The sequence below is a fragment of the Crinia signifera genome, chromosome 19, assembly GCF_055691185.1.
Source record: "Crinia signifera chromosome 19, ASM5569118v1, whole genome shotgun sequence".
Lineage (NCBI taxonomy): Eukaryota > Metazoa > Chordata > Amphibia > Anura > Myobatrachidae > Crinia > Crinia signifera.
Window position 1 is genome coordinate 19,657,099 of NC_139226.1, and position 576,716 is coordinate 20,233,814.

The 576,716-nt window shown below is 46.9% G+C and overlaps 3 protein-coding genes across 3 annotated transcripts; 2 read left to right on the forward strand and 1 right to left on the reverse strand.

The window, feature by feature from the left end:
* Positions 1-2,296: 2,296 nt before the first annotated feature.
* Positions 2,297-52,492, forward strand: ETFB (electron transfer flavoprotein subunit beta). The gene is made up of 7 exons (XM_083162148.1): positions 2,297-2,451; positions 13,734-13,892; positions 33,822-33,980; positions 34,373-34,435; positions 36,443-36,601; positions 36,964-37,143; positions 52,223-52,492. The coding sequence occupies exons 1-6, from the start codon at positions 2,398-2,400 to the stop codon at positions 37,132-37,134; spliced, it is 765 nt and encodes a 254-aa protein (XP_083018274.1). The 5' UTR covers positions 2,297-2,397; the 3' UTR covers positions 37,135-37,143; positions 52,223-52,492.
* Positions 52,493-71,818: 19,326 nt separating this feature from the next.
* LOC146042226 (natural killer cell receptor 2B4-like) lies at positions 71,819-89,529 on the forward strand. The gene is made up of 7 exons (XM_083162149.1): positions 71,819-72,171; positions 74,849-75,172; positions 82,615-82,887; positions 84,518-84,649; positions 85,923-85,972; positions 87,535-87,633; positions 88,367-89,529. Exons 1-7 carry the CDS (start codon positions 72,090-72,092, stop codon positions 88,454-88,456), a joined length of 1,050 nt encoding a protein of 349 aa, XP_083018275.1. The 5' UTR covers positions 71,819-72,089; the 3' UTR covers positions 88,457-89,529.
* A 14,583-nt stretch (positions 89,530-104,112) lies between these two features.
* IGLON5 (IgLON family member 5) lies at positions 104,113-444,799 on the reverse strand. The gene is made up of 8 exons (XM_083162150.1): positions 444,342-444,799; positions 212,684-212,762; positions 161,388-161,620; positions 153,191-153,310; positions 142,099-142,230; positions 136,816-136,936; positions 135,830-135,981; positions 104,113-106,168 (listed from the first exon to the last, which is right to left on the reverse strand). Exons 1-8 carry the CDS (start codon positions 444,409-444,411, stop codon positions 106,068-106,070), a joined length of 1,008 nt encoding a protein of 335 aa, XP_083018276.1. The 5' UTR covers positions 444,412-444,799; the 3' UTR covers positions 104,113-106,067.
* Positions 444,800-576,716: the final 131,917 nt, after the last annotated feature.

Genomic DNA, 576,716 nt, shown 5'->3' on the forward strand with positions numbered 1-576,716 from the left:
CTCACTGACAGTAGTACATCCCCACCACACTGACAGCAGCACATCCCCACCACACTGACAGCAGCACATCCCTGCCTCACTGATAGCAGCACATCCCTGCCTCACTGACAGCAGCACATACCCGCCTCACTGACAGCAGCACATCCTCACTCATCGACAGCAGCACATGCCCGCCTCATTGACAGCAGCACATCCCCACCTCTCTGACAGCCAGTGTCGGTGTAAGGCACCCCAGTGCCCCAGGCGGGGTGGGGAGCCGCCCGCTGCGCCATCCGCTTCAGGGGGGGGTGAGGGTTTGCGGGTGCCTCTCACGGCAGTGAATGCTACATGGGGGTGCAGCCACCGCCGACCCGTATCGCTAAACTGGGGGGGCGGGGGGGTGGGGTCTGGCCGTATCGCTACACGGGTGGTGGGGGGGGGGGGGTTTGCGGGTCTGTGGCTGCCTCTTACCACCGCCGACACGTTCCACGGGGGGATAGGGGGGAGTGCGTGCAGCCATACTGCCTCTGACCTGCTGCAGGGGAGGGATGAGGGATGCGGCAGCCCCACCACTCACATGCTGCAGACCAATCCAGGTCCACGTTGGTGGGATTGATGCTCACCAGGCTCCACACAATTAGGGGGGAGGGGGGGTGGCTGCTCTTAAGTGCCGCCATCAAGTGGCCGGGGCCCCAGGCAAATGCCTAAAGCTGTCTAGTGGTGGCGCCGGCCCTGCTGAAAGCAGCACATCCCTCCCTCATTGACAGTAGCCCCTCACTGACAGTAACCACTCACTGTCAGCAGCACATCCCCACCTCGCAGGCAGTGGCGCAGAACCCCCTCACTGACAGAGAAGCATCCATGCCTGCCGCAGTTGGGTCCCACATACTTGCCTACCTGACCCTCTTACCTGGTAATGTATGATTGCCATCACCTGTGTTGAAGCACCTTTCTGCTGGCCACACATCAACTAGTTGGATGGCTGGAGGAAAGTTGGTCTGAGGTGTGCCCTTATATCACATGTAACACACACTGTGTTACAGAAAATGGTACTTTTGTATTATCACGGCGCCCATCGCATCGCATACTAATTAAGGTATGCGATGGGACCCGATTTGAGCCTTTCCCCGGGCTTGAGTATACAATTTTAATATCGCGTCGCATCGCATGCCATTTTTATGGGATGCGATGCGAGGCGAAGCGATGCAACGTGATGCGACGCGATCATGCCCGATTTGGGCTTATTCCCATGTTAAATGCCCCCCCAGACCCGATTTTTAATTGTGTACCCACCCTGATGGATAATGACTATGTTAAATGCCCCCCCATTGTTAACGCCACCCCACTATCAACGCGAACCCGAAGCGTGGTGAGCGCAGCGAGCCCGCGAGGGGCAGCGGTACACTTCCTCCGACCTTTTCATACCCCCACTATCCACGTCGGCGTGGAGTTGATTTTATATAGTGTGACGAGCGCAGCGAGCCACCGAGCCTGAAGCGTGACGAGCGCAGCGAGCCCCGCGAGGGGACGCAGAATATATGTGAAGTCATCCGTGTCCCCTCGTGGGGCTCGCAGCGCTTGCCAATCTTTGGGCTCAGTGGCTCGCTGCGCTCGCCACACTATATAAAATCAACTCCACGCCGATGTGGATAGTGGAGGTATGCAAAGGGCGGAGGACGCGTACCGCCGCCCCTACTGGGCTCGCTGCGTTAGCCACGCTTCGGGTTGGCGTTGATAGTGGGGTGGCGTTAACAATGGGGGGGGGGGGGGGCATTTAACATAGTCATTACCCATCAGGGTGGGTTTACAATCAAAAATCAGGTGTGTGGGGGGGGGGGCATTTAACAATAGGAATCAGGCATCTGGGTGCCTGTACAATTAAAAATCGGGTCCAATCGCGTCGCATCGCATGCGATCACATAGCATGCGATGCGATGAGACGCGATTTTTTGGTTGTACAATGCCCTACGATGGAAAATGTGGGCGCCGTGATAATACACAAGTACCCATAAAATTTACCTCTTTTACAAGTCAGTTAGCATATTGTATAATGTATGTGGTGTTATACACCTATAGCAGCAGCACATACAGTCCCTCATACTATGTCACACTGGCTTTGTTATTTCTGTGGATATATAACCCACAGGTGTCCTTAAAAGACCATTGTTGTGCCCAAATCAAACATGGCAGCTCTGGCATCAAGCGCTGCCCTTTAATGCTCGTAATCGGCTGACGTCGGTGCCAGGGATTGGTTGGCGTGTGGAAGCACGTTGCTCGTCACCGGCGCCCGTCGTTGTGATTGGCCGAATGCTACGGCCAGCGGTTGGCTGAGCCACGGGTGAGTGATGTGATTGGCTGACTACCGACTGCCGGCAGTGCCGGGAGACCTTCAGCTGAGACTCTGTGACTGCTGGCAAGATGGCGCTGAGGGCCCTGGTTGGTGTCAAAAGGGTCATAGACTACGCGGTGAAGGTGAGACCGGGATCAGGGGGGATGGCAGTGGCCGGGCTCTGTGTCAGGGAGAAGTGCTGCGCAGTGGACAGTATCTCCTGTAGTCTGTGCCCCCCATCACATGGGAACACATGCACACGAGGTCAGCTATATGGCCGAAGCAGGGAGAACGTGCAAACTCCACACACATGGCCGGTGCTGTGGGACAGTAATGCTAACCACTATGCCAACTGTGCTGCACCCATCAAGCTCCTGTATAAAACCAGCAAATGCCCCCCTCATTCATTAGCAATATGTATGGTGCACCTGTGCTACATGCTGCTTGTGGGGCTCTCAGCTATACTTTAGGGGGAAGTGCGTCAGCAAGTGGACTGGCTTGGTGGAGCGCAGTGGCTGGTGGAGTGCAGTGGGGTAGGTACGAGGAGGAGGAGGATGGTGTAGATGAGCAGCAGGTGATGACACCTAGGTAGACATCCAGAAATGGTAGAGGTTGGGGATATGGCAAGAAAGATGGGGTATGGGTAAAAACCGGACCAGGACAAGATCGCCGGACCAGACATCAAAATCTGCAGTCCGGAGCTTGTAGCGTCTGGTCCGGGGGGTGTCCTGCCTGGGGGGCCTTCCTGTGACACCTGTCACCAGGGAGAGGAGGAGGGGGAGAATAAAGCCGCCCTGTATGGTCCGGGCATGTAGCAAAAAACCGGACATCCGGACCATGTCCCTGGTGATAGCTATCACAGAAACCCCCCGGACCGCACACTACAAGCTCCGGACTGCAGATTTTGATGTCCGGGTCCGGTTTTTACATAGTCCCAGAAAGCGGGTTGGATATAGATATAGACAATGGGTGATTATTGGAGGGTGTAGAAAGTAAACTGTGAAATGTGTGTTGGGGGGGGGGGGGGGGTAATGTAGAGAAAGCCATTGAGCAATGGCGCCACAGTGGGAGATGGTTGAGAAAACAGAGTAATGTGGGGTTGCCAGTATATGGATGATGGTGAGGGAGAATAGCAGTTTGGGGTAGGGCAATGTGAGATTGGGGCTGTCCTGTGAAACTGGCTGGGGAGAGACATTTGGAGATGGCAGGGGGTCATGACAGCTGATATAGGGCCTAATTCACCATGGACAGCAAATCAGCGAATTTGCAAATCAATCGATTGACTGCACATTCATCGCTCATGCACAAGGGTGAATAACGACAGAAGGTGCATATGGATTATACATAGAATCCCATCACAATTTGACTGGCAAAGTGTAAATCTGCAGCTTTCTGTATGTGCCCGGCATATTCAGGGTGGGTCCCTGGCGTCGGTGCCGGCCTCGATGAGCCTGTCTCCGTATTAGTGATTAATGACTACCTCCGAGCTACTCATATTTGCAGAGAGCGCATAGTCCTTTTGAGTTTTGGGGAATTGCGTTTGGATCCGCAATAGTTTTGCAGTTCATTAGCAGATTTGCACGGTTCGGCTTTCTACTCGCAGTGCAGAGAATGAGATGGGGAGAGCAATGGGAGATGGCAGGCAGAGAGTCATGTGATGGGGAGAGTAGTTTGGTAAAGGTGGTGGGAGATGAGAGGAAGCAGCTGAGTTGGTGCCGATTGCTGTTGGAGAAGGGAGAGATCTGTGGGGATGATGGGGCAGCGGCAGGGTAATGCTAGAGAGCAGAGTGGGCGATGGGTGGGGTAGAGCAAGAATGGTTTTGAGAGCAGCAGTGAGATGGCTTGGGGGAGAGCAGAGGAAGATGGATGGGTGTAAGGTGGACTGTAGCCGATGTTTGGTATGAGAGCAGTATGCAGTGAAAGAGAGCAATGAAGAGATTATTTTGGAAATGTGGTATAAGATCAGTGCAGGGGGCGGTTGACCGGTGGAGAGAAGAATTGGTTGGTCATTAGATTTAGTGGAGAGGGAGCAGATGGTGAGATGTCAGAGTAGTGGTTGATGAGTGGAAGTGAAGGAATAGAGCAGGGCGTGGGTAGAGAGGTGCCTGGGCCAGCGGTGGAGGTGTTCCGTGGAGAGCAGGGGGCAGTGTCTAAGAGCGGTGGTGGTTGAGGTGTTGGGGAGAACACTACTAGTTAAGGTGTGTGTGATAGAGCAGTGGGGTTAAAGTTGTTGGTGGAGGTGTGGTGATTGAGGTATCGGGGAGGCGATGCTCATGGAGGTGTTAGAGTACAGAGGGAGGTGTCTACGAACGGTGGTTGTAGAGTTGTTGGGTATAGCTGTGGTAGAGTTTTCTGGGAGAGGAGTGGAGGTGTCAGGTTTGAGCTGAGGGGGGTGTTTGAAAGTACAGTAATGGTAGAGGTGTTGGAGATAACTGTGGTGGTAGAGTTGTCTGGGAGAGGGATGTAGCTGTTCAGTTTGAGGATTGGGAGGGGGGGGGGGACTCTAAGTACAGTGGAAGTAGAGTTGTTGGGGTGTGAGAAATGGTAAAATAGCAGTAGAACTGGTATGCAGAGATGGGAGGGGGGGGGGGGGGGTTGTTAAACCAATGTTTATTTCTCCTATTTATTAGCTCTTGTGCGCAATAACAGGACTCGCTGTCTAAATCATTAGTGCTGCAGTTATACCAGGCTTTGTTCATTTGTTTTTTTTTCCCCGACCGGAGAACAAATTGTCTGTAAACCAGCTGATGAATTGTGGTTCATTTTTTATTAATACATTTCATTTTTAGGACTTCAGCGTTGGTTACAAATAACTACATTTTATTAGTATATTGTATGAAGGGACAATTGGAGCTTCTGCAGTGTAGTCGTAAAGTGTCATTTATCAAATAGGCGGTTTACAGTCTACAGTCAGTTTGGGAACAGAGGATTGCGGTAAGGCGGTATGAAGGGTTCAGTGGCTGACGTCCCTCAGTCCATACACCCCTAATGTCCCCAGATCTCACGTCGTACGATTATACGGACTGCTGTGTATTATAAGCGTAATACAAATCCACCATTTTTTATTTTATTTTTTTCCTTGTACTTGGGCGGAAAATCTGTTTCGGTCTTTGACTTTTAGGAACTAATGAGGGGACTTGGGCTGTAAATCACTTGTGGTGCCGGCTTATCTGTTGCTTCCTTCTCTGATCGCTCTGCAGATGAAGTGTCGCCTGTGATGATGAATAAGAGGCAGCTGTCACCAGAAGCAGATGATTTGTATGTAAATGACTGAGTGGAGATAGATCCGTAGCTGCTTTCAATCCCTCACTTTTCAGACACGCTTCCAGTGGGAAGAATTGCCAGATTTTCTTGCTGTAGAACGAGAGGCTTTACCTTCTGTACCAGTGTCAGACTTACTCTGGGATGTGCTGGATTTCATATTGGCCTTAATGCGGAACATCACAGCTGTGTAATAGCTTTTATCTGGTTACATATGGGGCCTAAATACTGGGCGATGTGCTGCTGAGCGATGCTAGAGCGCTCAGCACATAGCGCTGCATTGCTGAGCGATCTGTTAGGGCCAGTGTTCTCCGGTGAGAACAGTCCCCGATGCTGGGTGATTATACAGTTATCCAGCATGCTGGCTGTTAATCTCCGTGGGGCTACGCATCGCTATGCCCCTACACCAGGTATGGGGAACCTTCGGCCTCTCCAGCTGTTGTTGAACTACACATCTCAGAATGCTTTACTACAGTTTTAGCATGGCAAAATATCAAAACGGTTGCAGTGCATGCTGGGATGTGTAGTTCAGCAACAGCTGGAGGGCCAAAGGTTCCCCATCCCTGCCCTAGACACACACAGCGATCTAGTAAGATCACTTAGAAAATGCTTCTCAATCGCTCGCTATGTAGGGATGCCAATCCCGGGGTATTTTTTCAATCCCGGGATTTGGAATTGAAAAAAAGATCAATCCCGGGATTGGCCTCACTAATTAAATTTAAAAAAAAAAATGCCGCTGCCCTGCATTAAACTGCGCATGCCCTTCAAATCCTGGCAATTTTGAGGGCAAATCCCAGTATCCCGCCAATCCCGGGTTCGGCCACCCTGATTGTTAAGTGTGTAGGCTCTTTAAGACATTTGAAAATTCATAGTTTTGCCACAGGTATCATATTATTTATATAGTGCCATGAAGGAGGTGTGTGTGGGGTAGGGTTATTTACATGTATTCCGGTTGCAGTACCCCCAATGTTTGTGCTATTCGGGACAGCACATCACCTCCATCCCACCAATCGAATTCCCCTGGGAAACAGGATCATAGACAATGACTGATTGGGAGGCACTGGAGATGGGGATAGCAGGGAGAAGGTGAAGGTGAGACTAAGGGGGGGGGGGGGGGGTATTCAATCTCCTGCTGCTATTCCCAATGGGGGAAATAGTGGCGGGGCCCTATTCAATATTGTCTTCCCCCAACAGCATGGAACAGGGATCTCGGCAGAATGAGCCCGTCTTTAGAAGCAGTCGGGCCTGTTCTGCCGAGAACGGCCATGGATTGTCGCGCTCCCGGCCGCAGCTCGATGATCCAAGGCCGTATCTCGCAGCCACGCCCCCTTTTCGGCGTTCGCCTGCTGATTTCGCAACGATCCGTCCGAGAACAGGACAGGGTCACGGCTGTCGGGCCAGCCCAGCAGTTGTGACCCTCGTTTGAATATCGCCCCTAAGGCTGGTGGTTTGTCAAAGCTGTAGTCCATGAGTGCTCGGACAGATGGATTTAAAATGGCAATGCGTGCTTAACAGGGCTGGTTTGGCATTGACTTCTGTTACCACTTTAAAACTGTCTGGCAAAGGTGGGGGTCAGTTCGGTTATGAGCGAGTTTGGTCCAAAAAAATTCTGCATGAATGCATGCACGCGCAAAATGCCAATTTGCAGCACCCGCCCTGACGTTTCTAGAAATAGCGGCCTGACAAAAGTGCTTGAAAATGTGGGCAAACCACCCTGGAACCCAAAAATGTGGCGGGACCATATAGAAAGCTGTCAGTGGCCGTATTCAAAAATACTGGTTGTACTGTCTTAAAAGGTTTTTTTTTTTTTTTTTGTGTGTGTGTTCTAGTTTGTAAATGTTGGCATAAACCCTCCATACATAAACCCTTTATACCTCTGTGGCCCTTCCCCGCCTCCTTTGCACCTCTGTGGCCCTGCCCCGCCTCCTTTGCACCTCTGTGGCCCTGCCCCGCCTCCTTTGCACCTCTGTGGCCCTGCCCCGCCTCCTTTGCACCTCTGCGGCCCTGCCCCGCGTACTGTTATAGCCCCCGCTACATTATTCATTTAGGAGGGGTTCATGAAAAGTTCTGCACAGTGTCCTGATATTTTCACCTGGTGATGTATTATATATTCCTCCGGGGGCGAGTTCTTCTTCAGTCATCTTCTGGGCCCCAGAGGTCGCATGAGGATGACATGCCAGCGAATAGTGTCCCCCAGCTGCCGAACCCCAACCATATCTCCACTGAAATTCATCAGAACGGAGACCAGTAGAGTGAGAAATGCAAGTTATCTCCCAAATTCTGTATTTGGGGATTATTTTGATATTTTTTGTGTGCAGCACCTGTATGGCGGTCCTACAATAGTGACATAACTCCAGTGGCTGGGATTATCGTAGGATAGGTGGTAGCCAACCGCACATGGTTAGATACTCTCTCCAGCTCATGATTAAATGACACATAGCACCTTACCGAGTGCCAGAGAGCCCGCCCCGCCAAATAGCCCCCGCCCCCCATCACCGTTTCCCCTAGCAACCATGTGCGGGAATATGTACCGAAGACACAATCCCCTTGCATGCCACCGCTGGTTATTTGCAAACGCAGGAGAATCATTCGATGGTCACCGGTCTTGTAGCCTACTAATACCCCTTTTATACCAAAATCCCTGGTCTTTGAACATGGGTGTTTCCAGGGTCGGACCCAGCTTCATTCCCCGTTACATGTTTGCTGGTCCATCCCTTCTTCTGGTGGGAGAGATCTGCTGGACGCATGGATATAACAGCTGTGTATTACCAATAGATGGGCGTTTGGGGGTTGGCCATCCTTGCCAGCGCAGGTGTTGCAGCTACAATCTGGGCATCTGGTGCTATTTCCAAAAGCCGTGATCTCTTTAATATGAATGATTTGTATTTAATCAGCACGAGGTCCTTGCGTTGGCATCCTGTAGGGCAGTGCCAGATGGGAGCTTTGGATTGCCAAGATTTACAGGTGAGGAACCGCTAAGCGTTTCCCCCCCCCCCCCAGCGTAGCTGTTTCATTGGTGAAGGCCCGTGGCACTTTGGCAGCAGAACCAGTTTGGTGGGCGGGACAGTGCCGGCTTTGCACTCACGGGCGGAGCAAACCCTCCGTTTAGAACGGTGGACAGAAATCTCTCTTCCGCCTGATGCAGCTCTTAGTGCTGCTTACGTTCCCAGTGAGTATATGACTTTGCTTCTTACTTCTCACCCCAGGTCTCATAGTGGCAATGACCCTCTAGTTATACATTTGTGTTTTCCATCCTCTACAGCAGGGGAAAAAAGCAGGAATTCCTGGTAAACTGTGTATCAACCTTTAGTGGCCACTAGGGGGAGCTCCAGCAGTTTAGGAATGAGAGCATTGCTGTCTCTCCTGATTGTACAAATGCAATTCGCCTTACATATTCCTTATCTCGTTTTGCTGCTATCAGGGAAGATTGTGAGCAGCGTGATAGTAAAGGTGTTCTCCCTTCCTGTCTGATCGGTCCAGTGCGGCACAGCTCTGCAGTGGTAGCAGGCTGCCTCCCCTCCTGGCATTGGTTCAAGGCACACAACAAGCGTGTCCTTGAGATGCACTTCAGTGTCCAGATTGAATGAATGTTTAACCTCCACTGCAGGTGGGAGGCAAGGAAGCGGCTGCTGCTCTCTAATCACATTGCAGGCGGCTGGGGTGGGATGGAGCTCCACTAACCCTTTCTGTGCTGCATCCAGCGCTGGCGGTTCACCATATCCAAACAATTCAGGGCTACATGTTCTTCCCACTTATATCTATTAGCCGTGTGATCTTCTAGGGCAGGGATGGGGAACCTTTGGCCCAACTGCTGCTGTTGAACTACACATCCCAGCATGCCCTGCTACAGTTTTACTATTTGGCCATGCTAAAACTGTTGCAGGGCATACTGGGATGTGTAGTTCAAACACAGATGCAGATCCAAAGGTTCCCCATATGTGTTCTAGGGAAAGGAACCAAATCTAGTAGGGTACGTTAGGGCTGCTGCAGTATTAAGAGTGCGTATGCGAATTTGTGCTCCACATGCGTCAAAGATAGGCGCGCCAGCTACTGTCTATGAGTCATGCACGTTTCGCGTGCGTTACGACTGGATAGCAGAATTTGGGTGTGATTGGACGCTGTCACTGGTGAGTTTGCCCCAATGCATCCTTTCTATTTTACTTCCAGTTCTGCATAGTTATGCTAATGCTAACCATTACACCATCCGTACTGCCCCGTATATATAACACATGGTGGGGATAGAACCCATGACCTCAGTGCTGTGAGGCAGTAATGTAACCATTACACCGTCCGTACTGCCCAGTATATATAACACATGGTGGGGATAGAACCCATGACCTCAGTGCTGTGAGGCAGTAATGTAACCATTACACCATCCGTACTGCCCCGTATATATAACACATGGTGGGGATAGAACCCATGACCTCGGTGCTGTGAGGCAGTAATGCTAACCATTACACCATCCGTACTGCACTGTATATATAACACATGGTGGGGATAGAACCCATGACCTCAGCGCTGTGAGGCAGTAATGCTAACCATTACACCGTCCGTACAGCCCCGTATATATAACACATGGTGGGGATAGAACCCATGACCTCAGTGCTGTGAGACAGTAAGGCTAACCATTACACCGTCCGTACAGCCCCGTATATATAACACATGGTGGGGATAGAACCCATGACCTCAGTGCTGTGAGACAGTAATGCTAACCATTACACCATCCGTACTGTCCCGTAAATATAACACATGGTGGGGATAGAACCCATGACCTCAGTGCTGTGAGGCAGTAATGCTAACCATTACACCGTCCGTACTGCCCCGGATATATAGCACATGGTGGGGATAGAACCCATGACCTCAGCGCTGTGAGGCAGTAATGCTAACCATTATACCATCCGTACTGCCCCGTATATATAACACATGGTGGGGATAGAGCCCATGACCTCGGCGCTGTGAGGCAGTAATGCTAACCATTACACCATCCGTACTGCCCCGTATATATAACACATGGTGGGGATAGAGCCCATGACCTCAGCGCTGTGAGGCAGTAATGCTAACCATTACACCGTCCGTACTGCCCCGTATATATAACACATGGTGGGGATAGAGCCCATGACCTCAGCGCTGTGAGGCAGTAATGCTAACCATTACACCGTCCGTACTGCCCCGTATATATAACACATGGTGGGGATAGAGCCCATGACCTCGGCGCTGTGAGGCAGTAATGCTAACCATTACACCGTCCGTACTGCCCTGTATATATAACACATGGTGGGGATAGAACCCATGACCTCAGTGCTGTAAGGCAGTAATGCTAACCATTACACCATCCGTACTGTCCCGTAAATATAACACATGGTGGGGATAGAACCCATGACCTCAGTGCTGTGAGGCAGTAATGCTAACCATTACACCATCCGTACTGCCCCGTATATATAACACATGGTGGGGATAGAACCCATGACCTCAGTGCTGTGAGGCAGTAATGCTAACCATTACACCATCCGTACTGTCCCGTAAATATAACACATGGTGGGGATAGAACCCATGACCTCAGTGCTGTGAGGCAGTAATGCTAACCATTACACCATCCATACTGCCCCCGTATATATAACACATGGTGGGGATAGAACCCATGACCTCAGTGCTGTGAGGCAGTAATACTAACCATTACACCATCCGTACTGCGCCTTATATATAAAACACATGGAGGGGACAGAACCCATGACCTCAGTGCTGTGAGGCAGCAATGCTAACCATTACACCGTCCGTACTGCCCTGTATATATAACACATGGTGGGGACAGAACCCATGACCTCAGTGCTGTGAGGCAGTAATGCTAACCATTACACCGTCCGTACTGCCCCGTATATATAACACATGGTGGGGATAGAACCCATGACCTCAGTGCTGTGAGGCAGTAATGCTAACCATTACACCGTCCGTACTGCCCCGTATATATAACACATGGTGGGGATAGAACCCATGACCTCAGTGCTGTGAGGCAGTAATGCTAACCATTACACCATCTGTACTGCCCCGTAAATATAACACATGGTGGGGATAAAATTCATGACGTCAGTGCTGTGAGGCAGTAATGCTAACCATTACACCATCCGTACTATCCCGTAAATATAACACATGGTGGGGATAGAACCCATGACCTCAGTGCTGTGAGGCAGTAATGCTAACCATTACACCGTCCGTACTGCCCCGTATATATAACACATGTTGGGGATAGAACCCATGACCTCAGTGCTGTGAGGCAGTAATGTAACCATTACACCATCCGTACTGCCCCGTATATATAACACATGGTGGGGATAGAACCCATGACCTCAGTGCTGTGAGGCAGTAATGGTTAGCATTACACCATCCGTACTGCCCCGTATATATAACACATGGTGGGGATAGAACCCATGACCTCAGTGCTGTGAGACAGTAATGCTAACCATTACACCATCTGTACTGCCCCGTAAATATAACACATGGTGGGGATAGAACCCATGACCTCTGTGCTGTGAGGCAGTAATGCTAACCATTACACCATCCGTACTGCCCCGTATATATAACACATGGTGGGGATAGAACCCATGACCTCAGTGCTGTGAGGAAGTAATGTAACCATTACACCGTCCGTGCTGCCCCGTATATATAACACATGGTGGGGATAGAACCCATGACCTCAGTGCTGTGAGGAAGTAATGTAACCATTACACTGTCCGTACTACATGGTGCACATTTTGTACTCCCTTTTGTGCACCAAAACAGATTGTTAGAAGTTAAAGGGAAGTGGAACCCATCAAACAGTATACTCCTGGATTAAAGCTAAATGCTCTTGGTGGTCAATTCAGTTAGTCATGTGACTCCTGCCCAGTCACGGCAATCATTGCATCATCGGTTTTCCTGCTTGCCTCTGTGGGTGCGAGGAGAACACAGTGGTGCGGCTTTCAGGAGCACGATGTGGGGCACAGCGCGGCTAATTGAATCGACCCTTCAATGTCTTCTCACCGCCAAATGCCTGAAATCTGGATGGGATTCAGTCGCTGTACTGGGCACCCAAAATATTCCTCATGCATTGTAATTCCATTATTTTATTTTTGCCAGGGATACCTTTCCCCAGCTGCATGCGACTAGCCCCCATCTAGCAAAGTCCATGAGCTTAAAAGCCCAAGTTCATTTGGGACTTATCAGTATCACGTTGGCTTTAAGATGAGAGTTGAGGTTTTATGCAGAGTAAAGGAGTGTACACACTGTGAGATTTTGGCAGGAGATTTTGACTAGATAGTCAAAATCTCCTAGTAGGTTGGCCAAAATCTCCCTATATTTCTCCTGCTCAGTCAGTATTGTCTAGCATAGATAGACTGTGCAGGCAAGGCAATTTTGACTAGATCATAGACTATCATTACTTAGACAAAATCTCCAGTGCATCTAGCTATAATCTCTCTCAAAATTGCTTAGTCAAAATTGTCCATTAGCCAAAATCTCCCCGTGTATACACCCCTTAAATGCCATGGTCTCTCATTAGTCTTATATGAGCCTTTAACACATTAAATGCCTGAACAGTGTTTCGTATAGAGAAGTGTATCCTACATCTACTACCGGGATTGGTACTGAATCCCAACAAGGTGGGGGCCCGGTACCTCGCTACGCTCGGCACACTAATTTGTTCTCCCTCTGTGGGTGTCATGGACACCCATAGAGGGAGAAAATGTCGGGTTTCCGGCATCTGGATTTTTTAACGCCGGGATTCTAACTGCATCCCCTACTACCAGTTCTTTCCCAATTCAATCTAGAGTACACATACCCTCACTGAAGTAGGATGTGCTGAAATACTCTGTGCCACTGACTCAATTGTACTGTTCTAGGCTGTTGTTTTTTGTTTTGCTTATTTTACACGCCTGCCTTTTGCTTCCGCCTGTAACGAGTTCTGAAAAATGATTGCTTTCTTCCTAGATAAATACAGCTGAAAACTACTAATCGCCGCTAACGAAGCTGTAGTTGGGCAAAACCCACGTGAAGTCTCTTGATTCCTTCTCTATTGTGCTGCCCCCCCATGCACAGTCATATCTGTATTGTGCACTGTGCGCAGCCAGAGCGAGAGCTGCATGTAGGCTGTAGACCTGGGATAATTACCCTCTTATTCCCTGTCTCATTGCAGGTGCGAGTGAAGCCGGATAAGACAGGAGTGGTGACCGATGGCGTCAAACACTCCATGAATCCGTTCTGCGAGATTGCCGTGGAAGAAGCTGTCAGGCTGAAGGAGAAGAAGATAGTCAGTGAAATTATCGCAGTCAGCTGTGGCCCTCAGCAGTGTCAGGTAACAAGACCGCAGAGCAGTGATATAATCTCTGCTTTCTCCCCCAGCTGTCTACATTATATAGATTGCACATCATTAGTGAAATTATCCAAGGCTCCCCCGCAGTATCCGGTGTGTAGATTGCACATCTTTAATAATCATTGATCTGATCTGTGGCCCCTGCGTTGTTGGTGTGTACAGTCCCTACTTATTGTCTGTGTACCTACACCCCACCCCCTCTTGTCTGGTATAGGAATTGCACAAGGTTCTGATTCTTGATCTTTCTGCGGCATTGTTTTGCTAGTGACTTGGATTTTGGGCTGGGTATTTCAGAGTTTTTGTTGCTAATATTCCTGTTCGTTCTGTGGCCGGTATTCAATGATCGATGGTAATTGTGCTGCTGCTGGGCTATTCAATTGACCCAGTAAGAACTGATAATCCGGCTCACTGGGGGTTTTGTTTCACCTGCCTCAGACAGTTGAAGCAAAATCTCTGAAAATGAGGCAGTTTATATCAAACCTATACGGGTTTCACTTAACCGGTGTGCTTGCGGATTTTGTTTCGGGAGTTGAAATTGGATAGCTCGGGGGGAATCAGATTTTTTTTGGGGGGGAGAAATCTACTCTCTGGGGGGAAAAAAAAGTCCACACAGAGACTCAACGCTCGACACCCGATAGACACACCGAACAGAGTGGCAGAGACGCTCCGCCAACTGAACCTCTGCGCCAGCCACTGTTAGCGATATTATGGGCCTTTTGTCGTGCGGAGGAGGTTTTATAGCCACACATTGAGACTGATTCAGACCTGCTTGCGGAGCCGTGTATTTTCATAGCCCAGCGAGCAGGTTACCACCGCCCCCTTACCAATGAATGATTGTTCCTCTTGTACCTGGTGCTCGCTGCCGCGAGCAAAGCAGCCGCTTCCGGGTGGACGCAGTATCCTTCGCCAGCCCCTCGCGGGCATAAAAACACCTGCCTATTCCCGCACACTCCCAGAGTTTCATTGGGCGCGCCCACCGTTTTTTGGGGCATGCCCATGAAACCACTAGGATCCACACTAAACGCCCTCCCCCTGTCAATCAGGCTGCGTACGTCCTGCAAATAGAAAAAATGACCGAAGCCTCTCACAGCCGGGTCTCGCACACGCCCATTGCTGCCGCATCCATCGGACAGCGTTTGGATTCAGACCTGGCCAAACGGCTCTGAATTTGACTCATGTTCCTAGTAAAGCCCCTTCCCAGCGCAACATCCGTCTTCAGGACCCTCTCAATGTCGCCGAGATAAAAGCAAGACGCTGTGATATAAAGGGTTAACCTGACTGGCTGCTGATGCGCAACAGCGGAGAACCGGTACCTGGTAATGCAATGTTCTGTTGGCATTGTTACTGAGCGATAAAGGAAATGAGAGGCCCCGGTACAACAGACATCGTTCCATCTGCCATCTATTTGATGAGACGCAATGCATGTTATGGGCGATTTAGATATAAAGGTTATTTTCTCGGCTAAGAGATATTCGGAGGTAAGTGTCATTAGCCGGGAATGGCTTCATTGCCTGACGCTCCTTCCAGCGCGGAGAACGTCTCGCGCCTCTTTATCTTCCCTCTGCCTATTATAGTTGTAAAGCGATGTCATTCTTACCTATATTTTTATCATTCATACAGTGATTTGCAGTCCTGAAGTGCTTTTTGCTGTGTTGCAATAATTGCAGGTTTTTAACCCGAGCCTGTGCGCTTGGTTATGGGACAATTCTACTACAGTTATATACACTCGGGGCATTGTACTGGTTAGGGTCCCACACTCCGCCCAGAATTATTTGTGGCCTCTACAGATCGAGGTCCATGAGAACATGATGGCATTGTGCACTTTATGCCGGTTTTATGGGCTGTACGCTCTTGCTGCAACACTCCTGTTCTACCACATCATGCCAGTACCGTACGGAGCTCTGGGGACTACAGATCCCAATGTGGTGCAGTGAGCTCATTGTCCGGTTTGTGGCACCAGTGCGAGATGACATAAGCTGTGTGACCTATTGTGTTATGTGCATGGAAATCCCATAGGGATCCCAGATACTTCAACCCTCCAAGCACGGTCAAAGCCCTTTAGATGGCATTTCCTTGTTGTTGGATTTGGTCTGAGCAACAGCTGAACCTCCTGACCGTGTCTGCGTGCTTTTGTGCAGGTTGCTTGCAGTAACAAGAGTCTTACGCAATGGATCCTTCAGTATGGTTCAGTAGCTCATGATTTTGGTTGTGTGTCCCTGACCTAAAAGTGGAAGGAGGATTCCACACTAATGTGGGGTACACACCAGGATGATTTGGCCCAAAATGAGCCAATTTAGAAACAATCTCGACCAATTTGTATATAAATTGGCCATTTTTCTGCCGTTTTGATGTCATTCCGATCCCGCAGCAGGTAGGATCTGAGAAACGACCATTGTAGTGGGTGCGGATCGCGATCACATCTGGTGGCTTTTCTGTGCGGGTTGGCGGCTCGGTCATCTCGTGAGGGGGTAGTGAGTTCCTGTGACGATCCGCTTACGATCAGCATCGCGCTGGTGTGTACCCAGCATTAGGGTAACTTCTCTCAATATTAATGTAATGCTGGTTGATACATTATTAGAAGTATCTATTAGTACTGTGGTGCAAACAAAACAAAGTGACTTCCTGTACAGAGCATTACAGCAGGTGAGCGAGGTTTATACACCTTAATCTGCGGCCATAATTCTCTAACAAGCAGTAGGGCAGACCACGGCCATTGCAGGCAGTGGGGGGAAGGGAACCCTGCTTCTGGGAGCTGACGATCTATTGGGTAGGAGCAGACAGACAGGGGTGACAAAAGAACAAGACCCCCACAACCAAGCAGCTGCTCTATTCGGAGAACCAGCTCATTGCAGGGCACCTGACTATTCCTAGTGAATAACAGACAGGGGTGACAGCCTATCGGTGTGTCAAGCTTTATTTCATCTTAGGGGGATGATTCTGAAGCTGTGTCTTTTGTCATTCGTCCATCTTTGACTTATATCCAATGCCACTACAAAGCCCTTTCCCCGGTGTATGTGCGTGTCTGAGGATTGAGACCCCTACTTTCAGCTTCTGTAGACTCTGTGATACTAGTGTGTCTCAGTGGGTGCGCTACAGTAAGTCACCTCCCATTCCTCACCCTAGTAACGCCCACTACATTTTAAACCCTTTCTGCTGCAGTGCTGGTCAGTCACAACTCTGAATTATTTCCCTGAGTCCTTAAGGACGCTGTATTGTTACTAATTTGCCCTCCTGCCGATCGTTAACGATGACACCTACCGCCTGAACATGCAGTCAAATCTGACAATCTCATCAGCGGCTGCATGTTTGGCGGGGGTCCCAGTGACGTCGCTGACCGATATAGTTCAGTGTTTAAAGTGCAAATCCTATCATTGTGCGGCACTGCTGATTTTGTTAACTGTATCGGGGGTGCCACATATCTTATAGTGTGTACGGGGCAGTGTCCTTCACAATTACAACCATGTAAACTATCTTGTCCAGCGGCATCACCGGTGTGATTCCAAGTGTTAAGCTTTGCTTAACTGTTCCCAATTACAGTCAATGTGAATGTTAAAGTATGACAAAGGTAAAAAAAAAAAAAAACTGTGACAACCTACTGAGTTTTAACTCAAAGTCCAGGGCCCATTTTCCCAGCTTTGACATGTTTCAGTTTTAGATCCTGTTAATGAACGGAGAGTTTCTTGCTCCGAGTTCCCAGAAGCCTCTGCGTCTGGCTGCTGTACAGATCTTGCTACGAGTTCCCAGAAGCCTCTGCGTCTAACTGCTGTACAGGTCTTGCTCCGTGTTCCCAGAAGCCTCTGCGTTTTGCTGCTGTACAGATCTTGCTCCGTGTTCCCAGAAGCCTCTCCAATTTACTGCTGTACAGATATTGCTCCGAGTTCCCAGAAGCCTCTGCGTATGGCTGCTGTTCAGGTCTTGCTCAGTGTTCCCAGAAGCCTCTGCATCTGGCTGCTGTACAGGTCTTGCTCCGAGTTCCCAGAAGCCTCTGCATCTGGCTGCTGTACAGATCTTGTTCTGAGTTCCCAGAAGCCTCTGTGTCTGGTTGCTGTACAGAGCTTGCTCCGTGTTCCGCTTTGCACGCACGGAGCCATAAATGCAAGTATTGATAAGTTGCCACTAAGAACAGCATTGTATTACATAGGTGGAGCACTCTTCTCATGTTGATCAGGGCAGCGGGAGGAGAGTGCTGTAAAGCCAGGCTTAATTGCACTAGCATGAAGCATTAATGGCCACAAATGCATCTGCTGGGCTGCCCGCTCTCCGGAGTGGGGTGGGATCCCGCCCTGTGGTTAGGCCGCTAGGTGTGATATCAGCTTAGGATAGTAGCACTCAGATGACTTCACCCCCTTCCACTAAAGGGCAGGGAGAGTGTTTAAGTGCACAGTAATCAGGGAAAACATGGAACACGGAGCGGTCGGCAGAGCGTGGGATAAATACAAGGTATCCGGGCGGCTCTAGGTAGATAGTCCGTGGTTGACATCAGGTTTTCACAATTTTATTTCTTACTATTTCATGCTTTTCACCCACGTGCATGGCAAGCGAAGTTCACATGCTCAGGTGTCGACATAGTCCCTGAAAATATTATGTTGACTTTTCCTTGTGTCGATCTCGTCACTGTCAACCTTTTGGTGTCGACATGTTGGCTGTCTACCCAGACATTGTCTATGGCCTTAATGGCTAACCTTGACACTCAGCTGTTGTTGAACTACACATCCCAGAGATATAGCATGGCCAAATAGCAAAATTGAAGCAGAGCATGCTGGAATGTGTAGTTCAACAACAGCTGGAGTATCAAGGTTAGCCAGCCAGGGTCATTGCAGTGTCACCATAAAGCTTTCCAATATTTGCAGGCCACATGCAAAAGCAGTCAGTATTTACACTGCATGCAAGCGATAAATGTATTTGCACCTCCTGCATTGCCACATTACATCCCAGAGGAAGACTTATACTGGTCTGCTCCTACCCGCCCTGTTGGCATTCTGAGACGCAATGTCATATACGTTACTCTGGGGACATCCCACCTTGGCTTTCCTAGAGGTTTATTGGAGGCACCGACTGCTTTGAAAATACTTATTTGAAACAAGGTGACACAGGTGAAATAAAGGGGCACATGCAATTTCACGGAGGGCCAGGTGCATGTCCGAAGGCCATGATTCTGATTGGCTAGGGAAGCTGCGAAGATTGCAACTTACAGAGCACCAGAGACGCCTCGTTTACATGCGAGGGCGTGTGTAACGAAGACGCGTCCCCTCACGTGTCTCCACTGCACCGATCATTGAATGATTTCTCCTGGCTTCACAAAAAAAGTAAGTGGGAACTGACTTTCTGAGCGCCGGGGTGAAGACGGGTGGCTGAGGTCCTGTGACCTCAGCTGCCCGCCCTCGACACACATCATCCCGCCTTCGTACCCATGGGAACGCATTTTCATGGGGACGCCCATAAAAAATCCTCGCTGCGGTCCGCCCCTCGGCCAGCCCTTATGCTTGCATGTGTATAATAGACAGTGCACATGTGCAGAGTCCCAACCAGCCCTGTCCGAATGAGTTAAAATTTCCCCCAAAATGCCGTGGTCTCTGGCTAATTACAGCCCGCCATTCTGTTTTACACGATCAGTGCCCAATACTATGGGGCAGATGTATTAAACCTTAACAAGAGATAAATGCAAGGGTGATCAGGAGAGATAAACATCCAGCCAATCAGCTCCTTACTGACTTTTTTCAAACACAGCCTGTAACATGGCAGTTAGCAGGTGATTGGCTGGACGGTTATCTCTCCTTATCACACTTGGATTTATCTCTTGTTAAGGCTTAATACATCTGCCCCATTATTCCTGATAGTTATCTTCCATCCCATCGCCGCCCTAATATGTATAACAGGATTATAGCAGTGAGCGATGGTTTACTCCACGCACATCAGACAGCGCAGTATAAAATCCGCTTTACCTGCCACTTATTTAGCTGTTATTTTGGTGACCGTTCCTTCAGAGTCTCTGGAGAAATTGGCCGATCACAGTTGTCACATCTCAGGACCCGAGTGTCAGGCCACTGACGTGCGCACTTGCGGGGAGAGTCGTGCCCCCACCGACTGAGTGACGGTAATTAAAATTCATGTCTCCTAGCATCGTTCCTTACAGAATGCCGCGTATAATCTGCTACAGAAGCAAAGACAGCGACAGCCAGAGAACAGGTTGCTGCGATCGCTTATTGTCCTGGGCTTGTCAGATTGCCATTAATCTGCGACAACCATTTGGAAATAAAATCAGAACCGCGGGAGGAGCTCTGCCGCTGAATAATCAGGGAGGAAAATGTTCGGCACACGAGTGATTCCAGGCACATGACCTATGGAGACATATGGAACAACTTTTTTTTTAATTTTATTTTCTTCATTCGGTCACATGACCAGATGTCTTGTTTAGTGACTGAGTCTAGAACCTGCCTCTGATGTCACAAATGTAGAAACCACTTCCCAGAGCTAAGCTGTTCTATTGATTAAGTTACTTGTATTCTGCTGCGCACTCTGTAATGTAGCATTTCATATACAGGCAGAGCCGGATTAAGCCTTCGGGGGGGGCCCCCTCCTACTTGTCATTACTGGCCGCAAACTGCACATGAAAAGCCTTTGTTTGTTCCTCTGTACCTTACTCTGTAGGAGCCCTGACAGGCTCAGCGCTGCCTCTGATTAAAACCCCTCCCACGAAGAGGCCGCTGCTGCTGCTGCTATCCTTCATGGGCCTGAGAAGCATATGATGAGCTCCACCAAGCAGAGCTCAGCACAAGCTTCTCAGCCTCTGAACTCTTGTGCAAAGTCTTATGGGACTTGGTCAACTCCCAGTAATGCACTGCACACTTATGCAGGCAGTGTGCCTTGGCTCCCGATGCACAGCACCATTAATCATTGTCACATTGGCAGATAGGTGAAGCTGCGGCACTACCCCACTCCCATGCACAAAACCATTAGCGAAAAAATATTTTTTTTTTTTTTAAAAATACATGCCAACCACAGGGGGCCACTAGATAGAGGGGGGCCCAGGGGTACTGACCCCCTGTGCCCCAATTATAATCCGGCCCTGTATACAGGCACAGTTACACAACGGATATGGGAATGCCATGTATCCGTTAAGTCAGCAGAAGCTGCTTGTGTGTTCTATTCGCTTAAAGAGGTCATAACAGAAAGCGAAAGCAATTTTTGCAGGGACACTGATCTGTTTCAATCTTGCTAGATATGGAGAGAGGGAGCTGAATATGGAGACTGGAGGTAGGGGCAGATAGGGACACTTCACTATTAATGGAACCATTGCTTGTCTTCAATGTGGAACATTGGGTCCAGTTTTTATCCTGTAGAACCCTTTGTCACAGGATTAATCAGACCGATCCTGATGGCTTCCAGTAGGCGTATTCCTGGGGTACAGTCAGGGATTTGGTCAGTAGTGTGACCTGCCCTATAGGATGACTATGCAGGTAATTGCATGTGTATTTGGGCCAGGCTGAGGGCGCAGTGATCCGGCCACTTCCCGCAGCTGCTACTGATAAAGAACTCCTGCACATCCGTCCGTTCCAGCGCCTGGCAGAAAGGCAGCTTGGCCTCCCAGCCGCGGCAGGAATCGGGAGCATAAGCTAATTTAATCTTCCCTCCACAGTAATGTTCTTTTAAACATGCTCCGGGGTCTGTTTTGCTACCTAGGGTTTGGAAATGAACCTGGCTGTCACTTTGGCTGAGAAATGCTCTGTCCCAGAAGCCGGACTTAAAGGTGTGCGTGGAACAGGGGGACGCGGGAGGAGGGGGGGCACTGTCACTTCTCGTTACCGGGAAGGACTGTACAGGCTCCCTGGTGGTGGAATGGGGCAGTAATTGGCGTTATTGATGGATTTGTCTGAGGATCAGTCAGAGAACAGAGAGTCCTGGGGCTGAAAGCATTCACCGCTGGAAATGTAACACAGGGCTCCAGATACATTACACCATGGCTCTGTACATATTAATCACACCGCACACAGGCTCCTTACGGTGTCTGGCTTCTTGTACACACCAGTCCCACGCTAGTGACCTGCATGTACTCCTGCACAGATGGACAAAACCATGTGCACTGCAGGAGGGCAGATGTAACATGTGCACAGATTTTGTTTCTGTGCAAGGTAAATATTGGCCGTTTTATTCTTACACAACAATTTATATTTTAATTTGAACAAACCTCACCCAAAACTAACGCTCTCACTGCGCATGTTACTTCTGCCCCACCTGCAGTGCAGCATGGTTTTGTCCGGGTCCAGGTGTGAATCAGGCCCAGAATACAACCGGGTCACGTATCACCGAGAAGAGCGGAGCCGGCGGCCCTTTTATGGGAGATGTAAGCACATCCCTGCTTTATTTCATATTCCAGTGCTCCGATCAATAACTATCTTGTTCAGCGCCGCGTATCTACAGCAAACGTCTTATGCTTTCAGTACGTTTCCACCTTTTTGGTTTTCATTAAAGTTTTATAACCGGAGACGGTTTACTTGAGCGGTTTTCCCAAATAATTTTACAGTTGCGAAAGTACCAAGCACGTGACTTGCTGGTAGCATCGGTGGCACTTGTATCGGTCACTTTGCGTTGGTCGCAATGATAAGATATGTCTGGAGCTTAGTGGCAACTGCACAGGAATGTTGTGGCCTTGGGACTGGTTTACCTGGGGTCTGGTTGGGTGGGTAGTGGGCAAGTGGGTCAATGTATACCACACTTATGAATAAAAAGATGGGCACCTATGTTATAGGCTGGTTCTCAAAAAGCAGCTGCGGTATAGGGGTAGTCAGTCCCTATGTGGGAATATAACAAAAAGAAAACACTGAGAAGCAGCGCTTGGACTACAATGAATCACAACAACAATTATGCATAAAATAAAATAATTCTTTATATATTCAGGTATAAAATAACCACTTGGTGGACGATATGAAAATATACATATACACAAGAATACAATTGAGTAAAACCTCACTCCCAGGGTGGATGCTAGAACCAGAATTGTCCTTTGGCCAATATTATACAGTCAGGATTTAAGGTAAGTGCACTTTACCAATATCACTGCTCTTATAGATAGGTACAAATGATCCTTAAGGAATTTCACAGGTCCACACTAGTTGTACGGTATCCCAATCCGGTGCCACTGGAGGAATCTGTGGGAGTGAAGCAGTGAAGGGAACCTGGGGAACCAAGATGTTGTGCCCCGTGTTTCGCTACTGGCTGGAGCTTTTTTAAAGGTCTCTTTTGAAAAAGCTACAGCTAGTAGCGAAACGCGTCAGGAGTTTTACTACCTCCAGACTCAAGAATCGGTTTTCTATCTACCTAGAGCTGGGGTAGCCAACTCCAGTCCTCTAGAGCTACCAACAGTTAATGTTTTCCAGATCTCCATCTCTGAAAATGTTTCAGCTAGTAATGAGAGCACCTGTGCAGCAGCTAGATTGTCTGGAAAATGTGAACTGTTGGTGGCTCTCGAGGACCGTAGTTGGCTACCACTGACCTAAAGCTTCCTTATTTACCTCTTGTCCTCCAACATTGGGGAAATCCCCACAGGATCCCATGTGGCCCCCCATTGTACCTCAGTATGAATACCCTCAGGTGAATTGACCTATTTCTTACCATCCAAAAGGACTATTCAATATTCATTGCCCATCCCTTGATCCTCCAGCGGATATTGGGGGCCCCGCACCACAAGAGAGGACTTTGGGTATCTCCAGGCTTATGCACCTACTCCTAATCACCTGAAAGGGGACTTCTCCATCCAATTTGGCCCATTCCACGATCCTCCAGTGGTAATTGAGGGTACCGTACCACCAGTGAGGACCTTGGGCACCACCCCAGATTCCTTTCACTGCTACACTATCACACATTTCTCCCAGCGGTTCTAGCACCCACCCTGCGAGTGAGGTTTTACATCATTTTATTCTTGTGTCTATGTATATTTTCATATCGTCCGCCAAGTGGTAATTTTATACCTGAATATATAAAGAACTATTTTTTATGCATAATTGTTGTTGTGATTCATTGTAGTCCAAGCGCTGCTTCTCGGTGTTTTCTTTTTGTTATATACAACACGTATGTTTTTGCTAAGATGCTCTGCCAAAGTAAGTAAAAGTAGTAACACAAGAATGATTCCTAAAAAGCCTGGACCCCCTTCCTTTTAAAATCTGTTAACCATTAACTGTGCAGTAGACGGCCTGGTCACTGGTTTTTTTTGGTAATGATCAACGCCCTGATTGTCTATACGCTCTATTTTGAGTTGTATGAATTAAAAATGTTACCCTACTCTACAGTGGACCCCAAGTACTGTGTGTTTTGTTGGTTTTTTTTTTTTTGGGGGGGGGGGGGAGATGCATGTATTTTGAAGCGCACATGCAGTGTGTTCCATCGTTATACAGAAATGGATTCAGAGTTGATCGCTGATGTCCCAATTCGCAGTCCGTTCGCTTATCAAATGACCGCCCCGAATCATGGGCAACGGTTTATCTGCTCGCAGTCATCTGCAAACTTGCTGCGCAATCAGACCTGAATCCGGCGCTAACTGCATTTATTTAAGCCCTGTAATGCAGGATATACTGTATGTACTCTATAGATAAATTCATGGTATTGTGTACCTTTTTGCTGTATACCCGACACAACAGAAACCGCTTGCCTTAATAGCCTGCTAATGAAATATTGTGCCGCTCGGCCCGCTGTGCGGGTGACGCCTATTTATCCGGGGAAATCACAATTAAAGTCTCTTCCAGGCCGCTCGTCAGTAAATTGCACACAAGTCAGGCAACCGCTCGCGGAGCGTGATTTACAGGCCGACGTAACGCCGCAAAGGGTTAAATCATTACGGCCGCTCTGCTTTCTCCGTAATAGAGGTTATAAATCCTCCCATCCATTTGGGAGTCTCTCTCTTCCCAGCCACGACTGTGACCCACGGCTTTCCCGGTGCCCCCGAGCCGGCGGATAAAGCACTCACTGGAGGTCTGCGCTTTTTGGTTGAGTTTTCGTGACCTCAAGCAATACAGGCTCCCTGTGGGCTCAGCTCCCTTAACGAACTGGCCGGGTTCCAGACTGCAAAGCACAACTTCAGCAAGCTGAGAGCGCGGCACTGGAAAACAGAATTGATTCTCCACATTTCTTGGCTTCCAGAAACATCATTTAGGCGTCTTCAAGAACTAAACTCTTTCCTGCTACTTCGCTCACAAGGCTGAAACTTCTCTCTGCTGTACCTGCCCTCATCATTTTTACTTATTATCCTGAAGTAGGTCCGTGCTTATGCTTTGTGTCTGTGCTGCTCAGACAAAAGGAGATTCTCCAGCAAAATATGATCTGTCCATTTATGTGATTTAATAAAGAGCATACGGGTGACTTCCCTGCATTATATGATGCATCTGTAGGTACGCAGTCGCCTATACTGTCACCCGATCGTGCTTACTGCATTACAGCGGCACCCCGCACTGCAAAACCGACCCAGCCATTGCTCATGGTGTCAATATTGGCTGGGCTACAGTGTGTGCATAAGTCTATATCCGCAGTTTCTAACCTATTAGTTCTCTCATTTACCCCTTGATTAGGCTTTTAATTTATGAGTACCCCCTACTCCCAATTTGAGTTATACACAGTACTTACAGATGTACCGGGTGTCATCTTTGCTGGCGATCCGCCAGCAGCACGGCGCTGCCATCTGACTGTGACGCGCGTGCGTCCCCCACGCACGCGTGTCACAGTATCCGGGCGGCGAGGTGGACTCATTTCTGTCCGCCTCCCGCTCGAGGGGCAGGGGGGGGACCCGAGGAGTCTACGGGGGGGGGGGTGTGGTCGCCCGGTGTGGGCACCGGGTGACCGAGGGCAGCACCGTCGAAAGGGGACGCGCGTGCACCTCGTGCGCGCGCGCGTCCCCTTCCGGCATACAGATGGCAGGGGGGCAGGGGATGGCGATGGCGACGCCATCGCCATCCCCTGCAAAGATGAGACCCGTTACATCTGTATGAGTGGAGTGGAAGTGAGTGGTATGTGTGTCCCTATTATAAGGAGTAGTGTGCAGTCAGGAATCGGGTCCCTCCTGTGTCTGGCCGCTGGCTGTGTACTGTCTCCGGGGTTCCCGCTAACACCTGTAGGTTTAATGCCGCTGCTTCCTTCACCTGTGTCAGATGAACACTGATATCTGAGGGCAGCGCGGGTAGCTCCTAGTGGATTGCTGGTCGGGCAAAAGCATGAGGTGATGCTTCCGGAAGGGACGCAACATGGTGTATCTCCTCGGCAATGGGAGACTTCTTCTTCCGCCAATACCAATATTTTTTCAAGTACCCCCAGGGGTACGCTAGCCCAGGTTGGGAACCACTGGTCTACACGAAGGACTGAGCGACTCTGCTTATGTTGAACATATCGTAATGTGTGTAAGGCGGTTGTGGTATAAAGGGCTGACACCACATGGTCAATAGCGACAAGGCCGACTTTGACAATAAGTGGACACTGAAATGGTCGACACGTGAAAAGGCCGCCTTGAGTGTTTTTTTTTTTCCTTTTTTTTTTTATTTTTTTCTTTGGTATTGTTCGGACTTTTTAGAACTGACTACCATGAGAGGCTCAGAGGAACTTGCAGATTATGGCAGAGGCCTGGTGACCTAGTGTATGATGTGGGGGCTTAATGGAACGTGGTGGGTGGGGCTTGTGCATCGATTGCATCATTTCCCAGATTTTGCATGGTTGAGCCCCCCACATACATTGATCCAATCTACTCTGATTTCATTACTGCTGAAAGAGATTGTAGGCCGGGGGACGCTACAATCCCGGGCAGGAACGTGGAAGATTGGTAGATAATGCAGCCTTCAACAGTTTTATTTATACTTTTGTTTTGATTTATTCTATGACGTAGGTCAGTGTAAGTGGGAAGCCGGTCTCCTCTGCAACACACGTGGGGATATTGCCCGCTATTAACCAAACAGTTTCTGTCTATCATTTTCTAGAATATGAAAGAGAAAGTATAGACCAGATGTGATTGGTTGCTATGGGCTACTCCAGCCCTGGTCATTCTATAGCTGTACAAGAAGCACAACCTGGGTGCATATCGCCCAGACCTGGACATGCCTGGAGAGCCGTCCTCCTGCCCTGTGTTTCCTACCCACTGGCTGCATTATCGCCTCATGTGAGCGAGGGCACAGATGCCCGCTTTACGCACATGGCAGGCCCTTCCTCCCTCACCCCAGCCCGCCACATCCAATCAGCAGGCCTGTCGCTTCTGCTTTTCTGCTCCAGCAATTTTAGCAGCGAGCGGTCCGCACTTTGTTTTATTTTTAATTTATTCCATTTTTTTGCCTTTCCTAAAATCCACAGAGGATGGAGCGATTGTCCTTTTTATACTGTAGCAGAAAACATTTCCGTGGTTGTGCTCAAGACCGGTTCATTAAAGGCCTCTTTTATCACCCTAACCCAGCACCCCGGGCCCATCACAGCCTGGTTCTGCTTCCACCCGTCCCTGGTCTCTGTCTCACTGCGGTCGCAGCTCTCCCTCCTCCATCCTGCTTGTCCGTCATCAATATCATCCATTCGCCCGTTCCCAGCTCATAACTCAATTCTCTTCTCCCTCTGCATCTTCCCTGCCTCCCTCCTATGGTTAATGATACAGAAAGCCTGATTCAGATGGTATCTGCTGCTCCCTCCTCCTTCCCCCGCCTTTTAAATGTCAGTGCGGCGAGCGGCCGTCTCCCCTAGTGCCCGATGCTCTTGGACAGGGTGGCGATTAGTACATCCTGCATACAGCATTGTCACGTTAAGCAGCACCAATCAAGCTCTGCGTCTCATTGCCCCGGCACTGTGTACGCTGCAGACGTATCCAAGCTGATTACTCCAAGTGCCAGACTGTTCCTCCTGCACAGGATTTCTGACCTTGGACGCCATAGTCCCTCTGCCTGAGGCATCACATTTTCATTTCATAATCCTGATTTTTTTTTTTCCCTATGTGCGGAAGAAAAGGACAGGTTGCTTATTGTCTGTAGTGGGGGGCTAATGTTGGGAAGGATCTCTGTATATAGTACAAGAGCGCACACTGGGGTCAGCCTGCCTCCTGTGCAGTGACATTGCCTGTGGGTTCTCTGTTCTCCTGTGTTCAGGCAGCTCGCCTGTCTAATCCTGTTACCTGACTCCTGGGAAATGGATGGAATTCTCAGCGTATACTTTACAGGGTTTTCATGTGTTCTACAGAAGGGATTCAGGATATTTAGCTCCTCGTTCTGGTGTAAATTCCAGTCTGTCTCACACGTATACCTAAAAAGTAGCTATAGATCCAGACTGTTGCAGGAAAATAATGGTAAAGAAATATATAGCAAAAACATAAACATATTGTAGCTCTCAATTACCACTTATTGTGCAGTCCTACTTGATACTCAAAAACATTTCTAATATATGATAGGAACTAGGGAAAACATTTCTAAAATAGGTGCTAGGGAAAACATTTCTAAAATAGGTGCTAGGGAAAACATTTCTAAAATAATAGGAGTTGGGTTCAGTATGTTTTCCCTACGGTCAATATTTCGACATGTTCAAAATGCCAACGCTGACATTTTAAAATTACGGCATTTCAAAAAGCCGACATGGTTTTCTGTGTGTCTATGTCGACATAAATACCTTTTTATAATTGTATCATGTCCCGTGGCATGGCTCACTGTGCCCGCCACACTACTAGGATCTAACTTTATTCTCACTTGAGTGGGCATAAACGTGACGCAAGATCAAGACGGTTTTAAAGAAAAAAATCATGGCATTTTGACCATGGTGGCATAAGGAATGCTGGTATTTTGAACGTCTCTGTATTTTGACTGCCAACTGTTGGGGAAATTCCTCATTTTAGAAAATTGCTGATTTGCCAGTTCCCGACTGTTTTCGGGTTGGCACTTGTTTAATAATCCTGATTCCTAGAACCTGGCTGTAAGAGGTTCTGGAAATTGAAGCAATATGCTGTGGATGTATGGAGTCCTTTAGTAACACAGCGGTGGTCAGAAGGGTCTTCCTGTTGGCGAGAGTGTGGTCCCATCCTCTCCCAGGAGTCCTGTGATGCAACTGCTCTTTCACTGATTGGCTGGGAACACGCAGCACAGTGATGATTGCACCACACATTGCACTTCTGGCCTATCAGTTACTGGGAGCGTCTGCATCATGGAACATCTGGATAATGTGGGCAGAACCGAGAAGGTAAGTATTATCTCACAGCCCCCTAACCAATGCAATGTGTTTTGAATTCCGTAATACCTGTGGTTTTATGCTTTTAAACCAGGGTGTTTTTGTTACTCAATTGGGCACCATACACTGTGGCTGGATAAATTCCATGAAGCCAGTGTTGCCGACTTTCTTACTATTATTTCTGTTATTACCCTTTATTTATAAAGCACCAATACAATAGGCAGTGCTGTACACATACTGTACTCTAATAAACACATTTCTTCATCTATTCATATTTGTCTCTTAATACCAAATTACATTTCTTTTTTTTAATTGAGTATTTTTATTAGTTTTGCAATAATAAAAAGAAAAAGCCAGTACAACGGTGCAATCGCATATAAGTCGTGATGTTACAGAAAATTGGTGCATAGAACACATATGGTATATCTCAAACCCAGAGAAATCTAGCAGGATATATAAAGAGTACAATAGTCCTCAATAGGGCAAATAGGTCCTCGAGTGCCCAGAGGCGCCATTCCAGGCCCCGGGACCGGTGTAAATTAGACGAATGCAATGCGACCAGAGATCTTACAAACCAATCACAGGCACCAATAAAGCGCAGTGTGAAAACGTCAATGAAGAACATCACAAAGGATAATTAAGTGGCTTACTAACTATCCTAACCCCTCTAACTAATGGGCCCTACATACGCAGAGATGTGTGCCAGAGATACATAACGGGAGATTCAGCACAAGAGATTTCACTCTTGTGACTCATTTCAGACAATGAGCCACATACAGAGAGATTTGTGTCAGAGATTCATAATGGGAGATTCAGCACGGGAGATTTCAAATCTGTCACAGAAAGTGAAGTAAAAACACTGCACTTCATCACAAAAATGTTATTATTACTGAACACATCTAGCACATAACTTTATGTCTTCTTTAATAAGTATTCTTTCACCTCCCCTAATATGCTACCCCCCCCCCCCCCCAAAAAAAAAAAATTAAATCATGGTGGCTAGTGGTTCCCCCTGAACCGAATGCAAACCCATATGCAAACTATTAAACGTTGGTGGTACAGTGGGAGCTGACAAAAAAATACTTACCAAGTCCGGGGTCCAGCGTCTCATCCGCTGTCATACAGACAATAATTTTGTAAAAAAAAATGGCATGGGGTCCCCCCCCAGGCATGACCAGCCCCGGGCTTTTTGAGTGGTCCTGGTTCCCAAAATCCAGAGGACAAAGTGCGTGGGGTCCCCCAGATTTTGGGGACCAGCACCAGGCTCTTGAGCTGGCCCTGGTTTCCAAAATACGGGGGACAAAATGAATAGGGGTCCCCCATATTTTGGAGACCAGCACCAGGCTCAACTAGCAGGGGGTGTAATGCCATAGCCAGGGGACACGCTTGATGGTGTCCCGTGGCCAAAGCATTACCCACCCTAACTAGTCAGCCCAGGCCGGGAGTTTTTGGGGAGGTGGGGACCCCCCAAATAAGGGGGTCCCCCCTCTCCAGGGCACCCCAGGCCTGGGCGGTGGGTGCAGGGTTGATAGCTTATTTAACAGTAATATTGTCTTTTACAGTAGGACTACAGGTCCCAGCAAGCCTGCCCCACATGTGGGCACTTGGGAGAACCACAGGTACCAGCATGTGGGGCATTAAAGGCCCGCCGGTACCTATAGCCCCCCTGTAAAGGAAATATTAAAATAAAACAACAAACACTGGTTTTAAATGTTTTATTTAATAAAAACACAAACACAGAGTTTTTAGTATTTTATTAAACTGCATCTGGTCTTCACCTGGGGGCAGCGGCCCCCTAAGCTCTTTTGCATGGCCGCCGCCTCCCAGGGCTTCTGCCTCTTCATCTGTGTTCTTCACCTGGGGGGCGGCAGCCTTTTAAGCTCTTTTGCATGGCCGCCGCCTCCCAGGGCTTCTGCCTCTTCATCTGTGTTCTTCACCTGGGGGGCGGCGGCCTTTTAAGCTCTTTTGCATTGGCCGCGCCTCCCAGGACTTCAGGAGCTCTTCACTCCTCCTCCGCCGTCGGACTGACTGCCCCGACCCTGTCTCGAGCTGGCTAATATAGCCAGCTCTAGGGGGCGGGGCAATGACGCGGCGAGCCGTGATTGGCTGGCCGCGGCCATTTTGAAATTTGAATTTTTTTTTTTTTTTTTTTTTTTTAAACATCTCCGTGACCCGTCCCGATGCCGCCGCGCTGCCGCCGAGAGGAGAGGAGAGGTGAGGTGGCGATGGGTGCTCCTGCTGGTGGGGGAGGGAGGTCAGGGGTGGCGGCGGTGCGGGGTGCGGCGGTTCTGCGGTGCGGGGTGCGGCGGGTCTGCGGCGTCCGCAGTCGCTCAGTCCTGCTCATCTGCCCGCAGCCACACATGCGGGAGATGAGCAGGAGCTTTCTGAGCGACTGCTCTGAATTGTACAGCCCGTCCGTTCTGAATCTTGGACAGATTCAGAACGGCGGGTGCGCGCATGTAAATCGCTGTGTGGGCTATATACACAGCGATTTACATGCATCTTCAGGCATTTTCTGAGCGATTTGTTAGAATCGCTCAGAAAATGCCTGAATATCGTGCTGTATGTGGGGGCCATAACCCTGACCTAAAAGCAAAAGAAAACCCTCCCAAAAAACCCCAAAACAACCCTCCCATAAAACCCCCCACCCCCTGTACAACCTATCCCCAACTGAGGCGTACCTGGATCCCCCAAACATCTACACTACTTACCCTAACAAGGGGAGAAAATAGTGGCCTGTAGCTGATGGGAGCTAACCTAGCCTAAAATCCTATTTTACCCCCCATTTATCTAACTAACTATACCCCCCCCCCCCCACCCTATAGAAAATAGAAAGGATATCCAAAACGAATGCCTGTCAGGGGCAATACACACAAGGATCTGAGCATATAAAATCAGCAGGATATTGGACGGATAGCTAATGTGTGCTAAACTAGCAAGCTTATTCTACCTAGGTGTTCCCCGGCTCTCCCACCAAAACACCAGTGCAATAGACTTTATATATACATGGATATATAGGTAACACAGTTTTAAGACATGCAGGATAAAAGGATATATCAATATAAACTAGCAAGTATACGGTATAAACTAGCAAGTATACTGTAAATGGAGACAAAGTAAGTTACGCGACGGGTACAATAAAAAGGAGCGTCGTCGATAGATAAATAGGGGACAGTCTCAGTCCGGCCATCTGCAATCGTCCTGAACAGACAGTGATATGAAGCAAGTCCCATCATCATTTGCTGCAATGAATTGGACTATCAGAGGTTTTGAAGTATCCGGCTGGGAAAGTAATAGCAGCGTTGGAGGCAGTATGGGGATCCCACGGCGTTCAAACCCAGTGCGGCAGCAAGGCAGGAGATTCGGGATAGACACAAAAGTGAAGTGGTCTCCAACGCAAATAAGACCCATAGCAGTAGTAGGGTGATCGCCTACAGGTACATCAATACCAATAGATATTGTAGATTGCAAGAGGGATGCAGACAGCATGGGGGTGTAATGAAAACACAGGGATGAATCACCGTGTCCTTTCCCATTAGCAATAGTATCCACCTGTATCTCCTCAATACGTGTGTCCGCAGTGATGTGGGAAACAGTGACATCTGTAGCAGTGGCATCCATCTCAGTAGGAATAGTATGCACAAACACCGTGGGACACACCGGAGTTAAATGGCGGCACAGAGACCCTCCATCTCCAGCAATACGCTTTTCAGGAGTAAAGGAGGTGGGCAGCACGCATTCCCACGCTTCACCAGGTATTGGAACGGGATACTCAGCGGGAACATGTATATGCAGCAACACTTCAGTAGGAGAGGCTTCTATATGGACAGGGGTGATAGCCAACGGCGATGCATCAGGTTCCTGGCCAGTGCCATCATAGCAATGGTTACTAATACAGCATGGAGGCGCATCGGCCACAGGGTTGGTATCAAATAGCTGTAGGAGCCTGCGTGCGGATGCTTCAATAGAGCAAAGGATTTGCTGAAGGCAACTCTCCATATTGCCAGTTTAGTAGGTAGGAGAATAGTTCCACTCGTAACCCTCAGGTCTCAGGGCCGCAAAATGTCAACGGCGTGCACGCCACCAAAACCCCCACTCAGAGCGCAGAAGGCTCACTGTACCTCAGGGTGGATGCAGTTGGAGGGTCCCAGAACGTAGACAGCCAGCCTCGGCTGTAGTGTGATGCCGCGGTCACCACACACAGCATCCAGCGAAGGGACGGTTCCCACCAGCAGGGTTGCGCACAGGGCTGCTGAAGACACAGGAAGCCAATATGGCGCCCGGCTACACAAGCGCAGGAAGGCCCAGGCGACAGAAGCCGGACTATCAGACCACCCTGGAAGTCCACGGAGGGAGTAGAAGAGGCCAGGCGATCTTCGGAAGGTAAGTGGAGGGAATCAGGAAGCCCACCGCACCAGAAACAGGAGAGGTAAACAGGATTTCAGCGGAGCTCCCACGAAGCACGTCTGCTCCCGCTCTCAGTCAAACCACGCCCCCCCTAAATTACATTTCTTGAAGCTAACTGTGGACATCACAGTGGTCACCGAGGGCATCACAGTGGTCACCGTTATGTTCCAGTAAGAATAACTTTGTCCCTGTGGCAGTCTTCTCTAGCACTAACAACCTGGCTCATTCAGAACGTATGACCGCCACGTTCTCCCTTGCAGACACAACCTTGCCCATAATCTTCTGCCTGTTTGTTTTACAATGTTTCCTGGCACTCTATGGCCTCACACTACTCCTCCCTTCTTTCAGGAGACCATCAGGACCGCCTTAGCAATGGGAGCAGACCGCGGCATCCATGTAGAAGTGCCCGCCAAGGACTACGAAAGCCTCGGACCTTTCCAAGTATCCAAGATCCTGGCCGCTTTGGCTAAGAAGGAGAACGTGAACATTGTGCTCCTGGGAAAACAGGTGAGTGACGGGGATGAGTCTCCCTGATTGCTGCTGTGGGGTGGGTCCTGGAAATGGCATCAGCCAGCCACGTACCCCACTAGGAACCAGCATCCCGTGAATTCCACAATGTTCTAGAATGACGAGATGTAGAACGTGGCTCAGTAACCATGTACATCCTCAGTAGTGTCCTAGATGGGAATTCTGATCTTGGATAATAACGGATTACAGTCAGAAAATAATCCATCTGGATATAATCTGTGTCTCTGTGCACATGTATGTTATATGTATTTAACCTCTGCGCTGTGGTTGCTTTATTGTTCCCTGTGAATCTCCTCCCCCAGGGCATGTACCAGATAACATTGTTCATCGCTGCCCCCTAGCTCAGTGCTTTCTCCGTTCTCTCCTTGCAGGCCATTGATGATGACTGTAATCAGACCGGACAGATGACCGCTGCTCTGCTTGACTGGCCTCAGGTACCGATCCTTCCTGGCTGTGTTTTATTTTCTGGAAAATGAGAGAATTATCTCTGGTGTGGCGGTTTAACGCACGGGGCGGGGGCCGGGGTTTGCAGCAGGAATGCAGAGAACCGGCTGAGCGGTGGGGGACTGCTGGGTACTAGAGTAGAGAGCTCATTCCCTGCTCATAGGTATTGCGTTTGCACATGTCTGCAATCTGTGTACAAGCCGACCGTTGTGCTGCTGGGATGCCCATCTAGATAGTTATTGTGACTTAGCAATATGTCTTCTGTAGTTCAGCTTCCAGCCTGGTGACTCGTTTTTGGACCTTAGCAGCTGAAGGGTTGGTCACCCCAACTATGTCTAATGCTGCATCTTAATCCCAGTATGTACCGTAAGAGAGAAATGCACACTGGGATGCATGGTGCGATTCCTGCATTTACTGGGAGCACGGCTCAAGGTGTGGACATTGGAATCCCCTGTTATTTAGCTGATCTTGTACTTTGTACTCTGATCTCACTATTTTTCTTTCTGTAACTGGGCCCAGTGACGTGCCATGCATATAGTACAGTCAGTATTCCGTTACCCTTATTCCCAGGCTGATAGTAGGGGTGAGGTACAGGGATCTCCAAGCCAGTGCTCGCAAGACCAGCAGCGGCATCTTTATGCAGAGGGATCCCAACACCTATTAGTAAAGTATCTTAACCCTCTCCCCCTTCCCCCATAACCCTTACACCCCCCCCCAATGCTCAGTCTCATGGTAACCTTACCCCCTTAGTGGCTAACTCTTCCCGTACCCCCTTAGTGGCTAACCCTTACCGTACCCCCTTAGTGGCTAACCCTTACCGTACCCCCTTAGTGGCTAACCCTTACCGTACCCCAATAGTGGCTAACCCTTACCGTACCCCCATAGTGGCTAACCCTTACCGTACCCCCATAGTGGCTAACCCTTACCGTACCCCCATAGTGGCTAACCCTTACCGTACCCCCATAGTGGCTAACCCTTACCGTACCCCCATAGTGGCTAACCCTTACCGTACCCCCATAGTGGCTAACCCTTACCGTACCCCCATAGTGGCTAACCCTTACCGTACCCCCATAGTGGCTAACCCTTACCGTACCCCCTTAGGGGCTAACCCTTACCGTACCCCCTTAGGGGCTAACCCTTACCGTACCCCCTTAGGGGCTAACCCTTACCGTACCCCCTTAGGGGCTAACCCTTACCGTACCCCCTTAGGGGCTAACCCTTACCGTACCCCAATAGGGGCTAACCCTTAAGCCCCCCATCTACTAGTATATGATATGGCTTTTTTTCATGACATTAAAATGCTTTTCTGCAATGGATCGCATCAAACCTGGCACATCGCAGGTGCTTCTTGTGCGATTGCGATGCCAGTCGTGCTCCTGTGCGCCTCGCAGTGGCAAATCTCTCTGTTGCAGCTCGTTAAGCCCTGCTAGGATTGCATGCACTCCTTTTTACATGCAATGTATCTCATGCGATCCTGTCCCCCCGGGAAGGTCCCATCCACATTTCAACCAAAACTCATCCAACTGACATTTTGTCACATAACTCTGGAACGAAGCCACAAATTACACCGCCATTATTATTTTTATTTAAAACCGGTTATTGTAGAAGATTTCTTAGCAGACAAAACTGTAGCACTTCTTCCGTGCTGACCTCTTTCCGTGTCTTCATGAGAGGATATGGGCAGGGCCCAGCTGCTCAGTCGTATTGCCGGGTAACAGATCCGGGTGTTCAGCCCCTTGGCAGACTATGACAGAAGTAGGGCGAGTGCACCGATCACAATGCGGTGGTCAATAATTCGATTTCTGATACACGTGTCCTGATGAACACCGAAATGCTGACATCAGAACTCTGCTTGTACGGGTATTGGTAACGTCAGACATCCTGAGTTATAGAATAGAAGCATCTTCAGTGTTCTAGATCAGTGATCCTATTAAACACATCCCTACAAGCCTTTGCTGTACTAAGGTCCCTTCTTTGGTTTCTTTGTTCCTATTCAGGCTACGTTTGCATCAGAGGTGAAGGTGGAAGGGGAGAAGGTGACGGTGCTCCGGGAGATTGACGGTGGCCTGGAGACGATCAGCGTGAAACTGCCGGCCGTAGTGACCGCGGACCTCCGACTGAATGAGCCGCGTTACGCCACTTTACCGAACATCATGGTGAGGCCGGCGTTTTGATTCCTGTTCAGCACACGTACGGATCCGCAGTTATAAATAATGCGCTCTGCGGCTTCTGGCAGTGGGGATAAGGAACATTAAGTTGGAAATACACGGCCACAATCTATATCCGGGGCTCCGTACATTTTTATGGCGTTCTATTGCGCAGATCCTAATATGGGCAACTAGTTTGGGTTAGACCCTTCTGCCACCCGCAGTGCGAGTATTTAGCCAGGGAGCTGGCATAGCAGTGGGCAGGGTGAGACCCCTCTCTTTTTGGTCTGTGAGAATGAGGGACAAGGTCATCTCCAAACCCACCCCCCCAAGCTCACTCTCCTGCTCTTCTGGATGATTTTTTTTCTTAGAAAGCCAAGAAAAAGAAGATTGAGACGGTGAAGCCAGCAGACCTGGGGGTGGACATAACGAGCCGTATACACATCTTGAGTGTGGAAGACCCCCCGCAGAGGTTAGCCGGTGTGAAAGTGGAGACCGTAGAGGACCTGGTCAATAAGCTGAAGGAGAGTGGGCATATCTAACCCGGCCAGGTCAGTAGCACCCTCCTCATAGGACGCAGCAACACTTATACAGGACGTAAGAATAATGACATTGTTCCATGTGCTCTGGTGCATTGTCATGGTTACAGCGCAGTGTCTGATGATATCATCCAATCAGTGCTTCCATTGTCTCCGGTACACCAGCTGACACTCATTCTACTGTATATAACATCTGGCATCCATTCTCTTACATGCAGCACACGCTTTTGTTATGTATAGTCGTTAATTTGTTTATTTATTTTCTCCAACAATGAGAACGTTACTTAGATCTCACGGTCACGCAACCGGTGACGTTTCTGATCAGGAGCATCCCAGTACAGTGCCTCTCCCTGACCCTACTGTAGCCTCTCTGTACCAATGGGCAGCAGATATACTTGGAGGCTCTGCTTCACACTAAAGGCGGTATCCATTTGGTTTGCTGGAGGCTATCCAATTGTCCCAGATTCCGGCATCCGTATCCTCAGTAACCCACACATTTATGGGGGATTATGCTTTGTGTGCGGTAGGCCCCCAAAGCATAGTCCCCAATACGCAGCTGCCGGGCCAGTGAAAACACACGGGTTCCGTTTCAGCCGTAAAAATGGCCCTTAATTGAATGCCGCGATGATGACCATCGGTCATAATTTGAAGTATCCGGTTGTATTTAACGGGCTAAACTGCTTCAGGGATAATTCCAGATCACCAAGTAGTTTAGTCCGTTAAAAATGGCCGGCTATCACAATATATGACCGATGGTCATTATCATGGTATCCAATTAGAGGCTGTTTTTGACAGCAGAAAGTGACCTGTAATAGGTGAAAACACACGGGATGAGGAATAATTCCCCGGTCCCATGTCTTATCGCAGGTCTGGGGTAAGGAGTGTGGGTATTGGGAAATACGGATGCATTCATTAGGGCTAATTAGATAGTTTTTGGTGAACCAATTACCCGCGGTTATTGACCATGGGGAATTGTATACAGCACTGCAGTGCAGATAGAGAGGGCCTTGTATGTAAGGGTGACGAGGATTCTCTAGGTCCTTGATGGCTAACCTTGGCACTCCAGCTGTTGTTGAACTACACATTCCAGCATGCCCTGCATCAGATTTAGCATGGCCAAATAGCAAAACTGAAGCAGAGCATGCTGGGATGTGTAGTTCAACAACAGCTGGAGTGTCAAGGTTAGCCATCAAGGCTCTAGGGCAGTTGTGTCAAACTCATGGCCCTCCAGCTGTTGTGAAACTACACATCCCAGCATGCCCTTCCACAGATTTTATATAATGGTTTGCTAAAACTGTGGCAGGGCATGCTGGGACGTGTAGTTCCACAACAGCTGGAGGGCCATGAGTTTGACACCACTGCTCTAAGGGAATGAGAGCCGGTGCGGATTTTACTGAGGGGTCTTGGCGGAAGTGGATCGGCGGTAGAGGAAGAGCGGTCCAGCTGAAGAGTTGAGGACAGACTATTAAAATATGACCGCTTTTGTTATAATCCATAGGTATCCACAGCCCCCCCCCCCCCCCCGTACTAATAATCCTGCAGACTTGCCTTGCAGTAGGTGGTGAGTACAGCACCTCCGCAGCCCTACCTCTCCTCACCAATTACCCAATTAATTCATCTAACTAGTTAATTGAAGTTGTCATCTTGCGATGTTAAGTGCCGCCTGCCAAGCGTGGATGACTAGGAAATGCCATCAATATTTTGGTCCGTAATTTGATAAATGTGTTAATCAGCATGTTTTTGTTTACAAAAGTTTGATCGTTCAGGCTTCCAGCAGCCTCCATCACATTGACAAACGCTGGAGCCTGATTGGTCTAACGCGCTGTCATGCGTTTACCGGCCAGTTAGGTTAAATTACCCCTCGCCCCTATCAGAGCAGACTTACAGGGATCAGAACATAAACCATTATGTCCCTCCCATAATGCAGTGCTCAGATGCCAGTCACATGATTCCCCATACGGATGTGTCTCTTGCCCTGTCTTAGCACCGCTGCACAGCGTGGAGCGGATTCTCGTTGCATCTGTTGCCAGGCTGGTGTTTGGGGCTCTATGGTTGTAAAAGCCCTTTTACAGGTAGATTAAAAACCAGTGCGTTTTAATACCTAACGCACCTCTGTGTATACAAGCCCTGGGACGTATACGCTGTGCTGCTTTGTACCGACTTACACAGTTGAAAAAAAAAACATTGACTATCCCCCAGAATATCGCCATTGCGTGCCACTCTGACTCAGGACGTTCCTCGCACCACTGCCCGTGTCCTTCCTCCCATCTGCGGCATGTGTATGGAAGGACGCGGTGCACCCTTATTTGTCACCTGTCAGGCTGAAGCACAGATAGGAGATTCTCTGGCAGTGAACATTGTGTGATAACAACCAGGGAAGGATTGTCACAGCTGTTTCCCCACCGCTTAGCATGACCCAACATGACTAGTCCTCCGGGCTGTGCAGCGTTGTCAGAGAGGCAGAGAGAATCTAGAAATACAAATCCTGGCAGCTGCTTAACCCGTTACTCTGCGGAATGCCGAGCGCGGCAGCAGCAGGGAACGGGCCGCGCCGAAGAGTCTCTCTCGCCCTTGTTGTGTCGGAGGACTAAGGCTGCGGAACGATCTCTTTGAACAGCGGGATCCGTACTTTACTTTCATGTGTAAATTCCGGGATCTGTGCGATAGAGACGGGGCTGCTCGCCGGGGACTAATTACATTGTCAGTCTTGTGGCGAGTAGCCACCTCTCAATCACATGGGGGCTTTTTTACCTGCTTTTATTACATTTTAGAATCCTAATCAGTGCTGCGGTGTATGAATTCAGAGAACACATCTGCCACATTGTCATCTTTGCCGATGCTGCTTATTCCACCCCCCCCATCTCTATCGGTATAACTGACATCAAAGATCCATATTATTTAATGTGCACTCTCTTTGAATGGATGTGTACGGCTGCACATCCATTGGCAGACAAGTAAATATGTCCACAACCCACTGTATCAGGCCCACCGGCTAATGATTTTTACACTGGGCACCAGTCATCGCAGGGACTGCGTAGCCCTGGACTTGGTGGTGCGATGGAATAAGGCCTATCCAGCCTGGGGCTGGCATCGCTCACACTCCCCTAAAATGCTCATGCATGCCTAGCACATTCCCGTACACCCCCACCGTTTACTTAAGCACGCCTGCGTTTTTTTTTCGCACTCCCACTGAACACCGCGGTATCCACCCACTACACCTACTTCCTGTCAATCACCTGGCAGACGATGTGCATGTAGTAAAAGTGGCAGGCTCTCATTGCAGGATGGCCTTGTGCGTGCATACTCATGCGTAGCGTATCGATAATCTGCCACTGTTCGAATTTGCAGAAATGTGATCAGGTCTGAATTACCCCATGTCTCTGAATCGGGCCCTATGTAGGAGATACAATCTATCATGTCCAAACGTATATTGGGAATTGTATTCCACGGTTTGTTGCTTGCGACGGGTGATGAGCAAAAGGTACCCCGCACAATGTTCCGCTCATTGCATATTTGGGTGTGACATTTTACACGTTTCGCCAGCGGGGTTGTTCCTTGTGGAAGCCCCACCCCCCAACCACACAGAGCAGAAGGAATGGATGGCTCACCCAGCTCTATTTCTGGGCCTGCGGAATCTATGAATACAGAACAGACAGGGAGCGGAGAAGTAGAAGGGGGAAGGTTCTGTGACTGATTCCTCACCTCTGTTACCGGCATTCTTCCTTCCGCACGGACGTGGTTCCATGAACCCGCTGCTTAGGCAGATAACGCAGGATTCTTTTCCTCGATTTACTTGTGTATTATAGGGATCCTCATTGTCCCTGACAGGTAATGTAATATCCTAACAGACCAGCTGAGCCCCGCAGTGAGCAGCCCCAGACATGAGCCGTCAATCATATGTGCAATTCAAATCATCTTCAGTATTTATAGTGTCATACGAACATGAGTAACGGAATGATTTGAGTTAATATAATTATTGAGGGCTGTCCTGCTGTGCCGTAGACAGACGAGGAACCTGATCAGTGACTTGTTTTATCATTCACCTGTTCCCTGTAACACGCGTGTCACTGCCTCATGGTGCTCCATGACAGCTCGACGTGTCGGCTATTAGCATCGCGTCAGCGCTCCAGTCGGTAAGGGGGAGAGTTGCGATTTGACAAGTGTGCACTGTTGCGTGATCATCTCGTTAATTCAACGGTTTTACTTTTGGTGGGTTTGTTGGACGTTCTTTTATCATCTGTCAATTTGCCGCATATTTATCGGTGTGCTGTCGCTGATCATGCGAAGAGAACCTCCGTTACGCATCTGATTAGCGGCCATCTTGTTACCTGCAGAATACTGAGCGATGTGACCAAGGCCGTTACGTGGTCTGTGCGGATATGAGATAAAGCTGTGGCCCTCCGGCTCTTGTGAAACTACACATCCCTGCATGCCTTGCCATAGTTTTAGCATTCCCTTATAGTAAAACTGTGGAAAAGCATGATGGGACTTGTAGTTTCACAATAGCTGGAGGGCCATAGTTTGGACATGCCTGACCTAAATGGTATATTCATTTTCCAAGTTATACAACCCCCTAGGTAATGAGGGTAAGATACAAATGTGTGGCATTTTCTTGTAGCAGGCACCTTTTCTGGTTTCTCCTCATCTGTGCTGGGTGGAGGGTGATGACATCATCACTGTGTTCCGTTACAAAGGAGGAGTTTAGAGAGATTTCTGGCCTCTGCAGGGAGTCGGGGAGATCACCAACTACTTTTGGAATTCTCCCGAGCAATTACAGGAGTAATACACTACACTCAGGGTCAAATGTAATAGGGTGAGAGTTTTAGAAAGTGAGAGATTTTGGGAGAGTTTTCCCATTTTGCCATGTAATTGATTGCTGCTTTAAAAAAAAAATATGGGGGGGGCGTGGCCTAGCACGGCAAGGGAGCAGACGTGTCTCAGGAGAGCTCCTGCACCCTGCCAAGCAAAATACCCTTTTACCCACCCTGTACCCCTTACCTTATCCCCCTCTTAAGCCCACTGCCGTTCTGCTGTGCTCCGGTTCCGGTGGGAGCGAGTTGCGGAGCCGGGGAGCACTTTTCAGAGCTCCTGCAGGTTGCGGCCCTCCTGACGGTCCGGAGCCGGGACCTAGAGTTTGCCATCCCCCGACCGCGATCTCCAGGGGAAAGAACCGGACCCGATCTGCAGCCGCTGTGATCCCCCCGGGAGTCCCTGGTGCCCGGAGACGGCACCCAGGTTAGTGCAATTAGCCCGCACCTCTGACGATCCCCTGGTCACGCTGCCGGAGGGGGACCGGCTCCGGAGAACACCCGCCCGGCAGCCTGTCAGCGCACATACGCTGCGGCTCCCCCCCGGGCACACAGCACACGCTGCGGCTCCCCCCCAGGCACACAGTTCTTCCAGCCTCCCTCCGGGCGCACAGCTCGTGCCCCCCGTCTCCCGTCCACCGGAGGTCTCTGCGGGGTGGCGCGCCACAGCCATAATTAACCCCTGAGAGCCATAGCCCTCCCCAGACTCACCCCCTCCTTCTGGACCAGATAACCCAGGAGCTTCAACTGACTGGGGACAGTCCCCCCCCCCCCAGAAAACAGGGGACGCACCCTGGGTGGTGGATACCCACCCTGCCCCTCCAGGAGACCAACTGCACTGGGGGAACCTACCAAGCCACACTCAGCGAAATAGAACTGGTCCCTTAGGACCTTCATTCGCACTGGGGGAGGCCAGCCCGTGGACCCCCCCAGAAACAGCCAGCCTCCATCTCTTACTCCCCCTCAACCTACAGGGGAAATAAATAAATAAATTAATTAAAAAACAAAAAAACAATAAAATTTAAAAAACAAAAAAAAAAAAAAATCACCGGAGGTGGCCCCAATAGACCCAACCTGGGAGCCGCCCACAGATAACCTACCCGCAGCCCGGAAGGATCCTCCCTGACCCACCCCTCCCCACACCACAAAAACTCAAGCTACCTTCTCCAAACAGATCCATATCCCCTGTGCAGAAGTCGCCATTCGCAGGCTGGTCCGCGAGTGGTAAAACCCTCTCTGCCCCACCGGGCCCTTCTCGCCACGACAATGGAAATGGTGGCCATGCCTGCCTAACCGCGATCCCCGTCCCGCTAGGACCGAAGCACTATACCCCTGTGGACAGCCCCTGATATCTACCCCTAGATTCAGACCTACCCCACGGTACCTATCACAACTGACCCTCTTATATAATGTCACAAAAAAGCAAGAAGTCCGCACAGGCCTCAGGAAACTTCTTTGGTTCCAAATCCAAAGGTACCCCAAGCTCAGTGCAGCCTCCAGATTCCCCCTCCCGCCCTGACTCAATGGAAGCGACAATTGACCCTCAGATTCAGGCAGTGATGGCAGGGTTGCTGGAGGGGGTCCAAAATGCCTTCAAACAAGAACTCTCTAAAGCGGTTTCTGAATTCAAATCAGACCTCGCAGCCTTAGGCAACAGAACCGACGCACTGGAATCTAAATCGGATGACATCTGCCGCTCCCAATCCCGCCTAGACAAGGAAATATCAAGACTTCATGAAGAAGTAGAGGCCCTCAAAGAGAGACAAGAGGACCAAGAAAACCGTTCCCGACGCAACAACCTGCGTATTCGTAATGTGGCGGAGTCCATTCTAAGCCCCTCCCTATCCTCATTCCTGAAAGATTTCTTTCAACACATCATTCCATCCCTCTCAGATGAGGATTGTCTCCTAGATAGAGCACATAGGGCCCTTCGCCCGAAACCTCCCCCCTCACAGCCTCCAAGAGACATCATTGTCCGCTTCCATTATTACCAAACCAAAGAAAAGATCCTCACTGCCACCCGGGATTCCCCAACACTTCAATTTCAAGACATGCAGCTACAAATCTTTCAAGACCTAGCCCCCTCAACTATTCAGAAACGGCGAGATCTTCAACCCGTTACCAAAATTCTCCGACATCACAAAATTCGTTACAGATGGGGATTCCCCTTTATGCTTCAGGTCACAGCAAATAGTGCCTTGCACAATGTTAAAACCCTAACCCAGGGTCAAGAACTCCTGGCCAAATTGGGTCTCCTACCGGCCCCATCCATGGAAGAAGATTCAAGTGCTTCCTCATCGAGACCACAACGACTTCCACCACCCTCTCCGGAATGGACAAAAGTATCCCGTCGTCAGGCGGAAAACAGCCAGCCTATTTGAAAACATGCAGTGATGCCCTTTGCTTACCTATACCACTGCAGGACATACCTACCTGCCCCACGTGATTGCCTCCTCGTGATAGGAAGCACCTCCCTCTCTTTATTACCAGTTAAATGTTTAACAATATACCACCCCCAATGATGTTATGAATCTCTAAAAAGATCTAAAGGGTTGTACACATTTTCTACCCTTGTCTCTCGACCCAAAGTTGAAGTGTTTCCCCTCCCCCTGTTCCCCTTCCCCCCTCCCCCTCCCACCTAATTTGTTTACAACTTAGGTCTGAAAGCCCTGCACAGCAGGGATTGAGTTTATACAACTTATACAATATAAGTTTACTAGGTTATTACCGTTTAAGTTTGCTTCGGTCCTGGTGGACTGGACCCCACCACCACTAAACCCCACGACCCCCCCATACTCCCTTAAAATGTTTTGCATAAATGTAATGCTGTTTATCTATGTAGCGGTCTCCACCCGAGACCCTCCTTTCCAGGGACCCTGCCCTTTTGGGCAACTTTTCTTGTTCTCTCTCCATCTATCCTTACTAACCTTTTCTATTCTCTGTGGCTCCCCTCACTTCTTCCCTTTCCCCCCCCTCAGCCCCTCCCTGGGGTGGCCCCCTCTAGTTCCTAAGATCACCCCATTATACTCTCTAAATACACATGAGATGACTACACGTAACCCACCATGTCTCTTAAATTGTTGTCTATCAACGTAAATGGTCTTAACTCCCCTAGGAAACGTACGATCCTTATGGGAGCCTGTAAAAGAGAGAACGCAGCTATCGTGTTTCTGCAGGAAACCCACCTCACAGGTACCCACTCCCAACTCAAGGGTCGCGCATTCTCGCAGTCCTTTTTTGCTTCGGCTGATTGCAAAAAAAGGGGGGTTGCTATTTTAATCCACCGTAATGTACCTTTTGTCCCGATTAAGACCATTGCAGACCCTGATGGGCGGTTTCTTATCGTGATAGGAACCATCCGCTCAATAACCTTAACCCTAATCTCCTTGTACGCCCCCAACCAGGATCAATCCAAATTCTTTGATACCTTTTTTAAACGCATAGATAAAGTGGCACAGGGCCATATTATTTTGGGAGGAGACTTTAACACATTTATCGACCCACTACTAGACAGATCCTCTCCCCCCCCAAACGCCACCTCGACGGCGGTCCCCAAAGCCTCCCGCACCCTGGTTGCCTCCTTGAAGCATTATGGACTATGCGACTCCTGGCGCCTCAAACACCCTCATGATAAAGATTTCACACACTTCTCAGCCCCTCACCAACAATACTCTAGGATAGACATGCTCCACATCTCCTCTTCCATGATCCCCCAAATTAGGGAAGCAGGCATCACCCCGTTCACGTGGACAGACCACGCAGGCACCTACATACTATTAGATATATATGAACGCCCACCGAAAATTCTGAGATGGCGCTTAGACGACTCTCTTTTACAACACCCCTCCTCCCTGGCAGAGGTCAAGAACGCAATTATAAACTATTTCAAAGAAAACAACACCCCCGATATTTCCACGGGAATCCTCTGGGAAGCACATAAAGCCACAATCAGAGGCTTACTCATTTCAAAAACCTCAGCAATTCGAAAAAAAGCAGCGGCACAAATCCAGACCCTGGAATCTCAGCTTGCAACATTACTAGCCCAACACAAACTTTCCCCCAACTCCACATTGCTAGCACAAATTGAAACGCTAAGAGGTCAACTAAATACACTCCTCTCACATCGTGCTGCGACCATCCTAAAGAAACTCCAACAGCGTTTCTACGATAAAGCTGACAAAATAGATTCGCTGCTAGCTAATAAACTACGTCGCCAACAAGCATCCAAAGCGATCGACAAATTATACTCCCAGAAGCTAAACTCCCTCACTTACGACCCTAAAGAAATGGTAGAGGAGTTCCGAACTTTTTACAGCTCTCTATACAACCTGACTAACCCCTCTCCCACCTCCCCAACTACAACGGAGAACTTAGCCTCTTATCTGGCCGACACACCTCTGCCCACACTCACAGACTCTCAGCTCTCCCCTCTAAATGCTCGTATCTCGGGAGAAGAGACCATCGCGGCAATTCGCTCCATGCGACCCTCCGCTGCCCCAGGCCCAGACGGCTTTACAGCCCAATACTACAAACTTTGTGCGAAGGAGTTGTCCCCTCACCTCACTGAGCTCTTTAACAGCATCCTAGAAGGCGCTGCCTTCACCACGGAAGCGACCCAAGCAGACATCGTGGTGATCCCAAAGCCAGACAGAGATCACACTAAATGCTCCAACTACAGACCGATCTCACTACTGAACGTAGACCTAAAAATCTACGCCAAAATTCTGGCTAACCGGCTAGCCCCTTTACTCCCTCACCTGGTACACCCAGACCAGGTAGGATTCATCCCTTGTCGCCAAGCGTCAGACAATACAAGGCGGGCAGTAGACCTAATCCACACCATCCAAAAGCAGAAAACTCCATCCCTGGTCCTAGCACTTGACGCAGAAAAGGCCTTTGACCGCATATCCTGGCCTTTTGCCTTTGCGGTTCTAGGCAGGATGGGTTTCACAGGAACTTTTTTAGAAGGCATTAGAGCATTATACCGCACTCCGACAGCCCGGGTCTCGGTCAATGGAGCTACATCTGACAGATTCAAGATAGCGAACGGTACACGCCAGGGTTGCCCCCTCTCCCCGCTCATATTTGCTCTTATTATGGAGCCCCTGGCGGCGAGAATACGTAACAACGTTAATATCCGCGGTATCCGCACTGGCCCCTCTGAACACAAAATTGCATTGTACGCTGACGATGTTTTAATAACTCTCTCAGACCCGGCCGGATCCCTCCCTTCTCTTCTCTCTGAGATACGACACTACTCTCAATACTCTGGCTACAAAATAAACGTGGAGAAGACCGAGGTACTTGATTTTCATATCCCAGAAACTCTCAAATCCGACTTAAAGACCCTGCTTCCTTGTAATTGGAATAAAAAGAGGATCAAGTATCTCGGAATTTACCTTACACAACATTACCACCAACTGTTTCAGGCTAATTTCCCCCGACTCTTAGACACGATTAAAAAAGATCTTACCTCATGGTCATCTTACTTCATCTCATGGATAGGTAGAATTAACTCTGTTAAAATGACAATACTCCCTCGTCTCCTTTACCTTTTTCAAACCCTCCCAATATATATCCCCCCCTACGTTTTCAAAACCCTACAACACCAAACCTCCCAGTTCATATGGGATAAAAAACGTCCCCGAATTAGACTAAAGCTACTTCAACGTCCCTCAAGACAGGGTGGTCTGGGAATTCCAGATTTTCGGAAGTATTACTATGCCTCCCAACTCTCACAAAGCGCTCAATGGTGTAACCCTTGGGGAGCGGAAAAAGTATGGGTAAAGATCGAAACAGAAGCACTGGGGTTGGCCACAATGGCATCCCTGCTGTGGCTCCCCAGAGCCAGACGCCCTCGCACCACTCTCGCCCACCCAGTGGTCTCCCGGTCTCTAACTGTTTGGGACTTCGTAAACAAAAGATTTAAATTAGCACCAACCCCCTCTCCATTAATCCCCCTTTTTCACAATCCAGATTTTCCCCCCGGATTAGGCCAATCCTCCTTTAGTAGTTGGATAAAAGAGAAGATCTACTATCTCAACGATATCGCCATCGATACTAATTTTCCCCAGTTCTCAGACATTCGTGGGGGTACGGCAATCCCAAACATAGACTTCTTTCGCTACTTGCAAGTCCGGCACTTTCACTCAAAAATCCTGTCAACCCTCACCGCCAGACCCCTAACATCTTTTGAATATATCTGCTGGAAGCGCTCTTCCACCAGAGGTCTAATCTCCGCAATCCACTCGCTTCTGGGGACAAATTCTGACCCCACAAGGGCCTCACATGAGCTTGCCTGGGAACGGGACTTAGGTCACCCTTTAGACTCTGAAGAATGGGAGGAAATATGGGATAATGCCGCCTCCAGCTCGATCTGCGTGAAGACCAAAGAAAACATATACAAACTCCTATATCGATGGTACTACGTTCCCTCCCGACTACAAAAGATGTTCCCGGATTCCTCAGATAGGTGCTGGAGAGGATGCGCGGCTGAGGGAACATTTATGCACATCTGGTGGTCCTGCCCGAAAATTGCCAACATTTGGAAAGAAGTAACAACGTTACTCTCAAGCTTGTTTGAGGTTGCCGTCCCCCTTGACCCCAGATACTTTCTTCTTCCCTTAAACCTCCCCACGCTTACACACCACCAGAACAAATTACTCCGCCACATATCCGCTGCCATGACATGTCAAATAGCAATTGACTGGAAAAAAACCACACCAGCCCCCCTACAAGCAGTAATCTCCCGCATCTGGTATATCCACAAAATGGAATACATGACGTCCATCATACGCCATTCCACTAAGAAATTCCATAAGGTCTGGTCCCCCTGGCTCTCTTCTCAAAACTCTCCTTCCCCATTTGATTTCTGATCTTTAGGTTTGGAGGCCACCCCCCCCCCCCCCCCCCCCCCCCCCACACACACCCCTCGCTTTCCCTACTCTCTCTCTCGCCTCGCTAAAATTCTCCTGCTGGCAGCCAGCCACACTGCCAATGCGAGGCTCCACTCTCTCTCTCTCATTCCTTATAAAAATCTGGATCACACCGATGTTTAACAGCAACGATTTGTATACCTATTGTTGTCCTTGTACCGTAACAAGATTGTATTTATCTGTGATTCACCTAATAAATTGTGTTTAAAAAAAAAAAAAAAAAAAAAATATGGGAAAAATCTCCCAAAGTCTCTCACTTTCTGAAACTCTCACCCTATTACATTTGGCCCCCAGTCTTTGCACCCTATGTAGGGAGAGATGCATGCCACAAGTGAGCCACGGTGTAGCGTACCAACTTCTTCTTTATATTTGTATCTTACTCGAACCACAGATGCAGCAAAACACCACTCAATCTGTGCATGTGTGAGAGAGTTGTAGATTCCCTTTTGCCAGCAGATGGCAGTGTTTTCAGAGACTCGCATACACTAGACCAGGCATGTCCAACCTGCGGCCCTCCAGATGCGCTGAAACTACACATCCCAGCATGCATTGCCATCATTCTAGCATTCCCTAATAGAAAAATTGTAGCAAGGCATGCTGGGATGTGTAGTTTTAGCACATCTGGAGGGCCGCAGGTTGGACATGCCTGCACTAGACCTTTATATAGATAACTCCGTGTCACTCTGAAACGCTGCCATCTGTTGGCAGCAAATGACACTACATCTACTAGCTTTGGAAGCATTAGCTTTGAGCTGGCTTACTAGTGTGTGTGTGTGTGTGTGTGTGTGTGTGTGTGTTTATTTACATATTTTACAGGCGCATATTCTCTATTTAATCCCTGGCATTAACACCAAGCAGTGATCGCATATAAACACATGTAGAATGAAATGAAACCGTATATAATACAGTAATTACATATATCAAAGGAATTTACATTTTATTTAAAAATACAGTATATATAAAAAGAATTGAATAACATTCATACAGAACAATATCAGTTATATCATAATAAAAAAAACCTCAATAATAGTATAGAAGGTCACAAATAAAAGTGAATTAGTACTTTTAATTTTTTACTCATAATTCTCCTTAAGTTTATTTATTTTTAACCTTTTATAAGGGCAATGATAGCAACCTAAAGCTTCTTGATTGCAACCCCATTCACTGAAAATATTTAGATAGGTAGGGATGTTAATAAAAAAAAAATATATATATGTGTGTGTGTGTGTGTATGTATTTGTGTGTGTCTGTGAGTTGGTTTGGACATAGAAAAAGGCAGCACTTGTGAGACTTGTGTAGGACATTATACATATGTAATGAGTGCCACCCTCTTCTGTGTCCCTGTGTTGGGTTTCTGTAGATTAGGAGGGTCCAGTATTCTGGAAACCACTTAGAAGTGTGTATGTGTGTGTGTCTGTGTGTGTCTATGTATGTATGTGTAAATATAGATAGATATAGTAAGCTTGCGAGCAGGACCCTCCTACCTCAATGTCTGTTTGTTACTACCGAGTTTTCTTTTTTATGACGTTTCCAGTTGTAAAGCGCAACAGAATATGCTGCGCTATAAAATAAAAAGTATACGTATTTGAAAAAACAATAAATTCATTGCTTAGTTAAGTGGTTCCCAAACTGATTGTTCTAACGCGCTGTCATGCGTTTAGGCCGCACAGAGGTTAAATTACCCCTGGCCTCCATCAGAGCAGACTTACAGGGAAAAGAATATAAACCATTATGTCCGTCCCATGATGCAGTGCTCAGATGCCAGTCACCCATAACCACGTAGCTCTTGCCCCGTCTTAGTGAGCAAGGCTGCACGACGTAGGGTGGATTCTCGTTGCGTCTGTTGCCAGGGTGGCGATACGGACTGTATGGTTGTGAAAGCCCTTTCATAGGTAGCCTGCACGGAGACATCTGAAAAACCAGCGCGTTTTAATAGCTACCGTGCCTCGGTGTACACAAGCCCTGGGACGTATATGCTGTGCTGCTTTGTACCGACTTAGACCCAAACGCATTTGAGAAAAAAACAAAACATTGACTATCCCCCAGAATATCGCCATTGCGTGCCACTCCGACTCAGGACGTTCCTCGCACCGCTGCCCGTGTACCTGTATATGTATTTAAAAAAGTGAATCCTGTCTATTACCACATAACTAACCCTAAGGAGGAGAACTAAACACATTTTACTTTTAATATTTATTTTTTCCTGAAGTTAACAATGACTAACTTTAGTCCTAGGGGTGCCGTGAAAAAACATTGTTACTTCGGGGCACCGTGATTTTTTTTGGAACCACTGGCATAGTTAACCCTTTAATTGCCTGCATCTGTGAGAGATATCTAACAATGACAGCGTCGCTCACATTTGTTATATAAATTCAAAAAAAAAAAAATGTTGTAATGGGGGGGGATTGTTTTTCCTATATAAGGTAACATTACAGGTCATGATGAATAACAATGTTTGCTTGCCAATGTTCACACCTATTTTGACAAATTGGCACTCAAAGGGTTAAAAATTATTATTATTTAGGATACAGTTTTTCGATACTTGTTTCCTAGCACGGCGCCCACGATATTAAGTCGTACGACATATAATCACATCGCATGCCATACACCCGATGCAATTTTAAATTGTATAAGCCCCCTATACGATTTTTTTTTTATTGTATAAGCACCCTACAATGTTAAATGCACCCCCACGCTACCCCACAATGAACGCAAACCCGAAGCGTGGCGAGCGCAGCGGTACGCGTACTCCGACCTTTTCATACCCCCACTATCCACGCCGACGTGGAGTTGATTTTATATAGTGTGGCAAGCGCAGCGAGCCACCGAGCCCAAAGCGTGGAGACGGGACGCGTATAACTTTACATGTATTCCGCATCCCCTTGCAGGGCTCGCTGCGCTTGCCACACTATATAAAATCAACTCCACGCCGACGTGGATAGTGGTGGTATGAAAAGGTCAGAGGACGTGTACCGCCGCCCCTCACGGGCTCGCACTCGCCACGCTTCGGGTTAGCGTTGATAGTGGGGGTGCTTTTAACATACTAAGCACCCATCACGGTTAATTATCTTATAGAGGGCACTGTTAACATTGAAAAACCCATTAGGGTGCTTATACAATTTTAAATCGCATACCATTGTATATGCGATACAATGGCATACAATGCGATGATATACAATTTAAAATTGTATAACATTGCCTGCCATCGCGTAACATTGCATCGCATACCATCGTATACCTTATGGTCTGCGATGCGATGGGCGCCGTGCTACAAAACAAGTACCCAATTTCCTGTGTAAATACTGTATATACAAGCTACGTTTTTAACCAGGTCTTCATGTTGTACAGATCCCAGGATGGACTTCTCTCTCCGGGAGATATCAGAGGTGCGGGTCCTGTCACCGGTCCGGCTGTGCCGCCCCCAGACGCCCGTCTGTGCCTTCCCGGTACCGCTGCCAGCCACCGAACACGATTGTACAATCCTCTCCAGCTGCTACTTCTGTACGAGGGAGAACTGGCGGAGGAGAGAAACTGAATCAAACTGTGCTGGTTGTGGATTTTTTTTTTCCACTGTAATTAAGCTTAGTCTATAAATAAACGTTTCTCCTTTGTACGTCCGGACTGGAGTTTCCTAGTGATTATTTAATAATAGGGCACCGTGGGGGACAGATGAAGCCACGCAGAGCATTATAAATGAGCTGCAGTAAGAGAGCGGCCATGTGTGACATTCTCTCTAAGTTCCGGGAACTTCAGTACTTTCCACCAGATTATTAGTCTTCAGTGCAGCGGTCGGTAGGTGTTCCGGTGCCGGCCTGAGGTCTGTAATTACAGCGCTATCTGCAATCTTGGGTTCTCTAATCGTACAGTATAGAATTGTTTTTGACCAGAAACTTTGTGTATATGCAAAGATTGAAAGGTAGACTTTTGTGATGTACGTTCTTTTAATGCGCCGTGTAACATTTTATAACACTGTGTAGTATGGTTTGTAAAATACTTCAGGGCCAATTCAGAACCGTTCGTTCGGATCTGAACTTGGCCCAGTGAAGGTGTGGGGGGGTTCGCATGCTCACCAAGATGTTTGTTCCGGACAGGGAGGGCCAGGTCTGGGCAGGGGGCGGTAACAAGAGAACTCCCAGCGTTTTATGGGTGAGGTGATTGCTACTGTCCTATTTGCTAGGCTGTGAGAGTATACGCAGCCTAGACAGCAGATCTGAATAAGGCCCTTTATGACTATAGGATGTAGGGTATAGAAATGTGCTGCCATCTTCCGGAATTTGGAACCACTCTGGCGAAAGCTGTGTGTGCTCTAGATTATCAGTTTTTTAGTCTACTTGTTAAACCCCTTCTCTGATAATTGTCACAAAATCTCGCAGGTTTAAATTTCACGAATGCTGTCGGTGGTTTTGTCATTTGTGTGGGAGCACCGAAGCGGAGACCCAGGGCGCTGTCCCTGCCTGTTAGACATTGCTAGGTGACCTTTTCAGAGTAAGATAATGGCGCCCACACACTTAACCTAATTAGCTACAAAGCAATGGATCTCACGTTCACTTCCAGTTTGGGCTTTAGAAAATATCTTCTAAGTTACAAACGCACAAAATTTATTTGAGTTTGGTCCAAAGGGAAAGAAATTTAACACGCTGCTGTTATTTCAGCGCCTACTCCAGTTATTCCAGCCCATTAATATGGCATGGCAGGTAAACTGGCATAACAGCATGGTATATGAAGGAAGGGTTCGTGGATGCGGGTGCAGAGATTGTATATAGGGGCAGTAAATGGAAGATGATGGGATACTGTATACATAGGTGTGTCTGTGTCCCAACTGGAGCTCTGTTGGTCGCCCCCCAGTGGCCATAGAGGTGAGGAGCAGTGTAAGCAATCTAAATATCTATATAATATATGTATATACTGTAAATGTACTGATAGATAGATGGTGAGTCTATCGTCATCCAATAAACCTTTATTTCATTTGTTTTAGATCAGGCATGTCCAACCTAGTGGCTATCCTGCTGTTGTGAAACTACAAGTCCCATCATGCCTTGCCCCGGTTTTGCTAAAAGTGAATGCTAAAACTATGGCAAGGCATGCTGGGATGTGTAGTTTCACCACAGCTGGAGAGCTGCAGGTTGGCCAGACTTTATTTAGCTAATGGATATAATTGCTGTGGGGACTGAAGTCACAGCAATGACCGGACTCGCCTCCGGTTGCCAAGCCCAAATGGTTTACAGCCATGATGAGCCCGGACAGGCCCCCACTTCTGTGGCCGGTGGTCCTGCACATGATCCATTCAGGAATACTGACCAATACCATGTACAAATACCCGTAAGCATCCATCCCAGCTGTATTATTTCAATATATACCAATATTTAATGATGAAAGCAGCCCGTCCACACAGAGCAGTCGGGACTTATCGGCTATCGATATTCAGTGGATCTGTTTTTATTATTTCTGCTCTTGTTACAGCGTTGTCAGAACTTTGTCTCTACCTGATGGCCGCTGGCAGGCGTTCCCCTGAGGACTCTGTGCCATGATGTGCGAGCTGGAATCTAGCAGAGTCAGATATCTCTCGGCACGGTGCACGTACCGGGTTATAGGAAGCGAGCACCTCCAATATTCCCAGTAGGCAGAGAAGAGACAAGACAGAGAGAATAACAGAACAAAGGCTTTCTCTGTAGGAGGACGCCTTAACCCCGTCACTGCTGCAACCGCACCTGAGCCTACATTGGAGTCCTTTCTTAAGTCTTTGCATTAAAATAAGAAATACCATTGGTCTAATTACAGGTCCATACCTACCCACGTGTACTTTACTGGAACAGTAGTCATTGGTTTGCAGGGAAGTTTTATTTAACCGTTTACATATAGTGGATTGTCCCAGGTTCCGGACTAGCTGCAGGTTTCGTGCCGAGTAAGAGCTGACTCTATATCTGTGCATATAGCACAAAGCTGGGAGGCGCAGGTTCTAGTGTTTGCATTATAGGAGTTATTGGCAGATGCCACGTGGGCTCATTTCTAGCCTTCCAGAGTGCCATGCATTGCCCTTCCGTTCAGTATCCAGTAATTACAACACCGTTCATGGTACCTACCTGGCAGGCATTGTACTACAAGCTGCAATCAATTCACAACTTGACCTCCTTCCCGTAGGATGAATGATGTCCGTTCTCAAGACTTTGCGTGCCCATAGTATGGTATGAGGTATGCATTCAGCTATGGGGCTGTTGGATAAGCAGGAGGTTGCAGCTAAATATCTGCGTAACCTTAATGAAAAATGCTGGGGCTTCAGAGTGCGTTCTAGACACAGCTCCGGGGCTCCAGTGTGCGTTCTAGTCACGGCTCTGGGGCTCCAGTGTGTGCTCTAGTCACAGCTCCGGGGCTCCAGTGTGCGTTCTAGTCACAGCTCCGGGGCTCCAGTGTGTGCTCTAGTCACGGCTCTGGGGCTCCAGTGTGCGTTCTAGTCACGGCTCCGGGGCTCCAGTGTGCGTTCTAGTCACGGCTCCGGGGCTCCAGTGTGCGTTCTAGTCACGGCTCCGGGGCTCCAGTGTGTGCTCTAGTCACGGCTCCGGGGCTCCAGTGTGCGCTCTAGTCACGGCTCCGGGGCTCCAGTGTGCGTTCTAGTCACGGCTCCGGGGCTCCAGTGTGCGTTCTAGTCACGGCTCTGGGGCTCCAGTGTGCGTTCTAGTCACAGCTGCGGGGCTCCAGTGTGCGCTCTAGTCACGGCTCCGGGGCTCCAGTGTGCGTTCTAGACACGGCTCCGGGGCTCCAGTGTGCGTTCTAGTCACGGCTCCGGGGCTCCAGTGTGCGTTCTAGTCACGGCTCCGGGGCTCCAGTGTGCGTTCTAGTCACGGCTCCGGGGCTCCAGTGTGCGTTCTAGTCACGGCTCCGGGGCTCCAGTGTGTGCTCTAGTCACGGCTCCGGGGCTCCAGTGTGCGTTCTAGTCACGGCTCCGGGGCTCCAGTGTGCGTTCTAGTCACGGCTCCGGGGCTCCAGTGTGCGTTCTAGTCACGGCTCAGGGGCTCCAGTGTGCGTTCTAGTCACGGCTCCGGGGCTCCAGTGTGCGTTCTAGTCACGGCTCCGGGGCTCCAGTGTGCGTTCTAGTCACGGCTCCGGGGCTCCAGTGTGCGTTCTAGTCACGGCTCCGGGGCTCCAGTGTGCGTTCTAGTCACGGCTCCGGGGCTCCAGTGTGCGTTCTAGTCACGGCTCCGGTGCTCCAGTGTGCGTTCTAGTCACGGCTCTGGGGCTCCACTGTTCCTCATAGTCACGGCTGTGGGACTCCACTGTTCCTCATAGTCACGGCTGTGGGACTCCACTGTTCCTCATAGTCACGGCTGTGGGACTCCACTGTTCTTCATAGTCACGGCTGTAGGACTCCACTGTTCCTTATAGTCACGGCTGTGGGACTCCAGTGTGTGTGCGTTCTATGGGTTTATCTTTCCTAACCTGCCCATTGGAGCTATTCCATATCCTCTACACAGCATCGGACCTTCTCCACTCACAAGTGATGACCGTGAAGATCTTGGCCCAACATTGGTTATGGGGAGAATACCTCTATTAGGAGAACTGCAGCCTCTTTGCTGGTTATCGTCCAGAGAAATCCACTTAGTTTAGTGGAATGAGAACGTAAGTGCCTGAGACAGAATGAGAAATCAGACCTATAAATCAAGGTGAGCGGCGGGTCTCCACAATATTCACTCTGCATTACTCCCCCATTCCGTACAGTGGGCAGCAGGGATTTCCCTAGATACAACTGGTTCATGGACTTGACAGGGTCAATCTTTACCTTTCACATTGGTTGCAATACAATCAAAAGTAAGCTGGGAAATAGTTAGAGAAATTAGTAGAACAGACCATTTATTTCGCAGCGGTTATTGTTGTTTAAAGGAACCGCTGGGTTCTCTGCACATTTCTGCCGCTTTATACTATTGTTCCACCTGTATTATCCTTGGTCATCAATACGGACTTTGCTCAGGAATTCTGAAGCATATTTACTAAGATGGGAGTTCTATTGATGATAGGATGTTGCTATGGGAAACCAATTCTTTGTATTTATTATGCACCATCTGGAAGATAATAGATCGAATCTGATTGGTTGCTATTGGCACCTTCCCATCTTAGTAAATGTACCCCATAGAACCGGTCATCTGATCTATTGTACAGATTGTAAACCAGCAATACTTTCATACAACCATTGACCGTCCTACAATTTACCCGAAACACATACGAAGGTGTGGGTAGATTTTAGACTTGAATGCCCAATGCCGAGAAGGTGAGGTGGGGACATATATGTAGTGGGTAGGGGTTCAAGTGAGCCAGAATGGGGCGGAACTGCGTTCGGTCAGTTCCATTTTGATGGCGGAATGGTTCCGCCTCCGTCTGCTCACCTTGCCCTGCCTAGGGATGCCAATCCCAGGGCATTTTTTTCAATCCCGGGAATCGGGATTGAAAAATGCTCAATCCCGGGATTTGCATACCTAAAAGAAAACTGCCCCTGAGCCCCACATTTACTTACATTGGGGAGGGGGTGGAAGCGGGTATGACGGGGGCGGCAGCAGGTATGATGGTGGTGGCCGGAGGCACTTGTAACCCTGCATACTGCCGGGAAAGGTCAGGCGGTGAGAGGGTTTCGGCGCTGGAGGTGCGGCGCAGCGTGACCTATGACCTAATCACGCTGCGCAGGCCGCACGCCGGTTCGGGAACAGCCGGGCAGCGTCTGAGAGGGTGCTCAGATGCTGCCAAGCAGTAGACTGCGCATGCGCAGGGGCGGATCCAGGATAAAATGACAGGGGGGGGCACCATGATAAAAGAGGGCTTAGGTGGGGGAGGGGCGGTGTTAGTGGTGCCAGTGTACATGCTAAGAGAGCGGAAGAGAGAGGGTGGGAATGGGATTAAAAATAGGCCCTGGCATTTAAAGTACGCAGGCCGAATTGAGGCAGAATTCACATAATGCCACACAGATTAAGCCGAAATTCATAATACGGTTCATAAACAGGGACATTGTCCACCAAAGGCGCGCATTAAACATTTACACCATAATGTCCATTACACATTAAGTTACACGCCATTATGTCCATTATGTATTATGCCAAACACCATAATGCCTATTGAAAATTATGCTACATAAGTGCTACTTATTTACATACTCATTGCCAAGGGTTCCATGCTCATTGCCAGAGGTTCCATACTCGTTGCCATGTGGGATTACATGCTCATTGCCAAGGGGGATACATGCTCGGGGTAAATGGGGGACAGCCGCCATGCAGAAGTGATAGCCACTGACAGTGGCAGAGCCTGGCTGTATTCAGAGCACTGCAGGTCCCGGCTAATTGAAATAATACCCCTTTCACACCAGAAAATGCATTCCCACGTTGGCCCCTTTTACACCAGCCTAGTCCCTGCATTTTCTGGTGTGAGGGGGAAAGAAAACCACCCCTCCCCCCCTTTAACCAGTTATCTCATTTAACCAGCTATATCTTCGGAACCAACGGACCCATTTACATGAGACAAGTATCATATTGAAGAACTTTTGAGTGGGCTTTGAATGATTTTGGTCCAGTGAAACTGGAACGTTTGGTTCCAGAGTAATCTGTCCTCAAAGAACATGAACAGCCATGAAATTACATTTCAAAAATAAAATAATCGGTTTACACGCAATATCTCTGGAACCGATTGACCGATATGGACCAGCCTGGTATCATATTGAAGGCTTAGCGATTTGGAATTAAATGAGATCAATCACAAGCTTCTGTGATGCCATGGGGGGACTGGCACCCATCGGAACCGGGTGGGGGTCGGAATTGACGGGTCCCATATTATCCTATGGGAAAAAAACGTTACAGCTTTGTCAGGCGATATCTCCGGTTCCCAGGGGGCTAGAGACACGGGGCTGGGCTTGTTGGAAAGCCATGGTCCTCAGCTACAAGGAAATGACAGGGGGCACGTGCCCGGGTGCCCCCCCCCTGAATCCGCCACTGCGCATGCGCAGTCTAATCGCAAAATCCCGGGATTGAAATCCCGGACATTTTGGGGCCAAATCCCGGGATCCCGCCGATCCCAGGATTGGCCACCCTAGTCCTGCCGTCTGTCCCTGGCTGCATGCTGAAGGAGACCGCTTGGCCCACAGGCAAGGCAGACTTGTCCCCTGGGAGCTCCAGCATGTTCTCTCCATTCAACTTTCCCCACCCGCCAGACCAGCCTTTAAATCCCTCACCTATCTGGGTGGAGGATTGTGCAGGTCTCTGCAGCTGGTCAGCAAGCGCTGTGGAGCCAGGACTCAGAGTTTCCCCATCCCTGTGGGTTGCAGCCTTCCCACAGAGTTGGAGCTGGAATCACCACCGGGCAAACCATGGGAGTGGCGCATTAGATGTCTGCCCCATCCAGGAGCATACTGTGCACTGACCCCCACCGCAGATTACCCGCTGAGCGCTGAGGAAGGGCTGGAAGCTGTGTCAAGGGGCTCCATAGTGCCACTGCGTGGGAAACCTGGCTGTCTCAGAGCAGGTCCATCCGTCCGCAGCTATTTAAAATGACATGATGGCTCGCGACACGTGAGCCAATTGGAGCTCGCTGCCCAGCAGCCAATCAGGAGCCACCGCTGCCTGATTGGCTGCTGACCACAAGCTCTGATTGGCCCGTGAGTCAGTGCGTCATTTGAAATATCCATGCCATGGATGATGTACCTGCTCTGATTCTGAGACAGCTGGGTTTCCCACCGCTCTGCCTGGCTGTCTCCTTTACCACAGAGTGCAGTGCACACAGTAAATTCCCCCTGGCACTGTGCATGTAACCCCTGGTGGCACTTATGTGGCATACTGTAATATTTAACGGGCATTATGTTGTGTGGCATAATGTCTAATGGGCATTACGGTGTGCATAATCCCATTTCCCACAAAGCCATGCCCTGCCCAATTCCTGCTACGTGCCTTTGGCGCGCACTGTTCTATTTTTAGGTAACGGGTTGTTTTGCACTGTGGGGCATCATTTGAATTAGGGGTGGTATTCTGTGGCCCGCATTATTCTTTTCATGGGTGTGTGGGATGGGCCATTAATGTAAATTTTGCAGGGGGGGGGGGGGGGGGGAGAGGCAGGGGAAGTGGGTTCCACCACCTCTCCAGGACCACTTTAAGCACTGGTAGAGGGTCTAGCTGTAATGGGGGCCCAGTCACTGGTGATACTGTCCAATGCTTTGCTGACCGTTTTCTTCACTCACCACTTGGGGATCACCTGGGCCATCAAATCATTAATAAGGTTTTACATACTGTAAGACGCACAGTTCCACATTTCTTTATTTCAGCTCCCCGGACTTATATGTGATATATGACTCTCTCTGCACATGTTACATCTACCCCACCTGCAGTGCAGCATGGTATTGCCCAGTTACTAGCTTTTTTGCTGTGCTTACAAACATCAATCAAGCCCAGAGTATGCAAAGGAGTGACTAATGTCTGTCTTATGAATGGCAGCTTGGTATAATGTTTGTAACTGGTTCCAAAATGTTTTCTTTCAGTGGATGCTGATGCACAAAATGAAAGAACTGCAGATAAAACACAGGAAAGTACGCGCTAATTGATGCTGTAAGTACAGCTGTTGGTGCCAAGACAGTAATGGCGTTACCCATGCCAATCTCTGCTGGTTTTCGGTAGAAGTCCCGTTGATTGCTCTCTTCACCTCTGCGGTGACTGTAGGAAGTGCACACGGAAGTACACTGCCGCTTGGCACAGGGATGACAATTCCTGGCCAGAGAAAAGCATGACCGCATCCAATCCCCCCAGTCCTGGACTTTAACAGTAGCGCGGACTCATCGTGCACAGGAGGAATTGTACTGTATGTTTAGTTGTCCGTGAAACACGTTTGATGATCTGGACTGTATCATTACATACTCTTACTTTTTCTTGGTAATTTAGGGAGTGTGTATGAAAGAAAATGCATTTGCATATTTCCGTACAGTTGCTGGGTACACGTGTGCAGCTGCGGCTGAATTAGCGCGGTCTCTGAGTCAGGCCCAGCACAGGAAGTAGTGGTGCAGATAATCCTTATCCATTGGGGCCCTATTCCCTATAGAACCTTTACTCTATGTCACGGGTGTCAAACACAAGGCCCGCGGGCCAAATCCGGCCCGCCAGACCTCGTCATGTGGCCAGCACAGCCGCCGCCACCCACCCCCGCCTGGCGCCGATTACATTACTGCGGGAAGCCATCACAGAGTGAGTGTCACATCACATGCAGTGACACTCACATGACGACTCGAGACTGAGAGACATACCTAACAACGTGAGGAAGCCGGGTGACACAGTCACTCCGCCGCGGCGCTCGCTGGGAGGAGGAGGGAGGCAGGACAGTGGACACAGATTTGTTAGTGTCACTGTGTGACGTGCCCGACTACTCCCCGGCTCCTCCTGCGGGCGAGGGCTACGGCGCTGCCATGTGTGACACACGCCCACCTGACAGCAGTGCCAGTGACACCGTGACGTGCATGCGGCTGCCTGTCGGACTTGGACGCCGGCCCGGCGGTGAGCTGCCTCCTGCCTGTGGTGCGCGCTGCGCAGCAGTGGCATCAGTTGGTTCAGTATATTTACTGTAAGTTCGGCAGTGGGGGGGGCACAGTTGTGTTGTCTCTTGTTGTCCAGACCAGTCTGTCCAGTCCAGAGTCCGTGGCCGGGCAGGCAGAGAGCCAGGCCAGCAGGACACAGCCGCAGCCTGGGCCCACAAATCTGCAGTGCGGCTGCCTGTGTCCAGGGTCATTATCATTATCTGTCCCACTGTCACCACCAGTCCAGAACTCTAGCGAGAGTCCTGCGAACCCAGTTGCCCAGGTCACCTGCTGGGCGATCTGACGTCACGTCACTGTGCCCTGTCCCAGGCCCCCAGCCTATCTCCCTGCTAGTTATTACTTACATTATTACAAAAAACAGTAATAATTGAATGCAGTGACAATAATTTATGATAATAAAGAGTGGACACATAGTCCTACAGATACAACCGGCCCTTTGAGGGTGACCAAACTGCTGATGCGGCCCCCGATAAATTTAAATTTGACACCCCTGCTATGTGTAAGACACAGATACACTATTGCCGTATCACTAACTGGCACTGGTACATTTTCCTCCTCCGCACTTGCTGGATACAGTGGTAGGGTATGCTGAGATGTGTGGTTCCACAGCAGCCTGAGGGCCGCATGTAGAGCACAGCTGGTCTAGAGCAGTGGTTCTCAAAGTCGGCCCTCAGGACCCCACACAGTTCCCGGTGTCCAGGTCACCCGACAGCTGCACTCATTACTCACTGACACATTTTAAAAAATCCACATAATTATTTCACTTGATTCTGTGAGGAGACCTGCAAAACATGCACTTTGGGGTCCTGAGGACCGACTTTGAGAACCTGTGGTCTAGCGGTTACAGCCAACCCATTGTACGAGCTTTCAGCGCTGTGTGGTCAGTGAGTTGGAATAAAAACTTTTTGCACAGTGAATCTGCATAAAACGTATATTTCTGGCAGTGGCTCTATGCTACACGCCTGTGAACACGGCAACACCTTCACATTACTATATGAATAAACCACCCCTACAGGGTAAGTACTGGGCTGTTTGTTGGCTCTGGGCATCTGCAGGGAACTGGGACTGACAAAATATACAGTCCCCCCTTCTGAAACCCCCCCGGCGTGACTGGCGAGACCTCTGGTGTCTGCAGCACTGATCGCTATACTCTACATTGCCTCAAGGGAAATGTGAATTTTGTTTATGATAAATTTTACTTGATAGACTCCAGTACTGGGCCCCTTATCTGCCTGGGCCCGGGACTATAGTCCTGGTGTTCCCCCCTGATGGCAGCGCTGCAGCAGCACCGACCCTGTAGGATAAAGCAGCTACATTCCTTGTTAACAATGTGGCAGAATGTGGAAAATAATAAAACCCTTAACCCCTTCATGACAGAGCCAGTTTTTGCCTTCCTGACAGAGCCCTTTTTTTCAAATCTGGCATGTATCACTTAAGTGGGGATAACTTTTTTTTGCTTTTACTTATCCCAGTGATTTTGAGATTGTTTTCTCGTGACACATTGTACTTCAAGTTAGTGGTAAATTTTCGTCGATACAGTCTGTGTTTTTTTGTGAAAAATACCAAAATGTCGTAAAAAAAATGGAAAATTTTGCGATTTGCATATGTCTACTTTATGTTGCCATCATTATTTCAACCTCATTTTCATTTTTTTGGACACTAGGAGGCTTAAAATATGAATAGCAAATTCTCAAATTTTCAAGAAAATTTCAAACTCTGATTTTTTTAGGGACCAGGTCAGGTATGATGTGACTTTGAGTGACTTGTATGTGAGACACCCCCATAAATGATGCCATTTCAAAAACTGCACCCCTCGCAGTATTCAAAACAGCATTTTGGAAGTTTGTTAACCCTTTAGGTGTTTCACAGGAATTAAAAGAAAGTGTAGGTGAAATTTCAAAATTTCATTTTTTTTGCAGATTTGCAATTTTAATACATTTTTCTAAGGAACACAGTAGATTTTACTAGAGAAATGTGACTAAAAATTGATTCCCCCAATTCTTTGGTTTTCATAAATATCCTATATGTGGCCCTAGTGTGCACGGTGACCAAACCACAGGCTTCATAATAGAAGGAGCACCTACTTGATTTTGGAGCCTCCTTTTTATGAGATTATTTTTTAGGCACCATGTAGGTTTCTAGGCACCATAAGATGCTAAAAGTTAGGTACCCCCCCACAAGTGACCCCATTTTGCAAACTACACCCTTCAGGGAATTCATCTAGGGGTATAGTGTACATTTCAAACCCCCAGGGGTTTCACCAATTGTGGTACAACTGGGCAGTGAAAATGAAAAAAATAAATTTTTCATTTTCACAGCTCAGTTGTATCAAAATTGGTGAAACCCCGGGGGGTTTGAAATGTACACTATACCCCTTGATGAATTCCCTGAAGGGTGTAGTTTGCAAAATGGGGTCACTTGTGGGGGGGTTCCACTGTATGGGTGTTTCGGGGGCAGGGGCGGGCTGGGCCGGGGGGCAGGATGCCATGTGCCCCCCGGGCCGCTCTAACATGTACTGTTGCGGGCCGCCTTATATGTTACCTCATCCACACCGCGGCACCGCGGCTACAGGAACATGGCCGCCGGCCTCCTGCATGAGGACATGTGTCCAGGCATAAATATGCAGGGCCGGCCGCCTGTATTACATTTGTTTCGTCTTGAGTTCTGGCACTGTGATTTAGTGTGACAGACGCTGATGCCGGCGCCCACACGTGTGTCTAAGGAGGCTGGGTTGGAGGTCAGATACTATTACTCGGAGGACGGAGGCCGGAGGGAGCCGCAGCAGAGCAGCTTTGACGGAGCATGGCAAAACTTTAAAAGGCATTGACAGTTCCTGCGACAGCCAGGTGACATTTATTGGGGGTCTGGAGATCAAGGAGATTAAACACTTTAATGAAGCTACACTGGTTAAGCTTAGATGGGGAGGGGGATATATGGGGGCACTGCTGATCTCCCTCCAGGAAAGTGCCTGTACTCACTGCATAGTGGCCTCAGTGCTCCCCCTGCCTCCAGCTAGCGAGATGGATTGTAAGCTCTGTGGGCAGGAGACATTTCAGTGTAATGTGTAATCTTGGGTCATGCCTTTGTGTTGTACTACTAGATTGCAAACCTTGTTGGCACCAGAATATTGTACCCCGGGTTCTGGTCTTCTGTAGTGCCACTAGAGTGTAAGCTCCTTGGTGCAGGGACTCTTACAACTATCCACTACACTATCTGTATGCTGCCTTAGTACAGTGCTGTGTATACCCCTGGGCTGCTAAACACTATCAGACAGTGCCCATAAATAAACCAGGGCTCTGACAGGTTTGGGTGGGTGGTCCAGATACTGTGGCACAACAAATCCCAGCATGCTGGCCCAGTCTGTTGTGTTTAATAGTTGATAGCTACTTAACCCTGCAATAGCCTCTGGATCCTGAGGCTAATGAGGAGGGTCCACGAATAGGTTCCTGTGATGTTATCATTAACCCCCCAAGCTGCTGGAGACCAGGTGAGGGGCCAGCTGACATTAATTACAGCTGGGAACCTGGAAGGTGATAGATAGATATATATATCTATATATAGATAGATATATATATCTATCTATCTATATCAATGGGACACTGTCAGTGACCAGGCCGGCACTTCGGAGACTTACAGCAGAAATAAAGACACTACACCCCAGTCAGCGTGGACCACACCGACTGGGGTGTAGTGTCTTTATTTTTGCTGTAAGTCTCCGGAGTGCCGACCTGGTCACCGACAGTGTCCCATTGGTCTATCTATCCTCATATGGCAAGGACACCTGGAGCAGATGTTATTTATCCTAAGTGCAAACTGTATGTGTGTGTGTGTATCTCTGATAGTAGTGATACAGGGGCACCCGAACCTCTGGGCCCTCATCACATTGTAACTCCTTGGCTGTGGAGTACTGTCCATTCATGCAGGTGTTGTCATGACAGTGGGCGGTATTCAATGAGCCTGATTCGCCATGTTTTTATGGCGAATTTGTGCTGTTTGGCGAATTTTGGACTAAAACGGTGAATCACCCTATTCAATGACCACATGGCGAATACATTTGAAGGTTTTTTTCGCCATGATTCACCGAGTAGCAATCGCTATCTTTTGATGGAGAAGTGGAATGTGAACTTTTAAAATAAAGTGTTTTGTTTTTTACATTTGGTGTCAAAAAATCAGGAATTTTATTCTGAGGAGGGGCATGCTACTTTTATTAATGTGCTGTAAGCACATGAATATATATTTAATTTAAAAAAAAAATATATATATATATATTTTTTTTACACAGCAGCAAGCAGGGGGCGCCGGAGCCGAGCCGCTCATTACCATTACATATTCATATATTCACTGCACCCGATCGTTACGATCGGGTGTAGTGAATATAGGTCCCCTGCTGGCACCCCCGGGGGGCAGCCTGTGCTGCCTGGCACCCGGGGAGCCCACCTGCCCCCCACAAACGTTCTGGGGCAGGCAGAGAGACTTCCATCTCTCTGCCTGCCACCGTCCTCATGCTCCCTGCGGCATTCGCCGCAGGAGCTCATATTCGCTGGTCAGGGGCTCGCTGCCCCTGACTCGTTGAATACCGGAGCCGGTGAGGCTCCGGAACTTGGCGAATGTGCAGCGAATCCAAAAAAGGATTCGCTGCACCTCGCAGGTATTCTCATTGAATACCGCCCAGTGTTGGATGTGTGGCATACACTTTGTGCTGTTGTCGGCTGTTGTACGCCTTTGTGTAGAGGGTGAGATGACACCCTCCTGTATCACGTTGACTGAGGGGAACTTGAATAATTTAGCAATAATAAGTGTCAGTAACAGGTGCTCATTGTACATTTGCTCGTCAGGAAATACTGGGCAATGTCTGGGCTCTCATACACTGGACAAGGTGCCAGATAAACGGGGGTCTCCTTCTTATATCAGGGGGGTCTCCTTCTTATATCAGGGGGGTCTCCTTCTTATATCAGGGGGGTCTCCATCTTATATCAGGGGGGTCTCCATCTTATATCCGGATGGTCTCCCTCTTATATCAGGGGGGTTTCCATCTTATATCAGGGGGGTCCTCCCTCTTATATCAGGGGGGTCCTCCCTCTTATATCAGGGGGGAGAGCAGCCTGTGATGCCCTGGTATTAATTATACAGGGGGAGCAGTCTATGGTGTTCTGGTAATTATTATACAGGGGGGGCAGCCTGTGGTGTCCTGGTAATAATGATACAGTGGGAGCAGGGTGTGGTGTCCTGGTAATAATGATACAGTGGGAGCAGCCTGAAGTGTCCTCTTCTTTTAATACAGGGCAGTCTGTGGTGTCATTTAATTTTATGCAGGGGAGCAGTCTGTGGTGTTATTATGGGGGGGGGGGGGGTGTATGCAGGGGGTATAATCAACTCCAGGCCTAATCTTATTAATACATATTTTTTAAACGAAAAACCTTCATTTAACAATAACAAGGCGCTGTTACTTATGGGCCAGTGCTCTGGACTTGCCCCCCAGGCTAAAAGTTGCCAGCCAGCCCCTGTTCGGGGGTCATTCAACCAGAATCTGTGCTGCAAAATCCAAAAATCACTCCTTCCCTTCTGAGTCCTGCCATGCACCCAACTGGTATTTTTTGGTCACACATGAGGCATTGCCGTACTCGGGAGAAATTGGGGCACAGATTTTGGGGTGCTTTGTCTCCTTCATTCCTTGTGAAAATGAAAAATTTTGAGCCAGATCTGCATTTTTGTGTAAAAAAATGTAATTTTTTACAGAAAAATGCAGTTCTGGCTCAAAATTTTTTATTTTCACAAGGAATGAAGGAGACAAAGCACCCCAAAATCTGTGCCCCAATTTCTCCCGAGTACGGCAATGCCTCACGTGTGACCAAAAAATACCAGTTGGGTGCATGGCAGGACTCAGAAGGGAAGGAGTGATTTTTGGTGGTGGAATGAATGGTGGGTGCTATGTCGCATTAGCAAGACCTCCGAAGCACCAATACAGTGGAACCCCTGGAATACAGAGGGGGGGGGGGGGGGGGCTGGCGATCGGTGGTAATCGGTGCGGTATATACACACACACACACACACACACACACACACATATATATATATGTGTGTATATATATATATATATATATATATATATATATATATATATACACACACATACTGTATATATATATATATATATATATATATATAAATATATTTTTTCAGTGCATACTGTACATTTAATTTTGAACTTTTTCTGCAGCTTGATGCTGCTGCTGCTGCTGCTGCTGCGGGGGGGAGGGGGGAGGAGGGCAGCGCTGCGTGCGCTCCAGACGCTCCGGGGGAGCCGGGGGAGCTGCTGCTGCTGCCGGGTGAGTGCCCGGCGGGTTCGAGGGGGGGCTGCACATCGGTGGTGATCGGTGCTGTACTTGACAGCACCGATCACCAGTGAATCCCTGTGTTACCGAGCGGCTTAGCCGCCGGTAACACAGGAAACGCTGTGAATGGCTGTTCAGATTTGAACAGCCAATCACAGCGATCGCCGACCGGGGGGGGCACCCCTGCCCCCCCTGGGCGGCGAGGGGGGATGTCTGCTGTCAGGGACAGCAGACATCACCTAACTGTCACTGCGTCTCTAGACGCAGTGACAGTTAGAAGTCATGACGTATATATACGTCATGTGTCGGGAAGTACTTCCCGACCATGACGTATATATACGTCAAATGTCGTGAAGGGGTTAAGGGGAAGATGTGTATTCTACTTCACATGTGATGTTGCTATGGGAAACCAATCAGATCCTGTCTGTTATCTTCTATTGCAGGACAGGCCAACCTGAAGCTCTCCAGATGTTGTGAAACTACAACTCCCAGCATGCCTTGCCCCAATTTTAACACTCCCTTATTGCAAAACTGTGGCAAGGCATGATGGGATTTGTAGTTTGACAATATCTGGGGAGCCACAGGTTGACCAGGCCTGTTCTAGAGGGTGCTAAAAAAATAAGTAGATTCTGATTGGTTACCCATAGCAACATCACATGTGAAGTAGAATACACATCTTAGTAAATTTCCCCCTTAATGTTCTGCGTGTGTATGTGATCTTATCTCATGACAAAGCCCGGGGGTACAGTGCCTGGTCTGTGCGCGTCCTGTGTATTAATAATAGTGTTTTTATTTATAGGTGTTTCTAAGAGAGAGAAAAATGTGGCACGGCAGAGGTGCACCCTCCACACCCCATCACACAGCCAGCAGCATTCCGGGAATAGCTGTCACCTGTACGTCAGCTGGGTACAAACAAATACAGAATTTATCATGACTAAGCCTGATAATAAAGTATGCAAGATGTCATTCTGCTGGCACTCGGGTATTGCCACGTTCTGCCTACAGTATGCACTGTGCCGTAATCCACAGTCACTGAATAAGGCCACGTGAGGACCTGTGGCACATGCCCTTTAGCTGTGGAATGGTATTACTAATGTTATGTGCTATGGAATAAGCTGGCTCGCAGTACGTGTGTGACAGTAGTGTGCTTCCATGGCACTTGCCGACACCGTCAACATTTGGTCGTTCGTTATCTCTGTTCTCTATGTACTATGCAAACAGAAAGCCGCTTCCCATGATCCTCTGTGTTCTCGGTGTAGTGTGATCAGTCCCCAGATGACTTCCTCAGTACTGCTCAGCTACTGTATGTACCTGACAGCTGCCCATGTAACCTGCCACTCCGGTATCCTCTGCATGTCACGCTGGGCACAATGTATGGAAGTAAAGCGAAAGAACATGAAACTGGGCAAATGCATGCTGCACTGCAGGGGGGCAGAGGCAAATTATGCAGAGAGAATTCGGTGGGAGATGTTCATATTGAATTCTAAATTGCATCCAATATACCCAACAGGACAAGTGTGTGCTGTGCAGCTGTATATCCATACCGTATACTCATAAACACTGAAAATGGTGTCCAGTATATACTTACACGAGAAGTGGTGCTGTGAAGCTGTACTGTATATACATACTGTATACTCATAAACACTGAGGATGGTACCCAGTATACTCATACAAGAGAAGTGGTGCTGTGCAGCTGTATATCCATACCGTATACTCATAAACACTGAAAATGGTGTCCAGTATATACTTACACGAGAAGTGGTGCTGTGCAGCTGTACTGTATATACATACTGTATACTCATAAACACTGAGGATGGTACCCAGTATACCCATACAAGAGAAGTGGTGCTGTGCAGCTGTATATCCATACCGTATACTCATAAACACTGAGAATGGTGTCCGATATATACTTACACGAGAAGTGGTGCTGTGCAGCTGTATATCCATACCGTATACTCATAAACACTGAGAATAGTGTCCAGTATATACTTACACGAGAAGTGGTGCTGTGCAGCTGTATTCCCATGCTGTATACTCATAGACACTGATGATGGTACCCAGTATACCCATACAAAAAAGTGGTGCTGTGCAGCTGTATACACATACTGTATACTAATAGACACTGAGGATGGTACCCAGTATACCCATACAAAAAAGTGGTGCTGTGCAGCTGTATACACATACTGTATACTAATAGACACTGAGGATGGTACCCAGTATACCCATACAAAAAAGTGGTGCTGTGCAGCTGTATACACATACTGTATACTCCTAGACACTGAGAATGGTACTCAGTATACCCATACAAGAGAAGTGGTGCTGTACAGCTGTATACCCATACAGTATACTCATAGACACTGAGAATGATACCCAGTATACCCATACAAGAGAAGTGGTGCTGTGCAGCGGTATATCCATACAGTATACTCATAGACACTGAGGATGGTACCCAGTATACTCATACAAGAGAAGTGGTGCTGTACAGCTGTATACCCATACAGTATACTCATAGACACTGAGAATGATACCCAGTATACCCATACAAGCAGTGGTGCAAGTAGAATTTTTTTCTTGGTGGTACTGATAGCCTCCACCAAAAATGGGCGTGGTCATGTGTCATGAGGGGGCGTGGTCACACAAAGCTAGAGGAGTGACTAAATGACAATAGTGGCGTGACATCAGGAGACAGGGAATGACTGGGGGGGTGTTGGCTCTTGCTTGGGGGAGAGCCGGGCAGCTTGTGCTTACAATTGTGGAGCTTGCTCTTCATGTGGTCGGCGCCGCTGATGCCTGTCAGTGTGACAGGCTAAATCAGCAGTAGCCGGTAGCTGCATACAGCACCAATCATAACGCTGGGTGGGCGGGCCGCGGATGCATTATATTTAGACTTAAAATAAAAATAGCATTGACAGTATGTCAGGGGGTAAGTGGTACTGCGTACCTGCAACATATTTCTTACAGGTACTCCGTACCACGCCGTACCCCCTTACTTGCAATACTGCATACAAGAGAAGTGGTGCTGTGCAGCGGTATATCCATACAGTATACTCATAGACACTGAGGATGGTACCCAGTATACCCATACAAGAGAAGTGGTGCTGTACAGCTGTATACCCATACAGTATACTCATAGACACTGAGGATGGTACCCAGTATACCCATACAAGAGAAGTGGTGCTGTACAGCTGTATACCCATACAGTATACTCATAGACACTGAGAATGATACCCAGTATACCCATACAAGAGAAGTGGTGCTGTGCAGCGGTATATCCATACTGTATATTCATAGACACTGAGGATGGTACCCAGTATACCCATACAAGAGAAGTGGTGCTGTGCAGCTGTATACCCATCCCGTATACTCACAGACACTGTGAATGGTGTCCTTTATACCCATACAAGAGAAGTGGTGCTGTGCAGCTGTATACACATACCGTATACTCATCGACACTAAGAATGGTATCCAGTATACCCATACAAGAGAAGTGGTGCTGTGCAGCTGTATACACATACCGTATACTCCTAGAGATTGGAAATGTTGTCCAGTGTACATAACAAGGGAAGTGGTGCTGTGCAGCTGTGTACCCATACTGTATTCTCATAGACACTGAGAATGCCAGTATATAATAATGGAAGTTGTGCTGTGCATTTGTATACATATACCGTATTCTCTTAGACACTGGTAATGTCAGTATATTATAAGGGAAGTTGTGCTGTGCATTTGTATACACATACCGTATTCTCTTAGACACTGGTAATGGCAGAATATAATAAGAGAAACGGTGCTGTGCAGCTGTATACACATACTATATACTCATAGAGACTGGGAATGGCAGTATATAACAAGGGAAGTGGTGCTGTGCAGCTGTATATACATACCATATACTCCTAGACACTGGGAATGGCACTATATAAGGGAAGTGGTGCTGTGCAGCTGTATACACATATCATATACTCCTAGACACAGGGAATGGCAGTATATAAGGGAACTGGTGCTGTGCAGCTGTATACACAGATCAAGAAGACATACAGAAACTCTCCAGCGTATACAGAGAGCAGGAAGCAGTGTGTTAAATACACACTGCTTCCTGCTCTCACACACACGGAGGAATAAGGTGACACTGGGTGACAGGTAAGGAGTCAGGTGTGCAGGGTGTGATATATTACAGCAGGGAACTGGGAGAGTGTGCAGTGGAGGTGTGGCATGTACCTGTTACACTATCCTCTCTCCGCTCCCTCCTCCCCCACTGTCCCCTCCTCTGTATCTCCTACGTCTTCCAGGTGACCGCAGGAAATACACCTGTCACCTGCGAGATGTCTGTGTCTCTGTAATCCTCCCTCTGATGTTACATCTGCACAGGGTCCCCCAGGTTATGGGCAGCTATGGTAGCCTGGTCTGCACCCTATTCCTCCTGCTTCTCTGTGGTGAGTACCTAGCACCTTACTCTGTGTATGACATTAACCTGATAACACAAGGCACAAGCCAGTGGCAAACACAAAAACACAAGCTTCTGCAGCACAGGCATTCATGTAGTCAGTATATAATATATATATATATATATATATATATATATATATATATATACATACACACACACATACATACATACATACATACATACATACATACACACACACACACACACACACACACACACACACAAAACATAAGACAAAGCAGCATTTCAGTTCTGTTTCAGGTATTACGGTCTTGCACTGTATTGTTCCCTGGTTGGAGGAGGTGAATGCACCGATATACTGGTACTATCCAGGTTCCCTGTCCTGTCTGCAGAGCGGCTTTTCCTGTTTGCACTAATACATTACAAACCTGTTATCAAAAAAAGATTCTTTCCAAATTCCTCATAGCGGGTTGCGCCCGTTTCACAGGGAAAAAGTACAACAATGACAAATGTGCTGTAATTGTGTACTTGTCATTGATTTACATCATTGCTGAATGTAACTTACACAAACCAGCCAGCTCTAATTGTGTCCGACTTTATGGAGCTGTTTTGTGTGATAATATCGAACTTGGCTTGGTATGGGTCATTCAATTAAGGTCGACATACATACATTGGGTCGACCAAAGGACCAAATGTAGGTCGACAGTCGACACAGACGAACGGTGTCTAGAGGTTGACACAAGCATTTGTTCAACATGGTTTTTTAGCATTTTTGACCCAAATGCCGACATAGTTGACATGAACACCGTAACGGTGCACCGCATCCCCTCGCATGGCTCGCTGCGCACGACACACTATTATATCCTCCCTCCACGCTTTACGATGCCCCCTCATTACTAAATTAATACTTACATGGATTTGCGGTCATTAGGTAGACAGTGTCTAGGTCGGTAGCCAAAAAAGTCGACCACTATTGGTCAACAGTCAAAATAGTGGATACATAAAAAAAATGGTCTTATATGGTCAAAAGGTCGACGTGAAAAAGTTTGACATGAGTTTTTTTATGATTTTTTTGCGTCAACCTCTCTCCACATCGGCCTTTTGCCCATCTCGACCTAATGCATGTTGACCTTTGCCGTGTGTCGACCTTTTGACTGTTGACCAATTGTGTTCGACCTTTTGACTGTCGACATAGACAATGTCGACTCAAGAACCGTACATTTGAAGCCGCAGGGACAGCTACTCCAACCACATCATATTATATCTTCTAGAAGGTGTTAAATAAATAAGTAGAATCTGATAGGTTCCTATGGAAAACACCTTATCTCCAATAGAACTCCCATTTTAGCAGATTTTCGAACTGTGCAAGGCATGATGGGATTTGTAGTTTGACAACAACTGGAGAGCCACAGGTTGGTCAGGCCTGGCTGGTGTGATAGATGTTTTATGAGTGGTACATTTACATGCACAAAGGATACAGTGTACCACCGATATTGGCAATGGCAGTAGACAGTGAGCAGCCTCTTAAGGGGCCTACACACGTGGCGACTGTGCTTAGCGATCAAGTCGCTCAGCAAGATCACTTAACACTCAGCGATCTGTCAGGGCCAGTGTTCTCCAGTGACATAGATATTATGCGCAGGCCGCACATCGCTATGGCTATGCCCCCTACACACAGAGCGATGTAGGGGCATTTGATAAGGTAGGAGAAGTGACCAGGGCAACCAATCAGCACTGAAGTAACATCTATAATTTGCATAATATAAAATTATTCACAGCAGCTGATTGGTTGCCCTGGGCCACCCCACATTCTTTTCCCACCCGGCGTATGTTCGAGTCAGGGGTAATTCGATTAGAGATTTGAAAAGCATGAAGAATGTATTAATGCGACACGGATTCATATCTACATAGTTCTTCAGCATTTGCATAGAGAGTCCACACTTCCCATGTGTCCTCCCATTACTCTTCTGGCAATAGATCTGTCACCGGCGCTGCAGTCCCAATCCGTTTGCATTCATTTGTTCAGCGGCAGAATATTTAAAAATATCTCTTACTTGAATTGTTTTTTTTGGGTTTTATTTTTGTAACTTAAATAAAACGTGTTTAAAAAAATATATTGTATATTTCGGTCCTTGTAAAGTGTATGGATGAGGGCACCTTTATTGTAAAATCAATAAAAAAAATAACAAATAATTGTAACTAAAAAAATGTTTTGCTACTGTAGTAAAATATATATTTGTAAATGTTTTTGGTGTTAGTAACAATATTTAGTGGCGGCATTACCAGACCAGGATGTACTGTCTCACCCCATTAATATATTGGGAAAAGCACAATACAGAGAGCATTCAGAACTCAATACAATACAGAGAACATACTAGTGGCACATTTACAATACATGGAGTATTCTATTGACAGCTATACAATATATATTTAGAGTTGTCTCTATAGGATACAGAGACCCTGTTATTTTGGCAAGCATACAGCAAGAAGAGCATATATTGACTGCTGTACTATACAGAGAGCATCCCAGTGACACAGAGAAAACACCCTGTTCGACATAAATAATATGGATATGGTTCACAACCTTCTTGCCAAATTGGGGGAAAAGCCATCCGGGCAGGAGGGAAAGACAGACGCTATAACCTATGCCCTCAGTGTATTTTGTATTTGTGCTAATACTGATATATTGTTATGTTTTATAGGCAGAGATGGAGGAGCGAATACTGTTATATCCAGCCCATCTACTGGCAACTTCCTCACCGGTGACAACATTACTCTAACAATCTCTTATAATACCACTAAGAGTGTAAGCATTACATGGGAAGTCAATGGCTTAGCAGTGGTAACCTGGACAAACAGTGGAACTACTGGGATAAATAGCAAGTCCACAGACAGAATACAGATCATTGGTAATGGTTCGCTACTTGTTACGGACACGTCCCAAGCCGATGCGGGGAATTACACAGTCATTTTGATTATAATTGGGGAGCCCATCGTGTCGCGGAGTTTTCGGGTCAAATTCTACGGTAAGTACAATGCGGCAGCGAGCAGTGTGTCACGCGATGCATGCACACTGACTTCCTTTCAATCATATGTCTGATTTTCAGTATTGCTAACATTTATTTCTGTGAACAGGGGCTATTGGCTTTAAACAGAAATGTAATAGGGTCAGGGCCGGGGCAAAGTTTTTCGGCGCCCTCGGCACAACGTGTTCCTACAAACCACACATCAATCCCGACTTCCCTGTGGTAGGGTATAAGTCCCCGACAGTCGGGATTCCGATGGACGTTTCTAAGACAATGTAATCCCAACTGTCAAGAGCCCGATAGGGGGGCGGATGCATTGAGGCCTCACTGCGCTCACCACCTATTCTATTCACCCTCTTTGGGGGGTCGTGGACTGTGTCGGGCTCCTGACATTAGGAATTCCGATGTGGGAGAAATGACCGTCGTAACCCTGACAGTCACTCATCCGGCAGCCCTTTCTGGAACCTCAGGTAAAACTGTGGAGGTGGCGTCTTAGAAGAGGTTATGGGTCATTACTCATTCGGTCGACAGTGGCAAATGTCAACAAGGCAAAAGGTGGACATGGGCACATGTCAACATGGAAATGAGCGTCTACGTGGTTGTTCACATTTTGGGTCGACACAAGCACCGTATTAGTGTACCGCGTCTGCGCTTGGCACACTAGCATATTCTCCCTCTATACCTACTAGGATGGTAAAGTACAGAATGAACAAGTTGGTTTTAAAAAGAAAATCATAAAAAAACTTCTGTCGACCTTTTCAATGTCTGCATTTTTTAATGTCGACCTTTTGACCGTTTCGACCTTTTTCATGTGTTGATATTTTGCCTGTTGACCAATAGTGACTCTCTCAGATTCATCCATAATTTAGTGATACGTAGGGGCGCCCCCAGAATCTGGAGCCTCTAGGCAGCAGCCTAATGGTAGAGCGGCCCTGGATAGGGAGCAAGCTTACAAAAGTGGAGCCATTAGAGAATGAGTTTCAAGTTGGCGTATCAAATAGAATGTGGGTTCAGCAAACTCCCTGGAATCGCGGCCCAGCCAAAACTATGTGACACAATATTCCGCTGTGACACAGCCGCACTCCAGACGGCTTAGACATTAAACTCACCGACTGTAATAGTCACATAATAGACTGTTATTGTAGTTGGCTCTCTAACTGTTTACATTTAGTATGAAATAAAGAATGAACACAAAATTTACTGCCCCCTTCCTCTATATAACTCTCAGTCTGTGGCCTGCTGCCTCCATTCCCCTCCTCATCAACCTGATATCCTCTGTGCTGCTGGGAACCCTGCTCTCCTGGCTCCTGCTGCCATAAATGTGTCACTCAGAAAATGGCTGTCCCCATGCAGCAGACCGTTTTTAAGGATGCTAGAGGAGGCCTCCGCCTCCTCTAGCATCCTCAAAAACGGTCTGCAGTATGGGGGCAGTCATTTTCTGTGTGTCACATTTTTTATGGCAGCAGGAGCCAGGAGAGCAGGGAGAGCCGGACCGCAGACTGATTCACCGGTGGCAGGTCCCGGGAAGATGCAGCGGGTAACCATAGCCCCGCAGCCCCCCCCCCCCCGGCACCCTCACCTTCTAAGCGCCTCCCCGCCACTGCGGGGGCTGCGGGCCGATAGTTATGCCATTGGGTGGTTGCCTGTGGGAGAAGTCACAAGTGAGAAGTGATTGGCAGGAGCCAGCAACTGCAGCAGTTAGTACAGGTACTCATACCACACAGCCCCCGCCAGCCCATTAACCCCTTCAGAACCTGCCCAGAGAGACTGCCCCAGCATCCACCTAATGCCACTCCACAGTACCACTGAAGCCCAGGCAGTGCATATCAGGTGGCACTGATTCGGTATCCACCTAATGGCACCCCACAGTACCCCTGAAGCCCAGGCAGTGCATATCAGGCGGCACTGGTTCAGTATCCACCTAACAGAACCCCACAGTACCCCTGAAGCCCCTTGTCCCTACATGTGCAGCGGCCACAGATAGCTCAGCCCAGGCCACACAGTACAAACTACCCATTTAATTCCTCACATTCCTCACATTGGGCCTTCAAAGAGACACTTAATCACCTCCACCTCCCACTACAAAGGCCTTTGAGCACATAAGGCTGCAGGAAAAGGACAACTTACTGCCAGCAGCACAGAGAGAGACAGAGACTGTTTAAGGAGGTTTTGTTTAGTCACAGCACCCTCCATTGGAAGCCTATGCCGTACATTGCAAATATCTGCTCCATAGCACCATCAATACAAGTGTCTGTTCTAAAATACCTATTTGGATTACAAATACCGTGCACAGTTTTGCTTCACTTCATCTGGAAGACCTTAACTGGTACATGACTCAGGTGCGGACAATTCAGATATTACTGCCTTTAATGACAGTGTTACTTGCCTTAATATATTGAATTGTAATGTCTATATTTGAATGTTTGCCATTATATTTTCTTATTGTCAGTGTTTGATAGTAGGATTTATGTGCCTTTTCAGTTACTGTTATAGAGTCCAGTCATTGTGTTAATGCTTATTGCATATAATTGATCTTAACAATATTTGGTTTGCAGCAGTGACTAGTGGTTTACTGCATAATAAATAATATTGTTGTCACCGTCACTTGTGTGTGATCTCTATGTGTGGGGTGTGTTGCTTGGGGTGTCCATCCTTTCTGCCACAGGCTCCCATAAGGAGGAGTCACTGAACCAACTCATCATCTGGAAGGTACAGGTACAACACTACACCATCACAGGGGTGCTGTTACAACTTGGCGTCACAAACAGGATTATAGAGACCCCTGTGAATGGCAAGATGTCGCGCCCACAGTACGCAGACTCATCCGCAAGCCGCAGAAGTTTGCCTGAAGCATCCTCAGCTATACCACCTGCACTTATGCCATTCTACATCAGAGCCTTATAGCTACCGACCTGTGCGGAAGATAATCGCACACAAAGAATGAACTCTAACAAGGAAAATTTGAGGAACCACCATTCCACTAGCTGAAGCCAGTCAGGAGCCCATCGTGGCCATAGCTTGTGCATTACTGGAAGTGATTAAGACAATCTGTGAAATGCGTCTGGTACAGGCAGAAAGTGAATGCGGAAGATGGCACAGCAAATCCGGTAGAAGGAACTGACAACAGTGGGATGTCCCATGGAAGTCAAGACGACTCCCCAACACTCAATTAAATACTCAAAGAGGGCCTGTATGCCCACAGACCTCAAGAAAACCCTAAGAGGAGGTCCGCACAAAGTTCTTCAGAACACAACGAGAGTGTCTTGTGTAATAAATGTGATGGATAGATTGCGAACCAGCCCAAAAAGAATCTCAGGTCATGACTGTGTGGTTCAGTGTACCAGGTGGGTATGGATTGATTAAACGTGCAGATAACAGACAAAGTATATACGTATTCTATACTGCCATTAAAAATGTCAATCCTAAAAACCATTTCCAGAAAAGTGGCGAAGTTGTGAAGTTTGAGCTGGCGAATGGAAAGATAGGCATCAAGGCTGTGAAAGTGACCAGCCCGAACGGAGCCCCGGTGCACGGTAACTTGCATGACATAGAGCGAAGCCAACATTGGCACTATCTGTGTTATAGAGAGCCTCCACCCCACTACCAGCAAGATTACTGGCACAGCGGACGCAGAGAGTAACCCAAATGAAATGAATGGTGAGATTGGTAGGCCTAACACCGATCCTCCTATACCTAACAAAATGCCCCACCCACTAGAACCTGATGTCCCCAAGCAATGCAAAATGCTGGAAGAGAGAGAGTGAACGTTTGTGAAGTGTCAGAGTAAGGCAATGCAGCAGTGCCTTCAAGCTGTGGTTAAGCCACAACATTCTACCAAGTCAAAGCAGGAGTACATCCCAAGAATGGAAGATGCAGGTTACAGGGCAGCAAACCTCAGTCAGACAGATGCCAGTACAACCAACTGGGAAGATGCTCTGAAGTTGTGGTCCACATGGCCATTGCCTGAACCTAAGGCTACTATGGAAAACCCAAAGACAGCTAAGGAGGCCAAGAACTGTTTCAATGAAAAAAAGCCTGGTATAGATCAGGAGTATACAATGATTATTGGAGAAGAGTTCGAATTTCAGATACAACAGGCTATTCAGAGGTCCATAAGACATGACAAACAGGCGAAACGTGCTCATTGCAGATCACATGCCGGGATCTTAAGTAAAAGTCCATGTGCATCGCCAGAGAACCTGTACCGCAGAGGGATATGAGTCCTGTGTCAGAGGGATGGGTGCCCCAGTGAGCACACTCTAGCTATTTAGGTGACAGTAATAAATGTAGAAATGCATATACTTGTTCATGCTTAATTTTATTGCTGTTAAGTGTTTGAAGCCTGTTGAATTTATGTGATAATCTAAAGACTTTTGCTCAGGACTTGGAGTTGTTTTAGTATGAGTGGAGACACGCATAATTCTGACAGGAAAAATAGTGGTACCCCACTTATGTGATACCCCAGGTTTGTGTGGTTAAACTGGGACTGTAGCCAAATGCTTCTTATAGAGCAAGTAAGGACAGGACCACGTGGGAAGATGATGCAGCTTGTCATGCTGTGGAGGACAGAGCCAGCCGCTGCAGATGGAGTGGGTGCCTGTGGGAGGAGCCAAAAGTGAGAAGTGATTGGCAGGAGCCAGCAACTTCAGCAGTTAGTACAGGTACCCTAATACCACACAGCCCTTGCCAGCCCATCAACCCCTTCAGAACCTGCCCAGAGAGACTGCCCCAGTATCCACCTAATGCTACCCTACAGTACCCCTGAAGCCCAGGCAGTGCATATCAGGCAGCATTGGCCCCTTTTCCCTACACATGCAGCAGGCACAGGTAGCTCAGCCCAGGCCACACAGTGTAAACTACCCAAGTTTAATTCCTCACATTGGTCCTTGAAAGAGACACTTAATCACCTCCCACTACAAAGGCCTGTAAGCACAGAAGGCTTCAAAAAAGGACACCTTACTGCCAGATAGACAGAGACTGTTCAAGGAGGTTTTGTTTAGTCACAGCACCCTCCATTGGAAGCCTATGCTGTACATTGAAAATAACTGCTCCATAGCACCACCACTAAAAGTGCCTGCTCTAAAATACATATTTGGATTACAAATACCATGCACAGTTTTGCTTAACATCACTTCATCTGGAAGACATTAACCGGCACATGACTGACGTAGCGTCACTTTGCGGACAATTCTGATATTACCACCTTTTAGTGACAGTTGCTTGCCTTAATATAATTAATTGTAATGTCTATATTTGAATGTTTGCCATTATAAGTGCTTATTGCCAGTGTTTGGTATTAGTATTTATGTGCCTTTGCAGTTACTGTTATTGAGTTAACAATAATAACCGTGCATTGTGTTAATGTTTATTGCCTATAATTGACCTTAATAATATTTGGTTTGCAGAGGTGACTAGTGGTTTCCTGCATAATAAATATTGTTGTCACCATCACTTTGTGTGTGATCTCTATGTGTGGGGTGTGTTGCTTGGGGTGTCCATCCTTTCTGCCACAGGCTCCCATAAGGAGGAGTCACTGAACCAACTCATCATCTGGAAGGTACAGGTACGACACTACACCATCACAGGGGTGCTGTTACAACTTGGCGTCACAAACAGGATTATAGAGACCCCTGTGAATGGCAAGATGTCGCGCCCACAGTACGCAGACTCATCCGCAAGCCGCAGCGATACCACCTGCACTTATGCTCTTCTACGTCAGAGCGTCATGTACACTATCAGGGGTGCTGTTACACTCACTGACACATCACTCATCTCCTGATAAACTTTGTTCTGCTGGGGACCCTGTTCCTCTAACCATGTAACTGTCAGTCTGTGGCTTCCTGCTGCCTCCATTATTCTCCTCACATTATGTCACTACCCCTGTGACATGTAGCTCTGTCCTCACTGACACATCACTCATCTCCTAATACACACTACCATTCAATAATTTGGGGTCACCCAGACAATTTTCATGTTTTACATCAAAACTGACATTTATTTATCAATTGAGTTGCAAAATGAATAGAACATATAGTCAAGGCAAGGTTATAAATAATGATTTTTATTTGTAATTATTTTGTCCTTCGTCAAAGAATGCTCCTTTTGCAGCAATTACAGCATTACGGACCTTTGGCATTTTAGCTCTTAATTTGTTGAATTTATCTAAGGAATATCACCCTACGCTTCCTGAAGCACCTCCCACAGTTTGGATTGGTTTTTTGGGCACTTCCTGCTTACCATATGGTCAAGCTGCTCCCGCAACAGCTCAATGGGGGTTGAGATCTGGTGACTGCGCTGGCCCCTCCATTACAGACAGAATACAAGCTGCCTGCTTCTTCTCTAAACAGTTCTTGGATAATTTGGAGGTGTACTTAGGGTCATTATCCTGTTTGTGGAGGAAATTGGCTCCAATCAAGCTCTGTCCACAGGGTATGACATGGTGGTGCAAAATTGAGTGATAGCCTCCCTTATTTATTTTATTAAGTTTCTTATATAGCGCACACATATTCCGCAGCGCTTTACAGAGAATATTTGAACTTTCATCAGTCCCTGTCCCAGTGGAGTTTTCAATCTATATTCCCTACCACATGTACACGCACACACAGACATTCTAGGATTCATTTTGTTGGGATCCAGTATATTTTTGGATTATTGGAAGAAACAGGAGTACCCGGAGGAAACCCACGCAAGCACGGGGAGAATATACAAACTCCGCACAGTTAGGGCCATGGTGAGAATCGAACCCATGACCTCAGTGCTGTGAGGCAGTAATGCTAACCATTACACCATCGGTAGTAATAGACTTACTTATTTATTTTATTTATTAACAGTTTCTTATATAGCGCACACATATTCTGCAGCGCTTATTCAAAATCTCTTTTACATTGTACAAATCTCTCACTTTACCAGCACCAAACCAGTCCCAGACCATCACATTCACTTGTTCTGTGTCTCACAAATTTTCTTCTGTGTCATCCAAACATCTCAAGCTTCTATTCGTCTGTCCATAACACATTGTTCCAATCTTCCTCTGTCCAATGTCTGTGTTCTTTTGCCCGTATTAATCTTTTCCTTTTAGTGACCAGCCTCAGATATGGCTTTTTCTTTGCCACTCTGCCTAGAAGGCCACCATCCCGGAGTCGCCTCTTCACTGTAGTTATTGACACTGGCATTTTGCGGGTACCATTTAACGAAGCTGCCAGTGGAGGTCCTGTGAGGCGTCTATTTCTCAAACTAGAAACTCTAATGTACTTGTCTGCTTGCTCAGTTGTATACTGGGGCCTCCCACTTCTCTTTCTACTCTGGATAGAGCCTGTTTGTGCTGTTCTCTAATGGGAGTAGTACACACCGTTGTAGGAAATGTTCCGTTTATAGACAATCTCTTGAATGGAATAGCCTTCATTTCGAAGAACAAACACATCTTTCCCGTCTATCTTTTCCAGATCCAGTGACAAACGTAACGATTGGCCAGTCACCCCAATCAGTGGACGAGGGCACCCCCCTTGTGAATCTGACCTGCACTGCTGCCAGTGGGACTGACATGGTGACATGGATGAAGGATGGCCAGTCTTTGGGAAACAACAGCTATGTTTTATTGAATGGGAACCAGACCCTACAGATAAACCATCCAAACAGGACGTCCTCAGGGAACTATAGCTGCAACGTATCGAATCCAGTCTCCTGGGAGTACAGATCCTTCATACTCAATGTTTCATGTGAGTGCCCGGAGCATAGAGGAGCCTTATTGGAACAGTGAGAGCCAGAAGACTACTGCTGGGAGGGTTACACGGCCGGGAATAATTACCAACATGGTTATTCTGATGTCTGGTTCTTCTGTGACTAACAAGTTTTCCTAGCAGGCCGTGTTTTGTGGATATCTTATGCTTCACTTCTAACCCTAACTCCCCCTTAAGTGGGTGGACTATGCTTTAACCCTTTTCCTCAAAGTGTTTTTGATGGAATGCAACATTTAGGCAGATGTTTAGTAAGACCAATGGGGCTCCAGGTAAGATGCTTAAAAAAACAGGTCACATTTCCCAGACCACCTACCTAGCTGGTGCACAGGTGTAGTCATTACTAACTGAAACATGTTCCAGACTCCCTAGCTGGTGCACAGGTGCAGTCATTACTGTCACATTTCCCAAACTCCCTAGCTGGTGCACAAGTGCAGTCATTACTGTCACATTTTCCAGACTCCCTAGCTGGTGCACAGGTGCAGTCATTACTAACTGTCACATTCCCCAGACCACCTAGCTGGTGCACAGGGCAGTCATTACTAACTGTCACATTGTCCAGACTCCCTAGCTGGTGCACAGATGCAGTCATTACTAACTGTCACATTTCCCAGACTCCCAAGCCGGTGCACAGCTGTTGCCATTATTAACTGTCACATTGTTCAGACTCCCTAGCTGGTGCACAGGTGCAGTCATTACTAACTGGCACATTCTCCAGACTCCCTAGCTGGTGCAGAGGTGCAGTCATTACTAACTGTCACATTCCCCAGACTCCCTAGCCGGTGCACAGCTGTTGTCATTACTAACTGGCACATTCTCCAGACTCCCTAGCTGGTGCACAGGTGCAGTCATTACTAACTGTCACATTCTCCAGACTCCCTAGCTGGTGCACAGGTGCAGTCATTACTAACTGTCACATTTTCCAGACTCCCTAGCTGGTGCACAGGGCAGTCATTAATAACTGTGACATTTCCCAGACTCCCTAGCTGGTGCACATGTGCAGTTATTGCTAACTGTCACATTTTCGAACATGTCCGGAAAACATGAACTGTTGATAGATCTTGAGGATCTTGACGCTGAAATACCCAGATGAGAGCTATTATTGCAGTATGCTCTGACTCAAAGGCCCTTATTCAGATCTGACCGCAGTACAAATTTGTTTGAAAAATGGGCAAAACCATGTGCACTGCAGGTGGGGCAGATGTAACATGTGCAGAGAGAGTTAGATTTGTGTGAGTTATTTTGTTTCTGTGCAGGGTAAATACTGGCTGCATTATTTTTACATTGCAATTTAGATTTAAGTTTCAACACACCCCACCCAAATTTAACTCTTTCTGCACATTTTACATCTGCCCCACCTGCAGTGCAAATGGTTTTGCCCATTTTCCAAACAAATTTGTACTGCAATTAGATCTGAATAAGGGCCAAAGACTGACTCACAAAATACTAATATTATTCAGCAAGCAGAATTATAATCTATACTGTATTTTTAGCAACCTCTGAGAGAACTATTTGTGTATATAATACAGATTGGGACTGAAGATGCATTACGCGTTTCACCATGACATCAGGATAGTTCTGTGCATTTCATTTCTGCCTCTGCTCTTTGCAGACTCTGATACTCCCGCTGGGCTGAGTGCTGGCGCTATAGCTGGGATTGTGATTGGCTCGATACTGGGCGCTATACTGCTCATCTGTTTGATCGTCCTCCTCATCCTGTGTTGTATAAGGAGAAGGAAGAAAGGTGAGTCGGAAATTGATGACACGGATATTTAGTACTTAGTATGAAATCAAAAGGGTATTTTCTTTGCTGGAAATTTTGTGATGAAACCATAATTGTGGATTTTTTGGTATATGATCGGCATTTATTAGATGAGGCAAATACGTCTAAAAATACATCAGGGTCTTATAAAAGGACAATAAGGCCAGAAATTGGGGTGTAACTTTGTGGGACCCATAGCAGTTTTTTTATGAGGATGAGTCCTAATATTTTTTAGGGAGACCCCTCTCAGCTCTGGGCCCCATAGCAGATAAACTTCCTGCACCTATGGTAGCTACACCCCTGTATATAACACATATAACTGTGACAGGGAAGGTGGCCCCTTCAGCTCTGGGCCCCATAGCAGCTGCACCCCCTGCACCTATGGTAGCTACACCCCTGTATATAACACATATAACTGTGACAGGGAAGGTGGCCCCTTCAGCTCTGGGCCCCATAGCAGCTGCACCCCCTGCACCCATGGTAGCTACACCCTGTATATACCACATGCAACTGTGACAGGGAAGGTGGCCCCTCTCAGCTCTGGGCCCCATAGCAGCTGCACCCCCTGCACCTATGGTAGCTACACCCCTGTATATAAAACATATAACTGTGACAGTGAAGGTGGCCCCTTCAGCTCTGGGCCCCATAGCAGCTGTACCTCCGGCCCCTATGGTAGCTACACCCTGTATATACCACATGTAACTGTGACAGGGAAGGTGGCCCCTCTCAGCACTGGGCCCATAGCAGCTGCACCCCCTGCATCTATGGTTGCTACACTCCTGTATATAACACATGTAACTGTGACAGGGAAGGTGGCCCCTCTCAGCTCTGGGCCCCATAGCAGCTGCACTCATGTACAGCACAAGTCTACAGGAACATGGCGCCTATAAAATGAGAGCCCACTGCTCTACAGATAGACGGAGGCCCCCACAGAGTATTTAGACAGTGGGTCATGTATTATGGGTTATAACACGATCGGTACCATAAATGCTTTGGCCTCCAGTTCACATTATTCCACCGTTCCCGCCTACGCTGGTGATGCCACTATGTGTGGGTCTATCTGCCACTGTCCCCGGAGCCGCTGATTAGGTGGTCAATCATCAGTTTGTCAATATGAGTAAAACTCTTGAATAATCATTAATACGATGGTTCAGTTCCATCTTGTGAGGAATCCTCTGTCTACCATAAAATAACGTGAGCAATAACATGACGTTAGTGGCCAGAATATATGACCTGTCATTTCTGTCCCCACTAGAAGAGGAGAAGTGCCCAGCCGATCCTATCCATAAGGAAGCTATACGCACAGTAAGTCCTCTACCCGCTGTGTTCCCCATCCTTCTGTGTCCTCTATTCCCCATCCTACTGTGTTCTCCGTTCTCCTGTGTCATCTATTCAACCATCCTCCTGTGTTCACTGTCCTCCTGTGTCCCCTATTCCCCATCCTCCTGTGTTCTGTGTCCTCCTGTGTCCTCTATTCCACCATCCTCCTGTGTTCCCCGCCCTCCTGTGTCCTCTATTCCCCATCCTCCTGTGTTCTTCATCCTCCTGTGTTCTCTATTCCCCATCCTCCTGTGTTACTTGTCCTCCTTTGTCCTCTATTCCCCATCCTCCTGTGTTCCCCATCCTTCTGTGTCCTCTATTCCCCATCCTCCTGTGTCCCCATCCTCCTGTGTACTCTATTCTCCATCCTCCTGTGTCCTCTATTCCCCATCCTCCTGTGTTCCCCTGTCCTCCTGTGTACTCTATTCTCCATCCTCCTGTGTCCTCTATTCCCCATCCTCCTGTGTTCCCCTGTCCTCCTGTGTACTCTATTCTCCATCCTCCTGTGTCCTCTATTCCCCATCCTCCTGTGTTCCCCTGTCCTCCTGTGTACTCTATTCCCCATCCTCCTGTGTTCCCCATCCTCCTGTGTACTCTATTCCCCATCCTCCTGTGTCCTCTATTCCCTGCCATCCTGTGTTCCCCATCCTCCTGAGTCCTATATTCCCCATCCTCCTGTGTTCCCCATCCTCCTGTGTACTCTATTCTCCATCCTCCTGTGTCATCTATTCCCTGTCATCCTGTGTTCCCCATCCTCATGTGTCCTCTATTTCCCATCCTCCGGTGTTCCCCATCCTCCTGTGTCCTATATTCCCCATCCTTCTGTGTCCTCTATTCCCTGTCATCCTGTGTTCCCCATCCTCCTGTGTCCTCTATTCCCTGTCATCCTGTGTTCCCCATCCTCCTGTGTCCTCTATTCCCCATCCTCCTGTGTTCCCCATCCTCCTGTGTACTCTATTCCCCATCCTCCTGTGTCCTCTATTCCCTGTCATCCTGTGTTCCCCATCCTCCTGTGTACTCTATTCCCCATCCTCCGGTGTTCACCATCCTCCTGTGTCCTATATTCCCCATCCTCCTGTGTCCTATATTCCCCATCCTCCTGTGTCCTATATTCCCCATCCTCCTGTGTCCTTTATTCCCCATCCTCCTGTGTCCTCTATTCCCCATCCTCCTGTGTTTCCCATCCTCCTGTGCCCTCTATTCCTCATCCTCCTGTGTTCCCCATCCTCCTGTGCCCTCTATTCCTCATCCTCCTGTGTTCCCCATCCTCCTGTGCCCTCTATTCCCCATCCTCCTGTGTTCACCATCATCCTGTGTCCTATATTCCCCATCCTCCTGTGTCCTATATTCCCCATCCTCCTGTGTCCTTTATTCCCATCCTCCTGTGTCCTCTATTCCCCATCCTCCTGTGTTTCCCATCCTCCTGTGCCCTCTATTCCTCATCCTCCTGTGTTCCCTATCCTCCTGTGTCCTATATCCCCATCCTCCTGTGTACTCTATTCCCCGTCCATCCTAGGCTCTCCTCTTACCTCTCGCTCTTACTTTAGGTATCTGGCGCTACACTCTCCCCGGATGACCCGGCTTTCTTCACCTTGAATAACATCATGTACCGCAATTCATCCATCTCCATGGGCTCCTACATCATGGTGAGTTCAGTCATGTGGTCTCCTGAGATACAACATAGTGTATTCAGCTTTGGAGAGAGATAAAGTGGTTGAAGATAAAGTAGGCAGTTTGAAAATGGTAATTAGGAGCTGAGTGGCTGGTACTTTATCTCTGGCCACTTTATCTCTCTCCAGTACTTAGTACATAGACCCTATAACCCCCAGACTCACCACAATGCCTGATGGTAGCTACAGAGACAAAATACAGTGGATGACACATGGCCTAATCGCAGGACAAATTTATTCTCAAATGGTCAAAACCATGCTGCACTGCAGGGGGGCGGATGTAACAGGTGCAGAGAGAGTTATATTTGGGGGAGTTATTTTGTTTCTGTGCAGGGTAAATACTGGCTGCTTTATTTTTACACTGCAATTTAGATTTCAGTTTCAACACACCCCACCCAAATCTATCTCTCTCTTTGCACATGTTACATCCGCCCCACCTGCAGTGCAACATTTTTTTTCCCCATTTGGAGAACCCATTTGCCCTCTGATGTAGGACCTTGATACATCAGCCTGTAGAGGTGCAGACAGTCAGCGTCTGATGACAGACAAAAGCGTAAAGACCACGGTCAGATATGTTTGAGCGCATTTGCTTCATTTCAACATCACAAACGATATTTTTAAGGTTGATATCAATCAGTGGTTGACTTATAGCATGGTCTTTCTTCTAATGGTGTAACCCATAGTAACCTATGTTTCTGTTATTTTTCAGAACTCAAGTGATTACACACCGCAGAACAACAACGTTCCCTCAGCCCCTCCACCCTACCCACTCGTAATAAAACACGCCACACAAGTGTAACAATGCCACTGAACTCAAATGAACCATTGTGGGGCCAAATGTCTTGAATCTGCTGTATGGTCAACCACCGGGAGCAAGCTAAGCTCCGAAGCTGCTGATATGAACCATGACCAAGGGCTTGACCTACACGCCCAGACAAAGCATGGACCTTTGCTGATATGAACCATGACCAAGGGCTTGACCTACACGCCCAGACAAAGCATGGACCTCAGGTTGTTCCACAGCCCAGCAGCATCTCAGCTATACCTGTTTGCATGGAACCTCCTCTAAGGATCCAGGTAGAATGGACAGATCTCAGATGATTTTCAGAACTAGAACGATGGCTGTCCACGATGACCACGTGTGACTCATCCATCGTCTCCTTCCGGCTGGCTTTTCTGATGCTTCTGCTCTCACCGTTTCTCAACACAGAGGCTGTTGTACATGACAGCAATGTACAACCAAGTGTAATGGGGTCAATGAGCTGTAAAAGTACAGGATCTTCCCCATGGTCCTCCGGTCGGCCTGACATCTGCTGCAGCTGTGTCAGCTGGGAATAGAGATGAGCAAATTTTTTACTTTAATAGAATTTAATTTCTGCAATTATTTGGATTCACATCAACAACTTTGAGTCTTTTTCGATTTCTTCCTTTCCACCCTGTTACAGGTCAGTTACACAATTTATTTTCCCGTTTGACAATAGGGAACAGCAACCGCTATGGAACAGGGTGTGAGACAGGTCAGGCTTTTTTTTCATTTGCCGGTGGGAAACATCTCACATTCTTTGTCCTCCTTTGAAACACCCAAACTTTGATAAAGCCCACAAATTACCCTACCACGAAAAGGCACTTGGCCTAAGTATCCGTGCCATGTCAGAGGTGACAGATTTATTTCAGTGGGTTGTATTAGTAAATGGGAAATCCGGCCACTCTCACTATCGTCCTCCCCAGCTTCTACATCTTTGTGACTTTGCCAAATGGAACAAGACGAGTGAAATACATTTTTATCAATGATATTCATACTGTAATATAAAGCTTCAGATTATATGTTTTATATAAAACAACATTTTACAATGGAATTCATTCGGAAAGTCTGGTTTGTTTGTCGAATGTCCCCTACGGTATATTGTATTGGTCATTACAGAACAGGGCCCAGTCACATTCCTCTTATTTCAATGGAAAAGGCGTGACACCGGTTTCTGTATTGAATGAGCAACATGTATATAATGGATGCACGTGTTTCGCATACTAAGCAGAATGTAAATGCAGAAATGCATACATTATATTACACGGCAATCTCCTTTATAATTAGCATCCAAATCCTCATTCCATACATGTGTGTAATGGGGATACAGTCAAATACTAACAATCATTGGCAAACAGTCAAAATGCCGACATGTTCAAAATGCTGACAGAATTATGATCTCTTTGTTCTGTGGCATGTACCCGTGTGACACACGTATGACAAAGCGGCTGCGGCGATGTCACTTTAAATATCACTATGTACTTTGTTTTAGCCTCTCTCTCTCTCTCCAAAAGATGACAGCATCTGCCAGGAGGCCCAGAGGTTCCGCGGCCATTCCCCAGTGACTCAGCCATCTGGTTTATCACCGTGACCCAGAGAGTTTAACATATAGATGGCTGATTAATTGCTGGGCTAAGTGCACACTGACCTCATCCATTTCCTAATGGGCCTCTGGGGCCGCTATTCTCTGCCCATTCATCTCTAGCTATCCTGACTACACCACAGCCATCGCTGCCCGTCTCTTCCACACTCTGACGTCATGCCTGCATGCCAGGGTAGACTGCAAGCTCTGTGGCGCAGGAGCTATGCAGTGAGCTAGAACATTGCCCCATGTATGTTATGTGTATAAGAGGAAGGTACTTGATGTGTATTATCACGTCGCCCATCGCATACCACTAATTAAGGGATGGGACGGGATGCGATGGGACCCGATGGGACCCGATTTCCGGGCCCACAGACCCGCACTGTACGATAAAATATTGCATCGCATGCCATTAGAAATGGCATGCGATGCGATAATAAATTGTACAAGCACCCTGATGGGTGATTACTATGTTAAATGCACCCCCATTGTTAACGCCACCCCCACTATCAACGGCCACCCGAAGCGTGGCGAGCGCAGCGAGCCCGTGAGGGGCGGCGTTACGCGTCCTCCGACCTTTTCATACCCCCACTATCCATGTCGGTGTGGAATTGATTTTAGATAGTGTGGCGAGCGCTGCGAGCCACCGAGTCCGAAGCATGGTGAGCGCAGCGAGCCCCGCGAGGGGACGCGGATTACATGTGAAGTAATCCGCGTCCCCTTGCTGGGCTTGCTGCGCTCGCCACGCTTTGGACTCGGTGGCTCGCTGCGCTCGCCACACTATCTAAAATCAGCTCCACGCTGACGTGGATAGTGGGGGTATGAAAAGGTCGGAGGACGCATACCACGCTTCGGGTGGCCGTTGATAGTGGGGGTGGCGTTAACAATGGGGGTGCATTTAACATAGTAATCACCCATCAGGGTGCTTGTACAATTAAAAATCGGGTCCAATTTGGTCTGGTCGCATCGCATGCGATCGCATGCAATCGGATCACATGCGATGTGAACAAAACTATGTCGTACGATGGAAATCTTGGGCGCCGTAATAAAACACAATTACCAAGAGGAATACTGGCTCCTAAGGTAATCTTACTGTAAGACCCAATAGTGGGTTACACAATGCGCCCAGAGGGTCTATGTACTAAGCCTTAGAGAGAGAGAGAAAGTAGCAGCCAAGCAGCTCCTAACTGCCATTTTACCAGCGTGATTTAAACAGCCAGCCAATCAGCTCCTGCCTGACATTTTTCAAACACAGCCTGTGACATGGCAGGTAGGAGCTGATTGGCTGGCTGGTTATCACTCTCTATTTTATCACTTTTGAAGCTTAGAGAATATGGCCCTTAGTCATAGCTGTGATCTGTCACTAGAGGGAAAAACGTATGTCTGTGCTATGGATGCTTTATGATAGGGGCATGGGCCATATGGTCGACACTAGGGTCGACATACAGGTGAACCATGAAATAGGTCGATGTGGCTAAGATCAACAGGGTCAGAAGGTCGACACAAAACACATGTTGACCCCCCTCTTGTCAACCTTATGCGTGTGTTGACCTTTCGACCCTGTCGATCTTAGCCATGTCGACCTAAACACAGAATTTTGCCAAAGGGGCTCGAAGCTGGGCCCTGCACCTGTGCATTATGGGAAATGCGCAGTGACCTCCCCATCGGACAGGGGCTGTGTAAAATTGACTCCCTTATCCGCATCACAATGCGACAGAGGTATCTGCACACGGGCATCACCCAGATCCTGGCTGGCTGTAAGCTCCTACTCCGAGGATAATGTTACTCTATTCCTGGATAATTGCTTTATTTCTGGATAATGAGAAGCTGAATTTATAATCAACTAGTTAAAAGCCTGTCAAAATGACAGCTTCGTCCCTATCTGCTCCTATAGATGGGGCCGCTCTCTGTGTGTCCGCCGGCGCGCCATCCGCTGGTATTTGGTGGACGGCGATCCGGTGCGCCGGGAGCCGCTGATGAGAGCGGTTCCATCTGTACCCCCAATCTCTGTCTTCACAGCTCCCTCTCTCCATGTTAGGGATGGCCGTCGACCATCCATGATTAGAAATAATCATTTATGGCCGATGTCCAATAGTTTTGACATCGATGGGGGAGAACCAGAGGGTTTCCCACCATCGATGTCAAGCTGAAGCGAATAGTTTGTTTTTTCATCAAGGGGCCTGAACATGGAGCATAGGCCCGCTCCCAACACCCGTGAAGTCCTACCCCTGTATTTTGATTGGCCCTCACTTTTGCCATCAATGGCAACAATCGATGGCAAATGCGATGATGGCCATCCCTACTCTATGTCCAGCAAGTTTGAAACAAATCAATTTGCTTTCACTTTCTGTTAAGGAGTATTGCTCATGTGGCTAATAGTGGATGCTGGGATTTGTAGTTCCCCAACGCCTGGTCATGTTGGCGATCTCATTAGGCAGGATTCTGGGTCAGACGTAAAGCAGCCGCAAGTCTTGTGGTTCTGGGCAGCCAGATCTACTACCATGTGCTAAGGCCGATGCCAGTCTGTCTATGTGGGCACCGGTGCGGCCTCATGCCTTTGTGCAATCATCGGAACATGCCCACAACATTGCCATTATTCTCCCAAATAGTGACAGGTGATCCTTTATATAGTGGGAGCCCTCTGTAACCGCACAGGTACAGGTGTCATTATGGCTCCCAGATACAGCTCCGCCTATTATATTAAAGGTTGCCAGGCAACAGTCCCGAATCACCAGCGAGGGCCTAGTCATTCATCTTGCTGAAGAAACTGGTCTTTGATCTTTCATTTGCTCTTCCCCTCATCTCCCCTGTGTGACACCGCGCTCTACGGCGAGCGGGAATGAATGATTCAGTTGCTATAGGAGACGGCGACCGGTGCACAGCTCACAATATAACATGTCTGTAATCCTCCGCATGCTGTCTCAGTAGTTCTCCTGCTCTCCTCTGCCCCTATTTCTACAGATAGCGCGCATGGAAAGCGTTTACAGACCTCTCTCATCGCACGGATATATCAGGAAACCGCACCGTGCTTCTCTCATGAAGGCGCAGAAGTCATAGTTATCTGATGTGACGCAAACGCGCCCGGCACAGGACGCAACTAACACCTTGGACACAAAGAAATGACGATCCGATACGTTGTGCGGTGCTGAGCGTTAAATGTGGATCTATGGGTCGACAGTGTCTACATTGAAAGTCAATATGTTGACAGGAAAAATTGTATACACATTAAAGGCCAACGTGGTGTCCATGTCGACACCACCCGCTAGCCGACCTGTACCAATTTTATTTTACTACTTGTGGGCCAGGCCGCTCTACCTCTCTAGTCCCCCACACTGCTGTCCTCAGAGAACGGATGGGCGTTAAGTATTGTTATATGAAATATATCTGTTGTTTTTTAATAATATTGTAACTGTATGCATAGGCGCCGATTCTGTGGGTGTGAATGTGCAGATTTGCATATGCGAATATGCAGGGCCGCTGTGCAGACACAGAGATGTGCGCATAGGGGAGGGCGGGAAGGAGGTGGGCAGGGGGCTGTTGCATGGTGATGCCCAGAGTTTCAGTTGGTGCAACCAGGAAAACGCTGGGCATCCACATGCAAACAATGCCCGGTAGCTGCCTGCTCATGGGGGGGGGGGGGCTGATGTCACAGGACGCCAGCCGTCCATCCATTCTCGGAGCCGGACACTGCAAATATACAGTTGTGCTCATAGGTTTACATATCCTAGCAGAATTTGTGATTTTCTTGCCATTTGTCAGAGAATATGAATGATAACTCACAAACTTTTCTTTCTCTCATGGTTAGTGGTTGGGTGAAGCTATTTATTGTCAAACAGCTGTGTTTACTCTTTTTAACTGGTAATGACAACAAAAACTACACAAATGACCCTGATCAAAAGTTTACATACCCTGGAGATTTTGGCCTGATAACATGCACACACGTTGACACAAACGGGTTTGAATGGCTACTAACGGTAACCATCCTCACCTGTGATCTGTTTGCTTGTAATCAGTGTGTGTGTGTGTGTGTGTGTATAACAGGTCAGTGAGTTTCTGGTCCCCTGAAAGACCCTTGCATCTTTCATCCAGTGCTGCACTGACGTGTCTGGATTCTGAGTCATGGGCAAAGCAGAAGAAATGTCAAAGGATCTGCGGGAAAAGGTAATTGAACTGTATAAAACAGGAAAGGGATATGAAAAGATATCCAAGCAATTGAGAATGCCAATCAGCAGTGTTAAAACTCTAATTAAGAAGTGGAAAATTAGGGATTCTGTGGAAACCAAATCACGGTCAGGTAGACCAACAACAATTTTAGCCACAACTGCCAGGAAAATTGTTTGGGATGCAAAGAAAAATCCACAAATAACTGCAGCTGAAATACAGGACTCTGAAAAAAAGTGGTGGGGTTGTTTCAAGATGCACAATAAGGAGGCATTTGTAGAAAAATGGGTTGCATGGTCGAGTCGCCAGAAGAAAGCCATTACTACGAAATACCACAAAGCATCCTGCTTACAATACTTAAAACAGCACAGAGACAAGCCTCAAAACTTCTGGAACAAAGTCATTTGGAGTAATGAGACCAAAATTTTTGAACTTTTTGGCCACAACCATAAACATTGCATTTGGAGAGGAGTCAACAAGGCCTATGATGAAAGGTACACCATTCCTACTGTGAAACACGGAGGTGGATCGCTGATGTTTTGGGGATGTGTGAGCTACAAAGGCATTGGAAACTTGGTCAAAATTGATGGCGAGGTGAATGCAGCGTGTTATCAGAAAATACTGGAGGAAAATTTGCATCCATCAGACCATAAGCTGCGCATGGGACGTACTTGGACGTTCCAACATAACAATGATCCAAAACACAAGGCCAAGTCAACCTGTCATTGGCTACAGCAGAATAAAGAGAAGGTTCTGGAGTGGCCGTCTCAGTCTCCCGACCTCAATATCATTGAGCCACTCTGGGGAGATCTCAAATGTGCAGTTCATGCAAGACAGGCCAAGAATTTACAGGAACTGGAGGCTTTTTGGCAAGAAGAATGGGCAGCTGAGAAAATAAAGAGGGGCAATACACGGTCATTAAAGGGGGCAATACAATGTAAACTTTTGATCAGGGTCATTTGGGCAGTTTCTGTTGTCATTATGATTTAAAAAGAGTAAACACAGTTGTTTGACAATAAATGGCTTCACCCAACCACTAACCATGAGTGAAAGAAAAGTTTGTGAGTTATCATTCATATTCTCTGACAAATGGCCAGAAAATCACAAATTCTGCTAGGGTATGTCAACTTATGAGCACAACTGTAGGTCAGTCAAGATATTTTTGAACAGGAGAAAAATAATTTGATGGTCGTCAGTTTATAGAAAACATCCATTCGCAATGCGCCGAGAATGTACTCTTGGCGGGGGGCATTCGCTCGCCTGGCAGGCTGCGTTAGTTGGCTCGCTAAGCAGCGAAGTTACGCTGATTAGCGAGTCAGGATCAGAATCAGGCCTTATATACAGTACCAGGGATGTCTAACCTTGGCACTCTAGCTGTTGTTGAACTACACATCCCAGCATGCCTTGCATCAGTTTTAGCATAGCCAAATAGCAAAACTGAGCAGGGCATGCTGGGATGTGTCGTTTAAAAACAGCTGAAGTGCCAAGGTTCCCTATTACTGGTATATACAGACCATAGGCGAATCTAAGGGGTGGTCCAAGGTGCACTGGACCACCCATTAGACCAGTTCTATTATGTGGTCATGCCCTAAATGTTTAACTCCCCCTTGGCAATGAGTATTAAGCCCTCTTGGCATTAAGCATGAAGCCCCTGGCATCGAGCATGAACCCCCTAGCAATGAGCATGTAGGTAAATGGCACTTATGTGCGAAATACAATTTGTTATATAGTATGTAATGGGCATCATGATGTGTGGCACAATGGGCATTACGTTGTGTGGCCTTATGTGTAATTGGCATTACAGTGCGTGGCTTTATGTGCAATGGGTATTACGGACTTTGCTAAAATGTGTAATGGGCATTACAATGTGTGGTATAATGTGTACCATGCCCCCTTTTGTGATGTCACATCTCCGTTCCATGAGGCCATGAATCTGGGACCACCCATTACCATAGTTCTAGATTTGCCAGTGATACTGATGCAGCAAGGAAGTGCATACAGACGTGTGTCTGTTGGGGGATGTAGTCGCTCCCGCCCAGGGCACTAAGCTGTGCCGCTCGGGGCTCAGCCAGGCGGCTGCGGCCTGTTCCCGGTAGTACAGAACCTTCTCATGACTGATTCCTTCTCTCTCTGTAACTTTCCAGGACAGGAGCGCTTAGGATTGTTTTATATCACACACAAATAAATGAGTTTATGTAAATAATGCTGTTATGTATGAGTTACTTTATTAGCCATTGATGACAGCCCGTAAATATAAAGGGGGTATGTTAACCGTTCATTTAGCTGCAATCTGTTAATTCGTAATAAATGGAGTTGGCGGCAGAGGTGGGAGATGTCTGATCTGCGGCAGTTTAATAGGGAAACGAGGAAATGTGGGAGATAAATCTGTACCATCTCCCGGACATTTAATAACACTCTGTGTGCAGTCTATAAACCTCCACTGCAGCACTCCCTGCCTGTGATCAATGCCACGCAGCATAGTGGGTGCAGCTGTCTCTCCGGTACATCGCACCGCAACGAGCTGTCTCTCCGATACAGTACATCCCACCGCACCCAGCTGTCTCTCCAGTACATTGCACTGCACTCAGCTGTCTCTCCGGTACATTGCACCGCACTGAGCTGTCTCTCCGATGCAGTACATCCCACCGCACCCAGCTGTCTCTCCAGTACATTGCACTGCACCCAGCTGTCTCTCCAGTACATCGCACCGCACTGAGCTGTCTCTCCAGTACATCGCACCGCACTGAGCTGTCTCTCCAGTACATTGCACCACAACGAGCTGTCTCTACGATACAGTACATCCCACCGCACCCAGCTGTCTCTCCGGTACATTGCACCGCACTGAGCTGTCTCTCCGGTACATTGCACCGGAACGAGCTGTCTCTCCGATAAAGTACATCCCACCACACCCAGCTGTCTCTCCAGTACATCGCACCGCAACGAGCTGTCTCTGTAGTACATTGCACCGCACCGAGCTGTCTCTCCAGTACATCACACCGTACTAAGCTATCTCTCCAGTACATCGCACCGCACCCAGCTATCTCTCCAGTACATCGCACCGCACCGAGCTGTCTCTCCAGTACAATATATCCCACCGCACCGAACTGTCTCTCCAGTACAGTACATCTCACTGCACCCAGCTGTCTCTCCAGTACAGTATATCCCACCGCACCGAGCTGTCTCTCCAGTACATCCCATGGCACCGAGCTGTCTCTCCAGTACATCACACCGTACTAAGCTATCTCTCCAGTACATTGCACCGCACCGAGCTGTCTCTCCAGTACATCGCACCGCACCCAGCTATCTCTCCAGTACATCGCACCGCACCCAGCTATCTCTCCAGTACAATATATCCCACCGCACCGAACTGTCTCTCCAGTACAGTACATCTCACTGCACCCAGCTGTCTCTCCAGTACAGTATATCCCACCGCACCGAGCTGTCTCTCCAGTACATCCCATGGCACCGAGCTGTCTCTCCAGTGCAGTACATCTCACTTCATCCAGCTGTCTCTCCAGTACATTGCACCACACCGAGCTGCCTCTCCAGTACATCACACCGCACTGAGCTGTCCCTCCAATACACTACATCGTACTGAACCCAGCTGTCTCTCCAGTACAATGCACCACACAGAGCTGTCTCTCCAGGACATTTCATCACACTGCACCCAGCTGTCTCTCCAGTACATCACACCACACCAGCACTGAGCTATCTCTCCAGTACATCGCACCGCACCAAGCTGTCTCTCCAGTACAGTACATCTCATCACCACACCCAGCTGTCTCTCCAGTACAGTACATCCCACCGCACAGAGCTGTCTCTCCAGTACAGTACATCTCACCGCACCCATCTTTCTCTCCAGTACATCCCACCGCACCGAGCTGTCTCTCCAGTACAGTACATCACACCGCACTGAGCTGTCCCTCCAATACACTACATCGTACTGAACCCAGCTGTCTCTCCAGTACAATGCACCACACAGAGCTGTCTCTCCAGGACATTTCATCACACTGCACCCAGCTGTCTCTCCAGTACATCACACCACACCAGCACTGAGCTATCTCTCCAGTACATCGCACCGCACTGAGCTGTCCCTCCAATACACTACATCATACTGAACCCAGCTGTCTCTCCAGTACATTGCACCACACCGAGCTGCCTCTCGAGTACATCACACCGCACTGAGCTGTCCCTCCAATACACTACATCATACTGAACCCAGCTGTCTCTCCAGTACAATGCACCACACTGAGCTGTCACTCCAGTACTGTTCATCACACTGCACCCAGCTGTCTCTCCAGTACATCACACCGCACCAGCACTGAGCTATCTCTCCAGTACATCACACCACACTGAGCTGTCCCTCCAATACACTACATCATACTGAACCCAGCTGTCTCTCCAGTACAATGCACCACACCGAGCTGTCTCTCCAGTACTGTTCATCACACTGCACCCAGCTGTCTCTCCAGTACATTGCACTGCACTAAGCTGTCTCTCCAAAACTGAACATCACACCGTACCCAGCGTTCTCTCTAATACATTACACCGCACCAAGCTGTCTCTCTAATACATCACACCTAGCTGTCTTTCCAATACATTACAGTGCACCGAGCTGTCTCTTCAGTATATTACGCTGCATTGAGCTGTCTCTGACACAATATACTGCACTCAGCTGTCTCTCTGATGCACCACACAGCACCAAGCTGTTTCTCTGACACTGTACTGTACCCAGTTGTCTCCTCGATATATTACACTGCACCCAACTGTCTCTCTGCCACCTCATAATTCACCCAGCTGTCTCTCCGACACATCATTCTGCACCGAGCTGTCTCTCCTCTCTAATACAACACACCATACACAGCTGTCTCGATGACACATCACACCTTACCCAGCTGTCTCTGCGACACATCATTCTGCACCGAGCTGTCTCTCCTCTCTAATGCAACACACTATACACAGCTGTCTCGATGACAGATCACACCTTACCCAACGGGCTCAATGACACATCACACTGCACCCAGCTGTCTCTGTGACACATCACACCTTACCCAGCTGTCTTGATGATACATCACACTTCACCCAGCTGTCTCGATGACACATCACACCTTACCCAACTGTCTCGATGATACATCACACTTCACCCAGCTGTCTCGATGACACATCACACCTTACCCAGCTGTCTCGATAATACATCACACTTCACCCAGCTGTCTCGATGACACATCACACCTTACCGAACTGTCTTGATGTATGTATGTATGTATGTATGTATGTATGTAAAGCAACTTCTAACTCAGGAATATATGTTGGACAGTCTGATTGCAGATGTAAAATAGGGATGAGAAGTGATGTGTACTATATACAGTGGCCTCCAGTATACACCTTCTAACCAATGTTCCAAAACCAAGTCTGGAAGTGAAATCTTCTCCGGTGCTGTCAGATTGTAGTGTTGGCCTCATGGCCAGATTAGAATACCTGCACACCAAATTGCATTTCTAATATATTTCATTTAGTGGCATAAGTTTGTCCCAGTTGCGGCCACACACACCAGAGGCCACACCCACTCACCACTGGTCATACCCACACATTACTGGCAACACACACCAGAGGCCACACCCACCACTAGTCTCACCCATACACCACTGGTCACACTCACACACCACTGGCCATGGCCTTACACCATGGGCCACACCCACACATCACTGGCCATGCCCACATTGTACTGGCCATGCCCATGCAGAACTGGTATTACTGTACCCTGCAGGTCTGGACTGCACTTTTAGCTTTTCTGGCAAATGCCAAAAGGGCAGATGGGCTGATGGTCCTTGTCCAGCCACACATACATGCAGAATGGCCTCTCAGCGCTCTGCCTGGAAGAGTGGGCAAGTCACATGCGTTCGGCCACAAAGCTACCCGCTTACTGAGAAAAGTCGGGGGCGTGAGTGGCTGCTATATAAATAAAAAGTACAATCTGATTGGTTGTTATGGGCAACATCCCACCATCATCAGAACTCCCATCTTAGTAAAATTACCCCTTTAAATCTGGATGGTGAGTGCGGATGTGCGTTTGGGCACCAGGCAAGTATACCAGTGGCGAGCTGACTATACCTGTGCCCCCAGACCTCAGTGCCCGGTGTGCTGGCCTTGCCAACCCACCCCCACAGCCACCTCCGGGCTGAAGTAGTCATTTACAACCAAAATAGGGCCACCGGTATTTACTTGCCACCATAACGGGAGTATTAATAAACATTAGTGAGTGTTTTTATTATCAGTTGTATTAACGTATTGTGGTTGGAGCTTGTTCCTTCACAATTATGGATAGTTTTTTACATTTTTTTGTCTCCTTTTCTTTGTCTCAGAAGACGACGGCTGAAAGAGAATTGTTTTTAGAACACAGGGGTAACTCGGACAGGCTCATTTTTGCTGACAGTGTAATCTTTCTGACAGATGACGGAGAAATTGTCTCGGCTTTGGAAATGTTTATTTTTGTCCTTCTAGAGAATTTTAAACCATTTTCGCTCTACACCACTTTTGAGATTATTACCCACAGGTTTGATTGCTGCCATCTGTAGCAAATGGAGTATACTGTTTGAGGATTAATGGTGCAGCTATGCCTGTGTTCCCATCGAAGAAATCCATTCCATTATTTTTGCTACTTGCCCGTTGAATCATAGGGTTCTTTTACATTTAAACGTTGCTTTCAGTGGACGGTTTCTGCTGTGAAACATCTGATATGACCGTCACAAGGAATTCATATAGGGCCAGATGTATCAAGCTTCAAAAAGTGATAAAGTGGATAGTGATAAACAGCCAGCCAATCAGCTCCTATCTGTAATTTATCAAGCCCAGTCTGTGACATGAGAGGTAGGAGCTGATTGGCTGGTTGTTTATCACTCTCCACTTCAGATCCACTCCAGATCAGATCTGTCCAAGGGCCTGATTCAGAGCAAATTCACAGATCCAGTGCTTATCGAATGGTTGCACAAGCGAACGGGTTGTAGCGTGTGTGTCCGAGGGTGATTAACAACAGAAATTGCTTACAGTACGTATCATAAACACAATTTGGCTGAAGGTTGACTGTCAGGAAGCCAACGTTTGGGAGGTAGAAACTGGACATATTCTGGGAGTTTTCAGAAAAAAACACAGACGTACCCAGGCATTTTAAGGTAAGGTCTATGAACTCAGCGCTAATCCCGATCAGCCTGTATCTGACGCAGATGACTGGTAGGGTCAAATAGGACAGACACTGCCACTCATCTCAGTGAGATGGGACAGACATTGCCATGTGGCTGAGCGAGTTAGGACATACAGTGCCATGCGGCTCAGCGAGACAGGACAGACACTGCCAGCGGCTCAGTGAGACAGGACATACACTGCCACGCGGCTGAGTGAGAAAGGACAGACACTACTACGCGGCTGAGCAATATAGGACAGACACTACCATGTGGCTGAGCAAGATGGGATATAAACCACCATGTGGCTGACTACCACATGGCTAAGCGAGATGGGAGAGACACTGCCATTTGGCTTAGTGAGACAGGACAGACACTGGAACCCAGCTCAGCAAGATGGAACAGACACTGCCATGCGGCTGAGCGAGACAGGACAGATACTGTCACCCAGCTCAGCGAGACGAGACAGACACTGCCACATAGCTAAGCGAGACGGGACAGACACTGCTACGTGGCTGACCGCGGTGGGATAGACACTGCCACATGGCTCAGCGGGACAGGACAGACACTGCCACGTGGCTCAGTAAGACAGGACAGAAACTGCTACTCGTCTGAGCGAGATGGGACAGACGCTGCCATGTGACTGAGCAAAATGAGACATGGCTGAGCGAGATGGGAGAGACACTGCCACTCGGCTCAGGGAGACGGGACAAATACGGTCACCCAGCTCAGTGAGATGGGACAGACACTGCCACCCAGCTCAGCGAGAGGGGACAGACACCGCCACCCATCTCAGCGAGACCGGACAGACATTGCCACGTGGCTCAGCAAGATTGAACAGACACTACCACATGGCTGAGCGACATGGGACAGACCCTGCCACACGGCTCAGAGAGACAGCACAGAAGCTAAAATCCATTTTTAGAAAGTAGATTAAAAAATAAATGTACCAGTGAAATATTTTTCCAGCTTTCCAAACAATCCTTACACGTTATTTTTTATGTCATGGTAATTGTCCCGTTTAATCTGTTACTGTTTGTGAAAAACGTGAATGTGGTGGCATTTGCCAGTCTGTTAGGGGAACCATATGAGTGATTAATGGAAGAGTAATTTGTCAAATGAAAGAATATATTAAAATAAAAATATAAAAACATTAAGCAGAAACATATTGTCCTTGGAATGAGCGACAAAATCTATGGAAATAATTTATTATGCAGAGAGATATCTGCATATTTATGTCTTCAAATTAATTCCTGCACTTATAGCACTTTGAGGAGAAGCTGTATGTAGCAATGTAACCAAAATACGATCAGGGCAGTAGAGTCTGGCCAGGGCCATGGTACTTTTCAGGGGGAGGGGCCTAATCACGAGAGGCGTGGTCATGCACCTAGAATAAAATACAGGAAAAAAAGAACTTAAGCCCCTCACTGGTCACACTGCAGCCCAGCACACAGCAGCATGTGTTGGGTTGAGAGGAGCTGCTGCCAGGGGCCCCATTGAGCCCCTCTTTCTGACAGAGCCTGGGTAATTAGTACCCCCACCCCCCTCTCTCGGCGCTACTGATAATGATACAGAGACAGAGACATACAGGAATAGGTGAGTTGATGTGGAATCTGAGGATGTTGGAGGTGAATACAATGAACATTTCTACTGGACATTGGTTATATACTGTATACTCTTTGGAGAGTGTATCTAACAAATAAAATAAAACAGGTCTGGGAAGTCTCTGGTGTGGGCTTAAATGAATGATCATCTTCCATCAGGGGTGTAGCTAGAACTTTCTGGACCCCATATCAACATCTTGAAGGAGTTGGTCTCTGACCTACCAGTAGGCTTAATACCTGTGTCCCATTTCCTGGTGACCGGAGACATAACATTGCTGATGCGTTTCCAGCGGTTCTCCTAGTTTCTGCTGACACATTATGGCTACTATCAGCCGGATGATGATGATGATGACACCTTGATGTGACCATGTAACCGGTTGGTGCACCTTAATGTCAAGAAGTGTCCTGTACAATTCCTGAATATTACAAGAGTTAGTGCCCCAGCATGAGCAACTTCAATGTAGGACAGACACTGGATTACTGTACATGGGGGGGGGGGGGGTTGCTATATTACAAGGTGTGACCCTGTTTCCCAAACTGTGGAGCAGGAAGACCATGGCTAATATGCTTTGGGACAGGGGTGGCTCTACCTAGCATACTTAGGAGACTGTTTGCTATATCATAGGGCGTGAAGACCCTGAACTCTTTGGTAAGGGAGGCAAAGGCTATTATACTGTGGAGATAGGGTGACATTGGCTGCTGTTCTTCGGTAAGAAGTGAGACCTTGGTTGCCATACCGGTGGTGGATGGTGGATATAGGCTGCTATAACATTGAAGGACCGCAGTTGTTAGTGCCCATCTGAGGTCATCTCCAATAGCTTCTAAAGAACATTACTGCACAACCGGTGTAATTTTGGGGTTACGCGTGGCACTTATCTGGGCACCATTCACAATATAAGAGAGCATAGCCAGCGTTCATAGGGCGTGCGTTGGGCCTGTTGAGTAGCGTTTATCTAAGCTTTTACCCATTGCATATGGTAATCGTTTATACAGTAGATTTGATGATATGTGACCCCAGTAGGAAAGAGTGTAGAGTTCCCATCAGAAATGAAGGTTTACAGCTTAGAAACAAAATAAATGACAGATATATTACACGAGAGTCTGCAAAGAAACATCACCAACGTTCTAACGTAGAGTTTTCTTTCTGTTATATTATAACACTTTATACATTTGTTGCCAATATTCACAAGTATTTTTTTTAATGTTTTCTGCAAAAAGAAACAAAAAATTTTCCCCCGATAAATCAAACAAATGCCTTGAATTTCGAGTGATGAGCCATATGTGCCCCGACAGAAACGCAGCCCCCACCCCGTCCCTCCCGCACACAGGAATGCAGAATGTGAAATCCCAGAATGCATTGCTTTGACGCACAGCTTGGAAGCTCTTTAAGGACCGTTTTCTTTTACTTTTTTTTTCGTTTTCCGGCCTTATATGTATCTGTTATGACTTGGTGAATGGACAAATAGACGCCAGGACAAAGACACGCTTGGGGCAGAGCCGCTATTTTGCTTCTTTCGTTGGGGCCGGTGGGTCGAGGTTAAACATGTGGCGTCTCTCTTGTTAGTTGGGTAAGAGATAGGAGATACATTTTGGAGGACATCCAATGAATTCTAGGCCCCAGAACAGAAGCTTGGATAATTTTGCTAACCTAAGAATTCTTCAATCTCCACACAGTGCAAATTACAAACATTAATAGAGCCCGCAAGGTTTGAGTCCATTTGGATGTCGGAATAACGCAATGTAAGAGCGGACACAGGGGCTTGCAATCAGTGGTAGGACCATGCAGACAGACAGCTAACAGTCAGACAATACTCAAGGCCCTTTTCTCCCCTTCGTTTTCATCTATGAAAGGGGAATAGGGTCTGTATAATACCCACAAGAATGTCACAGACACTGGTGATAAATGACAGGCATATGAAACTAGAAGGGACTGTGCATTATCCCTTACATATCCCAATGTTCCCATACTTTATTGACTAGTTGCATACTCTCCCTGCTGTCCCTGATATGGTGGCACAATATCCTTCAATCACCCATTATCCATCTTTCCAATCAATAGCTTTGGATCTCCAAATCGTCAACTTTATGCCACAATGGAAAAGCAGCTTCCGTTCTGCTCTTGAGATGTCCACAAAGCTGTCTGGAGGACAGGAGATGCAGGTTCAAAACTAGGACAACCAACCGAGAAACCTTAATTATACTCTATGTGCCCTTTTGTAGGCTGAAGATCCACAAGGCATCCTAGTAGGTTATGAAGAAGACCTTATCCAGTAGGATATCTACTGTACTATGTTTCCATAATCAGTTCATGTATTCCTGGTATATTTCCAAACACAACATTAGTTGTATAGTTGCAGTCATCGGATGTCCACTGTCGTCAATATACAGGTATAAAATCCACGCTTACTAAACTGGAAGAGTATCGGTGCTCGATTCGGTGAGATGGCACGGGGGTTAGGGGTAATGTACACAGTAATGTTGAACCGGACGCTGGGCCAGGCAGATGAGTCACAACGTTTAGGGTGTTTGGAGAAGATCCCTTGATGACTGGGAACGAGGTATGTAGGGCAACTACAGTACATTGAGACTTCCTCCCAGGGCTGAAGGGATCTGAAGCTGCTTCAGCACTGCAAGGGACAAAAATTGTAAATTAAAGTTTTCTAGAACACTAGCGAGGTTCAATTTGATTTGAGATCACTGTCTTCTGTCTCGCCAACACTCAAATATCTTTCCATGATTTTCCATAATTGTATCCAGGTTCTCAACTTCTCCAAAGTCATTCCCACCCAATGTCCCTCAGTTAACGAATGTCACTGACCAAAACCGCCTCTTGCTTTCTCCCTTCTACTTCTAGAAGGCGCAAAAAAAGTCAATGACGCTCTTTTTTGTTTTGTTTTTGAAAATGCATAAATTTGTTCCCTCACAGTGTTGGATTCCATCTAAAAAAAATAATTGTGTTTTGTTGTGTTTTTTTTATTTTTGTGGTATTTTTTGTTTGTTGTTGTGTTAACTTTTTTTTTTTTTTTCCTTCCGCATCTACTTTGAGAATTATTTCTGGATATCCTTTTTGATTACTTTTTTTCATTCTAGATTGTACGTAAGAGGGTAACTAACGTAAACGATGCGACGAGGAGGAGAAGAGGAGACACCGTGTTCATCACGCTGTGGTTGGGAGAAAAACCGGGTTCTGGAAGAGAGGAAAACACAATCTGAGAATATGGAAGGAAAGAAAACACATTAAACACATTTTAAGATAAGACGGCATCAGATTTCTGAAGTTAAGAAGTTGAATTCTAGTTCACTGAGGATGGCAATTTGCCTGAAGGCATTACTGGCCTTGAAAGATGTAGAAATCAAACGAAGGAAATTTGTGTGATGTTTACAATATATTTTTAGCTACTTCAGCCTTGAAATGTTTCTGTTTGGATTTGTAATTTTAATCTGCATTCAAATTAGGCATGCAATTAAAGAAACAGTCTTTTTTTTTCACCATGACTCATACAAATGCACAGCGATCTGGACAGTATGGCATCACATAAGTTGTACCAAACTATTGGTAACCGCATTGGTGATATTATTAATGTTATTGATCGGATGTCAATCGAGGTGGGTGACTGCGACCGGGAAGCATGTGATCTTAGGGTAACCATGTTTATTGGGTCATATTTTTCAGCCAGGATGGTTCCTATACCCCACAAGCTGAATTTTGGGGTCTAAATATTAAGCCTTTCAGAGAGATAAAGTGGAGAGTATAATTGGTCAAAAACTGTAATTTTTTTTAAACACAACTTGTAACATGGTTAGAAGCTGATTGGCTAGTAATTTACCTCTCTCTACTTTATCCATACTTACCTTCCCTCCTGGAATGGCCTGGGAGGGTCCCGAAGATCCGGTCCCCCTCCCGGCCTCCCAGGAGGGAGGGCAAGACTCCGTTATTTACCGGAGCCCCCGGCATCCGCCCCCACAGGGGCTAAAATGACACAAATTGCATCATTTAGTACTACTCTCTCCCCTAGAGCCATGAAAAGTGGCATTTCAGAGATGGGACGAGGCTTAATAGGGACGGGGCTTAATGATGGCAAGCCCCGCCCCGGAGAAACTGCATAGAGTCTCCTCCGTGGGAATGGGATCATTCGTCAGACTGCATTTAGGTCTACAGTCATTAGGTCGACCCCACTAGGTCGACTGGCAGGAAGGTCGACCTGACTTAAGGTTGACATGGGCCAAGGTCGACATGACTTAAGGTCGAATTTGCATAAAGGTCGACATGAGGAAGGTCGACTGGTCATAAGGTCGACATGGGTTTTTCACTGTTTTTTTATCCGAGTGTCGACACAGTCGACATGGACACAGTTGGCAATGAGAATCGGACGCTCGCATCGCTCGCGATGCTTCGGGCACGGTGCCTCGCTGCGCTCGGCACGCTATTTTATTCTCCCACCACGCCCTAGTGGATGGTAGGGCATGAAATACCGCCTGTCGGCACATGTCGGCTCAAAAAACAGTGAAAAACCCATGTCGACCTTATGACCAGTCGACCTTCCTCATGTCGACCTTTATGCAAATTCGACCTTAAGTTATGTCGACCTTGGCCCATGTCGACCTTAAGTCAGGTCGACCTTCCTGCCAGTCGACCTAGTGGGGTCGACCTAATGACTGTAGACCTAAGTTAATTCTAATAGATGACCGCATCCCCCTCCGTGGGCTTCTCCCGGAGAGGAGACTATAAAGGTAGGCAAGTATGACTTTATCTCTTTTCAAGACTAAGACCCCATAGGGAAAGATAAGCTGTTGGAGAGTAATAAAGTAGAGAGAGATAAAGGAGCAGATTAGGCCTGGCGAAGTGATAAAGTGGAAGGTGATGATGCACCAGCCAATCAGCTGTGATTGGGGCTGTGTTAGGAGCTGATTGGCTGGTGCCTTATCACCTTCCACTTTATCACTTCGCCGTGCTTAATACAACTGCCTCACTGTACCAGCCAATCATCTTCTGTGATGTTAAAGGCTGGAGCTGGCTGGTACTTTATCTCTCTCTCTCTCTTGTTAGAGGTGTCCAGCAATCTGCCTCTCTCACTCTTTATCACTCTCCAAACTCTTAGCATATCTTCCCCTATGTTGACTAAGTCTTGGTGAGAGATAAAGTAGCAGTCATTCAGCTCCTAACTGCCATGTTACAGGCTGTGTTTTAAAAAAGACAGGAGCTGGCTGATTGGTAGTTTATCTCTCTACACTTTTTCCTAGTGTCCTTGATTTTTCCTCTCACATTGGACTACGATGAATGAATAAAATAATGGCCCTTATTCTGATCGGTGCGGCCGCATCCGAATATGCGGCCAGGACCGTGCGTGCGAAACTCCGCCTTCCATACGGATCGCCAACTCTGTCCATACGTGGTAAGAAGCTGTCCGAACGGACCGCACGTGTATTTTTCACGGAATACGCCTCCTCCATCTCAGGGAACCTCCCCCATCATTCGATGGTTGCAGACCATCGAATGCAGGACAGAGTGCTCCACCAGCTCCCGCAACCTCAGACCACACGGACATTTTTCCGTGCAAAAGCAGGGATCTGGGCGGGCAGCTGACATCCGGCGATGTCATATGTCCGCCCTCTACACGTGCGTCACGGCCGCATTACCATACGTACGCCCAGCGTTTGCATGGGAACGCCTATGAAACGCGGGGCGTATGCATATGGTAATGAGCCCAAATAGCCCTTCACGCCCCTCTCCACCCCCTGTTCGGAGTGTTCACATTTCATGCGGAATGTGGCCGTGCGTCCCGCTCGCACATGCGCAGAGACGCCTCTGCACATGCGCAGACACAAAACATCGGCGGTACGAACGCACGCGGATATTACCGCACCAACCAGAATAAGGGCCAATGTTATGATGGATCAATAACAAAAAAGATTCTGGTTTATGTTTAATAGAATGATAATAAAGATGTCGGGAATGTTTTATATTAAATTGTGCCTGTGCTGTTTTTTTCCCTTCGATGTTTGTATTGTGAGCAGGACTCCTGTATATTATATCGGGACTATGGGGGTGGATAAAGCTGCGCTGTAACACCTTCATATTTATTATTTGTTATAGAGAGGTCCGATATCTGCCGCGGTCTCTCTCTCTCTCTGTAGATGGCGTTGACACATAATACCCTATGGACTACCCTAGCGCAGAAGTGAGAGCAGCAGCTACCGATTTGCTTATTGGGATTGATTCCTGTGAATTTGAAGCCCTGGCGATTATCGAATGACTGCACATGGTACAAACATGGTTTCCCCTGCGGACAAAGCCGGCGATGGCCGTTTGTGAGAAGATTGACATGCCAGCATTTTGTGGTACCCAGCTGATGGGCGGGGGTATCGCTGATGTCAGAAGTGCCTCCATCTCCCCACGGCCATCGCAGACTTACTCAGCGGCCGCGGACAAGGGGGAAATCCATCCAATGGTGAGTGAGTGATTGCGAATGGATTTCCCGCTATGTGCACAGCTGTGAACGCATTTGCAGCCCGGCACAGTGGCGGGGGTATGGGTCATTCTAATAATATACTGTAGCTCAATCCGGCGGAGGAAGGGAGGGCGGCGCAGACTGCAGGTCCTCTCTGTTCTCAGGAGGGGTTTGTGTCATAGGGTCGACACAATGAAGGTCGACATATGTTGACCACTAAAGGTAGACATGGCTTAGGTCGACCCATGGAATAGGTTGACCTGGCTAAGGTCGACAGTGTCGGAAGATTGATTGACACAAGCATTAGGTCGACAATGGGATGGTCGACGGTGAAAAAGGTCAACATGAGTTTTTTCGCCGACATGTGCCGACGGGCATTATTTCATGCCCTAACATCCAGTACGCCGTGATGGGCAAATAAAACAGTGTGCCCAGTGCAGCAAGCCATGTGAGGTGGATGGGATACACGAAGGCGGTGTCCATGTCATCTGTGTCGACGTACGGGACAAAAAAATTAGAAAACCTCATGTCGACATTTTGACTATAGACCTTCATATTGTCGACCCAATGCTTGTGTCAACCTTCCAACTCTGTCGACCTTACCCATGTCGGCCTATTTCAGGTGTCGACCCAATGCACATGGACCTAAATTGGGTCAAACCAATGACCCACACCCTTGACTGAGTGGCCGTTATAGTGGGTGGCAGCAGGGCATGTAGAGGGGGGGGGGGGGGGGGGTGCACCAGCAGATGGTGGGGGTGGAGCGGTTACATATTTGTCTCCCCGACACCGGCGGATATCGCCATATACCCCCCAGAAGCGTAAAACCTCCTCAACGTTAAACAGTGGCAGCAAAGTAGCTGCAAGAATAAAATTCTGAAAAAAAGAAAATAAAAAACAAAGGATACATTGCATCATGGCTTCCGCTGTTTCCCTTTCGGACATAATGAAGTGTTTTGATCTTAATTTTTACCCAATTTGTATTCTCGACTTCAGAATAATTTCTGCAGTTTGTTTATGAGGCTATTTATCTTTGAGGTGTCTTCATTTTCTCCGGGAATCCGTCAACCGTACGCTACGACGTGTGAGAGTGGACGTGGATTTGATAATAATTTCAATATGTAGAAACGGCGGGATCTGAGAGCTCTCACGCTGGTGATTAGACAGAATTTATTCTAACTAGGACACAGTAAATAGCACAAAGTTCCAGAACAAGACGAGAGCCGAACTCCCAGAGAAACTCATTATACTGTCGTCAGGGCTCCCGAAGTACACGGGTACCATAATTAATATTTCCATTTGCTGCCGGCGGTGAGTGGTGCCCAATATCTAACTCCTCATTCATGGGCGGTCAGATATATCAGATATATATCTCTTATATATTTGGCTACATCTGTCACTCAAAGTGTGTCTGAAGCTGTAACGCTGGGTGGAGCCTCTGACTCACATGACTGACTCACACGACAGAGAACCAGCCCAGTGAGCCCACAGACAGTGCCAGACACCCTCTGCCATGTTACACAGCAAAGACACAGCTACTCACCAGACACACCAGGTGAGCGCCCCACACCTCCATACCTCCCAACATGACCCTCTCCAGGAGGGACAGAATGCTCTGTTTGTGGACTTCCATCTTAATTTATTATTGTCATCACCTGTTTTAAACAGGGTAATTGATAAAGGTGTTTAAGCACAGGTGAAGGTAATCCATAAATTAAGAAGAAAGTCCAGAAACAGAGCAATGTGTCCCTCCCCCCCATTCACAGCAACCCCACGATTAAATGGCACATGCAAAACACTGACATGGCTATGGTCGACAATGAAAAAGGTTGACATGAGTTTTTGAAGATTTATTTTTCACTTTTTCAATGTTTTCATATTCATTCTCATGTGTCGACATGGACACCAATGAAATGCCACACTTATGTCAACATTTACATGTGTTGACCTTTCTGTGTTGATTTTTTCTTGTGGCGATTCGCGGCACCCCCTGGCGACCCCCCTCCCGCGATTCACAGCACCCCCCCCAATTCGCGGCGACTCCCGCGATTTGCGGCCCCACCCCGTGACACACCCCCTCCTGCGATTCGTGGCACCCTGCGACCCCCCCCTCCCACGATTTGTACCAACCCCCCAGGCCCCCCCTTCCTCGTGGTACCCCCCCACCCCCCGCGACCCCCCCTACCGCGATTCCCCCCCCGTCATTGCGGCAACCCCCCGCCCCTGCGAACCACCCTCCCACGATTCACTGCAACCCCCCGCGTCCCCCCTCCCACGATTCGCGGCACCCACACCCCCCTCCCGCAATTCACGGCATCCACCCACGACCCCTCCTTCTGTGATTCGCGGACACACCTCACCTCCTCCCTCCCCCCTCACCCCCGCTCGCGATTCACGGCAACCCCAGGATTAAATGGTAAATGCAAAACACTGACACAGCTATGGTCGACAATGAAAAAGGTTGACATGAGTTTTTGAAGATTTATTTTTCTTTTTTGAATGTTTTCATATTCATTCTCATGTGTCGACATGGACACCAATGAAGTGCCACACTTATGTCAACATTTACATGTGTTGACCTTTCTGTGTTGATTTTTTTTTAGCAATTTTTTTACAGTGACAACTATGTGCAAATCAACCTACACATCATCAACCAATTCTTTGTATAATATATAACACCTGTTCTGTTTTACTGTAGGTGTTTTAAGTCAGATCTTTTACTGCTACTATTACTGTTTATGTAAATGCATTCTGAATGACAGCAACATCCTACCATCCTTCTACAAGAATATATAACCAACTAGGTGATTTATCGCGCCCCGTGACCCCCCTCCCGCAATTCACGGACCCCCTGCGCACCCCCCCCCCCACGATTCACGCCCCCTCCCACGATTCACGTCACCCCCGCACACCCCCCCTCCCGCAATTCGCAACCCCCCCTCCCGCAATTCACGCCCCCTCCCACGCTTTGCTGACCCCCGCCCTCTCCCGCGATTCGCGGACACCTGCGCCCCCTTCCTCCCTTGATTCACAGCACCCCCCACGCCCCTCCCACAAATCACGGCACCCCTAAGCCTCTCTTTAGTCCCCCGTATACTCACACACCCCTATCACTACCCAGCTTCCTGCTCTCCTGAACCGTAACTTCCACCACTGGGGAGTCGCTGACGCTGTGTTGCCCACATGCCCCTATCATGCCTCATAGCCCAGCCTCCTGCTCTCATGTACCCTAACTCCCACCCAGTAGGAGGAGACACTGACTCAGGGCCACCATCCTGTACTCCTGTACTGCCATACTGGACCCTCACCCACTGGCAGAAGCTGCACAGTATCTCCCACTCTCCTCTTTAGTCCCCCTTATGTCCACACACCCCTATCACTACCCAGCCTCCTGTTTTCCTGTGTCGTGACCTCCGCCAGTGGGGAGCCGCTGACTCAAAAACACCCTACTATACTATTGCACACACACACACCTAAACAACATGCACACACAGCCCCCCCCCCACACCCACAAATGTCACTGTACCATCCGCACTATCAATGTACATCTTACTCTGTAACCGCTTTTTAATTAAACAAAACAATACACACCCCCTTCCAAATCATATGCTCTCTATTTAACACATTTCACCTATAACTCAAGTTGCAATACAGGCATCTTACATACAATTCTGACCATATTTCTCATATACAAATGTTAACAAATTAAGGGGGCGCAGCCCCTTACGACGGTGTGAAGAGCGCCCGTAGGGCGCGATGAATCACCTAGTATATATATATATTTATATACTTTAGGACAGTTAAATATGGGCCGCAGTGGTTTAAAACACAGGCCAACAGACGTCTACAATTTGCCGGCACGGCGAAATGTTGTCGACACATCCGCTTGATTTCATTTTGGTCCGCTGTAATCACGATGGGCAAAGATTACAGGTCGAGTTCCTTTGCTAAGTAAGGCTCCCCAGGTGGGAATTGGGGGGGGGGGGACGTGACGTGGCCACCGTGCTGCTGGGGGTGTGTGTGCACTGCTGCCGGTGCGCTGCTCTAGGAAGGGGGGGGCGATGCGGCTGCCGCGCTGCTCCGGGAGGGAGGGTATGATGCAGCCACTGCTCCACATTTGCCGGATGATAGGAGGGCGGGGGTGATGTCGCTGTGACTGCCGTGCCGCTCAAGCTCACTTCCATCCGGGGGGTTCCCTCTCCCAACTACCACCCTCCAGTGGCCGGCGCCCTAGGCAAATGCCTAAAGCTGACTAGTGGTGGCGCCGGCCCTGCTTAAGGCCCCCATACACTATGCAATTTGGCAAGATTTCAGCCAATTTCGGCACTATGGGGCCAAAATCGCATGTACGTGTCTGATCCAATGCGCGGTCCTGTGCTCATCGGACCAGATCAGGAGCTCGGACGTTCAGCACATAAGATCACATCCGACTTCCCTGTATGCATATGCCTGCAGCCTGACCGGGGAGAAGTGGGGCGGGCTACAGGTGCTGAGCGCTGCACTAGTGGGAGGTAAGTGCTGACCGTTACGCTAGCGGGCTGGACGTCGGGTGGTGATCATTTCATCAGCGGGACGCCGGGATGGGCAGTGGCGGATATTTACCTCATGGTAAAGCTCCTGTCTCTTCTTCCTGGTAGCTGCTCTCTGGTCTACTGCACTGATGGAGGACTCAAATCCACACACACCGGAAACTTGTAAGAAGCTGCAACCACTGGGCATGTGCAGCAGCTCCCCTCTGTCCCTTGTACTGCATAATATTGCTATTGTTGCCAAGGGAGGGGAGGGGGCGGGGGGGTCCGGGCAACCCCCCTGTGTTTGCCTATGTCCCTAGAAGAGGAGAGGGGCCCCAGGCATTTCCCCTGTACCCCAGTCTATCCCAGCGTAGCCGTTCTCTTGTAAGAAAGGGCACCAGCCCGACACCAGCATCTGGTCTCATCCTTTACTTTCATCCTATAACACATAATGCATTCTCCACTAGCACATGGGTGGATAAGGGAGTATCTTATGGCCATACATATTGATATTATTTTTATTAAAATAATGGCAAAATGGATGTTTTCACACCCTTTTGGCATTCAGTAATAAGCATTTGGAGGAGAATTTGCTCTTCAAAAGCCCTTAAATTTGCATTTGTTTAGTAATCAGATCTCATTTTCCAAACTTGGAATCAGAAATGCAATATGCCCGAATGTAATAAAAAAAAAAAAAAAAAACCAGAAGGATAATAAATGCTATCTTCAGATAATGTTATTGGCGCTTCTCAAGATCACCATTAACAGAATTGCTGCCCCTGAGCAAAGCATTGTAACCCCCCACCACCCCCAACCATTCACAGGAATAATAATAACTTTCCGCTTCTGAGGCCCTGCGCTGTCACGCCAAATACTTCCATACAGTCAGTACTATATTTCTGGAAAAATAGGTCCAGGAATTTCGGATCTGGGGGTGGATCGATTAAATAAAAATAGAGAGAGAGATATGTATATATTGTATTTAGAAACGAAGGTACTCAAAGGGGACCTTTAAAATAAAACTTATCTTATGGAAAGTACATTTAGGCCCAGAACAGGTTCAGGAGCCCAGTTCCTGATGATGTCATATTTAATTAGAGGTTCTGGAACTGAGTTCCTGCTGGTTCCTGCTGAAATATAGCACTGCATACAGTAAATTGCTGTCAGCACTCTGATTGGTCGACAGCTCCGACCATCTACCAATTTAAATGCCATTTACTGCCTGGCTTTAGTGACAACTAGGTGATTCATCGCGCCCTACGGGCCCTCGTCACACTGGCGTAAGGGGCTCCGCCCCCTTAACTTGTGAATGTTTTTATTGTGTGAAATATGGGTCGTGAAGGAGGGGCGGGTGGGGAAATAGTGCGGGTGTGGGAGCAGCTGGTGTGATGTGGTGTTTTTTCAGGTGGAGGTGGGGGGCTGCGGGTGGTGGAGTGGGGGATGTGGTGTTGTGGTGGGTGGGTGTGTCAGTGGTGTGGGGGGTGAGGGTTGGGTGTGAGGATGCCGTGGGTGAGGGTGGTTGAGTCATATGCCATTATGTGAGGAAGCTAGCCCCCCCCACACACAAATTAGAGAGAGGCGCTGGTATGTTGAGACAGAGGAGCGGCGTCTGGGCTGGGGAGACTTTCCAAAGTCCCAGACACTCTCCCATTGGAATCTGTCCAATCCGCGGTGCAGCGCTTCCTGCTGACAGCTGCCTGGCCAGCACTACAGAGCTATGATGGACAGCCAAGTAGGGATGGCCATCGGTGCAGACGCCATCGATGGTTGCCATCGATGGCGAATCTGCGGCGAGCCATCGATAGTGGCTAACTATATGATGGATAACCATCAATAGTTTTAGCTATCGATGGTCATCCATTATATTTGACTGAATGGCCCGTGGGCCAATCAGCTATGCTCCGTGATCCCAGCACCTTGAGAAAAAAAAAAAAAAAGCATTGTTTCTCCTTTGCCATCGATGTAGGGAAACGATCTGGTACTCCCACATCGATGGCAAAAGTATTCAACATCGGCCACAAACCATCGATGGTTTTAAATCATCGATGGTCGATGGCCATTCCTACAGTCGAGCACAGTGCTGTCAGCAAGAATTGCTGCGCTGCGGATCTGACAGATTTGAACGGGAGAGAATCTGAGACTTTTGAGTCTCCCCAGCCCAGTCGGTGGACGCCGCTCCTCTGTGTGACATATCAGCGCCTCTCTCTAATTTGGGGGGGGGGGGGGAGCTAATTGCCCCCCACCCGATTTCGACGCCCCTGCCTGAGTAGCAAAGCAGGGAGCACGGCTCTCTCTCACCGTTGCTGGGTCCCCTGCTCCAGCTTCCTCCGCCGATCTGCTGCACCCGCCGACACAGGTGTCCGGCTCCCATCTCTGTGTGGGGGTGCGGATTTGTGATTGGGGGCGGGGGGTGTTATATGTGTGTATAACGCTGGTTCTGTCAATCACCCTGTGTGTATAATGCTGGGCGGGGGGCTGTAACTCCGCCCAGCGTTATACACACAGGTGATTGACAGATCTGGCTAAATATATAAGAGATGCTGCATTGGACACTCTGAAAAGTATGTAATTCACAATCAGAACAGCCAAGCAGAATTCTCTACCTGCATCCCAAGAAGCTCCAGAGGCACCAGCCCAGGAGAGAGCTGCACCCAGACCCAGCCCATCCCTGCTCATAGGGCCCTAGAATTGTGAGGCCCAGGGCAGCTGCCCAGTGTGTCTATATGTGAGGGCCCTCACTGGCAGTGTAGGCTGAGCTTGGAGAAAATAATAAAAGGAAAAATTTCATGTGCAGGGCTCACCTTCCCAATCCACAGTAAGCTATGGCCCCATTGGTCCAATCTGTGTAGGTCCTCCCACAGGATGACACACCTATTTGAGCCTCGCAGATGCTTCCATCTTGGCCTGCAAATCCATGCGCTTATCCGCCAAGACGCAGCATTCGCTCAGAAGAGGCCACATGGCGTCTCAGCGCGGCGTTGCAATGTACGTTGTACATCATTTTAACTCCCAATTCTGTTTTACCAGGCTTCCAAAATAATCATTGTGGCAAAAAAAAGGGGGTCCTGTTTGCGCAAATGCTATCGCAGTACTCGAGAAGATACAAATGTCGCAACCGCCATTTTAATTGCGGGATAGCAGTCCCGAACTGTTACAAACCCCAGAAATGATTTTGACACGCATGCGTTTGAGTCGCCGCTGCCCCGTTACCTCCCACAAACTCTCCCTTCCGCTAACTCCAACCACAAAACAATCGCTCCACTGCGTACAACATTGACATTGTGCCTGTCCCTGATTGGCTGCCGGCAACCGGTTGGCCACAGCTGCGGGCACTCATCTAAACGTTTTCATAGGGTTAAACGGGACCGTTCGGACATCCAAGAAAAAGCTGCTGTAACCTACAGATGACGACTGTTATTTCAGGTTGGACTAAACAGAAAAGGACAGCAACAGCGGACGCACAGGAATGAACAAAAGTAAATTGAACAAAAGACGGAATCGTTTTTAACCGTTTAGCAGTGAGGATATCGAGCTCTTTAAATGTGATTGCATTTGTTTGGCAGTTAAATAAAGTGTGAAAGACGCGTCACAATCCAATAAGAGGTCTAGGACAGGGAGAGATAAAGGCCCCATTCGGGGGAAATCGAAATATAAAACAACAGCGCCTTTTTAAAGCAGATTGAAGGAATCTGATTAAGGCTGTGAAGCATGCGTTTGGGCTGATAGATATTCCCCAGGAAGTTACTGTCTGGATGAAGGAGCCAGTTTGTTTTCTTCTACACAAGGTAATTAAGGAAGTAATTATTAAAGTCATATAATCATGGGACTTAACCCCAAAGGTAGAGGCAGTTGTTTGATTGCGAAAGATGAATATCTCGCGGAACGCGAGGAAGATCTCTCTGGAACCCAGCAGAAAAGGAACAAACAAGGACTAGACGAAGACCTTAAAGAGGCTTCTGCGGCTGCCGGTGCCGGTGCCACATGTAGACCTTCTGCCACAGTGACAGCATTTTATATGCGGATTGACAATCCACAACCGGCCCCTGAGGCAGGAGGGGAGAGGACTGAGGTTGCAAAAGCGCCGGCAGCCGACGTAATGTTGGAGATATAGCGGATTCTGGACGGGGGGGGGGGGGGGGGGTGTATGGGCCCCGCATCTCTCTCTCTCTCCCTGCATACGCCCTGGGAGCATTTCGGTGTAAGCTGTTACAGGGGTGATAAAAAAATAAATCTATAGGAATATGAAATGATTTTGTTGCGGCTGTTGCATGGTAATCAGCGGAGGCAGAGAATTGCTCCGAAATAAATTAGACAGACTTCAGCTAAAAGCAATGTTAAGCAAATTTGTCATTTAAAAAAAAAAAAAAAAACGCAGGGACACGAATCAAGACGCTATGTGAAAACTAACTAACCAAAAAAAGAGGTGGCGTCATAGTGCCACACAAAATAAGCAAGCAGGGGGCCTACGTACTAATAATCACGGCACTGGCGCGATCGCTAATGGTCTCTGTGTCGCAACGGATATTTACATTTTTAACGGAATTATCCTCACTATGGGGCTTACTCATATCGCCATTCAATGTCCCGCTTGGCGACCGTCAAAAAGGGGGCGTGTCCACGTAAACGCCCGTGGATTGTCGAGATTCGTCCGCGATCGTGACAATTCACAGCTGTTATCGACAAAACGGTTTCGTTCTGCCTATCTGCCTCTTCAGTGCTGTCAGGCAAGACAAGATTGAATAGGCGCCCACCGCTATCCCCCCCCCCCCCCATAGAGTCTGATAAGAAGTTACCCCATGACCTCTCTCCTAGCAATGTTAACCACTGTGCTAACCATGCTGTTAAAATGCACTTGAGCTGTCACAATGATCTTATAAGATCAGGGAGATGATATAAGATCACAGAATGAAGAAATGTTTTATTGATTTTTAATTTATTTGGGATAAGTGAACGACCACTGAAGACAGAGCCAATGCGTTGTACCTACTGTATGTTAGATAAGGGAGGCCCCGCACCCACCAGTAATAGCTATCTTGTTCAGTCAGAAGTGAGGGATGCTACAAAGGACACACCACAAGGTCCGCTGGGATGAGTTCCGTGATGGCTTCATGTGGATCACGCAAAGCATTTCTTCAAAAACTATTAATCACAGCCGACATTTCATCCGTGATTTAATAAATGTGTCCTTTTAGAAAGTCACTGTCACTCCTTTGGGGCTCTTAACATTGCATTGGTTAGACGGCCCTTCTGACCTCTACACCTCCGACGACCGTACCTGTTTAACCATTATAGACAGATGAGATGAACTGGGTGTAAGTGTGTCTCCACCTAATGCTAGAAATGAAACTAGAGGAAAACAACTATAGCACTGTCCTCACCTCTGATAGTCCCCCTCATCCAAACCATTGCCAGTGACTGTAAAAACAACTATAGCACAACTATAGCACTGTCCTCACCTCTGATAGTCCCCCTCATCCAAACCATTGCCAGTGACTGTGGGCATGCTCATGCACTTAATCAACACACCGGACCAGAGAGCAGCTACCAGCAAGAAGAGACAGACATGAGGTGGGAGAAATTGTGCTTATGTAATAAGTATAACACATCCTTAGTTGGTGCTGGATTCTTGAGACTCAAGCATTGGTAGCTAAAAGGACCAGGTTTGGGGTGGGATCCGAGAGGCAAGGCTAGATAGTTTTGACCTCAGACACAATGATTGACTACATACTGTAATATTAATGTAGGATAACTTTGGGACCACCAGCAAGGGTTCTCCAGGCCCTGGTCCTTTCTATCCTCATTCTAGTTCCTTGCAACCCTTTTTGCCATCTCCATCCTCCTGCCACAGGGCTTCCACCCTCCCCTCGCTGTTCCACATGTGCTGCCCCACTATATACTCGGAATCCCCACTTCTGCCACCAAGTTCTTTGCACTTTAATTTTCTACTGCTACAGCCAGCAACTAGGTCATTCTCCCATATCAGTCCAATATATTAACAGTAGTGGGACATAATTAATAAAGGGGGTGACCCTATATTATGGGGCACCACATTTAGAAAGCTCAGCCCTGTCTCCTACTCAGGGCTGTCATGAGAAATTTTGGGGCCCGGGACTCATTTCCTGTCCAGGCCCCAGGCTCCCCCCTCCTCACTTGACTTACTGTAACCTGGCTCCTACTCCCCCATCTCTTCTTCCGCTGAGCTGCAGCCTGGAGTTACCGGATTTTTTCAACTCAGGATGCTGGCAGCCAATTAAATTGCAGCACTGGCTGGTGAGCCAATCAGAGCTTGCGTACCGGCAGCCGGTCTGACTGGCTGCCGGTACGCGAGCTCTGATTAGCTCAAAAGCCGGTGCAGCATTTTAATTGGCCGCCGGCGTCCTGGGTGGAATAAGCATGCACTCCGGGACCTGCTTTGTTCAGCGCACTCAGGGTAGAGGTGGGCAAAATTAGGTGCCTGGGCCCTTCCAGAGGCCGGGGCCTGGGGCAGCTGTACCCACAGCACCCCCCTATTGGTGGCCCTGATCCTACTAGTTATACTTCTTTAGTATTTTTAGTTTGGGATGTTTAACCTTTTCCTGAACACTTATGTTATTTATCTTAAAATGACCATGTTTGATACAGAAGATTTTTTTTTTTATACTCCGCTACAATAAAACATGTCATGGTCCAGTGATAGGATCCCCCCCGTCTCCCATACTTATGCCCCATGGAGCTTACACCGCACTTGCCTTATTGCATACTATTAATGCTAGGGGCCACTACATATGAATGACAGGGAAAGGTGCACAGCGGTGGCATTTTGGGGAATTTGTGTTAGTTTTCTGCACAGCAGTGATTGATTCCGGCACTGCGATCAGCAGGACACAACGGGTCAAATAAATATCTGCATGCAAGGACTAAGGCTTCTGTTGTGACATTGCCCAAAGGCACACATCTGCATAAAGAGCGAGGCAGCCAATCAGCAATTACCTGCTATCGATCCCGTGTCAGTTAACCAATGAAAGATGAATCAATAACATAGCAGCCAGCTATTCATGGCCGTTCTATATACTGCTCTCTAGAGACAGATTCCTGGGATAAGGTACAAAGTCAGCAGGCAACCAGTGATGGCAAGGCATTCTGGTATGTGTAGTCCTACGGCATTTGGTCACTTGTTCCCGTTATAATATAATGCTCTAAGCTGTTAATTTGCTTTCACGGTTTATAAAGGTCATTTCGGTGACTGCTTGAAGACAGATAGGATTCCAAAACCTGCTTTGAATCCCAGTGTAATTGACTTGTCAGAGTTTTACTGAGATGGGTGTTCTGTGAATACGGGATGTTGCTAGGGGCAACCAATCAGAATCTATTATCTTCTAGAAGGTTTCAAATAAATAAGTATTAGATTCTAATTGGTTGCCCGTAGCCACACCCCATCTTCAATAGAACGCCCATCTTAGTAAATAAGCCCAGACAAATCGAGGGCTAATACATTCCCAAAAATATTTGCCCTTGACGTGACAATGGAGGTCATTCTGGTTGACTCGCAAATCCGCCCGTCACCTGCAGGAAAGCCCCGCCCCCTGCTCGCATGGTGATTTTCCCTGCAGGCATGCGAATGGGTGTTTAGCATTGACGTCCATTCTCAGCCTTGTGTGAGGGCCCGAAATCATTTCGAACGAACCAGAATGACCCCCAATAATTCTATAATAAAAGGATAAAGTTGCATAATAAAGTTTTACATAGCTTGGGATGAAAACAATACAGAGCTCCTCTGTGTCGTCCATGTTATTACCAATTCCTGCGTAACACCGCACAGCTCTTCCTAATAAGCCGCAGGCAGCCCCATGGGAACTTTTACCTGACTTATAACTGTTGATAAGCATAATTGGGTAAACAGGCACATTGCAAATAAAACTGTCATGGCCGGAAGAAAAGGAATACGTCTAATCTCAAAGCAATTATCTGGTTTATGTTTTATCCGCTCCCCATAAAAGCAAATATTTTTATACAGGAAGCCGCCATTATCTTCCTTCACATTTTTCAAAAACGGTAAATGAAATGAGCTACACTTGCGGACCTACCTCGGAAGCTTGGGTGTCTGGCATAGAAGGTGGCGAAATGCGTGGCCTCACGAAGGATGTGCAATTTCTAAATTCATACTCAACTATGTTTTGGTCAGTCCTGGATATATAAGTGTGCCCAAGGGCAGCGGCGTAGCTTTGTTTGGGGCGCCCCCCCGTCATTAATGGGGGGGCACCCCCCCTCTTCTCCCCGCCCGTCCGCCCGCCCGCCCCCCCCCATGCCCCCTCCCCCCATTGCCGCATGCTTACCTGTTTGGGGCGCACCACCGTCATTAATGCCCCCCCCTCCCCTCCCGTCCGCCCGCCGCCCCCCCATGCCCCCTCCCCCCATTGCCGCATGCTTACCTGTCCGCGCGTCCCGGCTCCCCTCCTGGCTTCAATAAATTCTATGCAGACGGACCACGATAAAATGGCCGCCCCCATACCGCAGACAGTTTCAGAGAACAGTCTGCTTTATGGGGCGGCCATTTTATCGTGGTCCGTCTCCATAGCATTGATTGAAGCCAGGAGGGGAGCCGGGACGCGCGGACAGGTAAGCATGCAGGGGATGGGGGGCGGGGGGATTACTATAGCACCGCAGCCCCCCCGGCGCCCCCATATGCACAGCGCCCCCCCGCGACCACGGGGGCTGCGGTGCTATAGTTACGCCACTGCCCAAGGGAAATCTCTTCCCTTCATTTGGGAAACCAAGTGCACTGCAGGGGGCAGATGTAACATGTGCAGAGAGAATTAGATTTGGGTGGGGTTTTACTTAAAAGTGAGATCTATAGTGCAGTGTAAAAATAAAGCAGCCAGTATTTACCCTGCACAGAAACAAAATAACTCACCCAAATCGAATTCTCTCTGCACATGTTACATCTGCCCCCCTGCAGTGCACATAGTTTTGTCCATCTAAGAAGGAATTTGCCAGAAGGAGTGAACCAGAATAACCCCCAGAGTTCTTCTGTACTTGCTTTAGAGACCTGTTTTACGCTATTGATTTTAAAACCTATTTCCATTGAGAGATACGTAGACAACCCTCTATGGCTGCTTCCATGCTGTTCAAGTTATGTCAACGCTGCAATAATTCCGAAATGCGCTGTTATATTGTATTGGACATGTATAGATGTTTCCATTGATAGAAATTGATTTATGCTAATGTTTTTGCATGTGAAATGACTGATGTCGTTCATTAAGGTTTTATGTTTACAGTAATTCATTCAGTGGTGGCATTTCGTGGCGATATAATTGATGAGGATATAACCCAGATTTATTGGTTAATTGTAGGAAAGTAATTCCTATGTAATGGCCTATACTGAAATCCATACTCTTCCACGTGATGAGGTTGTGGAAAACGTGCTTCTTTTATTCTAGAGCTAAGGTCAGACCAGTAGGGTTGTATATGTGGTCACTTCTTAGGTTGCAGTCACTTAAGCCACCAACAGTGGCATCGCCACTGTTGCAATGGGTTGTTAAGGGCATCCATTGTAATTTCCACGTGATGAGATTGTGGAATACTTGCTTCTTTTATTCTAGTACTAAGGTCAGATCATTGAGGTTGTATATATATGGTTACTTTCCATGTTGCAGTCACTTAACCCACCAACAGTGGCATCACTGCTCTTGCAATGTGCTGTAAAGGGCAATTAGAAAATAGTATAGTTTCTTCTAAACCACAATGAATTGATGTAGACCAGATGTCTATGTCGAGCATTAGCTTGTGTCGATCTTTTGTCTAAGTGTCGACCATTGGTCACTGTCGACCATTAGTGGTTGATAGACATTGTCTACCATTTATACCATAACCAGACCAGCAGCGAATAACCAGATGCAGCCTCTGACCAACCAAATGGCCCTCCCCAGGATTAATCTAGGGAATAAAGGGGTTTGCTCATTGCCAGGGGGTTATATGCTTGTTACATGCTCGCTGCCAGGAGCTAGGTGCTCAAAGCATGCCCACAGTGCCACCCTCATACAGTACCTACCACTTTACTTACTCCTCAAACTCCCCATATTAATTCATATAAAATGTCCTCAACTCCCCGCGGGGGCCGGATGAATACCCGACAGGGGGATCCCAACTGGCAGTGGCTATTCTCCCTTGTGGGGGTCCAGGACTGAGGGAAAGTGAGCTGCCAAGCCTGCAGCGCGGCGAGCACTGTGAGCCTGCAAGGGGCTTCTTTGCGCTCACCCCACCCCTGTGGGAGCACTGGCAGTTGGGATTCCGACTTCGGGTTACTGACTGTTGGGGTCCTCTGTTGGGTCCGCCATACCATACAATACCCCTCACTGGAGAGAAAAACACAGATACTGGGGTATCTGTTAGGGGCGCCTGTATGAGTGGTTAGGCCTGCAGCAATCAAAAACAGGGATTGTCAGTCCCTACAAAACAAAGGAAAATGTGGGGGGAGATTGCGCAGTATTGATGACAGAACAAGGTTTTGTAAAAATGTAACAATAACAATTTATTAATAAATATAACACTCTAAAAGGTGGTGCAATTGCATCGGGGGGATTAAAATGGAAATTAATGAGAAATTGAAAAAACTGAGTTCAGTATTAGATAATGTCACCTTATTCACTGGCAGTTGGAATGTGGGAGATGGGGACGATGGAATTGCCCTCCAGACACTAGGACGGGAATGCCCTTGCAGAGTTTCCTCCAAATCGGAGTTGAAGTGATGATTATCCTTAATTTGGATTCTCTGTAGCAATGGGGTTCCACTTGTTACCATGTATAGGTACCTTAGATAGGTGGCGTTCCTTCAGAGGTTGGTACCACGGTGGAGTGGTTAGGAGGTAGGTGTCCCGATCTGGTTCTCCACTGATCAGTTGGAAATTGTAATTTTCCTGGCCAAAGGTGATATCTGGAACAGCAGCAATGGTGGAAGGGGGTGGCTGGTGTGCCTGTGCCAACGCGTTTCACTGCTTGAGAGCAGCTTGAAAAAGATCGGGACACCTACCTCCTAACCACTCCACCGTGGTACCAACCTCTGAAGGAACGCCACCTATCTAAGGTACCTATACATGGTTACAAGTGGAACCCTATTGCTACAGAGAATCCAAATTAAGGATAATCATCACTTCAACTCAGATTTGGAGGAAACTCTGCAAGGGCATTCCCGTCCTAGTGTCTGGAGGACAATTCCATCGTCCCCATCTCCCACATTCCACCTGCCAGTGAATAAGGTGACATTATCTAATATTAACCTCAGCTTTTTCAATTTCTCATTCATTTCCATTTTAATCCCCCCGATGCAATTGCACCACCTTTTAGAGTGTTATATGTATTAATAAATTGTTATTGTTACATTTTTACAAAACCTTGTTCTGTCATCAATACTGCGCAATCTCCCCCCACAATACCCCTCACTGGCAGTATAAGTGTCCCCTTGGAAATCTAATGAGTAATACTAGGAATAATATAGCTCTATCCGGCGGAGGAAGGGAGGGCGGTGCAGACTGCGGGTCCTCTCTGTTCTCAGGAGGGGTTTGTGTCATAGCCTCGACAAAATGAAGGTTGACATACATTAGGTCGACCACTCGACAGGCCTTAAGTCGATACATGAAATAGGTTGACATCACTAAGGTCGACAGGGTTGAAAGATGAACACAAGCATTAGGTCGACAGTGAAAAGTCAACATGAAGTTTTTCCCGTTTTTTTTTGTCTTGAATTTCGATGTAAGTCAACATGGACACCGTGTCAGTGTATCAGCTGCGCTCGGCACACTAGTATATTCTCCTTCCACGCCCCCTAGTGGATGGTAGTGGGTGAGATACCGCCTGTCGGCACATGTCAGCTAAAAAAAAAGTCGGCTAAAAAAAAACATTCATAGTGACTTAACAACCGTATCCCCTTAGGAGAACGTAGCCCCTCTGGGTTACATGGTGGAGGCCACAAGATAAGACTACATATGATTCACGCTTTCCTCATGGGTTTCTACAAGGCTGCAATGCTGCTGCATGCGCCAAGCTCTGGGGAGTGACTGATAGCTAATGTCATCTTTAGATGGCCTTGGCTATTGTAGTCTGTGAGGCTAATAGTTCATAGGAGAGGGATCCAATGGATCCCTTTCCATTACTTGCTTGTTTTGAGCTGGTTCAAACGTTTCGAGGATTTCCACCTATGATTGCCAGTAATCTTCATTCCGATTGTCTCTGCCGCGCATTCTTTTTTTTTTTTTTGCTAGCCGCAGACTGCTGGGAATTTCCAGCCCCAAACATCAGAATAATCAATGAAACCATATGGATTTAAATTCTCCCCTAAGAATCCCAAGACGTCGGCTGGTATTCTTCCAAGTGCTTTAGTTTTATTCCATATGTTATAATAATGTCATCGGCTACACGATGTCTAATGAGTTATTTATGGGATATAAGATCTGTAACGAGGACGAGGTTACTATAATGAGTTATTAATCACATATGTTTATAAAGATAAACAGTCAACAAATTTGTGCTCTATGATGAAAACGATATAACTAGCAATACTTTTATTTTGAACTCGTTTTACGGAGAGGGATCCTCGTGGATCCCTCTGCCCCTCTCCGCTCCTGCCCTGGTGACACGCTGCTTGAGGCCACGCATGCCCACCGCCACCCGCGCCAAAGCCGTTTAGTCCCGCCGTTGCGGCCATATTGACCGTGGGCACTGGGCAGTTGGTGGCTGCGGCCGCGGGCACTAACCGCTGTGGTAGCGCAGTCCGAGGTCCGTGGCCCAGCCAGGGGAATGCAGCGGCCCAGACAGGGAAAATGAGGCCAAATCAGTACCGGCCCACCGGGAAATGGCCCTATCTCCAGATGGGCCAATCCGCCCCTGGTTGGGAGACTCATTGTCACTCCGCTGCCCTGTTTACAGGAGACAGTGCAGCTGAGGGCATTCCCCCACAATGAAGGCAAATGGGGATGTGGCATTCACTCAAAGCCACACCCCCTTTTGCAGAGGCCATGCCCATTTCTGCGTCATAGGTTCCGGCACACTGTATGTTGGTAGGTATGCTACTGAATTCTCTCAGCCAATCAGCGGCCGGCCAGTCTTTTGAAAATATTTTTTTAAATTCTGCTGCCACTTCCCGCCCCGCCGCCTGCCAACTGCCTGCACCCGCTGCAGCTCGCCCTGTGAATCACCGCTGCCTGGCTCTCCTGCTCTCCGGGATTTTTACATGCGATAAATGGCATGTCATTTATCGCATGTAAAAATGTCACATCAAGTGCCAAATCATAACTGAGCCTCCTGGGGGGCTTCCGGGGGAGTTTAGGGGGATTTGGGTTGACTTGTCCTCAGGACAAGTTGGACTAGTGTATCGGAGTCTTAACAGTTAGACAAAAAGTCAACACAAGCAACATGGAAAAGGTTGATGCATGAAAAGGACAGCATACAGTTTTCACAGTTTTTGTTTCAATGTCAACATTGCTGACATGGTCCCCCAACTACTGTAGAGCGTTCCGTCGCATCGGATCCCTTTGCTTGGTATTTTACCATTCCCAGGCGGAAAGCAGGAAATAGTCCAAAGAAAGAAAACAAAACTGTGGGCGGCGTTTAAACGCTCGGCGAGCAGGTCTGAATACATGTGATGCATGTGAGTGTAAGCTCACATGCTCACTCCCTGTTATCCCCCTGCAATTGGCAGCGACGGTGGGAAGTATAACAAGGTAATAAATACGGTACAAGCAGAGCGGCTGGCATCCCGCGGGCACCGGCTCGCACTGCACAGAGCAGGCTATTAGCCGTCCTAATGAATGGCAAAGGAGAGGTTATTACTGCCACAAATTCTGCTCGCTGAGTAATCACAGAAGGGGAATTTTTCACATTTTTAAGGGGAGGGGGAGAGAAAAAAAAAGTAATAAAAAAAAAAAAGATGGCTCATGAATGAGGGATTGGACGGAGGGATAACTGCAACGTGGATTGGTCTAGGAGAAGTCTGTGCCCGGAGGGTCCCAATTTCCTGACTTCAATTCAGCTTCTGCCGCTGCTGTTGCGATAAGCAAGGTTACTGACACGCCACTGCGGGGGCCTGGGGTAAGGATCTGTCATGTAATGAAGGGAAGGAGACCGCATTCGTTTAACAGTTGCAGAGGAATATACGCGCGCAGCGGGGGGGGTTACTGTTAACCCTATTACTACATGGTTGTCCAAATAAAGATCGAAATAACCTTGTGCTTGCATCTGTGTGTGTCAGCAGCTACAGTTATACATGTATCAGGAGCCAAGTGCTTTTTGTTGTTGTTTATTTGAGAATCCATCAATGAAGGCAGAGACTGAGAGTTATATAGTGGGAGGACGGGGTCCCCAGCAGCACAGAGTATATCAGGAGATGCGCGAGGTGTCAGTGAGGACAGGGCTGTATGTGACGGGGCAGTGACATGATGTGAGGAGGGGAACGGGGGCAGCAGGAAGCCACAGACTGATAGTTATATAGTGGGAGGAGCAGTGTCCCCAGCAGCACAGAGTATATAAGGAGATGAGTGATGTGTCAGTGAGGACAGGGCTGCATGTGACAGAGGTAGTAATATGATGTGATGAGGAATGGAGGCAGCAGGAAGCCACAGACTGAGAGGTATATAGTGGGAGGAGCAGGGTCCCCAGCAGCACAGAGTATATCTGAGGAGATGAGTGATGTGTCAGTGAGGACAGGGCTGCATGTGACAGGGGCAGTGACATGATGTGAGGAGGGGAATGAGGGTAGCAGGAAGCCACAGACTGAGAGTTATATAGTGGGAGGAGTAGGGTCCCCAGCAGCACAGAGTATATCAGGAGATGAGTGATGTGTCAGTGAGGACAGGGCTGCATGTGACAGGGGCAGTGACATGATGTGAGGAGGGGAATGAGGGTAGCAGGAAGCCACAGACTGAGAGTTATATAGTGGGAGGAGTAGGGTCCCCAGCAGCACAGAGTATATCAGGAGATGAGTGATGTGTCAGTGAGGACAGGGCTGCATGTGACAGGGGCAGTGACAGGATGTGAGGAGGGGAATGGAGGCAGCAGGAAGCCACAGACTGAGAGTTATATAGTTGGAGGAGCAGGGTCCCCAGCAGTACAGAGTATATCAGGAGATGAGTGATGTGTCAGTGATGACAGGGCTGCATGTGACAGGGGCAGTGACATGATGTGAGGAGGGGAATGGAGGCAGCAGGAAGCCACAGACTGAGAGTTATATAGTGGGAGGAGCAGGGTCCCCAGCAGTACAGAGTATATCAGGAGATGAGTGATGTGTCAGTGAGGACAGGGCTGCATGTGATGGGGGCAGTGACATGATGAGAGGAGGGGAATGGGGGCAGCAGGAAGCCACAGACTGAGAGTTATATAGTGGGAGGAGCAGGGCCCCCAGCAGCACAGAGTATATCAGGAGATGGGTGATGTGTAAGGACAGAGCTGCATGTGACAGGGACAGTGACATGATGTGAGGAGGGGAATTCAGGGTTGCCGACCCTCCCGGAATTTCCGGGAGTCTATCGAAAATTGGGTCCCCCTCCCAGCCCCCCGGAAGGGTGGGCAACCCTCCCGGATTCAGGGGGGACCCCCGCTGTCCCCCGGATCGCGGCATTAAAATCCCGCAATCCTCGGGTCTCAGAGGAGGGGGCGGAGCTAAAACGGCACAATCACATCATTTTAGCCTCGCCCCCTCCACGGAGATCTGTGAATTTGATGGTTTACCATCATGGGGGCGGGACTTAGTGATGTCACTCTTAAGCCCCGCCTCCTGAGCGGCTGATGAAACTCTCCTCTCCGGAGAATAATAAAGTCGGCAACCCTGGGGGAATGTGAAGTCACAAAATGTGACAGTTAGTAATGACTACAGCTGTGCACCAGTTAGGTGATATAAAAAACGTGGGCCGGTGGTAGATCTCGAGGATCGGTTTGACCACCCCTACTGTAACACATCACAAGGGTGATTAACAAAGATTAACCTTGCAATACATTTTTCTGCCAGTAGATGGCACTTTGAAAGACATACCAGTGATGGCTAACCATGACACTCCAGCTGTTGTTGAACTACACATCCCAGCATGCCCTGCTACAATTTTACTATTTGGCCATGCTAAAACTGATGCAGGGCATGCTGGGATGTGTAGTTCAACAACAGCTGGAGTGTCAAGGTTAGCCATCACTGACTATGCATGGCAGATGAATCATGGAATTACTTCTCAGAGTAGGAAAAAAACAAACCATTTGCAGAAAAATCAGGGTGCTCCTTTACTAAGACGTCCGAATCTTCCGTCATCTGAGGGACATCCCTTGCACACACCATACAATCGGGTCCCCCTGCCGGCCCACCGGAAGGATGAGGAAGTTTCCTGCATTACTCCGGCCCCCCGCAGCCCCCTTCTCTAGCGGGCATATACAGGCAATCCCGGCTCTTTGGGGAGGAGGCATAGCTAAAATGATGCCAATTGCCCCATTTTAATCCCATTTCCTCCCCAAAGAGCCGCAAATGGTGGCATTTTCAGTAATGGGGCGGTGCTAAGCTACATCAAGCTCCGCCCACCCCCGGAAATGCATTGCTGCAGAGAGTCTCCTTTCCAGTCTTCTCCCAAACAGGGATGGCCATCTTGCCATTGCCATCGATGGTTGCCATCAATGGCAATTCTGCAACTGGCCATCGATAGTGCTAAACTATGCTATGGATGACCATCGATATTTTTACATATCGATGGTCATCCATTGTGTTTGATTGATTGGCCTGTGGGCCAATCAAAACACGGGGGCGGGGCTTTGCGGGTGTCGGGGGGTGGAGCTATGCTCAGTGTCCCGGCACTTTAAAAAAAAAAAAAAACATAATTTTGCTGTTCCATCGATGAAGGGAAACCATCTGGTTCCCCCCCCCCATCAATGGCTAAAGTATGCGACATCGGCCATGAACCATCGATGTTTTCGAATCATCGATGGTCGATGGCCATCCCTACTCCCAAAGAGGAGAAACAGTAAGTAGGCAAGTATGATGTAGTGGCCAGTGGCGAATCTGTGGGAAGGGGGATTTCAGGGCAACTGGAACCCCCCCATATAAAGACACAGATGCGCCTGCAGCACAAGGTGCAGCCATGCCCTCACCTGCAATGCCCGCGTGTATCTAGATACTTTGTATGTGCTTTGCCAGTATGTACATCCTCTCCTCTCCCTATACAGAAAAAAACTTTCCCAGCAACAACTTGAGGCGCGGGAATCACGTCATTGACTTTCATGGAACACTGGGTCCCGTTCAGGTTGCATTACTGTCTATTGTCTCCTAAAACTGATGTAACAAATCTCTCACATGAAAATAAATAAAATTAGAATCTAAGGGGAATTCTTTGATCTCCGCTCAGAATGAATATGAAAGCTGAGCACACAAAGGCGCATACGGCGGGGTACGGCGCTCGGAGCAGGCAGGAGAACAATCCCCACAATTGGATCTGTCTCAGCACTGGGGATTTACGGGAACACAAGACAGGGAAGAATAAAGAATAAAACTCTCCTTGAAATGAAACATTCTGTGGAGGTTCCGCGACATGAGGAGAGGAGTGTGAGCATATGGCGAAAGGAGTCGCAGACAGTGACAATATCAGTGTCATCTGCTTGTCACTCCACGCCGGTCACACTCCGCAACGCTCACAGCACATTCTTATCAAAATATGGATCCATTTGCAAATGAACAAATGTTTCTCTTTAGGACTCTCTGTATAACACTTACTTCCAATATTTCGTTTGTTTCGCCAATGTTAATCTGTATACGGCAGCTGCTAGATATATATAACATAACCGTTTGTGTTACAGCTTCAGTAGAATGTCAAAGTAATGCTGATTGGTTACATGCGCACGTTCCTTACCTGTCTATTACATGCGCACGTTTCTTACCTGTCTATTACATCTGCACGTTCCTTACCTGTCTATTACATGTGCACGTTCCTTACCTGTCTATTACATGCGCACGTTCCTTACCTGTCTATTACATGTGCACGTTCCTTACCTGTCTATTTCATACGCACGTTACTTACCTGTCTATTACATGCGCACGTTCCTTACCTGTCTATTACATCTGCACGTTTCTTACCTGTCTATTACATGCGCACGTTTCTTACCTGTCTATTACATCTGCACGTTCCTTACCTGTCTATTACATGCGCACGTTTCTTACCTGTCTATTACATCTGCACGTTCCTTACCTGTCTATTACATGTGCACGTTCCTTACCTGTCTATTACATGCGCACGTTCCTTACCTGTCTATTACATGTGCACGTTCCTTACCTGTCTATTTCATACGCACGTTACTTACCTGTCTATTACATGCGCACGTTCCTTACCTGTCTATTACATCTGCACGTTTCTTACCTGTCTATTACATGCGCACGTTTCTTACCTGTCTATTACATCTGCACGTTCCTTACCTGTCTATTACATGCGCACGTTTCTTACCTGTCTATTACATCTGCACGTTCCTTACCTGTCTATTACATGTGCACGTTCCTTACCTGTCTATTACATGCGCACGTTCCTTACCTGTCTATTACATGTGCACGTTCCTTACCTGTCTATTTCATACGCACGTTACTTACCTGTCTATTACATGCGCACGTTCCTTACCTGTCTATTACATCTGCACGTTTCTTACCTGTCTATTACATACACACGTTTCTTACCTGTCTATTACATCTGCACGTTCCTTACCTGTCTATTACATGTGCACGTTCCTTACCTGTCTATTACATGCGCACGTTCCTTACCTGTCTATTACATGTGCACGTTCCTTACCTGTCTATTACATACGCACGTTACTTACCTGTCTATTACATGCGCACGTTCCTTACCTGTCTATTACATACGCACGTTCCTTACCTGTCTATTACATACGCACGTTCCTTACCTGTCTATTACATACGCACGTTCCTTACCTGTCTATTACATGCGCACGTTCCTTACCTGTCTATTACATGTGCACGTTCCTTACCTGTCTATTACATACGCACGTTACTTACCTGTCTATTACATGCGCACGTTCCTTACCTGTCTATTACATACGCACGTTCCTTACCTGTCTATTACATACGCACGTTCCTTACCTGTCTATTACATACGCACGTTCCTTACCTGTCTATTACATGCGCACGTTCCTTACCTGTCTATTACATACGCACGTTCCTTACCTGTCTATTACATGTGCACGTTCCTTACCTGTCTATTACATGTGCACGTTCCTTACCTGTCTATTACATGCGCATGTTCCTTACCTGTCTATTACATACACACGTTCCTTACCTGTCTATTACATGCGCACGTTCCTTACCTGTCTATTACATGCGCATGTTCCTTACCTGTCTATTACATACACACGTTCCTTACCTGTCTATTACATGCGCACGTTCCTTACCTGTCTATTACATACGCACGTTCCTTACCTGTCTATTACATGAGCACGTTACTTACCTGTCTATTACATGCGCATGTTCCTTACCTGTCTATTACATGCGCACGTTCCTTACCTGTCTATTACATATGCACATTCCTTACCTGTCTATTACATACGCACGTTTATTACCTGTCTATTACATACGCACGTTCCTTACCTGTCTATTACATGCGCACGTTCCTTACCTGTCTATTACATGCACATGTTCCTTACCTGTCTATTACATATGTACATTCCTTACCTGTCTATTACATACACACGTTCCTTACCTGTCTATTACATACACACGTTCCTTACCTGTCTATTACATGCGCACGTTCCTTACCTGTCTATTACATGCGCACGTTCCTTACCTGTCTTCCACATGTGCACATTCCTTACCTGTCTATTACATGTGCACATTCCTTACCTGTCTATTACATGTGCACGTTCCTTACCTGTCTATTACATACACACGTTCCTTACCTGTCTATTACGTATGCATGTTTCTTACCTGTCTATTACATGCGCACGTTCCTTACCTGTCTATTACATGCGCACGTTCCTTTCCTGTCTATTACATGCACGCGTTTCTTACCTGTCTATTACATACACACGTTCCTTACCTGTCTATTACACGTGCATGTTCCTTACCTGTCTATTACATACACACGTTCCTTACCTGTCCATTACATACACACGTTCCTTACCTGTCTATTACACGCGCATGTTCCTTACCTGTCTATTACATACACACGTTCCTTATCTGTCTATTATGTATGCACGTTCCTTACCTGTCTATTACATGCGCACGTTCCTTACCTGTCTATTACATGCACATATTCCTTACCTGTCTATTACATACACACGTTCCTTACCTGTCTATTACATATGCATGTTCCTTACCTGTCTATTGCATGCACACGTTCCTTACCTGTCTATTACATGCACACGTTCCTTACCTGTCTATTACATACACACGTTCCTTACCTGTCTATTACATATGCATGTTCCTTACCTGTCTATTGCATGCACACGTTCCTTACCTGTCTATTACATGCACACGTTCCTTACCTGTCTATTACATGCACACGTTCCTTACCTGTCTATTATATATGCATGTTCCTTACCTGTCTATTACATACACACGTTCCTTACCTGTCTATTATATATGCATGTTTCTTATCTGTCTAGTACACGCACACGTTCCTTACCTGTCTATTATATATGCATGTTTCTTATCTGTCTAGTACACGCATACATTTCTTATCTGCTTATTATACACGTACGTTTCTTACCTGCTTATTACATACGCACGTACGTAAACAGCTATCAATGCCAGCCAATCAGAAGCATTTCCTCAATTGGCTGCTAGTAATTGGCTGATGACAAAGGGTAGTAAATAGATTTTATACCGCGTGTGGAATATACCCATACACAGTAATATTCTCCATACACGACTCGCCTCTGCAAATGACACATTATCTCGATAGTAAGCTCCTGGGAACAGCGGAGCATTTTCAAAAACAGTAAATAACACAAAATGGGCTTATGTGGTTGTTAAAAAAATGTGTAAATTACTACACTACTGGCAAATACACCCACTGTACGGTTTCATGCTGTAGTCCAATGCTGGACACACACTGGTGTGTGTGGCCAAATCGGAGGTGTTTGATGCACAGTCATGTGCGTAAAGGATCGGAGTCGTAGGTCCGACCTGCTTGCAAGTCCAACACTGACTCAGACCCCCCTGCCGGCAGCGGGGAATGTGAACGCATGCAATATATATCAATGTAAAAGGACCGCATGTGATATATTAGGAAGGTCCCGGGTGGCTAAAGGCGGATCGGCTGACCATGCACTAGTGCGAGAAGTCGTAGTAGTGTATGACCACCCTTACCGCAAAGAATCCTTTCTGCATGTTATAACTAAATCTCCCTTCTTCCATGTGCAGGGAGTGACCTCACATACCCTCTGCGGGACGTTAAAATGAGGATTCACAGAATTTTCTGAATTAACCATTTCTATTTATACACAGCGATATGAATCGCATCTTCTGCTCTTTCCTACGGTAAAAGTAATATGGAAACCCTCTGCTCGCGCCTATGCTCCCCCAGATCCAATGCACTCGTTATTTTTTATTTTATGGTGAATTGCTGGCCAACATCTCACTGCCTCCTCTGTGATGTACAAAGGGACGAGCCTATTCTTTCCCACAACCTCCGACCAGCTGTAGTCGCGGCAGGTCTGATCTATAGAGACGCAGTTTACAACCTGCGCCTTCATCGCTGTTTTAAATGGTTAAACGATTCTGCAGTCAGAGACGTTCCCCACCATTCAGATGAGTGAATTACCTTAAGTGCTAGACTAATGAGAGCCCCGCAGGTTGTTTTCTCTGAATTGTGTTGGCTGCAGATGCCTCGACGCTCCAAGGTTGGAGAGCAGAACCGGTGCAATAAAACGGCAAAGTACCATTACTATACTTACTTTGTAGTCGCAAGCTGGAATTATATGAGCCGAGCTTATTAGATGCCAGGCATGTGTAATTCCCATAATGCCTCGAGGTGACATTTGAAAACAGGAGCACGGACCAAGTCCTCTCGTTCTGGATTTTTAAACCTTCAATTCCTGCGGTCAGCCTGCCGAGGACAGCAGCCAGGAGACACAAAGAGAGAGAGAGGAGAAGTCATTTCGGCAGCAGGCCCCATCACAACCAAAGTGCTGTATTCTGTGCACTGTATACCGTTTGGCAGTGGAGTAAGTTCGTCCCAGTTGCCCAGAGGCAAGATCTATATTTAATGCCCCCCACAACATTATATAAATATATGTGTATCTGTTCTGAAATCGATGGCTTTCAATTAACTGATTCAAACTGGTAGGGGAGGAGAGGTGCCCCTTTGGGAGCAGGAGCCCGGTGGTTGATGACTCCATTGTCTCCCAGAGTTACGCCTCTGCTGTTTGGGAAATATGTGTCGCTGTCAAACACTAAAGCCCACTGGCCCGTCGGCATCTCTGCTTGTGTTGGACACAGAATCGGGCCCTTAGTATCTGTGATTAGCTGGTAGGGACATGGGAAAGGCGTCTGGTCTGCGGCAGTTACAGGAGTTCCTGGCTTGCTGGATAAAGGTAGTTGTCGCTGATTTGGCAATGGAAAGAACATTACTGAGACTGGCTAAAGGCCTGCGGTTTATTTGCCATCTTGACGATTATATACTGTACACCATGAAATAGCTGCATAGCCCATAATCAGCTATGTGAGGTTATCCCGAAATAATAAAGATATGGGGGTAAATTTACTAAAGGTTAAAAAAAAATTTAAAAAAGGAATGTTGCCCATGGCAACCAATCAGATTCTGTTTATTATGTTCTAGGATGCAATAGAGAAATTATAAATGTGCCCGTGTGCCAAAAGCCCAGACATCAGGCGGTGCAGGGCAAATGAGTGTGCCACCCTACATCATCCCGGTACTCACCGCTTGTCATCCTTAAACCATTCAAACTCTGCAGGTGGCTCAGCCATGGCCTGACAGCGAAGTACCGCAGGTTTCCCCACCGGTGTCTTGGCGCTCTTGGCGTCTGCGATGGTTGGGGGGTCTGAGAAAGCAAACGGGTTAAAGAGATGATGTTAATGGATGAAAAACATCACTAAACAACACTAGCACTGGCGTCTTCAGTCCCAGGGTCTCCCTATAACACTGGGAGCTTTATATGTGCAGAAAATCAAGCCCGAAATACCAGATGAATCAGACACAAACACACACAATGGAGATCAAGGGGCAAAAACTGCACTGAGTTACGGCAGCCAATCAGCAATGACCTTTTACCTGTCCTATGCTGGTGAAACAAAGTAACGTCTGATTACAATGGTTCAGTGAATATTTGGGTTCTGATTCAGATTTGTTATCAAAGCAAAAAAAGCCCACTACTGGGCAAATGCATGCTGCACTGCAGATGGGGCAGATGTAACGTGCAGAGAGAGTTAGATTTTGGTTGGTTATAGTGTTTCTGTGCAGTTTAAATACTGGGGGGGGGGGGTAAATTTACTAAAATGGGAGTTCTATTGAAGATAGGATGTTTCCCATAGCAACCAATCAGATTATATTTACTATTTTCTAAGTAGAATCAGATTGGTTACTATGGCATACCCTCCAACTGTACCGATTTAGCCGGTACAGTACCGTTTTTAAATGGTCTGTACCGGCTAAATCTAACTGTACCGAATGTACCGATTTCTGAGGTGGCTTCTGGAACTCTGGGAAATGTAGTCTTCACCTGCCAACTGCCCTTTGTGTAGTATGAGGCTTAGACTACATTTCCCACGTTGCACTGCAGGGGGCCTCAGCCGGACTCCAGTCCTCACCTTGATTAGAGATTTCTCCCTGGAACCCCTGCACCTCCTCTCCGTTCCCAGGGGATTGCAAAGCCAGTGCACCCCAGGCCCACAGTGCACAGGGGCGCCCCCTGATACCGTATTTGAGCTTATGGGCGGGCGGCTGAGGACGAGGAGGCCCCGGGGGGCACAGAAAGCAGGGTGAGTGCTACTATGATACCTGGGGCCCCGGGTATATGATCTTCTTAAATGACGCCAATACACCTTCGGAAAGGGGATTTGGCCACACCTCCCTTTTCCACTGAACACGCCCCCTTTCCGAATGTGCACCGATTTCGTCCCTCCAGATGTTGGAGGGTATGCTATGGGCTACTTCCCATCTTCAATAGAACGCCCATCTCCTATATATTTGGCTACATCTGTCACTCAAAGTGGGTGTCTGTGTCTATAACGCTCTGTTCCTGGACTTTCCTCTTAATGTGTGATTGCCTTCATCTGTGCTGAACACCTTTCTGAGAAATTAACCTGTTTAAAACAGGTGATGGCAATCATACATTAAGGGGAAGTCTAGAAACAGAGCATTGTGTCCCTCCTGGAGAGGGTCATGTTGGGAGGTATGTGACAGAGAACCAGCCCAGTGAGCCCACAGACAGTGCCAGACACCCACTGCCTTCCCATGTTGCCCAGCACTGCTACTCCACAGCCACCAGGTGAGCGCCCCCCTCCCGCGTTTTGCGGCAAAACCTCCCCCCCCGCGCCCCCCCCCCCCCTCCCACGATTCGCGGCAAAAACACCCGCGATCCCCCCTACCGCGATTCGCTGCAAAAAGAACCCCCCCACGACCCCTCCCGCAATTCGCGGCATAACCACCACCCCGCGACCCCCCCTCCCGCGAATCGCGGCAAACCCTCCCCCGTGACACCCCCCCCCCCCCGATTCGCGGAAAAAACACCCCCCCCGCGACCTCCCTCCCGCGATTCGCGGCAAAAAGAACCCCCCCGCGACCCCCCCTTGCACGATTGGCGGCACCCCCCCTGCGACCCCCCTCCCACGATTCACGGCACCCCCCGCAATTCGCAGCAGCCCCAGGATTAAATGGCACATGCAAAAGACTGACATGGCTATGGTCGACAATGAAAAAGGTTGACATGAGTTTTTGAAGATTTATTTTAAATTTTTTTAATTTTTTTCATATTCATTGTCATGTGTCGACATGGACACCAATGAAGTGGCACACTTATGTCAACATTTACATGTGTTGACCTTTCTGTGTTGATTTTTTCTTGTGGCGATTCGCGTCACACCCCCCCACAACCCCCCCTCCAGCGATTCGCGGCACCCCCCGTGACCCCCCACCTCCCGCAATTCGCGGCAACCCCCCACCGGAACCCCTGTGAACCCCGCCCTCCCGCGATTCGCGGCACCCACCCCCGCGACCCCCCCTCCCGCAATTCGCGGCACCCCCCCCCCCCGTGATTCGCGGCAGCTCCAGAATTAAATTGCACATGGAAAACACTGACATGGCTATGGTCGACAATGAAAAAGGTTGACATGAGTTTTTGAAGTTTTTTTGTCATTTTTTGAATATTTTCATATTCATTCTCATGTGTCGACATGGACACCAATGAAGTGCCACACTTATGTCAACATTTACATGTGTTGACCTTTCTGTGTTGATTTTTTTCTTGTGGCGATTCGCGTAAAACCCCCCCCACCCCCCCCCACAACCCCCACTCCCGCGATTCACGGCACACACACACACCTCCCCCGCGATTCTCGGCACCCCACCCCGTGACCCCCCCTTCCCGTGATTCACGGCACACCCCCGCGACCCCCCCCTCCCATGATTCGCCGCAACCCCCGCCCCGTAACCCCCCCTCCCGCGATTCGCGGCACCCACCCCCGCGACCCCCCCTCCCGCAATTCGCGGCACCCCCCCGCGATTCGCAGCAGCTCCATAATTAAATTGCACATGGAAAACACTGACATGGCTATGGTCGACAATGAAAAAGGTTGACATGAGTTTTTGAAGTTTTTTTTTTCATTTTTTGAATGTTTTCATATTCATTCTCATGTGTCGACATGGACACCAATGAAGTGCCACACTTATGTCAACATTTACATGTGTTGACCTTTCTGTGTTGATTTTTTCTTGTGGCGATTCGCGTCACACCCCCCCCCCACCCCCCCCCCCCACAACCCCCACTCCCGCGATTCACGGCACACACACACGGCCCCGCGATTCTCGGCACCCCACCCCATGACCCCCCCTCCCGTGATTCACGGCACACCCCCCGCGACCCCCCCTACCATGATTCGCCGCAACCCCGCCCCCGTAACCCCCCTCTAGCGATTTGCGGCAACCCACCCCGCGACCCCCCTCCCGCGATTCTCTGCAATCCCTCCCCTCCCGCGATTTGCAGCATCCACCCCCCCACAACCCCCCCTCCTGCAATTCGCGGCACCCTCCGCGACCCCCCCTCCCGCGATTCGCGGACACCTAAGTTGCAATACAGGGCATCTTTCATACAATTCTAACCATATTTCTCATATACAAACGTTCACAAATTAAGGGGGCGCAGCCCCTTACGACGGTGTGAAGAGCGCCCGTAGGGCGCGATGAATCACCTAGTCTTATTAAATTTACCCATGGCTGTGTTTTTTTAGACTGCATTTAGATTTCAGTTTGAACACACCCCACCTAAATCTAACTCTCTCTGCACGTGTTACATCTGCCCCACCTGCTGTGCAGCACGGTTTTGCTCAGTCAAGCTGAATTAGGCACTTTGGGAGGCCGGAGTGGACCCGGAACGGGGAATTCAATTGGCCTTGTAGAGTATAACTCCAGTTATCATGCCCGAAGCTATTCATTAAAATAACATTTTCCCTGCACAATAAACAGGAAGTTAATGCGGGCTGACCCATGCATTTGGCGTGGAGAGTAATACCCCAAGCGGGTGCCTTATCTTGTGGACTTTTCTTTGTAATTCCTGAAGTTTCTAGAAAAAGCCCCCCTCTAGTTTAATACATGGGGTAATCCCTACAAATGAAATCTGCAGCCACCTGTAATTACCCCATGGCTAATTGGGGCCGCAATCTGCTCTTTAACTTTGGGAGTTACTCTCTACAGATTTCAATGGCAGATTCTCTTCCCCTGCTCCGAAATATCTCTGGGAACATCGAGAGGATGCAATCAAGAGTACGTAACGAAAGGTTATGTTTAAACATTTATGTAAATGACACCACGTTTACGTTAGTGTTGCTTTAAACTCTTCTGTTATTGTTTCAATGGAGAACATTTTAATTGGCTGTTGAATTATACAGTAGATGTAAGGTTACAGATTGGCGCGGATAGAACCTTTGATTTGAACATGTTTGCGCTTTGTTCAGACTCTGTTATTACCGAGGTAAGAAATATTATATTTACAATGTAACTCTGATTTTTTTTATTTTATTTACTCGACGCTCAGTTTGTTAATGCAACAGGCGGCTCGCGGTCTCTCGCTGCCGGGATCACATTTGATTGCTGCTTTCTGTCTTCTGATATAGCGACAGATGTAAGAAGGAGACCATTCCGCTCGGCCTGTACAGCCGGGGAACAGCCGCCTTCCTGCACTTCTCATGACTGATATAGTTGGACGTTTCACCTAGTTATTGTAAAATTACATCTTATGTGCTTTACGTCTGCCATTTAGCCAACATTAACTTTTGTTTCATGGTTTCGGGCCAAGCAAAATGTGTCCCTTTTATAAATAAATAATCCATCTTTTACTCTTTATGGAATGATCTGGAATAATATCTGGCCTCTAAAAGAAGTGTGCAATTAACCAGAGACTTTTGCTGGTATATGTTGCTGCATATATTGTGTTCTGTCAGCCGCTGTATCCGAGCGGATTCTCGTCTCTTGTTTAAACCGCTCCTCGTTCAAACCACCGCCTGAGCTTCTAATGGGCGGTTCTTATTAGTTTGGCCACCCATGCGGCTGGAAGCTTCGAGTCATGCTAAAACCAAACCAACAGGCCCATCTCAAAGGTGCCAACGCCCTAGGCTTAAAGTGGCAACCAAAAACCTTTATATCAGGCCCCGGCAAACTATAGCATGGAGGCCACACATGGATCTTTTGACTGGCATCCGATGGGACCAGGTATATAATCACATCTAACTGGGCAACCAAGGAAGTCATTGGTCATCTACATGGATCACTCTTGAGTGCATTCTGCATCCTGGCTTTTACGGCTGGAGAAGGAACCAAAGCCATTCAGAGTCAGTAGCACCAACACCGATGGTGTACTGGGTTCTGCGTGCTACCGGAGAGGCGGGCTTATTGACAATATATCCTTCACCCTTCATCATGAGAAATGACGGTGATGTTGCATGTTACCGTACATGTTACATAACCAGCGTGTCACCTTCCACCAGAACTCACAGTTGACGGTTATCAGCACCTTCTTGCTGTCAGGGGCCGACACTCCGTTCGACGTGATGCACTCGTATTCGCCCGCCTGCTGCCGGTTTATCTCCGTGATCTCCAACAGCTCGCCCTCGCTGGAGAAGCCCTCTGCGTGGGTAAGGGGGGAGCGGAAAGGTCGGGGGGAGGGAAGGAGTGAGGGTTGTCGGGTAGGAACGAGAGACAAACACACACTTACAACACAGAAACATAACATGAAAGTTATCACCTCAAGTGAAGGGGCAGCGACTTTCTAGCCGAAGACTGAAAATACGTTTCCTACACCTCTAGACGACAGGTGGCCAGGAAGCCATGGAGTTAATGTGGCTTACAGCTTATTCCTTACCACCAACGCTTGCGGACTTTACAGCAGCAATGGTATGCCGCCATTAGGTCAACAGTTAAAAGGTCGACAACTATTGGTCAACAGTCAAAAGGTCAAGACATAAAAAAGGTTGACATGCCTTAGGGCGACATAGTCAATAAGTCGATCAAATCAAAATGTCAACATGGGAAAAGGTTGACATGATTTTTTCATACCGACTAGTTCATTCTTTGAGCTATGCAAGGTGTCGACCTTGACACTGTTGAACTAATGATCCACACCCAGCAGCAACAGGGGTGGAATGATAAGGTCCTTGAAGGCAAGAGGGGCTAAGGGGCCGGAAGGTGAGGGGGCTCTGGCTATTCTTGGGAAGGTTGCCCCTCCCCCCTTTATAGCTGGATCATCCATTAGTCAACCGTAAGTACCCAGATTACCCTGGTAGGTGTTAAGGGTTCCAAATCGGTATGCTGCGGAGATAAAGTGGATGGAGAAAAAATACTAACCAATTAGCTCCTAACTGTCACTTTACACACTGTGGGAGACAGGTCATTATGGGGAGATGTGATATCTGTGCCATTATGTGCACTGATACCGCTTCCCTGTCATGTAGGAATGCTGGGAGATACGCTCTGTGACAGGGGAGCCGCTATATACAAGATAGGGCGCCAATATATGGGTCAATGTACGAACGTCAGTAGCACTGGCAATTAGGAGCTGATTGGTCAATATTTTATCTCTGTCCACTTTATGTGTCTACACCTCTTAGTAAATAGACCCCTTTACCACTAATCACTGCTCAAATATATGTTACCGACAGCACAGAAATGGTCAGTGAATAAGAAATGTTTCAAATCATTTTAAATATGGGAATATTAGCGCGGGAAACCCCTTAAACCGGCCAGCCTTCTGTCTCCGCAATGCCTCGATGGTGGGATGAAAAGAGTTAAATAAGTTTAGTTTGGAGAAGTGCGCACAAAGGAGATAAAGGACATGCTAAAAATACTTATAACACATCATTTGAGGCCATTTATCCGGAGTCCTATTGTTGCAGCAGGCAAAACGGAGTCCTCGAGGGGATATCACCTGCTGTTCAACCCACTTATAAATAAGCGGATGAGAATTCTAGCTTAGCGGCATAAAGTCTTGTTATGTAATAACGTACCGCCACCTCTCAGGCAATCCCAGCTGCAGTCCCTGTATTTAATATTGCACACACAAATACTTCAGTTGTCTACTTGATGACAAATTGAATATCAGTTTCTATACAATGCGTCGTGTGATAAGCACACAGATATATAAAGGGCCCCATACACTAGTGAGATTTGGTCCGATTTGAGCCGATTCCCACAGATCTGGGCGATAAATCGGACGCTGGGAGCCGGCGGACGGGGGGACTCAGAAAGGCGGACAGAGGGAGACGGGTGGTATGCGAATTGAAAGAAAAAAAACCATACAAATGAATGGGCAACCAGTGATTGGCTGAGAGCTCTCTCAGCCAATCAGTGGCCATCCAAATGGGAGGCCGCTGATTGGCTGAGAGGCTCTCAGCCAATCAGTGGCTTCCCATTCATTTGTATGTTTTTTGTTTGTTTGTTTGTTTGCAGCTCCGCTCCTGGCTCCCCCTGGCCAGCTCTCCGTGATCCCCCCATCTGGCTCCCGGCTCCCATCGCCTGCAGCTCCCTGGAAGCAAAACTTGGCACATCAAGTGTCTAATCGTATTCAAACTCCCCCGGGGATCTGCCGGGGAAATCAAGTCCAACATGTCCTTTGGACAAATCAGCCTAATGTATGGGGGCCTTAACACTTGCATTCTGGTCATGTCCGGGGGTCATGGGGTGTTGAGCGCCATAGTTAATTCCTGTGCTCCCCAATAGTGTATAATACACACACACACACATATATATATATATATATATATATATATATTAGTACATAACAAAGAGTGGTTACAGTAGCCAGGTGTTTGCAATGTCTAACCCGTGTATAATATCTTACATGGGCTTCTTTCCACTGTTTTGCACCTTTGTAATGACATTACTGCTATGTAGAACCTCCTATACCAAGTACATAGGTTCCTGCTTTGCAATGCACTCAAAAGTAGAAACCTCATCTATCTCTCTGTATATAAAAGGCTAAATCCTCCTCACCTCTGAGGTGAAGTATCGCCAGTGACCACTAGAGGACACTCAACGGATCAATTACTCCTTAACAGAAAGTGAAAGCAAAATGATCTTTCAAACTTGCTGGGTATGGATAGAGGGAGCTGTGCAGACAGAGATTGGAGGTGAAGTATCTCCAGTGACCACTTGAGGACACTCAACGGATCAATTACTCCTTAACAGAAAGTGATAGCAAAATGATCTTTCAAACTTGCTGGGTATGGACGGAGGGAGCTGTGCAGACAGAGATTGGAGGTACTGTAGGAACAGATGTCATCATGACTGGCTTTTAACTATGCAATTATATTTATGTATTTGAAATAGTTGTACAGTAGCTGAACACTTCCGAACACTTGCACCTCTTTTTGTTTTGCAATGTGTCACCATGGGGGGGCTGCCGGGACCCCAAGACAGAGTTCACATTTCTCTTGAAGCTATGCAGAAGTAGAGTAGTATGGGACAGTGGTGTGGACACTCGAGGACTCGCCAAGCATGCGGGGGGTGCGAGAAGGGGCCCTGCCTAGTTTTTCAGTCCCAGGCCTCCCAATATCTGATGGCAGCTCTGTGCGTAAATTGGTATTTGGCAATTCCCGCACTACAAAACTACAACTGAAGCTGAATTAAGCCCTCAGGGGGAAGAGAGTGGAAGCATTAATACAAGAGAACAACCACTTCAGACGGAGGCCGCGTCACCAGGCAGAGAACGGTTGTGTGGCCATTTTTGTCTCCCTGCAATCTGTCATCCGCATGCGATAAGACTGCCAGTGCCCGGGCTTGACATTCTGCAGAGGGGAAGCTGCGGTATGCATAAATGTCTTAGTAAAACAAGAGAGATTAGGCGCTATGGCGCGGTTGTGATTGTGGCGAGGACGCTGTATGAGCCTGCGGAGGACATAACCAAGGGTATAATACGGTAGGTGGAGCTGTTATCAGTGATGGCAGCAGAGTCTATCTGGAGTTTGTGCGCAGGAGGGATAAATTGAGATTAACAATGACTGCTACTTGCACATACAGCAAAGCTGGTATCTGACAACACACAGAGGATGAGAAATGACTGCACACAAAGCTGTGTATTCAGGGGAAGTGAATGGCGCGGTGTAACGGGTGGAGATACACAATGGCATCACAGTGGGCCAGTTACAGCTCGGCTTACTGGCCTGGTGGATCTGGGATCTTAATAGCCCTATTAACTGTCCGCTGAAGAGTAAAGTGACCACAGGGAGAGGCAGTTTGTGAAGGCCCTTTCCTAGAGGCTCGTGTGTAGGAGACTGACATATGCGATGCGATTAGTATCACAGCTTCTTCAACAAGAAGATATGCTTCAGCCCCAGGAGTGACAAGGCGGCCCCACAGAGTGAGGCTACGACCACAGGGGGAACTGGAAGGGATCTGTTTGGATCCCTCGAAGAGCAATATTCTTAAAGTAGCTCTTAGGCGTCTATAGGGTTACTCTCCGCACAGAAGCACTGGGCTTAGTACATGTGACAAAGGGGGGGGGGGGGGGGGGTTCCCTAAAATGGGCATTTGGCTGCATTTGTCGTTTAGTACATTCCACCCTGTTTTTGAAAACTGCCAGGAGCTGATTAGTTGGTAGTTTATCTCTCTCCTCTTTATCCTTCTCCAAGTCTTAGTTCATATACCCCACGTACCGCAGGCACAGCGGAGCTGGAATACAGTAATGGGGTTTCCCTATCTTTATATAATTGCTGGTTGAGGCGTCCTGGTGCCCCCCCCCCCAGTGATGCAATGTGTGTTGCCATCATTGAAATGGCAAGGGCATTACCAGTGCCCTTCTACAGCACCCTGCTACCCAGAAACTCCCTGCCATAGGGCGTGCCCAGTACAGATCTTCCTGCAGCTGCACAGTGATGGCAAGGGGCATTGCCTCTGTGAGGGGGCGTGACCACTAGGGAGGTGTGGCCAGGGGCGGATTGGCCTGCCAAGAAACCGGGCCATTTCCCGGTGGGCCGGCCCCAAACTCACTTAAACCGGGTCGCTGCGCTCCCCCTGGGCTGGTTGGGTATTTTGCCCAAAACCAAAATGGCCACGGGAGGGCTGCTGCGCATGCGCATTAGCACCTCCCATGGGCCTTCTGCTGCTGCTGGGAACACGCAGGGGTAGGCAGCGGGTTACGTGTGGCTCCATCTTCCTGCACCTTCTGGAGCTCTGAGGTCAGAAGGGCAGCTGGTGGACCGGTGGTGGAGGCGGCTGCAGAGACCTTACTGCTCATAGACAGGTTGCACTTCAAGAGATCACCCAACGGTGTCACAGACTCGTTTCTGAAGCGGCTATACTTGGTACGTTGAAGGCTCCCAGCACCCGCTCCCCCTCTGGAGCCTGGCATCCATTACAAAGCAGATTTATTCTTACTAAATTTGGCACAAAAAAAGGACCCACCAAGGACTGTAGTGCTTGGGGCCCAGGTTAATGGTGTGGCCAGCCAGCCAGCAGAGGGGGTGTGGCCAGCTACCACAGAGAGCCTTAACTAACTTATATAAAGGGCCGCGTGGTGGGAGGACCGCACTCTTTGATTGCATGGAGGAGGGGTATTGGTGTACTTTCCAGAGCACCGCACCAAACCAAGCACCCAAGCTGGGTAATTCCCCTGCGGACAAATCAGGGTTGCCAACTTTTAGGCTGACCTATCTGAAGAAGCAGGGGGCGGGGCCAGTGGGCATAATATGAATGCAGGCGGTGCTCATTTTAGGAGGCTGTGTTGGAGGCGTGGTCATTGCAATTACATCCTCATGACCACTCCCCATAGCACAACGTTGGGATTGCAGACATTGGACAGCAGGAGGCAGGGCTGTGATTTAGCATGAATCGCGACATCTGGTCCGCACGAACATCCCCGCTGTGGAGGGGTGTTGCAGCAGCCTGCAGCCATTGCAGAGGACTTGCCCAGCTTTCCAGGGGGGACGGGGAGGCGGACAGATTTTTGGGAGCCTAGCGGCCATTGGGGAGGGTAGGCAATTATGAGTCAGATGCAAACTTGTACCCCAACTGATGGGCTGAAATTAGCATTAGCAGGACAATGCAGAGATGCAGAGACTCCTCCAATGCACAGAGTGAGCCTTGTCCGCCAGAGCAGTTTGCAAATAGGAATGCAATGAAAGGGTTAATAATACCTATGCAGTATCTTAAAATAAATGGGAAAGCCTCCTGTATTCTTGGCCTACATGTAACTGGCTCTCCCAACTTCCTGGCAAGCCTCTTACTCCATACATCAACGTCAGCGGCCTGGGATGATGTATACGTTTAATGCATTACACTAATACATCAAGAAAGAGATGGCTGGCTGATAATGTATGAATATAATGCATCACGCCGCTGCTGTCTGTCTCCTGATATATGGCTTCAGCAGCCCTCTGTCTCTGCTGGGGGATGGCTATGTATCCATTCATCTATATGTGTCTCCTCCTGCACCCAGGACCACCCTGAGTACGTGCTGCGCAGAGCCCACTACCTACCTGTGTTATTACAGTGCTATACTGGTCATCATGGCCCATGATTCATGGGTAATCCTCCAGCAGTGGCCAGCGGCAGCACACACTTTGTCCTGCCACAATCACACGTTACACCAGGGACGGATTAAGGTGTGTGGGGGCCCTGGACAAAAAGGACAAAAGGTTTGTGCCCCCCCGCCCCAGTAGGGTTAAACCCCCCCCCTTCCCCAGTAGGGTTACACTGTACTGCACTGTACACCCCCTGCGCTGATCCAGACACCGCACTGTACACCCCCTGCCATAGGTGCCGATTTATGTTTTTGCTGGTGGGTGCTCAAGCCAAAAATATAGAGGAGTGGCTTCATGGGGAAGGGGTGCGGCCACAAAATAATACCAATTTATATTATGGAGCACAGTTGTCTCCAATATTCAAATTACGGCAACAGAGTTCCACATACATAAATGCCCCCACAGTGCAGGTACATAAATGCCCCCACAGTGCAGGTACATAATGCCCCCACAGTGCAGGTACATAAATGCCCCCACAGTGCAGGTACATTAATGCCCCCACAGTGCAGGTACATAAATGCCCCCACAGTGTAGGGTCCGGCAATGCGGGTGCTGCAGCCGCAAATTAGCAAGTTAATATGGCGGCCCAGCAGCGGGACTCGGTTCCGTGGGTGCTCATCAATTTCCATGGGTGCTCGGGCCCTTGAGCACCCACAGAATCTGCACCTATGCCCCCTGCGCTGATGCAGACACCGCACTGTACACCCCCTGCGCAGACCGAGACACCGCACTGTACACACCCTGCGCAGATCTAGACACCGCGCTGTACACCCCGTGCGCAGATCCAGACACCGCACTGTACAACCCCTGCCCGGCAGGGCCAGCAACAGAAATCTTGGGGCCCTGTACAATGATATTTCTCGGGCCCCCCACCTAATCCCAAATCCTCACAACCTTCTTCTGCATGAGCCTCATTTAACCATGTGCTGCTCCAGATCCTGCTTTCAGGTGCGGACTTCTCTCATTCTCAGTCCTGCTGGCCTGGCTCCTGGCTGCTGCTTCCTGCTGGCTCCCGGCTGCTGCTGGCCTGTCACTTTTCCCAAAAAATCCCAAGCACTATGAGCAGGCAGGGCAGGTTGTTCGCAGAGTGCGGAACAGGCGACCCGCGCATGCGCAGGAAAAGTACAGGAGCCAGAGACCGAGGCCACAGCGGGTATGGCTGTGCCCCTGTGGCCACAGGCCGTGCGCACACACAGAGTAGACGGCTCTGAGCACCGAGCGGCAGGGCGCACACACAGTAGACGGCAATGGCACACAGTGAGTCAGTCAGACTCAGCCACACACACAGATGGTGCACAGTAGATGGCAGGGTCGCAAGGGTCACTGACAGGCCAACTGGTGCAGGTGGCGGCCATGATGGGGCATGGAAGATCTGGGGGCCTTCAGATTGCAGGGACCTGTCACACTTGTCCCCCATGACCCCCCCTGCCGCCGGCCCTGCTGCCCGGATCCAGACACTGCGCAGATCCAGACACCGCACTGTACACCCCCTGCGCTGATCCAGACACCGCACTGTACACACACCCTGCGCAGACCCAGACACCGCACTGTACAGCCCCTGCCCACAACCAGGACACAGCATGCATACCTCCCAACTTCTGTGTTGGGGAAATAGGGACACTCCGCGCGAGCGTCCGGAAAGGGGGCGGGGTGCATGCAAATGAGGGCGTGGCTTATGCTAATTAGCCGCTATCTCATTTTCATACGAGAATAGACACTGTGCGCATGCGCACAGCGTCTATTCTATTAGATTGGGGGGTCTCCCAACTGCCACCCCCCGCAGCGGGACAATGCCTGCCACGGGTGGGACAGCGGGACAGGACCCGAAAATCGGGACTGTCCCGCTGTAATCGTGACAGTTGGGAGGTATGCAGCATGACAAGGCGCACTGATTCTATACAAATAATAAAATTCTGAATCAATCTAAACCCGGAAATTCTCCGTTGTGTATGTGCAAAGCCCGGTGCTTGTAGTACGCCAGATGTATGTCTTGTACTGCTTAGATATTGTGTAGTGCTAATATCCCTACTAGACAGGATCACAGCTGCAGTCAGCAAACGTCTTCTCTAAATCCAAACATATTGTATCACAGAACAATATCCTGTATTAATCCAGAAGGCAGATGTGCAAACAATATGCCATAAACTCCGAATATTCTACACCAATATTAATGGTTCCCATTTTCCTGTACAATTCTATTACACCCTATACAGACATAGGACCTTATTCTGGTTGACACTCAGCTCTGTGAAGGTCGCAGCGCTGCTTGTCTTTTTAAGACCGCCAGCCGCTCGCATTGCTGTCCGCCCCCCTTCGCAGGGTGAATCCGCCTATGGTGCCAAACTCACATCATCGATAATTCGATGGTGACGGAGGGGGGGGGGGCACTAAAGGTGGTGCGCCAGTGGTGCTCCGCTGGAGGAACCACTGGCGCGCACCTACTACATAGTGGTATGCCCGCAGCTGAGCCCGGAAAATTTCCGGGCATACCACTCAAGTGGTTAATGTCAGCTGCCTGCCCCCGGAACCCGCTTCATCGGGTCATTACCATTAGAACGTCCAGCATTTTCATGGGAACGCCCATGGGCGCTTCCCTCGGTCCGCCGCCCCCCCGGGACTGTTGTGTGCTAGCTCCTGGCGGACACTCTATTCACCGTGACTGCTCGCACACAGAGCATCCAATGCACAAAAATGCGCATGCACCAAACAAAAACTAAGCTCCCGTAACAATTTGCATGGGAGTGCACCAACCAGAATAACCTCCATAGGACACTAGACCCCCAACATGACCTGACTGCTGGCCATAACACACTATTACACTCTATAGAGACACAGGACACTTCACCCCAATGAGATGTGACCATGCTTGCCGATACTCCCGCATGTGACCCCTGTATGTATGTATGTGTGTGTAGGTTGGTAGTGTCTCCTGTGTGTGTGTGTGTGTGTAGAGTGGTAGTGACCCCTGTATGTGGGTGTGGGCTGGTTGTGACCCCTGTATGTGGGTGTGGCTGGTTGTGACCCCTATGTGTGTGTAGGTTGGTAGTGACCCCTGTATGTATGTATGTATGTATGTGTGTGTGTGTGTGGGCTGGTTGTAACCTGTGTGTGTGTGTGTGTGTGTGTGTGTGTGTGTGTGTGTGTGTGTGTGTGTAGGCTGGTAATGACCCCTGTATGTGTGTGTGGGCTGGTTGTGACCCCTATGTGTGTGTAGGTTGGTAGTGACCCCTGTATGTATGTATGTGTGTGTGTGTGGGCTGGTTGTGACCCCTGTGTGTGTGTGTAGGCTGGTAATGACCCATGTATGTGTGTGTGTGTGTGGGCTGGTTGTGACCCCTGTGTGTGTGTATGTAGGCTGGTAATGACCCATGTATGTGTGTGTGTGGGCTGGTTGTGACCCCTGTGTGTGTGTGTAGGCTGGTAGTGACCCATGTATGTGTGTGTGTGTGTGGGCTGGTTGTGACCCCTGTGTGTGTGTGTAGGCTGGTAATGACCCATGTATGTGTGTGTGTGTGTGGGCTGGTTGTGACCCCTGTGTGTGTGTATGTAGGCTGGTAATGACCCATGTATGTGTGTGTGTGGGCACGTTGTGACCCCTATGTGTGTGTAGGCTGGTAGTGACCCCTGTATGTGTGTGTGTGCTGGTTGTGACCCCTATGTGTGTGTGTGGTTTGGACGTAGGCTTGCTGACACTCCCACATTTTGTAGAAGACTCCCGTTTTAGCAGCCGGTCCCCCCCCCCAAATGCCCCATATAGCCCTCCCAATACACCCAGAATACTCAATCCCCATCTAAAAATCTAGACAGCACAGCAGAGCGTGCCTAAGAGGCCTGCCAAGCACCGCTGGTCATGGTCAGCACAAGAGCCACCCAGGCCGGCAAAGCCTGCTAGCGGCCTGCCAGCAGATAAATATGACGAAAATGGGTGTCACTGCACTGGGCCATGCCGACTTTACTGGAGACCACAGCCACTTTCTTTGTAGCCCCACCCCCATCCTGGGTCGGCCGTGTAAGATGATCCTCATTTTTACCATGCTCAAGTTGTGAGCTATGGAATCTCCCTGAAACCTCTTTCCAAAAGTAGGCAAGTATGGATGTGACCACTGGACATGACCATAACAGATCTATTACAGATTATTGAATGTATTCCTCATGCAGCTAATTACAGTGTAGTATAATTTTAGAAGATCTCAGTCCTACAAATGCAATAAGAAACAGGCACTGATACCTTTGTGATTAAAAAACAACTCAGGAATAATGTCACTGTCCAATCAGATCCAGGGACAAAATAGTAAAGTCCCAGTGATACTGTAGCTGTACTGCTTCGGATTTTTAAGTTGCCATATTATGAATTGATTACATCGCCCTTCACCCGTCTGGGAATGTTATACTGCACTTTTTATGTAATGATAGCATGTGTGTGCATGTGCAGTACTGTATTTATCTATTATGTCTACACCCATACCTCCCAACTTTCTAAATATTCAAACCAGGACCTGCCGCACCGAAGGCACGGCCGGGCCGAAAAGGGGAGGAGTCAATGATGAGTGGGTGTGCCTTGGGCAAAAGGCGTGACCTAGCACAGCGACCCACGTTTTTAGCATTTTCCCCCTGCTCCTTCCTAAAACTGCTTTTCTCCTGTGCATACACACAGCGTCTATCCCCTGCTGCTCTGCTCAGCAAGGTAGCAGGCGGGACTCCCAACTGTCCTTCCAACCACAGGACAGTGCTGGCCGCAGGCGGGACACGGGATGGTCACAAAACAAACTTTACGTCCCACAAAAATATCGGGGCAGTTGGGTACAGGCCGTGTTTGGAAAATGTCAGGTAGGAGTTGGTAGTTTATCTTTCTCCACAATTTGCCTGGTTTACGCAGCAACATTAATAAGAAACAATACTTACTTTACAATCCGTACTTCAGCAACTGTATTTATTTATTATTTCCCATTTATTGATATAGCGCTCACATTTTGCCTCCTGCCAGCAATCCCAGCTAGCAGCACACCCTGAATGCTATAGTGAACATCGTGCCAGGTACTGTATGCTCAGAACGGGTACACGGGTAACCTTACCTCTCAGCTGCTTCCATGTGACGGTCGGCTCGGGTTTTCCCACCGCCAGACACATGAGGTTGACGTTGCTGCCCTCGTTGACGGTGACACTGGATGAGATGTTGACTATTCTGGCTGGCACTAGAATAAAGACAGAAAGATACGGTCTGATGTTTATTACACGACTTTGGGTGAGATTTATCAAAACTTGCAGAGAGACAGAGAGGAGAGAGATAATGTAGCAAACAATCAAGCTGTGTTTTAAGAATGACCGGTGATACTTATTATTTCTCTGTTTCTGAAATTAAACTTAAATTTTTTTGTTATTTAGGAATATTACTTAAATATATTTGTTATTTAGGAATATTACTTAAATATATTTGTTATTTAGGAATATTACTTAAATATATTTGTATTTCCATTGTCAACTAATTGTACTCTTTCCTAATTTGTAATTAATATGAAAAAACAATAAATATTTTTCTAAAAAAATGAAAGGAGCTGATTGGTTGGTACAGAAGTGTCCACATTGCATTTGGCTGGCAGTGAATGGAGGACGGGTGGCTGCACCCAGAAAACTGCCCCATTGCATCCTGGGATGTTCCACCAGTAACACACCCCTTTTTACAGTCTGCTGCCCCATTGCATCCTGGGAGGTTCCACCAGTAACACTTCCCTTGTTACAGGCTGCTGCCCCATTGCATCCTGGGAGGTTCCACCAGTAACACTTCCCTTGTTACAGGCTGCTGCCCCATTGCATCCTGGGAGGTTTCACCAGTAACACTTCCCTTGTTACAGGCTGCTGCCCCATTGCATCCTGGGAGGTTCCACCAGTAACACTTCCCTTGTTACAGGCTGCTGCCCCATTGCATCCTGGGAGGTTTCACCAGTAACACTTCCCTTGTTACAGGCTGCTGCCCCATTGCATCCTGGGAGGTTCCACCAGTAACACTCCCCTTGTTATCACACCCCATTTTTACACTGTTGTTATGCCTGGAATAAATTATTATTATTGTTTATATATATCATACCTCCCAACTTTATGAACTCCTGCTGCAGGACACCTGCTCGCACTGAAGGCGCTCGACCAAAATTTGGGGGCGTGACATGCATTTCCTCCAACATGACTCATTCCATTAAGTACAAAATGCTCTGTTCCTGGACTTCCCCCTGACTGCAAAGCCACGCCCCCAATTTCTTTAGGCACCATTCTCCAAGACTCTATTAGAAGCATGTCATTTTAGCCGGGCCACTCCTTATAGACCCCTATAAATCGTTTGACCCTGCTGTTACCCTATTTACCGTTGGCCCTCTGATCCTGACCCCTCAAACACTTGCAAATGTTTAGTTTCTTTGCCCTAATAATCTAATTGGATTCCAGCGAAAGGTAAAGGATTCTCCGCTTGCATGTTTATACTTGTTTTAGGTTAGCCTCATTTGGCTGCATTATGTTAGTATGTGCGGACACAGTGATATAGGGTTTGTATATTTATTTAGACTTTTGTTACTATACAGAAATAAGCTTCATGGTATTAATAGCAGTAATTTACTTTTATTGCAGTTTTGTACCTCTGTTGTGCCGTGATAAACGGCGACAAATTTGTTTCCTTTTGAAAAATGTTTCTAACCGTTCTCCGCCATTACTATATTACTTTTACTGCTCCTCTCGCATATTGCATAATAAATGGATTATAAAATATATATAGAAAAGCAAAAACAAAACACAAAACAGCAGGATATTTTTGCAGATGAAGCGTTGGCGCGGAAACATATATTTTTTTCCTGAAGTAAAATCGTCTTAGTCTAGACTACCCCCCCCCCCCCATTTTCTATGTTTTATTGGCCCACATTGACAATGAGACAGTGGCGCAGCTAGGGCACCGCAGCCCTAGCGCTAGTAGGTGGGAGCTGGTGCTGTGATAGATTGCACACAATCTGGCCGTCCACACGGAATCTGCTAAAATGGCTCTGCAAACATGTCCGCCGCCTTGTTGGAGACAGATGCTGACAGGATCCCGTAAATGGGAAAAAATGCCCCAGGATTGGCCTCAGTAGCAGTGTGTACAGCACTACCTAAAAGTGCCGGATTCATGGAGCTGTAATCCTGCAACCCATTGGCAATGAGCATGTAACCCCCCGGCAATGAGCATGTAAACCCCATGGCAATGAGCATGTAAACCCCTGGCAAAGAGCATGTAACTGCCCGGCAACGAGCATGTTAACCCCCTGGCAGTGAGCGTAGAAACTCCTGGCAACAAGCATGGAAACCCCCTAGCAATGCGTTTGTAACAACAAGCATATAACCGCTGTCAACTAGCATGTAACTCCCCTGGCAACCAGCATGTAAACTCGCTGGCAACAAGCATGTAACTCCCCTAGCAACCAGCATGTACTGCAACAAGCATAGAGACTCCATTGAAATAAGCATGGAAACCCCCAGCAACAAGCAAGAAACCCCTGGCAACCATTATGTACTGTAACCCCTGGCAATGAGCGAGAGGTATACGTCCATTAGGTGTATCCTATTTAGGTCGACATGCATCGGGTCGACCACTGAAGGTTGACATGGCTTATGTCGACACATATAATAGGCTGACATGGCTAAGGTGGACAGGGTTGAAAAGGCTGACACAAGCATTAGGTCGACAATGGGAAAGTTGATGGTTAAAAGGTCGACATGGGTTTTATACTTGGCGGGCAATAAAACAGTGACATGGCGCCTCCACAGGGGTTAATCACAGATCCTGCCCGAGTCCGTTGCTGTTTCTGGCAAGAAGTGAGTTAAACGCAGGAGCAGCGTATTCCCAGCCGCAGGGCGCAATGGAGTGTTACCACCGTGGTCGCCTGTCTCTGCGGTAAGCGGCTTCTCAGGACTGTGTTATGAACACTGTAACTATCCCCACTGGAGACATAATTGCTCCGGTAATGAGATCTGCAGCTCCCCCCTTCCCCCCTTTGCTATTCCCTCAGCACTTAAACTTTGGGCCTGTGGCTGCGAGAGAAGCCTGGTGACGTCATGCTCTGGGCTGGGAGGACATTAGCAAAGGCGCGAGCGTTTCTTCTGCACTACTTTGGATCTGCTGGGTTCAGGGCTGGATTAGCGGCACCCGATTAGCACAGGGGCAGAATGCTTGGCATGCTGCAGATTGGTGCACATGGAAATGTGGTAAAACCCCGGATACGGCCTTGCGTTTTATAATCAGGATAACCTATTGCATTAAAGGGCTGATTGTGAGTTGGAAGCAGTCCACAGTCAAAAGGTTGACTTGAGTTTTTTTTTTTAAGCCTACATCAGGGTTGCCTACCCTCCCGGAATGTCCGGGAGTCTCCCGAAAATCGGGTCCCCCTCCCGGCCCCCCCGGAAGGGTGGGCAGCCCTCCCGGATTCAGAAGGGACCCCCCCTGTGCCCCCGATCGCGGCATTAAATGCCACGATCGCGGCATTCAAATGCTGCAATCCGCGGGTCTCAGAGGAGTGGGCGGAGCTAAAATGGCAAAATCGCAACATTTTAGCCCCGCCCCCTCCACGGAGATCCGTGAATTCAGCAGTTTAACATAATGGGGGCGGGACTTAGTGACGTCGCGCTCGAGCCCCGCCCCCCGAGCAGCTGCTGAAACTCTCCTCTCCGGGCTTCTCCCAGAGCGGAGAATATTAAAGTCGGCAACCCTGGCCTACATGTGCCAACAGGTGGTATTTCATGCCCTACCATCCACTAGGGAACAGGTCTTCAACTTGTGGCCCTCCAGATGTTGTGGAACTACATGTCCCAGCATGCCTTGAGGTTTTTTGGCATGCACTTATATGAAAGAATGTGGCAATGCATGTTGGAACATGTAGTTTCACAACATCTGGAGGGCCACAGGTTGAAGACCCATGCGCTAGGGCATGGGTCCTCAAACTGCGGCCCTCCAGATGTTGTAAAACTACAAATCCCAGCATGCCTTGCCACAGTTTTAACACTCCCTTATAGCAAAACTGTGGCAAGGCATGCTGGGATTTGTAGTTTCACAACATCTGGAGGGCCGCAGTTTGAGGACCCACGTGGGTGTGGAGGAAGAATAGAAGTACAGAGACGTCAGCTATAAGTGTCCATATCGTTCCTCACATCGTCGGTCTCACCACCGAAGCTTGCACTTTTCCTATGTGAAAGCCTGGACCTCATTATCCCTAGCGCGAGCGAGCCAAGTTCCAGGCTTACACCTATAGATGCATTAACTCCCTACCTGCAAACAAACAAACAATAGGATCTCCCCACCGAGATAAACTCTCACAGAAATATGACAGCGTGCACTGAGCAATTCAGCGCAAGGCTTTCTGATTAAAGTCGCTCTGACACTGGAAGAAAGAAATCGCAGCGCGGTTCCATCTCCTCCGCAAGCGCAGCGACACTTTTTACGGACACAATGACACATTAAACAGGGGCGGCGCTGGGGCGAAAGCTGCGCCATCGCTCGTACGACACCATAAAGGGCTCACGCACAGCTATACATTTCAGGGGAACTCAGCGGGACTCAAACTGCTGACATCCACGTAAAGTTTGGACTGTTTGTTTTTGTTTTTTTCTCTCGTTCTTTTCCTTCCCTTTGTTGGTTTCTGCTGAATTGGGCCCTTCCCCAGACTTGCTGTTTTTTTTCATTCCAAAAAAACCACAGTCAGGCTGTAATTATCCCCCCATCCCACAATAGCACGGCTTTCAGAGCCCTGACAATGCCGCTGATTGTAAGAGAGAGGGGGGAGGGCTGCCAGAGTTCTGTGACTGACAGCTTCTCTCCCACAATTCCAGATGGGGCCCCCACAGGCACACAATGACAGCCATTATGAAGCTGGCCAAATGAAAAGCCGGCCCGTCATTGGCTACGGCACTTCCACTCTGCACGTGTCACTGCAGCACACGAGGGGAGCAGGAGACGGTGACATAAATGCAGATTATAAAGGGACGGCTACAGTATTTAACCGTTGGGCCGAAGCTTTCTGATAGAGGCGAGCGCTGCTGGCACAGGAAAGTGTTCCGGCGTTAAGTCCGGTTCATGTACCTGCAAAAAGGTGGCACCTGGGCCGCTTCGCTCCTTGTGTGCCATTGGATGTTTTGCTGCTTTCGTTCCTCATTTGCTTTGGCTGGAACCCAGCAGAGGTACGAGTGGACTTTTGTGGTGGAAAGCGACGTTTCCCAGAGGGGAGAAACTGAGGCCTGGCTGTGGGACAGGCGCGAAAATGCCGCAAGTACGGATGGCGGTGAGATTTACTATCGTATGCTAATGTGAGCGTCCACCTGCCTTCAGGTAGAAGGCCGTGCAAGCCACTGGGGCTGATTGTGTGACGCGCGCATACGTGGCGGAGGTTGCGTCATAGACTGTGCCGTACCCGCTTCTTATGCTGATGGTAAAGTATGAACCAAGTCGGCCAAAAGCAAAAAAAAATAAAACCATCAACGTCAACCATGTGACGATTGCGTTATTGTCCATCGTCTATCGTTACTTCACATGCTGCCGACTATCTTTAGGCATCTAACTAGATGTGTTCAACCAAGGCCACGCGATTGTTGATCTAGACGCAATCTATCCATCGACAGAATACGCCTCCTGTGTGAGTGTGCGTGTATAAACATGACCACTTATAGCGACACGGTCAACCCCCTGTGACATCATCCCAGGGACATCCACTGAATTCCGCAGACCGTGCATCTGCTCCTGTTCTGCGCCTCTTAGCGATGACGGTTGGGACACATGCACAGCGTACGTAATCCACACTGCATATGTTTCCGAATCAGGCCCACTTCATCTCCATCGCAGCTGTCATTATTAGTATTGTCTCTTACACCCACCCCAAGATCTGTCTCAAACCGGCATCCCGTCTCCATCAGCAGCACCCCCCCCCCTTACGCCGCACACTTACGCCACTCCCATAAGATGGAACTTCTGGGGCTGGCCTGCAGTTGCCCAGTTGGTGCACCAAAGCACCCACGTCGTGGACGGAGAGGTCCGGCCTCACGTGGAGGCGGTCACTCTCGTGTACTTTGTACGTATGCATGGTGTGGTGCATGAGATGACAGCTAATCGTCACGGTAGTGGCTTATAGCATAGTGACAGTTACACAAATTTACAGGACAATTATTAGTTGTGAAGTTGCAGAGCCTCTGTAGCGTTCAGCCATCTGGTGACTATGACTGAGCAAACTGCACATAGATATGTGCCAAAATGTCCTGGTATCTGTGCGCATGCATGGCCTGATTTAGCTCATAAATAGAAAGGATTCGCTGCGGGGACCGATGGTGCGGGTCGCGGGCCACTCAGTCTAAGAAATTGGATGCGGAATCGCCATCGATGACAACCATCGATGGCGACTGCACTGATGGCCGTCATACGAGGACCCGTCATAAGTATCAGACAGCACTGCAGAAGGTCCATCAATATTCGGCAGTAGCTGTAAAAACCAGACTCTGTATCAGCGTCCTCCGCTAGTGCCACTCGTTCCCCCCCGTGTGCTTCGGAGAGTGTCTTGTAATTCTCCCACTCATTATTGGACTTAACTGCCAATTCCGAGAACCTTTGATAATAACTAAAAGCAACAACCCGTAATTACACTTTTTACATCAGAAATGGATGTTTAGCTGCTGCAACCAACAACGGGTCTTCTGTCCGGACAAGGGGGGTCATTCCGGTTGATTCGCTCATATGCGAACTTAAATCCTTGCGAGTCAACCAAACCCCTCCTGGCAAATGGGTGTCTGCCACCACCCATTCGCAAGCACGACTCGCTCGCAGGGCATGCGGATGGATGTAACACAGTAACCGACCAAGGGGGGAACGCCCACCTCTTTCCATGGTTGCTGACCATCGACAGATGTGGTGCTCTGAGCAACCTTACATATGCGTGCGCATTCAGGGAAAGTGGGCGGGGAGCTGACATCCGGGGCCTGTCTGTCATGCCTCATTAGCATGAGAACACTCAGCGTTCACATGGGAACACCCAGGGCCGGCGCTACCCACTCAGCAGCTCCTGCAAAGCAGGGAGGCGCCATGCTGAAAAGGCGCTGTCTCCCTCCCTGCTCTGCTAAAGCTGCCTCAGCCCTCACTGTCACTGCCTCCTGCACGCCGCCCGCAGCGCCTGTCTGACAAGCAGGCGGCAGTATGGAGAGGCTGAGCAGCTCCCTGCACCGTGTACACACTGTCCTCCTCCTGCGACCTGCCCCCTCTTCCTCACAGACACTTGCTCTGAGGCATGTAGCGCTGTCTGTGACTGCTTGGATGAAATGTCATGTCCGGATCCACCCCCTACCCATTGCTCCCTACGCCTGTCAGCTGTCAATCAAATGTCGAACAGGCAGCAGTGCCGCATCCCCTTCCTTCCCTCTTCTCAGAGTGCTATGCCAGTGCCTCTGCCAGTCCTCAACACTCTGCCCCCTCTATCTCCTCCCCTCTTCTTCCATCTCCTCCTTCTCTCCCCTACTTTCCCCCTCAGTCACGAGAGGGGTGTAATGTGCTGCACATACTTTTTGTACTGCTTTTGGATCGCATCGCACACACATTGCATACATGCAGTGCGATGCGATCTAGCCCATAACGTATGCGATTCTCGCAGCGTGTATGGGCACCTTTAGTGCCTGCAACATTTTGCGGACACAGCACTGAGATGGTGTATGCATACATGTACATGCACCAGAGATCCTCCATAGGATCGCATGTTGCATACACTCCCACAATCGGGCTGCAGCTTGTTGCAATGGCAATGTGAAAGGGCGCAAAATGTATGGTTTGCAGGAGGGCGCCGGACACCCTAGCACCGGCCCTGGGAACACCTATGAAACGCTGGGTGTTCCCATTTGCTAATGGGGCTGCCCGGCACCCCACACCCCTTCCCGCCCCTGCCTGATGTCCTGTTGACTGTGGTTATACAACGTAGAAAATAAACCCATTACTATAGATGGCTATGGGCCAGAGGCCTTGAATTGCTCTAATTAATATGTAATTATCTTTGACGTGCCAATCTGGCGCAGTTTATTTATGCCTAATATATGGATCTGATAGCCTCTGCCGGATGGCTGGATGGCGCTGAGGGGTAGATGTATTAAGCCTGGTGAAGTGACAACATGGCCAGTGATAATGTCCCAGCCAATCAGCTCCTAACTTCCAAGTTACAGGCTGGGTTTGGAAAATGGCAGTTAGGAGCTGACTGGCTGCGGCAGACCAGGGTTCTGTGGTTACGGCGGTTGCTAGCTTACCTTGTACGATGAGAAAGGCCTGCGTGGTATGGGGCTTGTCCTGCGTCTGATAGGAACAGGTGTAGAGCCCCTCGTCTGCCACATCCAGTTGGGTTATCACAATGCTGAACTCCGTCTTGTTGTAGTTTAGTAACTGGACCCGGGGGTCGATGGACCACTTATCGTTGCCTGCATACAGGATGTTGGACCTGTTCAGCCACGCCACTCGTGTCACTTGGTCATCGATGGAGCAGCTGGGGAGACAAAAGATTCACGGTCAGAAGGTGGTCAGACAATGCGCAAAGATTAACGTAATGCCAGAAATAGGCGTGGAGTGGGTTAAACATCCAAGGCTATGTGTGACCCATGGGAAGCATGTGACTCGGGGATCCAATAAGGTTAAAGGGAATGGCAGAGGTAGCTGAGATATTAGGGCAGGAAAGGGAGGAGTCTTCCTCTCTTTCCTGCTGAGTTTTCCCGCCCTCCCTTCCCTTGTTTGCTTATGGGGGGGTTAAATTGCGTTGGCTGATAGGCGGGAAAGAACGGCAGGTTAATCATTATCGGTTTATGCAACGTATATAGATTGTTTTTCGGTGCCCTCACCTATTCATTGACTTAGGCCTTTCGCTCGATCACCCGCTCGGGGGCAGCGACCACACCCGGACGGGTGGGTAGTCAATGCAGTAGGTTGAGTGGATACCGCTTGGTAGGGTAGTTTTGATTACGTCTGCAGTGCGTGGGGGTGGAGTTTAGTTAAGTAGATGTTCTTTCTTGGCCACCATTATTTAATTAGTTTAAGAAATCAATCTAGCTTAAAATTTGATAATAAATCAGCTAACAATTTCTGCCAAACCTATGTCTCCGAGTCTTTATTTCAGGTTTAGTTACTGTATGTAATGTTAAATGTTGAACATGCTAGAGGTACACACATAAGGGGCTAGGATGTTTATGAGTCCCTCTTATTCTGCCAGGGAAGGATTGCCAATGGGGGGATGGGACTAATGCACCTGGCCTGCACACATACAGAAAATAGGCCCATGCTCATTCCAGTATGATCATACCCAACTGGCCACACGGTCAGGCATAATCTAGGAGTATTAGATTTGTATTTCTCTCACATGGGAAATGTACTAAGCCTTGGAGATTGAGAGATAAAGTAGCAGCCAATCAGCTCCTAACTGCCATGTTGCATGTGGGTGCGTTTAGGATGCCGGCAGTCGGAATCCTGATGGCGGAATCCCGACAATGGTCAGATCGGCACCGTAACTCTGTCAGCACTGGCAATGCCAAAACTGGAATCACGACTGTTAGGGTTAGGCATGCTGCAGGCGGTGTTTTAAAAACTGGCAGTTAGGGGCTTATTGGCCGGTACTTTATCTCTCTCCACTTTGTCTATGGCTATCTCTTATTAAATCTGGCTTAAATGATGTCATTTTACAATTTTAAATATTTAGTGAGACATTGGGGCTAATAGTGTAGGGTTGTACCCGCCCATATAGCTCTGGCCACACCCACACAGCACTGGTCACACCTCCTGGCTTAATTGTTAGTTTTTTAAATCTATCTATATATATATATATATATATATATATATATATATATATATATTATGCATAATACTTTTAGACAAATAAAATGGTTTCCGCATATGATAAAATTACAATTTATGGAAATATTATGAGCGAATTTCATATATTACTCAAAATGACCAAAAACATATCAACCGTCCATGAATAACTTACAATATAAAATAATATAATGAGTGTTTTATTATAGACCATACACGAGCATATATATAATTGTATCCCTCCACCGGCATCCTACCGTGGTGTTATTGCATCACCAAGGTCCTGATTAGTAAGTGATCCGTCCTATGCTGTAATTAGTCTCTGGTCATTATAATGATCTCTCACGCTACGTTACCATATTCCTCTACATAGAAACTTCCATGTTTTAACATCTATTATCTGCATTAATAACCGCTTGACCTCTTCACATCAAACGGCAGAAGGTCAACTCTCAATATTATCTCCATCAAACCGTATTGCACGGCAATCAACGAGGCCCTTGTCATGGAAGGTTACAGCATACACAGTTTCCATTGATAGATATATCTCCACCATCTCTTTTTCTCTACAATATAATACACCGCCTTCCAGCTGCGATATCCTGTCCCTTTCACAAAGACAGCTCTTCACAGAGTCAACATTTATAGCACTTGGTATGGAGTCATATCCAATAGCACCATTATATTCCTGTATTTCAAAAGGACTTTCCAAATCCTCTTTAGGCCCCCTTTAATCCCAAACACAGGAACACAGGAGAGCCTTCAATGGCCGCAGTAATAGATTTCCAATTGCGTCTGATGCATGCACTGGAAATGCGGAGCTGCATACACCATCCATGCCTAGACCAGAGACCTGATTTCATTGGCCAATGGAAGGTAAAAATCCGGACCAATGAGCATCATTAACAAAAATCTCTCACTGTTATTAAGCAGACGAGTGCAAGTTAATGGGCCAAGCTTCAAAAGTGATAAAATGGAGAGTGACAAACAGCCAGCCAATCAGCTCCTAGCTGTCATGTCACAGACTGTGTTTGAAAAATGTCAGGCAGGAGCTGATTGGTTGGCTGTTTATCACTCTCTATTTTATCACTTTTGAAGCTTAGAGAATCTGGCCCAATGTCTTTTATCCAATTTATATCTTGTTTTCACATGTTGCATTTTGTACTTTGTATCTCCCCAGAGTATTATTTATTTATGTATTGCTTATTCCACCCGTTGTGACCTATGCAGTATTCCCAAGATGGCTGATCCGCCAGGAAGTTATTCTGTGGGCATCATGTTGTTTGTTTATTGTATTTCATACTCTGTGTCTCCCAAAAGTGTAATCATATTTCCACCTATTGATATTCTAGCCCATTGCAACCTATATTGTGCATCCAAGATGGCTGCCTCATCTGGAACTTTCTTGGGTGGGAACAATCTGCGTAACTGATTTTGTAGGTAACTCTCATTTAAAATTTCGGTACTTATGTAATATCTGGGCTCCCATTTTTCTTATGAGACCGCGTCCTCTCGCGGGGCTCGCTGTGCTCGTCATGCTTCGGGCACGGTGGCTCGCTGCGCTCGCTACACTATATAAAATCAACTCCATGCATAGTTGGATAGTAGGGTTATGAAAAAATGGGGTGCATTTAACATGGGAGCCCAGATAATACATAAGTACCAAAATTTCTTATTCACACACGGAGGGTTAGGTTGTTGGAGGGGAGGGTTAAGGTTAGGCTGTAGGAGGGGTGGGTTTAGGGCTGTGCTGTGGGATTGGAGTGTTAGGGTTAGGCTACATTAGGAAAGGGTGAGGGTTATGCTATGGGAGAGGGTAGACTGTGCGAGGGGAGGGTTAGGGTAAGGTTGTGGGAGGAGAGCATAAGAGAAGACTGTGGGAGAAGAGGGTTAGGCTGTGAGAGGAGTGGGTTAAGGTTAGGCTGTGGGATGGTAGTGTTTGACTGGAAAAGGGAAGGGTGAGGGATATGCTATGGGAGGGGAGGTTAAGGGTAGACTGTGGGAGAGGAGTGTTAGGCTGCGTGAGGCAATGGTTAGAGTTAGGCTGTGGGATGGAAGGTTAGGCTGCAGGAGCAGAGCTTATGGTTAGGCTGAGGAGGCAAGGGTTAAGTTTAGGCGGTGGGAAGGAAGTTTTAGGGTTTGGGAGGGGAGGTTAGGTTAGGGTTAGGCCAATGAAGGGTTATGCTGTGGTAGGGGTGGTTAGGGTTAGGCTATGGGAGGGGTGGGGTTAGGCTGTGGTAGGGGTGGGGTTAAAGTTAGGATGTGGGAGGGTTGGGGTTAGGGCTAGGCTGTGGGAGGGGTGGGGTTAGGACTAGGCTGTGGGAGCGGTGGGGTTAGGATTAGGCTGTGGGAGGGAAAGGTTAGAATTGCACTGTATGCGGTTAAAGTTACGGGTTAGCAATACAGTACTTGCCATAGCACCATAACCAATGCAGGATCTGCCAGAAGATCCTCACATCACTGCTGGACCCTGAAGACACCACAGCAGGTGAGTCACACCACTAGACCACCACATTTTGTCCACATTCTAATCATGTTGACAATATCAGTGTTGGCATAATGAATGTGAACGCGCACAATGACAACACGCCCATACTGCATGCCGACATCACAGATGACGATTGCCTACAGATATAGCAAAGAACCAGCAACGTGGGCACTTATAGCAAGGGAGGCGGGTGACAGAAATGAGGAAGCCGATAGTTCCGGATAACTCAGCAGAGAACGGCTGTAATGATATACATTTTTTGCTGTACAACAAATTCCTCGACAGAGCTACTTCCCAGCGATATCCCTCAGAGGTAGCTTCCTAATTAGAGTCTGCATGTTAATCATCCAGCTTTATAAGAGCCATCTATTATTTTTATTTATTTATTCATTTTTTACTTTTTTAATGAAGCCATATTTTAAGGACTCCGTCCCCCTCCCCTCTGCATGCGTCACCCACCGAGCAGGATCCCTGTACCGCCAGCGCAGGCTGAGGCCTTCTGTCATCTGTGAGTGGTCCTCGGGGAGGAATACCTTTGCCTATAATGATACTCCCCTGATAAGACATCACAGTCCCAACATGTCAGGATTGATCTAGACGGCCGCCTGCGCCGGGACCATAATGTACTTATGATTACTATGAGACGGACACATAAATCAGTGGAGGAAGAACGCCGCTAACCCTTCCTCCGCCTGAGCGCTCCGAGTTCCACGTTTATTACTGCTGCCCCCGACATACAGCCGAGGGGGGAACCTCACTGTGGCCACTGCTGTAATTAGTTTAAAAGGAAAAAAAAATAATGAAAGTCCTCTGGGGTTTTTCTTTTCTGGATGACAGTCATGGTGGTAACCCCTGATTCTCAAAATGCTGCGAAACAACTTGCCGTAAGTTGGCCATGATGGAACATTGCAAACTGCATCAGATGGAGAGGCATAAGTATTCTTGTGTGGTACTGTCACTGCAGGGCAAACTGTCCCCTGGCTGGAGCCCACTGACATCACAAGCTGTCCCTCTTATGCAGCAGCAGAAGTGTAAGCAGGACAGTACATATGTTGACGTCAGCTGCACGCCACCCCCCCCCCCCCCCTCATGGGTGCATTTACATGGGAACGCCCAGCGGTTTCAACCCCTCACCGCCGCCTCTGCTCTCACTGTTTGGTGCGAACGGGACAGTGGGACAGCAGTTTGCATGCACTAAACATCGGTCCCCCATGCGAACACGCAGGGAACTGAGCCAACCAGAATAACCCCTTTCTATCTGTTAGCAAAAAAGCACTCAACTGGGCAAAACCATGCTGCGTTGCAGGTGGGGCAGATGTAACAGGTGCAGAGAGAGTTAGATTTGGGTGGGGTGTGTTCAAAGTGAAATCTGAATTGCAGTGTAAAAAAAAAAAAGCAGCCAGTATTTATCCTGCACAGAAACAATACAACTCACACAAATTTAGTCAACATATTAAATGTCGTCATTACGAACGAAGCCTTCTATTGTCGACATACTGAATATCCCAAAAATATTACTTAATAAATATTTCCCGCGGTGTTAATGCGATCCTGCTCACCGTTGCCGGTGGTATGGTAATTCCTAGCTTGTGGCAGGGTCTCCTGAGAGAACAATACTCTCTGGCATCTTTATTCCGCTCACCCCCAATCACATTGCAGAGTAGGGGCCTAGGAACAATGCTCACTGATTATCTGCTTCATTATAAGTCATCTTGCAGTTCAGCATCATCCGAGCAGAGAACATCGTGCCTCATTAATGTCTCCAGCAACTGGCAAGCTGATCATCTGCATTAAGAAAGAGGTGATGTTTCCCATGGCAACCAATCTGATCCTGTCTATCGTTGTTCTATTCTATCCCAGAGAATCTAAATGGTTGCTATGGGAAACACATACCCTCCAACATGACCCATTGCATTCGGTAAACAATGCTCTGTTCCTGGACGTCCCTGGTAATGTATGATTGTCATCATCTGTGTTGAAACACCCTTTTCTTCAATTACCTAGTTCCACACAGGTGCTGGCAATCATACATTACCAGGGACGTCCAGGAACAGAGCATTGTGTACCAAATGGAATGGGTCATGTTGGAGGGTATGGAAACATCACCTATTTTCAGTATCTTTAGTAGAGATGAGCGGGTCCGGATCTCCGGGATCCGGCAGATCCGAATATCGCGATCCGAGTCTGGATCCGAGTCTGGATCCGAGCCGGCTCGGGAGTTCCCGCCTAAATCCTGGACCGAAAACGAGGCAAAACTGGATTCTATATAAGACGCACGCGCGCCCCGCCATCTTTACTCCAGCATAGGAGAGGGAAGAGGGTGGTTGTGCTCTGTGCTGTGTGCTGTGCTATAATAATAATATATTATTTTGCTGCTGCTCACTCGATTAGGGCAGGGTTGCCGACTTTCAGATTCTCCTCTCCGGGAGAAGCCTGGAGAGGAGAGTTTCACCAGCCGTTCAGGGGGCGGGGCTTATAAGTGACATCACTAAGCCCCGCCCCCATGCTGGTAAAACAAGGAATTCACAGCTTTCCGTGGAGGGGGCGGGGCTAAAATGACGCGATTGTGTCATTTTAGCTCCGCCCCCTCCTCTGAGCCCCGAGGATTGCGGCATTTTAATGCCGCGATCAGGGGGACAGCGGGGGTCCCCCCTGAATCCGGGAGGGTTGCCCACCCTTCCGGGGGGCCGGGAGGGGGTCCCGATTTTCGGGAGACTCCCGGAAATTCCGGGAGGGTCGGCAACCCTGGATTAGGGTCTGCAGGGGCTGCTGTACACAAGTCAAGTGTACAGGGGCTGCAGTGGCCAGTGTACAAGGGGCTGTACAGGGGCTGTGTTCAGTGTGACAGGGCCTGTGTACAGTGTGACAGCGTCTGTGTACAGTGTGACAGGGTCTGTGTACAGTGTGACAGGGTCTGTGTCCGGTGTACAGGGTCTGTGTCCGGTGTACAGGGGCTGTGTCCAGTGTACAGGGGCTGTGTACAGGGGTAGTGTCCAGTGTACAGGAGCTGTGTACAGGAGCTGTGTCCAGGGGCTGTGTCCAGGGGCAGTGCCCAGTGTACAGGGGTTGTGTCCAGTGTGACAGTGCCTGTGTCCAGAGTGACATGGGCTGTGTACAGGGGTTGTGTCCAGTGTACAGGGGTTGTGTCCAGTGTACAGGAGCTGTGTACAGGAGCTGTGTCCAGTGTCCAGGGGCTGTGTCCAGGGGCAGTGTCCAGTGTGACGGCTGTGTCCAGTGTACAGGAGCTGTGTCCAGAGGCTGTGTCCATTGTCCAGGGGCTGTGTCCAGGGTAACGGGCTGTGTCCATTGTCCAGGGGCTGTGTCCAGGGTGACGGGCTGTGTCCAGGGGCAAGGTCCAGGGGCAGTGTCCAGTGTGACGGCTGTGTCCAGTGTACAGGAGCTGTGTCCAGGGGGGGTGTCCAGAGGCTGTGTCCATTGTCCAGAGGCTGTGTCCAGGGTGACGGGCTGTGTCCATTGTCCAGGGGCTGTGTCCAGGGTGACGGGCTGTGTCCAGTGTCCAGGGGCAGTGTCCAGTGTGACGGCTGTGTCCAGTGTACAGGAGCTGTGTCCAGAGGCTGTGTCCAGTGTACAGGAGCCGTGTCCAGAGGCTGTGTCCATTGTCCAGGGGCTGTGTCCAGTGTGACGGCTGTGTCCAGTGTACAGGAGCTGTGTCCAGAGGATGTGCCCATTGTCCAGGGGCGGTGTCCAGGGTGACGGGCAGTGTCCAGGGGCAGTATCCAAGGGGCTGTGTCCAGTGTGACAGGCTGTGTCCAGTGTAAAGTAAGAAAAATAAATAAAAGTAATAAATAAAATAAAAACACATTTTTGGAGGATGATGGAGGAGGAAATAGTGGGAGATCAGCAACCTGATAGAAGTGCTGAAGCTTCCACCACCAGTCATGACAAGGCCGATACCTCTTTGTATTTTTTGCTCTTTGGAGCATTTCTCTTTTTTTGGGATAGTTTATTAAACTGCCACCCTGTCTGCCCCTGCAGTGCTGCTCTGCTTCCAAGATGTGCCAGGTTGGAAGTGTAAGGTCCACATGTACAGTATATTTGAAACAAAGAGAAAGAAAAGAAATCAGTTTGGACGGGACGCACTCCTCACCCACAATGTCTATTTTAGACTCTTTATAAAAACATACCTATAATTAGGTGTATACTTTATTGGTGTATATTTACACATTGACCTAACCGGTCATCATTTATTTTGGAGGTTCTCAATTTTATTAATTGTATGCAACCTTTTTTATATATGTTCCCTTTGCAAGGGATAATAAGTAGCGAAATTATTAAAAACAAAGTGAAGATATAGAAGAAGAAAGGGTTTAATAAAGATTTAAAAGTATCTCTGTGATCTGTTTGTTGCTGTATTTAGTTTGCTTAATTTGTTGCAAATGTATCCAAATCTGTATTTACTTTATAATAAAGTGAATTTCCAAGTCTGCTATGTTTCTTGTCTAGATTCGATTTTTACATTCCTCCTTTGATTCTTTATGTCACACAAATGTAGTATTCATTGGAGTATTTAATTGTGTATAAATCGTCTTATTTCTATTCAAGCTTTGGTGTATTAATTCTGAGTGTACGTTTGTATTTTCACTTACACATCAAGTCTCTAAATGCCTAGTATCCTAAGATACAGTGATTCATCCCAAACACCATGTGAGAGGGGTGCTTGCCGTTCAGCCCGGCACTCTCTTCTATTTAATGTTTGGGATCGGGGAAGATTCCCATGGGGGTGCGCGCAGTGTGTGAGGGTCACAGCTGCTTGTGTGTATAAATGGTAGTACGAAATGGTGCACGACTGTGATTTTATTCGGGGATGTACATGTGTATAGACACTATACTTAGATGCTTTTATTGCAATCTATAAATGAGTTATATTCTCAAAGGTGTATCACATATCAATGTTAGATATTTTTTTTGTTTATAGCAAAAAAGTGTGAATTTTTGCATACACACAAGGAGATCACTAGATTGGATCGCGGTTGTGTGTCATATAGTTGTGCAGATTTTATTAGTACTGGTATTTACTTAGTGATTAATTCCCCTTTCATCTGCACACTGATCAGTATGATTCACTTTATAGATGTTGTTAATCTCATCACATCTTGCGTACACATGGAGCAATCCCGAAATTGGTTCCTAAATTGGACTTGTTTTCAAGCAATGGTTATTTCCACTGCCTGTAAATGGTGGTGATTAAATACAACACAGTGTTTCCACACCTTTTAAACACTAGCCGCAAGGTGTCAGAATACTGAGAGTAGCGGATGTTTTTAGTACAGTAGACCGCGCTTGCAGATATTTGCACTTTGGTAGTAAAGCAGTGGGGGTGTACATGTGTATAGACACTATACTTAGATGCTTTTATTGCAATCTATAAATGAGTTATATTCTCAAATGTGTATCACATATCAATGTTAGATATTTTTATTGTTTATAGCAAAAAAGTGTGAATTTTTGCATACACACAGGGAGATCACTAGATTGGATCGCGGTTGTGTGTCATATAGTTGTGCAGATTTTATTAGTACTGGTATTTACTTAGTGATTAATTCCCCTTACATCTGCACACTGATCAGTATGATTCACTTTATAGATGTTATTAATCTCATCACATCTTGCGTACACATGGAGCAATCCCGAAATTGGTTCCTAAATTGGACTTGTTTTCAAGCAATGGTTATTTCCACTGCCTGTAAATTTTGGTGATTAAATACAACACAGTGTTTCCTCACCTTTTAAACACTAGCTGCAAGGTGTCAGAATACTGAGAGTTGCGGATGTTTTTAGTGCAGTAGACCGCACTTGCAGATATTTGCACTTTGGTAGTTAAGCAGTGGGGATGTACATGTGTATAGACACTATACTTAGATGCTTTTATTGCAATCTATAAATGAGTTATATTCTCAAAGGTGTATCACATATCAATATTAGACATTTTTATTGATTATAGCAAAAAAGTGTGAATTTTTGCATACACACAAGGAGATCACTAGATTGGATCGTGGTTGTGTGTCATATAGTTGTGCAGATTTTATTAGTACTGGTATTTACTTAGTAACTAATTCCCCTTACATCTGCACACTGATCAATATGATTCACTTTATAGATGTTATTAATCTCATCACATCTTGCGTACACATGGAGCAATCCCGAAATTGGTTCCTAAATTGGACTTGTTTTCAAGCAATGGTTATTTCCACTGCCTGTGGATGGTGGTGATTAAATACAACACAGTGTTTCCTCACCTTTTAAACACTAGCCGCAAGGTGTCAGAATACTGAGAGTTGCGGATTTAGTACAGTAAATTTGCACTTGCAGATATTTGCACTTTGGTAGTTAAGTAGTGGGGATTTGTTTGTAACATGTGCTCCGTTTTGGATGCACACTGTAATGTCCCACACTGCCTCTTATACCAGAGACTAAGTCCCTTCAGCTAGCGTGCACTACGCACCCGTATCCTGGTATACAATTTAGGCTATTTACACATAATAGATTACACCAAACAGACAGACATATAAATACAGATTTAAGCAATTGCTACAGAGTCACAGAGTGAATGCCTGATGCGCATTTCGCTCAGTAGCTTTTTCAAAGGCTCAACACCTAGGTATCTGGCCCGCCTCTACTGGGTTCTATTTATGGGATTTTGTCTTACTTGGGCGTTTCTACTGTTGGACCAATCACGGTCTTGCTTTTGATTTTTCAAATTAGTCATGACAGTCTTATTGGCTGCAGTTCTATTTAGGGATAACTGACAATGTTTATGGTTCTATTATTTATGGCATCTGCCCATTTGTTTATATTATGTATAGCAATGTTTTCACCATATATATCAATATTTTATAAGCTTAAGTATGCTGATGCCCAGCTGTTTTCAGTCGTCATTCCATAATTTCTATTTAACAATCAGATTGCAAATTGATCCGTTGCTGCACTATATCTATTTCTTTTTTATTTTTTATTTTTAAAGGGACTGTCTCTGTCCCTTATTATATACAGTGCTGCTTATTCTTGTATTCTCTATATATATTTTTTTTACAGTATTTTATTAGCATTAACGGCAGATTTGATAGGGAATATTTTCATCTTTGTTTTATGTTTTTGCTATTTTTACTGATTCTCATGAATTTCTGCATTTTTATATTTTTATATTTTATACACTTTTAATGGTATTTTATTATTGTGTTGTTCCCAAATATTCATTTTTAAATGCTAATGTGTTATCTCTTGTTTATTTTAATTTTTGGGTGCTCTCATAGGACTTATAATGTCCAAGTCCATGCCATCTGATTTAATGGTATGAATTTGATAATAGATATTTAATAAACAGCCTCACATAGTGATAAACTATTAGTGCAAAAACATTTGGTGTAACAAATTTTTTTTAAAATAAAAATAATAATAATATAATGAGTGAAATAAAATATAAAGTGCAACTTACAGTATCTGTGCTTAATGCTGTGTGAAATTATTATATAAATTAGTCTATGAAAATAGTGCCATCGTTGTGATGATTATTCATATCCTGCCTGTATAGGCAGAATATGCAGATTTCATTATGGGTTGTGCTTCCTCAGTGTAATTACATTATAAGTGATCCTCTCCTTACTATATATATTTGGTTTAGTGAATGATAATATCCTAGCTGTGTGTACACTTGGATGTGCTTGTGAATAATTATGTTCTAAGTGTATCTATAGTGTGTGTTGCCTGTATTTGGCTTTCTATTAATCGGGAATTACTCTTAGTGTATTATGAGGTTCCTCATCGTATATTTTGTTTTAATGAGGATCATTCATTTACTCATTATTACAGTTTTATATTATATAAAAGAAATTGTCCGGATTCCTTGATTTCAAGCTTTTCTTGATTTGTACAGATAGTTATCATGAGTTTTTACTTGTCATTTAGCTTTCATCTTACTACTGTAACGTAAGATATATTGTTAAATTATTACAACGCATGAATCCAGCCTCAGTTACATTCCATCATGTGTGACACAAGGACGAACTGCTGGTCTGATAGAGCCTCTAAGATTTTTAATTGGAGTATTCGAGGGGAGACAGGTCGCATCTATATAGATCTACTGTTGGTATGCTGATATTGGCAAAATAGATTCGAGGGGTGATTCTTGGTTTGGGACTAGGTTCTACCTGTATTGATGGATTACAGAAAGGCAGAATAATGTATCTCTTCATTTAAGCCATGTGGCTTCAGGCTGTTCATCAGAAAGATATGTCTTGATTCTTTCTTGAGGAGTTCATGTGTTATATCTCCTCCTCTGATGCCCAGGTTAACTTTTTCCAGAGCGATTGCCTCCAATCCTTTTGGGTTGCTTTGGTGAAGTCTCAAAAAATGTCTAGCGACACTGGTGACTTTCCTCATTTTATCCAGGTCTTTTTGTGCATTTTTAATGTTGCCTACATGTTCTAATATTCTCTTCTTCCATGGTCTTTTGGTCATTCCAATATATTTGAGACCACAGGGACAAATTAGGCAGTAAATGACTCCGGGTGACTCACAGTTCATGAAATCCTGTATCTTCATGATTTGACCATATCTGTTAGTGATGTTTTTCGCATTAGTGACATACTCACAAGCTTTACATCTCCCACATTTGTAACATCCTAATATGGGTGGTAGGCTCTTCTTCTTTCGCATAAAGTGGCTTTGGGTCAGCTGGTCTTTTAGATTGGGAGATTTTCTCCAGCTACATTGGATGCGTTCCCCCAGAACTCCTTTAAGGTCTTCATCTGTTGTTAGTATATGTTGATGTCTGGCTAGAATTCTGTTTATTTCCTTCCACTCCGTGCAATACGTGCTAATAAATCTGGGGACGTTCTCACTGGTCTTTTTTGGTTTTGGTATGAGTAACGTACTCCTAGGAATCTTCTTTGCTGCTGAGTATGCCTGTTTGAGCAATTTGTTACTGTACCCACGTAACAGTAATCTTTGTTTTAGTTCTTGTGCTCTCTGTTCGAAAATGACATCTTCAGAGCAGTTCCGTCTCAGACGGATATATTCCCCTTTGGGGATACCTCTGAGAGTTGCTGGGAGATGTGAACTGGTTTTGTGTAGAATGCTATTTGTTGCTGTTTCCTTGCGATAAACATCAGTTGTTAGTCTATTATCCACAGTTTTTTTAATTTTTAGGTCCAGAAATGAGATTTCTTTCTCACTGATACAAGAAGTGAGTTTCAAATTTAGTTGGTTGGTGTTCAAGGTGTCAATCATTTCCTTTAGGAGGTCCATTCCTCCTTCCCATATAATCAGGATATCATCAATGAATCTATACCAACCCACAATGCAGTTGGTATAGACTTCATTCTCCGTTGTAAAGACCCATTCTTTCTCCCACCAACCAAGATATATGTTCGCGTATGTTGGGGCACAGGTACTACCCATAGCAGTCCCACGGACCTGCAGGTAGTACCTGTCATCGAAAGTAAAAAAGTTGTGTGTTAAAACAAATTCCAGGAGTTTCACAACAAATTCATCAATTTCTTCCAATTTTTTCATTTTCAGGAAATATTGGGTAGCATGAATGCCCCTTTCGTGGCTGATGCTAGTATATAACGACTCTACATCACATGTGCATAATAGTGTGTTCTCTGCAACATGTATGTCTTCCAATTTCCTGAGGATGTCCATGGAATCCCTGATGTATGAGGGTAATTCCACTACAAATCTCCTCAAATAATGGTCCACAAAAGTGCTGGCTCTTTCAGTAAGGTTGGATATGCCCGAGATTATGGGTCTCCCCGATGGATTGGTTTTATTTTTATGAATTTTGGGTAGCATGTAGAAAGTTGACATTTTAGGGTTGGTGACCGCCAGATATTCCATTTCTGTTTTGGAGATAGTGCCTTTCTCATACGCATTTTTTATTGTCTTCTCGTATTGTTTTAAGAAGTTTGCCGTGGGGTTAAATATCAGTCTTTTGTAGGTTGTAACATCTGAGAGTTGTCTGTTAGCTTCCTTTAGGTACAGCTCTTTTTCCCACAAGACAATATTACCCCCTTTATCAGATGATTTAAAGATGGTATCATCCCATTTGCGCATTTCTCTTATCGCTAACTGTTCTTCCTTACTGATGTTGTGACAAAATTTGTTTTGTTTATTGATGGGTATTTTGTCTAAGTCTCGCGATACTAGCTCCATAAAAATTTGTACTTGTGGACAGATTTGTGCATTAGGAGTGAATGTAGATTTTTTCTTTAAAGATTTGAGATTGAGTGGATTAGCTTCTTCATCCTCCTCTCTTTCTGCTTCAAGGTCTTCTAGCATTCTAAGTATACGTTCATCTTCTTCATTGAAGTCTTGGATGGTTGGTAACTGTTCTCCTTCCTGTTCTTTTCTAGAATATAGTTTTTTTAGAAGAAGTTTTCTTGCGTATAAGTGAACATCCTTTTCCACTGTAAATCTGTCCATTTGCTGGTCTGGGGAAAAACTAAGTCCCTTTGATAAGACACTCATTTGTGGTTGTGTGAGGATTCTTTTAGTGAGATTAATGATTTGTAGTTCATCTTTATTCAAAACCTCCGTGCCTGTCGTCTTTGTCTTTGCGGATACCTCTCCCAATCTCTTTTCTCTCTTTTTCGTGCATTTTTTCCTCCCCCCTCTCCTGATTTTCTTATGTTCTCTGGTCCTCTGTCTCCTTCTCGTGATGTTCCCTGCCCTAAAAAACGAGCCCTTTGCCAGTTATTGCTTGATGCAAGATTTGGTTCTTCACCCTCTGATGACTCCATCTCTGAAGTACTAATATTGAACGAGTTATCCGGATCTCTTCGTTTTTCTTTGATGTTCCATTTGTAGACCAAGTTTTGTGTGTAGTCGCCCTTATCCCTTTGGAATTTAGATCTCTTCCTTTCAATGAGCATTTTCTCGAATTTGTCTAAGTCATCTTTATATTTACTGTACATTCTTTGGAACTCTTCCTCTTTTTCCGATGGTTTTAATTTTTCACTGATTTTATCGATCTCGGCAGTGTATTTTTCTAGGTTTCTTGTATCATGTTTTATGAGAATCCCTATACATTCCCTGGAGCACTTTAAGAGAGCTGCTTCCCATTCTTTCCTAAGGTCTTCCTCTATTTCAAACGATGGAAATAGTCGGGGTCTGAGTCCCCTTGGTGTCATATCATATTTTAGATAGTTTTCAAAGGTCACCTTGTTCCAGTGTGCCTTTGTTTGTTTGTAAAGTAGGTTCTTCAGGTCAGTTAAATCTGTGCTCCAGTGATTATTTTGAATATTAGTGCTGTTTTCACCAAACAGACTGCCCGACTCATCGTTCCATCTGTCTCTTCTGCTCCCAAGTTCCCTACTTAGACTAAAACTGCTCATTTTGAAGCGGGTCAGTACCTTAGTACTGATGATCCTGTAGGTCACGTGTTAGATAATATTGGTACGAATTAAGTGCTTTAGTAGAAATATGTGCTGGGTCAGATTCGAGTGGTGTGACCACTCTTAAATAAATACTGGAGAGAAAGGGATTGGGAGACCCGCACCATAAGTTTAGTGGTAATAGTTTGTATTGTTTTGTGGGTGGAAGAACGGTCAGCCTGCCAGGAGTTTTATCCAAATACAATTCCTGACCTGCTAGGGTGCAGCCCCCTGATTTAATATTGACACATTTGAAACAAAGAGAAAGAAAAGAAATCAGTTTGGACGGGACGCACTCCTCACCCACAATGTCTATTTTAGACTCTTTATAAAAACATACCTATAATTAGGTGTATACTTTATTGGTGTATATTTACACATTGACCTAACCGGTCATCATTTATTTTGGAGGTTCTCAATTTTATTAATTGTATGCAACCTTTTTTATATATGTTCCCTTTGCAAGGGATAATAAGTAGCGAAATTATTAAAAACAAAGTGAAGATATAGAAGAAGAAAGGGTTTAATAAAGATTTAAAAGTATCTCTGTGATCTGTTTGTTGCTGTATTTAGTTTGCTTAATTTGTTGCAAATGTATCCAAATCTGTATTTACTTTATAATAAAGTGAATTTCCAAGTCTGCTATGTTTCTTGTCTAGATTCGATTTTTACATTCCTCCTTTGATTCTTTATGTCACACAAATGTAGTATTCATTGGAGTATTTAATTGTGTATAAATCGTCTTATTTCTATTCAAGCTTTGGTGTATTAATTCTGAGTGTACGTTTGTATTTTCACTTACACATCAAGTCTCTAAATGCCTAGTATCCTAAGATACAGTGATTCATCCCAAACACCATGTGAGAGGGGTGCTTGCCGTTCAGCCCGGCACTCTCTTCTATTTAATGTTTGGGATCGGGGAAGATTCCCATGGGGGTGCGCGCAGTGTGTGAGGGTCACAGCTGCTTGTGTGTATAAATGGTAGTACGAAATGGTGCACGACTGTGATTTTATTCGGGGATGTACATGTGTATAGACACTATACTTAGATGCTTTTATTGCAATCTATAAATGAGTTATATTCTCAAAGGTGTATCACATATCAATGTTAGATATTTTTTTTGTTTATAGCAAAAAAGTGTGAATTTTTGCATACACACAAGGAGATCACTAGATTGGATCGCGGTTGTGTGTCATATAGTTGTGCAGATTTTATTAGTACTGGTATTTACTTAGTGATTAATTCCCCTTTCATCTGCACACTGATCAGTATGATTCACTTTATAGATGTTGTTAATCTCATCACATCTTGCGTACACATGGAGCAATCCCGAAATTGGTTCCTAAATTGGACTTGTTTTCAAGCAATGGTTATTTCCACTGCCTGTAAATGGTGGTGATTAAATACAACACAGTGTTTCCACACCTTTTAAACACTAGCCGCAAGGTGTCAGAATACTGAGAGTAGCGGATGTTTTTAGTACAGTAGACCGCGCTTGCAGATATTTGCACTTTGGTAGTAAAGCAGTGGGGGTGTACATGTGTATAGACACTATACTTAGATGCTTTTATTGCAATCTATAAATGAGTTATATTCTCAAATGTGTATCACATATCAATGTTAGATATTTTTATTGTTTATAGCAAAAAAGTGTGAATTTTTGCATACACACAGGGAGATCACTAGATTGGATCGCGGTTGTGTGTCATATAGTTGTGCAGATTTTATTAGTACTGGTATTTACTTAGTGATTAATTCCCCTTACATCTGCACACTGATCAGTATGATTCACTTTATAGATGTTATTAATCTCATCACATCTTGCGTACACATGGAGCAATCCCGAAATTGGTTCCTAAATTGGACTTGTTTTCAAGCAATGGTTATTTCCACTGCCTGTAAATTTTGGTGATTAAATACAACACAGTGTTTCCTCACCTTTTAAACACTAGCTGCAAGGTGTCAGAATACTGAGAGTTGCGGATGTTTTTAGTGCAGTAGACCGCACTTGCAGATATTTGCACTTTGGTAGTTAAGCAGTGGGGATGTACATGTGTATAGACACTATACTTAGATGCTTTTATTGCAATCTATAAATGAGTTATATTCTCAAAGGTGTATCACATATCAATATTAGACATTTTTATTGATTATAGCAAAAAAGTGTGAATTTTTGCATACACACAAGGAGATCACTAGATTGGATCGTGGTTGTGTGTCATATAGTTGTGCAGATTTTATTAGTACTGGTATTTACTTAGTAACTAATTCCCCTTACATCTGCACACTGATCAATATGATTCACTTTATAGATGTTATTAATCTCATCACATCTTGCGTACACATGGAGCAATCCCGAAATTGGTTCCTAAATTGGACTTGTTTTCAAGCAATGGTTATTTCCACTGCCTGTGGATGGTGGTGATTAAATACAACACAGTGTTTCCTCACCTTTTAAACACTAGCCGCAAGGTGTCAGAATACTGAGAGTTGCGGATTTAGTACAGTAAATTTGCACTTGCAGATATTTGCACTTTGGTAGTTAAGTAGTGGGGATTTGTTTGTAACATGTGCTCCGTTTTGGATGCACACTGTAATGTCCCACACTGCCTCTTATACCAGAGACTAAGTCCCTTCAGCTAGCGTGCACTACGCACCCGTATCCTGGTATACAATTTAGGCTATTTACACATAATAGATTACACCAAACAGACAGACATATAAATACAGATTTAAGCAATTGCTACAGAGTCACAGAGTGAATGCCTGATGCGCATTTCGCTCAGTAGCTTTTTCAAAGGCTCAACACCTAGGTATCTGGCCCGCCTCTACTGGGTTCTATTTATGGGATTTTGTCTTACTTGGGCGTTTCTACTGTTGGACCAATCACGGTCTTGCTTTTGATTTTTCAAATTAGTCATGACAGTCTTATTGGCTGCAGTTCTATTTAGGGATAACTGACAATGTTTATGGTTCTATTATTTATGGGCAGATGCCATAAATAATAGAACCATAAACATTGTCAGTTATCCCTAAATAGAACTGCAGCCAATAAGACTGTCATGACTAATTTGAAAAATCAAAAGCAAGACCGTGATTGGTCCAACAGTAGAAACGCCCAAGTAAGACAAAATCCCATAAATAGAACCCAGTAGAGGCGGGCCAGATACCTAGGTGTTGAGCCTTTGAAAAAGCTACTGAGCGAAATGCGCATCAGGCATTCACTCTGTGACTCTGTAGCAATTGCTTAAATCTGTATTTATATGTCTGTCTGTTTGGTGTAATCTATTATGTGTAAATAGCCTAAATTGTATACCAGGATACGGGTGCGTAGTGCACGCTAGCTGAAGGGACTTAGTCTCTGGTATAAGAGGCAGTGTGGGACATTACAGTGTGCATCCAAAACGGAGCACATGTTACAAACAAATCCCCACTACTTAACTACCAAAGTGCAAATATCTGCAAGTGCAAATTTACTGTACTAAATCCGCAACTCTCAGTATTCTGACACCTTGCGGCTAGTGTTTAAAAGGTGAGGAAACACTGTGTTGTATTTAATCACCACCATCCACAGGCAGTGGAAATAACCATTGCTTGAAAACAAGTCCAATTTAGGAACCAATTTCGGGATTGCTCCATGTGTACGCAAGATGTGATGAGATTAATAACATCTATAAAGTGAATCATATTGATCAGTGTGCAGATGTAAGGGGAATTAGTTACTAAGTAAATACCAGTACTAATAAAATCTGCACAACTATATGACACACAACCACGATCCAATCTAGTGATCTCCTTGTGTGTATGCAAAAATTCACACTTTTTTGCTATAATCAATAAAAATGTCTAATATTGATATGTGATACACCTTTGAGAATATAACTCATTTATAGATTGCAATAAAAGCATCTAAGTATAGTGTCTATACACATGTACATCCCCACTGCTTAACTACCAAAGTGCAAATATCTGCAAGTGCGGTCTACTGCACTAAAAACATCCGCAACTCTCAGTATTCTGACACCTTGCAGCTAGTGTTTAAAAGGTGAGGAAACACTGTGTTGTATTTAATCACCAAAATTTACAGGCAGTGGAAATAACCATTGCTTGAAAACAAGTCCAATTTAGGAACCAATTTCGGGATTGCTCCATGTGTACGCAAGATGTGATGAGATTAATAACATCTATAAAGTGAATCATACTGATCAGTGTGCAGATGTAAGGGGAATTAATCACTAAGTAAATACCAGTACTAATAAAATCTGCACAACTATATGACACACAACCGCGATCCAATCTAGTGATCTCCCTGTGTGTATGCAAAAATTCACACTTTTTTGCTATAAACAATAAAAATATCTAACATTGATATGTGATACACATTTGAGAATATAACTCATTTATAGATTGCAATAAAAGCATCTAAGTATAGTGTCTATACACATGTACACCCCCACTGCTTTACTACCAAAGTGCAAATATCTGCAAGCGCGGTCTACTGTACTAAAAACATCCGCTACTCTCAGTATTCTGACACCTTGCGGCTAGTGTTTAAAAGGTGTGGAAACACTGTGTTGTATTTAATCACCACCATTTACAGGCAGTGGAAATAACCATTGCTTGAAAACAAGTCCAATTTAGGAACCAATTTCGGGATTGCTCCATGTGTACGCAAGATGTGATGAGATTAACAACATCTATAAAGTGAATCATACTGATCAGTGTGCAGATGAAAGGGGAATTAATCACTAAGTAAATACCAGTACTAATAAAATCTGCACAACTATATGACACACAACCGCGATCCAATCTAGTGATCTCCTTGTGTGTATGCAAAAATTCACACTTTTTTGCTATAAACAAAAAAAATATCTAACATTGATATGTGATACACCTTTGAGAATATAACTCATTTATAGATTGCAATAAAAGCATCTAAGTATAGTGTCTATACACATGTACATCCCCGAATAAAATCACAGTCGTGCACCATTTCGTACTACCATTTATACACACAAGCAGCTGTGACCCTCACACACTGCGCGCACCCCCATGGGAATCTTCCCCGATCCCAAACATTAAATAGAAGAGAGTGCCGGGCTGAACGGCAAGCACCCCTCTCACATGGTGTTTGGGATGAATCACTGTATCTTAGGATACTAGGCATTTAGAGACTTGATGTGTAAGTGAAAATACAAACGTACACTCAGAATTAATACACCAAAGCTTGAATAGAAATAAGACGATTTATACACAATTAAATACTCCAATGAATACTACATTTGTGTGACATAAAGAATCAAAGGAGGAATGTAAAAATCGAATCTAGACAAGAAACATAGCAGACTTGGAAATTCACTTTATTATAAAGTAAATACAGATTTGGATACATTTGCAACAAATTAAGCAAACTAAATACAGCAACAAACAGATCACAGAGATACTTTTAAATCTTTATTAAACCCTTTCTTCTTCTATATCTTCACTTTGTTTTTAATAATTTCGCTACTTATTATCCCTTGCAAAGGGAACATATATAAAAAAGGTTGCATACAATTAATAAAATTGAGAACCTCCAAAATAAATGATGACCGGTTAGGTCAATGTGTAAATATACACCAATAAAGTATACACCTAATTATAGGTATGTTTTTATAAAGAGTCTAAAATAGACATTGTGGGTGAGGAGTGCGTCCCGTCCAAACTGATTTCTTTTCTTTCTCTTTGTTTCAAATGTGTCAATATTAAATCAGGGGGCTGCACCCTAGCAGGTCAGGAATTGTATTTGGATAAAACTCCTGGCAGGCTGACCGTTCTTCCACCCACAAAACAATACAAACTATTACCACTAAACTTATGGTGCGGGTCTCCCAATCCCTTTCTCTCCAGTATTTATTTAAGAGTGGTCACACCACTCGAATCTGACCCAGCACATATTTCTACTAAAGCACTTAATTCGTACCAATATTATCTAACACGTGACCTACAGGATCATCAGTACTAAGGTACTGACCCGCTTCAAAATGAGCAGTTTTAGTCTAAGTAGGGAACTTGGGAGCAGAAGAGACAGATGGAACGATGAGTCGGGCAGTCTGTTTGGTGAAAACAGCACTAATATTCAAAATAATCACTGGAGCACAGATTTAACTGACCTGAAGAACCTACTTTACAAACAAACAAAGGCACACTGGAACAAGGTGACCTTTGAAAACTATCTAAAATATGATATGACACCAAGGGGACTCAGACCCCGACTATTTCCATCGTTTGAAATAGAGGAAGACCTTAGGAAAGAATGGGAAGCAGCTCTCTTAAAGTGCTCCAGGGAATGTATAGGGATTCTCATAAAACATGATACAAGAAACCTAGAAAAATACACTGCCGAGATCGATAAAATCAGTGAAAAATTAAAACCATCGGAAAAAGAGGAAGAGTTCCAAAGAATGTACAGTAAATATAAAGATGACTTAGACAAATTCGAGAAAATGCTCATTGAAAGGAAGAGATCTAAATTCCAAAGGGATAAGGGCGACTACACACAAAACTTGGTCTACAAATGGAACATCAAAGAAAAACGAAGAGATCCGGATAACTCGTTCAATATTAGTACTTCAGAGATGGAGTCATCAGAGGGTGAAGAACCAAATCTTGCATCAAGCAATAACTGGCAAAGGGCTCGTTTTTTAGGGCAGGGAACATCACGAGAAGGAGACAGAGGACCAGAGAACATAAGAAAATCAGGAGAGGGGGGAGGAAAAAATGCACGAAAAAGAGAGAAAAGAGATTGGGAGAGGTATCCGCAAAGACAAAGACGACAGGCACGGAGGTTTTGAATAAAGATGAACTACAAATCATTAATCTCACTAAAAGAATCCTCACACAACCACAAATGAGTGTCTTATCAAAGGGACTTAGTTTTTCCCCAGACCAGCAAATGGACAGATTTACAGTGGAAAAGGATGTTCACTTATACGCAAGAAAACTTCTTCTAAAAAAACTATATTCTAGAAAAGAACAGGAAGGAGAACAGTTACCAACCATCCAAGACTTCAATGAAGAAGATGAACGTATACTTAGAATGCTAGAAGACCTTGAAGCAGAAAGAGAGGAGGATGAAGAAGCTAATCCACTCAATCTCAAATCTTTAAAGAAAAAATCTACATTCACTCCTAATGCACAAATCTGTCCACAAGTACAAATTTTTATGGAGCTAGTATCGCGAGACTTAGACAAAATACCCATCAATAAACAAAACAAATTTTGTCACAACATCAGTAAGGAAGAACAGTTAGCGATAAGAGAAATGCGCAAATGGGATGATACCATCTTTAAATCATCTGATAAAGGGGGTAATATTGTCTTGTGGGAAAAAGAGCTGTACCTAAAGGAAGCTAACAGACAACTCTCAGATGTTACAACCTACAAAAGACTGATATTTAACCCCACGGCAAACTTCTTAAAACAATACGAGAAGACAATAAAAAATGCGTATGAGAAAGGCACTATCTCCAAAACAGAAATGGAATATCTGGCGGTCACCAACCCTAAAATGTCAACTTTCTACATGCTACCCAAAATTCATAAAAATAAAACCAATCCATCGGGGAGACCCATAATCTCGGGCATATCCAACCTTACTGAAAGAGCCAGCACTTTTGTGGACCATTATTTGAGGAGATTTGTAGTGGAATTACCCTCATACATCAGGGATTCCATGGACATCCTCAGGAAATTGGAAGACATACATGTTGCAGAGAACACACTATTATGCACATGTGATGTAGAGTCGTTATATACTAGCATCAGCCACGAAAGGGGCATTCATGCTACCCAATATTTCCTGAAAATGAAAAAATTGGAAGAAATTGATGAATTTGTTGTGAAACTCCTGGAATTTGTTTTAACACACAACTTTTTTACTTTCGATGACAGGTACTACCTGCAGGTCCGTGGGACTGCTATGGGTAGTACCTGTGCCCCAACATACGCGAACATATATCTTGGTTGGTGGGAGAAAGAATGGGTCTTTACAACGGAGAATGAAGTCTATACCAACTGCATTGTGGGTTGGTATAGATTCATTGATGATATCCTGATTATATGGGAAGGAGGAATGGACCTCCTAAAGGAAATGATTGACACCTTGAACACCAACCAACTAAATTTGAAACTCACTTCTTGTATCAGTGAGAAAGAAATCTCATTTCTGGACCTAAAAATTAAAAAAACTGTGGATAATAGACTAACAACTGATGTTTATCGCAAGGAAACAGCAACAAATAGCATTCTACACAAAACCAGTTCACATCTCCCAGCAACTCTCAGAGGTATCCCCAAAGGGGAATATATCCGTCTGAGACGGAACTGCTCTGAAGATGTCATTTTCGAACAGAGAGCACAAGAACTAAAACAAAGATTACTGTTACGTGGGTACAGTAACAAATTGCTCAAACAGGCATACTCAGCAGCAAAGAAGATTCCTAGGAGTACGTTACTCATACCAAAACCAAAAAAGACCAGTGAGAACGTCCCCAGATTTATTAGCACGTATTGCACGGAGTGGAAGGAAATAAACAGAATTCTAGCCAGACATCAACATATACTAACAACAGATGAAGACCTTAAAGGAGTTCTGGGGGAACGCATCCAATGTAGCTGGAGAAAATCTCCCAATCTAAAAGACCAGCTGACCCAAAGCCACTTTATGCGAAAGAAGAAGAGCCTACCACCCATATTAGGATGTTACAAATGTGGGAGATGTAAAGCTTGTGAGTATGTCACTAATGCGAAAAACATCACTAACAGATATGGTCAAATCATGAAGATACAGGATTTCATGAACTGTGAGTCACCCGGAGTCATTTACTGCCTAATTTGTCCCTGTGGTCTCAAATATATTGGAATGACCAAAAGACCATGGAAGAAGAGAATATTAGAACATGTAGGCAACATTAAAAATGCACAAAAAGACCTGGATAAAATGAGGAAAGTCACCAGTGTCGCTAGACATTTTTTGAGACTTCACCAAAGCAACCCAAAAGGATTGGAGGCAATCGCTCTGGAAAAAGTTAACCTGGGCATCAGAGGAGGAGATATAACACATGAACTCCTCAAGAAAGAATCAAGACATATCTTTCTGATGAACAGCCTGAAGCCACATGGCTTAAATGAAGAGATACATTATTCTGCCTTTCTGTAATCCATCAATACAGGTAGAACCTAGTCCCAAACCAAGAATCACCCCTCGAATCTATTTTGCCAATATCAGCATACCAACAGTAGATCTATATAGATGCGACCTGTCTCCCCTCGAATACTCCAATTAAAAATCTTAGAGGCTCTATCAGACCAGCAGTTCGTCCTTGTGTCACACATGATGGAATGTAACTGAGGCTGGATTCATGCGTTGTAATAATTTAACAATATATCTTACGTTACAGTAGTAAGATGAAAGCTAAATGACAAGTAAAAACTCATGATAACTATCTGTACAAATCAAGAAAAGCTTGAAATCAAGGAATCCGGACAATTTCTTTTATATAATATAAAACTGTAATAATGAGTAAATGAATGATCCTCATTAAAACAAAATATACGATGAGGAACCTCATAATACACTAAGAGTAATTCCCGATTAATAGAAAGCCAAATACAGGCAACACACACTATAGATACACTTAGAACATAATTATTCACAAGCACATCCAAGTGTACACACAGCTAGGATATTATCATTCACTAAACCAAATATATATAGTAAGGAGAGGATCACTTATAATGTAATTACACTGAGGAAGCACAACCCATAATGAAATCTGCATATTCTGCCTATACAGGCAGGATATGAATAATCATCACAACGATGGCACTATTTTCATAGACTAATTTATATAATAATTTCACACAGCATTAAGCACAGATACTGTAAGTTGCACTTTATATTTTATTTCACTCATTATATTATTATTATTTTTATTTTAAAAAAAATTTGTTACACCAAATGTTTTTGCACTAATAGTTTATCACTATGTGAGGCTGTTTATTAAATATCTATTATCAAATTCATACCATTAAATCAGATGGCATGGACTTGGACATTATAAGTCCTATGAGAGCACCCAAAAATTAAAATAAACAAGAGATAACACATTACCATTTAAAAATGAATATTTGGGAACAACACAATAATAAAATACCATTAAAAGTGTATAAAATATAAAAATATAAAAATGCAGAAATTCATGAGAATCAGTAAAAATAGCAAAAACATAAAACAAAGATGAAAATATTCCCTATCAAATCTGCCGTTAATGCTAATAAAATACTGTAAAAAAAAAATATATATAGAGAATACAAGAATAAGCAGCACTGTATATAATAAGGGACAGAGACAGTCCCTTTAAAAATAAAAAATAAAAAAGAAATAGATATAGTGCAGCAACGGATCAATTTGCAATCTGATTGTTAAATAGAAATTATGGAATGACGACTGAAAACAGCTGGGCATCAGCATACTTAAGCTTATAAAATATTGATATATATGGTGAAAACATTGCTATACATAATATAAACAAATGGGCAGATGCCATAAATAATAGAACCATAAACATTGTCAGTTATCCCTAAATAGAACTGCAGCCAATAAGACTGTCATGACTAATTTGAAAAATCAAAAGCAAGACCGTGATTGGTCCAACAGTAGAAACGCCCAAGTAAGACAAAATCCCATAAATAGAACCCAGTAGAGGCGGGCCAGATACCTAGGTGTTGAGCCTTTGAAAAAGCTACTGAGCGAAATGCGCATCAGGCATTCACTCTGTGACTCTGTAGCAATTGCTTAAATCTGTATTTATATGTCTGTCTGTTTGGTGTAATCTATTATGTGTAAATAGCCTAAATTGTATACCAGGATACGGGTGCGTAGTGCACGCTAGCTGAAGGGACTTAGTCTCTGGTATAAGAGGCAGTGTGGGACATTACAGTGTGCATCCAAAACGGAGCACATGTTACAAACAAATCCCCACTACTTAACTACCAAAGTGCAAATATCTGCAAGTGCAAATTTACTGTACTAAATCCGCAACTCTCAGTATTCTGACACCTTGCGGCTAGTGTTTAAAAGGTGAGGAAACACTGTGTTGTATTTAATCACCACCATCCACAGGCAGTGGAAATAACCATTGCTTGAAAACAAGTCCAATTTAGGAACCAATTTCGGGATTGCTCCATGTGTACGCAAGATGTGATGAGATTAATAACATCTATAAAGTGAATCATATTGATCAGTGTGCAGATGTAAGGGGAATTAGTTACTAAGTAAATACCAGTACTAATAAAATCTGCACAACTATATGACACACAACCACGATCCAATCTAGTGATCTCCTTGTGTGTATGCAAAAATTCACACTTTTTTGCTATAATCAATAAAAATGTCTAATATTGATATGTGATACACCTTTGAGAATATAACTCATTTATAGATTGCAATAAAAGCATCTAAGTATAGTGTCTATACACATGTACATCCCCACTGCTTAACTACCAAAGTGCAAATATCTGCAAGTGCGGTCTACTGCACTAAAAACATCCGCAACTCTCAGTATTCTGACACCTTGCAGCTAGTGTTTAAAAGGTGAGGAAACACTGTGTTGTATTTAATCACCAAAATTTACAGGCAGTGGAAATAACCATTGCTTGAAAACAAGTCCAATTTAGGAACCAATTTCGGGATTGCTCCATGTGTACGCAAGATGTGATGAGATTAATAACATCTATAAAGTGAATCATACTGATCAGTGTGCAGATGTAAGGGGAATTAATCACTAAGTAAATACCAGTACTAATAAAATCTGCACAACTATATGACACACAACCGCGATCCAATCTAGTGATCTCCCTGTGTGTATGCAAAAATTCACACTTTTTTGCTATAAACAATAAAAATATCTAACATTGATATGTGATACACATTTGAGAATATAACTCATTTATAGATTGCAATAAAAGCATCTAAGTATAGTGTCTATACACATGTACACCCCCACTGCTTTACTACCAAAGTGCAAATATCTGCAAGCGCGGTCTACTGTACTAAAAACATCCGCTACTCTCAGTATTCTGACACCTTGCGGCTAGTGTTTAAAAGGTGTGGAAACACTGTGTTGTATTTAATCACCACCATTTACAGGCAGTGGAAATAACCATTGCTTGAAAACAAGTCCAATTTAGGAACCAATTTCGGGATTGCTCCATGTGTACGCAAGATGTGATGAGATTAACAACATCTATAAAGTGAATCATACTGATCAGTGTGCAGATGAAAGGGGAATTAATCACTAAGTAAATACCAGTACTAATAAAATCTGCACAACTATATGACACACAACCGCGATCCAATCTAGTGATCTCCTTGTGTGTATGCAAAAATTCACACTTTTTTGCTATAAACAAAAAAAATATCTAACATTGATATGTGATACACCTTTGAGAATATAACTCATTTATAGATTGCAATAAAAGCATCTAAGTATAGTGTCTATACACATGTACATCCCCGAATAAAATCACAGTCGTGCACCATTTCGTACTACCATTTATACACACAAGCAGCTGTGACCCTCACACACTGCGCGCACCCCCATGGGAATCTTCCCCGATCCCAAACATTAAATAGAAGAGAGTGCCGGGCTGAACGGCAAGCACCCCTCTCACATGGTGTTTGGGATGAATCACTGTATCTTAGGATACTAGGCATTTAGAGACTTGATGTGTAAGTGAAAATACAAACGTACACTCAGAATTAATACACCAAAGCTTGAATAGAAATAAGACGATTTATACACAATTAAATACTCCAATGAATACTACATTTGTGTGACATAAAGAATCAAAGGAGGAATGTAAAAATCGAATCTAGACAAGAAACATAGCAGACTTGGAAATTCACTTTATTATAAAGTAAATACAGATTTGGATACATTTGCAACAAATTAAGCAAACTAAATACAGCAACAAACAGATCACAGAGATACTTTTAAATCTTTATTAAACCCTTTCTTCTTCTATATCTTCACTTTGTTTTTAATAATTTCGCTACTTATTATCCCTTGCAAAGGGAACATATATAAAAAAGGTTGCATACAATTAATAAAATTGAGAACCTCCAAAATAAATGATGACCGGTTAGGTCAATGTGTAAATATACACCAATAAAGTATACACCTAATTATAGGTATGTTTTTATAAAGAGTCTAAAATAGACATTGTGGGTGAGGAGTGCGTCCCGTCCAAACTGATTTCTTTTCTTTCTCTTTGTTTCAAATGTGTCAATATTAAATCAGGGGGCTGCACCCTAGCAGGTCAGGAATTGTATTTGGATAAAACTCCTGGCAGGCTGACCGTTCTTCCACCCACAAAACAATACAAACTATTACCACTAAACTTATGGTGCGGGTCTCCCAATCCCTTTCTCTCCACATGTACAGTATGTGATGCCCACTGCTGTCGCTTAGCTTAGTCATCCAGCTACCTCGGTATAACCTTTTGGCCCAACTACATTAAATGAAAACAATTTTGTAAGCTGTGAAGTGATCAAAATTGACTATAAATGAGTGGAAACTAATGTTATTGAGGTAAATAATAATTTAGGGGCAAAAACAGGCCCAAATTCTGTTATTTTAGCCATTTTTAGCATTTTTTCATAAAAATCCAGATCCAAAACCAAAACCCACAAGTTTGGTTTTGCCAAAACCAATCTAGATCCAAAACACGAAGGGAGATCCAGATCCCAAACCAAAACCCGAAAAAGTGGCCGCTGCACATCTCTAATCTTTAGTAAATACACCCCTTTAGTCTCTGGCAGGCATTATTAAGGTAAATCTGTCTTGGAACGCGACCACTCTGCAGTTGTACAACGTTGGCGTTCTTTTGTTATCGACCCTAGGAAGGTCACGTCACGCATCTGTCAAAGCAAAGGAAGTAAGTACTCCGTTCCCTGCTCATATGCTATGGATTTCTGTCCTGACTGATGCAAATGAATCTCAGTAATGAGGATTCCGCTAAAGAGTAGATGATAGGAATGCAGGAGGTGAGATGGGAAGTATGAGAGATAAAGAACACATATAGCTGAGGCTCTGTTCCCCAATATATGGTATAAATATACTTTAACCCATTAAAATGCTGTGTCCTTAAATGAGCAGTAGACTTAATGAAAGCTGACACTTCATTGGCTGATAGGCAGAGCTGACAACTCAAATGACTTATCTATCCTCGTAAGGCACAGTCACATGGAGTCAAGGCTGACCAATAGGAAATGCCCAGCTCTCCCATTGGTTCCTTGCACTTTCCTTAACTTCTCCTTATGATTTTGGTATGTGGTCGCTGGCATCCTGGCAATCTGGATGACAGCATCTACTATACCGCCACCGCCAGCATCCTAACTACTGTGGGAGACCGGTGCCAGAATCCCAACATCAATTGGAATACTGGTGCCTTAATCCCGACTAGGGTTAGGCACTAGTAGTGGAGGGACTTAGGGTTAGGCTGCAGGGGAGGGAGGTTAGGTGGCTGGAAGTTAGGGTTAGGCACTTAGAAGGGGAGGTAAGATTAGGCTTCAGGGTGGGGGGTTAAATTTTGAGGAAGTGTGGGGGTTCGGGTTAAGCACTAGGTGGAGGGTTAGTGTCAAGGTTAGGGATTCCCTCCTTTGGGCTTCCGGTGTTGGTATTCGTTGGTCAGCCAGCCACAGAACCTGTGTAATTCATTAGCAGTGGCAGCTTGGGCTGCAGTGCTGAACAAAGACTGCAGGGGGAGCTGGCTAGCACATAGCAACATACAGTTGAAGTTACTGTATATGTAAGATATGTGATGGCTGCCTTACCCAGGGATCAGCAGGACATCGCTTATGTCAACAATAAGCCCACCCATTGGCTAGTTTCACAGGTCGACTGGTGGCGGAGTCTGACGATGTATGTCAGTGTCTGAAGACACTGACAGAGGGCTCTCAGCCTTTGACATTCAGACACACGGCTGTACATCAGGAGACGGCTTGTAGCGACAGTTCCATAAAGTCGCAGAAGCATTATCGCTAAAAGACACAGACACATGAGTGCTGCAGCGTCTGACTATGTATCTCAGTGCCTAAATATATTCACTTGCCCAATAGCAAGGTGTCGCTCTCAGGTGACCCTTGTCGTCTTGAGTACATGACGATTAATCGGCCGAAGCTGGTTCCCTGGGACACGCCAATCTGTTCCCTATCATTTCACGCAGCCCGAAAAGACGGATATTATTCCCGATTATGCAAATGAAATAAAAAATATTCAGACAAGTATACTGATGTCAGACACATCAAGCAATATCCGTTCCGAATCACGGGCACACTACTCAATGCGCTGAAGTATTCTAAGGAGAAACGCGTAAATAGATTTCATCATTTCTACCCCGTAGTTAGGAAAATGACGGTTTAATAAGAGGACATTTTGGAATGAAATTCTGAGGAGGGCTTCCCGGAGGAGGACCTGGCTGCATTGTCAGTTGTTGTGCTCCAATGTTGACAAGCGGCAGTGTTGACGCTCCACTCAATATAAATAAGAACACGTTTGTTCCCAGGCTCCGTCAGGCTCTCGTTTAACCTCTACAATACAAGGTGGATGCATAGGTCCAAACATGGAGTCAAATTAAGGTTCTTGGCATGATTTTGGCCAAAAATATGGGTCCACCTACCGAGACTAGGTGACCTCATAATATGGGTCCTTAACATTCCAAAAGTTGAAATTCTGAGTGCAGGACTCCCTCGGGTTTTGGGATGGGTGGGTTTTTGGGTCCAAAATGATGCTAAGAACCTAAATTTTACTCCGTGTTGTAGACTTTAATATAATTATTCTGATTATCGATGTTCTTAGATGGGATGTTGCCCATATCAAACAATCAGATTCTACTTCTTATTATTTATCACCTTCTAGAAGATAATAAATAGGGTAGGACCACAGCAATCTATTGATTGTGGCTTTTGATTGGTCCTCCCCTACCTCTCCATATTTTGTTTGTGTCTAGCAAAAGAGGTCCTCAAAGAAGTTCTGTACCCAGCAGCCCCAGTCCCTAGGGCTCCAGATAGAGGGAGCGCTATTCCTAACTAGCCTCATGCAATGGAGGCACGTGCTTTTGGTGGTGGTACTAGTCATGGGTGTTTTCAAAGAGGGGAGGGAGCTTAGGAGTGGCAAAGCACTAGGCACACCCACTAGGGGATATGGTCATGCCTACTGTGCTGCAGCCACACCCCCAGCATGGTGTGGTCAGATCCCCGTGACCCCCATTTGAACTTTCTTAGCATTGGGCGGTATGAGAATGTGATGTTATCCAATCAGTTGTTTGCTTTCATTTTCTAACTTGCACTGCGCTGGAAAGATGACACTTGTAATATAATTCCTTGCCATCGGTTACAGTAGATTTGTGTCATTACACCAACGACGATAAAGAAGTTTTAGAGTGTTTTCTGCGGCTTATTATATTTAACCCTCTATGCGCCGGGAGGATCCGCTGCTTATTTCTAAGACAGATGGTAATTTTAGTTTAATATAGAAAGCCTCATTACACAGACATAATAGCAGTGTTCACTCCGGCTGCAGACTGAGAATGTCCTATTTCTCGCACTTAACAGGCGCTCACAGAATGACTGCGCTCCCAATTTGCAGACAGTCACCTTATTTGCCCTCTTCTCATGTTCGCCAATAAAGCCGCCATAAACATATCTAGTAAATCCTGTTTCTAAACGAGACGAAAGGGATTTGACGGGGCTGCGTCTCTACGCGCAAAACGCCAACTTCTCCTGATGCGATTTCTGCAGACGTCCAGTACGTACGTCTTGTCCTGCCAGGGCGTGGACCGCGGACACCGTCCTTCACTACAGAGTTGTGCCACGTATTTTGGCCTGCGTGTCGGATCACTAGAAATCGAGACTCACAGTAACTTTTCCGCAGGGCCTGGGGGAAATATACTAAAGGTTTAAAAAATGAAAAGAGGTGAGGTCGCCGATAGCAACCAACCCGATTCTGCCTATCATTTTCTAGAATGCAATAGAGAAATGGTAGACAGCAGGGAGTTCTTTTTCAGATGGGAGGTTTCTATGGGCAACCTGACTGGTTCTCTCCGTTGTCTTCTACAAGGTGGTAATTAAGTAAGAAGTTGATTCTGATTGGTTGCCCATAACGACGTCCCATCTGAAATAGAACTCCCTGCTTAGTAAATAAACCCCTGTGATTGGTTGCTAATGGAAGGGGTGACCAATCTCAGAGCTTTTAAGACCCAACCAGTAGTCTCTGGGGGTGGGTTTGAAGCGGGGGCATCATAAGAGAGGAGGAGGCCCGTGTGGAGCCTCTTTGCCCAGCCCCCCTCCTCTCTGCTGGGATTGGTGCCGGGATCAGCACGGTCTGAGTGCTCTAGTGGTCAGAGTTTACTGCGGGTCTCCGTAGGGTATCAGCAAAATGGGTGCAGTGTGTGCAGAGTGGGCCCCTGTGCACTGCACACACTGCCCCCATTATAGATACCCCACTGGGTTGGAGGGGGGGGGTAAGATACTATGTCATTTTTGTGTGACTCCACTTCCTTTAGGGATTGTTTTGGGGGGAGATTACCTTGTTAGTGCTGGTTTCCACATGTTGCTGCTGTTGGCGGGAGGGGGAAGAGGAACAATAAATTATTTATTCAGATTCAAAAGTGGATTTATAAAATCTAGAGGCCCTATTGCTGGAATGAAGTCCTGTTCCCACCAGCAATAGTAGCTGCTTTTGCTATTGGCAATAACCCAAGCAGCATTAAGTATCAGCATTGGTTAAGGCCTTTTACTTTGTTTTATTCGTTTTTAATCAGCTAGTTTTAGAGAAACATCACTGATCACAGCACACACTGATCACGCCACTGCTTGTAGTAACCAGATTCACAACGAAGACGATGGGCCGGTGTTGGCGAGCCAAACTGGTGCAATAGTGCCATGCATCGCAGAACATCTGCAGTTCTATTCTTAGGGGCAGTGGCGGATCCAGCGGTGGGGCTGTAGCAAAGTCCACAATTCAAATAGAGAATCCACACCAACTGCCAGTGAGTCCTTTCCTTTAATGTTTGGCAGCATGTGTGGTGTCAGTTGATGCGGCTCCTCTATTTTAAAATTTGGACTGATCTGCAGCCCCACCCCCTGGATCCGCCACTGGTTATTACCACTTGATACATTAACCCTTTTATTAAGAAGTCATAGGGATCCATGTCCTTGAGGAAAATGATTTGAAATACTGTATCAAGAGGAGAAGCCAGACATTATCACTAAGATTTAAGTAACTACAAACATCGATGGCACAACCAGAGGTGAATACTTCTTTGTGTATCTGTGTGCTCATTTATGTCCCTTCCCCAAATATATATTCCTAGGTGGCACCTTCCAACCACATCCGGCATCTCCCATTACTGCAGCTTCCCGAGCCGCCACAATGGTGACGGGAATGTATCAGACTTCTGCCACAGAACGCATTGTCATTCAGGGTAGAGTTCCGCAGACATCTGTGTGACATGCATCGGCGTAGAGCAGCCCTCCTATTAGCATGTACACGATTCACTCCAAGCAAAGGTTCCGTGGGTTCGCGAATGAACAAGTTCCAAACAATGCTATTAATGCACAAACAATGTGGTAGCCAGCGGCCATTGCAGATAGATGTCTCTATGGATCGTATGGAGACACGACACTGACAGACGTAGCAGGAGAAACACAGGCCATCTGCGCGGTCCCTTACTCTGAGAATCCCCATGATGCCGGCTAACGCTGATCCATGATTTCCTGTTACACAATGCACTTCATGCTGGAATAAGGGTTCCATGGGAGTGACAGATTGTCCTACATGTATTACTATGGAGGGGACGTATTATGGGAGAAACCCCAGGAAAATGTCGGCCCTCCTAATTTCCATCCTCGTCTGAAGGGGTATGAGTCATTGTGTCGACCAATATTAGGTCGATATACATTGGGTTGACCACTGAAAGTAAACAAGGCTTACTGTAGGTTGACACATGGCATATGTCGACATGCCGAAGGTCGACATGGTTGGAAGGATGACACAAGCATTAGGTCGACATGAGTTTTTCACTTTTTTTGTCCGGGATGTTGACATAGTCGACATGGACACCGTCTAAGTGTACCGAGTCCCCTCGCATGGCTCGCTGGGATCACCATGCTCCAGGCACTAAATTCGACTGTCGGCACATGTTGGCTCAAAAAAAAAAGTAAAAAAACCCATGTCGACCTTTTGACTGCCGACCTAACCATTGTTGACCTAATGCATGTTGACCTTCCATTTATGTCGATCCTTAAGCATGTCGGCCTGTTTCATGTGTCGACCCAAGCCATGTTGACATTCAGTGGTCGACTAAATGCATGTCGACCTTATATGTGTCGACTTAAAGACTGGATACTGTCTGAATACGTGTTCCAGTTACTATGCCAAAATTAAGGATATCTAAGTGTTTAGAATGTTGTCAGGTGAGATGTTGACATTCACAATATGGACGTCATTATAAAACCAACATACTGTATTAAAAATTTAGCAATGGTGCATGTCGACAGAACACATGCTACAGCTGGGCTTGGGCTACAGTTGGGCTTGGGCTGCAGTTGGGGTTGGGCTGCAGTTGGGTTAGGCTGCAGTTGGGGTTTGGCTGCAGTTGGGGTTTGGCTGCAGGCTACAGCTGGGGCTTGGCTGCAGTTGGGGTTGGGCTGTAGTTGGGGTTGGGCTACAGCTGGGCTTGAGCTACAGTTGAGGTTATGCTACAGCTGGGCTTGGGCTGCAGTTGGGTTAGGCTACAGTTGGGGTTGGGCTGCAGTTGGGGTTGGGCTGCAGTTGGGGTAGGGCTGCAGTTGGGGTTGGGCTGCAGTTGGGGGTAGGCTGCAGTTGGGGGTAGGCTACAGTTGGGGTTGGGCTACAGTTGGGGTTGGGCTACAGTTGGGCTTGGGCTACAGCTGGGCTTGGGCTGCAGTTGGGTTAGGCTACAGTTGGGGTTAGGCTACAGTTGCGGTTGGGCTGCAGTTGGGGTAGGCTACAGTTGGGGTTGGGCTGCAGTTGGGGTTGGGCTGCAGTTGGGGTTGGGCTGCAGTTGGGGGTAGGCTGCAGTTGGGGGTAGGCTGCAGTTGGGGTTGGGCTGCAGTTGGGGGTAGGCTGCAGTTGGGGTTGGGCTGCAGTTGGGGGTAGGCTGCAGTTGGGGGTAGGCTGCAGTTGGGGGTAGGCTGCAGTTGGGGTTGGGCTGCAGTTGGGGGTAGGCTGCAGTTTGGGTTGGGCTGCAGTTGGGGGTAGGCTGCAGTTGGGGTTTGGCTACAGCTGGGCTTGGGCTGCAGTTGGGTTAGGCTGCAGTTGGGGTTTGGCTGCAGTTGGGGTTTGGCTGCAGGCTACAGCTGGGGCTTGGCTGCAGTTGGGGTTGGGCTGTAGTTGGGGTTGGGCTACAGCTGGGCTTGAGCTACAGTTGAGGTTATGCTACAGCTGGGCTTGGGCTGCAGTTGGGTTAGGCTACAGTTGGGGTTGGGCTGCAGTTGGGGTTGGGCTGCAGTTGGGGTAGGGCTGCAGTTGGGGTTGGGCTGCAGTTGGGGGTAGGCTGCAGTTGGGGGTAGGCTACAGTTGGGGTTGGGCTACAGTTGGGGTTGGGCTACAGTTGGGGTTGGGCTACAGGTGGGCTTGGGCTACAGCTGGGCTTGGGCTGCAGTTGGGTTAGGCTACAGTTGGGGTTAGGCTACAGTTGCGGTTGGGCTGCAGTTGGGGTAGGCTACAGTTGGAGTTGGGCTGCAGTTGGGGTTGGGCTGCAGTTGGGGTTGGGCTGCAGTTGGAGTTGGGCTGCAGTTGGAGTTGGGCTGCAGTTGGGGGTAGGCTGCAGTTGGGGTTGGGCTGCAGTTGGGGGTAGGCTGCAGTTTGGGTTGGGCTGCAGTTGGGGGTAGGCTGCAGTTGGGGGTAGGCTACAGTTGGGGTTGGGCTACAGTTGGGGTTGGGCTACAGTTGGGGTTGGGCTACAGGTGGGCTTGGGCTACAGCTGGGCTTGGGCTGCAGTTGGGTTAGGCTACAGTTGGGGTTAGGCTACAGTTGCGGTTGGGCTGCAGTTGGGGTAGGCTACAGTTGGAGTTGGGCTGCAGTTGGGGTTGGGCTGCAGTTGGGGTTGGGCTGCAGTTGGAGTTGGGCTGCAGTTGGAGTTGGGCTGCAGTTGGGGGTAGGCTGCAGTTGGGGTTGGGCTGCAGTTGGGGGTAGGCTGCAGTTTGGGTTGGGCTGCAGTTGGGGGTAGGCTGCAGTTGGGGTTTGGCTACAGCTGGGCTTGGGCTGCAGTTGGGTTAGGCTGCAGTTGGGGTTTGGCTGCAGTTGGGGTTTGGCTGCAGGCTACAGCTGGGGCTTGGCTGCAGTTGGGGTTGGGCTGCAGTTGGGGTTGGGCTACAGATGGGCTTGGGCTACAGTTGAGGTTATGCTACAGCTGGGCTTGGGCTGCAGTTGGGTTAGGCTACAGTTGGGGTTGGGCTGCAGTTGGGGTTGGGCTGCAGTTGGGGTAGGGCTGCAGTTGGGGTTGGGCTGCAGTTGGGGGTAGGCTGCAGTTGGGGGTAGGCTACAGTTGGGCTTGGGCTACAGTTGGGCTTGGGCTACAGCTGGGCTTGGGCTGCAGTTGGGTTAGGCTACAGTTGGGGTTAGGCTACAGTTGTGGTTGGGCTGCAGTTGGGGTAGGCTACAGTTGGAGTTGGGCTGCAGTAGGGGTTGGGCTGCAGTTGGGGTTGGGCTGCAGTTGGGGGTAGGCTGCAGTTGGGGGTAGGCTGCAGTTTGGGTTGGGCTGCAGTTGGGGGTAGGCTGCAGTTGGGGTTTGGCTACAGCTGGGCTTGGGCTGCAGTTGGGTTAGGCTGCAGTTGGGGTTTGGCTGCAGTTGGGGTTTGGCTGCAGGCTACAGCTGGGGCTTGGATGCAGTTGGGGTTGGGCTGTAGTTGGGGTTGGGCTACAGCTGGGCTTGGGCTACAGTTGAGGTTATGCTACAGCTGGGCTTGGGCTGCAGTTGGGTTAGGCAACAGTTGGGGTTGGGCTGCAGTTGGGGTAGGGCTGCAGTTGGGGTTGGGCTGCAGTTGGGGGTAGGCTGCAGTTGGGTGTAGGCTACAGTTGGGGTTGGGCTACAGTTGGGGTTGGGCTACAGTTGGGCTTGGGCTGCAGTTGGGTTAGGCTACAGTTGGGGTTAGGCTACAGTTGCGGTTGGGCTGCAGTTGGGGTAGGCTACAGTTGGAGTTGGGCTGCAGTAGGGGTTGGGCTGCAGTTGGGGTTGGGCTGCAGTTGGGGTTGGGCTGCAGTTGGGGGTAGGCTGCAGTTGGGGGTAGGCTGCAGTTGGGGTTGGGCTGCAGTTGGGGGTAGGCTGCAGTTTGGGTTGGGCTGCAGTTGGGGGTAGGCTGCAGTTGGGGTTTGGCTACAGCTGGGCTTGGGCTGCAGTTGGGTTAGGCTGCAGTTGGGGTTTGGCTGCAGTTGGGGTTTGGCTGCAGGCTACAGCTGGGGCTTGGCTGCATTTGGGGTTGGGCTGTAGTTGGGGTTGGGCTACAGCTGGGCTTGGGCTACAGTTGAGGTTATGCTACAGCTGGGCTTGGGCTGCAGTTGGGTTAGGCTACAGTTGGGGTTGGGCTGCAGTTGGGGTTGGGCTGCAGTTGGGGTAGGGCTGCAGTTGGGGTTGGGCTGCAGTTGGGGGTAGGCTGCAGTTGGGGGTAGGCTGCAGTTGGGGATAGGCTGCAGTTGGGGGTAGGCTGCAGTTGGGGTTGGGCTGCAGTTGGGGTAGGCTACAGTTGGAGTTGGGCTGCAGTAGGGGTTGGGCTGCAGTTGGGGTTGGGCTGCAGTTGGGGTTGGGCTGCAGTTGGGGGTAGGCTGCAGTTGGGGGTAGGCTGCAGTTTGGGTTGGGCTGCAGTTGGGGGTAGGCTGCAGTTGGGGTTTGGCTACAGCTGGGCTTGGGCTGCAGTTGGGTTAGGCTGCAGTTGGGGTTTGGCTGCAGGCTACAGCTGGGGCTTGGCTGCAGTTGGGGTTGGGCTGTAGTTGGGGTTGGGCTACAGCTGGGCTTGGGCTACAGTTGAGGTTATGCTACAGCTGGGCTTGGGCTGCAGTTGGGTTAGGCTACAGTTGGGGTTGGGCTGCAGTTGGGGTAGGGCTGCAGTTGGGGTTGGGCTGCAGTTGGGGGTAGGCTGCAGTTGGGGGTAGGCTACAGTTGGGGTTGGGCTACAGTTGGGGTTGGGCTACAGTTGGGCTTGGGCTGCAGTTGGGTTAGGCTACAGTTGGGGTTGGGCTGCAGTAGGGGTTGGGATACAGCTGGGCTTGGGCTACAGCTGGGCTTGGGCTGCAGTTGGGTTAGGCTACAGTTGGGGTTAGGCTACAGTTGCGGTTGGGCTGCTGTTGGGGTAGGCTACAGTTGGAGTTGGGCTGCAGTAGGGGTTGGGCTGCAGTTGGGGTTGGGCTGCAGTTGGGGGTAGGCTGCAGTTGGGGTAGGGCTGCAGTTGGGGTTGGGCTGCAGTTGGGGGTAGGCTGCAGTTGGGGGTAGGCTGCAGTTGGGGGTAGGCTGCAGTTGGGGGTAGGCTGCAGTTGGGGTTGGGCTGCAGTTGGGGGTAGGCTGCAGTTTGGGTTGGGCTGCAGTTGGGGGTAGGCTACAGTTGGGGGTAGGCTACAGTTGGGGTTGGGCTACAGTTGGGGTTGGGCTGCAGTTGGGTTAGGCTACAGTTGGGGTTGGGCTACAGTTGGGGTTGGGCTACAGTTTGGGTTGGGCTGCAGTTGGGGTAGGCTGCAGTTGGGGTTGGGCTGCAGTTGGGGTTGGGCTGCAGTTGGGGTTGGGCTGCAGTTGGGGTTGGGCTACAGTTGGGGTTAGGCTGCAGTTGGGGTTAGGCTGCAGTTGGGGGTGGGCTACAGTTGGGGTTGGGCTAAAGTTGGGGTTGGGCTACAGTTGGGGTTGGGATACAGCTGGGCTTGGGCTACAGCTGGGCTTGGGCTGCAGTTGGGTTAGGCTACAGTTGGGGTTAGGCTACAGTTGCGGTTGGGCTGCTGTTGGGGTAGGCTACAGTTGGAGTTGGGCTGCAGTTGGAGTTGGGCCGCAGTTGGGGTTGGGCTGCAGTTGGGGTTGGGCTGCAGTTGAGGGTAGGCTGCAGTTGGGGGTAGGCTGCAGTTGGGGGTAGGCTGCAGTTGGGGTTGGGCTGCAGTTGGGGTTGGGCTGCAGTTGGGGTTGGGCTGCAGTTGGGGGTAGGCTGCAGTTGGGGTTGGGCTACAGTTGGGGTTGGGCTGCAGTTGGGTTAGGCTACAGTTGGGGTTAGGCTACAGTTTCGGTTGGGCTGCAGTTGGGGTAGGCTACAGTTGGGGTTGGGCTGCAGTTGGGGTTGGGCTGCAGTTGCCGTTGGGCTACAGTTAGGGATAGGCTGCAGTTAGAGTTATTGTTAGACTATCTTTTCAGTAAGGACCAGCAAATCAGGTATTTTGTCCGAGTTGCAAATGCAGTTGGTAATAATAACGATATGCGACCACATTGCAGACTGGAGTCACATGACCGCAGTTAAGTGATAGGCAGCAATCTGATAAATTTTAGTTTGAGTGGGCAAATGTTTAGGTCTAAATTCAGGTGGACTAAGGGACCTTGTGACGCTTTGCTTACCACGCTTTGGGCATGATGGCTCTCTCCACTCCGCTCGCCACTTTGTTACTAAAGGCAACCAGTGATGGCTTGGATAGTGAAGGAGAAAGCCTCCCGGCCTTGTTCCTCCCCCTGGGCGTGAAAGGTCCTTTAACCCTCTAGAATTTAGCAACAACCGCGGACAAACCACATTCCACCATGGCCCGGTGCTGCGGTGACCGGTAATTCAGCACCGCTCGCTGTAGCAGGGAAATAAACAGGAGCAGAACTTTGCATACTGTGTGAAACGGGTCGTGTGGCAGCGTCTGTATGATTTGTGCGTTAATCTTGAACAGAACAGGTTTAAAGCTCTAGGACGTAAATGTTTCTCCTCTCAGGGTATTATATAGGTTGCTGCACAGCTGCTCCGGTAACCACAGAATAAATAGCCATTCATCATCTCGGAGAATGACCTATGCTTTCTGTATTCCGCCATCTCCATGTGAGAGCCCCATAAACCAGTCACCCCCCCACCCCCACTCCCGATCCTCTTACTTAGCTGCCTCCAGTTTACTGTGTCGTTCCAAGCTATCACCTGGTTTTACTGCAATGTATTCATTCCTTCCCCTCACCGGAGCGTATATATACTGTAATACATATGTCTTCCAAGTAGTGTGTAAAAATAATAAAGTTGGAGATCTTTTGATTAGCGGTAACTTCGGCCTCTGCATGGGCCTAATAAGAAGGCTTCAGATAGACTCCGCTCAACAGGCCTAAGGCCTATCCAGCCGCATGTAGGCCCGATCAATGTCCCCTCATAAGATATCGCTGGTAACTCCACACATATCAAGTGTAAGGACTAAGGAGTGTCATTAGACAGCACTCATCTTTCCTCAGTCCCTTTCCTCAGAAGGAACGGCATTGATTTCTATGACAAAGGAGTGTCATTTCTTGTGATTCTCGCTCTACAATTTTGACACCTGCCGTAGTGTTTCTGCTCCACGGGCTGACAAAGGAGCCATTATGAAACGATGAGGCGAACATCGCTCTCTCTAGTATCATCAGCTTGCATCTTTTGAAAGGAGCCATTTATATCCTTCCCCGAAGCCGTTCCGAGCTCCCCAGAGGTAGAGGGGTTAATCCGGGTACCTTGACGGGGAGGGGGCGGCGAGCACAGGGTAATGGTGGTGCGTTGCTTTGCCTGTCAGGCCCCTCTGGCAGTGAATGGGCTTTTTTCTGCAGAGCTGTCTCGCTGATCTGCTTTCCCGTGGGTATATTCGTTGGCATTTCCCTCTCGCCTGACATCTGTCGGACACATAGCAGCGGAATAATTGAGTTAGTTCATTTGCGGTGGGTTTGGAAGCTCGGATATTTGATAAGGAGGGTACGTCTGGTTGTGGGCCTCCCGTGGGGGAAGGGGGTATGTGAATGCGTCTGCATGCAATCTCGTACGTGTCGATGCAATGAGAGGTCAATCCGGAGAGGTCCGTAGCAAATGTCTGTATGTATTAGGTTGGAAGCGAAGTCTGTGAAAGCTGATTACTTCATTCACACATCTTCCCAGTGTTCCAGAGATACCTCTCCTCACCATTGTGATTGGGAGCAAACACAGCTCTCTCGCTCTGTCAATCCTCCAAACGATTCGTATTGTCTTCAGCGGCCTCTTACGGCATTCACGGGGCACCGCAAGCCAAACTGGTCCAGAGAGAGGCCTCTAAAATTATTCCCAAAGCGATGAGGGATATTTACTAAGTAGAGAGAGAACTGGGGCAGCTTAAGATCTCCATACACAACCGAAACTTCTCCGAGGGGAGAAGTTGCAGCTGACCCCAATGAACCACCTGGCAGCTTCCCAAGCTAAAGAGGAGCGCCATATGCAGCCTCCTCCTCCTCCCAGGCGTCCTCCTCTCTGCCGGGAGCAGCACCCGCCTGCCGCCTAGCACAGTAGTCTGGGCACTGGTCGAATGCGCGGACCATCGTAAAAATGGCTCCGCGGCTATTTTTTCTGGTGATTCCAACAGCACTGCTGCCTTCGTCACGACACTCCGGAGGGTAAGTATTAAAAAATGGGTGCACTGTGTGCGGTGTGGCCCCCCTGGGACTCAGGGGCCTGTGTGTACTGTGCACATTGCACCCGTTATAAATAAGCAACTGTTTCCCGGTACCTGGATATATCGCATGCTATCCCAGCCAAGGCTCCGGGTCCGATATATCCCTAGTGCAGCTGAAGCAACCCATGGGTCACACAGGACGGTGCATCAGATCAGAGCTTAGAAACATCTTGGTTGCCAGTTTTCCTCCAGCCCCTGCTGCACCAATGGTAGGGATGGCCACCGACCATCGATGATTATAAATCATCGATGGTTTATGGCCGATGTCGAATAGTTTGGCCATCGATGAGGGAGAACCAGATGCTTCCTGCCATCGATGTCAAGCGCGAGCGAGTAGTTTCGTTTTTGCTCTTTCCCCAAGAGGCCGGGACACTTAGCATAGCTCCACCCCCGACACCCGCAAAGTCCCGCCCCATATTTTGATTGTCCCACAGGCCAATCAATCAAAGAACATGGATGATCATTGATATGTTAAAAGATCGATGGTCATCCATTGAACATTAATACACTATCGATGGCCAGTTGCACTTTTGCCATGGATGGCAACCATCGATGGCAAAGGCAATGATGGCCATCCCTAACCAATGGTAGTTCCGCCTCTGACTGGTGGCTTCCCCAGTGGGTAAATTTGTCAGTGCGCATTCTCTTTATTATACTAAGGGGCTTATTTACTAAGATGGGAGTTCTATTGAAGATGAAATGTTGCCCATAGCAACCAATCAATCAATCAATCAATCAATCAATCAGAATCTACTTATTTATTTAGAACCTTCTAGAAGATAATAGAATCTGGTCTCTTCTAGGGGGTGCTAAATAAGTAGATTCTGATTGATTGGTTGCTACGGGCAACATCCCATCTTCAATACAACTCCGATCTTAGTAAATATTTACTATACCGCTTGCCTTACCCAGACGAGAGTATTTATCTCCTCTTAGGTGCAAACCGGCCCTCATGCGTGTTACAGTTCTTATTGCATACAAGCATATGTCAGCCACCCGCTTGCATGTCCGTACAGGCGCGAGCGCGCAGTATATAGGGCAGTGTTTTTCAACCACTGTGCCGTGGCACACTAGTGTGCCTTGAGCTGTTTTCAAGTGCGCCCCCACATCTAGAGATGCCCGAACCCGTTTACAGCCACCACCAGCTCAAATGTTATTTACTGGTCTCTTCTTTTCATGTAAAGGGCCAATGTATTTTATTTTTGTTACCTGTGGGGACCAGTGTGATTGTTTTTAATGTGGGGGCCAATAGGTTTGTTTTTTTTACTGTGGTGGCCAATGTGTTTTGCCCTGTGGGGATCTCATGGTGTGCCTTGGCAATTTTAAAGTCCTATTTAGTGTGCCGCAAGGTAAAAAGGTTGAAAATCACTGATATAGGGGATATCTCGGTCCGTTTAATTTCCTCGCCTTTCAAAACACAAACGCGCTGCATGCACAGGCAAATGAATGAACCCTAGCAGCATCCACGATGTGCAAATTGTTCTGCCAATCACAAACAGCAGGGGGCAGGCTTTGAATATTCTGTGGATATGTACAGTATTCATTTAGCAAGAATACAGGGAGCCCTAAACGTGCATTGGAATGGTGCCGCTTAGACTGTTCTAAAACCCAAATAGAGACTTCCTCACCGGTGCAGAGGGGTCCTGATTAACCCACGCAAGTGCTGGAGAGCAGCGACGGCTACTGCGTGCGGCCTGTGCCTCAAAGGTTAATCTTTGCTTTGCACTTCCAGTCGCTTGTGACGGCCCTTTAATTCCCTTGTTCCTAGCGCCTTCCAACCTGCCGCACAGTGCCGCTACCTCACAATGGAGCCCTGAGCCATCCAGCTCCCATTCTCTCCGTCTCTGTACTGCGGCTCGCTCCCCGTGGCCCTGTTGCTTTGTGACTTCCCAGCGAAGCCGGCCTGGGCTATTTATAGCCGCCTGTGCTATTTCTCATAATGGATAAAGAGAGATATATTGAATTGACCACAGGCGAGTTCCTGGCAGCTGAAAAGACCTCTCGTATTATTCCAGTTCCAATACTGGAACTTCCGCGGGGCCGGGGGGACGTATTCATAATTCATTTTGCAAAACATGTGTCTTTTGATTTGGAAGGTAACTAAGGGAGACAGCGGCAGGCGAGCCGGCCGGACGCGGCGGGGCCCGCGCACAATATCTGTCGCCCCTGACTGGTGTAACTCATCCTCAGCTGTCAGGAGTTAGACAGTGATCCGTTCAGCCGCCGGATTTGTGTCCAGGTTTTCATTCACCGCTAGAAGCAGTTAATTAAATATCTACGCTAATTAGGTAGAAATAAATTAGCATTAAGTTATATTTAACCTGATATCTCCCAATAACAGGACCTTTGGACAGAGTGGAACCGGGGCATGGACGGCCCATCGGGGGAATGCAGGGGTATATGCCCGTACTTTTGAGACGGCCCCACCATGGATTGCCCCTGCCTATGAAGGTCGACACCGGAAAAAGGTCAACATGGATAAGATTGACGGGGTTGGAAAGTTGACACAAGCAACAATGGGAAGGTCGACAGTCAAAAAGTCCACATGAGTTTTTCACGTTTTTTAAGCTAACATGTCGACAGGCGGTATTTCATACCCTACCATCCACGACGGCATGGTGGGAGAATATAATAGTGTGTAGAGCGTAGCGAAGCACCATGCCCGAAGCATGCAGCGAGCCAGGCGAGGGGACGCCGTACACTTAGACGGTGTCCATGTAGACATTTGGGACGAAAAAAATGTGAAAAACTCATGTCGCCCTTTTGACTGTTGATCTTCCAACCCTGTCGACCTGAACCATGTTGACATAAGCCCTGTCGACCTTCAGTGGTCGAACTAATGCATATCGACATAAATAGGATTGACCCAATGACCCATGCTCCTTGCATGAATCATCTATTCTTTTATCCCTAAATATCTCCCAACTCGTCCTCTTCACTCCTCACAAGATCTGCGTCTCTCATCCACACTCACAGTGGCGTAACTAAGTTTTGGGCGCCCGCCCACCGTTAGGGGGGCGCCCCCCCCCCCGCTGCCCCGCCGCCCATGCAAACCCCCCCCCCAATCCCCTGCAGCCTTACCTATCGCACCGGTCCCGGCGGCTCCGTTCTTCTGCTGAGGACCACCACAAATGCGGTGCTATAGTTACGCCGCTGCACACTCATTACTCCGGGCTCCCATTCCCGACTGCAGGACTTCCTTCGGGCTGCACACACTCTGGGGAAACTCCTCCCACGCACAATAAGACTTTCCTCTAGTCTCCAAACTTACAGGCAGCTTATCAAATTGCTGAACTGCCCACAAAACCTTCAGAAACCTTTCCCACGCAATTATATCCCCCACTGTACAGTCCACACATACTGTATCCTCACTTTCTATTTCACACTTTTTCATCCTCTGTTTGCAATAGATAGCACCTATCCATCTGTGTCAATGCCTACGTCCCTATAGATTGTAAGCTTGCGAGCAGAGCAGATGACTGTCTTATTACCCAGTTTGTTTTATCACTGTTCGCAATGATGAAGCGCAATGGAATTTTCTGCTCTATATAAGAAACTGTTAATTAATTAATAAATAAATAAATAATAAATCGATGAACAGGACATACCCAGCAACTGGGATAAACGTCAGTAAAATGGCATAAAAGTGGTCAGTAAACGGAGGCTAGGAAGGGTGGGTGTGGTATAGCACACCGACAGTCGGGATTCCGACAGTCATTAGCAATCTCCCCCTGCACCACATGCCGCTGGTAATGACCCTTAGAGGCCGATGGCTACGGTATGACACACTTATTTCCCCTGGTAAGGTGCTGCATACCTCCCAACATTTCACCGCCACAGCAAATTTTTAGGGGCGTGACCCAACGAAAAGGGTGCGTGGCCTGCAGTCGCTGCACAGCTGCAAGGCCACGCCCCATTCATGAGCTGCTGGCTATGCCCCCAGCCCCCCCCCCCCCCTCCTGCAGGAATAGACACTGTGCGCATGTGTCTAATTATGGATGACAGGGGGGACCCCCAACTTCCCCCCCGCACCCGCTCACAAAAAAACGGGACGTTCCTGCGATAAGCGGGACCGTTGGGAGGTGTGGTACTGTATGTATTAATAACTCATTGCAAGGGCTCGGAGAAGACCTATGGGTGGGATGTATCAATACAGATACAGCACATCCCACCAGAAGGGCTGTCTCTGGAGTAAAGTATTCATGTGTATTGCTGTTATTAAGCAGCGCATGCATGCGATGGGGGGGAGGGGGGGTGGCAGTCACATTGCATTTGCAGTATACAGTGGTAGCTCAAGAGGTGGGGCTGTAGCACAGTTTAAATTTCAAATAGTCACACCTACTGCCACCGGGTGTGGTATAGGGTTCCGACAGTCGGGATCCCGACAGTCATTAGCCCGACGTCAGGACTCAAAGCCCTTGCGGGCACCACCTATTCTATTCTCCCTCTCCCTGCCACCAACTGCCATTCCAAACTGACTTACTGGCAGTTGGTGTTTCTCCCCTATTTCAATTTTGAATTGTGCTGCAGCCCCGCCCCTCTGGAGCCGCACTTGGATATCAGACCTTGCACACTATTTAACTGATAGGCTACCATGGCCAAGCTAAACTTTCGGTGCTTGCCAGATCTCACGGTTTTTCAGTCGCTATGGAAACCTACGGGCATGCTTTCACAATTGCAAAAGAAGTCGCGCAGCAGAAGTCTGTGATATCTGCTACGTTACCCTGTTAACTTAATACATTGATAGGATTCTTCATTTATGCGGAAATCCTTTGAAAGCATCTGATCATTTTCCTCAACATATCCTTACTACATATGCCCCAGTGATTAGAGGTGAGAGTCACATCTGTCACATGCAGTTACATAACAGACGGGGGAGACCGCAGAGTGAGACTCAGCCAGCTGGGGGACAAACAGTATCCAGGAAGCATGAACGATGGAAGGCAACAAGAGACAGATGTACTGAGCCTGAAAAGTGATAAAACGGAGAGTGATAAAGTGCCAGCCACTCAGCTCCTAACTGTCATGCCACAGGCTGGGTTTGAAAAATGACAGGTAGGAGCTGATTGGTTGGTGGTTTATCGCTCTCCTTTTTATCACTTTTCAAAGATTAGTACACCTCTCCCCAAGAGAGAAGGATGCCTGTGTGCAGACTCCGTCTGGGTCTCACCTCTGGAGCAGTACACTCTGGGCATTAAGGCCACTAGGGGTGCTGTCCCAGAGTCTAGTGAATATGCACAGGTATCTGGTAGAATGGCTGCTGCTCCATTTCACTGGTGATTTTCCTATTACGCATGTGCTAAACACCGGTAAAAGGGCCTGCCACACCTTTTTGGCGGAGTTTTTTGTAACGCTACTGCTTATAGGGTTCAGGGTATGTGATGTGGGTCCTCCTGGACCCCAGGGGTGCATGTGTACAGTGCAAACTGCACCATACTTGCCTACTTTTGAAAACTAGTTTCAGGGAGATCATAGTTGGTAGCGGAATTTTGCACAGTGCCCCATTGAGTGTCATGCTCCACCCAAAGGGCGTGTCTAGTTCCATATATGGAGAGATTGTGAAAAGAGATTGTGAACGTGGCACCTGGGAGCGTGGGTGTGTACTGCTACATCTGAGAGCAATCTTGTAAAATTACTTATATCCAAATGTAGATGAGCCCCAAAGCAGTTAGTAAGAGCTACTATACTTGGTAATGTGCTGGGAAATGGCGCTGATGATTCAATGTAAATGTATCTGTCTCTCATTCCCTTTTTTCCACAAAAATGTTACAATGTAATGTGGGCTAGGTGACATGAGGGAGATTACTAGACTAATGAGGGAGAGAGGGAGATTGCTGTTATTTCAGGGAGTCTCCTGCAGAATGCAGGAGGGGAGGTAACTATGATGTAACAGTGTAATGTGGGCTAGGTGACATGAGGGAGATTGCTAGACTAATGAGGGAGAGAGGGAGATTGCTGTTATTTCAGGGAGTCTCCTGCAGAATGCAGGGGGGGGGAGGTAACTATGATGTAACAGTGTAATGTGGGCTAGGTGACATGAGGGAGATTGCTAGACTAATGAGGGAGAGAGGGAGATTGCTGTTATTTCAGGGAGTCTCCTGCAGAATGCAGGAGGGGAGGTAACTATGATGTAACAGTGTAATGTGGGCTAGGTGACATGAGGGAGATTGCTAGACTAATGAGGGAGAGAGGGAGATTGCTGTTATTTCAGGGAGTCTCCTGCATAATGCAAGAGGGGAGGTAACTATGATGTAACAGTGTAATGTGGGCTAGGTGACATGAGGGAGATTGCTAGACTAATGAGGGAGAGAGGGAGATTGCTGTTATTTCAGGAGTCTCCTGCAGAATGCAGGAGGGGAGGTAACTATGATGTAACAGCTATATAATGTGGGCTAGGTGACATGAGGGAGATTGCTAGGCTAATGAGGGAGAGAGGGAGATTGCTGCTATGTCAGGGAGTCTCCTGCAGAATGCAGGAGGAGAGGTAACTATGATGTAACAGTGTAATGTGGGCTAGGTGACATGAGGGAGATTGCTAGACTAATGAGGGAGAGAGGGAGATTGCTGCTATGTCAGAGAGTCTCCTGCAGAATGCAGGAGGGGAGGTAACTATGATGTAACAGTGTAATGTGGGCTAGGTGACATGAGGGAGATTGCTAGACTAATGAGGGAGAGAGGGAGATTGCTGTTATTTCAGGGAGTCTCCTGCAGAATGCAGGGGGGGGGAGGTAACTATGATGTAACAGTGTAATGTGGGCTAGGTGACATGAGGGAGATTGCTAGACTAATGAGGGAGAGAGGGAGATTGCTGTTATTTCAGGGAGTCTCCTGCAGAATGCAGGAGGGGAGGTAACTATGATGTAACAGTGTAATGTGGGCTAGGTGACATGAGGGAGATTGCTAGACTAATGAGGGAGAGAGGGAGATTGCTGTTATTTCAGGGAGTCTCCTGCATAATGCAAGAGGGGAGGTAACTATGATGTAACAGTGTAATGTGGGCTAGGTGACATGAGGGAGATTGCTAGACTAATGAGGGAGAGAGGGAGATTGCTGTTATTTCAGGAGTCTCCTGCAGAATGCAGGAGGGGAGGTAACTATGATGTAACAGCTATATAATGTGGGCTAGGTGACATGAGGGAGATTGCTAGGCTAATGAGGGAGAGAGGGAGATTGCTGCTATGTCAGGGAGTCTCCTGCAGAATGCAGGAGGAGAGGTAACTATGATGTAACAGTGTAATGTGGGCTAGGTGACATGAGGGAGATTGCTAGACTAATGAGGGAGAGAGGGAGATTGCTGCTATGTCAGAGAGTCTCCTGCAGAATGCAGGAGGGGAGGTAACTATGATGTAACAGTGTAATGTGGGCTAGGTGACATGAGGGAGATTGCTAGACTAATGAGGGAGAGAGGGAGATTGCTGCTATTTCAGGGAGTCTCCTGCAGAATGCAGGAGGGTAGGCATCTATGAACTGCACCCATTATAGATAAGTCAATGATGGAAAGTTATTGATCAGTGGTTTGCTTTCAGGGAGCTGGACATGCAGACCTGTCGCATCCTGCACAATTTCTAAACACAAAAACCACACTACACACTACACACTACACACTGTATTATCAAATCTCTTTAGATGCAAAACTAGATGGGATCTATTTAACTAAGATGGGGGTTCTATTGGAGATGGGATGTCGCCATAGCAACCAGTTACAATTACTTCTTATTTATTTAGCACTTTCTAGAACACACATTTCCACATTATAGCCCTCCAGCTGTTGTGAAACTTCATGTCCCAGCATGCCTTGCCACAGTTGTTGCTATTTGGGAATGGTAAAACTATGGCAAGGCATGCTGGGATGTGTAGTTTCACAACAGCTGGAGGGCCACAGTTTGGCCATGCCTGTATCTAGAAGATAATATGATCGGTTGCCCGTAGCAACATTCCATCTTCAATAAAACTCCCATCTTTGTCAAGAAACACCAATGAGTTTTGGGCGCATTAACCTGCATTACCGATTCAGGCTCTAAGGCCAATGGCTGGTGAGGCACTGGCTAGAATAAACTTTATTCAGTACTTTATGAGCTGAACATGAACGAAAACATACCGTCCAATCACGTTGTGCTTGGCTACATCGTGAAACCCGGCCACAGCAGCTGCCCAGTCACAATTGCAATAGGCACAGCCAGATATTCAATTGAAGTCATTAAACAATCACCAAATGAAAAGAGGCATCTTTTTGGCCATGCTCATAATGCAATAAATTATTTCAATTCCACAATAGATTCACCCCATTCAAATCCTAAACCATTTTTTTTCTGTCCATTTAAAAACACCGTGAGTATACCGTAAACCACTAAAATTCAATGGTGCCATCTTACCGAACCTGGCATCGGCAATTTCCGGACAAGCCGCTGCCTGCCGGTCCCGAAAAACACTGACTTGTCCAGAAGCCCTTTCATAAATCAGCCATTAATAGTTAATCATGGAAATGCAGCTAATGTGAGTCACTTACTCATTAGCTGCCCTTGCAAAGCTTCCCCCGTCCCTCATACACCGCAAAGATGAATCAAATTAATTAGAATTAAGTGTGAAGGGAATGTTTACATGAAATTGATTCTGTACATTGGTGTCAATGATTGGACATCTACTGCGCTACAGGAGCTTTCAATGAGGTTCATTAGAAGCCGCTATGGGTCAGTTCATCCAATCCCGCGCTACATGTCATCAGCAATAACGTAGACGGGCGCCACCTGCAAAGCAGAGGTTCCGTCTGCCCGTTATCTGCAGGCCCAGCGGATTGTCGGGACAATTCTGGGTCACTTGGAGGAGTTGGGGATGAGTTTCTTTTGTAAACATGGAAATCCTATTATATTGTAGTCTTCAGCTGTCATCTCAGATGCATCATCAAAATCCGGAAACAAAGCCACATGGGCTTTTGTGTGGCTGTATAGAGAGCATTAAAAGAGGGGGGGAAGGGAGGGGGAGGATGTTCCCTGGCATTAGTGATGTATTGTTGTCTTAGAACAAAACCAAAAAGTAAATAATACAGATGAAAGTACAGTATTCAGCAATCCTAGAGATTAGACGCCGCGGCCTAAAAGGAAGACTTGGTTACTGGGGTACAGACGGCGACAGTAGGGTGTGTGTGTACACTTACCTGAGCGTTATGGAGTCCCCTTGACAGGCGGTGTAGTTACCATCAGAAGGGACCAACTCCGAGCATTCGACAAGGAGCACTGGCCGGCCAGATAAAGGGGTGCAGGAGGGAGAGGCGGAAGATGGGGGGAGGGCATGGGAAAGAATTGATGATAGGGAATAAGGTGCAGAGGGTGAAGGAGAAAAGGGGAGGAGAGAGAGAGAGAGAGAGAGAGAGAGAGAGAGATCGTTACAAACATTGTACTCTTTGACACTGCACAGAAATACAGATAAGTACTGACAGATAATAAGTTACATAAGTCCTTCAATTCTTCCTACAGATCCTCAGCTAGAATTCTCATTAACCCTTTGAGTGCCAATCCTCAAAGTACCCGCTAAAAATGCCAGCCCTGTTCTCCTAGTATAAATAAACACAACTAAGTCAATACATTGAAGTTTAGTTAAATATTGAACCCCCCAGCCCCCCCCCCCCCCCAAAAAAAAGAACGTAATTTTTAGCGGCTATTTTGAGGATCTCTCACAGCAATGTTGGCACGCAAAGTGTTAATGAAAAAGGATTCCTTGGCAATTTTTACACCTATTTTGACAAATTCCCTTGGACTCAAAGGGTTAATACATTATGCAAAAGTCTAACATGTACATATTTATCTAACTGTCCCATCTTCCCCGGCCACACATCAATCCCTGGATCCACAGATTTGTGAGTGTGTATAAATACAGTATTTACTGTACCCACGATGTGTGCTATGTATCATTGTACGGTACTAGTCGTTCTCCAGTAGTAACATTACTGACTGTCATCCAAGGTCTTCTCTGTTGCTTTATTCTGTTAAATATGACATGGGGTCTATGTATGTACTAAGCCTTGGAGATGCTTTCAAATACAGAGCGCGAGATGTACTTGAAAGCAATAAAGTGGAGATAAACTACCAACCACATACCTCCCAACTGTCTATGCTGCTGCAGCCGGACCTTTGCGCACAGCTTAAATTTGGGGGCGTGGCCTTCAAATAGCACCACTCGTGCGCACAGCGTCTATTCACCGCTGCCCAGCGGGTGGCCCCGGGCAGGGTGTGGGAACATCCCCAGAGAAATGGAGAGCGGGACAGCAGTTGGGAGGTATGCAACCTGCCAGCTGTTATTTTTCTAATTCAACCTATAACATGACAGTTGACAGATGATTGGCTGGATGTTTATTGCTCTTTATCATCCTTGCTTTTTTTCTTTTTTAAGGCTTAATACATCTGCCCCATTAAGCTTAGTACTTTTGGTCTGGTACTTTGGGTGAGATTTAATAGGATGAGAGATTCAGAAATTGAGAGATTTGGGAAGAAATCTCCAGTTTTTTTAAAGCGGCAATCATTTACACTGCAAAATCAAACTGGATCCCAAATCTCTCACTTTCTGAATCTCTCATCCTATTAAATCTCACCCTTTATCTCTGTACATTTGATCACTCTCTAAGGCTAAGTACATAGACCCCCTAAATGAAATAGACAACAATGCCTTAACACATGGGGTTCTTAAACTCGGTCCTTAGGGCCCACACAGTTCGCGTTTTCTAGGTCACCCGACAGGTGCCCTCATTACTCACTGACACATTTTGAAAGATCCACAGGAACTAATCATTTCACTTGATTCTGTGAGGAGACCTGCAAAACATGCACTGTGTGGACCGAGTTTGAGAACCTGTGCCTTAACATAATTAAATTTATTTTAACCGTATATCAAACTGAGCACACAGTTAGATTCCCAACTATTTCTATGTATACGAGTATTTTCTATATATTTAATGGTCAGTGGGACAAGAGCATAACAGCCATCAAAGCAGATCACGTGACTGCTAAGGGGCCTGGCTGTATTAAGGGCCCGCCCCTGCACAGATAAACATACTTCCCATAAGGATCCCATAAATACTACAGTATGAAATGCTTGTGGACCGAGCCATACATACAGTATATCCCTTAGGACTTGAATATGGTATTGTAGTATAGTCTTGGGAAGGCACAGATTTGGGTGACCTGTTTGGGAAGCAGACTGCCTATTCCAGTATTCCAGGAGCATTTACATATGCTTGACATGCCAAGATAGGAAACATGCTGCAGCGCCACCTAGTGATTACTGACTGCTGCCATGGTATCTATCTCACAATGACTATATACCAGTGTTTCCCAACCAACCTCAAACCATCAAGGCACATTATGGGATATATTTACTAAAGTGCAGGTTTATAGAAGTGAAGATGTATCCCATAGCAACTAATCAGATTCAATTGATTTATCCAGAACCTTCTAGAAGATAATAGCTAGAAGCTGATAAATTAAGTATTCACAAATGCCCAAATGCTGTGATAAAGCCTTTCTTCATTGGTTATACACACTCAATAACTCACACTGGTGGACAAACTCAATGGTGAAACTGGTGAAAATTTCAAAGGTGCAACCGAGGGTAGCGGCCAAAGATGCACCTAGTGGTATTTCAGCACCTGCGGTCGCTGACAGAAGGCGCCAAAGTTTTTGTATGTTCAGATGGGAATGCAGCATAAGAGGCAAAGACGGCAAGTTATTCCATGGGTTGGGGAAGAATGGAGGGAAAGCTGCATAAGCTACATTAACCATTTGAGTGCCAACGTATCCTCAAAATATCCGCTAACAATGCCAGCGCCGCTCTTTTTTTGGGGGGGTGCAATATTTAACTAAACTTAAATTCATTGACTCGGCTGTATTTGTATTTATTTATACTAAAAGAACAGTCGCTGTGGGCGTAGCCAGCATTTATAACGGATATTTTGAGGATCTCCTACAGCATCGTTGGCTCTTAAAGGGTTAAACCAGGGTTGCCTACCCTCCCGGAGGATCCGATACGAAATCCCGGCGGTCGGGATCCCGGCGGTCGGAATCCCGACACTGGAATCTAGACCGCCGAAATCCCAACATGGGGGGGACGTGGATCGCCCCCCCTTGCGGGCTCGCTGCGCTCGCCACGCAGCGGGCCCGGTGACTCGCTACGCTCGGCACGCTATTTTATTCTCCCTTTGTGGGTGTCGTGGACACCCACGGAGGGAGAAAGTTTCGGGATTTCGGCGGTCGGGATTCCAGTGTCGGGATTCTGAACGCCGGGATCCCGACCGCCGGCAAATTGACGCATCCCCTCCCGGACACGTCATTTGACCCTGCGGACCCCCCTGCCGAGGGAGGGGGGGTTGCAGGTGCCAGAGGGGGGGTCACGGGAGCCAGGTGGGTTTTTGCGTGAGGCCTCTTTCCGGGGGGCCGAGAGGAGGACCCGATTTCCGGGACCCTCCCGGCCATTCCGGGAGGGTAGGCAACCCTGGTTTAATAGTGCCGTTTTAGCCCTGCCCACCACAGTGCAATGCCATAAAAAATGGCATTGCACGTCGGGGGCGTGGCTAAAATTGTGCTATCGCTCTGGCCATGCCCCCAACAAGTAGCCTCCCTTGGTGCTCCGCCCCCTCCCCACCCTTTTTCACTCCTGGAAAGGGCAGCCAGAAAGTCGGTAAGTATGGGTTAAACCGAATGCAAAGACAGATTTTGTTGCCCTAGTCCGCTGCCTTAATCCGCCGCTCCAGTACAAATGCCCCAGCCCATCCACAGTAACTCCATTCCTCCAATGCATCATCCAGGGCATAAATACGTATTAATAAAACCGTGTGTCTGTTTCGATCCGTGCACCGTTTATTTGCCATATTTCAGGAGTTGTATATTGTATCTGGTATTAGTACAATCTCATCCTGACGCCTTGTAATAAATACTTTGCTTGAAAACGTAAGCGAAAAATCATTTTCCCTTGTATTGGTCGGTGTTGTTTATGAGCATTCAATGATATATCTTCACACAGAGTCCCTGCGCTGGCACGAGGGGGGGAGACTGTGATATCTGGCTGATAAATGTGCTGCAAATTGCTGCATTTCTCATGCTAGGGTCCTGCTGTTACAGTGTGATGCTCCCTCTGCCAGGAGGGACCATGGCCAACCAGGGACAGCGCAGACCTCCGCTGGGGAGCTAAGTACTAGGGGGGAGACTGGGATCCACCGTCACCTAATTCTTCAACCCCTTTTGCTGGACGTTAGATCATATGCACAAATATCCCCTTCAGCTGTCTTACATTTTATTTCATATTGTGCTTTTAATATAATATATTATTATTATTTATTTAATGTTTACACACATTTTTGTCTTTCCATTGACTATTGCAAAAACTATTTGTGTTCAGATCTGGATCAATTCCCAAAATACATTTTAGGCCTGATTCAGACCTTCTCGCTAAGCAGCGTACTTTTGGTGCTTATTGAGCAGGTAAACGCCGTTGGGCAAGCAAACACCTACCCCCCCCTCCCCCACTGCCATGTGAATATGCGCTTACACAGCCATTCGCATGCAGGAAAATAATTTGATGGTCGCTGACTATCAAATCCCCCCCTCCCCCCATTCTCAAATAAATCATTGTTGCCTTTGCCATCGATGGTTGCCATCGATGGCAAAAGAGCAACTGGCCATCGATGGTGTATAAGTATGCAATGGATGACCATTGATGTTTTCACATATCGATGGTCATCCCTTTGCTTTAAAAGATTGGCCTGTGGGCCAATCAAAATACTAGGGCGGGGCTTCCCATGTGTTGGGGCGGAGCTATGCTCAGTGTCCCAGCCCCTTGATGAAAAATAAAAACGAAACTATTCAGTTAAGCTTGACATCGATGGTGGGAAACCATCTGATTCTACCGCATCAATGTCAAAACAATTCGGCATCGGCCATAAACCATTGATGGTTTCTAATCATCGGCGGTCGATGGCCATCCCTACTGCCATCCCGTACACGCCAGCATCTCATTCCTGCGCCCATACTGCGCTGGCCATAGATACTCATATGGTTGTACTGATGCCGCCGGTGGGCGTCTCAGTTACAGCATTTTCGTATGTCTGCACATCTGCGTGCGGTTTCGTGGCTGCTAATGTATTAGTGCCCGTCTGTGCACCAGGACCACTCACGTTCTTCTGCTCCCTCCGTATCACCGCCGGCCTCTCCGGGTGGCGGAGTAATGAGAAGCAACATGAATGTCATACAGCCGTTCACTGGAGCATTACGCTACAGGCTAAGGACATTTCATGCTTGGCATAGACCACCGATTCAGCAATGCACAGCAAGGGGGATCTATGTCGCTAACATCCGGCTGTAGAACACTCCGTAGCATCGTAATAAGTGGTGAAACGTGAGGTTATACCACACACCGCTGTCGGGGACACCGTACTGGTAGCACACCCCATTATTTGGCCTCATTTCTGTTGTGACACTCAAAGGTCCAAGTGGGAATCAATTTATGTGTGTGTGTCTGTGTATGTCTCGGAATTTAGAAATTAGATAGCTGGTGCTATCCACCAATCAGAGTGTTGGCAGCTCATAACTGATTTTATTTATTCACGTGAGGGGGTGTGTAGGGGTCCCAAAAAGGGTATAACTCCAGGAGACAATGGAGACTACAACTGCTGGGCTCCAAGCCCTGAAGGGGCACCTGCTTGTACAGCAGCACCTGTGCTGTTCACAGTGGGATCCAAGAACAATAGGCATTGCACTGTGGGGTGGCGGGGCTAAAATTATGCGATTTGCGTAATTTGACCCACGGACTCCCCCGCTGACAGGTGGTTTGCGGGAGATGGATGGCTTTGTGGGAGAGTTGTCCCCCTTTCCCGATTTCCAGGACCCTCCCTGCCATTCGGGATGGTAGGCAACCCTGCTTTAAAGGGGAGGGGGCACCAAACTCCAAATTGCTTCTGGGAGACCAGGATGATCTTAAGCCCCTGGGCCCCAGTACATACAGTAGATTTGCCCAAGGCCTACAGTGCTGTTAAGACAGCCTACACCTAACAGCATAAAATGCAACATGGACCTGTGACTGAGAAACAGACAAGCTGCAGCTCTCCAGCTGGGATTGGCACCCACCACTGCCCCACTGTAACAGATGACACCTGTGGACAGGCATACGTGGTGTGAAAGCCTTACTGCCGCTCACTCTGCTGCACCGTATTACATCATCACTGCAATGTGGTCTTATTAGATTCCACAAGCGTCCCTTATCCCCGGCCTCAGCCTGGCTCAGTCCATGCCGGTGAGAACTGTCTGCTCCCGCATTTCAGCAGCCACTACTTCCTGGACTAACGACTAACGAAGCCAAGGTTACATCACGGGAAAGAGCCAGAGCTACTGTAGGCCCGGGAGCTAGCACTCACCTGGATGAAATGGGCCAGGGTAATCTCTCTGCTATATAACTCGCGTCCGTGACCCCTAATCTGACATTTACTAGGGACAGTTCCAGTTTTCCAGGATTTGTCTCTGGGGACCTGTCCCTGTTTATAAAGCCTCTTTTATGTGCGACAACCAATAAGCTCCTGTCATTTTTCAAATACAGATTAGAAACATAAGAGTTAGACGCTGATTGGTCGATACTTACTTCTCCTCCAATTTTGAAATACTCTAGGCTAGGGATGGCCATCGTTGCCATTGCCATCGATGGCAATTCTGCAACTGGCCATCGATAGTGCTAAACTATGCAATGGCTGACCATCGATATTTTTACATATCGATGGTCATCCATTGTGTTTGATTGGCCCTGTGTTTTTGGGCCAATCAAAACACGGGGGTAGGGCTTCGTGGGTGTCGGGGGGGGGGGGGGGCGGAGCTATGCTCCGTGTCCCGGCACTTTGAAACAAAAACAAAAAAAACGGCACAACATCGTTCTGCTATTCCATCGACGGAAACCATCTGGTTCTCCCCCATCGATGGCAAAAGTATTCGATATCGGCCATGAACCATCGATGATTTTGAATCATTGATGGTCGTTGGCCATCCCTACTCTAGGCGTCCCCATGCAAATGCAGACAGGCACCCGCCTGCCGGACGGGCAGCTGACGTCACAGTGACAGGACATCAGGTACCCGCCCACTTCTCAGAGGCTGACTTAGATTTTCGAGCACTGTAGAAATCATTCGATGGTCGGCGACCATCGAATGTTTCCGTGCCCTCACACTACCCTGCAAATGGATGTTTATGCAACCATCCTTGGGGGATGGGCATTTGCATGCCCGGTGGGCGTTAGAAGGCTTGCTAAGCAGCGAATGACCACTACTTAGCAGGCCAACCAGAATCAGGGCCTTACTGTGGAAACACATGAGATCCTCAGCAAGTCCAGTTGACCTGCTCTGATGTGTTTGGCGGAATAAGGTGCTATGTTGTGTCACAACCAGTGGCGTATCCAGAGGGGGGGTGCAGTATGGTTCAAAATTCAAATAGGGGAGCCACACCCACTGCCAGTGAGTCGGTTGGAATTGGCAGTTGCTGGGGAGCCACACCCGCTGCCAGCAACTGCCATTCCAACTGACTCACTGGCAGTGGGTGTGGCTCCCCTATTTGAAATTTAAACCATACTGCACCCCTCTCTGAAGCCTCCCCTGGTCTTTGCCGCACTCTCCATTTCTCCTGCCGTCTCTCAGAATTCGTTTCACCATCTTTTTGTCTTTCTCTCCCCTCTATTCTCACTCTTTTCTTCCTAACAACCCCCCCCCCCCCCCTATCTGATTGCGCCTCCCTCCATTACACAGCCCCATAGGTTTGTTTGCATAGTTATGTACCCAGCACTCTCAGACATGGTTTATGAGGATCCAATGACAGGATATAATTAGTACAATTCTCAGTGAGCCCTCTCGTACTGAATATTCAATATATGAGGGCCAGAACCATTCATTTTGAACCTGGAACAAAGGCGGTGGGTGTTTACAGTACAGCAGGACGCAGCGTAGCATAGCAGAGAGATGATGGTAGGGAGGCCGGGAGCAGCACACTGTGACGCTCTGAGCGCTGAGCAGGGAACGCCGTGCAGTGGGAGAGGTGGGAACACGTATAGGCTGTGTACATGAGGGAGAGTTTATACAGCAACAGCAGACGTAAGAGTGCTACAAATCTCCCGGAGACAGCTTTTATAGCACGGCGCTTCATAGCAATCAGATTCTCTGCAGTTTCCTGAAATTGCAACCGATATATTTGGAGCTACCCAGTGATGCCCATAGAACAGTAATGGGCCACAAAAGGCCCTAGGGCCACGCGACAGCCGCCCCCAGCTGTCAGATTTGTTTGTTATAGTTTGTTACAGTGTACAAAACCTATTGATGTACAGGTAGGTCTTCTTTTCCATCGAATGGAACATACTTCTCAGATTAAGGCCCACCGGCGGCACCAAAAGCATAAGGTTCGACTGCCATAGAGGATGGCTATATGGAACCAGCAATGTTGTACCGGTCACTCCGGCACCCAGGCTCGGACTGGCCCGGCGGTGAGCCGGGGAAATCCCCGGTGGGCCCTACCGATTCATAGCCACGCCCTCTTTTGCAGGTGGGCGTGGCTGCTCGGCATCGCTGAAGGGATTGCAAAAAACGTGCTACTATAGCGAGTATTTCACTCCAATTGGTCCCCGGGGGACGCGCTGTGCTCACTCCAATTGGTCCCCGGTGAGTGCGTGGGTTACAGCCATACACCAAGCGGCCCCGGCAGTGAGGCAGAGTGTGGCCAAGGAAGTGCCCTCCCCGGATGTGTGTGCGGCCTGGGCTGCTGCTGCCACAGGGATTCAGGAGTCGGGACTAGCAGGAAGGAGGGAGGAGGAGGCGTGCGGGCACCGCGATCTGCTGCTGCCGCCGCCGCCGCACCGGGCACAGTGAGCGTCTCCCCTGGAGGACATGCTGGCACAAAGGGACAGCACCATGTCCCAGCTGGTAGATCACTCCCACAAGGTCCGAGTCAAGGCGTACTTCAAAGGGTGAGTAGCTGTACTGGGGCATTCCCATCTCTGCCCCAGTGCTGCTGAGAGCTGGGGGATGGGACAGGACGGGATGCTACTGACCACTCTGACACTCTCAGCAGAAGGGGTGAGCGGGCTGTCTGTTCGGCAGGGGACTGGATGTAGCTGGAAGAGCTGACACACTGCTTAACTCAGAGCAGCATGTCAGCTATTCCAGCCGCATCCAGTACCCCGCCGGGGGGACCTATGTAATGTATTATATGCGGAGGAAAAAGTGCTCTGGGGGGCTATGTATGGGGGGGGCTATGTGGGGGTACATATGTGCCATATTATTTGGGGGGGGGGGGGGCAGGACCCATGTGCTGTATTATATGTGGTGGGGCCTATGTGCTGTACTATTATCTGAGTGGGGGGCCTATGTGCTGTACTATTATATGGGTTGGGAGGACCAGTGTGCTGTATTATATGTGCGGGGCAATGTGCTGTACTTTATCTGTGTGGGGAGGACCCATGTGCTGTATTATATGTGGGGGGGCTACGTGCTGTACTATTATCTGTGTGGGGAGGACCCATGTGCTGTATTATATGTGCGGGGCTATGTGCTGTACTTTATCTGTGTGGGGACGACCCATGTGCTGTATTATATGTGGTGGGGCCTATGTGCTGTACTATTATCTGTGTGGGGAGGACCCATGTGCTGTATTATATGTGCGGGGCTATGTGCTGTACTTTATCTGTGTGGGGACGACCCATGTGCTGTATTATATGTGCGGGGCTATGTGCTGTACTTTATCTGTGTGGGGACGACCCATGTGCTGTATTAAATGTGCGGGGCTACGTGCTGTACTTTATCTGTGTGGGGAGGACCCATGTGCTGTATTATATGTGCGGGGCTACGTGCTGTACTTTATATCTGTGTGGGGAGGACCCATGTGCTGTATTATATGTGCGGGGCTACGTGCTGTACTTTATCTGTGTGGGGACGACCCATGTGCTGTATTATATGTGCGGGGCTACGTGCTGTACTTTATCTGTGTGGGGAGGACCCATGTGCTGTATTATATGTGGTGGGGCCTATGTGCTGTACTATTATCTGAGTGGGGGGCTATGTGCTGTACTATTATATGGGTGGGGGGCTATGTGCTGTACTATTATATGGGTGGGGAGGACCCATGTACTGTATTATCTGGGGGGGGGCTATTTGCTGTATTATCTGTGGAACCTATGTGCATTATTATCAGGGTGGGGGATTTACGGATCAGATGTCACACACCTGCGATTTTGGGCCGATTTTGCACGATTATCAGCCCAAAGTGCTGAAATTAGATGAAATTGGCCCAAAATCGTATAGTGTATAGCCACTCCTCTCTGGTCAGGTAGCCACACCCCTTCAAAAAGACCACGCCCCTTGGTGGGCCCCTGTGAGTGCATTTCCCTGGTGGGCCCTACATGCCCCAGTCCGACACTGCCGGCACCTATAGGTGGTCAGGAGATGGGAAGCAGGAGGTGTGGAGGGAATCTTGCACCTGATTGGATAAGACGTAAGACCCAGTGATGCAGTGATGTGATATAATGATACATTCTCTCCCTATGGGCAGGGCCGGCACCACCACTAGGCAGCTCTAGGCATTTGCCTAGGGCACCGGCCACTGGAGGGCGATACTGAGCCGCCGACGAGGGGAGGTACCATAGAAAGCAGGGAGTAGGTGAGCATTCCTCACGCAGTCAAGCAGCCAATCAGCTCGTACCTGTCATGTTACAGACTGGGTTTGAAAAATGAAAGGAAGGAGCTGATTGGCTGGGTGTTTATCACTCTCCATTTTATCACTTTTTGATGCTTGATACATCTTGCCCTATATATAGAGAGTTCGGACCTGTCCCGATGTTTTGGGGACTGCGCATGATCTGTTATGCACGTGTGCATCCCCCCTTTGCGAATGTCGCCATACACAAACATCGGGGCGGGCCGAGGACGTATGGCGACGGGAATGGGCCTCGCTCATTGGAACGCCCAGCGTTTTATGGGCGTTCCCATGGGTACGTGAGCGGGCCAATGCCCGCCCCGTCTTCAGCCAAGCGCACGCTAACAAAAGTCCGTTTTAACTGACTTCTATTTGCAAAGGGTAATTCGCTTTTTAAAAGCGGCAATCAATTACATGGCAAAATCAACCTGTTTTTTTCAGTGTAAATGATTGCCGCTTTAAAAATATGGTAAAACTCTCCCCAAATCTCTCAGTTTCTGATTCTCACCCATTATTACATTTGACCCCGGATGTTGCTATGGGCAACTAATGAGAATCCACTTCCTATTAATTGAGCACCTTTTAGAAGATAGAAGGCGAATAGACAGGATCTGATTGGTTGATCATTGCACCCATGTGACATAGAGCAACCAACTTAGTAAATTTCCCCCTAAGATTTCACAATGGTCTTTGCAATTGTCTAAGTAGTTGCTTGCAATGACGCCGACTGCAATGTATTTAATGGCGTGCGATGGAAGTCGTTGAGTAACAGGACACGGTGGCGTATAAGTCAAACCGGCAGATTGTGGAACATATGTCAATGTCCGGAGATCATATGTGAGCCGCTGGGGAGAGCTCCATAGGGAGGGGTGATGTAACCGGAAGCTGGGTCAGTCCCACCAGCCAACAAGCCCAGTGGCAACAAGCTGGACAGAGGATCTTCGGATTGCATTATAATTCATTATTTTTTCTTTTTTTTTGCAGAACTAATTAACTGGATTTGACAGCATTCCAAATGGATGGATTTCTAAATATTTTTACTATATTATAACAGGTGAACATTGCTTTATTTAACGCCGCTTATCCAGAGACAGATACTCTCTACCTTGTTCCAGGACATTGTTTGTAATGCCTTTATTAGTTGCTAAATACATAATGCCATATTTATCAGTGTGTGCCTTCCTCACACCTCGAGTCAACAACACCTATTAACAAACCTCCCCACTAAACGCCAATGTTCAATATTGAAATGATTTTACACATTTTTATCTGCATATAAATTCAGCAATTGATATATGGCAACAAACATTTGTAGAGGAGAAACCATCGTCCCTGACGACGGCTTACGGTAATGCTATATTTCCAGCGGAGCCCATTCATATCTCACCCGGCAGATATTTATGTTGACATCAGTGATGACCTTTGTGTCTTCTTGTTTTATTTACTGCACTGACTGCATGTTAATTTTTATGTTCTTCTTTAGTATACAACTGTTAATGTTTAATAGCTTTTTGGCATTGACTGATGAGTGAATTAGTGTTTTCTTGCTGGTACTTCATATTTCTGGATGCGCTGGGACTGCCCGTATACAGTAACCCTCACATCGCCATGATAAACAGCCAACGCAATCAATGAAATGGATTGCTCATTTTTGGATATTGCTCATTTTTGTCCATTGTTCTTCAGTCTAATATCCAGTGGCAGTTACACTTTTCAAGGTAAATACATTTCTCTGTAGTCTCTACATAAAATGGGAATTAAGATGGAGTGAAGGCAGACCGAGTCCACCATCAGAAATGTTGGGGCCCTAAACCCTAACCCTGGGCTCTACGCAAGCCTAGATTGGATTCCTGGTGCATCATCTACAAAGATCTGCTATTGGTTCGTTAAATCTCCAGTGGCTATGGTCCAGATTAAGACCATATTGCAGGGCTGGGAATAAGCAGCCGTGACGATTATCGAATTACCGCGCTGTGCTCATGCGCAGGGTCCCCATGCGAACGAAGCCAGCGATGCTGTATGCAAGTTGATTGACAGCCGGTGAGCATTTGTAGGTAGCACCCCGGTGTTTTTTGAGAGTGCCGCCTAAAAATGCAGGTGTATCCGGCCATGAGGAGGGAGGGTCGCTGATACCAGCAATGGTCTCCATCTCCCTATGACCATTACAGCGCTAAGCAAATCTAGACTTAAGGTGGCCATATATCTACAGATCGATTGTCAGATTGGGCTGGTTGGAACAAAATCCTGGTAATGGATGAGAGCAAATGATGGTTGACCATTTGCTTTGAATTGCTGGAAAACTGCCAAAAACTGTCACTCATCCATTACCAGGTTTTTGTTCCAACCAGCCCAATCTGACAATCGATCTGTAGATGTATGGCCGCCTTTACTCTGCGAAAAGACCATAGAAGAATCTGGTGGTCTAGGGTATAGATGGACCTCCAGTCTAATTATGATTACCTAAATAAGGTCTCCACCCTGTCTAGTTTACGGTATGAGACTAGCATCAAGCAGCAAATGTAATAAAATTACAAAACTTGCTTTGCTTTTGATTTTCTGATTGAGTTGATGGCTGAAGTGGAACTACTTTTGACATATTGGGGGTTATTCTAGTTCACCCCTTCTGGCAAATTCTTTCTTAGATGGACAAAACCATGTGCACTGCAGGGGGGCAGGTGTAAAATGTGCAGAGAGAGTTAGATTTGGGTGAGTTATTTTGTTTCTGTGCAGGGGAAATACTGACTGCTTTATTTTTACACTGCAATATAGATCTCACTTTAAAGTAAAACCCCACCCAAATTTAATTCTCTCTGCACAAGTTACCATATATACTCGAGTATAAGCCTACTTTTTCAGAACATTTTTTATGCTGAAACCCCCCCCCCCCCCCCCCCCCCTCGGCTTATACTCGAGTGATGGTCCCAATTGAGTCAATATGTTTTCCCAGTTTTTTATTGTAAAATTAGGTGCCTCGGCTTATATTCGGGTCGACTTATACTCAAGTATATACGGTACATCTGCCCCACCTGCAGTGCACATGGTTTTGTCCATTTGAGAAGGAATTTGCCCCTAAAGGCCCCCATACATTAGGCCGACTTGTCCTAGGGACAAGTCGGACCCAATTTACCTGCGAGCCGCCCGGCAGCTCCCCGGGAGGCTCACATACAATTTGGCACTTGATGTGCCATTTTTTACATGGGATAAATCGCATGCGATTTATCCCATGTAAAAAAAAAACCCGGGGAGCTGCAGGGCGGTGAGGAGTAGTGGGGGCGGGCAGCGGCGGCCAGCGGTGGTGGGGGCGGGCGGCGGTGGGGGCGGGCGGCGGGTGCGGTGAGCGCTGCTGACCTGGCCGGGCAGTGTACTTACACATAGCAACAGCGGGGACGGGACGCGTAGTGGCGGCTATTAGATTTTTAAAATATTTGTCAAATGACCGGCCGCTCTCTGATTGGCCGGAGAGCTCTCAGCCAATCAGAGAGCGGCCGGTCATTTGACAAGTATTTTAAAAATATAATAGCCGCCACTGCGCTGCCCGTCCCCGCTGCTGCTATGTGTAAGTAAGTACACTGCCCGGCCAGGTCAGTCAGCAGCACTCGCCGGTGCTCAGGGACCCGCTGCCCGCCCCACTGCTCCCCCGGTGTCTGCATGCATATGCCTGTCAGGTGGCAGGCATATGCATACAGGGAGGTCGGACGTGATCATATGTACAGACCGTCCGACCTCCCTGATCCGGTTCGATGCGCACGGGACCGCGCATCGGATCGGATCAGACATCACACATCACATTGGTGTCTCAGTGCAGAAATCAGACTCCAGTTGTAGCCTACCAGAAGGCTTTTCCTTTGAGTGAGCTTGCCATTGGGTATATTTTTCTTTTGGAACATGTACATAGGCATTGCTTCCAAATATTCTAATCTGTAGCAGCTCAGACTTATCTGTATTTGGCTTTCTCTCTGGAGCTTTTACTGTGTAAATAATCATGGAGATAAAAGGCTGTCATGACAAAAAAACATGCGTCACAAAGAGTACGGTTCTTGGTCTCTCCCATAACACTCCATTTAGATGGTACTGCCGTCTGGCAAACAATTTCCCATTTTCAAACTGGCTTGTGCCATTCCGCTGGTATATGTAGTCACCCAATATCATAACGCATCTTTTAGTACACTGCCAGACTTGTTGTCGACTTGATACTCTTTGAATTTCTCCAGTAGTCATCTTTGCTGTGAAACATGTAGCCAGATCAGAGATAAACCTAAGAAAATGCTTAATCTTTTTCTGTTTCTCAGTGCACATCCGTCTACGAGTCTGTGTATCAAGTCCAGAGGCTCCTCTGCTCTGATACAGATGTTTTTTTTATTGTTTAAGATTTCCTTGTCATTTTCCCTTTCAAGCAGCTAAAAGCATTTCATCATCTGGCTTCACTGATCAATCCTGATACTGTTAGCGAGCGGTTCTTTAGCTTGCCTGCTCATTGCTGCAGGGTTCCTCTGTCCTAGATGTCAATCCTACGTATGGGTGCAGTTCATTTGCCAGTCATGCTTGGTGGTGTTGACTGCTGCTTTGCACTTCAGCTGCTACAATTAATCAATGATTGTTCCTGCGGCACGCATGAGTATCCCCACTGTCCCTTGGTCGTGTCTTTGTTTTGGCTTATTAATTTCTTCGCTGACAACGGGTTCCTTTAAAGACTATGGACAAGATATACTAAGCCTTGGAGAGTGATAAAGTAGAGAGCAATAAATTACCAACCAGTCATCGCCTAACTGCTATGTTACAGGCGGTGTTTGAAAAATGACAGTTAGGGGCTGATTCCATCCTCCTATCACTCTCCATTAGTACATCTGCTCCTAGGTACATTCCGTATAATGCATTAGTTACTGGCAGGGGAGGCTCCAGCACAGTCCAAAATTCAAATAGGGGAGCCACACCCACTGCCAGTGAGTCAGTTTGGAGTGGCAGTTGCTGGGCATCCCCTATTTGAATCTTAAACTGCGCTGCACACCCCCCCCCCCCCCACCCCCTGGATCTACCCTGGTTACTGGTATCTTTATGGTCAGTGTGGTGTATAGCAGCCAAAGAATGTACCTTCCAATGCCCCTCCTGAGGTCATATAGAGAAGGTCACTATATTGGCCAAGGTAGGAGAGGAAGACTTTGTCATCATTTAGATGATACAGGGTTCTGGAACCATACATTGTGCATGTGGTAACTATGTCTGTAGCCTGATCCCGATTTGGAAGTACTGCCATTTGTACCCATATGATTAGCTAGCAAATCTACAGTTGACAGCAACTCAACCCAGAAGCCTCCTGAAACGTAGGTGACCCACCACAGCCAGCAGAGACTATTCCACACATTAGCTTTGCCAATTGTGTAAATGCCTAACACGTGGTTAAATGAGAACTATATCCCTAGGTAACCCCACTCTGACCTTCACATACAATCCATCCAACCAACCAACAAACCAGCCAACCAATCACCAAGGTCTACTCTGCTCTAAAACATACAAATTCAGCCAGACTGGACCACAGCTTCTAACTCCCTGATACACAAAGTTCTATACCTCCAGCTGGACAGATGGTGCCAGAGTCCATCCTCAGGATTAGGCAATGACTCTCTTACGCCTCTAGAACAGCCCTTTTAAACTCAACAAGTTGCTGCGACCAAGTGTAACTAGGTATATAGACATGGTGTTCTTACCCATCTCTCAAGCTTGGACTTGCTCCATGGAGTTTGTTTAAGGACATTTGAGACTGGTGGGACATGAGGAAGGAGATGCAGGCAAGGAATGGGCTGCATGTGACAAATCCAGACATGGAAGATACAACAGCAGATACAGCAGTGTGTCCTGGCATGTAGGTGGCACTGGGGAAACTTGACCTACATTGATGCAGTTGTATTACCCTGTTTGTCACTGATGCATCTGCACCGCTGCTAGAAGCAGCCTCAGCACCGGAACCATCCAATTTTTATAGCTGTAGTGGCCTTTAGCTGATCACTTTGCTGACTCACTCTTGCGTCCCAAATTCAGCCGGGTGACCTTTAGGTGACCACGTTTCTTCTTGCATATAAAACCTTCACGTGTTCTTAACCCAGTCGTGTGTCTGTAATGCCCATTTAGCTCTGGGTGCAATGTCACGCCTTGTGTCTCTATTATCTGCTAGTCTGTGTGAGCCTTCCGTTGACATTTGAGATCATCAAGCATCAAATATGGTCATACGCCTTTCATAGATGGCTGGGAGACCACAGAGTAGCAATGCTGCTATATGCCCACTTCCAGGGGAGGATCCAGAAGAGAAACAACAGGTGTGCCCCCCCCCCCCATCTCTAAATCCACCACTGGCCCGCTACATTACAATTCCCAAGGTGCGCTCTCAGAGTAACAGATCCTCTCAAAAGAGAATTCTTTGATCACCATCTTTTTAAAATGCCCGGTGACAATGGCAGTTAGGGGTTGGTACTGTACAGTTTATCTCTCTCAAAGGCTTAGTAAATACACCCATAAATCACCTGTGCTCAAGCATGGCTATCAGTAAACCTTGACCGTGGTTGGCTGCTCTAGACTAGATTAATGTATACTTATACCATAATGAGCATGTTATTAAAGTGGACATTTCATAGGCATAGAGTCATAGCCAGATTAAGCTGGGAATGCAGGGCGCACTGTACCCTGGGCTCCCCTTTGACAGGGGGCCCCCAAGCTGGAGTGCACTGACATCACTAGCTGTCCCTCTTGTGCAGCAGCAGGGTCATTGAGTCATAATGCAAGCAGGCAAGCAGAGACACAAGAATATCAGGTTTCATGTGCTGTAACTGGAATGGGTCATGTTGGGAAATATGCTTAATATAATATAACCCACCACCACCACTTTCACCCCCTTCCATAGTGGGCCCCCTTTGTTAAATGCCCCAGGCACCACCAAGGCTTAGTCCTGCCTTGCTGCTAGAGACATATAAGACTTACATCACTGATAGGCTACCTCTCAGGAATACTGGCAGAACCCACACAGTGATTGGGTGGCTGTCTCTCTGAGGGTGGGATGTGCTGAAGCCCAAATGCTGTAAATACAGTTTTCAAGGTTTTTACTGCAATTTCAAAAGTACTAAAGCACCTGCTCCAGGCCTCTGAGACCGAGGGTTAACCCCAGGGCCGGCGACAGGGGGGGTCAAGGGGGACATGTGTGACGGGCCCCGGCAATCTGAAGGGCCCCAGAGCCCAGCCGCAGCCTGTCTGTAAGCTGTATAGCTTTGTGTTTGTATTACCCCGCAGCCATCTACTGTGTGCTCCGCCCCGCCCCCTGTCTGTGTGCCTTACTGCAGTGTGCCGCCGCCGGGTCTCTCCTGCTGTGTGTGTCCGTTCTTTCCCGTGGCGCGTCAGTGCTGCTGGACACTCACACAGTCTACATTGACAGGGCAGCGGCTCCGGCGGGACAAGGACAGCCAGAAGCAGTGTGCGGTGCTTTTGTAACTCCGCCCCCCTCCCCCAGCAAGTACTGTCTCCAGGACCGGCAGTTGCCCAGTGCTGCGCAGAGAGGACAGGGGAACTTCCGGCAGCTACAGCGCAACCCGGACCCTGATAGTAAGTGGGCGAAGTTGGACTCTAGCTTGAGGAGAAGCCACTACTAGAAGGTACATCCCTAGATGGTACATCCCTAGCGCCGGAGCTGCAAAGTGCACAGTGGTCAGTAGTACATGGGGTGAAGCTGCTGTACATGATGGGGCACCAGGGTGTGTCCCCTCATTCTGGGGGTTGATTTTTTTCAGTGATATGTAGCCTTAACCCCACCTGACAGATACCCCTACTCCCCAGAGCCCCCTTAGCCTTCCTTGTGCCACCATTAGCTCTTTCTGTGCCCACTTCACGTTTCCCTGTGCCCCCACAACCTATCATTCTCTGTGCCCACTTCACCTTTCCCTGTGCCCCCACAACCTATCATTCTCTGTGCCCACTTCACCTTTCCCTGTGCCCCCACAACCTATCATTCTCTGTGCCCACTTTATCTCTTCCTTTTCCCCTCTCAATTTACCATCAACTCATTACTGTTACTGACTGCTGCTGGGCAGGGACGAATTTAGGGGTCAGGCCGCCCCTAGGCACAACATTTTTGGCCGCCCCCTCCTGCAGACACCGACTTCCCGCCGCGGTCGCGGGTATGCTGACGTCAGCTAACCTGCAAACACAGCGGGTAGTCGGCGTCTGCACAGGGTGACTTGCACACTATATAGCCTACGAGTGCCACCCACCCACCAGTATTATCCTATCTCCCTCACCAAACCCATATATATATATATATATATATATATATATATATATATATATATCAAATTAAGTAGATTGTATATATATATATATGTGTGTATATTCACAAAGAAAGATAGCACTCACCAGGGCTTTTTGTCAATTTCTCACTGCTGTCTTTATTCCATCAGCAGGGTACACAACAGTACAAATTAGTCAGGTCGACGTTTCGGCCACAGAACGTGGCCTTAATCATGACCACATCAGAGACAGACACACATGTGTGTATATATATAACAATCCACTTATGCCGGCACTCTGATGAATTCACCTGCTATATATATATATATATATATATATATATATATATATATATATATATATATATATATATATATATATATATAGCGATCCCTGCTATCCTGTGCATTATTTGGGGAGTGCCGCCACCTGGATTAATATATATATATATATATATATATATATATATATATTTCATACAAATTTAACTGTAGCCCACCTCAAAAATTTTTAAAGCAGTTTGGACTGTATGGAGGACCCGGAGGGAGGGTGGCCGGGAGTTGGAGTATTAACATTATTTGCACTGCAGTCTCTCTGATCTCTCAGTCTCTCTCACACTAAGGGCGAGATGTATTAAAATACATCGCCGCCCTTCGCGGCCCCCCCGCCGTGATGCCAGCGCATATGTACTAACATATGCGGCTGGCATCGCGGTGCAGTGACGGAGCCCCCCCCGCGATACCTGTACTCTGGTGTGCGGGAGGTCTCCATCACCTCCCTGCGGCCTGGCTCTCCCCTCACGCCGGGGACAGCTAAGCAAGCTGTCCCCTGCGCCTCCTCCTCCCCCCTGCAGCCGGAAGGATGTCCGGCTGCTTCACTAGGGGGAGGAGGGGTTTACCTTCCAGGGTCCAGGAGGACCCTTCAGAAAGGTAAGCCAGAGGGGGGGGTCGGCGAGGCGGCGGGCTTGCATCGGCGGCGGCAAAAAGAAGCCCATAGGCTTCCATAGGGTACCGCCACCCAAAGGTGGCGATACCCTTCAATGCGGTATCATTTTTGATACATTGGAAAATGTGGTAAAACCGGGGTTTTACCGCATTTTCCGTTTGATACATCTCGCCCTTACTGACTGAGCTCAGCTGCTTTCCCCGCCCATTGGATACACAGCAGCCAATAGGCTGTGTGTATACAGCAGCCAATGGGCGCCAGCAGCAGTGAGCCTCAGCAATTCAGCTCATCCAGCGGCGGAGCCGGACACGCAGGGGGACCATAGGACCAAGGAGATAGCCGGTGATGATGTACTGTGCATGGCAGAGCGGGTGGGCAGCGGCGGGTGACGAGCGGCGCTGCTGCCGACATATGATGAATCATGTCGGCGGCTGCGCCGCTTGTCACTTGCCGCTGCCCTCCTGCTCTGCCATGCTGCTATTTAAAAGAATGACAGCCTGCCGTGCCGCCCTCGATTGGTGCCGCCCTGAGTCCTGTGCCTCACGGGCCTAGGCACAAATCTGGCCCTGCTGCTGGGCCCCAAACCCTGTGCTGCAGCAGTCATTAAAAATAAAAATATAGTTTTTTAGAGAGTGTAGTGAGATTGCATTGCCTCTAATCCATCGGGCCCCATAGCAGCTGCACACTCATAGTTAGCGGCTCCGGGCACTTCTCTGTCCATATGTGCCCCTTCCCATCCATCTATCTATGCCCCCTTCTGTCCGTCTACACCCCCATATAATGCTCTGTCTTTTTATCAGTCTGTCTATGTCTCTTACCCCTCCCATCTGTCAGTATATGCCCCTTCCCTTTTGGCCATCAGTGCACCCTCACATTTGTCTGTCTGTCCATCTATACCCCCATATGATGCTCCGCAATGCTGCCAACGTTCGTCTAAACCGTCATATGGTGCTTTGTCCGCCAATACCCCATCTGCACGTCCAGACTCCCTGCAACCAATCTGTCCATCTATGCCTTCTACAGACAAGATTTGAATTAATCTTGAAGGTGTTGCTTCCTACTTCACTGTGGTAATAAGGATCATACAGTCACTGATTATACATCTCCCCGTATAGGTATCTAAATTGTGGTCACTGTCAGGATAATGTCGAAATACACTAAATTACAGTACATGACAGTTTCTTGGAACTATGTGAACAGTGTGGTAAGATCTGGGGTACTGTTGGATACTGTTGTGCGATCACTCCCCTTCTCAGCAAGAACATGCTCCTTTGGCACATGCTGTGCCATTTAAGATTAAGGGGGTGCCAATTCTCCTGATGTCACAGGGCACCAAAATGTCTACTTGTGGCTCTGTGGATTTTGAATGCTATGGGTCCCTCACCTACATTTAGTGCGTTACTGTGTAAGAGTGCAGTAAAATAAACATGCAAAAAAAATCAAAGAGATTGTAAGGTTACAGCTATTTTTTTATTTGTTGTGGTGGTACAGAGACTCAGAGTGAACGCTAACTCTCCCTTACTATTATGGTGCCTTCGGATCTGCTGTTATCTGCGGCTTCTACTGCTGGGTGAGCAACAAGAATACTTTTATAGGAACTTCTGTGAATCCCAAAAAGCAGATACTGTATTTTCAAAAGATGTTCTATTGTTGATCGCCCAGCAGTAGAAGCCGCAGATAATAGCGGATCCGGAGGCGCCATAATAGTAAGGGAAAGTTAGCGTGCACTCTCCACAATAAAAAAACCCAGCTACCACACAAATAAAAAAATAGCTGTAAAGCCCCATACACATGGGGAAATTTTAGCCAAAATCGCCAGGGATATAGTCACTGAGCAACCATATCCCTGTGTGTATGGGGCAACTGTTGCCAGGAGTGTGCTCCCGCAACCAGCCCTGGTGGTGGTCGCTGGTCCCACGAGCATGCTAATGCGACCAGTGGCTTCCCCCAGCAGAGAGTCTAATTTTTATCAGAAACCATCTCTGGTGGCTGATGAAATCGGGAAACTTTGCAATATATTGCTCAGAGATCTAGTATTCCGTGTGTATGGAGCTTAACATTACAATCTCTTTGATTTATTTCTATTGGTATTGCATGTTTATTGTTAGCACTCTGTTACACTGGGGGCCCCAGAAATATCAGTGTACAGGGCCCCAAGATTTCTGTTGCCGGCCCTGGTTAACCCTATAGAAGCCCATGGGCTGTTTTTATACATTGCATTGTGGGGAATCCAATCAGATCCCTCCCAGCATGCCCCAATGCAACCCGCGTCACTCTGTGCAGAGGCACTTCCTGGTCACAAACACGGAAGTCCAGGCACATCGCAGAGGACAGTTGTTATCGGAATAGATATCCTTTGCATTACTAATTGCAAATGTTAGTACATATGCGCTTAGTATCGTTGCGATGGCTGGGGGATATATATCAACGTTGCCCAATCTGTAAAATCAGATAAAATGCTGGGATGATGGACCCGATACCCAAAGATTAGATGGTTAACGATCACCAAGCTCCCCTTCTGAAAGCATAACACAGCAGTCAACTAAACAATGATTGAGACATGAAAAAAAAAAAAAGCATGATTCTAACAAGGCTTCGGCCTAGTCACTTAATAGATATAGGATGCTGAGTGGTAGACAATGACTGACAGGCTCGGATGCAGCATGTATGTAAAGAGGATTGAGATGGGAGTAGTGACCTTGCGATTATATCAGAGGGTAAGATACTGTACGAGTGCCTGAGCCTGGTAATTGAAATCACGGTGCCAAACACCCCCCCCCCCCCCCACACACACACACACACCCCCGCATGGCTTTGTATTGTCAGCTTGTAGAGTGGAGACAGCCGCATTTAGCCGGAATCAGAATAATACCAGGGTTTCCTCTGTATTGTTACAGACTTTAAATCATCATATTAATTTATCCACTCACTATCGACCTGTTATCAAGACTGCAAGTTTTGCAGATGAACTGAACCATGCTGCGCTTCAGGTGGGGCAGATGTAACATGTGCAGAGAGAGGAGGGATAGCAATTCTCAAACATACTGTAGAGAGGTATTGTAATGTCTGAGTTTTATTGCTCTTGTCCTAGCTGAATATTGAACTGATCCCCGTAAAGGGCTTAATACAGTGGTTCCCAAACTGTGTATCTAGGCTCCCATGGGTGCCGCGGAGCACTTGCAGGGGTGCCCTGGGTTGGTGGTCCAGGACAAATTCAAATTATATATGGTCAATGTAATAAGGAAAATCAGTACTTGTGACTTCCAATTATAACATATGTGGATAAACAGAAGTGAATCATGTTCCTCACCACATAACTGGACCTAAGGAGGACATATAAGCACAACTTATTTAATTTAATATTTTTTTCTGAAGTTCTTGGTATCAAACTTTTTCCCTAGGGGTGCCATGGAAAAAAATCTGATACTCTAGGGTGCCGTGATCCACAAAAGTTTGGGAACCACTGGCTTAATAGCAATATTAATGGGAATGTTGCAATTATTACACATGGTAAGAAGATTATTAACTATGAGGAAACGCAGCGCATTAGAGGGTAGCCATAGGATCTTGTGCTCGTCAGGACAGACCATGGGCCCAATTCAGACATGATTGCTGGGAGTTTTTGGAGCCCAGGTATCAGGTAAACGCCGCTCCTCACAAGTGAATTCCCGCCCTTGTGCACAGCTGTGAATTCGTTCACAGCTATGCACATGAAGGGGAATCCATTTGCAATCCCTTACCGTCAATCAAATGGTTTTCCCCTCTGTTTGCAGCGGCAAGTATGCGAGGACTTACCTGGCGCTGCGACAGCCTTCGGGAGAATGCCTGCCTTGTATGGGGCACTTCCAAAAAAGCAGGGTTACTACCACCCCCAAACAACAGCAGGGTGTCAATCACCATGCAAGCAGCCAGCGATGGCTAGCGTTCACTGGCTGTCATGGTACAGAAGGCCCAGTACTTGTGTAGTATCACGGCTCCCACGATGGGCATCGTATAGGAAAAAATCGCATCGCATGCCATCGCATGCGATCCGATGCGCTGCGATGCCATTTTTCACAGAAATCATTGACATGTGTTAAAATCATGTTAAATGCACCCCAAAGGGCATTTGTTACTGTACCACCCCACTATGAACGCCAACCCAAAGCGTGGCGAGCGGCGGCGGTTCGCGTCCTACGACCTTTTCATACCCCCACTATCCACGTCGGCGTGGAGTTGAGAATAGAAAGTGTGGCGAGCGCAGCGAGCCACCGAGCCCGAAGCGTGGCGAGCGCAGCGTGCCCCGCGAGGGGACACGGATAGCTGTGAATCCCGCGAGGGGACACGGATACCTGTGAAGGTATCCGCGTGCACTCGCCACGCTTCGGGCTCGCTGCGCTTGCCACACTTTCTATTCTCAACTCCACACCGACGTGGATAGTAGGGGTATGAAAAGGTCATAGGACGCGTACCGCCGCCCCTCGGGGGCTCGCTGCGCTCGACACTCTTCGGGTTGGCGTTGATAGTGGGGGTGGTACAGTGTGAAAAAGACATTTGGGGTGCATTTAACATGTTTCCTAATAATTTAAATGCATTTGGATGCATTAGCGATCAAAATCGCATGCCATCGCATAGCTTCGCATCGCATGGCATCGCAAGGCATGCGATGAGATGGCATGCGATTTTTACAACAAATGCATAAAAATCCCAGAAAAATCGCATCGCATCGCATGCCACTACATATGGCATGCGATGGCATGCGATGGGAGCCGTGCTAGTATACAAGTACCGACGGCCCTTGCAGGCGCACAGCATACCGTGTGCATGCAGAGCGAACAGATCTGAATAGGCCCCATGTACGTGTGGCACATAGGAAAAACAGTGCACACACACACACTATATATATATATATGTATATACTTTTTCCTGTAACCACAGTGATAAGTTAATAAACAAATGAAGTGATAAATTCATTAATAAGGGTGGAACAGTTTCCATGACCCCCGATCTTGTCACTTCTCCACTTCCTTTTTGCTTTCGACATCCCGCATATTTTATACAGGAATATTTTATTTTATACAGGAATATTCATCCTTCGGCAGAGAGCGTCTCCTCTCCTGCATTAACTTTCAAATCATATTCAGCCTCCACTCTCTGTTATTAGAAGCCCAGGGCTCAGGGCGAAACCTTTCACAGGCCCCCAGGGAGTGGCGGCTGCTAATACAGCAGGTTGTGTAATACTCATCAATGCATCAACACCCGCGTCCTATACAAATGCCGCACTTGATATTCTAAGACCTTAAATGAGCTTTCAATGCAACCGAGAGATGCTTTCAATGCCTACACACAGAAACATCTATTAGGAATCTTCCAACAGTTCCCAGCTGAGACAACTCTCCCCGTAGAAAACTAATCAGTCAGAGTCCCCAGATGCCGACACCTGGGTTATTATTTCTCTCGCAGTATGAATCCCAATATAAACATTGGCAAAAATATCTCCGAGTGTCTTTTTATTTCTGTGTCAGCCAGGTAATCTGTTGCTCTGCAGCTTGTACGGAGTCTCGGTCTTCCCTGTAGAGGGAAGAGGGGAACACTGTGATACCCCTACATATGTGAGGGGATGTTGAAGGCTATGCTGTCAACATTGAACAGTATCTGCGGAATGTTGACATATTCACAATGTCGTCTTGCGAAATGACATCATGTGAAATGCCAAAATTCTGTATAGACCGGCAGAGGAGGCTTAGGAGTCTGATTCAGAGCAGTTAGCAAGGCTGCAATTATTGCAGATGGACAAAACCATGGTGCACTGCAGGCGGGGCAGATGTAACGTGTGCAGAGAGCGTTAGATTTGGGTGAGTAATTTTGTTTCTATGCAGGGTAAATACTGTCTGCTTTAGTTTTACACTGCAATTTAGATCTCACTTTAAAGTAAAACCCCACCCAAATCTAATTCTCTCTGCACAAGTTACATCTGCCCCACCTGCAGTGCACATGGTTTTGTCCATTTGAGAAGGAATTTGCCTCTAAGAGTGAACCAGAATAAGGCCAATTATGTTATTTGATAGCAACCAATCTGTCAATTATCTTGTTGGTGTCTCGGTGCAGAAATCAGACTCCAGTTGTAGCCTACCAGAAGGCTTTTCCTTTGAGTGAGCTTGCCATTGGGTATATTTTTATTTTGGAACATGTACATAGGCATTGCTTCCAACTACACACACACACCCCACCCAAATCTAAAGGTCCCCAAAAATAAGGCCTTTGGACAAGTCGTACCTTATTTCCCCAGCAGCTCTCTGGGAGGGCTCTGACATGATTTAGCACTCGATGTGCCAAGTTCTGCATGTGATAAATTGCATGTGATTTATCACATGCAACTCCCGACAGGCGGCAGGACACTGGGAGCCAGCAAGGGGAGATGAAGAGTTACGGGTTATGGACTCACAGTGGACACGGGTGGGGGAGCCAGATCTCGGACAGGCATGCAGGGGTGCCGGGAGATGAGCTGCAGAAAAAAAGCCCATACAAATGAATGGAAGGCCGCTGATTGGCTGATCTCTGCCAATCAGCAGCCTCCCATTCATTTGTACGGGTTTTTTTTGTACCTCATCTCCTGGCTCCCCTGCATGACTCTCTGATAACACTGCCATCCGGCACACCCTGTCCGCTTCCATTCACCGCCTCTGTGTGTCTCCTGACCACCACTCTTCATCCCCCCAGCCGGCTCCTAGCATCCCCACACCGGGCTCTGGGCTGCACATAAGATTTTTCTTATGTGCAGTCCACATCCAATGTGCGTCGGATCAGACGGTATGTCGAAACATGAGATTTGGTCCGATTTATCAACCAAATCTCAGTGTATTGAGGCCTTAACTCTCTCTGCACATGTTACATCTGCCCCGTCTGCAGTGTATGTGGTTTTGTCCATCTTCAAATATTGCACCCTGGTATGAATTAGGCCCTTAGGGTTAGTATTGGGCGCAAGAGGGGGTAGTGTTAGGCTATGAGAGGGCAGGGGAGGGTAAGCATAGGAGGAGGGTTAGGACCTGGCACCATGGGTGTTAGGATACGAGAAGGGAGAGGAGGGTTAGTCATATGAGGAGATTTAGGATTAAGGTAGAGTAAGGGGTGATTATAAACCAAGGGACATCTTTCAGTGGACCAGAAGCCATATATAGCCCTAACCAAGTTATGACACATATAATACCAGTCATGGCCCCCTCCCCACACCGAAAACGGCATCAGAATGTCAATCAATGACAGTCAGATGTCAGCCTGCTTCCTACGCTGCATAGAAATCATTACTTTGAACCAATTGGCACAGACGCAACTGCCCCTAAATGACCTCCAATCAGATTCTGTCTATAATTTCCTCTGTAGCATACCAGAAAATTATAGAATCTTATTGGTTGCTATGGGCAACATCCCCACTTTACACTTTTAGTAAATTTCCCCGTGTGTTTGTGCGGCTGACTTATAACTTAAAACGTTTTATAGCGAGTCTCGATCTAGACAGCGATGTCCTGTATATGTGCACTTCTAAGATGTAGACGTACAGTCGAGATTCAGCTGTTTTCATACCAGCTCCTCTTTTATTACTGTTTGCTCTGCTCCCAACTGAAAAGTGCCAAGGAGCAGGCTGGCGCTGTATAAATATTAAGAAGAATAAGACTGACAATGGCATAATAAAGAGATAACAGGATTTAATCAAACTATGATGGATTTCTTGTTAAAAACTAAATTCCAGGTTGAGTCTCCAAAAATCCAATTTCCATAATACTTAGAAATCCAGTGACACAGTTGCAATGTGATGTTTCGGTGTACAGGAACTTTGTAATAACTAAAAAGGGCCGGGCCGGGCCAGCCACACACGGGGCTCCTGCGACCAAGGCCAGTGTCTGCAGACAGTTTTTCATGCAGTCTGGCCGTCCTCATGGTATACTATTGAAGTTGTCCTTCCCAAAATGGCTCCCACCTCAGAGTTATGATGGATGCTAGAGGAAGAGGCAGCCATTTTGGGAGGGTCATTTACTAGAGGCAAAGAGAAAGAAGGAAGTTCTGGGACCTCAGACACACGCAGGGGGGGCAGGGATCAAAATAAACAGCTAGAATTAAATGATCTAATTGAAACCTCTGACAATGAGCAGCTAGTGTGCCATAATATGCAAGGGGTGTTACTGTGTGGGGCATAACTGTCGGGTTATAATATGGTGTCAGGGGCATTACTATAAGGGAAAACTACAAATAATGTTATTTTTAATATAAATACACACAAACACATATGGATATACACACACATATGTATAAGTCACAAATACATTACACACAGAGGGGAAGACTCTCTAAACTAAAAATGTGGTAAAAACCCATCTCCAGAAAATGGGCTTCTACTGCGACCCACCGCTGCCCCACACCGAATGCCCCTCACCTGTGTCCTCCTCCTCCCTGCATTATGATCCTCTTCCGGGTGCAGAGAGGAGGAGAGCCCGGCGCAGCAGCGCCGGGTAAGGGAGGGAGGGGGGAGCCGATGGGACCTTCCGGGACCCGCCAACTCTCACCGCAAAGGACAGCTCTTAACGCAAGAGCTGTCCTTTGCTATAATTATCGCATATGTTACAGCATATGCAATAATTATGTAGGCGATGGGCGGCGAAGCTGGGCTGCAGATGTTAGTACATCCCACCCAGAGTCACACATACAGATTTATCCGTGCTGATTATGGCTGCACCAAGGCCGCTGGTGCTTGTTTGGTGTGCCAATGTCGCACCCGCAATGTGGCAATGCTACAATGCGCTATGAGCTGCTGGGGAGCTAAATAGATGTGACGGGATAGCGTCAATTGCTACATATGTTGCACTTGGCAATTGGCACAGCAACGATGAGCGTGGCTACATCTGCACATTACACACGCACTTGCAACTATATTGTAGATAGGCGCAATTGTTATGCCCCTCCCCCTTCTGTAAAATGCTGCAATCCTGTCATACTGGCTCTGCCCCTTCCCATTGAAACTGCAAATCATAAAGCGGTTTAATAAAACAGTGCTCACTCTCTTTATCTGTCGGATAAGGGGATTGCCCCCCCCCCCCCTGTATGCGCCACTAACTAAAGCTGAAACCCTGCTCTTGCATGTACAGCCTAGACCGTCATTGTATATATATTGATCCAGGATGCTAAACACTATACAACTGGTAACTACCTGTCCTGCGCCTACCAATTGTTGTGTTCAGGTCTTCCATTAAAGCTCAGACCTCAGCTACCTCAGGGGCTCCACACGTGGACCCAAGCCTCAGCGGCCACTACCAATGCAGTGTTTATATGTATAGAACGTAATAATATTATCTTCGACTTTATGGTCTGATTCCATCCCAGTGTAAGGCGTCCAAACTTGTTCAGTATACAAACAAGTTCTATGGGAATATTCACAAAGGAATAAGCAAACCACACGTCCAGCACGTTCGCTTTCACGCTGATTCCCCAAACGGGACTTTTGTATTTGATCACAAATGACTTTCATGCAATACCTTAACTAAGGTCGCCCCTATCTCTCTCTGATCGCGGCACACTGGTGAGTGAGAGGCAATCAATCCTCTGACCTTCCCTGTACACAGACATCAGTCATACAACCGCCGCACCACACATCCAGCTGAATGAGGACTGGGAAAAGAACCTCTGATGTCATTCTCACAGGAGATAAAAGAGAACTCAGATCAGCGCAATCCATGACCCGGAACGGTGTCGAAAATCCACTGAAACACATCTCAGCTCAGTGGCGGCCATGACTTGTGTGATGGAATCGGGAGCGGGATCACAAATCAATATAACTGAATTTTCTATTTTCTTTATTGGAATTTATGTATTGCGTACATGCGGCCTTATTTTACAAAACCGTTCTAGTAAGTTCAGAGCTGAACGGGACTCAGCAAGAAAAGGGGTTTGTACTATGGAGCTAATATAGGTTGGATCGATTCTGCAATCCAACTCACTTTATGCCTTATGGTGCGGTTGCGCACGTGCGCAAGGCCAGTCCTGCGCCTGCAGCGCATAACAGGGAACATCTCTGCCTGATTGACAGGAAGAGGCATTCCGCTGGCGCTTCCAGAAAGGGGGCGTGTTGTCCCTGTTTTCTGGGAGTGTCCGGACCAAAGTCTGCCCACAGATGGTTAATAACTAGGACATTTTTGAACAATGGTCTTGCTGGTTGAGGACTATTGCATGATGGTCCCAGCAAAAGTTGCAAAAAAGAAAACTGTTGACTGACAGTACATAAACCAATCAGAATGGCTTATTTTGAATGACAATTGCATCAACCAATCAGATGGTTTCAATTCTAAACTAATTTGCATAAGGGCTTTATTTGCTCTCCATAGCTTACTGAGGTCCTTCCTCACCCTAGTCTAATTGAAAACCTACAGAACCAGCCGCAGTCTGCACCGTAAAGCACATTTTCATTGGCCTCGCAAGCCAGGCAGCCTGAGTAAGGTTAGACTTAATCAATAATCAGGCTGCAGTCGCAGAGGGCCAAGTGGTGGATGATCAGGATGCTCCTCTTGAACTGCAATCGCAGTTCAATGCCATTACAAATGCAGGCATATGCTAAGCTGCCGCCAGCATTCATAAACATATTCATATTCATGTGTGAAAATTGTGTCCGCTATGCGCTCCGGAATCTATGCATATGGTTTGAACTTGAAATCTGTCAGACAATCGGCCAATCTGGGGATCCGGATACTGGGATTCGCTTGGATTCTTGTAAAAGTCTACCATAGAAATATGCCATATAAATGATTTAAAGGAAGGGGGTACATAACGGTGCAGTCAGCCCCAGTATGTGTCAAGCTAGCGGCTACCCAATTCACTTGAGAAATTTGGGCAACTGTGCTTTGAGTCAATGTTTTCTGTTTGAAATGTGTTAAAGGACTACGGATTCAGGGGGTAATTCAAACCAGATCGTACAGCTGCGAATTTGCGCGGTGGACAATAATCGACATACCGGCAGCAATGAACTTCTGCTACTTCTTTTGATCGCTGACCGTTCGTAAGGTGGTTGACAGGAAGTAGGGTCTGGGGGCGGTAACTGTCCTTTTAGTGGTAGTGCTTAGAGAAAGGCAGGCTTGCCCCCCCAAAAAATGGCTGCTGCAGGTTCGTGGCCTTATGATCAGGTCCACAAGGTGTCGTTCTATTTATCCTAACGCCCCAAATAATTCATCATTGTGATAAATGCTAGAATATGGATTTTGTGTATCTGCACTGTACTTCCTGTCTCCCGTAATCTCTCTGCTTTCCCCATCACACATAATTTCCTTAGAATTAAATAAAGACAGTCTAATGCAAACAGAAGGTCAGGTCAGAGAAAAGCGAACAAATTTTAGACGCCCCATGCTGATTCCATTGACGTCTCGCTACGCAGCTCCGCTACGAAGTATACAGAATCATACGCATTCATCCTGTACCGCACATAATACCGGCTGCTCCCCCGTGGAGCGTAGAAGTCAATTAACAATATTAACAAGCAGTAATACAACACGGTAAGAGCTGGAAATGATCAAACAAAGAATTGCTTAATACATTTTGGTGCTATCAACAAGTTTTAGCCATTTATAACTCATTATTGCGGCAGGGACAGCATAATTGCACGTGAAGTGAATGTGGAACATCAGGGTTATAGAGCAGCAGCCGCAGGACTGATATGATCCAGTCCAGGTTTTTCTAATCTGATGTGAATCATGGTTTGGCTAATTAAAAACACCTGCTCTTGGCTGTTAAATATCTGTTCAGGGTGCAGGGTTAGGATTGCCAATGCCAGTCAGTGGCTGGGCAATAGGCTTGGGGTGTAAGACCACGCTACGGACCCAGTGGCGTAACAATAGCCCTGAGGTGCTGAGTAAGTGTGGGGGTCTGTGGGGCTATTGATATGCTGCACTGCCCTGCCTTACCCCACTGGCGGTGCATGCCATTGCCGCCGGGTGTGTGTGGCCGGGACCCGCAGATCTACTTGTCTGCGACCCCGGCTCTCCTACTGGCTGTCTCCTGATAATGGAAAAATAATTCTCATAAAATGTCCGCCCCCTTACAGCGGACACTTTTTGAGGATGCTAGAGGAGGCGGGCTCCAAGCAGCGCAAGCAATGGAGTAAGGCAGAGTTGGGGGACGGCAGGCTTTATTTTACCAGGGGGAAGGGGGTGTGTGCTGCAGGGTGGTGCTGTTTTTATAGTTACGCCACTGCACGGACCTCTGAAGTGTTGTACCCACATTGTGAAGTCTGTATGTTGCCTGATGGAAAACCTGCCATTCTGTAACCTGTGAATTGCCAAGCTGTCAACCTTGTATGCTGTCTGCCAGCTACCAATGAAGAATCAGACATCTTGTATCCAGTGTATGCGATCTCTGTCACAGTATGATAAATGATGCTCCAGCCAATCAGTTCCCAACTCCCATTGCACGCACCATGGTACGGGGGTGCAGATTTAAACACCTTTCGGTCCCATCTTCACAAGTTCAAAATGGACTCTGTATAAGTGTACGGTGTCCACCATAATGGCTCGCAAGTCGCAACGCTAGTTCAGCCGAAGAGACTCATTGTGAGTTTCTGGCACCAAGACAAAAAGTCAGGGAAGACGTAATAACTCTGCAAAAACATAAACGAAAGGATCTTAATTGCGTTTTAATGTGAATTAATTGATTTCCCCAAATATATTTCGAAAACTATTTATTTTTACTTTTACAGAACCGTAAAATGCAAGGTTCATTACATTTCTCATTAGGTGCCGCAAACCTTCTCATAAACAAGAGAACCCGTAAATATTATTAACATCAATTAGTATTGTGCTCAATGTTTGCGTGGGTTAAGGCACGAAATGATGTAGCACCAATGTTCGGAGGTGATTGCCATAGAGACGGGCCAGGGCCGACTCATCTCCTAAGGACAAAGTCGTTATCTCTGGCTGAGTTCTTTATTACACATTTTAATAAATGATTTATTTGGTAGCTGAATCATAACGCTCTCCCTTTTTTACGGCTGGCATTTAAAGACGCCTGGCAGCAGTATTTGCCAACCGCCAATATCTGTTGGCAATATCTCCCTGGTTCTGAAGATTTGCCCCATGGAACTTGTATTTATTTTAGTAATGACCAATGTTTCAAGGAGGAATGGACCAGTAGAGGAGTTGTCCGTAACCAATTGTTTTATAGAACTTGAATGTTCCCTTTAATCTGATTGGTTGCTTCACTAGTCCGCTTTTGCACTCTTGATGCATCAACCACTATGATCTATAGGTAATGATCACTATATCCTGGGTTGATATGGCCTTCACCCACCACACTGTATAGTCCAGGCTACTGTAGCTTAGGAAATCACAGCAAGAGGCCCATTTACAGTATTCTGCTTTTGTATTCTGAAAACCATGCGGACAGGAGGCATTTCAGGGTCCAAACTTTTAGGATCATTTATACTTAAGAATATTTAAAGCAATAGCACAGAGTTATCTCCTGCAGTCAATCCTGATTCGATTGCAGGAGAACCGGGCAAAGGTTTGCTAGGAGAAACGTATTACCCCTTTTCATCTACTTTGGAGTCAAATCCCTGTTTAGCGGGTGGCTGCAAATAACTGTCACAGTTTACAGACCACCCAGCAGGTCACATGTTTCAGGTCACCAGGGAGAGTTCGCCAACTATTAGAACTAAGGGCCTAAATCAACTTTGATCGGATGGGGCCGAATTCTGCTGCATTCCGATGGGGGGGGGGGGGAGGGTCTGCGCATGTGAATGCGTGTATTTCCGAACGGCTTTGGCGAGTTTCACACTGGGCCAGAGCTGGGGAACATCCAGCGATTTACCAGCATCGCCATGAAAATGTTGGGCGTTCTGGGAACGCAGGCGGCCCATTGCCTGCCGGGGCAGGCGGCTAACATCACATGACGTCAGTGCCTATCCCCTCTTTGGCTACCTCCTACAGAAAGAAAAGTCAGTTTACAGATGGAGCACCTGTTACCCAGCCTGACGGGGACTCACAAGCAAGGCGGCGGGGAGCAGCTTCCCTGCCCGTCTCCACTTCAGTGAGATAGGCAGGGAGTGGGGGCAGTGGGGAGGTGCAGGGGACAGGTAGCGGAGGGCTCCGACGCAATGTGGCGAGCGTGTCTCGTGCGTGCTCCCCATTCTGTCAGCTGGCACGAGGTGGCGATTGGTGATTTTTTAACCGTATGAATTTCTCTACCCTTCGGCCACATGTGATGGGATTTGTTCGCGCACATCCCCTTGCATGTTACTGAGGGGATACAGTGGCGGGGGGAGGGGGGGCATCATTTCAGGGCTCACTACGCAGCGGTTGACTGCTGCTTAGCGGGCCCGGCTGAATCAGGCCCTAAGGGTATGGTAAATCTTGTGTAGAACAAAACAAAAAATATTTCATGAACGTAAATATTTTATAACCGTAAAATTCTCCAGATCTTGATCACATTTTTGATTATTAGGGAACTCCCTATGAATTCTCATCCTTGCAGAGAATTTCGTTAAGTACATCACCGTAAATTGTAGTCACTTAATGTACCACCATCTATCTATTTCCTCCTCATATCACATAAGGGACCCATGCAGGCAGAATTATTGCTTCTTGCGTAAACCGCCTGTCACTGAGTATCAGGGTGTACGGTTAATTTAATGTTTTGTGTCACACAATCAGTCAGACGCTGGTGAATATAATCCCTTCCATATAATTTCCGCCATAAATTTAAGATTACGAGGGTAAATACACTTCTGAATTCATACTTCCCATGTTCAAATTGGTCCAAAAGAGAAGGTTAAAGAGGAACTCTGCCGCCGCCGCACGGCACCGTCTTGCAGTCCGATTTGATTATTTCCGTTGCCGATGGGTAACACGGCAGATCTTCTGTGTAGATAAAGCTGTATCGAATGCACAGAACTGAGCTTTATCTGTTTTCATATCCAAGGGCAACACAAAGTAAATAAATCTGCTTGGAACATGAAATGACTGAAGTTGACTTCCCTTTTCCTGGGAAAGATTAGCACTAATGAGCTGTCAGTCAGCAAATCTTGATGCGGCCTTGTCCTAGCCGACCCATCCCCAACTTGATGGCAACGTTGCAGACTGCGTTACGGCTTGCGTGCACTCTGCAGGGCATTTATAAAGTACGAAAGACGCCTTTTTGATTTATGCAAGTGCGTGAAGGTTTAAGGAGGAAGATGGGAGAGAAACATGGAGCAGATAGAGGACTTGTGCACTGGGGGGGGGGGGGGGTCATACAGGTGCATCAGTGTAGAGTTAGAGGGCTTTTCGTTGTTACATAGTGGTGCGTCCTAAATTGCCCCCCCTCCCCCCTCTCTTAGTAGAGGATTAATAGTAGTCTGTCTCCATTGTATGAGGATGGGTGCATTTATGGTGTGTTACATGTGCATTGTACACTCGCTCCTGACTATGCATATGTTTCATGACAATTTATTATGCCCCATGTCCTCCTCTCATATGTCTCCTACTTATCCACCTGCCCCATCTCTTACTTACCTACATCTCCTACTTATCCTCCTGCCCCATGTCATCCTTACCTTTCTCCTACTTATCCTCCTGCCCCATGTCCTCCTTACTAATGTCTCCTACGTATCCTCCATCCCCATCTCTTCCTTACCTATGTGTCCTACTTATCCTCCTGCACCATGTCCTTCTTACCTATGTGTCCTACTCATCCTCCTACTCCATGTCCTCCTCTCATATGTCTCCTACTTTTGCACCTGCCCCATCTCTTCCTTACCTACATCTCCTACTTAGCCTCCTGCACCATGTCCTCCTTATCTGTCTCCTACTTATCCTCCTGCACCATGTCCTCCTTACCTGTCTCCTACTTATCCTCCTGCCCCATGTCCTCCTTACCTACATCTCCTACTTATCCTCCTGCACCATGTCCTCCTTATCTGTCTCCTACTTATCCTCCTGCACCATGTCCTCCTTACCTGTCTCCTACTTATCCTCCTGCCCCATGTCCTCCTTATCTGTCTCCTACTTATCCTCCTGCACCATGTCCTCCTTATCTGTCTCCTACTTATCCTCCTGCACCATGTCCTCCTTACCTGTCTCCTACTTATCCTCCTGCACCATGTCCTCCTTACCTTAGTATCCTACTTATCTTCCTGCCCCATCTCTTCCTTACCTACATCTTCAACTTATCCTCCTGCCCCTTGTCCTCCTTACCTACGTCTTCTACTCATCCTCCTTCCCCATTTCCTCCTTCCTATGTCTCTGACTTATCCTCCTGCCCCTTGTCCTCCTTACCTACGTCTTCTACTCATCCTCCTGCCCCATGTCCTCCTTCTTATGTCTCCTACTTATCCCCCTGCCCCATGTCCTCCTCTCATATGTCTCCTACTTATCCACCTGCCCCATCTCTTACTTACCTACATCTCCTACTTATCCTCCTGCCCCATGTCATCCTTACCTTTCTCCTACTTATCCTCCTGCCCCATGTCCTCCTTACTAATGTCTCCTACGTATCCTCCATCCCCATCTCTTCCTTACCTATGTGTCCTACTTATCCTCCTGCACCATGTCCTTCTTACCTATGTGTCCTACTCATCCTCCTACTCCATGTCCTCCTCTCATATGTCTCCTACTTTTGCACCTGCCCCATCTCTTCCTTACCTACATCTCCTACTTAGCCTCCTGCACCATGTCCTCCTTATCTGTCTCCTACTTATCTTCCTGCACCATGTCCTCCTTACCTGTCTCCTACTTATCCTCCTGCACCATGTCCTCCTTACCTACATCTCCTACTTATCCTCCTGCACCATGTCCTCCTTACCTACATCTCCTACTTATCCTCCTGCCCCATGTCCTCCTTACCTGTCTCCTACTTATCCTCCTGCCCCATGTCCTCCTTATCTGTCTCCTACTTATCCTCCTGCACCATGTCCTCCTTATCTGTCTCCTACTTATCCTCCTGCACCATGTCCTCCTTACCTGTCTCCTACTTATCCTCCTGCACCATGTCCTCCTTACCTGTCTCCTACTTATCCTCCTGCCCCATGTCCTCCTTATCTGTCTCCTACTTATCCTCCTGCACCATGTCCTCCTTACCTGTCTCCTACTTATCCTCCTGCACCATGTCCTCCTTACCTTAGTATCCTACTTATCTTCCTGCCCCATCTCTTCCTTACCTACATCTTCAACTTATCCTCCTGCCCCTTGTCCTCCTTACCTACGTCTTCTACTCATCCTCCTTCCCCATTTCCTCCTTCCTATGTCTCTGACTTATCCTCCTGCCCCTTGTCCTCCTTACCTACGTCTTCTACTCATCCTCCTGCCCCATGTCCTCCTTCTTATGTCTCCTACTTATCCCCCTGCCCCATGTCCTCCTCTCATATATCTCCTACTTATCCACCTGCCCCATCTCTTACTTACCTACATCTCCTACTTATCCTCCTGCCCCATGTCATCCTTACCTTTCTCCTACTTATCCTCCTGCCCCATGTCCTCCTTACTAATGTCTCCTACGTATCCTCCATCCCCATCTCTTCCTTACCTATGTGTCCTACTTATCCTCCTGCACCATGTCCTTCTTACCTATGTGTCCTACTCATCCTCCTACTCCATGTCCTCCTCTCATATGTCTCCTACTTTTGCACCTGCCCCATCTCTTCCTTACCTACATCTCCTACTTAGCCTCCTGCACCATGTCCTCCTTATCTGTCTCCTACTTATCCTCCTGCACCATGTCCTCCTTACCTGTCTCCTACTTATCCTCCTGCACCATGTCCTCCTTACCTACATCTCCTACTTATCCTCCTGCACCATGTCCTCCTTACCTACATCTCCTACTTATCCTCCTGCCCCATGTCCTCCTTACCTGTCTCCTACTTATCCTCCTGCCCCATGTCCTCCTTATCTGTCTCCTACTTATCCTCCTGCACCATGTCCTCCTTATCTGTCTCCTACTTATCCTCCTGCACCATGTCCTCCTTACCTGTCTCCTACTTATCCTCCTGCACCATGTCCTCCTTACCTGTCTCCTACTTATCCTCCTGCCCCATGTCCTCCTTATCTGTCTCCTACTTATCCTCCTGCACCATGTCCTCCTTACCTGTCTCCTACTTATCCTCCTGCACCATGTCCTCCTTACCTTAGTATCCTACTTATCTTCCTGCCCCATCTCTTCCTTACCTACATCTTCAACTTATCCTCCTGCCCCTTGTCCTCCTTACCTACGTCTTCTACTCATCCTCCTTCCCCATTTCCTCCTTCCTATGTCTCTGACTTATCCTCCTGCCCCTTGTCCTCCTTACCTACGTCTTCTACTCATCCTCCTGCCCCATGTCCTCCTTCTTATGTCTCCTACTTATCCCCCTGCCCCATGTCCTCCTTACCTACATCTCCTACTTATCCTCCTGCCCCATGTCCTCCTTCCCTGTGTGTCCTATTTATCCCCCTGCCCCATGTCCTCCTTACCTGTGTGTCCTCCTTATCCTCCTGCCCCTTGCCCTCCTCTAAAGATTAGTTTATTCCCCTGTGACATGCCCTCCCCGTATTCCTTTTCTTTCCTTCTTGCCCTCTGTTCTCGCCGCCCTCATTCTCCCATCTTCCCCTACTATACCTCTTACCTTCTCGCCCCATGTGCTCCTGCATCTCCTTTGCTTTTGCGTCTTGGATGATATCCTCTTGCCCAGCACTATAGCTTCCCTCTGCCTCCTTGCTTACCTGGTTACCTATCCTCCCTCGCCTCTCTCCCTCTTCCATTACCCTCTTGGCCCTTGTCCTTACTCTCCTTTCTCTTTCTTTCTGTCAATGTCCCTGTACTTACTTTTAGCGAGAAAAAAAAAAGAAACCTGTGTTCTTTCCAGAGAAGTTAACAGCGTCTGAGACCTTTCTCACTTGAAGAAAAAAAAGAAAGAAAAAAAGTTCTATTTGTTCGTAGAGATGAAAGGTTTTGTGAGATGGTAGAAAATGTCACTAAGGATTTTGCAAAGAGAAAAATGAACTTTTCGCACTTGCCTTCCCATGAGGAACACATCAGTGCGGCAATATCCCCATGGTGTGTAATTCCAAATGAGGTTACATCACGGAATGGGAGCAGATTCATAGGTAGTTGTGCGTGGCGCAGTAAGACAGAAGATGAGGTGGGAGCAGGAGATGTATAGGTGGTGTCACACTGAGAGAGGAGCCAAGTGTAGCATGTACATAATAGGCTGAGGGAGCGCAGCGAGTGATTGATGTGCGTGTTCCGGAAGAGATCGCTTTGAATTGGGAGAGAAAGCGAGAGAGCTGGGGAAGTCGCCAGGGAGAAAGAAAAATTAAATTCGGACTGCGGATGTAATACAAAAGAGGGGAACGCGACAGAGAGATAGACGGCGCCGTCACAACTGGGCAGGGCCCGATAGCTGAGCCCTGTAATAATCCCTAGTGGAAGTTTCTTTCTCCTTGTTTATAATGGATGCACGGAGAGGGCCTGACACGTGCACCCTGAGAGTAGCACTGCTTGCGTCACCGCTTCATCCTTGGGGAACCGGCATGCGGGTCATGTGACCTCTCTGCCAGCTGCGGTGGAGTGGGAATCGGGAATTGTGCCGTCATCCGACCTTAAAATCTGGTGCCATCTGGAGCAGGCTTTATACCCTGAGGCACTAAGGGATGGAGCAACATCACCCCCCCCCCCTCCCCCACTTTGACTTTCAGTTGTCACAATGTCTAACCCTTTATCAACTGCCACTTCCTCCTAACAATCACTCTCTGATTCCTCTCCTCTATTCTGTCTCTCAGGAGCGAATATTTGGGACCGTACCAGGCATCGCCGGGAATGGATGCGGCTAGATATTTACATATCCGGAACTCAAAGCAGTCCTAACATTGGACCCCACAGCTATCGCCATCTGCAGATAGCTATTGAATGTTGCAGCTTGGGTGGTAATGGAGCGTCCAGATCACATTGCAAATGTGACTCATGATAAATGGTAAACGATACTGATACATTACTGGATGTTAACCGGCTCGGGATCACTACGCTGCCACCATATTGATTAGGCCATAAGGTTTTACAGAAGTAATGAGAATGCTGAGGCGATGCTATATCGCCGCTTTTCATGGAGGAAAGGAATGATCTTTCAGCGCTTTTATCAAAAATGCCTTGGTAGAGCAGTGGCTCTAAGGGGATGAGGTTGGCAGTAAAGTAATTAGTTATCGCTATCACTACCATAGCAGGCCTTAGCAATCTGGAGAGCACTGAGCTAGCCTCGCCCTCTAGTCACATGACATCACACAGAGGGGGTGGAGCCGCCAGTACTAGGAAATGCAGCGATACTGGCTGCAGGGTGAGGTTCCAGACACCCTGCTAGTCAGCTGAAAGGGTGACAGTGCGCTGGCCTCGTTCGCACACCCCCAGTACATCGCTGATTAATGACGTTAGCTATTGGGACTGAGCTGACAGTCTTAGTTAGCGATTGTCATAGTTATTGATATTAACTGCGCTTAGGCAGTCTCACTCCTTAAATCATAATCACTACCGTTTGCATTTTTTTTGTAATCTTTTTGGAAAAATATTTTTTTTTTATGCTGCAATGCAGGTGGGGCAGATGTAACATGTGCAGAGAGATTAGATTTGGGTGGGGGGGTGGTCCAAACTAAAAAGTAAATTGCAGTGTAAAAATAAAGCTAACAACTGTGGGCTACATGCAAAATCAGGCAGTATTTACCCCGCACCGAAACAATATAAATGTATTTGTGGGTAACAAATTGCAACGTTACTTTGGGCCTTATTCTGATCAGTGCGGCCGGATCCGAATATGCGGCCAGGACCGTGCGTGCGAAACCCCGCCTTCCATACGGATCGCCAACTCCGTCCGTACGCGGTAAGAAGCTGGCCGAACGGACCGCACGTGTATTTTTCATGGAATACGCCTCCTCCATCTCTGCACATGCACAGACACAAAACATCGGCGGCACGAACGCACGCGGATATTACCGCACCAATCAGAATAAGGGCCTTTGTTATTTGCTTTACTTCCATAATCAGGCCAATTGTGTGTGCCTTTATCTCCTAGACATATCACATAACAGACCCAGACACAAGCCGTACTACAGCACAAGCACACTGCCTCTCCACACTCCGACATACATTCCGCAGCCTGGACGGGTTAAATTCAGCTGTGGAGAGAAGAGAGCGGACAGGTTCCTGGCAAGGGTTACCTAATAACTGGTTTAGGAACCAAAGACAAAACCATATTATCATCTAGAACAATAGTTATGGGTTGCTGTCACCTATAAAATATGGGTTACAGCGCTACTATACTTATACATGTCACGTTACAATGGCGCAGCGCACAAAAGGCAATCACTTGTATTTCTATAGAATAAATCAAATAAAGAATTAAAAGGATTTAAAATCAGCTGGTTTCTTTCCTGTCCGATGTTATGCAATCTGCGAAACCTGTACTGTTTCTGTGTCGCTGAGAGGTGACACCACAATGACGACGCCTGCTCAGTGACAGGAGACTGGTGCCGCACTGTAACATTAAGTGCAGCCCCCTACTACTGTCCTGGTGAAGGGGCCATCACTGCAGTCAAGGCACTCTTAGGGGAGAGAAGCCTGTATTTCCCAGTCCACCCCCCCAGTGACGAAAATGGGGGTTCAGGCCAGGAGGTCATGCCCCCGGCTCACAGGGTCACACCCCCAACCCTACTTTTCCCAGCATGCAGCTTCACCGCAGAGACAAAAGAAACTCTTGCACCAGGTGTCCACACAGGGCAAGTCACACGCAATCCCCCCGATAGCCACAGCTGGGGGTGTGGCCAAGATGTTGCAATCACAATGTCCACGCCCCCACAGCTGTTCAGCTCCGCCTCTGGTCAGGCCCCCTTCCTGGCACACCCATTGGCCCCACCCCCTGCTTCCTCTATCTGGCTGCCTGCTTCTGGAGAGGACAGCCTAAAAGTAGGCAACCCATTTATAAATAATAAAGTAATAACAACAACAACACCAACAAGAGCAACAATAATAATAATAATAATAATAATAATAATAATAATAATAATAATAATAAGGCATTGTCCAGGCACAGGGAATGTACAAAAGCAAAAGCGATAAAAACATTTAAAATACCCAATAATGCAAAACATGGTCCGCACGGCACAATATAAAGATCGATATAATATAAAATTAAATTAAATGCGGACATAAACCTTCAGACAGTAAAACCAAGCCGGCTTGTTAATACTAAATAAAAGCTACTGCTGTGTACGTCGGCGCATCTGCATGTAAACGGCCGGCCGCCAGGGCCTGCTTAGTCCGAAATCGGAGACACATGTTTACTCGATGGTCTGTGAAATGAAGAGAGGCTCTGGGCTCAGGACAACTAGCTGCGTGGCCTGCGAAGGGTTAAGCAGTAAATGTACAGATCTCCGCTCGGTTACGGTTTCCTAATCCCAGTTAAGTGAAAGCTGTACCTCCTATGACGCCTACTTCTTCATCAGTTGGCTGATGGAATGACGCGGCTAAATCTCTGCTCTATTATCCCTAAAACCTACAAGTCGGCAGGAGTGTTCCCTCCCACCGCAGTACAGCAGGACAAAGAGAGGAGATAGGCCCATTAGTTCCACCCTTCCCTCCGCTGGTGACAAATTGACACCCGCGGGAGAAGGGATCTCTGACCCAATAAGTATTTTCACCTTCACACCGAACGCTCGCATGGGAGAGAGTCAGAGGCGGCTTAAAGACCTTGTTTAATATCGGCGTTTGATCTGAGCATTATACAGTGGTTTAACTACAGTTCTCCCTACACAGAACCAAGTCTACGTTATAGAACCAGTGGCGGTTTTTACCTATGAGCTGCTGCCTCCCCCCAGGCAAAATACACCACAGTCTGAAGCCAGATGCAGTCTGTGAGACTGCACTGGCTTCACTGTGACTGCCAGTGACTTCCTATTGGAAGTCCGACCCAAGGCAGTCCCATTGGGAGGTGTTCCCTCCATCTGGGAAGTCTCTAATGGTTGCTGAAGCGGTAGCCCATAAAAACATGGTCTGCGCATGCGCAGTTCTGAGGACAATACTGCACATGCGCCAGACCTGGGACTGTGACCGTCATGGTGGTCAGGACCGGCAGCGGGGACCAGAAGGCACTGGCAGCGGTGGTGAGGACCAGTAGTGGGGTCCAGCAGCAATGGCAGCAAGGGGGGGGGGGGGGGGGGGGGGGGCGGCAACACCCAACTTCTCCAAAGAGGTAAGAACCACCCCTAGTTATAACTAGAGATAGGCGTGATATCATGTTTTGGTTTCACCGACATGTTTTCGTTAGGAATTCTGATTTAAATCAGATTCTTCCGGTTCGGCTTTCTCAAAAAGAAATAAAGCCATTATTTTTTGCTAGGGGTCTAGCAGCACCGGATGACAACATGCGATGGGGCCACACCCAAGTAGCAGTGCCGTGGATGATGCCATCATCCACATCCTGCGGGGAGAGGCTGGGGGCTGCACACCGGGTCAAAGCCCCAAGGCATCAAACCCCAGGGACATGTCACCGTGGACATGAGGCCACGCCCCCTTGGTTTCCGCAACCAATCCTAGTGACACCACGATCATAAAGCTGGGTACACAATATACAAAAACTCTCTACCATCGTTATCGTTAACAATATCTGTGGAGCTCCCGGATGAACGATATAGTGCATACACACACACACAGATGACATCACTGGTTAACGGTATCGTTCAATAATGTCACCACCCCCAGCTGAACATGTAGTTGGCGATATATTAGACATATAGCACGAGTCGTTAATGTTCTAGTGTACACGCTAGACGATATGCACAATATATTAACGATATTGTTATCGTGCATATTGTTATCGGATGCATTCTCTAGTGGGTATGCGCCTTAATACCCCTTTCACATCGCACTTTTAAAACGGTATATTGCCGTTTTTTTTCCATTTTAAAACGTTTAAGGCTGCAATGTGAAAGTGCCAGAGTTGATTTACCGGTTAAAGTTAACCGGTATTTCAACACGGTTAAAAAGCAGAGTCCTACACGGTTCAAAGCCGTTTTTTTGGCAGTTTGAACAGCTCTATTTCATTGGCTTGAAACGTGTCCCTTGGGGGTTAAACGGGTTGAATGTTTGAATGGTATTAAATGATTTTTAAAACGGTTTTCACCTGCAATGTGAAAGGTCTCAAGGCTCAGACCCGTTTTAAAGTCCCATTTAAGAATACCGTGTCATTACCCATTTCTGCAATGTGAAAGCAGTCTAAGAAAAACTGAGGTGACGATAACAAATCTCTGATAGACACAGATTACATCAGAACTCTGCCTGCATGCAGGGGTTATGTACAGGAATTTATACAAATATAAGCGTCGCCTGAATATTACAGAGACTTTACAAGCGATGTCAGGATTCCTGTCCCCTATGAAATGTATCGGGTGTAAATCTTATTGTACAAGCATAATGGAAGATTCCATAAATATTTATGGATGCAAATATATCCAAAATGGAACACAATTGTCGTCCTGGAAAGAGAAGATAAATGATATTTGTAAAAACAAGAAAAAAATTATATATATTTAGTGGTACTTTCCATTCCATCAATCTAAAATATTCTTATGAGTAGAAGTCGAATATAGGGGCGTATTAACGAAGCGCCGCGCGATAAAAAAGAATTCCGGATCGCGATTATGCTGATATTTAAAAGGGCAATGCATTCACTAGCAAGACAAGGCTGGTAAAAGCATTGCTCTTTTAAATGTCAAACTTAAACATTGGCGTAAACCCCCATAGAATCGGAAACCCCCAATCGATTGTCTATCATGTGATTGGTGCGCCTTTTGACCTATTGATAACACGTGCTATAATTTACTGTGAAGAAATCTGTGGTTTTATGCGGCAGTTGATGTGCCTGTAGCCTCTATTTCTGAATCAGGCGCCTTGTCCTCAAGAGTCAAGTTAATAACGCATTGACACCTTTGATGAAGTTGTCTGTGAACAATGAAACGCGTCAGCAGTACAGGCGTATACCATTTGGAATTTGGAACACTTAGAGGACACTATTCGTCTACATCCCAGTGAACCAGCTCATCACTGCACCACCTGGGCGTTTCTAATACAATCAATCGTCTCACGCACCAGAAGATGCGGGGTGGGAGTGTCCTGGAAACTGCCAGTCAAATGAGGACGGTCATACGATCCACCGAACAACCGAACACACATGGGAAAACCAACTCCCAATCTGCACCCAATCACGACTGATCAGTCATGCAGCACTTATGATCTGGGATCGACCTTTCGCCCCGTGGGACAGCTCAACCAGCAAGGAGCCGAACTCTGTCCACCTTCTATGAACCACTGACCACTTTTATCCAGCGAGTCTGCATGGACCAGGCACTGTCACTGACTCAGGGTAAGTGCTGCAGGTAGATGCACAGAACGATGGGTTAATCCCTCTCCCCAGACTCACGTTTGTGAGGACCCCTGCCCTGTAGATATAATAGACATGACAAATGGCACACGGAACTGTATTTGCATTTTACTCTGTGCCCATACTGTATATGCTTTTGTGTGCTCCTATTCTGTTTATGTGTATTTACTGTGGTATTTTGCATACAGATTACCAATGTCGCCTGTTACAGCATTATTACCGCAAACCAATTAGGCCTCGCTAAATTGCAGTGGATTGGACAGTAAATTATTTACCTATAATGATAGCAATTTACAACGGCCTGCATCCTCTATGGGAAAACAAAACACAGATATCTGTAAGTTATATTTTAGAAACTATGTATTATATACAGGTACATCTCATACCAGTATATTCCTGTATCATTGTAAGTGCCACTGGGGTCCCTGCTCCTTCTATTATACAGTATGACTCTCAGTCTGTGGCTTCCTGCTGCCTCCATTCCGCTCCTCACATCATGTCACTGCCCCTGTCACATGCAGCCCTGTCCTCACTGACACATCACTCATCTCCTGATATACTCTGTGCTGCTTGGGACCCTGCTCCTCCCACTATATAACTCTCAGTCTGTGGCTTCCTGCTGCCCCCATTTCCCTCCTCACATCATGTCACTGCCCGTCACATGCAGCCCTGTCCTCACTGACCCATCACTCATCTCCTGATATACTCTGTGCTGCTTGGGACCCTGCTCCTCCCACTATATAACTCTCAGTCTGTGGCTTCCTGCTGCCCCCATTTCCCTCCTCACATCATGTCACTGCCCCTGTCACATGCAGCCCTACCCCACACTGACACATCACTCAATTCCTAATATACTCTGTGCTGCTGGGGACCCTGCTCCTCCCACTATATAACTCTGTCTCTGTCTTCCTGCTGCCCCCATTCCCCTCCTCACATCATGTCACTGCTCCTGTCACATGCAGTTCTCTCCTCACTGACACACCGCTCATCTCCTGATATACTCTGTGCTGCTGGGGACCCTGTTCCTCCCACTATAGAACTCTCAGTATGTGGCTTCCTGTTGCCTACACTCCCCTCCTCACACCATGTCACTGCCCCTGTCACATGCAGCCCTGTCCTCACTGACACACAGGGCCAGATTATAATGGGGGCACAAGGGGTCAGTGCCCCTGGGCCCCCCTCTAGCTAGGGGCCCCCTGTGGTTGGCATGTATATATATTTTTTTAAGCTAAAGGATTTGTGCATGGAAGTGGGGTAGTGCTGCAGCTTCACCTATCTGCCAATGTCACAATGATTAATGGTGCTGAGCATTGGGAGCCAAGTGTGCAGTGCATTACTGGGCATTGACTAAGTTCCATGACACTTTGCACCAGAGGGCAGAGACTGAGACGTTTGTGCTGAGCTCTGATTAGTGGAGCTCATTACATGCTTCTCAGGCCCATGGATAACAGCAGCAGCCTAGTCATGGGAGGGTTTTTAATCAGAGGCAGCACTGGGACTGTGAGGTCTCCTACAGAGTAAGGTGCAGAGGGACAAACACAGGCTTTTCATGTGGTATGTATGTATGTATGTATGTGTTTGTGTGTGTGTGTGTGTGTTTTTGTGTGTGTATATATATATATATATATATATATATATATATATATCCCCTGAAGTTACCCATTGACCAAGTTTATACTGCCTTTACTCTGTCTGGACAGTGTAATATTCCCCCCATGCAGTTTGCGGCCAGTAATGACAAGTGCAAGGGGGCCCCCCTGTCTAAAGTGCCCCGGGCCCCCCGAAGGCTTAATCTGGCACTGCTGACACATCACTCATCTCCTGATATACTCTGTGCTGGGATCACATGCAGTATATTGTTATCTGCTGGGAAACAGTATATTACAGATGACATTGTTACATTTGATTCTGTTTTGATCTATTCCAATTCATTCACGGTCCCAATCCCACTCTGGGTCCGTGTCTGGCTTTTCTGCATTTGCACTTGATATATGAGTGTGGACTGCAAAATAATTCAATCAATGTAATTTGTACAGCGGATTTAATTAACAAGAGAGAGAGAGAGGGTCGCAGAGGTTCTGCCGATTCACAGTCGTATCTGTTACAATTTTTACAGTGCGCTCTTCACCTGGTGTGATTCACTGTAATGGCAAAATAGGCTGAGCACCCGGGGGACATGCAAATGAACACTTGTGCCACAACCAATCACAGCTCCCCCAGATCATGTGGCTTCATTTATATGCAGAGCGCTACAAATATTGCTGAACAATACAGAAAAAAATAATAATTTGTAGGTCACAATCAAAGAGCAAACTTACATTGTTCTACAATGCCAGGGACCGGCTCTTGTTCCCAGACACCTCGCGCTTTCCAGTATCGTCTATTTCCTTACTAGAAGTTTATCTGTCCCTGCTTTATTTATACTGCGCTTAGATTAATGGCCCTCGCTGTGGGTTCGGAGTCTGGAGAAGATTATTGATAAACTATTTTTGTTTCTGGGCAATGTTATTTTTTATTTGAGTTTTAATGTTCAGCGTGGTCCACGTGGGTCCACGTGGGTCATTTTTAGTAACACAACTTAGTGGGCTCACCCCATAGAGGGGGTTCTAATTCAGCCCTGTTCACTAGGCATGCAAAGAAATGTGTACAAGAACAACACCAACTCGCATGCGGGCCAAGGGGGGAGAAATCATTCAGTCCGAGCTAATTTGATTTCAGATGGAGATGGCCGAAAAGGGGGCAGGTACTTACACCATGTGACGTCAGCCTCCTGCCCCTAGCAAGCATCGTCCCTCCTGCTTTCCCAGGGGACTTCGGGCCGCTACAAGAGAGTCTGAAGCTGCCATAGAATTTGTACAGTTGATCTGGTCCCAAATGTTCTCTTGTTCTTTGGTCGAAACCCGACGCATTTCATAGACTATCACTGGAAACCAGAGGAAAATATGTACTAATACAGTAGCTCATCCCAACCACCAGAATGAAGGGAAATAATTGTTTTTCGGTAATAAAGCCTTTAACCATTATTCATTTATACATATATATATATATATATATATATATATATATATATATATATATATATATATGACAACAATATTCCAATGACGCGCTGGTTTAAACAATGAAAATAAAGAGATAAATATTGGGAGCAGCCCATACACTGGGTTTCCCTGAAGGAAGGAAACAGAGCACAAATATTACAACAATAGTTTATAGGCGCTAATATCAATCCTCAAAGGAATCGGATGTTCCAGCTTTCTTTAAGAAGTCATTTGTTCACAAGTTGTGGCGAATCAGGTACAAAGTCTGTCTCCAAAAAGTTGTATTGAAAAGTCTTTAAGTGTAAAAGGCACATGCGCGCGTTTTTTTTCCCAAAAAGATAACCAACGCGTTTCATCAACAGACGGACTTCATCAGGGGTAAACGTGTCTCTGTAAAAAGCTTGATTGGATGATGTGATAAAGTGCCATATCAAACGTACACAAAAGTATAAGATCCCTTTTATAATTTCAGAGAAATGCAAAAAGGCAGGGTAAAAACAATGAAATGGTCTCTAATGTTCAGACCACACAAGCTGTGTCTGGTTGACTCAGAGTCTAAAGCAGGTATATATATATATATTTGCAAAAAAGATGGAGAAAAACGCACCAATGAGCCAGATATAAACAACACTTTTACTTGTACTTATGCTCACATACATAGGGGTTTAAAATCATATGCTTGCCAGCCACATGTAACATCCGATATCTGCACGAGATGGTATGCCGGATACACAGGAAAGGAAGCCGCTCAGCCGCCGACCAAGGACCACGGACTCAGCGCTCACCGCTCTCTGGACAACAGCCGCACATGCAGGATACACCGGTGGACAGAAGGACGTCTCCACGTCGGACCAAGTTAGCCACGCCCAACGCGTTTCGTCAACAGGAAGGACTTCGTCCTGACGAAGTCCTTCCTGTTGACGAAACGCGTTGGGCGTGGCTAACTTGGTCCGACGTGGAGACGTCCTTCTGTCCACCGGTGTATCCTGCATGTGCGGCTGTTGTCCAGAGAGCGGTGAGCGCTGAGTCCGTGGTCCTTGGTCGGCGGCTGAGCGGCTTCCTTTCCTGTGTATCCGGCATACCATCTTGTGCAGATATCGGATGTTACATGTGGCTGGCAAGCATATGATTTTAAACCCCTATGTATGTGAGCATAAGTACAAGTAAAAGTGTTGTTTATATCTGGCTCATTGGTGCGTTTTTCTCCATCTTTTTTGCAAGTACCTATCCTTGGATCTTTGGTAGGATCCGTTGAGAAAAACTGCACACATGGTGGAGATCATTGTGGACTTCATTTCCTTATACTAAAGGACTTTTGCGCTGGGTATTTCTTTTCTGAATATATATATATATATATATATATATATATATATATATATATACACACTGTTAAGTGATTTTATTTGCCCACAAGGCTTACCAAAGCTTGACCGACATATCGGGGGAAATTTACTAAAGGAAATTTGTAAAAAATAGGTGTATTTGTATCCGGAAATACACTTATTTTTGACATTTACTATCCCGAAAATACGGCTATTCGTATTTGTATTGATAGCACATCAATACGCAGGGCCGGTGTAAGGCTTCTCAGCACCCTAGGCAAAAATTCAACTTACTCCCCCCCCCCTTCCTCCGGGAAGGTGGGCAAGTCCCCTGCTTTCCCTTGAGGTGCTCTGCACCCTCCCCTTTGCCACCCACAACAGAGTACAAGGAGGAGGGGGCAGCAATGTAGGAAGTATGACTCAAGGGAAAGTATGGAAGTCTTAGAAGTTCCACAGCCACCACCTGCATTAAGGACAACAAGGATCCTCATAGACATCCTTGATTTTTTAATTTGAAGACTTCATGGCGCCCCCAAGATCCTGGCGCCCTAGGCAGCTGCCTAAAGCTGCCTAGTGGTAGAGCCGGCCCTGTCAATACGAATACAAATTGCTGTATTTTCGGGATAGTAAATGTCAAAAATAAGTGTATTTCTGGATACAAATACACCTATTTTTACAAATTTCCTTTAGTAAATTTCCCCCATCATGTCAGATCTACGTTGCCTATATCACTCTAATTATAAAGCATTGAGGTGCCTTTATTGCCTCTTCTTTACCATTTAGTTGCAGGGAGAATTTGGCTGTTCACACCAGGAATTATCCAATACACCCTATGGGAAAGCGCTATCATTGAAGGATTGGGGAAGAGAGTTAATTGAAGTCAGCTCAGTAACTTTCATGCTAGAATGGAAACTAATTTCCGTTCAGAGGGTTCTTTATTGTTCATTTAGATGCTTTATTTATTTATTTTTTTGTTTCTTTTTACTCCTCTTTAACGAAAGATTATATTTTCATTTAGACTTCCCATTGTCAAAGTAAACAAGCTTTTTGCTCAGTTACTATAGTCATAAGGAACCTATTTACTAATACTCATTGTACCAGTGGCCTCTACTGCCAGGAGCAGTTCTACAAGAGTGCATATCACCTAGAGCTTTTTTGGTGCCCTGTACCAGAAAGAGAATTGGCGTATCCCCCTGCCCCCTTTTTCCAATTGGGACATAAGGTGCAAAAAGGGCATGACAAAACTGATCGAAAGCCCATGCTATGCACCCTCCTAGATTATTATTAGATGTATTATAAACACACATTTATAGGACACTGCAAGAAAATGAAAGAAATCTACCGCAATTCAATATACTGCCAAAACCAGGATTCAGACCCATAACCTGTTGCATTCCTGTCAAGCACCCTATTTGTTGAGCTATTTGATCATGCATAGGACTGATGAGATTTATACCTATACGAAGCTACTTGCACTTTGTTTAAAAAAAATTATAATAATAATAATTAGCATTACAGTTGAGTAGATGTATGTAGTTTGCGGCCACACATCCAATCCTTTACAGCCACACACACACACACACACACCCAATCCAATCCTGTACAGCCACACATACACACGACACATTTTTCATGAAGTACAAAAGGACAATCTGATCTTCAGGTATTAGCGAAGGAAGGAAGGAAGGACGGAAGGAAGAGGTGGGTGAGGAAACATAGGCAGTCAGAAGATGCTGGGCTTCAAAGATGAGGGAAGGTAAAACTGAAAGTAATTAAAACCGGTGATTAACAAGTGTTTGCAACAGTGCCTATTACCTTGCAGCGCTATGTGCCCCCTACTCGGTATGCTCCACACCATCCTAGTTATGGCCTTGATGTCACCAGCATTAGTCACTATTTACCCTCGCCTGTGCACTCAGTAATGTCTTCCTCCTCAGCGCAGCCTTAGGTTAAAGCGACATGCACATGCGCTCCACCTGCCAATACAGATGCACTGTTGCATATGGGTTTGTAGAGGTTGTCCCCCACTGAAGCAGTTGCACGCCACTACTCACATTGAATGGTCACTTTTGCTGTTTTCCTGATATGTTCACATAACTGCCAGGTCTTGAACACTCTATAAGAAGGGACCTCTATGGGGAGAACTAACAGCCAGCTCCTAACTGGAAGATTGCCACAGTACCCAATCAGAAGCTGGCTGCCATTTCTATCCATATGTCAAGACCGTCTGTGCTCATGCTGTGGATTATGTCTGTAACATTCCAGCGGAGGTCCATGCTAGCCCGGAACCCTATAACACTGAGCGTATGGTGGAAAAGGTTACCAGGACCAGTACAACTGGTAATGGAGTTTTTTAATCAGTCTCATCCTAAATGATGCTAGAAAACCTCTTTTGACAGAGCAGCTGTTCGCATTCGCCATCCCGGGATTTGCGCTGTCTGCAGCTGAGGGTCTGTTGTGTTTGGCGCCTGCCTTCCTGGTATTACTTAGCCAAGATGTGACTTATACAAATCTCTGCAGCCAAGGGTGAAAGCTGACTTCAAATACATGCTCCAAACATCGGAAAACTCAGATAGCGGAGACTGTTCCAAAGAGCTTACAGTCTTTTCATGAGCAGTAATGATGCAAATCTAAAGATGAAAGTTTTTTTTTTTAATGAAATCATGGCAATAAAATTGTAAGAGATAAAGGGGCAGATGTGTTAAGTGTGATGAAGTGATAAAGTTGAGGATGATAATGTACCAGCCCATCCGCTCATATATGCGATGTTACTGGCTGGCTTAGGCATTATGAAGTGATAAAGTTGAAGATGATAATAAACCAGCCAATCCGCTCTTAACTGCCATGTTACTGGCTGGGTTAAGCATTCTGAAGCGATAAAGTTGTAGATGATAATGAACCAGCCCATCCGCTCATATATGCCATGTTACTGGCTGGGTTAGGCATTATGAAGTGATAAAGTTGAAGATGATAATAAACCAGCCAATCCGCTCTTAACTGCCATGTTACTGGCTGGGTTAAGCATTCTGAAGCGATAAAGTTGTAGATGATAATAAACCAGCCAATCCGCTCTTAACTGCCATGTTACTGGCTTGGGTTTGAAAATGAACAGTTAGGAGCTGATTGGCTGCTGCATTATCACTTTGAACTTTATCACTTCAGCAGGATTAATATACACCTGCCCCCAAAGAACCAGCCAATCACCAGCTGTAATTGTAACACAGTCTCTAAACTGAGGGTTGGTGTTTTATCTCTCACAAGCTTTAATAAATACCCCGCTAAGGGGGAAGTTTACTAAGATGGGGGTTCTAATTGACTTAGGATGTTGCTACGGGCAACCAATCTGAATCTACTTATTTATTTAGCACCTTCTAGAAGATAATAGATAGTATCTGATTGGTTGCCCATGACAACATCCCATCTCATGTAGAAAGCTTGGGAAGACTTAGCATGGGTTCCCTGACTCCATCTTCTGCCGACGTAAAGCCCGATACAGTCAGTCGCGTTGCCCTACAGTCGGACGGTCATCGCAAGTTAACCGCAAGGCACATTCAACATGCACGCATGCGCAGTTGCGTACCGCGCTTATAAAAAATAAAAAACATGCCCAGAAATATTTTGATGCGCTGCCGAACGGAATCATTTTATTCCCCTGGAATCAGTATTCATGTATCGGCCTCTAAGCCACATCCAGCTAAAGCGACATTGGCAATTTTCTCTAACATGTACATCGAGGCCTTTTCTATCAAAATTCAGCCAGGACACAGCTTGCCGCCCCTGTGTCCTCTATTGTTACGTTGACACAGGGCCCCGTCGCCTATTAAGACCTCTAGGAAGAAATACATGCGAGGATACGGAGGGTGAAATGCAGGTGCTAAAGCAGACAAGACAAAGGGAAATTCACAGTGACATCACCCCCCCCCCCCCCCTCGGCTGCCTCGCCGTGCCTCATTTTCTTGCTGTGACAGAGACTGCAGAGAGATGCTGCAGTGAGCTAGACCATATTTCTCACCGCAGACGGGCAAAGAAATTAACTGCGTCTCCTGCCCTCCCTTCCGCCTCCTTCTTTTTTTCCCCACCCTCTTCTCCGAGCAGGGAGAAGAAAGAGGGAAGGAATTAATAACAATAAAAAGGGCGAAACAAAGGAGAGGAACGGGACTATCGGACTGTGAAATGAAATCCAGGACTCTGTGCCGCAGCAGACGTTCACAACCCTTTCGCTTCCGCACCAGCCGAGAGCTGCAGTGCTTTAATATGCTGCGCCGAGTGCAGAGGTGGAGCCAAGATGGCATGCAGGGGGCTGCAGGACAGGCTGGCGGCTGCGCGCCGCCGCCAGCCCCATAGACTTAACCCCTTGTATGACAAAACGAGCATTGAGTGTGTTGCTGGAGGCGAACACAATTCATAGAACATCAGGGAAAAGTAATAGTTATAATAATGTAACATTGTGTAATATAAACTAGGAATATCCCTCATGCAATACACCGTAGGGGAGAAGTTCTGCTTCATGGGCATCCGGTGCAGAGCTGCCACCAGAAATTGTGGGGCCCGAGACTGACAACATAGAACCCCCCCCCCCCCTCCCTGTTCTCCATCCCCCGGTGTGCCTGGTGAGACCTCCGGTGTCCGCAACTCTGGTCACTAAATTCTACCTCTACATTGCTTCAAGGGAAATGTGTTTATCATAGATTATACTGGGTAAAAGCCCGGCTTCTGCAATGTACTTTCGCTTTGAGCAGTGACAGTTTTTGCTTTTACTTTGAGCTGTGACAGTTTTTAGCCCACAAGCTATACACCTTCACTCCCAGTACCTATTTGCTCCTACCTTTCAATCTCTGTCTTCACAGCTCCCTCTCTATGGGGAAAATTTACTAAGATGGTAGATGTATTTCAAATGGGATGTTGCCATGGGCAACCAATTGGAATCTACTTCCTATTTACCCTGTATTCAACACCTTCTAGAAGATAACTAATAGGGGGTATCCAATCCCGGGTCACGACTGTGTTCTGACAGCCGTGACCCTGGTGCGTTTTTACTTTGCCCAACAGCATATCGCCAGGCGGGATTCAATGTCCCACTAGCCGATCTGCGAAAAAGGGGGTGTGTCCGCATAAACGGCAGTGGATTTTAGAGATTCGGCCGCGATCACGACAATTCACAGCCGAAATCGACAAAACGGGCCCGACAGCTTTCAAAGTCAGGCCCATTCTGTCGATCTGCCGCTTCAATGCTGTCGGACAAGACAGCACTGAAAAAGCGTCCAGTCCTGGGCCCCCTTTCTGTCTGGGCCCAGTACTACAGTATGTGTACTTACACCTTCCTGATACCAGCCTCAGACTTACCCACGCACGGCTCACCCATAAAGAGATCTCTCACACGTGCGTCGGGTTCGCCTGAAGCGGCCAATCACAGTTGATCATTTTCCATCAGCTAACATGTATACATCTCAGTGATATCGCTTCCAGTTACACCTTGAAAAACAGGAGCTTCATCACCAGTACATTTGCGGTTATTAAATGCTCCCTAAAGTCCCCAGATCTCCCCACATCCTTGCACATAAAATATTTCCAAATTGAAAAGACACCACTGGCAGGAACATAAGAGGTTGTTCAGACCAGAGCGCTGGGCTGCGATCTCGTAAGGTGGACAATCATCGCACGACTGCACATGTGTACGGATCATTGTGCGCCTGCGCAAGGCCAGTCAGCAAAAACTGAGCTTTTTTGATCACTAGCGGATCGCAAGTTGATTGACAGGAAGCCGGCGCATGGGGGTGCTAACCGGTAGTTATCTGGGCGTGTTGGGGAAAACACAGGCGTGTCCAGACGCTTTCAGGGAGGGAATGTGATGCCAGCTCTGTGCTCGATCATCCTGTGTCTATCGCACAGGAAGAGTAGGTACTGGGTTACGCACAGACAGGGAAAATCATTAGATGGTGAGCAAGTTGGATTTGTTGCTGTCCGCCGATTGGCGCAATTTTTGCATGCCATTCGCTGCCTTGCACAGGGTGGGATTTCCCTACGGAGGGCAACGGCTATCTGATCACAGGCCTCTGCAAATTAGCAGCCCATCGATCAGGTCTGAATAACCCCAATAAGGGTTCATGCAGGATCGATGCATGGATAGGGCGCAGAGGCCTGGCCAGAAGTCATATAAAGCTGTGTATTAGTTATTGGGCACAGGGCGAATCCAAGACCCGTACTGCCCGCAAGCAAGCTAGTCAGTAAATCCTCTCCTGCGCTAACAAGTCACCCTTGATTCATAGACCCCAGAGTCCATTTCTGGTGAGTCTGCACTCACTCCTGTCCTGGATGAACCCAACTGTCACACTGAGATTTGCAGACTGGTTGCAGGATAACGGCGGCTCAGCATTAAATTAGAATATTATGTCCGGTTTGTGGCCTCAGCTGGAAACTCTGTGGTGATGATGTATAAGATAGAGGCAGGAGTCCTGTGCAATTAATGTTCTATAAGAGAAGATAAGAAGACAAGTAGAGGAGAAGAAGAAGAAGAAGAAGAAGAAGAAGAAGAAGAAGGAGCAAAGCCGAGGAAATGCTACGGAAATGCTGGAGGCGGTTACTGGGGAAGGCATCAAAAACATTGGCTCTTCAGGGCAGAATTAAAGTGCAGAGCCGTTTTGGTGCACTGGGTTCTGCAGTTGTGCAGGACGGTGCTGAGGCACTGATTTGTAGGATATTGGGGTTCGCTCCTGTAGGGTATGTGTGCAATGTAGCATTTGTAAGCTGGGTTCTGCAGGACAGCAGTGGTGTGCTGCGGAGCGGTGTCTGTATAGTGTATGCTGGGCTCTGCAAAGTACAGCAGAGGTGCAGGTTGGTTTCTCCAGCAGGGTATAGGTGTTTTGTAGCACAGGGTTGTTGAAATGCAGAGCTGATCTTGTAGCTGTATTTGCACACTGTTCTGCAGGGCAGGGTTGACTTGCAGAGCTTTGTGTGTAGGCTGTGTTCTGCAGGGTAGTGTTGAACTGCACAGATGCTAGGGTAGGCTGTATTCAGCATGTGAGGTGAGTTACCAACCTGTGTTCATTAACAGGGGTACTGAAGGGTGCAGAGCTATGTTTTGCAGAGTAATGAGGTGCAGAGCTGTGTTTGTACTGAGTCGGCTGGTTTGCTATGCAGTTTGGAGGTGCAGAGCTATGTGTTGTTTGGGATCTACAAGAAGATACAGAGCTGTTTGTGAAGGCTGATTTGCCTGGCAGAATTTCGGTGCAGAGCTGTGTGTGTAGGCTGGGTTCTGCAGGGAAATGCAGAGCTGTATGTGTGTGTGTGTGTGTGTGTGTGTGTGTGTGTGTGTGTGTGTGTGTGTGTAGGTTGGATGTCAGACAGTACTGAGGTGCAGATCTGTGTGTAGGCTATGTTCTGCATGGTAATGCTGAGCTGCAGAGCGGTACTGTTTTTGTTTGTTTGGCTTGTAGTGATGCGCAGAGCAATGCGTGTAGGCTCGGTACTGCAGGAGCAGTAGGGGCTCAGCAAGGCAGGATTAAAGGGCTCTAACAGTAACAGATTTCCCTGCTGCCGGCTCCCCACCTCGTTAACTAAACAGTTTAAGCTCCTGATGGGATGGACACTGAATACAAAATCAGGGTTTCTACGTGCCAGAAATTGGGTCACCTCCAGCTCACAAAACCAGCTCTCTCCCCCGCTCTGTCAATTACTCCCTCTCCCAAACATATCTGGGGTGTGAGCGGAGCCTCCAGATCTCACAAGGGGGGGACTCAACTCATACTCTGAGAATTAATGTGAATACACAAAGCGGGCAAGGAAAGCGTAGACCATAGTTGCCTACCCTCCTGCATTCTGCAGGAGACTCCCTGAAATAGCAGCAATCTCCCTCTCTCCCTCATTAGTCTAGCAATCTCCCTCATTTCACCTAGCCCACATTGTACTATTACATTTTTTGGGATAAAAGGAATGAGAGATAGATACATTTACATTGAATCATCAGCACCATTTCCCAGCACTGTACCAAGTATAGTAGCTCTTACTAACTGCTTCGGGGCTCATCTACATTTGGATATAAGTCATTTTAGATTACATACACACGCTTTTAGGCGCCACGTTCACAATCTCTTTTCACAATCTCTCCATGGCCCTTATTCAGAATCGTGCGGTACGGCCCGCGTGCGGCCGTACCGCCGATGTTTTTTGTCTGCACATGCGCAGAGGTCATTCTGCGCATGTGCAGCCCCCTTCGCCGCAGACGGATTTCGTCCGCCGCAAAGGGGGCGTATAGGGGCGTGAGGGGCTTCAGCCCCTCATTTCCCTATGTGTACGCCCCGCGTTTCATGGGCGTTCCCATGAAAACGCGGGGCGTATGCATGGTAATGAGGGCATGACGCCCTCATTACCATGACATGGGGGCGGAAAGCTGACGTCGCCGGATGTCAGCTTTCAGCCCCCTTACAAGCTCCCACACGGACGATTGTCCGTGTGGTCTGAGCTTGCGGGAGCTGCCGCGGCGTGCGGGCCTGCCTTCGATGGTCGTCGACCATCGAAGGCAGGGGGCAGCTCCCACCATGGTGGAGGCGTAGCCTCCACCATTTTTGTGCGGATCGCCAGCCGTCCGTGTACGGACGGCCGTGGCGATCCGTCCGGTGGGCGGCCCTTGGTTTGTGCGGTCGGAGCCCCGTGTGCGGCTCTGACCGCACCAACCAGAATAAGGGCCCATATATGGAACTAGACACGCCCTTTGGGTGGAGCATGACATGCCCCCTCAATGGGGCGCTGTGCAAAATTCTACTACCAACTATAATCTCCCTGAAACTAGTTTTCAAAAGTAGGCAAGTATGGCGTAGACACGAAGCAAGACAATAAGATTGGGACATAAGGAGTTCTCTACCCATATCCGAATCCCCAGTGACATGGACATAGGGAACTGTGGGGCAGATGCATTAAGCCTGGTAAAGTGATAAAGTGGGAGGTGATAATGCACCAGCCAATCAACTCCTAAGTGTCATATTTCAAGCACAGCTGATTGGCTGGCGCGTTATCAGTGATCACCTTCCACTTTATCACCTCTTTATCACCACTTTATCACTTCACCAGGCTTAATACATTCTCTGGGCCATACACATTGAGCGGGATGAATCCACTGATATCGCTTTAAAGTCTTTCTCCAGACCATAAAACAACACAAAAGCAGGACTCAGATGTAAACGCTGCAAAATGATATAGCTCAAGTCTGTTGGGGTGATTCGGCGCAAGCTCTGTAGGAACGAGGAGGGCGAGACTCTGCGGGTTGTTTCCAGTAATCAACACTAATAGGGGTATTTATCAAACCATGGAGAGAGATAAAATCCTGCTGCCCCTACGCACGGAGGCACTGCGACTGCAGCACACGAGCAGTCTATTGTTGATGATTATCCTGTATCACTAATACCCCTTTTACATTCGCAGACCCGGGTCATACCCGGGAATGTGTTCCTGGATGCATCCTGGGACACTACCTGGGAATGTACCCTCTCACACAGGTCACTCGACCCGGAATGAAGTCGGGCGGGTGGCGTCATCTGGAGGCTTGGCCGGGGCGGCGCTGGGAGGTGTCAGCACCTCCCAGCGGCGCTTTTTCACTGCATTGAATGGGATCTGGGTCACGCTGACCCGGAATACCCGTTCACACTGACCGCATCCCGTGTCGATTCCGGGTTTTACCCAGGTCAGGACCTGGGTAGAAATCCCAGAATGCTGAACACGGGATATTCGCCCAAGACCCTTTCACACTGAGCTAAATCGCGGGTTGATGCGCACTCATGTGCAAAAACCAGGGATATTTTTGCAAGTGTGAAAGGCGTATAAGGGGTCCATTTATCAAAGTATATTTGTGGTTCTATTGGGAAGTGTCCTCGGTGCTGTGCGGTGACGGACTGCACTGAGAGCCAATGAGAGTGCGAGAGCATTATAAAATAATAATTGTTGTATTAATAATAATTGTATTATATCTGCATGCTATAAGTCTAGGGCAGACTTTGCTGGGAAGACCAGAGGTTTATGTGCAGAATCCCTGTATAATAGCTGGGACTCCGAGAAAACCGCAGCGGCAGAAGTATATAAAAATGTTATTACTTTTATACATTAAATGATTAAGCCGTCATTAGATCCAAGTGACATAAACACCAGGAGTGTATCCAAAACAATTCCGTCACCATCACCGCATTGATTGTGCCGGGTGTAATAAATAACGACTGTATTCAACAGCAAAACGTAGGAAGACGTCCAATAAATGATTCCAATTACAGGAGCCAATTACAAACGAGTGGGGTCCTTCTCCCCCCACCTCTCCCACATATTGCTGAAAAGGGTCTGGCGGGAACACAACTATTGGGGGTGGCCTCAATATTACATCATAGGGGTCCCAATTGCGAAGCAGAAGAAAAAGGTGAAAAACTCCTCTAGACCTTTTGGCTGTCAATCTTCCTATTGTCGACATAATCTTTGTGTCGAGCCTCCAACCCTGTCGGCCTTTCTGGTGTCGGCATTCCGACCCAGTCGACCTTCATGCACTCAGCCCTATGAGCCATACCCAAGAGCAATAGAAATGTATCAATAAAAAACAAAAAAACACTTATATTAGATAATTACAGATGAGTTCCTCTCTTCTTTACCCGGCGCTGGCCTGAGCGTCCCCAGTGGCGAGAGCCGGCGGAGCGGGACTCCATCACACTGGCACGCGTCCCAGTCTCTCGGCGGCTGGGCGGCCCCAGGGAGAAGGGGTCGGCTTTGGGGACCGGCGATGGCGGTGGACGGCGTCAGAGAGCTCCGTCGCTATGGGGCGCGCAAGTGTCTCGTGCTTGCGCGCCCCCTGGTCGCGACTGGCAGCTGTCGGGGGCTGGCGATAGAATCACCTGCCCCTGCAAAGACAAGAGGGGCTCTATCTGTAGTCTAACATGCCATTGATACATGAATAACATAGCATGGGTTAAAGTTACTGAAGAATTCTAAAAATGAAGAGGTGCTGTTGCCCGTAGCAACCAATCAGTTTCTGTCTATTATTGTCTTGAATGCAATAGAGAAACGACACATAATCTGACTAGTTGCTATGGGCAACATTGTTTCATCATTTTTCAAAGCTTTTGTAAATTGACCCCTATGTTTTTTTTAGTAAGATGTGAGTTCTATTGTTGCTATGGGCAACCAAGCAGAATCTACGGTACTCTTTACCTAGGACGGCGCCCATCGCGGGCATCGCGTCCATCGCATGCACTAAAGTAACGGGTGCGACGCGACCGACACGATGCCCGCGATTTCCCATAGGGATCAATGTTAAATTTTTCAATGGACCCGATTTTTCAGTTCAATGCCTCAATGCCCGCGATTTTGCCATAGGAAACGAAGCGTGGCGAGCGCAGCGAGCCCGCGAGGGGCGGCGGTACGCGTCCTCCGACCTTTTCATACCCCCACTTTCCACGTCGGCGCGCAGTTGAGAATAGAACAGTGTGGCGAGCCACGGAGCCCGAAGGGCGGCGAGCGGACGAGGATACCTGTGAAGCCCGCGTAGGGCCGCGTTTACCTGTGAAGGTATCCGCGTCCCCTCGCTGCGCTCGCCACGCTTCGGGCTCGGTGGCTCGCCGCACTCGCCACACTATTCTATTCTCAACTCCACGCCGACGTGGATAGTGGGGGTATGAAAAGGTCGGAGGACGCGTACCGCCGCCCCTCGCGGGCTCGCTGCGCTCGCCACGCTTCGGGTTCGCGTGGATCGTGGGGTGTCGTTAACAATTGTGGGGGACATTTCACTGCTAAGGGAGCCTATTTGGGCTCTGTGGCCCATTTAACATTGTTTCCTATTGCAAAATCGCGGGCATTGAGGCATTGAACTGAAAAATCGGGTCCATTGAAAAATGTAACATTGATCCCTATAGGAAATCGCGGGCATCGCGTCGGTCGCGTCGCACCCGTTACTGTAGTGCATGCGATGCCCGCGATGCCCGCGATTTTTTACACCAGATGACCGCGATGACCGCGATGGACATCGTGGGCGCCGTGCTAGGTAAAGAGTACAGAATCTACTAATTTATTTAGCACCTTTTAGAAGATAATAGATATAATCTGGTTGGTTGCCCATAGGAACATCCCATTTTCAATACAACTCCCATTTTAGTAAATAAACCCCTAAGTCCAAAATGCTGCCCAAAAATAAAAAGCAGCAGGAGATGCTGTGAGGTAAAAGTATATAATATATTTCATCCACACACATGAGCCTGATTGCATATTATATAGAACTTGATCGTCAGTACCAAATCACTGGGGCAGAGATTAATTATACCACGAGGGGACAGTGCCTTCAATTAAATGTCCATGCTCTGCATAAAGAACCCATTGTCCAGAAGACAAAGAAGATGACATAATTATAATGAACACATAACATGATTGAAAGATCTAATTTGCAGCTGCAGATATTGTTTGTACCTGTTATAGAAAATAATAGCCACAAAAACACAATAGCAGCGTTGTGTGTAATAATCATCTTATAGATAATGGTTAATATACAGTACTGTGTGTGTAGATATATATATATATATATATATATATATATATATATATATATATATTTATTTGAGTGCCTCCCATCCATTGGAATTGCTATATATATATATATATATATATATATATATATATATATATATATATATATATATATATATATATATATATATATATATAGTATAAACACATACATATTAAAGAGAAAATTAATGGCATTTTTAGTTTTACTTGTCCCGGCTGCTTTTAAGCGATGCTTGTGGATTACCATGGCAACCACAGTCACCTGGCACATATAGGACCTTATTCAGGGTTGTGTTCTCACGGGGACCGATGTTGTGTTAGTGTGCATGTGCCTTTCTGTGCATGTGCGTACGCAGGGTGTGTGCACCCACGGAGAACGTTCTGTTTGCCTGATGCACGCACCCAACACAGTGGGCGTGGGCCGGAGAGCGGCGTGGGGCACCAGCCAGCCCCATTAGCATATGGGAATGCTTAGCTTTTCATAGGCGTTCCCATGAGAGCGCTGGGCATTCTCATGCTAATGCGGGCATGATGGACAGGTGGAGGGCTGGCAGCTGACCACTCACTTCCCCCTGAACGGGCAAGCATATGGAAGGTTGCTCAGAGCAACCTGCCTTATGCGTACACCTTCCACATCTTACGATGGTCGCGACCATCACAAGATGTGGGAGGTTCACATGCCCTGCTTGCGAATTGCGCTTGCGAATGGGTGGCATCAGCCAACCATTTGCAAGGTGGGGTTTTGTGGACTTGCAAGGCGACAAATTTGCAGCCTTGCAAATCAACCAGAATAACCCCCATAGTGAGCAGAGGGGCTTTTTAACACTCCTCTGAGCTCAGTCTGCATTGCAGAGACAGATTTAGACCACATGGAACCTAGGCAAGATACGGCCTCCTTATTGTTTTTTAAGCACACTGTAGGATTTTTTTATGGTAGGGGTTAAGTGGAAAGAACTGCCTTATATCGTAAGTTTGCTTGTGGGAAATCTGTCCCTGCTGTACTGTGACACTCTCCCCTCTGCAGTAACATGACATAGAGATAGCTCTGAGCCTGTGTCTGTGAGGCAGACTGCTTGGAAGCCATTTTTGTTTGCAAACCAGAGATATTTTGAAAAAGAAAGCAATGATTTGTAAGAGGATTCCTTAATATTCTATGTGGGATTGCGACTTCAATAAAGGATATTTATTTAATCCAGTGATGGCTAACCTTGACACTCCAGCTGTTGTTGAAATTCACATCCCAGCATGCCCTGCTACAGTTTTACTATTTGGACATGCTAAGGGCCAGATTGTCTAAGCTTCAAAAGTGATAAAATGGAGAGTGATAAACAGCCAGCCAATCAGCTCCTCCCTGACATTTTTTTAAACACAGTCTGTGACATTGCAGGTAGGAGCTGATTGGCTGGCGGTTTCTCACTCTCCATTTTATCCCTTTTGAAGCTTAGAGAATCTGGCCCTTAAACTGATGCAGGGCATGCTGGGATGTGTAGTTCAACAACAGCTGGAGTGTCAAGGTTAGCCATCATTGATTTAAACAGTAAAAGTGTTTATTTTTTATATTTCTCTCTTGTGTAAAGATATTAGATTAACCCTTTAGTTTCTAATGTACCGACCGCTCTCCATATATACTTCATATGATGTCATATTTTGTGTTCGCCTTTTTTTTACCGGTTCTCCTGTCTACCAAGTAGCGATTGATGCACAAACATAGAGAGATACCAGTATCCTCAATTCAAAGTGACTGGAATGTTTCTGCTCATACCGCTAGACCGGCCTTGATACGGAAAGGTTTTATATTGAATAATAACACCTTTGTTCTGCTCCATACAAAGCTCTGTTCCCCACACACACATCTCCTGACAATTCCTGTCTCAGCGGTAGCTCAGAACTACAGTGCACCACCTCCAACGCTGCTCCGGATCTGCTGGGAGACATCGCGCACGGAGGCCCATTTACCTCATTCCGAACTCCCACCTTCTTTATAGAACTTCTCCTCACGCGCCAAGAAAATACACTTTATGTCGTGTGCATCAAACTATAGCAAGGACGCCGTAGCAAACATTACAATACAAAACACACGTTATACCGTGAAAAGTAAGCAGGGCTATTTACTAAACAGATTAATTTACTGCCGTCCTAATCCGTGGAATGCCGCCTCTGTTGTGACCCTTCATTAAATATGGGGCTGCCAGTTGTACAATTGCAACTGGTGCTTAATGAAATGCAATGGAGCAGTGATGGAAGATATACCTTATCCAAGATGGTGGTTTGTAGTGATGACCTTTACCCTTTGCATTGTTTGGGCTGTGTTGGTGTGAGGGGACGTGGTCTCCTTACTCCTCATTTTCACATGCTGATTAAGTTTATCTCTCTTCAAGGCTTAGTACATGGACCCCTCAGAAGTATATTTATTTACCAATGCTTGAGGAGAGATAAAGCGGGCAGAGATACTGTACTAGCCAATCAGTGTCTAAATGCCATTTTACTGGTCAGTACTTTATCTCTCCCCAAGCTTTGATACATAAGAGAGCACACACCAGGGTTCATTTTGTTAGACTCCAGTGAACCCACCAGTATGTTTTTGTGAGAGGAAACCTGGCACTGGCGAGTACATATGACCCAGCACTATGAGGCAGCAATGCTGACCACTATGCACTGATCTATAGATATACTGCAAGCAATGCCGTTCTTAGGAGTGGCATAGCTGAGGCACTACATCCCTCGCGGTGGCGGGGGAGAGCTGGTGCCGCTGGTGTGCAGGGTCCCAGCAGATTAAAACAGCCGTGCAAAAATGGCCGCCACTTTGTTGAAGACAGACGCTAAAGGTCCTACTGGACCACAGCGTGTACAGTGGTACTCAGAAGTAATGGATTATGGAAGTGCTGATGAGCTCTGAGCCTGCAACCCCCTGGCAATTATCATGTAAACACCTGTCAATGAGCATGCAACTCCCCTGGCAATGAGCATAGTAAGAAAACCCTGACAATGAGCATGTAACCCCTGTCAACAAGCAAGAATCCCCTGGCAATAAGCATAGTAACACACTGGCAATGAGCATGTAACCAATTGGCCTGAGCAAGAAACCCTTGGCAACAAGCAATAAACCCCTGGCAACAAACAGTAACACCCTGGCATTGAGCAAGAAACCCCTGGCAATGAACATGTAACCCCTGTCAACAAGCATGTTGCCCCTGGCAACGATCAATAAACCCCTGACAACAAACAATAACACCCTGGCATGAGCAAGAAACCCCTGGAAATGAGCATGTAACCCCTGGAAATGAGCATGTAACCCCTGGCAACGAGCATGTAACTCCCCTGTCAATGAGTATAGCAAGAAAACCCTGGTAATGAGCATGTAACCCCTGGCACCAAGTAAGAATCCCCTGGCAATGAGCATAGAAACACCCTGGCAACAAGCATGTAACCTCTTGGCATCAAGCAATAAACCCCTGGCAACAAGGGGCCACAAACTTTTTCTGGTGTACAGTACATGCCCATTTAATTCCAGAGTGCCCAGTGCAAAAAAAAAATATGTTATATTACAGTTACACTCTTGGAAAGCAGAAACCATAAAGGTTCAATGCTAGGAAATATATTCACCAGCCAAACCCCTTTTAAATCTCTACATTCTGTGTTATTCACTACATGTCTGTTTATGTCAGTCAGTCCTCGCCTCACAGATAAATAATCTCCCTCATTTCTTTTGACAGCCGCGGACCGGACGAGCCTCCAATCCTGTTATTGAATCTGTGCTCGTCCTATATAAAAACTTGAGCTTTTCGACAAGTCATTTTGCGCAGTGTGTTTGCTCGCCGCTGATTCCATTCTGCCTGTGTTTGCTCAGCTTACAGAGGCGGATATAGGTGGGATTCCAGCAGGGGATGCAATTAACCGTTGCTAGGACAAGACAATTCCTTGCAGCTGCCAACCTTGAGATGCAAACAAGGAGTCTCTGCATCCGCCACCAACAATCACAGCTGATAGGAGCCGCAACAGTGCTGGAAAGTATCGCGGGTTCATGCATACAGCACTATTCCCAGAAGTAGAAATCAATCATTTGCCAGACAGAAAGATGCATTGACGGATAGTTATGAGTAGTGTGGAAAATAGCCAGAAAACAAGCATTTACCTCTGGTCTAGACAACAAAACATCATTGAGAGCAGAATGATTTACTGGTGTGCTTTATTTCTATTTATTTTTTTTCATTTATATAGTTTCACTCAAGGGAACTTAACACAGAAAAAATATGTGTTTTCTACTTTGCAGTAAAGAAATAAATGGTCAAATACAGTGGCGAATCCAGGGGAGGGGGTAAGCAGGGCAGTTCAAAATTCAAATAGGGGAGAAGCACCGACTGCCAGTGAGTCAGTTTGGAATGGCAGTTGTTGGGAGGAGGTGTGGCTCATCTATTTGAATTTTGAACTGTGCTGCCGCCACCCTCCTCTGGATCCGCCACTGGTCAAATAGCTAAAAATAGATAACCACCACTTGGGAAGAAGGTAATCAGCGGCTTTAAACAAAACTATTTACACTGCACTGTTACCAGGGTCCTTCCCAGGTCTACCATGCACCCACATATTCTCCCAGCCCTAGATTTCGGGCATGTCACAGCCATTATACAGGTCTGAGTCGTGTGGTTATCCACCTGCGCTGTCAGAAGCACTCATCTTGTTCAGACGTGACAAACCGGAGGACATCCTGAAATCACCAGCATGCAAGAGTGGACTGTCAGTCTGATTCACAAAGAAGCATCATCGGGGAAGGAACTCATCACCTGGAAGGTGATTGTCATCACACCTCTGATGTATCTCTCCTGACACCCACCCTGGCTGTTCTCACGCAACTATACCTTCTTCTTCCAACAACTCACCCCCCCCCCTACCGCCCCTTCCCCTTATTTGTGCTGCTGCCTGCACACTGATAAATCCTTTTGACCTGGTGGATCTTCAGAGATCACTCTGCCGCTTCTCAATCAATAGTATTATAGTAAACAAAATAAACCCCAACAAATACCGGTCATTATTCAAGACGCTATATACATTTTGGTATGTGCGCCTTCAATCTACTTCTTTTCCCTACTTAATGCCAGGAACGGTCGTCGGCGGGGATTCTGCGGAGCTACAAAACGAAGCTTCATCAAATATTAAATAGACAATCTGCTGGAACAGGAGCGAAGAGGAATCGGGAAAAATATATTACAAATATACACACAGTAGTGTGGGTGTGTGTGCAAGTGCATGTGTGTCTGTACATAGTGAATCAAGGAGCATCGGGATGGCTCACAGACAAGGGGCCAGATTCTCTAAGCTTTAAAAGTGATAAAATGGAGAGTGATAAACAACCAATCAGCTCCTGTCTGACATTTTTCAAACACAGTCTGTGACTTGGCAGGTAGGAGCTGATTGGCTGGCTTTTTATCCCTCTCCATTTTATCACTTTTGAAGCTTAGAGAATCTGGCCCAAGGTCTTAGTCGACAGTCATTATGTTGACACACAAATGTCGACATACACAAGGTCCATGTCAACAAAAGATAAACAGTTTTCTGTGCTGTTGTTCGAAAGTGCTCCGCTGTGTTCACCTCTGAAATAAGTGACACTAACCCTATTAAAGGTGAGATAAACATCTGTAATAGAAATTCGCTCCTTTTCCATGTGTGATATTGTGAAGGAAAACTACATGTACGGCTTCTGTATACAGAAAACAGCATTTTTTCTGGCAATAACAGGTGGAATAACACCCACCTGTTATATAGGTGACATGTGACGCGTAGCAAATATACTGTGAATTACTGACTGGGCGCTTATAGACGGTAAAAAAAAAAAATCTTGATTCTACCGGGCTTATTTACTAAGATGCGAGTTTTATTGAAGATGAGGTGTTGCTATGGGCTTCCAATCAGATTCTATCTATTGTCTTCTAGAAGGTGGTAAATAAATAAGTAGTACATACTGATTGGTTGCCATTGGCTACATCCCATCTTCAGTAGAACTTCCATCTTAGGAAATCCAACCCTATGTATATTTAATTCCCCTTAAGCCTATTGCACTTCGTGTCCCATTTGCAGGCTAATAATATAATGTTTATACGGGATGTTTACGTGCTGTGACTGCTGCCAAGTTCATTCAACCGATTTAAAAGATGTTTCAATACCTATCTTAATATCACTATCCGCTTTAGTGCATTGCATCTACTGTGGTACGGTCGGCTGGCCTTGTACGGAGTCCCGGAATGTCTGCCTCACGAGCATCTTCAGACGGTTAGAATCCAGCTCTCATCACCTTTCTTTACATAATGGTATTTATGTTTAAGAACTGCCCTGGGTCATGTAGTAGTTCTCTGTTCCATAAAGATAAAATTAGCATAGAACTTCACAATCTCCTTGTTTATATCCTGGAGGTACATTCTTACATTGCCATGACTACTGGGGGCTTATTCCACCAATTACGTTAGACAATAGCCTCAGTGTTACCGCTCATTAGCGGAACATTGTCAGGGCGTCGCGTTTCATACTTGGTGGATCAAGACGCATTAAAAGCTGAGGGAAGGTGCTCAGAACACGTGCCGTCCGTCACTTACATAGTAGGGCGCAGTGCTACTTTTTGTGGCTCAGAATGTTATAAGGTGCTATAGAAAGCATCAGATATTGTACGATACGCCTTATTTATCTGCAAAAGTGGTATCTTGTTTTAATGCACCAATACTATCGGAAGACAGTAAGGAGGATGCGCAAATCCATTATAGACCAAAGAAACTGGTAACCCTTTCTCAATACCAGACGTCAAATCAAAGTCTCTGGGGCAGCGGCGTAACTACATTTTGGGCACCCCCCCGCCATTAAAGGGAGGGCGCCCAGCCACTCACCCGCCCCTCTGCCCGCCGCCCGCCGCACCAACCCCTGCAGTCTTACCTAGGTTCAGTACGCGCTGGTCCCGGCTCCCTTCTTCTGCTATGAGGACCACCACAAAATGTCCGCCCCCATACAGCAGACCGTTTCAGAGAACTGTGTGCTATATGGGGGCGGCCATTTTGTGGTGGTCCTCAGCAGAAGAAGGGAGCCGGGACCAGCGCATACTGAACACAGGTAAAGACTGGGGATGGGGCGGTTTGCGGGGGTTGGTGCGGCGGGCGGCGGGGTGTAACGTAACTATAGCACTGTAGCCCCCGGCACCCGCACATGCATAGCGCCCCCCCGCGGTCGCGGGGGCTGTGGTGCTATAGTTACGCCACTGCTCTGGAGGTATTCAATATGTGGCGATATTTCCCGACAGGGGAAATATTGGAACTCACTTATTCAATGTTGGCTTTAATGACAGCATTGAAGAGTGTCATATCCGACCGCGGTTGTCAAATTCACGGATGTTTTTCCAAATTCCGCAGCCGTTTTCACCGATCCACGGACTTTATGACACCCGATCGTCGGACCAGACGAAAATGGCTCGAGATTCCGAATGTCAGGATGTTCTGACAGTCTGCCCCCCCCTTTTAATATGGCCCTGCCTTCTAGAAGACAATAGATGGTACCTGATTGATTGCCCATAGAAACACCCCATCTTAAACAGAACTTGTATCTTAGTGTCTATATATATCCCTTCCCCCCTGCAGTTACCCATTGACCAAGTTTATACTGCCTTTACTGTGTTTTGACAGTGTAATATTCTCCCTTGAACCACCCCGCAGCCTTCCGGGCGTCAGGATTGCATGATACAACACACCTTATGCATACGATGAATCGCATGTGATCCCAGCCAAGGTTGTCGGAGGCTGCAAAATCCAACAAATCTAAAGTACAGCCTTTGCGATCTCCGGCTCCGATCCGATGTACATGGGACCATGCATCGGATAGGAATCAGAGCAGAAACATTTGTGATTTGACACTTTTCATCCGATTTTTTACAATCGCCAGACCACAAAATGACAGGAAGCATTCCAGAAAACAGGGGAGTCCAGTCCAGTTTTTTTCTGGGGGCGCTGAAGCCAGAGAACCTCTGGTTTCGGCGATGCACCAACCTCTCAACAGGAGCTTCAACTGAGAATAGTGGAATGACTAAAGTCAACCATAGTAGAACCAGAGGATTCCGATGATCAAGGAACTTTATTCACTCATTCCTCCGGAATGTGGGTAACTATGTAATCTGCAGTTGGCAGCCATCCAATCAGATGCGTCCAAGGCAAACAAATGTTATCCTTTCTGTTTTGCCAATCTCTAAGTATAAGGGGTGAGCAACCAAAACACAGTGGGTCCCCAAAATCCCCCCCACCATCCTGCTAGTTAGCAGGAGGGGGCTGTCGCTGGCTTAAACATACTGTATCTGTTCTTGGATGCCTTTTTTAATTGGAACGGTATTTCAGCGGCAGATTGAGTGCTGGGATGCATCAGACGTTGTCTCCGATATATTTATATGTATAATGCGATGCAATTTGTGTTTATGTAGCTAGTAGCTACTAATTTCATCTCAGCAGTGGGCCTCCAACAATTAGATTTCCCACAGGTCCTGTATCAGTGCGACTACGCACAGACGCGCGTTTCATTTCACCCCCAAAACACACATCCACCTTGTGAGTCAGCAGAGTAAATTACCACAAACAGGGCCGTTTCGCTTTCAATTCACATTACAAAGCGTCAGTTATAAGGTGGTAGGGCACATATGTGAGAGAACTGCTGTGGGGCGAATCGATAACAAGCCAGGGAGCTGACTGCATGCTGCATTCCTTATTATGCAGCATGCAAAGTGACTTAATACAGTAGCACTGAATCTACGTACACACGGGTGTTGGGGGAAAAAATGTGTATTCGATGAAGCGTGGTTAATTCATTAACGCATCTGAAAACTGCGCCGCAGTATAATATACAGTAATACAGAGCTTTAACAGACACTAAATAGCAATACCCTTGGAATATATAATCTGGTACTTGTGTATTTTGGCGGCGCCCATCGCATCGCATACCATAAGGCATACGATGGTATGCGATGCGACGTGATATCGCGCGATATTGTACAATGCCATACAATTTTAAAATTGTATGACAATGTATATGGCATACAATGCCATACGATGCGATGCGATTAAACATTGTATAAGCACCCTAATGGGTGCTTACAATGTTAAATGCACCCCCCCCACTATAAACGTCAACCCGAAGCGTGGGGAGCGCAGCGAGCCCACGAGGGGCGGCGGTACGCGTCCTCCGACCTTTTCATACCCCCACTATCCACGTCGGCGTGAAGTTGAGAATAGAAAGCAAGCCACCGAGCCCGAAGCGTGGCGAGGGGACGCGGATACTTGTGAAGGCCGCGAGGGGACTCCGATACCTGTGAAGGTATCCGCGTCCCCTCGCGGGGCTCGCTGCACTTGTCACGCTTCGGGCTCGGTGGCTCGCTGCGCTCGCCACACTTTTTATTCTCATCTCCACCCCGACGTGGATAGTTGGGGTATGAAAAGTTCGGAGGACGCGTACCGCCGCCCCTCACGGGCTCGCTGCGCTTGCCACGCTTCGGGTTCACGTTTATAGTGGGGGGGTGGCGTGGGGGTGCATTTAACATTGTAAGCACCCATTACGGTGCTTAAAAGCACCCTCTAGGGTGCTTAAACAATCTTTCATCGTATAGGGGGCAAAAATCGCGTCGCATCGCATCGTATGCCATCGGGTGCATGGCATGCGATGCGATTAAAACATTGCGCGATGGGAATCGGGGGCGCCGCTATAATACACAAGTACCTATAATCTTTTACAGAGAGCTAAGGTTTCTAAATATTGTGCATAATGGGGGACATATAAATTGGACGGCCATAAAGTACCAACCGATCTATCATTTTTCCAAACAAAGACTGTAACATAACAGGAGCCGATTGGCTGGTACCAAGGCTTAACTCTTTGAGTGCCAACAACTCTGTGAGAGATGCTCAAAATATCCACTAAAAATGCCGGCATCGCTTACATTTGTTATATCCGTTCAAATAAAAAAAGTTGTGTAAAAAAAGATTATATTTCCTATATAAAGGTTACAGATCATTATGATGAATAAAACTGTGTGCTTGGGCAATTTTCACACCAATTTTGACAAATTCCTACACAGGCCAGGGACTGCAGACAAGTAAATCTTTTTGCAGAAATAGTGATTATTTTTTTTTAGAAAGCAAAAAAAAGAAAAGATAAATGACACAGATGCGGGCGACTGTTTTATGCATTCTGCCTGTATACCTATATACCAGATAATTCGCATTGCCCTCGGCATTCTTTATCTCATTTAATTTCACTTGAACCGTTTGTTTTATTTTTGTTTATTTAACTTTTTTTTTCATCAACTACTTATCGCTCAAATCGCTTCTCATTGTTATCCGAAAAAATGAAAATAAAATAAAAACTTCCATCCGTTCCACTTGCGGTAATTGCTCCTCCCAATCAGAACAAAATAGAAGCTGCAAAAAAGCAACGGGAGAATTGACAGCGGAGGTCCGAAATTGCACCGTTTTACAGGCAAGGAAATGATCACGGCCTGCACCGGGTTGGAATTGCTAAGGGAGTTGCAACTCTATTTTATCCGAGTAATGGGTGAGAGGCGGTTAACGGTAGGGGGTGTGTTAACCCTTAGCGTCTAGCCAAGAAACACCTGGCAACCCAGGATAGCAATACTCCGCTCAGCTAGTGACGGGAAGGGTTAAGATGCAGAAGAAATAAAGTTAGCGGTCTAAGTTTCGAAGGCTGAAAGCATTTAAAAGCTTTGAGACATCAACAACATCTGTGAGCAATAGAACCGTGGGGTTCCCCTACCTATGAGCTAAGCAACAGCAGGTTCAGCTGTATCGGAAGAAGTTTATAACCCGTCTTGCGAGCCTGGGGGACAGGAATGGAACATCTGCCGTCTTCCTGCCTCCTGTGAGCCATCTGAAGGTGGGCATGCAGGTGTAGAGCGAAGGGTACAGAGAAGACAGAGACCATAGAAAAACCAGAAGGGATGGGTCTCCCGGGAGCTGGTACCAAGCGAACCTTGTCATTTAATAAGATCTGAGAGGAGTTTTGGAAACTCTTGGGATTTTCCACCAAGAGGAATCCGCCTTGTGCAGATAGATAAGGGAAATGTTGGGCTTTGTAGAGACACAACGGGGGATGTGTAGGAAAACGGCTTCTCGGATAACGCTGTGCAGAAGGAAGGTGTTCTCATCAAGCCAATCAGATTCCAGCCGCCATTTTTCTAACGTTAGATTTTCAAAATTGAAAGCGAATATTTCGCCTAAGCACGAACAACCATAGCCGCTAACTTTGCAGCATGGCCTCTGGGAAAGGCCTGTGAAGTCGGAACAAGCAGGACTGAAAGTAACGACTTACAACATGATGTCCCGGGTGTTGATGTCATCGCCACCTCATCACTAAGCCATTATGGGCGAAGAATGATGGCAAGAATTGCACCAATCCACACTTATACCAATTTCACATCGCATAATAACCTGGGTCCGACTCGGGTTGTTGCTGGGTCGACCGGTCACTGTGAATTGTGAAAGGGCCTTTTGAAAAATCCCAGGTCAAGCAACCTGGCAATCCAACCCGGGTTAAAAGAATGATTAATCTCAGGTTGGATCCCGGTTGCTGGGCAGTGTGCACGGTAACAGGGGTTGTGACCCTGATCCCGTTTACACTATAGGGAGGAGGCTACATCAGCTTCAAGCACCAATTCCTCCCCCCGATGACGTCAGTAACCCGGCTTACTGCGAAGTCACTGGGGAGCTTAACCTTGCAAATGCCATGTCGCTCCAAGGATGGACCCGTGTCCACATCCTGTGTGCGACCCGGCATTTGCAATGTGAAAGAGGTACAAGTAGACCGAGTTTGAGTGCATATCGTTTCATGGTGCAGGGCATACTTGTCTACCCTCCCGGAATGGCCGGGAGTCTCCCGAAAATCGTGTCCCCCTCCCAGCCCCCCGGGAAGGTGGGCAAGGCACCCGCATTCCCCCCAGAGCCCCCGTTTCTCCCCGGAGCTGGGGAAAGAAGTGCCGTAAATCGAGGGTCCGGGGGAGGGACTAAAATGACGCGAATCGCTGCATTTTAGCCCCGCCCCCTACTCGCAGACCCGCAAATTGCGGCGTTTGCGTGGATTGGGGGCGGGGCTTTGATACGGCAGCCTTGTCCCTGCCCCCCGACCTGCACATTTTGTTGTCCTCTCCGGGCTTCTCCCAGAGAGGGACATTGAAAAGTCGGCAAGTATGTGCTGGGTCCGGCCTATCATTTCTCTGTCCAGCTCGAGTGTCCGGGTGATGGGAAATATCCTGGACTTTCTAAGGGATCTTTTTACTCAGCCTTGGAGAGAGATAACGTGGACAGAGATAAAGTAAAAGCCAATCAGCTACTAACTGCCATGTTACAGGCTGCGTTTGAAAAGGATAGTTAATTGGGTGGCTAGTACTTTATCTTCTGCAACTTTATCTCTCTCCGAGGGTTAGCACGTAGACTCCTAAGACAGTCGGCAAGGAAGCAGTTACAGCCATATCTCCATCTGTATTCACAGCACAAGAACTGTGCGCGGCATGCCTTGTTTGCTTTCTGCTGACATGTGCTGAGATCTTTCTATGGTTGTCTGGCTGTCAGCTGGAAATCTGTCACTAAGGAGAGTCAAGTCGAGGCGTTGCCCATAGCAACTGGTTATATTCTAGAAATCATGGTGTAGACTGCATTAGACAGTAGCTGGTTGCAATGGGTGACTGCTCCACTATCTCCTTAGAACAGACATGTCCCTCCAAACTATAGCCCACCAGCTGTTGTGAAACTACAAGTCCCAACATGCCTTGCCGCAGTTTTGCTATTATGGAAGGCTAAAACTATGGCAAGGCATGCTGGGATGTGTAGTTTCACATCAGCTGGAGGGCCGCAGTTTGGACATGCCTGCCTTAGAAGGTAATGATTTATAGATCAATTTGTCCTGATTTTATAGCATATGTCTAGTACTTCAGAGGAAATGTTGGACAACTGGAATGATCTCAGGCACCTCTGTTCTCCCAAATAAAATAAAATAAAGGCAATTATGGGGATATAATATGGTGGTAAGAACCAGTGGAGTTCGTCATTCAAGGGTAGATGTATGAAGCGGTGATAAGAGAGAAGTGGCCCAGGGCAACCAATCAGCTGCTCTGTATAATTTTATATTATGCAAATTATAGATGTTACTTCAATGCTGATTGGTTGCCATGGCCACTTCTCCTCCCTTATTTCTCTGCTTCATACATCATCTCCCCCAAAGTACCATACACTGAATATAATCACTCAGTTCTGGGTGGCTGGTTTGCATGAGTCTCGCGCTGTGTGCGGCCATCTTAAATCTCCCCTTAGCCTAGATGTTTTGGGTACACGCATAATGGTGGCATGGAGCAACTGGCACAGCATAAACACAGTAATATAGAGGATTAGAATCACAATTTGTACATAAGATGAAGTTATCCCCCCCCTATAGGGACATATAAGTACGGCGTGTATCTGGCTGCAAAGTCCGGGGTCATACAAAGACCCGTGTGCAAGGCAGCGGCGGAAAACTATTAAAATGATTCTATCAGGCCGAGAAGGAGATTTCCTACCAGGAAAATCTCATCCCGCAGATTACAGCAATATCAAGACATTTCATATTTGGAACACTAATGCAACATCGTGTCTCTCAGAGCTCGGAAAAGGATTTTTCTCTGTGGCATTAAGAGTTGATGATTGAAGTGAGCGGGTGACGTTTTGCCTAAATTATTGATTCATTTTCTTCCAGTAATCTGTGGAATAAAAGCCTGTTCGGATCATATTTACAAGGCTGGCAAGGGATTTGCATTCATGTTTTGACATGTCATTGCAGCTTACCAAATAACGTCGCTCTAGGGGCTGTTTCTGACGGACTATTGAGGCGGGGGGGGGGGCAGTACTTGCTGGGCCGGGAAATAGCCTCACCCCTCTCGGCCCCCATACACTATGCAACTTCTCTGAGGGGAGAAGTTGCATCTGATTCCCCTTGAGCCGTCAGATGTCCTTCTGCATGTCATGTATCACATGTGATCAGGGACACCAGTAGGGGGTGCTGTGGGTACACCTGGCCCTGGCCTCTGGAAGGGCCCAGGCAGCTCATTTTGCCCACCACAATCCCCCCCCCCCCCCCTCCACGACTGCCTCCGCTGCACTCAGTGCGCTTACCAAAGCAGGTCCCGGAGCGCAGGCTTATTCAACCCAGAATGTCGTGGCCAATTAAAATGATGCACCGACAGAGCGGCTGCTGGTACGCGAGTTCTGATTGGCTCACCAGCCGGTGCTGCTTTTTAATTGGCCGTCGGCATCTGAGCCACTGGGAGGTCAGACGTGCAGCTCGTAAGACTCCGGTCCGACGCGCACGGGACCGCGCATTGGATCGGATGCGGATCGGATGTCATACACATGTAATTTGGGCTCAGTTCACCCGATTTTTCAGCCAAATTCACCGGAATCGAGTGAAATCAGGCCCAAATCATATAATGTATGGATGCCTTTAAACTACCAGCCAATCAGCTCCTGTCATTTTTAAAACACAGCCTGTAACATGGCAGTTAGAAGCAGATTGCCTGGTACTTTATCTCTTCCTACTTTATTACTTTTTAAGCTTAGTAGATCTAGCTCAGCATGTCTGACCAATCTTATGAAAATATGGGTTCTTGTGCCATTGATAAAGTTGACAAACTCCTTTCCATAAAACCTGCATCTCACTGTAAGCATGTTGTCTTCATTTCTGAGTGAAAGTGATCACCCTACTCATAGGAGGCCATCTTTAAATGCAGTTTTCAGCCATACATGATCACATCTGATAATCTCAGAGTTTGATTGGTTCAGCCTAGAGCTCGCACCTAGAGCCTTGACTGGTCAAATTTGGTTAGGCCTGATTTATGGTCGGACGTAAAGTGGATCTAATGTTGTCCGCTTATGGTCTATATCCATGTTTATTTCATCTATGCGTCCACCACCATTCAACCGTTAGACAACTTAATATCATCATCATCATCAACACACATTTAAGGCCAGCCCTACCCTTGTTGGGGAGATGAAGTGGGATGGATCGGCTGAGATTCATGAGACACTGAGTTGCCATATAGTTGTGTTTGTAGGCCCCAACAGATGGCTACGGCCTTTTACCAGCAATAGATAACAGTAGCTGGCCAGTGCCCACTTGAGGTGCAACCCAATACCCACCAATTACACAAGCATTTGACCAAGTAGTGGCCTGGTCAATGGGGCGTCATGGTCAATACACTCGTTGCTCTGACCAGTTTTGACATGCCACCTTACACTTTAGGAATTGGACGGTGATCTCATGAATGGTCAGTGAAGGTCATCATCCCGATTTGAGTTAATTGCATTAACATGCATCTAATTTTCATATGTCGGAACCGGTGCCTGATACCCAATAGGCTGACTAGGCTGCAGACTAGGGCGCCAGGACTGGGGCGGGGGGCTTGCATGTGACAGCCAAAGAATAAATGAAGGCCTAATTTATTCCATGCTTGTTAGCTATCCCCCATCCTGATGTACTGTGGGGGGTAGGTGACTGCCAGATGGCCGTGCCAATATAACTTACTGATGGAACCATTACTTTATGTACATTGTGCTACAGCGCCAGCTGGGCAGCCTAAAGCCAAAGTCTCCTTCACATACTATAAGCATTGGATCCAACATGTCAGTTGTATATCCTTTGTTACATGCACAAGGGCAGTATGACTGGGGAGTCCCTGAGTGCCATTGTGTTTACAAGGTCAGCTACATGTGTATTAGCCTTGAACACCTGGAACCTTTAATCAGGCCTTGGTCGGAACAGGACCTTGCACGATGCAACAGGATGATTGGCCAAGTTTGACCTCCATGCCCTGAGCTGCGATTGGACAGGCCAGGAAAATCAAATGATGTAAAACTCCATTGAATTACTCAGGTAAGGGAAAAGACCCTTAAAAATCATTTACAAGGTAGCAAGAACACTAGAAGCCTTTGTGCAAGCCATGGAACATAGAAGATGAGAGCCCTTTAAATATATACAGCCACTGGACAATCTCGGTCTTGATAGAAAAACGTCTTCTAATGTTTATGTGTAGTTGGTTAAAAAAAAATACTTGTTGGATTAGATCAATAGATATTAACAATTCATATATCAGAACATAATATGCACACCCATCCATAATTCATGAGCGGCAGAGGTACTCACTGAAAAGGCTGAATCTCAGTCTGCAGCTTTCTGCACCATCCATTTAGAACCAGCTCAGCATCCTTTGATGTGTCTTGTTGCATCAAAGTCAAAACTGTGTCTATTCTGAGCCGGCCAGGATGTGCGCTGACATTTTATATGTCGGCCTTCACACAGAGCTTACTCTTTACTTTAAAACTAAACATGTCTCCTAGGACCGCAGCGCCGACCTATTGATGGTTACGTGTCGGAAAATAGCTTCGGATGGAATTATTTTTAGGCTTCAATTTGGACGACGAGGGCTGTTGTTGAAAGAAGGGGGAAAAAAAGAACAAGCAACAAATAATACATGTAGGGCCGCAGCTGCGGCTATTGGCAGTCGCCCGTCTGTGAATTTATGCGAATACCGGTACGGAGCCCTTCTCCAGTGTGCATTCGTGCGTACGAAGATGCATGGATTGCATTGACCAACTTGAGGTTCATTAGATGCTGTCATACCGTCTGGTGCGTCTTAAGACGCCGTCATCGGTGGCATCAGCGAAAATTTCCAAAGTCCGAAGCTAGGTGGAGATTTTCCATCTGAGCATGGCCTCCAATGTGGGCGATGAAACACTACAGCGACAGCCTGCGACACAGTTCTTTTCCAAAACATAGCTGGCCCCTGTGGGTATCATTGCAGCATTACTTTTGATGCATGTTATTTAATCATCTTAGATAACACGCAACTGCGCCTTTGGGTGTAAATTCTTTTCTGGTATTTTTGTGAAGGCACAATAGCAAAAACAAACGTTCAACTCCTTTAACATCGGCATTGCACGCCTTCGAATCGAGCTCTTTGAAGGTTTATTTAATAAAGGGACGCAAACGGCCACTAACCATTAATTGGATGCGCAGTTGCAATGAATAATATTTTTAGAAGAGTGCTGAAATATTTCATTGATGTCAATAGAAGCCACTGCAAACCAAGCACATACAATATTTCACTGCTTCCCGACCTGCTGCTCGTAATTGGCTACTTAACTTTGAACATCTGCTGCTCAACTGCGATGAGGCGAGCAAAACGGCTCATGGACACATTCATATTTATAACCAGCAATTTCCACAGACTTCATGGGCTCTGCACAAGCCGTCACTTTGTGGAACAGCAAAGGGGGAAAGTAGATGTTCAAACACATCTAACAAACCCGGACTGTCTACTCAGTCACCGACAGGCACAGTACAAGCAGCCGGTTTGTGGGCCAGATCAAAAGCCAATAGATTCACTAGCGGCCTCGTGCTCTAAGTTGACTAAGAGGCTGGATATTAGCTCCATGGCTCTGTAGGCTAACTCGTACACTTTGAGGTCTAAAAAGTAGCCTGTGGTGGTTAGTCATCAGGTCTCAGTTTGCCCGTGAATCTTGTTGAAGGGTGAAATAGGATTTTTCTGGTTGGACAGTTTGTACCATGTGCTAGGACTGACCAATTCCATGCCTTAGGGTGAGACAAGGGCTTTAATACGGTAATCAATCAGTTCTATTCAAGATGGACTGTTGCCCATAGCAACCAATCATATTCTATCTATAATGTTCTAGAAGGCGCTAAATTAATAAGACGTGGAATCTAATTGGTTGTTATACTAAAGAATAGAGAAGTGGATAGAAGTTGCCCATAGCAACTAATTGTCTTCTACCTATTGGTTGTTGAGTCAATGTCTCAACTTCTTTACTTCCCCACTCTTTAGATACAGCTACCCTTGGGAAATGCAGACGAAATAACTTGTGTATCATTAAAGTTCCTAGTTTTTGGGAGCCTATATACAGTATAGCTTTACAGTGGTGTATAGCTTAGTCAGTAGTTCCATTCTCATGGATGGGCAGTGTATACCAAACAACAGACTGGCTATAACAGGACAGCCCAGGTTCCTGAAGGGTCAGAATCTAGGGGTGTGGACTTCTGGGAAACCAAAATGGGGCCTTTCAAGACTTGGGTGCAAAGCTTTGCAGTTTGGTCAGGTAGGATGTTTGTCACATTCTCAACAGAATAATCGGGAATATTGTGAGGTAAGACAGGGTGGTGTGTTCTAGGTCAGTGATGGATGCAATGGTTTCAGAAGTTCCATCACCATTCTTGGTAAATTAAGAGAGATTACAGAACGGAGAAAGAACTTGCATGGATAGATCGAACCGTTCCAGGTTCATGGCTTCCTCTGGAGGTTTATAATGGTGTCTACACATCAGTCCAACAAATTATCCACTGACAAACGAATGAAAGGACTGATAACCTCTCCTTCTGCTACCGTGCCATGTCATCCCAACACAGGTGTCCACATGCCTCTACTCCATTGCCGGGCAACATCTTCCATACCCCCCCCACTCTTCCCGGTACTCTACTATCCACCGGTAAGTATGAACACCGGCACTTTCCACATTATATGAAAGTAAAGTTGCAAGTTCTGCATTTTGCAAAAGGTAACCTCAAAGCCGGCCTACAATATACATTTCCTATGCTAGCGAATGTCTTAGAGGTAACGCTAGTTATATACTCCTCAGGAGGAGTAAAGGTTTAAGAGGATTAAAATGAGCCTGTCATCTACACGTAAATCCACACTGCCGCCTTTGAAAAATTCAAAACGGATTTGTCGACTTGGCTGTGTGTTAAAAACCAGACCGGAACTGTTGTGTAGTCATTAAAGACGTATGGATTCCAAATGTTAGGGATCAACGGAATAGCAGGACCCTCTGAATGCTACATTTAAAGGGTGTCCGTAGTCATATTTTACATATATAAAACCAGGTAGGAGGAGCTTCAAAAAAATCTTGAAAGGAGGGTCTCAAATGTTCATCTGATATCACCTGTCTAAAACCCATTCCATTGACGTACACCTGTATGTTACCTGTTTGGCCCCCTCCATCAAACAACCAATTGCATTATACATATGTGTTCCTGATTCATGCCCATGTCACATTATGTCGTACACTTTAATGCCCCATACACAATGCTCCTAGTAGTACATAGCGGCACACCCTCCTGTATTCTGCAGGAGACTCCCTGACATAGCAGCAATCTCCCTCTCTCCCTCATTAGTCTAGCAATCTCCCTCATGTCACCTAGCCCACATTACACTGTTACATCATAGTTACCTCCCCTGCTGCATTCTGCAGGAGACTCCCTGACATAGCAGCAATCTCCCTCTCTCCCTCATTAGTCTAGCAATCTCCCTCATGTCACCTAGCCCACATTATACTGTTACATCATAGTTACCTCCCCCCCTGCATTCTGCAGGAGACTCCCTGACCTAGCAGCAAATCTCCCTCTCTCCCTCATTAGTCTAGCAATCTCCCTCATGTCACCTAGCCCACATTACACTGTTACATCATAGTTACCTCCCCTCCTGCATTCTGCAGGAGACTTCCTGTCATAGCAGCAATCTCCCTCTCTCCCTCTTTAGTCTAGCAATCTCCCTCATGTCACCTAGCCCACATTACACTGTTACACCATAGTTACCTCCATTCCTGCATTCTGCAGGAGACTCCCTGAAATAGCAGCAATCTCCCTCTCTCCCTCATTAGTCTAGCAATCTCCCTCATGTCACCTAGCCCACATTACACTGTTACATCATAGTTACCTCCCCTCCTGCATTCTGCAGGAGACTCCCTGACCTAGCAGCAAATCTCCCTCTCTCCCTCATTAGTCTAGCAATCTCCCTCATGTCACCTAGCCCACATTACACTGTTACATCATTTTTACCTCCCCTCCTGCATTCTGCAGGAGACTCCCTGTCATAGCAGCAATCTCCCTCTCTCCCTCTTTAGTCTAGCAATCTCCCTCATGTCACCTAGCCCACATTACACTGTTACACCATAGTTACCTCCATTCCTGCATTCTGCAGGAGACTCCCTGAAATAGCAGCGATCTCCCTCTCTCCCTCATTAGTCTGGTAATCTCCCTCATGTCACCTAGCCCACATTACATTGTTAAATTTTGGGGGGAAAAAGGAATGAGAGATACAGTAGATAAATTTACTTTGAATCATCAGTGCCATTTCCCAGCACTTTACCAAGTATAGTATCTCTTACTAACTGCTTTGGGGATCATCTACATTTGGATATACCGGTAAGTCATTTACAAGATTCCACGTTCTCAATCGCTCCGTATATGGAACTAGACATGCGCATTTGAGAGGAGAATGACGCCCTCTCAATGGTGATGTAAAATTCTATCACCAAATATAATCTCCCTGAAACTAGTTTTCAAAAGTAGGCAAGTATGAAGTAGTACCCATTACTCAATGCCGCCAGTACTGCTGCTAACCATGTATTCTGGCACTGCTGCTGCTATTGAAGCTGGGGAGGAAAGTGGAGCCTGAAATCAACACCAACAAAAAAATATAGATACGGAGCTGTTGGGTTACAGCATTGAATAAAAACAAAAAAAGTCTCACACTGTTCACAGATGAGCAAGACACATTGTTATTATAATCCAATTTTATTTAAGAAATAAACACATAAAATACACATAATACTAAAATCTAGTAATGCCGAGGAATAGATATATCTAGCAAATCTGAATAATTTCGTAGACTGAAATGTCCCGCTCATATATAAATTAGATACTGTAGTACTGTAGGTTAATGTGCTGGTGTCCCAGCACTTGTGGTTAGTACAGTCTAGTATAGATAACCTGCCGTGTATAAGTAAGCAGGGCAGCCGAGAGGAATGCTGGGCCTGGGTAATTAGTACTCGCTCACCCCCCCTCTCGGCTGCCCTGTAAGTAAGCAATTGTTATTAATCTGTGCCCAGGTACTCGGTGTTAGTAAGCTGTTAATTAGCAGCAATACAGCAATTAGCATGTGAGCTAACATGCACAAGAGTCGTAGAGCCAGTGTTGCTAAAGTGGAGCCTGCAGATATTTCAAATATGGGTGTCGCTCGTGTGCCAATCGGAGCTCGCGGTCCAGCAGCTAATCGCTAACTTTGGCTGCTGGCCCTTGAGCTCTGATAGGATGAAATATCTGCCGGTGTGGTGGAGTTGCTGAGATCAGCGGCAAACAGGCAGAGGTGGTGAGCAGCAGGCAGCGATGGTGTCTGGGTAGTGTTGCCAGATGCGCTATGGGCAAGGCACCACTGGCACACACTTAGTTGAAGCCATGCAATACGTCATACTGCCCTTTCTATATTACACCTCGCACTGTAATGCCCCTTATATGCAGCCTAGTGAGCAGTTCTGAATTACCCATTGTGCAGGGACAGATTTTGAGAGACACCCTTCAGGTCCTATGTGGGTGCCTAGGTTACATAGTGATAAATCTGTCCCTGCACCTACTACCTTACAATACACTGCTTTATAGAAGTACACAAAGAGGTACAAAGACACATACAGGTTATTAACTACCCCCTAAGAATGTATGGGAGATTCCTGAATAGAAGGAAAATCTCCTGAACACTGTTGGGGGCCTGTTGACACATTTCGCACCAAGCTGCCCTCAGCACTGACACAGACCTTCCCCAGAAGGCTCTCCAACAGGGCAAGCATTAAATAACGGTAATCATTAATATTAATGATCATGAAACCCAGCTTTCTATGCAGTACACAACTACAGCTGGGGCCCTTGGCGCCAGCAGTTGAAATACCAGCAACAAAATCCCATCACTGGTGAGAAGACCGGTGACCAGTGCCAAATCCTGACACCACTCACAATGTTGATGCTGGAATCCTGTCTGCCGGTATCCCTCCCTGACTCTCTCTCCCTCTCCAAGACTTAGTACGTAGACCTAGAGACCAGAGACACCCCAACATACACCTCTAGATCAATACATTGGCTTTCTCAAAGATTTACCTCCTAATAATTCCATTCATATCAGATTCCTTATCATAACAACATGAATGGTGAGGATCAAACTGGATTATTACAGATTACTCCAAATTTACTTCCAGTTTTGAGTAAATGTATATAAGTGCACTACAAGTACCATACCGACCATATCATTAAGTGTCATCATTGAACTTTCCTAAAAGCAAATTCTGCACCCAGCAGGCAAGAAAATAATATATACCATGTAGAAAATGACAAACCACCCTGAAATGAATTAACGACGCGTTTCACACTATGTGGAAGTTCCATTGAAGATTTTTCTTTTCTGCGCTCAGTAAAATATTTTTGTTTTTGTTCATTTAACGGTAACTTCCCCTGGTGATTCCAGGCCTTACGTTTTATCTAGTTGAAAATGATTAGCTACCAAACTAGACATAAGTTCAAAATGGCGGCTAAAAAACATTTTAATATTAAAACGAGATTAACTAAAGGATGTAAAAAAAAAAAACCTTCTCTGAAAGCGCTTGGTTAGTCTGGCGACATTAAAAGTGTTTCTAAACACTTAAAGTTGCCGCGTAAAAAAAACTGCCGCAATCTCCTATTTCTAACAGGACGGGTGGCAAAAATATTTCGCTCTCTCTCTCTTCAATCAATGGTCCTTGGCGTTGTTATTGTGAACGGCGCATTAATAGATTCTCCCCGCACAGAGCTGGGTGCAAAGAAACATTGTAAATTCGCTTGGGCTGAATTTGTTTAATCTGCAATGTCGCACGACGTGTCAGGAATGAGTATGGAGGTTGTGTGCGGAAAGCTTAAGATTCACCTCCCCAAAGAAAAATCTAATTTATCCCGATATTTAAATCCCTTATACAGAGTTAGAGAAATAGAAAATAGCATTTTCGCTGTGCTAAACATCAAAACGGCAATGATAACTTCTGAGCTTGACAGAGATACATTTAAAGAAGGGTATTGCTGCGCGTTACAGTAGCTTATTTCCTATTAATCAGAATAAACTGGAGGCAGGTTTCGGAAAACATTTTCCCTTTAATGGCTTTCGTATACTGTATATAGCAACCTTTCTGCTAATAATGGGACGGTTTTCATTGCTGTTTAACCCTTTTCTCCCTACAAAACTGCAGTGATTAAAATGCTAATGTCTTTTCCAACCCAGATTAATAGATACTTGGGGCTGAGAATCTCTGCTCTAGGTCCGATAAATGAGAATAGCAGGAGACTGAGGCGCTGATGGGAACTTTTCTTCAGCAATAAAACTCACCGGGAAATTGGTTACAGATGGGCTAACAGTACTGTCCCTTTAAACTGGGACACATGAATTATACAGGTTCTGTGGCTGGCTGATTTCAAGAATACATTTAATCAGCCACAGAACCTGTGTAATCCATGAGTGCCCTGGTTTAAAGGGTTGTGGATCATTAGATCTACAAAACTCAAGGGGGTTATTCTGGTTGATTTGCAAGGCTGCGGATTCTCAGCCGTGCACGTCCACCAAACCCCGCCTTTTGCGAATAGTGGCCTGGCCGCCGCCCATTCGCAAGGGCGATTCCCTCGCAGGGCCTGCGAATGGGTGTTACACAGTATCATCCATTCCCAGCCTAGTGGGATCCGCCCACATCATTCGATGGTCGGCGACCATCGAATGATGGCGAAGGTGGGCGGGCAGCTGTCATCCGGTGATTTCAGCTGGCCACCTCCCATCATTGGGGCATTTGCATGAGATCGCCCAGTGTTATCATGGGAATGCCCATGAAACGCCGGGCGTTCCCATATGCTATTGACCCAGGCCGCCACCCCATGCGCCTACACGCCCTCCGCCCGCACAATTGGGTGCGTGCACCCAGCAAACACCCTGTTTGCCATGGCCGCACGCACCTGGCGTATGCATAGGCGCAGAAATGACCCTGTGCAGGCACATACGCCCACCATCGGAGATGCCGTGAATATTCTGGTCCGAGCGAATGGACCAGAATAAGGCCCTAAGATCGACATGCATTAGGTCGACCACTGATGGTCAAGTGGCCTTAGGTCGACACATGCAAAAGGTCGACAGGGTCACTAGGTCAACATAGAGAAGGATGACAGTCAAAGGTCGACATGGGTTTTTCATGTTTTCTTTGTCCAGAATGTCGACATGGTCGTCATGGACACTGTATCGGTGCACCGCATCCCCTCACATGTGTCACTGGATGCCACATGCTTTGGGCACGGTGCCTCGCTACACTCGGCACACTATTCTATTCTCCCTCCATGCCCTGGGGCATGAAATACCACCTGTCGGCACGTGTCAACTCAAGAAAAAGGTGAAATACCCATGTCGACCTTTTGACTGTCGACCTACCCAATGTTGACCTAATGCGTGTGTCGACCTAATCATCATGTCGACCTAAAGCCATGTCGACCGTTTGCATACACGGCCTGTCGACCTTCAGTGGTCAACGTATTGCATATCGACCTTTGTACTGTCGACTTAGTGACCGTATCCCGTTTAAAGGGACAATATGGTAAGCCAAGTTATAGCAGACTATGCTAATACCGTCAATGTACTGTCACAAGAGAACACAGTAGGAACAGCCAGGGCCACCGACAGGGGGTGCCAGGGGTACAGCTGTCCCGGGCCCCGACATGGCACCATCCCCCATACCGTATCCCCCACCCGGCGGCCAGGCGTGCACAATACACAGTGCAGCCGGCAGAGCTCCGAGCCTAGGACACAGAGGGGCTCGGCGCTCTGCAGGCTGCACTGTGCAGTGAGTGCTCCAAGCCCAGTCTCAAGTCCCGAGTCCCAGAGGGAGAAGATGCTGCGCCGCCGCCACCGCTGATAAGTAATAGTAATGGGGGGGGGGGGGGGGCGACACGCGCGAGGGGGGGTGCCGGCGCATGCGAAGGGGGCTGAAGGTCAGTCCCGGGCCCCAACATTACTAGTGGGAATAGCACCGATACAGGAATAACCCAGAGTGGAAAACGGCCTGTCCCAGGTCTGACCTGGGTTGGAACCCTGTTTCAAATCCTGGGTCAGACCCAGGACTTGAGTGGAAAAGTTGTAGAAGCCTCACACCTAGAGGTCAGCGCTTCAGAAGTGGAGAAGCCTAAATGACATTTTTTGGTAAGGAACTTACTGTAACAGGACGCTTGAAGTACAGTACACACTCTGCCTGAAATTGGCTGCTAAAACCTGGGAAACACACTGCAGCTGCCATGTGGCTGATGGCGAACAGCTGGTCGTCCTTAGCAATATTTGTAACTATGGAAAAAAACTGTGAACCAGACTGATTGTTTCTATGTGTACCGATGCTGATATATAACTGTTCATAAATAATAAACGTTCTGCAGATCGCAATTTTGTTTTTCACTCCAGTGTTATATCCGCTGGTTCTGTACCCGATTTTGGTGGAGATTTATACACATTTCAGTCATGCCAACATTTTAAAAACTAATTTCCAGATACTTCTTATACCTTACTCATGCATAGGGAAAATCGGTCATGCCCGTTTCTATAACACGTATGAGAATAACTGTCAGGTAGGCGCATCTAGCGTAACATATGATGCACTTACTGACTCTTCTCTGGTCTGTAAGTACCCTGTAATGTGTATAAGCAGCGTCCGCCAACTCTGCAATTGTTCGGTTGTGTTCTCCTGCCAAGTACGCGGATAGAAAGATTGTGGACAATGCATATGCCAATGTAAATACAGATCCTGCGCGAAACACAAACAAACCTATAAATTGCTGGAAAAATCTATAGTTCGTGCATTAAAGAGCGTTGTAAAATAAATAGGCGCAGGGAATAATATAAAATATGAAAAAACTCGGCTGGGATTTTGTACTTCCACAACAGCTGGTGAAGCACAGATTGCCTAAGCCGGCCGCTGCGAAATCATTCTGCGTGGAACAAAAACATGCAGAAAAGAGATGGGAAAATAATGGTGAAAGAGGCGGTTAAGTCTGTGGCATGCAAAGCCACGGAGGGCACTTAAGGGTAGGTGTGTCAAACTTTTGAGAGCGATAAAGCAAAGAAGACGTCCACAGCAGACTATCAGCTCTTAACTGTCATTTTGAAATTGGGCAAGCTAAATGACAGCTGGAAGCTGATTGGCTGTTATGGGTTATGGGACTATGCTAGACGGTTTGATAAGTATCCCTTTAAGGAACCATGATCTTCCCACATCAGTATCACTGGCGCTTTTGGAGGACCCTGCTCTATACGCTTTTTAACTCTCAGTCGCTAGCTACCCACTATTCTCGGAGATGGGCAAATATATTTTGTCCAGTTACGAACTGTGGCCAAACTTTGGGATTTTTATTTAAAGACAGTAGAGGGCCACCAGTAGAAATGGTGGTCCCTGGGACTAACGGAGGAGTTTGTGTGTGCAGATAGCCATGCATTGCTGAGCATATCCTACCATCTCTGTAAATGGAACAGATTAAGCAGAAATGGTCACTGGGGGCGTGGCTGCACCTAGACATGCTTAGTGGGGGTGGGACTCCACCTGGACATGTACATTGTGGGTGTGGCTGCACTTAGACCTCTTAAGTGAGGGTGTGGCTGCGCCTGGTTATGTTCATTGGGGGGCGTGGCTGCACATGGACCTGCTCATTGAGGGCATGTCTGCACCTGTAATGCTCCGCGGGGGCGTGGCTGCACTTAGACATGCTCAGTGTGGGCGTGGCTGCACCTGGAAATACTTTGTAGCCCTGGGTGGTATTTCTGCATGTAGTGACACTGACAGTGGGTATCTCAGTTAAATGGATTTCGGCACTCTCCCTAAATAGACAGAAACAAGATCGTTTCCAAGGATTTGGTATCAGTCACGTGTAAAGGTGGCCATACACGGTGTGTTTGCACCGTGCGATGCGCGTTCCGCGGGCATCTCATTGCACAGTACAAAAAGTATGTGCTGCACATACTTTTTGTACTGCCTTCTGATCGCATCGCACACAGATTGCATGCAAAACGCATGCGTTGCGATCCAGCCCATAACCGGGTGTGATCGTCGCACCGTGTATGGGCACCTTTACCGTTGTCATCAATTTTATACTCACATAACGGCAATGGTCCCTTGTTTTCGTAAGATCTCCTGAAATACTCTGTGCTTCTATTTCATAAAGGCCAGTGCACCGTATAAACAGTTAATTTGCAAGCAGCTATAGATTTGACCTTAAACGACGTGTTACCTGGGACTTATAAGCCTACATTGCTATGCAGAGCAGGTTCCAAAAGTGTTAACGAAAGCGAGGCAGGGACTCAAAAATAACCACATCGGGGACCCTCGGACTTCATTACTGCCAAGACCCAGATACCGCTCCATTGGCAATTATACTCCGAGCAGTTATACTAGATTTTATAGACAGCCATAAGGGCGGCTGAGGTCGCTTTTGGTGACACAGAAAAGGTACAGTATGGGCAGCGGACTCCGTAGCGATCCTCCTCTGGCCTGTGCGCCAATACACCATGCGTTTCGCCTACAAGATTCATGGGCCCGGGTGGGATAAGGGCCGGAACGCATAATAACACCTTTTAGCAGTGTATAGGGCAGAGTCATTACTTTATTTGACAGTATATCTCTATCGAGGGTAATTTTAATCCTCATTGAACAGTGATCACTTTGTGTATGATTCAGTGTTTATCAGCAGTAATAGCCTGGACGGCCTTTAAGATGTGATTGTATTGATCTCTCTGCTCTCATTCTCTGTGCATTACTTCGGCTCGGGCCCTGCCTCCTGTGTCAGCCTGGTATTGACTTCTCCCCAGCTCACACTGATTTCAGAGCGGCCTTTGTGGAGCCGTTCTCTGCGCGGGGTCAGCCCGGACCTGCGCCGTGTGTCACTCCCAGCCTCTATCATACTGTAGAGCGTGCCGCGGGGAGGGTGCGCAGGCCTGCCGCAGTAATGGCTTGCTGCTGCTCGGCAGACGGAGCTGGGAGGAAGGATGAAAGCAACACTTAGGGGGAAATTTACTAAAGCGTCTGAAGTTGCCCATAGCAACCACTTGGATCCTGTCTCTCATTTTCCTGTATTCATTGCTAAATGCTGCATATACTTTTTGTGCTAGATTGCATATCATTGCATGGCAAAACTTATGCGATGCGACCTAGTCCAAATTGCATACAATAATTGCACTATGTATGGGCCCCTTAACTGACATGCTATGCTTTACTGACATGCTATGCTTTACTGACATCATACCTCCCAACTGTCACGATTACAGCGGGACAGACCCGATTTTCGGTCCTGTCCCGCTGTCCCACCCGCGGCAGGCATTGTCCCGCTGCGGGGGGTGGCAGTTGGGAGACCCCCCAATCTAATAGAATAGACGCAGTGCGCATGCGCACAGCGTCTATTCTCGTATGAAAATGAGGTTGCGGCTAATTAACATAAGCCGCACCCTCATTTGCATATGTCCCGCCCCCTTTTTGGATGCATACGTCCGTGTCCCTATTTCTTCAACTCACAAGTTGGGAGGTATGTGACATGCTATGCTTTGTCAGAACCTTTCAGAAGTTTTTTGTAGGCTGAGTGATGTCTTTATACCCAGGTGCGTGAATATGTGGGTGGGCCATGTCCCTGGATCTGGGCTGTCCTATGAGGGACCAATCGGGGGGGGGGTTTGATTGGGGCTTTGGCCATCTGATATTGTTGCACAAATTACCAGGAGAGCCCTGGTACTGGTAATACCCTGGTACTGGAAGAAATGCTATTTAGTTTTATCATGCATAGCTAGGGCTATTTCCTGTGCACTGATTGGGAGAAGTTTGGAGATCAGGCAGTGTACACATGCAAGCCTCCTGCAGAGGGAAAGACAGATGGCGAGATGTATTAAGCCTTGAAAAGTGATAAAATGTAGAGTGATGAACCACAAACCAATCAGCTACTGCCTGTTATTTTTCAAACACAGTCTGTGACATGGCAGGTAGGAACTGATTGGCCGGTGGTTTATCACTTTCCATTTTATGACTTTTCAAGCTTAGTACATCTGGCCCAGAAAGTGAAAGTTAGAAAGCAGCACAAGTCTGGATTGATAGTAAGGAGAAGGTGAATGCATGTTGCTGGGACCATGGAATGACCAGCTGTTGTTTCCATGGTCCCTAGCTGTGGAAACAGCACAGCTACAAGGAGTTGCACCCCTTCTATCGAGAGAGCAGCTGCACATGTGGGTGCTTTTCTGCAGACTACCATGAGGAGAATGCAGCCTCTCCCAGCACATGTGGGGAGTGCTGCCAGTCCCAGCAAGGCACCTGACAGAGAGAGAGATCGCAGTCAGGGGCGCTGGAACGTTTTAAGGTTGGGGGGGGCAAGATATAATCTCATTTTGGCGCCCCCTAAATTGCTATATGTTACCCCCGGGCACTATACACACTGGCAGCGGCATATACACGTGGGCATTATACACAGGGCAGCGGCATATATGCATGGGCATTATACACAGGGCAGCGGCATATATGCATGGTCATTATACACAAGGAAGCGGCATTTACGCATGGGCATTATACACAGGGCAGCGGCATATACACGTGGGCATTATACACCGGGCAGCGGCATATACATGTGGCCAGAGACACCAGGACTGACATTAATCCAGGGGTTGTCATTTACTCGTAAAAAGTGGAAAAAGTGGCAGTGTCACCCCCAAACAGATTTATGTGATTATGTCTGATTATGATAATCAGACATAATTACATAAACCTGTTTGGGTGTGAATCCAGGGGTAAATGACAACCCCTGGATCTGTCAGTCACTGGGGAAGGGAGGGTGAGAGGAGCAGCATTTACCTTTAAGTTTTAGTTGTGGCAGCACAGCGTGATGGCTGCTGCTGTGGCTGTTGTAGGATGCTCCCGCGGCTCCCGCCCATGCACTGATCCACGCGACCAGTCTCCCTCCCTACGGCCCGCATCACGCCCGCCAATCACTGTGGACGCATCACATCCACAGCCACTGTGATTGGCGGGCGCTGGTTCTCAACATCTCCCCGCAGCAGTCATCCATGTGGGCTGACGGCTGCGAATAGGAATCGGATTCTTGCTGAGGCGCTAAAGCAGCTGTGCGGGCGGGCGGCTGCGATTAATCAGTAATATAGGCGGACGGGCGGGAGGCTGGATCAAGCTTAATCAGCCCACCGCCCGCCCGCCTATATTACTGATTAATCATCCGCCCGCCCGCACAGCTGCTTTAGCGCCTCAGTAATTTGGGGGGGGGGCAAGCTGCCCCCTCGCCCCCCCCGTTCCGGCGCCACTGATCGCAGTGTGAGAGCAGCAGTACTCAGAGTCCAGTGAGAGGGTGATGCCTGGGTGAGTGGTCGAAGCCACGTGGCATGCTGAGTAGCCCCCCATTGACAAGAGTCCTTGTTATGGATGAGAGAGACAGTAACCTGTGATGTGTAGCACTACTGGTCCCAGGATGCCCCGGTATGAACTGCTGTTCGCCATATTTATGCCGCTGCAATTAAGTGATGTGTTGGAGGAGGTGCCTTGAAATAACCGATGTAACCGATACGAATAATGTGCTGGAGAAGATGGCGTGATAAGTGATATAATGTAACCATTATGCTTTGTGCTGGAGGAGAGTGTTCAGAAGTTATCCCCGCTATATCCCCGCTATATGTTAAATAAACTGTTTATTGCTGATTTATGAGATGGCCTGGCGCCCAATTCTTTCTGCGCTGCACTGACACCAATGCCACTGTAATTAAACTCCTGATTATTCAGGGGACCCCCTGGTGCCTGTGCCTTACCCATGACCAGCTGGAGGAAAGTAAGTGTGATGCACTATACACAGTGACTGCAGTTATGCCATACCTAGTGCCAGTGGGGTTTTACACTTTCCCTTCTTAAGGTCCATACACACTGGCTGACTATGCCCAGCGCGTATGGACAGTGATGACCGCTGTCATCGCTGCGGGGAAAGCCGCTCAGTGCATACACACTGAGCAGCTTTCCCCCTGCCCGGCGCCGGACGGAGGGGGGAGGGCAGCGTTGCATAGCACACGCTATGCAAAGCCATCCTGAAAGCCGCTCATGTGCGGATAACCAGCAGATGAACGGCTTTCCCGGCGTTGATGTGGGAGCGCGCAGCAGCGCTCACTGCTCAGTCACCGGGCGTCTTTCAGCTCAAACTCGCCCAGTGTGTATGGGCCTTTAGGGACCTGGCTCCTATCTGTACCCCTGTCCTGCATATGTATATTATTACTTTTAAGCTAAATTCCTGTAATCAGGTCCAAAATGGGATTATTGATGCACCCGCTCTATAGTGTTTAATCTGTAGATGGGTGCACCCCGCTCTGTCCTTGCCGGCCCCCCATCTCTCCTTGTCTCCCCACTAGCACGCAGCGAGATTCCTGGGTCCGCAGGAAGCGCAGATAAAGTCTCTCTATTGATTTCCTGCTCACTGGAGCAGATAAGTTTTTTTTTTTTTTTAAGCTAATCACGGTAGAAATGAAATCGTTTTATCTCAGCTGCAGCCTCATGGCTCATTTTGTCGCCCTCCCTCCCCGCCTGCTTCACACCATCTTGCCAGCCTCTTCCAAACAACGGTAGTCCTCCATGTGTCCTTACTGCCGACATCACATTCAGTGTGACACGGAATAATCCCTGGCTAATATGTCCCCGATCCCATTCACAGCGATACATGATGCTGCATCATTAGCAGCGCATTATTCGCCTTGCGTCTTACTGAACGCCGTCCTCTGGATGCTGCTCTTGCGATCCCTTTACTGTCTGCAAACACTGTCCTGTATTCCGGTCCAACAATAGCGGCCCTGACAATGACTTCCATACAGACTGGGGATAAATCCTAATCTCTCCGTTTTGGACCCAGCCAGCGGTGAGCAGCCAGCCTCTCTTATCCTCTCTCCCTCCCTGTCTTATCCTTTCTGCTCTCCCATGTGAGTTTTGGCAAATCGCTGTTCCGTATAATCCCTTTAAATGTTTGCTGCCACTCACCATATTATAATTACATCAATGTCTATGCATATCTGATCTACGCCGAGCCAGCAAACTGGGGCCATCTCCGGAGAACCGAGCTGCAAAACTCTGGTTCTCTGTCCGAGTGAGCTGACAGTTCAATTTGGATCGCTTGCACAAAGAGGGAAACTGAGGTTTGTAACTTAGCCTTGGAGAGAGGTAAAGTGGATGCAGGAAAAAAGTATCAGCCAATCAACTCCTAGCTACATGTGAAAAATGGCAGTTATGAGCAGGTTGGTTGATTCCTTATCCTAGTAACTTTATCTCTCTTTAAAGCTTATTACCTAGGCCCCTCTGGTTAAAAGTGTAAGTTAGGAGGTTGGTTGGTACTTTAGCTCTGTTTATAGAATCTCTTTACAAGGCTTATTACACTTCATAGGAGGTGTGAGCTGCTGGAAGTGTGAGCTGCTGGCCATGCACCCAGTCCCCCTGGCTGCGAAAATTAATGCTGCGTGCGGTGAACGGAGGGACTCCCAACCGGACCCGGGCAGGACATTGGAACATCCCAAAAAATTGGATGTTCCTGGAAAAATCAGGACAGTTGGGAGGTATGCTATAAGCCATGTACAGAGATAAAGTACCAGCCAATCAGCTCCTTACTGCCACTTTTCAAACAGCCTGCCAGTAGTCAGGATACCGATGCCAGCATCCTGATGGAGGGTATTCCAACAGGGATCAGGACGAGGTAATCAGATTACACCCCCCCCCCCCCACTGCACCCCCTAACCCTCCCTGCTAGTTTCTAAACCCAATCTCTGCGCCCCGCTGTCTAAACCCTCCAGCAGCCTAGCCCTAACACCAAGCTTCTTGGTAGGGGCGCCGTCAGCTGTTTCGGGCCCTGGTAAAATAAAAGGGTGTGACCAGCATTGGGGGCGTGGCCACTGCCCTGTAAGAAAAAACTAGCAGGGGGTGCAGGTGGCTGACTGTCCGGTGGGTGGGACACCCGCTCAGGGAGATTGAGGACAGACTGCAGCAGCAGCGGTCTCTCTCCCCAGCACAGCAATAAGCAGCATGTGCTGAGCTGAAGAGAGAGGCTGAGCTTAGGGATGCTCCATGTCCCAGCACCTTGACAAAAAAAGGAAACATCGGTTCTCTTTTGCCATCGATGTAGGGAAACAATCTGGTTCTTCCACATCGATGGCAAAAGTATTTGCCATCGGCCATAAACCATCCATGATTTCAAATCATCGATGGTCGATCACCATCCCTAGCTGAACTGTGGCTGCAGATTGTCATCTCTCTCCCCACTGCCCAGGGGAAAGGGGGGGGACCCGGGCCCCTCTAGCAGACCCGGGCCTGGGTAAAAAGTTCCCGCCCCCCTCCCCTCTCTACACCACCGTTTCTTGGTGTTTAAACCTAATCCCCGCACCCTGCAGCCTTACCCTAACCCCCTCCCAGCAGCCTAACCCTAAATCCCCAAGTAGTGCCTAATCCTAACCCCCTTCCCTGGCCGCATGCTGGCTAGCCCCCTGTATGTACAGGAGAGTAATAATCTCTCACAACCCATGGAAGTTTATAAGTTGCCATAACATTCAGGCCTTCCATATAACATAATAGTTGCTTAGGGGATTATACTATTTATTGCATGCAACCAAAGGCGGCCGAATGTGTTTTGAATCGTTAGTCACGGCCCTGGGTTCAGATGCCGGTCATTACGTCACCGGAAACAAATTGCTAAATTCAGATTACCGAGATACCGGGTTCTAAGAAACGATCGTACGTGGAATATTCTGCATTCTAAAAGCAATTATCCATTGATTGTAGGAGAACATTTACAGGGGACTGTATAAAACAGACATCCATCTCTAGGCGATCATCAAACCCCCCCCCATATGTCTCATCAGCCAGTGGTTAGAATGGCATGCTGGGAATAGTAGTTCTACACCACCCTGAGCTCCCTGGTTGCTCTCCCTTAGTACACAGAGAGCGAGCGGTCAGAACATTGTCATGTACTGCGTTGGAGACGAGGAGTAAGTTATACGGTGGTAAGCGCAGATTTTATTAGTCCTTCTAGAATCAACGCCTTGCATCCGTAAGCATTGATAGCAAAACTAGGCCAATTTACTGTGGATCTTTCCTTTGTTTGTCAAGTGCAACAATTCCTGTCAGTTTTACAGTACACGGGAGGCTTGCTGATTCTGTTCCCAACAATGCGGGAATGGGAGGACTTCATGCAGATGTAAGGGAACCTGGAGTTATACAGACAGCCGGAGCAGATTATCATTAGATAACGCCTTCAGGCCCAGGTCGGGATTTGTAGAACACAGGACTATAGACCAAAGCAGGATCTTCCAGGTAGGTATGGTTGGGTGGCTTATGTGCCATGTGAGTAGAGGGGGTGTTCAAGCATTTGGGCACGCAGCCTATTGGATTAAGGTGGGCTAAGGTGAGCCACCTATGTCCTGGGCGGTGTTGTGACGCACCTCTAGCCCTGCGCATCAGGAGGCGAACATTAGTGTGGTTACATCCCGCGTTCCCTGAACCTGCATTCCAGCATACGCCAGGCCTTAGTCATCACACATTTATGGCACCAAGTGTCGGTACAGTACCGTTTTTTCATGGTCTGTACCGGTTAAAACCAATTTTCCATTTTGTACCGATTTTCCAGCAATGGAGCAATGCGGCCCAGCAAGTGGGTAGAGACGTGGCTTGGCAGGCGGGGAGCAGAGCAGCACATGTAGTGGGGGGGCAGGAACACGCAGGGCCACAGCTGCCTCCTCTGTATGAGCTGCTCCGCTGTAGGGATGGCCATCGATTATGGCCGATGTTGAATAGTTTTGCCATCGATGGGGGAGAACCAGATAGTTTCCCACCATCGATGTCAAGCTTAAACGAATAGTTTCGTTTTTGCTTTTTCCCCAAGGTGTCGGGACACGGAGCATAGCTCCGCCCCTGGCACCCGTGAAGCCCCGCCCCCACATTTTGATTGGCCTAGAGGCCAATCAATCAAAGAAAATGGATGACCATCAATATATCTAAAAACATCGATGGTCATCCATTGAATAGTTACACACTATCGATGGGCAGTTGCACTTTTGCCATCGATGGCAACCATCGATGGCAAAGGCAACGATGGCCATCCCTACTCCGCTGCTGGATCTTGCCATGGCCATACCTACTGTGACCACACCTCATGATCACACCCCTCTATCAGTAGCCACGCCCCCTGCTTGTACCAATTTTTTATTCATGAGATGTTGGAGGGTATGTCGGTCTGGTGAAAGTGTGCACCGTAATACTGATCGCCACACAACCAAGCATGTGCCTATGGGCAGTCCGGTCATATGGGACGCGTTTTACATCTGCCTTTTACATCTGCGTTTTAAAACTCCGTACCATCCTCACCCTGTGTAGGCCTCAGATCCACTTTAACCAATAGGTCATGACCATCAAGTTGGGCTAAAATACTAATCCAGCTATGCATGCAGTGATTGCATTGACGTAACATCACATATACTGTACATACAGTACTGTAGAACAAAGTCTAAGTTATACTAAACTAAATTTAGCTGCAGCGACACCCTCCCACCCGCGATGATTGACACACCGCACGCTGGGGAAATGGCATTAGTAACCATCTCAAATGAACCTATTTTCGCACCTCTACTTTTAACCTATTCCTGCGTATTTCTCAGCCTTCCCCGTTGAAAACTTACTCATTAGCCGCTTGTCTTGTAATAACGTTGGGAGGTGAAATCCTGGGATTACGTACAAATTACCGAAAGATCGCGTTCTCCGATGTTCCGCTGCTAACGGATTTATTATGTTTTTGTCACGGCGCGCCGCCATGTATCTGTCTCTCACTAAGCAGAGCATCAAATGTATCCGGAGCGACAAGGTATTAGACGATGTGTTAACCACTTAAGACTATTAAATATGAACATTGTACATTGAGTCTGCTGCACATTAAAAGCACTCAGCCAAGCAACAAATTATCTACACTTTTTCCCCCCTTGCAGAATCCTCAGAAGCCGACTGCTTATTAGCCGAACAATTTAGGCCTTAAACCGTGAAGCGAGTGTCAAAAACCACTAAAACCTACAGATCTCCAATAGCGTTAACCGTATCCGCCTGATTATTATTATAAAGCCATATCATTTTTAATGGGAATCAATCTTTCTTGTCTCCATAATCAAGGCCGTTTTATTTTACAATATTTTTATACGCGGGATTTTTATATTGCAGTCATATTTCAAAAGTAATCAAGTAACAATGGCGGGTGATTGATGCCGTGCTAAACTAAGGCAGGCTTTAAAAACGGGGCGAGATTGAAGACGTTAAAATGATAGATTAACCCTCGCTTCGCCAAGGAGGCCCGGGAGATGGGATCAGGAGGATGCATGGGGGGGATTTTTGACGGACGTACACTGAAAGGTTAACGCCTGGCTATGCTTATTGGAATGGAGCGTCGGCTGACCCCCCACTTTTTTTTTTACTTCGGTGATTCTGGATATTTAATCTAAACTTCCCCCCATGGCGAAGCCTCTTCTTGCCCCTCGGGTGAGTGTTGTGCAGTACTCACGGAGCTTTAGAGTCACGTCACCACTTCAATTACTGCTTAATGGAGCGTCCCCTTGCGTTCTCAGTGCCGGCAAAGGGGAGGCCTGGGGGAGCAAGGAGTAGGGGAGAGCGGGGGTGGGGGGTGTTTGAGAGAAATCGAGAGGATAGGAGTGGGGTGGGGATGGAGTCGAGACTAGAGGGAGAGAGCAAAGGTCATTTGACTGAAACAGGCTGACAAGGATAAGATGAGAGCGTTTTACTCCTGTCTCCAATCAGCTGCGGATGAGCCCACAAGGCGCAGTGAGGCCGGGAGCGTGAAGCACAGTGGAGGGTGCGTAACTTCACCGGGGCTCTGAGCACTAAAGTGAATGTCAGGATGATTACTTCCACCATTAAAGTCTCATTTCTGTGCAATCATTTTCTGTTGCCTCTTCTTCCTCAATTTCACTCTGTTTTCCCCCGTCCCCTCTCGCTCATGCTGTGTACACCTGCTCTAGGTATCATTGACATCATCTGAAACCAGTGGTATAAATAAATATTTGTAGGCCCCATTGAAATCGTCCCAATGGTGGAGAATGTATATAGCACATGTTACTTTTGAAAGGGAAGGTGGCCCCTCTCAGCTCTGGGCCCCATAGCAGCTGCACCCCCTGCACCTATGGTAGCTACACCCTGTATATAACACATGTAACTGTGACAGGGAAGGTGGCCCCTCTCAGCTCTGGGCCCCATAGCAGCTGCACCCCCTGCACCTATGGTAGCTACACCCTGTATATAACACATGTAACTGTGACAGGGAAGGTGGCCCCTCTCAGCTCTGGGCCCCATAGCAGCTGTGCTCCCTGCACCTATGGTAGCTACACCCTGTATATAACACATGTAACTGTGACAGGGAAGGTGGCCCCTCTCAGCTCTGGGCCCCATAGCAGCCGCACTCCCTGCACCTATGGTAGCTACACCCTGTATATAACACATGTAACTGTGACAGGGAAGGTGGCTCCTCTCAGCTCTGGGCCCCATAGCAGCTGCACTCCCTGCACCAATGGTAGCTACACCCCTGTATATAACACATGTAACTGTGACAGGGAAGGTGGCCCCTCTAAGCTCTGGGCCCCATAGCAGCTGCACTCCCTGCACCTATGGTAGCTTCACCCTTGTATATAACACATGTAACTGTGACAGGGAAGGTGGCCCCTCTCAGCTCTGGGCCCCATAGCAGCTGCACCCCCTGCACCTATGGTAGTTACACTCTGTATATAACACATGTAACTGTGACAGGGAAGGTGGCCCCTCTCAGCTCTGGCCCCATAGCAGCTGCACCCCTGCACCTATGGTAGCTACACCCTGTATATAACACATGTAACTGTGACAGGGAAGGTGGCCCCTCTCAGCTCTGGGCACCATAGCAGCTGCATCCCCTGCACCTATGGTAGTTACACTCTGTATATAACACATGTAACTGTGACAGGGAAGGTGGCCCCTCTCAGCTCTGGCCCCATAGCAGCTGCACCCCTGCACCTATGGTAGCTACACCCTGTATATAACACATGTAACTGTGACAGGGAAGGTGGCCCCTCTCAGCTCTGGCCCCATAGCAGCTGCACTCCCTGCACCTATGGTAGCTACACCCTGTATATAACACATGTAACTGTGACAGGGAAGGTGGGCCCTCTCAGCTCTGGGCCCCATAGTAGCTGCACCCCCTGCACCTATGGTAGCTACACCCTGTATATAACACATGTAACTGTGACAGGGAAGGTGGCCCCTCTCAGCTCTGGGCCCCATAGCAGCTGCACTCCCTGCACCTATGGTAGCTACACCCTGTATACAACACATGTAACTGTGACAGGGAAGGTGGCCCCTCTCAGCTCTGGGCCCCATAGCAGCTGCACTCCCTGCACCTATGGTAGCTACATCCTGTATATAACACATGTAACTGTGACAGGGAAGGTGGCCCCTCTCAGCTCTGGGCCCCATAGCAGCTGCACTCCCTGACCTATGGTAGCTACACCCCTGTATATAACACATGTAACAGTGACAGGGAAGGTGGCCCCTCTCAGCTCTGGGCCCCATAGTAGCTGCACTCCCTGCACTTATGGTAGCTACACCCTGTATATAACACATGTAACTGTGACAGGGAAGGTGGCCCCTCTCAGCTCTGGCCCCATAGCAGCAGCACCCCCTGCACCTATGGTAGCTACACCCTGTATATAACACATGTAACTGTGACAGGGAAGGTGGCCCCTCTCAGCTCTGGGCCCCATAGTAGCTGCACCCCCTGCACCTATGGTAGCTACACCCTGTATATAACACATGTAACTGTGACAGGGAAGGTGGCCCCTCTCAGCTCTGGGCCCCACAGCATCTGCACCCCCTGCACCTATGGTAGCTACACCCTGTATATAACACATGTAACTGTGACAGGGAAGGTGGCCCCTCTCAGCTCTGGCCCCATAGCAGCTGCACCCCCTGCACCTATGGTAGCTACACCCCTGTATATAACACATGTAACTGTGACAGGGAAGGTGGCCCCTCTCAGCTCTGGGCCCCATAGCAGCTGCACTCCCTGCACCTATGGTAGTTACACCCTGTATATAACACATGTAACTGTGACAGGGAAGGTGGCCCCTCTCAGCTCTGGTCCCCATAGCAGCTGTACTCCCTGCACCTATGGTAGCTACACCCTGTATATAACATGTAACTGTGACAGGGAAGGTGGCCCCTCTCAGCTCTGTTCCCCATAGCAGCTGCACCCCGTGCACCTATGGTAGCTATACCCTGTATATAACACATGTAACTGTGACAGGGAAGGTGGCCCCTCTCAGCTCTGGGCCCCATAGCATCTGCACTCCCTGCACCTATGGTAGCTACACCCTGTATATAACACATGTAACTGTGACAGGGAAGGTGGCCCCTCTCAGCTCTGGCCCCATAGCAGCAGCACCCCCTGCACCTATGGTAGCTACACCCTGTATATAACACATGTAACTGTGACAGGGAAGGTGGCCCCTCTCAGCTCTGGCCCCATAGCAGCTGCACCCCCTGCACCTATGGTAGCTACACCCCTGTATATATCACACGTAACTGTGACAGGGAAGGTGGGCCCTCTCAGCTCTGGGCCCCATAGCAGCTGCACTCCCTGCACCTATGGTAGCTACACCCCTGTATATAACACATGTACCTGTGACAGGGAAGGTGGCCCCTCTCAGCTCTGGGCCCCATAGCAGCTGCACTCCCTGCACCTATGGTAGCTACATCCTGTATATAACACATGTAACTGTGACAGGGAAGGTGGCCCCTCTCAGCTCTGGGCCCCATAGCAGCTGCACCCCCTGCACCTATGGTAGCTACACCCTGTATATAACACATGTAACTGTGACAGGGAAGGTGGCCCCTCTCAGCTCTGGGCCCCATAGCAGCTGCACTCCCTGCACCTATGGTAGCTACACCCCTGTATATAACACATGTAACTGTGACAGGGAAGGTGGCCCCTCTCAGCTCTGGGCCCCATAGCAGCTGCACTCCCTGCACCTATGGTAGTTACACCCTGTATATAACACATGTAACTGTGACAGGGAAGGTGGCCCCTCCCTGCTCTGGGCCCCATAGCATCTGCACCTATGGTAGCTACACCCTTGCCCAAAACCTTTTCACCTGTAATATGCTGCCATAAATGTACCAGTAGAGCGCTCTCCTCATCAACCACCTGTGTGGCAGTGTTTCCTGTCCTCATGCCCCTCCTAACAGTCCAGACTGCAGATATTACCATGCTTGAGCACCGGTAAATTAACTAGTACCTCAACATCTTTCTCCTGAATACCCACTGCAGATACTGTATGAGGGGGCTGTACACCTTCAGGTCACTTCAGCTTCTGAGGTATGTATGCCATGATGATACGGGGTTATATTATATAGAATAGGGTTGAATAATGAACAGATTACAATTGTTTCATCTAATCTGACAATGCTCTGCAATATGAGCATGGCTGATATAAGGGAATTATTAAGGCAGCCATTTTGTGGGCTAAACCAATATTCAGCCAATCAGTGGACAAGGAACAGAACTTGCCTATCACAGTATGTCTGTGAGGTCATTAATTCCCTGTGAGTGATGGGCTGCAGTCCAATGAAAGTCAAGCCCAGGTCATGGCTGCCCAATGTATTCAGGTAATGGTGTAATTTTTTATCTTCTTTTTTTTTTATTGCTATCATTATTATTCTGGCCTGAAGAGCTTGCACTCTAATTAAACACCACCCTTTCTTTTCACTTCTTTTCCTCCCTTCTTGCCGCTGGCTTCCTCCATCTCTGTCTCCGCATTCAGTCTTGGATTCCTTTCCCCTAATCTCAGCTAATTACTTTGAGACTTTTTCTTAATACTCAATTAGACAGGACCCCTTTGTCAGTCATATCCCGTCTTCTAGCCTGTCGTTTAGGATAAAGTTATTTTTAATTGAATTAATTCCATCACAAATCACCAATCAGCTTCCTACATAAAGACTTTCAAGTTGGTTGTATTTAGACGGAGGAAGAAAGGGAGGAGGGAGGAGAGAGGGAGTAATTGTACTTCTCTCCATTTATCTGAAATGTGAATGAAGCAGAGTCTTAAAGAGATAGAAACACAGGGTCCAGAGTCTCCGTATACAGCGTTATACGCAACTGGTGATCCCTTATAGTCCATGGACCTCTAGTGGTCACAGGCGGCACTTCAACTCATAGAGGTGAGGAGTAGTTGGCTATATATATATATATATAAATATATATATATATATGAAAAGGGGGGGTTTGTGACCCTATCCTGTGCTATTGGGTGAGCAGCACGACTCTAGAGACTCCGCCACTAATGGGAGTCTGACGTAAAGAATGAAGAGAAAAGGTGTAGAGGTGCGCTCAGAATATAGTTTCACCAATCCACAATTGGAAAAATATAAAACATTTATTACATACAGTAAAGCAGTTAAAAATACTTTCATAAAAAGCTTCTCATTTGAAATCAATTATACAATTTCATGGTGTGTCATTGTCATCCAATACAGCTTTGATCATAGGTGTTGAAAGATCACGCAGAACCCTACGCCTTTCGTCCACTAGGGACTTCTTCAGGGGGAATACACCAGGATCTATGGACTTTATATACCTTGGTTCGATACAAACGAAAATATATTGGGTAGCCCTTTTGGGAATTATAAAGGGAGATGTGGTCACAGTAGTTATTCCGGTGACCCTGTGATACTCCACTTAGTGATGAGTATAATGGAATCGAATAAAGAAGCACAAAAAAACCACCTCTCCGACAGATGACTTATTTTCCAACTGCACAGTCAATTCTGAATCTGTTAGCCTCAGTCTTAATCAGCATGGGGAGAGATTAAGCTGATTATGTAATAAATGTTTTATATTTTTCCAATTGTGGATTGGTGAAACTATCTTCTGAGCGCACCTCTACACCTTTTCTCTTCATATATATATATATATATATATATATATATATATATATATATATATATATTCTATTTTTTTATTGAAGCCAACTATCCTACAGTTATGTTTTGGAGTGTTGTAGCATGGGCATAACATACAAACTCCACACTGATCAGGCCCTGCTTGGAATCAAACCCATGACCCAGTGGTTATCATCTTCCATAAGGAATTTACAACATATGGGAGACCATCCAGCTTGGTGCACTTGAAGCTGTCCTTGGCACTTGAGGTGTTAGATGCACTGACCTTGGCACATTGTCTTATGAAGCGTATGAAGGCCGTATGGTAACCTGTAAGCTGCGGTGGGAACTTAATTGTTCGTCAATTACAAATATTTCTGCAGCCAAAGTTCTACACAGAAACTTTGTATCGAAACAGCTTTGAAATGTAGGCTGTAGAAGCTGCCGTCTCGGGGGTGGGGGGTGTCTCTCTGACCTAGTCCTCACTTCCACGCATAAACAGATTAGTATATCATTCATCTCGCCATATTATCCCTAGTTCTAAATATTTTGGGCCTGATTCAGCTTGGTTGTCATCGAAAATAGCTGCATTTTAAGTGCTGAAATGCCGCCTTGCCGAACCGGCCACCACCCCCATTGCCGCTGAATCCCCTCATTACCATGCAAGGGTATGTGTTCACCCTCCCTACCCTTTGCTTTCTTGTGTGCCTTGAAGGGCCAGACTGGTCCACAGGGGTACAGAGGGGGAAATCCTGGTAGGCCCCCTATGCCCGCTCCTCCACATCCTCCTTCTAGGGACCAGGTTCTAGACTGAGCACTTGAATTATGCATTATAGATATTTGACCATATACCACTGGCCAGAGATGGACTGGGCCACCGAATCAACCCTGGCATTTGTGCACTGCCTCTCCCGTCTTGCAGGAGAGAGTGGAATAGCGGCGTGTGATGCCCCCATCTCTCCTGGGCCTCAGCGGTGCACCAAGAGTGCCACCGGACCTGCCATGAGTCCAGTGGCTCTCTCTGTGCGCCGATCGGGAGGCAGAGCCTCCACCTTGCAAAAGGAAATTGGCCCCTCTGGCATTTGCCAGAAGTACGATGGCCAGTCCGGCCCTGCCACTGGCATATTTATTTATGACCAGTTATTTATATATCGCACACATATTCTGCAGCGCTGTACAGAGAATATTTGAACATTCACATCAGTCCCTGCCCCAGTGGAGCTTACAATATATATTTCCTACCATATGTACACGCACATGCATTTTTTCTAGGGTTAATTATTGTTGGGAGCCAATTAACCTACCAGTATATTTGTGGAGTTTGGGAAGAAACTGGAGCCGCCATGCAATTTTTTGAACATGTGCAGCAGGGTCTGAATGCTCTAGTGCTCAGACCCTACTACACATTGTGCTGCTCCTGGCACAGAGTAGGTGGCCTGGCCAGTGGTGGCTGCACATGGGCCTCCTTCTCTCTTAGGACACCCCTGCACAGACAACGCACTTATGGTTACCCAGATGTAACATGTGCATAGAGAGTTAGATGTAGGTGTTATTTTGCTTCAGTGCAGAGAAAATACTGACTGCTTTATTTTTACACTGCAATATAGATCTCGCTTTGAAGTAAAACCCCACCCAAATCTAATTCTCTCTGCACATGTTACATCTGCCCCTCCCCCCCTCTGCAGTGCACATGGTTTTGACCATTTGAGAAGAAATTTGCCTTTGCAAGTGAACCAGAATAAGGGCCTAGATGTATGCGATAACTTGATAGTAATTGGCGTCACAAACAGGTTCCTATTGCTACAGTAAGTGGCAATAGAAAATGAGTTATCTATGTTTATTTTAATAAATAGGCCTCTAATGTAGGTTAAAGCAGCCAGGAGCTCCAGGTCATTGCAGGATCTGCCCCCACCAGACCCATAATGTATTCACTAGGAATACACTGTACTGTAGGTGCATGTGGCTGACTGATCCCATTGTCTTACATGAAAGGCAGATAATTGCTGTTATTTTGAGGACTTCATTCTGTATTGGACATTTGGTTGCGAAATGGTTCTTTTGGATATAATTAGGAAGATCATAGAGAATCTGAAAGTAGGGAATAAATAATTAGCATCTGGTTTACAATGACAGCGTTACTGAGGTAGCGAGCCCCTTATTAGCGCTTTGTTGCTGCCGTACATCAACCAATTTGCCGCACAAGCCACATTATTTTATGTTGTTTTTGTGGTTTGATTTTCTTCCTCGACTGCAAACAACAGAGCTGTTTGTCTGCTGTCTCTGCCGATGAACCAAAGACGATTACGTGCTGTTGCTAGGCAACCAGTAAACACCGTACCTGTCTGCTATACACAGAAGAGGCGGCCATATTGGAATCAATACAGGGATTGGAAAGTCACCAGCACTAGTGACCCCACCAGGCATAAAGCCTATTACATTAGTTTATATTTGATCAGCTAAGTGCAATTTAAAGTAATAAAGTGAATTTCTGATGCATCATTTGTGACCAATGTGGGGGTGGGGGGGGGTATGCAAACAAGTCATCTCTTGTAATGTCGTTAGTTTAATCTGCATTAGTAGCTTGTTAATGGGGAAGTAAAACTATTATAAAAGGCAGCTGATTACATTGTAAGTGACAAAAACTTTACCCATAAATAATGTAATCCAGGCTGGGCAGTACCCGGGACATCTTCATTGTTTTTTTTTATATGTGTCAAATTTTAGAGAAGTTGCCCATAGGGGTATGGATTGTATGGTCTACCTAAAGATGGTCGAAAGTCATTAGGTTGACACCACTAGGTTGACATGTTGCACCAGATGTACTAAGCCTTGATAATTGATTGAATTTTTTTTTTTGGGGTAGTGTGGTCGACCTTTACGGGCCTTCCATTTCCCCAACGTGCCAAAGCTCTCGCCTTTAGGGGAGAGCTGTGGTCCCCCCGAGGACGACCCCGAGCCGTAAGGCGGAGGGAAGTCCACTGAGGGTCCCTCCAAACCTTCGGGTGCGGAGGACCCACCGTCCTAACCCTTCTGGGGGTTGAGGAATGAGGGTCTCTCTAAGCTTCGGCGAAGAGGACCCACCGTTCCCTATTTTCCCCTCTTCGGGCTTATGGTTGAGAGGGGTTAGGGCAAAAACAGGGCCAGTCTCCTTCGGGAGATAAGCCCAATTCGAACGCACGGCCCCTTTTGCACGTGTTTAGGCACAGCACTGGTGGTAGGGAGCACACCTTGGGCTCCTGAGTTTAAAAAAAAAAAAAGCCTTGATAATTGATAACATGGTGTGTGATACATTTGCAACCAACCAGCTCCCAACTGGCATTTTCTCAACTTAGCTGCTACTTTATCGCTCTCCGCTTTATCATTAGTACCATGGGCGGGATGTACTAAAGGGAAAATGCGGTAAAACCTCTGGGTGGCGATACCCTATAGAAGCCTATGGGCTTCTATCACCGCCCGCTGCCCGCCGTCCACGTGACCCACCCTCCCGTCCTCCATCGATCTCCTCCTCCCCCAGCAGGTGTCACAGCCGGGAGGACATCCGGCTGCAGGGGGAGGAGGACACCCCACCACATTACAGGAATCGCCGGGGTCTCCGTCACCACAACCCGATGCTAGCCGCATATGTTAGTACATATGCGGGAGCATCGCAGCGGCTGGGCGGCGATGTATATTAATACATCCCGCCCCATAAGCTTTGACAAGTTATAAAGTGGAGAGGGATAAAGAACCAGGGAATCTGCTCCTTACTGTTATGTTACTGGTTGTGTTTGAGGAAAATGACAGTAAGGAGCTGGTTGTATGGTACTTTTATCACTTTTTGAAGCTTAGTACAACTAAGTGGATGGGATATGCTAAAGATAAAATGCAGTAGAACCCCTGTTTTGTGGGTTTTTACAGCATTTTTTAATGTATTAAAGCCCATCCCGGTGGGGCTTCGATGCGGAGGGTTACGCCAGCTCTAGCTGGCATAACCCAATAGAAGCCTACGACTCCATTCCGCAACGCTGCTGTGTGAGGGATCCAACATGGATCCCTCCCAGCATGCTCAGTGGCCGCATGGGCAGAGGGACTCCCTGGTCACAGACCCAGAAATCCAGGCAGCCGAAGGGATCGCAATGGGCAGATCCTACCGGGAGAGCTGCCCTTTGTGTTGCTCATCGCATATTTCAGTACATATACAATGAGCATTGCAACGATGGGCGGTGGAATGTACCACCCCTATATTTTCCCTCTATATAAAAACACCTGTTCTGGAGAAGAAAAAAAAACGTGAAAAACTCATATCAGCTTTTTCCACGTTGACCTATTGTATGTGTCCACGTTTTCATCACGTCGACCTAAGGTATGTTGACCCATAATGGTCGAATTATTGACGGTTGACCTATTTGTCCACCTGCCGACAGCATCCCTCCTTCTCTATAAATATGAATGCAAAAAGGCTAAATGTCATGTAAAGCAGATATCATATACATGGAAATGAGACTAACGCTGCATCCCACACATACCGGCATTTCTGCAGTCCTACGGCCGGCTAGCATGGTCCTTAGGAAGATTTAGGTTACATTAATTTACTTTAAGCCGAAATCTACCTAGCTAAGGAAAGGGAGAAGGGGGGAGGACGCTTTTACATTACGGAAATTCCCCCTTATCTGTTTTATCCACCTTCCACTCAGCTCCGGATACGGCGGCAGAACTGTGCGAAATTATGAAGTCGTAATAAACACTTAATACTTTTAAAGGCCTTTAAGCGTGCTCGCGCCTCTTTATTGTAATAAAAATGTTCCCTGGGCTGAAATAGGATTCTAAGCCCCATTTGCAGATTATAAGGAAAAGTGTGTGCTTATTATATTACTTTCTGTATTTTAATATACTCAAAAATTAATGAGGACACTAGACCTTAAAAAGGATCTGGAATATCATACTTTTAATTTAAGTAACTGGGGGAAAGGAAGAATTTTGCGGAGGAGACTTTCGGTGTGATAACTTCATGGACGGCAATATCATTTCCTAAGCCCTCATTAGTCTACAGAGGCGGCCCCTGCTGCTTGGTGTACGAGGACACCCCGACGGGGAATGTGGGTTATATTAATGATCCTTCCTGTAAGAAAAGTATCTTTTGGCTGTTTTTTTTATTTTTTATTATTATAATCATTTCTTAATTCGTAGCTTCTTAAAAATGCCCCTTGTGTGAATAGCTCAGTTTCAAACCACAATGCTACCAAACGTAATGAAAAAATAAAATACAAATTAAACAAGGATTGAGACCATGTTTTAAGATGCACTGGAGGTGGTTCTGAGGATGTGAGGAGGGAAATGGAGGCAGCAGGAAGCCACAGACTGAGAGTTATATAGTGGGAGGAGCAGAGTCCCCAACAGCACAGAGTATATCAGGAGACGAGTTATGTGTCAGTGAGGACAGGGCTGCATGTGACAGGGGCAGTGACATGATGTGAGGAGGAGAATGGAGGCAGCAGGAAGTCACCGGCTGAGAGTAATATAGTGGTAGGAGCAGGGTCCACAGCGGCACAGAGTATATCAGGAGATGACGTATGTGTCAGTTAGGACAGGGCTGCATGTGATAGGGACAGTGATATGATGTGAGGAGGGAAATAAAGGCACCAGAAGCAACTGAGAGTTATATAGTGGAAGTAGCAGGGTCCCCAGCAGCACAGAGTATATCAGGAGATGAGTGATGTGTCAATAAGGACAGGGCTGCATGTGACATGTGAGGAGGGAAATGGAGGCATCCAGAAGCAGGGTCCCCAGCAGCACAGAGTATATCAGGAGATGAGTGATGGCAGGGCTGCATGTGACAGGGGCAGTGACATGATGTGAGGAGGGGAATGGAGGCAGCAGGAAGCCACAGACTGGGAGTTATATAGTAGGGGGAGCAGGGTCCCCAGCAGCACAGAGTATATCAGGAGATGAGTGATGTGTCAGTGAGAACAGGGCTGCATGTGACATGGGGCAGTGACATGATGTGATGAGGGGAATGGAGGCAGCAGGAAGCCACAGACTGAGAGTTATATAGTGGGAGGAGCAGAGTCCCCAGCAGCACAGAGTATATAAGGAGATGAGTGATGTGTCAGTGAGGACAGGGCTGCATGTGACAGGGGCAGTGACATGATGTGAGGAGGAGAATGGAGGCAGCAGGAAGCCACAAACTGAAAGTTATATAGTGGGAGGAGCAGGGTCCCCAGCAGCACAGAGTATATCAGGAGATGAGGGATGTGTCAGTGAGGACAGAGCTGCATGTGACAGGGGCAGTGACATGATGTGAGGAGGGGAATGGGGGCAGCAGGAAGCCACAGACTGAGAGTTATATAGTGGGAGGAGCAGGGTCCCCAGCAGCACAGAGTATATCAGGAGAGGAGTGATGTGTCAGTGAGGACAGGGTTGCATGTGACAGGGGCAGTGACATGATGTGAGGAGGGGAATGGAGGCAGCAGGAAGCCACAGACTGAGAGTTATACAGTGGGAGGAGCAGGGCCCCAAGCAGCACAGAGTATATCAGGAGATGAGTGATGTGTCAGTGAGGACAGGGCTGCATGTGACAGGGGCAGTGACATGATGTGAGGAGGGGAATGGAGGCAGCAGGAAGCCACAGACTGAGAGTTACATAGTGGGAGGAGCAGGGCCCCCAGCAGCACAGAGTATATCAGGAGATGAGTGATGTGTCAGTGAGGACAGGGCTGCATGTGACAGGGGCAGTGACATGATGTGAGGAGGGGAATGGAGGCAGCAGGAAGCCACAGACTGAGTTATATAGTGGGAGGAGCAGTGTCCCCAGCAGCACAGAGTATATCAGGAGATGAGTGATGGGTCAGTGAGGACAGGGCTGCATGTGACAGGGGCAGTGACATGATGTGAGGAGGGGAATGGAGGCAGCAGGAAGCCACAGACTGAGAGTTATATAGTGGGAGGAGCAGGGTCCCCCAGCAGCACAGAGTATATAAGGAGATGAGTGATGTGTCAGTGAGGACAGGGTTGCATGTGACAGGGGCAGTGACATGATGTGAGGAGGGGAATGGGGGCAGCAGGAAGCCACAGACTGAGAGTTATATAGTGGGAGGAGCAGGGTCCCCAGCAGCACAGAGTATATCAGGAGATGAGTGATGTGTCAGTGAGGACAGGGCTGCATGTGACAGGGGCAGTGACATGATGTGAGGAGGGGAATGGAGGCAGCAGGAAGCCACAGACTGAGAGTTATATAGTGGGAGGAGCAGGGTCCCCCAGCAGCACAGAGTATATAAGGAGATGAGTGATGTGTCAGTGAGGACAGGGTTGCATGTGACAGGGGCAGTGACATGATGTGAGGAGGGGAATGGGGGCAGCAGGAAGCCACAGACTGAGAGTTATATAGTGGGAGGAGCAGGGTCCCCAGCAGCACAGAGTATATCAGGAGATGAGTGATGTGTCAGTGAGGACAGGGCTGCATGTGACAGGGGCAGTGACATGATGTGAGGAGGAGAATGGAGGCAGCAGGAAGCCACAGACTGATAGTTATATAGTGGGAGGAGCAGGGTCCCCAGCAGCACAGTGTATATCAGGAGATGAGTGATGTGTCAGTGTGGACAGGGCTGCATGTGACAGGGGCAGTGACATGATGTGAGGAGGGGAATGGAGGCAGCAGCCACAGACTGAGAGTTATATAGTGGGAGGAGCAGGGTCCCCAGCAGCACAGAGTATATCAGGAGATGAGTGATGTGTCAGTAAGGACAGGGCTGCATGTGACAGGGGCAGTGACATGATGTGAGGAGGGGAATGGAGGCAGCAGGAAGCCACAGACTGAGAGTTATATAGTGGGAGGAGCAGTGTCCCCAGCAGCACAGAGGCAGTGACTTGATGTGAGTAAGGAGAGATCCAGAACCCACAGACTGAGCACTATATTTATAGAATTGATCAGGGTCCTCATTAGCAGATTAGCAATGTCAGTTTTCTGATGCAAAATTACAGCGTTAAACATACCGCTATAAGGGCGAGATGAATAAGTCATGGAGAGTGATAAAGTGGAGAGAGATAGAGGGTGACATTCTATGCTTTGAGATAAATGTGCATGTTTTTTTAGCGCACCACATCGCCGCAAATCGCACTTTTTCAAATCGCACTTTTCTGTCAAAATTCGCATATTTAATGTGATGCGTTTTGGAGGCTGAAAAGTGCGAAGTGGTGCGATTTGCGGCGAAGTGGTGCGCTGTCTTTAGTCCTGAAAATGTGCGTTTTTCATGTCTGAAAATCGCACGTTTGCAGGAAAGCTCAAATAAAAAAAAAAAAAACGAGCGCGGGGTCCCCCGCCAGAGCATAACCAGCCCCGGGCTCATTGAGCCGGTGCTGGTGACATAAAATCAGGGTCCCCGACAAATCGGGGTCCCCTTGATTTAATGAAACCAGCACCAGGCTCAAGGTCCGGCGCTGGTTCCCAAAATACGGGGGACAAAATGACTAGGGGTCCCCCGTATTTTAAGAACCAGCACCGGACCCAACCAGCCAGCAGGGTAATGCCACAGCCGGGGGACACTTATTATATAAGGTCCAGCGGCCAAAGCATTAACCCCCTGGCTGGTCAGCATGGGCAGGGGTCCTGGGGAAGTGGGGACCCCCCCAATGAAGGGGTCCCCCCCTTTCAGGACTTACCAGCCCATGCTGATAGTCCGGGGCTGTCCCCGATGCCCCTGGGCGGTGGGCATCGGGCTGATGGATTGTGTAAAAAAAAAGAAGAAAAACTATTGTTTTCTACTGGCGAACTATGAGTCCCAGCAAGCCTACCCCGCATGCTGGGACTTGGAGAACCACAAGTCCCAGCATGCGGGGCATTAAAGGGCCCGCTGGCACTTGTAGTTCTACAGTACAAAAAATAGTTAAAGAAAACACACTGACACCCTGAAAAATAAAAGTTTAATACACACATAACACACACACACTGATACTTACCTACCTTGAGCCCGTCGGTCGGTCCCTGGATCCTGGGTCCGGGCTCCGGGGCTCCAGGGCAGAAGAGTCCGGTTCCGGGGCCTTGGTCCTGGTTCCGGGGCTGGTCCGGGGCTCCTGGCCTGAAGAATCTGGGGTCCAGGATCCGAGGTAGTCCCCAGGGGTACCTAAGGAAGGAAATCCTACTCACCTGGTCCCCGGCGACGACCTCGGCATCCTCTCCGGCAGAAGCGCTGCTCCCATCTGGTACCCGGCTTACAGGACTTTCACAGGCGCAGAGATGTTTCTTCCTCGGCCTCTCTAGTCAGAATGATTTCTGGCCAATCAGGAGCCGAGAAAGTCGGCTCCTGATTGGCCAGAAATCATTCTGAATACAGACTCCGAGGAAGAAACATCTCTGCGCATCTAGAGCAGAGATGTTTCTTCCTCTGCGTCTCTAGTCAGAATGATTTCTGGCCAATCAGGAGCCGACTTTCTCGGGGACTACCTCGGATCCTGGACCCCGGATTCTTCAGGCCAGGAGCCCCGGAACCCCGGACCAGCCCCGGAACCAGGACCAAGGCCCCGGAACCGGACTCTTCTGCCCTGGAGCCCAGGATCCAGGGACCGACCGACGGGCTCAAGGTAGGTAAGTATCAGTGTGTGTGTGTTATGTGTGTATTAAACTTTTATTTTTCAGGGTGTCAGTGTGTTTTCTTTAACTATTTTTTGTACTGTAGAACTACAAGTGCCAGCGGGCCCTTTAATGCCCCGCATGCTGGGACTTGTGGTTCTCCAAGTCCCAGCATGCGGGGTAGGCTTGCTGGGACTCATAGTTCGCCAGTAGAAAACAATAGTTTTTCTTCTTTTTTTTACACAATCCATCAGCCCGATGCCCACCGCCCAGGGGCATCGGGGACAGCCCCGGACTATCAGCATGGGCTGGTAAGTCCTGGAGGGGGGGGACCCCTTCATTGGGGGGTCCCCACTTCCCCAGGACCCCTGCCCATGCTGACCAGCCAGGGGGTTAATGCTTTGGCCGCGGGACCTAATATAATAAGTGTCCCCCGGCTGTGGCATTACCCTGCTGGCTGGTTGGGTCCGGTGCTGGTTCTTAAAATACGGGGGACCCCTAGTCATTTTGTCCCCCGTATTTTGGGAACCAGTGCCGGACTTTGAGCCTGGTGCTGGTTTCATTAAATCAAGGGGACCCCGATTTGTCGGGGACCCTGATTTTATGTCACCAGCACCGGCTCAATGAGCCCGGGGCTGGTTATGCTCTGGCGGGGGACCCTGCGCTCGTTTTTTTTTTATTTTAACCGTTTTTTGTTTTTTTTAACACCAGAACCCTGCACAGAACATTGCGATCTGTGCAGGGTTCTGGCTCATTCGCCAAACAGAACCTGGTCTGAAATAAGTGCGATAATTAGACACCTAAAAAGTGCGATTTGCAAATGCGCATTGCATTAAATAAGCGAGTTTTATACTGTTCTGTACGAAAACATCTGGATGCAATAAAAATGCGAATTAATCTCGCACTTTTGGTCAGCATGCATTAACGCACATAATATGCGATTTCTGTTCCTTAGCGCATCCTATTAAATATGCGATTTGAAGGAAAAATGCTATATCGCCATTTTTTTTACTAATTAACGCAAAAAAACACAAATCGCATCCCATAGAATGTCACCCAAAGTTTCAGCCAAACAGCTCATAACTGTCATGTTACAGGCTGTGTTTGACAAATGACATCCTGCCTGTAATTTGTCAAACAACAGCCTGTAACATGACAGTTATGAGCTGTTTAGCTGAAACTTTGGGTGAGATTTAATAGGATGAGAGATTCAGAAAGTGAGAGATTTGGTAAGAAATCTCCAGGTTTTTTAAAGCGGCAATCATTTACACTGCAAAACCAGTTTGATTTTGAAGTGTAAATGATTGCCGCTTTAAAAAAAACTGGAGATTTCTCATTAAATCTCTCACTTTCTGAAAATCTGATCCTATTAAATCTCACCCTTTATCTCTGGTTGGTTGGTCATTTACCACTCTCCTTTGTATAACTTTTCACAGCTTAGTACATCTGGTGCTATGAAACATATACATTCAATTTATGTATAGTTATACCAAATTATAGCATGACGCCTTGAAACTATTTTCAGTTACCCCCCCCCCCCCCCACACCCACCCTGAACTATGGCTGAAATACATTAACATATAAACATAGGCAATGCTTACACAAGGAGTAAATGCAGAGAAATCTTTCAGTCGTCCTGACAAGCTCACTTGGGCTAATTCATCACACAAACACATACGTCCCTGGCAATAGCAAGTGCTTTATTTCATCCACAAGACACCGCGCAAATTACTACCGATGGTTTGTTAATCATCTCACTACTCAATCGATGTATAAGAAGAAAATGACAAAAAATTGAGCAGACGGGAAGTTTTAATTTATTGGCACATTGCAATGTAGAAGGCGTTTTACGCAGCCTGAAACAATTGTTTGGAGAAAGCAGATGTGAGGTTTCCCAGGGCAATGAAAATAACTCTGTTCAGATGAATATGTCTTCAAAGCACAGTTGGGAGCCAGGAAACCAAATAAAAACATAAACAATAAGTAAAAGTCACAAGAGGGCGCACACAAGCTAATAAGCTGAAGACGTTACCTATGAAACTGTAAAATATAAACAAGCCATAAACTGTAAATGTACCGGTATCTTAAAAAAAAAAAAAAAAGAATAATGGTTGATAGATAACTATCTTCCTGTATAAATAACCCTACATGGCTGTATTACTGCTAGTACCAGATCAATTCTCCCTAAACCACAACGTAGCATCTAATAGCTGAGCCGGCACTGCGAATTCTACCTTTATAATAATCACGTCTTATCCCAACATGCCTGACTCAAAGGGGAATAATCTTCCCATAGAAAAATCCTCAACGCGCCGCATCCTAATCCCTCAGCTGTCAGAGGTCTGCGGAGCTTTTCCTCTCACAAGGAATCACCCCAGCTGATTAATACATCCAGCGGTGCCTGAAGGTGCCAGCCCGGTTGGAACAGTAAGTCCTGTGTGGATTGAAAGGAGGCCATTTATACGGCGGGGTACTATTGCCGTCGTGTGTAAAATGTGACACCGCGCTAGCAGCGTCATTGTATTCCTCCGCGTGACCTTTCCATCAGTTCTGGATTTGTAGAGGGAGAAAATGAGAGTACAGCGAAGCAATTCCGTGTACATGTAACTCTCATGGATTTACAGGGCAGGCACATCGTGTTTCTGGATTACGGGAAGCGGTGTATAAGTACAGACGCCGTTGGGAATCACCGAATAACACAGCTGTAAGCGTGCCGCAATGTTCTGCGCCTCTGCAGATTGTTATTGCCTTTTTTTATTATTCATTTTTTAAATGCTCGTCAGTCCTATTAATCAAATTGTTTTTATGTAACATATAATGTAGGGAAGCAGACAGCATCATGGCGGTCAGGATGATGAGGTTCAGTATAGCGATGCAGGTATAATGACTGCCTTCGGAGACCGGGAATACGTCAGGATGCTGACGCCAGAAACACAACAGCCGGCATCCCAATTGGTAAGTATGGCGTGGTTGCTTGCATTGATTCCGGGGAAGGGGGGTTTGGTTTAGGCAGGGGCGCCGACAGGTCAGCAGGGCCCCGGGGTAAAATGGAGGAGGCTTGGTCACTTGTTGGGGGCGTGGCCTCCAGATGGGGGCGTGTAAATACCCCATGAACCCTCCCCCCCAAAAAACTTAATTTGTGCCTTATTGCACACACACAGAGGGAGAAAGAAGAGGACAGGTTGCAGCTGTCTCTATACCCAACACTGCACTGAGCTGGGGAGAGAGGCTGTGCTGCAGAGGCAGTCTGTCATCTCTCTCCCCACTCCTGGCCTGTAGCAGGGGAGCAGGACCCAGGCCCCTCTAGCAGACCTGGTAAAATTACCCCCCACCCCCTTCTTGATGCCACTGCATCTATAAGGCGATGTTAGGCAGCAGGGTGAGGGGGTTAAGTTTGGGTGGCGAGGTAAGGAAATTAGGGTTAAGGACTAGTGGGAAGGGTTAGAATTAGGCGGGTCTGTGGGGGGGGGGTGAGACTGCTACAAGGGCGGGTTATGGGATAAAGGGGAGAGGGTTAGTGTGCCTTCCGCGCTCCTGTTGGGATAGTCACTGTAGGGATGTCGGAGTCCTCATGACTGCTGGGATCCTCGTTGCCGGGATAACTCTATGTATCCCGTAGTAAATAGCATTCGAAATGCCATGGTAATACCGGGAGCGATGTTTCATGGTGGAACCATTGCACATGATCTGTAGAACTTGTGTGCTACGCATTTGGCTATTCTTGGTCCAACACTCATTACTGGTCACTCCTATAAATAATTGGCCACTCCCACAAATCACTGGTCACTCCCACACATCAATGGCCACTCCCACACATCACTGGCCACTCCTACACATCACTGGCCACTCCCACACATCACTGGCTCCTCTTACAGTGCACTGGTATATGGTGGTGTTGAAGTCCTCCTCATTTGACATTGGGTTAATAATATCATTGCACTGCACATGCGCCTCGGAGGGGTAGAACCTATCTGGGTCTCCAGATAGAAGGGGCTCCAGTGCTATATGCTTCTGTGCGGTGCCCATCAGTGAGATCTGCCGTTTTACGCTCATTGGGGCATGAAGGGAGAATATAATAGTGTGGCAAAAGCATGGCAAGCGCAGCGAGTCATGTGAGGGAACGCGGCACACCGATACAGTGTCCATGTCGAGATTCGGGACAAAAAAGTGAAAAACTCATGTCGACTTGACTGTCGACCTGCCAGACCGACCATAAATAAAGAAATGCAAGCTACATATCTGCAGAATTGAACAAGTGTGGCTGCTTCCATAGATGACCAGCAGTTACAGCGTGGGGGGTAAAGGGGCCACGCATCGACTCACCATCGCCAGCACTTTTGTTAGTGTTTCGTTAGTGTTCTACGCCTCTCTGCCACCCCTAATTGCTAAGCAGTTGTTTACACTCACAGAGAATTCTGCTGTTCACATTCCCGGGTGTGAGGAAAACAACTGAGAGAGAGCGTTTGTCAGTAACTCAGGAGCAGCGAGAATGTGCAGCCGCCCCGGGGTGACTCTCTCTTTGTAAATTAAGCCATAAGTGAGCAGCGACTTCCTCAGTGCTATCAACAAGAAGCAGAACGCCGTGTGTCGGCAAATCCGCAAAACGCTGTAGTCGACGCTTAGCCCACAGAGAATGTAGTTATAGAGAACAATTATCGGATGCGGAACGCTTAGCTTTGGATTTGGGGTGTTTGGGGTGTGCTTCAGTAGATCTACAGTACAAAGATAGGCTGCCAATAGGTCGACCCTAGGTGGTCGACATGAAAAAGGTCAACAGGGTCAAAAGATTGACATGAAAGTGGATGACGCAAAAATGGTCTTTTGTATATTTTACCGTATTTTTGCCAATGCAGTGAAAACATGTACCCTGGCGAGCGCAATTCATCGCCACACTTTGGGCAAGGTTAACTTTTCCAATTGTATCCAAGTGCATGATAAAAGATATCAAAGATAAAAAAAAAAAAATACAAAACTTGTGTCGACATTATGTAACTGTTGACCTTCTGAACCTGTCAACCATAAGCACTATAATTTACCTGTCAGCTTTTTGACTCTGTTGACATTATAAATGTCGACTGTCTGGTGGTTGAAATATTGAATATCTTTTTACTGTAGATCTATCAGCAGGATTGACCCTGGGTGGGTGGGTGAGGGACATTCTGTATACTTTATCTCTCACTTCAAAGTGTGATACTTCTTACCCTGTGCTTGATATCACTGATACTGTTTGGAGGGGCTAGACTACATTCCAACCAAGGGAGGTTCCAGAGGAGGGTGCCGGGCGACTCACCGACAGTCATTACCCTGACGTCGGAATCCCGACTGCTCCCTCGTGGGGGTCTACGACCCCCATAGAGGGAGAATAAAATAGGTGGTGAGCGCAGCGAGCCACTGTGCCCGCAAGGGGCTTTGTTGCGCTCCCCCCGCTGTACAGTCGGGATTCCGACGTCTGAGTAATAACTGTCGGAATCCTGACTGTCGGTTTATTATACCACACCCCCAGAGGAGGGGTTGCAGCACACTTCCATATGTAAATAGGGGAGCCACACCCACTGTCACCAACTGCCATTCGAAACTGGCAGTGGGTGTGGCTTCCCTATTTTAATTTTTGACTGTGCTGCACCCCCACCTCTACAGCCGCGACTGATATCAACTGTCAATAAAGTTCAAAGTGATGATATACTTTAATACATCTACGTCTGCAATCTCCAGTTCCCCAGACATGCCTTTCCGCTGACCGGATGTGTCAATCGGCAACCAGCGATGATCGGCAATCCATCGGGAAATCAAGGAAATTAAGCAAGTTAAAAATGTTCAATACCCCAATGATCCAGATTTTTAAATGTTTATTATTCCCAATTCCCTGTTGAAAGGGGGATGATTGATAGATAGATAGATAGATAGATAGATAGATAGATAGATAGATTGATAGTATATACACATGGGATAGATAGATAGATAGATAGATAGATAGATAGATAGATAGATAGATAGATAGATAGATAGATAGATAGATAGACAGACAGACAGACAGACAGACAGACAGACAGACAGATAGACAGACAGATAGATAGATAGATAGATAGATAGATAGATAGATACACATGGGATAGATAGATAGATAGATAGATAGATAGATAGATAGATAGATAGATAGATAGATAGATAGATAGATTGATAGTATATACACATGGGATAGATAGATAGATAGATAGATAGATAGATAGATAGATAGATAGATAGATAGATATAGATAGATAGATAGATAGATAGTAAATACACATGGGATAGATAGATAGATAGATAGATAGATAGATAGATAGATAGATAGATAGATAGATAGATAGATAGTATATACACATGAGATAGATAGATAGATAGACAGACAGACAGACAGACAGACAGATAGATAGATACTGTAGTGTAGATCGATAGATAGATAGATGGTATATACACATGAGATAGATAGATAGATAGATAGATAGATAGATAGATAGATAGATAGATAGATAGATAGATAGATAGATAGACAGATAGATAGATAGTATATACACATGGGATAGATAGATAGATAGATAGATAGATAGATAGATAGATAGATAGATAGATAAATAGATAGATAGATAGATAGATACTGTAGTGTAGATAGATAGATAGATAGATAGATAGATAGATAGATAGATAGATAGATAGATAGATAGATAGATAGACAGATACAGAACTGGCACAAACACTGAACAGATCTGTATGAATGAGCGCTTGGAACGTGGGACCGTTGTAGCAATTTAAGATCTACAGTAACTATAAAATACATGAACAGTTCCAATGTCAAAAGGACACGGCAAAATCGTTCCAGGTCTCTTTAGTGACATTCACACAATGGTTTGGCTGTCTCATTTGGAAGGGGGCGTCAAGTTCAATAAAAGTTAGTGGTTATGCTAAAAGTTTGCCAAAATTACCTGTTCTCGTTCCCCAATTAGATTAAATCAAAGCGCTGAAATAAGCTAACAGGCCTGTGCGAGGTTCGATCGGCTGTCTGAAATATTTTACAGACTAATCAGGCAGTCTTGGCGGGGAAGTAATCAAGTGCAATCAGGGTGCAGCGCAGAGAAGAAAGGCCGCTTTATCCCCCGGAATACAAAGGAATGCCCTAGTAACCAGGACAGCGCCAGATCCTGCAGATATATCCGTGATACATGGCAGAACAATATTTACTAATAATATATGGCGGTTCGCTGCCTTACAAAGGCAATACGAAGACGTTACTAAATAATAATAATAAAAAATAAAAAATTGGATTTTTCACGCGCATCTCTATAAACCAGGCTGGAAAGGCAATTTAAGAGCACAGACAGCTGGGAGAGGGGGGGCGGTGGGAAATATGGATTTAGCGATCACTAATAGATCATAGGAACTGCATTTATTCCCTAGCCATCATTAATATGCTCTATATTTGTAATTGTCACCCTGACTGGACTAACGGGCGGCCGGAAAAGATCATTCAGCAGAAAAGAGAAAATGAATTAAAATGTTAAACCAGTTATTGCTGCCCTTTAAGGGGAAAAAAATGAAACAGATTGTGCCATTTCCTATATTAACCTTATTCCTGGGCTATCGCAGAGCAAATGGGGGCCTGCTTGGGACGCGCTCTCCTTTATTAATGTGACACTCCATTGAACACCTTCACAATTATATAGCAATAATTATATCAACTGCTGCAGATAGCATTATACTATAGATTTGCTCTATTCTGCAAATGCACAGAGTTGGGATGGTCGGTGGTTTTGTCATCGATGTGGCAATTGCAATGATTCCCCCCTTCTCATCACACAATGCTTAGCTCCGCCTCCATGGAGACCCCTTAGCTCCGCCTTCTTCTTCTGATTATCCCACAGTGTTCATGTGACTCCAGCTAATGATGTTCATTGATGGTTCAAACTATTGCTTTGAGGGTTACCTGCCATAGGTGTAGAGCACCGATGGCACTATCTTGGTTTTCATAGGCACGCCGTAGTATTTCTTTGCTAGCAGCCGTCGCACATGCATACAATGACCATACGCATTCGCAGTCTATCGATAATCGGCCACACAGTCGCGACCAAGTCTGAATAAGGATCCTGCACCAAACTTACATACATTCACCAGCTAATGAGCTGTATGACACCCAGCTCTACTCAAGCTCCTCCCCATCTACCGGTGCATAGAACAGTGAGTACAGTTGTAACTGTTTTGTCATCTTGCTGGTTAAGCAACTGGGCTGTTCGTAGTTGTTAGGCCTCTACTGGTGTGTACAGACACTCAACACTCGAAACTCATATTTCCAACACTAAATAGGACCCTCAAGCCCCCCGCTCGTATCCCTTTGTCCCCTTCTCCCAGAAGTGCAGTTTGCACAAATCTCCACTTATTTTAAACTTCTCCCCTTTGGAGTTGATTGCCGTAGTCTAAATACTACTCATTTATCAAAATAATATAGAGGCAATATATTTGGAGAATGACTATCTCAGAAGAACAGCAGCTGAATGTGCTTCTGCCAAATCGTAATGCTGACATTAGATCCTCGCAGCGATGGGAAATACGCTGGATATGAAGAAGATATTCTTTGTTATACCTCTTGAATCCGGCAGGAATGGTAGAGAGCGGGTAATGGCCAGACTGTGCGTGCTCCTAAGGTGTCATTTATTTGTGAGAGATAAGTCCCAGTTACAGTGTTTTTTTGTCCTCATTCCGAAATCAGCATCACTCCGTCTCACACGGAAATCTGTGTTATTTATTTCCACCCATGTAGCTTCGGAATGGCTTAACAGGAATGGACGATATTACTTTTGGAAGATAAACAAAGTGTCTTGTAGAAGCATTTATCATAACTACAGAACGATGTCTGTGTGGCGCCGGATATATATTGTACATTGCTTAGGAACACGATCGCTAAACCCTTGAAATATTTGTCCAATGCATAAATCAGAACAACGTAGGACAGATTATGATGTGTCCAAGCCCCGCCCACATCTATGACACGGTTCACCGGTCAATAAATCCCATCCGTACATTGGTCAAGTTTCATCACAGATGTGGCAGAATTAAAAATTCCACCCGCTTCCCCACAAGTCCAACCCATTTAAAAACTCCATGACCCTTATGACTTTACGCTTTGTGAGCCCATTCCGTTTATTATCCTCTAACGTATAATAATAAAATATGTGTTGCTGTCAGTTGTGTGATTGACATAGATATATGCAGCATATTTTCTATGAAGTTGATCTTCTGGAACGTCAACCTGAAGTCACACGTGGACTGCTAAAGACAACTGAAGGTCGATTTAAGCAGGAGGGCCTTTCAACTCTCTGGTTGTGACTTGTGAGTTGGACTTGTCTTGATTGGGGTTGCAAGGAGTTAACAAGCTGTAGAAGTTCGGATAGTGTTGCTATTGGACTCTGTGTAGAGCTACATTGTGGGTGGAGATGGCTTAACTGTTTAATGGCGGTGTCTTCCCTGGTGGTACTGAAGGCTTCTGTGGTGTTTTGCTCAGTGTTGGTTGTTTGGTTGTTAGTAATGGTTATTATTTGCTATGTTTGGATTTCAGTTGTGTTAATGTTAGATGAGGGCTCTTTAGATTTTTAGACACAGACTTCGGTTGGGGTTTGGTGGCACCGCTCACAGGAAGAGTGAATGAATGGAATTTGTTAAGATTTGGTTAGTCATAATGTGGAAAATTATTTACCAATGTTTACTGTGCCCTTTAAGTAAGGGGAAAGGCTGCGTAATGTGAGACAGGGGCAGAGAGGTGTGCGGTGTGGGCTGTGTCAGACTTCGGTGTTCAATGTGGGGTGGTGCGCAACGGTTTACAGCGCGCATGAGTGAGGCCATACTGCGAGGAAGTCCTTCAACTTTTTCTTAATGCATAGTGTTGCAAGGTGATTGACAGGAAGTAGGCGTGTGGGGGTGGAAACCGGCTGTTTAGTGGGAGAACCTCTGTGGACCAGGACCTGTGTGCTTTGGCCAGTCAGCAGAGTATGGGGAGGAGAATGTGTTTTCCCTTTAACTCTAGGTCTTTATCTGGCAGAACAGGGAGCGAATAGTGTAATTTCCTGCTCTCCTGCCCTCCTCCAGGACACAAGCCAGCCAATCAGCAGAGCATGGGGAAGAGAGTGTACTTTCCTGCTCTCTTGCCCTCCTCCAGGACACAAGCCAGCCAATCAGCAGAGCATGGGGAAGTGTACTTTCCTGCTCTCCTGCCCTCCTCCAGGAAACAAACCACCCAATCAGCAGAGCATGGGGAAGAGAGTGTACTTTCCTGCTCTCCTGCCCTCCTCCAGGGAACAAGCCAGCCAATCAGCAGAGCATGGGGAAGAGAGTGTACTTTCCTGCTCCCCTCGCTCTACTCCAGGACTCGCTCCAACCAATCAGCAGAGCATGTGGAGGAGAGTGGACTTGACTGCTCCCCAGCCCTCCTCCAGGACACACGCCAGCCAATCAGCAGCAGCATGCAGATGAGAGTGTACTTTCCTGCTCTCCTGCCCTCCTCCAGGACACATGCCAGCCAATCAGCAGAGCATGCAGAAGAGAGTGTACTTTCCTGCTCCCCTGGCTCTACTCCAGGACTTGCTCCAACCAATCAGCAGCAGCATGGGGAGGAGAGTACACTTTTCTGTACCTTGCCCTGCTCCAGGACTCGCTCCAGCCAATCAGCAGAGAATGTGGAGTAGAGTACAATTCGCTACTCTTCTCCTGGATAGTGTGTGGGCTTGTCAAAAAAAATGTCCTATCCATCCTATCCCCTCCCCCCCACCGACTGCCTTTCGGAGTCAGGGAAGAAGCGGGAGCGATTAGGCAGTCGCACCAGTGCAAACGTCTCAGCATTATGACACCTGTCATGGAGAGGTAATTAAATAACCGATAAAACATGAATAAATAAAGAGCAGGGGTACTATGAATAACACAATTATCCCAACCAATATGTATGATTTTAAGTGACGCTGCTCATTCCATTTATAGTGTCAGCTTTATACCAGCGGTGATGTGTGTTTGTGGGCCACACATAGACAAACATTAAATAAATCCAGTGTTACAAGCGCCTGGAAAGTGTGATGAGGAATATAGAAAATGGTGACACCTCTCAGCGCAATGCAGATAACGAGGAGTAGACCCAACCTAATTAGTATGTCTTTGGTCATATGACCACCATATGAACCAAGGTAGTCCCTAACTTCTGGCACTTTTAAAAGAAAGTTTTATTTCAACAGTATCTGAGCCAACGCGTTTCGTCTCATCTAGAACTCTTCTTCATAAGGATTTGGTGAAATATGCAGTGCTGAAACTATGGGCCTGATTCAGTACAGTCGTTTGCGACTTAACGAGCGGCTTATTGCTGCCCGGCAGAATCCCCACCGCCGAATCCCCTTTGAATGTACTAATTATTTGTATTGCGCAACGAGGTGTCACAATTTTCTATATTTCTAATCACACTTTTTTTTTAGATGCTTTTAACACTTAATTTGCTTAATTAAATAAACTAGTTAGCTATACAGTATGTCAGCAAAGAAATGACAACAAAAAACACATATTGCAGGTGGAGACCAACGTGAGTGTTCCAAAAACAAGAACATGGGTATTCCACTCCTTCTCCGAGACTACCCTTCCCGTGAGGGAACTGTTGCTGCCCCCATAAAGATGGTGCTGCCTACGACATAGTCTCATGACTCACCTTAGCACAAAACCCTAACGGTATACACCAGTGGTTCCCAAACTGTGTGCCGTGGCTCCCTGGGGTGCCTCGGGACACTTGCTGGGGTGCCCCAGGTTGTTGTTCCAGGACCAATTCAATTTTTTTATGGTTAATTATTTATGGGCAAAACCAGTGCTGGTGGCTGCCAATCATAAAATGTGTACAAACAGAAGCAAATCCTGCCCTTTAGCACATAACTGACCCTAAGAATCGCATATAAAGCCAATCTAATTAATTGTTTTTGGGCCTAGGGGTGCCGCGAAAAAATTCCGATACACTAGGGTGCCGTGATTCAAAAAAGTTTGGGAACCCCTGGTATACACGCTTGAATAAGTGTGTGGATTATTTGTTGAAAATATGGCAGCGTGTGTTAAGCAACTTCTAATTGCTTTTACTTCAAGGACAGGCAGGAAAATAGAGTACGCTGGTAATGGGTATTTAAAAAAGAAGAAGAAAATAGTTGTAGTATTTAGATGAATGACAGAGAATTGATGTTCTGCTTCAAAACTTGGTAACATCATTTGGTGATAAAGTATGGCTTATAGGTGCGCTTTCTTCCTGGATTGTCAGATAGAGTCACAATCAAAGTTGTCCTGATTTTCTGTTTAAAACAAAACATTGTAATCCTTATTATCTGGAGACTAATTATTGCACAAAGAGCTTGATGCTCTCAGGAGACAGCGGGTGAAACGATCAAGCAATCGCTGAAATCATCTTAAATTGCAATCAGGTAGAGTATATTAAAATGATGATCTCTGTGTAACATCCAGCCTGTGATTCCCTCTACCACAGACACACACACACACACACACACAAACACACACTACAAACGTAGCAGCGCATCTCTACAGGTATTAGGTGTTATATGCATGCGGGTGTGTGTTGCATTTGCAGTGATCAGGCTTCGTACCTTTGCACTAAATTCCCGATTCAGGTTAATCTGCAGCCCTGGCAATTATCGCATGCAGGCAGGGCCGGCGCCACCACTAGGCAAATCTAGGCATTTGCCTAGGGCGCCAGCCACTGGAGGGCGGCACTTCGCCCCTCGCCTCTCGCATAGAGGCTGCAGGGGTGTCCGTGCCGGGTACCTGCGGCACTGTGTGATCTGGCGGTGGGGTCCCTGCAGTGATGCGTGCTATCCGGCAGCCAGGCGGCAGCGCGGGAAGCGCTGCTGGTTTTGAAAACATTCCGCATGCTGATTGGCTGAGATTCAGCCAATCAGCGTGCGGCGAGTTTTCAAACCCATCAGCACTTCCCGCGCCGCCGCCTGGCTGCCGGATAGTGCGCATCACTGCAGGGACCCCGCCACCAGATCACACAGTGCCGAAGGTACCCCCCCTGTAGGCACCGGGGCGACCCACCCCCCCCTCGCCTGGGGCGCTCCGGTGCCTTGCACCGGCCCTGCATGCAGGCGGTACACTGTGCGCATGCACCAGCCATTAGTGTGAAGGGAGCCTGCATTGCTGGTCATGCAGGTGAATCCCCGATCCAGCTACTTTTTGCAAGCCGTGCAAAGCCATTCGCTGACTTGTACAGGGTGGGATTTCACTCTGGTGGGGCAGCGTATATCTGATCGCTGTGCTCCAAAAATGAGCAGCCCAACGATCAGATCTGAATCAGGCCCATCGTTTGTGAGCTATACCACACCCCCTGAAGCCAGGGTCTGTACCGCAGCACCCATATAAGTATTGTTATCCCTCTTGTCTGCTACAAGGACAGCTTGGGTCAATCAGGGCAGGATCCGGTGTCTTGGCCTCAGGCAATCAGGGAGTTTTCAGGTGCTAGTAAGTCGGGATGTCTAAAAAGCGGTCAATCTTTTATGTATGGTAAGATATATGAACCGGCCAGGACCCTGCTCATACAGTTTATAATCATCACGTACACTGGATAAGATGAAGTCTTGGTCTTTATTTTGTAGAAGTTAAGCAGCATAAGCAAGACTGGTTACAGCATTGCAGCATACAGGTGTCACAGCATAGTACAAAGTATATTCCAGAGGTCCCTGCCTAGCCAACACCCCAGCCTATCACCTGGGCAGCTGTTCCACCATCAGGACCTCCTGCCCTGGAAACACTTATATCAAAAGAGCACATGTGCAGCTAATCAGCTCCACCCTGATCACATCAGTCAGGAAACCTGGACTGGATCTAATTATATATATATATATATATATATATATAGCTTCTGGTGGACGGCGGCACTCGGAACAAAGGTAAGAAATAAACAGGCAGGAGACCTTGTATATATAGTACACTTACCACCACCCCCCCCCCCCCCCCCCCCACTGCGGAAGGAGTCCAAACCGGCACACGAGTAGTGAAGAAAAAAGATATGGTTTATTCCATAAGTACAAGAGTTATAACAGCGGTCCCGACAGCTGTTTCAACTGGGTCCTACCAGTCTTCATCAGGGGCACAGAATTCTACTGTTTAAATGATTGGAGTGCCGCCCTGTTACCCAATCCCTTATATATATATATATATATATATATATATATATATAGATTGGAAATAAGGCGGCACTCTATTTCCAGTATATGAAGGTATCATTCCATGGAAGGCACCGGAGCACACTATATGCTGAATCCTATCTGAGTGCCGGGGTATATGCTGCTATATATATAGATTGATATCGGTTCGGCACTCACCACGATATAGCAAATAGTCCACGTGCCATTGTAAATATAAACAGCATGCAAGAATCCCAGGAACCAGGAGACGACACGGCACTGCGGTAAAAGGTTATTTTCTTTATTGCATCATCAGCCTCAACGGCTCGTTTCGGGGTCACTACCCCTTTCTCAAGAGGGATGCATCCCACTTGAGAAAGGGGTAGTGACCCCGAAACAAGCCGTTAATGCTGATGATGCAATAAAGAAAATAACCTTTTACCGCAGTGCCGTGTCGTCTCCTGGTTCCTGGGATTCTTGCATGCTATATATATATATATATATATATATATATATATATATATATATATATATATATATATAATTATGTATGTATACTAGTATGTGTGTGTACATCACATGCATACATGTTCGAATGAAAAAAAAAAAAACACCAACACACACGCACACACACAGACACACACTATAGGGTAACAGATGCTGGAGATGCTTCCAAGCTAGACCCCGCAGTTCATGCCCTGATACATGGCAGCACTGGGCATATGTACGATTCATTATTAATTTTGTATTTGCATATGCCTACAATGAAAATGTCAGGAAAATACCACCTTGTAGAGACTTTAATCACTTGGTAATGGGTTACTGGCTCAGTAAATAAAATCGACAAACTGCACAGCGAATACCGTTTTATTTCATTTATGGGCCTTCAGAGAACACAGGGCAGTGTATCACGGCCTAAAAGGGGTGGGGGGAATAGCCATCTAGATATATTACCGAGAGCAACCAGGCTGATCAATATTACACAGCATATGCTCAGATAGTTATCTCATGATAATAATACCACACTCGTGCATTATCTTATTCTCTTATTATTACTTTCTCATTCTGCGCAAACATATTCCCCAGCGCTGTATCAAAATACTTTATTTGGGCACACCACTCCATTCCCCTGCGGAGCTTACTATCTAATTACCCTATTACCCCTTCTCCACTGCCGTAACATCCAGAGATAATGCCGGGTTAACCTGGGTCGCAGGTCAGGAGGAAATGGGTCCCCGAGGTTACGGTGATTGGGGAATCCAACCCAGGCAATGAGCAGAGTTGGAGCCGGGAAGGACCTGGGTAACCGGGGCCATAATAAAAGCATAGTGAGAGGCGGCGGCTCACCGGTTCTTAGAGATTATGGGGAAAATTTACTAAGATGGGAGTTCTTTTTCACATGGGATGTTGCTATGGGCAACCAAACAGAATCTACTCCTTATTTGTTTAGCACCTTCTAGAAGAGAATAGGTAGTATCTTTGGTTGCCTATAGCAACATTCCTTGTGAAATAGAACTCCCATCTTAGTAAAAGCCGGTAGAACGCTAATCATTACACACAGCTGCATTGTGAATAAGGCCGGCCCAGGAATAATCTGGGTTGGAGCCTTGGTGGCAACAGGGTCTTACTCCGGTTGGAACGGGGGTCCAAAACCCAAGTTGGACCCAGGAGTTTAGTGGAGAAGGTGTACATAACAGACACACAAGAATTTATTATGCTCAGATAATGGCAGATTCAGTTCCCTGATCTAAGCACAGAGCACCTAGATTTTTTTCTGGAACATCTGATTCTGGTGCTGAGGTCATACATTTAACATGGCTGGATGATGTCTAAGACCAGATGTCTTCCAGACCCCGATGATCAGATGTTGGCATCTGAGTTTGAATCTATTCCAATGCCCTTAGGATAGTAGAGCAGGCCATATATATATATATATATATATATATATATATATATATATATATATATATATATATATATATATATATATATATAGCTGTTCCTTCTACACTGGTGGAGACCAAGAATTCTGGTGCCACCGTTTGCTTGACGGTCAAGCTGTTTGCCCTACCTTCCTGCTCATGTCTTGTAGCGGCATTAGCACAAAGACAACCAAGGACTTCGGCAAAAGACAAAGACATGACTGCGTCTTTGCCCAGCTCTGAAGCAGGGTCCAAACCATGTGCGGCAACGCTAAGTACTGGTCATGGCAGAGAGACCTTATAATGGAGAGTACATTGACTTTGTCCCTTAAAAAAAATGCAGTTTTTGCCTCCTCGTAAAACATAATTACTCCTACCCTGCGCTGGATCCTGTATGCGGTACTACTTTAAGTTCCTTAGGGCAACCTTCTGTGCCATGTAAGCCTCTCTGTATGGATTAGACGTGTCCTGCATGCCAGTCAGTGCTCAGGGGCCAGGAACTTTAAACATACAAGAGTAAGGGCTCTTCATTCTCAGAATACCTGCAACAGCCGCCAACAGTAATGTGCCCCAAATTTCCAGAGCCAGGGAAGACACCTATCGGCAATCCCGGCCCACTTGTTCAAGCCCCCAAGAGGAGGTGATAATCTCTAGATAGGTGTAGCCTGGTTGCATGGGGTGTGGTTTAGATAGATTTGTGAATCCTTTAGGCAGATTGGATGGGCATGAACTGCTGTGCCCCTATCTTCCAATCAGGAATGTTGGTAAGTGCGTCCCATGGGCCTATCACCGGATTGGGACAGAAAACTAGGATTTCCCTGCTTCCAGTACAGGGGCTTTGTGCCCCACCAATAATAAGCATATGTTTCCCATACCCACATAACGGGTAGAGGGATTGCTTATGTGAAGGGTTAAATAACTCCCTAAAGGGATGTGCACATGGGGAACTTTTAACTAGAGATGTGCAGGTTCTGATTTACTCTGATTTCAAAGCAGGATCCCTTTGGCTATCAACTGTCAACAACTGTCAGGTGATTTGGGATAGCCAATAAGATCCTGCTTTGAAATCAGAGTAAATCAGAGTAAATCAGAACCTGCACATTTCTACTTTTAACAGGAGATTTTGACAAGATAGTCAAAATCTCCTAGAAGGTTAGCCAAAAACTCCCTATTTTTCTCCTGCTCAGTCAATATTGTCTAGCAGAAATTGCTTAGCATAGATAGACTGTGCAGGCAAGGCAATTTTGACTAGATCATAGACTATCATTGCTTAGACAAAATCGCTTAGTCAACATCTCCAGTGCATCTTGACAAAAACTGTCCCAAAATTGCTTAGACAAAATTGGCCATTAGTCAAAATCTCCCCGTGTGTACATCCCTTATCAGTGCAGGCTGCTGGGCCAAGCAAGCACTGGGCAATTAGGGAAAATAGGACATCACAAGCTTGTCAGATAAAGAGCATGCATGCACGGTAAGGGGGAGATAAGAGATAAGCAGGGGAGATACATTGGGGGGGGGGGGGGGGGATAGAGGTGGAGATCGTGCAATGCAAGACAAAACAAGCAGAACAACATACAAATAGAGACCAGGACAGCAGGATAACGGCATATATGCCAATAAGAAAGAATGATGTCACTACGTGTGTCACTGATGTGTATACGTGCGGTGAGGTCATTGCAGTCTGCACTATACAGTGGTAAGAAAATGCTACATCAGCACCGACATGAAACCGTTTCTGAAACATTGGAAACATTTCAGGAATTTTGATTACTGCAACATTTTTAGTAAATAAGTCTCCAGCATCCCTCTATGACAGGCAGCGAGGTCTCTGCACCTATCAGCTGGTTTTTCTGTTTTCTATTAATTATATTTATTGTTGATACATTTGTACGGTATCCATAGAGCAGTCTATGTTCTACACCAGGGCAGTGTGTGTGCAAACAATCCTGCCTGGGTAACACCAATGTCTTGGTGATCTTCCAACCACGCGAACAGATCCCTGTGGGCCTGATTCAATACCGCTCGCTAACCAGCGTTCATTTGCTGCTTAGCAAGCGGCTTGATGCCGCCATGCCGAACACCCGCCTCCAGCGCCACCCACATCCCCTCGGTAGCATACGAGGGGATGTACAAGAACACATCCTCTCGAAGGAGACTGAAGGGGAGAGAAACCATTTGTTTATCACCAACCATCGCATGAGTCCGCCGCAGAGGGGGCGGGTGCAGATATCATCGGCCCGCCTTCCTTCCCTGGGGAACGCCCAGTGTTTCCATGGGTGCGCCCATAAAAAAAAAAATGAATGAAATAAGAACGTACAGACGTTCTACCGCCACCAGACGAAACCAAAAATAAAGACGGACAAATTTGCCCCAAAACAATTGTATATAAAATAAATAAACATAAGACACATTCGACCAAACTTCTCATTCTGGTGTCGTTGGGGGGGGGGGGGGGGGGATGTTGGCGTGCCTTTGCCGTTATGTGTGAGGAACGAGGACAGACATCTCCATCGTGAGCCTCTTAATGTATATTCAAAGCAGAAGGAGCCAGGTAGAGTATTTAACTAGTGAAAACGATAAAGCACGTAACTTCATTAACGCGGAATTAACCTCAAAGCTATCTGAGATGACCTTTATTCCATAGGGGAAGCATAACTGCATATGAGACTTCCCGGAGGAGAACTACAGGGACAATTATATGCCCTCTATTGTTGGTTACATGAGACAATATTTCGTGCTACATAATATCACAACCATGGTTGCAAAAGTCATTATTTAGCCGCGACCCCACTTCACCCAACTGCACACTATGAACCATAATATTATGCTATGTAAGGATAGTTATACTGTACCAAAATAATTACACCCTTTAGAAATGTACCTACAGATTAGCGGATGGGTTTTGTGGGAAACTGAACACACCCGAACTTTGGGGTTCACAGTTGACTTTGCCAAGTGCTCCAGCAAAACCCCTGCCCTGGCCATTGTTTTTCTCTGTCACACTCTGCCTCCCCCTGCCTCTGCCTGTCACCCTCTTCCTCTCCCTGTCACCCTCTCCCATGTTGAATATTGTGGGTTGGAGGAGGGGGGCCCACATTATATTTTTGCACCTGGGCTCTCCACCCACAAGTTCCGCTACTGTGACGGATATTATTCTAGGAGACTGGGGCAATCATGCACCCCAAAATCCAGGATAAATGACGTCCTAGTCAGATGCACTTTGTGCCGTGATTGCAGAAAGACCAGAGCAGAAGCAATAATAAAAAATAAAGTCAAATAGCTATGTCTCCCCATTACGTTTAATGCTTAATATTTGTCTTTCAGTGTGCCGCTAGCTTGACCCTCATTTACAGCAGGTATTACTGGACTCAAGGAAAATAATGGCACCTCAGGACTTACTTATTATCCCAGTCATAGTAGTTATTGATTCTGTGATCTTTTATACATTACAGGACATTATTGACTGCTCACACTGGCGCTCGGAGAGACGGCTACAGAGGAGGGACAGGTGAAGGCAGCCCGCATCCTACAGTATGTTTCCCCTCTGTGGTTCCATGTCCAGAGTCAGTGTATTACTGCACAGGGAGCAATGATCTCTAGGTGAGTATCTGTCTCCAGTTATTGCTCTGTCATTAAAGGAACAGAGAAGAGACAGACAAAAATGGCCGTGGGCACGTGTGATGTCACAACATCAAAAATGTATGGCTTCAGCTTAGTTCTACACTGAACCCTCATCCTCCTCCTTTGTCGTTCAAATACTGGCAATCTCCTCTGGGAAGGGCGAAAACGACATAAATCACATAATTGTGTGTAATTTGATTCCTGGGGACAGAGGGGCTGTGGGCATGGCCTGCAGCTAAAACAGGGCGTGACCTCATGGGGGCGTTGCGAGTATAGGTTATGCCCACTTGTTGCTAGGCCACGCCCTAAAACTCCGGGTGCACGCCTTTGGCATGCACAGCGTTCTGCTTCCTATCCGTTTAATGTTGGGGCGGTATGGTTAAAGCCTTAACTGACATTTTTCAATTCGAATGCAGCCTGTAAAAATAACGGAAGCTGATTGGTTGGTATGTGATCATGATTTGATAAACACCCCCTGTATCTCTTTTGAAGGTTTGATACATCTCTCCTCTCTCTGTTTTCTGATACTGTATTTCTGATATTTATTACACCCCTAATGATGCCAATGGAAATCCAGATGCCGGTTCACGCACTGGCTCCGAAGCAGCTGCCACAAAGCTGCCGCCTAGGATTATTACACATGGATGAGACAGGAAGGATTCTGGGGCAAGCGATAATTATGGGATAGAGACAAAAACAATGGTTCTCCGTGCATGCAGAATTCTGCAAGGAAACTTAGTGACACCTCTGTGGAAGCCAGATAACAGCCCGCAACAGGGGTACGATTATGACTTCATGTCGGAATAGGAGGGAACTTTAAAGTTTGACTACATTTGGTTTTGCAGAAGACATTCTAGACGCATGCTGCTTCCCTGTGAGTGATATATATACTCATAGACAACATGGTGATCGCTGCTGTAATGCTCAGCAGAGGCGACAGGCTGCCGTGTGTGTGTCATTATCTGTAGGAGTTATGTACTGCCAGCCTAAATGCACAGTAACCCATAGCAACTGGCTGTGATTAAACTGGTGAGAGGTGGGCAATTAATTCATATGTCTGCAATGGGTTTCTGCTCATTTATGTATTTAGTAAATACCTGTAGACAGTAAACTAGAAGGCATATTTAATAAGTATCATTTTAAGTTATTTCGGTACAAAATTGCTAAAGTGAACACGATGCCTTTAAACCTTCATCGGCTGAGAGCATAGTTGCCTACCCTCCTGCATTCTGCCCTGACATAGCAGCAATCTCCCTCTCTCCCTCATTAGTCTAGCAATCTCCCTCATGTCACCTAGCCCACATTACACTGTTACATCATAGTTGCCTACCCTCCTGCATTCTGCAGGAGACTCCCTGACATAGCAGCAATCTCCCTCTCTCCCTCATTAGTCTAGCAATCTCCCTCATGTCACCTAGCCCACATTACACTGTTACATCATAGTTACCTCCCCTCCTGCATTCTACAGGAGACTCCCTGACATAGCAGCCATCTCCCTCTCTCCCTCATTAGTCTAGCAATCTCCCTCATGTCACCTAGCCCACATTACACTGTTACATTTTTGGGGAAAAAGGAATGAGAGATACATTGACATTGAATCATCAGCGCTATTTCCCAGCACTTTACCAAGTATAGTAGCTCTTATACCCCTTTCACACTCGAATGTGTTCCGGATGCTTCCCGGGACAGCCCCCTTCACACTGATCCCGGGAAATCCCTACAAATACATATGCATGTCATTAGAAATGGACTCCAGGGCTCTGAAAGATGACATCAGCATTTGTGAGCCCAAGAAAGCTCCAATCAGCAGCTTTTTTAAAGTCCCGTGTACCCAATCCCAGGGACGGGACCATTCACACTGACCGCATCCCGTGTCGATTCCGGAATCTACCCAGGTCAGGACCTGGGTAGAAATCCCGGGAATGCTCATCCCGGAATATTCTTTCAAGACCCTTTCACACTGAGCTGAATCTCGGGTTGATGCGCGATCATGTGCAACAACCCAGGATAAAATTGTCAGTGTGAAAGTGGTATTATTAAATGCATTTTAAAATATTCCTCTCAGATGTAGTAATACACACCAACGATTCTAGGTCCCACTTTCCCAATCTCTCCATATATGGAACTAGACACGCCCTTTGGGTGGAGCATGACACATAATCAATGGGGTGTGTTCTAATACCAACTATATTCTCCCTGAAACTAGTTTTCAAAAGTAGGCAAGTATGGCTGAGGGCCATGATAAATAAAGGCTCAGGGGGTATATTTACTAAACCTTTAGTAAATCTACCCCTCAGAAAAGCGTGGTATTACAATTTAATACATCAGATGTACTAAGCCTTGAAAAGTTAAAACGAGGAGAGATATAGAAACCAGCCAATCAGCTGCTAGCTGCCATGTTACAGGCTGTGTTTGAAAAATGACAGCTGGTTGGCTGGTACTTTGGGGCTGATTCATGGCCGTTTGGTCAGGTCAATATTATCACTTTTGCTGAGGCTTTCGCACTGGCAGGGGGCAGCACCAGTGTTTTATGGGTGTCCCCAAATATAACAATGGATTTTTTTTTTTTTTGGTTCGTAATAAAGACCTTTAATGAATATCCGTACATATGTATGAGGTCTACGGGGTATATGACGATTGTCACGTGAAATTATTTTCCATCTATCAATAAGTACGCCTGTCTTGTCATGCCCCCGAGCGGATCCGTTATGTGGTTCTACCATTTCCAGGCAAAGAAGGAACCTAAAGTTTCTCTAGCAGAAAATTGGTTAAATCCTTTTTTTTTTGCGCTAAAGGATGTGGAAATACACAGGGAAACAATCGCTTAAGACCCCGCCATTTGTCTGCGAAGGCAAAAATCTGATAAACGAAGAGATTAACATTAGGCCGCAGTACAATTTCTCGGTTGGCTTCTTCTGCCCACGCCATAATGTACTGATAGCATATAGGGGATTAGAGAACACTGCCCCAATCCATATCACAGCACGGAGGTTAAGTGATATATTGGGATGAGACCCATTACTTTACTGTCTCTGCAAATGCGATTACACAGCCGGATTCAATCATCTCATTTGTACCGGGTCTGAATACAGAATCCTGGAACCTCTAGAACCGGACACCGTTAGAAGCAATTACATGATCAACTTCCACGGAGCCTCTAGGACATGACGCTGCTCAGTGGCGCTGAGGGTTAAAGAACAAAAAGTGACATTTAAATAAAGAGTGAAAATGAGTGTACCATATATACGAATAACGTTCAGTTCTCCGGCCGCTGTGGAACCACAAGTCTCAGCATGCCCTGCCAGCCAGTCTGCCACTGGCTAAGGTGGATACGGTTGGAAGGTCAACACAAGCATTAGGTCGACAATGGAAAGGTTGGCAGTCAAAAGGTGGATGAGTTTTTTCATGTTTTTTTTTGTCCCGAATGCCGACATACAGTAGTCGACATGGACACCGTCAAAGTGTACCACTGCACTCACCATTCTTCTCGCAAGGTGCATCACTGTGCTTGGCACACAATTTTATTCTCCCACCATGCCCTAGTGGATGGTAGGACATGAAATACCGCCTGTCGACACATGTCGGCTCAAAAAAAAAAAAAAGTGAAAAACTCATGTCAACCTTTTTGTCTGTTTATCTTGTGTTGACCTTCCGACCTTAGCCGTGTCGACATATTTCAGTAGTCGACATTAACCCTGTCGATCGCCAGTGGCCGACTCAAAGAATGTCGACCAAAATAGGGTCGACCTAGTGAACGTATCACTTTCCACCTTGCCCTACCAATAAGCGAGATTCTCGGGGATTTATTTATTAAGACGTTGCTATAGGCAACCAATCAAAATCTAATTATATTGTCTTCCAGCAGGTGCTAAAAAAATAACAACAAGTCAATTATGATTGGTTGCTAGGGGCAACATCCCATCTTCAATAGGACTCCCATCCGATAATAAATCATGGAATGGAAAGGTCGACGATGCCTAGATTGACACCAAAAAAAGGTTAACGTGGACAAAGTCGACACTGGAAAAGGATGACACATGAAAAGTTGGACGTGAGTTTTTCACGTTTTTTTTGTGTCAATGTCGACAGCTAGTCTACTGCGTCGCGGTGCTTCTGGCCGGGTGCCTGGTGTTACACATACGGTACGTGTGGTAACTATGACAAGCAGCAGTCCGCACTTCATGGTCAAGTTGTTTTCTCTGTCCAACCTGTCTTGACCAGGTCAAAAAAATTAATTAGCAAACAACACAGCACATAATTAATTCATTTCCCATGAATAAGTTATATATTAAAGCATTAGAATGGACAACCCCAAATTAACTTGCCGCAGGGTTGTCTAAGTCGTGGCCTGTGGACAATTAATGCAGGACAGACGTTAATATTGATGGCCTGGTAATTAGACAGCAGTGACTTGTGAGTCTAGTGGCGGGTCTTCCAGAGTGAGATGGTCGTTCTGTATTCCAACCTCATACATGTGCAGTGGCCTCCTATACGTGTTACACGCATGTCATTTCTAATAAGAGGTTTTATAAATTGGTGTCACTGCAAATATAAGTGCTAGGAATAGAAACTGGTAAACATCTGGACAGACCAGAATTACCCCCAAAATCAGGTCCCAGAAGATGAGCTTGTTGCTTAAATAATTGATCCTTATATAACATTCGACTGCACAAAATTAGGACTTAATAAATATAGGCCCTTATTCAGATCTGATTGCGGTACAAATTTGTTCTCAAAATGGCCAAAACCATGTGCAGTGCAGGTGGGGCAGATGTAACATGTATAGAGAGAGTTAGATTTGGGGGAGTTATTTTGTTTCTGTGCAGGGTAAATACTGGCTGCATTAATTTTACACTGCAATTTAGATTTCAGTTTCAACACACACCACTCAAATCTAACTCTCTCTAAACGTTACATCTGCCCCACCTGCAGTGCACATGGTTTTGCTCATTTTGAGAACAAATTTGTACTGCGATCAGATGTCAGTAAGGGCCATTGTCCCCTCATCCACAATACTTTACTACCACAACTCAACTTGGTCCCTTAAACTTAGAACTACTGGGAAAACTTTCATTTATTTTTTTGGCGCCTATGTCGACATGTGCACCATATTTGCGTACCACATCCCCTTGCTTCAGGAACGGTGCCTCGCTGCGCTTGGCACACTAATATTTTCTCCCACTAGTAAAGTATGATGAACAAGTCAGTTTTTTTTTGGGGGGGGGGAAGGGGGGGGGGAATCATGAAAAAAGTATGTCAACCTTTTCCTGCGTCAATCTTTTTCTTGTGTCGATATTTTGACCATGTCAACCCAATACATATCAAGCATCCTTTTTCGCGTGTCGTCCTTTTGACTGTCGACTTAGAATATTTTGACCTTTTGATGACATACCGCTATTACATGGGTGGAACTCTGAAGCCGCGTGATAGTGACATCATTAAATACGTATCTTCCTACGAACTTATTGTTTATATATAATTTCATGGTGGAGAATAAAGTGGACTAGCACGCCGCTGTATCAGAGCATGTTACCTTCCTAATATCCTATGTTATGGTATCTTCAAAGGCTTTTATCATTGCGTTCCTCCGAGACCTGGAATATATTAATCTTCTATAAATAAATCATTAGGATAAAAGTCAGTGTCTGCCGCAACTGCATCATAGAACGGCTCCCGGTTATGGAGTGCCTTATTGCCTCCGTGTAATTCCCCAGCACCGCTCCCCCATAAATACCCTTAGCCCAATGTCAGACAAGGTCATTGCTGATCAGATAATGTGCTGTAATGTGCCGCAGAGGAGTGATAGAAAAGCACCGTGGGTATAATTACTGCTCTTGTTATATTACATGTATACTGTCCTGCTCAGTAATAGTAAAATATCATACCAAATAAATGAAGGCTTTGTCTTCCCCTTTAAGCAGAGCATTAAGGTTTCCACTGGAGATTTTAATGGGAAATGGAGCACAGAGGGCGAAGCTGTTGTAAAGAGTTTTACACTTGAGCAATAATCTTTGCAATTTGTGTTGAATAATGTCCTGAGGTTTAAAACATTATAGATCTCCGAGCCTTTGGCTGCTCCTCGGGCCGAGTCAACAGATTCCAGCTTTCTCTAACAGATTTAATCTCGCTCATATGCTGTAATACGTAGATGTACCTACTGCATGTTACCAGCTTTCCGTGCTATTGCCATCTACCAAGCAGTAAGTTGCGTACCAGTGCTTACATCAAGTCACTATGTCAGTGCAGGGAGTGTGGCCTGTTCCGCCGCAGTGACAGGGAGCCGGATGCTGCACTGTGACATCATCATGCAGCGCCCGGCTCAAATCACTGAGGAGGAACCGGCAGTCCAAGGACTCTGGAGACAGCCCTGCGTTAGCTGGGGACACCCTGGAGTGATGACAATGGGGGTGTGTCGCTAGATCGCACCTGTTCCGCCACCTTTTCTGCTGAGGAAATAATAGTTCAAACCAAAGGGGAGAAAAATCTTTCGATGTTTGGTGACCATCAACTTACTTCTTTCCCCTTCGGCCGCATGCAAGGGGATGTGGATGGCACGGGGGAGGGGGCAGGATTTCGGGTGGGCGGAGCTTAACAAACAGGCCTATGGTTCCTAGTGATGGATTCTCTGCTACCTGAGCAATGGCGGCACTGCATAAACTGAGTGACAATACAGGAAATCTAACAGGCGCGTATTGTTTATGTTTTTCACATACTTTTAATATGCTTTCCATACACCTACAAACCAAATTATACTTCTGATTGGATGCGCCGCGGTCCAACATTTTCATTGCATACTAAATCCTTTATCCTATAAATAATTGGCTTTTTTCAGGCATTAACAGTGAAAAATTTAATTATTGCATATTTTATTTCCAGTTCTAATGCATCACCTAGAGATTCTGCAGCGCATTAGAGAATATATCAGTATTCCCATCATCCCCTGCTTCTTTGTCACTTCCAATCCATATAGGGCTCCATTTAAGCCCAAGCGATAACCCTTGTAGCACTCTCTTATGATGCTAAAAGGGGTTGTGACATCAGTTCAATATTTAGTAAACAATGGAAATGTATCTTAGGAGGAACCCATACACTCTCTCCGTATACGGCGTAAGGGGGACAGTACGATTGCCCCCACCAAATCCTTTCTGGATTTAGCAAAGCCATCTACACTTTATTGAATCACTGACGGGTTGAATCACTATGTGTATGCACAGATAACCGTCGCACATGTGTATTTTTTCAGTTACTTATAGCCGACTCCAGCGTTAGGCAAAGCAACTGAGGACTGGCGATACTACTAGACTGTGATTGACAGTTAAGTCAAGTTAAATGCTGGTGGCATATACGTCACCTACACACCAAGCAGACATGTCGGTGGCGTGCAATAAAGCGTCCGATTTAGGTAAGTATTCACACCCACCAATTGTCCACTCGATGTGTCGGTCAGGACACCCAGCTGGGCAACATCCAGAGGCAGATTGGCCCACCGGGAAACCGGGCCATTTCCCGGTGGGCCGGACCAGATATCCCTCCGGCTGGGCCTCCTACCTTGGTTCCAGGGCTGCCGGAACCAAGCGGCCGCAGACTGATCACAAATGGCAGCAGTGCCCAAAACAAATATGGCCGCCGGATATATGCAAATATTATATGCACATATGCGGCCATATTTGTTTTGGGCTATGCTGCACTTTGTGACAAGCTGCGGCCGCTGGTCGCTGTCGGATGATGACGAAATGTATGGGATATTAGTGGGACTTCCTGTACACACAGCTATACAGCCGATGCAATGTGTCTGGGAATTACGTACACACGCACCAACGGGTTCATTATATATCGCCTGATATACATTGCCTGGTGTGTACCCAGCTTAAGTATCAAAAGCAGTGATACTAAACTAAATATTCCACCATCCAATAGTATTGAAGTTAAATGAAGCACATAGTCAAAAATCAAAACAAAACTAAACTGCAGAGAGAACATACAAACTCAACACCTGATCAGACTGCATCCCATGACCCCAGCGCCGTGAGCGAGTAATGTTAGCTAATGTCCCGTGTGATACCCAGAAAATACATTAACAGCACATACTGTATGTGTGTCCTTAATCCCGCATTTATTTATTTATTTTTTGCCTCCCTCGGGGTACCTATGCTGCCTCTTTCTGCCAGAGCTATATTATTCTCAAAGCCCCTTTCCATTGATGTACAGCATTGATTTTCAACCTTTTTCAACTCGTGGCACACCAAACAAGATTTAAAAATTGCCAAGGCACACCAACAAACACTTACAGGAAAAAAAAAAAAAACAGATTGGAACCCACAGGGAAAAAAAAAAAATTAAACCCATTGGCTCCCACAGGGAAAAAAACAAAACAAACAAAAAAAAAAAAAAACAACAAACAAACAATCACGCTGGTCCTCACAGCTAGAAAAATAATTAAATACATTGGCCCTCACATAAAAACAAGAGACCAGTGAATACCAGTACAATATACCGACAGATCTAGTTCTACCGAGAGTAATTAGTCCAATAAGATCTGCAGGATGAAGATAATTACTACCTTCCATTTGGAACAAAAAATATGCACAGAAGAGTACCAAAGAAATGAGCTAGAATTCTGTATTATTTATAAGCATTTATCTATATAGCGCCTTCTTGTTGCGCAGCCCTATACGGAGAATTTTTGCCATTCTCATAAGTCCTTCAAATGAAATACATGGCAACATTTGTTATGTTTAATTTCTCTACATAGCCTGGATGGTTTCCCATATGATCCATCGCTTCTTAAATGTCTTCACAACGCACCGGCTTGTTACCCGACGGTGTTTATTCTCCTAGTCGTTCACATACGTTTCCAGCAGATATCCCGGACCAACGCGCTTTTTCTCCATTATTCAAATCCAACTTAAAAAAAAAAACACCTTCGGGTTGAATCTCTTCAATGGTTCGGCCTTCTAATTACCCATTCACCAGAACTACTGAAATAGATTTGAGTGATTATTATAACTATGCCAATTTGCTGTCATTTCACAGGCGCTAAAAGCTGCAAACCAGATCTAGAATTGTCTGTTTTTCCTCTAATGTAGTTTTTCTATACTGTGATTGTGTTCAGTATAAAATAATATGTTCTGACTTGCGTTCTGCGTGATCGCTGTAAGCCGAATCGTAATTACAGCTAGCTGCAGAGGATTTAAAAAAAATATACATACAGCTTAGATTTGCTGCTCCTATACAAAATACTTATACACATGTACATTATCGAAACCATGCTTATGATTGGCACTGCAGGGGAGGGAAATAATTTTAACCAACAATCCTGCTGACATACTGAGATGCAAGAGTAGGCTTGTGGTGATTGGTCAATGTTATGTGGTTACTCCTCCTCCTCCCCGCATCCTCTACTTATGATCAACATGTAGTGGGTGGCTCTAGAGGTGGGATTGCAGCACAGTCTGAAATTCAAACAGGGGAGTCACACCTACTGCCAGGAAGTCCCAGCCAGTGATGTAGGCATTGTTTGGGTTGGCAGTGGGTGTGCCTCTCCTATTTGAATTTTGGACTGTGGAGACTCCACCATTACAGGCTTTCTGAGGACATGTGACATTAAACCAGCCAGAAAATATTCTCTCAAGTTCTATATCTGCAATATAACAAACTTAAAAAATAAAAATGACGCCTCCTCCCACCTCCGCAACCTCCTACACTCTCTCAAACGAGGCAAGGAGGACAAAACTCCCTTACGCACATGCTGACGTGCACAATAACCACGCAAACGCATTCAAATATGGACATTTGCACACAAACAAATGTACACATTAAAATGTGATGTATGTGGTTGTAAGTCACCGCAGGGAAATAGGAGCCAGTGTTAATTTAGCTGAAAAAAGTTTACATCGCAGCAGAAAGCCAAGCAAATGCAGCGCCTAAGGGTAGCTGGCAACGTTCCCTCTTAATTCCTTTATTTCCCGTGAGTGGTGCAATTTTAGCCATATGTGCCTCTTTCATGTCTATGGGCTCACTGCTGAGTATACGGGGGCGCATGTGCCTAAGGCTTGACGCCCTCCCAAATTGGAAGTACAGCTTTAGCCACATTTCGTGTCACAAATAAGAAGTCAGATTTGGAATTAAGAAGAGGCCAGCAGCAGTCGGATAGGCAGTCAAGCAGAGCCGAGCTATTTCTGCAGATCGGAATTAATGCCTTACTGTGGGGTGCATATTTAAAGGGCAAGTGTCACTTAATTGTAAGCATTTCCATTTAGAAACTCTCTGAACTTTTAATGACAGTACTTCCATGACAGAAAGTTGTAGAGTCCAACGCTATCGAATGAAAAGTGAGGGTGTGGCTGCAATTTCACTGGCTTGCAATACCTACTATAAGCCTGTAGGTGTCGCTATATTAATTTTCATTTCACTTTTAGAAGGGGGGGGGGGACTGCATAGTGTGTTGTCCAACCTGAATGACAATGAGAAGTTAAACAAATCAAAATATCAATATTTTAAAACAGGAAGGAAATGCTAAGTTTGTTTACAGTTGCGGAAAGTCTCTGTTTGCAGGGATGCCCTGCAACATGGCCGACATGGAGTACTGTATATAGTACTATTTTTGTTGTTATTACTCTCAATTATGTGTTGCTCCAAAATCAACCCAATGCCCTCTATACTAATACAATTAAAATGAATCCGATTAATATTGGGCATGTTGGTAAACGATAACTGCGGACATTTAATGCTTGCTTTCCTGGAGCTGACCTCTACGATGACGCAGCTTTGGGCATCTTCCTAGGGCACCTGAATTGGGGGGGCACCACTGAGTCTGCCTATCTCAAAATTAGGGATGTCTATGAAGAAGACATATTGTTGTTCTTAAAGCAGGTGGTGGCTCTGGAACTTCTAAGTTGCCACCTCCACATTTTCACTTTAGGGGCTGAAAAGTGGGTATTGGGGCAGTGTGGGGTTGGGGGGGGGGGCATGAAGACAACAGTAGGTTGACATTTTGCCTAGGGTGCCAAGAAGCCTCAGATCGAGCCTGTCCTGGAGATCACAGAGGGGAGGTCCAGGTGCAATGTGTGGAATCTGTGGTAGTGGGAATCACATGATTACTCCACCACAATAATGGGATCACCATGATTCATGTCATAAAGTCATTGACCGACCACTTCATCAGGGCAGGTTGTGGTATCCGTAAATCGGGTCTACTGCCGGAAGTTCAAGAGTAGACAAGTTTGAGACAATTGTTGTCTGCTTCCGTGTGATCATATTACAAACACAATGAATGGACCTCATGATATTAGAAGAGTTGGGGCAAACAAGCATGGTGGACAACAAGGTGGACAACAAGGAGGACAACAATCCTGCTCAGATCAGATTAGCCTGTGTGTGGCCATCCTTACAAAGATAGAACTTCTTTAAATTTTTCCATGCATCAGATATGGAGAAGTCAGTTCCCTGCCTGAACGTAAGGAAGGATCCCGAATAAGGGGAAGTCAAAGCAAAGTCCAAAGAGGAAACTCCCTCGGAGAATGATTTCCTAATGCAGGTTGGGTATGATATCTCGGCAGTAGAAATTGTCCTGCCACTCAGAGTAGCTTTTAAGATGTTATCTTTTCAAATCTTCTTGGTTGCTATGGGTTACAGCACAATAATCCATTTCAATAAATATAAAGTCAAATCTTATATATTGAAGGCAAGCTATGCTGCATTAGAAAATTGCAGCAATATTTTGTAAGACTGACAAAGTTAGGGAATTGTTGTGCGTGTAGAACTTGCCCAGCACCACTGTGCTGCTTTCTGTGCTTAACCTTGAGAGATAACAGAAGTGGCGGCAGCGGAGTTTCAGGAACTATTAGCATAATTAGCTGAAGTCATGGCAGCCACTCAAGGGAAACCGAGCAATTCTTATTAAATATTATATTGACTTTTTTGTTTTTTTTGACCAGTTTCCGGATGGTGTTGTCCTCTCATATAGTGGAGGCAGCCATTTTGTTGCTGGGAAATGACTCAGAACAGTATCCGGATGGTGGTGTCATCTCAAAAAGGGATAGCAAAGGCAGCCATTTTATCATTAGGAAATTACTCATGGCAGCCACTTAAGAGAAACTGAGCAATTCATACTTAATATTATATCGACCTTTTTGTTGTTTTGACTTAGAACTGTTTCCGTTTGGTGATGTTATTTATTACCATTTCTTATATAGCGCACAAATATTCTGCAGCGCTTTACAGAGAATAGTTGAACATTCACATCAATCCCTGCCCCAGTGGAGCTTACAATCTATATTCCCTACCACATGTACATTCTAGGGTTAATTTTGTTGGGAGCCAATTAGCCTACCAGTATTTTTTGGATTGTGAGAGGAAACCGGAATACCATATTGGTATCAGGAAACTTTATCATGTACTGGTGGCAGCCATTTTATTGTTTGAATAAAACTCAGAACAGTGACCCTTATTCAGATCTGATTGCAGTACAATTTTTTTGGAAAATGGGCAAAACCATGAGCACTGCATGTGGGGCAGATGTAACATGTGCAGAGAGAGTTAAATTTGGGTGTGGTGTGTTGAAACTGAAATCTAAATTGCAGTGTAAAAACAATGCAACAAGTATTTAACCTGCACAGAAACAAATCTAACTCTCTCTGCACATGTTACATCTGCCCCACCTGCAGTGCACATGGTTTTGCCCATTTTCCAAACAAATTTGTACTGCGATCAGATCTGAATAAAGGCCAGTATCCGGATGGCATTTTTCTCTCATATAAAAGAAGCAGCCATTTTGTTGTTGTAAAATGGATTAGGAAGGTTTTCACCTGGTATTATTTTCTCATATTGTGGAGGCAGCAAAATTTGCTGTTAGGAATGGCTCCAGACAGTTTCCGCTTGGTATAATATTTTCACATAACGGAGTCAGCCATTTTATTAGATGAAAAATAAAAAAGTCAATAGTAGGAGGTTAGCATTACTGCCTCACAGCACTGAGGTTATGGGTTCAGTTTCCACCACCGCTCTATCTGTGTAGAGTTTGTATATTTTCCACGTGCTTGTGTGGGGTTCCTCCCAAAATCCTCAAAATGTATTGGAAGGTTAACTGGCTCCCAATGAAAATTAATCTTCGTGTGTGTATACATGTGTTTAGGGCAGACTAATTGGGTCAAGTGGTTCTTATCTTCTGTCAACATTCTAGAAGTCTATGACTCTGTGTAAATTGGCTAAAAACTTTTTAACATCTGCATATACCTCAGTAGTTTCTAGTGGAACCTGCTTAAATCATTATTAAAACTTAATAAGAACTATTTATTTTCTAAGTATACCAGTATCCAAAAACTTCAGCATTTCTCAATATACTGTAATAAATTGGTTGCATTTAAGCAAAAATAAAATATGGATTTCCCAACTCCTCACATAAGAAACATTGGCCTCAATTAGGTTAGAGATATTTACAGGGAAGATTGGGTACCCATCACTGCTAAAATAAATGATTGTAATTCATTTTTTTAAATCTAAGTAATCAACCTTGTCGAACTATGATGTCTGATGATGGAACCTAATAATACGGGAGGAATACCGGGAGAGGATAATTAGTGAACAGCAGTAGTGGATAATATGTAGTTGCTGCAAGAGTCACCTGCATCTCTCTCTTAACCACAGTCATGTTCTGCCTTGGACTGTTTTACCTGTTGCGTAATGAGAACAGACCATTGACGTCTAGTATGTAGGAGGTTCCACCATGACTGGATGATGATGTTTTCTCACCTAGTTGACTTTGACCAAGAATCCAAAGATCATCCAGTTGCTTGGGCTTCAAAAACCTTATATGGCCTCTGAAATAAGTTTAGCTTCTTCTATTATCTCCTTCCAAAAAATGTTGCCCGGCCTTTCTAGAATTTGAAACTTACTGGATCTCTTCTAACGTCCTCATGATTTTACTAGTGCCAGTCTGCAGCCCAAGTAGACTCGATCAAGGTCAGGATACAAGTCCCAAGCCAAAGTACATTGGCATTCCTTCAGTTCATTCACAGGTGCTAGAATATACTCTCAATGTTGGTAGATTAAAAATACTGAATACGTGAACATTTACTTCCACTGTAGCAACAATTTCAGAACAGGTAAATGGATTAGGGTGAAATATGAACAGCTTTATTTTTTAATAGTTACAAAATGGCTGACTATGACTCTATTCAAGAAAGGCAATATAAGATGGTCTCTGCGCAAGCAATGATCTCTCATCCTCACTGATCGTAATGTGCATTCGTTTCACAACTGCTTATCACGAGTCATCAAATTATCTCCCACAGAAGCTCCGCACTTTGCGGCAGAGCATCGCAAGTCATCGGCTATTGCACATTTTTCTCTCTACATTAATTATTATTACCATCATCTCAATATAATTTACAGGGGCACTTTGTAACTCGGCACAGTGACTTGTTTACTGAACTTCGTATAATCTTCCATTTATATCAAGATTTCCATTAAAGTCCAGAGAATAAGCGGGGTTTGCTAGAATTGTATCTACGATACAAAATAAGAGGAGTTATACTGTACAGTTGGTCAATATTTCTAGTTCCAGGGACAAAGCTACATCTATTTATAAAATAATTCCAAGAGTTCTGTCCCATCAGTGTGTGGGCATTGAAAGCCCCAATGGCTCCAGGACAGACCCTAGGTCTTGATATTCAGTATGAATACAGAGTATGATAGTAGGGCTTCACAATCATCCTAACTTTAGGGTTTTAAGAAGGAGGTGTCCGTAGGGACCAATGTAAAAGATTTTGTATGCGGAGGAAGGAGGGGAGTTGCTTTGTGATTTGATGTCTAACTCAAAGACCACCATGAGATCTTCAAGGTTTTGAATATAAGGGATCTCTGTATCTTCTGCATGATGGAAGGGACCATGAGGTCTACTACTAAGCCTTGGCAAAAGTAGAGGTAGATAAAGTGCCAGCCAATCAGATCCTAACTGCCATATTACAGGCTGTGTTTATAAAAATAAAGAAGCTGATTGGCTTATCTGAGTCAGTATTTACAAAAACAACCAAATCACCAGAAGGATTAAATACATTTGAGACTGCACAAAGAAGGGAAGCTGGCATGGTGCATGGCCAACATCATAGAATTTACCCGAAGACTTAGAGGTCTATTTATTAAGCACTGAAGATGCTTTAGCTCTCAGCAAGGCTAAGCAAATAGGCCCCTAAAGATCTTAACATGTGTAAATTGGAGCAGGGAAGGGAAAGGGGGGACATGATAGAAATCTTTACATATTTCAAGGGTACAGGAAGGAGAAGTTCTTCAAAGGAAGAGAGCAAAGAATGAGGGATCAAATAAGGTTTGAGGTAACCAGTAGGTTAAAAAGGGGGCAGACTAGATGGGCCAAGCAATTGTATATGCTATCAAATTCTATGTTTCTGTGCTGGACGGTGCGCTAAAGGGGAGCCCACCTCACCAGTGCACCAACATGGCAACCGGACTGCTGTCCTTTTCTCCCAAACTCATAAAGCTGACAAAAGAACAAGAGGCGACAGTGTGAAAACCAGAAAACCAAGAGGCCGCGATAACGCCTTCGGTCCACTCTAAACCTGGTGGTAAACTCCGCCTATTTTACCTACAGCTACAGGAAGACTAAAATGTCACGTACGCAACAAACACAAAATGGGAACCACAGTATCCAATGTTATTTTGCTCGCCATCTGTCACAGTCTTGGGATTTAAAAACCATCAGTGTTATGTTATTTTCAAGCACAATAAAAACCATTGCCCCAAGTTACACTGTACATATACATGTGTTCTGCTGATGTGTGCAGCTTCTTGTTGAGATTCACTGTGAAATTAATCGACCTGTTTTGTCATAGACACATATTGAATATAACTGTAACCACATATTGTAACACAATCTGGTACTTAATCTAGATTCTTTTGGCACCATTTTTTTTAACTGGTGTAACAATTTTTAACACTGTAGTATTACCTCTCACCTGTGTAACGCTCGCGAAACATAGCTGCTACTTCTTACTTATGTAACACTTTTTAACACTAAAACATCTTACTAGTGTGATGCCTTTGTGCTGGCCTGGGGGGTCCCATGCTCTGGACTAGAACCTTAGTGTTAAGGAACCACCGAATGATGTCCCGGGCCGCCGACAGAGCCGCCGGGCCCCGGTAAACAAATGGGCTTGGCCAATGGGAGGGGGTTTTGCCACTCCCCAGTAAAAAAAAAAAAAGCAGGGGGTGCGAGCCGTGTGCGGGTGGCTGACGTCTGGTGGATGAGGAATAGGGATGGCTATCGTTGCCATTGCCATCGATGGTTGCCATCAATGGCAATTCTGCAACTGGCCATCGATAGTGCTAAACTATGCTATGGATGACCATCGATATTTTTACATATCGATGGTCATCCATTGTGTTTGATTGATTGGCCTGTCGCGAGTGTCGGGGGGCGGAGCTATGCTCTGTGTCCTGGCACTTTGAAAAAAAAAAAAAGCAAAACATTGTTTTGCTGTTCCATTGATGGAGGGAAACCATGTGGTTCTCCCCCATCGATGGCTAAAGTATTCGACATCGACCATGAACCATCAATGATTTCGAATCATCGATGGTCGATGGCCATCCCTAGTGAGGAACCCGCTCAGGGAGTGAGGGTTAGGCTGCTGCTGCTGCCTCTGTCCCCCGCTCAGCACGCGGCACCAGGCAGAATGTGCTGGGCTGGGGAGAAAAGCTGGCCTGTTCTCTCCACTCCCACTGCCCGGCTCTCTGAAGCAGGGGAGGGGGACGTGGTCCCAGGGCCCCTCCTTCAGACCCGTGTTGCAGCGAGCCAGGTAGTGGGGAGCGAGAGAGGACAGGCTGCCACCACAGCTGAGCCTCTCACCCCAGCTCCCCGCGCCCCTGCGCTGGGGAGAGAGAAAGCAGCAACCTGTCCTCTCTCTCCCCCTCTCATTTATTTATTTCAAGGGGACGAGGCCAGTCCCCCTCCTGGAGACCCCACCCCAGTCCGGTTGCCATGCCTCCTCCATTTTACCTGGGCCCTACTGACCTGTTGGCGCCCCTAATTCTGCCCCCTGTTAGTTCCAGAGTTTAGAATTAGGGGGGGGGGGGTGTAGTCCAGAACACCACCCACCCCCTTATATTGTAAACACATTCCAAACGTCCACCAAAAGTGTTTTATACTGTTCCCGCCATTCTAAGTTACGGTAAACAGCACATTTCCGAATCCAGTGTGCTGTGTGCCGCCTTAGAAGGATAAGCATCAGTTATAAACATTATTAAAACAAACTTGTGCGTTCTCCTCAAATGGATTGCCGTTTTCAGTCATACTTAATTTTACATGATGTTCTGCAAAAAATAATATTGCTGTGCTCGCTCTCATTGTAATGCTGAAAGTAACCTGCCAGGCTGTCAGCAGTCACTAAGCGCTCACAGTTTCCGTAATCTGCAGTTTTTAAACATATATCTTTCTGTTGCGGGTTCTGAATGAGGCGACAGACATGGCGCTCGCTAGAGGTAATCTCATAATCATAGTTAGCTTCAACAACATAGTCATTAAATTGTATTCAAACGAGCTCTTATCTTTTTAATTACATATATGCAGACTCTGTGTACTAAACTCTGACCCGATGATAGAAGAAAATTGAAACTATACTTACTGGGAAAATTTAACTAGGAAAGGCCAGCGCTGCTTAAAGAGACACTAACCTCGGAATTAGTCTTCATTTGTGTTCTGTGCGGGGAAGTAAATTATTATTATTAGCGATTATTAAAGTTTCATCAACATATTATTATGCAACGCTTTTTAGAGAATGCAGGGCCCCTTCCCCCTTGGCATGAGGCTGTGGCACACTTACGCCCTGTTTATGCCACTAGGTTCAGTATGATTTCCTGACACTCAAATGACAGATGCTAAGGCGCAGCCTTAGATGCGACCGACCCAAAAGGGGGTGGAGCTACTGGATAGATGGGCTTGGCTGCGGGAAAAGAGAAGTGGCTTTGCAGCACGATCCCCACTTTCGGGGGTGTGCCCAGAGCTCCCCTAGCAGCTGGGCAGCCCCTAGCCCCCTCACTGCCTTCTCTCCCTCCACTGAAGAGATGCCAGGATCAGCGCCCCCCCAACTGCCCCCCCCCCCCCATCTGCAGGGACAACAGTGCAGTCTTCCAATAGCGGGACTGTTCCTTTGTAATCAGGCCCGGATTTAGGGGTCAGGCTGCCGCTAGACATGACATTTTTGCCCCCCCCCCCAGCCCCCGTGCTGCAGCCCAGCACACATGGCTCCCTCTGCCAGCCTGACCCAGTCCCTGGTACCATGGGTGAGGCCTCCAGCGGCTTGTACAGGGTCAGCGGCTGCTCAAGAGCCGATGGGCCGGGGAGGTCTCCCGGGGGTCGTGCACCGGGGGTCTCCTGGTCTCCGGGACTTGGTGCAGATGGAGGTTACATGCTGCCCCCAGCAGACCCACGTTGGCTTCCGGTGTAGGACCCTGCCCTGTGCAGAGCTCTATGCCACGGCAGGAGCATCGGCCCAGGACGGCGGGCAGCATGGGGCAGGAGGACCATCCCTGGTCACATCTTGCTGCCCATAATAGGTGACGCTCCTAGGCACATGCCTCATGGCCTAATTGCAAGTCCGGCCTTGACTGTAACATACCCTCCAAGTGTACCGATTTAGCCGGTACAGTACCGTTTTTTAACGGTCTGTACCGGCTAAAAATAAATGTACCGATTGTACCGATTTCCCCCAATTCTGATAATTCTGATGTTAACATGGCTGCCGCTCCACTGGTCGGATTGGTCCCAGCGGGGGTGTAAGGAGTTAATACTGCCCAGCAGTGAAGAACCTGTACCCGCTGCTGTGCGGTCCGGGCACGGCAGCCAGCAGCGTGTGTCACTGTCACAGCAGCAGCTCACGCACGCGGCTCGCAGACCTCCTCCCGCAGGGCTGTTGTCGCTGTCCATTATGACGCGGTAAAGGACGCCCGGCCGGTGCATGTACCGCCGATATAGCCGGACAGTGCAGCAGAGCCACGTCTGTAGCGGGATTCGGAGTGGCCGGCCGCAGCACTAGTATCACTCTCAATTGACAACTAGGGTAATTTATTTATATTAAACTAATTTATTTATGCATTTAATGCATGTTGATATTAATTAGGGTCACAATAAGCTAATCAATTATGTTGCCCCAGGTGCCTGATTCCATATCTACAGCATGTAAAATAACTGTAAATATGGGAAGAATGAAATTTGTATATATCAGTACACATTCGGAAAGGGTGTGGGACCACGCCCCCTTTGCCTGTGGCCACGCCCACTTTTTGGGTGCGTACCGATTTCTTGCCTTCAGATGTTGGAGGGTATGCTGTAATCGGGACAGTTGGGAGGTATGAAATGCTGACATGTTCAAAATGTCTCCATTCATTATGCCGACGCTGGGTGACCAAACGGTTATCCTCAAAGCCTATTCATTGAAACAGGGATATTCAACATGTGGCCCTGCAGCTGCTGTTGTACTACAAATTCCAGCATGTCCTGCCACAGACCGTACAAATGCCAAGCACTCATGGTAGTGACTGGCACACGTAAAGTTTTCCCAACCGGGACCTATGGACAGAAGAACGTTACGGCGAGGTGCAGTTAGAGAGTGCGGCCAGGACCATCCGTGGATAGCCAATCAGATCATTTGGCGAGTGTTACATTATTCAAAATATTTGTTGCTTCTCTATAACGGACCTTTGTCGAGTACTGCGCTGTTCCACCCTATGCTGCCCACCCACTCGTGAGCGGTGGAAAATATTTGCCAGGTTGGGAAGAGAATAAACAAATATAAGACTTTGATTGCTCAGAGGAAAAAGGTCCAAAACAGTATTATAGCCCATAATTAACACTATAACACTAATATATATATATAATACTATAATTACTATCATTAGTTATAATTACTGACACTCCAAAGAAGTATACTGTGAATTACAGCCAGTGTACGGAGCGGGAGAAGTGGTACTCAGCAGCTGTACGTACAGACGGAGGAAACAGATAAACTGGGAATTCTACCCAAAATGCAGAAAAGAAGAAGTGGTACTGAGCAGCTGTTCTTATGGACACAAACAGTACGGAGGATTACACCCAGCAAACACAGTGTCACAAACAAAGCAATACCGGACGTTGGTGAAACCATTAAGCCCATTGGATACCGGGAATTGCACCCGGTGTAGCATAGAAAATAACGGAAGTGGCACTAGGCAAATCGTTTGTCTCCTAAATCGTATCTACCAACTGCTAAGCATGAGACACTGCTGTTAAACTGTACACCAATAAACAAAAACCTCACCCCTCTGCATCATGTACTCTTAAGGCCAAATGTATCAAACTTCAAAAGTGATCAAATGGAGAGTGATAAACAGACAACCAATCAGCTCCTCCCTGCCATGTCACAGGCTGTTTTAAAAATGTCAGACAGGAGCTGATTGGCTGGTTGTTTATCACTCTCCACTTTATCACTTTTGATGCTTGATACATCTGGCTCTTAGGCCCTTATTCTGATTGAGTCGGATAGCTGCGTGTGAGGTCGGACGGCCGATGTATTGTGTTTGCACATGTGCAGAGGCGTTTGCCTCATTAACATATGCCTCATTAACATATGCCTCATTAACATATGCCTCATTAACATATGCATACGCCCCGCATTTCATGGGCGTTCCCATGAAAATGCTTGGCGTACGTATGGTAATGTGGCCATGATGCACGTGTGGGGGGCGGACATATGACATAGACGGATGTCAGAAAAATGTCCGAGTGGTCTGGAGCACTCAGAGCTGTCTGACCACTCGGACCATCATTCGATGGTCAACGACCATCGGAGGATGGGGGAGGTTCCCACAGATTCACATGAAACATCCACTCGCGGTCCATTCGGTCGGTATCTTACCGCATTTGGACGGCGTATGGTAGGCGGGGCTAAGAACACTCGGTGCCCGTCCGAAATACACATCCGTCCAATTCAACCAGAATAAGGGCCTTAGTGGCAAATGCAATATCCTAAAGTTTTATGATCTTAGCGTGGGACCACCAGAGCAGAGACGCCTTGCGTGGGGAATCTGGTCGATGGACAACTGATCGAAGTTGTCATGGTCAAATTCAACATTGGCAAAAGGTCGACACAAGCAAAATGTCAACAGGTTGACACATGGAAAGGTCATCATGAGATTGTTTTTGATTATTTTTATAACCGACTTGTTCTTACTTCACGATCCCAGTGGGCGTAGAAGCAGATTGAGGACGTGGTACACCTATACGGTATTGATGTCGGCCGATTTTGACACCAAAAAAAAGTTGAAAACCCCATGTCGGCCGTTTCCTGTGTCTACTGTTTCCATGTCGACCGTTTGCTTTTATCAACCTTATGTCAATGGCAAACTAGACCCCATGTTGACCTTTTTTATGTGTATTGACTGCAGACCTAATGATCATGTATGTAACAGAGATCTGCGCCCCACTATCAGCGTGTAGGACCTCTGTGGCCGGACCTTGGAGGGAGGCCGGTAACGTTTATCTGCTTTGTGTAGTATAGATTCGCACCTCCGGTTCTGTGATGGACCAATACATTGATTCGAACAACTGCCATTTGTGTATCTCAATATCAATAACTTCTACTAATGAAAGGAACTGAGGCCTAATTATATCCCATTAATGTGCCACTTACTGGTCATCATTCTTTTTAGCGTACACAAGGTTTGTTAGCAAAGAACACTAAAACCTATGGGGGCATAACAAAGACTATTATATATTATTCCAAGTATTTACTTATAAGGCGTCGTACACAGCAAAAGATACAAAGTAAACAAAGTAAAACCAGCGTATATTCATCATTGCAAGTTAGGAGCAGTGTATAGTATACAGAGGGCCTTATTCAGGACTGTTCGCAACTGCCGCTCGTTCGCACGGCGACCGATGTTATGTTACAGCGCATGTGCAGGCGCAGGGTGCACCCATTGCGAATATATGGATCGCTGGGTGCACACATCCAGGACAGTGGTTTTGGGGGGGGGGGGGGGGGGGGGGCAGAGAGGGGTGGAGGGCAGACCATTAGCATATGTGAACTCCCAGCGATTTATGGGCGTTCCCATGAGAACACGTATCCAAGCGAATCAACCAGAATAACCCCCATACTGTATTGGCTGAGATGGTGGGAGGGCCCTGCTTGTGAGAGCTTACATTCTAATCAGGAACACAGAGGAGAACATTCTAATAAGGAACACAGAGGAGAACATTCCAATAAGGAACACAGAGGAGAACATTCTAATAAGGAACACAGAGGAGAACATTCTAATAAGGAACACAGAGGAGAACATTCTAATAAGGAACACAGAGGAGAACATTCTAATAAGGAACACAGAGGAGAACATTCTAATAAGGAACACAGAGGAGAACATTCTAATCATGAACACAGAGGAGAACATTCTAATAAGGAACACAGAGGAGAACATTCCAATATGGAACACAGAGGAGATGGAGGAGACAGCGAGGATAACGGACGCAGGAGAGAGATCTGGATCAGGTAGATATCTGATAGGATGAATAGGCATGTTTAAAGCATAATAAACCGGTGTTACCAGCAGTCTCGGAGCAGAGCGGCACCACTTCATGTATCCGCCCTGCCCCCTGTACATCTGAAGTCTCAGAGCAGAGCGGCACCACTTCCTGTTCCAGCCCTGCCCCCTGAAAATGTGACATCACACTCCATCAGCATCACGGACTACAGGGCTGCATGGCGCTCTAACTACAGGTCATTCCGAGTGCTTTAGCTTATAAGAAGTTGCTTGCACAGATTATAGGAGAGCCTGAGCCCATTTAGGTGTTTTTTATACCCTTTGCAGGAGAAATGAAGCATCCATGTTGGTTACGCCGAACCCAAAACTCCCCCAATATCTTTCACTGACATTTTGGTATTGTGGTTAAGATTTAGTAAAAATTGTCAAGGTTTTTGGTTTGAGTAACCCCTAGCAATAGTAATAGTCAAATAAGAAGCAGGGTAATAAAAGGGTTCTGGTATAGCGGATCAACGGCATCTAGATCAACAGTCACATGGTCAACCACTCGGCCGAACGCTTCTACAGAGACACCTAAAGATAGTCAACAGTGTCTAGATCGACAGTAAGGAAAGTTATGAGCAAGCGTTAGATCGATGGGGACGTCATCAACAGTTACTAGGTCGACACGAGTTTCTCACGTTTTTTGGTCTTTGTCGACAAAGGATGACATGGACAACAAATAAGTGTACAGTAAACCTTTGCATGGCTCACCATGCTTTGGGCACGGTGCCTAGATATGCCTGGCACACTATTATGATCTAACTCTATGCCCACTTGGATGGTAACGTATGAACCAAGTCGGTCTAAAACAAAACAAACATGAAAGACTAGTTTTGACCTTGTGACTGTTGCCTTCGATCTAACTCTTGCGTCTATCTTTCATGACTGTCCATCTTTCGTGACTATCTTTAGGCGTCTAACTGGACGCATTCAACCAAGAGTGGTCGACCTCATGACTGTAGGTCTAGACCGGAAACTCAAGCCTTCAGGGTATTGGTTCGGAAATCAGTTTCAACAAGTGGCAAAATAAGGGACGTAGCTTAGGATTTGAGGTGTCAAGCAGTTAGCTTTTATACCCATGTTATCCATACCCTCATGCACGATAAAGACTGTGTTACCCGATTCAGAAAGGCAATACATAAAATGCCTAGTGCCACATTGCATGGCGCACTGCAGTTACATAAAATGCCCCTTTATTCCCCGCCTGGTTATATCACACTCCCAAGTGCCACTATAGCAACATGCCTGCATATGTATTTCGGTAAGCTGGCCAGGAAAACTGTAAACTAAACAATATACAGGATCAGCGTCCTTGCCAAGAATATTTTGTTGCGCTGCAGTTTTATCAGTAAATTGGCACCGGTTTCTGGGCACTCACGATAGGAGTGTCTTGTTGGTGGAAAGCATCTACATAGATATATGCTGCCCTGCGTGACAGAAACAAGGTGATTTCTCAATACCAATATTACAAAACAGCCCCCTGCCACCGCCCGCCAGAAATAAATCACGATAATCTATATTCTCCAAGGAAAAGATGATATTCTGTACTCATCATTAGCAATGTATTGGATGAGACCTGCAAACTCGGCATTACAGAAAAATTCCCCTCAGCAGAAGCCTGAGATGCCAGTAACAAAATGGCCGCTTCCAAGCAAGGCGCTAGGCAACATTCTGGTATGGCAACACCTCTGCTTAATATGTAAAGTAATAAAAACCAAAATAGAATGTGTTCGGGTAATCTGGGGCACTCCGTGCCCACTTAATCCTTGGCATATGCCAGGGTTGCCCAACTTATGATCAAGTGGGAAATGATGTGTGCGCAGATGTTGAGTAAATGACTCCAGCTATGAACAGCCAAGACTCTTAATCAGTGGTGTTGATTAATTGATAGATAGCAGACAACTGTTCTCACTGTCGGTGATGGAATGTATACAGCTCACCAGCCGGTAAGTGTATGCTGCAAACAAGTCATGGTGCAGGGATTCTGAAACATCTTCATAGTAGGTATTAGACAGGTCTATCAGAGGTGCTTAAGCAAAAGACCTCTATCTACCAACATATCACGCTACACAGAAAGACAAGATAACTCTTGCACATACACCGTAGTGATCTTGGCAGCCATTTTGAAATAGGGCACAAAGCCTTCCTGGAGAACAGGAAGACCCAAGTCTGCACAGTAGCCTACCCCTCTTTAAACAGATATGGTTATCCACTTTCCACATATGGTCATCTTTCCACATTGTGACTGACTTATGTCTTCAATGAGAGGCCAATTTTGTTTAGTCTAAACCAACATGGCAGCCCCCACACAGCTTGTAGACTATAAATATGCATACACGGGGGTATACAAAGAATCAACAAAGCTTTCCTGCTTTTAACGCTGATTTAAGAAGAAATAAAAGCTTCTCGTTTCTATTCACCAACTCCGCAGTAAAATGATTAGAGCCATACAAATCATTTTCTGTGTTCTACCCCCTTAGCAATGGGCTCCGGCACACAGGAACTTCACGCCTTGACGGATAAAATTCACCTTGCAGAAGTGTGGAGAACATCTGTCACCAGAGCACTTATGTCAATATATTGTAAGACCCACCTCCAGTCAGCTACAAGGTGAAAATATTATATACTGTAGCCTTATATATCGACTTTAACAAAGGTTTATGAGCTCTGAGTGGATTTCGGAGCAGAGTCTAATGGAAGTGACACGTACCGGCAAATGCGCTCGGAAAAGGCCTTTACACCCCTTCTGAGATTAGTTTCACAACTGGAAAACATTTTGGATCATTAAGGGAAAAAAATTTCTGTCATAAAAATGACGTGGACACACACACAAAAAAAGTAAACCGGCCGTTGAACTGGTCACTCACCATCAGGGCCGGACTGGACATCTGGTGCTTCTGGCAAATGCCAGAGGGCCGATGGCCAGGTGGGCCGATTTCTCTGCCTCCCGATCGTCTCACAGAGAGAGCCGCTGACCTCGCGGCGGGTCAAGGAGAGAGTGGGGCATCACACACCACTATTCCCCCCCTCTCCTGCAAGCCGGGAGAGGCAGCGCGCACATGCACGTGCCCGGCGTGTGCACGTGCGTGACAAAGGTCAAACGCGTGCACAAATGCCAGGGCCGATTCAGCGGCCCAGTCCGTCGCTGCTCCCCATCTATTGATTTTTCTCCTGTTCCCTAATATAAGTCTAAACGGACTTTTATTCTTGCCGCAGATGGCCAAATTCGGGTTGTAAATGGGGTTTGTACATGCGTATAATCGTGCATGCGCAAACTCCTAGAAATCGAACGGGGGAGCGAATTCAGTCCGCTGAGAGCGGGTCTGAATCACCCCCCCCAAATGCCACCAAAATTGGAGAAAAATCATAGGGAAAAGTCTGTTATCTAGGGATGGCCATCGGTGCTAACATCATCGATGGTTGCCTTCGATGGCGACAGTACAAAAAGTCATTGATGTTTGCGTACTATGTGTTGTATGACCATCGATGGTTTTACCTGTTGATGGCCATCACTTTTCTTTGACTGACTGACCCGTGTGCCAATCTGGGGGCGTGGCTTCACCTGTGTCGGGGGTAATATACTGTAGCCCATAGCAACATCAACCATTTTCACTTTGAGAAGCTTTAGTAAATTTAACCCTTTTGTATCAGAGAGTAGTGCAGGCAGAAAACGTGTACTGTAGCAGTGAGATATTTCACAAATCAGTCGAATATCTGGTTGCTATGGGTTACAGCACACCGTTGCTCTTTGCACCAGCTTATTATTAAATAAGCCTCTATATCTTCGTGACTATTCATCTATCTTTAACCTCGGTGATGAAGATTCTATTCTGGCTGAATGCGTAGGCAATCTGACAATTTTATTCCTGTTGCCCTGCAAATAATAAATGAGGTTAAATCACAGATAGGAATCTGTAGGAAAAGGGATGTGTTTAATCTCAAAGCAATTAATTATCTGCTTAACGGGGTTTTTTTTCTCCCATTGAATCGACGAGCGTGATCACAAATCTATCCCGATCCTGTCCCCACATCCATAGGAACATATATTCTTATTTTTATGTTGATGGCCCTTATTCTGGTTCACTCGCAAAGGCAAATTCCTCCTCAAATGGACAAAAGAATGTGCACTGCAGGTGGGGGCAGATGTAACGTGCAGAGAGAGTTAAATTTGGGGGAGTTATTTTGTTTCTGTGCAGGGAAAATACTGACTGACGCCTGAAATTTGCCTGACACTCCCAGAAAACGTCCAGTTACCACCACCCACAATGCCGGCAACCTGTCAATCATCTTGTGTATTGTCAGTGATAAAAAGCAGGAGTTTATTGTAGAACAGCCTCGCGCATGTGCGCTATGAGATATCCGAATGCGCAGTCTATCGATAATCGCACGGCCAGCGAATCAGATCTAAATAACACCCCCAGGAGCGATGATTATAGAGCGTTAGAGGGGAACAATTTTTTATTTTTTTTTTACTATGTAAAAGATAATTGGACGCAATGATTTATTTATCTAGAAAGATGATATGTTTCATTTTTATTGATAGATTTGTTATGGAGCCCCCTCCCCCACTGTAATATAACTGTTGCTGTTAATGAGGAGGAACCACATTCTGCAAGAGCAGCGCACTAATGAACAAGACATCGTAGTGGTGCATCGGTATATAAAGCATTCCATGTGTGTCTTGTTCTCCCCATCAGCAGCACAATGATACCCCCAAAGGGAGAAACTGGGATCTACACAGATACTAACTGCCCCGACTTTGGCTGGGGCATCCTGATTCGTCGATATTAATAGAGGTGAAGCTTGTTTGGATATGGGTGGAGCTATGGCCTCCTCCATCCTCCTCTCTGACAGCTGCGGTGCATGTATAAAAAAAATAAAAATGGGTGCAGTGTGTGCGGTGTGGGCCCCACTGAGACTCAGGGGCCCATGCATATTGCAGCCATTATAAATTACTGGAGTTGGGCTTCAACCGGAGTAGGCAATTTAGGGCAGATCAGGGCATACTGTATGGGTGGGTCTGTCACTACCTGTAACATGGCAGTTAGGAGCATATTGGTAGCTATGGCCAAAATTATTTTATCTCTATCCAAGATTTGATCGATCTCCCCGTTTGTATGCTTAGTAATAATGAACCACTACAGCTCTTGTGGAACTGGAAGTCCCAGCATTCCCGCGAATGACAAAAACATTCCCCCGGTACCTGGATTATATGTCGGCAGTGTCTAGGCTATACGATCCGGTATGCTGGGTAGACACTGATTAGGTTGACAGTTAGTAGGTCGACCACTAATGTTCAACAGTGACTGGGTCGACACCTTGAAATAGTCGACATACCCATGGCCGACATTAACAAAAGGTTGACACAAGCTTATGGTCGACATGAAGAAGCTGAGTTTTTTACTCTTTTTTTTTTTTAAAAAGGTGTTTTTTTATATTACACTATACTTTACTAGTAGGCAGACTTATATGGTGTCCATGTCGACATATGTTGACATAGACACCCCAAACAATTAGAACAACTCATGTCAACCTTATTCATGTCGACCATATCTACATCAACCACAATCTTGTGTTGACTTTTTGTCCACCTCGTCCTTGGGTATGTCGACCATTTCAAGGTGTCAACCTAGGCACTGTCAACTATTAGTGGCTGTCGTCTGTCGACCATTTATACCGTGACCTTGCGATTCGTGCGAACTATAATTGGGAAAGGTAAAGTGACGAGCGAAGTGATGCCTGCGAAGGTACGCACTGCACTAATTGGGGGCTCCATGTCAACAGATGCCGACATTGATCCAAAACAGTGAAAAACTCAACTCAAATGTCAACCTTTTTTTCCTGTCGGCCATCCCCCAATACACCAACCCCTTGCACCATTACTGCAACACCTGTCTGACTACACCTGTTACCATATTTCTTTATTTGTATATAAGTTTGATACTTTACTTACTACGTTGTGAGTTATATTGAAGATGGGATGTTGCTAAGGGCAACCAATCAAATTCAACTTCCTGTTTATTTAGAACCTTCGAGAAGATAATAGATAGAATCTTATTGGTTGCCCATTGCAACATCCCATATTCAATACAATTCCCATTTTAGTTAATGTACCCCTTTGTCTCCCTCCAAGCTCTGGTTAATCTCCTTCTTAAATGTTATTAATATTTAAACCACTGAATTCCGTTTCTCCTATAACAGGCTCCTCGCCACGTGGGGAGACACTGTGCACTTTGCCTACTTACTCCTATACAGATTTGCTCTTCCTAATTAGACCTGTTAAGTTCATGGTATGATCTCATTATTGGGTTTTTGCGTTCACCACAAAGAGCAAACAGAAGATCCCGAACCGCTGAGCTGGAAAAATACCAGCACTCCTTCACAGCTCCCGTAATGTGTTATGCCAACATCACAAAGGGCAAAGTCAGCGCAGAAACCGGTCAAGTGATAAAACGGTCAGACAACAGCAACAACCAGAGCGGACGTGGAAATATATACAGTACGAGATTGGGACACGTTACAGACTTGATCAGGGGCTTTTGCTGATGCGGTGGCCAGGGGGTCAATCGGTGGAATTATCTGTAGAGCATTCTTGACGTGGTCCACAAAGGCCGCTTTTACGTGACCATGAATAGTAATTGCTATGATACCACAACCTCCACCACAGCTGGAGAGATCCAAGTTGCTAGAGGTCTTGGATATAGTCTGAGACATAAATTTACTAAGATGAGAGATCTATTGAAGATGGGATGTTCCATAATGCCACAAGTTTTCAATAGACATCCCATCTTCAATAGATCTCCCATTTTAGTAATTTACCATAAAGTGCCTACTTCAAGCCCAATTTACTGTCAATAATACCCCTTTCACACTTCACCTAATTTCCGGGTTCATGCCGGTTTCTTGCCGGTTCGACCCAGTAATTGGTGCGATGTGAAAGGGTTTACTGGGTACCGCAAACTGGTAGCAACACCGCAATACTAACCGGTAAAAAAGAAGGGTTCTAATCGGTTCGTTGCCATGTTGCTTTGCGGTGTGAACAGGTTAATCGGGTCGAGTGACCCATTTCCCGTTTCCACCAATAGAGGAGGTAATGCTTGGAACAGTGCCTCCTCCCCCGCCCCCGATGATGCTCGGCCACTCTGCCGCACCCCCAGATGACATCAGCGAACCAGGAATATTTCCGGTTTGCTGAAGTAATCTGAACAAAACAAAATGCAGGGTCGCACCGGAACTGTACCGTTTCAAAGTCCCAGTGCGACTCTGCATTTTGCGGTCTGAAAGGGGTATAAGTATTAAATTAAGCTCTGTGGCCAAATCCTGGATGGATAGACACCAGGACAATCCATAAAGTATGGTGGTGGAACTATCTGTTAATATTCCTAGCATGACCTCAAGTAGGCTCCAAATCATAGAAGACTCATGTTGGGTATAGAGTATATAGGCTTTACAATGTGTGTATTATTACATACTGTATTCTGTTGCGTACATAAGAAATCAAAGATCCTTTTACACATGAAAAAATGTTTTTCGTAAAATTTGGGATATTTTACTACGGAACGCTACAGGTGCCTCAATGCCTTGCCAATGACATTCTACCACGTGTTTTTTTTACTTCTGTTCCACGGTGTAAAGTTATAAATAAAACAACGGAATAATATATTTTGTCCTATGGGATCACTTTCAAAGTCCAATTATTTTGACGTATTGAAATTTCCAATAGGCTTTAGCTCCCTTTTAAGATAATCAGAACCTAATTAATATTATATGTATTGATTAGGATCTCCGTTCTCACAGTTGGGACCAAGAGAGACCCGCAGGGGGGGAAATGCCTGTTGGACTGTTTACGCCTATAATGTCTTGGAGTTTTACGGCTGAAAAGTATTATAAATATAATCCTTCGCGGATGAAACGGAGAAATGGATTTGAGTTATGGAACACAGCAATGGCGGAGAGGAGTCAGTGAATCATAATAATTAACTGATCCTCAGATCTATAATTGAGATCCATAATTCAGCCAACCTTCCCTCTTCACCCTGACATGAAACGCAGTTCTCCCCTGGTGTGACGGACTTATAAGAGATGGCCTGCTTCTGACAGAGCGTTTCCCTATAAAAGGGACATTTCATCATAAAATGCAAATCCCACAAGGACTCGGGTGAATTCTAAAACGGAAAAACTCTTAATATGAAACAGAAAAAATGCAGACAAATTGTGAATTTCTCCAATGGATCTTAGAGGAAAACAGAATGTCTTATTTAATGCTGCATAGAGGGAAATCTAACATAGTGTTGCAAGTTAGGTTACACACACTCATATATATATATGTTCTTCCCTAACTATATATATATGCCGCTTACATAAAATCTCGTTGCCAGGGGTTCCATGCTCATTGCCAGGTGGGATTACATGCTTGTTGCTATAGTGAGTTCCATGCTTGTTGACAGGGGTTTCATGCTTGTTGCCAGGGGAGGTTTGCTTGCTTGTTGCCAGGGAGGTTTTCTTTCTTGTGGCCAGGGGGGTTTACCTGCTTGTTGCCAAGGAGGTTTACTTGCTTTATGCCATTGTTGTTTACTTGATTACTTGCTCCATGCCAACTTGCTCGTTGCCAGGGGTTACAGGTCCAATAGCAAAAAAAAAAATTGCATCGAAGGGTTAATGTAGGACATGCAAAGTTTGGGTCCTTGAACGATATATATATACTGATGTTCTTCTAGCAAATCACCCCCTTGGTCTGAGTTTATATTCTTTCGAAGTATAGCGAAAAACTCCAGATTAAACTCTGGATAATCAAAAAAGCTATTTTTTTTCTAATTAAGTAAATTACAAAGTTTAATTACAGTAAATTTCAATTTACACATTTGAAGAACACACATTTCGGAGAGCGTTTTCGGCTAAGCGTGTTTACTAGAGGGCGTTGTTGGTGCTAGATTCCGCTGCGGGGAGCTGAGCTCAGTGTGAATTCCGCCGTCATCGTTCACTCGCAGAATGTTGGCAAACTCTCCCGCTTTCTGTCATGGGGAAATATTAACATTAAATCAAATTGGATTTTTAGTTGAAGGTTCTGCCAGGTAATTCAGCCAGAACACTCTGAGAAATGATACACCAGGGATTATATATCTAGGGTGCAAAAAGGAGAGTGACGAGTGGAACAGATGAGAGAACTGGTTGCTTCGCAAATGGGTCTAGGGAAATACATTGGGGCTAATCTGCAATTAGCGACATACATATGCAAATGTTTCTGTATTTCCAGATGTTCACATGACAATAGCATTCCATATTGCGCCTAGTATTATTTTGTACGTCTTGCAGGGGTGTATTTAACAAATTTAGCTGTAAAGCGCTCAACGTTAGCATTCCTCATTAGCGTTTAAAGTGTGCAGCTGCGTTTTCTTTTTTTCCTGTGTGGCACTACAAGTCTCAGTATGGAAGCACCCCTTACACTTAGAACAGGGGTGTAACCAGACTTTGTGGGCCCCATAGCAACATATTGAAAAGGGCCCTGTTCCTGCTTCTTGAGAGACACCTCTATTAAGACTTTAATAATTTTATTCGCTATAGTAAATAATGCCCTAGTTCATTTTCCGAACCACAGTAATGCCCCACTTTGTGTTATGAACCATCGTAGTTCCTTAGTTTAGATGGTATCACATTGTAAGGCTGCTAGTACATATTGGAGGTCATTCTGATTGACTCGCAAGGCTGCTAGTACTTATTGGAGGTCATTCTGATTGGCTCGCAAAGCTGCTAGTACTTATTGGAGGTCATTCTGATTGGCTCGCAAGGCTGCTAGTACTTATTGGAGGTCATTCTGATTGGCTCGCAAAGCTGCGAAATTCTCGGCAAGTCAAGTAAATGCCGCCTGCATGAACGACCACCCACCGCACGCATATTTCACCCGGTACAAAATGATTCAATGGTCACCGACCGTCGAATGATTTCTAAGGTGCTCGTAAATCGAAGGCACTCTCTGGTTTCTCAGATTTGCAGCTACTTTGTATGGGAATAGAGCGGCCAGTTGACATCCAGTGACACCTGCGTCACTGGCAAATCAACATGGGAATGCCCAGCGTTTCCATGGGAACACCCATGAAATTCTGGGCATTCCCATGGGCACAACCCATGTCCACCGCCCCATGCCCCCCACCCACAGTGCTGTGTGCGAGCAGTTGGCGAATAATCAATTCCCCGTAGCCTCTTGTGACAATCAGCCGCTCATGCGTATAAATGTTTATGAGTAGTCGCAAAACATCACTCACTGTTGCGAATTCGCCCCGGTGACACTGAACCTGAAAGACCTGCTTAGAGTGTGCAGTCCAGCCACTCACATGGTGAAAATGGGAACTGTTGTGCCAAACCAGTCTATTGGGGCGGTTTCGCAGAGGGTGGGGCCTGGCGTGCAGACTTAGAGTGCGCACCCTCCTCTTTGCAGCGCAGTGCACTCTGACATTGGTACCCTTTAAGTTTAGAGCAGGGCTGGCGCATTTACTGCAACCTCCTGACATCTTGCCGGGGCTTTTCCCCTGGTCAGCTTTTGAAAAATGTCATTGTGCCCAGGATCAATACCAGCGAGAGATATGTAAATGTTACATCATCTGCGCCAGGCTTATACCTTCCTGGCTGGGTTTTTATCCCAGTACTTTATAAATAAAAGATAATAATAAGATCAAAATCAGGTTGACATTTAGAATTTAGCTAACGACTCTCTGGCACAAACGCCGAATCTGATATTTTCCCAAACAATCTGCGTGGAAACAGGATTTCAAAACAGACGTTATCCCCATACCGTATTTATCTGAGTATACAGCTGCCTTAGCATTTAAGAAGAGATACGACATGATATACAAAGCTGGGAGCCTTTTGTCACGTGGGATTAAATGTGGTAGGTTTGTAGATGGATCTTAAAAGAGCAGCGATAGTCATAGTATATTATATAATTTGCCGGTTATGCATTCTGCAAATAGTACATGACAGCATCTTGACACATTGCTGTGCCGCGGCCTTAAATGGAGAGAAAATATTGAGAGAGATGTGCAGAATTCTGTGAAACTATCAGAATATTCACCCACGTTCCACATGATCAGCACCCGATACAAGAAATCAGCCCCTAACTGTCATTTTATCCCAAGGTTAGCGCTGATTGGCTGCTTCGTTATCTCTCAGATTTCTCTCTCTCCATGGGGCCTATTCAATTGAACGAAATATTCTTCCTGAAATACTTAGCTTGGGTATCATGCCCAATTTTTCATTACTGTGGCTATGCGTGTGCCCGTTCCCCGCGCAAGTTGGGCACTACAAATTTTCCAGGATAAACCAGTGGAAAATTTTGATAAAAATTAGGAAATTAACCCCCCCCCCCCAAAAAAATAATAAAATATTATGTAACAGTATAGACGTCTATTACTGTCCCAAAGAACATTATCTTGAACTTGTAAAATACTCTAAATACCTGATTGTTGAATTTTTGGTTGGCAATTGATCTCATAAGTTAAAAATAGGCCCAAAAAATCTATTTCCAGTCTTATAGGTGAACAAACCCTTCTTTGAAAAAAAATATTTGATCCATATTTTCCCCAGCCTGTAATTATGTTTGTGCCCAACTCTATATGTGCCCCACTATTTTCGTACGCATGGCATTCAGTAAGGGCCAGGTCCAACACTAGACGATATGAGACTTGTTGTGCACCAACAATACCGTAGTGCCCCAAACCCTGAATGAGTGAGATAATATCGGCCACAGTTGCGAATGGCAACGTGTTGGTGATAGAGAGGGAGAGTGGTTTTAGTCTATAGTGTTATAGAGCAAATTCAGGATGTTAAACTGACATGCTGCAAAACAAACCATAACCATTGTAAACTTGCTGGTTGTAAGCCATGGAGTTCTGCTGTGACAGGGACTTGACGAAGAGCCGGAGGAACGTAGGTGTGGGCCTGTTTACGCTGGTGGAGATCCTGTCCAATAACGTAAGCCAAGTGCTGTTTTTCTTCCTGCGCACTAATTGGCAAAAGTAACCTAGGTGACTGCTGATTGTACCAGCTCATTCCACCCTACATCCTTCTGAGAACGCTACAGACCCCAGTGCTGCATCTTGTCTCCGACACCACCGCTGCACCTCAAGCCTTAGTCATAGTTTGCGAGATGCAAAATAGTAAACGCAGGGAAATTTACCTATAAATTACCTATAAAGGCGAGACGTCTTGTATGCATGCATATTAATGAGATAATTAGGCCTAATTTACATAATTGCCTGCCAGACAGCCGTGGGTGTCCTGCGTATATATCACCTAGGCAGTAAAATACAAACACAGCTTGGCTTCCATTTGATAAATGCCTTCTCTACAGTGCCTCCTGTTTACAAAATGGCCCCCGTATTTAGAAAACAGCAAAATGTGGTCTACACTGTGATTTGAAGTTGGATTTCAAACCGTTTTGCATATATTGGAATTCATGTTTAAGAAAAGTTACAGCTATTAAGCAAATAATTGCAAATCGGGAAAAAAATGATCTGTTGTTGTTACGCCTGAGTTTGTCGCATATTTATGCGCAGAAACAACATGGACGCAGTCACGAATACTGTTGCCCGGTGCTTTCTGTGGACTCCCGATTTCTGAAAATGGAGGTATTTTGTGGACTTATACAATATTCGTCCAGTAAATTTGCTGGAAACTAGAGATTTACTATTGCTAGAGATAGGTGATAAAACTCTTTTCCAGCCAGAAACCGCCAATCACTAGCCAGCCAGACTAGTTTTCTACATTTTACACATGGACGCCTGTTTAGCAAGATCACTACAATCCTGCATTGGCTATCAATATTTTAGGATTGCAATACCAGGAAATAAGGAATGTAAATATGTACAGTAATTTGGAATTTCGAAAAATTTTAAATGTTGTGATCTGCAGTAATCCGCGGGGGCGGATCACAGTATCACTGGGCTGGACAGCTATTGGCTGTCCAGCGCAGAGATGCTGTGATCCACCCCCGAGGGGCATGTTTAGTTGAACATGTTTAGATCGTATGCTACAGCAAGCATTTTAAGTGGGCTAAGGCATTGTGTAGATTACAGTAGGTACTTTTCCTTGAAGTAAACAGTAAACATGAGATCATCACAAGCCGTCCAAAGATTTCTACTGAAAACTAAGTATAGAAAATGTCCTACAAATGTTATAATTCAAGAAAGGCCAGGAGGGACCCCCCCTTCCCCCTCAATTTGCTCTCTAGGGGTAGAAAGTTTAATGAAGGCTCTTGGCAGCCCAGATTATAAAGCATCTCTTTGTTTTATCAGAAGTAAATGCTAATTACTAAATAAGTGCCTACTGATGCAAGATGGGAATCTGGTCTCTCTTCGGCCATCATGGAACACATGCAGGATCCTCCACGGGAAATTGAAAACTCACATTAGCAGCCCCACTCTATTCCACTTGTTATTTTATTTATGATCTCCTTGTGCTGCCTAGTAGAATGGAATATGCCCCTAAATAAATAATAGCATTGACATCATCCCCACAGTAATTATGCAGACACAATATAAACTTATAATGTATAAGAAACGTGCCGGTCTCTGTTTATAGGAGTGTGGCTGGGTTCCATTACATGCGCATTATTCAGACCCGCTGCATTTATTATTATTGGTATTTAATAATTGCAAGATAACATTTGCACCAATGTGTTTTATTCAAGCAATTAGCCCCCAAATAGATTAACTATACTCCGGGATTATAGCAATTAGGGTTTCAATGGCAATACGGATGGTGTAATGGTTAGCATTACTGTCTCACAGCGCTGAGGTCATGGGTTCTATTCCCACCATGTGTTATATATACGGGGCAGTACGGATGGTGTAATGGTTAGCATTACTGCCTCACAGAGCTGAGGTCATGGGTTCTATTCCCACCATGTGTTATATATACGGGGCAGTACAGATGGTGTAATGGTTATAGCATTACTGCCTCACAGCGCTGAGGTCATGGGTTCTATCCCACCATGTGTCATATATACGGGGCAGTACGGATGGTGTAATGGTTAGCATTACTGCCTCACAGCGCAGAGGTCATGGGTTCTATCCCCACCATGTGTTATATATACGGGGCAGCACGGATGGTGTAATGGTTACATTACTGCCTCACAGCACTGAGGTCATGGGTTCTATTCCCACCATGTGTTATATATACGGGGCAGTACGGACGGTGTAATGGTTAGCATTACTGCCTCACAGAGCTGAGGTCATGGGTTCTATTCCCACCATGTGTTATATATACGGTGCAGTACAGATGGTGTAATGGTTATAGCATTACTGCCTCACAGCGCAGAGGTCATGGGTTCTATCCCCACCATGTGTTATATATACGGGGCAGTACGGACGGTGTAATGGTTAGCATTACTGCCTCACAGCACTGAGGTCATGGGTTCTATCCCCACCATGTGTTATATATACGGGGCAGTACGGATGGTGTAGTGGTTAGCATTACTGCCTCACAGCACTGAGGTCCTGGGTTCTATTCCCACCAGGGGTGAAATGTAATAGGATGAGAGATTCAGAAAGTGAGAGATTTGGTAAGAAATCTCCAGTTTTTTAAAGTGGCAATCATTGACACAGCAAAATCACACTGGTTTTGCTGTGTCAATGATTGCCACTTTAAAAAAACTGGAGATTTCTTACCAAATCTCTCACTTTCTGAATCTCTCATCCTATTACATTTCACCCCAGGTGTTATATATACGGGGCAGTACGGATGGTGTAGAGGTTACATTACTGCCTCACAGCGCTGAGGTCATGGGTTCTATCCCCACCATGTGTTATATATACGGGGCAGTACGGATGGTGTAATGGTTACATTACTGCCTCACAGCGCTGAGGTCATGGGTTCTATCCCCACCATGTGTTATATATACGGGCAGTATGGATGGTGTAATGGTTAGCATTACTGCCTCACAGCACTGAGGTCCTGGGTTCTATCCCCACCATGTGTTATATATACGGGCAGTATGGATGGTGTAATGGTTACATTACTGCCTCACAGCGCTGAGGTCATGGGTTCTATCCCCACCATGTGTTATATATACGGGGCAGTACGGACGGTGTAATGGTGCATTACTGCCTCACAGCGCTGAGGTCATGGGTTCTATCCCTACCATGTGTTATATATACGGGGCAGTACGGACGGTGTAATGGTTAGCATTACTGCCTCACAGAGCTGAGATCATGGGTTCTATTCCCACCATGTGTTATATATACGGGGCAGTATGGATGGTGTAGTGGTTAGCATTACTGCCTCGCAGCACTGAGGTCATGGGTTCTATCCCCACCATGTGTTATATATACGGGGCAGTACGGATGGTGTAATGGTTACATTACTGCCTCACAGAGCTGAGGTCATGGGTTCTATTCCCACCATGTGTTATATATACGGGGCAGTACGGATGGTGTAATGGTTAGCATTACTGCCTCACAGCGCTGAGGTCATGGGTTCTATCCCATGACCTCAGCGCTGTGAGGCAGTACGGATGGTGTAATGGTTAGCATTACTGCCTCACAGCGCTGAGGTCATGGGTTCTATCCCATGACCTCAGCGCTGTGATGCAGTACGGATGGTGTAATGGTTAGCATTACTGCCTCACAGCGCTGAGGTCATGGGTTCTATCCCCACCATGTGTTATATATACGGGACAGTACGGACAGTGTAATGGTTACATTACTGCCTCACAGCGCTGAGGTCATGGGTTCTATCCCCACCATGTGTTATATATACGGGACAGTACGGACAGTGTAATGGTTACATTACTGCCTCACAGCGCTGAGGTCATGGGTTCTATCCCCACCATGTGTTATATATACGGGCCAGTACGGATGGTGTAATGGTTAGCATTAATGCCTCGCAGCACTGAGGTCCTGGGTTCTATCCCCACCATGTGTTATATATACGGGGCAGTACGGATGGTGTAATGGTTACATTACTGCCTCACAGCACTGAGGTCCTGGGTTCTATCCCCACCATGGCCCTAACTGTGCGGAGTTTGTATACTCTCCCTGTACTTGCGTGGGTTTCCTTAGGGTACTCCGGTTTCCTACCACAATCCAAAAATATACTGGTAGATTAATTGGCTCCCAACAAATTAACCCTAGAATGTCTGTGTGTGCGTGTACATGTGGTAGGAAATATAGATTGTAAGCTCCACTGGGGCAGGGACTGATGTTACTGTTCAAATATTCTCTGTACAGCGCTGCGGAATATGTGTGCGCTATATAAGAAACTGTTTATAAATAATAATGGAAAATGTACAGTAAGCGCTGAATATTGAAACAGACAACACACATAGGGCCTGATTCAGCAGCTTTTGGCCCACAGCGAATTTGCTGCAGGCAGGGCCGCCGACAGGGGGTGCTGTGGGTACAGTTTTCCTGGGCCCCGGCCTCTGGAGGGGCCCAGGCAGCTGCCCACAGCGGCACGGTGCCACCCTCCACCCACACGGCCGCACACCGCCTCCCCCACTGGTGCACCACATTATTTTATCACAGCGATAAAGGAAACCCACCAATCGCTGCAGCACAGGGTCAGCTGATCGATACTCAAGTTCTCAGTGTTATTGGCCCCAAATGGTTAGCGGTAAAGTGGATGAAACTGCGCACAGCCTGTAAAATGACATTTAGAAGCTGATTAGTTGGCACGTTATTTCTTTTTCCTTTATCTGTCTAAGATTTGATACCTAAAGGTTTTTTTGTGTGAATTCATTTAATTATCACCATACTGGGGTGACAGCAACAGAATGAGGGTTGCGGCAGTATTTTTACCGCAGTGATCCTTGTTAAATAGATCCCCCCCCCCCCCCCCCACACCCACACACACTTATATAGAGGGAATGAAGGTAGAGGAGTACAGTAGTACAGTAGTGAGCTGGAATACCAATCACAAGTGACAATCTCTCTACCGCCCCTTGTGATTGGTTTACAACTTAGGGGGTGTGGTGATTTCCTAAAACTTTTTTTTTAATAGTGCAGTTGTAAATGTTCCTTGTCCAAACGTTTCCAGTTTTCTCCCTTCTTCCAAATAATGTCAGAGTTCTCGAACAGACTGAACTTAAGTAATGTAATCTCAGCAATTAGGCAATGTTATATGACGGAAGGTGCCGGTTAAACGTCCTCGTACCATTTGTGGCGAGTCTCAATAATCCTGTATTACTAAACTACTAATTAATTAATAATTATATTATAACATTTACTGCAAGCTCCCCTTCTCCAATAATTATATTTTAATAATAAAATGAATGAAGCTGAAGTCTAAAATCACTACACACAAAATACATAATTAATTCAAAATTAAACCAAGCCTCCTAAAGTGTACTCCCATATTAAATGCAGGTCCTGGGGTGAAACCAATTAAGCTGTAAGACTATGTAGATCTTCATTGCCATTTAAGTTTAGTGATAACTCCAGACATCTGCAAGAGGGTGGGGGGTCTAGTACGAAGTGAGGGCTCGGCGAGACGGATAATGTTAGGGGTTGGTGTGTGGCACATACCAATATACCCAACCGAGCTGGATTCCAGGCAGGAGAAGGTGCCTGGACAAACCCAGAGAGGAGACTTTCAGCTGCACTTAGGGGCCCTGCATCTAGCCCCGCCCCCATTACAGATAATGCAGCTATTCGCAGTTGTGCATGCAGGGGGTGGGGTTAAAAATGACATGATTTGCATAATTTTCACCCCGTCTCCTACACGTACACCCTTAAATGCGAGTATTTGACAGGAGGGGTTGTAAGATGTGGGGGGATTGCGGGAGATAGAGATGCATGCAGGAGGCTTTCCCACCTCTCAAGGAGGCTGGGAGGAGGACCCAATTTTCGGGAGCCTCCCGGCTATTCTGGTAGGAAAGTAGGAAAGTATGGTGTAAATAGAATTGTGCCACCCCCCACCTATCTGCTCATTGTCAGTGGAACCCCCACCGGCAGCCTAAATGTACCTGCCAAACTGTTCGCTTCTAGCATCTGTAGTAATTGTCTTCTCTAAGGCGGCAGACATTTTGGGAAGGACACTGTCAATGGAGATAACCGCTCCAGAACTGCAGACAAGTATCTGCAGGTCCCGGCAGGGCTGTAGCAATAGCCCTCACAGACCTCCATAGCCCACACCTACCCGGGGTTTGCGGGGGGGCTATTGCTACATCACTGCTGGGGTCATAAACTCAGAAATCCTTGTATTGCATGGGACAGCTACAGTATTATCGTGGGATCTTTGCAATTGTCTATGTACATGACGACGTTATGAACTCCCTATGTAATTTATTACTATCTGCACAGGTGCAATTCTTAACAAAACTCCATTCCTGCCAAAACATTCTGTTAAGAGCTGTGCTCTGGCCTGGCCTGCTTTCTTCCAGAGCAATCACTGAGAGTATGTGATCAACTCGGAGCAGCAAGGGAATTACGAGATGAGAATATGTTGTTTTTTTCTGACGGCACACATCCGCGCGGGGAATAAGCACGCTGGGACATACATGCACACAGGGAGCAATAAATGACCATCTTCTCCAAGTGTCTTGTCAACACTAAATAGTTCTGCAGTGTGTACACTGTCTCTCTGGTGTGAGGGAAGACGCGGCAGTGGAGTGAGGCGGAATTGGATTTTCAAGAGCCTTGATTCATTTTCCAGAGTCTACCACCTCACCTGGACAGAGGCAGCCATTTTGTTGTCAATATTCTGAAAAGTCTGCTCCCACCACCCCCCAAAAGGAAATAATGACATAACTGAGGCAAGGAGCACAATTAAATAAATTAGAGAGATGCTTAAGGGTATATATTTGATAAGGGTATGTAGTCATTGTGTCGATTCCGGGATGTCGACATGGTCAGAATGTCAACGCCATTTTTATGATGGCGGCAGTTCTATATCCATGGTTGCTATGGAGATAGAACTTTGCTGATAATTGCAGAAGCTAACGCGGACCTGTCACGCTGAATTAAATATTGTTCGCGTGTGTATATTTGGCTCGTCTTTGATGTAGCCAAAAATTGCATCAGCTTCAGTATGGGTCAAAGTAGAGAGAAACAGGATAACATTTGATGCGAAAGTGGAACCAAACAAAAGCATAGATCAAAAATCCACGTACACAGCACCTATTCATGTCTCTGAAAGTCATAAATAAACTAGAATTTTTTTTGATCTCCATCCGTTCTACTGTCTCCTTTTTTGCTGACTGGAAACTGCCATGATGAACTCTCCTAAAGTGGCTGTTACTGTGCTATATAACAATAACTCAAAGGAAACTCTTTGTAAAAGACAACGCTCCAAGTCGGTGATGTGGCATGGACGTTCAAATAAATATAGCAGCGTGCAGTAATCAACTTATAAATCATCAGGTGCTACTACACCCGACAGTCTAGTCAGCAACAACAAATGATGGCGGATGGTTTAGTGACAGCGAGGCTTTGCCACCAAAGGAGTATTCAAGGACACTACTCCCGCTACAGCTCTGGTGGCTGCTAGGGATAGAAGGAGGAAGAGATGGGGAGTCCCTGTAGAGAGGAGATGGTACAAAGTTGCTGACAGAGAAGGGGTTCCCAGAAGAGATAGAGGAGATGGCACAAGATGGCAGGGTCTTAAGAGAGATAAAGGTGAGGGTACAACTTGGCAGACGCAGAGGTGGGGTCACAGGAGAGATATATGAGAGGGCACAAGGTGACAGGGCAGAGAAGAGGGTCCTAAAAGATGGAGATTTTGTAAGGTGGCAAGGCAGAAAGGAGGGTGCCAGGAGAGACAGGGGAGAGGGAACAACTTGTCAGAACAGGAGGAGGGGTCCTTCAGAGTTAAAGGAGAGGGCACAAGGTGGCATGGCAGATAGTAGGGCCCCAGTAGAAACTGAGGAGGGTCCCAGGACAGATAGAGGAGAGTGAACAATGAGCAAGGGCAAGGAGGATGGTCCAAGAATAGATAGAGAAGAGGGAAGCCGTGAGGGCAAAAAGGATGGTACCAGGAGTGATAGAGGAAAGGAACAAAGGTGAAAAGGCAGAGAGAATGTTCTCAGAAGATGAGGAGGCTCTCAGGGGAGATAGAGGAGAGGGAAGATGGTGCGAAGGCTGTGAGGAGGTTCCAGGAGAGATAGAGGAGATGGAAGAAGGTGCAAGGGCATAGAAGAAGGTCCCAGGAGAGATAGAGGAGAGGGAAGAAGGTGTGAGGGCCGAGAGGAAGGTCCTAGGAGAGATAGAGGAGAGGGAAGAATATGCAAGGGCCGAGAGGAATGTCCCAGGAGAAATAGAGGAGAGGGAAAAAGGTGCAAGGGCAGAGAGGAAGGTCCCAGGAGATATAGAGGAGAAGGGAGAGGGAAGAAGGTGCAAGAGCAGAGAAGAGGATCCTAGGAGAAATAGCAGAGAGGAGGGTCCTAGGAGTGAAAGAGGAGAAGAAACAAGAAGGCAGAGCAGAGAGGATGATTCCCTGGAGAGTTAGAAGAGAGGGAAGAAGGTGTGAGGGCAGAGAGAAGGTAACCAGGAGAGATAGAGGAGAAGGAACAAGAAGGCAGGGCAGAGAGGGGGACCCAGGAGAGATAGAGGGGATGGAAGAAGGTGTGAGGGCAGAGAGTAGGTAACCATGACAGATAGAGGAGAGGGAAGAAGGTGCAAGGGCAGAGATGAAAGTCCCAGGAGAGATAGAGGAGAGAGAAGAAAGTGCAAGGGCGGAGAAGAGTATTCCAGGAAGGATAGAGGGAAGAAGGTGCGAGAATAGAGAGGGAAGAAGGTGCAAGGGCAGAGAAGAGGATCCTAGGAGACATAGCAGAGAGGAGGGTCCCAGGAGTGAAAGAGGAGAAGGAACAAGAAGGCAGAGCAGAGAAAATGAGTCACTGGAGTGATAGAAGAGAGGGAAGAAGGTGTGAGGGCAGAGAGGAGGTAACCAGGAGAAATAGAGAAGGAACAAGAAGGCAGGGCAGAGAGGGGGACCCAGTAGAGATAGAGGAGAGGTAAGAAGGTGTGAAGGCAGAGAGGAGGGGAACCATAAGACAAAAGAAGGGAGAAGGTTTATGGTAGAGGGGAGGGGTCCTGGGGGAAAGAATGGAGGAGGAAAATTTGCCTTGGCAGAGAGAAAGAGTTCCAAAATAGAGACAGCTGATGGAAGAAGGTGGTAGAGGATGGAGGAAGGGTTGAACAGCACTCAATATGGCAACAAACCATCTGGTGCTGGGTTCAAGATCATAATAATAAAGGCACTCCCCATCTCCAGCAAAGTGAGAACTACGGCACAGTATATGCAGTACATAGAGGCAAGCCACTTTAAATTGATACTGTTTCTAAGCATAAAGTACATATTCGGGCCTTAGGGAGATATTCAGACCTTAGGGAGTAGCATCATTCAAAACTAATTAAAGTCCTAACACCCCCATCTGCTTCTATTTTTCTCTTAATGTCTCTGAAACTCTAGAGCAGGAAATGAGGAGGAAAGAGAGAGGCTGCTACAGATGGCGGTAGATCCTCCCAGGGGTCTGAGAGGCGATGTGCTCCACAGGTAGGCCCAGAAATCAATATATCATTTAGCTGCACATTTGCATATTTAGGGTCTAGTTATTAAACAAACAAAAATGCTTTCCTACAGTTCTTCCGCTGGATAAATCAGCACTTTTCTCAAATGCTCTCAACAAATGCGTATCATTTATTATTGCCATTCCAAGGGCTCGCGGTGATGACTGAGCACTATGTCCATTTCTAAAGCAATCTACACAATCTCAACGTCAACACTTATGATGTCGATGTTGATAAAAATGTTGACAAACGTGAGTAATATCGCAAAGGACTTCAATCCGCATAAGAGCAGATCTTTTGCGTATGTGCCCAATGATACACCTGACCCTGTGGGGTGATTTAGATACCTCCCAAAGGGAAATGCAAAAAGAATCTAAAGATGTTTATGGACACACTGCCGCTATGACACCAAGGAACCCTATCGTGCAACACAGATAACTGATTGGACAGTTGACTTAAACCTGGTTTTCACTGAACCCCTGATTGGTTGTAAAACAAATGACAGAACCTGATTAAGATTCAGGCAAGATATTGTTTGGGGCCACATGTCCAAAGAACACACCTAAAAATGGATTATTCCATAGGTACGCAAACTTGAGGGCTAAAGTACTAAGCCTTGAGTATTTAGCATTGAAAGGAGTAGAGAAGTGGACCAATGGAGATAGCTGCCCATAGCAACTGAAATCCACCTATTATTTTCTAGAATGTTCTTGATATATGCTCCCTCAAAGTTGGGCAACATCTTTATTGGTCTGGTCCACTTCTCCACACCACGTCACCGATTGATACATTGACTCAACAGTCTCTAACACGACAGAAGGAGCTGAATTGGTTGTACTTGATCTCTCTCCAGTTTATCATTCTCCAAGGGGAGGGGTCTGGGGGAAAGAATGGAGGAGGAAAATTTGCCTTGGCAGATAGAAAGAGTTCCAAAATAGAGACAGCTGAGGAAAGAAGGTGCATCTTCCCCTTGGTCTTCAGGACCTCAAACAGTGCATGTTTTCCAGGTCTTCTCAAAATAAATGATTAACCCAACTGTGGATCTTTTGTGTCAATGAGTACACCTGTGGACCTGCTAGGTGACCTGTAATACATGAGCGGTGTTGGATCCCAAGGAATGAGTTTGAGTCACCCTGGGTTAGGGTCACTGGGGCTCCAGCTGATGAGAGTGCAGCTGTTTACAATACTAGTAGTTGGAACTCTTCTCTCTCAGACCAGAAGTGTCTGTCTGCTCCTCTTGCTAGATTCTTGTTAAAAACGAAAATGGAAAGATGGAGTGTTCAGAGACATAAAGAGTGAGTAATGAGCCAAAACATGGAAATCTACCAAGAAAATATTACATTAGTGAGAGAGACATTATGAATTTGCTTACGCCACGTGACTTTGTGCATTCGGCTCTGTAGCTCCATCGAAGCTCAATGTGTCTACTCAGGAATACACTGTCCCAACTTCACATGCCTCATCATTTTACTTTTCAATTATCTTCTGAAGATGAGGCACGTAATTCCCACGCCTCCTCCTTCCCCATTGTTGTTCCCCTGCTAGATTTATTGTTTGTGTGAATAGAGCTCTTGATTGACTCCCGACAGTGACTAACTCCTAAATAAACCATTTTCAGCATTATTTTCAGTTATTGGCACTTGTGACCAGGGGCCGCATGAAAAGAAGAGGGGGCTCGTGTACAGTCTCCTCTCAAGCTGGTGCTGCAAGTTAGTAGACTCTGGCGATGCGCATGTCCAGGGCTCCGGGAAAATGGCGTATTGGCCATGTTCACAGTATTGGTTCTATTACACATGCTCAATATGCCAGGGCAATGCCAACTTCACCATTTCTCCCATGATTTGTGCAGAACTGCTGGTGTAGGTTTCGAGAGAGGTAGGTGTTGCAGAACATGGGTGCAGTGTGTGCCGTGTGGACGCGCTTGGACACCATGGGGGAATATTACTAAGATGGGAGTTCTATTTCACACGGGATGTTGCTATAGGCAACCAATCAGATACTATAATCTTCTAGAAAGTGCTAAATAAATAAGTAGATTCTGATTAGTTGCCCATAGCAACATCCCATTTGAAATAGAAATCCCATCTTAGTAACCCCCCCCCCCCCATGTGTCCGTTATAGACAATGCCACTGCTTGTGATTTTGTACTGTATATTAAATACGTAAGTAGGAAGACGTGAGAGGCCACATAACTGGGAGTGACGGCTGCAGAGGAGGGGCTGCAGCACATTTCGAAATTCATATAAGGAAGCCACATCCACTGCCACAAACTGCCATTCCAAACTCACTCACTTGCAGTCTGTGTGGCTTCCCTACTTTTGGACTGTGCTGCAGCACCTCCTCTGGAGCCACCCCACTGCCTGTTAGGGTTATGGTAAAATGGGCCATTTTAGACACTGAGGTTGGTGATCACGGTGCACCACTGAAGTCACCTCACTTAAAGGGGGCATGACTTCATCATGCACATTTGCATCCGTTGTGTATGCCATTTTGGGGGGGTGGCCACATGTCATGCCACCATTTAATGTCACATTGACTGCTTGCCCTTGTGGGGAGCCGCTGGGCAACCTAAGACATCATCCACCTTTCTAGGACAGTGGGGATGATGTCATAGATCACTGCTGGTCATCAGTGAAGAGGTGAAACCAAAAAATGCAAAAAAGCTCTGCAATATTGGTGTCACCCCCTCCAAATGGGCCTTTGACCCTGGTACAAAATTTGGTCTGTAGCCTCGACGACCTTAGACATTGGAGACTTCGCCTGATACCTTTGTGAGTTCTATGGGAGAACCATAGGCCTGGTGCAAGGATCCGAGTTGTTGGTGGCAACTTGCATTGTCGGCGCTGTGCCTGGATATGTAGTCACACTCATTATAAGACAGGTGCAGCTAAAAACATAGCTGCAGAAAATATTTTATGGACACACTTTTGTGCCTACGTAAGAGTCAACATCTGACGTCTGACTTTAAATGGCGTACTATAGAACAAAATGGAAGCCGAAGGAGGAATCACTGGGACCTCTGCAAAACACCCGCTTCCACGCTGCTGCCTGCAAGAAATCCTGCTCATCTCCACGGCGCTGATAATGTTTAATGGAAGTTTGAAACGCTTGCTACCTCTCTAAGTGCTAATTGCAGATTCCGCAGGCATGTCAAGCAAAAGCATGGAATAGTTAATTCCAGGCAGGCTGGGCCCAGTCTCCATGGAGACCCTCTCTGTCACGTGTTCCCAAGTACCACTTGTGTTCCATAAAGAAGGGTTTGTGTGGGAAGAAAAAAAAAACCCAAGGCCGTGTCTTAACCCCCATCATTCCTGTCAATGGCAGGTCAAATCGGCATAATGGTGGCATGCCAAGCTATCTTATAGTCAGCGAGTGGGTTATTAAAACAGCATAGCTCAATCGTCATTGGCATCCTGGCAAGGGAAGGAACTATGGAAAATATAAAGCAAGGACCCTGAAATATGCAGAAACAGGGACATGACTAGTAACAGGACAGGGGTAACTTGACATAACTACCCCAAAACCTCTCGCTGAGCAACGACATACAGTAGCAGATATTTGCAGTGCACTTCTGATCTCATTAATCCTTCCGATCACACACCCATGTTCCGCAGACACGTCAAAGTGGGGGACATAAAAGCTGCACCGTCAGGTTCATGTGAAAACTGGGCACGTAATTTTGCCTGGTTGCGGGAGAAAGCTGAAAGTGTGAGAACAGCTCTCCGCCTCCTGAAGTTGTTCAGTGGCTGCTACCGTATTTCCCCGAGAGGCCACCCCCTGCAACCAATCCAAACTGCTGAAGCGGTGATGTTTGCTGTAAACAGGTTTATATGTCCTCCTTTGCCCATTTGTAGGCCATGCATACAGAACAAAACGGCTCCTAGCTCCAAACAGGCAATACTGTATATTGAGTTTTGTTAGCTATAACCCCTCTAATCCGCGCGCTTTGTTCTTGGTACTTTTCAAGTTTTGGTTCTGACAGATTTCTAATATGGCAGCTCACAGCATGGTGTGTATACATATGTATGAATGCAAATATGCAGCGACATACTTTTCCCGGCACCTAATAAAAGCTGCCCATATGTTTTACTGCCTATTTACAGGATAAATAAGCCCCATTTTTAGGGCTTATTTTCCCCTGTAAGTGAGCGTTGCAGTTGTCTCCCAATCTGAGCGGCGCAGTGGCATTTAAATATACATAACATTAAGAGTCGATGTTATTGCCCCAGCAGCGCTTTTATATCGTATCTGTATTGCCGCAACAACGTATAATTATCATATGTGTTGGAAATGATCAGCGTGGTGCAATTACACACATAATCAGGAGCCGTATGGTTACATGTGCAGTACAGCGGCGGAGGGACGTAATTATGTGGGTAATGCGGGACTAGCGCAGGGTTAATCAGATACGCAGGACAGGAGCAGAGCGGCATAATTACAGCTGGCGCCCTGGGTTCACTTTTAATATGTACAGCATGTAATGAGTTCAATATACATGAAATTAATAGTAAAGTCTGATTTAAATAAAAAGAAAGTGGACTGGGGTTATAATAAGTGTATTATAGGTGCAGTAGATGGGGGAGAGCGGTACCAGCCATTCGCGGCGTATTGACAACGGCGGTGACTTTTTAACGTGATGAACATGGCTGCCACAGAACAAAGAAACTGTGGGACAGGGTTCCCAGATCTCGCACCTCGCTGGCGCGGTCATAGACTCCGGTAAAATGAGACTGTGGGTATCTTCCGGCTCAGCACATCGCAGGGATGGGCTCCTTTCGGAGCCCTGTCCCGGTGAGCAGGGATGATACATCCCGCCATTAGGATCGCAGTTGGTAATATTCTGCCCAGATCACATTGTAAATGCGACCAATGATAAATGGCCCCTAGTTGACTTAAAGTTGAATACAGAGAGGACAATTACAGGAGACATAACCATAGCTGCATCAGCAGACAGCTCTGACATAAGTATCAGGGCATAAAACCAAACATACTGTATAGGGTGGTATTCAATTGTTATATTGCGCCCAATCTCCAGTCTAAAGTGACAGGAGATTGTAGGGCTATATTCAATTGATCTTTTTTTTGTGTGTGTATTTAGTGCACATTATGGTCAGGTTTAGCCAAGCATTTATGTATTTCAACTCACCACCCCCAGGTATAGCAAGCTGAAATGTTGGTGAAAACAATTGAATACCGCCCATAGTCTATATGGGCTATAGACTCACATAGGCAGCGTAGTGCAGCATCTGCTGTTATAGATGAAACCGGGAACATTTCCTGTTGCAGCAGCTATTATTTATCAGGACTTCCAGTGGAATTATAGACGCACTGCACCATGTGTACTGTCACTAATGCAGTGGGCTGGGCGATTACATCGTAATTAGATTTAGCCAATTGCAGCAGCAATGTGTAATTATGTATCGAGCAGTGATGGGTAATTTGACAAGTGTAAGTGGACCATTGGAAGTTAGTTGTATATTCAATATTTATAACTGGAGCAGTATAGAGTGATTAGTTTTACACTGTTATGTATATGTATTTATACTTGTGCAGTGAAGTGTGTTTACAGCATATCACTGGTGCAGTGCATGGTGATTAGATGCTGGATGAGCAGGGGCATATCCAGAAAGTTGTGGACACCATGGCCACATTTTGAAGGGGGGCTCCAGAGGAGGGGCTTCAGCACAGTTCCAAATTTCAAATAGGGGAGCCACACCCACTGACAGTCAGTTTGGAATGGCAGTTGGTGGCTGTGGGTGTGGCTCCTGAATTTTGACCTGCACTGCAGCACCGCATCTGGTGTCACCTCTGTCATTATATGTTCCACAGTTGTTGCTTTTGTTCATTCTGTGAATAATAGCAGTGCCCCAGTTCACATTATGCACCATAGAGTGTCCTCGCTCACATTATACCCTACAATGTCTCCACTTCTTATTATGTCACATTATAGTGCTCCAAGTTGAAAATATACCACATTATTCTGTCGCCAATTCACATGCTACACAGTGCAACTTCTCTTGTGCTGCCCCCACGTACAGAGCTCCTTACCCAGCCTGACCAAATGCTTATGCCAAGTCTGACCAGTGGCGGATCTGGGAGCGGGGGGGGGGGGGGGGTGAATTGGGGCAATCACCCCTCCTAACATAGCCCATCCTTCACTTATTCTCTCTGCATCCTGTCCTGCCTTGAAGTTACAGTTCATTCCGCCATTTCCCCTCATCGTTCATCGTTGCTTAGTATGTATGTATGTACAGAGAGAAATATAAACATAGAATATGTGGCAACTCACTAATAAATGGCGATTACAAGAACAGCGCATTGAAGAATTATACAGTGATTAGATGCATCTTACTGCGGGCGATGTAGTTGCATAATTCTCACTGGAAAAATACAGAAATTAGATATTCATCACTGGAGCAGTGCTGAGTAATTCCATTTACATCACTGGCGTAGTGCGGGATAATTAGATGTTTATTAGTGTAAACGTGCAGGATATCTAAACTCATATTACTGTGGCAGTGCTGAGTAATTTCATTTCTATTGCTGGAGGAATTCAGGGTAATTAGATGTACGTCTCCGAAGCAGCGCGGGGCAATTAGATGTACACTCCTGGAACAGTGAAAAATAATTAGCTGATTATCACAGGAGCGACGCAGGTTAGTTACTGGAGCAGTGCAGGGTGATAAATTGTTTACCACTTCAGTAGTGCAGGGTAATTACTGTACATGCTCATCCTGGCCAGGGAGATTGGCTGCAGATAATAGGAGCACTGCTTTCCCAGAGAAAGTACAAGGTACTTCTATTCATCACAGGAGCAGTGCAGGGTGAGTAGCTGTCTATCACTGGAGCAGTGCAGGGTGAGTAGATGTTTATAACTGGAGCAGTGCAGGGTGATTAGATGTTTATCACTGGAGCAGTGCAGGGTGATTAGATGTTTATAATTGGAGCAGTGCAGGGTGATTAGATGTTTATCAATGGAGCAGTGCAGGGTGAGTAGATGTTTATCACTGGAGCAGTGCAGTGTGATTAGATGTTTATCACTGGAGCAGTGCAGGGTGAATAGATGTTTATCACTGGAGCAGTGCAGGGTAAGTAAATGTTTATCACTGGAGCAATGCAGGGTGATTAGATGTTTATCACTGGAGCAGTGCAGGGTGAGTAGATGTTTATCACTGGAGCAGTGCAGGGTGAGTAGCTGTCTATCACTGTAGCAGTGCGGGGTGATTAGATGTTTATCACTCGAGCAGTGCAGGGTGAGTAGATGTCTATCACTGGAGCAGTGCAGTGTGATTGGATGTTTATCACTGGAGTGAAGATGATGTTTAGCACTGGAGCAGTGGAGGGTAAGTAGATTTCTATCACTGGAGCAGTGCAGGGTGATTATATATTTATCACTGGAGCAGTGCAGGGTGAGTAGCTGTCTATCACTGGAGCAGTACAGGGTGATTAGATGTTTATCACTGGAGCAGTGCAGGGTGAGTAGATGTTTATCACTGGAGCAGTGCAGGGTGATTAGATGTTTATAATTGGAGCAGTGAAGGGTGATTAGATGTTTATCAATGGAGCAGTGCAGGGTGAGTAGATGTTTATCACTGGAGCAGTGCAGTGTGATTAGATGTTTATCACTGGAGCAGTGCAGGGTGAATAGATGTTTATCACTGGAGCTGTGCACGGTAAGTAAATGTTTATCACTGGAGCAGTGCAGGGTGATTAGATGTTTATCACTGGAGCAGTGCAGGGTTTGTAGATGTTTATCACTGGAGCAGTGCAGGGTGAGTAGATGTTTATCACTGGAGCAGTGCAGGGTGAGTAGCTGTCTGTCACTGGAGCAGTGCAGGGTGATTAGATGTTTATCACTCGAGCAGTGCAGGGTGAGTAGATGTCTATCACTGGAGCAGTGCAGTGTGATTGGATGTTTATCACTGGCGTGAAGATGATGTTTAGCACTGGAGCAGTGCAGGGTAAGTAGATTTCTATCACTGGAGCAGTGCAGGGTGATTAGATGTTTATCACTGGAGCAGTGCAGGGTGAGTAGATGTTTATCACTGGAGCAGTGCAGTGTGATTCGATGTTTATCACTGGAGCAGTGCAGGGTGAGTAGATGTTTATCACTGGAGCAGAGCAGGGTGATTAGATGTTTATCACTCGAGCAGTGCAGTGTGATTCGATGTCTATCACTGGAGCAGTGCAGGGTAAGTAGATGTTTATCACTGGAGCAGTGCAGGGTGAGTAGATGTTTATCACTGGAGCAGTGCAGGGTGATTAGATGTTTATCACTGGAGCAGTGCAGGGTGAGTAGATGTTTATCACTGGAGCAGTGCAGGGTGAGTAGCTGTCTATCACTGGAGCAGTACAGGGTGATTAGATGTTTATCACTGGAGCAGTGCAGGGCGATTAGATGTTTATCATTGGAGCAGTGCAGGGTGATTAGATGTTTATCACTGTAGCAGTGCAGGGCGATTAGATGTTTATCATTGGAGCAGTGCAGGGTGATTAGATGTTTATCACTGGAGCAGTGCAGGGCGATTAGATGTTTATCATTGGAGCAGTGCAGGGTGATTAGATGTTTATCACTGGAGCAGTGCAGGGTGAGTAGATGTTTATCACTGGAGCAGTGCAGGGTGAATAGATGTTTATCACTGGAGCAGTGCATGGTGAATAGATGTTTATCACTGGAGCAGTGTACAGTAGGGTGAGTAGATGTTTATCACTGGAGCAGTGCAGGGTGAGTAGATGTTTATCACTGAAGCAGAACAGGGTGAGTCGATGTTTATCACTGGAGCAGTACAGGGTGAGTAGATGTCTATCACTGGAGCAGTGCAGGGTGAGTAGATGTTTATCACTGTAGCAGTGCAGCGTGAGTAGATGTTTATCACAGGAGCAGTGCAGGGTGAGTAGATGTTTATCACTGGAGCAGTGCAGGGTGATTAGATGTTTATCACTGGAGCAGTGCAGGGTTTGTAGATGTTTATCACTGGAGCAGTGCAGGGTGATTAGATGTTTATCACTGGAGCAGTGCAGGGTGAGTAGATGTTTATCACTGGAGCAGTACAGGGTGATTAGATGTTTATCACTGGAGCAGTGCAGTGTGAGTAGCTGTCTATCACTGGAGCACTGGAGAGTGATTAGGTATTTATGATGTGCATGCTAATAGGACAATTTGGTGACTGACATATTAATACCAGTAAGATATCAGTGCCCAGTGATCAGCCAGACTGAGCAGGCTGCTGGCTGACTCTCATGCTTCTGTATGGAAGATTTGGAGAGTTAGCAGAATACCGCAGCTCCCTCCTCCCTGGAGGGCAGAGTCTCTCTCTCCATCCCTCATCCTTATTCCTCTCACATCCCCACAGCTGTGCGCTCTGCCGTACTGCTCCCGGCCCGTCTCCTGTCTGAGGCACAGATTCCTCCACATCGCCAAATATCTGCCTGTCTGTCTCCTGTCTCCTCATATCCCCCACAGGATGCCTCCACCCCAACCCTCTGCCTACTGCACTGCACCCGCGATGGTATCCTCATTCCATTCACGCCTTCCTCACCCTACCGTGCTCTGCCCACCACACTTCAATATGTCTCATCCTATGACTGTCCTCAATGTTCAACCTTCCCTATAAATCTGTGCTAGGGAAGGCCGTGACTTGTCTGTGCTCAGCGTTTCCTCTCAGGTGTGCACTGTAATATACCTGAGATCTAGGAACGTGTCAGGAGAACGTCTCTATCTACTGTCGCCAATCCCTGTCTAGGAGCAAAATATATCATATTTACACAGAGCAGCCCCTAAGGAATAGCTCTGGCGCAGTTGTGATTAAGACAAACACGGAGAGAAGTAATAGCATCGATGTTCTCCGAAGGTGCGCTATGCCAGCCGAACTCGGATGTGGTTTTTCTAAAGCGGCAATAATTTACAGGGCAAAACCATGCTTAGTAAAGGATTGTAGTTTAAAAAAAAAAAAAAACATCCGAGATTGGCCGATAGCCCATAACTCGGTCAAAAACATCCGTTATTACATCCGGCTGCCCGTATCCGATCATGATTGGTTACTGCTAGATAGCTATGTGGACGTGTGGAGATGGTCCGCCTTACAAGCGTTGTTGTACAGATGGAGCACCTCTCTTCCTTGGCTGGGGATCGCCAGCATGAACTCGCTGGCGATCGCCGGCGCAGAGGTACTCCATCTGACTGGGATGCGCGTGCGTCTCACACGCACACGTGTCCCAGTTTCAGGATGGCGCCGCTGCGGGTCCCTGCCCGTCTCCACTTTAGGGAAACATGCAGGGATAGGGGGGACAGCGGGGCGGCGAGGGGCACCAGGGGAGGCTGCGGGGACCATAGACAGCTCCGTATCCATGGGGCGCAGAAGCGTCTCGTGCGCGCAGGCCCCTGGCGGGAGCCGGCCCCTGCAAGAATGAGGCCGGCTCCATCTGTATATAGAGAAATATTTTTCTGTGCCAAAGCGCATCTTAGAAGGGCTGTCCTCACAGCAGTGGGTGTGGCCTCATAGGACATGACTAGGCCCTGCACCCCCAGACATTGGTCCCCACAGGAAAAAAAATACAGACATTGGTTCCCACAAGAAAAAATAAAACACACTAAGCCAGATATGAAAACAAAACACATTGGCCCCTACAGGTAACAAATAATATATACAGAATACAGGCCTTATTCTAGTTCACTCTTAGAGGCAAATTCCGTCTCAAATGGACAAAACCATGTGCAATGCAGGGGGGCAGATATAATATGGGCAGAGAGAGTTAGATTTGGGTGGGGGTTTTTCTTCAAAGTGAGATTGCAGTGTAGAAATAAAGCAGTCCGTATTTACCCTGCACCAAAATAAAATAACTCACCCAAATCCAATTCACAGTGTATAGAGGCACTGGTAAACATCACTGTGTATGCTGTATGCAGTGCATGCTGTATGCAGTCCCCAGTGCTCCTCAGCCACTTCCCTCAGATTATACCTGTCCCTCCTTGGCTTCCCAGCTGGCCTTATATATAGCGCAGGCTCCATAATGAAATTTTGAAACATGATGACATCATGATGCACGTGTCATTCAGAGTAACTCCGCCCAACGAGCAGAGCACTGCGCAGTGGGAGAGCTAATAGGCCATAGCCTGTGTAACACAGACAGCAGCTAGCAGGGGTAGAGGGCACCCTGTGCCAGGGCTTAAAGTGGACCTGAAAAGGTGATGAAATTACTTCCCCTGCCATTAACCCCCCAAACACACACACACACACACACACAAACACACACACACACATGCTCCCCCATTAGTTGGAGTGCCAGGGTTTTTGGCATCTCTTGCAAACTACAAAACCGTACTTTGTAAACCGACACTAGTACCCCCAATTCAAATTATGCCACACAATAGCACTATCATATTCATATTACACCGCATATAGTGATTGATATTACACCAAATAGTAGTGCCTTTTATTCACATTATACACATAGTAGTGTCCCTTATTTAGGTTATGCTACACAGTAGTATTCCTTATACATGTATGCTACACAGTAGTGTTGCTTATACATAATGCCCACAGTAGTATTTTTTACAAAATGTAAGTGCCCTTTATACACATATAGTATCTGTCTCTCTCCCTCCAGAAGCTTCTCCTCCTCTTTTCTTCACTTCAACCGTGGTGACGGCATGACATCACATGACATCACATACGCCGTGCCAGTAAACAAAGCTGATGGGACAGGCTTTTCTGTTGAACCGAGTTCCCCCTACATTACAGGTCCCCTGCCCTGTGCAATTGCTTGGCTTATCTGCCCCTAGAAACGGCCCTGGCCCAAACAAAATATCAGCTGCCGAATCCATTGATTATGATGTCATAAATGGGCGGGCATAAACAACAATAATCTAAAATATAAATTGCTTAGAAATGTAGGTAGATTAGGATATGTTGTAGGGAGCAGTGACGTGCGGTGGTGGCTGTGAACGGAGAGGCACTGTCACAGCCACCACCGCACCGCACCGCAACCCCCCCTCCTGACTGCCGCCGACACCCGCAGCCCCCCTCCTCCAGCAGCAGCCAGCACCCGTCCCCTGCCACGAACCTCCGTCCTCGCCCGCTGTACCCCCCCGAAAAAAAAATGATACTCACTGGGCAGGGGGCAGGGGAGAGGGGAGCAGCAGCCACACAGGCAGGGAACCGGGGACTCGGGAGCCGGCAGTGGCATGGGTCACAGCGTAGGAGCAAATGCGGCACTGTCGGCTTACATGCTGTGATTGGACAGCAGCTGGATCTGCTGTCCAATCACAGCAGCCCCTGTCAATTAGGCACTTCTAGTGTTATTTTTAATGGATTTTTACACCACTGCTTAGCCCTGCCCCAAGCCCCTCCCCCCACTTCATCCCCTTGCAGTTCTGTTTGGGAGGCACGCTTATCGTGCCTCCCAAACTAGGTTAAATAATTCAAACTAGTAAAATAATATAAAGAAAATACTTATGACACAGAATATGTACAATATAACAAATTGACAGGGGAAGCACTGCTCCCCTGACTGCACGTCCCTGGTAGGGAGAGAGGTACTTGTGAGTTATCCGGGCTCCCGATTTTTGATTGTATGCCTTAAGTTAAGGCATACAATCAGATGCGATGCGATATCGAATCGCATCGCATCGCATCCGACCATCGGATGCGATGACCCGATTTTTCCATAGGAATCAATGTTAAAATGGACTGAGTCCATTTTAACATGGAATTCAATGGGAAAAAGGGGTCCTTTTCATACCCCTACTATCCAAGTGGGCATGGAGTTGGATATAAATCTGTGGCGAGCGTAGCGAGCCACCGAGCCCGAAGCGTGGCGAGCGAAGCGAGCCCCGCGAGGGGACGGTATTCCGTGTCCCCTCGCGGGGCTCGCTACGCTCGCCACGCTTCGGGCTCGGTGGCTCGCTACGCTCGCCACAGGTTTATATCCAACTCCATGCCCACTTGGATAGTAGGGGTATGAAAAGGACCCGATTTTCCCATTGAATTCCATGTTAAAATGGACTCAGTCCATTTTAACATTGATTCCTATGGAAAAATCGGGTCATCGCATCGCATCGCATCGCATCCGATGGTCGCATGCGATGCGATGCGATGTCCCGATCCGACCCGATTTAAAAATCGGACGCCCGGATAACTCATAAGTACCGGGAGAGATATCCAACTGTGGCCCTCCAGCTGTTGTGGAACTACACATACCAGCATGCCTTGCCATAGTTTTAGCATTCCCTAATAACAAAACTTTAGCAAGGCATGATGGGACATGTAGTTTCACAACAACTGGAGGGCCATAGTTTGGACATGCCTGTTGTAGAGATAAAGGGGTCTATGAACTAAGTCTTGGAGCAGTGGCATACCTAGATATGTGTAAGTTAAAAACCCATGTCAACCTTTTCACTGCCGACCTAGCCATTGTTGACCTAATGCTTGTGTCAACCTTCCAACCATGTCGACCTTAGGAATGTCGACCTATCAACCCAACGACCCATACTCGCCAGCAGTGGGGGTGGTAACCGGTCAATTTCTGGGAGTGTCAGGGAAAACGCAGGCATTTTCAGGAAAGTCACATAACGTCAGCTCCGCCCCCTATCAACCTGTTTCACTCTGGCTGGGCCGCGACTACCCAATAGCAGCGCTCATCAAATTAGTATAAGCCAATCCACCCCTAAATGCCATGCTACAGGCTGTGTTTGAAAAAAATGGCAGTTAGGGGCTGGTCGGTTGGCTCTCCAATTTCTCTCTCTCCCAGGCTTAATAAATAGCACCCCATACCTCTTATCACTGGTAGTAGCGGTCGGACATGCTTGTCATCATTAATAGACAGGCCCCTATGATTATATCACGTACTGTACGTTGACATCTTAATATTCTATGGATAAAATGAGTATGCAAATTATACAACAGCCTTCCTGCGTTTTGTTGCCAGTGCCTTGCTCATCCGATGTCCCCTGACTGATCGAACAGCGTTTTGTCTTCACGAAGACAATTCTGATGCAAAACAAGGTTTTGCATAGTGGGCCCTGCACACAGCGCGCGTACACGGGGAAGAGCCAGAGTGCAGCTAGCTTGGGGCTGATTCTCTGGTTCTCATTTTCTGCCTGGCCGGCTCCCACTGCCCCAGAGACATACAGATGCGTCCAAAATGTTGAATACCAGCAGCGAGCGCAGGTAAGCCTTTGTCAACAGCCCGTCATCCCGTGCATGTGCCACTGCGTATGCAGATCTCCTCGCTCCTGTATCACACAAATTATTCATGCGTTGTCCACTCACGTCCCCCCCCCGCCAGATGATTCACACACTGGTAACCGCTGAACCAAACACACAGACACTGAACCTTTGCACACTTGGCAGGAAGGCACGGCTGAGGTTCTGTGCGCTGCGACTGGGGCGAATCCCTTCACTGGGTTTTTTTTAAGACTGAGTGACAGGAGACGAAGAGGATAGATGACAGACAGGAACTCGTCTCCGTTAACCCTTTCTCTGCTGCGACACATTGCTTCTTCCATCAGATCAGGCTGCTCTTCTATAACGCCTCCCATCCTCTCTCTCTCTCGCTCTCTCGCTCTCTTGCAACGTGACCTAATTCCCCCCTGCTGCAATAAAGACCGTGCTGTTCCCCCCACAATGCGCCGTTTGCTCTTTAGAAACAATTTTTGTTAATAGGAAAATATCACATTTGAGTACAGATTAGTTTGGATGCAGAACATGTTTCGCCAATGGTTAGATCAGGCGCACAAGCTACACAGCGGACTAGGGCTGCCATTAGAAATTGTGGGCCCCGGGACTGACAAATTAGACAGGGCCCCCATTCCCTTTCTCAAACTTCCGGATTGACTGGTGAGACCTGTATCGGCAGCACTGGCTGTATTACTCAAAGTCTACATTGCTTGAAGTTATAAACTTCAGTCTTGGGTCCCTTTCTGTCTGGGCCCAGGACTGGAACCCCTGCAGCCCCCCCCCCCCCCCCAATGGCTACCCTGCAATGGACTAGTACAAGAGAAATCCCAGCAGAGAAGATAGGGGGGCTTATGCTAAAGTACTACCTGGCAGGGAACTTAAGTTGATAATTGCACAATTTTATTTAATTCATACTTGCCTACCCTCTCGGAATGTCCCAAAAATAGTGTCCCCGTTCAGACCCCCTGGGAAGGTGAGCAAGTCTCCCGCAGGATCCCCAAAGTCCCCAAACCCCCTGGAGCCGCTGAAACAAATTCCAGAATTTGCGGGGAGGGAGTGGGACTAACATAACGCGCATAACATCGTTTTTTGTAGGTTGAGGGCGGAGCTTGTTGACATCAGCCTGTTTTTTTCAGTCTGTGCAAATGACCCTTTCACGACTGTACAACAGAATTAGGCTGATCGGGGCCAGAGCTGATGTCACAGACCCTCCCTTAATCGCCTGGGCACGTCTGCGTATTTCCAGACGCTCCCAGGAAACGTCCAGTTACCACCCACAAACGCCAGCTTCCTGTCAAATTGCTAGAGGATTGCGATTGGATCCATACACAAATTTTTTTTTTTTGCTATTTGGCCTCTTTCATACCACACGCATATGTTCGATAATCAATAGGATTGCAAAATCGCACAACAGTGATCAACTCTGAATTACCCCATTAGTCCACTGTTCACCATTCATACTGCAGGCTACCCAGGTTAGTGCCCCAAGGTCAGATTCCCAGGTAACACAACCAGGGTAGACCCTTTCACACCAAACCTGGATCTGGGTTGCCCCAGCAATAACCCAGGTTACAGCTTTGGGGCGAGATTCTCTAAAATCCGCAGCCCTCTTCGCCGGCCACCGCATTTCTAATGACCGCATATTCTCTAAAATATGCGGTCATTAACGCAAGGGACAGCTCTTGCGGTAAGAGCTGTCCCTTGCGATGCGGCGCCGTTGCTGGACTTCCGGGTCCATGACCCGGGAGTCCATCTGCGCATGCGCAGACTGACGCGCCGGCCGCAGGGCATGCTGGGAGGGATCAGTGACGGATCCCTCACACACCGCTGCGGTAAGAAGCCCATAGACTTCTGCAGGGAACTGCCAGCTTTTGTTGGCGATTCCCTCCACAGCGGTGACACTGCGAAGGGGGGTTAGAGAATACAGAAATGCGGTAAAAACCCCGATAACGGGGTTTTTACCGCATTTCTGTAATAGAGAATCTCACCCTTGGTGTTAAAGGGGTATTACTCTCACCCTCCTCCGCTGTCTTATCTTCCCATTGGTATTTGGGAAGATGGCACATACACAAGAGAGAGCTAAGGCTCTAACACAATACCACAGTGTCTATGCTGTCTCTGTGCAGCGCCATCTTCCCAAAGATGCCACTAGGCAGGTGACACAGCGCCGGTGGAGGAGGAGGAACCCACTTGTCAGCACAAGCTTAATATACTCAAATATATAAATGGTCAGGAAAAGGTTAAATATAACTTAACAAATTTATACACAAACATAATCGAACCAGTAGAAGGCACAGCTGGACTTTCTAAATACACATTCTCCCACCTCATGGTAGAGCACCTGTCTCTTTTTCCTGTCAGCTGCTCTCTTGTCGGCACACAAAGCAAACCCGACAGAAGAAACGGCTACCACTTTTTGTGCAGCATATCCACTCTGTCTCTTAAACAGCATGTTGCAGCGGCACCTCTTGTAATCATATTATATACTGTTGCTATTGTGGTCATAATTTGAGTTGCTGACCAAGAGGTGGGGTATTTCCAGGCAACTGAAAACCCACCCTGTGTTTGTCTATGGAAAACTTGTAAGCTGTACCTCGAGTAGCCCTTAATAAATACTGTGGGAAGTGATATTCTCACCTCAGTTTGGTGTTGCCTACAAAATCCAGAGTGATCTATGCTAAAAAATAAAATACAATAAAAGCATGGCCTCATGGGTTTATAACCATAGACCACAGTGGACAACCCCATTAATTGCCTCATCAAGCAGTATAGCGGACACTATAACTGCGGCCTAACCCGTAGGAGAGCAGTTCTGTCAGCGTATCATATTGCAATGCGTTATAAGACGGGTATGGCTGGGAATAGGCGGCTTGCACAAGTGTTTGATGACTTTGTGTCTCATAAATTTCCCTTAACAGGTCGGTTTGCAGCAATTAAAAAGGATTTTAATTCCCTTATTAAAATTGATCAGGCACCATGAAGCTTGGAAGTATATCGCAAACTATCTGTACTGTATGTAATTCTTACAATTTGTTTCAGAAACACTTAAAGTATATGGAAGATGAGGGAAGGACTGAGGTATGTCACAGCTGAGGAGCCGGGTGCTGTTCCCTTGCATTCATGTTGTCATTCTATCCTAACCAGGCCTGTGACTTGTGCAATACACATGCACACACACATACATACACACATACACACACAGTGGCGTAACTAGATATTTTAGGCCCCATAGAAAAGGTTTGTAGGGGCCTCTTTGTACCACCTAATGGTGAAAAAAATAACTATATAGCACGTTACTTTGATTTGGAAGGTGGCCCCTCTCAGCTCTGGGCCCCAGAGCAGTTGCAGTCCCTGCACCTACCCCTGTATATAACACATGTAACTGTGACAGGGGAGGTGGCCTCTCTCAGCTGGAGTTATAGGGCGAGATTCTATATAGCAGAGATGCGGTAAAAACCCCGTTTTCGGGGTTTCTACCGCATCTCTATATGCTATATTGTGCCTCCGCAGTGTCAGCGCTGCGGAGGGAATCGCCAGCAAAAGCTGGCGAATCCCTGCAGCAGGGCCGGTGCAAGGTTCCCCAGCGCCCTAGGCAAACTGTCTGCCTAACACCCCCCCCCCCCATATATATATATATATATATATATATATATATATATATATATATATATATATAGGCCCCCCTATCAACTACAGCTTGAATAAACATCCAATATCCAAATAAACAAAGAAAGAATGAGGGCACTCACCAGAGCATCCAATTAGAGACCTTTTAATCCATAGTTCACATAATCAGGTCCTAGTTATGGGAACTATGGATTACAAGTTTTCTATTTGGATGCTTTGGTGAGTGCCCCCATTCTTTGAGATATATATATATATTCAAAGGCTGCGGTGCTCCTGCCCGGCTTCCTTCCCCCTTACCTCAGACCATTGCTGGTGAGGTATAATGTGTGGGTGGCGGCCAGCTCTACTCTTTCGTGGGCTGGCTTCTGCTGCCTTGTCCTTGCCAGGGCCATCTTAACACCATTATTGGCCCCCGGGCAAATCAGCGCAGTGGGCCTTTCCAGGAGCACACACTTCCTACTTGGGCCCCTCCAGGAGCACAAACAAATCTAAAAATAGAAAGCACAGAAAGAGTGAGGAGAGAGGCAGTGGGGTTGGGCAGAGAGGGATCATGCACACAGAGAGATAAGGGGCGGGATGTTGTAACATCCGCGGCCCCCTTCGCCGGCTACCGCATTATTAATAACGGCATATGCTATAACATATGCCGTTATTCATGCAAGGGACAGCTCTTGCGGTAAGCGCTGTCCCTTGCGATGCGGTGCCGGCGCTGGACTTCCGGGTCTGTGACCCGGGAGTCCATCTGCGCATGCGCAGACCCCGGCGCCGGCGCAGGGCACGCTGGGAGGGATCCGTGACGGATCCCTCAAACAGCGCTGCGGTAAGAAGCCCATAGGCTTCTGCAGGGATTCGCCAGCTTTAGCTGGCGATTCCCTCCGCAGCGCTGACACTGCGGAGGGGGCATATAGCATATAGAAATGCGGTAGAAACCCCGAAAACGGGGTTTTTACCGCATTTCTGCTATATAGCATCCCGCCCAGGGTGAGAGAATGGGGTTCAGGCACAGAGAGATAGATAGGGATGAAAGAGGGGGGGTCAGGCAGAGAGCAAAAGAGAGGGTGAGAGAGAGGGGGTCATGCACAGAGAGAGAGACAGGAGTGAGGGAGAGGGGGGTCAGGAAGAGGGAAAGAGAGAGAGGGGGTCAGGCACAGAGAGAGAGGGGAGATCAGGTACACAGAGAAAGGGGGTGAGGCAGAGAGGGGTGAGAAAGGTGGGGTCAGGGTCAGAGAGAGAGAGAAGGGGGGGTGAAAACAGGGGGTTCAGACAGAGAGAGATTAGAAAGAGGGGGCAGGCACAGAGAGAGGGGTAAAGGAGAGGGAGGTGTGAGGGGGGTTTAAGCAGAGAGTGAGAGAGGCATGATCTACACATAATGCACACAGATGAATATAGGTCCAGAGCTGGCAGCTGCTTACTTGTTAAGGGAGGGATGAGCCAGCAGGATATGATGCCGATGGACCAGGAGGACAGCAGAGCAGGACTGGAGGGAGGCTAAGGAGGACCCGTCACCCTCCTGCACTCCCAGTAATGCCGTGCGTGCGGGGTGCGGGGCGGGCGTCGGCGGCTGCACTGGGGTCACTTGAGTCCTCTCTGCGCCCCACAGACCCTGCTTCCCCAAGCATCAGTGGGGTCTGGCTTATTGTACACGGGGAAGCAGGGATGCGGGTATCTGGGCAGCGGGGAGAAGCGTCTGACATCTTCAGTATCGCTATTTGCAGGCATTGCGGGAAGCGCTGCTGAATATGAAAAGAATTTCCAGATGCTGATTGGCTGAATTCTCTCCAATCAGCGTCGGGACAGTTTTTTCATATTCAGCAGCGCTTCCCGCACTGCCAGCAAATAGCGATACAGAGGTAGGCTGGTGGGCGGCAGATCAGAGGGAGGCTGGCGGGCATCAGTTAAGAGGGAGGCTGGCGGGCATCAGGTCAGAGCCTGGGGGAGATTAGCGGGCTCTCTGCGCAGGTGGGACCTTTCCTGCTGCTCCTACTGCAGCTCATTACCGCCCTCCAGTGGCCGGCGCCCTAGGCAAATGCCTAGAGCTGCCTAGTGGTGGCGCCGGCCCTGCCCTGCAGAAGCCTATGGCCTTCTTACCGCAGCGCTGTTTGAGGGATCCGTCACGGATCCCTCCCAGCGTGCCCTGCGGCCGGCGCCGGGGTCTGCGCATGCGCAGATGGACTCCCGGGTCACAGACCCGGAAGTCCAGCACCGGCACCGCATCGCAAGGGACAGCTCTTACCGCAAGAGCTGTCCCTTGCGTTAATATGTTACAGCATATGCCGTTATTAAAAATGCGATGTCCGGCGAAGGGGGGCCGCGGATGTTATAACATCCCGCCCCTAGTGAGGTTACAGGTCCCCTACATCTAAACCTGTAGAAAGAAATGTGGCCTTGTAGAGGGTGAAGTGGGAAAAGATTACAGAACCTAGGGCCTTATTCTAGTTCACTCTTTCTGAAAAAAATCCTTCTTAGATGGACAAAACCATGTGCACTGCAGGGGGGCAGATGTAACGTGTGCAGAGAGAATTAGATTTGGGTGAGTTATTTTGTTTCTGTGCAGGGTAAATACTGGCTGCTTTATTTTTGCACTGCAATATAGATCTCACTTTGAAGTAAAACTCCACCCAAATCTAACTCTCTCTGCACAAGTAACATCTGCCCCACCTGCAGTGCGCATGGTTTTGTCCATCTAAGAAGGAATTTGTCAGAAAGAGTGAACTAGAATAAAGCCCCTACTCTCTTGTTTTCACCAAGCAGTTACCTAGACAGCCGCATACATGGGGCTGAGGAGACTCCAATCATGTTTGATGTGGGTGACGTTAGAATTCGGCCACATTTGGGCCTGGGTTCTGGTAGAGTCGTCCTGAATGTCTGGGTTTGGCTGCCCATGGTCTGTTTGCATCATACTTCATCATGTTGTGTCTGCTTCACTGCCGCTGTCTCCCCCCTTCCTTTTCATTCTGCCCTATTGATTTCCCTGCTGTGTAGTTAAGGAATCAGGCTGGAGAATTGCAGCAGTCAGCAACTCCTGCTCTTCCAGAGGAAATAGTTATGGACGCCAATCTGCAAAGCATCGCTGCTGAGGTGCTGGGGACAGCTGTATATGCACCAGAACCTGTGATGCAAGCAGAAGTGTGTGACAGAAAATATATATATACAGTATATACATACACATGCACTGTATATATGGCATTTGTAGGAACATGGGGCCTCATTCAGATGTGATTGAAGTAGCTGTCACTGATGAGTTCCTGGCCTTATCCCTACCACACATCAGCAGCAACATGCCTCCATTTTGGGAAGTGGTGGCTGTCGCTACCCCCTCTCCACTCCCAAAAAGCATCAGACTGCCAATCACTGGCAGTCTGATGAGGTACCGCATCCTCTGTTGCAGACCCTTAATGCAAATTTGTAGTTCGGAACCGTGGATGCGCCAACATCAGCATACTGCGACATGATTCGCTGAATCAGGCCCCCAATTAACCTAATGACCACCTTCACGGCAGTGAGTAAACCAAGGCAAAGACCGAAGCTGAGTGGGTCCCAACATTGTGAAATCACTGTCTAGAGACCCCGTTATTGCCAGACTGTATACGCTGGCCAGCGGACACGCAGCGGCCATCTTTACTCTGAGCAGTGGCAGAACTTTAAGGTGGTTGGACCAGGTGCAAATACATAATTTGGGCCCCCTCCTCCACCCTAACCCAAGTTCACAATATGCAACATGGCAGTGGGTGACAGGGAGAGGCAGATAGGTGACAGGGGTAGCAGTGGCCCCCTTAGTCCTCAGGGGCCCCGGGTAACTTTACCTGCTGCACCAATTGTAGTTCCACCTCTGCTCTGAGACTAAAAGCATACTTCCACACTTCTCTAACCCATTTACCATACATCCCAACTGTCCTGTTTTTCGCGGGACCATCCTATTTTTTTGGGACGGTACCGCGTCCCTCCCAGGGACGGCAGTGTCCCGCAGCTGGAGGGCGGTTGGGAGTTCCCCCAGCCTGAAGGGAATAGACGCTGTGCGCATCCCCTTCTGGCTGGGAGGACTACAGCGATGCAGAGGGCGGAACCGGGGGGGCATGGCCTGAGGCGGCAGCATCCCCGCCAGGCCATGCTCCCTTACCATAGGCCACACATCCTTTTCACCGAGTGCGCGGCAAGGCATGCGATTATCCCTCTTCCAGGCCACCAGAAGTTGGGAAGTATGCATTTACATTGTACAGTAATGTAATATAATGGAACAGTAATTTTCTGGAGCAGTAATGGTGTCCAAGTTCAAAAAATCTAAAAAAATTGTGAAAACCCATGTCAACTTTTTCATGTCGACCAGCTGACTTTCTGCTTATGTTGACCTATTGTCCATGTCAACCAATAGTCTGGATCCTGATTGGGATTGCACTGGGAGTATTCCAGCCAAATTTCACCAGCAAAAAAATATACATTTCTTGTACTTGACTATTGGCTCCTCCCACCTTGTGCTGGAATCGGAAGCTACCCTGGGGTTCTGCGGGGACAGAGGTGAATGTTATTCGTCTCAGCAATCGGTGGGAGGACGTGTACGTCAGCGAATCAAAGACAGCTATACCGTTTCCTGATTCCCTGCCAGAGTCAGACCAGCATTTACTTATTGCTGGGAGCCTGGGAAGTCTATTGCAGTGCCAAGCTCTTAGTCCCATGAGCGGAACACGAGCGGGCTGGACAAATGTATACGTCGATGCCTTCAGCTTCTGGTCATTAAGTGCTAACAAAATCCAGATTTATTTACGTGCAATATAATTCTAGTTCCTAAGTGTGTTATCGTCTCCCGTGCAGCGATGATACGTGTGTGTTTTCTGATACAGGACGTATCATATAACGACAAGTAGAATGTCGTACCAATACTAACATAAACCAGAATAGTAACACAAACTAGCCCTCAGACGCCCCAGGCAGCACAGACAATAAATACAGCCTCGTATTCTTTTTATTTGACAATTTATAGTTCGATAAACTCTAAAAAAAATCTCTGTGGGAATTAATTGGTAGAAAAGTGCAGCTGCGGCCGGCACGAGAGTAACTGGATCGGTTCCGATGAGACGGAGGGCCTGCTTCATCGTGGATCGGTCCCCAGCGTATCCAAGCCAGGGACTGATGGTGCGGCTCTTCGCATGCTTATGGGAGAATATATACATATATGTGCAGGGCCGCTGTACGAAGGCCTTAGGTGACTATCATAGACACCGAGGCATTGGCACAGGGGGGGGGGGGGGGGGGGGGGGGCTGGCAGTGGGCGGACAGGAGGCTGGCGCATGGGGATGCTCAGCATTTCCTGGACATGCCCACAAAAACAGTTGGTGGGCCCAGAAAAATGCTGGATGTCCCCACGCAAACGCAGGTGGGGCGGGAGGCTGATGACATCACATGACATTAGCACCCGCCCCCTGTTCGGCCATCTCCGGGGCACATAAAAATCAGACCAGACTGACTTATCTGCGAGCAGGCTTAAAATCATTCAATGTCCGCGACCATCAAATGATTTTTTTCGCCCTGTACGCCCGCATGCGAATCGATGTGGCAGCATACACATCCGTTTGTACGCCAGGGTGGAAATTCGCCCATTGGGCGGCGTTTAACCGCTCTTACCGGACCAAGCTGAATCGCCCCTGAGTTTTTAGCCTGAGGGATACATTTACTTAGCCCATAGCAACCAATGATATTCTGTCTATATTTTCTAGGATGCCATAGAGAAATGATGGACAGAATCTTATTGGTTGCTATGCGTAACATCACCTCTTTTCACTTCTAAGAGCTTAGTAGGTGTACCCCTGAGCCTGAATATAATCCTACAAGGCACATTCTATGTAAATTGAAGAAGGCACAAAAAAACATTGTAAATGCAATTTCCAATTGATTCCCATTGGCGCAATCACAGCAGAATGGCTGCACGCTGCTGGGGTGTAGATAACCCGGCTGGCGGGGGTTAAATATAGAACATTATTGGCCCATGGATGTTTTCTAATAGGAGATTGTGGAGTGACACGTGTGACAGCCTTCCCTTGCTGGACATTATTACCGTGAGAGTGATTCTGCTGTCTCCTTGATGCAGGATAGGTTTTGCCCCGTGCCTACAGCAGGAAAGCCTGTGGAAGACTGGCTGGAAACATATCTGACAGAGGGTAAGATGTACTAAGCCTTGATAAAATGGAAAATGACAAACTACCAACCAATCAGCTCCTACCTGTCATTTTACAAACACAGCCAGTGACATGGCAGGTAGGAGCTGATTGGCCGGTGGTTTATCACTCTCTCCAAGCTTAGTACATCTCGCCCCGAGGATGGGTTTATAATATTCACCAATATACCAGTTTGTGCCAAGGGCGATGGTGAATCTGAACATGCCTAGATGGGCTACATCACGCTTCCCAACTGTCCGTGATTTCCTGAAGCGTTCCATGGTGGTAACGTTTGTTCCTTGAAATGCCAGCTGTGCCCTACCATTCCCTCTACAGGTGCAGCAGGATTCTGTGAGGCTAATGACACGAGACGCGGAGCCGGACATGCCCTGTGGTTCGCGGCCTGGGTCGCAGAGCAATAATTAATAATAGGTGATTATAAGGAACAGGTTACTGGTCAGATGGCGAGGTCCATCCCCTGGATAGGTGTTGTTCTGATGCTGAGATCTCTGCTAGAGGCGGACAGAGGACGACCTGTATAAATTATTATTAGGGACAGCTGTCACATTGCGCGACACTGAACTTGGATGCACTTACTGTGACTGCTTAACCAGTGACGGTGCTTTCTGGTACTGACTGCCATGGAGCCAGAGGCCAAGATAAGCCTGGGTTACAGTGCATGGGGTGATGGGAAAACAACTGTATATGCTGGACACTCTGGCTGCAAGTGGTGGTCAGAATGGCCCTATAGATGCTGCATGTGGATTTGTATATGCTATACACTCCGGCTGCATGTGGTGCTCACAATGAGGCTGTATATGCTACATGGAAAACCTTATATGCTGGACACTGTAGCTGCATGTAATGGCAAGAAGAGAAGAGGACTATATACTGTATGTGGAACTGTATATGCAGGACACTACAGCTGTATGTGATGCGTATTATGGGCCTATAATTGTTGAATGTGCAACTGTATACTGTATGCTGGACACTGGGGCTGCATGTGGGGGAGAATGTGTCTATAGATGCTGCATGTGGAACTGTGTCTGCTGGACACTGTGGCTGGATGTGGAGGTCAGAATGAGGATGCATATGGAACTCTATATACTGGGCACTACTGATTCATGTGGTTGGAATTGGACTGCATATGCTGCAAGCAGAACTGTATATGCTGGACACTGCAGCTACATGTGGGACTGCATATGCTGCAAGCAGAACTGTATATGCTGGACACTGCTGCTACATATGGGACTGCATATGCTGCAAGCAGAACTGTATATGCTGGACACTGCAGCTACATATGGGACTGCATATGCTGCAAGCAGAACTGTATATGCTGGACACTGCAGCTACATATGGGACTGCATATGCTGCATGCAGAACTGTATATGCTGGACACTGCTGCTACATATGGGACTGCATATGCTGCATGCAGAACTGTATATCGCTGGACACGGCTGCTACATATGGGACTGCATATGCTGCATGCAGAACTGTATATGCTGGACACGGCTGCTACATATGGGACTGCACATGCTTCATACAGAACTGTATATGCTGGACACTGCTGCTACATATGGGACTGCATATTCTGCATGCCGACTGTATATGTTGGACACTGCAGCTACATATGTGACTGCATATGCTGCATGCAGAACTGTATATGCTGGACACTGCAGCTACATATGGGACTGCATATGCTGCAAGCAGAACTGTATATGCTGGACACTGCTGCTACATATGGGACTGCATATGCTGCAAGCAGAACTGTATATGCTGGACACTGCAGCTACATATGGGACTGCATATGCTGCAAGCAGAACTGTATATGCTGGACACTGCAGCTACATATGGGACTGCATATGCTGCATGCAGAACTGTATATGCTGGATACTGCTGCTACATATGGGACTGCATATGCTGCATGCAGAACTGTATATCGCTGGACACGGCTGCTACATATGGGACTGCATATGCTGCATGCAGAACTGTATATCGCTGGACACTGCTGCTACATATGGGACTGCATGTAGAACTGTATATGCTGGACACTGCTGCTACATATGGGACTGCATATGCTGCATGCAGAACTGTATATGCTGGACACTGCTGCTACATATGGGACTGCATATGCTGCATGCAGAACTGTATATCGCTGGACACGGCTGCTACATATGGGACTGCATATGCTGCATGCAGAACTGTATATCACTGGACACTGCTGCTACATATTGGACTGCATATGCTGCATACAGAACTGTATATCGCTGGACACAGCTGGTACATATGGGACTGCATATACTGCATACAGAACTTTACATGCTGGACACTGCAGCTACATATGGGACTGCATATGCTGCATGCAGAACTGTATATGCTGGACACGGCTGCTACATATGGGACTGCACATGCTTCATACAGAACTGTATATGCTGGACACTGCTGCTACATATGGGACTGCATATGCTGCATGCTGACTGTATATGTTGGACACTGCAGCTACATATGTGACTGCATATGCGGCATGCGGACCTGTATATGCTGGACTGACACTGCTGCTACATATGGGACTGCATATGCTGCATGCAGAACTGTATATGCTGGACACTGCAGCTACATATGGGACTGCATATGCTGCATGCAGAACTGTATATGCTGGACACTGCAGCGACATATGGGACTGCATATGCTGCATAAAGAACTGTATATGCTGGACACTGCTGCTACATATTGGACTGCATAAGCTGCATACAGAACTGTATATGCTGGACACTGCTGCTACATATGGGACTGCACATGCTGCATGCAGAACTGTAAATGCTGGACAGTGCTGCTACATATGGGACTGCATATGCTGCATGCAGAACTGTATATGCTGGACACTGCTGCTACATATGGGACTGCACATGCTGCATGCAAAACTGTATATGCTGGACACTGCAGCTACATATTGGACTGCACATGCTGCATACAGAACTGTATATGCTGGACACTGCAGCTTCATATTGGACTGCACATGCTGCATGCAGAACTGTATATGCTGGACACTGCTGCTACATATGGGACTGCATATGCTGCATGCAAAACTGTACATGCTGGACACTGCTGCTACATATGGCACTGCACATGCTGCAAACAGAACTGTATATGCTGGACACTATAGCGGCATGTGTTTGGAAAGGGGCTGTATATTCTACCCAGGAGTAACTCGGCGAATACTCGTATGGATGTGATTTTGGGGCAGGTGCCAACGCCATGAGCCTGCCCCGAACAGGCAGGGGTATACCTGAGTTCACTGGGGCCTGTCCAGCAATTCTACTGCCTGTCAGTCACCTGGCATATGGCCATGGAACGCTACCCTTCGCATGGTCTGTACGCAAGGGGACCCCACGCATGCGCACAGCGTACCGCACAGTTTATTGATGTTCGGATGGGCATTCAAATTCACAGCCCTTTGAACCCATCTGAATCAGGCCCTTTGTCTTTATGTCACCAACATTCCTCGTTCTCTCGTTAGGCAGCGCGACCAACAATCCGGTCAGGAATAGATCTAAGACTAACCGGTGACAGTGACAGCACAGCCGTGATAAACACTGATGGCCTCAGGACTACATGGCCGAAGGGCCAGTCCGGGGACCCGCGCGCTGCTGCCACCCCTGGAAATGGTATGATTAAGCACAACGCTGGCTCCTGACTGAGAGATTGAGGACATGAATAATGAAAGGCTTCATCCGCAGACAACACAGCTAGTAAACAGGTCAGGCACGTAACCCCTTCCCTCCCCGGAGAGCCCCTCGCCTCCCGGGTGCTATTCCCACCAGCGCCCGCAGAACCCCCTCCAGCTAATCACCCACAAGAGAGTCATCGGAACCTCTGCTAATTTCATGCCATCCAGATACATAACGAGCAAAGATAATAAATACTCTGGAATGGAATCACTGCATGTGTATGTATCTCTGTCCGTGATTAATAGCTGCAGTTATAGGGTTGTGTTAAACAAGTCTATAGGCCCATCTGTTGCACCCCTCCTCCTCCTCTTCCTCCTTGGTTTATGTGTGGATCTAGAAGATCAATTCATAATGAATTTTGTCCTGATGTACTAATATATATATATATATATATATATATATATATATATATATATATATATATATATATATATAGTACTTATGTAGTATCTGGGCTGCCGATTTTTTGATTGTATGCCTTAAGTTAAGGCATACAATCAGATGCGATGCGATGCGATATCGCATCGCATCGCATACGACCATGCGATGCGATGCGATGCGATGACCCGATTTTTCCATAGGATTCAATGTTAAAATGGACTGAGTCCATTTTAACATGGAATTCAATGGGAAAAAGGGGTCCCTTTCATACCCCTACTATCCAAGTGGGCATGGAGTTGGATATAAACCTGTGGCGAGCGTAGCGAGCCACCGAGCCCGAAGCGTGGCGAGCGAAGCGAGCCCCGCGAGGGGACGGTATTCTGTGTCCCCTCGCGGGGCTCGCTACGCTCGCCACGCTTCGGGCTCGGTGGCTCGCTACGCTCGCCACAGGTTTATATCCAACTCCATGCCCACTTGGATAGTAGGGGTATGAAAAGGACCCCTTTTCCCATTGAATTCTATGTTAAAATGGACAGAGTCCATTTTAACATTGAATCCTATGGAAAAATCGGGTCCATCGCATCGCATCGCATCGCATGCGATATGGTCGGGTGCGATGCGATGCGATGGACCCGATTTCAAAATCGGCAGCCCAGTTACTACATAAGTACCATATATATATATATATATATATATATATATATATATATATATATCCTTCATCTTTTTGTATATATATATATACAGTATATATATATATATTTTTTAAATTAATTTATTAATTTATTCAGAGCTAATCTTCCTTGATAGTTGTTCATCGTCTTTCAGTCCAACCATCCGTATTCAATATAAAATATTTTAACTCAGACACAAGGCCATAAGCCAAACTATACCAACATTCATCTCTTTTCTTATCTCACAATATCTCCCAACACGTCCTCGTCGCTCTTCACAAGATCCACGTCTCCCATCCACATGCATTATTTGTTCCCATTCACGATTGCAGGACTTTTTGGGGCTGCACCCACTCTGAGGAATCCCCTCCCATGCACAATCTCCTCCCACGCACAATAAGACTTTCCTCTAGTATCCAAACCTTCAACTGTTCCCTGAAACCTCTTCAGGCAGCTTATCCTGCCTTGCCTACGCTCCCGGAATGGCCGGGAGGCTCTAGAAAATTGGGTCTGCCTCCCGGCTCCCCGGGGAGGTGGTCAAGAAATTTGCGGTTCTGCTTAGAGGGTTCAAATGACGCAAATAGCATCATTTAAGCCCCCCTCACTATCCGCAGACCCACAAATCACAGCGTCTGTGTGGCATGGGGCGGAGCTTAATCACATCAGCCTCATCCCCCCCCCCCCCCCCCAATCTATATTCCCTTGCCTATGGATGCACATATACACTAGGGTTAATTGTTAAAAGTCCATCAGCCTTTTGTAGCAGTAGGTTTTTGGATTGTAGGAAGAACCCATAGCAGTCGGAGGAAACCCATTTGAACAAAGAGAGAATATACAAACTCCACACCCAAGGACCTTGGGCGAGAATCAAGCCCAAGACCTCAGTGGGGTGACACAGCAAGCTAGCCACTAAGCAACTGTGCTGCCCTGACATCTCACCCCACTGTCCTAGGAGTAAATTGACTATGATGGGAGATGGGATGTTTCCCATAGCAACCAATCAGATTCTACTTCTTATTTACTTAGCACCTTCTAGAAGATAATAGATAACATTTGATTGGTTGCTACGGGCAACATCCCAGCTTCAATAGAACTCCCATCTTAGTAAATTTACCCTTTATCTCTATTTCAGAAACAGAGGTCATGACAATTGTATTTCATATTCTTCCAGCCCACAATCAGTGTTATTTTTACCGATTGTCGCACGAATCAGAACCTTCTGTTGTGATACTTTGATGTTATTTCGATAATTAGATCTATTTTAAGCATATACCGTATTTATTGAACCTTCAAAAATAAAAAAAAAGCTGTAATTCTCTAGAATATACCATTAGCTAGAATCTGGTTGCTATAGACAACAGCCAAACTTTTCTCATTAGACGTTTTCCGAAATATTCCCCTTAAATAGACGATAGTGGATGTCCTCCCTGTCCTGTGTGGTGATGTGACCCCGGTGTCACCTCTCCTGATGACATTGCTATAAGAACAAGTGTGACAGTATGTATTGTACATGGCAGGATCAATTGATCCCATTGTGAGGGAGAACAGATGGTGCAGTTACGTTACCACTAGTGCGTTTCTGGCCCTGGGTAAAAATCGTTCATTGTGAAGACGCGCTACATTTGCGGGACTGTTGCATAAACTATTCCCTTCATTCTGCATTTGGGTGCAGAATTGTGCACGTTTCTCCATCTAAATAGGACCTGAGGTGTACCAAAGAGATCTACCAATTATTTCAGTTCTACCCAACATTTCCTCTCATCCTGCAAGAAACACATCAGGTCTGTTAGTAACCCCAAAACCACATTGGCTCTTATTACAGTACGGTACTTCCAAGCTTTCCAGCTTGCGGGACTGAATCTATTGTTCTTCAGACAGGATTTACCCCTGGGGGGGGGGGGGGGGGGGGCTATAAACCCTTACACATCCTCCAACCGAAGCCTCGGACCTTCTTTAGCCTTGCCACTCTTTTACAGAGCACATTTATCTCTCTCTGAGCTTTGATAAAAGTCTCCCACTGATAAAGATCACTTTTGGAAACTCTCCGGGCAGCCGTGGTCCCTCTAACTTGCACCATTGGTGGCCTTACCATATTGCCAGGACACCTCACCCCATCCACCTCCTGGGTCACCCCGACGCTAGTTATGCCCCTGGTTGTATATTTTTATATGTTTTAGTGCTGACCATTTAGAATTGCAACATCTGTCATGATATGAGGACATCTATAAACTCTAATTACCTTACGTATCAGGTGTCCATGGGTGGAACAGCTCATGTGCATCCCACTCTGGGACGTCTGGAACTGCCATATTATCAGATTTTGCCCCTCCTGTACTCTTCTGAAAGCACAGTGAAGGGCTACATAGGCAAACACAGGGTGTGTGTGTGTATGTCTCCGAGTCCTCAATTAGTGCATTGGACCAGAGAGCAGCTACCAGGAAGCAGAGACAGGAGCCTTACCCATGAGGTGGGAAAATGTGAGCTTAGAAAGTGCAGTACTGTTGTAGTTTTTATGCATAATTATTTATTATGGTAAGTTTAACCATTTCCTGACCACTTGTTTAAATTAATACCGCCTGTACTATAGACCAGCTATAGTATAAGTTAGTAATACTGTATTCCATACAGCATCCAGTGTAGAAAAAGACCAACGTGTACATTAATGTTCATGGTCATTACTAAGATCTTCCACCACTTGCACCAATGGTCTGCAGAGTGGGAGATGGGTGGACTGCATATGGAAACACCCCTCTAGCAATCCTGCGTTTGCCACTTAGCTATGGTAGGTGGACCATACAAGGTTCTCCTCACCTTTGGGTGTTCCATCACGATTCCCTTTGCAGTGTTTTAAATCAGACTTTCTGCTTGCTCGCAGTGTTTCCGAAGGAGTTAAGCTCCAATGAAATATAGACCCACCACGCTCTTTAGAAGACCTCTGTCGCTTTTAGATTTTGGACAGAGATCAGTCCATGAAACCATTTCATCATTGACTTAAAAACAAAAACCTCCTCTGCAGCGAACACATTATTAATGAGGAGTAAATAAAAATAACTGCAGCTAGGTATCTTCTAGAATGGGTCCATCAGACTTTTCAAATGTGACCTTTAATCAAAACAGCTCTTCCTCGCTCTTCACCGCCAGCTCGTTATTTATTAAATAAGACTCGATGCTCTTTTCTGATGTTAGCAAGTTGTGTTTTGTGCGGAAATTAGGAAAACAATTCATCAAACCTTGAAATTAATCAGATTTAGCAAGAGTTGGACACCAGGCATCAACTTGTAGCCCTCCTGGTTTGGAGTGAAATTAATCTTAAGGGAGAAACTGAAAAATTAGATTTGAAAACAGTTGTGAAGCTAGGGAACATTACGGACAGCCAGTGAGAGCGGACTTGGCCACTTTTGTCGCACACATTTTTATTGGTAGTTGTGTATTCGCTGCAGTTAATGATCGCAATGACCAAGCAGGTCCGGAAGGGAAGAGTAAGCATTTTGGGTTTCCTGAAATAAAATCACACCCAAACCTAGGGGCTTAATCAAATTACTAGTTTATAATCACTTTGGCATATGAGTCCAAAACCGAGTTTGGTTTTAGATTTTCATATAAACGGGTCCACATAATTGTAGCTGTTTTTGATTAATTTCTGTTGTGTTTTTTAAATCAATATTTATTGATTTTTATTGCTTTTTTAAAGGCATCCAAAACTATATTTGCTTACCCTCCTGGATCATTGGGGAAGCTCCATAATACCATAATACTGGGCAACCCTCCCCTGCCCCTGGGACAGCAGGCAAATTTACCGCATTGCACTCCATACACCGCCATTTACCTCCACTTTCCGTCAACAATTTACAATGCCGTCAATGGCAGCATGGTGAAGTGGGAGTGGAGCTATAATGGCGGCTCCAGATCACCTCCTCCATGCCCCCCCCCCCGCTCTGCTGATTGAAGCAGCCACAAAAGTAGATAATTATGTTTTTGGGACTTTCCCCGTCCTACCCTGGAACGGCAGTGCACCGCAGTGGGGGGGGGGACAGTTGGGAGTCCCCCTGCCTGTCGGTGCTCTGCTATTCAGTGAGACAGAGGGGTTGGGTGCAGAACTAGCAGCTCACACAATGCTCTACATGCTAACACAATGGCGAAACGGGAGTGTGGCTTCGCTACTGTGGACATTTCAGTGAAGCCATGTCCCCTTTTCTGAGGCCACGCCTCCTTATTGAGAGATATGCAAAAACAAAAGCCAAACCAAAACACCTAGTAGTGTTGCAAAAAAACAAAACACGGTACTTATGTATTATCTGGACTCCCATGATAAATGCACCCCATTTTTTCATACCCCTACTATCCAACTATGCAGGGAGTTGATTTTATATAGTGTGGTGAGCGCAGCGAGCCACGTGCCCGAAGCGTGGTGAGCGCAGCGAGCCCCGCTAGGGGATGCGGTCTCATAAGAAAAACGGGAGCCCAGATATTACATATGTACCCAAAACACTATGATAAATTTTTAAACAAATCCCAAACACCAAAGTCCATGCACATTTCTAGTAAGTAGTCTCACGAGATTTAGGAAACAGCAATGTGTTTGGTTGATGTTATTTTAATGATTACTACAATATTTATCATAAAACATTGAAAGTAAACAAAATAACTACTGTAAAATAAGTTTTTTTTATTTTTTGTTTAGAGGCAAGTGCGCGTTAATGATAACAGCTAGCAGTAAATTGCACTTGCATGCGTAGATCGGAATATTGGCGAATACACTTGTTTTTGTGAGCGCGCCTTTGAAACATGGTGCGCCCTGTTTACTTGCACGTCTACGGCAGACCCTACGGGGGAAATTTACTAAAGGAAATTTGTAAAAAAATAGGTGTATTTGTATCCAGAAATACACTTATTTTTGACATTTACTATACCGAAAATACGGCAATTCGTATTCGTATTGATGTGCTATCAATACGAATACGAATTGCCGTATTTTCGGGATAGTAAATGTCAAAAATAAGTCTATTTCTGGATACAAATACACCTATTTTTTACAAATTCCCTTTAGCAAATTTCCCCCTACATGTTTATACAACATGTAGAAATGTTTACACCCCTAAGAACATAAACAATTTTTTTTTTTAATTCTTGTGATGCGAAACGCGGACAGCTAAATTATAATGTTGTCATTCTGACCCCAAGCAACAGCAAAACTGTCACAACGCCTTCATTGTGTTTTACGATTAGCCTTTTCCATTAGCGAAACAGGACAACCTTCAAGAGCAAATGTTCCCTTAAGTACTATGACAAACATCCACGCATTTATTCCCACAGCAGACAGGCATTAACATATGTACAGTACATTGGCCTTTTATTCCATTTAGATTCTGGTTTAGTAAGCATACAGTACGCGGAAAGCAATGTCTTGTGCACTGCTAGTTTACCCAGACGTCAGACGGGGGAATACTTGTTACGGAAATCCCTTCTTCTTTTTTTTTTTTAAATGGGAAATCAGATATTTGTATTTATTTAATTAATTTAATCCGCCTCACATTGCATCGTCTACTGCCGGCACCTCTGCCAGACGCGACCAAAGCTGTGTACATACTATATGATATATCATGCCGTAGAGGTACTTTTGCTCAATCCGTCGTTCAATTCCAAACTGGGCTACTGGATGCATGCATGTCCAAACTATGGCCCTCCAGCTGTTGTCAAACTACACATCCCAGCATGCCTTGCCATTCTCTATTAGCAAAACTGTGGCAAGGCATGATGGGACGTGTAGTTTCACAACAGCTGGAGGGCCATAGTTTGGACATGCGTGATGTACAGTAATGCTTGTCCAATAGGATAATTCCACAACTGACGTGGCGATGTTACATGAGGTACATAATGATACATTTGTTTTAATGAGCTTTTAACCAAATTTTAATCTCTAATTTTATGTTAATTTTTATATGGATGGACAATAACACAGGAACACATTAGTCACGACCTGCCTTCACAGTGTCCAGGGGACATTCTAATTGCTTCGGTCCCCCGCACATTCACCCAGGGGACCGATGTTTTTTTACTGCGCATGCGCATATATCGGTAAAAATCGCATCGCATGCCATCGCATGCCACTATATATGGCATGCGATGGCATGCAATGGGAGCCGTGATACTCCACAAGTACCGGTTAGGGTTGGTCTGCAGTGATGGGGGTAGGTTTAGGCACTAAGAAGGGGGGTTAGTGTCAGGATTCAGATTGGGGGTAGGTTTTAGGTAGTGGGGTGTGGTGGTTAGGGGTAGGAACCAGTGGGGATGGTTAGGGTCAGGCTTTGTAAAAAATTCAGGCCGACATTTTTCCATTGGCATTTCGACTGTTTACTTGTGTCGACCTTGTGTCATACATGGTCGACCTATCATACAGATACCGTTGGGAGGGGACACAAACAGCCCCTTATTTAGATGTAGAGCAGAAAGAGTTAACGGGACAATGACAGTGTGTTTAGTCCCATTTCCCGTTCTCCTGTCATCGTTCTGAATAATCCCACCTTCTGTGCAGGCCACGGTCCCTCTCGTTTCTCTCTGAGCTAGCCCCCCTCCCCCCTATTGACCCTCCGTGGCAGGACGGTGATGTCCCAGCATTGTCCCACCATTTCTCCCACTCAGCAGGCCGGCTAAGCCAGATAAAGCAGCGGCTCTGTGGAGCTTCCTCGTTTGTATTCATCTGATATGAGGCGCGATAGTTTTATTGTGAAATATGAACTGTCAGTCCAAATAAAAATAAATTATCACCAAATAGTGTCGTACAATTGAACATTGGAACTTGCGAGTTTACATTCCGCTGATTTGAGCGCTCACTGGCGACCCTTTCACAAATCCAAACAAGGTGTGTAATTAACTGTGGCGCCAAAGTATTCACACATTGACAGCGCCGAAGAGAGGGAGAAGAGACGCGAATCACTGCCACCTAGTATGGCATCTGTGTCAGCCAATCATCTGCCGACTTACTTGCAAGCATTATAAAGGCAAGGGACATTTCCGGCCACCTGACAGAAAATTGTACTGGTCAGTAATGATCGGGATACGTCTGCTGACTGAATAATACACACAGAGGTGTAACAAGGATGAGTATGGTGGCTATGGAAGTTTTTCTGAAAGTCCATGAGACAAAAGCACATGGCCAGTATACTATACAATACCTCCATATACCTCAAACACCTCCACAGAGCCAGTGTACCTCCATATATCTCACATACCACCACACAGCCAGTGTACCTCCATATACCTCACACACCACCACACAGCCAGTGTACCTCCATATACCTAACACACCTCCACACAGCCAGTGTACCTCCCAACTTTGGGGGAGATTCTCTAAGAATCTCCGCCACCCATCGCATACTTAATTATCGCATATGTTGTAACATATGCGATAATTAAGGCAAAGGACAGCTCTTGCGTTAAGAGCTGTCCTTTGCGGTGGGAGTCGCCGGGTCCCAGTAGGTCCCGGCGGCTCCACCCTCCCTCACACACCCGGCGCTGCTGCTGCTGCGCCGGGCTCTCCTCCTCCCTGCACCCGGAAGAGGATCAGTGCAGGGAGGAGGTCACAGGTCCGGGCAGCACTGCGCTGTGCTGCCCGGACACAGGTGAGGGGGCGATGCGGGGCGGCGGAGGGTTGCGATAGAAGCCCATTGGCTTCTATGGGGCATCGCCAGATTTTTCTGGCGATGCCCCCCACCGCGGTAACCCGGCGGGGGATGCTTACAGCATCCCAAAATGCGGTAAAAACCCAGATAACGGGGTTTTTACCGCATTTTTAGTTTAGAGAATCCCGCCCATTATCCCTTACCGAGGAGGGACACCCATAGGCACACCAAAAATTTTGGGGGTGTGTCCTAACAAAAGGGGTGCGTGACCTATACTGGTGGCTCCCCACGAGCCGACGCCCCCATTTTCGATGCTGTGGGGGCATGCCAAGCAGCTCATGGACCTTACACACCACCACACAGACAGTGTACCTCCATATACCTCACACACCTCTACACAGACAGTATACCTCCATATACCCCAATACACCACCACACAGTGTACCTCCATAAACCTCAAATACCACCACACAGACAGTATACCTCCATATACACCCATACACCACCGCACAGACAGTATACCTCCATATACCCCCACACAACTACACACAGCCAGTATACCTCACACATCACATATCTAATAAGCAGGGACCCAACACAGTGCATATTTAATGAGCAGGACGCGCTCATTACATATGCATGGGGCGGAGACCCGCTCATTCAATATGCACTACACTGGGTCCCCGTTCAATAGTTATGTACAGGGTGGGACCAGCTCGGCGCTCACTGCTGCCTTGGTCGCCAGACAGTTCAGCCAGCGGCGCCCAGCACAGACCGCACTGGCACTGCTCCCCCAAGTCACCGCAGGGTCAGCCACATAGGTAACTACTCCACTGATACCTCCATATACCTCACACACCTCCACACAGCCACACAATGCCTCAGGCAGAAGCCGGGGAGGAGGCAGCACTGAGGTGACCCTGCTGCCTCCTCCATAGAAGTGACTGGAACCCGGGTCGCTCGACCAGGGTTACCTGTTCACACTGCCCAGCAACCTGGGTTATTTGTGCGGTGTGAAAGGGGTGTAAATAGATCTCTATGTATCTAGAACAGTAAAAGAAATGAGAGAAGCTAATTAATTTGGGCAGCATCTCCACTATATCTATCCCCAAGCCTCGATACATCTTCCCCCCCGAACATGACGTCTTACACCATGAGGTTGCCAGGCCGGTGAGAGTAGGAGCCATGCAGTAGTGCAGCTGTTCATCTACTGTATTTTGTTTTCCGACTTTTATACAGCACATAAAGCTTTATGTGGTGCTATTCACAACACTATGGAGTACGCCCGCGCACTCAGGCTTAATATTTATTTTTAGTGCCTAGGACAACGGGAAGATGAGTGATGTGTCTGAGATCCCACGGAGCAGAAGCTGGGATCTCATCCACTGAGCTTTCTCCTCCGCACGTGTGGGAAACAGAAGGCGCGGCGCAAGAGGCAACTTCCCACAGGCCCAAAGTCCCCGGGAGCCAAACATCGTCAGCTCTGATTGGATGGCAAGTGCACATCTGTAATGTCAGACAGGTGCGCAAGGCACATCTGGCCAGGAGGCATACAGTACCACCGCCATATCCGATACAGTAATTGGCCCATTATGTATTCTGGCAATGGAGAGAGAGACCTGCAAGATCAGTAATGCCAACATTCAATCTGTACAGGGATTGTGAGATAATTAGTGTAAGTTAATGGGTCTTCGAGCCACCTGTCCCCTCCTGTTTCCTGCATCTATCAGCTAGCAAAGTGCTCGGCTGATTCCGGCCTTTGCATGGCGGCTGGTTCTTAGTCTCGGATCTGTCAGAGCAATGCAATAAACAGCGACAGGTTGTCCGGGTAAGATATGTGACTCAGCCCTGAGTTATATGTAAGACACACGGGGGGATAACGGCACGAGTGTAAATTGTAGAAAATGACACACTCGGGAAGTTGGGTTACAGGATATATTCTTGCGGTCAGCGCAGAATCCGAGAGAGGCCGGGAATTGAATAAAGATATATACACTCGGCACCAGTCAGGTCAGGCAGCAAAACAACTAGGGATATCTGATACACAACTTGTGCCCACGGAATCCGCTACCCCACCTTCCATAACCATCCATAAATAAAGCTGTCTTTCCGAATGCAAGGTGTTGTTCTGCATCACAGCAATGGTACTACCCAGGGCCGGATTAAGGGGGGGGGGGGGGTGGTCAGTACCCTTGGGCCCCCCTCTATCTAGGCCCCCTGTGGTCGGCATGATTTTAAAAAATATACATTTTTTTTTTCTTTGGCTTAAGGTTTTGTGCATGGCAGTGGGGTAGTGCTGCAGCTTCACCTATCTGCCAATGTGACAATGATTAATGGTGCTGAGCATAGGGAGCCAAGGCACACTGACTGCACAAGTGTGCAGTGCATTACTGGGAGTTGACGAAGTCCCATGAGACTGCACAAGAGGTCAGAGATTGAGAGGCCTGTGTTAAGCTCTGATTGGTTGAACTCATCACACACTTTTCAGGCCCACGGAGGACAGCAGCAGCAGTGGCCTCGTCATGGGAGGGTTTTCATCAGAGGCAGCGCTGAGCCTGTGAGGTCTCCTACAGAGTAATGTACAGAGGGACAAACAGGCTTTTCATGTGGTGTATATATATATAAATAAAATTATTACCACCCCCCCCCCCCCCCCACAAAATCTATATACAGTACATATATAAAAGAATAACTACTCCTCACCTCTCTGAGGTGAAGTACCACCAGTGACCAATAGAGGCCACTCAATGGACTAAATTACTCCATTGTCCTTTGTGTGCTAAAAGATGTCATAACAGAAAGTGAAAGCAATTTCTGCGGGGATACTGATCTGGTTCAAACTTGCTGGATATATACCCCGTAGAGTCTTTAAAGTATAATGAATAACATGCATTAGGTCGGCATGGTCATTTGGTTGACAGTAGCATTAGGTTAACATGAGTCTTTCATTTGGCTTTGGTGTCTATGTTGACATAGACGCCGTATAAGTGTACCCCTTCGGTCACCATGCTTATACACTATTATAGTCTCACTCTATGCCCACTTGCAAATGAAAGTATGAAAAACTTAATTTTTTTTTATTAAAGAAAAAAAAACATGAGAAAAACTCATGTCGACAATTTTCATGTCGACCTAATGCTTGTGCCAACCTAATGACAGCATCCCTATAGATGAATACTGTAGATGGGGGTACAAACGTTTGGGGTCGGGCAACATGTGAGACCCTCAGTTTGTAGAACAAAATCAGTTTTCCGTCTACACAGTTAAGAAAACCACAAAACCAGAGTTGTCATAACACAATGATTAAGAAAGTGACACAAAATCAATTGTGCAATATGAATACGATCGCAGCATTAATTGTCTGTTCATATGACACCGAGGAACCGCTGCTTCTCCATATCAGTGACAAAGCGGAGTGCGGAATCCCAGCCCAGCCCCACAAATCCCAGCCAGCCACTGACACCGGGGAGCCGCTGCTTCTCCATACAGTAGCGTAGCTATGTTTTGGGCGCCCCCCCACCGCGCCCCCCCGTCGCCGCTCCGCCAAGCACCCCTACCCCACCGCCAATGCAAACCCCCCCTCAATCCCCCACAGCCTTACCTATCGCGCTGGTCCCGGCGGCTCCATTCTTCTGCTGAGGACCACCAGAAAATGGCCACCCCCATACAGCAGACAGCTTCAGAGAACTGTGTGCTATATGGGGGCAGCCATTTTGTGGTGGTCCTCAGGAGAAGAACGGACCCGCCGGGACCAGCGCGATAGGTAAGTCTGCGGGGGATTGAGGGGGGGGTTAACTATAGCACCGCAGCCCCCGGCGCCCCCACATGCACAGCGCCCCCCCCCCCCCGCGGTGGCGGGGGCTTCGGTGCTATAGTTACACCGCTGTCTCCATATCAGTGACAGAGCGGAGTGCGGAATCCCAGACCAAGCACCACAACTCCCAGCCAGCCACTGATACCGGGGAGCCGCTGCTTTTCCATATCAGCGACAGAGCGAAGTGCGGAATCCCAGCCCAGCACCACAACTCCCTGCCAGCCACTGACACCGGAGAGCCACTGCTTCTCCATATCAGTGACAGAGCGGAGTGCGGAATCCCAGGACCAGCAACCACAACTCCCAGCCAGCCACTGACACACAGGAGCCGCTGCTTCTCCATATCAGTGACATAGCAGAGGGCGGAATTCCTGCCCAGCACCACAACTCCCAGCCAGCCACTGACACTAGGGAGCCGCTGCTTCTCCATATCAGTAACAGAGCGGAGTGCGGAATTCCCGCCCAGCACCACGACTCCCAGCCAGCCACTGACACCAGGGAGCCGATGCTTCTCCATATCAATAACAGAGCAGAGTGCGGAATCCCAGCCCACCAATACAAATCCCAGCCAGCCACTGACACCAGGGAGCCGCTGCTTCTCCATATCAGTGACAGAGCGGAGTGCGGAATCCCAGCGTAGCACCACAACTCAGAGCCAGCCACTGACACCGGGGAGCCGCTGCTTCTCCATATCAGTGACAGAGCGGAGTGCGGAATCCCAGCCCAGCACCACAACTCCCAGACCGCCAATGACACACAGGAGCCCTGCTTTTCCTTATCAGTGACAGATCAGAGTGCGGAATCCCAGCCCAGCACCACAACTCCCAGCCAGCCATTGACACACAGGAGCCACTGCTTCTCGATATCAGTGACATAGCAGAGCGAGGAATCCCAGCCCAGCACCACAATCCCAGCCAGCCACTGACACCGGGTAGCCGCTGCTTCTCCATATCAGTGACAGAGCGGAGTGCGGAATACCAGCCCAGCACCACAACTCCCAGCCAGCCACTGACACCGGGGAGCCGCTGCTTCTCCATATCAGTGACAGAGCAGAGTGCGGAATCCCAGCCCAGCACCCACAACTCCCAGCCAGCCACTGACACACAGGAGCCACTGCTTCTCCATATCAGTGACAGAGCGGAGTGCGGAATCCCAGCCCAGCACCACAACTCCCAGCCAGCCACTGACACACAGGAGCCGCTGCTTCTCTATATCAGTGACAGAGCAGAGTGCGGAATCCCAGTCCAGCACCACAACTCCAGCCAGCCACTGACACCGGGGAGCCGCTGCTTCTCCATATCAGTGACAGAGCGGAGTGCGGAATCCCAGCCCAGCACCACAACTCCCAGCCAGCCACTGACACACAGGAGCCGCTGCTTCTCCATATCAGTGACAGAGCGGAGTGCGGAATCCCAAGCCAGCACCACAACTCCCAGCCAGCCACTGACACACAGGAGCCACTGCTTCTCCATATCAGTGACATAGCAGAGCGAGGAATCCCAGCCCAGCACCACAATCCCCAGCCAGCCACTGACACCGGGGAGCCGCTGCTTCTCCATATCAGTGACAGAGCGGAGTGCGGAATACCAGCCCAGCACCCACAACTCCCAGCCAGCCACTGACACCGGGGAGCCGCTGCTTCTCCATATCAGTGACAGAGCAGAGTGCGGAATCCCAGCCCAGCACCACAACTCCCAGCCAGCCACTGACACACAGGAGCCACTGCTTCTCCATATCAGTGACATAGCAGAGTGCGGAATCCCAGCCCAGCACCACAACTCCCAGCCAGCCACTGACACCGGAGAGCCACTGCTTCTCCATATCAGTGACAGCGGAGTGCGGAATTCCCGCCCAGCACCATGACTCCCAGCCAGCCACTGACACCAGGGAGCCGATGCTTCTCCATATCAGTAACAGAGCAGAGTGCGGAATCCCAGCCCACCAATACAAATCCCGGCCAGCCACTGACACCAGGGAGCCGCTGCTTCTCCATATCAGTGACAGAGCGGAGTGCGGAATCCCAGCGTAGCACCACAACTCCCAGCCAGCCACTGACACCGGGGAGCCGCTGCTTCTCCATATCAGTGACAGAGCGGAGTGCGGAATCCCAGCCCAGCACCACAACTCCCAGACAGCCACTGACACACAGGAGCCCCTGCTTTTCCTTATCAGTGACAGATCAGAGTGCGGAATCCCAGCCCAGCACCACAACTCCCAGCCAGCCACTGACACACAGGAGCCACTGCTTCTCCATATCAGTGACATAGCAGAGCGAGGAATCCCAGCCCAGCACCACAATCCCAGCCAGCCACTGACACCGGGGAGCCGCTGCTTCTCCATATCAGTGACAGAGCGGAGTGCGGGATACCAGCCCAGCACCACAACTCCCAGCCAGCCACTGACACCGGGGAGCCGCTGCTTCTCCATATCAGTGACAGAGCAGAGTGCGGAATCCAGCCCAGCACCACAACTCCCTGCCAGCCACTGACACACAGGAGCCACTGCTTCTCCATATCAGTGACAGAGCGGAGTGCGGAATCCCAGCCCAGCACCACAACTCCCAGCCAGCCACTGACACTGGGGAGCCGCTGCTTCTCCATATCAGTGACAGAGCGGAGTGCGGAATCCCAGCCCAGCACCACAACTCCCAGCCAGCCACTGACACACAGGAGCCCGCTGCTTCTCCATATCAGTGACAGAGCGGAGTGCGGAATCCCAGCCCAGCACCACAACTCCCAGCCAGCCACTGACACACAGGAGCCACTGCTTCTCCATATCAGTGACATAGCAGAGCGAGGAATCCCAGCCCAGCACCACAATCCCAGCAAGCCACTGACACCGGGGAGCCGCTGCTTCTCCATATCAGTGACAGAGCGGAGTGCGGAATACAGCCCAGCACCACAACTCCCAGCCAGCCACTGACACCGGGGAGCCGCTGCTTCTCCATATCAGTGACAGAGCAGAGTGCGGAATCCCAGCCCAGCACCACAACTCCCAGCCAGCCACTGACACACAGGAGCCACTGCTTCTCTATATCAGTGACAGAGCGGAGTGCGGAATCCCAGCCCAGCACCACAACTCCCAGCCAGCCACTGACACACAGGAGCCGCTGCTTCTCTATATCAGTGACAGAGCAGAGTGCGGAATCCCAGTCCAGCACCACAACTCCCAGCCAGCCACTGACACCGGAGCCGCTGCTTCTCCATATCAGTGACAGAGCAGAGTGCGGAATCCCAGCTCAGCACCACAACTCCCAGCCAGCCACTGACACACAGGAGCCACTGCTTCTCCATATCAGTGACAGAGCGGAGTGTGGAATCCCAGCCCAGCACCACAACTCCGAGCCAGCCACTGACACACAGGAGCCACTGCTTCTCCATATCAGTGACAGAGCAGAGTGCGGAATCCCAGCCCAGCACCACAAATCCCAGCCAGCCACTGACACCGGGGAGCCGCTGCTTCTCCATATCAGTGACAGAGCAGAGTGGCGGAATCCCAGCTCAGCACCACAACTCCCAGCCAGCCACTGACACACAGGAGCCACTGCTTCTCCATATCAGTGACAGAGCGGAGTGTGGAATCCCAGCCCAGCACCACAACTCCCAGCCAGCCACTGACACACAGGAGCCACTGCTTCTCCATATCAGTGACAGAGCAGAGTGCGGAATCCCAGCCCAGCACCACATATCCCAGCCAGCCACTGACACGAGGAACGGCCGCCTGTAGCATTGTGATGCAAGTAAGAGGGACTCTGGTCGCATTCGAGGCCATTTAAATTGTCACACACAAAGAGGGCAGATGTGCTAAGCATTGGAGAGAGAGATAAAGTATCAGGCAATTATCTCCAAACTGTCATTATTCAAACACAGCCTGTAATGTAATGAGATGAGTTGGCTTGTACTTTATCCCCTTCAACTTGTCTCTGCCTAGATCAGGCATTCCCAACCACGGTCCTCAAGGCACACCAACAGTACAGGTTTTGTAGATATCCAGGCTTGAGCACAGGTGACTTAATTAGTATCTGAGGATTCTGATTAAACCATCTGTGCTGAAGCCTGGATATCACTAAAACCTGCACTGTTGGTATGCCTGAGGACCGTGGTTGGAATGCCTGGCCTAGAGAGTGATAAAGTGTAAAAAGATAAGAGGTATCCAGACCAAAATATTACAGATTCAAAAACTTTTGTTTGGAAAAAAAAAAAGGTCAACATATTTTGTGCCACAGATTTCTGATTTCTCAAATCCCGATTTTGTGCATCTGAACAACTTTTCATATTGCAAAAATTACTTTTTTTCTAGACTCTTAACGATGATCGATTTAAAAAAAAAAAATCAGTTTTAAACCGAAGTAAAATCCAAATATGAACCAAGACTCTTGAGGGTGATTTTGCCAAAACCAAGCACGATGGTGAATTAGAACACAGGTTCTCAAACTCGGTCCTCATTACCCCACGCAGTGCATGTTTTGCAGGTCTCCTGACAGAATCACAAGTGAAATACTTAGCTCCACCTGTGGATCTTTTAAAACGTGTCAATGAGTAATGATTTCACCTGTGCACCTGCCGGGTGACCTGGAAAAAATTAAACCGTGTGGGGTCCTGAGGACCGAGTTTGAGAACGACTGAATTAGCAAAAAATACAACACATCGCCAAATCTTTCTAATTCTGTAACTGTGTATCCCCCCTCCCTCCATTCACTTGCAGTTGTAGAGTTTGATGTTGCTAATATGGTAGAACAGCAGGCAAGTACAGTATACCGTAGCAGAATCTTAACAGCTAATCCCTCACTTAGCTAGATGACAAACTATTAAGAGAAGGCTGATCATTTTATTACGTCTATATTCTAAATCGGTTCTCTTCCCAATGACTCAGACTATTGGCTGCAAATTTAGCAGTATCATGTAATAATTGTTATGCAGATTAGACTTCTTTACCTGTATAACCTCTGAGAACGTTTTCACCATGATGCCAACAATAGGGGCCTCATCTAAACATCTTCACAAGGCTGCAATTTCTGCAGATGGACAAAACCATGCTGCACTCCAGGTGGGGCAGATGTAACATGTGCAGAGCGAGTTAGATTTGGGGGTGTTATTTTGTTTCTGCGCAGAATGAATATTGGCTCCTTTTTTTAATTTAGATTTCAGTTTGGACACACCTCACTTAGGGCGGGATGTATTAAAATACATCGCCGCCCTTCGCGCCCCCCCGCCGCGATGCCGCCGCATATGTACTAACATATGCGGCTGGCATCGCAATGCGGTGACGGAGGCCCCCGCGATACCTGTACTGTGGTCTGCGGGGGGTCTCCGTCACCTCCCAGCCGGCTTCTGCAGCATCCACGCCGGGGACAGCTAAGCAAGCTGTCCCCGGCGCTTCCTCCTCCCCCTGCAGCCGGAAGGACGTCCGGCTGCGTTGCTAGGGGGAGGAAGGGCTTACCTTCCGGGGTCCAGGAGGACCTGCAAGAAGGTAAGCCCAAGGGAGGGGGGAAAGGGGGGGTCGGCTAGGCGGCGGGTTGCGGCGACGCGGCGGGCGGCGAAAAGAAGCCCATAGGCTTCTATAGGGTATCGCCACCCAAAGGTGGCGATACCCTGCCCTGCGAAACCGCTGCGAACGGGTTTTAGTACATAGGAAAATTTTCCCTTTAGTACATCTCGCCCTTAAATCTAACTCTCTGCACATGTAACATCTGCCCCACCTGCAGTGCAGCTTGCAAAAATCGCCCTATGTTTGCAATAGGCGGTATCACAATGACAAATAGGTTTTAAATGTAACCTGTGGTTGTGATTTGCGGGTGTCAGCATGGGGAAGCCTAATTCATATGCATCGCTGTTATTATCGCCATCTCAGGGTGGAGATAACAGATTAAAAATGAAAATCAGTTAGAATAAATTTTTTCAAACTTTTCGATGTTGTAATATGTTGGGTCTAATTTTACTTTTCTTCTGTACTTGAGCGGAAACTGAAAGCTGCTGCGGTGACTGGTAACTTCCTTCTCCTTTGGTGACTTGTGTCAATAAGGGATCTTTTATGGCCAATAAAACAGCAGCGTTATCGCCGGAGAAAGGGGCCTATTCATAAACAGGCCCTTTAAAGCGCTCGCTGAATGTTCCTCTTGTGAGCAGTAAGAGCTGGTGGAGAGGAGGCCGGTATAGTTTTGACGGAATACTGATTGTACTAGATGTCACCCATAATACGTCCATATTACCTGAATTATCGCTAGCACAGTAGACAATGCTCACTGTTTAGGAGCTGTTGGAACGGAATAGGCAGCATGAGACTGACTAGGTGTATATAGCAACGGGCATCTGGCACGGGTGTGCTCTGTACAGAGTCTCCTGGCAAACAAGGGGTTACATGCTGTGGGTATTGCTGATAAGGAATGGCAATAATGTAACTTAGGAGTCAGTGACACCAAGCTTGTCAGTGGTGACAAGCGCCCGTGGGCGGAGCAGATATAACACTTGCTACAATACAAACAATCAGCTGTAACTACCACCAGGGGTGTAAAGGGTTACACTGTGGCCCTTATTCAGATCTGATCACAGTACACATTTGTTCTTAAAACCATGCTGCACCGCAGGTGGGGCAGATGTAATGAGAGAGTTAGATCTGGGTGAGTTATTTTGATTCTGTGCAGGGTAAATACTGGCTGCATTATTTTTACACTGCAATTTTTGATTTCAGTGTCAACACACCCCACCCAAATCTAACACTCTCTGCACATGTTACATCTGCCCCACCTGCAGTGCAGCATGGTTTTGCCCATTTTGAGAACGAATTTGTACTACAATCAGATCTGAATAAGGGCCTATGGTCCTTATTCTGGTTGACAAGCAAGGCTGGATATTAGCCCGCCCCCCCTCCCTTGCAAGTCGTACCCGTCGTTCGCCCAGCATGTGCATGGATGTGTTACATAATCATCCATTGGCAGGCCAACCATCTAAAGATGTGGTGAGTGCACACATATCTAAAGTGACTCTCAGATATGCGTGTACATTTGGGAGGAAGTGCCCCCAGTGCCCATGTTACCAGACGATTACCATAGGAACATCCAGCATTTTACATGTGAACGCGCCCCAAGCACCCTGCCCGCTAACTTGTGTGCATGTATCGCGCTAACAGTCTGTTCACCGTGGCCGCACCCATCCGGCGTATGCACCCACGCGCAACCGGCGTCCACCATCGGACCCCTTGTGAACTTGTGAACTTACAGTATATATCACAGTGCAGTGTACTCAGTGGTAACCAGCTCCTGGGGAGGAAAGGGTTACATTATGTCTCAGTGTGCGATGTACTCAGTGGTGACCAGCTCCTGGGATGGAAAGGGTTACATTATGTCTCAGTGTGCGGTGTACTCAGTGGTAACCAGCTCCTGGGAGGAAAGGGTTACATTATGTCTCAGTGTGCGGTGTACTCAGTGGTGACAAGCTCCTGGGATGGAAAGGGTTACATTATGTCCCAGTGTGCGGTGTACTCAGTGGTAACCAGCTCCTGGGGAGGAAAGGGTTACATTATGTCCCAGTGTGCGGTGTACTCAGTGGTAACCAGCTCCTGGGGAGGAAAGGTTTACATTATGTCTCAGTGTGTGATGTAGTCAGTGGTGACAATCTCCTGGGGAGGAAAGGGTTACATTATGTCTCAGTGTGCGGTGTACTCAGTGGTAACAAGCTCCTGGGGAGGAAAGGGTTACATTATGTCTCAGTGTGCAGTGTACTCAGTGGTGACAAGCTCCTGGGGAGGAAAGGATTACATTATGTATCAGTGTGCGGTGTACTCAGTGGTGACAATCTCCTGGGGAGGAAAGGGTTACATTATGTGTCAGTGTGCGGTGTACTCAGTGGTGACAAGCTCCTGGGGAGGAAAGGGTTACATTATGTCTCAGTGTGCAGTGTACTAAGTGGTAACAAGCTCCTGGGAAGGAAAGGGTTACATTATGTCTCAGTGTGTGGTGTAGTCAGTGGTAACCAGCTCCTGGGGAGGAAAGGGTTACATTATGTCTCAGTGTGCGGTGTACTCAGTGGTGACAATCTCCTGGGGAGGAAAGGGTTACATTATGTCTCAGTGTGCGGTGTACTCAATGGTGACAATCTCCTGGGGAGGAAAGGGTTACATTATGTCTTAGTGTGCGGTGTACTCAGTGGTAACCAGCTCCTGGGAAGGAAAGGGTTACATTATGTCTCAGTGTGTGGTGTACTCAGTGGTAACCAGCTCCTGGGAAGGAAAGGGTTACATTATGTCTCAGCGTGCAGTGTACTCAGTGGTAACAAGCTCCTGGGATGGAAAGGGTTACATTATGTCTCAGTGTGCGGTGTACTCAGTGGTGACAAGCTCCTGGGGAGGAAAGGGTTACATTATGTCTCAGTGTGTGGTGTACTCAGTGGTAACCAGCTCCTGGGAAGGAAAGGGTTACATTATGTCTCAGTGTGCGGTGTACTCAGTGGTGACCAGCTCCTGGGGAGTAAAGGGTTACATTATGTCTCAGTGTGCAGTGTACTCAGTGGTAACCAGCTCCTGGGAAGGAAAGGGTTACATTATGTCTCAGTGTGCGGTGTACTCAGTGGTGACAATCTCCTGAAGAAAAGGGTTTTTTTTATGTCTCAGTGTGCGGTGTACTCAGTGGTAACCAGCTCCTGGGGAGGAAAGCGTTACATTATGTCTCAGTGTGCAGTGTACTCAGTGGTAACCAGCTCCTGGGAAGGAAAGGGTTACATTATGTCTCAGTGTGTGGTGTACTCAGTGGTGACAATCTCCTGGGAAGGAAAGGGTTACATTATGTCTCAGTGTGCGGTGTACTCAGTGGTAAACCAGCTCCTGGGGATGAAAGGGTTACATTATGTCTCAGTGTGCGGTGTACTCAGTGGTGACCAGCTCCTGGGGAGTAAAGGGTTACATTATGTCTCAGTGTGCGGTGTACTCAGTGGTAACCAGCTCCTGGGAAGGAAAGGGTTTTTTTTATGTCTCAGTGTGCGGTGTACTCAGTGGTAACCAGCTCCTGGGAGGAAAGCGTTACATTATGTCTCAGTGTGCAGTGTACTCAGTGGTAACCAGCTCCTGGGAAGGAAAGGGTTACATTATGTCTCAGTGTGCGGTGTACTCAGTGGTGACAATCTCCTGGGAAGGAAAGGGTTACATTATGTCTCAGTGTGCGGTGTACTCAGTGGTAACCAGCTCCTGGGGAGGAAAGGGTTACATTATGTCTCAGTGTGCGGTGTACTCAGTGGTGACAATCTCCCGGGGAGGAAAGGGTTACATTATGACTCAGTGTGCGGTGTACTCAGTGGTAACCAGCTCCTGGGGAGGAAGGGGTTACATTATGTCTCAGTGTGCGGTGTACTCAGTGGTGACAATCTCCTGGGGAGGAAAGGGTTACATTATGTCTCAGTGTGCGGTGTACTCAGTGGTAACCAGCTCCTGGGGGAGGAAAGGGTTACATTATGTCTCAGTGTGCGGTGTACTCAGTGGTGACAAGCTCCTGGGGAGGAAAGGGTTACATTATGTCTCAGTGTGCGGTGTACTCAGTGGTAACCAGCTCCTGGGGAGGAAAGGGTTACATTATGTCTCAGTGTGCGGTGTACTCAGTGGTGACAAGCTCCTGGGGAGGAAAGGGTTACATTATGTCTCAGTGTGCGGTGTAGTCAGTGGTAACCAGCTCCTGGGGAGGAAAGGGTTACATTATGTCTCAGTGTGCGGTGTACTCAGTGGTGACAATCTCCTGGGGAGGAAAGGGTTACATTATGTCTCAGTGTGCGGTGTACTCAGTGGTGACAATCTCTGGGGACGAAAGGGTTACATTATGTCTCAGTGTGTGGTGTACTCAGTGGTAACCAGCTCCTGGGAAGGAAAGGGTTACATTATGTCTCAGTGTGTGGTGTACTCAGTGGTGACAATCTCCTGGGGAGGAAGTGTTACATTATGTCCTCAGTGTGCGGTGTACTCAGTGGTGACAAGCTCCTGGTAAGGAAAGGGTTACATTATGTCTCAGTGTGTGGTGTACTCAGTGGTAACCAGCTCCTGGGGAGGAAAGGGTTACATTATGTCTCAGTGTGCGGTGTACTCAGTGGTAACCAGCTCCTGGGGAGGAAAGGGTTACATTATGTCTCAGTGTGCGGTGTACTCAGTGGTGAAATCTCCTTGGGAGGAAAGGGTTACATTATGTCTCAGTGTGCGGTGTACTCAGTGGTAACCAGCTCCTGGGAAGGAAAGGGTTACATTATGTCTCAGTGTGCGGTGTACTCAGTGGTGACAAGCTCCTGGGGAGGAAAGGGTTACATTATGTATCAGTGTGTGGTGTACTCAGTGGTAACCAGCTCCTGGGGAGGAAAGGGTTACATTATGTCTCAGTGTGCGGTGTACTCAGTGGTGACAATCTCCCGGGAGGAAAGGGTTACATTATGTCTCAGTGTGCGGTGTACTCAGTGGTAACCAGCTCCTGGGGAGTAAAGGGTTACATTATGTCTCAGTGTGCGGTGTACACAGTGGTAACCAGCTCTTGGGAAGGAAAGGTTTTTTTTATGTCTCAGTGTGCGGTGTACTCAGTGGTAACCAGCTCCTGGGAAGGAAAGGGTTACATTATGTCCCAGTGTGCGGTGTACTCAGTGGTAACCAGCTCCTGGGATGGAAAGGGTTACATTATGTCTCAGTGTGCGGTGTACTCAGTGGTAACCAGCTCCTGGGGAGGAAAGAGTTACATTATGTCTCAGTGTGCGGTGTACTCAGTGGTTACCAGCTCCTGGGGAGGAAAGGGTTACATTATGTCCCAGTGTGCGGTGTACTCAGTGGTAACAAGCTCCGGGGGAGGAAAGGGTTACATTATGTATCAGTGTGCGCTTTACTCAGTGGTAATCAGCTCCTGGGGAGGAAAGGGTTACATTATGTCTCAGTGTGCGGTGTACTCAGTGGTGACAATCTCCCGGGGAGGAAAGGGTTACATTATGTCCCAGTGTGCAGTGTACTCAATTATAAGGAGCTGCTGGCAGATAAAGGGTTACATTAACCCTCACATTTGTTTACAAGCACTAATATATCTGTAGTATGGATATAATGTAACCCTTTCTGTGCCATAGAATAGATTGTACATTACCGCTGACCTATAGATGGCAAAGGATTGGGAACAAGATTAGTGGCCAATAGGAACAGTGGCACATTGCTAGGGGGGTGATTCTGGTCTGTTCAGTCCCTGTCGAATTTGCAACGGGGACTGATGTTTACACTCTGAGCATGTGCAGGGCTGCTATACCATACCTCCCAACAGTCCCGATTACTGCGGGAATATCCCGGTTTTCGGGGACATTCACCCGTCCCTCCCGCGGCCGGCAGTGTCCCGCAGTGAGGGGGGGCTGTTGAGAGTGCCCCCTGTCGGCTGCGGCACAGCGTCTAATCCCCCAGGGATTGGCTGGGGGCATGGCTAGAGGCTCACAGAGCCTCTGGGTCATGCCCCCATAGCGTCAAAACAGGGGCGTGGCCTCACGGGAGAGCCGCGAGTATAGGCCACGCCCCCTTTAGTTTACCTCTGGCGCGCATTCAACCATCCCTCCGTCCATTTCTAAGTTGGGAGGTATGTATACGGACTGTTTCGGCGACTTGCATAGTCATGGGGTGTGCAGCGCGGGGGGGGGGGGTACAGGGGCTGGCAGGGGGTATTTGCATGGGTATGCTCAGCATTTCCTGGGCGTATCCACAAAAATGCTGGGTGCGCCCAGGAACACACTGGGCATCCCCATGCAAAGGGAGGCCAGGACGTCAGCAGTCCACCCCATTCTCAGACCGGGCGGTGCAAATATAGGTCAGTCATTGAATGATTTCGCCCAGTTTGCTTGGCATTATGTTATCGTATACAATATATCATATGCATAATGACCGCATATAGGCCCTTATTTAGATCTGATCGCAGTACAAATTTGTTTGGAAAATGGGCAAAACCATGTTCACTGCAGGTGGGGCAGATGTAACGTGCAGAGAGAGTTAGATTTGTGTGTGTTGTTTTGTTTCTGTGCAGGGTAAATACTGGCTGCATTATTTTTACACTGCAACTTAGATTTCAGTTTCAACACACCCCACCCAAATCTAACGCTCTCTGCACGTTACATCTGCCCCACCTGCAGTGCACATGGTTTTGCCCATTTTCCAAACAAATTTGTACTGCGATCAGATCTGAATAAGGGCCATAATGTATTGCATCCAATTTATCAGCCAGAGATCTGCCGGGTCAATTTCAAGTTTTGCATGCGATACCTCGTCCTAGTGTATGGAGGCCTTCAAATCCCCCTCTAGTGCACCATTTAAGAGTCCTGAGGCCCTTGGTATCATGATTGATTTGGACTATGAATGAGGCACTGTTTAGGAGTGTAGTGCGGTGGAAGTGGTGGTAGTTTGGCCTTGCAGGACGTGTTGACACTTTTGCACAAGGCTGTTACTAGAAATGTTCCCAACTGTCCTAAACCCCTCAACTGGAAAGATGGGTGACCAGCAGAACCTCCTGAGTGCATTACGTAGGATAAAGTAGTGTTGCGTCGATGAAATGGTTAATCCCAGCTCAGCCTCGATAATCATGTAGGAAGACGGCTTCAGCTCTCATAGGGTTAATATGGAGGGGGTTATGGGGGGGGGGGCACACCTTTGCATGTTACGGTTATAACCTTGTCCCCACTCGGAACACCAGCAGCCTTGGGGAATGCTGCCATGGTAGAACATTGTTATCATCTGTGCACAGTAATCCTTCCAGCATGAGATGGGTTAATCCCATATCCGCCTGTTCTGACAATCACCAGAAAAGACCTAACACTGACTTTTTCCATCTTCACAACAACGCTCCAGCAGGGCGAGGGTTAAGAGATCAGAAAAATGTTAATTAACCAGCACTGCACAAAATGAAAACATATCCGGCGAGGCATCTATATTCCCAGCACCGAGCTGCCCGGCGCACACCGGCGCAGACATAATAACAGCGCACGTTTGTCAGATTGGCCAGGTAGCAGCAACGCTGGATGTCTACGTATAGGTCAGGCATGTACACACATGTGTCACGGGACACGTCCTCAGCAGGCCACATATTCAGTGATTGCAGTACGGTCTCATGTGCAATAGGTAACAGCACACGCAGGCACAGGTTCAGAGAGGTACGTAACTGTACATACCGGGTCATGTATATACACAGATTGCCATGCAGATGTGTACCCCCCAACATAACCCATACCAGGAGGGACAGAATGCAGAGGGTCAGTATACAGCAAGCAATATGTATACATATATATATATATATATATATATATATATATATACACACACATATACGCCATTAGTGCTCCCTCTCTAGAACAGATGCTGTACACAGCAGGCTCCGCATGCAGCTGCAAGAACATCAACCCCCCCCCCAATCCCTCTGCTATAGTCTCATAAGAGGGGATCGGAGGTCAGTGCGGACCCGCTACTCATTTTGTATACACTGCTTCATTGATCCAACAATATGGAATTTCCACCGGGACCACACATACATTGATTTAACCCTCCCACTGCCGATGTCTGCAACAAAGTCTTTGCCCAATGTATAGGGAAGGGACAATCAGGGTGCCACAGAGGAAGGGAGGGAGGGAGAGGGTGGTTGCAGAGACCCCCATCCCTGCAGCAGAATCTGTCAGACCCCCCCCCCCCCTTCCTCCTTTCTCTTCATTCCATATGTTTCATTTGATTAACCTCCGACTTGCAATCATGCATTCAAAAGCACTGAACTGATTAGTGGGAGCCTCTGGAGCAGTCCACAGTTCCCAAACAATTACCCACAACAAGAACCCCCCCCCCCCCCCCCCCCAAAACAGAAAACAGTCACTTGGTGGAGCAGTGCTGGAATCCTAGATGATGCCAATGAATGCATGAACTATCCAGTCTCTGAAAATCCCATGGACTGGTAAAGTACAGTAGCACAACCCTGAGGACCTCCAAGCCGTGGTCACCACCTAGACCTGATGAAGTCACTCTGAGATAGCCTGGTGCCGCTCAACTTTCCAACTGAACACCAAAATGATCATATCAGACAGGGATTCAGAAAATCAGGATCCCCCCCACCCCCCCATCCAGCCCCCACCCCCCTTCCTCATCACAGTGGTCCTCCTTCAATCATCAAATTATTTAACTAGCGCCGGGACTATTTCATTCATGAGTCTGGAAGAGTTAACCCTATAGACGTCAGAGGAGGCTACGATATGGGCTTCACTGGGAATCTGCAGTAGGATGGGAATCCCGGAGTGATCAATAAGGGTAAACATCTAGTACATGGCATGAGAAGAGTCATTAGAATGGGGTACCTTGTGTCAGCATCGCTGTGACCACCAGGCTGGCCAGGCTCACCCTCTGAAGTGGTGCCTTCATTTTCATCCCCTTCTCCGTCTTCCGGCGGTCCTTCTTCTGCTCTCTGCTCCTATTTTCTTCTTTCTGGATCTTTTTTAGGTCTCTCCTGTTTAACCCTCTCCCCCCTCCCTCCCGGCTCGCTGTATGTTCCAGTACGCTTGTTCTAAGCGATGGCAAGCAAAGGATGGAGAAGAGTGAAGAGCAGCGATGGAGGAGGACAGGAGGAGGAATTCTGGATTGGGAATCTCTATCAAGCAGCCCCCACCTTCTCTCCCGCTCTCCTTCTCTGCCTCTCCTATTTCTCTCTCTCTCTCTCTTCCAATGCCCCCTCCTTCTTCTGTTCCCCTTTCACCCCCCTTTAACACACGCATACAAACAGACACACACACACTTCCCTCGCCTTCTGCAAACCATATGGGATTTCTGACAGATGGAAGTTGAGTGGCAGCAGCTGAGGACCAATCGGGGCCTGTGCTGGGCAGGGGCTTGCCTTTCAAATGACAGGTGGCGGAGCCAATGAGAAGGTGTTGTGGTTTCGGTTGGAGAGGGATGCATGGTGTGGGGGTCTCTCTGATAGTTTGGCTTGATGTATCCTGAAGGGGTTTGGTACTGCAGCATTGATGCGTGCGGTGCTGTCTCCTCAGTCTCTCTCGCTCTATCTCTTTCTCCTTTTCCATCTCTGTGTCACACACAAACACACTCTTTCTGCCTCTCTCATTAATCCTCTCTCGCTTTTTCTCTTTACAGTTTCCCTCCTCTCTCTCTCTTACTCTAATTCTCCTCCTCCCTACCTCTTTCCATCCATTTCCCTCCTTACTGTACATATCTCACCTCACTGCCTCAATCTCCCTCTCCCAAATTCTCCCTATATCTCCCAACCACTCTATCTCTCTCCATCTCCCTCTCCCACACAGTCTATCTCTCTCTCCCACATTCTCCCTACCTCTCTCAACCACTCTATCTCTCTCCATCTCTTCCACCCACTCTCTCTCTCCCACCGTCCCTACCTCTCTCTCTCTCCCAAATTCTCCCTACCTCTCTCAACCACTCTATCTCTCTCCATCTCCCAACCACTCTATCTCTCTTCCTCTCCCACCCACTCTATCTCTCTCTCCCTCTCCCACATTCTCCCTACCTCTCCCAACCACTCTATCTCTCTCCATCTCTTCCACCCACTCTCTCTCCCACCGTCCCTACCTCTCTCTCTCTCTATCCCTCTCCCAAATTCTCCCAACCTCTTTCAACCACTCTATCTCTCTCCATCTCCCAACCACTCTATGTCTCTTCCTCTCCCAACCACTCTATCTCGTTCCATTTCCCACTCCCATCATCTCTACCTCTCTCCCCATCCCCCTCTAAGACCCACTTTATCTCTCTAACCATATGCCCCACCTTCTCTACCTCTCTCCATCTTTCTCTACCACCCACTTTATCTCTCTATCCATATCCCCCACCTTCTCTACCTCTCTCCCTCTACCACCCACTTTATCTCTCTCTCCATATCCCCCACCTTCTCTACCTCTCTCCATCTCCCTCTATCACCCACTTTATCTCTCTATCCATATCCCCCACCTTCTCTACCTCTCTCCATCTCCCTCTACCACCCACTTTATCTCTCTCTCTCCATATCCCCCACCTTCTCTACCTCTCTCCATCTCCCTCTACCACCCACTTTATCTCTCTATCCATATCCCCCACCTTCTCTACCTCTCTCCATCTCCCTCTACCAACCACTTTATCTCTCTCTCCATATCCCCCACCTTCTCTACCTCTCTCCATCTCCCTCTACCACCCACTTTATCTCTCTATCCATATCCCCCACCTTCTCTACCTCTCTCCATCTCCCTCTACTTTATCTCTCTCTCTCCATATCCCCCCAACTTCTCTACCTCTCTCTCCCCCACCTACTCTGCTAACCTCCACGACCTAACCCTTCCACTTCCAGCCCTTACCCCCGCTCTAGTGGCTAATCCCTACTTCCTGTGGCCTAACCCATCCTAGCATACTTACACTTGGCATGCCGGCTGCCAAGATTGCGCCGTCAGTATCTCTAGCGATGTCGGGATTCTGGTGCCGATGTTTTGGCCGGCGGTAAGGATTCCATCGCTGTTATTTCTACCTTGGGCATCCTGATCACCAATATGGGGACTGCTTCCCATTTTTTTTATCAACGTGATATGTGTGTACAACGTTCAAAGACATATCAGGGGTATGAACTCATTGAGGAGGCCCATTTCCTCAGTCCTGACTGCCTACTCGGTGCCAGCAGTAGCGCCGGGCTGTAGAGTCAAGCACAAGACCGCTCAGACCCTACTGCTCATGTGCAGATCTTCGAAAAAATTGTCTCAGCAACCATTTTTCCTGGGATTTCTAGATCGCTGTTACTGGCGTCCCCGGACTCCGGAGGGGTACGTATTAACAATAAATATGCCACTGCCCTTCCCTCTCCAGCTCCCTCTTCCTCCCCTATCTCGCCAACTCCCTCTCCTGTCCCTCTCCCACTCTCTCTACCTCTCCAGCTCCCTCTTCTTCCCTATGTCGCCAACTTCCTCTCCTGTCCCTCTCCCACTCTCTCTACCTCTCCAGCTCCCTCTCCCCCCCTATCTTGTCAACTCCCTCTCCTGTCCCTCTCCCACTCTCTCTACCTCTCCAGCTCCCTCTCCCCCCCTATCTCGCCATCCTCCTCTTCTGTCCCTCTCCCACTCTCTCTACCTCTCCAGCTCCCTCTTCTTCCCTATGTCGCCAACTCCCTCTCCTGTCCCTCTCCCACTCTCTCTACCTCTCTCCATCTCACTCTCCCACCTTCTCTATAATGCTACATGGTTGGAGAACAAACATTTATATGAATATTTCTGTGAAGGAACGCTCCTAAAAAATTGGAGAAGTGACCAAACTATTTATGACAAAGTAAAGAAAATGAGAGTAGAAGTGAAAGAAAAGGTTGGATATATACAGTAAATATGTGTATTTTAGGAGTAATAAAATACCAGGTGTTAGTTTATGTATCACTGGTTACCAGCCCGTCAGAATGACGGAACAAAGTAACAGTCAAGTCAACGCCGGTGGCTGTACAGGCCTGAATGGAGCAACACTTGAATTGCTTGGTTGCAGGGCTGCCACTAGACATTGTGGGGCCCTGAACTACCCAAACTTACAGCCAACTCCCTAAAGTCTCCTTGAGTGCGGCAGCGGGTAGCAGCAACCGGGTATACCTGTGTGTGGCAGCCGCGCCTGGGTCTCCCTGCGTGTGGCAGCGGTGGGTCCTGTGTGCTCCCACAAGTCAGCTGGACAGTGCAATGAGTGGCCCGGGCATTCCCTCATTGTCTGAGTGGTCAGGGCCCGGGACAACTGCCTGCAGCACCCCCCTGATGGCGGCCCTGCTTGGTTGGTTGCCATCTTGTATCTGCTGGCATGCAGAACGGTTTCATTCCCCCAATAGTGGTGAGGAGCAGCATTAGCCTATTACTATATAGGATTAGCACTTGTGCACCATTACACTTTACTGGGCTCACAAAAAAGTAGTTAGGGCGTGGGGCCATGGGAACACTGGCGGCTGGAGGAGTCTTGCAGGTGCTACTGCAAGTCATTGGGTCGATGCACAAGAGGTCGATATGCATTGGGTTGACCACTGAAGATCGACACGTGAAATAGGTTGACATGCTTAAAGTCGGCATGCTTGGAAGGTCGACTCAAGTATTAGGTCAGCAGTGTCTAGGTCAACAGTCAAAAGGTCAACATGAGGTTTTTAATTTTTTATTTTTTTTTGAGCCGACATGTGCCGACAGGCAGCATTTCATGCTCTACCATCCACTAGGCCAAGGCGGAGAACATAGTAGTTTCCTGAGTGTAGCGAGTCACCGTGACGGAAGCATGCGAGGGGACGCGGTGCACCGATATGGTGTCCATGTTGACCATGTCGACATTTGGCCCCAAAAAATTGAAAAACCCATGTTGACCTTTTAACTGTCAACCTAGACACAGTCGACCTAATGTTTGTGTAAACCTCCATGTCGGACTTAAGCATGTCAACCTATTTGATGTGTTGACCTCAGGGCCGGATTAAGCCTTCGAGTAGCACGGGTCACTTTAGACAGGGGGGCCCTCTCCCTCTTGTCATTACTGCACAGGAGAATATTACACTGTCAGAACCCAGGGTAACGGCAGCATAAACTTACAGTCCATAGAGTCGCTAATACAGCAGATAACTGCAAGTGGCAATATTAGCAGCAAAGCCTTGTATGTAGATCATACGTATGTATAAGTTCAAATGTAAGGACATGTTTCAGGCATGGTGCCTCGCTGCGCTCTGCACACTATTTTATTCTCCCTCCACGCCCTAGTGGATAGTAGGGCATGAAATACCACCTGTCGGCACATGTCAGCTATAAAAACAGTGAAAAACCCCATGTCGACCTAAGGATCTGTCGACCTGACCCCATGTCAACCTTTCAGCATGTTGGCCTAGTGGTGTCGACCTAATGACACCTGATGCTTGTCAACCTAATGACCATTTCCCCTCTGTAGGAGACCTCACAGGCCCAGCACTGCCTCTGAAAAAAAAACCTCCCATGACGAGGCTGCTGCTGCTGCCCTCCACTTGCCTGAAAAGCGTGTGATGAGCTCCACCGATCAGAGCTCAGCACAAGCCTCTCAGCCTCTGACCTCTTGTGCAACCCCCCCCTCCTCCCCCCTTCCTTTATGCGGCTCTGGTCGACCAAAGCCATGTCAACCTGTCATGAGCCACTGTCACCGGCTTGGTTGCCCCCTCCTATCCAGGCATCGATAGGTGACTGGGACATCCTGTCACTTCCGCCCATCGTTCCCTAATGGTTGTGGAGATTCCAGGTGGCTGCTAAGCATTCTGGGTGCCAGCCAGGACCAGGATAAACATGCAGCGCAGCAGCTGAATGGGATTAATTGTGCTCTCTTCAACATTCCAGCGTTCCTTGACGGTTATAGGGCCTGCATGGACCGCTAGTCGTTGCATTTCCAGTCGCAGCTGATGCAGGGGCAGGAATGGGAAGCAACGTATGCACCCAACCCCCAAAAAGCATAAATGCAGCATATTGTGAGACCGCTACTAACTATAGTATGTACGTTCTACCATTGCCGATGTCATGTAATGATGTATGCAGACATACGCTGTTGAGTAGTATAAATCACAAGAATATCTATAATTCCACTTATCTTGAGATATTGTAATCCCATTAGCTCTCCTGAGCTGTGGTTTAGCACTGCAGCTTCAGTGATAACTATGCCAGATAGTGGGATGCGTTAGAATACATCCCCAGATCATTTCTCAGTATAACTCATAATAATGTTAAGGAACTGTGAACCCATCCGTACAGATGGAAAGGTTTAATAATCTGCAGCTTCCAGTATTAATGGACGGCTCCCTCCATGTTTGACAAGGCCATATTTAACAATGGGGCGAATAGAGGAACAGATTCAGGCCTCCGCATAAGGTAGAGCATCGTCATCAGTATTAATATTGTATTTCTTATAGAATGATACAATGTTTCTATTTATATGTAATTAGGGAGAGATTGTGTAAGGGGTGTGCACAGCAATGAGAAACTGGCCACACCCACACAGCACCGGCCACACCTACATGGTAATGACAACACTCACACAGCACCAGCCACACCTTCATGGTACTGACCAGTGACCACACCCACACAGCACTGGTCATACCAACATGGCACTGACCACACACACAAAGCACCGGCCACACCTACATGGCACTGACCACACCCACACAGCACTGGTCATACCAACATGGCACTGACCACACTCACACAGCACCGGTCATAGCTACATGGCACTGACCAAACACACAAAGCTCCGGCCACACCTACAGTATATGGCACTGATTACACTCACACAGCACCGACTACACCTTCACAGTACTGACCACAACCACACAGCACCGGTCATACATACATGGCACTGACCGCACCCACACAGCACCGGCCACACCTACATGGTACTGACCACACTCACACAGCACCGGACATACCTACATAGCTCTGACCACACCTACACAGCATCGGCCACACCTACATGGCGTCACGCCTGGGGTCTGAGTCAAGATGACGAAGGCCTCAGCGTAGGCTCTGACCGATGGATAAATCAGGGATGCTTGATTAGACATTTGTACATGAACCCAGGGTATAGCACTGGAGTAGGCACTGAGGCAGGATGAGCATGGAGGAAACAATGGAAAAAGTTAAATCACTTATTATTTATTATTAAAGCTCAGCAGTGATAAGAGGCAGATAGGATTGTACTTGGCATCTGGCAGAAAGTACCGTAGGCACACCAGTAGTAATTGGCACACAATGACTGTAATGCAGCAATGATGTTACAGGTGCAGCGCAGCGCACTGATGCAGTTCTTGAATGCAGCTAAAGCCGATAAACATTATAGGTGCAAAACTACGTTGCTTGGGGTTGCATGGGAACGATGATAACTTTGAGAGTGTTGCTCGGAACAACAGAAGCTTGAGAGCGATGATGCAGAAGACCAGATACTTGAGAATGACGATTAGAACAGCGTATACTTTGAGAACGATGGTTAGAACATCAGATACTTGGAAGCGATGGTTAGAACATTGGATACTTGGGAGCGATTGTTAGAACATCAGAAGCTGGGGAGCAATGGTTAGAACATCAATAGTACAGGAACAATGGCTAGAACAATGATAGCACAGGGACGATGGCTGGAACGTCGATAACACAGGAATGATGGCTGGATCATTAATAACTTAGGAACGATGATGGAACATCGATAACACAGGAACAATGGCAGGAACATCGATAGCTCAGGAACGATGATGATGAAGATAACTCAGAAACGATGGTGGAACATCGACAACTCAGGAACGATGATGGAACATCGACAGCTAGGCAAGGTAATGCTGAGGTGAGTATTCATCTCTGGGCAGAGGATCACAGAAGCTGGAACACCTAGAAGCAAACCCACTGCAGCAGAGAGATACACAACTGTATCAGCAGAAGACAAATGAAGCACTAGCATCAGGTCTAGGTTTCCCAGCATACTTATACCCACTGGGAAGTGAGGATTGGCTGAGGAAGTATGACAAGGAAAATAGACCTCACAGGATTGGCTCAGAATAACATGTGATTAGAACCAGCATGGCATGGCAACATGTACATTTGTACACACTATGTTTGTGGCCAGAAGCAATGGCGGCAGACTGGGAGACTGCACAGCAATGAGAATTGTCAGCCAGCATGAGAGAGGAGACATGCTGTGCAGCTGCAGGCTCAGTGGTGCTGGATGAACATGGAGGCGATTGCAGAGCAGTCGCACTGCACACAGCATCAGCCACACCTACATGGCACTGACTACACTCACACAGCACCGGCCACACCTACATGGTACTGACCACACCCAAACAGCACCGGTTATACCTACATGGCACTGACCATACCCACACAGCATCGGCCACACCTACATACTACTGACCACACCCACACAGCACCGGTTATACCTACATGGCACTGACCACACCCACACAGCATTGGCCACACCTACATAGTACTGACCACACCCACACAGCATCGGTCATACCTACATGGCACTGACCACACCCACACAGCATCGGCCACACCTACATACTACTGACCACACCCACACAGCACCGTTTATACCTACATGGTACTGACCACACCCACACAGCATTGGCCACACCTACATAGTACTGACCACACCCACACAGCACCGTTTATACCTACATGGTACTGACCACACCCACACAGCACCGGTTATATCTACATAGTACTGACCACACCCACACAGCACCGGTTATACCTACATGGCACTGACCACACCCACACAGCATCGGCCACACTGACGACGGTGGATTAACTCCATAGTGCTATTGCAATGCCGATGCAAGAAATACATTACTGAGATCCATTCCATAAATCATAATTATTTATTCATCACCATACAATATAATACAATCCCCATGTGAAGAGACATCTATCCCTCTCTGCTTCCATTCTCGTTCATCGCCTCTGGGTGTGGTTGTTTCAATATTTCTAAGTTATTATTATTATTATTATTATTATTATTATTATTATTATTAACAGTTTCTCATATAGCGCACACATATTCTGCAGCGCTGTACAGAGAATATTTGAATATTCACATCAGTCCCTGCCCCAGTGGAGCTTACAATCTACAGTTATGATGACTTGGGCTGACACTCATACTAATACTGTACGTCAGGACACGTTATATTGGGACACACCCATGACCATGTATAGTCATTTCTATCTGCGTTGTGCTGTTGGCACACATCATGTCTATCTTTCTATATTACGGCCTGGCTTGTGATTTAGCAATGTGTGCAAAAGATCACTTCGATGGAACTGAAGATTGAGCAACATTTCATCCTGTTATTGTCATGATCTCCGAACATCTGGATATAAACTTACCCAATGCTGAAATGGTCGCTCTTATGATATGATATTGAAATAAGCATATAGATGTACAATGGCTAGAACCATGTACCTTTAACAACACCTACATGGCTCTGACCACACCCACACAGCACCGGTCATACCTACATGGCACTAATTACACTCACACAGCACCGGCCACACCTACATGGTACTGACCACACTCACACAGCACCGGCCACACCTACATGGTACTGACCACACTCACATAGCACCGGCCACACCTACATGGTACTGACCACACCCACACATCACCGGTCATACCTACATGGCACTGACCACACCCACACAGCACCGGTCATACCTATATGGCAATGACTACACTCACAAGCACCGGCCACACCTACATGGTACTGACCACACTCACACATCACCGGTCATACCTACATGGCACTGACCACACCCACACAGCACTGGTCATACCTACATGGCACTGACCACACTCATACAGTATCAGCAACACCTACATGGCACTGACCACACCCACACAGCACTGGTCATACCTACATGGCACTAACTGCACTCACACAGCACCAGCCACACCTACATGGTACTGACCACACCCACACATCACCGGTCATACCTACATGGCACTGACCACACCCACACATCACCGGTCATACCTATATTGCACTAACTACACTCACACAGCACCGGCCACACCTACATGGTACTGACCACACTCACACATCAGCGGTCATACCTACATGGCACTGACCACACCCACACAGCACCGGTCATACCTACATGGCACTGACCACACCCACACAGCACCGGTCATACCTACATGGTACTGACCACACTCACACATCACCGGTCATATCTACATGGCACTGACCACACCCACACAGCACTGGTCATACCTACATGGCACTGACCACACTCATACAGTATCAGCAACACCTACACGGCACTGACCACACCCACACAGCACCGGTCATACCTATATGGCACTGACCACACCCACACAGCACCATAAAGTCTGTGCTGCCCGTGCTTTTAGTACTAGATTACATCGTATCTAATACAAAAAGCATGGTGCTATAGGACATTGTATGCTTTGTGTACTAGATGCTATACAATCTAGTACGCAAGGTGCCCACAGACGCATCGATCCCGGCGTGCGTTCTGTGCTTAACTAGCACACATCGCATCGTATGCCTTGTGCATGCGATGTGCATGCGATGCGATGCGATGCGATAAAAAGCTAGTACAAAAAAGTATGTGCAGCACATACTTTTTGTACTGTGCGATGAGGTGCCGCGGGAGCGCGCACCCCATCGCATAGCATCGCACTGACGGGATCGGTGCGTGTGTGGGCACCATAAGCTACATCGTGCACCTTAAGTCTAGAGTCCAGTCTGCTATTTTATTTGGACAATCAATTGATTCATTACAATCCAGGTTTTCCTTCCAAAATAATGCCTGTATGAATCCTATTCGTCTCAAGTCATAATATGTGCCCCATCCTCCATCCCAATTATGGGTTCCAACTATCACTATGGGGTTATGTTATGGTGTGGATCATACTATGGGGCAGACATATTAAGCCTGGTGAAGTGATAAAGTGGCGATAAAGAGGTGATAAAGTGGAAGGTACTAACTTTATCTGCCCCCCCAACCCATGCAGCACATAACGCCACAAATACTGTTTTTAAAGGGATTTTTTTTAGTAAGCCCCTCCCCCATTACCCTGGCCCATGGGCAATATGTAAATGAGGACAAATCTGTGAAGTTGGGTTGACATTAAAGTGTAGACTACTTTCGGCTCCACTCATGTGCTTGGCATAAACGCAACACATTCAGGTCAGCGGAGTGACCTTCAATGAAACAAGGAAAAGGCTAATTAACCGCAGCATGTTAGAGGCGTTGACGTGCTTGTCCACTGGCGTTTATTTCTAATGGAAATCATGCATCAGTCTATCTGTCCCCAACATTGCCGTTAAAAGATATCACGAAAGTGACATTTTCTTGCAAAATGACTGTGAGAGCAGAAATCATCTTCCAGTGCTATAAACATGGTAGGTTGTTACTACAGTTTAGCCAACAACTTGTGATTCTTTCATCTGCTAACGATCTGCTGTTTTGTATCTAAGGCTAACGACCTCATTTACACTGACACTTCGGATTGTGGGATGCACAGAAAATGAGACGCTTAACACATATTTCACTCTAGGTATTTTGATGAAGAGATACAGTACAGTACGTAACGCTTCACCTAAAGGCCGGATTCCTCAAGTCCATATTACTATATATACACCGCAGCTGTTTAGTTTAATATTTGAAAATATATTCTAAAGAATTACAGTTAAAAAAAAAAAAAATTCTGAACATTTTTTTGCCTAAAAAATGTGTTGAATTTGTTTGAATTTGGTTATACCGGTACAGTAAATGGCCAAGACAGTCTTTTTTTTTTACCTTGACTCTGTGGTTGTGAGTCCTCAATCAGTGAACTGGACCAGAGAGCAGCTACCAGGAAGAAGAAACAGGAGCCTTACCATGAGGTGGGAGAATGTGTGCTTAGAATGTGCAATTCTGGTTCAATTATATTTGTGCATTTATTATGTATGGTAATGTAGGTTTAACCTTTTTCTGACCACTTATTTCTAATATTTCTATGTTTGATACAGCCTTTACTATAGCCCATCTATAGTGTTAAATATTAATACTGTATTCCACACAGAGTAGAGTGTACAAAAAACACCAATGAGTGGGAGATTGTGGAATGCATTTAGGAACGCCCCTTTAGAAATCCTACATTTGCCACTGTAATCTCTTCCTTTACGTCCCCAAAGGAGAATCTGACTTTTGAATTGGCCCTAAATGAATATCCTGGAACCGATCAAGGAAGTTAGTCTATCTAAGCCACCCCCCATTTATGCATCTTCCCACTGTGGACGCAATATGTGAACTGGTTCTGCAAAAGTTATACTGGCCCACATAAGTCTTACTGACATAATTATGTCAGTAACTTTCATCCAATTTCTTGCTGGAATCAGATGAAAAGGGCCCAAATCGCTGGTAAAAGATATCGTTCAGTGACGTTATCATCACAATATCCTCTAGTGTGTATGGGGCTTAGGGTCAAATGCTAAGCATAAAGCATGCAACATTTTTGGCTACATGTGGAATCGGGTGCAAATCATACTTACCTACCCTCCCGGAATAGCCAGGAGGGTCCCGGAAATCAGGACCCCCTCCCGCCCCCCTGGAAGGGTGGGCAAGAATCCCACTTTTATCAGGGCCACTAAATTGGCCCCTGCATCCTCCTCCCTCTGCTGGTCAAAGACCGGCATTCGTGTCTCTTCGGGAAGGGGGCGGGGCTAAAATGACGCAAATCGCATCATTTAGTACCACCCCCTCCCTGAAGAGCCGCAGATCGCTGTATTGGCCACAATGTGGGGCAGAGCTTAATGGGGACAAGGCTTAATGGCGGCAATCTCAGAAAAGCTGCAGTGAGTCTCCTCTCCGAGCTTCTCCCAGAGAAGAGACAATTAAGGTAGACAAGTATGTTATTAAATGGCCCTTCCATAGTGTTGTAATATACAGGGGGTTATGCTGGTTCACTCCTTCTGGCAAATTCATTCTCAAATGGACAAAACCATGTGCACTGCAGGGGGGGGGGGGGGCTGATATAATTTGTGCAGAGAGAGTTAGATTTGCGTGAGTTATTTTGTTTCTGTGCAGGGAAAATACTGACTACTTTCTTTTTGCACTGCAATATAGATCTCACTTTGAAGTAAAACCCCACCCAAATCTAAGTCTCTCTGCACATGTTACATCTGCCCCACCTGCAGTGCACATGGTTTTGTCCATTTGAGAAGGAATTTGCCAGAAGGCGTGAACCAGAATTACCCCCACAGTTACACATGTGTTATTATTTTTGCATGTCCTGTGCATCGTTCTCCCGTCACAACGAGTTGCAGAAACAAATCTGCACGTGATGAAAGTTAAGCAGGTAATGTAACAGCACTGGGCAGAGACACTGCAGGATTCTCAGCTGCATAAAATGGGTTATTAGCAACAGACAGAGATGCAGGCTTGTAATACCACTTTATAAATCACTGGTGAGATCTCGACTGGAATATTGTGTTCTGTATAAAGACCAGGAGGGATATTAAAACCTTGCTGGGTATAAAGATTTGCAGCCTGTCACATTAAAAACATCACATTAACAAATAAGTGTTTTTTTTTTTCCCTAACGATTTCAGATTTTAGTGAATTTGTCTCTATCGAAGTAATAAACGACACTGGAATTTATTTGTGTTTACGATCCCCTACACTGTGTAAAGAGCTGGTACAGACACATTTTCATTAACATATATGAAAGTGTGTGTGTTACAGAGCCACATAATATATCTGGAATAACTAGTGGTGTGGTTTATCTGCCAGGCTCGGACTACAAAATAAGGGAAACATAATCTTCCTGGCTTCCGCTATCATGTGCTTTGGATTCCATAAAAGTCCCCCCCACCCCCTTGTGGTTTGGCCACCAATTCACACAGCCAGAGGCTTATGGTGGGCTGCAATTAAAGCTGGCCATACACTAGTCCCATTTGGCCACTTTTTGCTCGACTCCGACAGATCGGGTTGAGAAATCGAGTGAAGTGGCTAAATAGCAGGTGTTTGACATCTGATCCAATGTGCGCTCCCGTGTTCTCCTTGCAGGTCCTACCTCGGACACGGGCAACCTCCCGGCAGCGGGGAATGGGATCATATACCATATATGGGTTTCAAAAGGACCGCATGGAGTATTCCATGTGATCCTGCATGGGAATCCTTATGAGACTTCTTTCACTGAGAAGACGCATAAGTGTATGGGGGCCTTAAGCACTGCTGTGGCAGACTGCAAAGGAATGTGGGCCATTGGGTTGACCAAATTTAGGTCACCATGCATTGTTTCGACCAGTTAAGGTCGACAGGGCTTAAGTCAACACCTGAAATAAGTCGACAAGGCAAAGGCAACAGGGTTAGAAGGTCGACACAAGCATTAGGTCTACAATGGGATGTTTAACAGTCATTTAGGTATAAAAAATAAATATATGGCTATGGATTAGTCAACAAAAGAGCAGGAGCAGCAACCTAGTACTAGTGCTGTCTCTGCAGTCATGGTAGTACTAAAGGTGGCCCAGCTGAGCCAAGTGCCCCAATGGCATCCTGCGAATGCAGGAGAAATCATTTGATGGTCACCGACCATTGAATGATTTCTCATGCAGCAGAAACATGCAAGGGTGATATTTCTTCATTACACATCTCTTTACATGTAAATGTGGGGATTTGGCGACTGGAGGGAGGGTGGGGGTGAGTTGGTGGGGCAGCAACGCAGGTGCTTGGTAAGCAGCGAGCTTCGCTTGTGGGGATGAGCAGTACAAGTAAAGATAGAAACAGAAATTGAGGATGCTAGTGTGGAAGAAGTGCAACAGGAAGAGCACAGGTATTTGTGCTCTATCTGACTAATGAGGATGTTCATAATGAGGATGTTGTTTGTGTAAGTTAGTAACCAGTGGTAGCAGTTCTTTCTTATGACAAAAATAAAACCATTTGATGCCTGGGCATATGACAAAAAAAAAAAAATAACCTCTTGTGTATTTTTAGACAAATCCTGACAACGTTTGAAAGGCATTCATTCCATTTGTGAGGCCAAAGTTAGCAGTGGTAGGAACTTTAACATTATAGGCACCTCCTCCCTTTTTCATCAATTGCAGTGATTTCTTGAAAGTCATATGTAAAAATCTAAAAACAAATCCTGTAAATTAATAACAAGCAGTCCGGTATCAGTAGCCAGTAATTTGGGCCAGCCATGCTTTCTCCATGCCAACACAATCATCATCCACTTACTCAATGATCGGAGGTACAGCAAGTCTTCTAAAAAATGGTTTAAAGTGGCCCAAGAAAAACCAAGCACTTCAGCCATGAAAGTATTAGTCCCTACTGCTGAAGTGCTTGATTTGTAAACTGTGCATGTCTTTTTTTTTTATATACACCATAAGGGTGGCTGGGAGAGCCAAAAGAAAATGCCATCTTCAATTACTTTTAATTTCATTATTTGCTGTATTTTACCGGGACATTGGTGACAGTCTTTTTTGTATTCACAAAATGTTTTCTTGGTTATTGATGTAATTTGTTACTCATTTTCTATACATATTTTAAATAATAACATGCTGGGTGTTTGTGCAGCTGCTTTGTTACTCCGTTTAGCCAGTAAAAATGTCATTGAGGTTAATTATAGAGTAGGAACAAAAGAAGTTCTGAAAATGATTTTATCCATTTTTTTTTAGCAATTAAAAAAAATCCAGATACAAAATCAAAACAAGTGAGGGTGATTTAGCTAAAACCGGAAAACACAACCAAAATGCCAAGGCGATTATGGCAAAACCAAAAACCAAAACTGGGTTCAGCGTTCATCTCAAGTACTTATAACTGATAACAACTAATAAGCTTCAAAGGTAAGCAGACTGTTAGAAGGTGGTGCTTCTCTGACTTTCAACAGTACAAAGCTATAACCAGTAGGGATGTTTTATTTTATTGGCCAATGAAAAATATTTTGATGAATTTTTACAAAGGGCAAGACCAATAATGATGCAGAAATGTACTCATTTACTTTACATGCTTGACCTGTTTCCATCAGGTCTGTGTCCTTGTAGTGTTTTATATGTATTGAGAGCAGCGATTCCTCAATCCCATTAATCCCATTTACCAGTGGCAAATGTAAATGCACACATTTCTTGCGAATTTCCTGGTACTGCTCATGTGCCAAATCAGGATTATACACCTGGAGATTTGCCAGGGAGTCCGGATTGTTCTATCTGACTGACCACACAATCTGGAAATGGGCGTTTGTGGCAGCAGTTGGGAGACACCACCGAAACAATCCATGTTACAGCAGTCCCATGGGTGTGTCTACGGACTTCAGTGGGACGTTGGTTTCAGATGGATCTTTTGCTACCAGCATAGGGTATGTGTCATCCTGATACTAACGATACTGACGACAGAGGTAAGGGCAGTGTCATAGGCTTCCATATTCAAACATTTCTGTAATATGGTGGGCAGGTGTTACAAGACGCCCGACTTGTCTCCCCAACAGGTCCCAGATGGTTTGCATCTGAAGATTCACCGAGCATTATAACAGCATCTGGAAATGCTCAGTGGGCGCCTCAGTACTTGCACAGTCAGAGGTACCCCTGTACACCAGGGAAGGGATGGTAACAGTATAAACATAAATACACAGATGCAGTCACAGTAATCAGCACTAAAGCCATAATGGCATCATGCAACCACGAATCAGGGCCCTGATTCTAAACCATTTGGTCCCCTGCATTTTGGCGGGGTGGTGCAACAACTTCTCGGTAAGTACCGAGCAGATCAGAGGCACGGCCCAGCCCCGTAATGTTATATGTTAATGTTGGTTACTGTTATTTATAGCGAGCTGAGATTGTTCCACGTTGAATACTTCTTCTGACCATTGCTCTAGGCCATGTACAATTGTTATTCCATTGTGTTCTTTCTCATGTTAATCTTTTGTATCCAATTCTTCTGATTGTCATTTATACGCAATTTATATTCAACTAGAAAAGCGAGGATCCCAACAGTCATTTTATCTTCATTATTTTCTCAATCATATAACTGCCTGAATACATTTATTATAAAGGCAAATGAAGATTGTTCTTTAAGTCCTCTGGGACTTTGCTAACTGTCCTGCTGGGGATATAGCAATGGCATTTGTCTAGTCATACAGAAACTATACTTCGGCAAATACTGGCCTAAGTAGCGCCATCTTAATGCAGGGCACACTGGGCAACTGCCTGGCTCCACACAATTCTAAGGGACCCTGAGCATGGGTGGGTGGGTGGCCATGCAAACAGACGAGCCGGGCATAATTCTCTGTCTGCCTCCCAGCCAGCATTCAGACAGTGAGCAGCTGTCAGCGTGCTGGTTGGTGGTTGGCTGTTGCTATTCACCAATCAGAATGCAGCATTCTCTACCTACCATTCAGCCAGAAAGTAAGAGGCTGTGAGCATGCTGAATGGTTGGAGCTGTCCACCAATCAAAGTGCTGACAGCCTTGCACTGTATGGGAGAAGGTGGAGAGATGGTGCAGAACCTCAGAAGCAGCACTCCTGTGAATGGGTAGATTTGGGGCCAGTGCATTCATTTACCTTGGGTGATGCCTACAATAATTTTTAGACGACCATAGCTTAAAGGCGACATGATATTCACCCATGGGCTCAGGCGTATTTTCAATAAGTGCATAAATCATACTCTGCGCCCAGTGGTTACCTAACAGCAAGTGGGTCCCTCAGCTACAGGAGTGCCATCTTCCTGGTGATTTTATTCAGACCTGATTGCACAGCTGCTAGGTGTGGCAAAGCCGGTTAGGGGAGTGTCCGCGACGTCAGCCCCAGCTGGGATATGCCGTTTTCCATTGCACCCCGAGTACTGTACGTCCTGGGCTACACGCACCTGCGATGACTTGTGGCCAGCGTAAAAATCATTAGACCTTGGGCAGCTTGTGGCGGGATTTGAACTCATTTGCGCGGGTGCGAATGGATACACAGCCGTACACACCCATTCGCACAGCGAGGACATAAATTCGCAAGGCGGGATTACACTTTAACAGGGCGGCGACTTAATTGATCGCTGGCCGCTGCGCATTCGCACCTGTGCGATCAGGTGTGAATCGGGCTCATTGTCCTGAGCTGTAGCGACTATATCCACCAACGGTAGATATAAGAGGACCCCAGGTTTCCCTCCTCAGCGTTATCTACCAATACAATCTGCCGCGGATGCATTATTAATCAGTTCATTAAGCAGTTAAATAGTGTTTACATTGTTTTATAGAATTTATATTGAATACTGCTTTACTATTAACACAAAGCGTAATTTACCAATAATGCAGCTGGTGTCAGGAAATGTGATTAGAGCCTTTTGTTTGGACATGGCTTAAATACTTATTGACATCTTCAGAGATGTTCCTAGGTGACATGACGCTGCAGTGTGTGTGTGTGTGTGTGTGTGTGTGTGTACTGTATGTATATATATATATATATATATATATATATGTGTGTGTGTGTGCTCACGGATGTGCCATTGTCTTTCGACAATACAGTTCCATTAATGTCGAATCAAATCCATTTACCAGCATCCTATCACATCACAGAAAGCATTGGAAGCTGCATGGGATTGGCTGAGCAAAGGGTAGACGAGCCCCAGTTTTGTGGTTTGGAAATGTGCGCCATCCGTTGTGTTGATGTATCTAACTTTACGTTACATTTCCAAGGTCTATGCAAATAGTTTACTGATTACTTTATGGATTAAAAGGAGATCTTGTCTGAATTTCCCTGTTGGGTTACAAATCATGGACATTTAAATCTGAAAACGGCAAGCCTTCCCATTGGATTATGGCGGTGCAATAAAGTTTTGAACAAGGGAATCGGTGAGAGTTTTTTTTTCTTAAGAAAACTTTATTGGTTGTAAGTTTGTATGTTTGTCTTTGTTATACAGTACTTCTTTTTTTATAGTGCGCTGGGGATTTACAGGCACTGTTTCCGCTATACATTAGGGATCCAGATAATCTATATAAGAAAAGTTGCCTGAGTCCGAATGGAGAACAATTAATATGTTTTATTGACCATATAAAACATTATAAATGAATATTTTTTTAATAACAATCTCTTATAATCGTTGGCACTGCTATGCCAACAAGTTAATAAAACATATTAATTGTATCCAGTTTAGTCTCAGTAACTCTCTGTATTCTGTATTTGGACTTTGGTCCTTATTCTGGTTCACTCGCAAAGGCAAATTCCTTCTCAACTGGAAAAAACCTGCAGGGAGGGGGGCAGATGTAACACGTGCAGAGAGAGTTAGATTTGGGTGATATATTTTGTTTCTGTGCAGGGAAAAGAATGAATGCTTAATTTATTTATTTTTACACATCAATATAGATCTGACTTTGAAGTAAAACCGCACCCAAATCTAATTCTCTCTGCACAAGTTACATCTGCCCCACCCGCAGTGCACATGGTTTTGTCCATTTGAGAAGGAATCTGCCTTTGTGAGTGAACAGAATAAGGGCCTTTGTGCGGGCATTCAGCACCCCACTTTTCGGAGAGCAGCAGCAGCTGATCTGTTAGACCTTCAACCCCAAGACTTTAGGAAGAATCCCAACACTAAAGTCTTTAAGGTTCTCAAGTTTTTAATACAACCCCCCCCCCCCCCCCCACTTAAATAATTCCGCCTTGTGCTGGCTATAAGGATCCTAGTTATCACTTTTACATTGGGTGGCAGCCCCTCTGCCAAATATAAGTAGGGTCCGCCACTGATTATAGCACACATTGGTCCGCCACTGATTATAACACACATTCTCCTTAGATGTGTAAGCGCTGTATATAAGAGGGTCTGAGTATAAAGGTGGGCTTAATGATCTCAAACCAGAACCTTCACAACTGGTGCTTCCATTGTTTATTTAAGCAAAGAGAGGGCCAGCCCAAGACCACATTTTTGGGTAAGCTAATATATACTTCAGTGCTTGAAAAAGCCACGCACTTGCAAAAATTAAGGGGGTGTGGTCTCATGGGAAAAGCCCTGTTGGAGTGCCCCTTACACATTATGCCCATCATACTGTAGTCGTGCCCCTTACACATTTTGCCACCATAGTAGGCCACTTACACATTTTGCCCACGATAGAAGTGCCCTTTGCACATTATGCTCAATGTTGTAGTGCCCGTTACATATTATGCCCATTGTTGTAGGACTCCTTACACATCCATTTACTGCAAGTATTACCTGATTTTATTCACTGTGCAGCTCCTGCCCTTAGAGATGCGCGGAACATGCAGTGGTCTGCAGCACAATACAATACTGTGAAAAATGCTAAATAAATTGCTGTAAGAGGGGGTTTATTTTGCATTTCTTCCCAGTACTGTGTTGCGGTGCTGGATACGGCACAACAATCCCAACACCACTGCCTGCTCTGCGATTATCCAAGCAGGCGCTACGCAAGGGGGCATATCAGGATCAGACAGTTTTATGCATGTCTCTGGTGCAGTCAAGGGTGCCCTAATTCATGCAGGGCCCTACTCAGCTGTGTACCCAGCGCCCCGAGCAAAGGACTAACTAATCCAGTGGTGTAAGTTTGTCCCAGTTGCCCAGAGGCAAGGTAAATATTAGTGCCCTCCCCCTCACACACACCACCTTATATAACTATAAGTAAGTATGCATGTGTGTGTGTATGTATGTGCATTTCCTGCTAGGAGTGGGGAGTCCGCCACAGAAGCGATTTTGATGGCTTTCAATTAACTGATTCAAACTTGCAGGGGAGGAGAGGTGCCCCTTGGGAGCAGGAGCCCAGCGGCAGATGAATCCATTGTCTTGCAGAGTTACACTTCTGACCTATTCCGCATTGTTCTTCCTGCATTCCAGGTAAAAAATGCATCTGCTACCCAAAGAAAAAAAATGAAACCTTTGTTAAAGCCAATGTAGGAAGCTTTCACCCCCCTCTACGAGTTGCCCCCCCAAAATATCCAAGCTGCAGCGATTTCTTATTAGACCAGTTTCTCCGGCACAGTCAATAAATAAATAGGACACGGTCTGTTCCATCTAATCGCTTGCATTTTAAAGTGCATTAAAAAATGAGCTCGTTACTCCTGGGGTGTAAATTGCAAAAGATACAGCAAATTACCCAAACAAACCATAAAGCAGGATGACAGATACGCCGTATATTAAGCTGGGAACTGTCACACAAAAAATGATCTCTGTCCCCCCATTAAGGAGCTGGAAGACTGGCGTGAGACAAAATGTTCTCTGGGTAGTATATTAGGTGCATCAAGTATGCCCAAATCTGTGCCACCAGGCCCCGTTCTGCCCTTGCACCAAAATCGGATTACCACCGTGGCTGCACAGGAACCATGTAATTGGGTCAGCAGAAAAAAAACAAAAAACCAGAGGCATAATAAAAATATAACAGCTGCAGCAAGAAACCATTTACTTAAGTCCCCAATAATTTTAATTGTTGTGGAACTAGAGTGAGAAGTAATAGAAATGAACCACCTTAATTTGGAACAATCACGGTGGAGCGGTTACTGTCCCGGTGATACTTGCGGCATTCCTGGAGGCAGTGATGTGCCCTCTGGGTAGGCTCCAGAATTTTAACTACAAAAATCATTAGAATAATACATAGAAGAAGATAATATATAGAATTTATAAATATCATTTTTGGATTATTCATATATTCTTTGGTGATGCGGCAGGAGACCGGCACCCAAATACCTCCATCCCTGACTGTCCCGACTGTTGGCATCTTGAATGTAAGTAAGCAGGATGCAGCAGATTTAGGCTGATGGAGGAGGGTTGGGTTTAGGCTGTACGGGGTAGGAGGAGGAGAGTTCGGTGTAGGCTGTACGGGGTGGAAGGAGGAGAGTTTAGGCTGAACGGGGTGGGGGTTAGGTAGGGCCGGACTGGGACCAGTAATTGGCCTTGGCATTTTGAGCACACAGGCCCACCTGCAGTAGGCAGGACCCTTGCGCGGCAAAGCCGTGCAGCGGAAAGGGGTGTGGCCTAATGGAAAAGAGGCGTGGCATCACAAATAGGAGGCATTTTACTGCCCATTACACATTATGGAACACACCATTATGCCCATTACATATTATGACACACAACGTAATGCCCATTACACAGTATGACACACACTGTATTGCCCATTACATATTATGACACACACTGTAATGCCCATTACATATTACGACACACACTGTGATGCCCATTACACCTCACACCGTGATGCCCATTACGCCACACACCATGATGCCCATTACACATATATTGCCGACATCACTGCATTTTTTTCTTACTAAAGTTCGCCCCCCCCCCGCCGCAGATGTTGCATGGTGGGGGATGTCACAGCCGCCTGTGCAGTGTGGGCTATGACGGCTGACTTTTCTGCTGTCATTAGGAGGTCCTGGGCACCCCTGGCACCCCCGTGCACACGCCTATGGACATCATATGCAAATGGCGTGCCACGTCGAGCAGCAGCACTGAGCACAGTGATGCCCAGGAGGCAGTGGGGTTGCCTGCTGAAACTTATCCGAACTGGCTGCACAAAATCGGCCCACAAGGACATCGGCTCTTCTGGCATTTGCTAGAAGTGCCAGATGGCCAGTCCGGCCCCGGGGTTAGGGTTAGGCTGTGGGAAAGCAGGGTTATATTTAGGTGGTGGGTATGTGGGTTAGGCACTAGTGGGTTGTGTTAGGCTGTGGCAAAGGAGGGTTATGTTTAGGTGGTGGGTATGTGGGTTAGGCACTAGTGGGTTGGGTTAGGCTGTGGGAAAGGAGAGTTATGTTTAGGTGGTGGGTATGTGGGTTAGGCACTAGTGGGTAGGGTTAGGCTGTGGGGAAGGTTTGGTTTAGGCAGTGGGGTGCTGGGGTTGGGGTTAGGCACTAGTGGGGAGGGTTAGGCTGTGGGGAAGGAGGGTTAGGTTTAGGTGGTGAGGTATGAGGGATAGGCACTCGCGGGGAGGGTAAGGGTTATTCTGTGGGGGAGGCTTGGTTTAGGCAGTGGGATGCTGAGGTTAAGGTTAGGCACTATCAAGGAGGTTTTGGCTGTGGGGAGGAGCATTAAGGTTAGGCTAAAGGGGATGGTAGGTTTAGAAAGTGGGGTGCTGGTATTAAGGTTATGCCCTAGTGAGGAGGGTTAGGGTCAGGCTGTGGGGGGGATAAGGTTAGGCTGCAGGGGAGGTAAGGCAGTGGGTGCTGGTATTATGGTTAGGCACTAGTGAGGAGGATTAGGGTTAGGCTGTGGGGGGTTAAGGTTAGGATAAAGGAGAAGGTAGGTTTAGAAATTGGGGTGCTGGGGTTAAGCTTAGGCACTAGTGAGGAGTGTTAGGCTGTGGGGGGGGGGGTAAGGTTAGGCACTAGTGAGGAGTGTTAGGCTGTGGGGGGGGGGTTAAGGTTAGGCACTAGTGAGGAGTGTTAGGCTGTGGGGGGGTTAAGGTTTGGCACTAGTGAGGAGTGTTAGGCTGTGGGGGGGGTTAAGGTTAGGCACTAGTGAGGAGTGTTAGGCTGTGGGGGGGGTAAGATTAGGCACTAGTGAGGAGTGTTAGGCTGTGGGGGGGGGGGTTAAGGTTAGGCTGCAGGGAAGGTTAGTTAGGCTGTGGGGGGGGGTTAAGGTTAGGCTGCAGGGAAGGTTAGTTAGGCAGTGGGGGGCTGGGGTTAAGGTTAGGCACTAGTGAGGAGGGTTATGGTTAGGCTGTGGGGGTTAAGGTTAGGCTGCAGTGGAGGTTAGTTAGGCAGTGGGGGGCTGGGGTTAAGGTTAGGCACTAGTGAGGAGTGTTAGGCTGTGGGGGGGGGGTTAAGGTTAGGCACTAGTGAGGAGGGTTATGGTTAGGCTGTGGGGGTTAAGGTTAGGCTTCAGTGGAGGTTAGTTAGGCAGTGGGGTGCTGGGGTTAAGGTTAGGCACTAGTGAGGAGGGTTAGGCTGTGGGGGGGGGGGGTTAAGGTTAGGCACTAGTGAGCAGGGTTATGATTAGGCTGTGGGGGTTAAGGTTAGGCTGCAGTGGAGGTTAGTCAGGCAGTGGGGTACTGGGGTTAAGGCTGTGTGTGTAAATGTGACTCTCCCCAGCCATTGACCTTACCGCACTACACTGCCCGGAGGGCGCCTCTTCTGCTATGCCATGTGCGCTGCCGGCATCAGTCAGCACCTGCTATTCTAACCTGACATGTTGATGACGTAGACCACTGTATGTCACCATAGGACCAATGTCCAAGTGTTGCGATGTTCTTTATATGAGATGGTTTCATTACTGTGTAACTGATGGTCTATATACAGTATATCTGGCAATCACACAGTTAAACATTGATGTTTTTTTTTTTTTTTTTTTAAAAGACACTATTGGATTTTCCATAAAGCAGAAGCGCTCAGCCATGTGGCCACCCGTCCAGCATGTTTAACTTGTGTTTAATAATTTAGCGTGTATTTAAAAGCCGGGGCGAGAAAAGCTAACAAGATGTTTATCAGAGACCATTTAGGACCATATCATCAGCAGCAGAACAGCTGTGCGAGACACCTCTCAGCTCGGCCAGTGATATATGCTCCGCGCTCCTGGACTCTGTATCACTGGACATGGTGCCATGGGAAAGATGTCCTGTGGAAGAAGACCTCTGGGTGGAAACAATGGGGGTGCAAACGTTGTCTCTCAGGCGTCCATCTAGTGCCACTCAATCTTAAAGGTAGTCCGAATTAAAGAAGATTTTTCCTTTTTAAATTTATATGTGTTTTATATATAAAGTCACAATAGTAGTGCCTGTCGCACATTATGCCCACACTGTTGTAGTGCCACTTACACATTATGCCAGACAGTAGTTGTGCCCCTTACACAATTTGCCCTCATTGTAGTAGTGCCCCTTACACATTATGCCACACAGTGGTGGTGCCCCTTACACATTATGCCCACATTGTGTTTGTGCCCTCACACATTATGCCACACAGTGGTGGTGCACCTTACACATTATGCCCACATTGTAGTAGTGCCCCTTATGCATTATGCAGTATAATGTTGGTGTCCCTTAGACATTATGCCCACATTGTAGTAGAGCCCCTTACACATTATGCCACACAGTGGTGGTGCCCCTTAAAAATTGTGCCCACATTGTAGCAGTGCCCCTTACACATTATGCCACACAGTGGTAGTGCCCCACACACATTATGTCATGCAGTGGTGGTGCCCCTTACACTTTATGCCCATCATGTGGTTGTGTCCCTAACACATTATGCCACACAGTGGTGGTGCTTCTTACACATTATGCCCACATTGTATTAGTGCCCCTGGCACATTAGGTCACACAGTGGTGGTACCCCTTACACAATTTGCCCACATTGTAGTACTGCCCCTTACACATTATAAACACATGTTTGTAGTGTGCCTTACACATTATGCTCACATAATAATCCTTATATCACCAACATTTGCTTGTGGAGACATCAGCAGTGCCTTGACTGGCAAAGGAGGGGCACTGCCTTGCAGTGCCTCCTGTGGCCAGGGGGTAGAATCAAATAGTAGTGGCAGTACCTGGTGTGCTGCCCCTGGCAGTTCCTGTATCGGAGACTCACACAGCAGGCAAGAGCCACTGTTACTGGCACTGGTGTCTGGTACTACACCACTCTACAGTGATGTGACTCAAAGTAAACTACAGTTCCCAACGGCCCTTGCTCTCCTATATACAAATGTGCTTCTAAACTGAATAAGTACTTTCTAGCAGAGAAGCAGATTTGTAGATGCTTTCATCACTTATATACTACCCCCCCCCCCACCCCCGGGTAAAATCTCCAACCAGCCCCAGCAGTACAAGACATCTAGGCTTGTCTTTGCTGCCAGGAGCCTGGAGTCCTCCAACTGCAGTAGTACATAGCCTCAGGCTGGCTTGTGCAGGTCTGGTGCCAACATGCAACTCACTGGTTACCAGTAACCCAATATTCCTGAGAGAAAATGGCAGTGAGGACAGAGGAAATACACCAGACTGGGATTCCAGATGGTCATGAGTTCAGTTCCTACAAGGACTCTCTGTGTTGAGTTTGTTTGTTTTCCACACGTTCAAGTGGCTGCGCCCAATTTCCTCCCATACTTAATATATATGGTGAGGTAAAACGGGTGCTAGTAAAAATATAGGGCCTGATTCTAGTCTGATATGATTTAAATAGTTTCCGGTGTAGGTCGGTCTGCGCATGTGCAGACCCCATTTGTGAACGCCTTCAGCAAGTACTGTATCACGCTCGCGGAAGCGTTTGATTTATTTAGGGAGGGCAGGGGGTGAGCAAGAGGCTGGGACAGGGGAACATCTGCATTTTATGGGCGTCCCCATGAAAAAGCTGGGTGTTTCCCTGGGAACCAGGCCGATCGATGCCGGAACGGGCCACAAGGCTGACGTCACATGACATCAGTGCCCTCCCCCTTTTCGGCGATCTGCAGATGTAATAAAAGTCAGTCCAGACTGAATTTAAGAAAAGGGGAATAAGGACGTCGTCTCCTTTACGCATTTGAATACAGTAAACACAATGTTGTTAGTTTAGTGTTACGGCCTTATCCCTTTCTTGCATGCACTCCGGTTTGCAACACAGAGATTAATTGTCAGACCAAATCCTGTGCACACACAGAACCCACTGCAGGATTTCCCACTGAGCTTCGGAGCAGAACGTGCCGGAGAAGCAGGCGGGTTAGGAAACGCAATCTGGGTGCCTTAGTGGAATTGGGTTTTAATTATATCCTCAAGCCACCCTTGACCTTTTATTACCAAACCCCTTCATGCTACGGTGCTTCCGCCACTTAATTCTCCCCTACAACTATTGCAGTTCTTCCATTAGTGGCCCTCAGTACAAAACACATGGCTCAATTACTGCATACACAATTCATTCCCCTGCTCCGCTATTAACCTTCCATGAACACGCGCTGCGCCGCTACCTAACCCAATTCCTTTGCAAATGTCCTCCGTACAGCCAGGGGTGCAAGCAGAACTGGACGCGTGGAGAATCCTGATCCTCGTTCCCCCTCCTTTTTGTGACTAATAAAAACCGGACCCGGACAAGACCCTGTAACGCTGGACCGGACATCAAACTCTGCATTCCGGAGCTGTAACATACCTCCCAACTGTTCCGCTTATTGCGGGAATGTCCCAGTTTTTTTAGATATTCCCACGGCAGGGGCAGTTTGGAGACACCCCCCCTGTCACCCATGAATAGATGCTGTGAGCATGTGCACAGTGTTTATTCCTGCAGCCACCGGAGTTGCTGGACATGCCCCCACAGCGGCGAAAATGGTCTCGCAGCAGCACTGTGAATGCAGGCTATGCCCACTCCCACTAGGCCACACCCCCAACATTTCGGCACGTGCACTGTCCCTCCTTGCAGCCAGCAAATGTTGGGAGGTATGCTGTAGTGTCTGATCCAGGGGGTGTCCCATCCAGGGGGGTGTCTTTTGCGGGGGGGGGGGGGTCCTCTGACAGTTTTCACTAGTGACATGGAGAAGGGGTGATTACAGCCTCCCTGTGTGTTCCGGACCATGCAGGGAGGCTTTATACTCCCCCTCCTCCTCCCCAGGCACCCCACCCCCCGGACAGGACACCCCTGGACAGGCACCCCTCGGATCGGACACTACAAGCTCTAGAATGCCAGAAAATGATGACTGGAGCCTGTCCGGCGTTCCAGGTCCTGTCCGGGTCTGGTTTTTACCCATCCCCCTCCTTTTCAGTGTCTCTTCAACGAAACACTAATGTTGTGAACAATATTTGGTGACCTCTAAAGAACTGCAGAGCATTGCCCCATCCCAACAATGTGTCCTCAAGTGCTTGCTGATACATGTACCCCAGCGCATCATGTCTTTCCTTGCCCACCAGTAGTGTCCCTGCTCCTTCCAGCACATCCAACATGACCCCTATTATTTACAGCTCAATCCTGTCCTGTGACAAGCTGGACTTTTCCTCAGCGCATCTGTCTTGTGCATAATTAAATAGAACGACAGAGGAGCTTAAGTAAATCATTGATGTAGTGAGAGATGGGTATTCTGCTGTCTAGGGACACAGGACAGCGCTGGTCATTGAACGCTTACTATTTCCGAGGTCAGGAAGAAGGGCAGCGGTTTATATTGTGGGGAATGATTTGATTCATTGCTAATTCTTGTTATTAGAAGTATGCCTGAGCTTAGTACAGTACCGCACTGTGATCCGTATAATCTCACTAGCGTCCTCTTCTATCGTGCCCGGTACCATTTATATATATATGGGCATTTTGTTTAAGCACCAAGGACAATGAAGCTGGCACTAAACTAATGGAGGTTGCATTGCACCAGAAATGGTGTATAGGTGGATAGGTTCATTACAAAAATAAGCTGCACACTACACCTGTGTGCAAGACAGAGGGGTTTTGCAGGTGCACTATGCAATCATTACTTCTAACATGTATTCCTTTTATAATTAATTTATGAGGATGTTAGCATACATTTGGCCAAATATATCTACCTGCTCACCACGTTAAGGTCACCTCTTTAGAGCAGGTCCCTAGCACTATGGGGTTCATGCCTGGGGTGCAGGGCACCCCCAAACCAGTGGCGTAGCTATAGCACCACAGCCCCCGCGGTCGCGGGGGGGGCGCTGTGCATATGGGGGCGCCAGGAGGGCTGCGGTGCTATAGTAATCCCCCCGCCCCCCATCCCCCGCAGGCTTACCTGTCCGCGCGTCCCAGCTCCCCTCCTGGCTTCAATCAATGCTATGGAGACGGACCACGATAAAATGGCCGCCCCATAAAGCAGACTGTTCTCTAAAACTGTCTGCGGTATGGGGGCGGCCATTTTATATTGGTCCGTCTGCATAGAATTAATTGAAGCCAGGAGGGGAGCCGGGAGGCGCAGACAGGTAAGCCTGCGGCAATGGGGGGAGGGGCGCCCCCCCCCCCCATTAACGGCGGGGGGGGGCGCCCTAAACAAAGCTACGCCACTGCCCCAAACCAATCCAGGAAAACCACCCCAGGGCATCACATAAATAACATATAGCTGTGAAGTGTAGTAGAGTGTAAAGTGTCATAGAATCTAGGGTATGTGTAAGCAACTAATAGTGATATGGGGTGTGTCAAAAGTAAGAAAAAAACAAAATTGTGAAAAAATATGTGAAAAAAATACATATAAAAAAAGACATACTCAGAAGAATGATGATATGTTTATGTGAGTCTATGTGTAAAGTAGCGATGCCCTGGAGTGGTCCAGCCAGACAGGCCCAAGGGGGCCCAGCACCCAGACAATTACCCCAAGAAAACTGACAGTTATAAAGTAACTTAGGGCCTTATTTTGGTTCATTCTTTCTGACAAAATCCTTCTTAGATGGACAAAACCATGTGCACTGCAGGTGGGGCAGATGGAACATGTGCAGAGAGAATTAGATTTGGGTGGGGTTTTACTTCAAAGTGAGATCTATATTGCAGTGTAAAAATAAAGCAGTCAGTATTTTCCCTGCACAGAAACAAAATTACTCACCCAAATCTAATTCTCTCTGCACATGTTACATCTGCCCCCCCCCCCCTGCAGTGCACATGGTTTTGTCCATCTAAGAAGGATTTTGTCAGAAAGAATGAACCAAAATAAGGCCCTTAGTTAGGACTTACTTGAAATGATGCCTTCATCACAGCTGTACAGTCATTGCTAGTCCCTGCTTAAAAACATTTGAGGGTGGTGGGGGAGGGGTAGTAATCTAGGAAGGAGCAATCTCAGGCTTCAGGTGTGTACGGATACACAATATAGACTATATGGAAAGAGGGGGGCCCTAGACTGCACACCCTGTAATGAGAGGTGATACCTTGCTGAGATGTTTAGCTACATGCAAGAAAGAGGGGGTTTGCAGGTGCACTATGCACTCATTACTGCTAACATGTATTCCTTTAGCATACATTTGGCCAAAGATATGTACCTGCCCACCAACGTTAAGGTCACCTCTTTAGAGCAGGTCCCTATCAAGGTAGCACCTCTCATTACAGGGTGTGCAGTCTAGGGCCCCCCTCTTCCCATATACACTACACCTGTGTACCAGCTAGGTGGTCTGGGAAACGTGGCATTTATTAATGACTACACCTGTGCACCAGCTAAGTTATCTGGGAAACGTGACATTGATTAATGACCACCTGTGCCTATGCTAGGTGATCTGGGAAACGTGACCTGTTGGTAGGTCTTGAGGACCGGTTTGGCCAGCCCTGATGCACAGTATAAAGAAGCAAAAAGACTGGAAAAGTTCCTCATATCAACCAATCAGATTTGAGGAAGCAATTTTCAAGTGCATTCTATAATACGATAATTGGATGTTGACCAGTTGCTACGGGCAACATCACCACTGGTTCACTTCTCCATTTTTACTGTTTCATACAACTCCCCTGCTCAAACTGTTGGCATTTCTCAATACATAATACTGTTACTAAAGTAAAATGCATTGTTAACTATTTAAATCTAGTAATAAAAATAATCTGTTATATAATGAAATAATCTGCGTTTCAATATTTTTTAAAAAGAAACGTGTTACTACAAAACGCCCGTCGCAAAGCGGTTCGCTAATGGGTTAAAGGCAGCGGAAATGAAAGCTGCAGCGGTAATTAGGAAATCCTGCCTATAAGTGTGAAAGCAATTAATAGCATGCAGTGTGTAAGCACCACAGCGAGACTTCACAAATAATGACAACGCTATCACAAGTGACGATAGTGCTTACCAAGCAGGAATCAATTATACAAATGATTTTCATGCGTTCATCTCCTTTACCACCAGGAGGGGGAGCTGTGCTTTGTTTAATGTTCATCTGCGGGAATCTCCAGAGTATAGGGGTTAAATAGCACTTAGGTCCACATAAATACACACAAGACAAATCTAATAGGACGTGTGCTGTGTGTTACATCAGAAACACTGACATCGACGTCTTCTCGGGCCTCAGCATATGTCTAAGAGAAAACCTTGTCCTCTGTAATCAACTAAGGGGAACTAGAGAAAGAAATGTTTTCCCTGTGATCGCTTTCTCCCACGGTTACAAAGAATGATACGTGTTTGTACAACATGTTAATATGACGATGCGTGGTATTTACAGTAGTGGTTAGTTTGTACAGTATATTACATTTTGTTAAACATCTCCAATGACCTATATATGGGTACCCTTAAAAACCATCAGCCCACCATTAGCATATTTTAGTCGTTGACAACCCACAACGGCGTTGAGTAATCCAGGTTGTCTAACCCCGCCCATTGTTTTCCAACAACACATCATTCCAAAGGGGGTTCAAAGGCCTTTGGACATATGACTATATTACTGAATGACATTAGCTACACACTGGTATATATATCTATATCTATATATCTAGATATATATTTATATTTATATCAGGACCATCACTGAAGTAACTTGACATTTAGATAATAAAAGAACTAACACCACAGGGAGTGGATTTGTTATTCACTATAAACATTTAAGGGCTACCAAGATGGGTGTTCTAATTTAGATGGGATGTTGCTATTGGCAACCAAGCAGATTCTATTATTTTCTTGAAGGTGCTAAATAAATAAGCAGATTCTGATTGGTTGCTATCTTAGTAAATAAACCCTGTGTATGATTTTTTCTTTATCTATCTATCTATAGCTGTGTACACACACTTTGTTTTGCTTTAGATTCGATGTTAGATTTGATTTTCTATTAGATCTGGCATTAGATCTTCCCATTCAATTTGGCATTAGATGTATATATTTGCATTATATATCGCTTCCGATATCGAATTCGATTTACATTCAAGGTACAGTGTAAACATTCGATTTACTTGGATCAAATTCGAATATCGAAACTCTCATCTGATCAGCTTTTATCAAATGGTGTGATGCGCCATGGCGAGAATGACGCAGCACGCGTGTGAGATGCTCATGCACCCTATTTGTGAGACACTCAGGCGCCCAATTCCCAGTGAATTTTTTTTTACTTTATATTTTTTTACTTTATATTTTTACCTATCTATCTATATATCTATCTTAATCATATCTATCTACACACACATGCACGCACACACTCAGGCAGGGGCGTAACTATAGCACCGCAGCCCCCACCACCGCGGGGGGGCGCTGTGCATGTGGGGGCGCCGGGGGCTGCGGTGCTATAGTTAAACCCCCCCTCAATCCGCCGCAGACTTACCTATCGCGCTGGTCGCGGCGGCTCCGTACTTCTGCTGAGGACCACCACAAAATGGCCGCCCCCATATAGCACACAGTTCTCTGAAACTGTCTGCTGTATGGGGGCGGCCATTTTCTGGTGGTCCTTAGCAGAAGAACGGAGCCGCCTGGACCAGCGCGATAGGTAAGGCTGTGGGGGATTGAGGGGGGGTTTGCATGGGCAGCGGGGCGGCAGGGTAGGGGTGCTCGGCGGGGCGGCGGGGTAGGGGTGCTCGGCGGGGTGGCGACGGGGGGGGGGGGCGCCCCCCCCTAACGGCGGGGGGGCGCCCCCCCCTAACGGCGGGGGGGGCGCCCAAAACGTAGCTACGCCACTGCACTCAGACACACACGCATGCACACACACACACTTATTTATATACTGTATGTGTGTGTGTGCCACTATTATTTTGCCTTTGCTAATTAGTCAGGTTATCAGCTGGTCTGTCAGTGAGAATTAGTAATATAAGTCATATGGTCTCTTGCAGATAAGTGCAGCACTGTAGGTGTTTAATATGAAGTTATAGGTGTTGTGCAGAGATTTCTAATAGCACGGTTTAATACCCAGAAGCACGCATGACATTAAAGAGTTGCCATAATCAGATAGAAATGTTTGTGACCCCCTCGTGTCGTAAATCCGATTAACTGCGCAAATATTAATGGGTTTTGATATTTTTAATAGATGGAGTTTTTTTTTAATATGCTACAGTATAACCCTTCTTCACTTTCCTTTGTTCTTTTTCTCTTTTTTACTGAGTGATCTGTCACTTTATACAGTATGTCCTGGTGGTAGATTAGGCAGAACTACAGACTCCTCTCATGTGACAGTACAACAGGAGCTGTCCAAGGTCCTGATCCTCCTTGTCCTGATCCTCAGGTTCCTGTGCTCTGTCCATGGTGCTGATCCAACTGACATCACACTTCTCAATCCTACAGTGTTGGACTTGTGGAATTGGTAGGGGCGACCAAACACTGCGCTGAGGGGATTAATCAGCCCAGAGGGAAGCCAGAATGGATGTGATTGCTTTATGTGTCTCCCAAGATTAACCTTGTTCTGTCACTACTGTCTCATGTCATTATTCTAGACAATTCCCACCAACGCATTCATTATTTCACCAACGCTAATACAGCTAATACGGGTGGTGCAGAGGTAATTGCACCGAATACACTGAATTCTTTCTTCTTTTTGCAATTAACCTGATGGGTTCATGCTAAACTAATGACAGAGTTGTCAGAGCATGTGGCAGACACCCTACCTCTAACCGCAGCAAACAACTTACTGAAATAAATTCTGCTCCAACTGTACATGTAAACAGTAATAATTAAGGGGGTTATTCTGATTGACTCGGACAGGCACAATCATTCTCTGATGGAAAAAAACATATGCATGGCAGGTGGGGCTGATGTAACGTGTGCAGAGAGAGTTAGATTTGGGTGGGGGGTTTTACTTCAAACTGATATCTATATTGCAGTGTAAAAATAAAGCAGCCAGTATTTACCCTGCACAGAAACAATACAACACCCAAATCTAACTCTCTCTGCACATGTTACATCTGCCCCACCTGCAGTGCACATGGTTTTGTCCATCAGAGAGTGATTGTGCCTTTCCGAGTGAATCAGAATAACCCCCTAAGTTTCTTATCACTTTGAGATGCATCTACCAAATGAATTGACATTTCCTTACTATTTATTTTCCCCATCTCCAGTAAGGACTGCTGGACGATTTATTATACCCTCATGTAGTAAATGTGATCGGGCAGCTAGACTTAAGCCGGACATGATGCCAGGATGTTGCAGCTAACACTGCTGGTCAGCTTAATCCATAGCGTCCTCTTCTGTGATCGCTATAATGAAGAAGAAAGAGGATTGAGTGGGTCGCAAGACAAAGCCGTAAGCTGCCACGGCATTGTGTAATATCATTGGCTCAAGGTACTCAGAAGGTCGAAGGTCGACAGGGCTTATTTTGACACCTGAAATAGGTCGATGTGGCTAAAGTCGACAGGGTTGAAAGGTTGATGCAAGCATTACGTCAACAATGGGAAGTGGGACAGTCCAGAGGGGGAAACACCAGCTGCCATTCCAACCCGACTCACTAGCAGTGTTTAGAGATGGGCAAAACGGGTCACTAAGAAGAACTGGGATCAAGTGATCAATCCGTGAAAAGAACTGGATCTTTTAGACGGATCAACGACTCAATTTGAAAAAAGAGGTCATTTGATAATAACGAAGCATGATTTGTTTTACAATCATTTATTGACATTTTTTTTAAAACCTTTTTTTTCTTTTTAAACAGTGATCTGAACAAATAAGAACATACATAACCAAGTAAAACATTGATCGATGGCTGGGTGCATAATCGCCATCGAAGGCAACCATCGATGGCGTCTGCACCGATGGCCATCCCTAGCAGCAGCAGCCTTGTTATTTCTTTCACTTGCAGTCGCAGCACTGAACTCAGTCTCCGGAGTTAGTACATCTCAGCTGCCACAGGTGGCAGTGCTGAGCTCAGGCAAATGCATTGTGATTAAAAACGAAACTAAAAGTAAAAGAATGACAGATCACCTTTTTGTGATCAGCGGCTCCCTCACTCTTTTGTGGAATCCGTCCAAAAGATCCCCTTCGTTCGCGAACGACCCATCTCTGGTGGGTGTGGCTCCCCTATTTGAGTTTTGAACTGTGCTGCTGCCCCTCCTCCTGAGCCACCACTGGAAATAGGGGATTTCTGAAGTTTTTGGTGCAAGTGCATTTGCATATAATCTCTCAGTTACCTGGACATTAGCACTATGTGTGCCTCTGAATCAAGTCCTAGGTTTCTTATAACATATATGGGGCTTTAATCCTGATGTTAGGTGTAATTTTGGCATGTGGGTCTAGTTTCAGGATAACCACTGCATACAGTGGGGGTTATTCTAATTCATAAGTGTTCCCTTGGAGGACAAATGTTATGCAGGTGCATAAGCCGGGCGTGTGCAGCCATGGCGCACAGACTGTTCACCGGGCGCATGCGCCCAAGACTGTGGGCCAGGGGGGTGTAGGGCTGCGGCGGTTAGTCATTTCCATGGGAATGCCCAGTTTTTCATGGCCATTCCCATGGTAATCAGCCCATGCCGTGGGGGCGGGCAGCCGACATCACTAAATGCCAGCTACCCGCACACTTCCTGGCGAATGTGCACCGATATCTAAGGTCACCTGAGAGCTATGCATGTACTCACCACATCATTCGATGGTCAGCGACCATCGAATGATGTGAGTGTTTCCACATAGCCTGCAAACGGATGTTTATGTTAAACACCCATTCTCAGAAAGTACAAACTGACACGGTGTGTGTGTGTGTATGTTGGGGGGGGTGGGGGGCGGGAAGACTGGCATTCGGTGTGCGGCAATAGGGGGGCTACCAAGGCTGCAAATGCGCAGCCTTGCAAATGAACAGGAATAACCCCCAGTATGTATAACTATTGGAGAAACTCTTTGGAAAGTGTAAGATTAAAGGTGGACCGCACGATAAACAGATATGTGCCAAACATCATAAGATAGGCGAGGGAAAGGTAATGGTAGGCTGCCCCCATACTGTGACGTCTTGGTAATGGCCAGACCAGCATCAGCTGTAATCTGACATCTCTTCCGATGAACACTGGCTTGGTTGCTCATAGCAAGGCAACGAGAATTCTAAGAGTTTGAACGTTATAGTAGGTGCCTGATGGATGGGACATTCCATTTCTGAAGTTGTGTGGACATTCAACAGTCCTCGATCTATGGCGTCATGTGTCTATGGGAAAAACCTCATGGAAGGCATTACCACCACCATGGACCAACCATGTGTGCTTAATAATTTTATGACCTGTGGAATCTGGACAGAATTGTCCATGGTAACAGACAAGCGAAACTGGATGAAAACGCACCCTCATGCAGCAGACCATTGCAGTGGTTTAGGTTCCATGAGTTATGGGAGCAGAAGACCTAACACTATGACACAGATCATCTTCTGGGTTTGTGACATCACTGAATGGACCCTGGTTTACTGGCAACACGTAGCTTGTTCTCATGAGTCATGGTTGTTTTGGGCTGATGATAGGGTTTGGGTGTGGTGCCAACCCATGAGACCATGGACATCAGTTGTCAACAGGGCAACGTGCAGACTGGTGGTGGTTCCATAAGGGGGGTGATGTGGGCCCCCTGAGTCTTAGGGGCCTGTGTGCACCCATTATAAATATGCCCCTGCACAGAGCAAGAACCCCATTATCTCAGTTTCTCTTTGGAGATAATAAGGGAACATTTGGCCAGGGTGCAATGAGCCTTTTTTGCCAGGGAGGTCTGGGTGCAGATGTCTGGCATCCAGCTCTGTTTGTACAGACTTTGAGCATTTTACGTTTCCTTTCATTCCGCCCTGAAAGAAAACAAATGCGTCCCTTTCTGTTTCCTTCTATTTATCGCGCCGCGAATGCGGTTCGTCTTTCTTATTCCCAGGCAGCGCTGAACATGTGTTTAATCTGCATCGATACTGTAATGATGTATACAAATGTCAAAATAATTTTACTCCTGGTGATGCTTCCTTGCCTCCCTCTGTCTCCAGATTGGCAGCGTAGCCAGTGTCATTATACAGCAAGGCCGGTATGGAAATGCTATGTCATCTCAGGCTGCATTGTGCATCTGCTTTAAGGGCAGGATTGTAAATGACAGCAAACTGTGCGCTTGGCAAGCAGGGTGACAGGTTTTTTTTGTGCTTTTCCTTTTTGATCTCTCCCTGGCGTTTGTCTCCCCGGCTCTCTCTCCCTCCCTGCAGCACGGTTAAGGTTGTAGTTTATCTGGAGCGGTGAGTAACACTGACACGTCTCTGTATCAGTGCGTGAGGTGCCCGTCTGATTACGCCATAGCCTTGGCAGGCTCACTGCTGGGCCATTCATATCTGGAAGAAATATCACTGCATCTCTTTAGTGGGATGCATGTCTCCCCCCCCCCCTGTTAACCCCCTGGGCACCTGACCAGAGGAGCCTTATAAAGCCCCCATTCTTGCATTGTTTTCTGTTCCAGTTCCTTCTTACTGTAGGTGTCTTTGGTACTAAAGGTCTGATTCAGTATTGCTCGCTGAGCATCGGTCGTTCGCTTAACGCCGCCAGCCAAGACCCCCCCCCCAGCGAATCCCTTGCTGCTACGCCATGATGCACGCCTTCCCCTACATGTGCGAATGCATCAGCGAAGTGATATACTCACCGAAGGTATTCGCACAGGGGCTCTGCACATGTGCCAATACGTGAATGCGCAGAACCCCATTATCACAAGGGGGCTAAATTCGCCCCCCTCCAAATTAGGCCCATACACACTAAGCGATAATTTAAACAATACCGCTTTTTACCCCCCTTCTTAGCGATATTGCTTAAAATATCGCAAACATCGGAATGCATGCGCGCTCCAACGGGTCACCATCCTGCCTGTATAGATGAATGAGCACATCGTTAATGGGGCCATGTTACAAAATGCAGCACGGCCCCCACTCCCTTAGCCACGCCCTCTGTGGCTACCTTCCACCAGCATCGACATTGGTCTGCAGGGCGGAATGCCATCATGCAAGGGAATCCGGATGTTAGGTTGAGCGTGACATCCAATAGGTTGTCCAGACATGTTTTAGAGGAGCATGGTCAACATGCACTAGATCGATATTGCCAAAGGGTCAACTCAAGCAATAAGTTGACATAAGAATGGTTGACACATGAAAAGGTCGACAAGAGTTTTGGGGCAATTTTTTCTTTCTTTGGACTTTTCCCATGCTTTACCATCCATGTTGACCACTATTGAGACCGGTAGAGTGTCCCAAGTGCAGCGATAGCAGAGAATGTCACCATGGCAAATTAAACGAGCCATTGGTTATAGTCATTTGGCGTCTGGGTCCACAGATGGCGACATTGGGGGGGGGGGAACGTGAAAACTCATGTTGACATTTTCACGTGTTTCATTGTCGACCGATTGGTTGTGCTGACCTCTCGTCTATCTCAACTTTGTTTCTGCCGACCTAGAAACTGACCACCCAACGATCGACATCCAACATGCAAGACGTTGGAAAGGGTTAATTTGTTTTTTTATCCTTTGGGCTCCTTTTAAGCTGTTTTGCTCAGGAACATATCTTGAAAGGGATTACAGGCCCCTCGGGCATCTCTAGAGCTTTTGGAGTTTTAAACACTACGAAGTAAAATTAGTCTGTATTATTAGATATTTCTGTAATCAGTTTATTAGATAATTAGCAAATGAGAAAAAAAAAAAAAGAAAAGAAACCTCACATGCTAAACAGCCTGGAATTAATAACGTTAAGGCGTTTATAAAGCATTTTCGCAGATCTCAAAGGATCGGCCAACACATCTGTCAAAACTTATATTTCGGTAGGAGTCTGAAATATTTCAGAATGCGGCGCGCGTGTGTGTGTGATCGGACTGAAATGGAGGAAAAGCAATTTATGTGCAAGTTCTCTTGAACTGCGTGTGCTGGACGGGATTAAAGACTGAGCCGGTATGGAGGCTGGGGGCAGCGGGAACCATACATGGAAGCGAGCTAATACAAAGAACAAAATAACACACACACACAAAAAAAAAAATAGAAAATAAAAACTCCTGCGGTGGCTTCTTGCTGCAAAGCTCGAAATAGCAATTGGCAGATGTTTCCAGGATGTTACTGCAATGGAGCTTGTGTGGGGGGCTGGAATTCTCATTTAGGGGGATACGTGTCATTCAGCGCCAATATATTGTGTTATCTCCTGTCTCCAAAGACTGTTAGAGTCACCGATATGTATTACTACAGTAGCTTCTTGCGATATAACCACACTTGGACACGACACTTGAAGTGCGCAAGTGCGTCCATCAGCCTTGCCAAGAACAGGTGAGCTCTATGTGAATTGATGAGAAAGAAAACCCATAGAATTTTTTCTACTACACATGTGCAACATGGTGGTGTGGGCCCCCTAGACCCAGGGGGCGGTGTTACTTACAGTATGTGCTTTAAAATCAACAAAACACCTAGGCCATTAACCAAGAAGAAGGTGGGTAAGCAATCTGTCACATGCCACCGCGGATACGTGGCGGGCATAGTACTCACCCGTCTGTTGGCTAGCATGCTTCCATCGGGCTTCCAGGACAGGCGGATGGTGGTTGAACGTGGCAGCCATATAAAGTGGCGACTGGGGGACAGGAGGCACAGCACAGAGTCTGTCTCTGCTTGGCAGCGGTGTGAGGCCGGCGCCACCATCTTGGTTCAGGGCAACAGAGAGATTGCGCCAGGCTAGGATCTTTCCTGCTTCCCTGCCCTGACATCCAATGGTAGCCGCCCTCTAGGTATATAGGGGATCTGCTTAGGCTAATCAGGGTCAGTGCAAAGTCTTCTGAGCTATGCACATTGTTTGTGAAGACTCCTGGCTATTCTTATTGCTTAATATATCTCCCACTTAGGGGTTTATTTACTAAGATGGGAGTTCTAAAGAAAATGGGATGTTTCTCATAGCAACCAATCATATGCTATCCATTATGTTTTAGAAGGTGAAGTAGAATCTGATTAGTTGATATTAGAGATGTGCAGACTCGGATTCCAGAGATCCGAGCCCCCACGAACGCCATCATTCCGAGCCCGGTTCCGAGCAGCTCTCAGAGATTCCCGCCTGACTCGGGTCCGTCCGTGTGGTCAAAACGTCATCTCCCGGCACCGGATTTCGCGAGGCTTTAAATAGCGGCTGCCGCGCCTGCCATCTTCACTCCAGTCTAGTAGTGGGTTGGGAGAGGGTGTGTTGGTGCTGCTGCTGGGGCTTAAACTTGAGCTTGACCTTGAACGCAATATTTTTTATTTGCTGGGGCTGTCTCTCAGTGCTGCTGTGTAGTCTAACTGTGTACTTGTAGTACTACTGTCTCCTCTGTGCGGTCTACCTCTGGTGTGATGTGCTGTAATTATTTTATTCGCTGGGGCTGTCTCCCTCAGTGCTGCTGTGTAATATGTTCTCCTCTCTGCTTAGGGTGGGCTCTCCCTAGCAAGGAGGACAGTCTAACTGTGTACTTGTAGTACTACTGTCTCCTCTGTGCGGTCTACCTCTGGTGTGATGTGCTGTAATTATTTTATTCGCTGGGGCTGTCTCCCTCAGTGCTGCTGTGTAATATGTTCTCCTCTCTGCTTAGGGTGGGCTCTCCCTAGCAAGGAGGACAGTCTAACTGTGTACTTGTAGTACTACTGTCTCCTCTGTGCTGGGGCCTACCTCTGGTGTGCTGTGCTGTAATATATATTATATGAATAATTAATTATATTATATATAGTCCACTGGTGCTGCCTGCACTGAATCTGCCAGTATTATTTAGTTACTCAGTCCACTGTTGCCACTGGCAGTGCTACTGCCTACCTAATGTACATACTAGGCTGCTACAGGTATATCTAATTTCATTAAAAAATCATACTTGTGTTGTGTGGGACTGTAAAAAATAATTCCATGCTGCTGGTGCACTGACGTGTGCCACTGAGTGCCACTACCAAGCAGTACCTAATAATAAAATTAATTATAATAAATTCTGCTGGTGCACTGCATAAAGCTACTGGTGGTGTGTAATATAACTACCTTTTGTGGTGACCACTGGCAGTGCTACTGACTGCCTGCCTACCTACCTAGTACCTAGTAGTTTATTTTCTCTACCTACTAGGCTGCTATATTATTAATACTTAATTAATTGAATTATATATAGTCCACTGGTGCTGCCTGCACTGATTACTGTGAATAGAGGTTGCCAGTATTATTTACTCAGTCCACTGTTGCCACTGGCAGTAACTGCTTAAGTGTACCTACCTACCTAGTAGTACAACTACATACTAGGCTGCTATATCTAATTTAATTAAAAAATAATACTTGTGCTGTGTGGGACTGTAAAAAATAATTCCATGCTGCTGGTGCACTGACGTGTGCCACTGAGTGCCACTGCCAAGCAGTACCTAATAATAAAATTAATTATTATAAATTCTGCTGGTGCACAATACTAGTATTGCTGAAGTATCTACCTGTCTTGTGCCTAGTACTGCCTTATCTACCTGTCTGGTGTCTAGTACTGCCGTAACTACCTGTCTGGTGCCTAGTACTGCCGTATCTACCTGTCTGTTGCCTAGTACTGCCGTATCTACCTGTCTGGTGCCTAGTACTGCCGTATCTACCTGTCTTGTGCCTAGTACTGTCTTATCTACCTGTCTGGTGCCTAGTACTGCCGTATCTACCTGTCTGGTGCCTAGTACTGCCATATCTACTGCTGCAGTGCCACCCTTACATGAGCCACGTGTTTGTGCCGCACACTTGTGTGGCTTAGCATCGTTATCCAGCTACCTTGGTGCAACCTTTTGCCCTAAAAACAATATTGTGAGATGTGAGGTGTTCAGAATAGACTGAAAATGAGTGGAAATTAATGTTATTGAGGTCAATATAGCGTAGGAGCAAAAAAAAATATTCTGCGATTTTAGCAGTTTTTATGCTTTTTTAACAAAAACCCAAAACCCAAGAAATCCAAACACAAAACACTTAGGAGGTGTTTTGGCAAAACCCATTAGAACCCAAAACTTCAAGGTAATCAGAACCCAAAACCCAAAACCCGAAAAGTGGCCGGTGCACATCCCTAGTTGATATGGGCAACATCGCATCTTCAATAGAACTCAAAGATAAAAAGTAGGGGTAGTGAGAATGGGCAGTGGTCATGGGCAGTTGGAGTGATGAAAAGTAGTCACAGTGGGGACAGCCACCTACAGTGATAGACAGTTGGAGAGATTATGGATACATGGGTTGATAGAGGACAGTTGGAGTTTTGGTGGATAGTTGTGGTGGTGATGGATGGTTGTAGAGATGATGGATACTTATATTGAAAGAGGGCAGCTGGAGTATTGGTGGATAGTTGTGGTAGTGATTGGTGGTTGGAGAAATTATGGTAACATGTATTCATAGAGGGCAGTTGGTCTTTTGGTTGGTAGTTGTGGTGGTGATGGATGGTTGGGGAGATGATGGATATTTGTACTGATAGAGGGCAGTTGGAGTTTTGGTAGGTAGCTGTGGTGGTGATGGGTAGTTGGAGAGATGATGGTTACATGGTCTGATAGGGGACAGTTGGAGTTTCAGTGGATAGTTGTGGTGGTGATTAATGGTTGGAGAGATGATGGTTACTTGGTCTGATAGGGGACAGTTGGAGTTTTAGTGGATAGTTGTGGTGGTGATGGATGGCTGGAGAGATGATGGTTACATAGTCTGATAGGGGACAGTTGGAGTTTTGGTAGGTAGCTGTGGTGGTGATGGGTAGTTGGAGAGATGATGGTTACATGGTCTGATAGGGGACAGTTGGAGTTTCAGTGGATAGTTGTGGTGGTGATTAATGGTTGGAGAGATTATGGTTACTTGGTCTGATAGGGGACAGTTGGAGTTTTAGTGGATAGTTGTGGTGGTGATGGATGGCTGGAGAGATGATGGTTACATAGTCTGATAGGGGACAGTTGGAGTTTTGGTAGGTAGCTGTGGTGGTGATGGGTAGTTGGAGAGATGATGGTTACATGGTCTGATAGGGGACAGTTGGAGTTTCAGTGGATAGTTGTGGTGGTGATTAATGGTTGGAGAGATGATGGTTACTTGCATTGATAGAGGGCAGTTGGAGTTTCAGTGCAAGTTGTGGTGGTGATGGATGGTTGGAAAGATGATGGTTACTTGTATTGATAGAGGGCAGTTGGAGCTTTGGTAGGTAGCTGTGGGGGTGATCCATGGGTATGACATTGCTGCACCAAATGGGAACTAGCAGCCTAATTGCAGCAACGATGAGCGCGGTTACATCTGTAGGTGAGACACGTGGATAAGGTGACTGATGTGTCAGCAGACAACAGGTATCATGTCAGTCAGCTAATCAGTATAACATATTTGAAGTTCAATACTGTGGTGTGGAGTAAGAAGATGTGTAGTATTACACTTCAGGGCCTGTGTCATTCTGTTACAAGGCCAAATGTAATCAGGTTTGAGAATCAGAAAGTGAGACATTTTGGGAGAGTTTTTTAAAGCAGCAATCATATACACTGATAAACCAGGTAGATTTTGGCATGTAAATGATTGCCGCTTTAAAAAAAAAATATGGTGAAAACTCTCACTTTCTGATTCTCACACCCGATTACATTTGGCCCCACGTGTGGAAATGCTGACATAGTTTTGCATGTTTTTAGCATTTAGTGGATTCATTATTAGAGGCCTGATGATGCCACCTACTCCAACTCTAAAAACTCAAAGCTGTCCGGTGGGAGCGGCCCCCATCTTAACAGCAGCTCACGGCGTATTGGAAACTTCTTTTAGTTATCCGGATGGCACCTGCTGATAAATAGGGTCCTAAACCTGTAACGTTTTCCTGCTTTACACTAGAACACAGTAAAGTTGGTGTCTTTATTTGTCTGTTTTCCCCATGCATAAATCCCGTCAGGACGAGCTGACACCAAACACTGCAGATAAGAGAGGATCTTCTACATCTTGTGCCTCTCAACAAGTTGTCTACCCCTCTCTCCACCGCCTTATACATCAGTAACGCTGACACTTTGATGGGCTTGTTTGCCTTTACCCGGCGTTGCAGACAGAGCCACGCGTTTGTCTTTTATTCTCAACGTTTTTATTTTGCACTTTTTTTTTTTACGGTTTTGTCATTGTCTATCTGCGCCCCTGATATTTCCTGCCTGTCACTTGGGCTTGTGCATGTCACGGCAAGATAACGCGGCTGATTGGCAGGAAGCGAGCGCCGGCAGGAGAATAGAGGACAGAGTCGTATGTGATCACATTGAGCGCTCTAGAACGATGTCGCCGTGATTGTCAGAGGGAGATAGTTGTGCAGATCACAGTAGGACAGAGGCAGACGGAGAGACAGATGTGACTGCGGGGAAAGGGTGGATGAGTCGGGGAGAGCTGTGCGTGTCACGGCGAAGAGTCAGAGATAATTGTCTCTGAGAGAGGAAGAGAGAGCGCCTTGCAGTCAGCAGGCGTCTCAGAGACCTGTAGCAGAGGGACGAGAGAAGGAGAGAGATCTATGTATGTATCACATAGGATGTGAGTGTAATAAAAATATACGCTCATAACTCTGGCAGGATGGGAGACGTCAGTCTGTCAGGGTCAATGACGGCCTACTTAGAGATTCTTTGGACACCGGCCTTGGCTGCAGGCTCGTGTGTGTAACCACCTCTGCCATTACTATAGGAAATCAATGCCCCAATTTATAATGCCATTGATCCCATGCGGGTTGCAAGTTTTCTCTCTGAAGACGGACGGTCGGTACGAGGATGCGATCAATCCCTGCCAGACGCCTTAACTCTCTGGCCCGTCTTGTCTTGCAGAGAGAGAGAGAACAAAAAAGGGGCTCAGTCTGGGGATGATAGCAAAATGCAGTTTATGGATTTTCTTTTGTTGCTTCATTTTCCCATTGATACAATTATCTTATTACAGCTTGGTTCTCCCTGTCCGGCCTTGTTCCTGTAAGCAGCATGCGGCTGGCTGCGAAATGATCAGCGCTGGCTGATAGGAATGCTAGTTAATGTCGTACTGTGTGGATGGAATGCAGGCAGCGGCGTAACTATAGCACCGCAGCCCCCGCCACCGCGGGGGGGCGCTGTGCATGTGGGGGCGCCGGGGGCTGCGGTGCTAAAGTTTAACCCCCCCCCCCCTCAATCCCCCGCAGACTTACCTATCGCGCTGGTCCCGGCGGCTCCGTTCTTCTGCTGAGGACCACCACAAAATGGCCGCCCCCATATAGCACACAGTTCTCTGAAACTGTCTGCTGTATGGGGGCGGCCATTTTCTGGTGGTCCTCAGCAGAAGAACGGAGCCGCCGGGACCAGCGCGATAGGTAAGGCTGTGGGGGATTGAGGGGGGGTTTGCATGGGCGGCGGGGTAGGGGTGCTTGACGTGGCGGCGGCCACTGAATGCAGGGTGGACCATGGCAGTATATTACTAATCCATTTCGACTCTTAACCCTTTGAGTGCCAAGATCTCTGAGAGACGTTCAAAATATCCGCTAGAAATGGCAACGTCGTTCACATTTGTTATATAAATGTAAATAAAATTGTTGTATTAAAAAAAAAGATTAACAATATCGTCGTGCTTATCGTTTAGTGTGTATCCACTATATTGTTAATGATGTCCGCTATCGGCCGAGCATGCAGTTCAATCTAACAATATTGTCAACAACTGCATGTTCGGCTGGGATCCCGGTGATGGGGCTGAATGATATTACTAACGATATCGCTCAGTGTTTAGCCACAAGTCATTCATTTTCGCTGCATGGGCAATTTGGACAAAGATATCGGTGGTGCTGCATATAGGCCCTTATTCATTTATGTGCACTGCAGGTGGGGCAGATGTAACATGTATAGAGAGAGTTCCATTGGGTGAGTTATTTTGTTTCTGTGCAGGGTAAATACTGGTTGCATTATTTTTACACTGCAATTTAGATTTCAGTTTCAACACACCCCACCCAAATGTAACTCTCTCTACACATGTTACATCTGCCCCACCTGCAGTGCACATGGTTTTGCCCATTTCGAGAACAAATTTGTACTGTGATCAGATCTGAATAAGGGCCATAGTACAGTGTGTAGAGACCGTTAAGCTCCATACAAACTACCTGATTCTAGTGGCAGCTGATATAGTTAACATTATTATGATAATTATTTTAAAATACATTGAGGACTAATTAATTGAAAGTTATAAAAAAAATGCAGCTAAGCAGTGAAACGCGTAAGACTATTACCCTTTTGGCATACACCCATGTTGCGTCATGCCTCCACTGTGCCATTTCAGAATTTATTGGAACCGCACCAGCCCATTACTTATCCGGCATAAGGAGGGCCGGCGCCACCACTAGGCAGCATTAGGCATTTTCTGGGGGCGCCTGTCACTGGAGGGCGGCACTTGGGAGCAGGTGAGCGGCGCAAGCACCCTCCACCCTGTAGAGTGGGTGAGTGGTGGGGCTGGTTGCAACAGGCCCCCCACTGGAGGGACTTGGCAGCAACTCTCCCCTCTGTGAGTGGAGTGAGCGGGTAAGCGGTGGAGCGGCCACACCCCCCCCCCGGAGCAACTTGGACGCTGCGATCCCTTGCACCAGTCCTGGGCATAAGGGACTGAAAATGACCCTTCAGGATCCCTATTCCTCAGACAACTCAACAGGCTAGCACCTTTTCCCGAGGGACCTCCCTGGGGCCTAGAAAAGGTTTCTTGCGGTACCTGGATAATTCATTCCCAACCACTACCGCCAAAGGCATCAAATTGGGCACATAGGAACGGACTCCATTGCATGCACTTAGGCCCTTATTCTGTTTCACTTGCAAAGGCAAATTCCTTCTCAAAACCATGTGCACTGCAGGTGGGGCAGATGTAACTTGTACAGAGAGAGTTAGATTTGGGTGGGGTTTGTACTTCAAAGTGAGATCTATATTGCAGTGTAAAAACAAAGCAGTCAGTATTTTTCCTGCACAGAATCTAAATAACTCACCCAAATCTAAATCTATCTGCACATGTTACATCTGCCCCACCTGCAGTGCATATGGTTTTGTCCATTTGAGAAGGAATTTGTCTTTGCTAGTGAACCAGAATAAGGGCCTTGGTTCCCAGCACACATGTGTGGAACTAATAGGTGAATATATCACTAATCAAGGCTATATTTCAATTAATTAGTCCTCAATGTATTTTAACTACCGGTGTTTTAGCGCCGTTATCTATTGTACCTTTTGGCTGGGGGAGCTAATACCCCCAGTACTTTGTAATAGCAGCTACTTGGAACACCAGCTTGTAGCGCAGCCTGATATAAAATCCCTCCGGTGCCCGAGTATAGCTGGACCCAGTCTGGCACACCTTGATAACCCAAAGTCTAACTGGTCTCCAGTCCAGAACACCAGCATATATGGCAGAACCCAGCATACCAATAATATAACCCATCAAATTCCGCCATATCTACTCAACCGGTGCAAGCCCAACATCTAGCATGCTTGCCCTGCCCACAAGTCTTCTGTACTACTTGTTCTAGTACTGTCTCCACACCCTCATTGTAATGCCACTGCAGACTCCACACTAGTGCCAGGGGCGAATTTAGGGGTCAGGCCGCCCCTAGGCACAACATTTTTGTGCCCCCCCCCCAATTTTAATGTAATCATATATGTATATACATTGTTATTTTTATATATATATATATATATATATATATATATATATTTCATGAAAATGTAACTGTAGCCCACCTTAATATTTTTTTAAGCACTCTGGACTGCTCACTGTATGGAGGACTCGGAGGGAGGGAGGCACTTCTTAGTACAGTGATTAGCACAGTGTCTCCGTCAGTCTCTCTCTGGCTCACACACTGTGATGAGCACAGGGAGGATCTGCGCGCCGATCAGCTCAGCTGCTGGATACACAGCAGCCAATAGACTGTGTGTGTGTGTGTAGAGTAGCCAATGGGTGGAAGCCGGCAGCAGTGAGCCTGAGCTATTTCCGGACGCGCAGGGGGACCGTCGGACCCAGCCACCAGAGGTGATGTAATGTGTATGGCAGAGTGGGTGGGCAGTGGCGGGTGACTAGTGGCGCTGCCGCCTACATATAATTCATCTATGCGGCGGCGGCGCTCGTCACTCGCCGCTGCCCACCCGCTGTGCCATTTAACAGAATGTCAGCCAGCCTGCCGCCCTTAATTGGTGCCGCCCTGAGGCCGGTGCCTCACGGGCCTAGGCACAAATCCGGCCCTGACTAGTGCCCATGGCGAGAATGGACTCTAGGACCTCAGTGCAGTGAAGCAGTAATGCTAACCATTACGCCATCTGTGCTGCCATCTAATCACTTATATGTATAATTTAAAATAAAACATTTGCAATAAAAATAAAAGTATACAGTACTTTGTTAAGTGTAAGGGACCCTGAGACCCCTATGCATCATGGGATCAGTTCCGTCGTGGACTCTATCAGTGTAAATCATTGTTTAGAAGATGAGCAGATGTTGGCGGTTGTTCCATAGGGCCAGATGCACTAAGCTTCAAAAGCGATAACATGGAGAGTGATAACCAGCCAGCCAATCAACTCCTGCCTGACATTTTTCAAACCCAGTCTGTAACATGGCAGGTAGGAGCTGATTGGCTGGCTGTTTATCACTCTCCATTTTATAATTTTTGAAGCTTAGTGCATCTGGCCCATAGTGCGGTAATACTCGGTGTGATTGGCGGTAGTAGGATTTCTATCATTAGATGGTCTTCTGTGTGATGTTGGTGAATGGTGCATGCTGGGAGCACGTGTGGCTATTGGGTGCTACTGTAGGCTGTGATTTCTTGGTGTCCATCTATTCTGGTGTCACCTCATTTCTTGGAGTAAGTTGTGGGCCCAGTGTAGGTAAGTAGAGAGACTTACCTCGCTGCACAGCTTGGTGGTCCATGTGAGTGGTCTTCCATTCTTGCTACTATAGATCAGGACAGATCTCTGATCAGTTTATCTGGAAATAACGGACAACATTTAATTACAATTTTCTGAGGTCTTTCACAACAAGGTCTGCTCCATCTGCACATGCCACAAATCTTGAAGGTCTACAATGAAGGGCCCCTGAGGTCTGATACTGTCACAGATCCATCTGCTTTAGCGTGCGGTGACCACAGTGAGTCTGCCTTGGCCGGGATTGGAGGGCTTCATAAATACTCTCTATTGATTGGTTCATGTCAAAGGGTAATTGGAAGCAGGGGATGATCTGCCACTTTCTGCAGAAGTTAGTAGAATAATTAACTGATTTGCAAAAAGAGAGAACTGCGGGGATCTGAGAGGGGGGATTTGTGGATGCAATTAGGATATGAAAATGATATATCTCGTGCTCTACATGTACATTATTCAGTTTCATCGGCTGCACACACAATTTATTACGTGCAAACTTAGTAAGTAATAAGAGCTGTGGCTGTGATCTCGCTCACATCCCAACCCCACTCTCCCCTCTCCACTCTCTCTCTCTACTCCTCTCTCCCTCTCTCTACTCTCTCCCCTCTCCCTCTATCCACTCTCTCTTCCTCTCTGTCCCTCTCTCTCTCTCTCTCTCTCTCTCTCTCCACTCTCTCTCCCTGCTCACTCTCTATCTATCTCTCCACTCTCTCTTCTTATTTCTCTATATCTCTCTCTCCCTCTCTCTACTCTCTCTCTACCTCCCTCTCGCTACTCTCTCTTTCCCTCTTGCTACTCTCTCTCTCTCCCTCTCTCTACTCTCTCTCTACCTCCCTCTCGCTACTCTCTCTTTCCCTCTTGCTACTCTCTCTCTCTCCCTCTCTCTGCTCACTCTCTCCTTCTCTCTCTCCCTCTACTCTCTCCCTCTAGTCTCTCTCTCCCTCTCTCGCTCTCTCCCTCTAGTCTCCTTCTCCCTCTCTCTACTCCCTCTCTCCCTCTCTCTACCTTCTCTCTCCCTCTCACTACTCTCTCTCCCTCTCTCTACTCTCCCTCTCTCTGCTCTCTCTCTCTGCTCTCTCCCTCTCGCTACTCTCTCTCCCTCTCTCTACTCTCTCTCTCCCTCTCTCTGCTCTCTCTCTGCTCTCTCTCTCTCTCTCCCTCTCTCTGCTCACTCTCTTTCTATCTCTCCACTCTCTCTTCATATTTCTCTATATCTCTCTCTACCTCTCTCCCTCGGTCTCATCCCTCTTTCTCTTTTCCTGTTACCCCTCTCTCTTTCCCTTACCCGTTTCTCTCCTCTTTTTTTCTCTTACTATCTGTGTCTCCTCAAGCTCTTTCCCTCTCTCTCTCACCCTCTCTATGGGCCAGATGTACTGAGCTTGAAAAGTGACAACATGGAGAGTGATAATGTACCAGCTAATTAGATATGCTACATGCTTCCTTTTTTACCTTTATCTTTCTCCCTCTTTCACTCCCTCTTCCAATCTTCTCTTTCTGTCATCCTCTCTCTCCACTTTACTCACTCTGATACTTTCTCTCTACCTCTTTTTTCTTTCATCTCTCTTTTCCTCTCCTCTCTCTACCTTTATCTCTCTCCCTCCTTCCTCTATCTCTCTCCCTCCCTCTACTCTCTACCTCTTCTTCCTTATCTGCCTGCCCCCCCTCTTTCTCTCGTCTCTCTCTACCTACCTCTCTCTCTGTCTCTCCCTCCCTCTACTCTATCTACAGTACCTCTCCTCAGTATCTCTCTACCTCTCCTTCCTGTCTCTCTTTCGGTCTCTCTCTCCTCTCTCTACTTGCCTCTCTCAAGTCTCACATTACAATATATCACTGAGCAGGTGCAGTGTTGAGTATGTTACTCATATTAAAACCGAGGAGAACCTTGAGATCTACATAAACTCCTCCTTTTCCATGTTGCTCAGATTTGATTAAAGACCCTCCAGGACTGTGATTTGCACACAAATAATACTGAGGATGGTTTTCCGAACGTCAGCAGAATTTCTCAGCACACTGGCCTACTTCTGATACCCGCTCTGAAGCCTAACAAATCACACAAGGATGTCTGTGTACATCTCCGGTCTCCAAACAATACAAGAATCAGGTTTAACACTGGACAAATCTCCCCTCAGACAATGATGCAGATTTTCCTTTGTGTATTATGTAACAGTCGGCAACGATTCAGAAGTTTTGGCGTAGAACCACGTCCAGGACAGTTTATCCTTGTCACGTGCGGGGACCAGCATCCTGCGCTGTAATACCTGAAGCAGAGACTAGCAGATTTATCACTGTCTGTTACAGGCAGGAACATTACTGGGCAGAGCCGATGTCCCGTGTTAGATTGGGGGCGTCCAACTCCCCGATAAGTAGCTTCGCCCGTGACCTACTTTTACTATGTAATATTGTTCGGCCTTTGCTTTTCCAAATGATTTTCCAAATGACTTTATGAGGATTAAATGGGATTACAATATAAAGATATTGGATTAACGGTTTTGATTTTATTTGACAGGAAAACGACGTTGCGGTTACAGGTTGGAGCCTAAAGTAACCCACTTTTACGCCACAGAGTCCTTAGACAGTTGTGTTTTTCTTTAATAATGTTGTTGTGTGTAGTTTTGAACATATATAGGGTTACCCTCATGCTACAATATGGCAAACTGACTCAGAGTTGCGATCTGAATTTAGCATTATGCCTGGTAACGCATGCGCATTATATCACCCGTAAGTGATGACAGTGATGACATCACCAGAGATAAAAGCAGGTAAATCCTGTATAAATGCAATGATTAATTCATTTCATGCTATGGGCGAGATGCACTAAGCTTCAAAGATGATAAAATGGAGAGTGATAAACAGCCGGCCAATCAGCTCCTGCCTGACATTTTTCAAACACAGTCTGTGACATGGCAGGTAGGAGCTGATTGGCTGGCTGTTTATCACTCTCCATTTTATCACTTTTGAAGCTTAGTGCATCTGGCCCAAAGTCATTAAGGTTCATTCATAAAATTGCAAATGTGTAATACAACAGTGCAAATACCCCCAAATTTGCAACAAAAAATATCATGGGTTTTTGGGTCAGGTGGTGACTCGGAGCTGGCTAAGTCGCCCATGCCTCCTTTAACCCCTTCACGACATTTGACGTATATATACGTCATGGCCGGGAAGTACTTCCCGACCGTTGACGTATATATACGTCATGGCTTAAAACTGTCACTGCGTCTAGAGACGCAGTGACAGAGGGACGATGTCTGCTGTCCCTGACAGCAGACATGTCCGTGCATGCCCAGGGGGGGCGGCGATGCCGCCCCCCCGTCGGCGATCGCTGTGATTGGCTGTTCATTGTGAACAGCCATTCACAGCGTTTTCTGTGTCACCGGCGAATAACGTTCGCCGGTGACACGGGATCGGAGGTGATTGGTGCTGTAAAGTACAGCACCAATCACCGCGGGGTGTAAGGGTGACACTGGTGTCACCCCACCTCACCCCGCCCGCCCCCAAAGGCCGTGATTGGTTCGTCGGACCGACGGACCAATCACAGCCATGGAGGGGGGTTTAAACTAACGGTGACTGCACTGCAGACGCCATTCCGGTCTGGAATAGCGTGCAGTGCGGTCACCGTGCCCAGCTGCCGCCTATACTGACCAGAACCCATCCAAAATACTTACCTGATCATTGAGATTGCTTATGCTTGTGACATCTTGTGACATCCTGTGACATCTTGTGCTGCTGCGATTTATTAGATAGAGAGTTAGAGAGAGAGAGATAGAGAGAGATAGAGAGGCCTAGTGCTATATTTTGTGCTGCTGCAGTGTGATAGAGCTATAGATAGAGAGATAGAGAGAGATAGAGAGAGAGAGATAGAGAGAGAGATAGTGACAGATTGTGCTATATATTTTTTATATAACTGAAAGAGATAGAGAGAGATAGAGAGAGATAGAGAGGCCTAGTGCTATATTTTGTGCTGCTGCAGTGTGATAGAGCTATAGATAGATAGAGAGAGATAGAGAGAGAGAGATAGAGAGATAGTGACAGATTGTGCTATATATTTTTTTTTATAACTGACTGCTGCCCCCCCTTTTGTGCTGATCAGTATAAATTAACTGATCAGCAACTTTTTGGGGGCGCAGGTTTTTTTTTATATATAGATATACCTGTCAGTGCTGCTGCTGCAGTGTCATAGAGTGATAGATAGTGAGAGATAGAGAGATAGAGAGAGATAGTGACAGAGAGTGATAGAGAGTGCTAAATTTTTTGTCTGCTGCCCCCGCCTTTTGTGCTGATCACTATATCTGAGGTGATCAGCAACTTTTTTGGGGGTACAGAGGTTTTTTTTTTTTATATATATACCTGTCAGTTGCACCAAAGGTTGTGCACCTGCTGCACCTCACTGGTAATCAGTGTCGCATCACTGATCACCTTTTTTTTTTTTTTGTGTGCTGTGGGGTCTTTTTTTAATTTTTTTTTTACACACACTGTGATTTTGTGTGTGTCCTGTGGCCACTGTGCGCTGATCAGTGACGTACATCACTGATCAGCTTTTTTTGCACAGGGTTGATCTATTTTATTTTTTTTTTTATCAAATTCCTGTTGCCTTTGAGCGCTGTTCAGTGACGGACGTTACTGACCAACATCTGTGCTCAATTTTTGGCGCAGGACCTTTTTTTTTTTTTAACCCCTTCCATTTTTTTTTTTTTTAACCCCTTCCATTTTTTTTTTTTGAACCCTTCAATTTTTTTATTTTTGTATTTTTTTTTTTTTCTGCACTACATACATACACACTACATACCCCCCGGGTTGAAATAAAGTTTGTACCCCTCCCTACACTATACACGTGTTGAAACATTTCACTACCAGTAACACAAAAATATAAATGGCATCCCAAATGTCATCCCAAATGTCGTCCCAGTCATCCAGGAGAATGTATTCGGTGGAGGAGGCATATGCCATGCTTGCCTCTGACTCTGACACAGCAAGTGAGGCAAGCGGGGAATTTGAAGGATTTGTCTTAAGCTCCTCTTCCTCCTCTGATGATGAGGGACCCCCTCAAAGACGCCCCCGTAGAGCAGCTGAGACCCCCCCCCCAATAATTGATCTCGTATGGACCCCACCACCAGACAATTTTGAGCCCCAGGTTCCTGAGTTTTTGGCCATCCCAGGAATCCAATTTGATTCAACAGGTCTCAGAGAAATTGACATTTTTAAATTATTTTTCTCTGATGATTTTATAAATTTAATGGTGGACCAAACTAATTTATATGCCCAGCAGTTTATTGCTCAAAACCCCACGTCATCATTTGCTAGGTGGACCCCTGTAGATGCAGTAGAGATGATGACGTTTTGGGGTCTGGTGTTACATATGGGCATAGTAAAAAAGCCACAAATTAGGCAATATTGGAGTACAGATGTTCTGTACAGCACCCCATTTCACCGTATGGCCATGCCCCGGGCTCGTTTTGAGGCAATCCATAAATTTATACATTACACCGATAATGCACAGTGCCCACCCAGAGATGATCCCACCTTTGACAGGCTATTCAAAGTCAGGCCGGTCATTGATCATTTCAGTGCCAAATTTGCAGAGCTATACATCCCTGATAAATGTATTAGTATCGACGAGTCCCTTATACATTTTAAAGGAAGGGTTAAATTCCGCCAGTACCTTCCCAGTAAGAGGGCAAGGTATGGGATAAAAATGTATAAGCTGTGTGAAAGCACCACAGGGTACACCCACAAGTTTAGGGTATATGAAGGGAAGGATTCAAGAATTGAACCACCAGAATGCCCCCCCTCCCTCGTAGGTGTTAGTGGAAAAATTGTCTGGGATTTAATGCACCCCTTCCTGGATAAGGGTTATCACCTCTATGTGGATAACTTTTACACCAGCATCCCCCTGTTTAAGGCCCTTGGTTCAAGAGGTACAGCAGCTTGCGGTACTGTGCGCAAGAACCAAAGAGGCCTCCCCAAAACGCACATTGCCCAAGTAATGAGAAGGGGTGAAAGCAGGGGAATATGCACCGAAAATATGTTGTTGGTCAAATATAAGGACAAGAGGGATGTCCTTATACTGACAACAATTCATGGAGACAGTACCACCTCCATCCCTGTACGAGGTACCAGTACCCACACCTCAAAACCAAATTGTATCCTAGATTACAATAAGTACATGGGTGGAGTGGATCTTTCAGATCAGGTACTGAAGCCGTACAGTGCCCTGCGGAAAACAAATATCTGGTACAAGAAGCTGGCCGTGTATATCATCCAGATGGCACTGTATAACGCTTACGTGCTATTCCGTTCTACCGGCCAGAGGGGGACATTTATGCACTTTCAAGAGGAAGTCATAAAGAGCCTAACATTTGGGAATCAGCAGGCAGAGGGCCCCAGTACTTCTAGTACTGGCCCCCGTATTGTACCAGGGCAGCATTTTCCCAACGAAATCCCCTCCACTGCAAGAAAGGGCAGGACACAAAAAAGGTGCAAAGTTTGCTATAAAAAGGGAATAAGAAAGGAAACTATTTTCCACTGTGAAACTTGCCCCGACAAACCCGGCCTATGTATAAAGGAGTGTTTCAAAATATACCACACATCGATGGATTATTAGGTTCATCATTTCACCGTGCATCGGGGGTCTTGCTAATGCCACATAGCACCCACCATTCATTCCACCAGAATCTGAGCTGCAAAATCCAAAAATCACTCCTTCCCTTCTGAGTCCTGCCATGCACCCAACTGGTATTTTTTGGTCACATGTGAGGCATTGCCGTACTCTGGAGAAATGGGGGCACAGATTTTGGGGTGCTTTGTCTCCTTCATTCCTTGTGAAAATGAAAAATTTTGAGCCAGAAGTACATTTTTGTGTAAAAAAATGTAATTTTTCATTTTCACAGCCCAGTTGTACCAAAATTGGTGAAACCCCTGGGGGTTTGAAATGTACACTATACCCCTAGATGAATTCCTTGAGGGGTGTAGTTTGCAAAATGGGGTCACTTGTGGGGGGGTTCCACTGTATTGGCAATGCAACATAGCACCCACCATTCATTCCACCAAAATCTGTGCTGCAAAATCCAAAAATCACTCCTTCCCTACTGAGTCCTGCCATGCACCCAACTGGTATTTTTTGGTCACATGTGAGGCATTGCCGTACTCGGGAGAAATTGGGGCACAGATTTTGGGGTGCTTTTTCTCCTTCATACCTTCTGAAAATGAAAAATTTTGAGCCAGAACTGCATTTTTGTGTAAAAAAATGTAATTTTTCATTTTCACTGCCCACTTGTATCAAAATTGGTGAAACCCCTGGGGGTTTGAAATGTACACTATACCCCTAGATGAATTCCCTGAGGGGTGTAGTTTGCAAAATGGGGTCACTTGTGGGGGGGTTCCACTGTATTGGTAATGCAACATAGCACCCACCATTCATTCCACCAAAATCTGTGCTCCAAAATCCAAAAATCACTCCTTCCCTACTGAGTCCTGCCATGCACCCAACTGGTATTTTTTGGTCACATGTGAGGCATTGCCGTACTCGGGAGAAATTGGGGCACAGATTTTGGGGTGCTTTTTCTCCTTCATACCTTCTGAAAATGAAAAATTTTGAGCCAGAACTGCATTTTTGTGTAAAAAAATGTAATTTTTCATTTTCACTGCCCACTTGTATCAAAATTGGTGAAACCCCTGGGGGTTTGAAATGTACACTATACCCCTAGATGAATTCCCTGAGGGGTGTAGTTTGCAAAATGGGGTCACTTGTGGGGGGGTTCCACTGTATTGGTAATGCAACATAGCACCCACCATTCATTCCACCAAAATCTGTGCTCCAAAATCCAAAAATCACTCCTTCCCTTCTGAGTCCTGCCATGCACCCAACTGGTATTTTTTGGTCACATGTGAGGCATTGCCGTACTCGGGAGAAATTGGGGCACAGATTTTGGGGTGCTTTGTCTCCTTCATTCCTTGTGAAAATGAAAAATTTTGAGCCAGAACTGCATGTTTATGTAAAAAAATGTAATTTTCCATTTTCACATCCCAGTTGTACCAAAATTGGTGAAACCCCTGGGGGTTTGAAATGTACACTATACCCCTAGATGAATTCCCTGAGGGGTGTAGTTTGCAAAATGGGGTCACTTGTGGGGGGGTTCCACTGTATTGGTGCTTGGGGGGTCTTGCTAATGCGACATAGCACCCACCAAAATTCCACCAGAATCTGAGCTGCAAAATCCAAAAATCACTCCTTCCCTTCTAAGTCCTGCCATGCACCCAACTGGTATTTTTTGGTCACATGTGAGGCATTGCCGTACTCGGGAGAAATTGGGGCACAGATTTTGGGGTGCTTTGTCTCCTTCATTCCTTGTGAAAATGAAAAATTTTGAGCCAGAACTGCATGTTTGTGTAAAAAAATGTAATTTTCCATTTTCACATCCCAGTTGTACCAAAATTGGTGAAACCCCTGGGGGTTTGAAATATACACTATACCCCTAGATGAATTCCCTGAGGGGTGTAGTTTGCAAAATGGGGTCACTTGTGGGGGGGTTCCACTGTATTGGTGCTTGGGGGGTCTTGCTAATGCGACATAGCACCCACCAAAATTCCACCAGAATCTGAGCTGCAAAATCCAAAAATCACTCCTTCCCTTCTAAGTCCTGCCATGCACCCAACTGGTATTTTTTGGTCACATGTGAGGCATTGCCGTACTCGGGAGAAATTGGGGCACAGATTTTGGGGTGCTTTGTCTCCTTCATTCCTTGTGAAAATGAAAAATTTTGAGCCAGAACTGCATGTTTGTGTAAAAAAATGTAATTTTCCATTTTCACATCCCAGTTGTACCAAAATTGGTGAAACCCCTGGGGGTTTGAAATATACACTATACCCCTAGATGAATTCCCTGAGGGGTGTAGTTTGCAAAATGGGGTGACTTGTGGGGGGGTTCCACTGTATTGGTGCTTGGGGGGTCTTGCTAATGCGACATAGCACCCACCAAAATTCCACCAGAATCTGAGCTGCAAAATCCAAAAATCACTCCTTCCCTTCTAAGTCCTGCCATGCACCCAACTGGTATTTTTTGGTCACATGTGAGGCATTGCCGTACTCGGGAGAAATTGGGGCACATATTTTGGGGTGCTTTGTCTCCTTCATTCCTTGTGAAAATGAAAAATTTTGAGCCAGAACTGCATGTTTGTGTAAAAAAATGTAATTTTTCATTTTCACATCCCAGTTGTACCAAAATTGGTGAAACCCCTGGGGGTTTGAAATGTACACTATACCCCTAGATGAATTCCCTGAGGGGTGTACTTTGCAAAATGGGGTGACTTGTGGGGGGGTTCCACTGTATTGGTGCTTTGGGAGTCTTGCTAATGCATCATAGTACCCACCATTCATTCCACCAAAATCTTTGCTGCAAAATCCAAAAATCACTCCTTCCCTTCTGAGTCCTGCCATGCACCCAACTGGTATTTTTTGGTCACATGTGAGGCATTGCCGTACTCGGGAGAAATTGGGGCACAGATTTTGGGGTGCTTTGTCTCCTTCATTCCTTGTGAAAATGAAAAATTTTGAGCCAGAACTGCATGTTTGTGTAAAAAAATGTAATTTTTCATTTTCACAGCCCAGTTGTACCAAAATTGGTGAAACCCCTGGGGGTTTGAAATGTACACTATACCCCTAGATGAATTCCCTGAGGGGTGTACTTTGCAAAATGGGGTGACTTGTGGGGGGGTTCCACTGTATTGGTGCAACATAGCACCCACCATTTATTCCACCAAAATCTGTGCTGCAAAATCCAAAAATCACTCCTTCCCTTCTGAGTCCTGCCATGCGCCCAACTGGTATTTTTTGGTCACATGTGAGGCATTGCCGTACTCGGGAGAAATTGGGGCACAGATTTTGGGGTGCTTTGTCTCCTTCATTCCTTGTGAAAATGAAAAATTTTGAGCCAGAACTGCATGTTTGTGTAAAAAAATGTAATTTTTCATTTTCACATCCCAGTTGTACCAAAATTGGTGAAACCCCTGGGGGTTTGAAATGTACACTATACCCCTAGATGAATTCCCTGAGGGGTGTACTTTGCAAAATGGGGTGACTTGTGGGGGGGTTCCACTGTATTGGTGCTTTGGGAGTCTTGCTAATGCATCATAGTACCCACCATTCATTCCACCAAAATCTTTGCTGCAAAATCCAAAAATCACTCCTTCCCTTCTGAGTCCTGCCATGCACCCAACTGGTATTTTTTGGTCACATGTGAGGCATTGCCGTACTCGGGAGAAATTGGGGCACAGATTTTGGGGTGCTTTGTCTCCTTCATTCCTTGTGAAAATGAAAGATTTTGAGCCAGAACTGCATGTTTGTGTAAAAAAATGTAATTTTTCATTTTCACATCCCAGTTGTACCAAAATTGGTGAAACCCCTGGGGGTTTGAAATGTACACTATACCCCTAGATGAATTCCCTGAGGGGTGTACTTTGCAAAATGGGGTGACTTGTGGGGGGGTTCCACTGTATTGGTGCTTTGGGAGTCTTGCTAATGCATCATAGTACCCACCATTCATTCCACCAAAATCTTTGCTGCAAAATCCAAAAATCACTCCTTCCCTTCTGAGTCCTGCCATGCACCCAACTGGTATTTTTTGGTCACATGTGAGGCATTGCCGTACTCGGGAGAAATTGGGGCACAGATTTTGGGGTGCTTTGTCTCCTTCATTCCTTGTGAAAATGAAAAATTTTGAGCCAGAACTGCATGTTTGTGTAAAAAAATGTAATTTTTCATTTTCACATCCCAGTTGTACCAAAATTGGTGAAACCCCTGGGGGTTTGAAATGTACACTATACCCCTAGATGAATTCCCTGAGGGGTGTAGATTGCAAAATGGGGTGACTTGTGGGGGAGGTTCCTAACTTTTAGCACTTATGGTGCCTAGAAACCTACATGGTGCCTAAAAAAAAATCTCATAAAAAGGAGGCTCCAAAATCAAGTAGGTGCTCCTTCTATTATGAAGCCTGTGGTTTGGTCAACGTGCACACTAGGGCCACATATAGGATATTTTTGAAAACAAAAGAATTGGGGGAATCAATTTTTAGTCACATTTCTCTAGTAAAATCTACTGTATTTGTTAGAAAAATGTATTAAAATTGAAACTCTGCAAAAAAAAAGAAATTTTGAAATTTCACCTACACTTTGTTTTAATTCCTGTGAAACACCTAAAGGGTTAACAAACTTCCAAAATGCTGTTTTGAATACTGTGAGGGGTGCAGTTTTTGAAATGGCATCATTTATGGGGGTGTCTCACATACAAGTCCCTCAAAGTCACATCAGAACTGAACTGGTCCCTAAAAAAATCAGTGTTTGAAATTTTCTTGAAAATTTGAGAATTTGCTAGTCATATTTGAAGCCTCCTAGTGTCCAAAAAAATGAAAAGGGGGTTGAAATAATGATGGCAACATAAAGTAGACATATGATCTATGTTAGTTATTAACTATTTTGAGTGGTATGATTATTTGTCTCACAAGCAGAAAATTTAACATTTTGCATATTGCTAAATTTTCCATTTTTTCACGATATTTTGGTATTTTTCACAAAAAAACACAGACTGTATCGACCAAAATTTACCACTAACTTGAAGTACAATGTGTCACGAGAAAACAATCTCAAAATCACTGGGATAAGTAAAAGCAAAAAAAAGTTATCCCCACTTAAGTGAGACATGTCAGATTTGAAAAAAAGGGCTCTGTCATGAAGGCACAAACTGGCTCTGTCATGAAGGGGTTAACATCCTGCAGGTTGTATGGGGGGGGGGGGGTTAGTAGTGGTGCGATTGTATCATCATGCAATATATATATATATATATATATTATGACAAGGATCACATACGCGGGGAGTCAGATGAAGACTTTGACCTTTATTTTGTATAGAGGGTCACAGCATACCAGATTAATTCCATAGGCAAGCGTAGTTAAAGGCTTCATTGGTCCACCATCAAGAGCAAGATCACTCTGCCCTGGACATCCTTATATCAGGAATTCCTAGGTGCTGGCTGCTGATTACACACCTGGCTTCTGTTACTGCTCCAAAACCTGGTTTGGATCCTCCACATTACTCTCATGTGGAGAGATGCTGTCTCTGCCAATATATATATATATATATATATATATATATATATATATATATACATATATATATAAATATATATATATATATATAAAAAATATATATATATATATCATATCCTGATGATAGTGCCAATAAAGAGAGCACTGAAATGTTGATCCATTTCAAGACACTGTATTGTTTTTTTTTTTTACTTGAGAGATGAGTGCCGCACCTACCCTGGGTCTATATATACATATATATATATATTTGTTTCTATATAGTAGAAGGATCAGAATCCTCAGAAGGAGTAGAAGTAGCAGTAATGTTTTGGGCATATAAAAGCAATGCAGGGAAATGTCAATGTCAGTGATGTCAAATGCTCCTCCATAGGGGTGCGCAGGAGGGGGTGCCAGGTGTGCCTAGAAACCCCTAATGACCAATTCACCCACACCCCCCTACCACCACTGCAACTGGCCTCCAACCCAACCTCTAGTGTCTGTTAGAAGAGCGTAGCGCTACCCCGAAGCACTGATCCCAGGAGCACTGGCATGTTGTTAGAAAGGATCCCTTTGGGCAATGAGCATGTACCCTCTCCCCACCCTGGCAACAAGCATGTATGCACGCCCTGGCAAAGAGCATGTAAAACCCCCAGCAATAAGCATGTAACTCCCCCTAGCAACGAGCATATAACTGCCCCTAGTAATGATCATGCAACTTCCCCCCTGACAATGAGCATGTAAACCCCCCCTGGGCAACGAGAATTAAACCCCTGGTAAAAAGGATGTACATTAACCCCTGGCAAAGAGCATGTAACCACTGACATTTAGCAAAATACCTCTGGCAATGAGCATGTAGGTAAGCAGCACTTATGTGGCATAATATGTAAAAGTCATTATGGTGTGTGGTATAATGTGTAATAGGCATCATGGTGTGTGGCATTATGTGTAATGGGCATTACAGTGTAATAGACACGCCCAGTAGTTGCTTATAGATACGCCCCTCCAATGGTGCACCCCCTAATTAAATGGGCTGTGCACGCCTTTGTGCACCTCTATGCACAGAATCATGTATCTATGATGCTGATATCATTATTCCTATCATGGACTAGAGTAGGCAAAGTCTCCAAAAAATACATGAATTTACACAAAACGATCTTTTAAAGCCGGGACGACATTTTATAAATCCTTTATGTAATATTGTTTTCCTGATTCTCTTTAGGAAACATTTATCACCATAATGATAGATTCCTGCTTTATACACCTGTTCCCAGCCAGCGTTCTCTTCTGGTAGAAACACTTTGTGAAATTGCTGGATTGGGTCCCCACCAGTAAACAGGTCCCAGAGCCATCACATAGTCACCCGAACTGGTCTTCCTGTAAGTGCCAGCCTGGATGATCCATTGTTCCCCGCCATTCCCAGATATTAATGACTTTATTATTCTCAACACAAGTAAAGTTCAAACTAGACTGATTATCATTAAATTACTCTACACATTTGGAGTTGTTCCCTGCCAGACCGTGATCAATGTATCTGTAATGTGGCTCCTGGTCGTTGCAGGGGTTGGCCACTGCTGTATACTCTCACAGCGAGTATACAGCACAGAGAGGGACAGCTGTGATGTGTGATTCCCATCATAGCTAAGTAGCTTCTATTGCTGAACAGCTTGGTCTGCGGGGACTGGAGAAAACACAGCGTGTACAGTTTATATCCCCCCGGGCTAGCAAGCGCCGCAGTGTCACTGATACCGGGCCGGAGCGATCTGCAACCACAAAGTGAGCACTTATGTGATTTATATTGCACTCTCCTACTGTACTGCGATGCCATCTAGCATTGGTGATATCCAGACTTTAGCACAGATGGTTAAATCAAAATAACTCAGGTACTAATTAAGTCACCTGTGCTCAAGCCTGAACATCACTAAAGGTGCATACACATGGTACAATTTTTTGTTGTTGACCAATTTCATTTTTACCCTTCTGAACGATATTGGTCAAAATATATTTCAGTGTGTACACTGAAAGACACTGATGACCAATTTCCCCTGAACCCAGTATCCTGGAAGAAAGATGATGATGGAAGATGTTGACGAAAGAGGAACTATCTAACTACAGTCTACAGGCTTTTTTTTCATACACACTGAAAGATATTTTAACCAATATCGTTCAGAAGGACAAAAATGAAGGAAATTGGTCAAAAAAATTGTACATTGTGTATGCACCTTTAGGGCGGGATGTATTAAAATACATCGCCGCCCTTCGCGCACCCCCCGCCGCGATGCCAGCGCATATGTACTAACATATGCGGCTGGCATCGCGGTGCGGTAACGGAGCCCCCCCGCGATACCTGTACTGTGGTCTGCGGGGGGTCTCTGTCACCTCCCAGCCGGCTTCTGCAGCCTACATGCCGGGGACAGCTAAGCAGGCTGTCCCCGGCGCCTCCTCCTCCCCCCTGCAGCCGGAAGGACATCCGGCTGCGTTGATAGGGGGAGGAAGGGCCTACCTTCCGGGGTCCAGGAGGACCTGCAAGAAGGTAAGCCCAAGGGAGGGGGGAAAGGGGGGGTCGGCGAGGCAGTGGGTTGCGGCGACGCGGTGGGCGGCGAAAAGAAGCCCATAGGCTTCTATAGGGTATCGCCACCAAGGTGGCGATACCCTGCCCTGCGATAACGGTGCTGCCGGGTAATAGTACATAGGAAAATGCGGTAAAACGGGGGTTTTACCGCATTTTCCCTTTAGTACATCTCGCCCTTAGACCAGTGTTTCCCAAACTTGGACCCCCAACAGTTGACACTTTCCAGGTCAACTAGCAGATGCACAGGTGCACTCATTACTCACTGACACAGTTTAAAAGATCCATAGGTGGAGCTAATTATTTCACTTCTGTGAGGAAACCTGAAACATGCACTGTGTGGGGGCCCTTGAGGACCGATTTTGAGAACCACTGACTAATGGGCCCCATACATCAGCAATCACAATGAATGGTTTTCCAGATCCAGTGATTTTCTGGCCAGATAAATGGTTTCCACAATCTATTTGACTTGCCCACACATTACTGATTTATTTCAGTGATCGGCAGATTTTTACCATCTAAAGATTGCATCTTCATATCTGGAAAGTGCCCATACATCAGCTCAATCGATTGTCATTTCAGATGTTACTTCTTTTCATAATGTACAGTAAATAGAAGAAGAAGACGAAACGGGAATGCCCACACATATAAAAAACAACCGCAGATAATACCAGATTATTAAACATGTTTAAAAATCTGATTCAGCAATCGATTGGCGATCCCTATTAATTGTTGATTGGGATCGCCAAAAGGGGGAGGCCACACATTAAAGAGTAATTGTGACAACCATCTCCAGATCTGAGGATTGTCACAATTAATTGCTGATGTATGGGGCCCATAAGTCCACACAACATAACACAATTCATAGAGAATGCAGAACAAAGAGTTTGCTCATTATAGTCTGTAATTGTACATTAGTTAGAGAATGGCAGGTTCCCGAGCTCTCATATAGTTACGTGGTGTCATCTGTGACAAGTACATAATGCACCTACAGTATTTATATCTGGTGTACTTAGCATGTTATCGGGCAAACATCTGCGGGATCTGCATCTTACTAAGAATCTCATGCATCGAACATTAGCCAAACTCTTCCTCCTGCGCCATGGTCCAGGGATGACCCCATATATGATGTACAGTATTCATGCTGCAGTAAATTAGAATCCATTACTCAAAAACCCAATTTACAGAATTAATTACCAGAACGGGTGCAGCGCTCTTTTTTTTTTTTTTTTTCGATGACCCGTCTCAGTCCTGAACTTAGTAAAACGTCACAGAATCAGATCTCGGTCCGTTCCTCCCAGCGCCGCGCTGAAATAAGACAATGCAGGACCATTTGATTTATTTGATGCCATAGAACATTTCTCTACGCCTGTCATGCACCCAAGGGACTCTGTTACCCACCTCCTAGAGCTTTTCATGCGGCAGCACCGCACAGTGGAGTCACACCAGATTCAGTAGAGCAAAAAAGCAAGTCATTCTGGGCCTGATTCTGGTTCACTCGAAAAAGCTAATTCTCTCTCTCTATTGGACAAAACCATGTGCACTACAGGCGGGGCAGATGTAACACATACCTCCCAACTGTCCCGCTTTTCGTGGGACCATCCTGTTTTTTTTTTACGTTCCCGTGTCCCACGATGGGGGGGGGGGGGGTTGGGAGTCCCCCCCATTCATCCAGAAATAGATGCTGTGCACATGTGCGCAGCGTCTATTGCTGCAGCCAGAGGAGCTGGGGGGGCATGGCCAGCAGCTCACAGAGCCTCTAGCCATACCCTAACTTATTTGCTTGCAGCCCACAGATGATAGCTTTTTTCTGTACCCTGCAAATTAGATTTTATTTTGATTTCAGTTTGAACACCCCCCCCCCCTTATCTAACTCTCTCTGCACGTTACATCTGCCCCACCTGCAGTGCAGCATGGTTTTGCCCATCGGGCCCAGTATGCACTGCTGCACTCAGAGGGCAGTTCAAGCCCAGACACATGTGGACAAGTACCCATAGGTCCTCGTTCAGATCTGTTTGGCCAGGTCCGAATTTGGTCAATGCTTGGGCTACTGCGCATTGGCCACAATACACATGCGCAAAACCAACCGCAGCACGACGAGCAAGGAGCGGACGTGTGGGGGTGGATCTGAATGTTTCAAGGGCGTGCCCGCAAAATCGGTGGGCACACCCAAAGAAATGCTGGGAGTGTCTGGGAAACGCAGCCATGTGCGAACCGGCCTGAAATGTGCTCAGAGAGCAGTCTCTGGTCATTTGTCGAGAGAAGAGCTAATATGAATTTGCATGATGACATAAAATTAAATACCCCAACGGTAATTGGAACAAAACAAATACATTTTCTGTTGCAGCCGCACAGATTATATTTTAGGAACGGATTTCAGTGTTGATATATCGGCTAATCAAATAATCTCCCGTATCTCATTCACACTAAGCATTGGCTGTGAATTACTTTCAAGATAGATGAATCTTAAAAAAAAAAAAAACCCAAACAAGCGGCGCAGTTATTTGTATGCAGAATCCGAGTGACAGACTCTGCGTCTCTGGACGGAATCAACTCACTCCCGTAAAAAAAAAGAGATCTCAGAATCCATCAAGTTCTAGGACGTCTAAAACTGGATATGGCATTGAGAAACAGTCGTTTAATTAATTAAGCTCGTTAGTCTGGTACTGATGGACTGGGAGTGAGGGGTAAGCAATTTTTAATGCTAACGTCGGCTTTCTGAGTGATCCATTATTTATAGGTTTTCCTGTAGGAAAGAAACTTTTATGGGCGCTTGTTCGTCTGTTTGACCGCACTGTACTGATGAGATGAGGTCAGCGAGGAATGGAAGAGATTACCTGGAGTCAACCCTCTGGAACACAAAGCTCAGTTCATCTCTGTGGTCCTAAAATTACTTGGTAAGGGTCTTATGAGGGTAACCAGCAGATATATACACCCAGCCCAGTGGCACACACAAGGGGGGGGTTCCCAGTCTGGAACACTATGCACATGCTTGAACGGGAATGGCTGATTCACGTCAGCAAAACGGACAAGAGGACCGCCTCTAGCTTCCTGTTCCAATTTTATCAAAATAAGTTGAAAAAATAGTCAATGGGGAACAATATATGTTTCTATTGGAGAGATAAAGTGGAAAGAGATAAGGCCGTCATCCCATCAGCTCCTAGCTACCATGTTACAGGCTGATGAGTTTATGTCATTTTGAGAGAGATTTTGGGCCGAGATTTATGTGAAAATGTGGTAAAAAAAAACAACGGCTGCTCCAACGGGAACTGTTGCAGCACAGTTCAAAATTCAAATAGGGCTCAGCAACTGCCATTCCAAACTGACTCACTGGCAGTTGGTGTGTCTCCCCTATTTGAATTTTGGACTGTGCTGCAGCCCCACTTCTGGATCCACTTCTAATAAAAGCCCAAATTTCCAGAAGTTTTTGTGAATTTCAGTATACAGTATAGTAACCCTGGCAATGGCGAGTTCTGGTGTTGGAGGGTAATACCTATGGGCTGTGAGGGATTGGATTGGTTCCCATCAGCACCCCCTGATGAACACCCATCAGTTGCATGTTCAGGCGGACTCCTGGGTCATAAGTCCAGTGACCGGCACTGACCTATATACCTTACCCCAATCACTGCCTGACAGTCTACAGCAATGTGTGCGCTGTATCTGCTTCTTATCGCTTGCTTCCTGACAGTGACAGATGCCCTGGCACATTTATCGAGGCCACAGCAAGTCCTCAAATGTTCTCAATGTCATTGTAAAGTCAGCCGCTAATCATCCTAATCAGCACCCCATGATTACGGCAGGAGTGGACACGGTGCAGCCGTCACCTCTGCTGTCAGCAGCACAGATCTGTCACTGCTGCGGATGTGATTACACACAGATAGTCTCACTAGGGATAATTGATACTCAGCATGGCAATTACACGCGAGCACCGCTAGCGAGCGGTTTGTCTTGGGCAGCTCAGAACCAAATTCATATCCACAGTCACCTGACCACGCGATCACTCAGCACTAACTGCCACTAGCTGGGGACTGTAATTGTGCTGCAAGGTATTCTGTGTCATCGCGTCGTACATCAACGGGACTGCTCAGACAACACCCGTGTCGGCAGGCTGGTCTATAAGGGATCAGTCATGTACTTATAGGGAAGGAATATCAGCGGGTTGTGTTCAGTATATGTTGACATGCAATAGGTCGACAGGGTCAAAAGGTTGACAGGCTAAAAAGATCAGCAGGATCAAAATGATGACATGAAAAAGATAGACACATGACAAAGTCAACATGAGTTTTTCGTGATTAATTTTAGACTGACTCACTCTAATCTTTACCATCCATGTCGGCATAAAGGTAGAATATAATAATGTAGCATTTGATTATAACAGTTTACTCATGGCCGCCATCAAGCGGTACTTCTATGACTGCAGTCAATGGGAGAAGGTGGCCGGGTGGCGGTGGTGTGGCATGGCTCTGGCACACCTGCAGGCAGCCACGGTGAGACAATTTGAAATTTGGTGCAGCATTCAAGCCAATCAGACTTTGAGAACCGGTACCCAATAAGCAGTTCCTGATTGGCTGTTAGTCTCTGATTGGCTGTTAGCTGCAATTGTCACAAAATCGAAATGATGCCAGCGCTGTCTCTCCATGGCTGCTGCTTGTCAGCCAGATGTAACCAGCTCATTGCACAGTGCCAATCCAGAACACTGCCAACCACCCCATTCCAGAATATGGCCCTTATTCTGGTTCACTCTCAGAGGCAAATTCCTTCTCAAATGGCCAAAACCATGTGCACTGCAGGTTGGGCAGATGTAACATTTGCAGAGAGAGTTAGATTTGGGTGCGTTATTTTGTTTCTGTGCAGGGTAAATACTGACTGCTTTATTTCTACACTGCAATATAGATCTCACTTTGAAGTAAAACCCCACCCAAATCTAACTCTCTCTGCAAAAGTTACATCTGCCCTACCTGCAGTGCACATGGTTTTGTCCATCTGAGAAGGAATTTGCCTCTGAGTGAACTAGAATAATCTTCTGTTGCCATCGATGTGACTTATTATACAAACTATGATGTCATAAGGAAAATCCTCATCTGGTGCATGCTGGGTGATTCAAGGGAATCCGTCATTAGTAGGAAGGTAACCAGTGTAATGTGCACATGGGTGGAACTAGGATGTCAGATCTGGTGAAGCCCTGAACCGGGTAAAAAGTAATACTTCTAAAACCCAAGTCTACGGCGACTTCCTCTTTAATGAGTCCCTGTGACCCCTTCCAATCGCCCATTATACACTGATTATTTGCAGCTGGACTCCTTCCAGACAAGTCAGCTCCTGGTCACAATGTCGCCTGCGGAACCCTCATCCGAGACACTTCTCAATGCAAAGAGACAGCAGATCCTGGAAGGTTTAGAAAACAGAGTTAAAACCTGCACTGTACCAAATCCCAAATGGCTGTAAGTTTGTTGGCAAGTACGCTGAGGTGAGAGCCTATGCATGCCGCAGCATTAACCAGCATAAAAGAAACATAAAATCAATATTCATTTTCTCTGTCCGGCTGAAATATGGAGGCTGGCAGACTGTCAGGTCTGCAGAGACCACTCCCAGGGCGAGAGGGAGCGGAGAGAGAGGGAAGCAGGAAAGAAGCGGGAAATGATGGAGAGAGGCAGAGAGAGAGAGAGAGAGACGTCTCATCAACTCCAAAGCTGTCGTCATTTGGAGAAAGGAACCTCACTGTGGGGGAGATATAGCAAATCCTGGAGAGAGAGATAAAGTATCAGCCAATCAGTTCGTAGCTGCCATGTTACAGGCTGCGTTTGAAAAAATGAATACCGAAGAATCTCTGAGCCATTTATATTAAACAGGCCTGACATGGACAAATGAAAAAAAAAATACATTTATATGAAAAAAAGAAATAAATAATAAATGCTTGACCGGTCTATAACAACGCATTCGTGATATCAATACACCATTAAAAAATACACATAATACTGTATATAAAAAAAGCAGTTCTAAAGAGAAAGAGTTGGATCTATTATGTCGGCAATTGTAACTGATAATCCTTGTTTAGCGTATAGGCAAATAATTAATTTATGTTTTGGTATCTCTTCTCAGAATATCTTTTGTATGGTGCGCAATCCCGCGGATCGTTAACGATATTCCTCTACTGTCTGAACGTGCAGTCAAAACTCATGACATCATCAGGGACTGCGTGTTTGGTGGGGGACCCGGTTACAGCACTGAACCATATCATTAGCCATTTAGTTAGTTTTGTAGCACCGCATATCATATTGTTCTGGTTGACTCGGTAAACTTTGAAGCTCGCAGCTTACCGAGTCCCAGAGTGCCCGCCCCGCCAAATTGCCGCACCCCCACCGCCGTATCAACATGCAACCGCATGTGCCCGCAGCAGGAAAAATCATTCGATGGTCTCAAATATAAGTCAATGTCAGCCGCTCACCCCCTGCACACTACGTGTCATGCTGGCATTTTAATGAATATGGCCAGCGTTTGCATGGGAACGCCTATGAAATGCTGGATGTTCCCATGGCCTATCACCGCACCCATACAGCCCCCTAAATAATAAATGCCATCTGAATTTTAATTTGTCTGTTATTTAGGGACAGGACACGACTTTTGGGTACACACTCTTACATCTGCCCATTAGTCTCTCCATGCTGTGATACATCTCCCCTAGAGAAAACGTGTACTACAGTATATTTAACTCTCACCTGCAGAGCTGACCATCTAAACGAGTCTCTAAGGTCAGAGGACAAATGCAGAAAATGGTTATTACTGCTTATACAATTGTATTACCAGGTAGTCAGTGGAGAAATCAGAGACTTCCACAGCGATGCCTTTGGTTTCACGGAATAATGCCCCCGCCATAGTTAGCTATGGCGGCACAGTCCGCTGGCAACTTACTAATAACAGCTTGCCCTATATGAGTATGGTGTCACGCTTACTTACAGGTCACGCTATCGTCTTTGGGATGCACCGTTCCCATTAAAACTTGGTGACTTTTTGAGTACTCAACCATGCGCAACAGGGACGCCCCAGAGCCATTACCTAGATCATCTTCTTCACCTTCTTCTATATTTTCATCTTCTTCTTCATCATATTTTCATAATCATCATCATCATCATCTCTTTTTTCATCTACTCTTTCTACATCTTCTATATTTTAAACTTCATCTTCTTGTTCTTTTTTTCCATAGTAATAAAAACAGTAAAGATATTAAAAAAAAATTGGGGCAAAAAATGTTACTTTTTTGCATTTTTTTTTTGCAATTTTTTTGTTGCTTGTAAAATTATGTTTTTGGGCGAAAACACTTAGGGCAGTATTCAATCCCTGCCGCTATTTCCGACAGGGGCCGCCTATTTGATGCTGTCGTTTCCAACAGCATTGATGGTGGAATTCGACAAAACAGATTTGATTTTAAAACCAGTTGGATCTGTTTTGTTGAATACCGTTGTGGATTGTTGAAAATCTATGTCCAACTTTTTTACACTTGACTGCTGAAATATTGAATTTTGACTGTCGAGTTACAGTTGAGCTGACCAAAACGGCCCGGAATTCCATCTGTCGGGACGTTCCAACAGTCGGAATCCCAGATTGAATGCTCCCTTTAATCAGATCACAAACCTACTGTACGTGTTTTTGCTGCTGGCTTTGCAAAAACAGGGAAACTACCGGAAAAATTTTCGGAGCCTGCTGAGGTCCCAAAAAAGTACCCTCGATACAGTAATTGATGAATTAGCCCATGATAAATTGGGCACATAGATGGCTGGAAATTATCAGGTTATATACACCATTAATGATAAAAAATATTGGTCATCGGCCATAAACTATTGATGGTTTTGAAGCATTTATGGTTGATGGCCATCCCTATCATTGGGTAGTGACTGGGATACACACAGTGGCACTGCTGAGCCCCAAGGACAGCTGGCCAGCAAGTTTTATAACAAACTCTGATGGTGCATACACACGGTAAGATTTATTTTCTATTAGACCACTATTAGATCTGGGTCTGAATCTGAGGGTACACACGGTGAGATATGCACTATTTTTCTATTCGATTTTGATTATACAAGCAAAATTTAATAGAAATCTAATAGAAAAATAGTCTTGGCAGGCAAGACTATCCAAATCCAGACATAGATCTAGATCCAGACACAGATCCAGATCTAGACACAGATCTAATAGTGGTCTAATAGAAAATAAATCTCACCGTTTGTATGCACCATAAAAGTAATGTATAAAGGTAATAACCAAGTATTAACCTACTCCATGCCCTCCTATACTGTATGTGGTCTGAGTTGCAGCCCATTATACTGTATGCATCAACATCTGATAATATATCAGTATGTACAGGAGAGCTGCTGCTAATGTCTGGTACATTGTAGCAATGACGGTTCCAGAGGCGGGCCTGCAGCACAGATCAAAGTTTAAATAGGGGATAAATACAAACTGCCAGTAAGTCACTTTGAATTACAGTTGATGGCAGTTGGTGTGGCTCCCCTATTTCAATTTCGAACTGTTCTGAAGCCCCACCCCTTGATCCGCCACTGCATGGTAGTCAGATACTACACTTCTATGCAAACATTGTAAATAAATCTGGAAAGTCAGTGTGGGTTGAGCCATCTGGACCTCAGGTGAACTTTCAGGTCCTTATTCTGAGACATGTGAATTGGAGGTTGCCCACTTGCGACTTAATGCAAGAGGCCTATCGGATGCAGACTTCCTGTTCCTGTTCTTGCAGCCAGCCTGAGTAAACTTCAGCTTGCACAGGCAGGCCACTGGCTGTAACCATAGAGAATCACAACCAATGGCTACAGTGGTGACACAAAGCTACGTCTTCAGAAGCATAACTAGGATCCTTGCTAATGCTAACAGGAGGCTTCTATCTCCTACAGACATCACCTGATGCATTAAAGCATGGTTCTTCAACCTGTGGCCCTCCAGATGTTGTGAAACTACATGTTCCAACATGCATTGCCACATTTTTTCCTATAAGAGCATGCCAAAACTGTCAGGGCATGCTGGGACATGTAGTTTCAACACATCTGGAGGGCCACAGGTTGAAGACCTGTGCATTAGAGTTTTGAATAGACAGAATTGCACTGCGTCTTCCTTGCTGCTCTGCAGTTCCATGCAAACACGATCCGGGCCTGATACCTGCAGCAGCAACTTACACTAACTTTTACAAAGCTGGAAGGACACAACTTAGACATTTCAATACACTTTGCAGTCACCTTAAGATACACAGGAGCCGGTCTCCCAATTTACTGTGTGAGACGTCTAAAACACGAAGTCACCTTACTCTTGTCTTCACTTCAGGGGCGGATTGGGGACAAAAAGTGGCCCCGGAAAATTTCTGGAAGTGGCCTCATGTGGGCTGCACCAAATAAAAAAATGGGCGGAGCCAACATAACAGAAGGTGGGATTATTACATCGCCAATAGGATAAATGAAGTGTGTCAAATGATTGTCCAACTTCTCCTGTATTCAGAGGTGTCAGAACGTTTTTGGTTGAGGGACAAGGTCAACTTAGACAGGTCACTTGGACCTGTATGGAACTCTATAGAGCAGCTTGAAGTGAGTGGCCCCTTGTGCACATTATGCCAGATAGAACCTCTTATACACATTTTGCTAGGTAGAGCTCATTGAACGCATTATGCCAGGTAGAGACGCTTATACACATTACCCCACACAGTAGAGAAACTTAAACACATTACATAACACCAGGGCCGGCAGCAGAAATCTTGGGCCCCCCCCCTGCAGTCAGCCGCCCGGCACTCGATTTCTGTGGGCGGCTGACACATAACACACCCCCCCCCCAACAACAATATTTGCACTGCAGACTCGGGAGGGGAAGCTTCCTGGGGATGCCTGTTTAAACACACAGCTCCCGGCCGCCGTGCGCTTACACACAGGGACATGAGCCCGTGATGCTACGGTGCTCATGTCAATGTGTGTAAGCGGCGGCCGGAAGCTGCGTGTTCTGACAGGCATCCCCAGGAAGCTTCCTGTCCCAAGTTTGCAGCGCCGCAGCCGCAAATATTCTTGTTAGGGGGGGGGTGGTGGTTAATGTGTCAGCCGCCCACAGCCATCGAGTACCAGGCGGCTGACTGTAGAGATGAGTGCCTGATTCTGGGGCCCATCCGATGGTCGAGGCCCGGATCAGCCGTCCCCTTTGACCCCCCCTGTCGCCGGGCCTGCATCACACAGGAGAGCTGTTAATACACGTTACGCTACACAGTAGAACCACATATACATGTTATGATACAGTAGAGCTGCTTATACACAGAACACAATGGTAGAGCCCCATATACAGGTTAAACCACTAAAACACATATTACCCATTTCACCACAGTACAGTACTGGTGCAAAAAAATTATAATTGTGTGCGACACACAAATATACCTTTTTTCGCACCAGATCCCAAGTGCCACTGCTTTGGCCAGGGTCTGGGATATAGCTAGAAACACAGAAAAATTTAGGGATTCCTTAACATAAAAATGTATATCTCATATCACCCCATAGTCTCTAATTTCCTCTTTCCCTTTCTTACAACCCTGCACCTCTCATACCCTCTGTCCTTCTATGGCCCTTCACTTTTCACTCCCTTCCATGTATTACCCCTGCTCCTCACGCCCACCTTCCATATCTCACATCTGCACCTCACTCCGTCCATCTCTCACCCTTGCACACCACTCCCTCCTTCTATCGCTCTTTCTCTTACCCCTGCACCATACACCTTCCTTTTCTCACCCCCCCATTCCATCCTTCTAGCTCTCTTATCCCTGCACCTTGCCTCTAAATTGCTATATGTCGCCCCCTGTGTTATGCCCCGTATCAAAACCAAAAAAGTCCCATTTTTACCTAGTACAGCCGCACCCTTTGCACCCATAGTAGTTACACCACTGGGTACAGCTGTAAGAAACCATAACAGCACTTATCTAAGGATCTTATGCAAGCTTTTAGCAAACAAAACCTACAGTAGGAGGGAATCCCTGGCCTAGGTCCTCAGGATAAAATTTGGGACCCTCACGCAAATTTGGGACCCTCTCTGGTGCAGTCTTCTCCCCTCTTTCTCTGATGCCGTCTCCCCCCTCTTTCTCTGACGCCGCCCACCCGCTTTCGACACCGTCTCCTTCTCCCTCTCTTTGGCGCTGTCCCCTCCCCATCTGATGCTGTCTACTCCAACTCTTTCTCTGACACAGCACACATCACCGCCTGCAATCCCCCTGCAGTGTCTCCAGCCCCTTCTCAATCCCCCGCCAGCATGCCCAGCCTCACCCCCGTGATCTCCCAGCAGTGTCCCCAGGCCCTCTGCAATCCTCCGGCAGCATCCCCAGCCGCACCCTCCTGCGCAATCTCCTGGCAGTGTCCCCAACACCTCCGGAATCCAACGTCACCATCCCCAGTCAATGCATTGCTATGCCTACATTTGCTGATACACCCAGCATTTCCATGATCACACCCGTACATCCCCCTTCCTCAGTATCCACACACCCATCCCTCCCCCACCCACACCACCACCGCCCCCAAAGCACCCCCACAATTGCCCGTCACTCAACCAGTGCACCCCCGCACCTCACCGACCCATGCCACCCACAAGGAAAGCCTCCGCACGTGTAACTCCCCAGTATCCCCACACCACTCCCAAACACCCCCCCCCACCCATTTCACCCTCGCACCCTGCGCTCCCCCACCCATGCCACCACCACACCCACCAGCAACACCACCACACCCGGCCCTCCACAACCCGTAGCACACCAGCATCCACAACTCCACAACCGCACCTCCACCACCCACAGTACACCCGCCCCTCCCCCATGGCACACCAGCCTCTCCCCCATCCCTCACCCACATCAACTGCGCCCCACCCTCCAACACCGGTGGCACACCCGCTGCCGTCCACCCCCAACCCAACTATAGCACACCCACATCTCCTGCACCCACACCCCCCACATGCAACCCCGCACCTAACCAAACCACACTACCCACACAGCCCAACCCCACGCCTGCAACTCCACCTACCACAGTATCTCCCAACCCACCACTCCCCCACCCACATCACCCCCAAGCACCTACCCCCACCCATAGCACCAAACCCACACCCATGCCATAAATACGTTCACAGGTTAATGGGGCGCAGCCCCTTACGATGGTGTGAAGAGCGCCCGTAGGGCGCAATGAATCATCTAGTACCTGTATATACATGCAGAGTGCATACACGTCATTACTCTTTAAATCCCTGGCCCACACACCTTCCCACCGCCACTGTCTGGTGAAGAGATACAGATGGTGGACCAGTGTGAGAGATAAATGTACATTACAGCCAGCATTACTGACATTCTCCCTCTTCCCCAGCAAACATTACTGTGACTCTTCCCCCCCAGCAAATGTTACTGTGACTCTTTCCCCACTCCCCCCAAACATTAATGTAAACCTTAATGTGACTCGCCCCCCCAAAGCTTATTGTGACACTCTCCCCTCCCTCCCCAAACCTTAATGTGACACTCCTCCCCCCAAAGATTAATGTGACAGTCCCCCCAAGCCTTAATGTGACACACTCCCCCCTCCCTCCCCAAACCTTAATGTTACTTCCCCCCAAAGTTTAATGTGACACTCTCTCCCCCCCCAAACCTTAATGTGACACTCTCCCCCCCCTACCCAAACCTTAATGTGACACTCTCCCCTCTTCCTCCCCAAACCTTAATGTGCCACTCTCCCCCCTCCCCCAAACCTTAATGTTACATCCCCCCCCAAAGCTTAATGTGACTCTCCACCCTCCCCCAACTATCTTTAGCAGAACTTGCCTCTGCTCCTGTGGGTGGCTGTGCTGTGGCTTCTGCTGCTGCTCTTCTCCCTCTCTGCTGGGCTGAGGCAGAGCACGAGCAGGGCTCCTCCAGTGCACACCGTGTGCACACCATGTGACTTCCTGTTTAGATCAGGAAGCAGGGGCCGGGGACACATGACTGAGGGGAAGGAGTGACGCTGCTGCCTGACATCGATCTGACAGGGGCAGCGCAGGGAAGGAGCAGGTGAGGGGATCCTGCTGCTGGCACTGCTGCTGCCTGTCATACAGTATGACATGCGCAGGCTAAGGCAGCCAGCAGCGCACAGCATTATTGCTACAGCGCACCTGACCTTCCGCTGCGCCTCTGCTGTATACCTCCTGTGGTGTCCGTTCATCGGCCTCCCGTGCGGCCGGCCTCCCGGGAAAGTTCCCGGTGAGTTAAATGGCCAATCCGCCCCTGCTTCACTTCATTTTAATTGAATTATTACAGAACACTGATTCTGTTCTTTGTATCTCACCCGTGACTTACTATACTGTGCTTACGTGTCATGCATACATATACCCCTCCACCCACCGAGATAACACCCACTGGTGCACTCTTATTTCTTCAAACAGAATATAGATGCTTGTATGCCCTATAGAAGCTGCAAATAAAAACCGCCCACATACTCAATTATGGCACATATGCTTCATTTGACAAATAAATGCTTATTAAAAAAAAAACATTCTCAGCACATTTGTATTTACATTTCAAGAGAACCTTTAAGAGATGCGCTGCTTGCCCATGTATAATCCCGACATCCTGGCCAGCCATGCGTGAAAGTGATTTTTAATTAAGGGAACACTAATCTTAAGTGATCAATATTATATCTTCTAACAACGGTTCCTGCTTTCCTATTTTGTACTAGTGTGAAAAATGTAAGTACAGTAAACCTTCTTTTTCTCCTTCCTCTGGTTCTGCCTTTCTACTTCCACATCTTAATTTTCAACTACTTCCTTATTTGTATCTTCTTCACCTTCCACTTCTTCATGTACTTCTTTATCATCATCTTCTTCACCTACTTCTTAATTTTTATCTTCTTCATTTTCATCTTCTTTACTTCCAACCTCTTCACTTTCTTCTTTTCATCTTTTTTCTTCTTCTTCATTGTAATATTTTCATTTTCAACTTCTTCACCTTCAGTTATAGCATTTTCTTGATTTTCATCTTCATCTTTTTATTTTTAATATTCTTCACCTTCTTCATTTTCATCTTTTGTCACCTTTCTAATTTTAATCTTCTTTAACTTCTTCATTATTTCTGTCTTCTTTACCTACTTCTTTATTTTTTATTTCTTCACTTTCATTTTCATCTTCTTTATTTTCATTTAATCATTTTCATCTTCTTCATTTATAGCTTCTTCATAAATTTCTTCTTCATCTTTATTTTCATCTTCTTCATCTTTTTTATTTTAATGGTCTTCTCCTTGTTCATTTTCACCTTCTTCATCATTTGTATCTTTTTCACCTTCTTCTTCATCACCTTCTTCATCTACGTCTTCATTTTTAACATCTTCACTTTCACCTTCTTCATTTTCATCTTCTTCACCTTCATTTTCATCCTCTTCTTCATTTTAATTTCTTCATTTTCAACTTCTTCATGTTCATCTTCTTCACCTTCTTCATTTATAGCTTCTTCATAATTTCTTCTTCATTTTCCATTTCTTTATTTTCATCTTCTTCATCTTTTTTTATTTGAATATTCTTCACCTTCTTCTTCACGCTTTTTTTTTCCAGTTTCAGAGTAAAACAGTAAAGAAATGTAAAAACAAAATAGTAGTAATAGATGGTGCATGAAAAATAAAATCCAGCGATATGCAGAAGAAGCGTCTTCATTTAGCCCCAATAATTTGTCAGACAACACAAATTTTTGTCCCCAATTTCTGTCAATTAACAAGCAACTTTTTGTTTCTAAAAAGTGATCTGTTTTCATGTGGAAACACATATAATCCGTGATTTGTTCACAGGCCTACTTTATGTTTTCTTTCTGCCAGGCTTTCCAAACACAGGTTAACTATCAGGGAGGTTTTTTTGGGGGGACCCTGTTCAGGTCCCAAAAAATATAACCCCCATAATAGCTGCCGACGGCTGCGTTTCGTGGCTAGTTGGATAGCCCTAGGGGGTCAATCAGCCCATGAAAAATTACTAATTTAATTCCCGCTTTGAGTCTGATTCTAAGGTGGTCGCAGAAGCAGTGGCAGCATCTTATGACGCAGTCGTGTCTGGATATAAAAATAAATGGTAAAGTATTGGACATCAGAAGACTATATGGTTTTAAAACATGGTCGATGGCATTCCTACACTGTAGCAGTGGCAGGGATACTCACAGTGGTACTGCTGATCCTGCTGGACAACCGTCCAGCACATGTTTTATAACGCACTATAAATTTACTATATAAAACTTATAGACGAGTCTCTTAATCTGCTCCTTCCCCCTATATTGTATGTGGTCTGAGTTGCAACCATGGGGAAGCAGTCGCCACTGCTCCCAACTCAGAGTCCGACCTATTACACTGTACGTAGCAAATTCTGATATTATAAGGAATCACCATTTCTAAAGTCCGATCGATAAAATGAGTCATTTGAAATCCACAGGTGTTCCCTAAACCTGGATAAAACTGAGCCGCCGCTTATCGCCATTCACTCTTCAGTGAATCAAGTCAGCGACAAAATAGATTCTTCATGTTTTTCAGATCAATAAAACCATTATAAAATAAAAGAAATATAGCAGAGCTTTTCCATTCACTGGCAGCACAACCAAATTAGGAGAAGATCAGATCACAGCACCTTATAACTTCACTAAGCACACACTACGTGCGCGACTCTCACGTAACCGCCGGGCACGCGGAACCCTACAGACAGAAGTCGCTCTGTTAATGAGTGCACCGTTATGCATTGGTTTGATGTCAAATACAGAGAGACTTCGTTATCGTGTTTAATTTGCTTTAGATTGTGCGCTTGTGAAATCTGAGCCCTGTCAGAGCGGCCGCAGTATTTGACACTAAATAGACAGAAGGGAAAAATGTCTAACAAAGAATTTGGATGCTTCCTGTACAGAATTTAATACATGTCATTATAACGGTCTTACATCCATTCTCATTTAGCCATAATGTACTTTTCACAGACACCCTGTGGACAGAGTATAAAACAGTAGGCGAGGGGACGGTGGAGACGGTTAGCGGAGGGGGTCAGGCAGAGAAGGTGGGGGGGGGCTGTGCTCCCCTCTTTTATGACCTCCCGACTGAATTCATCTTTCTTTGGAAGTTGCCTGTGGCCTTGTGTATTAATACTATTGATCAATACTAAACTTGTATTAGTTGCTTGCAATCCTGTTTTATTATATTGTTCTAAAAGGGCTTTTGCTTTGAACTTATTTTTTTCTATTTAGATTTTTTAATATATTTTTTTGGCATTTTCCATTCAATTTGTGTGTGTGGCGCTTTGTGTTTAGGCCTCATAATTGGTATACACATAGAGCTGGGATATTTTCAATTTCAAGCTGGTTCCTAATGGTATTTTTTTTCTCTTTTTATTCCTGGGGCCTTAGAATTGTCCTGTAATAATGGTAATGTCATTTGCACAGCTAGCGCTACTTGATCAGCTGTCACACTGCAGCGGAATAATGTATTTTTAACAGAGCTATATATTTTATATCTTACAAACTAAAACGCATTTTGCAATGGTTCAAAAATTCCACGTAGAACACGTAGGTTTTTGCACGTAGAACACGGAAGAGGTTTCAACTTTTTTTCGAAGAGACGTCAGTTATTCAGAGACTGTGCTTTATGGGGTAAATTTACTAAGATGGGCGTTCTATTGCAGATGCGGTGTTGCCCAAAGAAACCAATCCGATACTAATTCCTTTTTATTTAGAACCTTCTAGAAGATAATAGGGTACTTGTGGAGTATCACGGCTCCCATCGCATGCCATATATAGTGGCATGCGATGGCATGCGATTGGATACGATTTTTGCCGTTTTTACACAATTTTTACAAAATTGCATGCGATCGCATCGCATGCGTTTTTTAACAGAAAAGCATCCAAATGCATTGAAATTAGTATCAAACATGTTCAATGGCCCCCAAATGTCATTATTGAGGCTGTACCACCCCCGCTATCAACGCGAACCCGAAGCGTGGCGAGCGGCGGCGGTACGCGTCCTACGACCTTTTCATACCCCCACTATCCACGTCGGCGTGGAGTTGAGAATAGAAAGTGAGCGAGCCACCGAGCCCGAAGCGTGGCGAGCGGACGCGGACACCTGTGAAGCCCGCGAGGGGATGCGTATACCTGTGAAGGTATCCGTGTCCGCTCGCCATGCTTCGGGCTCGGTGGCTCGCTGCGCTGCCACACTTTTTATTCTCAACTCCACGCCGACGTGGATAGTGGGGGTATGAAAAGGTCGTAGGACGCGTACCGCCGCCCCACGCGGGCTCGCTGCGCTCGCCACGCTTCGGGTTCGCGTTGATAGTGGGGGTGGTACAGCCTCAAAAATTACATTTGGGGGCCATTGAACATGTTTGATACTAATTTCAATGCATTTGGATGCTTTTCTGTTAAAAAAACGCATGCGATCGCATGCAATGCAATTTTTTGCTATACGATGCACATCGTGGGAGCCATGATTGTCCACAAGTACCAATAATAGATAGGATCTGATTGGCTGCCCATATCAACATCCCATATTCAAAAGAACACCCATCTTAGTAAATTTACGCCTATGGGGTCGATCCTATTAACCCCAAACGGTGCGCACTTTACAGCGGGCCGAATTTACTCCTTAGGGGTGCAAGCAATTTTCAGCGAATTCGGCCCTGCAAAGGGTGCGAGCTAGGGTTAATTCGGGTGCCGTTTTCAGCGTTAAAACGGCAACCGAACGGCAACTTGCATCCTTCGGGGTTAATAGGATTGACCCCTGTGTCTCCTGAGAGGTGAATAGGTGCAATTACTGGCGAAATGCTGCCACAAGTTAGGTGGTGGGGGGATATAAACATGGGCACCAACAGTAGAGTGTGCATGACAAACACCTACGGCAGCGGACTGATTTTGGTTGACATAAATTCCCTGCTTAGCGAGCCATCCAATGCTGGCCACCAGGTGAGCAAATGTCTGCCCACCACTACCGTGCGAATTTCTCCGCCGCATTATTATTATTATTATTATAATTTTATTTATAAGGCGCCACAAGTGTTTCGCAGGATGTTTTGCATAAACGTTGGTGAACTCACCCGATGTCCGCTGACCATCGAAGTGATCTTTCCCCTGTTTGGAAGTATAAGTCAGTCTTGACTGACCTATATTTGCGGCATCCGACTCCGAGAATGTGACATAGGCCACATGCCCCGGAAGGCAGCTGCCCGCCTGTTTTCGCATAAGGACGCCCAGCGTTTTCCTGGGCGCAGCCACTGTTTTTGAGGGAACGCCCAAGAAACACAGGATGTCCCCATGTGAACGCCCCCTGCCCGCCTCCATCCCGCCTCCATCCTGCCTCCCTTGTGTAAACGCCTCGGCGATTGTGCAAGTCGCCTAAGGCATCTAAACAGCAGCTCTGCACATGTGCATGTGCCAATATACGCATGGGCAGAGGCTAAAGATCGGCCCAATTGAACCAGAATCGCACCGTGTGTAGTATGGCAATAGAGGAAATGTCAGGTGAAGGACGGATTGACATTGGTGTTACCAGACCCATTTGATTTCACAAACTTGTATGAACAGCTGTTTTTTTATTTTTTTATTTCTGTAGTTAGGGAGCAAGTAGACAATTGTTTGCTGCCAGTTGGCGGATTGACGTGATAATGTTTTGATGTGTGGACAGTATATACCGTATACTTGTCACTCTGCTACCAATGTGCAATTGTAAGTTCCTTGCAGTCTTCTACTCATACGTAATTGTAAGTTCCTGACCCTCTGCTTCCTCAGTGCAATCCTGATATACTGGCATTTTGCTTCCTGTGTGTCTTAATGAGCTTCAATGAACCAATGATATTCATTGATACATATCATTCATAATAGAGAATTCTTAAAAAGGCTGGGGCCTTGTTTCGCTATGGTGGGTGGACCTCATTATCTGGTGTTCCTGAGGATAGTGTGACCACACCAGCCTTTCATAGCCTACTACAGTTTGTAGCTCTAGTGGTTGGACTCCCCTCGCATTAGTACCAACCAGCTCAGACAACAAATACTTAGTATTCTATGCCTTCATATACCACAAGATATTACACAGCAGATACCAGCTAGGCAGCACTGGTATGGATGGGTAAACTTACTGGGGGAGATTTCCTAGAATAAAAATGCGGTAAATACCCCGTTATCTGGGTTTTTACCGCATTTTGGGATGCTCTAAACATCCCCCGCCGGGTTCCCGCGACGGGGGGGGGGCATCGCCAGAAAAATCTGGCGATGCCCCATAGAAGCCTACGGGCTTCTACCGCGAGCCACCGCCTCCCCGCACCAAACCCCACCGACCCGCACTGACCCCCCCCCCCCCTCATCTGTGTTTGGGCAGCACAGAGCTGTGCTGCCCGGACCTGTGACCTCCTCCTCCCTGCACTATGATCCTTTTCCGGGTGCAGGGAGGAGGAGAGCCGGGTGCAGCAGCAGCAGCGCCGGGTAAGGGAGGGAGGGGGGAGCCGCCGGGACCTGCCGGGACCCGCTGACTCTCACCGCATAGGACAGCTCTTAACGCAAGAGCTGTCCTTTGCCATATTTATCGCATATGTTAGAGCATATGCGATAATTATGTATGCGATCAGCGGCAAAGGGGGCGGAGCTGGGGTGCGGATGTTAGAACATCCCCCCCACTGTCTTCTAATTTAGAAGCCTATTTACTAAACCATGGAGATAGGAGTATCCCCACCCAATTTAACTGTCATTTTTCAAACACAGCCTGCAACATGGCAGTTTGGAGCTGATTGGCTCTCCGGTTTTCCCAGACAGGCCTTGGTAAAAATAAATCTCCATGTTATTCCATGAAGAAGACACTATTGACATATTGGTAGCGGCCAGGTCTTGAAGAACCTGCCATGAGAATAGATCAGCCATCATCCACCTCTTTAAGGAATGACCCGGCTTAGCGAGGCTTCTCAATCTGTCACATCCTAGACAAGCTAATTTTTCTATGTGATTCTTGGGTATGAGGAGGTTTCCCTGTGGCCACTTGTCCTGCTGCCTACAAATCATACATTGATTGTGTCTGAGCCCATGGCGTTGAAGAGTCAACTTATATGATTCACCTTGTGCATGTAGATTAAGTGCGATATACTGAAAGGCGGAACTGTGTTTCGCTAGTGACTTCTTATTCTAGGGCTTGATGTCAGGGTGGACACTATCATCCATAAAGACACACACACGTGCTATGGGGTAGATTTACTAAGGCCCTTTGTCAAAGCCCCGATCATCCTTAGCTTTGACAGATAATGGAGGACTGTTAATCACATGTTACATTATGTTGATGTCAAGTGTAATTGAGCAATTTATTTTACTTTGCATGCTTGTACTGTATGTCAGACAACACACCTGCATCCTGATTCTCTCGTACAGAGTTGCAGTTGCTATATTACACACAGAGACAGGGCCGGACTGGGACCAGAAGCCGAACCGCAGCGAAAAGGGGGCGTGGCCTCATGGATAGGAGGCGTGGCATCACAAAAAAGGAGGCATTACACATTATGGAACACACCATTATGCCCATTACACATTATGGAACAAAACATTATGCCCATTACACATTGCCAAATACATATGCCCCACAGTGCCAGATACATATGCCCCACAGTGCCAGATACATATGCCCCACAGTGCCAGATGCATATTATGCCCCACAGTGCCAGATACATATGCCCCACAGTGCCAGATACATATTATGCCCCACAGTGCCAGATACATATGCCCCACAGTGTCAGATACATATTATGCCCCACAGTGCCAGATACATTTTATGCCCCACAGTGTCAGATACATATTATGCCCCACAGTGGCAGGTACATATTATGCCGTACAGTGCCAGATACATATGCCCCACAGTGCCAGATACATATGCCCCACAGTGCCAGATACATATGCCCCACAGTGCTAGGTACATATGGCCCCCAGCACCAGACATATATACACGAGGGAGGTAGGGGCAGGAGGCAGGACAAGACAAAACAAGAGCAGGCCACTCACTTGCACAGCAGGCAGGCAGGCCAGAACGGATCCCACCAGGTCCACATGTGATGCTCTGCCAGGCTCTCCCGCCCACTTCTGCCTCTCCTGTCACCTTCTCCCGTCACCTATGCAATTGACGTGCTGCGTCGCACAGCAGAGCTCAGTATGTGCAAATCAGGCTGCACAAAATCGGCCCACAAGGCCATCGGCCCTTCTGACTTTTGCCAGAAGTGCCAGATGGCCAGTCCGGCCCTGCACAGAAAACATCAATAACATATTGGCCATTCCTGGGGCATAAGGGCGCAGAGAGGAGGAGCCAGCACTGCGGATTCATTACTACATCAACCCTACTACATTTCCCAGCAGCTACAGCTTCCAGAACCCAACAGGTTATTGAGACTGCTGGGAAGGAGGGGCCAGGAATTTAAAATCCAGGATGCTGTATTCTAGCACAAGCTGTTGAAGCTGATGTCACATCTGCAGCTGATGTCACGCCTGCAGCTGATGTCACACCTGCAGCTGATGTCATAGGGATTTCCATGCAGTAAGACCTGTCAAATGAATGGGACCTGAGTCCGCTGTACAGGTTTGCTTGTAGACCCATGTAAGATTGATCCATTGTAATTAGTGCACTTGTTACTAATAGATCCAATTCAGATGGGAGCTTCCAGTGCAGAAAACAGAGGTGACCGGTAACATTTTGGCATAATCATCGGGAGTTGCGGTAATTGCATAAAAGTAATTATGGGAAGAACTGACAAAGTGAACATTGTGTTGTTGCCTATTTTTCCTAGGAAGTAAACACATATTTAATGCTAAATACCTATTGAATACCTGTTCTCGCCTGAAATAAACAGTATAACATTTCTTAGTTAGACTTAACAAATTAATATTATATTGCCAGAGTGAGGCGCAAATCTGCAAACATTCTGCTGGTCATTTGGGTTTAGCTACTGCAGGTTATGAAGTGCTAATGCAAAACGATCTAGCTGAGTGTTTGCAGGCAGCGGTTCCTATTGCCATTAGCAACCAAGCTAAATATAATAAATAAATAACAAAATGCAAACATACCTGATGCCTAGCATTAGGGTCTGATTCAGTGAAGTGCGCTAATACCGCCATAGCTGTGGATGCATACGCAGCGACTGAATAAGAACTTGCGAATGCCGCAGCCACTTGCATTTGTAATGAGACGCCCACCGGCGTACAACGACGCAGCGCCGGACACAGATCAATCGATTATCAAACTTCTGAGTTTCTCTATGGTCGCTCTGCATGGTGGCAGGAAGTGAGACACCAGCAGCCGCGTATTGGATTGCGGTGGCAGACGGTGACATGCCCCTGAAAATGGTTGCAGCATGCCTGACCTTTTGATGCAACTTCTCCTTGCTGCTTGTATATCAGCATTGCAAGCGGTTAGCATCCAACTCATATCTGTCCCTCTGCGTTTCTGTAATCGGGATTCTGGACCGCCTACTGATTGTATGCCAACCACCGCAGCTGCGATCATGAGTACTGGCACTTTCGCCAGCTCTATACTAGATGCAAAGAGAATTTATACTATACACTCATGACACTCCAGGGACACTCCCATGACACTTCTGTGACACTTCTGTGGTGGTCCTCTGCAAGAGTGTGGTTTTGTTGCCCAGATGCCAAGTCACACAAAGCAAGATCCTGCATGAACTCACTCAGGACCTGGTTCAGAATCACGTCTGCAGGAACAAGCTCTCAAATACCGCTCAGTGGTGCTGGAGGCACTTGGCTGAGTAAGTGCTTTGGCCAGCCTATCAGAGCAACCATAACTCAAAGACTTCCTGTGATAACTGTTATCATTGGTTCTGTCCCAGTAGAGCCTGCAGTGCTTAGACTGTCTTTCATAAAGAGGATCCTGCCTACTTCCTACTTGGTGAAGAGGGCTTTATTAGGTTGGTGGGACTCAGTTGTCTATCGAGGCACAATGACGGTTGATGGTCACTAACCATCAGTAGCAAACCACTGTATCTCTGCCATTCAGGGTCAGATTGCCAATGGGGCGATGGAGCTGCAGCTCCAGGCCGCCACATAAAAAATGTTACCATCATGACAGCATGATCACCAAACGGACATCAGTTGGCCACATGGTCGGCCATAAATCATAAGTATTAAAATGTAATTCCTATTTACTTATTTATGCCATTTTTGTACTGTACTTATATGTTTAGGGAGACATTGGGACATATAGTGTATGGGTTCTACATGCCTACATGGCCCTCAAACATTTTGAGTTCCAGGCCCATTAGGCCCTTAATCCAGCCTTGCTACCATCAATAATAAACCCATCAGTAGCAACCCATCGAAGGTTGCGAAGGATTTATAGTCATTTACCATATCTAAGACGAGAAACATTCCTTGGGTGGAGGTCTCAATGAGCAAGTCTTCCTGTTGTAGGTGCACGTTAGGATCTTGTTGTTTGCCAATATCCACGGTCACTAGCTTTCTGGCATTATAGGCCTGGAAGTGTCTGACAATGGCTATTCGTTACCGCTGATTTGACTTTCTCAGCCCAGCCTTATTAGAACCAACTGCTTACACAGGCTCACGGTCACTGTTTTTGTAACGGTCTTGGCGGTGAGCGGAGGAAAGAATAGTGTGCTTACTGATGTAAGAGTTCCATGACAGCACTTCATAAATCTGACAGAGCGCGTGCAATGATAATTTCGACCCTGGACTTTAGTAGGTTTGATAAATTACTCTGCATTTGTCTGACAACCAATTTGTGTGTAGGCCTGTGTATATGCAGAATGCATCCAGGCCTCTGCCGCGGAGATAACAGGTCATCTAGATGATGCTCCGATATTGATATCCCAGCTTGCACATCCAGTGTTTGTAAATTACACCCACACAATTCCACAGTGCACCAGTTCAGACTATTTATGGGTGTACGAGACATTCAATTGATGTAAATTTTACAGAGAGCGATCGGAGCGGCACGGAACATCTTCTGGCTGGGGAATCGTCTGGATGGCGTTTAGGCTCACACGTTATGTCAATTATGATGGATTATGCATCAGAGGATCCAATCCATACTGCATCAGCTTTGCAACCTTGTCCTTAAAGGATAAAACATCAGCCTAATCGCCCTCTGGTCCAAGGTGACATGATCATTATCCAATAACAGCTCTTCTCGGAAACACCTTCTTGTTGGGAGAAGCAGCTAACGTCATGTTAAGGCGAAAATACGTTCTTGCTTACCTTGAATGTTCCTCCGAAAAGCTACAAGATCCTGTAACTGAATTATTATTACGCAGAGTCGGCGATACCACTTAGTAAACGTTGGGGATCCTGTTGGGAGAGTAGGCCATCGTCTTAGATCCAGTCAACTTTCTTGGATGGAGATGGCCACATTCCGGGCGGGCACTGACATCAGGTCAGCATTTGCAGGGAAAGCATTGCGTTTTCATGGGGACGCCCATAAATTTCTGGGCATTCCCATATCCGCCCCCTTCCGTCCCCTGGCCGTGCGAACTCCTTTGGCGAGTGTGAGATTTATACAAATATATATATATCTCCGATGTTTATTGATAGTCGCATGACTGACATGCTGTTGGCATTTGGGGGGTAAGCGCCATTGAGAAAACAGGGGGGTGCTGGTACCGTTTTTAAGGCGTCCTGTCCACGGATGCAATATCACTGGCTCCAACAGAGAGCGTTATTCGGCACGACATAGAGGGTTACTCAGTTGCAGGGCCTAATTAAGGGTCACAGCCCCCGTAGGCTATTGCAAAAGTGGCCGCCCCCCCATCTGTTCTTGTGTTTCCCTCCTATGTCCCTATAGATTGTAAGCTTGCAGCTTACCCTCGGGAAGGGGACCTGATTTTTGGGACCCTCCTGGTCATTCTGGGAGGGTAGGTCAGTATTGTATACTTGCTTCCTGGGGTAACAAGCTCGTTGGAAGATGTTTTTTGCTCATCGCCAGGGGGTTTATTACTCACTCTCAGGGGGTTAAATGCTCATTGCCAGAGGGGTTACATGCTTGTTACCAGGGGTTACTGCTCAGAGTGCACCAGTGCTCCCAGACTCCATACTTGGGCGCGTTGCCTTCTCATGACAGGTGCTAGAAGTCTGTTAGGACCTCTAGCGTCTTTCTCCTAGAAGGCGGCAGACATTTTTAGGAGGCCATTTTTGCAGATTCCATGTCATCCCCATGGAATCTGCAGAGGCCGCGGCTTCCAGTATTAGGTACAGTCGCAGCATCTATACTCTGAGGGGCGTTTTTTGCCCATAGCAACCAATCACATTCCCTCCCTCTCTATTGTATCCTAGAAAATGATAAACAAATCTGATTGGATAATATTGGCAATATACCCACTTTTCACTCAGAAGTTTTAGTACAATAGCGCCACAGTCAGGTAGCATGCGACGGTTCCAATGTCTACAGATCAGCCCTGATACAGTTTAGAAGGAGGGTCTGTCATGAAGAAAGTAATGCTGTCACAGACAAATTAAAAACCTGTAAATCACACAGACAATGGCCCCTAAAGGGCAATTTTCACTCTGTCAGCTTCCCAGGAGAGTGATGTATGTTCAGGCAGCGCTGCTGTACAAAACTCCTAGGTGTAATACAGGGAGATTGCCATGGCAACACCTTATTACAGGGGTGGGGGGGACGACGACGGAGAACAATAATCAATGATAATGTGTGTGTATACATCACAAGAGATGCACGGCCGTAATATACGCATCACATCTGCATGCATGTAGGAACACAGAGCGGATTTATTGCCTTCTGCAGAACGCAGCCGCGCACCACCTAGGGACGCCATATTGGCGACTGTCCACGAACGGTTAAAAGCTCCCTTTAAACCTCTTTTTAATATTTCAGCAGAAGTTCTGACAGCGGCAGTTATATCGGACTGCGAGAGACTCCAAGTGACATTAAAAAGAGAGGAAGGGATTCGATTTAATTGGCGGCGCTGAAGGCTTCCGATTATTAAAGGCCTCTTCTGACACCTGTTTGAATCAATACTGAAGCAGGAAGACTCTGACAAATTGTTCCTATGTAGGTTTGATTGGCTTTGGCTCCCTAATTAATTGCTCAGTTGGCTTATGTTTTAAACTGCAACCAATAAAATCATTTACGAGTTATCAAATGGTTCGCTGACCCTATCCCAGGCAGGCGCTGGCCAAGGCTCGGAACAGAGAGCGGGGAGAAGCATCATTGACTCTTGAAGGACATCCGTGTTACTGGGAGATGTAAAATATATGAGAATCCTATTTAAAGGGCTTCTCCACCCTCAAATTTCTTTAATTTATGAGCTCGCACACGCCTTCCTCCAAGTTTTACCCTTGCTTTCACGGACTTGCTTTTTCTGTGCTTTTCAGTCATGCCTTTATACAGCCAAGCAGAGAGGATTATTGTCATTGCTCCACGACACGCCCACATTCAGCATTGCATACGATTCAGTAATAAACCCTTGGTATGCCAATCCATTGAGTATAAGAAAGTCTTCCTGTCAGGGATGGAGGGATGCGCTGCTGTCAGTGAGGCAGGGATTTTCTGCTACCAGTGAGGCAGTGATGCACTGCTGTGCTACTAGCAGTGATGTGCTGCTGCCAGTGAGGCAGTGATGCCCTGCTGTGCTACTAGCTGTGATGTGCTGCTGTCAGTGAGGTGGGGATTTACTTTTGTCAGTGAGGCGGGGATGTGATGCTGTCAGTGAGGGAAGGATGTGCTGCTGTCAGTAAGGTGGGGATTTGCTCCTGTCAGTGAAACAGTAATGCACTGGTATCAGTGAGGCAGTGATATGCTGCTGTCATTGAGGCAATAACGCACTGCTGTCAGTGAGGCGGGGATGTGCTGCTGTCAGTGAGGCAGGGATACGCTGCTGTCAGTGAGGTGGGGATTTGCTCCTGTCAGTGAGACAGTAATGCGCTGGTATCAGTGATGTGGGGATATGCTACTGTCAGTGAGGCAGTGGTATGCTGCTGTCATTGAGGCAATAACGCACTGCTGTCAGTGAGGTGGGAATGTGCTGCTGTCAGTGAGGCAGGATGTGCTGCTGTCATTGAGGTGGGGATGTGCTGCTGTCAGTGAGGCAGGATGTGCTGCTGTCAGTGAGGCAATAACACACTGCTGTCAGTGAGTGGGAATGTGCTGCTGTCAGTGAGGTGGGAATGTGCTGCTGTCAGTGAGGGGGCGATGTGTTGCTGTTAGTGAGGGGGCGATATGTTGCTGTCAGTGAGGAGGCGATGTGCTGCTGTCAGTGAGGCAGGGATGTGCTGCTGTCAGTGAGGTGGGGATGTGCTGCTGTCAGTGAGGTGGGGATGTGCTGCTGTCAGTGATGCAAGGATGTGCTGCTGTCAGTGAGGCGGGGATCTGCTGCTGTCAGTGAGGTGGGGATGTGCTGCTGTCAGTGAGGTGGGGATGTGCTGCTGTCAGTGAGGTGGGGATGTGCTGCTGTCAGTGAGGTGGGGATGTGCTGCTGTCAGTGAGGGACGATGTGTTGCTGTTAGTGAGGCGGTGATGTGCTGCTGTCAGTGAGGCAGGGATGTGCTGCTGTGAGTGAGGTGGGGATGTGCTGCTGTCAGTGAGGTGGGGATGTGCTGCTGTCAGTGATGCAAGGATGTGCTGCTGTCAGTGAGGCGGGGATCTGCTGCTGTCAGTGAGGTGGGGATGTGCTGCTGTCAGTGAGGTGGGGATGTGCTGCTGTCAGTGAGGTGGGGATGTGCTGCTGTCAGTGAGGTGGGGATGTGCTGCTGTCAGTGAGGGGCGATGTGTTGCTGTTAGTGAGGCGGTGATGTGCTGCTGTCAGTGAGGCAGGGATGTGCTGCTGTCAGTGAGGTGGGGATGTGCTGCTGTCAGTGAGGTGGGGATGTGCTGCTGTCAGTGAGGTGGGGATGTGCTGCTGTCAGTGAGGTGGGGATGTGATGCTGTCAGTGAGGCGGGGATGTGCTGCTGTCAGTGAGGTGGGGATGTGCTGCTGTCAGTGAGGAGGCGATGTGCTGCTGTCAGTGAGGTGGGGATGTGCTGCTGTCAGTGAGGTGGGGATGTGCTGCTGTCAGTGAGGTGGGGATGTACTGCTGTCTGTGAGGTGGGGATGTGCTGCTGTCTGTGATGCAAGGATGTACTGCTGTCAGTGAATTGCTGCTTATCTGTGAGTACCTGCGTGTGTGTATAATGAGGTGATCATGAAAGTTGGAAGCACCTGTAGCTCAGATCTGCCATTATGCTGGGAGCTGAGCAGTCATCCTGGGTGAGATTTAATAGGATGAGAGATTCAGAAGTGAGAGATTTGGGAGGAAATCTCCAGTTTTTTTTAAAGCGGCAATCATTTACACTGCAAAATCACGCAGTGTAAATGATTGCCATTTAAAAAAAAAAAATGGAGATTTCTTCCCAAATCTCTCACTTTCTGAATCTCTCATTCTATTAAATCTCACCCCATATATCAGGCCTGGCCAACCTGCTGCTCTCCAGCTGTTTTGAAACTACACATCCCAGCATGCTCTGCCACAGATTTAGCATTCCCTAATACAGTGACGGCTAACCTTGACACTCCAGCTGTTGTTGAACTACACATTCCAGCATGCCCTACATCAGTTTTAGCATGGCCAAATAGTAAAACTGTAGCTGGGCATGCTGGGATGTGTAGTTCAACAACAGCTGGAGTGTTAAGGTTAGCCATCACTGCCCTAATAGCACTACAGTGGCAAGGCATGCTGGGATATGTAGATCCACAACAGCTAGAGAGCCACAGGTTGCCAGGTCTGTCCTACTGTATATAGTAAAAGACTAACAATGCTTTTCACCTGTATGGTGCACCGCCGGCCACTAGATGGCGCCAGACAGAGCTTCATTTGGGCACATACACACACACAAACCTACACACACGCACAGCATACCTACAGGGCAGAAATGCAGACCCTCGAGATGTGGCCATTACTTTCGTGATGCCCCTGGCCCCATTCACCTACAGAAGCCTCTTCTGGCTTCAGCGGTCCCAGTAATGCATTGCTCGGGTGCGCCGCTGACGTCACAACGCACCCGCGCACTGCAAGGGCTGAGGAGCTCGGCAGTCTGCCAGAAACATGAGCAACAGAGGCTGGAATTTTGGCTCATATTGTGGGGTATCATGTGAATTTTGGCTCAAACCGTGCGGCATAATGTGAAGTGTGTAACGAGCGTATTGCAGGGAATATTTTGCATAGGGGGAGACGCCGGTAGATTACCGGTAAGTAAGAGTACAAATAGTAGATCCCGGGCTTCGAAAGTCCAGCCTCCCCTGGTCTAGATTATTGTGATGCTGAAACGTATACTAGTTTCAGCACCAAAATAAAACCTTGTTATTAATAACATTACAGGTATTTGATTTAGCAGACCTCTATCAAACTAATTAGAAATATCCAGACTCCATTAAAAATGACTTGCCTACCCCTGCCTTAGCATGACAGAACCCTGGGTCCCAGCAGCAGGTGTCATGTGATACAATACATTCAGTCATGTCAATGGGATTCCTGTCATTATCATAGACCAATTTATAGATACATTGGTTTATTATAAAATTTCATCCTTACAAAATAAAAGTTAGCTCATCACGTTTGCATGCAGACCAATGGCAGCGGTCACACAGGGGTGTTATTTGTGTTCCCTCTACTGTAAAAGTTTTGACAGCCAGACCACAGGCACTGAGACTTATACCTGCTAGCATGACCCAGGGTGTTTTTAAATATTAATTATGTCATTAACATGAGCTGGAAATTAATTAGGCCCAGGATACCTTTTATTTTTCTGAACTTTTTTTACTCCAATCTATTCTACAAAGGTCATTTCGGACCAGCAAAGCCAAATTATTATTATCTTAGTATGACATCACGCTTCTACATTGAGACGCAATTTGATTGAAAGTCTACAGATCCCCGGGTCAAGATGATGGTGTTTGCAGGCATGCAGAAGTAAAGTAGGCAATGGGAAAAGGCCGGGGATGTTGGGGTGGATTGAGGGTTCACTTTACTAAATAAACACTAGGGGGGGGTAATTCAAACCTGATGGCACAGCCACAAATTTGCAGATGGCAGGTATAGTGATTTTGTGAAATCCCACCTTGTGCACCGCGCAAATGGATGTATACGCCTTGCGAAGACGTCGCAGCTGAGTGAATATGTACAGAACCCTCTGTTACTGGCTCACTATCAAATGAGTTTAGCACTAAGCACCAGGACTCAGAGTAGCCAGAGACTTACTCGTCGGCAGCGATGAAAACAGGCGTATCTGGCTGGGAGCTGACGTCACACACCCTCCCCTAATACAGGTGTATCCGGCCTGGTACTGATGTCACACACCCTTTCCTAATACAGGTATATCCGGCTGGGAGCTGACATCACACACCCTCCCCTAATACCGGCATATCTGGCCTGGTGCTGACGTCACACACCCTCCCCTAATACAGGTATATCTGGCCTGATGCTGACGTCACACACCCTCCCCTAATACAGGTATATATGGCCTGATGCTGACATCACACCCCCCCCCCCTAATACAGGTATATCCGGCCTGGTACTGACATCACACACCCTCCCCTAATACAGGTATATCTGGCCTGGTACTGACATCACACACCCTCCCCTAATACAGACATATCCGGCCTGGTGTTGACATCACACACCCTCCCCTAATACAGACATATCCGGCCTGGTGCTGACATCACACACCCTCCCCTAATACAGACATATCCGGCCTGGTGCTGACATCACACACCCTCGCCTAATACAGACATATCCGGCCTGGTGCTGACATCACACACCCTCCCCTAATACAGACATATCCGGCCTGGTGCTGACGTCACACACCCTCCCCTAATACAGACATATCCGGCCTGGTGCTGACGTCACACATTCTCCCTTAATACAGGTCATATTTCTTTATTTAGAACTTGCAACAGAAAGGCATAAACATTTCATACAGAAAAACAAGTACATGCGATTATACATGAGCCCCTTTTCTTGAGTAAAAACATTGTCCATGAAAAGACCGTATAAAGTCCACTTACAACGGTCTTAGAATTTAAAAGAAAAGAAAAGCGGGCTTTTCACATGAATAATACACAATACATCAGCTGGAAACATAATGCATCATACAATATCACATAACACAACAAACTTATTTACATGCGGTATTTACAACTGCATGCAAGAGGAAATGATCTGGTGCTACAGGCATATGTAAAACCGCATATTTTGTGTAATGCACATCTAAGGGAGTGAAAGGATAGCAAAGCCACAAGCCAGAGAGACTACCGTAAGTCAGCCGCCCACTCAAGGGGGCCGAAGATGGCGCCACAGCCTGGCCCATCTCCCGGCCTCCATCCGGCGTCTCTCCAGATCCCTCAATTTCCACACCTCGTGCAAAATGTCAGTAACCACCACCACACAGGGGAGGACTTTCTGCCTAATGGATACCTGACACCGTGCATTCCACGTGAAATATCTAACAACTATGCTGACTAAGAACAAAGTGGATAACTCAAACCGACCCGGATGCTTGAACGCCCCATAGGCCCACTCCGGGTAACTGAGCCCCGAAAGGCACGGGATTCCCAAGGCCCTGGAAACACCCTTGTAAACCTCCACATTGAAGGGACACCTGAGCAAGAAATGGTCCATAGTCTCCTCCTCCCCCAGACACTCCTCCCGTGGACAACCACGATCATCGGCATTTCTATGCTTCAGGTTTCCCCTCACGTAAAGCCTCCCGTGGAAGGAGAGCCAGGCAATGTCTTGATATTTCAGAGGGATCCTCCCAGAATTAACAAGGGCCAACCCCTCTGATGACAAATTCCCCGGGCAGTCCCTCAGTGACAGCTGTTCCCGGAAGTGGGACTGCAAAACCTTCTTCTCCAGCTCCCTTCTAGAAGAACCTTTGACTGTTCCCGCTTCCAGGCCCCACCGCCTTGTCCAGGGGCTGGCTGGCAACTTTTAGCCTAGGGGGCAAGTCCAGAGCACTGGCCCATAATCAGCCAAGTCACCGCCGGAAGGAATGCTTTTGCGCGCCGTAGGCGCGCCGAAAAATTAGGGGCGTGGCCTATCATAAGGGGCGTTGCCTGTACCATGATTGTATTGTGTACCTGCAGATTGCACATTTTAGCGAACCTTGTAATACCCATTACACATAAAGCCACATGCCGTAATGCCAATTACACATTATGCTGAACACCATGATGCCAGTTACACATTACGCCCAACACTGCGATGCTAATTACTCAATACACCGCACACTGTGATGCTAATTACACATTATGCTGCACACCTTGATGCCCATTACACCCCATACTGTGATGGCAATTACCCAATGCTCCCCACACCGTAATGTCCATTACGCCCCATACCATGATGCCCATTACACCGCACAATGTGATGTCCACAGTGCCAGATATGCCCCCACAGTGCAAGATATTCCGCCACAGTACCAAATACACATATGCCCCCACAGTGCCAGACACAAATGCCGCCACAGTGCCAGATATTCTGCCACAGTGCCAAATACGCATATTCCTCCACAGTGCCAGATATGCCCCCACAGTGCCAGAGACACATATGCCCCCACAGTGCCAGATATGCCCCCACAGTGCCAGAGACACATATGCCCCCACAGTGCCAGAGACACATATGCCCCCTCAGTGCCAGAGACACATATTCCCCCACAGTGCCAAAGACACATATGCCCCCACAGTGCCAGATATGCCCCCACAGTGCCAGATATGCCCCCACAGTGCCAGAGACACATATGCCCCCACAGTGCCAGAGACACATATGCCCCCACAGTGCCAGAGACACATATGCCCCCACAGTGCCAGAGACACATATGCCCCCACAGTGCCAGAGACACATATGCCCCCACAGTGCCAGAGACACATATGCCCCCACAGTGCCAGATACACATATGCCCCCACAGTGCCAGATATGCCCCCACAGTGCCAAATACACATATGCCCCACAGTGCCAGATACACATATGCCCCCACAGTGCCAAATACACATATGCCCCCACAGTGCCAGATACACATATGACCCCACAGTGCCAAATACACATATGCCCCACTGTGCCAGATACACATATGTCCCCACAGTGCCAAATACATATATGCCCCCACAGTGCCAGATACATATATGCCCCCACAGTGCCAGATATGCCCCCCACAGTGCCAGATACACATATGCCCCCACACAGTGCCAGATATGCCCCCACACAGTGCCAGATATGCCCCCACACAGTGCCAGATATGCCCCCACAGTGACAGAAACACATAGGCTGGGGTGAGGGAGGGGGGGGGGGGAGAGCGCTTACCCACTCGCTAGCTGCGGGCCGTGCTGCGGCTGGATCAGCTTCTCCAGCCCTCCTGCGCTGGCCGCGGCTTCCAGAACACGGCCGCGGCTACAGGAAAATGGCCGCCGGCCTCCTGCACTGAGAACATGTCCTCAGTGCAGGGGGCCGGCGGCCATTTTCCTGTAGCCGCGGCCGTGTTCTGTAAGCCGCGGCCAGTGCAGGAGGGCTGGAGAAGCTGATCCAGCCGCAGCACGGCCCGCAGCCAGTGGGTGGGTAAGCGGCCCGGGGGGCATATGGCACTCTGGCCCCCGGCCCAGCCCGCCCCTGGCCTTGTCACTTTCAAGACAGGAGCCACGTAGGCCGGGAGGTATCCACGGCGGACTCGCAGACTTTTAACACACCCTCCCTCTAACCATGCGTTGAGGAAAGGAGACACCCAGACTCTGAAACCTTCTACCCATCGAGGAGGAGCCTCTAATTGGAGGCTTGACAGATGTAATTTAATAAAGGTCATCAAAAAGAATAGCACTGGGTTGACCATACCCAGGCCTCCTTCCCTCCTCGACCTGTAGGTGACAGTCCTCTTGATCAGATTCAGTTTGTTTCCCCAGAGCATCTGGAAAAACAAAGCATAAATCTTCGCCCATCTCGACTCTGGCAAAAGGCACACATAGCTGACGTACAAGAACACAGGGATCAGGTAAGTCTTGATCAGGTCCACCCTTTCCCTGAGAGACAGCTTCCACCTCTTCCAGCGCTCTACCTTCTGGCCGGCCTCTACCAGTCTGGAATCCCAATTTCGCGTGGCGTAATCGCCCGGGCCAAATTCGATGCCTAAAACTTTGATCACCTGGCTCGCCCGGGGGAGACCATCCGGAAGGTCAAATTCCTGGCCCTCCTCCCCCATCCAGAAAACCTCACTCTTGTCCTGATTGACCAAGGAACCCGACGCCATCGAGTATTCCTGGATGGCCGATACCACCGCATCCGCCTCCGACGGATCCGACAGGATGACGGTGACATCGTCCGCGTAGGCCACTGCCTCCAGCGAATGCTCCGGGCTCAGCTGGACTCCCCTCACAATGCCACCCTCCAGCCTTCTAATGAAGGGGTCGATGGCAAAGACATACAGGAGGGGGCTTAGAGGGCAGCCCTGCCGAACACCCGAATTCACTGAAAAGGTCGGACCTACCCAACCATTCACAAGAGGGAAGCTCTCGGCTTGCCTGTAGATTACCCGCAGCCAATTTACCGCCCTCACTGGGAGGCCATACCTAGTCAGTAGAGCCCACAGGTATTCGTGGTTTACCCTGTCAAAAGCCTTTGCCTGATCCAACGCCAGCAGGTACTTTCCCCACTTCTCAGCCCTGCACCGCTCCACGGCCTCCCGGATGCCAAGGACAGCACTAAAAGTGCTCCTGCCTTTCACAGTGCAGTGCTGAGAAGGCGAAAGCAAAGACTCGGAAACCTCCATCAGTCTGTTAAAGAGCACCTTTGCCAGAATCTTCCTATCCGTATCGAGAAGGGCGATGGGGCGCCAGTTCTCAACACGGGACGGGTCCCTCCCCTTGGAGAGCAAGATAAGGGCAGACAATCTCATGGAAGGAGGGAGCAGGCCCTCACCCAGGCACTCATTAAATACTTCCACGAGACGAGGGGCCAAGAGGTCACAGAAACACTTAAAGAATTCGGAGGTTAACCCATCCGGACCCGGGGCCTTTTTCATAGACAAGGAGCCTATGGCCTTTTTGACCTCGTCCACCGTTATCTCCTCACCAAGGGAGTCAAGAGCACTACCATGACTCTCGAGACCTGGCGTCTCCAAAAGAAACCGTTCCATCTTCTCTCTGATAGGCGGCTTCTCAGATAGAAGGTCGGAGTAGAAGGATTGCACAACTCCCAGGATGCCCTCCCGATCCTCGCGGAGGACGCCCTGGCCATCATACAACCCTCTCACCTCCTTACAGTCAACCGAACTCCTGCAATTCTGGTAGGGATCAGGCGAGTGGTATTTCCCATAATCCCTTTCCAAAATCAAAGAAGCATATCGGCTGTACTGGTACTCCTTCATCTGAGCTTTCACCCGGGAGATTTCCCCACCATCACCCTGCTCAGAGATCAGGAAATCTAATTTCTTTCTCAAGGCACAGTAGACACGGTTCCTGACCAAGTTCTCTCTGGCTACGAGGTCGCGAAAAAACCTGCGAGTCCTTTTTTTACATACCTCCCACCACTCAGACCTGTTCCAACCCGCCTCCAAAAGTGACTCCTGAGATTGAAAGAAGTCTCTGAAGGACTGTCTAACCTCTTCCCTCTCAAGGAGTTTGGAGTTCAAGCGCCAAAGGCCCCGGCCTTTCTGAGGGGACTCTGAGGCGTTCAAGGACACACACAGACAAACGTGATCGGAGAACTCTACCGGCCTCAGCTTGGGAACCGAGGTTTTCGAGCTCTCCTTAACAAAAACCCTATCTATTCTACTCCTACAACTACCTCTATGATAGGTGAACCCCGTGAGGTCTGGGGAGTGTCGAACGTTTACATCCACCAGACCCGACTGTCTAATCATACTCACTAGAAAGAGGGAGTCGTAGCCCAGAGTAGCCCTTGACCCTCCCCTGTCTTTGGGCCTAATTATGGTGTTAAAATCACCGCCAAAGACTATCTGCCGGGCTACGAAGAGATACGGTTTTATCTCTCTGAAAAGACACTTCCTGTCCCACTTAGTCTGGGGCCCATAGATATTAATAAGCCTCAGGTCGTGCCCCTTCAGATTGACATCCAAAACCATACACCTGCCTACTTGTACCTCGATGACTCGCTGGATGGTAACTTCGGTGGTAAAAAGAATCCCCAGCCCTCCGTACGGCTCAGCAGCCAGAGACCAGAAGGACGGCCCACGCCTCCACTCGGTTTTTGCCTTGTGAATATCCGCGAGCCGCCTCAATCTGGTCTCCTGCAAAAAAACAAAATCTACATTTAAGGAATTGAAAAAATCATAAGCTAACTGCCGAGCACGCACGGACAAGATAGATGCCACATTGTGTGTGGCAAACCTTATGGGCTGGGGGGCCATCCTTCAGAGCCACCGAGCGTAGGGACCAGATCACTTCCTCTTCACACGCTTTTCCTGAAGATCCTCATCCGACCCCCACCTCTTAACACTGACCCCCGGTCCGACATCCTCCTCCTCCACAATCGGCAGGATATCATCTTCCACCACCTCTATTACCTCAACAACCTTCTTGACTTCCTCAAGAACCCCCTTGTCAGGAACACCGCTCCCAGACACCTGAGCCAGCGATGCCCCCAGAGGTATACCCTGAGGAGTGTTGTCGACCACCACGGGAGGACCTGGGTCGACATGAGGACCGATGAGGTTAGAGCCACCGGGATCCGGATCGGGGACAGCGTCAGACAGGGGAGGCCCCGCGACGCCTACCTGGCCGTCACCCTGTCCCAGCTTAGCCACCGGTCCCGTTACCTTCTGCTCCACCAGCACATCCTCCACCACATCCTCCCTCAATTGAGGTGCCAAGTCCTCCACCGTGCAACCTTTTTTCTGAACCCCAGAAGCAGTATTTTTCAAGAAGGACCTACACTTCAGGACAAAGGGCTCTACCCCCACGTTTGCTTTCTCCTGGGCAAGGCTGGGCTGCTCATCCACCTTTCTTTTCTTCCTCAGCCTCTGCCTCTTTGGCCTCAGCACAAGACTACCATCCGCCTCCTTCACCACATCCCCTTCCCCCTCCGCCTCCTCTTCACTTGCCAGGGAGAAGAAGCTGTTTGACAGGCTAATCTGCTTGTCCGCCTTATCCTTTTTATTCTTCCCCTTCCCTTTTCCCACCAGCTGGAAAGGGGCATCTTCCTTACCGCTCTTCCGAGCCACCACCCTATCAGACACACCAGAGGGTCCCTCCTCTACCCTCTGCAACTGGGAGGTCAGAGCCGACAGGGGGCCAGGATTGGGCTGCTGGGGCCCCATGGAAAGGCCCGACTGGACCATGACTCCAGCCGACACCACCGACGGAGCCCCCACCAGCCCACCCTCCACCTCCACTGCCGCCCCCTCCATCTCCCTGTCTAAAGAGGTGTTGTGGAAAGCCATCGGGCAGCTAGAAAAGGCATGGCCATCATCCCCACACAAATTACAAACTATTTTGTCGCAATCTTTCGCCACATGCCCAAGGCTATTACATCTCGAACACTTCTGGCTTGGACAGTCACGACTAAAGTGGCGAAAGTCCCCACACCTGTGACACTCCCTGGGCTGACCGGGGTAAAAGCACTGCACCCTATCCTTGCCTATGAATGCAGCTGACGGTATGTGGCAACCTTCCCTTAAATTTGCATAAACCGCCCATGCCCCACCCCACACATCCCTAGCCCCTGGGACCTTCTCTAAAGGGGACAAAAGCTTCGCCCCATGCCTCTGCAGCCAGAAACAAATATCCGATGGGCTCAGGGACTCATTCCGGACAAGTACATTCACCTTAACTCTTTCTTGCCTGGTTATGGCAAAGGCCTTAAATTTATTCCACCATTCGTCATGCTTCACTTCCCCCCACTTGGACCAGAACTTTTGTAAACCGTAGTATGTCATGAAGCTGATATCAAACTCAGGGGCGCCTACCGGGTGTATACACGCAAAGAAATCCTCTTTCTCAAAGCCCAGAAGAAAGAGCCTATCCAGAACATCCGCAGAGGTGGGAGTTAGTCCCTCTGTCACCCACTTTAACTGGACGGCATTCCTCCTCTTTACCGGCTGACCCCACGTAGGTTTGGGCCTGGATGTCTCCACACGCACCGGACCTGCAGACAGAACTCCAGCGTAAGAAGCCACAGGCGGCACTACCACCGGTGCTACAGAAGACACCGGTGCCGCAGGGGCCACAGGAGCCGCTGAGGTCACAGTGCGCACAGGAGGCACCACCCGTACCGCCATACTGGGTCCACCAGCACCCCTAGTCAATCGCCTTTCACCTTCCCCTTTCTTCTGTTTATCCTTAACAGTGGCACCATCGCCCGTACCCTCAATCCTAACTTTGTCCCCAAACACGGTCTCAACTATTACCCCTTTAATCGCGGGCTGGACCTCCATCTCCTCTGATTGTGATACTGGACCTGGCACTCCCTCCCCCTCCAGTACCCTGATGTGGTCATAGAGAGAGTTCTCCCCTTCCAATCCCGTTTCCACCACATCCGACCCCCTGTTAGGGGGAAGTCCCGCGCTCTCTGCCACTTCTTTCCCCTGCAGTTCAGCTATTCTTAATCTCAGTACATCCTTCTCATTATTATTAACTTTTAATTCCGTTTGCAGTTCTTGGATCAACGCATTGAGCACCGGTCTCTTGGTGCTGAAGGCGTTGTTCCTATCCTTCTTTTTAATCGTAATTTTGTTCAGCAGTCTAATAGACCTAGTTTCCAGAGTCAGCAGTCTGGATTGCAAGTCCTGTATACACACAAAAGTCTCATCCACAGGCTGGCCTATCTCCATGGCAATGGCTGCACCAGCCCCCTCCTCTGTGCTGGCATCACCATTCACCAACTTCCCTTCATCAGACACTGCACACTGTACATCATTCTCTGATGCAGGCACAGCACACTGCCTCACAGCAATTGCAGGAGTCATTGGGCAGTTTATCATGACACCCTCCTCCCCCGCCAGAGCTCCCCCACCATCACACACAGACTTCAGAGCCGGCCCGGGGGCGGTGACGTCACCCGCCGACCAACTACACTCGGCGCCATCTTTACTTACACCGGCCGGGCTCACAGGCGCAACCTCGCCGCCTTCTCCCGCCGCTTCCAGGGAGCCACCATCAGACACACTCCCTGCCGCCTGCTTCACATCACCAGCCGCTTGATCTTCAGCCGCAGATGCCGCCTCCCCGCTCGCTCGGTCTCCTTCTCTGACGTCACCCGCCGAGACCCGCGAGCTGGCCGCATCTGCAGACAGGGACGCCAGCACATCGCCGCCGGTCAGACTCCTCTCCGGGGCCGCAGGTCTCACATCAATCTCCACCGCCTGCACCTCATTCCTCCCCACTTGCGCTGGACCGGCCGCCATCTCGGGCTCTGAAGTCAGCTCCACCTCAGCCTGCACTTGGGCAGCAGGCATCATAGTAAGGGGCACAAGCACCGCAGTCGTATCAGCATCAACAGCCACAGTCTTGTTAGAGTCAGTACTCACAGGCAGCGCGCCATCCTTCTCCTCCCCCACCAATAAAGTCATATTCCCCGCAGATGTACCTTTAGAGTCACTGGTCACACTAGGCACTTCTCCAAACACTGTGGGCCCGGCATCCATCACAGCCGACCCACTCCCGCAGGAAAGTTCTCTGCCACCTGGGGGTCCTGCAGCAGGCACTTGGGGCTCACTTGTCACTGAGGCCAAAACCAGTACAGGCTGTAGCTTAGGTGGGGGGATAAGCAGCCTTCCGCTGGGTAGGATCAAGCTGACTTGAGAGGCTTTCACAGAATCTTGCCCATCCGAGTAGTTGGAACTTTCATCTGAATCACTCAGGGGGGCCCGTCCCGAGCTCTCCCCCTTAGGCATCTCCAAAACCCCCTTCCGGCCACCTGCCCCCGATGACATTGGGGCTAGGCCCGGACTGGGCCCGGCAGCCGGGGGGCTCTCCTGGGCAGCAGCCCCAGGAGGCTCCATAGCACTGGGGATAAATCCCCTAATCGAGTCCCAGGCTTTTCGGCCTACGCTGGAAGTCAGGAGCTCAGCTAACACACAGCTCCTCCCCTAATACAGACATATCCGGCCTGGTGCTGACGTCACACATTCTCCCTTAATACAGGTATATCCGGCCCGGTGCTGACGTCACACACCCTCCCCCAATACAGGTATATCCGGCCTGGTGCTGACGTCACACACCCTCCCCCAATACAGGTATATCCGGCCTGGTGCTGACATCACACACCCTCCCCTAATACAGACATATCCGGCCTGGTGCTGACATCACACACCCTCCCCTAATAGACATATCCGGCCTGGTGCTGACATCACACACCCTCCCCTAATACAGACATATCCGGCCTGGTGCTGACATCACACACCCTCCCCTAATACAGACATATCCGGCCTGGTGCTGACATCACACACCCTCCCCTAATACAGACATATCCGGCCTGGTGCTGACATCACACACCCTCCCCTAATACAGACATATCCGGCCTGGTGCTGACATCACACACCCTCCCCTAATACAGACATATCCGGCCTGGTGCTGATGTCACACATCCTCCCTTAATACAGGTATATCCGGCCCAGTGCTGACGTCACACACCCTCCCCCAATACAGGTATATCCGGCCTGGTGCTGACATCACACACCCTCCCCTAATACAGACATATCCGGCCTGGTGCCGACATCACACACCCTCCCCTAATAGATATATCCGGCCTGGTGCTGACATCACACACCCTCCCCTAATACAGATATATCCATCATGCGGTTTATCCCTAACCTACAGTATGTGTATGTGAGCTTTTATACTACTAGTAAAATATTGTGATCTTACTTGCTCATTTGTGCAAGACACCAGGGAGGATACCGGACTCCTCTTCACTAGACGCTATGTGGCATGTGGGGACATCACGGACCCGGACGGCAAGTGGTGAGACAGCAGTAGGACGCATTTCGTCATAAGACTTGTTTATATGGTGCCAGACCTGTTTATATGGTGCCAGACCTGTCAATCAACAGCCAGACCAGGGGAATTATACTCCATATGAAAAAGGTGACACAATTGAAGCAAGTGTATTGCACTTATAGACGCTATAGCGGGCATAAAATTAAAGTAATATAATAAAGATTATTTGTCCTCTCTCACCCTGTAATGAGCGTAAGCAATTTCTTACATCAACAGATCATTATACAAACACATAAAAATACTAGCTTAAAGATGCAAGCAGCATTTCAAATATAAATACAATTATATACACACTACATATATAACAGTGTGTGAGATTGGGACACAAAGATTTTTTTAAAAAGCATATGAACATCACTATGTAATATTCAAATGACATACATATTAAAATAGGACGCTATAGCGGTTTACAAAGAACAATAACTTGGACATGATTTAATTGATAAATGGGGTTATTTCATACCCCTCGTTTAAACCGTTGGGCACAAGTGTATTCATATTAAGGATCCATGTAGTTTGTCCTGAAGAAGCCGGATATCCGGCGAAATGCGCATCGGCATGACGCTGAGGTGTCTGCCAAAAAACTAAAAAGAAATGTGGTTATAATAAATGCATATGAAATGTTGTAATTGACCGCAATAGTAGCGGCAGTATCCTCAAGGGGTTCCTGGATAGCAACAGTGTACCACTGACGGAACGGTGGCGATGGAATGCTAGCTGGGTCCAGTCTCAGTGAGATGTATGAGCCGAAACAATAAATACGGCATTGCCTTACCGCAATAACAGCAGGATACGTGTAGCTTAGGAGTTAATAGATAAAACACAGTAAAGGGGTATAATAACATACCAGCAGAGTCCCACCACTATAATATAGCACTGCCTCACCGCAACGATAGCGGGGTACTTTGAATACAAGTGCCAATAGACAACACACAGCAAGTGGGCAAATAACACACCAGCGGGGCTGAGAGGGTAGAGATAGTGATATCCTACTGTGTGCACGTGCAACCAGCTTTAATAAATGCAAACTAGTAATCACATCAACTAATGTTAAGTAATATAGACATGCAATAAGGGGGACCAGCGATATACCGCACAGGTATTATAATCTGAACATGCCACAATTGCATGTACATATGAGAAAAAAAGTTCAAATAATGTACACTCAATAGCAGCAGGGTCTGGTCTCAGAGAGACACAGGGACTGCAGCGAGGGATACGGTTTTGTCTTACCGCAATAAAAGCGGGATATGTGTGTAGTGTAAGAGTGAATAGATAACCCCCTACAAGTGGGCACAACAATATACCAGCAGGGCTCTATTACAATCACACAGCATGGCCTTACCACAATAATGGCGGAATGTGTACTATAATTGAAACACTGAAATGACATGTGCACTTAAATATAAGTGTAAACACCACACACCAAATATAACAGAGGGACACAGATCCTCAGGGACCCAATAATCTGTATGGATCCCCCCGCTAATTGTAGAATTGTAATTTAACCCATTAAACGGAAAATAAAACCAAGACAAACACTAACACGTTTGTAACAGTGCTGCTGGTGGGATCGTTAAAAGGGAATGGGATCATTCGTCAGACTGCATTTAGGTCTACAGTCATTAGGTCGACCCCACTAGGTCGACTGGCAGGAAGGTCGACCTGAATTAAGGTCGACATGGGCCAAGGTCGACATGACTTAAGGTCGAATTTGCATAAAGGTCGACATGAGGAAGGTCGACTGGTCATAAGGTCGACTTGGGTTTTTCACTGTTTTTTTATCCGAATGTCGACACAGTCGACATGGACACAGTTGGCAATAAGAATCGGACCCTCGCATCACTCGCTTCGCTCGCAATGCTTCGGGCACGGTGCCTCGCTGCGCTCGGCACACTATTTTATTCTCCCACCACGCCCTAGTGGATGGTAGGGCATGAAATACCGCCTGTCGGCACATGTCGGCTAAAAAAACAGTGAAAAACTCATGTCGACCTTATGACCAGTCGACCTTCCTCATGTCGACCTTTATGCAAATTCGACCTTAATTCATGTCGACCTTGGCCCATGTCGACCTTAAGTCAGGTCGACCTTCCTGCCAGTCGACCTAGTGGGGTCGACCTAATGACTGTAGACCTAAATGCAGTCTGACGAATGACCGCATCCCGTTAAAAGAACCCCCCCCTGATCCTCAACTTTCACAATATTTGCAATCTCTGAAGAGATAATTAGGAGAAAGTATCCCAACAGACTCACTAAAATATATAATAGCAAACTCTACACATGCAGCCCTGAATAGAAATTGGTAACAATTGCCCAATTTCAAGTGATACATTCACAACATAAGTGTTGCAACATACAGGAGAGAGGTAGTAAGGTAAACCCCGGGATACTATAACGTATATTAAACAACATTCAGATCTTACCACATAATTAAATATTGCCATTAAGGGCAATAACAGCCCAAGTACAGTGGTTACAAGAAGGGCAGACACCCACGATTCGATAAAGCGAGGGCTGCATAGGCATGAGGGCATATAAAAGCCTTGCAATTTTGTGATTGGTATAATAAAGTTAGTTGAAATGTTTCTTACCCCATAGAGTACAGTTTTGCAGGTGTAGCCAATCAGGTGTAGAATGGGTGGTAGCTTATGCAGGGGTATTTAGGGGGTAGTCAGGTGATCCTTTTCCTCTTTGAGTCTGGATTCCCACCCTCCCTCCCTTGCTTTCTTCAATTATCACCCGGCCTTTCGGCCTTCACACAATTTGGCTCCACAAATATCAATTTATAATTGGCGGGAGGGCGCTCTCGATCAGCGGTCAAGTTTGAGGTACAGGAGGTCACTGTGCAGTATTGCCACCCTCTGCCAGGACGGCTGGTGAGTCCTGCCCCCGAGGGGGGACGATGGCCACTTCCTTGAACTGTCCTCACCATGCAATAGGAGGGGCGATAAGACCGTCACAGTGCGGGCTGTGCCTTGAATTTAATGGGGGCGGTTCATCGCCCTGGTTACAAGTTGGGGCGTTGTAGTCGCCGCCATTGTTAATGTTTGTGACTTAGCTGGTCTCCAAGCGCTCTCCAGGCCATCCCTTTCAATAGGGTCATACCAACAATAAATACTGTTGACCTTTTAAACTTATGCAGTGGTTGTCCGTGTGGTTATTTCAGGTCATGTGTCCGTGTGATTTATTTCAGGTCATGTGTCCGAGTGAGTTATTTCTAGGGGTAACAAACGTTAATGTTAAGGTAAAGGTCAATCACAATAATTCAATAGGCGCCATAAACAGTGAAAACTGTTTTTTAAACACAATTTTTTTTTCTTTTTTCTAATCTTCACTTACCTATACTTTAAATCTTAACTATTTTTTTAAATACAAACATAAAAATGATTAATAAAATATATACACACAAATAAAGTATATACCCTTCACGCTAAAGGGTATTTTTAGGAAAGCACCAATAAAGGTTAAGGCTTGGTGGGAGAATAAAATAGTGTGCCGACTTCGCGAGGCACCGAGCCTGAAGCATGGGGAGTGCATATACGAGGCGACGCGCTGCTATACTTCAGTGTCCGTGTCAACTGTCCGACATTCGGGACAAAAATTTTGAAAAACCCCATGCCGACCTTTTGACTGTCGACTTAACCCATGTCGACCTAATGACCTTGTTGACCTAGACTCATGTCGACCTTTCAGCATGTCGACCTAATGGTGTTGACCTAATGACTGTCGACTAACATGCTGGTGACCTAATGATCCATACCCCCTCCTTCAGCCCTCTTCTAAATAAGCCCATATACTTCCTAAAATGGTATTAGGTAGTGGACACAACACAGACCCATATTATTGGTATTCTATCCAGTAATTTACATAGCGCACACATATTCCGCAGCGTTGTACAGAGAATATGTGAACATTCACATCAGTCCCTGCCCCAGAGGAGCTTACAATCTATATTCCCTACCACATGTACACGCACACACAGACATTCTAGGGTTAACTTTTTTGGGGAGCCAATTAGCCTACCAGTATATTTTTGGATTGTGGGAGGAAATCAGAGTACCCGGAGGAAACCCACGCAAGCACGGGGAGAATATACAAACTCCACACAGTTAGAGCCATGGTGGGAATCAAACCCATGACCTCAGTGCTGTGAGGCAGTAATGCTAACCAAAACACCATCCGTACTGCCCTGTATATATAACACATGGTGGGGATAGAACCTATGACCTCAGTGCTGTGAGGCATTAATGTAACCATTACACGGTCCGTACTGCCCCTTATATATAACACATGGTGGGTATAGAACCCATGACCTCAGTGCTGTGAGGCAGTAATGTAACCATTACACCATCCGTACTGCCCTGTATATATAACACATGGTGGGGATAGAACCCATGACCTCAGTGCTGTGAGGCAGTAATGTAACCATTACACCATCCGTACTGCCCCGTATATATAACACATGGTGGGGATAGAACCCATGACCTCAGTGCTGTGAGGCAGTAATGCTAACCATTACACCATCCGTACTGCCCCGTATATATAACACATGGTGGGGATAGAACCCATGACCTCAGTGCTGTGAGGCAGTAATGTAACCATTACACCGTCCGTACTGCCCCGTATATATAACACATGGTGGGAATAGAACCCATGACCTCAGTACTGTGAGGCAGTAATACTATAACCATTACACCATCCGTACTGCCCCGTATATATAGCACATGGTGGGAATAGAACCCATGACCTCAGCGCTGTGAGGCAGTAATGCTAACCATTACACCATCCGTACTGCCCCGTATATATAACACATGGTGGGGATAGAACCCATGACCTCAGTGCTGTGAGGCAGTAATGTAACCATTACACCATCCGTACTGCCCTGTATATATAACACATGGTGGGGATAGAACCCATGACCTCAGTGCTGTGAGGCAGTAATGTAACCATTACACCATCCGTACTGCCCCGTATATATAACACATGGTGGGGATAGAACCCATGACCTCAGTGCTGTGAGGCAGTAATGCTAACCATTACACCATCCGTACTGCCCCGTATATATAACACATGGTGGGGATAGAACCCATGACCTCAGTGCTGTGAGGCAGTAATGTAACCATTACACCGTCCGTACTGCCCCGTATATATAACACATGGTGGGGATAGAACCCATGACCTCAGGGCTGTGAGGCAGTAATGCTAACCATTACACCATCCGTACTGCCCCGTATATATAACACATGGTGGGAATAGAACCCATGACCTCAGTACTGTGAGGCAGTAATACTATAACCATTACACCATCCGTACTGCCCCGTATATATAGCACATGGTGGGAATAGAACCCATGACCTCAGCGCTGTGAGGCAGTAATGCTAACCATTACACCATCCGTACTGCCCCGTATATATAACACATGGTGGGGATAGAACCCATGACCTCAGTGCTGTGAGGCAGTAATGCTATAACCATTACACCATCCGTACTGCCCCGTATATATAACACATGGTGGGAGTCAAACCCATGACCTCAGTGCTGTGAGGCAGTAATGCTCACATAGAGCCCTAGGTGGCGTGGTGTGCCGTTTACATGCATTAGATTATCTATAAATATTAAATAATGTGCTATCTCAGAAAACTTTCAACTTTGTGTCGTCTATGTAATTATGCTAATCGCACGTAATTATTAATAAGCTCCCTCTCACTTCACACTTCATTCACATAAACTTAATCTATTATATAAGAAATAAAGACTCAGACAACTGAATTGGTGTAAAAGGGGTCAGCTTTTGATTAGCTTATTATTGGCTATTGTGAAGGGAGGGGGGAAGAATGGCCTAGTTAAAGCAATAACTTGTTAAAATAAACTGCCCACAAATTTGCAAAATTAAGGCCACCTGCCCTCATCCCTGCCAAACAACTTGCAAGGGGGAAAGGTAATTTGCCCAACCCCTTACGGGGACAACAAATCACAAGGGGAAAGGTAATCTGCCCAGCCTCTTACGGGGACAATAACTCACAAGGGGGATGGCCATCTGTAAAACCTCTTGCGGGGACTACAACTTGCAAGGGCAAAGACCATCTGCCCAAACCGTTACAGGGGACAACAACTCTCAAGGGAAAACACCATTTCCCAACCCCTTACAGGGAATACAACTTGCAAGGGGAAAGGCTGTTTGCCCAACCCCTTGCGGGGTTTACAACTTGCAAGGGCAAAGACCATCTGCCCAAACCGTTACGGGGGACAACAACTCTCAAGGGAAAACACCATTTGCCCAACCCTTACGGGGAATACAACTTGCAAGGGGAAAGGCTGTCTGCCTAACACCTTGCGGGGACTACAACTTGCAAGGGCAAAAAACATCTGCCCAAACCCTTACGGGGGACAATAACTCTCAAGGGAAAACGCCATTTGCCCAACCCCTTACGGGGAATACAACTTGCAAGGGAAAAGGCCATCTTCCCAACACCTTACTGGGACTACAACTCACCAGGGGAAAGGCTTAACTGTCAACCCCTAACAGGGACAACAACTCACAATGGATATGGCCATCTGCACAACCCCTAACAGGGACAACAACTCACAAGGAAAAAAGTCAGCTGCCCAACAGTTTATGGGGACAACTCACAAGGGGAAAGGCCATCTGCCCAACACCATACAGGGACAACAACTCACAAGGAAAACGGTAATATGCTCAACATTTTATGGGGACAACAACTCACAAGGGGAAAGGCCATCTGCCCAACAGTTTATGGTGACAACTCACAAGGGGAAAGGCCATCTGCCCAACACTTTTCTGGGACAACAACTCACAAGAGGAAAGGCTATCTGCCCAACACTTTTCTGGGAAAACAACTCACAAGAGGAAAGGCCATCTGCCCAACACCTTACGGGAACAACATAACAAGCAGATTAAGCCAAATGCACCCATCTCTATCAACTTGAGGTGCTAACCCATTCCCAGAAATGCAGAGAACCCAACTGATCTGGTGGTGGCCTTGAACCAAACTGATATCCTTGCCTAGCCTCCTCCATGGCAAGGGACGCATCCCAGGGACAACTATCCTTAAAATAAGTGTATATTTCATACATTTGTACTCCCATACCGGATATACACTACCCATCGTACAAGAGTTTAAGCTGTCACATCATATTGTGCCAGGCCATGCCACTAACACATTTCACCGATGTGACTCTATCAGAGGGTCCCTTCTCTTATTCGATTTTACAGTATATTGGTGTGATAGATATCAGCGTACTGTAGCTAAACAAAGGATGTTCTATCATTTCCTGTTCATAAAAATATGTATTGTACTGTAAATGTAGTCATCTTTTTCTTGGCCTCCTGTACTTCGAGATAGTTTGGAATTTACACCTCAACCCCCATCCTTACCTCTGGTCAACCCCCCCCCCCCTTCCCCTTACCCCTCCCGACTGTATAGGTTTTAATATTGATTTTCCTTTCCAAGTTAATAACTGTAAATCTTTGTTCAGAGATCTGGAAAACGGTGATAACGCTGCATGGAAATTCTTTGAAATGCGTGCACCTCTATTATCTTTACGGCAGAAGTCATTTCGTCTCCCCCTTTACATACAGCCCTCAGATCACCCAGGCAGGCACAGCTGCTGAAACATTTTAAATTAGGCTGGGAATGAAGATTAAAAAACATGAACTGGCTGAAACTGTCACTTCTTCCCCCGGCGCATTAAATGGCCTCCGCTAAACTGTGCTTTCAAATCTACATTCTCAATTTAAAAATAGAGAACTGATTTTTTTTTTTAGAGTGCCCCGGGGGCGCATGACAGGCTTCCTGTTCAACTTCCACTCACCTTGAGATTGGCGTGATCCTAAGCTTTCAATTCTCTGTATCGTCGTGTTGACTAACTTGTAGGAGGCAAACCTCAAGCGTTCGGGGGCTAATGCTTTTATTGACTTTTGTCTTGTAACAGTTTCACAGTGACACACGGATGGGGCATGTCTTGAGAACGTATAAAAACAAACTTGCAGGACAAGGGCAAAAATGTGTCCCCTCTGTGGCAAGCCAGTGTTCTGCTTTATTGTAGCGAAAAGGCCAATACTTGACCCACCTGCAGGGGCAAAAGTTCAATTTCCAGAGGGCGGTTTCCAAATGCAATCCACAATCTGCCGCCCTGCGGAACATTGGAGCAAGTGCAGGAGGGTATCTGGATGATCGGTTGACCATGAATAGTTGACCAACACAAGGTCATATCGACCTTGGGCCTCTCAACCACTCATGGTCGACAAAAGGTCAAAATACACTACAGATATAGCCGTGCTCATCCATGACTGCTCGCACTGGTTTGGTCCACCAACGTGGCACCTGTGACGCAGAATCGCTATGCCCCACTCCTCAATGCGTTTCTATGAGTTGAGGGATCCAATTAGATGCACAAGCATGGCTACGGGAATATGCAAATTGGCACTTATGTCGCTTGTGATGGTTGGCGTGGCAACGATAACTGTGGCTAAATCTGCAGGGTGACACTGACAAAAGATTGACACAAGCAACAGGTCAATATACTCTTGGTTGGCACATGAAAAGGTAAACATGAGTTTTTTTTCTAACTGTATCATGCATTATGATCCACATAGACTGCTACCTCTGCACTCCACACGGACCAGTGCAGAGGTAGCAGAGGAATTCACCATGCCCGAAGCTATGCGAGCAAAGAGGGCCATTTGAGGGTCTATTCTACACTAATTATTTCAATTATTTCAGCTGGGGCCTCTTAACACTTCCTGTAAATGTTCGAGGGCCACACTCTGGAAAAGGGGGTTTGGTCACTCAAATAGGGGTGTGACCATTCACAAGGGTGCGTATCATACAGTATATACACCCTTTACACACATTATGCAACACAATAGTAGACCGACTAATACCTGCCAGTTACGCATTATGTCACATGGATTGAGCCAAATTCACATTATAGCACACGGAATGAGCCAAAATTCACATTGAAGGAGTCAAAATTCACATTATGACACATAGAATAACACAAGATTCACATTATGCCATATGGAATAAGTCAAAACTCACATGGAAGGAGTCAAAATTCACATTATACCACACAATGGGGTTTATTCTGGTTGGTGCGGCTGGGCCGTACGCGTACGTTCCGGGGTTTTTAATGATCTGCGCATGCGTACCATCTCCAATGCACAGGCGCGAACACTCCACAACGCTTACGGATGGGTCTCTCCGTGCGGAAAAACCTGTACGCGAGAGTACGGGCATTGGGGGCGGCATAGGGGCGTGTTGAGGGGAGCGGCCGAAATAATGAGGGAAAATGGGCGTAAACATGGGCGTACACGGGGGTGTGCACCAAAAATGAGCGGTGCTACTACCGCACGATCGGCTAAAGCACCGTTCATTTCGGACACAAAACAGGCGGCCGCCAACCGCCACCTCAGACCACCCCTACAGATACCGCATGACAGCGGACGCCTGGGTTTGCGAATTTACGCTGATTACTACTCAAACACATACACCTGAATGTAATAAGCAATGCTGCAGTCTATTAAGTCCAAACCATTATTTCACTACCTGCAAGCCACACACAGCACTGAAACACCTTGGAAGCATATCTTTCTATACTTCTCGACATTTAAAGGTTTGTTTAATTTAAGGTAAGAATCTTTGTAAGACCTGCTTATATATGCTAAGGTAGGTATTTGTTAAACAGTTATACACATTCACTACGTGCTTTCATGGACTTTACACAGTAGCACACTCAATCTACACAAGTCGACATGTGTCAACGTGTTCACTCTAATACAAACATAGGTTTCAATAACATAAACCACATCTAACACCTACAAAGGATGTTTCAGCAATGTTTTAAGCCCATGCCCACTATTTTGCACACAATTAGAATAATTAATTAATTGTCTTCATTATAGTTGAAAGGCAAGATTTGCAGGTCCATATATGTGAAGGGTATGCCAGCGTGCACGGACGTACGCTCACTCTCATGAGCGGTGACATACGCTGAGTTTTCCCTTGAAAACAATAGAGACCCATCCGTGCACGGTGGCGTACGCTCAGATAGCCGCAAGAAGTCGGTGGGAAGACGGACGAGAGACGTCCGTAAACGGTGGCGTACGCTCTGTTGTACGCCAGTTGTCAGAGTCTAAGGGATGATCCGTCCCTGTACGTTGGCGTACGCTCAATTGTACGCCACTCCCCTTCGACGTTGTTTCTGGCCGCACGTATGCGGCTGATTGGTGGGTGGACTTAACCTCAACGGCCGCGTACGGAGAGCGTACGTTAATATGGAACGTACGCACGTTTGGCCGCACCGATCAGAATAACCCCCAATGATCCGAAATTAAGGTTATGCCACCCGGATTGAGCAAATATTCATATTATGCCACACAGTATGAGCCAAAATTCACATTATGCAACCCTGATTGAGTAAAAATTCACATGATATAATCCATTATTAAAAAAAAAAACCATAATGAAAACAAACAGCGTCCAGTATCATGCTGTTATCAATCATATTTGCAACTTCTCTATCTCCCTGGTCACAGATACCAGTTCCCCTCCCTCCTCTTTCCCCTGAACCCAGGTAGAAACTTTTACCCCCGCCCCCATGGCACAGATATTTTTACTTTTCCTTCTTCACTCTTGCACGGTGGTTCCCCCCCCAACATCACAAAGAAAATCCCGGAAAGCCACTTCCATGATGCGAAAACGGTTTCCTAAGTGATGCTGCTGGCTGTAGCACAATGACAATCAGCTCATCCATTCTATCCGCTTGTCATTGCGCACTGGTGGGGTGCAACGGGCCAGGCAGGCCGCATCCATCACACAGGTGGTATGTTGCCCATACAGTATGTCTATGGTATATGCTGTATAAAACATATTTAAATAATATAAATAAGTGGTCAGGAAAAGGATAAACATACCAAAATAAATAAACACACAAACATAACAAAACCAGTACTCCACTTTCTAAGCTCACATTCTCCCACCTCATGGTAAGGCTCCTGTCTCTTCTTCCTGGTAGCTGCTCTCTGTTCAAGTGCACTGACTGAGGCCTCAGATCCTAAAAACAGACAGCAAACTTGTTAGAAGAAGCTGCTACCTCTCGTATTATATACCATTGCTATTGCTGTCATGATTTGAGCCACTTGCCAAGAGTACGGGGGTTTCCGGATAACCAAAACCTCCCCCTGCATTTGACTATGACCTGCAGATGCGACCATAGTCTGAAAGCGCCACAGCTATTTTTTATATCTTGCAACAAAAAAAAAGGTCGTCATCCGAGCTAGGCCTGGGAGAGAGGTGACGGAGAGGCAGAAAGACAAAAAGAACAGATTGAAAAGAAAGTGAACGTGGGAGCGATGAAAATGCAGATGCTGAGCTGTGTGTGTGTGTGTGTGTCTGACATTATAATCTCCCAGCAGGACAGACCGTGAATTAATGAATTTCCTGCGAAGAGAGCTGGAGGTGAAATCTGCAAGATACACAAGAGCTTTGGGAAGCTGCAGAGTGAGAAGTCCGGAGCCCACATAGAAAAGCTGAACATATGGGCAGAATAATGCAATCTCACATTACCCGGCGTAATGCTGACCTCAGTCCCAGATGTTCATCTTTTACACACTATCGAGGAACAAAAGCAGTAAGGAAGCCGAGAGGATGTATAATGCACAGATTGTATCTAAAAAGAGTCAGAAGCCTGCCAGGTACCACCTTCTGTATGTGTCCGTCTTCATCAGTATGACCGTCACATCTCCACTTAATGGCCCAGGCCAGATCGTTTTTTTATTTTTTAAGTCATCTTTTAGCTCCAGAGATTGTCCGGTGATGTCCTTGGAAGAAGTCATCCCTCTGATTACAGAACACTCCGCGTAATTTATGTCACTTTTATTAGTAATTCCACGAACCTTGATTGAAGCCACTTACAGAGAGCACTGGGAATGGGGTAATGCATGCAGAGGGCCCTGCGCGATAACATCATTCCCCTTGTTATTCATCCTAATGGGATCTAAAGAGGATTCGGCTACTATTGTTATAGGCAGAGGTTAGGGCCGCTGTATTTCCTTAGTTGCTAGGATAGCATTTAGGGGCTGATTCTCGGCCGCACGGATCTATTCTGTTGATGGACGCAGATGGGAAGCTTATGCATTCAGACAAGCGCAGAAGCAAATTTATGTAATTTTAGTTGGATGGTATATGGTGGAACCAGACCTGTCCCACCAGGGGGGGTCCAAGTGTGACATCATGACAAAGGGCAGGTCCGATGTGTGATGTCATCACACAGCAGATGTCTTGAAATTAGCACGCCCACACACTCGGTATGGTCATCAGTGCTGTTGCCATCAATGGTTGCCATCGATGGTGATTCTGCCCCCAGCCATCGATAGTCAGAAACTATGTGATGGATAACCATTGATAGTTTTAGCTATCGATGGTTATCCATCACCTTTGACTGAATGGCCGGAGGACCAATCAAAATATGGGGGCAGGCCTTCCGGGTGTCAGTGGGCGGAGCTATGCTCCGTGTCCCGGCACCTTGGAGAAAAAAAAGAAACATAGTTTCTACTATGCCATCTGTGTAGGGAAACCATCTGGTTCTCCCCTATTGATGGCAAAAGTATTCAACATCGGCCGTAAACCATCGATGATTTTGAATCATCGATGGTCGATGGCTATCCCTACCGCACACCCGCCCACCAACCTGCATGGCTCGTCTTCTCCCTCCCATTTTGTACCCGCCAGGTCAGTTAATAATTGATGACTGGTGGGATTAAAAGTTTACGCCAGGCACCATCCACCTAAAAGTGGGCAGGGTCAAAAATCATCACTGCTCCTGATGAAGACGTCCTGAAGACGTCGAAACGCGTTGAGCCAAGCCACATCCAAGATCCTGAGATCCATCCAAGCTTATTCCCTGACTTGGACCATCCAACAGCCTGAACCACCTTGCACCAGGCTCCAGCACTACCAACCGCTTCCGGACCAGCTATCACCATCTTGGGCGGTCAGCCCCCCTTTCTCCCTGGGCAGTGATCCACGGCGGTGCAACACCATCCTTCACCACCACTCCTGCCTTATTTCCATCGGAGAACCAGGTCCACACCTCCCGGACAGAGATTCACGGCGGTGGCCATTCCATCTCCCACCCACCATTCCTGTTCCACTAACATCTGGAGGCAGCTGGACCCACTAGCTGGGAATTAACCGGTACATTCTCAGGTTCCCAGATGAGATCCTGACACTTCCCTATCCATCGGTGGTAACTATAACCATATATTGGCATACGAACTGTCTTCATCATTTTTTCTTGGAGCTTAGTGCAAGCAATATTCCCATTTTTCATCTTCTTCACCCCCGCCCCATTTTTAATACATTGCGCAATTTTTTAACATATATATTTTTTCTTAGAGAGTACTCTCTTTATTGTTATACTGTACAATAAATGTATTTTGTATTTTCTTAAACCAAGTGTCTAATTGTCATTATTCAGAAAAACCCAGCGCTGTATAACCCCCCTTTTCTCAAAAATCATCAGGGCCTACCGGTATCTCCCTCAGTTCACTGCAGGAGGCCAGTCCCAACCTCCAACTCCATATTGCCACTTCTCCAGAGAAACCTAAATTCCTGTATCTAATTCTCTGTAGCTAAATGGCAGCCAGGTCTATTACTGAGCATGGTTGGAGCCATCTTGGGACTGTGTTGGAGTACCCCAGTTGGAGTCATTAGTTTTCCACTAATATCCAGTGAGATTTATGTTTGCCTGCTTTTTTATCTGCTCTTCCGGAATCCTCCATCACTACCAGTGCCTACATACACTTACCGGCTGGGGATCTTTATGACACCCCACTTAAGCTCGGACTACCAGTGTGTATAACAGTGAGTACAGCTGTACCTACTTTATCTTCAGTAAAATGTTGGTTAATTGACAGCCAAAAATTGCTAAAACCTCAACCTTTTCATGTGTCTACCTTTTTCGTGTCGACATTTTGACCCAGTCGACATTTTGACTTTGTCTACCTTTCCCATTTTGACCCTTTGAAATTGTTTAATCTGTTGGCCTATAGCATGTCCACCTTTCGGGTAGAGCTATTGACTGTCTCTCTAGACCAGTGGTGTCAAACTCATGACCCTCCAGCTGTTGTGGAACTACACGTCCCAACATGCCCTGCCACAGATTTTATATAATGGATTGCTAAAACTGTGGCAGGGCATGCTGGGACATGTAGTTCCACAACAGCTGGAGGGCCATGCTCTAGAGACTATCAATTTAATAATCGTCAATGAGAAGATATCAGAATCTGTTTCTAGATGACAGATCTTCAGCAGCTTTGACAATACTCTGATATTACTTGGGAAGTTCCAAAGACCTCGTTCACTAGTCACTAGTATCTGGTCTCATAGACGTGTCCCCTTGAAGACCCTTCTACCCCCATAAACGTGCTCCCACCTAACTATTCCTGTTACAGTAATTGAGCCAGTGTTGCCTTATTGGAAGCAGAGAATCAGGAGATTTATGTCTCCATTACGTATCCGGGAAATGAGGCATAGATGGTGGAATACCGCGCACATATAAGGCTCATGTGCTCAGTCAAAGGCAAAATTCCTGTTGGAGAATGAATGATTTTTGCTATGCACTCAAACCCTGACTAATATCTTGTGTCACTTGCCTGTGACCTTGGGCGAGATTGCCACCACGCTATGCCCTTGAGTATTTAAAGTGCAAAAACAGATACAGTAAATTCAATTGAGATAATGTCTTGCGTCCCCGGAGGGAGCCGTCAGCGTTGGAACTGTTCCTGTAATGACTCGTTCCCAGACGTGGGATACAGTGAATATAGACCAACAACTGTGCTAAAGGGGTAATGTGTGATATTTTACGATACACCTACATTTTTAGCTCTTGGTTTTGAAAAACCGGATAAATAGTAGACGTAGAGACGGCAGGTGGGTTGATGAGATAGAAGGGATTAAACAAACCCTTTAAAGAGCACGTGGGGGCATTGGCTGTAATAACCAATCAGATTCCATCGATTCTTTCTCTAGGACACACCCTTTTTTATAAGAGTCACATATGACTTACACAGCTTCTGTGACTGATTGACTTTGAGTCTCTATTTCACCTGGTTTAAATCAGCCACAGAACTTTTGTAATTTACATGTACCTATATTTAAGGGATGATCTGGCAGCCAGACCCATGGGTACAATTAGCACCTTCTCAGGGGCGCTTTAAGAGAGGAGGAAGCCCGTGTGCAGCCTCCTCTGGCCGGGCCCCCTTTCTCTCTGAAAAATGGTGCGGCGGCTATTTTCCCACCAATTCCAGCAGCACTGCTGCCTTCGTCGTGAGACTCCGGAGGGTAAGTATTGAAGAATGAGTGCAGTGTGTGGAAGTGGGCAATTCTCCCATTCTGAATAGCCCTATCATCACACAGCATAGTCACATGCTAGGGAAGGGGTGCTGACAGCTCTGCTGGGCCCCGGTAAGATGAGGGGAGTGGTTGATAGGAGGGGTGTGGCCACGTCCTTGTAAAAACAAAATATTAGTGAGGGCTGCGGATGGCAGGCAAAATTGCACTCCCGCTCAGGAAGAGACAGGACAGGCTGCCGCTGCAGCTGCCTCTCTCCTCAGCTCAGCACATAGCACAGAGCAGCATGTGCTGGGCGGGGGAGAGAGGCTGTGTTGCAGCGGCATCCTGTCCTCTATCTCCCTGAGAGATGGATTGTGGGTCCCTAGATAAGACCCGAGCCTGAGTAAAAGTAACCCCACCCTCTGGTTCCACTGGCCAGGGACATTGCAGCTGCATATTTGATAACAAACAAAGCCTCAAACATGTCCCCTTTTCCATCACAAACCACATGGTGCGGCTTGCACATCATCACACGACTGCAAAACAATCAGGTCTGCATACAATTCTAAATCAGGGCCATAGTTAGTGGTAAATTTACTAACATGGGAGTTGTATTGAAGATGGGATGTTGCCCATAGCAACTGATCATTTCTATCTATTACAGGGTTGCCTACTTTCTATCAGCAGAGGGGGGGGGGGGGGGGCGCCGCCATGCCATGAAAGGGGTGGTTGAAGGTGGAGCTATGAGGGGAATGCGCTGTTTAGGGGCAGTATTACAGACACTGCACATCGGTGGGCGGTGCTACAATGATGTAATTTGTGTCATTTGATCCTGTACAACACCCAGTCAAGAGGGGAGTCTGGTGGCAATGCAGGTGAATTATCCTCCTTTGAGGACCGGGAGGCAGACCTGATATTTGGGTGCCTCCCGGCCGTATCGGGAGGGTAGGCAGCCCTAATCAATTATCTTCTAGAAGGTGCTAAATAAATAAGTAGACCCATGATTCAGTTCTGCAGTAACCCATGGCAACCAATCAGCATTGGAACCATGTCAGTAAAACACTGCCGCTGATTTTTAAAATTGCATTATCTCATTCTTGGCTACAGAGGGTAAGACGGAGCAGGAGTCAAGTTCTGAAGGTTGAAGGCAGAGCGCGAGGCCCATTATCCCTTCCAGTACGAGGACAGGCGCGTAAGTCCTGTCTTCACATTGAAAATATGACTCTTTCCCAGCTATATCTCTGCAGATCGCGTGCAAGACCCCTGAGGATATAATAAGCCATCCAATCCCATCAAAAATCTCTTAATACAATTAATTCCTCAATTAACAGTAAAATAAAGTGAATTTCCGAGTTTAATGGCAGTCGCTGTGTGCAATAAATCTAGCGCTGACAGTGATTCCTGCTCCAGAGACAAATGACGGGGGTGCAGCAGAGAGAGATTAAGTGCGTGCGAGAGATGCAGGCAAGGAGAGACAACTGCATAGGCTGGAGAAAGTTGTCCCCAATGCGAGCAGTCTCGTTTAATGAATGATAGCTTCAATCATGTCAAACTGTTGAGAGACAGAGAAAAAAAATGTAGAGAACAAGACGCATTTCTAAATAAAAAGTATTGGAACTGCAGAACCCACGCAGACTTTTTTTTTCCAAAAGCAGGTTCTGGCATGAATCTGTATCTGTCATCTGTACGGGAGCTGCGGCTGCTGCAGGTCTTGTACCCTTTGCGGAATCGATCTGCAGTGGAAATTTATCTGGCCTCCAGTGCAGAAAAAGCGCCTCGCAAATGAAAACAAATGGTATCTGCTCGTTGCTGGGAAGGTGTAATATTTCAGAGGCCTATTCATTAAGCTGATCTGGACTGCTACAGGTGCGTCATAGAGTCGAACCGGTCCTGCGCAATGTTCTGAGAATCAATACTTTAGCAACGATGGGGGCAGTGCAGTGGCATCATGCCATTAGTGTACGGTACAGCATTATACGGGCAGCATGGATGGTGTAATGGTGAGCACTGAGGCCTTGGGTTCGATTCCCGCCATGGACCTAACCGTGTGGAGTTTGTAAATGGTGGTGTGCTTGCGTGGGTTTCCTCCGGGTACTCCGGTTTCCTTCCACACTCCAACAATATACTGGAATTAAATTAAGGCCAAATTTGTTCCATACTTGTTAGCTCACCCAAGTCAGTGTGCTGTGGGGGGTAAAGTTATTAAGGTGACTGCCAGGTGGCTGTGCCAATGTAACTTACTGATGGAGCCATTACTCTACATTGTGCTACAGCCCCAGCCGGGCAGCCTAATGCAAAAGCCTCCTTCCCATACCACAAGCATTAGATCCTACATGCCAGTTGTATAACCTTTGTTACATGCACATGGGCAGTATGACTGGCGGGTCACTGAGCACCCATACACATGTGTTTAGCAGCATTACATGGGGAGCTACATGTGTATTAGCCTAGGACACCACATGAAAAGCCTGTGTTTGTCCCTCTGTTCCTTACTCTGTGGGAATCTTCACAGGCTCAGCACTGTCTCTGATTAAAACCCTCCCATGACAAGGCTGCTGCTGCTGTCCTTTACTGAGAAGCAAGTGATGAGCTCCACCACTCAAAGCTCAGCACAAGCCTCTCAGCCTCTGACCTCTTGTACAAAGTCGCATGGGACTTAGTCAACTCCCAGTAATGCACTGCACACTTGTGCAGTCAGTGTGCCTTGGCCCCCGATGTTCAGCAGCATTGTCACATTGGCAGATAGGTGAAGCTGCAGCACTGCCCCATTTCTATGCACAAAACCTTTAGCTAAAAAAAAACATATATATTTTATTTAAATCCATGCCGACCACAGGGGGCCCTATATAGAGGCCCCCAGGGGTACTGATTCCAGGGGTACTGATTCCATGACCCCCCTCTTTAATCCAGCCCTGCCTGTAGTACAAATAAGCATTCTGATAGTGTTTGGCTATCTCTGATACTGGTGCAGCTCATTTCTAACATCTTTCTTGTTTTCAGATTTATTTGTATGTTAATTACTAATAACTGATGACCAGTGGCGGCTCCAGGCTGCAGCACAGTTCAACATTCCAATAGTGGAGCCACACCCACTTCCAGTGAATCAGTTGGAATGGCAGTTGTTTGTAGTGGGTGTGGCTCCCCTATTTGAATTTTGATCTGTGCTGCAGCCCCACCTCTGGAGCCGCCACTGGTTCTATCTAACTTATCTTGAACAATGCTTAATGCCACAATACAGCCCGCAGATGCTCTCTTATGTACAGCGCAGCCCCCGCGAAAACCAGTATCACTGCTGGCAAAGGGTGGTGATAAATAGGACCTGTACAGCCGCTGATCCCTTATCGCCAGAAATACAGTATTGCCATCAGAAGACTGATGATTTGTAGAATTATTCCACCCCCCCCCATTGAGGTTCACCAGGAAGGTGTTAAGACTCACCAAATAGGTGGGTGCTGGAAAGTGTCTGAGAAAGCCCTTTCTCCAGTGTTAATATTTTCCCATCTTCATAAATAATGATAAGTATTTCATGTCTTTCCATCTCATTCTCCTACGCCCTTAAATGATCTCTTACGAAGTACAAAGTGTACAATATATAGGGATCGTTTGCAAGACCAGCGGCCTCCCTACACCCAGCAATATCCACAGTCTACACAGCAAAGTCTCACCTGCAAAGCAAAAAGGGGTGTGGTCTTGTTGACAATGGGCATGGCCTCAATGGTAGGGGTGTTGGGTTAAGCCAATATCGGCCATTCAACTGTTGATCTTTTGACCATGACAACCTATTGACCGTCAAGCATCTGGTGTGGACCTCTTTGACCGTCTATCACACTGCCGGTTTTTTAATCTCCAGCCCTCTTAATGAACTGTACTGTCCCGATGATGTGTGGCGTAACATGATCTCGGAGGATGGCACTGCTGAAACCCTGAGAATACAACAGTTATTCAAAGATATATTAAATCAAACAGAGATAATCCAGTGCGCACACATCGATTAATAATTCATAAGAAGGTGAGCGGTTTATATGAGAATTTAATATTTTAATGATTCTTTCAAACTAATGTACTAAAATGATCTGATTTATTACAGGAAGAAAATCGTAAAATATGGCCATAATCTGAGAGCATATATATATATATAAATATTCCAGCTGGAATCACATTCATATACAGTGCTATTCAGGGGGAAGTATTACAATTAATATACAGTACCAACTGAAAACACATTCGAATGTACATGAAAGGTCCTAAATTGTCCTCCCAAAGTCTCGGGACTCGTGATCAAGGTACAACTTTATACAGGACAGGCAGCAATTATAAACATGCAAATGAGTCCAGGATTAATCTTGTTTCCACTTGGAAGAGTGAATGAGTGATCTCTTGCAAGATCGTATCTGATCAACCAATGGGACCAACGCGTTTCATCAGAGGCAACATTATCCATCGAATAAGGTTGAATGGAATGTGGCCATGCCCCCACAGCAGCAAAATGGAGGCACACATTCCTCAAAGCCACACCCCCTTTTCCATGGCTATGCTCATTTTCTGGGAACGGCTTCACGGGAGTCCCAGCGCAAGGTACCACAATGTTGGGGGGTATGGTCTGGTAATCCCAGCGAGCAAAAAACATCCAAGATCCAGGAGAGAGGGCAATGGTAAAGTATACGGTCATTGGGATGAGCCTGTTTAGGTCAACATGCATTGGATTGACCACTGAAGGATGACATGGCTTAGACGACAGATAAAATAGGTCAACATGGATAAGGACAACAGGGTTGAAAGGTCAACAAGCATTAGGTCGACAATGGGAAGGCAGATCGACCTAATATGGGTCAACCCACTGAACCATAACCCAATGGTAAATCATGAAATAATATAATTTTAGTCAGGATTGTGACCATAAAGGTGAATAAATCAATTGCAACAAATTACTGGTCTACTACCAGATGGTAAGTCTACACATACAGGTGGACAAATGACCATGAATGGAACAATGACTGGACGCCACCAAGTACCGCTCCTGGCAAGTGCTCGGTACGGTCCATTGATTTTTCTCCTCACTTTGTGGCAATTTCAGAATACTGGATCCCAGCTGTTGCTCTTGGCTTCCTCTTGTAGCTGGTTACAATGACTACCACAATTTTCAATAGCATGCCCCCCAGCCGGTCTCCTCATGTCTCTTCCGATGTGAGACATTTCTGGTTTTCTCCTAATTGTCCAACTTCTATTTCCGAGTATGGGACAATTTATGGAACCTGCCGGCTGTTCCTGAGTCTCCCCTGAATTTGGGCTTGTTGGTATTCATTGTTTTTCTGGCTCGATGATTTACTCTGTCAATTCTGTTGGACGACAAAAACAAAAATAAAAATAAAAAACTGTGGCATACTGACATTGGAGAAAGATACGTCTTCCTTTGTACTTGTCCTCTGTGCTTTAATTGCAAGACTCCCTTTCATATAAATATTAGTGTAATGCTTTCTCATGCCCACTTGTCGGGTCGTTTATAAATGGCTATACATTCCAGAGAGCAGCCGAAAAGCTTCTTGTAAATTGTCAGCTTTGTGAGGACATCACCAAAACAGCATCTATTGGCTGATCTCCCCACCAAATCACAATGCTGCTAATTACCCACTGCCTCTCTCAGTTACCCTCTGCCTCTCCCTGTCACCCACTGCCTCTTCCTGTCACCGACTTACTGTTACCCTCTGTCATTCCTTGTCACCTCCTGCATTTTCCTGACACCCTCTCTCTGTTACCCTCTGCCACTTCCTGTTACCCTCTGCCATTCCTTGCTGCCTTTTCCTCTCACCCTCTCGCTGTTATCATCTGCCACTCCTTGTTACTCACTCCCATCGTGCAGTGCTTCTTCCTAACACAATCTCTGTCATCCTATGCCTCTCCCTGTCAACCACTGTCTTTTCCAGTCACCCTCTCTCTGTCATCCTCTGCCACTCCTTGTTACTCACTCCCTAACACCCACTGCCTCTTCCTGTTACTGGATCGGGAGGCACTAAACAGAATCTTGTCTAGGGTCAGGCTGGCTCCACCATTAGGCAGTGTTAGGCCTAATGGGATTGACTTGGGGGGGGGGGCACCACTCAGTCAGACTATCAAAAATGTATGATGTCTATGAGGAAGACCTCTTGTGGTAGCTGTGGGATCTTCTAAGTTACCACCTCATTTGAGTGTTTGGAAAGTGGGTATTGGTTGTAGTGTGGGGTTGGGGGCAAGTAGGCATTCCTAGTTTTCATTATAGTTTCTGTAGCACCACCTGATGACTGACTGAGAGAACCATGTGGGACCTGTCAATCGGAACGCTATATTACTGTTGGGATGTCATGGATTGAGAGCTGCAGATTATTGTTTTATTAAGACCATAGTCCACTTGGGCAAGGGAAGGGCACCGAGCACCGACAAGGACTTTTGGAGATACATTTTTTTTTTTTTTTAAACTGCGAAGATTTTGAAGTGTGAAGTCAAATTTATTTTGCCGTTGCATAATTCTGAGTCTCAGAAACATGTATGTGAATACCAAGCAGGCTCACCTGATTCACCAATAATCTATTATATTTTTACAACGGGTATGCCGATTTTACACGTGTTTACTGTATGCATGGTATACATTTTTTTTATAATTTAATGCGGCAGTCCTGGATACGGTTTCTCTACTATATATATATTTTGCTCCTAGGAGTGTCTGACTTTTGCGACTGAAGAAATTGTACATGGGTCTAGGAATGGCTGGCCAATCACATTGCAGCTTGCTGTCTCTGCGTTACCCACAGGACAGAACAAAGACATGCAGCAGGAAGGAGAATATAAATAGGGAGAGAATTATTCCTGCTTCTACCTCCCTCTGTAATATATATGTCGGCTGCACTTTAATTCTGCCTCCGCCGCTCTCTGCCACAGTGTAACCTGCGGTTGAGACACACGCTGGCTTCATCAGTCCGTTACTGTCTCATCTGTCTAATTATTATTTAAATGATATATTCTACAATCACTATAATTTCATTATCTAATTGCTTTAATTAGTCTCCAATTACAGAGAGTGACGTGTACTTGCTGCAGCACTTTGTAACTGCGTGGGTGTGTAATGGGGATTGTGACTGCAGAGAGGACAGTTGTGCGCGTGAAACAGATGTGGCTGAGACTATGGGCCTTATTCTAGTTCACTCAATCCTTCTTAGATGGACAAAACCATGTGCACTGCAGGGGGGCAGATGTAACATGTGCAGAGAGAATTAGATTTGGGTGAGTTATTTTGTTTCTGTGCAGGGTAAATGCTGGCTGCTTTATTTTTACACTGCAAAATAGATCTCACTTTGAAGTAAAACCCCACCCAAATCTAATTCTCTCTGCACAAGTAACATCTGCCCCACCTGCAGTGCACATGGTTTTGTCCATCTAAGAAGGATTTTGTCAGAAAGAGTGAACTAGAATAAGGCCCAATGTGCTTTGCTCCTATTATGGCTGGTCACTGGTTGACATTGTTCTGATTGGGCCCAAGTCAGAGTTGAAATCAAGTCCATTTGGTGGACAGATCTTGCAATTGCTAGCAAGTATGCATGCAATATGGAAGAGTGCATGCAACCAGTGGCGGCTCCTAGTTATGTTTAGCAGGAAGGCTGACACCTTGCCCACGCCTGGAGAGGAGACAGCTGCTTGACACCGGTACCTGCGCAATCTGTCCAACAGCTGCCGTTACCGGCGATGCATATGCTCTTGTGCATACCTCTGGATTCTGTGGACTGCACTGACTGCAGCCAATAGAAGCTGGATTGAGCTGTACAGTAAGGAAGGGAGTGGCATACTACATGAAGCCAGCTTCCTGCTTATCGCAGCCAGGACTGGCAGTCCTGGTGGAAGGAAACACTTCTCAATGGGTCTCCCTGTAGTGTCTGTTACTGACAGGCAGGACTTCCAATAGGAAGGGGCAGGCTGCAAAGGCCATATTTATCACCTCCCCTCTGTATGGTACTGCACCAATCAGTTTGGCTGTACTTGCTCGGTCCCAGAGACTGGCAGGCTGAGCAGCCTATGAAGAGAGCAACTGGAGCTAAATTCATAAAATGTCCAGTTCTTAGGACTTTTTTCTGAGACAGGGGTGCCCATACCCCCAGGCTGGCCGGTGACAACCCCAGCTCATACCCCAGTCATAAATCCCTTAAAAAAAACAAGATATCCCGTTAGTTTGAGGATCGGAATAAGAGAATAAGAGATTGCTTTTACATTAAGGACCCATAGAGATACATCTGCATTTGTGTGACAGTCTGTATGACTCATTAACACTCATTGGAGTGAATAAGCAATAATGTGTGATAATGGCGATTACACCTTAGCGATCGCTGCTGAGTGAGAGATGGTCGTAGATGTCAGCATGAGGGGAAAAGAGCAAAATGAGATATATCTGTGCGGTTTGCATTGAGAGCGGAGTGGACGGGAGACTGGATGACGACGGATTGCTCTGTAGCCTCCATTTCTCCGTAGCACTGACCTTTAAGAGATGAAATTTGTTTTGTTTTGGAAATCTTCCTAGTAGCGACCTAAATATGATCTACAGTACCTCTGGCGCTGTTTTGTCAGGGACAGTCGCGGTTCATCACGTAGATATTTAACACTTTGCGGGTAAATCTGTAACATGTACTGGTGTGCGGAGATGGGTCACTTTGCCACTGAACCTACATGGAAATTTGTGTCATGTGATGCACTCTATTGTCAGAAGTGTGTATTGATCAGATCAATGGTGTGGCAAGAAATTTAGCACCCCGTTTTTGGTTCTCCTCCCCCATACATTAATTAGAATTTTCTTTACCTGTATGCTTGTTGCCAGGGGTTTCTAACTCATTGCCAAGGGTTACATGCTCATTGCTAGGGGTTTCTTTCTTGCTCGTTGCCAGGGGTTTCTTACTCATTGCCAGGGGTTACATGCTCATTGCTAGGGGTTTCTTGCTTGTTGCCAGGGGTTTCTAACTCATTGCCAAGGGTTACATGCTCATTGCTAGGGGTTTCTTTCTTGCTCGTTGCCAGGGGTTTCTTACTCATTGCCAGGGGTTACATGCTCATTGCTAGGGGTTTCTTGCTTGTTGCCAAGGGTTTCTAACTCATTGCCAAGGGTTACATGCTCATTGCTAGGGGTTTCTTTCTTGCTCGTTGCCAGGGGTTTCTTACTCATAGCCAGGGGTTACATGCTCATTGCCAGGGGGTTCTTGCTCATTGCCAGGGGTTACATGCTCATTGCCAGGGGTTTCTTACTCATTTTCAGGGGTTACTTGCTCATTGCCAGGGGTTACTTGCTCATTGCCAGGGGTTACATATTTATTGCCAGGGGTTTCTTGCTTGTTGCCAGGGTTTTCTTGCTTTTTGACAGGTGTTACATGCTCATAGCCAGGGGATTACATGCCCGTTGCCAGGAGTTACATGCTCATTGCCAGGGTGCTCATTGACATGGGTTTCTTGCTCATTGCCAGGGGTTACATTCTTGTTGCCAAGGGGTTATATGCTCAATGTCCGGGTGACACGCCTTAGGTTTGACCCTGTCCTGCTTGGGTGACTTGCTATGGAGCTGGAGTGAAATGAAAGCTTGCAGGCTTTACATGGTAGAGTGGACCACAGGATGGGAGACAAAGACCCAGCTCAGGGCAGATACTGTATGTATTGGTTCACAGGGGCCGGCACAGAATCTTCAGAATCGGCTGGAACTGAAGGAGCTGTGACTGGACTGGAACTGGAAGAGAATCAGAAATCATCTGGAACCAAAGGAGTGAGGTTAAAAGGTCTGATCGATGTTGACCATCGATGGTATCCCTGGAGATGGAATATGCGTTACTGTACACTGCAAGTATGTCGATAGAGCTCTGGAGGTGTATAAATAACACAGGCATTGATAGGAGTTCACTGATGATGACAGTTACCGATTATTGACACTGATGGTGGCTGATATCGAGAGTGACTCTCTGATGGTGAATAGTAATAGGAGATGGTACTTTAAAGATGAGCTGGAATACTGGAAGCACTTAGCAATGACCGATGGTTATCGATGGTGACTGATCATAACAGATAATAGGTACACTTGGAATTGTCGGGAACCGAAGGAGTGGGAACAGTATTAAAAACTGGAAGGAGCTAGAACGTATGGAATCTGCCGCAACCCTGCACCCCCACAGCGCTGGCTCCCTCCCACCACTGCATGGGTTGCTGTGGTGTTGTTGCACTACTGGATCAGATAATATAATAGAACCAATTGATTTTAAGTCTGATTTTAAGTGAATATTAAGCATCATTTATAAAAAAGTATAAAGAAAAATACTTGTGGTATTTTGCTAAGTGTACAAATCTGAAAGGCTAGTGAAAAGTGTGTGTGTCCATGCACATATACATAAAGCAGTTACAGCTCCAGAGGTGGTCCAGAAGAGGACTCTAAAATCCAAACACGTGTGCCACACCCACTGCCAGTGAGTCCCGACTGGTAATGTCCAGAAGTGTTTGTGGTGGCAGTTGGTGTAGTCCTGTATTTGAATTTTGGAGTGCGTCGCAGTCCCAACTCTGTATCCGCCACTGGAAATCACCATCAACCGCCACAAAATATACCATAATCCACCAAACATGCTGCAGGAAGGGTGAGATCATTGAAGGGGGCAATTTACTAGTGCTTAATCCACATTCTGTTTCAGCTATATCCTTCTCCTTAGCTGCCTTCAGTCCATTGAACCAGTAGTTCAAGCTTTAGCCCCAAATGTTGCAAAATGTTTTACACCCAGAAACTCTTCCCGCCTAGTAAAAAGGTGAAAATCACATGGAGCAAGGTCCAGACTATAACATAGTAACGTAGTAGCTGAGGTTGGAAAAAGACTTGCGTCCATCAAGTTCAACCGTATACAGGACCCGTTAGGTAGTATACACTAGGGGCCTGATTCTGGTTCAGTCGCAAAAGAAAACTCCTTCTTTAACGGACAAAACCATGTGCACTGCAAGTGGGGCAGATGTAACAGGCACACATGTTACATCTGCCCCACCTGCAGTGCACATGATTTTGTCCATTAAAGAAGGAGTTTGCTTTGGTGAGTGAACCAGAACCAGGCCTTAGATTTGACATCCCAATTTTAGTCTTACAACTATGGCTGAATAGTGATTACAGTATTTGTATCCCCTGAATATTTTTTTCCAGAAGACGTTTGTCCAACCTTATTTTAAATGTGCTCAATGCGTCTGCCATCACCGCCTCTTTCGGAAGAGGGTTCCATACCTTTATTGCCCAGACGGTAAAAAAACCTTTACTTCTAAGGGTACGGAATCTTCTCTCCTCTAGTCTGAGCGCATGGCCCCTTGTCCTAGTTAAGGTATAAGGTGGACGATTGTTAAGCCCCCACCCAAATCTGTGACTGGAGTTGGCAAACAGTCTAGCCTTAAAGCCTGGACTGTTCGGATGCCATAAAGAACCAAAGGGTTGATGTATCAAGAATTTAAAAAAGTGACGAAGAGGACCAGTTGAGAAGTTGGACGTAGCAACTGATTTGTTGCCATGGGCAACTTCTTAATTGGTCCACTTCTCCAGTCTTTTCATTGGTTAATACAGATGTAGTGCCCCTCATTGAGGCTGGGGCTGGCGATCGAATCACCAGCCGCCAGTCTCCACCATCTGCCGGCATGAGACGCTCATGTGCCCCGTTCCGATGGAGCTCCCTGTCAGTTCCCGCCAGTCCCCATCCGTCCCGCCAGTCCCCAATCTTCAGAATCGGCTGGAACTGAAGGAGCTGTGACTGGACTGGAACTGGAAGAGAATCAGAAATCATCTGGAACCAAAGGAGTGAGGTTAAAAGGTCTGATCGATGTTGACCATCAATGGTATCCCTGGAGATGGAATAAGCGTTATTGTACACTGCAAGTATGTCGACAGAGCTCTGGAGGTGTATCAATAACACAGGCATTGATAGGAGTTCACTGATGATGACAGTTACCGATTATTGACACTGATGGTGGCTGATATCGAGAGTGACTCTCTGATGGTGACTAGTAACAGGAGATGGTACTTTAAAGATGAGCTGGAATACTGGAAGCACTTAGCAATGACCGATGGTTATCGATGGTGACTGATCATAACAGATAATAGGTACACTTGGAATTGTCGGGAACCAAAGGAGTGGGAACAGTATTAAAACTGGAAGGAGCTAGAACGTATGGAATCTGCCGCAACCCTGCACCCCAACAGCGCTGGCTCCCTCCCACCACTGCATGGGTTGCTGTGGTGTTGTTGCACTACTGGATCAGATAATATAATAGAACCAATTGATTTTAAGTCTGATTTTAAGTGAATATTAAGCATCATTTATAAAAAAGTATAAAGAAAAATATTTGTGGTATTTTGCTAAGTGTACAAATCTGAAAGGCTAGTGAAAAGTGTGTGTGTCCATGCACATATACATAAAGCAGTTACAGCTCCAGAGGTGGTCCAGAAGAGGACTCTAAAATCCAAACACGTGTGCCACACCCACTGCCAGTGAGTCCCGACTGGTAATGTCCAGAAGTGTTTGTGGTGGCAGTTGGTGTTGCCCTGTATTTGAATTTTGGAGTGCACTGCAGTCCCAACTATATATCCGCCACTGGAAATCACCATCAACCGCCACAAAATATACCATAATCCACCAAACATGCTGCAGGAAGGGTGAGATGATTGAAGGGGGCAATTTACTAGTGCTTAATCCACATTCTGTTTCAGCTATATCCTTCTCCGTAGCTGCCTTCAGTCCATTGAACCAGTAGTTCAAGCTTTAGCCCCTCATCACTTGCAAAATGTTTTACACCCAGAAACTCTTCCCGCCTAGTAAAAAGGTGAAAATCACATGGAGCAAGGTCCAGACTATAACACAGTAACGTAGTAGCTGAGGTTGGAAAAAGACTTGGGTCCATCAAGTTCAACCGTATACAGGACCCGTTAGGTAGTATACACTAGGGGCCTGATTCTGGTTCAGTCGCAAAAGAAAACTCCTTCTTTAATGGACAAAACCATGTGCACTGCAAGTGGGGCAGATGTAACAGGCACACATGGTTTTGTCCATTAAAGAAGGAGTTTGCTTTGGTGAGTGAACCAGAACCAGGCCTTAGATTTGATATCCCAATTTTAGTATTACAACTATGGCTGAATAGTGATTACAGTATTTGTATCCCCTGAATGTTTTTTTCCAGAAGACGTTTGTCCAACCTTATTTTAAATGTGCTCAATGCGTCTGCCATCACCACCTCTTCTGGAAGAGGGTTCCATACCTTTATTGCCCAGACGGTAAAAAAAACGGTACTCTTTACCTATCACGGCGCCCATCGCGGGCATCGCGGGTACATTTATGTCTGGCCGCGACGCGACCAACGCGATGCCCGCGATTTCCCATTGAAACCCATGTTAAACATGGAAATCGCGTCGGTCGCGTCGCGGCCGGCCATAAATGTACCCGCGATGCCCGCGACGCGATGCACCCGATTTCCCATAGCAATCAATGTTAAATGGCCCGACCGACGCGATTTTACTGTTAAATGCCTCAATGGACCCGATGTGGCCATAGGAAACAATGTTAAATGGGCCACAGAGGCCAAATAGGTAACCTTGACTGGGAAATGGCCCCCCCAATTGTTACCGCCACCCCACGATCAACGTCAACCCGAAGCGTGGCGAGCGCAGCCTCCGACCTTTTCATACTCCCACTATCCACGTCGGCGTGGAGTTGAGAATAGAATAGTGTGGCGAGCGCAGCGAGCCACCGAGCCCGAAGCGTGGCGAGCGCAGCGTGCCCCGCGAGGGGACGCGGATACCTTCACAGCTATACGCGTCCCCTCGCGGGCTTC

Coding starts and splice junctions, on each gene's coding strand:
- ETFB (XM_083162148.1), top strand. CDS start 2,398: ATGGCGCTGAGGGCCCTGGTTGGTGTCAAAAGGGTCATAGACTACGCG. Junction 2,452..13,733: donor TCATAGACTACGCGGTGAAG/GTGAGACCGGGA, acceptor GTCTCATTGCAG/GTGCGAGTGAAGCCGGATAA. Junction 33,981..34,372: donor TTGTGCTCCTGGGAAAACAG/GTGAGTGACGGG, acceptor CTCTCCTTGCAG/GCCATTGATGATGACTGTAA.
- LOC146042226 (XM_083162149.1), top strand. CDS start 72,090: ATGTTACATCTGCACAGGGTCCCCCAGGTTATGGGCAGCTATGGTAGC. Junction 72,172..74,848: donor ATTCCTCCTGCTTCTCTGTG/GTGAGTACCTAG, acceptor TATGTTTTATAG/GCAGAGATGGAGGAGCGAAT. Junction 84,650..85,922: donor TATAAGGAGAAGGAAGAAAG/GTGAGTCGGAAA, acceptor TGTCCCCACTAG/AAGAGGAGAAGTGCCCAGCC.
- IGLON5 (XM_083162150.1), bottom strand. CDS start 444,411: ATGAAAATGAAGGCACCACTTCAGAGGGTGAGCCTGGCCAGCCTGGTG. Junction 142,231..153,190: donor CACATGGAAGCAGCTGAGAG/GTAAGGTTACCC, acceptor TTACCCACGCAG/AGGGCTTCTCCAGCGAGGGC. Junction 136,937..142,098: donor GGTGCTGATAACCGTCAACT/GTGAGTTCTGGT, acceptor TTGCTTTCTCAG/ACCCCCCAACCATCGCAGAC.